Raw genomic sequence first — 532,557 nt, forward strand, 5'->3', positions numbered from 1 at the left:
GGAAGAAAAAGAAAAAAGGGCAGAAAACAATAGCATCACATGCCTGGCCATTAAAGGGTTAAAATCAGTAAAGTACAAGTTATACTGCATCTTCCCTTATAAAACTATATATCAATCTGCTCAGCTCCTCCTGCTCTAGAACATCATGTCTGCAGAATGGACAGCGTGTTCAAGCTGACACATTCCATTTATGCATGGTTGTACCAGAGCATTAAATTACTGTATCCTGTACTGGTAATGTCATGTGCTACCCTGACACGCCTGTTTTAGTAAATACTTGTATATCCCAAAACAACAAACTGTAGATGGTAACACCCACTTGTCAATGTATTCATACATATCCAGGATGAATAACAGAAGAACCACCAAGCAATGTAGGGTTTTAAAGAAAATGGTCTAGAATTTATAATTTATGGGGAATACAAATCTTTACTAAACAGACATGTTCTAGAGAGTTGGCAAGCCTTATTTAAAGGGGATGCATTTTTGTTTGAGAGATCATCTACAAATAAACTGATCTCTAGCACCATCACAGGGGAAATGAAGTATTGCATGGTGTCCTTTGATGCCCTTTGAAATGTTCTTTGCAGCCACACTCCACTCCTAATAATTGATGGATGGTCTAAATGGGGGCACCCCTGTTTTTACTCAGCAAATCCTAACAAGGTATTAGTTTCCTAACCAAACAGCCTTTTTAATGTCATGATGATTGCATGTGAAGTGACTTTTTTTTAGTAATGTCACTACATCATGTGGTTGAATGCTGCCTGCTATACTCTGTAGTTGCCTAAGTGACTCTTCATGGATGTGAGATCTTGAGGACTAACGTGCAATATTTGTCATAAACATGAATGTAATTATAAGGGCGCCCACCCACTGGCGCTTTTTTTTCCCTGCGAAATTCGCAGCATTTTTTCTCTCCTGGGGTCTATGGGACTTGTAATGTTAAAATCACGATCGCGCAAAATCGCAATTTACCGCGAATCACGGTAAATTGCGATTTTGCGCGATCGCGATTTTAACATTACAAGTCCCATAGACCCCTGCAGGAAAAAAATGCTGCGAATTTCACAGGGAAAAAAAAACGCCAGTGGGTGGGCGCCCTAAGGGTAGTGAGAATAGTGATTGCCATGGGGGCCATCCTCTAATATAAAAGGAGCCACAGAGGTGATGACGATGGACATAGAGAAAGAGAGAAGATGACAGTGGATAATAGATTATAGGGCTCTAGAGCAGAAGGAAAGAATATAAGGTACAGTGCAGACCACATTGATCATATCCCTTTCATTACGTGACCTCATCTGTGATTGTTCTCAGCAAGAGAAACTAAGTCAGCTTGTAGATATGATACCTTTCAATGGCTAACAAAAATACACGATGTTACTGCGAGCTTTCAAACCTACTTAGGGTCCTACCTCAGGCATAATGGAATAGATCCGAAGAGGTATACATATATATTAGAGTGGCCATTAGCTATAGGTAATTTTCCATAAGTTAAACTTTTGCTGCTCCAACCCCCTAATCTTGTTCTAATCAACAAAAAACTGGGCCGTGCAAAACTTCAGGTCAATCGGAAATCTGCTAGGAGACCCTCAAACACCTTGAAGTTGGAACATAGTATACGCATTACGCAATGATTCATTCCATTCAAAAGCGCTATTCTCTTCCCTATCTCTACCATTCTCTTTGTTCTTCGTAGAGAAATTTATGTGGATACATTCAGGCAACCCCAGCAATTGTTTAAAAACATGCTTAAAACAAAAAAAAATGTTTTGCTGAAAATAGGCAAATAGAATGCAATCATTGGCTTCCTTAATGAATTATTTCTCTTTTTTTTGGCAAAGACTAATACCTGTGCTTATCTGGCATAGATATTTAATGGTGAAGATGTGACAGCTCGACTCCCCCACCAATCCTAAAAATGGGGGTGCCCGTTTGCCGGACTCTTTCCACACATTCATGAATTATCATCTGGATATGCTATAACTGTTTAATAAAAACTATTTAAAAAAAAATTTAATATTATTTTTTCTTAAGAGGATTTAGTAGCAGTTGGGTATTTTTTACAGTCTCAGGCAATGATCTGTAAAACAAAATGTTGGACAGCACCGCCCCTACCACCTCATGAATAATTCACTGCACTTAATGAGCTTTACTTCATTAAGTGTCCTAATAAAGCCCCATAATGTTCCCTAGGTGTAACACAGACTAAAGATGCTCAGCGTTATACATAAGGAACCATCTTAGTAACGCTGCCATTACTTTTAACACAGGAAAAGTACTGTATATAAGGTTATTGTGCAACGTGCAAATCGCATAACAGAATTGTATATTAAATCAATTGTAGCGCTGGCTTAACTTAATTAAATTAATGAAAACTTGCATTAATTGCCATTACTACTGCTTATAAGTAATTCTAAATAAAATAACTGAAAATTTTTTTTATTTCAAAACATGAATTTCTTGGTGAAAATTTCAAAACTTCATGGTTGATGAGGGTTGTCCGATTGAGCTAAACTTTTGCACAGCCTGTTTCTTTGTTGATTGGAACGAGATAGGGGGGTGAGAGCTAAACTTTTGGAAAGTTGAAAAATAAAGGCCACCCTAATATATATATTAGTCCACTGATGAGGATTGTATTAGGTGCAAATTAATCACATCATGTCTGTGCCTTTTTATATGTGTGTGTATATGTATATATATATATATATATATATATTTCTTCGGATCTATTCCACTAAGCCTAAGGAAGAACCCTAAGTAGGTTTGAAAGCTCACTATAGCATCATGTCTTCTTGTTAGCCATTAAAAGGTATCATATCCACAAGATTACCTGGTTTCTCTTACTGACAACCATCACATTTCACTCTACTGGCTAACACCGCACCAAACCTTTTTTGTAATGACCTCAGTTGCTGATGTTGGTCATGCAGTCGCATCCCAATATTGGCATAGGACCCCGTCATGGAAAAAAGTCCCAGTAAGAGGACTAAAACGTCAGGCTGGATATATACCACTACTGCACTTTATCTACTTGGGAGTTCCAAGATGCAGCAAAGTTTAATTTGACTGTGATGATAACCTTCTGCAACAAGTTACCTGATCTAAAGCCATTAAAAAGCTATAATTACCTTAACACAGCAAAAGCCATTGTAAAGCTATTAAAAGAGCAAATAAACTGGGGAGCTGAAAATGATATCAACGTTATTATATTACACTTTACGACATCTGTAGCCATGCCTCAGATTCTGAGTGAAGCATAAGGTTATCTAATGAACTGCATATCCAAATACAGAACTGCTAGCGCAGAATATGCAGTATCTTTACCCTTATCACATTAGTATGTGTTAAGATATAGACTAATCAATAAAGGAGTGGACCAAACTGTAATCATAACCCATTCGGAGACCACTTAACCCCCTCTCATAGTTTTCTTTAGAGATTAGGTATTTTTTTAGTACATAAACAAAGCGATCCATTAAGAGAATGTACAAGAAGCCCTCCCTCCTTGCTTGTTTCCATGCAGTCAATTATAGTCTACAGAAAATACCATCTCTCTTACGTGCAACATGCGTTAACTAGACTCATTTTGCTGCCAGCAATTCGGTTGCTATGTATTACCAGCTATGCCAGTTTACAGTATGTTCAGTATATACTGCATTCTCCTGTTGCTAAGGTAAGATTGTCACATAAGCATAAGACTTAAGATCTGATCACAATATACCAGTTACATAAAACTTTGGGGAAGGATGTCCTTATAATATCAGGTTATGTTCTATGCCATAGAACAAAACCTTTCTCTGCCACTTTGCATTATGGTCTATAACAGGTTCATCCAAATGCTTCTTTTCCAGCAACATTGCAGGATAAGAGGCTGAACTGGATGGACATGTGCCTTTTTTCAGACTTGCATACTATGTTGCTAATGTTTACCTTGTTATATAGAAAGAGAAAAAAAAAAAAAAGAGAAAAAAAGGGGGGTCAGCACTACCCATTGGAAATATATCCCAATATAAATGTATAGGTGCACGCTAAACCATGGCTGCAACATACAGTAGAGGCAGAAACCAAAATTGGCAGCAGCACGCAAAATAAATTCACTATCAGAGGTATACAAACCTATAATCTAACCACATTAAATAATGCAAGGTCCAGGTGACCAAGCTCTCAGATGGGTCCTAACATTAATACCAGGTGGATATCTTAACCTGGGAAAGCTGAGTTCCTACCTCTCAAAATGCTCCTCTCTTGGGACTAAGCCTACAAATAAAACCGGTGAGGGTAGGATACTATATAGATGTTTCAATAGGAGGGACAGGAGGTAGATGGGCGGCAGGTGTGCACGACCCAGTGAAGGCAGCCAAAGCTTCACAATATTTGTATAGAAAGAGAAAAAAAGGGGGGTCAGCACTACCCATTGGAAATATATCCCAATAGAAATGTATAGTCCCAAGAGAGGAGCATTTTGAGAGGTAGGAACTCAGCTTTCCCAGGTTAAGATATCCACCTGGTATTAATGTTAGGACCCATCTGAGAGCTTGGTCACCTGGACGTTGGTAGATGGGCCAATGTAATTTGATCAAATTATATACTAAGAACCTTGCATTATTTAATGTGGTTAGATTATAGGTTTGTATACCTCTGATAGTGAATTTATTTTGCGTGCTGCTGCCAATTTTGGTTTCTACCTTGTTATATATAAATATATTACAAACTCAGCTATTACTATATACACTATTTACTAGATACATTCTTTATTTTGAAACCTGACACAGTAGAGATATGCTAAATATGGAAAGCAATGACAAATATTAAACAGAACTGTGCAAACGCTTTAGGCAGGTGTGGAAAAATGCTGCAAAATAGGAACTCCTTCAAACATAAAAGTGTTAAAAGTTTTGTTTTTTTGTCATTTAACAAAATGCAAAGTGAATGAAGAAAAGAAGAATCTCAATCAAATCAATATTGGGTGTGATCACCATTTCCCAGCATCAATTCTTCTAGGTACACTTGCACACAGTTTTTGAAGGAACTCGGCAGGGAGGTTGTTCCAACCAACTTGGAGAACTAATCAGAGATCTTCTATGGATGTAGCTTGATCAAATCCTTCTTTCTGTTCATGTAATTCCAGACAGACTCCATGATGTTGAGAGCAGGACCAGATCATCACTTCTAGGACTCTTTTTTCTTCTTTACACTGAAAAGAGTTCTTAATGACATTGGCTGGATGTTTGGGGTTGTTGTCCCGCTGCAGGATAAATTTGGAGCCAATCAGACATCTTCTTTGTTTGAAAGCATTCATACTTTGCAGCATTGTTTCCACACCTGCCTAAAACTTTTGCACAGTACTGTATGTAAAGTTACAGGCAATGGTTACAGTCAATTAAACACATAATAAAACAAGAATAATCAATGTCAATGAAACCATCATCTGAAATAAGGAGACTTTTCACCAATCATACATAATGCCGCTGCTATTTTGTTCTACTGGCTAGCACAGTACCAAACTTTCTGCAATTCAACAATGGGGGTGTGGAAATAAAGTGAACTAGATGGACATTATCTCTTTTCAGCCTAACGCACTATGTTACTATGTTACAAGTCATGCTCCATATACAGGTTACTGCACAGCTCAAATGTTTCCTTCGCTTTATAAGTGACTTTTTCGCTCACAAGTAAAACCAAAACATCATTAACTGTTTGCTTCTCAACAAATGGAAATGGTGGAAGTTACTGATGTTGGAGCGCAGTTACTGATGCTTTGGTTTTACTTGTGGATCCCCTGGTTCTTTGATCTGTTGGATTTCTGAGTATATACAGCATACCCCTTGGCAGATTATTATACTAGCATAGATGTTGTGCTCTTAGGACATCATTGCTCATTTTCTATATTTTGCCATTAACATCTTGATTTCCTATTCCAAGAGGCGCTCCACATGTTTTTTTGCTTATTACCGGTTATGATTTTTAGATCTTTTGGACAGTTCTGTCTAGTAGGGGGGCGAGTTGTAAACTTGTATTTAGTAGCTCAGGAAAGGGGGCCAATCATTGATTCACATGAGTTCTGCAATCTCCTGGTTCTTTCAACTTACAAGAAAAGTATTGATTACATACTAGAAAGAGCGAGAAGAGAACCAGCAGGAAACATTTTAGTTTTCTCAAAGAACTGGAGTAGACTTCTTCTCTAGTTTAATTCTGTACAGTTGGGTGACTACAGGAAGCAGCCAAGGAGAGAAAAAAGAAATGAGAGAGTTCGAGAGCAAGATGGGGTTTTATAAATGAAAAGGGATATTGGAAAGTAGGAGAGCGAGACATTTTAATGAAAGAAGATGGGGTTGTAGAGGAAGAGGAGAGTAGAGGAAAAAGTGGTGATAGAGCGGAAAGAAGTTGGCTATGTAATGTTTTGAGGTACAACATCTTAAGATACAATGAGTTGTGGCACTTCTCTGTAAGTGAGTCTGTAAGACTCATCTCTGTAACCTCTATAGCAAGGGCTAAAGGAAGCATGGTGGCTCTGAGGTTAGTCCCCTGCGGCATTGGGATCCTGGTTCACATTTCACCAAAGGAAACATCTACAGATGTAGCATTTGGTACCATGACTGGCACATTGTGAAAACTCAATTTACAGCATTCAAGTATATTGAAGTTGACATTTAACGCATTAAATGTCAAGTTAACATTTGCTACATCTGTAGTTTGTATGTTCTCCCTGTGTTTGTCTGGGTTTCTTTCCACCTTCCAAGAACATAGTGATGGGTCAATTGGTATCCTAGGAAATCGGTGTTTCAGGTAAGAGAAATTATATTGTGAGCACTATGTGTGGGACTGTCAATGTCTGTACATCACAGCAGAATATGTTGGTGCTATATCAGCAACAGGAAATAAACAAAAAGACAATAAAGAAAGGAAGTGATGGAGAAGGACAGAAAGACAAGAAGCATGAGAGGAAATACATAAACAGTAGTAAAAGCGATGACTGCCCTCTTTTTGCCCCCCTGCTACATTACTGACCCACTTACATTACCCTTGATATGCTTACTACATAGTCTAGGACCATAAATCATTCATGACATCATGCACTGTAGCTATATCTTCCCATTTGGTGTTCAACAAATGAAGTAAACTAGTAATTAACACATGCCCAAGATTACAAGCGGTACACTTAGGTGCCTCCATGACTGTGCCCCATTACATATTTATACATGAAATGGACTATCTGTATTTTAGAGATAAGAGCAGCAGAGGCAAAAACAGGAAGCAATGATGGGTTCATTTAACAATCATGTTATGTAACCCAAAAACATAAACCAAAACACTAATTAAGACAAGGCGGATTACATTACTTACCCCAGACTTCAATTACGCTGCACTGTTGTTTAACCATTGGTTTGAGCAACATCCTAGCAGAACAATTACCTACAGTATGTAGACGCAACTGTACATATTTCCTCCTAATATTAGGTAATACCGATTCTTGTCTGTTGTGCTCTTTATAAGAGAAAAATATATATATTTTTAGAGGATGAACATAACATCAACAGTCAGAAAGAAAAGGGCTACAAGGGGTTAATCTGCTTTTAGTATGAAGCAACCTGTGCAGCATTTCCTATAGTCTGGCACAAATTGGCATTAATACATATATGTCTGCTTTTGGTATGACCCAAATACCATTGCCAGGGAACTAGATCACCTTTTCTGTACAGATGTAGCAGAGCTGAGATTGCTATCACACTGCACAAATAAGTGGCAACTTCAGGTGTGCTACATTTGTAATTGCACAACATGCTTATACTATACAGGATGACATTTCCTTACAGAAACCCCCTACCTCCCCCATTTATAAATGAGAATAACCAATCCAATTACATAAGACAAATGCCATTTTTTGCACTGCAAGGCGAAGTTTATTTGCAATAATAAACTTGCGAATTGTATTATCACCAGCGAATATTGTGATTTAATACTGTACATTCAGGCCATAATTACATGTCTACATACAATACTCACTGTTCTAGAGTTTCTCTGTTTTTTATGTTAGACAATCTTATTTCATTCAGTTAGAATTATAGACAGTCGACTTTAATGCATAGGATGATTTATTAGAAGAACTTGAGGTGGGGGATGGGACTTGCAAGCAAAAGATCTATACAAAGCCCATCACCCCCTCAAATTGCAACTGAGTGGGAAAGGGAAAAAAAGAAAGTTGTTACATAATGGCAGCAGTGTGCCAGTACCATGGTGGTGGGAACAGGGCACACTCAGCTGCTTGGTATAATTCACATTAACAGTAACCAACAGTTTGTCAGCCCCTTGGTCTGTGCAAATAGTTTCAGAAGACTAATTCATCAGTGCCATCAGTGGCCATGAAAAAATATCCAATATATATCTATGTACAGTCTATAGATTTCACATTGAAATAATGGCAGCCATGGAACAAGGATTTATTGAGTTCAACACAGAGAAGTCTCGGTCCACATCAAGAGCCTGTTAACCCTTAGTTGGACATTTCATCAAGGCTTTCAAGGACACAAGCATATGAAATAGAAAACCAAAAGAAAAACAAAAAACAAAAAAACAATGAAGAATGAAACAAGGCAGGCAACAAAGCGGGATCTCTTCTCATTGTCTACAGAATTTGCACTTGATGATTTTCTTAAATGCACTTTGGAAATCTTTATTAAAATAAGCATATATGATGGGGTTAAGGAGAGAGTTTGAGTAGCCTAGCCAGTTTATAATGTCATACAGCAAGTGTGGCATATGGCAGGATTCACAAAAGGGCAAAACCAGGGCAACGATGAAGAAGGGTAACCAGCAGAAAATGAAGGTGCCCATGATAATACCTAAAGTTTTCACAGTTTTCCTCTCCCTGGCTAGTGCCATCTTCCTTTTGGCATCTGTGCTTTTGTCATTCTTCTTATCAAAGCATGGAGCAGATGAGGCTTCACTTGAGTGGTTTGGCAGTTCCAGGTGGTTTTTAGAGTTAACACACTGCTGGACTTCAATGATTTCCAGGGCAGCACCATCCTCCCCATGCCGGACTGCCCCATTCACACAAGTGGTTGGCTTGGGCTCTACACTTCTTTTCCAGTTTTTGCTGGGTTCTCCAATGCTTTTCCTCTGTATGGTGGATGGGGATACTGATAGAGAAGTATCAGCCACTTTCTTTTTTTCGGCTTTTTTAACAGTTTTCCGAATCCTGAATCTGGCTGCTTTAAATATCCTACCATATAGTATCAACATGAGGATCAGAGGGATGTAAAATGCACCAAATGTGGAGTAGATGGTGTAACCAGGGTCTTCACTTATTTTGCAAGCATCAGGATCAGACCTGTCTTCAGATGTCCTCCAACCCAACATTGGTGGGATGGATATTGAAAACCCTATAGCCCATGTCAGACTAATAAGAATAGCAGCTCTTCTAGGAGTCCTTTTGTTTACATAGTCTATTGGATCTGTTATAGCCCAATATCTGTCCAAAGCTATAGCGCACAGATGAAGAATGGAAGAGGTACAACACAAAACGTCTAAAGAAATAAAAATATCGCAGGTTACCTGTCCAAGAGTCCACTTGTTCAGTACTTGGTAAAGTGCTGCCATGGGTAACACCAAAACTGACACCATCAAGTCGGTGACTGCAAGAGAGCCTATGAGATAATTGGCCACAGTCTGCAGGTTCCTTTCCAAAGCTATGGCTGCAACCACACAGGCATTGCCAAAAATTGCACATAGTATCAGTGTCCCCAAGAAGAGAGAAGTGATGATCTGGTAGCTGAGGGCGATTTCATCAAACTTAGTACCATTCCTCTTCTCCAAAGAGTAGTCCGAAGAGGTAGTGTTATTAAATGCATCCATCCCAAAGCTTATGGAGAAGACCTGGTGGTCTTAACAGGGAGGGTTAGGACAAGACCAGGTGCAGAGGGTGTCCAGAGCTAATTCACTTTGGATGGAAGGATGCCTCCACTCCAGTTCTGCTTCTTTAAATCAGGCATAGTTTCAGAGGTGACGGATACCACTCCAATCTGCGTTTCTTGGTTCGGAGAATCATTGGTGACTGGAGAAGAGTTGAAGTGCACAGTGTGCAGGAGAGCAGAGGACGTCAGTGTTTATAGGGTGAGCTGGACACAGGACACATGGGTGCAAGAAGCTCTCTAGCAGATTAAATCCACCTCTCTCTCTTGATGCTGCTGCTTTCTCTGCTGCTCATAGCTCAAAAGAAGAATGAAAGGCAATTCAGTCACTATCTTGCCTCTAAATGAACTACAACAGCTTACAGTGGGAGTCTTTCCCCCTCACTGTGCTGGTATTGTATTTTAGTTCCTTTCATAAGGCGGAGCTCTTGAGATTGGCACTGGAGTTTTGCACTGGTGTGCTCTCTCTTCACATGTGATCGCTCATTGCTGGCACATCCTGAGCTCCTTAACTGCATCACTGACTCTCACTATATGATAGGAGCTAACATGCATAAAGGTTACACCTACAATATGCATCATGCTATAGAGTAAAACCTTCCGTATACTAGCTGCTGCTTGTATTTATTGCAATCCAGAGCACAACTAGTTAAAAGCTTGCATCTTTCAAAAAGAACTCATTGCAGAAGTCCTTATTCTGTGTCCCGTTAATGATCATTCTGGATATTAGGAATAACCTGCTTGATGATATTGATGAGCATTAAATGACATGAAGAATCAACTTGCTGCTGGTGACAGTCAGCGCTCGGATTCAGGACCCTGGACGGCAGCACTGGCTGGAAGGGATTCTGGTGCCATCTACAGGCCAGCTCTAGAAATAAGGTCAGCGGTGGCTGACATATACCATGCACACACGCACACTCACTAGATTATGCAAGATCTGAGGTTTCCATAACATTATTTACTCAGATTAGGATGGATTAAATATGACGTGATATCGGCTGCAATGTGCTTTCCCATATCAGTTCTACTAGACCGTGTTGTGTCCGGAAAACACTAGCATGCCATAATTCTTAGTGAATGGAGGAAATTGTGGAGAATAGAGTAAATCTTTTTTTCTCTTTGACTGATTTTCGATAGGAATTAATGAAAAATAAATGTCTATATAGCAGAGATGCCTTCATAAGTAGTTTGTGACTGCCTATAGGGTGCGTTTGCTTCTGCTTCATCATATGGGCATAAGGCTTACCTTTTGAAAACCTGTACAGAAAATCAGCAGCATCTCTTCTGTGTATAAACGTACCCAACTTTCTAAAAGTGTGTTTGAGTTGGCAGTGTCAAATAGCCTTAGGGAACGTTCACATGTAGCTGATTCGGTGCAGATTTGCAACAGATTTCATCCTCTCAATTAAATTGACATTAAAGGGGTAAAATTTAAACCCCTAAATTCACAGTAAATCAGCTACATGTGAATGCATCCTCGATGATATTATTAATTCCCAGATGAAGTCTTCTTTACTATATTGGCTCTCCGCACCAAACTAACACTGAATGGGCTGTTAGTTCTGTATCGATGGGTCACTTATGAGATCCAGTGATTCATCTGAAAGTAATGTGCAGGCCAGGGCTGGATGCCACAAAGAGAAGTTGAGTGAACGAGGGAGCTGAACTTTTGCAGCAAGGGCCCACGAGCCTCTAGCAATATCCCTGGACCATAGCATCTATTTCATATCCTTGCATAAAATACGTTTTATGTTAACCAACCAGTAACCATACTGAAATGCTTTCCCCTATCAGTTCTACTAGACCATTTTGTGTCCAGAAAACACTAGCATGCCATAAATCTTAGTGAAATGCCATAAAACATACTGAAAAGCCAATTAATCCCCCTCTGTGACCCCAACTCTGTCCCTTTTTAGTTATAGTGACTCCTCTGTAGCCATTTTTGATTATAATTACCCATCTGTGGCCCCTCTTAGTTATAATGACCCCTCTGTAGACCCTCTTAGTTAGAGAGATTCCTCTTAGTTATTATGCCTCCACTATGGCCCCAACTTATAGTGCCTCCTCTGTTCCCCTTTTAGTTATAGTCATCCCTCTTAATTACAGTAGCTCCTCTTAGTTACAATGCCTTCACTGGGGCCCCTCTTAGGTATAATGCCACCTGTGGCCTCTCTTATAGTGCTCCCTGTGTAGCTTCTCGTAGTTATAGTGACCCCTGTGGCTTCACTTATAGTGCCCCCTCTCCGCTATCTACTTTCAATTGCAGTAAAAGCATGATGATGTGATCACTCACAGGATCTGATAGTGTATTACACACAGCACAGCTTCAAGCACCCACTCCTCCAACTCCTCCTCTCATTACTCACTGTGTGGAGTGAAGTATTACTGTGTGCACTTGCAGATCCTGTGAATGTGATCATATCATGCTGCCTTTACTGCGGATGAGCGAGGAGAAATGGAATCCAGCAGCAGTAGAGCAGGACAGAAGCATGCCCTTCTGGGACAATAGGACAGCTGCCAGAATTTAGGACTGTCCTGCCAAATCCGTGACGGTTGGGACACAAGTCCTGAGAATGGCCTTCTGACTGGGAACTAGTCCATTGCTCAGCCCAATAAATGTAGCTGTGACCAATAAACCAGACTGCTGGACAAGAGTATGTTAAACAAGGGCATCAAAGTGGGCAAAGCAAGAAGGCTTCCAATGATCCAAATGCATAATGTCCTTGTCAGGGAGCCCTAGCTCACTCACCATGGCTGCAAAATGACTGAGGGACAACTTGGGTAGGGGCAGCCTGTAGATAGACAGAGATTTTCAAAAGACCTACAAAAATTGAAAGCAAATGATGGGTTTACCATTTGAGTGAGACTAATAAAAATGGGAGGATGGAGCAGGAGGCTATGAAAACATGGATAACATCTACTGGACACAATGAACTGCCCAAACGCCTAATGTGTACCCAATAGCCACAGCCAAAAACATCCATCTTGAACCTGCTAATGTAGGTGGATGCCTGCCCCTGAGACCACAATACATGATACCACAATGTTCTCAGGACCCAACCCGCCTGACAGCAAGGCTGAAAACAGTCGTAATAGGAGGATCATTGAAATGGGCTGTTTTGATTCATGCCTGGTAACTTCCTTTTTCCAACCTCTCAAAATGTGTGCAACCATGAATTTGTTTGCAATGTTCAGCCAAGAAGAAAGGCTAAACCTGCTAACCACTTTTGAGCAGTGCAAGCGAAGACACCTTGGCCCCAAAGACACACTAAACAATCAAGGTTGACAAACATAGATCAGGGAACCCCACTACATCTCTACTTACCACCACCTCTCACCATTCCCTCCATGCTTTACAATGACTGTACCAGGTCGCCGGTGCCAATGATGTTTGAACTGAAGGGAATAGACATTGTCTAGAAGGGTGCATAGGGTTAGTACGCAGGGTTCTCCTTCTGAATCCTCCTGGGAGGAAGAGCTGCCAGAAATCCTGCCACTGAAAACGAGAGAGAGAGAGAATTAGCCACAGAATGCAGGGAAACCAGGACATGTTTTGCCTTAAAATACATGTTGAACTGAAGTCAGCAAAGCACTAACTGCCAGATCAAGGCTAAGACCAAAGGGAGAAGATGAAGTTAACTGATTAATGCAATCAACCACATCGAGATTATTTAACCAGAAAACTACAAATGTGTTCAACAAAGACTTACCCCACAATTCAACTGCTACAACAATGGGAGAGAAGTTCAAGGAGGTCAACTGTAGACACCGACACTGGGATTCCCACTCAGGAGGCCATGCCCAGGAGGTTGGAAAAATAGCCCCAAAACCCAGTAAAACAGGTGGCAGATGAGGAATATGATGCAATAAATAGAAAGGCTGTATACAGATTTATCAAATATACTAAACTTTACTGAATGCTGAGTACTGAAGTTATATGGAGAATAAACTGTACTCATAATCAGAAACAATGTGCACAGTTTTCTGTCATTGAAATCACTATATATAAAGACCTATTAAACAGTTTCTTCAAGAACAATCCCTTTAAGAACAGGTAACTGCAATAATGGGTGTGCACCCTCAAGTGATAATGGTCAATATGAAGTCCACCCTGGCCAGGGGGTAGTACCATACACTGAATCTGAATTCACACTGATGGTAGCTCCTCTAGTATACTAGCAATATACTCTAAAGTCTCTGATAACACTTTAGGTAGTTTCTGGTAGATGCTGTCTGTACGGTAGCTTCCTAGCTCCTAGCAGGCATGTACAATAATCTTAGGATTAGTCCATACATGGTTGCAATAGTTCAAACTGTACACTGCATTCTATGGATCACTGTTTATCCAAGAGATTGGGGTATTGCAGTAAGATTTTACTGATGACCATGTATTGTCAAAACTAGGTATCCTATGGTGAGTCTCTTCAGAAGTCACTTTAGTCTTTATGTAGGATCAGCTCCAGCATTGCGCTCTCAAGGACTCTCTCTGCTGTGCGTTTTGCCTGCAGAATCAGCTCATGTCTATAACAGCCCAACTGTAGTCTGCGCTTCCATCCCTCACCAGTACAGGTTCCTGCTGCACAGTCAGAAGCTGCACTGTCACTTACCTTAGGCTGTTGGGTACACACAAAGTCCACTTGTAGGTCTCTTTGAACTCTATAAAATTGCTACATCACACCTGTGCCTGGGAACAGGACCTGTTTTTTTTATACACAGTTGTTCAGCCAATCAGATTGCAGCTCAGGTACTGTCAGTCTACACTAACAAACTTCAGCGTGAACAAAGTCAGGTGACCTCTTTCTAAAGGTCCTGTCAACTAGATGCATACAGTGCAAGTAACATTGAATGTACATAACTGGGGTTTAGCACCTTACATCAGTAAACAAGTTAAAATCGGAACTACACGTTTCATCTGTGCTCCAGCAAGTATGACTGCTGTACAAAATCAAGAAGGAATCCCAGACTTTGAAAAAATTTAGACTTGATGAATGGGATTTAGACTTGATGGCATGTGGGAAGCAAATTTTGTGATAGGACTGTGAGACTTCCACTGTAGCTAACAACAGGCACCAATGGAAGGCATGGCCCATGGACATCATATGAAAAGTGAAAACAAAAAGGACATGAAGAGATTGCACTTCTCAAGCATCACCTTCCGGGAGTGCAAATACAAAGCAATGGCCTCACAGAAGCAGACCAACTTGTCTTATGGAAGATGAAACACCATAGCTATTAAGTCAATATCAACATCAAGGAAAGAGAGGATCGGTACTGGGCCTTTGGTCTTATCAGCCAAGCGTGAAACCCCAAAATAACCAGAAACAAACTGAATAGTAGATAATAAAAAATTACATTGTGGTGATGAGGAGGCAAGAAATGGTTGCTGAAAGATCATAACATACAGCCAAATGTTAGTCGCCTTAGTATCTCATCCCACGTCACGTCTCAAAACCAATCTTCTCCTGAACTCTTCATCTTCATACCACCAAGCAGAAGCCTCATGGCTACAGTAAGTGGTAAAGATTGTGTCCTAATATACAAACAACAAAGTCACCCACTCCAGGGACTGCTAACTATACACTCTAAAATAGAAAAGGTCTGGAGCCAATTATTGAACATTTTAGTAACCACTGGTTTTTTTTCAATACAATGTTGAAGACATTTCTCATGACGACTATCATGGAATCCATGGAAATCCGAGACCAGATGTTCACATACTGATTGGTCAGCAACTTTTCCCTAATCTGACAAATGTGTGTCAAATGTGACCCAGCGGAGTGAAAATAAAATATAGAATTCCCTGAAACTAAAACGGGTCGCACTGAAGTTGATATAGAAGCATCCACAGCAGCAGGAGCCATTGTTGGTTGGGCAAAATGGCAAATTCCATTTAAACGATAATGATTTATTGACAGCAAGTACCACACTTTTACTAATAGTGGGCTACATGTCTCGTATATGAAAAAGGTCCAACTCACCAGAAACCATGGGAGGAGGCACAGATGGAGTGGGTCTGGCAACCACTTTTAATGGTACACGTGAGGCCAAAGATACAGCACAAACACCCTGAGGAAGCAGAGACACCTGGAAACTTCCTTTATGATGATGACAGCAGTGCTTCCGCATCAACATGCCAGGGCTTGAGGAGCTGTACAAGAACACTTTGCAGCAGAGGACTCCACTGACGCAAAAAATGAGAAGTCATGGGCAGCAAGCCTTTTAGTGTAATGGTGCTGGGAGCATGAGCACTTAGCCACACCTTCATGGCCACAGCTATGGTAGCTACTCCCATATGAGGAGGGAGTGTGGCTAGAGGGGACTATGGATGGAGGCTAGGACACCAAACTATGGATGTATTTGGGTGGGACACTGCTCACTCCTCTTTCTAGCCAAGTGCTGAGCAGCAAATGGCCCAGCATAACCTCAGATTGAGAGGGCATAGGGAGCTGCAGTGACAGCAGAGTTGTCAACAGTGGGGCACAGAGACACGAACTGGACACAATGGAGGGGAGTGAGGAACAGGCATCGGCGCTCCCGTGACTTTTGCATTCAGTGAGAAGACCGGTAGCCACTTACACCTAAAACACTAAAAATAGGAGGATAAAATGACAGGAGAGGAGAGGTACCACATGCACCCATAATTGGAGTGTGGTGGTTGCTTGGGGAGCAGCTAGACCTCCTCTTCTGATGGGCAGAGACACAGCACCAGACCCGGACTGACAATCTTCCCAACCAATCAGTTTCCCAGTGGGCCACACTGCCGGTTCATTCCATGAATAAGCCTGGAATTGTAACGCAGGCAAGTTTCCCCACCTGAGATGTTCTCCGTAGGCAGAGCTAATGCTGCCTACACTTGTTTATTTCTTAGACAAATTCTTCTCTCACAGTCTTTCCTACTTTTGCCGCTGTTCCCAAGCCTCAGAGTTCTCTTCTCTAAGCCAGCCCTTGCGCGCAACTAGACTGTCCGTGTGAGTGACACCTCCATATCAGTCAGTGAGAATCTGGAGAGACTAATCCCATGCCACAGTGGACACCATTATCTAGAGGGCTGCATTGGGGGCTTGGCTGGAATAGAATGATATCACTAAGATGTTTTGGTTACACCGGTGATAGATTGATCTAACAATGGCTGATTAGTGGGTTGCTGGTAATCACATCATATATGTCAGGCAATATCTTGGGTATTACTGTATTTCAAAAAAGAGATTTCACTACTGATGTTTTAATAGTAGTTTCAATAGGACTTCATCATGATATTTATTTCACTTTCAATAATGTGCATTCAAAAAGTTCAATACATCGGATTGAATAGAGACTGTTTCATACCGAGGTCTCCTCCACCGGGAAAGCCGTCACACATGCAATCTGATGCATTGAACTTTTGAATGTATGTTATTGAAGCTGAAATAAATATCAGAACAAAGTCCTATTGAAACTACTATAGAAACGTGAGTAGCGAAATCATTTTTTTGAAATATTGCCAGAGATATTGCTTTATGTATTCTATGAAATGATTACTGCTATCAAGGATATTGAGCCTTGAACACAGGTATTGGGTGACTACTAAAAGAAAAGGGCCAGGTGCACTGATTGTGTAACTCTAGTGGGTTGCTGGCAGCACAAGAGCCTCTAGAAGGCAAAGGCTGAGATTATAGGGTCTGGTACTGAATATGGGCTGGCCTAACATGCATGGGAATACAAGGCCCTAGATTGTAAATCCAGGATTGTAGCATACTATGCATGTATGCTTGAAATTCATGTCAAAATTTGTTTAACATCAGAGAATGTAATAAATTAAAAAAAAATATTAGCTAATATTCACCTATTAAACCTTCCACTGCCCCAGCGATGCCATCCTAGTGATTCCGTTTAGTCTTTGCTGCAGGAATGACCTATTGTACATCTACATGACCACTGAACTCAGTCATTGGCTTCAGTGGTGATGCATGCATATACTGCACTAGACCACTGAGGCCAGTGATTGCAAAGTAAATAAAGACCTGCAGAGACTACTGGAACAGTGGATTTAAAGGAGTTACCCTTAGCATCAGAGTATGATCTGGTTAGACGGGATCACAAAGCATCACTCCTGGAAGACATATGTACAATTACGATTCTCTTCTTCCCAACATCTCAACCATATGCTCATTCATGCTATTCCAAATATGGGGACTGGTAGTTGATTGGCTGCAGTCAGCTTGATGACAGTTTTTTCTTTGAAAAAGCTGCTTGAAAACGGCTCCTGGCATGATAGTAACCTGCGAGCCTGTATCCATGAAGCAATCATCCAAAGTTCCTTTGAAATCTTCCTTCTTCCTTCACCGCATTGTGGGATAATCAGTACAGAGCAGTGGGCATGAGGCTCTCTCCACACGACCTCTACAGTATGACCCACAACCATAGAAAGGTCTGATTCAACTGAATTTTCTGATTGACAACCCCTGGTCAGATGGCTTCTCTCTTCTCATTGTCAGCATTGGGGTCCTTCCTGCTCTCAACGTCTATCTGTATGATAGATCTGTACTAGACAATGCAGCAGGTGGAGTAAATCCAAGATAATATGGTAACAAAACACAGTATGTTAGGTTGAAAAAAAAGACATATGTCCATTCAGTTCAGCTTATTACCCCCCACCCCCAATGTTGATCCAGAGGAAGGCAAAAAACTGAGATGAGGTAGAAACTAATTTTCCTCATTTAAGGGGAAAAATTCTTCCTGACTCCAGTCAGGCAATCAGAATAATCCCTGAATCACCGACCCTTCTGAAGTAATCAGTGATTATAACATGTAGTATTGTTACACTGAAGAAATGCATCCAGACCCTCTTGTACTCCATTATCGACAGCACATCCTCAGGCAGAGAGTTCTATAGCCTCACTGCTCTTACAGTAAAGAACCTTCTTCTATGTTGGTGTAGAAACCTTATTTCCTCTAGATGTAGAGAAGACCCCCTTTTTACAGTCACAGTCTTAATAAACAGGTATAAATAGATGATGGGGAAGATCTCTGTATTGTCTTGTGTTGCGGATGGGATGGCTTCCATTGACTTCATTGGAAGCCGTCCCTGCAGGATCCGCAGGAAAATAGAGCATACTGCGATTTCTTCCTGCGTGTGAGGTCCGCAAACCGTGAAAAAAAATCACATCCACGTGCTAAAAAGCTGCGATGCGGGTGCCCATGTATCCCTATGGGCGGTTTGATTTGTGGATCTCTTACGCGGGTTCCACAAATCCGCCCATGTGAGCTAGGCCTTTATCCTAGACACAAAAAACGACACAAAGCAGTTTCTGTGGACATGACAACGTCTTAGAAGTTGGCTTCATGATGCTGTGACAAAATATTGATGGTGTGATATTTTCTTTATGATACAGTGTATATGGATACAGCTGTGCGAAAAAAGCCAAAATGTGTGCATGTGCCTACTCCATGACCCTGTATCGGCTGCATGTGGCACTTTAAAGGGAATCTGTCACTAGGTTCATGTTGCCGAAATCACGGGCAGCATAAACTTGGGCAGGTAGGCCTATTGTCCCATGTATGTTTTATTCTGAAACACTGCAACACTTCAGAAAACAACCTACTTTGACATCTGACTCAAGAACAGAGCTCCGAGTCAGAAAGCAGGACTGTGCCTTTGTGTGCCCACAGCATGTAGACTGAGAGCTTCTTCACCTTCTGTGTATACAATAAAACATACATGGGGAAATAGACATTAACTGTCCATAATTCATGGTTCTGGCAGCACGAACCTAGTGGCAGATTCCCTTAAATGGAGCTGAGGGTCATATTTGATGACCCTACACTGTGTTGTGGTATATGGTACCATGACACATTTATAAAAAGATGTACCAGAAGATAAAACATTTGTCTAGGCTTATATTGGCAGATTGTGAAGTATTCATATTAAATTATTGGGTTTTGTACTGCCCCCTTGCATTGCTATCTGACTGCTGCTTTATACAATATTGCTAGTATAATAATAATGTTAATAATATAGTGCACTGTTGGATCCAATTTCTATTCTATTGTATGGTCGGCCTTACTAATCATTCACCTTTGTGAGACAATATTCCTCTTGAAAGCAAGACGGGCATTGAATACGGTTTTCGAGCCATATCAAGCCGTATCCAACTGCTACAATTTTAATTACTCAGTACATGTTGAGCTGATTATGACATTGTTTCTTTTACATGGTGAGAATTTCCATTGGATTTCCCAATACAGAATAGTGAAAGGTCCCCACCAAGTTGTAAAAATAAATGAAGGAAGTATGAATCAATTTAACTATGGTTTTCAGTTAATATTAGGTAGGATACAGTATAAAATACCATATCAATAGCCATTCAGTCGTCTGCAGATTTTTCAAGACACACACAGTAGGTAAGAAATGTGTAGGGGATTATTATAGCTCTGCAACCCATCTGCTCCTCAATCAGCTTAAAGGAAATTCCAATCTACTGGCAAAGTAACGAAATAGTGAAATCTTTCTCTGTATTAAAAAGAACATTAAATAAGAACTCCACATTTGCCTATAATCAATCTTTTAGTGCTTCTTTTTTCCGTCTATCTGCTACATAATGTACATGAAATTACATTGGTCTAAAAAAAATCCTTAAATGGATCATATCATTCTCTCACACTTATTATTGTATAAACAGACATCGGATAAACCTGATATCTTTACTACACTGCTGTAATCAGAGGCGTAACTTGAAGCTTATGGATACCAATCCAAAATTTGTAACAGAACCCACCACCTATCATGTGCCGTTTTTAACACTTGTGTTGTCTTCTTATGTGGTCTCTGTGGATTCCTCAAGCATCTGGACTCGGGGGCAATGGCTACCTCAGCACGCCCTATAACTACATATGAACCTGTCTGTAGTTTAGCATCTTGGGAAGGTATCACTGATTGTAGGAGCTGGGTTTAGCTTCTTTGAAGTAATGCCAGAGTGTTAGTCCTTCAGCTGCCCTTGGGGTGATTTCTCTCTAAAGCTAGTTAGGTAGTTGCAGCAAAATTGACTCTACAGTCACCCCCCCCCCCCCCCCCCCCCACACACACACACACACCTTAATATTTGGCATACCATCGTACCTGCCATAGTTAAATTAAATTAAAAATTAATGTTTATTGTGGAGATGAAGTGTTGGAGCTAAAAGCGGACTTGCTCAATGGGAGTCCGCTGATTGGTATATTGCTTCAGATCCTATGATAAGTTTATTTAATATCTTAATGGATTTAATGGTTGATTCATAAATAAAATGTGTGGTCAAGCCGTGTCCAACAAAATAATCCATGGTGTGGTGTGCTATTTATGCTAAGCGAGCAGGAGGGCCATCAGTGGTTTGTAAGTAATTGCGGTCTCTGTAAATAAAGCCTTAATAATATAAGCTTCCCTATTCTATTAGTGCAAAGGTTCCACTTGTCACTGCATTGTAAACTTTGTTGTTTCCATTGTACACATAGGACACATTAATAAGATCTAATAGGTTATCTGTTAAGAAACACAAGAAACAGACCCTAGTAGCAAATGATTGCCTGCAAAGTCAGCTCCAAATGGGGTTGACCACTGCTTGACCTCATTATTTTCTCAAAGACTAGGCCCACCATAGGATCCTGTTGTACTCTTTTGGGACAGTATAACCCAGCTCCTGCTTGCTCATAACCTTTTTCTAGTGTACTTATTATCCAATATCTTTATTGAGCACTGATGGGAAAATTCTGGCGAAGGTACTTGCAAGCAGTATGGAGAAATTGGCGAACGTGTCTCATTATGTGCAGATGAACTGTCTTGTATACAGGGAATGAGTAAATCAATGGGTTCTATTATGTCTAATATATAAAGTAATATTATGCTAAACATGGAAGAAATCTGGAAAAGTAGGGATATCGGAATCGCAACTAAACGCAGGATAGTACAAACCACTATTTCCCCCATAGCCATGTACGGATGTGATATTTTTGTGATATTTTTTGGCATCTCAATTGCAACAGTTGAAGCGTTGGAGAGAAAGAAACGATGTAGGGGTTGAACGGAAGATCAGTTTCTAAAATGACAAGTTGAAACCTCCCAATAAAGGGATGTGAGAGAGGTATGAAAGGAGGAAAAAAGGGATTATATCTGGCAATTACCCTAATGATTACATTATGTAGTAAATTTAAGCAGATTTTATAACTAGATGGATTTACTATATACACTCCCCTTTGGAAAACCCTAAATTGTCAGCAGTTTTTAGGTTGTAGGGGTTTTCAACGTGGGAGAAGAAAGGGGTAATCTTTTTGGAACTGAAACATTCTGGGGGTCTTTCTTATAACTTTAAACAACTTTATAGAACTCTATGATGTTCCTTATATTTCCTTTTTCCAGTTCTTTCAACTACAATAAGCGTTTGCTACCCAGACACAGTCGGTATCTATGCTTATGGTCCAACATCCCTTGGTAAATTTTCTTAGGCTGTTCTGGAGTTCCAAAGGGTGTAAGATCTTATTTATATAGCCAGATGCTTTCCTGTTATTTACAACAATTTCCAATAAATGTAAAAGAAAAAGACTTGGGCAAAATTAGCAATGATAAAGGGACAGTAGTGCTGCATATGATTCCAATAATATCTCTGTCTGAAAGTCAATGGGTATTGCAACAATATTTAGTGCATAGAGCTTATCGTACACCATTAAAGTTGTTTAATATGGGTATTAGATTAAACTCAGACTGCCCAAAATGTAATATGGATGGTTCAAATTTAATGCACATGGTCTGGGTTTGTGTACAAAATTACATTCATTTTGGAATGGGGTATTAGAGATAATTAAGAAAATATATGTTGTTGATATTTGTCTTAATCCCATATTTTGTATATTGGGTATTGTGGGTGGGTCTGATGCGCACTCTCTTTTGGGAATTCAGAGAACTGTTTCTCAGACTCACTGCTTGTTGGATATTTAAGTGGATCGTTAATATTGAATGCTGATTGCCTAGAGAGGTAGCATAATAAAGTTTATGGGATTTAGAATAGGCTAGGTGGAGAGACGAGAAGGTGGAGAAGAGTTATGGGCCATTTACACAAGACGATTATCGCTCAACATTAGAGTTGAGCGAACGTACTCTGCCGAGCTTGATGCTCGTTCGAGCATTAACATACTCGATGGTGCTTGTTACTTGAACGAGCATCACGCCGTGTTCGACCCCGCCCCAGTTTTTAGCTCCTCCCCACCGTGACGTGCCTGTTTTGGCCCCTCCCCGCCGCGCACGTCAAATTTTTTGGCTGGCGGAGAGAGAAAGAAAGACCAAAAAAAAAAGCTTGGGACCCGGCGGCCCACATACAAAAATGCTCGAGTCTCCCATTGTAGTCAATAGGGTTCATTACTTTAGTAGAGCTCTCGAATTTTACGAAAAGCTCAACTCAAATAACGAGGACCCGAGCATTTGGCTGCTCACTCATCTCTACTCAACATTCATTGAAAGTAACAAATTTGAGAGATAATCGTGCAGTGTAAATGCACAAAAATCGCTCACTATTCGTTCACAGTTTTTTAAACTGATTTTTCAGTCAATTTAAAACCTGCGGTAACTGGCTTGTTGTTCTCCCCATTCAGCGCTTACATAGAAGGTGAAGCTTTGAGTGAGAGGCCCGTGATCCAGCGGTAAGGTCTTTAAGTGTAAAGTCTGGCAGGAAAGCTGACAACTAGAGATGAGCGAGCATACTCGCTAAGGCAAACTACTCGAGCGAGTAGTGCCTTATGCGAGTACCTGCCCGCTCGTCTCTAAAGATTCGGCTGCCGGCGGGGGGCCGGAAACGGTGGGGGAGAGCGGGGAGGGACGGAGGGGAGATCTCTCCCTCACTCTCTCCCCCCCCCCCCTGCTCACTCCCGCAACTCACTGCTCACCTGTGGCGGCAGCCGACTATTTAGAGACGAGCAGGCAGGTACTCGAATAAGGCACTATTCGCTCGAGTAGTTTGCCTTAGCGAGTATGCTCGCTCATATCTACTAACAACCTTAGCGTTGATGTCAATGCTTGGGCAGTTGTTTACCCAACTGTTGGCCCATGTAAAAGGGTCACTAGTCCTTAATGCTGCTGTTGTTACTTCTCTGTTTAAGTAGGTTTTGTTGGAGATGGGGGAGGGTATGAGCTGTTTACATATAATTATGTTTGGGTGGGATAATGATATGGCTTATGTGTATTATGCTTATGTATATATTAATGCATAGAAATGGTAGTGTAGTAAAATTATAACTTTAATAAAAAATAATTTGATTAAAAAGGAAAACATTAAAAAACAGACTTCCGACAAATGTCTTGTTGGATGCAGTTAGCGATCCGTTACCCCTAGGTTCATTGTAAAATGTATATATGTGTAATATATATGCTTTTTTACTATGTAAAAATTAAATAACAATGCAATTTAAGAAAAGGTTAAGGCTGGACATCTGTAGTCAATGTCCAACTAGGAGGTGGCCTGGAAAAAGCCAAGCCTAATGGACAGAAGACAAATTAGCATAATACTTTCCCAGCACTGTAGCCACTTTGTTCTATGAGGTCAAAGAGGTCTGACCTCCATCAAATGAACATTAATTACATATTTTATAGGTATATTGTACAAGCAATGTCTGTCCTGAAAGAGCCCTGTTACCGCAGTAGATGTGATTTATCAAAAGGGTTGTAAATTAAGTGTTTGTTTTTTCAGTTTATTTCATTGAAGCACTAGAGCTTGCGCTATACACAATGTAACATATCACCAAAAGGCAAGAAAAATCAGTCATTTTTATTGAAGTTCTTGATTTAACTACTAGATGTAAGATTCGTAAACATTCCAGCAGCAATTTTTATTTTTCCCATTTGATTTCTATTATCTCTTTTCTACTAGGTGGATATTTGATATATTGCTGCTGGTTGAGTGTTAGATCTTTACCTGCAGGAATATATGAAGTATTATAGTTTATCAGATACAATCTCTTTACGAAATCTTCAGTCGCCCTTACATGAGCTGTATATTACATTGCTAGAGAGTGGCCATTTACCGCTTGCTGTAAAGAACCAAACACGATTTCAGTATATTTGATCTGATATTATTCTTTATGACGTTTTACTGTTACAACTGCATTTCTCTACATCTTTGTTTATTTGTGTGTTCTCTTTCGTTCTTGCCTTAATCACTTTTCATCATACAATATCCTCATCCCAATTGATACAGAATTATTGTTTTCTTTAGGCTTTGTTATGTACTAAGTAATTCCCATTTGCTAAAGTCCAACTTGACTATGTTTATTTGTAGATCTGATTCTATTCTTCCAAACCTGACAACAGGCAGGGTGGGAGTGCAGACTTTTTTCTATCTCCACAAAGCTTACTATAAGTTAAACCTCCAGTCTAGAGATGAGCGAACATACTCGCTAAGGACAATTACTCGATCGAGCATTGTCCTTAGTGAGTACCTGCCGGCTCGGAAGAAAAGGTTTGGCTGCCGGCGCGGATGAGAGGTGAGTTGTGGCAGTGAGCAGGGCGGGAGCGGGGGGGAGAGAGGGAGAGAGAGATCTCCCCTCTGTTCCTCCCCGCTCTCCCCCGCCGCCGGCAACCGAACCTTTTCTTCCGAGCGGGCAGGGACTCGTTAAGGGCAATGCTCGATCAAGTAATTGCTCTTAACGAGTATGCTCGCTCATCTCTACTCCAGTCCCATTTTTCACTTTCCTATCCTTTCTAAGTCTAAACTGTCAGATTTACCACCCATTTTGATAGCAGCGTACTCAAGAGCGTACAGTCTGTGAGGAAATACAGGTGACACAAAAGGCAAAAGTCTTTGTTCTGTATAATGGTCTGTGATTGGTTTAAGCACTCAGCCGATCAGAGGCAGCGCTTTCAGGAGGTGGGGATTTTCCAATCCCTGACCAGAAGAAATGAAGAACAGGGAAGAAAATGCATCTGACCTAGACAGCACTTCTAGGTGATGTTTTGTTGTTTTTTTTCTTGCAGCTAGGGCTTATTTCGGGGTAGGGCTTATATTTCAAGCCCCCCCCCTCCTGAAAATTCCTGTGGGGGTTGCCTTCATCTCATGGCTTTCTCCCTGTGTGGATGATGGAATAACCTGCAGCTGCTACCGCCGGCCCCGTTGACAACAAGGTGAAACCCCTGGATGTGACAGCATGCAGCGGTTTCACATTCAAGGAATCCCCTTCTGCAGCTGTCACAGCCACAGCAGGGGATAGCGTCCACACTATATTTGTGAATTTTAGGATCATGTGACCGCACAAGTGCGAATAAAAAAAGGCGTCTGATGCTTTGGTCACGCGTTTTTTACACATTTGTTTTGCTGTTTTTTTGCATGCACCTATTCATGCGTGAAAAAAATGCTCGTGTGACTGAGCCCTAAAACTATTTTCCCACAATCAATATTATGCCCCCATTGTTCCCATCTGAAAAATAAAAAACATACTGCATACAATCCAGAGGTCAGGTTATTAATATCTTATTTTCAGAAATCCCCTTTAAATATGATTAGTGATGAGCGAACGTACTCGTTTAGGGCTATTTCGCAATCGAGCATCGCTTTTTTCGAGTAACTGCCTACTCGGGTGAAAAGATTCGGGGGGCGCTCTCTCTCTCCCCCCCCCCCCCCCCCCCACTCCCCTCTGCAACCCCCCGCTCACCCTTGGCGCCCCCGAATCTTTTCCCCCGAGTAGGCAGTTACTCGAAAAAAGTGATGCTCGATTGTGAAATAGCCCTAAACGAGTACGTTCGCTCATCTCTAAATTTGATCTTTCTAAAACTAAGCCCTTTCTGTTACCCCATCATATTTCTCGCCCAACTCTAATGTTTCTATCTCTGTTTGTAAGCTTATATTTTGTACATTCCAGACTCAATGAGTAGAAGTCATATTTGACTCAAATCTGTCCTTTCTCCCTCATATTCAGTCCATTGCCCAATCCATGCTGCTTTCATTTATATTATTATATTTATATTATTTATATTTTATAATGCTGTAAATTAATACAACATATTGTATCTGTAGTAAGGAATCTGTTACTCTATCTCCCTGCAGTATGCAGTGTTACCCATCATGTAAGCACCAGACATCTCCACCAGTCAACTATGGCATTCTTAGACTATCAGATTAACTTTTTAGCAAGAAAAAATATAGCATAAAAGTTCCTGCATCTTATATTATAGATTCGGGAGCAGGGGAGGTGCAATTTCAGGCCCCCTGTCCACTTGCTCATTGTTTGGGCAGAGTGTTCATAGAGCACTTTGTCCAGCACAGGAAACAAGAACTGTCTCCATAACTTGCAGCTAACTGTCCAGAGCTGCCATGTTACTTTATTGGCACTCCATTTTTTAAAACACTACCCAAAATTGTTGTCACTAGCACCCAGCAAGGAAGCATCCCCTGGAGTTACCCTCTCCATTGGATGCCACCCACTGCCTTCCCCAGGCAAGCCCTCATACCATCTGATCCTCCTTCTTGGACTTTCCATCAGCAGCCCAGCCCTGCATGGGCACCAGCTGCATCCTGCCCTGAACTCTTAAGCAGTAGCAAGCAGACAACCCAAGGAGTTGCTGTTTCAAATGGTTTTCCTGTAACCAACACTGAATGATCTATCGCCCCTTAGCATATTATGTAGCTAATTAGCTACTTAAGAGCTAATGCAGGTGGAGCGGGATACCACCGCGATAGCTTCTAGAACAAAGCAGCTGTTTTGTATATGCAAACAGCGGCTTTGTTCTCAGAGCTTTCAGCTGGTCTCCCACTGAGAACAGCCAGCGGGACACCAGCTGAAAGAATACTATCAGCGCCGCCCGCTGAGAAAATCAGTGAGCGGCACTGATAACAGTCATTGGTGATTTCTAGCTTGCTAGAAAAGTGCATGATGGCCGCACATTTAGACACAATGGTTATATCACTCAAAAGATGGCTTTTGAGGAAATTTTGAGCAATAATCGTTATCTCTAAATGGGCCTTTAGTGAGGATCCTTGACAATGGGTTGTGAGCTCACATATTTTAACCAAGATATCAACTAATACCTCGATTCTATCAGTATTTATCAGAAACATGCAGTGCAGCTGTGAATGCTGGGGGAACCCAGGATTTTAGTGCCTATGTGGTTCACCTTTGGGGCAACCCGCTGGTTTTAAATATGACGTCAATAATAGGTTGTAAGCCTGCATGGTGCAGTACATATACCATGTGGCCTGGTACCCTGTATCTATTTTTTTGTGTAAGAATAAGCACTAAGAAGACACCCCCCTCAATATAAGGAAGGTGTATGAGTGGCTGTCTCATCAGTGTCCTTGTAGAATTTGCTCCACCATTTAGCAGTTTGACTGTCTGTATGTGCCAGCTTTCTGTGATTTTTTTTTGTCTGTTTTTATATTTTCCTTTCTGTGATGCTATTTTTTGGGGCACAGCATTTGTATCATGAGATCAAAGTTAGTGACATTAATTCCTAACACAGTAACATAGTATGTAAGGCAAAAAAGACATATGTCCATCCAGTTCCGCCTATAAACACCGGCCCCCCAATGTTGATCCAGAGGAAGACAAAAAAAAAAAACAATGAAGTAGAAGCCAATTTCCCCCAATTAAGGTAAAAAAAACTCCTTCTTGATTCCAATCTGGTAATCAGAATAATCCCTGGATCCTCCACTTCATTAAACCAGCAAGGAATTGTTAATTAGCATGAAATATTTTTTTCCTGCTGTCTAACATCCGGTGCGTCCTGTAGTCAGGTGCATCTTGTAGCGCAGACAATACAGTAAATCTCTTGTGTAACATATCCCATATCCACTTCTCTTTGTTACTAGTGTTTATTTCTGTAGCTTATTAAATATACAATTGCGTGGCAATGCATTTGAGAGAGAAAGTTCTTTTCTCTCCATTCATTGAACATCCCCATTCATTTATACATACTGTGTGCACATGTGAGTGGAATAGCCACAGGCATGCAGCATGTTGGTATAATAAAATGGCATTTACATATCCCCAAGAATGTGATCTTTAATATATAAAATACTCATCAGAATTGTAAATGATGCAGGGATTGCAAGCAAAATTAGTATATCCCTGAGCAATAAAGCAAAAGCATTAACATGTCTTCTTATACAAACCAGTGGAAATAATATAAAAAAATATTAATGTATATATATATATATATATATATATATATATATATATATAATGCTCTATAGCTATTTAATTATGTAGAATTAGCAATAAGAAAGAGACAAACATAAATGTGCGAGCTATAATATGGCACACAGTAGTATCCATTATATACACACAGTAGGTTGGTTTCGCATTGCTTTAACTCTCCAGTGGTGGTCTCAGACTAACAGGTACAAAAATTATGTGAGACGAAGAGCAAAGAGGTCTCTTTCTCACATATTCACCCCTATGGTTCTGTGCTAGTATCGATCCCTATGTAGCTGGAGTTTTAAAACACAATGTGAAACCAGTGTTACTACCATGTAGCAATTACTTGGCAGTAGATATTAAGAAAAATATTTGGATTTAGCTGTTAGGAGCAATTTTGTTTCTCTGCTCTGTGCATGTCCAAGACATCAGTTGTGTATAGGTCTTAAAGCGACCGTCTATTGCAGACAAATGAATTAAGCAGAGACCTCAAGATCTAACTAAACATAGCTTTCTACTTCAATTTGTCAGTTGCACCATAGGGTAAAATTGACATTGTTGCCAAAAAAGCTCTGTGTGTCATTTCTATGTCATATTTCTTCCCATAGCTCTTCTCCTTCTTATGCTCCAACCCTTGTGCCCTAAGCACTGTACAGAACATTCCTTACAGTTCTTCTTGTCACTCATGTTGCATTTAGTCAGTCCTTAGGCAACATGAATAAAGTGCTTGTTACAGGTGCGCTATCCTGCTCCTCACAGGCTTCATTTCCCACATAAGGGAGCTCTCAAAAGCTCATTACGCAGAAGGGAATCCAGTGAGATCCTGTGAGTAAGGGGATACTATCCATATAAAAATACAGATTATTCTGGGGTGAGACACAGGCAGACAAGCTGACCCACCCACAGGCTGAGAAAAGCAGCTGCAGTTTCCAAAAAGAACAAGACTGCAAAGTAGAAATGCTGTGGACTGCAGATAATTCTGCTGCAAAATCTGCAACATTTCCACATCAAGAACCATTTCAAGAATCAACTGCAGATCCACAGTTAATTTCAACCTGCACAACGCTCCTATCCTCTCAGATACTGCAAGCTCAATGCAGCACTGAGAGAACAGCGCACATGCATCCGCCGGCAACCACTGCTGAGCACAACCGTGAGTCAGGCGATGCACCCACCCCTGCATCACCTGACTGGCAGCAGCAATCTGTAGCAGTTCCCAGGCGATGGATGTGCATTGTGCTCTCTTTGCTGCAGTGAGGACGCAGTATCTGGAGGTGAGAGGAGTGTTGTGCAGGCTGAAATTAAGTGTGTGTCTGCAGCTGATTTTGAGTCAAAATCCAGAGATCTTCATGTGATTTTTGATGTGGAAATGCTGCTGATTTTGCAGCGGAATTATCCACTGTGGTATTTCCACTATCTGTGAACATATCCTAGAGGCACCTACCTTTACAAAGAGCAACTCTTATTCGGATAGTCACTCAGAAAAGTCATTGAATTGTACGAAAGACAGTTGTTTGTTTGCTTTTACGCAGAGAGATGATTGTTCATTAATTGTTTGCCGAGTTCTAATTCATAGAGGGGATCTCTTGCAAATTTGTTTGCAAGTCAGTCAAATATGAATGACTGTGACTTTATGCCACACAACTTTTGATCAACCAGTTACTTTTTTTGGTAAGCTGAAATGAAACAACTAGGGACTTATAGCTGTCACCCTGTCCGTGGCCATGTTTACACTAAAAAACTGTTGTTTCAGTTGGCTCTTTCTAACAATTGTTTAGCCGATGTAAAGATACCTTAAAAGCCTCAGAAAAGTGTTGAAAGAGTAAATAGAAAACCACAAAAAGCAGATCCTAGGTGAAATGGAAGGTACTGTACAATCATATTTACCAATTGCCCAACTGTTTTCTGCTTTCAAAAGAGCAGAAGTAGGATAGGTCAGGGAGAAGGAAAACAGAGCAGAGCAATTGACATAGAAGGGAATGCATCTATCCCTGATATAAAAATGTTTGCACCTGCCTTACAAGCAGAGTGCCGGCCCTGAAAGTGGAGAGGGGCAAGGCAGCGCGAGGAGAGAAATCTCCTGCACTGCCCCGCCCGCCTACTGGCCACTTTGAAAGCGAGCCAGCAATACTTGCTCCACTGCAAAAGCACCGAAGCGCGGACACACAGGGACAAGTGTCGGGCATCGTTTGTCCGACATTCGTCCTGTGTAAATGGGCCCTTGGACATTGAAAGATTGCTATAAGAAAAGACATAAAGACTATTATACAGTGATTATTGAAAGAATAGGATCGGTAGGGACTAGAGATGAGCAAGCACCAAAATGCTCGGGTGCTCGTTACTCGGGACGAAATTATCGCGATGCTCGAGGGTTCGTTTCGAGTAACGAATCCCATTGAAGTCAATGGGCGACCCGAGCATTTTTGTATATCGCCGATGCTCGCTAAGGTTTTCATTTGTGAAAATCTGGGCAATTCAAGAAAGTGATGGGAACGACACAGCAACGGATAGGGCAGGCGAGGGGCTACATGTTGGGCTGCATCTCAAGTTCCCAGGTCCCACTATTAAGCCACAATAGCGGCAAGAGTGGGCCCCCCCCCCCCCTCCCAACAACTTTTACTTCTGAAAAGCCCTCATTAGCAATGCATACCTTAGCTAAGCACCACACTACCTCCAACAAAGCACAATCACTGCCTGCATGACACTCCGCTGCCACTTCTCCTGGGTTACATGCTGCCCAACCCCCCCGCACGACGCAGTGTCCATAGCGCACACCAAAGTGTCCCTGCGCAGCCTTCAGCTGCACTCATGCCACACCACCCTCATGTCTATTTATAAGTTAACAAGAGGAGGAACCGCAGGCACACACTGCAGAGGGTTGGCACGGCTAGGCAGCGACCCTCTTTAAAAGGGGCGGGGCGATAGCCCACAATGCTGTACAGAAGCAATGAGAAATATAATCCTGTGCCACCGCCATCAGGGGCTGCACACGTGGGCATAGCAATGGGGAACCTATGTGCCACACACTATTCATTCTGTCAAGGTGTCTGCATGCCCCAGTCAGACCGCGTTTTTTTATAAATAGGCACAGGCAGTACAACTCCGCAATGGGAATTCCGTGTGCACCCACAGCATGGGTGGCTCCCTGGAACCCACCGGCTGTACATAAATGTATCCCATTGCAGTGCCCATCACAGCTGAGGTAACGTTCGATTAAATGCAGGTGGGCTTCGGCCCACACTGCATGCCCCAGTCAGACTGGGGTTCTTTAGAAGTAGACACATGCAGTTACAACTCCCTGTGGACCCACAGCATGGGTGGCTCCCTGGAACCCACCGGCGGTACATAAATATATCCCATTGCAGTGCCCAGCACAGCTGATGTAACATCAGCTTTAATGCAGGTGGGCAAAAAATTAATTGGATTACACTGTAGGCGAGGGCCCCAAAAAATTGGTGTACCAACAGTACTAATGTACGTCAGAAAAATTGCCCATGCCCAACCAAGAGGGCAGGTGAAACCCATTAATCGCTTTGGTTAATGTGGCTTAATTGGTAACTAGGCCTGGAGGCAGCCCAGTTAAAATAAAAATTGGTTCAGGTGAAAGTTTCAATGCTTTAATGAGCATTGAAACGTATAAAAATTGTTTACAAAAATTATATGACTGAGCCTTATGGGCCTAAGAAAAATTGCCCGTTCGGGTAAGGTGAGGTTTCAGTAGGAGGAGCAGGAGGAGGAGGATGAATACAATACACAGATTGATGAAGCAAAAAGGTCCCCGTTTTTGATGGTGATAGAGAACGATGCTTCCATCCGCGGTTGCAGCCTACGTATTGCTTAGGTATCGCTGCTGTCCGCTGGTGGAGAAGAGAAGTCTGGGGAAATCCAGGCTTTGTTCATCTTGATGAGTGTAAGCCTGTCGGCACTGTCGGTTGACAGGTGGGTACGCTTATCCGTGATGATTCCCCCAGCCGCACTAAACACCCTCTCTGACAAGTCGCTAGCCGCAGGACAAGCAAGCACCTCCAGGGCATACAGCGCGAGTTCAGGCCACATGTCCAGCTTCGACACCCAGTAGTTGTAGGGGGCAGAGGCGTCACCGAGGACGGTCGTGCGATCGGCTACATACTCCCTCACCATCCTTTTAGAGTGCTCCCGCCAACTCAGCCTTGACTGGGGAGCGGTGACACAGTCTTGCTGGGGAGCCATAAAGCTGGCAAAGGCCTTGGAGAATGTTCCCCTGCCTGCGCTGTACATGCTGCCTGATCTCTGCACCTCCCCTGCTACCTAGCCCTCAGAACTGCACCTTCTGCCACTAGCGCTGTCTGATGGGAATGTTACCATCAGTTTGTCGGCCAGGTTCCTGTGGTATAGCATCACTGTTGAAGCCCTTTCCTCTCCGGGTATGAGAGTGGAAAGGTTCTCCTTATACCGTGGGTCGAGCAGTGTGTACACCCAGTAATCCGTAGTGGCCAGAATGCGTGTGACGCGAGGGTCTCGAGAAAGGCATCCTAACATGAAGTCAGCCATGTGTGCCAAGGTACCTGTACGCAACACATGGCTGTCCTCACTAGGAAGATCACTTTCAGGATCCTCCTCCTCCTCCTCCTCCTCCGGCCATACACGCTGAATGGATGACAGGCAAGCAGCATGGGTACCCTCAGCAGTGGGCCAAGCTGTCTCTTCCCCCTCCTCCTCATGCTCCTCCCCCTCCTCCTCCTCAACGCGCTGAGATATAGACATGAGGGTGCTCTGACTATCCAGCGACATACTGTCTTCCCCCGCCTCCGTTTCCAAGCGCAAAGCGTCTGCCTTTATGCTTTGCAGGGTACTTTTCAAGAGGCATAGCAGAGGAATGGTGACGCTAATGATTGCAGCATCCCCGCTCACCATCTGGGTAGACTCCTCAAAGTTTCCAAGGACCTGGCAGATGGCTGCCAACCAGGCCCACTCTTCTGTAAAGAATTGAGGAGGCTGACTCCCACTACGCTGCCCATGTTGGAGTTGGTATTCCACTATAGCTCTACGCTGCTCATAGAGTCTGGCCAACATGTGGAGCGTAGAGTTCCACCGTGTGGGCACGTCGCACAGCAGTCGGTGCACTGGCAGATTAAACCGATGTTGCAGGGTCCGCAGGGTGGCAGCGTCCGTCTTGGACTTGCGGAAATGTGCGCTGACCCGGCGCACCTTTCCAAGCAGGTATGACAAGTGTGGGTAGCTTTTCAGAAAGCGCTGAACCACCAAATTAAAGACATGGGCCAGGCATGGCACGTGCGTGAGGCTGCCGAGCTGCAGAGCCGCCACCAGGTTACGGCCGTTGTCACACACGACCATGCCCGGTTGGAGGCTCAGCGGCGCAAGCCAGCGGTCGGTCTGCTCTGTCAGACCCTGCAGCAGTTCGTGGGCTGTGTGCCTCTTCTCTCCTAAGCTGAGTAGTTTCAGCACGGCCTGCTGACGCTTGCCCACCGCTGTGCTGCCACGCCGCGCGACACTGACTGCTGGCGACATGCTGCTGCTGACACATCTTGATTGTGAGACAGAGGTTGCATTGGAGGAGGAGGGTGGTTTAGTGGAGGAAGCATAGACCGCCGCAGATACCAGCACCGAGCTGGGGCCCGCAATTCTGGGGGTGGGTAGGACGTGAGCAGTCCCAGGCTCTGACTCTGTCCCAGCCTCCACTAAATTCACCCAATGTGCCGTCAGGGAGATATAGTGGCCCTGCCCGCCTGTGCTTGTCCACGTGTCCGTTGTTAAGTGGACCTTGGCAGTAACTGCGTTGGTGAGGGCGCGTACAATGTTGCAGGAGACGTGGTCGTGCAGGGCTGGGACGGCACATCGGGAAAAGTAGTGGCGACTGGGAACCGAGTAGCGCGGGGCCGCCGCCGCCATCATGCTTTTGAAAGCCTCCGTTTCCACAAGCCTATATGGCAGCATCTCCAGGCTGATCAATTTGGCTATGTGCACGTTTAACGCTTGAGCGTGCGGGTGCGTGGCGGCGTACTTGCGCTTGCGCTCAAACAGTTGCGCTAGTGACGTCTGGACGCTGCGCTGAGAGACATTGCTGGATGGGGTCGAGGACAGCGGAGGTGAGGGTGTGGGTGCAGGCCGGTAGGCACTCGTGCCTGTGTCCTCAGTAGCAGGTTGGGGCACAGGGGGAGAGGCAGTGGTGCTAACCGGAGGCAGTGAACGGCCTTTGTCCCACCTTGTAGGGTGCTTGGCCATCATATGCCTGCGCATGCTGGTGGTGGTGGCTCCCCAGCTGATCTTAGCGCGACAAAGGTTGCACACCACTGTTCGTCGGTCGTCAGGCGTCTCTGTGAAAAACTGCCACACCTTAGAGCACCTTGGCCTCTGCAGGGTGGCATGGTGCGAGGGGGTGCTTTGGGAAACAGTTGGTGGATTATTCGGTCTGGCCCTGCCTCTACCCCTGGACACCGCACTGCCTCTTGCAACCTGCCCTGCTGCTGCCCGTGCCTCCCCCTCTGAAGACCTGTCCTGTGTAGGCGTTGCACACCAGGTGGGGTCAGTCACCTCATCGTCCTGCTGCTCTTCCTCCGAATCCTCTGTGCGCTCCTCCCTCGGACTTACCGCCCTTACTACTACCTCACTGCAAGACAACTGTGTCTCATCGTCATCGTCCTCCTCACCCACTGAAAGGTCTTGAGACAGTTGCCGGAAGTCCCCAGCCTCATCCCCCGGTTGGTGGATTATTCGGTCTGGCCCTGCCTCTACCCCTTGCCACTGCACTGGCTCGGCCTGTGCCCACACCCTGACTTGGGCCTCCGCGTCCTCGCCCGCGTCCACGTCCTCTAGGCCTACCCCTACCCCTCAGCATGCTGTATTACCAGTAGTGCAGAAACAGAACGCTGTAATTAAATGTGCCGCTTATTGGCCTGTGGTTGGAGGCTGACTTCGCTTACGGAACGCACAGCAGAGCCAGGAAAGAATTTTGCGCAAGCCTACTGTAACACTTAGCTGGCTGCGTATGAATTAGGACAACTACCCCCAGCAGAGACCCTGTACACTGAGGACGGTCACAGGCAGCCCAAATAGATTTTTTTCCCAAATGTTTTTGGAAAGGCCCACTGCCTATATACACTAAATATGTCTTCTGTCCCTGCCTCACCACTACTGGCCCTGGACAATGTAAAATTACTGCAGACTGTTTCACTGTGGACAGGAATACAGTGGTGATGTAACAGGCAACACAGAGGCAGGAAAGAATTTTTCGCAAGCCTGCTGTAACACTTAGCTGGCTGCGTATGAATTAGGACAACTACCCCCCCAGCAGAGACCCTGTACACTGAGGACGGTCACAGGCAGCCCAAATAGATTTTTTTTCCCAAATGTTTTTGGAAAGGCCCACTGCCTGTATACACTAAATATGTCTTCTGTCCCTGCCTCACCACTACTGGCCCTGGACAATGTAAAATTACTGCAGGACGCAATGCTCTGCACGGCCGATATGCAAAAAGAAAAAAATGTGCAACACTGCAAAAAGCAGCCTCCACACTACTGCACATGGTTAGATGTGGCCCTAAGAAGGACCGTTGGGGTTCTTGAAGCCTAAAATAACTCCTAACGCTCTCCCTATAGCAGCTCTGGCACCAACAGCACTTTCCCTGAACTATGTCAGAATGCATCTGTGGCGAGCCGCGGGAGGGGCCGATTTATATACTCGGGTGACACCTGATCTCGCCAGCCACTCACTGCAGGGGGGTGGTATAGGGCTTGAACGTCGCAGGGGGAAGTTGTAATGCCTTCCCTGTCTTTCTATTGGCCAGAAAAGCGCGCTAACGTCTCAGAGATGAAAGTGAAAGTAACTCGAACATCGCGTGGTACTCGTCTCAAGTAACGAGCATCTCGAACACGCTAATACTCGAACGAGTATCAAGCTCGGACGAGTACGTTCGCTCATCTCTAGTAGGGACCGACTCGTTTTTTAAAAATAATTGTCAATCAGGACTCCAGATTCAGAGTCCCATTAAAATCAATAGGAGAAAAAAAATCAGGATTTCTAATTTGGCCTCCGTGAACAACAATAGAGGTCAAATCTACATCAAGCTCAAATTCAAAGCTACAACTCCAGCACTGCAAATCAGCAGTGCCAAGCCAACCTACCCGTCCTTTCTGCTCAAACCAGAGAGCCAATATTTTGGTAATTTTTGCTAAAAATTGGATTGGGACGATCCAATGTAATTTAGCAAAAATCATCTTGATTTATCTCCCAGCCGATCAAGATGAGCAACACTAATAAAGACCAACATTTAAACAGATCTTAAAAACTCAGCTAGTTGAAGAGTCAAAACAACTTGATTTGTACTTTATTTTTCAGATAGGTAGGTAGTAGAGATGAGCGAGTATACTCGCTAAGGCACATTACTCGAGCGAGTAGTGCCGTAGCCGAGTATCCCCCCGCTCGTCTCTGAAGATTCAGGGGCCGGTGCGGGTGACAGGTGAGTTGCGGCGGGAAGCAGGCGGGAGAGAGGGAGATCCCCGCCGGTCCCCGAATCTTTAGAGACGAGCGGGGAGATACTCGGCTAAGGCACTACTCGATCGAGTAAGGTGCCTTAGCGAGTATACTCGCTTATCTCTAGTGTTGGTATGTGGAAAGAAACCAACACAAACACAGAGAGAACATACAAACGCTGTTCAGATGTTGACCTTGGTTGGATCCAAACCAAGGACACAGTGCTTCTGCCCTGTATAATATATGTATTATTTCATTTTTACCTTAGTGTATGGTATTTTTATGATCGTTCTTCGATGTATATTTTTGTGATTAATTATATTTGCTTTGGACAAATGGTCATAAATAATGTAAGCTGAGAATATTCTTCATTAGGAACAACGCTTCTGTTTTCATCTGCGTGTAGAGTTAGCCTGATTCAAGAGGGATTTTTTTGTGCGTCTTATGAATATAAATAAATGCTTGGGATTTCATTTTTATAAAGCTGAGTGTCAAAAGGATTGTACTAAATCTTAATAAACCAGATGGTAAAAGGCTAGACCAGGGAATATTAGTTAGAAATTCAAGGAGACCTATAACCCCAAGTATATTGGAAAGAATATATTAAGCATTATATACCAAATGAATATCATGAAGAATATCTGGCCCGAGAGCTTTGTTATTTACTGATATTGTCATTGCATTCTCACTATTGTGTGTTCATCAAGTATTATGAAAAATAGTCAAAGGCCTAGAATACGAGGGCTACACAATAAAAAGACGTATGTCAAATACTTAAAATTACTTTACTATGAATTCAGTCTTTCTATGAATATTGTTTCTGTTGGTGTTTTTTTTTTTCAGTTTGATGGAATGACAGATAATGTAATGGACGGCATAACTAAACCTCACATCTTTGGATCTCAAACTGTTTTAAAATGCACTTGAAAGCCGTATCAAAAGTTATCTAGTTCATCTCTTTTTACTGTTCAGTATTTTCTAAGATTACTATTTTCTTGTTTGCTTATTGTACATTATTTTAAGTTTTATCTACTTTGAAGACATATCTAGACTACTCTATACATATCCTAAAAAATATTTTTCTTTTCTTTAACCCTTTCCAATCCACTGTCTGACGTCTGAAGACATTATGATTTAAGGCTGTACAGCTCCGATGTTGGAAGACGTCCGTCGGGGTTCTCTTACTGTATATTGCCAGCCTCTCTGCTGTCAGAGCCTTACAGTTTTGTAAAAAATAATGTTACGTTTGTGTAGGGCACAAGTACGGCGCCCTTCATGGACATTACCAACACATTGGACAAAATGAATGTATATACACTATATTAATATATACACTACATTAATTAATAGTATTTATGATTAAGGGCAACATGCTTGCCTGAACTATATAAGACTGTACATGCTGCTTGTTCCTCTATGTCTATCTGGATTTTTCAATGAAGAGAAAGAGTTTTTATCCTACGCTGGACCTACTCCCTTTTCCTGTGCATTTGTTATGGTTTCCAGAGAGTCCTTGAGTGTGAGTGATTGCAGAATAGCTGGTTTCTGGTTTGCAAGATGTAATTAATTTCTACAATGGACCTATATAGACATAAATTATATCACTAAAACACAGGGAACACAAGATAGGGCAAATAACAGTAACAGAAATATTGGATGGGAACGCTATGCCTAACCAACTTTGGTGTGGCAAAATCTGTCTAGAAGCAGTGCGATCTCCCCAATAGGATGAAACTCACATCAGGAACCTAAGGATGCCTAGTCTGTTCCTACATGGAGGATATGAAAGATGTTTAGTGTAGAAAGAAAGAGCAATGTACATAGCACAGTATAAGGTAGAAGTGAATAAGCCCCACACAGAATAAATACCCACGGGTACTTAGCTGATAGGAGTTCATTGCCTCACCAAACACCTCAGGCAGGATAATAGCGGAGCCCAAGTAGAGGTGGGCCCAGAATATAGACTTCCATTATAGCCAAGGGAAACACCTCCCTGTGGGACAATGGGTACATACACCATAAGAGATGTAGCAGGGTTGTGAAGGAGGGCATATTATACAGTGAACAGAACAGGGCGCATGTGCCGAAGGCAGGGTCCTGTGGATTGGGCCAATCTTGTGAGATCACCCCAGCTCCACTTCCTGATTGCAGCCGGCAAGCCACAACAGATTAGATGCATTAAACCTTTTTCACTCATTGTCATATGCAGTTGTTGGAAAGTGATTTGCGCCAATGTAAGGAGTTAAATATCCATGCATGTACAGTATATTTATGTATATTATCGCTGGACTTTATAGAACTTTCAGAGAGGTCACATGATTGTGTGTTTTACTCTAACTTGTCTGCTGTGTATTAATAGGGAGTGAGCTTCCTGCTGATTGGCTGCTATGTCTATGTATAAAAGGCAGGCCCTGTTCCCTATGCTTTGGTGGTGACTCAGCAGTTTTTGCAGAGAGCAGGGAGCCTTCTGAAGAGTGAGCTGCCCCAGTGCTACTGGAGAGATGGGTTTTCATGACCAGAGAAAAGAGAGATCACAACTCAGATTCCTGGAGTGGTGCTACCCAACTGTTACAACTCAAATCCAGAAGGAGGTCTGCCAATCGTTCACAGAAATGTCAGCAGCAATTACGTAATGCAAGTGCCAAGCCATTACCGGAAGAGGGAGCACCAGTAAGAGCAGACAGACTGACAGCTACTAGCTGGATATTCACATTTTCACACTTGTTTTAATTTCTAGTTTTGGTTTTCTTGTGTTGTTTCTCTTTCCCACATGGGGTCAACAAGGGGCTGAGGCATGCAGTCAGGGCCGTCCTTACTGGGGCATTCGCCCTGCATTCAGGCAGTGCCCTTCCCTGTGTTAGGTTATATAGGGACAGCATTTCCCATATTTTGGTTCTATCCCTGTTTTGTTATTTGTTCATTTGCACTTGTGGGAGATCTGTGGGTAACAGATCCAGCTCGTCCTAATTGGACGAAACAGTTCCTCCAAAGCCAAATTACTTCTATTTTTTGTGCACCGTGTCCTGGTTTTACGCCTCTTACTTTTTATATGAAGTAAAGTGCTGCTTTTATTTCTGAATACCAAAGAGTGCCACCTTTTCATTCCTTTCTTTCTGGATATATAAAATAATAGTACCGCACACTTTGAATACACACTTTTACATGGGATGCTTATGAGCCTGACAGCCATCCCAGCAATAATTGCTACTGTGGAGGCGAAGCTTCTGGTTGCCCACCTCCTTTCAGAATAAACAGGCAGTTGTTCATAAAGGAACAACTGTCTGTTTACACAAGCCGACACTTGCTTGGTTTTTAGGTGAGCTAAAAACCAAGCAACTCCATCAAGTAAGCAATTTTTACTCACTCGCCCTGTCAGCTCCCATGTTCTCAAAAGACGGAATTGCCCATAATCGTTCTTTAGTGTGAATACTTAGGCGACTCTCAGCCTGTGTAAAAAAATCCTTAGGTAAATGTGTTATTTTCTTCTGAAATTTTATTCAGCACACATAAAAATAGCGCAATTACCTCAGTTTGTGGTATTATTATTTTGTTACTAAGGCTTTAATTTATTTGGTGATGTGAAAAATTGTAAAATTCCTTTGAAAAGTGTATGTATATGTATATGTATATGTATATATAGAGATGTGTGTATATAGATTATAATAATGTATACACATACACGTTTATACATACAAAAGAATACTGTAGTATACATATCTTGCTTTATTTTTGCATGAATGCTAAATCGTGCACTCTGTTGTAATATATATATATATATATATATATATATATATATATATATATATATATATATGTGTGTGTGTGTGTGTGTGTGTGTGTGTGTGTGTGTGTGTGGAGCTTGTTGACCATTGGACGCCTCTACGATGCAATCAAAGATATTTCACCCAGTTAACAAAGTTTGAGAGGCAGTGCATTATTGGAATGTAAGAAGCTGGATGGTCGGATCAGCGAATTCCCGTCACCTGGGCCGTTTTGACCAGACTGTTAGGAGGTATTGGAACCAGTGGCTGAATGAGGGCATCATAAGGAAATGGGGCTTAGACATCCTCAACCAGTAGAGAAGATCATCTGATTGTTCAACAAGCACAAGCAACTCCAACTGTTTCATTGCCTGAGGTAGCACCATCATTACAGGCTCCTGTGTCTGTTGGAACCATTTCCAAGAGCTTGGCTGAAGGACATTTTGTCTCATAGTGCCCATTCTGTGTATTGACTTTGCTACCCACCCACAGTCACCTCCGTTTTCAGTGGTGTTCTGAACAACAAAATTGGATTGCCACAGAGTAGAACAAGGTTGCCTTCAGCGACAAATCCAGGTTTAGTTTAGATTTCAGTTTGTTTTACAATGGAATTATACAGATAATGGGTCACATTGCAGGTGGAAATACAAGAAAAGGCCCATTTAGACACAATGATTATTGCTCAAAATTCGCTCAAAAGCCATTTTTTGAGCGATAATCGTTGCGTGTAAATGTGACCATCTTTCATTTTTCTGCCAAACGGTGGTATTTAGTACTGCTTGAAAACCATCGCTCGGCAGAACAGCTGATAAGCAGGACCGCACGCTGTGTTGTGCACGGGGAGAGCTGACTATGGCTGATTACATTGTCTCAGCTGTTCTCAGCTGTCAGCACAGCAGGCAGATCAAAGCAAAAGTAATCAGGAAACAGCGGGATGTCTGTTCCCTGATAACAGCTCCGGACAGCTCAAATGGTGTTACTTGGTACTAATAGGCATTAGTACCAAGTAGTAGTTTATGCAAAATTATCTCTCAAAAGCCATCTTTTGAGTGATCAGCTTTGCAGTGTAAATGCACTCTAAATCGGAAATGATTCATCTCTGTCGGATTTTTTAACATGACAAAAACATGGCATTTTAACAGGGGTGTGGACACTTTATATCTACTGTACATCTTATAGAGGGGGACAACTGCTGGATGGTCAATGAACCTGGGTGTAACTGCAGGGAGTGCAAATGTCCCACTTACAAATGGGTCTTGGTGCCTGATTGGGAGCCAACCTCACACCTATCACATAGGACACCAGCACTATGAATGACATATGATGGTGTGGGGCACAGGTTTTGCCTTTAGGCCCAGGAGCTTCAATATATATATATCTGTCAGAGAGGTGTCCAAAGACATCTGATTGTGACTGGTTGGAATTATTTTTCAGCAATGGTTATACATTGTAACTTTCATTATACATTACATTAGAATTTATGATTTTTGAACAGATATAGCGCTACACATTTTCCATATGCACCCCTTATTTGGTCTCAGGAATTCTTCAATTGTATGCTAGCAAAGCATTGCCTAACTCCCCCCTGACAGCTATGGGTTAAACAGTTTCCAGTAAGTGGGCCATGCTTGAGGGTAATGCAAGTTCCATTTCTTCAGCCTGATTAACATATCCTTTAAAGTAGAAGCATCAGGAGGAGATTAGCAAGAAAAAGAAAACTCTTTAAAAGCTTGATTACATCTCCTATGTTCAGTAATCTCTTTAAGAGTGTGCAAATGTAAGATTGTCCAGCTCTACAATTCTCATTTTCTACCATAGAAATTGCAGGAGAAAAGGACATATGGAGAACTCTTGGTTTTATAAACAAGCATCTCAAGATACAGCAATTTTACAGCAAAATTGCCAATTATTTTATCCATTATAGCAAAAATAATCTTTTCTCAGACCAAATTGTGAATAAATAATGGAATACAATAGACAGAATATTTTGATTAGCGACACATAAAAACTATTGACTTTAAAATGTCACCTTCAAACTTGCACAAACATTGCATCACCCTGACTTCTCCATTATTCTGTATACCCACTGTACTTTTTTACAGTCTGTTCTTACACCTCTCTTAAATGATCACCAATTTTTCAAACAACTTGTACTAATTGATAGCCAATGTGATTACCAGAAAAAGTGTAATTTAGAACATTTACCTAAAATTAAATTTTTTTGATGAAAAATCCAACTAAATCGCTGGCCACTAGGGGTGTCATTTCTTCCTAACTTGCTGTTTACTGCCTGCTGTCAATTATGTTATTTTCATTACTTGATTAGGCAGGAGAGAGAACAGGAAATTGGGGAGGTTGATGAGCCATCTTGCTCATTGAAGTGTATGAGAGCAGAGTGGGGGTGAAGTAGGAGGAACAGAAGCAGAGACTCACACAGACATGCTCAGAGAGCTAGTAGTGAGTGATTTACTGTGATTTATTCACATTTCCACTGATCACTATTGCTGTACATTTTCCTACATGATGATGTTATGTCTCTCTATGTGTCTAACAGACAATTACAGAGCAGAATATGTAGTTCTCTGTGCACAGTGTATAGAAGACATCAGAACAGCAGCTTCTTCAACAAGTTCTGAGAGAATTGAGGATCAGAGATGCAGCCAATGGAGGGAAAATGGTGATAACGCAGGATATAAGTCATATAATAGGCAGAAATAATGGCATTCCTCATATACACACAGCAACTTAGCTTATTCTGTTATTAATTCTGATTCAAGTCCTTTGAAAAGTTAGGTATGCTTTAAACTTAAAAAAAAAGTTACATCTTTATTTTTAATGCCCTATTAGAGTATTCTGAGATAATAGAAACCCTAAATGAGGGACTCCCCTCTCTCAATTATCTGAAGTAGAGAGTGTCAACAAAGAGCATCCAGGCACTGCATAGATGGACCATAAACGTCAATTGGAACTATGCAATACTTAGTTTTCCCTGTAGTGGTGCTGTAGGAGAATTAAACATTCACAGTTCCTCCAGGATCCACTGGACTATATAGCTAATATCTTTGGGACAACCCATGATCCTCTTATTTGCCATGCATTTCATTAGCTTAGGTTACTTGTGTAAGGGACTGTCCAAAAGTCCAAACCAATATTGTAAATAGTTTATTTGACCTAAAATTGAAGCAATGGAATATTAAAACATTAATTTTGTAAATTTGTTAATATGGTTTCACAGTTATGTAAGCTGAAAAAAGACACAGGTCTATAAAGTTCAACCTTTTTAGATTAATTATAACCCTCAATCACCATTAGTTATTAGGGAAGCATCTACTGTAGCCCTTTTTTAAATTCAGTCATTGTCTCTGTCATTATTATGTTTTGGGGTCGGACCTCCCCATGTTGACTACTCTAACTGTAAAGAACCTTTTCCTATACCTATATAAATGTCTTTAGGGCTTTTTCACATTGGAATGTTATTGTCGTGTTATGTGGTCATGATAATCACGCCTGCATAATGGGACGAAACAAAACCATAGATTTAGCGGCATTCTCGCCCGATAATAGTAAGTTTGAGAAAAGCTAGGACTTGCCGTATCTTTCCCGCACAAAGTTAATACTACATGCAGGAAAGATAGGGCAGGTCCTATCTTCCCGCTGTTTTATTGAAACTCATGCGCAGTAGTGTGTAGTTTGAAAAATAAAACCCGATTCATGCACAATTATACTCCTTAGCAGTGTAGTTGCGCATACGGCCATGTGTTTTTGCCCTTACTTCACACGTAATGAATGTCCCAATGCTTTGTACACTCCTTGGGAAGAATAAGTCCTTTGTCAGTTTTTTGTATTGCCCGAACACACAGCATATACTTATTACAAATTTTCTACACTTTCTCTGGTCTAAGATCATTCACTCCCACCCCAGCTGTCATTTAATGGGTGTAAAAGAATATATTAGATTATGACTATTTATGCTATTTCTACATTTGCAAGTATACTACAGTTACGTTAATACACTGGAATCTCCGAATATGCTCTTTTGCCTTAATGTCATCCACGCTTACTTCACCTTATTTCTTAACTCCTTGGGTGTTCCCCATAAATGTACACTTGCCATAATTACTTTCTGCATTTCAGCTAAGATACTGCAGATGTGGGACCAATGAATAACAAATGGCTATGAATTCTAAAGCATGTTATGAAATTTTAACGGATTCCCACCTCTGGCTCTTCACTTTATGCCCATAAAGCCACTTTCTGCTTTATTCATGGTATCCAAAGGGGTTGCCTAATGAAACAAACTTACCATATGGATAAAGGTTAATTATCAGATTAGAGGGGGTCCGACCACTGGGTACACACAGATAAAAGGAACAGGATCCTGAAAGTCCTCAAATGAATGGAGCGGTGGTCATGCATGTGTAGCAGATGCAAAATGTGATGTTTTTAGAAAGGCTTCACACATATTTATAATTAAAATAGCACTTTAATAAAAGTTGGATAATGAAGTAACAGCAAAAAATAATGAGTACTCATATAACTGTAAACAATGTGAATAGTTTCCGGTTACAGAAATAATGGTATATATATATATCTCAAACAGTGTCTTTATGAACAGCTCCTGCAATGACTATGGTCAATATAAAGTCCACCCTGGCCAGGGTAGGAACACACTGAATCCAAACTCAGACTGAAGAGTAGCTCCTTTAATATAATGGTAGCCTCTGTTGATACTTTAACCCCTCAGAGTTAACCCCTTTATACCTATTTTGTGCCTTAAGGACCATAAATAAGTATTGCAATGTATTGTACAAATAAAAGCATGGCTTAGTACCCTTGTGGAAAAAAGAAACTCTAAATAAAAATTTGAACAAAGTATCTTCATTGTCAAACAAAATGAAGCACCTAGGAGTTGTGGGATGGTGGACCATAAAACAGTTGTCTCTGCTAGTGTTTTTCAGACAATCAGAAGATCCTCTCTACTCACACATCCACTGGTCCCAACACCTACTAAAGGTTGGGTCAGAACGGCCTAGGTAGTGGGCAATTTGTCAATATGACCATCCAGCTCTTCGCATTCCAATAACATGCCCCCTCTCAAATCCTGGGTGAAGTCAATTCGATTGCATCATGAAGGCATGTCTAGTGGTCAACAAGATCTACACAAGGTGGGAGAAGAGATCACTACACACAAGTAGCATCTGAGAGCCTTTTTATAGGCCAGGGGTGGAAACCCTTTTAGGGCCTCAGGTGGCAAGACCGTTCATGTAGTCATAACACAACTCTAATCATTTGCATATCTGCCTGAGATGTAACTGCATGCCGAGTTTTGCAGCAAAACGACAACTCCTTCTAGGTACTTGATTATTTTTTTTACATAGAGTATATTTAAAAATGTTGTATAATTAATTACATATAAAATATGAAAAGTTAAAAAAAATCACCTTTTTTCCCATTTCTCATGTAAAAAATATGAACAATAAACAGAATTGCTCTCAACGTTTCCGAAAAAGTCTGAATCATTCAAATATCATGCTGTGTATCCCATGCAGTGAATGCCATAATAAAGTACACCGTGCCAGAACTACATCCCAAAATAAGAAATAAAAAATGATTTAAAAGTCGTATGTACCCCCAATAAAGCAAAAAACATAGCTCGTCCTGCAGAAAGCAAGCCCTCACACAGCCCCATCAATGGAAAAAAGTCATGGGTCTCAGAATTTTGTGACACAAAGCAATTTGTTTCACAAAAGGTTTTTCTATTTTTTAAAAGTAGTAAAACATAACAAAAAATTATAAATTTGTATCGTTGTATAATACTGACCCTCATAATAAAGTTAGTGTGTCGTTTTTACTGCACAGATATTGCCATAAAAATGAAACAAAAAAACAATGCCAAATGCGGAGTGGAGGATGGGGCACCAAAGGGCAATTTCACTCAGGGCACCATTGCAGACCAACATTACTCATGGCTATTCGCCATCAAGACTGGTTATCTGTATGCTCCTGGTTATTTCGGCTGCCACTGCTGTCTTTATGCTTGCATCGGTTCAGGTTCCCGCACTCTGTGTCTTTATCGAATGCGTGCTTTGTCTGCAGAATGAGTTTGTGCTCATACACAGCGCACCTGCAGTTTGCACTGCCAGCTGTCACCAGCATAGGTCCCTCTTGCTCAGTCTGTAGTGCGCATCTGCCGATACACGCTACTAGCAGTTCCAAATGCAAGTCTCTGCTTTCTCTGCTTAGGCCGCTGCGTCACTTCCACAGGCCAGGAAAAAGTCCTGTTTTTATAATTAGCAGGGTCGTTAAACGGGGTTTCACCATTACTTAAAATTGCTCTACAACCACTCCGTCCTTCCTGGTTGCTGCTTGCCAGGACATGTTACTGTTGCAACCAATAACCGGCTACCGAAGGTCATTGCTGTGGCCAGCGATTGGCTGCAGCAGCCACATGTCCTATTCAGCATTAACCAGGAAGACAAAGTGGTTGTGAAGTAATTTTAAGTAATGGGAAAACCCCTTTAAAGGTCCTGGCAGCCCATTTGTATTAGAGCTGGACTGAATTAAAGCATATGACCTTTAAGAAGGTCCTGTCAGGGACATGTACAACAATACATACATATACAGTGGTCCTTGCAGACCACTTGTATCAAAGCTAGAGAATGTTAAACCATGTGACCTCTCTGAAATTCCTATCAGAGACACATACAAAGTACAACAGTGATATAAATATATATACACAGTGGTGTTTAACCACTTACACATGCACACTTCACTCCATTAATTTCATTTGGACTACCAGAGGTAACTGAGCATTTGTATTCATCTATTTCCAGCACAGGAAAATGGAGAAAGTCCAGCGTTGGGTTAAAAGCTTTCAGTCTTTGTTTAACGATCCAGACAGACAGACATGGATGAACAGAGAGAATGTGTCATCATATATGGTTCAGGCAAGCATGTTGCTCTTATGCATAGAGATCAAGGCACATGTGAGTAACACATATCACAATAGACAGCCAATGGGGTGCTTGGAACATGAACACATGACACCAGAGGCAAGATATAATTATAAGGAAACAAGAATAAAAATAACTAAGTAATAGTGCAATAAAAAAATCAAGCCGGCGGTTCATGCCATGTGATTCATAGGTTTGGAAAATATGCATCCAAAAGGCCTATCAAGAAGTTGGCGATGATGATCTCAACCCCGTAATGGGCGATTAACTCTTTCAATACCACAGACTTGTGGAGCAGAAATATCTCCTTTATGTGCTAAAAAAAGGCTTTTAACCCAGCGCTAGACTCTCTCCATTTTCCTGGGCATCAGTTGTGGTTTCCAGTCAGTCCATGCCTGGGAGCGTCTGCAGAGGAGCTGGTTTCTGGTTTACATTCTTCTATTTCCGGCAGTTCTATTAAATGAATGGAACTGTAAAGTCTAGTCTTCCATGTCCCGAATTCTTGTGATCGGAAAGGGTCACCAGCAGTTGCTCCCCCACCAATAAGATACTTGTTCCCTATTCTCTGGATAGGGGATACGTTTGTTTTGTGGGGCAACCCCTTTAAGTCAGTACAATAACAGTTTGGTCCAAGTTTCTAGTCTTGGAAAATGCTCTCTAGCACAGGAACTATAACGGATAATGTTATGCTAGATGCCATAACGTAGGACTACTGCACAGCTTGAGCACAGCCACTTGTTGCTTTGGATTCAAAGGAAAGGTAGTCATGATTAGGTGCGTTTATTTTTTGAAGTCTATGCAATATATGACATCAGCCCAGATCCGCTTGTGTCTTACGTTCGTCGTACCGTACTTGAAAATACCTCAAATTTGTGAGGGCAGGTATACACCGGGTTGGATGATGCAGGCTCCAATGTAATGGATCTGAGTCCGTGACCCATCCACACATGCAAAATCCTTCATACGTATGAGCCGCATCCGGGGTACTGAAAATATAATACAATAGGAATTTCTCTATCCTTTATTGAGTAAACGTAAGCCGACAATGTTTCAACTGCATCATGCAGCCTTTGTCTAGTCAGTAGCAACACTGACACCCCACACCAATAAATACATAAGGTGCTAGGAGTATGCACCAATCACCAACACAGACTAATTAAAACAAGTTACAACACCTGCCAAAAACATGCAAAAACAACACATTAGGATATTTTTTCATTAGACATACCTTGGTTGCTGAATATATTTCTGTTTAGAGTGATATATTATGCATGGGGTCAGTTGGCTTTTGCATACATATTGTCCCTGCAGACATCATGCAAGCATTTGAGAATCCGGAGTATATGTATGTTTTGGTTCTACTGCTGGGGAGGCCATCATATGTGCAAGCGCAGATATTAAAATAAAGTCATGATATATTATGGTATCGTAGTATATGTATGAAATTATGCGCGTTAGTTCAGATTAAGCATCAATGGCTGATTATGACTGTTGGGTTCAGCCTCCATGCACCTGCACGGTTAAACAAATTGATTTACGACACTTCATATTCTATGAGGGCGAGTGACTGATATCGCTATCTTTGGATCTTGCACATGCGCAGATATATACATTGGACACCAGTGGTCGTTCATGTGACAGATGGTAAGCTTCTGCCCGGCACTATTTGATTACAATTGGTGGCATGACACCTCTGCATCTGGGGTAAGGAGAATTGTATGTTTTGTAATGAGCCCTGCTCAGCCGGGAGGTGTTTTAACTTGTTTTAATTAGTCTATGTTGGTGATTGGTGCATATTCCAAACACCTTATGTATTTATTGGTGTGGGGTGTCAGTGTTGCTATTGACTAGACAAAGGCTGTGTGATGCAGTTAAAACGTTGTCAGCTTACGTTTACTCAATAAAGGATGGAGAAATTCCTATTGTGAGTATTATATTTTCAGTACCCCGGATGCGGCCCATACGTATGAAGTAACAGTTCATTACACAGTCCATTAAACATGAGTGGCGCAGCAGCTCTGATCCTGTTCAAAGTGACACCAGAAAATGGGGTCTGCAGCGTCCCATAGGGAGACCCCGAACACCTGACATACGTGAGGAGCTGGGAGGGTTAAGTGATGGCTTGTCACGGCGGCACTTACCAGAATCTTTTCCCCGAGGGACACACGCAGCCAAGGCCAGAGGATCACCACAAGCCACCAAAGACAGCCCTAGGATAGGGAATGCCAATACACAGGATAATGGGGATTGTAGTTGTCACGGATGACGCCACCGTTTCTTCACACACCAGTATGACCCTTGGCGGAGAATAAATGCAGTCTCAGAAAGTTTCTTAGTACCACGAGTCCCTAGGAATGGTTAGAGACTGGCAAACTTTACTTGATAAACTTGAGAACAGTTATTACAAGGCAGTTCAGTTAAAGACGTTACAGTGCAGGCAAATAACTTCACAACGTAGTACCTCCACACGGCTCCCATAGACGCAAAGACTCTCATGTGTGACCAAAGACTAGTTTTCTCTCAGTACCTCCACCCTGACTTGAAGACTCGTGCGTGTGACAATTGAAGCGTGTACCTCTACGCAGTGATCCTAGCTCTGTTCGGCTGCATAGGAAATGTAAACAATCAGATAGTACCTCTGCACCGGTCTTGAGAAGAAGTAGTTACTTACAAGTGCTCTCTAACTTTTCGAGGCTCACTCCATCAACATCCAACCACATGCAGCATGGGAAATCTCTCCTTCTCCTTCATGCTTCAGTACATGGGAACTGAAGGTGTCCCCATGTACCTGGACAGCCTGAACAGCAACACTCCTGAAGACATGGACCCTTTCCCGCTCTCAATCATTCCTATCTACACCTTCTCTCATACCACATTGACAGACTTGATACATTTACATGCAGGCTTTGGATTTTACAGATGTTAACCCCTCAAGTGCTGCAGCTGTGCAACACACAGACTGGAAATGACAAGACAGACTTGCGCAGTGCATCCACATAAGACTAACATGTATGACATTTATGGAGGGGACCAGGATGATGTGCTGGGCAACTACACTATTAGTGCTTGAGATGGCAATAACCCTTTAAGCAAGATCGAGCAGAAAGTCTTGAGCACTGGCGTAACAATAGCGGATGCAGAGGATGCAGTTGCACCTGAGTCCAGGAGCCTTAGGGGGCCCATAAGGCCTCTCTTCTCTATATAGGGAGCCCAGTATTATGAATAAAGCATTATAGTTTGGGGGCCCTGTTACAGGTTTTGCATTGGGGCCCAGGAGCTTCAAATTACTCCTTTGGTCTTGAGGGTTATAAATCGGCTTCCCTCCCATTCATGTTATACCAGTAGATTCAGTTAAAGTACTGTATCTGAAGTTATTGCTCACAAATTGTTTCTAAGTGTCTTGTTTCATGCAGTCTAGTGAACCAATGTAATGGATATTGATTAAAATATCAAGATTTAACAGCACGTTAAACAAGACGTTAAGAGAGGCATTATACTGTGGTACTTTCATACATTTGTAAGCACGGGAATCGATACAGGCCTCTACATAATTAGTTAATTATCCAGCAGCATTCATCGACTATATAGACATTCGCTTTGATACAATAGTTCTATTACATGCAGCTATAAGATCTTACATGGTGCCATTAACAAAGCTGATTGTGGATAACAGTCAAGTAATGCTTTCTTTATCTCACATAGCTCGAATGTGCAGTCACGGTCTGCAAGTGCCTAGTCATAATTACTGTCAAATGCAATCAACCCTAGTTGCTATGAGTGGTCCTTCTAGGCTCTCCCCCAGTCATTTGTAGATCTTCTGAACTGCAAAGTATGCCAATACATCCAGCCTCGTGTCCTAATCTTGCTTTGACCGACTATGTACAAAAACTTTACTGTCCTATTTTTTTAACTTGTTGTCATGGTTACACTTAGCCAGCAAGATTGATGGGGGAGTAAGGGAACTGGATGCATTAATCTAGTTCTAGGAAGCAGCTGGAATAAAACATATGACTTGTTGAAAAGATTTATTTTCAATGCTAATCAAATGTTATTGTCTCTCCTGTTACTAAGACCTCAGACACATGGCCGCATTACAGATCTGTGTTATACGGACCCATAATACACTGCCATAACCTGCTATGGACTTAAATTGTAACTCTAGCCATTGCTTCTAGGGGAGGATCCAGCACCAAATACTGTAGTGGCACATCAAGTGTATGTGGGTCTCTAATACAGACCATGACCCCTTGGACCACTATACAGACATAGTACATATGGGAGGGACACATGCGTGAACCTTTACACTCTACTCAGAGTTTATTGTCTTATCCCTTTTGCAAATTTTTACCTTTAGTATACTTTTACCGAATAGCAACTTTTTTTAGAGACCACGGTTCTGTTATGATGGGAGCTTCACTGTGTTTAAATTAGACCCATGAAACTGGAGTGCAACATAAAATCAAGTGAGCAAGTTTTCTGTTGATCACTTTCAGAGTTAATCCACATTAAATTGAAAATCAAGCGATCCGGCTTCCAGGAAGGCCTGGTCATGGGTGCTAGACTAACTGGGGACAGTATTTCAAAGCCTTGTTGGGTTTTCTTGTGCAACAGTACAGGGAATGGTGTGCTCAAGGAAAAATATCCAGTGAAGGGGGACATAATCACCTTGTCCACGGAAGGGAACAGAGGAAGATGTCAGGAATCATACTGAACTAGGGCTCAGTCACACGGGCGCCGATGCGCCCGTGTTTCTGCAGGATAAGACCGCTGCACTGGCTGAGACAATCCAACACACCCACAATATACATCAGGACTAGAGATGAGCGAACACCAAAATGTTCGGGTGTTCGTTATTCGGAACGAAACTTCCCGCGATGCTCGAGGGTTCGTTTCGAACAACGAACCCCATTGAAGTCAATGGGCGACCAGAGCATTTTTGTATTTCGCCGATGCTCGCTAAGGTTTTCATGTGTGAAAATCTGGGCAATTCAAGAAAGTGATGGGAATGACACAGAAACGGATAGGGCAGGCGAGGGGCTACATGTTGGGCTGCATCTCAAGTTCACAGGTCCCACTATTAAGCCACAATACCGGCAAGAGTGGGCCCCCCCCCCCTCCCAACAACTTTTACTTCTGAAAAGCCCTCATTAGCATGGCATACCTTTGCTAAGCACCACACTAGCTACAACAAAGCACAATCACTGCCTGGATGACACTCCGCTGCCACTTCTCCTGGGTTACATGCTGACCAACCTCCCCCCCCCCCCCACAGCGCACACCAAAGTGTCCCTGCGCAGCCTTCAGCTGCCCTCATGCCACACCACCCTCATGTCTATTTAGAAGTGCGTCTGCCATGAGGAGGAACCGCAGGCACACACTGCAGAGGGTTGGCACGGCTAGGCAGCGACCCTCTTTAAAAGTGGCGGGGCGATAGCCCACAATGCTGTACAGAAGCAATGAGAAATAGAATCCTGTGCCACCGCCATCAGGAGCTGCACACGTAGGCATAGCAATGGGGAACCTATGTGCCACACACTATTCATTCTGTCAAGGTGTCTGCATGCCCCAGTTAGACCGGGCTTTTTAATTCATAGACACAGGCAGGTACAACTCCCTATTGTGAAGTCCCTGTGGACCGACAGCATGGGTGGGTGCCAGGAAGCCACCGGCGGTACATAGAAATATCCCATTGCATTGCCCAACACAGCTGAGGTAGTAATGTCGTGCGTAATACAGGTGGGCTTCGGCCCACACTGCATGCCCCAGTCAGACTGGGGTTCTTTACAAGTGTACAGATGTGTTAAAAACTCCGTGTGCACCTACAGCATGGGTGGCTCCCTGGAACCCACCGGCGGTACACAAAAATATCCCATTGCATTGCCCAACACAGCTGAGGTAGTAATGTCGTGCATAATGCAGGTGGGCATCGGCCCACACTGCATGCCCCAGTCAGACTGGGGTTCTTTAGAAGTGGACACATGTAGGTTAAACTCCCTGTGGACCCACTGCCTGGGTGGGTGCCAGGAAGCCACCGGCGGTACATAGAAATATCCCATTGCATTGCCCAACACAGCTGAGGTAGTAATGTCGTGCGTAATACAGGTGGGCTTCGGCCCACACTGCATGCCCCAGTCAGACTGGGGTTCTTTAGAAGTGTACAGATGTATTAAAAACACCGTGTGCACCTACAGCATGGGTGGCTCCCTGGAACCCACCGGCGGTACATAAAAATATCCCATTGCATTGCCCAACACAGCTGAGGTAGTAATGTTGTGCTTAACCCTTTCCAATCCAATTTGTATATGGTTTTCCTAGGGGGCTTACTCTTTTTCTGCCGTTATACAACGGCGCTATATGCTGGCTAAAGCCAGTACTGCATGAGCTGACACGTAGGATAGGCTCCGACAGCAGAGAGGCTGGCAATATACAGTAAGAGAACCCCGACGGACGTCTACCAACAACGGAGCTGTACAGCCTTAAACCCTAATGTCTTCACAGGTCACACAGTGGACTGGAAAGGGTTAATGCAGGTGGGTTTCGGCCCACACTGCATGCCCCAGTCAGACTGGGTTTCTTTATAAGTGGAAACAGATGCATTTATAATTCCCTGTGGACCCACAGCATGGGTGGGTGCCAGGAAGCCACCGGCGGTACATAGAAATATCCCATCGCATTGCCCAACACAGCTGAGGTAGTAATGTCGTGCGTAATACAGGTGGGCTTCGGCCCACACTGCATGCCCCAGTCAGACTGGTGTTCTTTAGAAGTGGACACATGTAGGTTAAACTCCCTGTGGACCCACTGCCTGGGTGGGTGCCAGGAAGCCACCGGCGGTACATAGAAATATCCCATTGCATTGCCCAACACAGCTGAGGTAACGTCAGCTGTAATGCAGGTGGGCTAAAAATTAATTTGATTACACTGTAGGCGAGGGCCCACAAAAATTGCTGTATCAACAGTACTAATGTACATCCCAAAAATTGGCCATGGCCAGCCAAGAGGGCAGGTGAAACCCATTAATCGCTTTGGTTAATGTGGCTTAAGTGGTAACTAGGCCTGGAGGCAGCCCAGTGTAACGAAAAATTGGTTCAAGTTAAAGTTCCAACGCTTTTAAGCGCATTGAAACTTATAAAAATTGTTCAGAAAAATTATTTGAGTGAGCCTTGTGGCCCTAAGAAAAATTGCCCGTTCAGCGTGATTACGTGAGGTTTCAGGAGGAGGAGCAGGAGGAGGAGGAGGAATATTAGACACAGATTGATGAAGCAGAAATGTCCCCGTTTTGGATGGTGAGAGAGAACGTAGCTTCCATCCGCGGGTGCAGCCTACGTATTGCTTACGTATCGCTGCTGTCCGCTGGTGGAGAACAGAAGTCTGGCGAAATCCAGCCTTTGTTCATCTTGATGAGTGTTAGCCTGTCGGCACTGTCGGTTGACAGGTGGGTACGCTTATATGTGATGATTCCCCCAGCCACACTAAACACACTCTCCGACAAGACGCTAGCCGCAGGACAAGCAAGCACCTCCAGGGCATACAGCGCTAGTTCAGGCCACGCGTCCAGCTTCGACACCCAGTAGTTGTAGGGGGCAGAGGCGTCACCAAGGATGGTCGTGCGATCCGCTACGTACTCCCTCACCATCCTTTTACAGTGCTCCCGCCGACTCAGCCGTGACTGGGGAGCGGTGACACAGTCTTGGTGGGGAGCCATAAAGCTGGCCAGGCCCTTAAAGACTGTTGCACTGCCTGGGATGTACATGCTGCTCGATCTACGCACATCCCCTGCTACCTTGCCCTCGGTACTGCGCCTTCTGCCACTAGCGCTGTCGGCTGGGAATTTTACCATCAGCTTGTCCGCAAGGGTCCTGTGGTATAGCAACACTCTTGAACCCCTTTCCTCTTCGGGAATCAGAGTGGGCAGGTTCTCCTTATACCGTGGATCGAGCAGTGTGTACACCCAGTAATCCGTCGTGGCCAGAATGCGTGCAACGCGAGGGTCACGAGAAAGGCATCCTAACATGAAGTCAGCCATGTGTGCCAGGGTACCTGTACGCAACACATGGCTGTCTTCACTAGGAAGATCACTTTCAGGATCCTCCTCCTCCTCCTCCTCCTCAGGCCATACACGCTGAAAGGATGACAGGCAATCAGCCGGTGTACCGTCAGCAGCGGCCCAAGCTGTCTCTTCCCCCTCCTCCTCATCCTCCTCATGCTCCTCCTTCTCCTCCTGTACGCGCTGAGAAATAGACAGGAGGGTGCCCTGACTATCCAGCGGCATACTGTCTTCCCCCGCCCCCGTTTCCGAGCGCAAACCAGCTGCCTTTATGGTTTGCAGGGAATTTCTCAAGATGCATAGCAGAGGAATGGTGACGCTAATGATTGTAGCATCGCCGCTCACCACCTGGGTAGACTCCTCAAAATTACCAAGGACATGGCAGATGTCTGCCAACCAGGCCCACTCTTCTGAAAGGAATTGAGGAGGCTGACTCCCACTGCGCCGCCCATGTTGGAGTTGGTATTCGACTATAGCTCTACGTTGTTCATAGAGCCTGGCCAACATGTGGAGCGTAGAGTTCCACCGTGTGGGCACGTCGCACAGCAGTCGGTGCACTGGCAGCTTAAAGTGATGTTGCAGGGTGCGCAGGGTGGCAGCGTCCGTGTGGGACTTGCGAAAATGTGCGCAGAGCCGGCGCGCCTTTACGAGCAGGTCTGACAAGCGTGTGTAGCTTTTCAGAACCCGCTGAACCACCAAATTAAAGACGTGGGCCAGGCATGGCACGTGCGTGAGGCTGCCGAGCTGCAGAGCCGCCACCAGGTTACGGCCGTTGTCACACACGACCATGCCCGGTTGGAGGCTCAGCGGCGCAAGCCAGCGGTCGGTCTGCTGTGTCAGACCCTGCAGCAGTTCGTGGGCCGTGTGCCTCTTATCGCCTAAGCTGAGTAGTTTCAGCACGGCCTGCTGACGCTTGCCCACCGCTGTGCTGCCACACCGCGCGACACCGACTGCTGGCGACATGCTGCTGCTAACACATCTTGATTGCGAGACAGAGGAGGAGGAGGAGGAGGAGGGTGCTTTAGTGGAGGAAGCATACACCTCCGCAGATACCACCACCGAGCTGGGGCCCGCAATTCTGGGGGTGGGTAGGACATGAGCGGTCCCAGGCTCTGACTCTGTCCCAGCCTCCACTAAATTCACCCAATGTGCTGTCAGGGAGATGTAGTGGCCCTGCCCGCCTGTGCTTGTCCACGTGTCCGTAGTTAAGTGGACCGTGGCAGTAACCGCGTTGGTGAGGGCGCGTACAATGTTGCGGGAGACGTGGTCGTGCAGGGCTGGGACGGCACATCGGGAAAAGTAGTGGCGACTGGGAACTGAGTAGCGCGGGGCCGCCGCCTCCATGATACTTTTGAAGGACTCCGTTTCCACAACCCTATACGGCAGCATCTCAAGGCTGATGAATTTTGCTATGCGGACGGTTAACGTTTGAGCGTGCGGGTGCGTGGCGGCGTACTTGCGCTTGCGCTCCAACAGTTGCGCAAGCGACGGCTGGACGGTGCGCTGAACTACACTGCTGGATGGGGCCGAGGACAGCGGAGGTGAGGGTGTGGGTGCAGGCCAGGAGACGGTAGTGCCTGTGTCCTGAGAGGGGGGTTGCATCTCAGTGGCAGGTTGGGGCACAGGGGGAGAGGCAGGGGTGCAAACTAGAGGCGCTGAACGGCCTTCGTCCCACCTTGCGGGGTGCTTGGCCATCATATGTCTGCGCATGGTGGTGGTGGTGAGGCTGTTGGTGTTGGCTCCCCGGCTGAGCTTTGCGCGACAAAGGTTGCACACCACTGTTCGTCTGTCGTCAGGCGTCTCTGTGAAAAACTGCCAGACCTTAGAGCACCTCGGCCTCTGCAGGGTGGCATGGCGCGAGGGGGCGCTTTGGGAAACACTTGGTGGATTATTCGGTCTGGCCCTGCCTCTACCCCTGGCCACCGCACTGCCTCTTGCAACCTGCCCTGCTGATGCCCTTGACTCCCCCTCTGAAGACCTGTCCTCCTGAGTAAGCGTTGCACACCAGGTGGGGTCAGTCACCTCATCGTCCTGCTGCTCTTCCTCCGAATCCTCTGTGCGCTGCTCCCTCGGACTTACTGCCCTTACTACTACCTCACTGCAAGACAACTGTGTCTGATCGTCATCGTCCTCCTCACCCACAGAAAGTTGTTGAGACAGTTGGCGGAAGTCCCCAGCCTCTTCCCCCGGACCCCGGGAACTTTCGAATGGTTGGGCATCAGTGACGATAAACTCCTCTGGTGGGAGAGGAACCGCTGCTGCCCAATCTAAGCAGGGGCCCGAGAACAGTTCCTGGGAGTGTTCCCGCTCCTGAGCAGGTGTTATTGTAGTGGAGTGAGGAGGCTGGGAGGAAGGAGGAGCAGCAGACAGAGGATTCGGATTGGCAGCAGTGGACGGCGCAGAACTGCGGGTAGACGATAGGTTGCTCGAAGCACTTTCTGCCATCCAGGACAGGACCTGCTCACACTGCTCATTTTCTAATAACCGTCTCCCGCGTGGACCCATTAATTGGGCGATGAATGTGGGGACACCAGAAACGTGCCTCTCTCCTAATCGCGCAGCAGTCGGCTGCGACACACCTGGATCAGGAGCTTGGCCTGTGCCCACACCCTGACTTGGCCCTCCGCGTCCTCGGCCGCGTCCACGTCCTCTAGGCCTACCCCTACCCCTCAGCATGCTGTATTACCAGTGATTTGATTTCACAGGCAGCTAATAAATTGGCGCAAGACTGCAGGCCAAATATAATTTTTTCCCTTTTTTGAAAACGAAAGGCCCCACTGCCTCTAGTGAATGAATAATCTAAGTTTAATAACTGTGCTGTTTTCCTGCTAATGTGTCACAGAACGTGAGGGTAGCAGAGTTATTAACTGTGGCAGAGCAGGTATTTTTTTTCCCAATTAAGGAAAGCAAATGGCGAAGCCAGGAGTAAAACGTAGCTGGGTGCGTATGATTTTTACAGGTTGCACACGCAGCCGACACGTGTCCACCGGCGTTAGTACGGACAGAGGCAGGACAAATAGAATTATTTTCCGTTTTTTTGCACCAAAAGGCAGCACTGCGTATATTCTATGAACATGAGAAGTTTAATAACTGTGCTGTTTTCCTGCTAATGTGTCACAGAACGTGAGGGTAGCAGAGTTATTAACTGTGGCAGAGCAGGTATTTTTTTTCCCAATTAAGGAAAGCAAATGGCGAAGCCAGGAGTAAAACGTAGCTGGGTGCGTATGATTTTTACAGGTTGCACACGCAGCCGACACGTGTCCACCGGCGTTAGTACGGACAGAGGCAGGACAAATAGAATTATTTTCCGTTTTTTTGCACCAAAAGGCAGCACTGCGTATATTCTATGAACATGAGAAGTTTAATAACTGTGCTGTTTTCCTGCTAATGTGTCACAGAACGTGAGGGTAGCAGAGTTATTAACTGTGGCAGAGCAGGTATTTTTTTTCCCAATTAAGGAAAGCAAATGGCGAAGCCAGGAGTAAAACGTAGCTGGGTGCGTATGATTTTTACAGGTTGCACACGCAGCCGACACGTGTCCACCGGCGTTAGTACGGACAGAGGCAGGACAAATAGAATTATTTTCCGTTTTTTTGCACCAAAAGGCAGCACTGCGTATATTCTATGAACATGAGAAGTTTGATAACTGTGCTGTTTTCCTGCTAATGTATCACAGAACGTGAGGGTAGCAGAGTTATTAACTGTGGCAGAGCAGGTATTTTTTTTCCCAATTAAGGAAAGCAAATGGCGAAGCCAGGAGTAAAACGTAGCTGGGTGCGTATGATTTTTACAGGTTGTACACGCAGCCGACACGTGTCCACCGGCGTTAGGACGGACAGAGGCAGGACAAATAGAATTATTTTCACTTGTTTTACAAGCAAAAGGCAGCACTGCGTATATTCTATGAATAATAACTGTGTTGTGGCCCTGCCTATACAATTCTTTCCCTGCAGTATCAATGGAGGGTGGAATGCTCTGCAGAGGCGATTTTGAGAAGCAAAAAAAAATGCAGCACAGCTAACAGCAGCCTGGACAGTACTGCACACGGATAAATATGGCCCTAGAAAGGACCGTTGAGGTTCTTGAAGGCTACACTCACTCCTAACACTTTCCCTGCCTATGCAGCACTTCTGTCCCTAATGCCGGGTGCAACGCTCTGCAGAGCCGATTTTGAGGGGAAAAAAAATGGCACTGCTAACAGCAGCCAACACACAGCTATCAGTGGCCCTAATAAGGACCTTTGGGGGGTCTTGAAGCCTACACTAACTACCAATTCTTTCCCTACAGCAGCTCCGGTACAAACAGCACTGTCCCTCACTAACTCACACGGCATCTGAGCCGAACCGCGGGAGGGGCCGACTTTTATGTTCGGGTGACACCTGATCTTCCCAGCCACTCACAGCAGGGGGGTGGTATAGGGCTTGAACGTCACAGGGGGAAGTTGTAATGCCTTCCCTGTCTTTCAATTGGCCAAAAAAAGCGCGCTAACGTCTCAGGGAAGGAAGTGAAAGTAACCAGAACACCGCATGGTGTTCGTTACGAATAACGAACATCCCGAACACCCTAATATTCGCACGAATATCAAGCTCGGAAGAACACGTTCGCTCATCTCTAATCAGGACATATCTATTATGCTTTGTATGCCGAATTTCTAGCTAACAGAAGTCGCAGTAATGGTTCACATCCCAAAATTGCAACTTTTTGAAGTTTTACACCAAGCCCCGCCACATTTTCAAAAAGTGGGAAGGGCTAAGTATCATTGACCTTGTGTGACCAATCAGATTCTGTATACTATAATTTATGCCAGAATCTGTAATAAATAAAAGCTGAAACTTATGCCAGCTGATAGGTAGCAAAGATTGCAGTCTGGCACATGGTGGTGTTTCCGCCTTTTAATACATTTGTCCCATTGATGCCAGCGCCGACTTTACTTAGAGTATGAAATGCCGGTCTAAGTAAATATGCCTCAAAGTATTTTCCAGAAAGGTGTTGAGACTAAGAACTTATCATCTATCACCCTGTCCCTGAATCTATAGAGTTTGTGACATCTCCACAGAAGAAGAATCCAATTCGCATTTTCCTTTAGATGTTTTTGGTAGTCTATGATCTCTGGCAAACTACCGTACTTTGGAGTTTACTTTAATCCATGAGGGACATACAATTGTGTTTGTAGATAAGAAAGGATAGGTGACAATTTTTGAATCATTTGCAAAGAGATGGCCCATGCTGTATCAGAAAGCCCACCCAATACTTTCCACAACTTTTATGCACATTTAGGACTCGGTCAAACGAGCGATCTTTTAGTGCATGAATAGGAGTGCTACAAAATCGTATGTCGCAAACCGCGTGACCGGGCAAAATTTCCAGGCGCAAAAGAGCCAATTTTTATGCACTTGAAATTCGCGCATTCCCTGGAGCAGCTGCACTTGGAGAAGTGCAGCTGCTCCAGGAGGAGAGAGAGAAGAAGCCCCCCAGGGATTTTCCCAGAGAGCAGACCTATGGGGGATTTCCTCATAGCAGGGAGAGATGGAGCGGGGCTGTGGGTTAATCCACCAGAGCTCCGCACGCTCTCACTTGCTATGGGGAAAGCCCCATAGGTCCGCTCTATCTCCCTGCTATGGGAAAAAAAACATAGCTCCCCTCTATCTCCCTGCTATGGAGAAATCCCAAGGGATATCCCCATAGCGCAGATAGAGTGGGCAGGGCTTGAAAGAGTGGGAGGAGCTATATTGATTCTCACAGAGATTCCCTATAGCAATCCATAGAGGGGGTGAAGCTAGATGGACGGGGCTAGGGGTGGATCCCTCTAGCCCCACCCCCTCCTCCCACGCTTTTGGGTAAAGCCCTTAGGCGGGAAGCCCTGTAACTCTGCCCCCTCTCTCTCCCTTGGAAAGAGAAGGGAAGGGAGTCAACAATAACATTTTTCATTAGTAATTTATGGATAAAATTTGACATAAGTGTAAAGGAGATGAGCAAGAATATTCTTAATATCCCTAATTTCACAAGTAGTTGATTTTACCTAAACATAATTAATTTAGGAATATTGTATTGTATTTGTAATTTCTTAAAAGGACTTTTAATGAACTATCTACAAACAAATCCTTCACTGTTTTTTATTCTTTCCACAGATTCTAGAGAACTTGGAGGATACAAAGCTTAATTACCCCAAAAATGGGTTATGTACAAGGAATAATAAACACCCTATAACTGTTTTGAAAATTCCCAGCTCTTACGAAGGAGGGCACAAGTAAGATAATTCTTGTATGAGCTCATTTTAAAGTTGACCAGACTCAAGTACGAAAAGGTGTCATAATTATGTACTATGAGTATGTCACATCTGTGAAGGCTGAAACCACAATGCCCTACATGGGCATCACCAAACAAGACAAAGATGGACAGAACAGAAACAGGACTGGAGTTTCTATCCTTCACTGAATCTTGACATCATGGGTCCCTGCCTGAAAGCAGGGTGATTGTCCTGGCAAGGATGACTCCACATCTCATACCTAGGGGACCTAGTCTATCCCTAGATGACAATTGAGAACAACAGGACACGAATACAAGTAAGACAGGGAACATTGCTACATCAAACACACCAAACAGAACACGAGACAGTTGTCCGCATACCTACAGACAAATGAGATTCAGGCATCTGCATACCTACGGACAGAAGGCAGACAGGACAAGACCCTGCATCTGCCTACCAATGGATCGAGGGGAACAAACCAAACAAGGCTCGGGTGTCTGCCCAGCAATGGACAAGTAGGACAAACAGACATGAACCGGGTGTCTGACAACCATGCAAGCGAGTGGATCAGACATAGACGAACAAGCAACCATACAAAATAACAGACGGATTGACAAAAAAGACAGATAAACAACCTGAGAGAGCACAGCATAGCATGCATGCAGCAGCAACATGACAGACACAACTGGATCCAGATGGACAGAGATTTGGGCCAAACAGACAAAACATGTACTGGATAGAGAGAGCTCTGGTAGACTTGCATGCACACTGCAGACAAAAGCCAAATGACCAGCACCCATGACAGGGTGTGGTTGGATTATATAGCATAACATTATGACTGATTGGCTGACAAGGGGAACTGCGTCCCTGACAGCCAATCAGAACATGAACTACTGGGGTATTCCCAACAGCCAACACAAGGAACCCCTGTAGTGACGGCATGCTGCAACCACTGTTACTTACATGGAATGGTGAAAGGCTGGCTGGATTTTGACAAAACAGATGGAAGGTCCAGACTCCCAACCAAATCACACTGTGACAGAGTATTTGGTGAAACAAATGCACCTCTCAATGATTTAGAAATTGTACCTCCCTTATCTAATGGGTGCTGTAGATAATTTTAATTTTTTTTACACACACTCCTACTGCCCAACCCCACTCCGCAGCATCTCTCATGGAAGTCAATTAATATTTGCGTGCAAAATTTTAAAAATTAGTGAGCATAAATGCAAGTACATTTAGGGGAAAATATATTAGGACCAACATTTGAAACACCAGCCTCAATATGATTTCCTCCAGAGTACGATGCAATAAATACATGAAGAAGCCCATGCCCTTTAACCCTTTGCAATCCAATTTTGGATTCAGGGTTTCCTATGGGGCTTTCTCTTTATGCCATTATACAATGGCACCATCTGCTGGCTAGAGCCAGTATTGCGGTATGGGACATGCTGGAGAGGCCACCGACAACAGAGGAGCCAGTAATATACAGTAAGAATACCCTGCCGGACGTCTTCCGACATTGGAGCTGTATAGCCTTTAATCTGAATGTCTTCAGATGTCAGACAGTGGATTGGAAAGGGTTAAAATATTAGGCGCATCTTGGCGCCTTTCTGGTATCTCCACAGAAGTGTATACCAGGTCCGACCTGCTGTACATTTCTGGTATAATTAATGCTAGTTTCTGGCATAAATTATACATAGCAGTCAAGGATGGCTATGCCCCCTCCAACAAGTCATGCCCACTTTCTAAAAAAATCTGTGGAAAGCAATGCAGACAGCAAAGAGTCGTAGATTTTTGTGCAAATCCCCACTTGTGCAAAATTTGTGACTTTTGATGACAGCAACTAGAGTAAAATCTTTTATGAATGCCCCCCATAATTCTTTAGAAGTACAATCATTTTGATTAAAGGAGCTTTTCAGCAAAGTGTTTCATAAGGCTGGCTTCATACGAGCATATGAGTATGTGCACACATGAGTGCAGTGTATTTGCGGCATGAACAATGTTTTATTGCGTGAATTTGCGTAAATTTTGCATTTTTTTTCCCGCAAACACCGAATGTGCATTTGTGCGCAAAAAAAAGCACTGATTCTCCCAACCATTGAAACGACTAATTCGTCAAATGAGTTCAAGACGTGTTCTTTTTTTTGCGCAATTACGCAGTATTCCACGGCTCTCCTAGTGTATTGCAAGTAAAATAGAGCATACCAACCAAAATGCGCAATTAAATACACGCATGTGAACCAACGCATTGAAATCAATGGGATGTGTTCACTGCGTATCGCATGTGCAAATTTTGCGTGCGCGAATACGTGGACAAGCTGGCCTAAAGCAATAATATGTAATTTTATAATATGATGTTAGAACCTGTTTTCCAAAGCTGCAGAGATATGGCTTTTCTTGTGGTCTCCTTGAATCTTGCCGTAAAGTGAATATTAAGTTTCTGTCAAGTTTTGCTTTCTTTTGTTTAGCAAAACACATCGCAGGAAATAAACAAAGATTTTCATAGTCTTTTATATCGTGAGGAACACTAATACCCAGGTGCTTCATCGGACATGTCACTGGGCCAAACCGTTCCCACACTGGATCACAATTGCCCAAGGAAAGTTATGTGGATTTAGTCCAGTTTAATTCAGAGATCTATTACATGAATCCAGTCTGGAAATAATACTGTATTAGGAATAGAGAGCAAAGGCTTTTGCAAATAAACTAAAATGTCATCAGCAAAGAGAGAAATGCAGTCTTTAATGAGGCCATATCTGAAGTCAACGATATCATCATCCCTCCTAATAGAAATAGCTCAAGTGTAAATGCAAAAATTTAAGGGCAAGACGGCACATCTCTGGCGCGTTCCATTCTCTAGACCAAAAGAAAAGTATGCTGCACACTGTTATTTATTCACATCTTCATGTGCAGGGCTTATTATATAGAAGCTAGAGCCATACTAAAAAGGATGGTCCATATCCAAAGGACTTGAATATTGACCATATGTACGGTTACTTAACGCTATCAAATGCCTTGGCAGTGTTGAGTGACAGAACTGCACCATTAGATCCTCTTCTAAGCTGCAGATGGCCAAACAATTCTCTCGGGTTAATAGAGGTCAACTTAATAGTCATAAAGCCCATTTGATCATCATGTGCAATAACTTGTGCCAAGTGATTGGCCAAAACTCTTGTCAAAATGTTGACATCGTTATTGAACAAATTAATATGTTGGTATGACTCAAAAAAATCCATATCTGGCTTTAAATTTAATGCAATTAGTGCTTCTTCCATAGATCTAGGTAGAACATGTTCATGTAATGAATTATTAAAGGGGTTATCCAGGGAGGAAAAAAATGTTCAAACAGGCTTAATGGTGGAATTATATAAAAATACCATACTCACCTCACCTGATCCCCACTGCTCCCATTATGCTGGTGCCTAGTCCTCCATTGGTCTTCACTTCCACATACAGAACAATTATATGAGCTGGTGGTTGGCTGTAGCACGTACATGCCCCCTATGTCAGTGATGTTATCACTTTGGCATGGTGTAACCAAAAGTGTGGGGAGCAAGGCAATGATGGAATGGGTGCTGCGGGGAATCAGGTGAGGTGGGTAGAGCTGCTTTTATGTTATTCCACCATTCTGAGACTATTAGAAAAAACGTTCCTCCCTGGATAACCCCTTTAAATACCTTGTGTAAGTAAGGGAGTATCTCATTGCCAAAATGAATATTGGCATCCATAGATAGGCCACTAAGCCAGGAGACTTGCCAAGTGTCCAGGCTCAGACACACTGAATATTAAAAGGGAAAAAGCTTATTAAAGATATAACTGAGTGATATGGGTCTTACCCTACTTTTAGCTGCCAGTGATATGATTTTGACCCTTGTGCCAAGTTCTAGTAATGCTATGACAACATCACAGATTACTCAAGTCCACAATACTACATGCAGCTGCCAACCGTTGGGAAGCTACATGCAAGTGTGCAAGAGCCATAGGTGGCTGGTGAGCCATTGGTTAGGGAACATTGTTTTAGGGCACAGTAGTTAAAATTGGAGATCAATAAGTAGCAATGTTATACCTATATTACACATCTGAGATTAATGTATGTCCCATTTTTTGTAATAATTTCATCACAATCAGTAGGGTTCATCTCCAAATGATTCCACTGTGAAACTAATGGTACAATATTTTTGTTGTTTTTGCAATGTTCTCTAATACTGCAGCAGGTGAAATACTCTAGGGCTTATCCCATATTTCCAAACCAGCAGCTAAGCTAAGATTCGGACAGATGGCATAGGGTCATGAGAGCTGCTGCAGTCATATGCCAACCTACTACATTACTGCATATGGTCTCCTGCCAAACTCAGCCAATGTGTCGTTGCTGTTAGTGCAGTGCATTAATGTTAGCTGTTATAAACAGCAGGCAATATTGATATGGGAGTTAATAGACACACCAGCTGTAAATATGAATATGTGTGTTTGCCTAATCACTGTATGCTCAACATATATTATGCCAGTAAACAATAGGTTGTGAAACTGATGCACAGAAGATCGGAGTAGCTGTAATAAGCAGTAATAAAAATGCATTGATATTACAGTTGGAGCTAGGGACACTAGATTAGAATTTAAGTGTCATCTTAGGCTCTTTCAAACTAGTGTTTATTTCCTACAGTTCTAAAATGAAACAATTTCCCTAATTGTTGTCTCTGGAGCATGACTTCCCGAAGAAAAAATCATTAGACAATTGTTTTCAAGTACTAACATGTGTTTGGCCACAGGGATCTAATATCCTAACAAAAATAATTAGACACCTGAGCAAACATCAAAGGTAGTATTTATTTCCATATGTTAATACTTAGTGGGGCCTCCTTTGGCCCTAGTGACATCAGATACTCTCTGTGGTATAGTTTCTACTAACATCTGATACACTTCAGCTGGTATTTCCCTCCATTCATCCTGTAAATGTCTGTTGAGTTCTCTAAAAGAAGATGCTGTTCATATTTCCTGCCCCGACATTCCAGTTCATCACAAAGATGTTCAGTAGGGTTCAGGTTGGGACACTACAGGCCAGTTCAATCATGGATCATCCATATCCTCAAACCAATGTAAACCAGTGTTGGATTTGTGACAAGGTGTGTTGTTTTGTTGGAAGTAAGGCTGACTATTTCCAAAGTATTATCACATTATTGGCGGCATATTATTGTTTAGAGGGAAATGGAGGAAAATACCATCTGAAATGTATCACCTGTTAGTAGAAAGTATGTTCTGGAGAGTATCTGATGTCATTAGGGCCAAAGGAGGCCCACTGAGTACTGACATATAGAAATAAACACTACTTTTGATTCTTGTCCAGGTGTCCAATTACTTTTGGTAGGATAGTGTATACTAATTGAATAGCTGTGTGACGTGTTAACAACCATGTTAGATCTGTGATATGCTACCCACACCCTGCTATAGGTCCATACTGTGCCTGCCTGTGCCACCAATGTTATATAGGGGTACAGTTATTTGTTTCTCATAAATTATGTAAAATTGTAGAGTGATCTGCAGTATGCTGTACAAGTGGAGTATTCTCCCCTAGAACCATTGTTTCTAGAGAAGAATATGTTGCCTTGTAGGGGTACCATAAAGAGTATTAAAGGGAATGTGTCACTAACTTCATGCTGCTGACACCAGAGGCTACATGAAATTTGAACATTTGCCCAGCCTTCATGGATTTATGTCTTATTTTGAAATACTTTTCAGGGAAAAAATACTTTCAGGGAAAGGAGTCATGGGCTGCTCCCTGTCGACTTCATCTTGCCTGGATTGTTTAGATTGACAAGTCTTTCCCTGTTTGTGAATAAGGTAAGACCTGTCAATCTACTCAAAACAGGCAAAGAGAAGGCGGAAAGCCACCCCTGTTCCTAGATGTGTATAACTTGAGTATTCTCTTTTTGAACCATTGTTTCTAGAGTAGAATATGTTGTCTTCTGGTGTTAACATAGGGAGCATTACAGAGGGCCTGTCACTTGGTTCATGCTAACCACAGGCATTGTTAGGACAAACGCCCATATTATAGGGATGTGTGTTTCAGAGAAAACATATTGAAAAAACTGCTGACAATAGGGGTGGCTTCCCATTGGCTTCTCCTTGTCTGGATTGGCTTAATTGACACACAACCAGGAAGATGCTTGTCAATCTAGCCTTTTTGGTTGGGCTGGAGCTAGCGGCATTCTGCCTCTGTACCCCTTCTTCCTATTCTCAGAGGCTTTTTAACCCTTTCCAATTCACCGTCTGACCTCTGAAGACATTATGATTTAAGGGTGTACAGCTTCGATGTTGGAAGACATCCACCAGGGTTCTTTTACTGTATATTACCAGCCTCTCTGCTATCTGAGCGTATCCAACGTGTCACCTCATACAGTACTGGCTTTACCCAGCATATAGCACCATTGTATAATGGCAGAAAAAGAGTCAGTCCCCTAGGAAAACTAGGATACAAATTGGATTGGAAAGAATTAAAGTATGTTGCTTTGAAACATCATCATGTTTGAAAATAAACCATACATCCCTGTAATTTGGGCATATATGGACTTCATGCTGCCTGTGGTTTGGGTAACATGAAGTTAGTGACAGTTTCCCTCTGAGAACCCATAAGGAGCAAGAACAGTACACTATATGGGCCATTTGCTCCCCGATAGCTCATCATAAAGTACTCCCCCTTACGCCTCTCTTACAATAATCTACGAGTGTAATTTAACTAACATTGCTATGTGTATTTCTGCATGTTATAAAACACAATATTATGTGTCTATACAGTCAAATTACGCACAACAGTTAATCATAACTAAAATTTTCTTGCCAGATGGAAAGTGGGAAAGTATACAATCAATGAGTAACTCTCCAGACAGCAAGCTTTCATTATTTATGGTAGAGTATAAAACTGAGACAAAATACAGAACATCCATTCATCATAGGTTGTTTTTCTATTTTTTTAATTAATAATTAATGGCGAGCTATCAATTATCCAAATAGTCTGGATAACTGAGTGTAGGTAGGTAGACAATAACATTTGATTCAAATCATATATTTATGTACTGTAAAAAAGTAGTGCAAAGGGTTTAAAAGCCAGCACTAGGAATTTCTTTATAATAGGAATTTCTATGTTACCCCAATAATGCAAAAAATAACATCACCTGAAAAGTTTTGTTATTATACATTTTTACATTTTCGGCACCAGGGCATTAACTCCTTCAGTGGTAGGTTTATTATTACCATGTCATGCTTCACAGGGCATGTTTTTTAAATGAGTCAACAATGCAATGAAACCCCCGGAAGCTTTCAGATGACAGCTCAGTGCTCTGCATATTTTTTAGCACTAGAGCTGTCCACGGAAATCTTCCGGGGTTTAACTGCATGGTCAGTGCAGCAAGCCCCGGAGATTTTCTGAGTGTGCCACTAGAGGGGTTAAAGGAATATTCTCATCTTTGGAAATCATGGCAGAGATGGCAATAAGTCTCCATATGTAACTCCTAGGGTTGGTTGAACGTACAGAGACAGACGAGTTGGCTGTGTTATGCTATATTCATAAATCCCATGAAAGTGAATGGGGACTACAGAATTAGGGCATCATGATGAGTTATGCTGTTTTTGTAACTCAAAAGCTGCAAAAACAGTGTAGCTTGCTGTGCTACATTGTTCCTATAACTCTCATTCACTTGTGCAACATTGTTTCCGTAATTTTTATTCACTTCTCTGATAGTTACAGAAACAGAATACAGCAGCCAACTCAGTTGTTGCTGTGCTTTTGACCATACCTGACCTCCTTATACACCCAGGCTAGGAAGCTACGTTCTTGAAACAGCTGCAGGTCTCAGAAGTGGGACCTGCATCTCTCATTTACAGCATATCCTGCAGATATGCCGTAAAAGTCAATAAAGGAGTAGTCTATCAAAGACAAAACCCTTTTAAAACAAAGCGGACATCCAACCCCCACCACCTTCGGCTTCCAACTTAAAAACATCTCTATGATATGATCTTTCCTCAATTTCGAGTCAACAAAAATGATAGTGCATGCCCTCATCATCACCACCATGAGTACTGCAACATCCTCCTCTGTTAAGTTATGGAAAAATAAATTTAAACCTGTTGACTAGTGTTATTATAACATCACACATCTTATGTTTAATCACTTTTTATTGAACCATTTTAATTTTAACAAAACCGAAAATAAACATTTACCATCATCCTCATTACTTGTATCTTTCATTAAACCAACCACCAATTACATTCAAACACAATCAGATAGTTAAGCAGCAACATCAGTGATAAATTCCAGATTACGTTAAAAGCTCCCAATCAGTGTCACAGTCTATCAAATGAACCCGAAGTTTCACTTATCTAAGCCCTATTTCTAAGCTTTCCTGGAAATCTTAGCTCTTAGCAAGGGTATCAGAATTAGGTTGTTCCAAGAGGGAAAGGAAGAAATAAAGAATATAAAATACTGAAGAAAAGAAAAAGGGAGTAGGGGGGGAGGAATCTTCATCCATACAACATACACACATCAGTGGGAAAAGAACACATACTATAAGGGTATATGGAATAACAAAGTATGTGTCTGTATCCATTCAAAGTTATTATTTCTCATTTGACAGATACAAAGAAAAAGGAAGGTCAATCCTAGACTGCTGTCTGTGAATTTTCAAGCATTCTTTTACATTATGGTGATTTCTGGAAGTGTATCCAGGGACTCCAAATGCATATAAACTTCTTCCAACTATCTCTCTCCTCCACCACCAACTCTTCTATAGACTTCAACTCATGGACCTCTTGTATCCACTCGACCGTTGTCGGGGGCTTTTGTGTTTCCCAATATCTAGATATTGAGTGTGCGGCTGTTATAAAGAAACGTAGCAGGTCTTTTTTGATAGTTGACACTGAATCGGGAAGCATAGACAGGAGCACTATCTGCAGGAATGGAGTAATCAAACTTTTTGTAGTTGCCTTGTAAGTGAAGAACACCATACCCCAAAAGGGCACAATGCTAGGACAATTCCACCAAATATGCAACATGGTTCCTATTTCTCTACCACATCCCCAACAATCCAGGGAGATCACGGGGAAAATGCGATGCAACATAGCTGGACATCTGTACCATCTTGTTATTATTTTGTAATTCCTTTCTTGTGCTCTACAGGCCATGGACAGCTTGTGAGCCAGCAAGAAGGCCCCCTCCCACTCCTCATGTTCGATTGAACATCCTAGGTCATGTTCCCACTTCTTTATAAAGGTGGGGTCCCAGTCCAAGGTTTTCCCCATAATTTCTTGAAGCATTTTAAAATTGGGTACACTCAAATGTCATCTGTTACTGACCAACTTAGAAAGATGGAATCCTCCATAGCAGGAGGGAAATCTGGGTTACCAAATAAACGAGTTATGTGTCCCCTCCTATAGGATAGTCCATATATTATCACTGCTTTATCCAACATTTTCAGGAAATTTCCTGCAAAAGGTGAACGCTCTATAGTATTACGCTTTGATTTCTGTGCCAAGCATGGTAAGCCCCCCACTGTTGTTTCCAACAAATCCTCTTCTAGACCCACAGTATGGAGTCCCTGTGAAAATTCAAACAAACACATTACTACAGAGGCCAAATGGTAGATGCTTAGGTAAGGTAAACCCACTCCTCCATCCCCTCTAGGTCTCGTAAGTGTTCTAAAACCTTACTACGGTTCCCTCTCTGTACAAAATCAAGTAAATGCTGTTTGCAGTTGTTGGGAAAAAAAACCCTTTGGGGGAAAGCAATGGGAAGCGTCTAAAATAGTTACAGGAACCGAGGGACAATATCCATTTTTAAAACATTAATACATCCAAACCACAATAAGAATTTTTTGCCATAATTTCTTGAATCCTTAAAGGGGTTCTGACATCAAAAAAAAAAAATTGTACTCACCTTGCCTGGCCTGGCCCGATCGCCAGGCATGTCTCTCCAGCCGGCATCTTCTTTTGTGCCTTTAAAGCAGAGCAGGAGCGGTCAAAAAGACCGCTTCCTGCTCTGGTCCGTCCGTCAGGCACTTCCGAGGTCAACGGACGGACCGCCACAGCAAGCACGTCACAAGCAGTGCTTGCTGTGGGCGGCCCGTCCGTCCGGCTGAACTCCGGAGTGCTGCGCATGCGCAGTGGAGACGCAGCCCGTCCTGACTCCTGTCAGAGGGCACCTCTCCACTGCTCATGCGCGCGATCCCGGAGCGGCGCGGCTTGTGCAGACAGAAGAAGAGGAGCAGCGCCTGCCGGGAGATGACCCCCCGGTGTCAACAACAACAGAAGAACAGGTAAGTATTATCTTTTTATGCTTTAGCAGCCATTAAACCATGCGTTCCCTGGGTCCATTAGGCACACCAGGGAACAATGGCTGCTAAAGCATAAAAACATTATTCATGTCAGAACCCCTTTAATAGTACATTGTAACGTGATTGTTCTCAGTAAGAGAAACTAAGTAATCTTGTAGATATGATACCTTTTAATGGCTAACATTAACATTCTAGTAATTGCAGGTAATTTAAAGAACATATTGACGAAAAATCCCTGGATATATGTGTGCTCAGATACTTAATGCTAGAGTTCCTCCATTTAATTTGGAAATGCTTTCATAAACTAGCCACCTCTGTGAGAGGTAGAGATACATTCAGTGCCTCTGATTTTGACATATTGATTTTTAAGTTACTCAATTGGCCAGACCAGCGAATCTCCATGAAAATCGCAGGAAGGGAGATACGCGGTTGTGTAATATACGATAACTTACCATCTGCTTATAAAGACTATTTGTACTCACTGGGCCCTATTGAGAGATCATGCACACTGGGGTTCCGCTCACTGTCACGGCAAGATTCTCCAGCCCCAGGGCGAAAAGCAACAGAGACAGCGGGCAACCCTGCCTAGATCTGTTTGCTATTGAGAATTGGGGGGGGGGGGGGGGCAGGATCCCTTCAGTCCTTACCTGCACCATAGGCCTATTGTAAGGGGCAAAAAGCTTCCCTATCGCACCTAGACCTATGCCAATCTGTTCCAACGAGGCCCTAGGGAAATCCCAGTGTACCCGGTCAAAGGCCTTTTCAGTGTCTAAAGAGGCTATACATAGCGGGATTTTTGTTCACTTCCATTTTTCATCAGGAGGACCACCTTTTTGGTGTTGCACATGAAACATCTTATAATGGGTTTGGTTACATTTCCAAACTAGACTCCTAGCAGGCCACATACTTTCCATTTCTGCAAACACCTTCTAGAAAATACAAATATTAATAAAAAGTTATTAAAATCTCAGCATAAATGGGGAATAATAAATTAAAAACTAAAACCTATTGAAGATGGCTACTGTATCTATTTATATTGCTAAACAGAGGGGGTGACATCCTACCCCTCAGCAATAATACTCTAGATGACTATATAGAAAAGGACATGGCCACCAGCACTCTTGGCAAAAGGACATTAATGGGTCAAGAATTTCCATATATGTTGGTCACATATTAAAGATTGCCCTTTTCCAAGTGTTGTCTTGAGGCTATATCTACATGAATACAGCCTAGCAATGACTGCAGGAGATGTTCCCTGAGAGGTTGAGATTATCAGAAAGAATTAATACATGCTGAAAATCAGAAGTGGCTATTTTCGGTAACTTTGTAGAATTAGACTATTGAGGTCACTAATATCAATGCTTAACAATAGCATTTATCATAGTTTACATGCCATGCACCTAGGACACAACCCTAATGGAGACATTATTTGGTCTCCTTAATACTTGATATATTGGACTCTCTTTTTCTTGGTGTCTATCATCTTCCAGATGACAGCTTTGCTTCATTCACCGGGGCTATTCTCATCAGCTGCAGAAAAATTGATGGACATGCAGCACTATGACATTGGATTTACTTCCAACCAGAGTAGAATGAAAACAGACAAAAGGGACCTAACAGAAATCATGGTGTTATAATGTATTTTCAATAAACAATCTTTCTATGTTTTTGCTAAACTTTAGCCCAGATTGGAGGTTCCCACCCCAGCTCCAGTTATCCTTACCAAAGGGGTACTAATTCAGGGATCTGCTATTGTCTACTTACAGACTACTCCTGCACAGCTCACATCATACAGCACACAGACACTCTGGGAAATCACACATTACATATCCCATTCTGGTGTGAGACTTGCATGAAAATGGGACATGCAGCAATTTTCCAAGCTTAGACCACCGATCCAAGTGAAACTTCACTCATGTGCATGAACTCATGCAGCGCGCTCCCTCTGTGATGTTATCAGGCTCTCGCGATATAATCGCAGAGAGCCCGACAGGTTGTCATGGTAACAGGATGCCACCTACAGGTGCCTGTATTAACATTGCCTGTGATCACTGTAATAAGCGATAAGGCATTGCAGGAGACAAGCCCTGCAATGCCTTATCATAGCAATTATCAGTGGTATGATATAAGTCCCCCACAGGGACACAGATGGTGTAAAAAACATAATAAAAATGTACAAAAATAAAAATGTAAAAAAAATGTATAAAAAAAACCTTTTTGGGGCTTTTTTTCAAATTAGCATTAAAAAAATCCCACATATTTGGTATTGTTGTGTCTGTAATGACACGTACAATAAGTTGAACATGCTTTTTATCCTCCACGGCAAAAAGTTTAAAAAGAAAATGCTACAAAACTGAGGCAAAATGCTAATTTTTAGCATTTTCCCACCCAATTAAAGTGATCAGAAAAGCCATATATGCCCCAAAATGGTACCAAAAAAACTACAACTTGTCTCACAAAAAATAAGACCTCACAGAGCTCCGCCCATGGAAAAATAAAACAGTTATAGGACTTTGAATGCAGTGATTTAGAGAAAAAAAAGGTTGGTGAAACCACTTACTGAGTAACTTGAATAAACACTTCTGTAACAGTCCTCTTTACATCCCACATGAAGCAACAGGGAGGAAACACGTGAGAAACAGGGTGATTTACACATGCCTAGTTAACTGTGGTTCCCTAGTCCCGGTCACCATTTCTTGAGACACTCCACCAACACTCTACCGGTCCACTCTCACGGATCTTGCAACACTTTTCATCTATCACCACACAGCGGGCAAACTCCACTTGTACTCTATCAAAAGAGGGGGAAGGAGAAGAAGGGGTTTGAGGCATTAAAGGGGTATACGCTCAGCCTCTTCCATCTTTTCTTGTACTCAGACTTAAGGTATCTAAAGATGCTGTTTGGCCCTCTCCAGCTCAGGGTCGTAAATACCCCTCTCTCTTCTAGAAGCTCTGTTAACCACTCTCTGGGCCTCCTTTCCCATCCGACACCCAGCTCTCTCTGTCTTTTTCACCAGAATTTGGTGCAATTTCAGGAGCCTCCTTTCCATTATACCTCTATGGCAATTGTGCGCATTAAGCTTGAGTCCATACACATTAGCATGAGTCCTTACACAGGAAATTGAGAAACAGCCACAGTGAGTATGGAGAAGAGGTCTGTGAGAGGTATAACAAACTGTAAACACTAGGAAGGGTAGCCAGTAGAGATGAGCGAGCATACTCGCTAAGGGAAAATACTCAAGCGAGTATTGTCCTTAGCAAGGACCTGCCTGCACGTGAGAAAAGATTCAGGTGCCATTGGGGGTGACAGGTGTGTTGCGGGAGTGAGCAGGAGGGAGCGGGGGGGGGGGGGGGGAGAGATCTATCCCCTGCTCTCCCCCGCCGGCACCTGAATCTTTTCTCACAAGCGGGCAGGTACTCGACTATTTGCCCTTAGCGAGTATGCTCGCTCATCTCTAGTAGCCAGCAATTCTGAGTAAAAAGGGAGAGGGAGGCAGTACTACAGCTACCACCTAGAAGTAACCATTCAATTGTACTTCCTTTTTAATACGTATGTCAGACTAAGAATTGTACAAGTGAGTTGCATCTCCTCTTCTGTTTCCTGGCCCTTATTGGGGTGACCTACACACAGCATCACAGTCGGAGACAGTACAGCAGGAAGCACCCCACATTACACTGTAGCACACAGTGGTAGGCAGAATGTTGGAGTTGGGAATAGAGACTGTGTATCTGCCCTATTAACAATCCATGTATGTTACACCCCTGTGTGTTACAATAGCATAAGAGGTGGAGTGGGCAACACTACCCCATGCAAAAGTTGGGTTTTAGAAATTGCTCCAGTGCAACAAGTTTTGTGTTCTGTATTTGAAAGTATTTCTATCTATATCTGAGTTTCCAGCGCTTCATTAGTTATTGAGATTCCATTGGGGAATATCGAATAACTCGGGTGCCTTTATAATTATGATATCTGCAATATCTGGACTACATTTTTTTTGTATTGTCATATCATTACTGTCTTTATCATCACAACCCGACTGAACAACATCCTGCCTCATGTTTCATGTTACTATGCAGAAACAGAAGTTATTATCTGACATTTTTTTCTCAACTGGGTAATAAAATAAATTTTACTCTACATTTGATAGCTGACACAGTAAGAGGTAAATTATTTAGCTGATTAGCTTAGCAATTACTTCATATAAATAAATACAGCAGTGTCATACTAACATTTGTACAGTAGAATATATTAAAAATAAGTACAGAAACATATTATGATGTAAAACAATGCATAAATGGTATAAATAAAGGAATATTTAATAAGATGAGTGAATATAAAAACTCACATAAAAAGCACCTGCCATTAGACATAATCATCTGGAAGATATTCATAAGGAGATGATCTTCGGTGCGATTGAATAAGGGCTTACAGATTATTTGCGTGGCCAGTGAATGTAAAAGCTAATGTTTACAGTATGTAATAGTTTATACTATAATAGTTAAAGGGACTGAATACTTTAAATTTATGTTTCTCATTTATATACCATGTTTCCCCGAAAATAAGACACTATCTTATATTATTTTTTGCCCCAAAAGAGGCACAGTGTTTTAATTTCAGGACGGGGCAAACTTCAGAATCCTCCCCATCTGCCATTTCAGCTTTGCTGGTGATGGGGCTTTGAATATCCCGCCTCCAGCAAAGCGAGTGCTGTGATTGGCTAATCGAACCCCAGCAGCCAATCACAGCCGGCGTTTGATGAGCCAATCACAGCCACTCAGTGAATTGCATCACAAAGTGGTTGGGATTGGCTCATTGAGTGCCGGCTGTGATTGGCTGTGGGCGCTCGATTAGCCAATCACAGCGCTTGCTTTGCTGGAGGCGGGGTATTTAAAGCCCTGTCATGAGCAAAGCTGAGATGGCAGATAGGGAGGACTCTAAAGTATCAGGACGCCGTGGACCAGGTGAGTATTGATTTTTTTTTGGGGGGGGGGGGGCATATTAGCTACGTCCTATTTTCGGCCTTATATTTCAAGCCTCCACCGAAAACCTGGTAGGTCTTACTATCGGGGTAAGACCTACTTTCGGGGAAACACTGTAGTGCATGCATAAACCATAGCGATTGACTGTGGAAGAGATTGCCTGCAAAGTCGAAAATTAGGATCGTTGCACACCATCCTGTGTGAAGACCTGAGGATGTGGAAATTTTTCTCCAAATGGATGCCATGAATCCATAAAGACAACACTCCTGCTAATTGGATTTTCTACCTGAAAACAATTTTGAAGTATTTCCTCATACTCCCTACTCACCTGACCTTGCATCTAGTGTTTATTGGCTTTTTGCAATGATAGTAGGTCACACATTTACCAGTTGTGCCGCTAGATTTTCAAGTGGGCAAAACAAGAAAGAAGCATTCGCAGTGGCCATGTAATCATGGTGTCAACATGGTCAAAAGTGTGTATGTTAGGAGGGAGATTAAGTTGCAAAGTGACAATACTTTTAGCTTTCTGGGATAAGTAGCTTTTTTGAAAAAATTTAGAAGACCTTAGAACTTGAATGTCCTTTGTATCATTGTGGCATGATATCTGATAGAACATCCAAAGAACACTTTGACATCAGAATATCCTCCTTCTTATTTTTTTTTGTAATCCCATAAAGTGCACAAAAGACAGCAATGTTTCGGTTTGCAAGAAAATGGAAAAAGCCGCCTTCTTCTTGCTGTCTTTTGTGTATTGTATAGTATTAGAATAAAACTTGAAAAAAGGATATGCTCACATCAAAGTGTTCTTTGGATGTGTTACAATAACCTGGGAAACCCGACTAAGTTTCATGGTTTTGCTTTCCTTGAGTTTTCAAGATAAGAGATTCTCTAGTGCTATTCTTGTGTCTTTATAGAACATGTCACTATGAAATACGATGCATCTGGAGGTTTAGTAAGGCCACATCGATTTATAATGTGTCCATACAACCTGGAGCTTGTATCAGGTCATAATGCAATCATGGGCTTGAGGTCAGTATTATTGTATCTTGTCTCCACCATAAGAATGGGTACACGCCTACAAGATGCACACCTACAACCAACGCCCCCAACTGGATTGGCTGGAGAATGGGTGGACATAATCTCCACCGCTCGGCCTTGTCCCCTTGATGGCCTGATGCGAGGTCGGCAAGGAGACTCACAGCGGCAGAGCGACTGCGGCAGAGCACGAACGGCTGAAGTGAGAGTGGCAGGGTGATTGACAGCTGAGCCCAGGGAAGTCTGAAAGCGCCGAAGACCATGTAGAGCTGATGGCAGGCTGTCATAGACAATCTGCAGGGGGTATGCGGTGTGCCGGAGCTGCTATGGGGGGAGGGCAAAAATTTAAGCGGCGGACACTCTCTCCATGGCTGGGGGGGAGGGTTTAGAAGCTGGAGGGGAGATTATGTTAGATGGGCAGCAAGCTCCTAGCAGTGTCGGGAGCAAGTTAAGGCTGGAATGGAGGGTTAGGGTTCGTTTCAGTGTTATGTTTACATTATTAGCTGTAAATACTTGTGGTGAAGACAAGATACAATTGCACCCTTGAGGTCCAAGTGAAATTTTCGCAAATTGCTTTAAATGTATAATAGTTGGCCAATTATCAATGTTTAGAGATGAGTGAACGTGCTCGTTTAGGACAATTACTCGATCGAGCATCGCTTTTTTCGAGTAACTGCCTACTTGAGTGAAAAGCTTTGGGGGGCGCTAGGAGGAACAAGGGGGAGCTCTCTCTTTCGCCCCCACTCCCCACCGCAACCCCCCGCTCACCCCCGGCGCCCCCCGAATTTTTTCGCCTGATTAGGCAGTTACTCGAAAAAAGTGATGTTCGATCGAGTAATTGTCCTAAACAAGCACGTTCGCTCATCTCTATCAATGTTAGTTTATAATTTCCCCAATTACACTAGAAACAGCTTACTTATATACAGATATCATCAGATCACTGTCAATATCCTTCTCTGACCAAGCGCCGCCTTGCTCAGTTTAATGCTCAGTTTGTTTCCATTCTGTATGCTTTCCATTTTCTTATGGAATAAATAATGCTGACCGCAGCGCTTTTTTCTACTAAAAAACGGAAGGCAAACAGAAAGGATTTCTCTGTATTTCATTTTTTTTAATTACAGTCAATTGGTGATGGAACTGAACAGAAAAGGTTCTGTTTGGTTCTATTTTTGCTCCAAAAGTATTTTATTTTTTTTTAATTATCTTCTGCCGTCATCTTCTGACAGCCATAACTTTTATTTTTCCGTCGACATAGTTGTGCAAGGGCTCATTTTTTGCAGGATGTCCTGTAGTTTCTATTGGTACCATTTTGGAGTACGTCCGATTTTGATCGCTTTTTATTATATTTTTCTTAGAGATGGAGTGACTAAAAAAGCACAATTGTAGTTTTGTTTTTATGACAATGTCACCGTGCATGGTAAAAAAATGTGTTACTTTGATAGATCAGGCTTTTAGGGATTCTGCATACCAAATATGTCAAAAGGTTTTTTTTCTCTAATTACCTTTTACTTTTTTAATAATTAATAAAACTTTTTAAAACTAATTTTTACTTTTTCACTTAGTCGCCATAGGGAATATGAACTTGTGATGGTTGATCACTCCTGCAGTATGATGTAATGCCATAGTGATCTGACAGGCAATCTATCAGAAGGTCCCAGGCTGCAATGGCAATTGCAAGACACCCCCACAATTTCATTAAAGGGGTTAAATGAGCATGCGCAGAAGGGAAGAAGACAAAAGAGTACAAAACAGATCAGTTAAAAACAGATACAAATGGAAAAGAGGGAGTGACAGCGTTTCCCATCCTACAGAAGAATAAGGACTAGAGATGAGCGAGCACCAAAATGCTCGGGTGCTCGTTACTCGGGACGAACTTTTCACGATGCTCGAGGGTTCGTTTCGAGTAACGAACCCCATTGAAGTCAATGGGCGACCCGAGCATTTTTGTATTTCGCCGATGCTCGCTAAGGTTTCCTTGTGTGAAAATCTCGGCAATTCAAGAAAGTGATGGGAACGACACAGCAACGGATAGGGCAGGCGAGGGGCTACATGTTGGGCTGCATCTCAAGTTCACAGGTCCCACTATTAAGCCACAATAGCGGCAAGAGTGGGCCCCCCCCCTCCCAAAAACTTTTACTTCTGAAAAGCCCTCATTAGCATGGCATACCTTAGCTAAGCACCACACTACCTCCAACAAAGCACAATCACTGCCTGCATGACACTCCACTGCCACTTCTCCTGGCTTACATGCTGCCCAACCGCCCCCCCTCCCCCCCACAGCGCACACCAAAGTGTCCCTGCGCAGCCTTCAGCTGCCCTCATGCCACACCACCCTCATGTCTATTTAGAAGTGCGTCTGCCATGAGGAGGAACCTCAGGCACACACTGCAGAGGTTGGCATGGCTAGGCAGCGACCCTCTTTAAAAGGGGCGGGGCGATAGCCCACAATGCTGTACAGAAGCAATGAGAAATAGAATCCTGTGCCACCGCCATCAGGAGCTGCACACGTGGGCATAGCAATGGGGAACCTATGTGCCACACACTATTCATTCTGTCAAGGTGTCTTTGCATGCCCCAGTCAGACCGCGGTTTTTAATTCATAGACACAGGCAGGTACAACTCCCTATTGTGAAGTCCCTGTGGACCGACAGCATGGGTGGGTGCCAGGAAGCCACCGGCGGTACATAGAAATATCCCATTGCATTGCCCAACACAGCTGAGGTAGTAATGTCGTGCTTAATGCAGGTGGGCTTCGGCCCACACTGCATGCCCCAGTCAGACTGGGGTTCTTTACAAGTGGACACAAGTAGGTTAAACTCCGTGTGCACCTACAGCATGGGTGGCTCCCTGGAACCCACCGGCGATACACAAAAATATCCCATTGCATTGCCCAACACAGCTGAGGTAGTAATGTCGTGCTTAATGCAGGTGGGCTTCGGCCCACACTGCATGCCCCAGTCAGACTGGGGTTCTTTACAAGTGGAAACAGATGCATTTATAATTCCCTGTGGACCCACAGCATGGGTGGCTCCCTGGAACCCACCGGCGGTACATAAAAATATCCCATTGCATTGCCCAACACAGCGGATGTAACGTCAGCTGTAATGCAGGTGGGCTAAAAATTCATTTGATTACACTGTAGGCGAGGGCCCACAAAAATTGCTGTATCAACAGTACTAATGTACATCCAAAAAATTGGCCATGGCCAACCAAGAGGGCAGGTGAAACCCATTAATCGCTTTGATTAATGTGGCTTAAGTGGTAACTAGGCCTGGAGGCAGCCCAGTTTAACTAAAAATTGGTTCAACTTAAAGTTTCAACGCTTTTAAGAGCATTGAAACATATAAAAATTGTTTAGAAAAATTAGATGAGTGAGCCTTGTGGCCCTAAGAAAAATTGCCCGTTCAGCGTGATTACGTGAGGTTTCAGGAGGAGGAGCAGGAGGAGGAGGAGGAATATTAGGCACAGATTGATAAGGCAGAAATGTCCCCATTTTGGATGGTGAGAGAGAACGTAGCTTCCATCCGCGGGTGCAGCCTACGTATTGCTTACGTATCGCTGCTGTCCGCTGGTGGAGAAGAGAAGTCTGGGGAAATCCAGGCTTTGTTCATCTTGATGAGTGTTAGCCTGTCGGCACTGTCGGTTGACAGGCGGGTACGCTTATCTGTGATGATTCCCCCAGCCGCACTAATCACCCTTTCCGACAAGACGCTAGCCGCAGGACAAGCAAGCACCTCCAGGGCATACAGCGCTAGTTCAGGCCACGTGTCCAGCTTCGACACCCAGTAGTTGTAGGGGGCAGAGGCGTCACGGAGGATGGTCGTGCGATCGGCTACGTACTCCCTCACCATCCTTTTACAGTGCTCCCGCCGACTCAGCCTTGACTGGGGAGCGGTGACACAGTCTTGCTGGGGAGCCATAAAGCTGTCCAGGCCCTTAAAGACTGTTGCACTGCCTGGGCTGTACATGCTGCTCGATCTACGCACCTCCCCTGCTACCTGGCCCTCGGAACTGCGCCTTCTGCCACTACCGCTGTCGGATGGGAATTTTACCATCAGCTTGTCCGCCAGGGTCCTGTGGTATAGCAACACTCTCGAACCCCTTTCCTCTTCGGGAATGAGAGTGGGAAGGTTCTCCTTATAGCGTGGGTCGAGCAGTGTGTACACCCAGTAATCCGTAGTGGCCAGAATGCGTGTAATGCGAGGGTCACGAGAAAGGCATCCTAACATGAAGTCAGCCATGTGTGCCAGGGTACCTGTACGCAACACATGGCTGTCCGCACTAGGAAGATCACTTTCAGGATCCAGCTCCTCCTCCTCCTCTTCCTCCTCAGGCCATACACGCTGAAATGATGACAGGCAAGCAGCATGGGTACCATCAGCAGTGGGCCAAGCTGTCTCTTCCCCCTCCTCCTCATCCTCCTCATGCTCCTCCTCCTCCTCCTGAACGCGCTGAGATATAGACAGGAGGGTGCTCTGACTATCCAGCGACATACTGTCTTCCCCCGGCTCGGTTTCCGAGCGCAAAGCGGCTGCCTTTATGGTTTGCAGGGAACTTCTCAAGATGCATAGCAGAGGAATGGTGACGCTAATGATTGCAGCATCGCCGCTCACCACCTGGGTAGACTGCTCAAAGTTTCGAAGGACCTGGCAGATGTCTGCCAACCAGGCCCACTCTTCTGAAAAGAATTGAGGAGGCTGACTCCCACTGCGCCGCCCATGTTGGAGTTGGTATTCCACTATAGCTCTACGTTGCTCATAGAGCCTAGCCAACATGTGGAGCGTAGAGTTCCACCGTGTGGGCACGTCGCACAGCAGTCGGTGCACTGGCAGATTAAACCGATGTTGCAGGGTGCGCAGGGTGGCAGCGTCCGTGTGGGACTTGCGGAAATGTGCGCAGAGCCGGCGCACCTTTACGAGCAGGTCTGACAAGCGTGGGTAGCTTTTCAGAAAGCGCTGAACCACCAAATTAAAGACGTGGGCCAGGCATGGCACGTGCGTGAGGCTGCCGAGCTGCAGAGCCGCCACCAGGTTACAGCCGTTGTCACACACGACCATGCCCGGTTGGAGGCTCAGCGGCGCAAGCCAACGGTCGGTCTGCTCTGTCAGACCCTGCAGCAGTTCGTGGGCCGTGTGCCTCCTATCTCCTAAGCTGAGTAGTTTCAGCACGGCCTGCTGACGCTTGCCCACCGCTGTGCTGCCACGCCGCGCGACACCGACTGCTGGCGACGTCCTGCTGCTGCTGACACATCTAGATTGCGAGACAGAGGTTGAGGAGGAGGAGGAGGAGGAGGAGGGTGCTTTAGTGGAAGAAGCATACACCGCCGAACATACCACCACCGAGCTGGGGCCCGCAATTCTGGGGGTGGGTAGGACGTGAGCGGTCCCAGGCTCTGACTCTGTCCCAGCCTCCACTAAATTCACCCAATGTGCCGTCAGGGAGATATAGTGGCCCTGCCCGCCTGTGTTTGTCCACGTGTCCGTAGTTAAGTGGACCTTGCCACTAACGGCATTGGTGAGGGCGCGTACAATGTTGCGGGAGACGTGGTCGTGCAGGGCTGGGACGGCGCATCGGGAAAAGTAGTGGCGACTGGGAACTGAGTAGCGCGGGGCCGCCGCCGCCATCATAGCTTTGAAAGCCTCCGTTTCCACAACCCTATACGGCAGCATCTCAAGGCTGATCAATTTGGCTATGTGGACGGTTAACGATTGAGCGTGCGGGTGCGTGGCGGCATACTTGCGCTTGCGCTCCAACACTTGCGCTAGCGACGGCTCGACTGTGCGGTGCGAGACATTGCTGGATGGGGCCGAGGACAGCGGAGGTGAGGGTGTGGGTGCACACCATGAGACGGTAGTGCCTGTGTCCTGAGAGGGGGGTTGGATCTCAGTGGCAGGTTGGGGCACAGGGGGAGAGGCAGCGGTGCAAACCGGAGGCGGTGAACGGCCTTCGTCCCACCTTGTGGGGTGCTTGGCCATCATATGTCTGCGCATGCTGGTGGTGGTGAGGCTGTTGGTGGTGGCTCCCCGGCTGATCTTGGCGCGACAAAGGTTGCACACCACTGTTCGTCGGTCGTCAGGCGTCTCGGTGAAAAACTGCCAGACCTTAGAGCACCTCGGCCTCTGCAGGGTGGCATGGCGCGAGGGTGCGCTTTGGGAAACAGTTGGTGGATTATTCGGTCTGGCCCTGCCTCCACCCCTGGCCACTGCACTGCCTCTTGCAACCTGCCCTGCTGCTGCCCGTGCCTCCCCCTCTGAAGACCTGTCCTGTGTAGGCGTTGCACACCAGGTGGGGTCAGTCACCTCATCGTCCTGCTGCTCTTCCTCCGAATCCTCTGTGCGCTCCTACCTCGGGCTTACTGCCCTTACTACTACCTCACTGCAAGACAACTGTGTCTCATCGTCATCGTCCTCCTCACCCACTGAAAGGTCTTGAGACAGTTGGCGGAAGTCCCCAGCCCCATATCCCAGACCCCGGGAACTTTCCAATGGTTGGGCATCAGTGACAATAAACTCCTCTGGTGGGAGAGGAACCACTGCTGCCCAATCTGAGCAGGGGCCCGAGAACAGTTCCTGGGAGTCTTCCCGCTCCTGAGCATGTGTCACTGTAGTGGAGTGAGGAGGCTGGGAGGAAGGAGGAGCAGCAGACAGAGGATTCGGATTTGCAGCAGTGGACGGCGCAGAACTGTGGCTGGACGATAGGTTGCTCGAAGCACTTTCTGCCATCCAGGACAGGACCTGCTCACACTGCTCATTTTCTAATAAAGGTCTCCCGCGTGGACCCATTAATTGGGCGATGAATGTGGGGACGGCAGAAACGTGCCTCTCTCCTAATCGCGCAGCAGTCGGCTGCGACACACCTGGATCAGGAGCTCGGCCTGTGCCCACACCCTCACTTGGCCCTCCGCATCCTCGGCCGCGTCCACGTCCTCTAGGCCTACCCCTACCCCTCAGCATGCTGTATTACCAGTGATTTCATTTCCCAGGCAGGAAAGAAATTGGCGCAAGGCTGCACTCAACCGTAGCTGGTTGCGTCTGATTTTTTAACGTTCTCCACGCAGCACACACGTACCCAGAGCCCTTAGGACTGACAGAGGCAGGGCAAATATACTTTTTTCCCTTTTGTTTAAAAGGATAGGCCCACTGCGTCTATTCACTGAATAATAAGTTTAATAACTGACACTGTGTTGCGGCCCTGCAAAAGTGTCACAGAACTTTACTGTTGCAGAGTTATTAACTGTGGCAGAGCAGGTATTTCCCAGGCAGGAAAGAAATTGGCGCAAGGCTGCACTCAACCGTAGCTGGTTGCGTCTGATTTTTTAACGTTCTCCACGCAGCACACACGTACCCAGAGCCCTTAGGACTGACAGAGGCAGGGCAAATATACTTTTTTCCCTTTTGTTTAAAAGGATAGGCCCACTGCGTCTATTCACTGAACAATAAGTTTAATAACTGACACTGTGTTGCGGCCCTGCAAAAGTGTCACAGAACTTTACTGTTGCAGAGTTATTAACTGTGGCAGAGCAGGTATTTCCCAGGCAGGAAAGAAATTGGCGCAAGGCTGCACTCAACAGTAGCTGGTTGCGTCTGATTTTTTAACGTTCTCCACGCAGCACACACGTACACAGAGCCCTTAGGACTGACAGAGGCAGGGCAAATATACTTTTTTCCCTTTTGTTTAAAAGGATAGGCCCACTGTGCCTATTCAATGACTAATAACTGTGTTGTGGCCCTGCCTACACAATTCTGTGCCTGTAGTATCAATGCAGGGTGCAATGCTCTGCACCGCCGATTTTGAGAAAAAAAAAAAAAAGCAACACAGCTAACAGCAGCCTGCACAGTACTCCACACAGTTAAATGTGGCCCTAGAAAGGACCGTTGAGGTTCTTGAAGGCTACACTCACTCCTAACACTCTCCCTGCCTAAGCACCACTTCTGTCCCTAATGCCGGCTGCAATGCTCTGCACTGCCGATTTGGAGAAAAAAAAAAAATTCTCCAATGCTAACAGCAGCCTGCACACACGTAGATGTGGCCCTAAGAAGGACCGTTGGGGTTCTTGAAGCCTACACTCACTACAAATACTCTCCCTACAGCAACTCCAATAGAACAGCACTTTCCCTCAGCTAACTCACACGGCATCTGAGGCGAGCCGCGGGAGGGGCCGACTTTTATACTCGGGTGACATCTGATCTCGCCAGCCACTCACAGCAGGGGGGTGGTATAGGGCTTGAACGTCACAGGGGGAAGTTGTAATGCCTTCCCTGTCTTTCAATTGGCCAGAAAAGCGCGCTAACGTCTCAGAGAGGAAAATGAAAGTAACCCGAACACCGCGTGGTGCTCGTTACGAGTAACGAGCATCCCGAACACGCTAATATTCGCCCGAGCATCAAGCTCGGACGAGTACGTTCGCTCATCTCTAATAAGGACCTACCATCCACAGAAATATTCAGCTATTTACAATTAAAAAATTGGTCAACTTCCCTACTGAAGAACACAAAACCTCCATACTCCCTCACTCCTTTTGAATCCCACTGCCTTAAATACCCACAGGCAAAAGGCCTCATCTCCCAAATTTACTCGAACCTGGTCCACACCAACTTCCGCATACAGATGGGAGCGGGATCTAGGGGGAGTTCTAGGGGGAGGAGGAGTGGTCTCAGATATGGAGATCTACCAACAGTGGGGCCCGTAACATATTAATGCTAGAAACTTCGTACAAAGATCTTCTGCCTTGGTATCTAGTCCCCACCCGAATAGCACATGCGGTCCCCGGGTATTCAAAGAACTGCTTCCGAGGTTGTCCGTCCCCTGGCGACATGCTCCATACATGATGGTCCTGCCCTAGAGCCAAACGATTATGGATTAGGACGTACTCATTAATCTATTCAGTAACATTCCATAACCTGCGCAAAAATCCATGGGAGGCTCTGCTGAACAAAAAAATTGAGAATGTACCCCCAAACTCCAGAAAACTAATTAGTTCCTCAGTATCTGGACTCCCTGGATAAACTACGCCTTTCCCACAGCGGGGTTGAGCCTACTAATCTAAATCCGGATACCTAGGATCTTTGACCCATGAGTTGTCGACCCTGAGAGAGAGAGAACCCCCACTCCCCCTCCCTACTCTTCTCTACACTAATCCTTTCCTTCCTACATGATGAATTGGCCCTGGCCAGGCCATTGTTTACTCTTGAGTAATGATTTTCCCGACAACAACAATGATATTGCAACGCATGTTAACATCTGATTGTCATGTCTTTTTGTTAAAAGGTCATCACTTTCCTGATAAAAGGCTGGTAGCCATTATACTGTAACATGATGAACAACTTACTGATAATACTGTTGTCATTAAATGTATTACTGAAATTTCAATAAAAATGATTGTTAAAAAAAAAACAAAAAACAAAACAGATACAAATGGAATTGAACAGAAATAAGCTGATAGAAATGGTCCGTTTTTGACACGCTTATCTACTGGATCTGTTAAAAAAATAAAACTATGCTCTCCATTTGGTTCAGTTTTAAATCTATTTTACTATCCATTGTATTTTAATAAGGCGGATCCATGGAAAGCAAAGCGCTGATGTGAACAAGCCTTAAAATACCTTTTCGTTTTAAGGAAAAAAACAAAAACTGTTTTCTGCCTGCAGATTTTGACACTCATAACTTTTTGATTGCTCCGTCAATAGGGCAGTGTGAGGGCTTGTTTATTGCAGAGAGACCTGTAGTTTGCATTTGTTACCAATTTGAGGAGCATACAAATTTTTAATCATTTTTCATTCAATTTTCTTTTAGAGACAAAGTGACTTAGGGCTCGGTCAAATTTTTTTTGCCCACCTGTGCGCACAAAAAATGCACTCCACAAATGTGCAAAATTAGCATGACGAAGCTCCGTGCTGTTTTATACATGTGTGTGTAAGCTCGTGTGAAGCTACCATAATACTGCGATATGTTAATAAATTGGCCCTTTACCGATGTAGCGATATCAATTTTTTGATTTTTTTTCTTCTACTCTTAGTTTTTTGATGACTGAGAAAAAGGTTTCTTTTTTAATGTTCTTTTTTTTTACAGCAATTAAAAACATCTTAATTTTACTTATTTTTACTTATTTTTTTACAACAAAAATGACATGATAACTTTATTCTATGGTTGAGTACGATTACTACGATACCAAATTTAGTTTTTTTCTGCTGTACTACTTCTTTACTTTTCCGTCAACATAGTTGTGCGAGGGCTCATTTTGTGCGGTATGTCCTGTAGTTTCCGTTGGTAATATCGTTTGAATACATACGGCTTTTTAATCGCTTTTTATTATATTTTTTCTGGAAGACAGGGTAACCAAAAAAGCGCATTTCTGGAGTTCTTTATTTTTTTTCGGACAACATTCCCCGTGTGGGGTACATAATGTGGTACTTTGATAGATCAGACTTTTATGATCGCAGCGATACCAAATATGTATTTTTTTATTATTTGGATTCTTTTATTGTAAATATGGCAAAAGGTGGGGGGTGAACTTTTATTACTTTTTTTTAATAATTAATAAAACTTTATTGTTCTTATTTTTACAATTTTCTTTCAGTCCTCCTAGGGGTCCACAACATATGATGCTTTGATCCCTGCTGCAGTATGATGTAATGCCATAGCATTACATCATACTGCGATCAGGCAGGCGGTCTATCAAGCCACCCCACGGGGATGGCTTGATAGGCATACTGCTAAGATAGTCCTGGTGCCTTTCAGAAGGCCCCCGGCTGCCATGACACCCACACGGCTCTCTGCGATCTCATCGCAGAGGGCTGTACAGGATGGGGGATTTAAATGTCGTTGTCAGAATTGACAGCATCATTTAAAGTGTTAACAGCCCCGATCGGCCGTGTGGCGGGTCGGGGCTGTTGCCCGCGGGTGTCAGCTGTAAGAACCAGCTGTCACCCATGATGTATGGAGAGAGATAGCGGCGCGATCTCCCTCCATACATGTCCTGCAGCTGCAGAAGGCCCCAGGCTGTCATGACACCCTGAATTAATACCAGTGTTTAAATAGCAGGGGCCATTTGAGACACTTAAATCCTGATCAATCGGAACATTTATATGCCGCTTTCAGACCTGACAGCAGCATTTAAAGGGTTAGCAATAGAGATGAGCGAACGTACTCGTTTCGAGTAATTACTTGATCGAGCACCGCGATTTTCGAGTACTTCCGTACTCGGGTGAAAAGATTCGGGGGGCGCCGGGGGGCGGGGGAGGCGTGGCGGAGCAGGGGGTAGCAGCGGGGAACAGGGGGGAGCCCTCTCTCTCTCCCTCTCCCCCCCACTCCCCGCTGCACCCCCCACTCACCCACGGCACCCCCCGAATCTTTTCGCCCGAGTACGGAAGTACTCGAAAATCGCGGCGCTCGGGCGAGTAGGTTCGCTCATCTCTAGTTAGCAACTTTGATTAGAGTTATCTCTGATCATGACTGTTGTGAGCAGGGGTTGGCTGTCAAAGACAGCCGATACCTGCCATGTATGGATTGAGTTTGGCTTTCAAGCTTGCTCCATACACCACATACGCTGTGGAAGGCTATATACGTCCTAACTACACAGCCTGTATGCAGTTAGGACGTATTTATCGATATGTATGACAGAAAGGGGGCAAAGTTATAGGAGTTGCTGAAATTTGTAAACTTTGATGTTGCCTTTTTTAAGAATACAGAGGATCAGCAGATGGTGTATTGCAATTGCCTGCATGTCTGAAAAGGTTTGCCTGGTTTTACATCACTGTGTCTTCTCACTGCTTTAATAACCCGATTTACAATACTTGTAATTTTTTATAGAGAAGCTGTTCCTGTTCATGCGGTAAAATGATATTTTTTAGATAATAATTTGAATGATGTTATGTAATGTAATGAATTAGTCTCAGTGCTTAATAACGGGATATAAGAAAGTCATAATGGACTAAATATATCATTAGTATATCAACAATAAAAGTAAATTAGCAGAGAAATAGATTATCAAAGGAGCTCAAATAGCAGACAGACAAGGAAGAACAGATCTGGCAGGAGCTCAATTATGGAAACAAAGATAAAATTAGGGACGCGGCCCTTTTTTCGTATTCAGAGCTTCCTCCCCACTTTAAAAAAATCATAACTCTTATTTATCCATCGACGTAGCTATCTGAGGACTTGTTTTGTGTGGGGCGAGGTGTACTTTTCATTTGTACGGTTTAATAAGCCATATAATGTACTGAAAAAATGGAAAAAGTAAAGCGAAAAAAATGAAATTCTGTCATCTTTAGGGGGGTTTAGTTTTCTGGTGTATACACTGTAACAAAAGTGACATAATAACTTTATTCTATCCGTCAGTATGATTACGACAATACCAAATGTATAGGTTTGGTTTTTTTGCTGGACTACTTTTAAAAAAATAAAACATCTTTGGAAAAACATTGAATTATTTTCTGCCGCCATCATCTTTTGACAACCATAAACTTTTTTTATTTTTCTGTCAACATAGTTGTTGTTTAAGGGCTCCTTTTTTATGGGATAGCCAATAGTTTTTATTGGTACCATTTTGGAGTACTTATAACTAGAGATGAGCTAGCATACTCGCTAAGGACAATTACTCGATCGAGCATTGTCCTTAGCGAGTACCTGCCGGCTCGGAAGAAAAGGTTCGGCTGACGGTGCGGGTGAGAAGTGAGTTTCGGCAGTGAGTAGGGGGGGGAGCGCTCTCCCCCGCCGCTCCCCGCTTGCCACTGGCAGCCGAAACTTTTCTTCCGAGCGGGCGGGTACTGGCTAAGTGCAATGCTCGATCGAGTAATTGCCCTTAGCGAGTATGCTCGCTCATCTCTACTTATAACTTTTTGATTGTTCTTTCTTAAAGTTTTTCTTGGAGACTACTTTGATAGATTGGACTTTTACGGATGCAGCGATACCAAATATGTTTTTTTTTATTAGAAATATTGGACAAGGTTTTTATTTTAACTTTTAATACCTTTTCTTATTTCTCCATTTTTTGTGTCCTCATAGGGAACTTGAATTTGCGATGATCTGATCACTTCTGCAGTATGACGCAATACCATAGTTTTACATTATACCACAATCTGACAAGAAGTCTATCAAGCCATGTCAGAGGTATGCTACATAGGCAACGATTGGGGATTTAAATGCTACTATCAGAACTGTGAGTATAAAAAAAAAAATCAAAAAAAAAAATAAAAAAATCGCAGTATCGTTTTGAGTTTTGCGATTTTTTTTATCTCCCATGTTTCCCTATGGAGCCTCTTTTTTATCACATTGCAAAACACAAACTTGCGATTTTCGTGCGATGCAATGAACTTTTAACATTAGAAACTCCTATTGTCTAGGAACATTTAGTGCCTTTCTTATCCTTTTAGAGCCTGTTCCTTGTTTGTGCAGGTATTATTGTATCTTGATGCCACCAGAAGCTAGGGGTTTGACAGGGTTTGCATGGAAGTATGCTCCTGTCACACCCCTAGCTCTCGATTAGCTGTGGACTGTACATTAGGTTTCCCGCTTCGACACATGCCGCAGGTGTGCCTTGTGTCCTGGCTCCATACATTGTGTTCCCCGCTTCCCCACATGGTTCCCCTGGCATGTCTGGCTCCGCTACCCACTGTTCCCATCTGTGCTCCTCTGCTGTCCGCTCCCCACTGTCACTCTCTGTGGCTCCCTTACATAACTTGTGTCTGGCGTCCCAGCTCCGCCACTCACAGTTCCCTGGAGGCTGCTGTCCAACGGCGTCTCCCACCTCCCACGACCCTGCTGCACTCACAATGTGTAGAAAGCTGTTGTGCGCCCTGACGTATCTCCTGACCCCGCAGCTGTATTTTGACTGGCAGCTGCGGTGCTCCTGAGGCCGACACTGCAGTCACAGAACACTTCCCCTGCCACCAATGGCCCCAGTGCGCTGTCACCGATTACAGCTCCATCCCTTACCACTCACTGTGCAGGGTCGCTGTCCACTTGGTCAATCTACCCGCTGGCCAGCCAATCAGCTCGTGGGGGCGTGAACGCCCTTTCAAGCAGCCTGTATCTTGTCACCCCCCACACTTCTGGTGGTGACAAGATACAATAATACTGTTTGTGCAAGGCAAGAATCTCTTCTCTTCATTTTTTGGACCACTCTATTAACTATATTTTCAACATGGAATTCAATCTTACAGTTAACAAAGCCCTAGCGAGTCCAGGTATTTGATGTGTTTTATGCACACCTGATGCAACTAATGAAGCCTTTGAATATTTGCATCAGGTGTGTTTGAGACAACATCAGATTTCCAAATGTATGCTCTTATGAGGGATTCTACTCAGATGGTTGAATAATTCTGAGACTGTAGTAGTGATTAAAAGTGGCATTTTGTATTGAATTTAGAGAAACCACTTGAGCTATTTAAATAGTTCTTGTTTGACTTTTTTGCAAACAGCTGAAAGCTTGTAAATTTGGCAAATAAATATAATTTGCAATGGCCGTTGAATAATTTTGATTGCAACTATAATACTGAAAAAATGGACACTCTTACCAAGCGGCATATTGCAACTGCAACAAGGCTTTCCTTCACCGGGAGTAAAGATTCATTTGGCTGCCCTAAGTACTGTAGCTAAATATACCATGAAAGTCAGAAGGGTTTGTTCGTTCCCCCTTATATCCACCAGTCATAAAATGGAACACTGCTGTAGCAAATGTCAATTTGACAAGTTACAATAACATAACTGCAGTATACTACAATGCTGTAAATTGAGTTATCGTGATGTGCCAGTCATATTAATTATTGCTACATCTTTAAATTGGTAAAGGAGTTGCTTTAGTCCACTGTTACACAAGCCTTTACGGCCACATTTTTGAACCCGCATTACAGACAACTGTCCAGGCCCATCCGAGGGTCTACTGACCCGAACCTCTAGAGATCTATGATGCTGTGAGCTTGGTTCAGTAGATCAGTGCCCATAATACGCTTGCATGAAAGTGGCCTAACGTTTTATGTACTGATTTTGAATTAAGTTATATTTTCTTCTCTTTTCAAATCTACAGTTACACTGAAAAATCCAGCTTCTTACTGTTCCCATCGTGGAAGCTCAGACGACAAACTTGGAGCTAAGTAATCGAGTAATGCCTGACAAAGGAGTGGAAACAAATTACTGTCTGTTTCCAAAGATAACCAGCAGAATTCTGAAATCAGCTATGTATTTATAAAAATAAGAACACCGTGAAAAAAGGTAAAATTTGTATAATAACAGTAAATTAAAGTATGTGCCAAAATTATCCAACTGGAAAAAGTTACTAAATGCAAATTATATGTTAAATGTATCACAACTACTACTGAAAAAGTTTTCCTTAATGCTCTTTTTGACATTTCTCCCCCTCATTTCAATGAAGAGTGATTGTGCTTTATTAACTGCATGCTCCATTGACAACTATATTTTATGACATGTTTGAATAGCATGTCACTAGCCAAACCAAGGGTGCACTGAACATTCATACATTAGGGCAGTGCCCAGGTGCCCATTGCCTTTTACTCAGTTACAATGCTGTAGAGGATTGAAAAGCATAGCTCCTTTGATCTTAAAGCAGGTCCACCCGTGTGTGTGGCATTGCCGCTCAGCTCTTTCACTTCAATAGAGCTGACCTGCCATACTAGACACAACCCATGGACAGATTAGGCATTGTTACTGGAGGAATGCAGCTCTCTCTTTCAATCATGTACAACCTGTTTAAGTGCAGAACTTGTGAAACAACTGCAAGTGATAAACATTACTCAAATCCAATCTACAAACCCAAAGTGTATTAGTAGACGGTAAGGGAGCCATGAGTTTTAATGCTGAATGGGCTAAATTACTGCTTCTACAACAAACCCTTTAACCCCTTCAGTGGCACACCCGGAAATTTTCCGGGACTAGCTCTATTGCCCATAGTGATATAGCCCAGAAGATTTCTGGGCTATGTTTTACTATGGGACCGTGCAGGACACAATGCCATAAGCTGTGGCATTGTGTTCTGCACACACACCGCCTGCACAGTCCCACAGAGAACCAGTGCAGGACTTTAAAAAAAGAAGCAGGAAGATATAACCGATCTGCCGACAACTTCCCACTTCTTTTTTTGAACTCCTGCACTGTATACACATTGCCACGGAGATCATCAGCTTGTCAGAAGCTGGCCAATGGTTCCCGTGGCAGGGAGAGCTGGTGATCGGCTGTCAGATGATAGCCGGGCACCAGCTTTTACAGCAGAGAACAAAGAAAACCTCCAATCTCCACTGTTTAACCCTTTACATATCACGGTCTGCGCGACCACAGCATGTAAAGGGCTGTCACCATGGGACTTCCCACAATGTGGTCAGGGGGTCCTGATGGGTCTCTGTAGCACCCGGAGGCTTGAATATAGCCTCCGGGTCTGCCAGCGATTTCCGCTGTTTAACCCTTTACATGTCACGGTCTGTGTGACCACAGCATGTAAAGGGCTGTCAGAGGAAGGGGGCTCCCTCTGTCACCATCGGACCTCCTGCAATGTGATCAAGGGTCCCGATGGGTCTCTGTGGCACCCAGAGGCTTGAATATAGCCTACGGACCTGCCGGCTAAATTAGGCTATAAATTGGCCAAGAGCTGCCTGTAATGGGCTGAGTGCTGGGACCAATCACAGGCTGCACTCAGCTATCATGCAATGAATGGCTGAGCGCTGTCTGTGATTGGCTGAGCGTGCAGCCAATCAGATACAGCCCTTTCAGCAGGCGGGTATTTTAAATCCCCACCTGCTGAATCAGAGCAGTGCAGGGAGAAGACAGGCTGGACGCACCTGTCCCAGGCAGCTGAGGAGAGGTGAGTATATATTTTTTTTATTTTTAACACATTCTAGGAATGATTTTCAGGAAAGGGCTTATATTTAAAGCCCCTCCCTGAAAATCCCTGCAGGGCTTGCCGGCATCCCATTGCTTTCAATGGGACTGCAGAAGTGCCGATCCCATTGAAAGCAATGGGAGAACATTGCGATCCTCTGCCACAACTGTGACAGCTGTGGATATGGATTCTTTACTTCCCACGGAGATGAAGAAATCCTCTGCCCCAGCTGTCACAGCTGTGACAGCTGTGGCAGGGGATTCTTTACTCCCAGCGGGGATGAAGAAGTCCTCTGCCACAGCTGTGACAGCTGTGGAAGGGAGTTTTTTACTCCCTGCGGGCAGTCCCCTTATCACTGAACACTGTGACAGTGCTGTCACAGTGTTCTGTGACAAGGGGACTTTCCGCAGGGAACATTTACACAGCAGTGGTGGAGAGGTGAGTGTATATATATATTTTTTTTTTTGCACAAACCACAGGTAATTTTCAGGAAAGGGCTTTTTCATCCTATTGCATTCAATGAGGCTGCCGGCAGCAACTACAGCTCCATTGAAAGCAATGCTGCACAGACCTGCATTCACGCGTGTTTGTGCACGTAAGTTGGTGCGCGGTTTTGATTGCACCTCTGTACGGCACACGCACGCGCTCATGTGAATGCACCCTTATACTGTAAAAACAGGCAGCTACACTGCTTCTGCAGCTCAAGAATTGTAGAAATAGCTTAGCTAGCTATTCTACACTGTATTTGTAACTACCGTTCGCTTCTATGGGAGTTACGGTAGCTGTATGACCAGTCCCCTAAGCTCTTTCCATGGTTCCAACACCCCCACCACTACACACGGGGCAACCAGAACTCAAGATAGGTGTGGGTCCCAGAGGCAGAACCAGTATTTATTAGATATCCTGTTGATATGCCATAAAAGTCTGAGATAGGAATACCCATTTAGGGTCTCTAAAAGATGAGAGGCAGTAATATTCTATTATTTCTATGGTCATCCAACATTTTGGATGACCTTTTTCTAGCAACAGTCTCCAGTTTCCAGTAATAGTGAAACATTTTATTACTAATATCATATTCCAGAATATGAAATCTATTGATATGGAATTATGTATATAAGCAGGTCTAATCCAATAACATTAAGTAGGATGTTTCATTTGTCTCGTTCCCTAAAATATCGCTGAGAATACACAGGAGGCATTCCAGGATGTTGTGGAGGATATAAACAGCTGAAATTGCACATACCCTTTGTATCTTAGGAACATAATTTAGAAACAGAGGACAACTTGATTGAACAGTCGTTCTTTATAATGTAATTGTTTTTGCAAAAAACACCAAAGAAGACTTTCCAATGATGAAATTACAGTCCTATTATTTAATAAAAGGAGGCTTTTAGGCAAGCCGCAAGACGGTGCCAATGCTACACGTCTGTCCAAAAGACTTACAGATCAATCAGAATTTGGTCCATTGATTCTTAAGTAGGAAATGTTCCTGTAGGCATTTTTTCAACAGTACATAAAAAACGTACATATTTCTTTCTGACGTTAATACTCGAAGTGCAATTTTTCACTGAGAGTTTTCAACCATGTTCAATCAAATATGACAGGTATTTCACAATACCTTTGATATACGGTACAACACTACCTGTCCTTGTCTTTCTTCCAACCTGGTAAAAAGTTCTAGACTAAGGCTAAATATACAGCATTATGTTACAAGTAATTCATCATTTTACTTTAAATGCACAAAGTCTCTGCTAAATATATTTGTAAGCCCCATGGGTGCTGCATCATCATGTTTTCTAGGTTCTTAGACAGGGTATCTCAAAAGTATGGGAACACCCATAGAGCAAGAAAACTTTTTAGCAGCCAGTGGTCCAATTTTGCATACAAGCTACAGTGGAAGGAGAAACCTGTTAGGCCATGTTGCCAACAGGATGGCCATTTTGAATGCTGCCATCTTTGATTCAACTCTTATTTTTTTCCATTGGGAAAATGGATGTGGGATATATCAAACCAGCAGTGAATTTTACCAGAAAAACAATAGTGAGCTTCATTTTGGTTCAAAAAGATTTTATTAGGACATTCAATACAATGACATAAAAGCAGGACGCCCCAGAAGGCTTCACATGAACTCAAATACACATTGGAGAGTAAACAACCACCCCACCACCACCACCACACCCTCAAGCAAGTGGAGTCATAATTCACAATGTCCTAGGTTTTGTATTTACAAATGCTTAACTAACCTAACAAAAAAATTAAGATAGAAACACAGCAGAAAAAACAACCGGTAGGTAGGGTGAGGGTTCATGGCCCCTCCAGAAGGGAAGAAATAAAAGAAGGTGTGCTTCATTTTAATATAATTTGCTTTTAATTTAAATTAAAGGGGTGATCCAGGCAAAATTAATTTTTGCAAATCTGCAGAGCCTGCCAGAAAAACATAAGATAAATCATATGTAGAGGTGCACTACAGAGAATAGCCTATAGGGGGCAACAGACAGGCATTCTGGTCCCTGAGAAAAGGGAAAACGCCCATAGGTGTGGTCAGGAAGTTGGATATAAGGGTACATTCCTGCTACACACAGGGAGATGTTGGCTGAGAGAACCAGAGAGGACCTGTGCAGCAGAGCTAAGCTGCCGCAGGCTGGTGGCCTAGGAAAGGCCAGAGCCTGACAGGGGTGACCACCCTAACCTCAACACCCAGGTGGGGTGTGTATGTGGACTTTTATGTTTTGTTGAAGAAACGTTATATGGACTCTGTTTACGTTGGTTGTACTGTGAATAAAGACTGGCAGGAGCCAGGTTCAAAGGAAATCCGCGTCTCCAGAGAGTAATTGTACGTGGTCGGTGCCCATTCTGGTCTGAGAGTTGGCGATCCGCAGGCATCCCGCTTGCTTACACATACTTACCTGATTCATTGCTGCTCCTTTTTCACTATCAGTGCCTTGCTGCTTTCTAATACCTGTTGCAGAAGCGATGATGTCTTCTTAATGGAACAAGTTGACCACTACAGCTAATCACTGACTGAAGTGAGCTGGTGATTGGCTGCAGCAGTCATATGTCTCTATTTTTGGTGTTTCTTTTCAAAATGCCGCTTTTTATTCAGCATCAAAGTTAGAGCACTATGAAAATAACAAATCTCTCAAGCCATACGGATCTTTAATTGTTTCATTTCTTTGGTCCTACAAAATTGTTTGGCTCTTCCTGTGCCCTAAAAAAATCAAAAAGTATAATAGGATTCAACAAATGACAAGAAATATGCCAAAAATTAAGTATATGAACTGCTTAACTGCCATACTGGAGGTTTCCAGTTCTTAAGGGTAGATGCAAGCACATATATTGGACATTATATATGTATTTTGCACAATATTCATTGATGACTCGTCTTCCCTTTTAACCCACTCACAGACATATGGTCTTTGCTGTAGGGTACTCCCCAAATCATGGTCCCAAGGATATTTTCTTTTCTTAGAAATTGAACTACAGCAACCAGTAGGTGAGCTTGATGCCTGATCCAAGGTAGAGCCAAAAGGTATGATTATCGACAGATAAAGAAAAAGTCACTAATTTAGCAAAGGGACAGAAGCCAGTAACTCATATATTATAACAAGAATGAAACATGGGAACAAGGAATGTAGTGAAAGGGTCAAATTCAGGAACCTTAAGAAATGCAAAGGATCAAAGGCAAACACAAGGCATAGAGAAACTCAAGAAATGTCTAGGAACTTGAGGTTGCTAATATCAAATAGGAAAATGTAATGCAATGTCCATTAAAATATATCCTCGGCCTTCCAATCTGACTCAGTTCTATCTTCCTTAGCGCTCAGTCAGACGGGCGTTTTTAGTTGTGCATGTTTTTTGCATTTGCGATTCGCATCTATTAGAACCCATGTTTTTGAATGGCAGCAATCACATGTCTAATTTTAACCTGCGCAAAAAATTGGCAGCGGTAAAAAAAAATAGGACAACAAATTACAAAATGCAACTAACAGAGTTATCAGGATTCTTTGAATGTGAAACCACTGGATGCTGTCACATCAAGGGGTTTCACCTTGTGGTCAATGGGGCCGGTGGCAGCCCCATTGACAACATACAGACAAAATCACGATCCTCTGCCACAGCTGTGACAGTTGTGTTCGAGGATTTCTTCATCTCCACGGGAAGTCCCCTCATCACTGAGCACTGTGACAGCACTGTCACAGTGTTTAGTGACAAGGGGACTCCTCGCGAGAATGAAAAATTCCCCTGCTACAGCTGTCACAGCTGTGGCACAGGAGCGCGATGTTCTCCCGTTGCTTTCAATGGGACTGGTGCTTCTGCAGCCAAATTGAAAGCAATGGGCTGACGGCAAGCCCTGCAGTGATTTTAGGGAAAGGGCTTTAAATATAAGCCCTTCCCTGAAAATTATCCCTAGAATGTGTAATATACTCACCTCTCTGCCACTTCAGGGGCTCAGGCACGTCTAGCCATTTGGTCTTTCTGAACTGCTCTGAAGTTCTTTCAGCAGGCAGGGATTTTTAATCCCTGCCTGCTGAAAGGGCTGTCTCTGATTGGCTTTGCGCTCAGCCAATCATAGGCAGCACTCAGCCATTCATTGAATTCAATGAGTGACTGAATTCAATGAATGGCTGAACACTGCTTCTGATTGGCTGAGTGCAGGGACCAATTACAGGCAGCACTCATCTGTCATTCAATGGCTGAACACTGCCTCTGATTAGACACAGAGCTCAGCCAATCAGAGGCAGCACTTTCTGGAGGCAGGGATTTTCAATCCCCAGCCACCAGAAGAGAGATGAACACTGCCAGAGACGGAGCGAAGAGCCGGTCAGAGCTTCTAGGTGAGTTTCCTTTTTTTTCTACAGTTAGGGATATTTTTTAAGGGAAGGGCTTATATTTAAAGCCCTTCTCTGAAAATCACTGCAGGGGTTGATGGCAGCCCATTGCTTTCTGGGGCTGCAGAAGCTCCGGCCACATTGAAAGCAACAGGAGAACATTGCGCTCTGCCATCGATCCTCTGCCACTGCTGTGAAAACTGTGGCAGGGGATTTCTTCATCCCCGTGGGGATTCCCCTTGTCACTAAACACTGTGACAGTGCTGTCACCGTGTTCAGTGATGAGGGGACTTCCAGCGGAGATGAAGAAATCCCCTGCCACAGTTTTCACAGCAGTGGTAGAGGATCGTGATCTTCTCTGTATGTTGTCAATGGAGCCGCCGCTGCTGCCGCCAACCCCATTGACCACAATGTGAAGCCCCTGGATGTGACAGCATCCAGGGGTTTTACATCCAAGGAATCCCCTGCTTAAGCTGTCACAGCCACAGCAGAGGATAGCGATGACACCACACTTTATGTGTGAATTTTGAATGGACCTAAGTGCGATTTTTTTCAACTGTGCTGCCTCTTCGGTCATGCAAATCTGTTGACGCATGCGGTTTGCGTTTTTTTCACGCAACTAAATGTGCAACAAAAAACGCCCATGTGACTGAGCCCTTAAGGGTTTATTTTTTTATAAACAGCAGGAAATTGTGAAAAAAAATAAGGAAAATAAAACTGCAACAGAAACACACACTTCAGCACTCACACACATTTAATATCTGACTAAAAATGCACAATTGTTGGTTATACTAATTGAATAAAAATGCAAGGCTCTTAGCACACATTTTAATCAAAACATTTGGGCCAATTCGCTATGCTTCACCCATTGTCCTAGGTGCTTCAGTGAGAGTATATACCCAGGTATCCTGTTTTTTTTGTTTTTTTTTACCAAAAAGGGAGGTGTCCTTAGAGTTAGGAACCCATTCGATAGGGTCGTAGCGAATGGGCCCACATGTTTTGATCTAAATGTGTTCTAAGAACCTTGCATTTTTATTAATATAAACAAGAGAGTTTTGCAATTTTATTCAGATATTAAATGTGTATGAGCGCTGGATCACGTGCTTCTGTTACTGTATTTGTTGCAGCCATGTCTGACATGCATCATCACATTCAATTTGTTGTAAGTGCTGACTTTGTTTTTTGTATGCAATAAAACAATATATACTCAGCAGCCCCCCCCCCCCTCCCTACCAGCACTGCATCTCCTATTCTCCTTGCCAGCTCTGTTTACAAGCAGATGGTGAAGGTCTGTATACAGACTAACCACTACATCCAATCGCTGTTCACTGCTGAGGCCTGTGATTGGCTGCAGTTGCTAGTGTGTATACAGAATATAACTGATATGCGTCGTTGCAGCTGTTGGGATCAGAGCAGTGAGTATATTTTCTTTTATTGTTTTTCTTGATTGCCTGCTTTTTTTTTTAGTTTTTAAATTAATCAGAAAACCCCTTTAACCAGACACCAGTTTACAAGTAGAATCAGAAATGATAAAATATATCAACAATCTGAATTTAGTTTCTAGTAAAATGGTAAGAAAGACAATGTTTGGCCCTCATATGTGCAGAAATGTATTGTTGAAGGGGTTAGAAGCCAGAGCTGAGTGTTTGTAGGGATGGTGCTGGCAGAAGCTTTGCCTTACTTGAGCTTAAATTTGGTCTAAAATCGTATGAACAGATGTTTGGGAAGATAACAGGATATTTAGTAAGAGAGATTAAGGGCACTATTCTGCTCAAATGTTCCATAGCTTCTGTGCACAGACGCCCACAAACAGGCTTCTGCACCTGGTGACCTATTTTTATTGAAACGCTACAGAAGAAGAACCAATGAGCAGGATACTTTTTTTTGACAGATCTACGATATTCTTGTCCATCTTCATATTCCATTGAGCAGGAAATTGTTCCGTGCTGTAGACACGTCATTCTGTATAAACATATTTCCCATGTATTCTTTGGCAGACGGCACTGCAAGTTACTATGAAGGGTTAATGAGACAGTGACATAGTAAAATGATACTGGGAACGCGTATATATGACGGAGGTAAATGGGCCAGATGTTGTGTAATATCAAAACAGAAAGCAGAGGGTTGGCTACATGTCTGGATTTTCCTTATCCAGATAATAGTAGTTGCACGTAAAACCATGATCTTTTTTTAACTGACTGCACAGTCTAGTGGAGGAATGGAGACGCGCAAGGGATAAAGAACACTTCATATGTAGAGAAACTAAATGTCAACTGTCCATACGAAGCAAACACTGAATGTGATGTCTGCCTTATGTACGTACCGTTACTATGCAGTTGGATACAATGTATTGTTCCCAGTTAGCCTCCGTTTCCAGCTGGTGAGAGGATGACAGTACTGTAGTGATGTTCAATCATATTCATAAAAAGATCCCGATTCCCTACTTAATCTTACATAGAACTTCTGGAATGATTTAGATGCAGAATTAAATAAATGCTACTTTTATAAGCTTTCTACCTGTACTTTAGTATTAGATTACCTTACAGAATTATAAAGCATTTCCCCCATCTTGTTAAAAAGCTATGAGTCTCCTGATACTGTTCTCTGCTGGGGGCCAGAGAGTATAAAGCGCCATGATATTCTGCAGCACTTTACAAATTAGAGGAAAGATCTACATACATACCCTGTTTCCCTGAAAATAAGACATACCCTGAAAATAAGACAGCATGATTTTCCAGAATTTTTGAGGCTGCAAAATGATTTTTCAGGCTTTTTGAGGATGTCTGAAATATAAGCCCTACTCCAAAATTAAGCCCTGCTAGCAGTTAGTTTAAAAAGTCAATTTAAATAGTGTCCAGGGAGCTATACATGTAAAAAGTTAAACCTTTTTGAACAAAAATTTATATAAGACACTGTCTTATTTTTGGGGAAACACGGTAGTAACAAAGAAATTAGCAATGTTTAATTCAGTGTTTAGTTCCGTCCAAATTAGTTCAATCGGAACTTCATTAATACCCTTAAAACTTCTGTATAGCATAAAAGTCTTGTATAACATTTTTAGGTCACCTAGGAGTGTATCTAAGTACTTTTGAGCTGTTTTTCAGGCAAAGTTAAAGAGGAAAAAAAGGAAAAGAAGTAAAAGAAGAAAGAAAAAGGGGAAGAAAGAAAGAAGAAAGAAAACAGAAAGGAAGGAAGAAGAAATTTTCTTTTTATTTCTTTTTTGCCTTCTTTTTCAATCTTTTTTTCTTTTAGTGAATTCAGCAGACAAACATCCCAAGGTTCAGGTTAGCAATGAACCAAAATTTAAGCAAAGTTCAACCTGAAACAGGGTTCTACTATTTCAGTTCGCTCAACACTGGTATAGGGGTGACACGAGTAGTAACACTGCTTTTTCTGTACAACACTCCAGCCATGTTTCATACTTAATTGGGAAGTACATCACAGAAGGGTAAATAAAAAATTAAAAACAATTACAGAAAATGGCCGTTACTTACTGACTGAGGAGTGCATATAGATGCATCCTCCTCTCACCATGCAGGTAGCTGACTACCAAATGGAGGAGCCAATAACACCTGTGCAGGACACTGATAAGACAACCAGTCACACTGCCTCCTGATAATGAGGGGGGTGGATGCTTGGTGTAAACTCCCACACATAGTGGATACAGGGTGCCAGACCATTCTGATATATGTAGTTCACCATGCAGACCAGCAACCTATTAATGACGCCATGATAATTCGGCGGGTTGCCCTGCATTTCCTTCAGTGAACCACATTGGTACTGCCACCCTGGGCTCCCCCTGGAGTCTTAATGCCACGCTGCATGTGAATGATAGATAATAAATGCAAGGCATTGGTTGAATGTTGGCCAAGATACATGAGCCCACTAACCACTTCACGGTTCCTTGTGTTGAAGTGGGTCCCTACACTAATATAAATGCATCACAGAAGGGGAAATGAAGAATTAAAAACAATCACAGAAAATGGCCGTTACTTACTGAGTGAGGGGTGCATATAGATGCATCCTCCTCTCACCATGCAGGTAGCTGACTACCAAATGGAGGAGCCAATAACACCTGAGCAGGACACTGATAAAACAGCCACTCACACTGCCTCTTGATAATGAGGGGGTGGCTGCTTGGCGTTCACTCCCACATTGGGAAGTACACATGATTGTGCATGAGCCAGAATATGTCCGCAGTATGTACATTCATGAGGTGCTTTTGAGTGCATGAAGTGGGGGATTACTGGTATCAGCAGAATGAAGAACACCAGTAGGGTGGTAGACAGAGATGACAAAGGAGATATAGGGCAGTGCAGCACGGTGGAGAGCTTTGTGGATGAGACTGATGAGTTTAAAGGGAAGCTGTTATCAACTATAAACACCATAAACTGAGTTATGATGCTTATAGTTTAGGTGATGTAGAGTCCAAGGAGCCTCTTCAGCGTGTTTTTTTACATTCACGCAACAATGCCACATGTGAATGGCTTCAAATACGGCAATTAAGATTGGGAGATGATAGGGTCAAAAAATTAATTCATGCGAATATACGACGTACGGTCGAACGTATAAATGCATACAGTTGTGTGAAGAAGTCCTAAGGCCAACAAGTGGAGCATGCTGAGGCGGAGGTGGTGGTCCACAGTCTTAAGTGCTGCAGACAGATAAAGCCCAATTTCAAAACAATTGCCTACACAACCTAAGGGCTCTTTCCCATGAGCGAAAATCGGCTGGTGTTTTCATGGCCGGCCGATATACCCTAATATCTAGGCGTAGAAGCTTGTGAACGGGCGCACAAATCTAACTCTGTGCTCCCGTTTACATGGCATGGGCCCCAGGGCACCATGTCATCGCCCTTTTCCCCTCCCTCCCCCTCGCAGGCTCCCTCTGCTCTCCTCCCCACTCGTTCTTGGCAATGAGAGGGGGTGAGACAGGGGCGGAGCTAAGCCCCCACCTATCCCGCCTCCTCCCATTGATAGCTATGGACAAGGGGAGGGGAGAGGGTGGGAGCTTAGCTCTGCCCCTCCCCTTGTCTGCAGCAAGCAATGGGAGGAGTCAGGATTGGGTGGAGCTTTGCCCTGCCCCCTTCCATTGCAAAGAAGGAGGGGGGAGGAGAAAAGAGGTGAGCCTGCGAGGGGGGGAAAGAGAGCAGAGGGAGGGAGTTTAGCAGCCACGCTGCTAAACTCCCTCCCATCTCTGGCCACTGCCATGGGCTCCCATAGGAGCCCATGTAGCGGCCAACGTATTCCGGCCCAAAAGATAGTTCCAGGACTATCTGTTGGGCCTGACGTAAAAACGCCGGTTGCTATATTGGCGTGGCCGAGCGCTTTTACGTCTCAGGAATACAGCCATAGGATCTGATTCACTGGAATCCAATGCATCAGATTACAGCATATATCAGCCGGCCGTAAAAACGGACGGCCAACATACACTCATGGGAAAGAGCCCTAAACCTGTATTATGGACACAAATTCACTGAGGCCTAATATATATATATATATATATACTGGGCCAATCAGGAAGCACTTCACAGAAACAGAACTGCATGTCCCAATGTTTTTATTATTGTTTAAAATTTCTTTAAAAGTTCAGGAAGTTTACAGTATGGGTTTCATCTGATTCTTGCAAAAACCTTTTCGCAAGGACAATTTGCTATTTAAGGAGATAGAAAAATATCCACCCCATGTGGCAGATATAATGATGAATAAACCGTCTTGTCACACAGAAAATTAAAACTAAAAAACAGTGAATTAGTTCTTTTAACAACCTGACACTCGGGAACAAGATGATATGCCAGGATTTAAGTAAAACTAATTTCAAAGATTTTTTTGGGGACTATGATATTGATGACCTATCCTCAGAACAAGCCATTATTATCATATCATCAGTGGTCCACCTGTCAGGAACCCTGCCAATAAGCTGAAGTGGTGCAGGATCAGTGAAGGAGTATCAAGGTCAGGGTGCGGGCAGACGAGCGTAGGCGTATTTACGTTCGCACGAGCGCAACGTATAATCGCCCGAGCGATCGTTTTTCACCGATCACGACCAGAGCTAGAAAGCGTATTTTCGTTTGTTCCTACTTTGCAAACGGTCTTTTCGGCGATCGAATATGCGTTGGCGCGTATTTCGGTCGCATATGTTCCGTTTTTTTTCGAATTGCCGTTTTTACGCGCCGTAAAATCGCCCATGTGAATGAATACATTCGAAACCATTGCCTCAGATGGTCACGTATATACGTTTGGTCGCAAAAACGCGCCGTTTATGCGCTCGTCTCAGTGAGATCTTTGTTACCCTTCCTGTGCCATTTCCGTAATTTCCAGCAGGACTGCTTCGTCTGGTCACTACCCTTTTCCATTGACTTTCACGTCTCCCAGTGTGTCTGTCCATATGATCTTTTGGTCTGTGATTAGATAGCCTTGAAAAGGGACAAGTCAGATGCAACATAGATATTGTTGTCCATTATGTCCTACAATACTGTATGCATTAACCCTTTCCAATCCAATTTGTATTCTGGTTTTCCTAGGGGGCTTACTCTTTTTCTGCCACTATACAACAGCGCTATATGCTGGCTAAAGCCAGTACTGCATGAGGTGAAGCATGAGGTTCCGACAGCAGAGAAGCTGGCAATATACAGTAAGAGAACCCCGACGGACATCTTCCAACATCACAGCTGTACAGCCTTAAATCATAATGTCTTCAGAGGTCAGACAGTGGATTGGAAAGGGTTAAATATTTGCTTGAATGTTTCACTATTTGGTATTAAAGGGATTGGTCAACAAATAACATTCATCACACAATATAGGTGATCAATATATGATCACTGAAAAAGTGCTTGGCTATCTCCATCAGTCTCGTAAAAAGGGAATAAAAATAGTAGTGCGCATATATGGCCCCAAGTCCATTGAAGCTGGAGACTCGAGACCCCTGTTCTCGTAACTGGTGGGAGTCCTGTGAACAGGTGATAAATATTGTTATTGGCCAACCACATTATTTGCCATAGTTTTGGAATGACAAAAAAAAATAGAACCAGCAGCACTGGCATACAACCCAGTCCACTAGTGGAGCAGATCTATTTGTTCAGGACGCTAGCTCAGCCGGGACCGGACCCAGATCCGCCACGTAGCTTCATAAAAGAAGAAAGAAGGCAGCGTCCACACTGCTATGTAGAATAAAATAGACTTTATTCCCCCAGGTCCATGATGGCAACGTTTCGATCTCTACTGAGATCTTTGTCAAGCCCTTGACAACATTCTCAGTAGAGATCGAAATGTTGCCATCATGGACCTGGGGGAATAAAGTCCATTTTATTCTACATAGCAGTGTGGACGCTGCCTTCTTTCTACTTTTACTATAGTTTTGGAATGAGTTATTCAACATACACACATGAATTGGAAGTTGAAGTGTTTATGTACTTTTAGCCTTAAAGGGGCAGATTTGCTGTTGAAAATGCACGATTTTGCTGGTACAAATTACCTGAAAACTGTCTTATATGCTTTGCACTATAAGGGCGCCCACCCACTGGCGTTTTTTTTTCCCTGCGAAATTCGCAGCATTTTTTTTCTGCAGGGGTCTATGGGACTTGTAATGTTAAAATCGCGATCGCGCAAAATCGCAATTTACCGCGATTCACGGTAAATTGCGATTTTGCGCGATAGCGATTTTAACATTACAAGTCCCATAGACCCCTGCAGAAAAAAAATGCTGCGAATTTCGCAGGGAAAAAAAAACGCCAGTGGGTGGGCGCCCTAAAGGAAATGCACATTCAATTGTTGTAGACTTTTTCCAGCAAGTTAATAAAAGCGGCTTGGTTTGGTGCAAAAACTGGCGTAAAACTAAGTCAACTACCCTGTTTCCCCAAAATAAGACCTACCCTGAAGATAAACCCTACCCTGATTTTTCAGGGAGACTTTCAATATAAACCCTACCCTGAAAATAAGCCCTAGCTGCATTACATAAAAAAGGAATGCATTACCTAGCAGGCACAATCCAAGTACCTTCCGCTGCTCTCCGGAGCTCCGACGGGCGTCCTGCAGTCTTCAGGCCACAGAAGATCACATCCTGCTTACCGTATTCATAAATTCTATCTCTAGGAAGCGATGGCTCTGATTGGTTCTCAAGTACTGCTCAGCCAATCAATGCAGCGCTCAATGAACCAATGCGATGTATGTGATTGGTTCATTGAGCACTGCATTGATTGGTTGAGCAGAGATCAAAGAATCAATCACTGACATCGCATTGTGGAGGTGGGATTTAGAAATTGACCAATCTAGGTAAATATAATAAAACATCCCCTGAAAATAAGACCTAGCGCATCTTTTGGGGCAAAATTTAATATAAGACAGGGTCTTATTTTCAATCAACAATGTAAAGAATAAGCAGCACCACACTGTCCGTACACCAATCTGGTTTGGGAGTACTTGCCGTGCACGCCACAATCCGGATACCAAAGATCCACAAATGCATAATCCAAAATGGTAAAGGACGGGCAGCACCAGGCAGCCTAGGCGTGACAAAGACCGCAGTGAGGCGGTCGAAACGTTGCTGTTGGACATGTTAGATACTTTTTACTGAATAAAGTATGGAAACTATGTGACCTGTGCCTACTTGATCTATTGGATTCCCTGGTGCTGCCCGTCCTTTATCATTTAGGGTCTTATTTTCAGGGAAACACGGTAAGGCCTTAGTCAGACGGGCGTTTTTTCGCGCGATTAGCGCATGCGTCTGGCGATTTTTTAAAACCATTGCCTTGCAATGGTATCGGACACATGAGCGCTTTTTATGCGCTCGTCCGATAAATTATAGAACAGAAATCGCAGATCGCACCTATCTGCGATTCCTGTTCTCTTCTCTATATGCGCTCAATGGGGCCGGCGGCAGCAGCGCCGACCCCACTGAGAACATATACTAGAACATATACTAGAGTGAGAGCTGCCTCTGATTGGCTCAGCGCTGAGCCAATCAGGGGCAGGTCTGACTCACACCCCCTTCACACCCACTGCAGGCCGGCCGGGCTGAACTCCGTCTGCCGGGACAAGGTGAGTATATATATTTTTTTTATTTTTACACATTTCTGGATGAATTGCAGGGAAGGGCTTATATATTTAAGCCCTTCCCGACAATTCATCCCACGCTCGCCCGCAGCGCATTGCTTTCAATGGAGCCGGCTGTATTGCCGGCTCCATTGAATTCAATGCGCTGGACAGCTCCGGCCCGTTTCTAATGAAACGCGGCTAGGAGCAGATTTTTCGGGCGATTTTTTTTTTGGCCCCGGTCACGCGATTTGCGGATGCGCATCCGTCATGCGATCCGCAAATCGCGCAAAAAAAACGCCCGTGTGACTAAGGCCTAATACTGTAGGTGGTTTAAATGAAGAGAAGATAGTCTAAAAATGTGTCAAATTTATCATCCAACTTAAGCAATTGTGATAAATGCATTGGCACATTTTATGTCTGTCTAAATTTGAACGGTCTAATTAGATAGTATTAGTAAATCTGGCCTATTATGTGAAAATGGGGCATATTTACTTTGATCAACGCCAGTCTAAGTAAAACTGTGTGCCCAGATAAGAGACACAAATGTATTAGGAGGCACAAGCTAGGCTAGTACTACTCACTTTTTGAAACACTCGTTTTCGCAACTTTTTTTGTGCACCAAAACAAGCTCAATGGTGGAAAGTTACAACACTTACCCATATGCTCTCTAACTTTATACATACACCATCTAGCTGATTATTCTGTCATGCTTTTTTTCACAATTTCATCACTTTTTTAAAAAGCGGCGGAACCCAGCACAAAGTCGCGAAAAGTCTTGCAAACTAGCAGTCTTCTCTGTTGCCTTCGGGATATACTGAGCAGAGTTGCTTTGATAAGAGAACTAAGACTACAAATATCAATTCATTATGAATATAGTAGTTGGAGGTTGCCCAACCCTTTGGATATCGGTGCGCGCAACCGAAGCAGCATTCATCCAAGGCATATTTCATACTTATGTAACAATACCGTGCAAACAGCTGCAGAAATTCTGTTACAGTATTTATATATTTCCCTATTCAACTTTTTTCTATTCATCTGCAAATGAATAGAAAGCTTTCCAACTTCTGTGCTTTCAATGAGGGAATATGAAGAACTGAAGGTAAACAAGACTATGAGCAGAAATGTTTGATTATATAGGAAATAAACACACAAATATTTAGAATCTCGGCAATTAATATTTTACATAAATGGAATTATGGAGATGTAATAGATATGAATTTAATTCTACTGAGACACCAGCACATTTGTGTATTCAGAAATCACTAGTGTCATCCTGTAGTGTCCCAGAACAACATCCTGATCCCCTCCATAAATGTCATACATGTATTGTCTCATGTGGATGCACTGTGCAAAGCTGTTATGTCATTTTCTGTATGTGTATTGCACAGCTGCAGAATCGGAAGGGTTAACTGTATTAAAATCAATGCCTGTCAGCTTTGTCTGCTGAATGTATCTTTTCTCATATGTCATGTTATACAAGTGAAGAGATAAATAGGAGTGCCTGAGAGCGGGAAAGAGTTCCATCTTGTTTACTTGAGAGTGCTAACACAGAGCCACATGGAAGCACCTTTAGCTTCCATGTTGGTGAAGATGGAGTAAGAAGAGCAACTTCCAGTAGCGTCTGGAGATTGGATGTGAGTGGAGTGAGTCCCTTCCAGAGAGAGAGAGAGAGAGAGAGAGAGAGAGCACTACCCCAGTTTACTAAAACAGGTACCTATTCACAACACAGACATTTTTCCTGTACGGCTGTCGATCATTAGGATCACCGCACAGAGGTACGTAATTGTGACACCCATGTGGATGCTGTGCGGAGTGCATCTAGGTTAAGCCATCGTTCACATTGGCGCTGGACACACCTGTGCTGTGATTTAAAAAGCTGTGCAGCCTTAGTCTTCGGTGTGTTGATTTCTTCAGCAAAATTGCACAGTTCATTGCGCGGGTATCAGGCGCACCTTCATAGGCTTGTATGGTGCCTTTGGTGTGCAAATGTGCACCAAAATATATTATGATGTGGAGGTTTTTTTGCATGTGCGCAAAAGTGAGAATTAAACTATTGAAAGCAATGGATTCTATTCTCTGCATATTGTGATCGTCTGAAGAGGTCCTCAGGGCAGCGCATGCAGGCCAGTTCATATATGCACCTAACACCCTTTCCTTGGATTGAAAGACTATCAGATCCTCTGGTCGCTCCCTCAGCATAGCACTGCTCCACGGTCAACAGCCGATGCCATGTCTATACACACTGCACTAGCAGAAAATTGGTACCGGGCACCTCTTTATAGGACTTTCCACATGATGGCTGCTGGCCCTCCACCACATTGTCACACGGGACTGCAAACCAATAAGAGACCTTTCCATTAACGATCAACTCTGCTTGTATCGAAGTTCCCTCGTATAGCCATCTTTAATTATACAGTCTGCATCACTGTAGCTAGATAGTGTTGGAGGGCAGAACCTAGTGCAGCCGGGACCCAATGGAGCAACTAAGCTGCTATCATCTTTAAGATGGAAGCAGAGCACTGGTTTCCCCTCTTACAATAGAATTATATAGTCCACTGACTGGCCTGTCCATACTAATGTGACCCACCAAACGTGTCATGTCATTTCTGGTATTCTACTGACACTGATCAAGCATCTAATAGGTGAATAGTTAGGCCTCATGTCCACGGCACGCGTAGATCCTGTGCAGGGAATCTCGCATGGAATCCAGCCCTGCCTGCCGCCAGTGAGCCCTGCTTACCAGCATTTTCCCGGCATCGGCGTCTGTGCGGTTTTCTACACTTTCGGGTTCGCTGTACTGTGCATGGTCCTCACGGCTCGCCTTCAGACTTGTGCAGTACAGGTTTTTTTTTTTTTTTTTAAATCTTCTGCTTTCCCATGGATCCGCGGCACATCCACAGCGTCAGCTGCGGTTGTGCCGCAAATCGGACATCTTCCATTGACTTCAATGGAAGCTGTCCGTGCAGGAACCACTCATAAATGGAGCATGCTGCTATTTGTTTTTCAAACTAAAAGGTCCACAAATTAAATCTGCATGTTTTAATCCATTTGTGAACACCCATGCATTTATAAGGGTGGCCTGACTTGCAGATCTCCCGCACGGGTTCCGCAAATCAAATTTGCCCGTGAACATTGGGCCTTATTGTTACTAAGAATCAGACAATACGCAGTATTAGTATAGCATGATCTCCTCCTCTCTGTCAGCGTCTGCGCAAGAGCAAATCCGCATGCGGCCGCTAATCCCGGGATTAGCCAGCCATGTGGATGAGATTTCTCAGAAATCTCGTCCACACTGGACAGCAAATCCACTGCGGCTAAGCCGACAGAAGCTGCCGCTGCAGCGCGGATTTGCCGACCGCAGCATGATCTTTTTTTTTCCGCTGCAGCCGAGCTCTCCTCTATGGGAGCGCCGGCCGCAGCGGAAGAGCGAGCGGCCGAGCCGCTTCAAAGCCATCACGGGTTTTGCAGCAGTGGTTCTCCCAGCGGAAATCTCATGGTTTTTCGCTGCAGCTAAACAGCGAGATTTCCGCCGAGAATCCGCCTTGTGAGAACCCAGCCTTACAGTCTTCTTCCTGCCTCCTCTGGTTGTGTTTTTCATAGTTCTTACTAAAGTGTAAAGTTGGCAGTAAAAAAAAAGCACACAAATACAACTGTCTCCAGGTATTGTCATATTTTTCTACTGTGTTAATGTACTTTTACGTGAAGCGATAAATCATTTGCCCAAGTGAATGAAGAAACAATGACACAATTTGCTTGTTCACTGGGGCGGTCAGTTTAAACAAATATAAATCTTTTTTTTTAACAGGATCGTTCAGTCATTCAGCTTAATTGGTGTATGAACTGAACTATAAGCAATCGAATTATCATTCAATCATTGGCCGTGTTTACCCAGGAAAAGTTTCCTCGAGCTGGCCAATCAGCCAAAATGGAAGTATATTTATTCTGAGCCCGCCTGTACATGGGCACCAGTTATTGTCCTGCCTAAGGTGTTTGGTGAGGCAATGGACTCCTATCAGCTGGGTACCTGTGGGTATTTATTCTGTGTGGGGCTTATTCACTTCTACTAAACACTGTTTTATTTACATTACTCTTTCTATCTGCATTAAACATCTTCCCTTTCCTGCATCTAGGCACAGGCTAGCCCCCCTAGGTTCCTGATGTAGGGTCGCCCCTATCAGGGCAATCACCCTGATTGTAGGCATGGTCTGCCATACCAAAATCAGTTAGGAATATCATTCCCATCCCATTACCATTCTTTGCCCTATTTTGTATTCCCTGTGTTTGGTCATTTTTTTATACTAGATATTTATATTGGTCCATTGTGCACTTTAATTACATCTTGGTTTGACATGAGGGGTGCTGTAATTGTGCCCTACATGAATGTGAAAGTTAACCAGTAGATTAAAAAGGTGAAAACTTGGGTTCCTCAGTTGCTGATATATAGTAGTGGCTGAGATGGGGGAAAATATTGTTCCTGACCATTAACCCTTTATAATTTGCAACCATGAACCGCAACATTTAAATGGCTTGACATATAAGGGGGCTCCCTATGTCTCCCAAATTTCCCCCAACAACGAGATGATGAGGTGCCGTTTGGTTGCCTTGACAGCCTTGGGTCTTATAAAGGCTTCTAGGCCTGCCTTGCATTTTCCTCTATTAAGCCAATACATTGTATGCTATTCTAACATTAATCCTGGAATATCTGAGAATATAGGCTAAATATTTTTTTAATAACTGTAAATACAAAAAATGTTTTTAATTGGACCTTAAGTGGCAAGGTAATATTTCTTGCATCCTTTATCAGCAGAACACATCTTCTATCTCCGTGGGCTCCACCATCCAACCTCCTATTCGCTCCTCTCCCTGACCTGAGCATGTGGCCCTCTTGCAGTTGGCTTACGGTTACTTGCTGTTGCCAGAGTCGTTGCTCTGATGCTACACACATGCCCCATATACCAGCTGGCCTGCCCACATCCAGTGCCTTATCGCAGAGTGATGGCGGTGGGTATCAGACAGCAGCAGTCTGAGAGTGAGACCAGGCAGTGCGAGAGATTGGAGAAAAGAAAGGGCCTTTCAGGCAGCAGACTGAAGCTGCAATGAAAAGTAGCGAGACCGTGTCCCAGGGGAAAATAGGTATTTACTGTAAAGCACATTGACTGGGATTGCCTCCCTCTCCCCTGGGAACTACAACTCCCAGCAGGTCCTTCAGTTATGGTTTCCCTGCCTTTAAACTGCCATTCTGTCAGGACTTCAACAGACTAATGTGAAATGCCGCGATTATGCGCACAGGAAATTCCTGCTCTTATAACGCGGAGAGAAGAACCCATTGATTTCAATGGACTCATTCTCACTTTCTTTCTTTTTTTTTTTGCGCAAAAAAATTAGGATCTCACCTATTTTCTGCATTTTGCGCACCCATTACCTCTATAGAGGTCTATGGGAGGTGTGCAAACACACACATCTGCCCACTAAATGCAGTGCACACCCCTTGTTAGGCAAATTAGCCTTTTAAATCAGGCCAGGGTGATTCCCTCGCCCGTGTGAATGAGCGGTGCCTTTGCAAATGTGCTCGGTATTTATGCAGGCACGAGTGCGAAATACACTAGTTCACTGTGTAAAACAAATTGCGCAGGAGCGAGCAGATTACATTTCACATTCGTCTGTTTAAGCCTTCACAGTGATGGTGGGAGCACAGGAGTATTCACACGTGGTCGATTTAAGGGCTTATTCCGACGTGAGTATATCGGCCGGGTTTTCACACCCAGCTGATATATGCTATCCCTCTCTGCAGGTGGAGGAGGTGGTCTGGGCTGGGAGCACTGAACTGAGCTCCGGCCCCCCTCTCCACTGTTTGCAATGGAAGGGGGAGGAGCTAAGTGTAGCCCCACCCCTCCTATTGGAAATACTGGCGAGGGGCGGAGAGGGGGCGGGAGCTAAGTGCACTGCTCCCGGACTGGCCCACCTCCTCCCTCTGCAGAGAGACACAGCGTATATCGGCCGGGCATGAAAAACCAATATACGCACGTCAGAATAAGTCCTAAGTGCGGATCCACAGCAAAATCCACATATTTTTGGTGTGGATATGTAGCAGACGTCACCTTTCAATCAGGCAAATAGGGATATGATTATATATTATATATACAGTATTATATAAAAGTATTTATACAACTTTATATATACAAGTATTATAGCCTGTATTTATAGCGCACAGGAAGAGTGAATGGTGTGAAAAAGGAATAATGATGGAAAAGTTAGAAGGGTTTTCCATCCTCAGGATAGATAATCAATAGTTAAAGGGGTTGTCCCGCGAAAAAAAGTTGGGGTATACACTTCTGTATGGCCATATTAATGCACTTTGTAATGTACATTGTGCATTAATTATGAGCCATACAGAAGTTATTCACTTACCTGTTCCGTTGCTGGCGTCCTCGTCTCCATGGAGCCGTCTAATTTTCAGCGTCTAATCGCCCGATTAGACGCGCTTGCGCAGTCCGGTCTTCTCCCTTCTGAATGGGGCCGCTCGTGCCAGAGAGCTGCTCCTCGTAGCTCCGCCCCGTCACGTGTGCCGATTCCAGCCAATCAGGAGGCTGGAATCGGCAATGGACCGCACAGAAGACCTGCGGTCCACCAAGGGTGAAGATCCAGGCGGCCATCTTCGCAAGGTAAGTAAGAAGTCACCGAAGCGCGGGGATTCGGGTAAGTACTATCCGTTTTTTTTTTTAAACCCCTGCATCGGGTTTGTCTCGCGCCGAACGGGGGGGCTATTGAAAAAAAAAAAAAACCCGTTTCGGCGCGGGACAACCCCTTTAATCACTGGGGACTTAGGTTTTCCTAAGGATAGATGATTAAAGACCCGAGATCTCCACCCATCCTGAGAATGGTTATGCCATGTCCCCCTCTCTCACTGCACCCCCTACAGTTAGGAAGAGGATAGGTGATAAAAGTGAACGCTCGTACAACCCCTTTAAATTTTTTTCCCACTCACCCAAAAATAGCATTAAAAAAATTAAACAATAATTCATTTGTACCCCAAACGGGTCCAGCTAAAAGCTAAAGCTTGTCCTGCAGAATAACAAGCCCTCATTCAGCCATGTCTGACAAAAAATAAAATTGTTGTGAATCCTTGAATGTCGTAACATAAAAGTTGTGTATTTTTACAGTGTAAGGGCTTATTCCCACAGGCCTATGTCAGCTGGGTTTTCACGCCCTGGCCGATATACGCTGCCCCTCTGATGCATTGGATTACAATGCATCAGTGCACAGGGGCGTATCTCTGCAGTGTAAAAGCACCTGGTCGGGTGCCCCTACGTTGGCGGCAGCAGCTGCATTGACTCCTACGGTAGCCAATAACAGCTGCAGGAGAAGGGAGGTGGGAGGGAGTTTAGCATTGTAACCGCTAAACTCCATCCCCCTTCTCTTCTCCGCCGCTTACCACTGTTTGCAATGGGAGGGCCGGGACGGTAGCGGGGCTAAGCCCTGCCCCCACCCATTGCAAACAGCAGAAAGGGGCAGGAGCTCAGCACACTAGCTCCTACCCCATCCTGCCTCCTCCCCTTGCAGAGAGATGGTGAGGGGGGAGGAAAGAGTTGTCTCCCCCGCCCGACGGCGTATATGCTGCCCTGTGCATCACATGGTAGCGTATATACACTCGTGTGAATAAACCCTGAAAGTTTTGCCACAATTTGTAATGTCATAATCGTAGTGACCCACAGAATAAGGACTTATTCACACGTTCGTATATCGACAGGGGTTTTCACGCACCGAGCAGTGCACTGAGCTCCAGCCCCTTCTCCGCCCCTCACCACTATTTGCAATAGGAGGGGGCGGAACTTAGCCCTGCCCCCATCCTGGCCCTCCTATTGCAAACAGTGGCGAGGGGGCGGGAGCTCAGTGTACTGCTCTTGACCCGGCCCGCTTCCTCCCCCTGCAGAAAGGGACACCGTATATCGGCAGTGCGTGAAAACCCAGCCGATGTACGGCCATGTGAATAAGCCCTAGAGTTAACATGTCAAAACAAGACCTCTCCCAAAAAAATGACATAATAGCTTTTTTTTCATTTCACCCCATTCAGAAATTTTTTTAAGTTTTTTAGTACGTTACATGATTGTACCATTTAAAAATACAACCCGTCCCACCAAAACAAGCCTGTTCTAATTCTGCAATGGGCGAACTACTAAGCAGAGACGCTCAATGCACTACAGCAGTGGCTTCTAGAGCTAACACAGGGGGGGAATGACATCCCCAGACTCAGGGGGTCACTTATTCTCAGCCCATAAGCTTAGCTTATTTTGATGAAAAAAATATTTATAACTGTTTTTATTTGTTTTTTTTAAATAGGGAAGAAAAAAACAAAACAGAATGACAAATAGCAAGAATCTTTTCATCAAAGCAGCCTGATGAAGAGACCTAAGTAGTCCTGAACGCTGCTATTTCTCATCTTTTTAGTTAGACATTAAAAGTTATCAACAATTGAGGACTTTCTTTTCTCTTTTCCGAGAGAGGCTGCTATATACACATATATACGGTACACACGCATAATAGCAGTCTTTAATTAACCGTCATTGGGTGATTAACTGTCAGGTGACCTTCTCCTACCAGGAAGTTGAGTGCAGCGTGTGACTGTGCTGTTGAAGCGAAATCTGATATTACCGTAAATATTGCATTATATGTGTCTGTCCTGAGGCTTCTACCAAAATAGCTGCAGCCTGTAACTGTGCAGGAAAAGGTACTGATACATTGTTACGTCAGCTGATCTGCAGCGCTGCAATGCTTGCCTGTCTTACCTAATTAGTTCAAATATTAATAGTGGTGTGTGGAATGAAGCAAATCCGCCCGTAGCTAGATCACTGATCCCTGGGATCTAGTGGGCAGTGTATGCTGTGCTGCAGCATATGCCAAAGTTTCCATACTGCTCCATCAGCAATCGCATACCTAGCACAGCAGCAGATCTTCACTAATGGTGAACCTACCGCTCCCAGCAGCACGAACTACAACTCTCAGCAGCACACCTGAAGTTGTGGAATCACAGCAGCTGAGAGTCGTAGACCGCAGATCAGCACTGCACAGTCGGGGATCTAGAGCTGCTTGGTTTACTGCTTGGCAAGAAAATTGCAGCAAAGTCACATCTTTGCTCACACAGTTTTATCGCCTGTGTGAAGGCAACCTAAGGGCTCCTGCGCATGGACGGATATTTGCTGCAGAATCCGCAGCAAATACCGCCCATAGCATGCTATGGGAAATCGATTCTTCTTGCACGTGAGCGGAAACCAATTGCGGAATCTGGCTCTTCAGAGATAGGCCGCCTGCAGACGGCCGGGTCGGATCCCGCTGCAAGAATTCTCGCATTAGGATGCAGACCCGAGCCTCTGCAGAAACCTGTGGCTCACCTCCTCCCGGCATCTCCTCTTCTCTGTGACGTGCCGGCTTCCGAGACCCGCACAGCTATAGAATATGCTGTGATTTGTTGTCCGCGTGGGTTTTTACACAGATCAATCGCGGATTTGTGCATAGGATTGTGTGCATGCATGCAATCCTATGGCAGCGGGCACGGGCGGAAATTCTGCGGTTCACCAGGCAACAAATACAGGTGGAACTTAAATTCGAAAACTCACCGACTTCTTCTGTAATTTTTGTTGCCCGTAGCAACCAATCGCAGCGCAGGTTTAATTTCTTATACTGCTGAGGTAAAATGAAAGCTGTGCTGTGATTGGTTGTTGGAGCTCAGCTTTTATTTCGTATACCATGATGTAATATCATCATAAAAATATTCACAAATCATATATTAGGTCGGGCAAAACCTGTTGCTGTCTACGATATACCACCAAAACAAACTTTTCGCATGTTAGCGACTTCGCCAACAGTGTCCGCAGGTGACATCTAATGACATTAATGAGCATTTCAGCTAAAAGAAATATTACTGAAGATGATTGTGCGTAAGGTTGATGTGCCAATTGCACAGCGCCTCATAATCACATTTTTGAGGAACGAATGATTTGGGAAAAATGGCGTAGTAACATTGGTTATGTAGAAGAAGGAATAACTTTGAAAAACCAATTTTCAATAACCAATCACTGCACTTATAGCGCCGTGCAACGCACAGGTATATCACCTTGTATATTACAAGGCCTCATATCCACGGGCGGATCAGATTCCACATGCGGGAGCCCGCAGAGGAATCCGACCCTGTCCACGGCCAAGGATACTGCTTTCCTGTCCGGGTCTTCTGCTTGCCTGTCCTGGTCTTCTATTTTCTTCACTGCGGATGTGTGCAGAAGCACCGGCGAGGGCGCTGCTACACATGCGCAGTGGAGTTTTTTTTTTTTAAACTGCTACTTTCCCATGGATCTGCGACCCGTCCGCAGTGTCTGCTCCAGACCAGCCGCAGATCGGACGGCTTCCATTGACTTCAATGGAAGCAGTCCGTACGGGAACGGCACTGAAATGGAGCATGCTGCGATTTGTTTACTGGACCAAAAAATGCGCAAAAAAAATCTGCATGCTTTAATTCATGTGCGGACACCATGCTTTCCTATGGGCAGCTTAAATTGTGGATCTTCTGTGCGGGTGACCCATACGGATTCTGCAATTCAAATCCGCCCGTGGACATTGGGCCTAAGTCAGAGTTGTTACATTTCTACTGACTCCGACTCCCCAGCCCTGATGACCAGTGAGAGTTCTCTACTAGTAAACTAGTGGGCAACCTTGCCAGAATGAGGTGGATGCTGTGATATCATGGGACAACACAGTGTCATGTGCCAGTGGATCTTAATATTTTCTGCCATTATGGCATCAAAATGAAAGTATCTACAGGGGGCCGTAGTCAACCGCTACTGCAGTCATTCCGATTCAGCCACCACACGGCTTAAGTCTGACCATTGTCTGTGTATAGCATCCCTCACTCTCCACCTCGCCATACAGTGCACATCTCCAGCCCCTTTACCTTCTGTATCACCCCATTACTTGTAGTATGTAAGCGCATTGGAGCAGGACCCGCACCCCTATTGTTTCCATCAACTGATTACTACATGTAACTGGTTGTTGTATTTTTGTATCTGTTCTCCCCTGTTTGTAAGCACTACGGAATATTTTGGCGTTCTATAAATAAAGATTATTATTATCACAGTATTGATGGTTACATGATGATACTAATAGTATTTGCCTTTTTTGTATGCTTTGCAGAGTACAGTTTAGAAAGAAGCAAAATGAGCAACAAGAGCACGGCAGTCTTTTTACGTTGCTGGAAATGTAGAAAGTCTGTAACAAACTCCACATGTATCATCAATGATGAGGAATGCACACAAACCCAGGTCAGTACTGGGGTCCCCATAATGTGCTTCTATAGTGATGCTCTGTGTATAATGAACCATTGGTTTCTTCATCATTGTTTTTTTATCATGCTTTAAAGGGACTTAGCTACAAAGACTTTTAGGCCTCATGTCCACAGGCAAAATAGGATTTTAGATCCGCAGCGGATCGCCCGCACGCGGATCCGCATCCCATAGGGATGCATTGACCACCCACGGGTAGATAAATACCCGCGGATGGTCAATAAAAGTGATTTTTTTAAAAATGGAGCATGAAAAAATCCGGACCATGCTCCATTTAGGTGCGGGTCTCCCGCAGGGATGGCTCCCGCAGGCTTCTGTTGAAGCCTATGGAAGTCGTCCGGATCCGCGGGAGACCAAAATCTGAATATACTCACCTGCTCCGGATCTTCCCTTCTTCGCGGCTTCATCTTCTCTCCGTCGCGGCCAGATCTTTTTTCTCCGGGCCGGCGCATGCGCGCGGCACGCAACCAACATGCCATGCACATCCGCCAGGCCGAAGAAAGAAGATCCGGCCGCGATGGAGAGAAGATGAAGCCGCGAAGAAGGGAAGATCCGGAGCGTGCGAGAGGTAAATTTCTATTTACAGCGCTCATGTCCGCGGGGCAGGAGGGACCCGCTGCGGATTTTCCATGGAGAATCCATAGCGGGCCTGATTTTCCCCGTGGACATTCTCAGCACTTGTGGGGGTCCCAGAATTCACACTGTTACGGCACCACCGTTATCCGCATTAGTCGGAGTCCCAGCATGCAGGCCACCACTATTTTGAAGTCTTTGGTGCCAATTTCAATAAGGGGTGTTGGGGGTGCTAGTTAAATCAAAGTTTCTCAAGTCCAATTAATTGAAGAAATGCACAGCACTGTTCAGAATTGGCAACAGTGACAAAATGTTTAGTTCTTTTATGGAGAAAAAGTTCCTGTGGTATCCAGACATTCTTTTAAAAAGTTCCCAGTGAGCATGCTCAGTCCTTACTCTCTTCTTCATCGTTTTAGGACCTGCAAACACATGACCTCCCAAAAACCAATAAAAGCACAGCATATAGGAGGCAATATTTGGGTGTAGTTTTTCAAATGGACCACTAGAGGTCATTACAGCTGCAGGTTTCCCAACTTCATAAAGACGTAATTCTTTGGTGAAGCCCCTTACGCAGGGATGGATAAATGTATTTTCATGGAAGTGGCCCTTTAAACTGAACCTGTCATAATACAGATTCTCTGTATCTTTGGGTTGAAAATGGCTACTGTGAACTCAAGTTTGGGGGTTTATAGTCTTCTGCTGAGATGGAAGTGTTTTCTACAGCTCCTCTTTGACGGAAATCTTTATATATTCCACAGACATTTTCTATTTTTATTTCAAGAACAAGATTTTTTTTCATTCACTATACTGTAGATAGGACACTGCCTCCATGCATTTTTATGACACAGGCAAAGAGAAGAATATGAAGCATCAGTGCTCGTACAGAATAGAAAATATGCCATGATCCTTCGTCTCCTGCTAATGAATGTATCCAGCTGATCTGGGGAAGTGCATAGCAGGAGTGCTGCCGAACTGCTTCTCCTACTGAGCTCAGCAAGATTCGAGGATGAGGCGGACCAGTGTCTGATTGTTAGTGGATTTTTTAAAAAAAACAGAGAACTTCTTTAAAAAGTTACTGAACGTTTTACAAACTTTTGACGTGTCAAACATCAAAAGTTTCGATCTGTGGGGGTCCAGGTGCTGAAATGAAGGGGCTGCAGTACTTACCCGAATGCTGTGCCACTTCGGCTGTCTTCGTTGATTGTCAGCTACTCATGGAAGCTGAAGAGAGGCACAGCTGTCTGTAGAAGTCTATGTGTCCATCTTCAGCTGCTAGGAGGAGCTGACAGGCAGCGCAGACGGACGATGAGGCTCAGGTGGGCACTGCAGCCACTTAATTTCAGCAATTAGTGGAGGTCTTAGCAGCAGGACCCCCACTGATCAAAACTTTGGACATGCCAAGAGTTTTTAAAAAGTGTAGTCAACTCGATCTTATTTTCCTTTTGACCTGCATATCGGTGCTGATTTCCAGCAGAGCTCAGAGCATGGATTTTGTATGGCATTACACATAGTCCTTATGGATCCTTAGTATGGAGTGAGCTGCACGGCGTCTGCGCACTTCAATACAGGCACAGTAGTTGGGCCTAAGGTCATGTGTTTTCACCCTAAACCCTAGTTCTCCTTATGGAATGTGCACAAAGCTTAATTTTGGAATCCATTAAAAGGGCTGCAGCAAGTTTAAAACGTATTTCCTACCCACACGTCAGGCAATAAGTGTCAGGCATCTGGGCTATAGATTGTCTCACTGTGACATTGATCCTGTGGCTTGATATGGCTAAAGTATGTATTGTCATGTTTTGTGCCCTTTATAGTGGTTATTTGTGTATGTACTATAGGGGGATGGATAGTTCTCTGGGGATGTTTTAGGGTAATTTGCTTGCACCCTTTGTTTTCCTTGTGTTTTATCCATTGGGTACTTTTTAATGTTTTTAAAGTCCATTTTATGGTGTTATATTTGATAATAGTTTTCTGTATATTTTGTGAGCCTTTTTGCATCTTTTGGACATCCTTTCTCTTATGTGAAGTGATCGAAAATTCCTCTCCATTCATCCCTATGAGACTGTCAATCGCGTGGAATGGCAGTGAACACACTCCATTCCTACGGGGAAATGCAGGACTCCTATTCTCATGATTAGTGGGAGTTCCATTGGTCAGACTCCTACTCATCAGGCCCTAATACCCTATTCCATGGTTTTAAACTTGGCACAACCTTATATTATGGGACTGCATCCGTTGCAGCTACCTAATACAATACTATATATGTATTTTTCTCAAAGTACCAGCTATGAACAGAATGGATATAATTAGAGATGAGCGAGCATACTCGTAAAGGATAAATACTCGAGCTAGTATCATCCTTTTCAAGTATCTGCCTGCTCGTCTGCAAAGATTCGGGGGGCAGCTGGGGAGAACGGGTTGGAAAGGGGGGGAGATCTCTCTCTCTCTCCCCCCCGCCAACCCTTGCTCACTCCTGCAACCCACCGCTCACCCCCGCCGGCACCCGAATCTTGCAGATGAGCAGGCAGATACTCGAAAAAGACGATACTTGCTCAAGTAATTGTCCTTAACGAGTATGCTCACTCATCTCTAGACATAATGCTTCTACGGGAAGAGAATAGTCTCCAATATAACACGGCACTATTTTGCTTCTATTGGATTCATATGAAGTCTGATATAAAACCGATATACCTCTGTATGACATCAAAGGCTTAAAATATTACAGAAAGGCCCTAAAGACTTCTATGAGCACCATGCTTCAGCTCTGTAAACTTTGAGGTTGTTTGGAGTCATAATACCACCATGTGCATGAGGTCTTAATACCTTTTTGTTAGTACGGTTATCCAAGGATTAAATGGGTGGACTCTTAGAGCACTGTGCAGGAAGCAAGCCATAAGTATTTAGAACCTCAGGTGAAATGAAGTATTACAATGTACCCATTAAAATCAAAGGGCTGCCCCTACAATGCACACAAGTGCCAAAACCTCCACTAATTGTAGTCAAATAATATGTTACTTATAGGTGCCCACACAGATGTGCTGGTAAAATGAAGAAAGGCCAAGTTAAAAGAAATCATTAAAGGGAACCTGTCACAATTTTTGGGGGGTATTAAACCACCAGCATGGTGGTATTTCAATTGATTACCGTCTTTGCGGGTATGCGCTGCATTTAGCACATACCCATGTAGGCAGATGTGCGTGTTTGCGCACCTCCTATAGAAATCTATGGGGCAAACACGCACAAGATAGGGCAAAATCGTTAGCTTCGAGTCATTTGGGCAGGCAGTATCCCTTCCTGAGCCCCACTCTTTCCTCGTTCAGTCTGGCCCGATTGTCACCTGTCCTGGTTCTAGACATTAGTTCTATCCTCTGTGAATGTTGCACATACTCTATTGGCCGCAATCTCCCTGTCTACTCAACTTCATGAGCTCACGAGTGCACTAGATGGGGAGATCGTAGCCAAGGTTAAGGGCGGCGTCACACCCCCCATAGACCTCTATGAGCCTCTTGGGTGCGTTAATGTGCACAACATAGAGCAGGACCTAATTTTCTACACCAGTGAGAACCGCACACAGAAAATAAAAAAAATTAGAATAAACTCATCAAAATCAATTTTCAATAAACCCATCGAAAGTTCTATTCTCGCATTTTGCGAGCCGAAAAAGATGTTTATGTGATGCTGCCCTGAAAGCTGGGAGATGTGACATTGGTGCCAGACTGGGGCAGGAAAAAGTGGGACTCGGGAAGTGATGGTGGCCACCCAGATGACTCAAAACATAATTTATAAAAAAAAGTTTTGGGGGTAAAATAGAGCTCAGCAGTTTCAACAAGAACATGTAACTGATGGTCTTAACAAGTGGAATATCAACTTGCCAGCGATTTAATACCCAAAAAATAGAAACCGGTTCCCTTTAATGAAAATCCATGCTTCCAAATCCTCTTCTGCAATGAGCGCCATGGCACGGTCTTCCGCTGCCACTTGCCACTGGTGATATCCTGGCTTTTCATGATTAAACAAATATCTTCCTGTCATTTATTATGAACTTGAAGTGTGTGACCCTTCCGCAGGATTTCACGCCAACAAATTCAACTGGGAGCTAGAAAACCCCGCAGTTATTTAATGCATTAATGCTGTCCTTGTCACATGTCATTAAGCACTAACAAAATTACATTTGTATTAGCATCGCACATTGAAAACAAGTGAAGGCAAGCTGGAAAAGTATGATTTCACGGATGGGACAGGAAAATAATCCACGACTACTGCTACCCTGGAACAATGAAATCAGCGTTCAAGCTTTAATTTTTGTACTTATTATTTCCATGCGTCACTGAGGTTCCTGCGGCGGCTTAATTTATTCATAGCAACTTGTACTTCGGAACAGATGTTTAAACATTTGTGAAAACCTACACTTTGGCCGCAAGTGTACTGCTTAGTTAGGTAAATCTGGGGAGAATGATATAATATTATGTATTATCCACCGTTGTAAGCATAGAAATATGAAGTACAGCAGCGTAGGGAAATTAAAGACAAAGTCAAGCAAAATCTCCACCGTGCCCCTTTCTTCCATAAGGCAATATCATGGACCAGAATCAGGCATGCAATGTCCTCTGCCCACGGGTATTGCGCAGCTCATAGACGTGTGATGTCCGATGCAGGCTGTGCCCAATAGTCTTGGGCATAACTTGCATACGCCCATGTGAATGGGCCCTTAGGCTATATGCACACAAAGCAGGTCCACTGTAAATGTACTCCAGTGGAAAATCCATAAGAAATCTGGATTTTGGTTCAGAAATGCTGCAGTTTTCACCCTTTGCACACGAGCGTATGCAGATTCTGCGTGGAATTATGAACTCCGTGTAGACACGGTTCTTTAAATCTTGTCCACATGGCTTGTACTGTACTTGTACTGCTGATTTTCGGAAGCAAATTCCTCAGTTTTTACGGCCTGTGTGAAGGTACCCGAAGGGCTTAGGCAAATTAGTCTCTTAAATCAGAGTGGGGTGGTTGCCCCGCACATAGAATCATAGACTGGTAGAGATGGAAGGGACCTCCAGGGTCATCGGGTCCAACCCCCTGCTCAGTGCAGGATTCACTAAATCATCCCAAATAGATATTTGTCCAACCTTTGTTTGAACACTTCCATTGAAGGAAAACTCACCACCTCCTGTGGTAACCTGTTCCACTCATTGATCACCCTGTCAGAAAGTTTTTAGTTTCTTTGTAAACGAGCAGGGCAGTGCGCAAATACGTACAGACACAAGCAATAAATACACTTGTTCACTGCACAAAAAAATTGCGCAGGTGTGAGTGTATTACGTTTCACATTCTTCTGTCCACCCTGCAGAATACACCCCAGAATTTTCTGCAGATTCCTTCTCTAAACTCATGGCAAAAATCCACGGCTATTCTGTAACATATTTTGCTTTGACTGCATGCTGAGGCATGTGGTGTCTATACCTGCACTTGTACTTTGTATCAGTATTCCAGTAAGTATGGCCGCCCTCTGTGATTTTTGAATTGATATGACTCCTTTACAAATATGCCATAAAACCTATTCCAAAGATCTGTAGCATCGGTCACGTGGGCCAGGATTGCAGTGTAGCACTAGAACATAATGGAAGTGTATGAGGTCATGCTGCACTTTACAAGTTGCTGACAGGTCATCCCAGCGATGATCATTCCTATGCTTTTACACTCAGTGAATAGAGGCGGAGCGAGTTGAAGATCTTTCCAGCCCGCCGACCTCCGTTGACAGTAAACAGGCAGTCATTCTTAGATGAACAACTGCCTGTTCAAAGGGGCCTATTGTCTACAGTTGAACGGCGAACGATAAGCGAACAAATTATTGTTCACCGTTTAATCGGTGCATGCATTTCGACTGAATGACAATCATTCAGATTTTGGCTTGATCGCAAGAATCTGAATGATTTATATGGCCGTGCAAAAAGGCCCCAAGTCCGAGATGTAGCAAACTACAAGTTGCAAGATGACTACATTCACTTCCATTTGTTGGGATGGTGTAGGGCCACATTGCAGCACTTGGCTGAGTAACTTTTCATGGCCAGAGTCGCCATGTATCCCTCGCCTTATTCTCTTATTGACTCCTAGCAAACGTCATGCCAATTCATTTGTAATAAGCCAAAAATGGCAGCAAATTGCCGCATACAGTAGGCATGCACAGCGGGTGCGTGAATCCAGCCTTATGCAGCGGCAGCGCTTCTTTCAGTGTTATTTTTTGTCTGTGTGCATTCTTCTCTAAAATAGCCTTGTGTCAGATTTTCTCGTTGAAACGATTATTTATGAAATGGTTTGTTGGCAGTAAAAAGGACGTATTTTTCCTTACAGTCTTTTTTATTGAGCAAAGGGGGTCACGGTTCCTTTAGTTATGCCTGACCCGACAAAACCTTGTTCATTCTTCTCATTGTGTGCTGTGAAATGGGCGATTCCTGCCTACGCAGCCGCTTCATAGTGTCTGCCACTGATCTGATCAGATTGCTGCAAGAGACTGGATACGGCTCGAAAAGAACAGCTCATTTCTCTATTTACACTGTAAGCAAAATGTGATTTTTGCCTTTATTCCCCCTGATTGACACTGAACTCCAGCACCAACTTCAGTATTTCTCCAAATAATATACTGATGTATGACAAACTTAATTAGATGTAATTAGAGCAATACAGTTACTGTTGTAAATGCCAATTAGCTATAAAATTAAATTATACTAAGTATGTTCTTTTTATACAAATCCCACAAATCAGACAAGCAAACCCTTTCATCATACTCCAGCTTAGCCGAGCTGTGCCCACCTCTCTCAGATTCTTATCCCTTCTTGTTTCATATCTCAAGAACCACAAATCCATCTCTAATTAGGTTTAAAGTCAGAACTTCTCAAAGAATACAAAAAGAAAATTAGAAAAATAAAGACTTTCAAGATTAGGCAGCCCGGCATGCTTATCTTTAAAGTGCTTAAAGTACTTAATTATATGATGTGGCTTTGATACAAACTTGTAGTTTTCACTATTGCTTTATTTTACCACATCTAAAAGAATCTTTTTCCCATTTTTTCCAGGAAGTTTTGGATCAATCTACATATCAGAAGACCTGTAATATATGGCACTTAGAGGCTGAAGCTAGCCCAGACTGGATCAAAAAAGAGATAGAAAAGGTAGTGCAGATATATTTAATTCTTGACTCTTAAGGCACATACTCAAGGCTGTATTACGGCTCTGTGCAACCTCCAGGCTATATGGAGCTGTGATACAGCACTAATAGATGTTTATATGGTCATCCTGTACCTCTCTATGTCTCTGACTTTATATGTGCCACCGTGTGCTGTCACTGTAGCTCACATGTTCCTGGAGACACAATTGGCTGCTGCCATTCTTCTGCTCCTCCATGCCCAGCTCTGACTGCCCCCTGCCATGCCCCCGTGATGCCCATAGGGCTCACCTGCACTTCTGTCCCTTCTCTTCAAGGACCAGTGTATGTTCCCTACATCTGTCCTCCTCCAATGCTATTCCTGAATCTAGTATATTAGGCATCCACACCCTAGGGTGGATGCTAAGCAATTGATTTCCTACTGACATTTATGATAAAACTCTTGTTTATGTACATTCTGATTTTGACTCCTCTCTAACTCTTGACTACTATGACTTCTGTGTTCCCGGACCTCTGATTATTGGACTACGTTCTTGCTCACTGCCTGCCCTGACCTTCTACCTGGACCTGTAATTGTTACTGCCAGTACTATGTTTGTGGATAGGTGTCTGTTCACACCATTAGCCCAGACCAGCATCAATAGCCACATTACCGGGACAGTTTGTGTAAGTAATGGCTTGGGGATGCCACAGCAAAGACCATATCCTGCTTAGAGGATTTAAGGGTGAAAACCGAGATTTCCCCAAGTGTTGAATCCTCAGCCCATAGTCCAACTGGTGGGTAGCAAGACGGATCCACGTCCATCTGATGCATTAAAAAGTGATTATTTATTACCACCCAATTGTGATAAAAGCACATGGTGGCAGTAAGGCAAAAAGTATCCTAAACAAGAACTATAGAACCTTCTGCCCACAGTAATTACTAACTAACAATTTAGTTCAGCAAAAGAACTAGAACTGTGGCCTTGCTATCTGCAGTGGAAGACCTAGGGACACTGCTACACTGTCTAGCAGCAATTAATAATAAAGATATAAACCCCCACCCACACCCCACTCCAACATATTTCACTGGTGTCCCAGCTTCATCGGGGCATAGGGGCACACAGGAGTTTGATTTTCTTTTTTTCAGAATACTCCCTGGATCACTAACCACTCTCAAGTAATTAATGACTATAACATATAATATTATTACACTCAAGAAAGATTTCCAGGCCCCTCTTGAACTCTTTTAGTGAGTTTTCCCATCACCACGTCCTCAGGCAGACAGTTCCATAGTCTCACTGCTCTTACAGTAAAGAACCCCCTTCTATGTCAGTGCAGAAACCTTCTTTCCTTTGGATGTGCCCCCTTGTTACAGCCACAGGTATAAATAGATGATGGGAGAGATCTCTGTAAATATTTATACATAGTTATTAAGCCGCCCATCGTTTTTTTAAATTTTGCTAACCTCTCTGGGTATTGTAGTTCACCCATTCAATTTATTACTTTAGTTGCCCACCGCTCAAGCTCTGATATGTCCATCTTGAGTACCGGTGCCCAAAACTGTACATAATATTCCATGTTTGGTCTGACCAGTAACTTGTAAAGAGGAAGAACAATGTTCTCATCATGTGCCACTAGACTTCTTTTGATGCACCCGATGATCCTATATGCCTTGGAAGCAGCTGCCTGACACTGGTTGCTCCACTTACATTTACTGTTGAATAAATAATAGCATATGTTATACAATAACAGGCTTATTGGTGTATGAAGATATTAGCCCAATGTACTGGTGATTTGTCCATTTAGAATAGATTAGTATTGGACATTGTGACTAATCACATCATTCAACTGCTTAAAATTGATACTAATCTTGTAACAGCACGATTGAACTCACGGGTATACACAGACTCACAGTCCCATGACTGCATTATATCCAGTTTCCTGTGTGGACACGTTACAGAATATTGTCCATTATAGCGATACATTTTGCATATTGCACAGTAGGGGCTTTACATAGAATGTCTTTATCTTGTGGTAGGCCATAGGCTGTACTAACATTGTGCTGCTTTTTCTAGGAGCATCTATGTGGCTAAGTATTTCTCTTTTAAAGCTCATTGAAAAGTATGCTGTTTGCTGACTAGCTTGTATTTCGCATAAAGGACATCAGGAAAGAGGATTCTTTTGTAGTGAAACAAAGCATCAGAGCGGCACTATTGTATCGTAGTTTAGGATGATATGTTCAACTCTTCCTTACTTTCAGGAACACTGGACTACCGGTAAACTGCACTGTCCGTACTGCAGAACACGTCTCGGGGCCTTTAACTTTGTTGACAGCACCAAATGCTTGTGTGGCAGGCTCGCAGTCATACGTCTTTGCAAGAGCAAAATTGATGTGGACGTTACTGTGAAAAGACCATGCCAAGCTTCATCTGCCTCTAATTTTTTTACACATTTTGACAAGAAATTCAGACATGGGATGGAGGAACATCATAACGGAAACTGGATCATGGACAGATATGTGGCTGACCCTGGAACATTAGTGGATGCCTTGTGCCTTGAAGTGCCTGAATGTGACAAGTACTTTGAGCAAAGTGGTAAAAAAACTTGTGTCACCTTCAATGTTAAGAAACATAACTCAGTATTACAGGAGCCAAAGGGAAATTTTACTAGAAATGTTCTTCATAGGAAATCAAGTAGCTTGGACTTGGACACAGCAGAAAAACTGCCACCGAAATCCCATAGGACCTTAAAGCAAAGACCACCCAAGGTCCCATTATTGAGCTCCGATGGTGCTGGCTGTAATAACACGCATAACAACAGTTATTCATTTGACTTTCCTGCAAGATCTGCACAGCTGAGGTCAAGAGTTACCGAAACACTTCCCAACAGAACAGGCCTTGGAGTTTCACATCTTGACGAGAGCCCAGGCCTGTCGTCTTCTTCATATGAAGTGCGTATCGCTCCTGTAAGATCTACATCTGGAGGAGAGGGATCCATGACCCCAGTGGAGGTGCCTACTCAGATTATGCAGTCACCACTACCGAACTCAACTTCTGTTAGCCAACGCTTAAACAAGAGGGAAATCAACAAACTGAAGAACCTGAGAAGAAAGCAAAAGAAGCGGGAGAAGTGGTTACTTGGGCAGAAACAGGTAAGTGTTGTTTAATCCATAAATGTATTCTATGGTTTATGCAGATAAAGATATAGCAGGTATGAACTTGCTGTTTTAACTTTTTGGGGCTATATTGCCCCTTTCAGTTTGAGGTCCTCCAATGTGAAAGTGATTGACATTCCTGCTTATACAGACCCCAACAACCAACTATTATCACCTGTGTAACTGCACTGTAAAAGCAGAGCGACCACTAAAGTCCATGAAACTTCTTTGGTGGTTATTCTTCATGGCACCCCATCAGAGGTTATGGCCTTAATAGCCTTAAAGGGGTTTTCCAGCACTAAGATATTGATGACCTATCCTCAGGATAGGCCATCAATAGTTGCATGCCATCAGTGTAGGCATACCATGTCACTGCTATGAGGCCTATGTGACAGGGAGCCGCAATGCTGAATGGAGAACAACTGGAGGGCACTTAATGGCAGTCTAGCCTAGATAAAGAACAAGAATAAAATTGGATGTCATGACTTAGAAAAAACATCACCTGTGATCAATGTAACTTCTATCACTGTGTAGAATTGGTATCTGACTAGTGTATGGTGACTGCATTACTTAGAGGTATATTAGAACTGAGCCACTATATCTAAGCCCACCACATTATAGATATGTTGCAGCTAATATAACTTTTTGGGCAGTGTGCCTAAGGCTAATTTCATAGGGGTGAATGTGATATCGGGCTGTGAAACTCTGGCTAATATCGTGCTCGGGAACGTACGATTTCCCCGCGGATGCAAGGCGGTTTTGTTTCAAAAAGGCCTCAAATGACTTCAGGGAAGTAGCGATCCTCCGGCGTGGCTTTCAGTCGCACCGGAGGATTGTCAAGTGTTTCCCATTATTCTCAAAATGGGAAAGCTTGCATCGCATGACATGCAATGTTTTTCCCAGCCCCATTGAAAACAATGGGTGGGGCGTTTGGAACGCCCGAAGATAGGACATGCCGCAATTTTGTCCTGCATCGCAGCATATTTGCATTAGGGCTCCTTTTCACTGGCGAGGAAATTGCGTGTTTTTCTCGTGCCATGCGAGAGTGAGTCAAAACGCATGATTATGAAACTATTGAATTCAATGGTTTCATTCCCATTTACGATGTTTTCACTCCATTAATGCTGTGTGAAAAAAAATCGCAGCATGCCCATTCTTTTTGTGATATCGTCCATTGTTTTCAATGGGGCCTGCGGCAGCAGTGCCAGGCCAATTGAAAGAATGGGGGATGATTGCAATCCTCTGCCACTACTGTGACAGCAGTCGCAGGGGATACCTTCATCCCCTTGGGGAATACCTTCATCCCCTTGGGGAATCCCCTCATCACTGAACACTGTGACAGCAAAAAGAATTTCTGTATGAATGGGGCCTAAGATTTCTCTCTTCTCTAGTTACTAGAGGCAATTTCAGAGCACCCAAACTGTTAACTTGGCAATTCAAAAGTGGAAGGTTATACCAAGAAAGTCTTTTGAATGTGTTACATGCGACAAACTCTGCTCTGCTGCAGCTCCATAGACAGACACTGCATTGAGTGGACAGGCAGTCATGCATATGATCTGCTTCCTCTATAGACAGATGCGCAGCCAGTAGGTTGTGTTGGAAATGAGTATGTAGGACATGATGAATATTTTACGATACTGCGCATACAATATAGCATCTAAGTGCATAAAGGCAAACTAGACAAAAAGAGTTTCCCCCTGTAAATATTCATTGGGGAAGCCTCATATTTCAGAATAAAAACACTGAAAAACTAGTGTGTATAATACAAGGCTAGCTCGTCCGCAGAATGGAAGCTAGGCCATTCCAGCTCGTAGAAGGTAGTCAGAGAGGGGTTACTTTTATTAGACATCCCCTTTAAGAGCAGGTTAGAATGCTTATCCCCTCATCTCTGGCATCCAGATTATACAGGTGGGCTACAGAACAGTAGCCCACCACCACACTCTGATAGAGGCTGTCTAAAAGAGAAAATTTGTTGCCTATAGCAACCAATCACAGCGCAGCTTTTTATTTCTTATACTGCTGAGGTAAAATGAAAGCTGCACTGTGATTGGTTGCTATGGGCAACAAAGTTTTGTTTTAGCCGGCTTTCATAAGGGTGTGGTATCAGGCTAGCTTCCGGTGGCCCACCGTCTGCATTAAGGAGCCTGGGTCATTCTGGCCATAGCACACCCTATTCTTCCATACTATATAAATGTTAGCCTCACACTCCGGTCCCTAGGCTGTCCGAAGCCAGTAGTGATCCTTGTCGCCCCACGATGGGTATCAGGGGCAGGCATGTCAGATCTCCCGGTTTCCTGTCACCTGATCACCTCTGACTTTCACACATTCTTTGCTTCGGCTAAGGACTCTGCTCCGCACTTTTTGGCGTAAAACTGTGCACCGCTGGGGCGCAGAGGCAGCTGGCACAGGGCGCCATCCATTGGCTCGCTATGCTGCTCACCTCAGCTGCCTCAGGACTGCGGGTGGAACAAAGGACGTACTACAGAGCTCAGCAGACACTACGGGGCTTTTTCTATCTTTAACTGTCTCTTTTCTCCTCTCCTTTTTATGCTCTCTGTTCTCCATGTACCTCTTTTTTTCCTGCTGTCTCTATGTCTTTTTCCCATTCTGTCACTGTTTTCCCATTCTGACAATCTCTTTTATCCCGCTCTCTCTCTTTCACACTCTCCATCTTTTTGTCTGCTGTCCCTGTTGGTCTCTTTTTCACTTTCTCTTGCTCTCTTCTTTCCGGCTTCCTCTGGTGCATTTTCTGATCTGTCTCTCTGTCACTTTTTTGCCGCTCTATCTCCATCTTTTTTTCCCATGTTCCTCACTGTCTCTTCTATTCTGTGCCCTCTTCAGCATTCTCTTCTTTAGGCTGTCTTCACATGGAACGTCCGGTCGGAGGTTCCATCACAAACCTGGCACAAGACACCCGAAGAAATGGCCCTGCATGCAGTAAAATGCTGGGCAGCTGAGCAGAAACCGAATGGAACCCGTTATAGTCAATGGGGTCCGTTCACCGCTGTTCGGTTCCCTTCTCCTCCTTCCCGAATGGAGCAGAAAAACGGAATCCCCGCCGCGGATGTGAAGGCAGCCTTTGGCCTCATGTCCACTCTCACGCACGGATACCACTGCTAAATCCCGCAGTGGTATCTGTGTGTGCCCGCAGACATGGAGAAGAAAAAAACAATTTCTTACCTCTCCGGGTCCAGCTCGGATCTCCTCAGGGCCAGACGGATCCTTTTTCTTCTGCACGGCGGATGCTTCCAGGAGCGCCGGGCGACACTCCCGGCGCATACGCAGTGCTATCTTTGTTTTTTAAATCTCCTGCGTATCCGCGGCACAGCACAAAAACAGCTGTGGTTGTGTTATGGGTATGAACGGCTTCCATTGGCTTCAATGGGAGCCGTCCATATGGAAAACCCGCAGGAAAATGGAGCATGCTGCGATTTCTTCCTGTGCGTTCGACCCGCACGCCAGGAAGAAATCACATCCGCATGCTTTTAGCTACCCTACGGATGCTAATGCATCCCTATGGGCAGCAAGACGCACAGATCTCTCGTGCGGGGGCCACGCGTGAACTTTATAAATAAAATCCGCACGTGGACATTGGGCCTTACTGTGCCTTTCGCTCTCTCTTTTTTCCACCCCCTCTATTCGTCTTTTTTTCCTTTATTTCCTGGTCACTTTTATCCACGCTGTACTTTTTTTTTCCTGCGCTCTCTCGTCGCCTCATATTTTCTCTCTTTTTCTGTAATCTTTTTTTTTTCCAGCCTTCTCTCTGTCTCTTTCTTCTCACTCTCCCTCTCTATCTTTTGCTGCCCTCTTTCTCACCCTCTTCTTTTTTTTTTTCTGGCCCTCTGTCTGTCTCTTTTTTTTCACCCTCCCTCTCTTTTTTTTATCGCCTTCTTACTGTCTCTTTATTTTTCACCTTCCCCTCCAGCTCTTTTTTTTTTCTGCCTTCTCTCTCTTTTCTGCCCTTGTGTTTTCCCGTTCTCGCACTCCCACTCGCTGTACTACTCCTGCGGTTGGTTGACCATGCCCATTTCTATAAGCCACGCCCCTGAAGGCCACTCTCACTTTTGATGTGACCCAAGAATCACCCTATGAAATGCTTCCCCAGGTTGGCATCTCTGCAGCTGTCACTTTTCCGGAGGTTGTTTAGTACTTTACTAGAAATAGGCTACACATCAGCCCTGGGGAATCCGGGGTGATGTACATGGGGTCTCCCCACCTGCACTTAGGAAACTCAGTGCAGTTCTTCAGCTTTATGTACCATTTTTCTCATATAATGTTTTTATTATTCCTTGCTCACATACGTGTGCTGTGATTGAAAAAGCATAGGGGCAAATGTATTTTTTATAATACGACAGTTTTCTGTCTTACATAGTTTGCACCACATTTACTATGTATTTTTGGTCAGTTTCAGATACTTTCTGACTCGTCTGAAAAGCGACGGCGCCTAAATTGTGCCAAAAATGGTGTGTCAAATTGAGACGATTTTTGATGTAAACTTCAAACTAATATGTAATATAAACTTGAACTAGACGGTTTTAAAATTCAACAGATTTAGCGTCCAGCTGTGATGAATTTAGCACATTTTAAAACGGCCTGCCTTAGTGCTCATGCCCACAAGCATACGCGATTTACACATTATAGCCCATACTCTGTGCTGGCAGAGACCGCATGTGGTCTAAGTACAGCACATACCCACGAATCTGGCGTCACGGACATACACAGTGTGATATATATATATATTTTTTAATTCCCCGCTCCTAACAGACAGGGATGTGTATGGAGAGTGTAAACAAGGCCGCTCAATCTGTGAACGACTCTTATTTACTGTGAATGGAGGCGGGCGAGAACAATCCCCGTCCGCTCCATTGCCATTCACTTAATTAAATGGCTATTGCTCGTGTAAAGCACAGGAGGGATATTTGTTGGCATGGCTCTAGGGCACTTATGCACCTGACAGTCGCACCGTGTAAAGGTACTTTAAACCCTTAACAACCGCCCATACATCTTTTGACAGCAGCCGTCAAGGGGCTTTATTCTGCAGCGCCATCTTTTGACTGTGCTGCATTAGAAGCCCAGCACGGGTCTCCCATGCCAGAGAGAGCAGGCGCTCAGATGTCATATGACAGAATGGCACTTGCTCTAACTTTGGGGGCCAAAGAAACTTTGGATCTCCGGTGTTTAAGTGCGACTGCGGCATGTAACAGGCTAACAGAAATAGGGAGCTTGCTACAGCACCCGGAGACTTGAATATAGCTTCTGGCTGAGCTTTATAGGCTCACTAATGCACTACTATACTGATGCATAGTGGTGTATTCGAGTGATAAAAGATGCTGACAATCAAGTCCCATAGTAAGACAAAAATAGAAGTTAAAAAAGTGTAAAAAAAATAATAATAAAAACAAATACGTCAAAACCTTTCCCCCTTTACTATGTAAAAAACAACAAAAAAAGAAAATGCACATTTGAGGCATCACTGCCTTCGTAATGACCCAGAGAAACGTTACTACATTATTTAATCTGCACAGAGCACGTCATAAAAAACAAACTACAAAAAACATGGCAAAATATTTATAATAAAATAATAAAAATGTTAGGGGTCTTCGAATGTAGCAATAAACAAATACATTTTTTAAAAGTGTGAAAAAGTTGCAGGCGCAATAGCACCTGGCAGTGTGTCCTGCATAGCGCATATACATCGCACTGTTGTATACTCATCGTATGCGGCCGCCCTGAAGGGTTAGGGCTACATTCACAAATGCAAGATTTTCCACAGGGTTTTTTTTATGCAAATCCATGGCAAAATCCTCATTCAGCATGCGGATTTCACCCCTTCATTTAAAAAAGGGGAAGCCCACACTGAAAATCTGCAGCAGAAATTGACTTGCTGTGGATTTAACATCTGTACTGCAGTTCAGTTTACGCAGCAACGTGTAAACGTGATTTCTGAAAATCCCATGCCCTTTGCTGCTGCAGTAGTACACTGCAATACCTTCACTACACGCACACTTATCCCAAGGGAGGTGAACTGGGGGTATCATAAGCACTGAAAGGTTTAGTGGCTACATCACTGGTATCCTTGGGCAGTAAAGACACATTCCTGGTCGCCTAAACTTTCCAAAGAAAGTTTTGGATATTTTGAGGGGTGCAGTTTCGAAAATGTAGTAATTTATCTGGGAGTTTCTAATATAAAGCCCCTCACAGCTACTTCACAACTGAACTCATTCCTAAAGAACAGAATCTGGAAATGTTCTTGAAAGAATTGCTCAATTTCTAAGACTTGTAATGTCCTGAGAAAACAAAGAGACACTTAGAAAATGATGCCAACATGAAGTGGACACAGGGTACGGGTGAATGCACACAGGCGGATTAGAATTGCGGAATCCGGATCAGGGCGACCGCCTCCAGATTCCGCAGCAAATACCGCTCATAGCACGCAATGCAAAAATTATTCTTCATGCACACAAGCGGAAACCAAGTGCGGTTTCCACTTGTGGATGAAAAATCGCGGCATGCTCCATTTTCCTGCGCATTCCGACCCACGGCCTGAGAAAAGCAGGAGTTTAAAAAAAATCTATACTGCGCATGTCTAACGGCGAGCCATGAAGACTATCTGCTGTACAGAAAACAAGACGGAAATAAAGGTACACGCGGATGCCGGCTGGGCGCGTGGTCAGGTTCCGACCCGCCCGTATGCATGCGGCCTAAGTGATATTTATTGACCGTTGTGTTTGTTATGAATATCTATCTTACAAGACGAAAATTAAAAATTTGATAAAATGCAAATATTTTCAAATTTCCTCCCAATTTTTATTTTTTTTCCTACAAATGAATGTAAAACAAGGTTGTGTCATGAAGGCCAAACCGGCTGCAATGTTACAGGGGTCATGCGGTTACAATTAACTGTTTCAAATTAGAACCTAATGGGTTAAAGCAATGAAATTAAAGGTACTTACCTGACCTCAGCCCTGGCGATCAGTGCTGCAGACTATGTCTCTGTTGACAGCAGAAATCAGGTGACCAGTGCAGCCAATCAGAGACCGCAGTGTCATTGCCCATTCTCCTGGCATCAGCCATGATACCAGAAGTTCCGAATGGTGACGCTGCGTCCTTTGATTAGCAGGCAGCGGACACCTGATTTCAGCTGTCAACATAGATGGGGAGAATGGCGGGGCTTCAGCTTTGGATCACCTGGGCTAAGTACTGGTAAATACCATTTGCTTCATTATTTTAATCCAGGGGGCTTTAATTTTTTTTAAAAGGGTGCTTTGTAACTCTAAGAGGTTCATTGCTGATATGTATATTTTCTAGGTATATATACAAATGCATTGCACCTACATAAAGTACAACTTTGCCAACAAAAAACAAGCTTTGCGCAACTAGATCAAACATAAAATAAAAGGGTCAATATTTGTATGCAGCTCCGTACAGGCAGAGGTCGTACTTTGCAGTTTCAATAATAATTGCCATTTCGCTGTATATGAATTGATTTTTGTAGTTTACTGATAAATAACACCTGTATTATATGGCTCAAGAGAACTCTAGGTGAAATGTTTATTTATTAACAGCAGAGGGCACCAGAGTTCATGCTTCAAAAGCCATAAATATCACTGAAATCATGTTCTCTCCAATCTATGTGAGATCCTGTTATTACAGAGCATCCTGTTTTATCCCAGTGACATGACATGACAGTCGCATGGTAAAAAAGAAAGCAGAACTGGAACTTGTTACTCCTCTTGCTTATATATTTTTTCAAGTGTATGTGTAATAAAAAACGTTTACTTATTGTAAATGTCATTACATTTGATGGGAATGTCATGATAAAAAGATGCTGTCCTGGACATAGTCTGTCTTTCATGTATCACCACGGAAATGCTGCTTCCTTACCAGATGAAAAGGGGTTATCCGTACTGTGTCTCATGAATAGATCACCCCCTCCCCCCAACCCCTACCGAGATCAGTCAGTTTAACAGTAGGTGGTCAGAATAATTAGGCATTTGGTGGAAGTGCCAAAGATATACCTTATGAGGATTAGCCCCATTATCAACAATGGGGCTAATCCTTGGCTTTTGCTCAGCACTTTTGACATCATTACCAACAGTACCAGCCTTAGGTTAGATTGCTCTCTGTGCAGAATTGTTTTTGCACTGTCATAAAAAAATATATACGGATAGTCTGACTGCATTCTGCATATGCAAAAAGCAGCAAGATAGCAGCATACCCAAACCAGAGCAGTTCAGTTAATAAATACTGTACCAGAAGCAAACTTATAACATAAATACAGTATCAGAACCAAGCTCATAACAGCAATACAGTACCAGAACCAACCTCGGTACATAAATACAGCACCAGAACTAAGCTCATAACATAGATGCAGTATGAACTAATCTCAGTACATGGAAACTTTATTAGAACTAGCTGAGTACATAAATAAAGCACCAGAACCAAGCTCATAACATCAGTAAAGTAGCAGAACCAATCTCAGTACATAAATACAACCCAGAATCAAATTCATAACATAAATACAGATCGCTCCAACCTCAGTAACATAAGCTAAGCTCATATCATAAATACAGCACCAGAACCAATCTCATTATATAAATATAGCACAAACAACTTCAGTACATAGATACAATACCAGAACCAAACTAATAACATAAATACCGTTGCAGAACTAAGGGATTGTATTGCGGAGGAAAAGAGAGAACCAGGAGGAGCAGAATGATTTATTGGAGCTCCACAATTTACTGCTACATTGGAGGAAGAAGACTATCTTTCTTGGCGGACTTAAAGTGGGCAATTGCCCCAGCCTACTTCTGCCTAGTTGCCCCTCTTATAGGCCAGTGGCCAGCACCCTGTGGTACCAAACGGGTTGCACATAGCTAAGGTCAGCCATGATTACCAAACTGAAAGGTTTGATTACTCTCTATTGACAGGTAAAAAGGGGTTGTCAAAATTGGAGAAACCATCCTGGTAATCAGCTGATTGCCGTGGCTTTGCCTACTCTATCCCTCGCGATCAGCCTTCATTTGGGAGACCCTGTAATATTTTCACTCTTGCCCCTACAGGGGTCGTGATTAGAGAATCCCCATCTATAATATCCCTAAAAGTCTATGCAAGAGTATGATGCTATATAATTAATATGCATTATTGTTCCAGTTGGGACAAGTCGTTAAAGCCTTCCTTAGTAAGATGTAGAAGTGGTACCTGTTGCAAGCATCAGCAATGTGGATATGGAATTCTAGGTGCCTGAGCAGACATCTTTCTAGGGCAGGAAAGAAACTTAAATGATGGAGAAAGCAGAAGTTATTATTTCAACATACAGTTGCAATCACAATTATTCAATCAGCATTATAACTTAGGTTTATTTGCCAAATTTGCAAACTTTCAGTTGATTAATAGCTCAACTCAACTAATATAAAATGTAGTTTCTCCAAATTCAAGATAACATGCCACTTTCTAACTTCCTGAATAAAATTCTTCATAAGAGCACACATTTTCAAATTAGGTATTGTTTCAAGCACACCTGATGCAAATAATCAAGGGCTTCATTAGTTGTATCAGGTGTGGTTGAGATAAAACATATCAAATACTTGGATTGCCAAAAGGAGTAGATGAACTGGACAGCGCCTCTTGTGAATAGTCGGTGGAAGGTAAACCTGGGATAATTTACAGTCAAGAGCACATAGGGAAGTGCAGAGGGATTGTGGTGGTCACAGGTAAGGGAAAACCCTGTCCCAAGAAAGGGACATCAAACGAGAGTATGCATGGTGATACCCCCAGAAACTGTGAAAAATGGAAGAGAAAAAGGTGACTCCGGCGCTCAGGGTGACCCATGCGATACCAACTGTGACTGCCTAAGAAGGACACGTGTAGGTGTATAGGCTACATGGACCCTGTTATCTTGTGCTTGAGAAAGGAGCGTCTCAGCTCCGAAACGCATTACACTGATGTCTGGAGCTCTGTATAAATAAATTTGTTTATTTTACCACAGAGAGCTCTGTCACCTTCCTTTACGTCCTACGGACTATTCTAGTCCGTACACCTACACGTGTTCTTCTTAGGCAGTCACAGTTAGTATCGCACGTGTCACCCTGAGCGCAGGAGTCACCTTTTTCTCTTCCAAATACTTGGATTGCCTAGGGCTTTGTTGACTGCGACGTTTGATTGCATGCTAAAAATATGGTATGGCTAAGTATAACTTAAAGGGGTTTTCCAAGACTTAGATATAATTGATCTCTCCTTAGGATAGATCATTAATGTCAGATCCTGTCATACATAATTAGTTTTTTTGAAGGGGCTGTAGCACTTGCCACTGTGGCCTCTTAACCCTTTCCAATCCAATTTGTATCCTGGTTTTCCTAGGGGGCTTACTCTTTTTCTGCCATTATACAGCAGTGCTATATGCTGGTTAAAGCCAGTACTGCATGAGGTAACACATTGGATAGGCTGCGACAGCAGAGAGGCTGGCAATATACAGTAAGAGAACCCCGATGGACGTTTTCCAACATCGAAGCTGTACAGCCTTAAATCATAATGTCTTAAGACGTTAGACAGTGGATTGGAAAGGGTTAATTATATACTGGACACTGTGTCATACATTTTGTAGTGGCACTGCCTGGTATTGCAGCTCAATCAGATTCACTTGAATGGGACCAAGCTGCAGAATGGCCATATGATGGGTGGATGTGATATCACAGATCGAAGAATAGATAGCAGTGTAAGGACACACACCAATGGAAAATATTGCAATGGAGATATTATGTGAGAGAAATGCCAGAATCCTAGCATGAGCCAAAATTTGGTGGAACGGAACTGAGCATGCTCATTGGACACCTGCTGGTTTCTTAGGACTCAGGAAGCTGGAGCTTATGCTGCCTAAGATCAGAGAGGAGCTGGGACAAGCACTCCTGGGCCAGATCAAGTAACGAATTAAGTCAGAGCAGTACAAACTGGGACATCCTGCACAGCAAACTGCAAGCCAATGTTCTGGTTACTGTATCTTCTGCATTGTATTCTGAGCCTTGTGCTGCCATACTCTAACACATGACAGCAGCACTTGCCTCAGCACTATGGCCTTTTCAAACAGCTGGCCGAAGGGGATGCCAGGAGTAGGATTTCCACTGGTCTGATCTCGATGACCGATACTAATTACAGGTCATAAATTTCCAAGTCCCGAAATGCTCCTTTAACTATGTACAAGTAAATACTACCTGGCTGTAAGTTATTATTCTTAGGTACGCTTTAATGAGTTGCACATTTTGGGGGAGCATGTTATCAAGATATCTCCAACTACTTGAAGAGGTCATCTGTTTTGGAGCCCTTCTCAGATTGCAGAGGGTTCTGACTGCAATAAGATGTTTGAGCCACAGTTTAAAAGCTCATATTCACTGCAGTAAAAATGAAGCAAGGCGGGGCACCCATTAAAAGGAATTAATTTCACTCCTGCAGTCCTTCAGTGCCAAGAGCATTGCTGGCATAAGTTATCAGCTTTAGCTAATAGACTTGTCATTGGGCTTCTATAACACTGCTTTGCAATGTCTAGGTTTAAAGAGGATTTCCACCCAAAATCTGAAAAATGCTATATATCAGTAACTCAGAAGTTTGGTAATTATGATTATTTAACTTTATTAGCACAAATCAAAGATGAATCAACACCCCGCCACCAACAGAGGTAAAAAAAATGTTGCTTGGCATCAGTCAACTCCCATTGCTATTTCAGTCTGCATTGTTAATCATATGTTTACTTAAGGGCCACTCTGGCAAAAACATTTTTCCATCCCTGCACCTCTCACCTGAACTGTTGCCAGGGAGCAGGCAGGAAGCATAGTCAAGATGTAGCCTGATGGGTTGGTAACAGGTAAGTATCTGTTGCAGTACCAGGGAGCAGGCAGGAAGCATAGTCAGCATGTAGCCAGGGGACAGTAACGGGTAAGTATATAGTGCAGTACCAGGGAACAGGCAGAAAGCGTAGTCGGGATGTAGCCAGTGGTTGGTAACGGGTAACAGCAATTGTATAGAGAGGAGCAGTAGTAGCAGAGCTAGACTAAAGGCAGCGAGCACAATATTCACGCAAAGAGGAAGTGGAAGGGCCAGGCTTTTATAGCATGTACAATCAGAAACAAGGTGGAGCTACAAACAAGGCTAAGGTCATGCAAGGCAGCTGTCCAAAGGGCTGGATGGCTCAGCAGGTAGAGCTGCCTCCTGGAGTACAGGACTCTTGGGTTCAAGTCCTGACAATAGTCCCCTCCTTCCAGGATGGTCTCAGGACATCCCATGGGCTGGTTTTCTTGGATATCTCTGATGGAAAGCCCATGTTAGCCTCATATCCTTTCCATTGCACAATATATTGCAAGCCTCCTCTAACAATTCTAGAGTCCAAAATCCTGTTCACAATATACTCCTTCTCACCCTGAACATGCACGGTTGGAGGCGGTGGCTGACTTCTCCCTGGAAAAGTGTTCTCTTTGACTGATTTAAGCAGCAACACATGGAATACAGGTTTAATTTTGAGTCTATTTGGAACCTTTAAATGGAAGGCCACTTGGCTAACCTTTGCAGAAATTTGAAAAGCTCCTATACATTAATGATCCAATTTTGGAGAGGGTACATGCGTTTTAAAATTCCTAGGAGACAACCAAAGCTTGTAACCTATCTGAAAGTAAGGAGAAGCTTTGCATTGTTTATCCGCTGCCTTTTTATAGTTTTCTTGAGTTTCTTGTAACATTTCTATTAGATTTTTCTGTGTTTCTTACATTGTAGTCAGTTTGTGATTAACAGTAGGAGTATTAAATGGAAGATACGGAATAAATACTGGATGTATGCCACAGTTAGCATTAAAGGGGTTGTCTCGCGGCAAAAATCAAAATTTTACATTAGCCCATTCCCCCTGTCACCCCACTGGCATAAAATAGCATTTTAAAGCGGTTTTTAAACCGCTTGCTACTCACCGATGTGATGAAAGATGAACTTATAAAATTCTTCTCCCAAGATGGCCGCCGGTCCTTTCCCAGGGATGCACTGCGGTTTTCTCCCATGGTGCACCGCGGGTCTTCTCCAATGGTGCACCGCGGGTCTTCTCCCATGGTGCACCATGGGCTCTGTGCGTTCCATTGCCGATTCCAGCCTCCTGATTGGCTGGAATCGGCACACGTGAGGGGGTGGAGCTACGCGATGACGCGTAGAAGGGGGCGCAGCCAGAACGCCACTCATGCCCGGACCGTGCAGAAAAGAGAAGACCCTTCTGCGCAAGCGCGTCTAAAAGAGCAAGAAGAGCCCGAAATTAGACGGAGCCATGGAGACGGGGACGCCAGCAACGGAGCAGGTAAGTGAATAACTTCTGTATGGCTCATATTTAATGCACGATGTATATTACAAAGTGCATTAATATGGCCATAAAGAAGTGTATAACCCCACTTGCTTTCGTGAGACAACCCCTTTAAATGAACTTTGAAATGGATTTTAAAATAGAAAAAGCACAAACATAATGGTAGGAATTGGGTTAAGCAGCAGCACATGTGAAAAAGACTTGGGTATACTAATAGATCATAGACTGAACTAGAGATGAGTGAACGTACTCGTCCGAGCTTGATGCTCGTTCGAGTATTAGCGTGTTCGAGATGCTCGTTACTCAAGGCGAGCACCACGCGATGTTCGAGTTACTTTCACTTTCATCTCTGAGACGTTAGCGCGCTTTTCTGGCCAATAGAAAGACAGGGAAGGCATTACAACTTCCTCCTGTGATGTTCCAGCCCTATACCACCTCCCTGCAGTGAGTGGCTGGCGAGATCAGGTGTCACCTGAGTATATAAATCGGCCCCTCCCGCGGCTCGCCACAGATGCATTCTGACATAGCTCAGGGAAAGTGCTGCTGATGCTGGAGCTGCTATAGGGAGAGTGTTAGGAGTGATTTTAGGCTTCAAGAACCCCAACGGTCCTTCTTAGGGCCACATCTGACCGTGTGCAGTACTGTTGAGGCTGCTTTTTGCAGTGTTGCACTTTTTTTTTATTTTGTATATCGGCCGTGCAGAGCATTGCGTCCTCAGTCTGCAGTAATTTTACATAGTATAGGGCCAGTAGTGCTGAGGCAGGGACAGTGAAAAAGGTGAAAGACATATACTGTCTATATAGGCAGTGGGCTTTTCCAAAAAAATTTGGGACAAAAAAATATATTTGGGCTGCCTGTGACCGTCCTGACTGTACTGCGTCTCTGCTGGGGGTAGTAGTCCTAATTAATACGCAGCCAGCTAAGTGTTACAGCAGGCTTGCGCAAAATGCTTTCCTGGCTCTGCGTTGCCCGTTACATCATTGCTGTCATCCTGTCCAGAGGGAAACAGTCTGCAGTAATTTTACATAGTATAGGGCCAGTAGTGCTGAGGCAGGGACAGTGAAAAAGGTGAAAGACATTTACTGTCTATATAGGCAGTGGGCTTTTCCAAAAAAATTTGGGACAAAAAATATATTTGGGCTGCCTGTGACCGTCCTGAGTGTACTGCGTCTCTGCTGGGGGTAGTAGTCCTAATTAATGCGCAGCCAGCTAAGTGTTACAGCGGGCTTGCGCAAATTTCTTTCCTGGCTCTGCTGTGCGTTCCGTAAGCGAAGTCAGCCTCCAACCACAGCCCAATAAGCAGCACATTTAATTACAGCGTTCTCTTTCTTCACTACTGGTAATACACCATGCTGAGGGGTGGGGGTAGGCCTAGAGGACGTGGACGCGGGCGAGGACGCAGAGGCCCAAGTCAGGGTGTGGGCACAGGCCGAGCTCCTGATCCAGGTGTATCGCAGCCGACTGCTGCGGGATTAGGAGAAAGGCACGTTTCTGGCGTCCCCTCATTCATCTCACAATTAATGGGTCCACGCGGTAGACCTTTATTAGAAAATGAACAGCGTGAGCAGGTCCTGTCGTGGATGGCAGAAAGTGCATCCAGCAATCTATCGAACACCCAGAGTTCTGCGCCGTCCACTGCTGCAACTCTGAATCCTCTGGCTGCTGCTCCTCCTTCCTCCCAGCCTCCTCACTCCATTACAATGACACATTCTGAGGAGCAGGCAGACTCCCAGGAACTGTTCCCGGGCCCCTGCCCAGAATGGGCAGCAATGGTTCCTCTCCCACCGGAGGAGTTTGTCGTGACCGGTGCCCAACCTTTGGAAAAGTTCCCGGGGTCCGGGGGATGAGGCTGGGGACTTCCGGCAACTGTCTCAAGAGCTTTCAGTGGGTGAGGAGGACGATGACGATGAGACACAATTGTCTATCACTCAGGTAGTAGTAATTGGAGTAAGTCCGAGGGAGGAGCGCACAGAGGATTCGGAGGAAGAGCAGCAGGACGATGAGGTGACTGACCCCACCTGGTTTGCTAAGCCTACTGAGGACAGGTCTTCAGAGGGGGAGGCAAGTGCAGCAGCAGGGCAGGTTGGAAGAGCCAGTGCGGTGGCCAGGGGTAGAGGCAGGGCCAGACCGAATAATCCACCAACTGTTTCCCAAAGCGCCTCCTCGCGCCATGCCACCCTGCAGAGGCCGAGGTGCTCAAAGGTCTGGCAGTTTTTCACTGAGAGTGCAGACGACCGACGAACAGTGGTGTGCAACCTTTGTCGCGCCAAGATCAGCCGGGGAGCCACCACCACCAGCCTCACCACCACCAGCATGCGCAGACATATGATGGCCAAGCACCCCACAAGGTGGGACGAAGGCCGTTCACCGCCTCCGCTTTGCACCACTGCCTCTCCCCCTGTGCCCCAACCTGCCACTGAGATCCAACGCCCCTCTCAGGACACAGGCACTACTGTCTCCTGGCCTGCACCCACACCCTCACCTCCGCTGTCCTCGGCCCCATCCACCAATGTCTCTCAGCGCACCGTCCAGCCGTCGCTAGCGCAAGTGTTTGAGCGCAAGCGCAAGTACGCCGCCACGCACCCGCACGCTCAAGCGTTAAATGTGCACATAGCCAAATTGATCAGCCTGGAGATGCTGCCGTATAGGTTTGTGGAAACGGAGGCTTTCAAAAGCATGATGGCGGCGGCAGCCCCGTGCTACTCGGTTCCCAGTCGCCGCTACTTTTCCCGATGTGCCGTCCCAGCCCTGCACAACCACGTCTCCCGCAACATTGTACGCGCCCTCACCAACGCGGTTACTGCCAAGGTCCACTTAACAACGGACACGTGGACAAGCACAGGCGGGCAGGGTCACTATATCTCCCTGACGGCACATTGGGTGAATTTAGTGGAGGCTGGGACCGAGTCAGAGCCTGGGACCGCTCACGTCCTACCCACCCCCAGAATTGCGGGCCCCAGCTCGGTGGTGGTATCTGCGGCGGTGTATGCTTCCTCCACTAAACCACCCTCCTCCTCCTCCTCCTACGCAACCTCTGTCTCGCAATCAAGATGTGTCAGCAGCAGCACGTCGCCAGCAGTCGGTGTCGCGCGGCGTGGCAGCACAGCAGTGGGCAAGCGTCAGCAGGCCGTGCTGAAACTACTCAGCTTAGGAGAGAAGAGGCACACGGCCCAGAGCAGACCGACCGCTGGCTTGCGCCGCTGAGCCTCCAACCGGGCATGGTCGTGTGTGACAACGGCCGTAACCTGGTGGCGGCTCTGCAGCTCGGCAGCCTCACGCACGTGCCATGCCTGGCCCACGTCTTTAATTTGGTGGTTCAGCGCTTTCTGAAAAGCTACCCACGCTTGTCAGACCTGCTCGGAAAGGTGCGCCGGCTCTGCGCACATTTCCGCAAGTCCCACACGGACGCTGCCACACTGCGCACCCTGCAACATCGGTTTAATCTGCCAGTGCACCGACTGCTGTGCGACGTGCCCACACGGTGGAACTCTACGCTCCACATGTTGGCCAGGCTCTATGAGCAGCGTAGAGCTATAGTGGAATACCAACTCCAACATGGGCGGCGTAGTGGGAGTCAGCCTCCTCAATTCTTTACAGAAGAGTGGGCCTGGTTGGCAGACATCTGCCAGGTCCTTGGAAACTTTGAGGAGTCTACCCAGATGGTGAGCGGCGATGCTGCAATCATTAGCGTCACCATTCCTCTGCTATGCCTCTTGAGAAGTTCCCTGCAAAGCATAAAGGCAGACGCTTTGCGCTCGGAAACGGAGGCGGGGGAAGACAGTATGTCGCTGGATAGTCAGAGCACCCTCCTGTCTATATCTCAGCGCGTTGAGGAGGAGGAGGTGGAGGAGCATGAGGAGGAGGGGGAAGAGACAGCTTGGCCCACTGCTGAGGGTACCCATGCTGCTTGCCTGTCATCCTTTCAGCGTGTATAGCCTGAGGAGGAGGATCCTGAAAGTGATCTTCCGAGTGAGGACAGCCATGTGTTGCGTACAGGTACCCTGGCACACATGGCTGACTTCATGTTAGGATGCCTTTCTCGTGACTCTCGCGTTACACGCATTCTGGCCACTACGGATTACTGGGTGTACACACTGCTCGACCCACGGTATAAGGAGAACCTTTCCACTCTCATACCCGAAGAGGAAAGGGGTTCGAGAGTGATGCTATACCACAGGACCCTGGTGGACAAGCTGATGGTAGAATTCCCATCCGACAGCGCTAGTGGCAGAAGGCGAAGTTCTGAGGGCCAGGTAGCAGGGGAGGCGCGGAGATCAGGCAGCATGTACAGCACAGGCAGGGGAACACTCTCTAAGGCCTTTGCCAGCTTTATGGCTCCCCAGCAAGACTGTGTCACCGCTCCCCAGTCAAGGCTGAGTCGGCGGGAGCACTGTAAAAGGATGGTGAGGGAGTACGTAGCCGATCGCACGACCGTCCTCCGTGACACCTCTGCCCCCTACAACTACTGGGTGTCGAAGCTGGACACGTGGCCTGAACTCGCGCTCTATGCCCTGGAGGTGCTTGCTTGTCCTGCGGCTAGCGTCTTGTCAGAGAGGGTGTTTAGTGCGGCTGGGGGAATCATCACGGATAAGCGTACCCGCCTGTCAACCGACAGTGCCAACAGGCTTACACTCATAAAGATGAACAAAGCCTGGATTTCCCCAGACTTCTCTTCTCCACCAGTGGACAGCAGCGATACCTAAACAATACGTAGGCTGCACCCGCGGATGGAAGCATCGTTCTCTATCACCATCAAAAACGGGGACCTTTTAGCTTCATCAATCTGTGTATTATATTCATCCTCCTCCTCCTGAAACCTCACGTAATCACGCCGAACGGGCAATTTTTCTTAGGCCCACAAGGCTCAGTCATATAATTTTTGTAAACAATTTTTATACGTTTCAATGCTCATTAAAGCGTTTAAACTTGCACCTGAACCAATTTTTATTTTAACTGGGCTGCCTCCAGGCCTAGTTACAAATTAAGCCACATTAACCAAAGCGATTAATGGGTTTCACCTGCCCTCTTGGTTGGGCATGGGCAATTTTTCTGAGGTACATTAGTACTGTTGGTACACCAATTTTTTGGGGCCCTCGCCTACAGTGTAATCCAATTAATTTTTTGCCCACCTGCATTAAAGCTGACGTTACATCAGCTGTGCTGGGCACTGCAATGGGATATATTTATGTACCGCCGGTGGGTTCCAGGGAGCCACCCATGCTGTGGGTCCACAGGGAGGTGCAACTGCATGTGTCTACTTCTAAAGAACCCCAGTCTGACTGGGGCATGCAGTGTGGGCCGAAGCCCACCTGCATTTAACATGACATTACCTCAGCTGTGATGGGCAATGCAATGGGATATATTTATGTACCGCCGGTGGCTTCCTGGCACCCACCCATGCTGTCGGTCCACACGGAGTTGTAACTGCATGTGTCCACTTCTAAAGAACCCCAGTCTGACTGGGGCATGCAGTGTGGGCCGAAGCCCACCTGCATTTAACATGACATTACCTCAGCTGTGATGGGCAATGCAATGGGATATATTTATGTACCGCCGGTGGGTTCCAGGGAGCCACCCATGCTGTGGGTGCACACGGAATTCCCATTGCGGAGTTGTACCTGCCTGTGACTATTTATAAAAAACCGCGGTCTGACTGGGGCATGCAGACACCTTGACAGAATGAATAGTGTGTGGCACATAGGTTCCCCATTGCTATGCCCACATGTGCAGCTCCAGATGGAGGTGGCACAGGATTGGATTTCTCATTGCTTCTGTACAGCATTGTGGGCTATCGCCCCGCCCCTTTTAAAGAGGGTCGCTGCCTAGCCGTGCCAACCCTCTGCAGTGTGTGCCTGCGGTTCCTCCTCATGGCAGACGCACTTATAAATAGACATGAGGGTGGTGTGGCATGAGGGCAGCTGAAGGCTGCGCAGGGACAATTTGGTGTGCGCTGTGGACACTGGGTCGTGCAGGGGGGGGGGGGTTGGGCAGCATGTAACCCAGGAGAAGTGGCAGCGGAGTGTCATGCAGGCAGTGATTGTGCTTTGTTGGAGGCAGTGTGGTGCTTAGCTAAGGTATGCCTTGCTAATGAGGGTTTTTCAGAAGTAAAAATTGTTGGGAGGGGGGGGCCACTCTTGCCGCTATTTTGGCTTAATAGTGGGACCTGGGAACTTGAGATGCAGCCCAACATGTAGCCCCTTGCCTGCCCTATCCGTTTCTGTGTCGTTCCCATTACTTTCTTGAATTGCCCAGATTTTCACAAATGGAAACCTTATCGAGCATCGGCGATATACAAAAATGCTCGGGTCGCCCATTGACTCCAATGGGGTTCATTATTCGAAACGAACCCTCAAGCATCGCGAAAATTTCGTCCCGAGTAACGAGCACCCGAGCATTTTGGTGCTCGCTCATCTCTAGACTGAACATGAGTCAACAATGTGATGCTGCAGCTAAAAAGGCAAACACAATTCTGGGATGTATTAAGAGAAGCATAGAGTCTAGATCACGTGAGGTAATTATTCCCCTTTACTCTTCCTTAGTCAGACCTCATCTGGAATACTGTGTCCATTTCTGGGCACCCCACTTTAAAAAAGACATAGACAAACTGGAGCAAGTTCAGAGAAGAGTTACCAAGATGGTGAGCGGTCTGCAATCCATGTCTTATGAGGAACGGTTAAAGGATCTGGCAATGTTTAGCTTGCAAAAAAGAAGGCTGAGAGCAGACTGAATAGCTGTTTACAAATATCTGAAGGGCTGTCACAGTGCAGAGAGCTCAGCCCTATTCTCATTTGCACAAGGAAAGACTAGAATCAATTGGATAAAATGAAAGGGAGAAGACACGTATTAGATACTAGAAAAAAACTTTCTGACAGTGAGGGTGATCAATGAGTGGAACAGGTTGCCACAGTAGGTGGTGAGTTCTCCTTTAATGGAAGTGTTCAAACAAAGGCTGGACAAATGCTGTTTGGGATGGTTTAGTGAATCCTGGACTGAGCAGGGGGTTGGACCAGATGACCCTGGAGGTCCCTTCCAACTCTACCATTCTATGATTCTATGTAGAGTTATGTTTTAAATTATTATAAGCAAATTCTGCTGCAGGTAAGTAGTCCACCCAATCATTCAAGAGGTAGGAAATAAAACAACGGAGATATTGTTTAAGAGTCTGATTAGTCCTTTCAGTTTGACCATTGGACTGCGGATGGAAGGCAGAAGACAAATTAATAGTGATCCCTAAGGCTGCATAGAAGCTTTTCCAAAAGCTTGATGTAAACTGAACACTTCTATCATAAACTACATTATCAGGAATTCCATGCAGACTAAATACCTCTTTGATCATCAATTCAGCAGTTTGTTCCGCTGTGGGAATCTTCCTAGTTGGAATGAAATGGGCCATTTTGTGAGTCAATCTACCACAACAAAGATGATATTGATCCCCACACAGTCTGTTTTCCTGCACCCAAAACCCCTCTTTGAAAGAGAGATCCAGGTTCTTAGAAAGATTCTTGAGAAAAGAGTCATTTTGATACCCCTCTTTGAATCTTGTTAAAAACTATTATGAGTCAAGAATACTTTTTTTTGGGGGGGGGGGGGGGGGGAATGTGCAGTCTGTATTAGACCCTTCCTCCGGTTCAGCAAGGATCCTCGACAAGGCATTAACCTTGCCAATTCTTGAACCAGGCCGATAAGAAATGGTAAAATTAAATCTTGAGAAAAACAAGGCCCAATGTGCTTGTCTTGTTGACAGATTTATGGCTGCGCAGATAAATTCTGGATTTTTGTGGTCAGTAAGGACTATTACAGGATGATTGGCACCTTCCAAAAGATGTCTCCATTCGGAGAAGGCAACATTAATGGCTAATGGTTCCTTATTTCTGATGTCAGAGCTTCTTTCATCAGGTGACATGATTTGACACAGACACAGAAAAGCACATGGATGCAGTTGCATCTTATTTTTGAATCTTTGAGACAAGACATCTCCCACAGCAGAATCGGAGGCATCTAGCTCCACAGCAAAGGGTAGTTCCAGATTTGAATGAACCAATACTGATGCAGAAGTGAAGAGTTTTTAGTTCTTAAAAAGCATCCTGTGCACCCGAAGACCATGAAAATCTTTTAGCTTTCTTTGTTAGAGAAATGATTGGTAAGATGATTTTCAAGAAGTCTTTTATGAATCTTCTGTAAAAATTCGCAAACCCTATAAAGCATTGAACATCCTTCTAAATGTCTCGGAGTAGGCCAATCTACCACAGCTTTAATTTGACCATGATCCATACTCAGACCATCTGGGGAGATGATATATCCGAGATATTAAATCTTACTTTGTTCAAACTCACAAATTTTCCAGTTTGATATAGAGATGATTCGTTTGGAGACATTCCAGGATTAACTGGACATGCCTCCGATGTTCCTCCAAGCTGTTTAAAAATATAAGAGGGTCATCGAGATAAGCAAGAACAAATTGTTCCAAGAGATCTCGAAACACATCATTAATAAAATGTTGAAAAGGGGCAGGGGCATAACCAGATATTCAAAATGTCCATTCCTGGTTCTAAAGGCAGTCTTCCACTCATCCCCTTGGTGAATCCGTATAACAATATAGGCTCCTCTGAGATCTAGTTTGGTAAAAATCTTGGCAGAACAAAGTCTTTCCAGCAACTATGGAATTAAGGGGAGAGGGTAGTGATTTGCAGCAGTAATTTTATTAGGTTCTCTGTAATCAATACATGGCTTGAATATTTTTACTCTGCAAAGAACAAAGGTGCCTCAGCTGGGAATGAAGATGGTCAAATGAAGCCTTTCTTTAAATTTTCATCCATGTATTCTCTGAATACTTGTAATTCTGGTTTGCAAATATTGTAAATTTGCCCAAAAGGAATGGTAGTTCCAGGAAGCAATTCTATTGGACAATCATAAGGCCAGTGAGGGGGGAATTAGTCAGCTTTTTTCTTGCTGCAGGCATCACTAAATTGCTGATACTGAGGTGGCAACTTATCAGAATTCTGCTGACTATCCTCAGAGGTTGGGGTATGTTTTAGGGTGGGTAGTGACCTCTGACATCTTTCTTTGTAGTATTCAGAGGGGAAAGTAATGGTCCAAGCACAAGTTGATAGAAGGATTATGGGTAGAAAACCAAGGGATTCCTAAAATGACTGGAAACTTGGGGTAAGAAATAAGATGGAAACTAATCGTTTCATGGTGTACAGGTTCAATAACGATTTCAAGTTCGATAGCCTCATCAGTTACAGGCCCCGAAGACAACGATGATCCATCCATGGTTTCCATATCAATTGGTATGGTTTTGGTCCTACTTGAGACATTGTTAGGGAAAGTGTATTTAAAGCCCATGACGTTCCTTCCAGCTCCAGAGCCTAACATAGCAGAGCATTCTAATTTTTGGCCTCCAATTAGGGCCTGTATGGGAATGACGAAGTAAAAGATGGAGGATGTCTCCCATCCTTATCTTGAGTTATTGATGAGATGGCTTGTGACACTGAACCAGGCTGTTTTGGAATTTCAGATTTGCCTATGGTCTTAGAACTGGTAAAAGCAATAGTCTTTTGGAACTTGTTGGGGCAATTAACAGCAAAATGTCCCGAGCCCCCACAACAGAGACATAAATTCCCCATACGGAGCCTTTCCTTCTCTGCTAGGAAAAGGGGTTTACAGATGACACCAATCTGCATTGGCTCAGGTATGGTTTCGGTTCTTTGCTGGGGGTTAAATGCTGGTTGATTGAAAGAATAGACAGGATACATAGTAACATAATTTGTTAGGCTGCAAAAAGACAATGTCCATCAAGTTTTCACCCCCCTTGTTGATCTAGAGGAAGGCAAAAAAAAACAATGAGACAGAAGCCAATTTATCCTATTGGGGGGGGGGGAATCCTTCCTGACCCCATAATGGCAGTCAGAATAATCCCTGGATCAATGTTTAAAAGTTCCTACCTGACTCCAAGATCCGGATCAACAACCCCGTTGGTTATCTAATGTCTATATTCTGTTATATCATTACGCTCTAAAAAGGCATTTAGTCCCCTCTTATTTTGCAATGACCACATCCTTAGGCAGAGAGTTCCACAGTCTCACTGCTCTTACAGTAAAGAACCCCCTTCTATGTTGGTGATGAAACCTTCTTTCCTCTGGATGTACAGGATGCCCTTTTGTTACCATCACAGTCCTGGATATAAACAGATCATGGGAGAGATCCTTGTATTGTCCCCTAATGTATTTATACATAGTTATTTGGTCGCCCCTTAATCGTCTTTTTTCCAAAGTGAATAATCCCAATTTTGATGACCTCTCTGGGGTCTTTGAACCCCCTCAAGCACTGCAACATCTTTCCTGAGCACCGATGTCCAGAACTGTACATAGTACTCCATGTGAGGCCTGACAAGTGCCTTATATAGTGGAAGAATAATGTTCTCGCCCCTATACCTCTTTTAATGCACTGCAAGACTTTATTTGCTTTTTCAGCAGCTGACTGGCATTGATTGCTCCAGTTACATCTACAGTCACTAGTACCCCCAGGTCTTTTTCCATATCACTTTTCCCTAGCAGTGCCCCCTTTAGTGTATATTGGTGACATCCGTTTCTCCTGCCCATGTGCCTTATCTATGAGGAGGTTGACGATAAACAATACCTTCTTTCTGTTACTAGTAAACGGTGTAGGTTGCATCTGAAAGTAGATACTGCACTAATTAAGAAAACCTCGATATTGGCAACGATCTCCACCGAATTTCCTGGTAGCGGCATGCTGACATCCTAATCTGCATTGCACACCTCCAGAAGCTATCTCTGTAACCCGCCTTTTTCCCTTTGTAAATCCGCAACTTATACCTAGTAGGTGGCACAGAACTCCTGGAGCTCAGCAACTCCTCAGGATCGCCACAACAGACTCCATGTTCAGGCATGATTATTCTGTAACAACCTAGAGCTGGTTCGGAGCCTCATGTTGTAACCCGAGCAGACAGAAAGCGTGATCAAGAAAGGCCATAGGTCGGTAATGGGTAAGTATCTGTTGCAGGGCCTGGGAGCAAGCATGAAGCATAGTCAGGATGTAGATAGGGGTTGGAAACGGGTAAACAGCAATTGTATAGAGAGGAGCAGTAGTAGCAGAGCTAGACAAAGGCAGCGAGCACAATAATCACACAAAGATAAAGTGGAAGGGCCAGGCTTTTATAGCATGTCCAATCAGAAACAGGGAAGAGCTAAAACAGAGACTGGATTGCAAGAACTGGGAACAAAGATAAGGTCATGCAGGGGAGCTGTCCAAAGGGCTGAATGGTTCACAAGGTATAAAGCTGCTGTCTGGAGTACAGGTGCTTCTCGGTTCAAGTCCTGACACCATACGTATACAGTCAGGAGGATGAGCTGTGATCTCCTCTATTATAACTGTATTACAGAAGCTGTGTGATCATCATCGGTAACTGTGACAGAAGAGTTTGTGTCCCCTCTGGACAATTTCAGTGGTAGGAATCATGCAACAGCATAACACAGACTGCAAAATTGACTTCACTGAATATGAAACCCTAAGTAGATCTGAGCTGTTTGGAATTGAGATCACAGTATTATCTGAGGAGAAAAAGGCTGGTACAAATAACTAACCAAAGTAATACTAGCTCCCATAATAGGGGGACAGCTGCATAATGAGTGGGGGAAAAAATCACCAGAGTGGCTCTTTAAACCTAAAGGTTATGTACATCTTTGCACTCTTTTTTTTTTTCTTTTAATCAATGTCTTTTTTTTTTGGAAAGAAGACTTTTTGTAATTGGTTTTCATTAAAAATTTCTGATTGTTTGATTTCTATGCTTATATTGTTTTCCAAGGTTTTGCAAACTGGAGGACTGAAAACTTTCTGTCAGTGAGAGTCATCACATGGGGACAACATGGGTCCCCCAGAAGCAAATGTGGTCCTCTCATGGGTGGGACCTCACAGTGATGACAGGCGAAGGCCCGATCTTTGTAAAACAAAAGCTTTAATCGAAAAATGTTACACATACAGAAAAAAGACACAGGATCAGGGCATAGATAGGCACAGATGGATTGGGTCAGAAGCAAGACATAGGAACATGATACTGGCAAGACATGAAGCATGGCGTAAACACTGATCATCAGGCAAAGAATAAACAAACTCACAGAGTAGATACAGCAAAACCTAATTGAAAACTGCAAACAAGTGAAGCATGGTGGAGTCCAACACGGGAAAGAGAACAGCAGAGCCACTAGGGTGAAACACAGCAAAATGTCTAAAGTTAATGACAAGAGTAAACTGACAGGTTGTTTCTCAGCTCTTCCCATAGCCTGCTTTCCCTTCAGATTTGGAAGACAGACAGCAGAGCAGAGAAAACTACTATTACAGAGGGCTTTATAACAGTTCAAGGGATAGAGGAGGAGATCAGAAGCTCTTATCAACAGTGAGGGGGAATAGGACGAGCAGCTACTCAGAGAGAGGATGAGAAAGATAGATAGCTGTGTGGTATTGAGTGGGCACGGTTCTGCTATACAACCTCTGAAGGGTGCTTGGGTGTTCATGAGGGGGACTAGCAGATCAGTGCTGGGAGCGCCCCCAGTCCGTAACTTGACTGTAGGAGAAGGCGAGTATAAAAATGACATCTCCAGACTAAGAGCCTCTCCTTCTATGAGCCCATTACTTTCGTTTATATAGCTTATAGCTGCTGACAGTCTCCAAAATGTGGTTTAAGCAAAAAAATCATTTTCTAATTCCATTTCAACTATTTATACTGTATATCTCTGTTTTTATGATACAAAGCTCCAAATCTTGTGTATAGATTTAAAGATCCACTCTGGTAATTATTTTCTAAATGTATTACGTAACTACAGTAGTCCCTCAGCATATAAAAGTTGGCTAATATTATCTTGTTTAGTCATTTTTTTTTTATGTGAAAATTCTTAAGAGTCCTTCTCTTCAGGTGGGTCATATGATCTTGTTTTTGTGGTCTACCTAAGTCGCCAGAATTCCTCAATGATGAAACTGCATGAACTGTACCACATAGTAGGTTATGTCCCCCCTGTGAATAACCTATCACAGTTACTGCTGGTGATTAATCAGCTAGCGTCACACAGTTATAATGAAGGAGATGACAGTTCATTCTCCTGACTGTACACTTATGGTCTTTAGCTTATTTAGAAGAATACAGAAGGTAGTGATGATTTCAAAGCTCTCCCAGCAGGCAGAGATGGTACTGGCTCTGCATGGTTATGTGATGCTGTGCTGGTGCATCATGGGATTGCTAGTACAGCATAGAAGTGGAGAAAGCGGCTGCTAATTTTGCTGGTAAAAAACAGTAATGCCAGGCCTCAGGCTCTAGAGTCTGTGGACCTATGCACCCCCTTTTCTTTACAACAGGTTCAATGATAAAAGAGTGACAATGCTTTTATATTGATGCATTTGTGGAGCAGCAAACATATTTCGTGCCACCTTTCTATGAAAGGGGTTGGCCGATTGTAAATTATTGATAACCAATTCTCAGGATAGGTCATCAATAGTAGATTGGCAGGAGATTGTCATCCGGCACCCCCACCAATTAGCTGTTTTCTGGGCCTGTGTACTCGTGCACCGAGCTGATTTTTGAAGGAAACAGACAACTCTATTCTTACTGTAGTGGAGTGGTTTGGTATTGCAGGCCAAGTTCCCATTGAAATAAATGTAACACAGCTTGTAATACCAGGCCGGGCCACTGCAATGAGAACAGAGCTGTTTGCTTCCTGCAGAAACCAGCTCAGTGCACAAGCGCTTCAGCTCCGAGAACAGCTGATCACCGGGGGACATAGGTGGTGGATCCCTGCCAATCTACTATTGATCACCTATTCTGAAGATTGGCAAGAAGAATGAAGAGGAATTGTACATATAAAAGCCGTAAACGGCACAGGAAAGTATATATAACATTATATAGTGAGTAAAACAAAGAAGTGTTGCCAAACCAGAAAACGCTAACTCCCCAACAGGAGGGCATGACCAATATTATTTGTAATATTAACCAAAAAACAGGTAGCGGCTCAAATTTCCAATTTAGACAAATTGGGAAAAGTCCGACTTCTCTTTTATTGACAAAACCCAGCCGAAAAAAACATATCAGGGTAGTTATATTCTTCCACTTTGAAAATGTTTTCATGCAACAACTAGTGTTTGCCCACTACCCTGAGGAAGGGTTTATCTACCCCAAAATGTGTTCTTTCGATTGGATTTTGACAATAAGAGAGGTGGGACTTCACCCACATTGTCTCAAATTGTCCCAATTGGAAGTTTGCGCTAGTAGCAGTTTTTAGGTTTACATTACAAATATTCTGAAGATTGGACATAGTAGTTTACAACTGGCTTTAAATTGTCTGCATTCCCCTACTGCAGCAACTGAAGGTTATAGATGTCTATTAAATAAATTGGCTCTAAATGAGTCCAATGTTAATCATATTCTGTATAGTAAATAATAAATTATGACTCTAAAAAGCAAATGAGCAGACATAATGTAAACTGAGCTGCTTTAGCAGCTGCCATGTATTCCGGTCTCTTTGGCTTTCCTCCAGATGCAGCATATACAGAACGGGGTCATTGTTTTTAACAGAAAGTTTTGCCTTCTGTTTTTTTTAATGTTTTTTAAAATAAATTAAAAAGTTGCATGGTCTATAGAGGATAATCTAATGGAGGCTCCGCAGCTTCTTCCCAGACATAAGGCATGTTCACCCCAATACATTACAGTAACTTCTGTCTGCTCTTAGTGATAATGACTACTGAAGGAAAAGCAGCTAATGCAACAAACGGTGCCAGATGCTATTAAATATGCGATGCTGTCAGTGGCAGGTACAGCGGAACAGAAGGAGAGGATGGGGGAGGGTTAAGCATGGTTAAATGCCACCTATCTAATTTAATCTACAGCCAGCTGCAGAGATGTAGCAAATTCGTGAAGAAATTTACAATTATCTGCACTGGAACCATTCATGAAAAAAGCCGATTTTAATTCTGCATTCTTTTCTTCGGTTGCATTAAAAAACAGTAGTATTGATTGTGGCACTTAAAAGCACTTTTAATTATTAATTTTGTTTTCCTGGCAGAGAAAAATGGTTCTCACTGAAGGGTTTAATGGAATATGAGACTGTTGATCAGACTGCTCTCTTTATCTGCCTTTCGGAATTTGTCTGATGTCATACTTTGCGAGCGAGGGGCACATTGGTGAAACTCTAATGTGCTTTTGTGTTGTAGACGATGAGTTATTGGATCTACTTAAAGGGAAAATGCAGTCTAGATGAGGTTATATGTTGGGTAGCCAACGTGAATCAGAAGAGAAATGTCGTTCAGAACAATATTGGATAGAGCTTTGTAGATTACGGTATGATTTTTTATTTTATTCTCTGTGTGATAGGCCACCAATGTAGGGCTGATGGACGGTGGTGGCATTTGAGAAACTGAAAGATAGGTACATAAGTCATGCATTAGAGTTCTGGTTAGATTGGTGAAGAGTAGAGATGAGCGAACGTACTCGGATAAGCACTACTCATCCTAGTAATGTGCTTTATCCGAGTACCGCTGTACTCGTCCTGAAAGATTCGGGACGCGCTGCGGAGCGGGGAGCTGCAGGGGAGAGCGGGGAGGAACGGAGGGGAGATCTTTCTCTCCTTCTCTCCCGCCCGCTCTGCCCCGCTCCCCGCTCCCCGCTGCAACTCACCTGTCAGCAGCGGAGCGCCCCGAATCTTTCAGGGCGAGTACAGCGGTACTCGGATAAGGCACATTACTCGGACGGGTAGTGCTTATCCGAGTACGTTCGCTCATCTCTAGTGAAGAGTTTTTTTTGTTTTTCGTCATGCTACAAAGGAGGGTGTTACAGTTGTCTAGCTGGAAAGGTGTCAATGTTGTAAAAGCATTCCTGTGACCCCCTTGTGTGTGCGGCTGAGCATTATCCTGCTCGAAAATGCCTCTTGGAAGCAGTCATAAGAGGAAGACATGTGGCTGCAGGATGTCCTGGACATATCGCTGAGCTGTCATTGTCCCTCGTACCACTACTAGGGGTGACAGACTGTCATATGTGATGGCCCCCAGACCATTACACCAGCAGTGGGGCAGTGTGCCGCTCCACAGCAAAGGGAAGATTGAAGCACTCCCACATAAGTTTCCAGACGCAAACACGGCCATCATCAGTGCCCAAACTAAGGCTCGCTTCACACAAGCGTGTTTTTGTGCGTGCATACGCATGCACAAAAACACGCTTCTATTTGCAACAATGCATTCTCAATGGTGTGTGCACATGTCCGTGCTTCACAGGCATGTGCCTGCAAAGATAGGACGTGCGTGCATCATAGTGAATGCACGCATTGTTTTCAAAGGAGCCGCGGCTGCTGCCGGCAGCTCCATTGAAAACAATGGTCTGCCGGCACCCCTGCATTCTTTTTCAGGTATGGGCTTTACATATAAGCCCTTCCCTAAAAAAGAAAAGTTTTAGTGTAGAAAAAAATAAAAATAAAATAAACTTACCTCTCCGCCGCTGCCGTGATCCCCGGATTAGGAACACATCTGCCGCATGTGGCAGATGTTTCCTTCATCCCCGCTAGTTAAAAGAATTCCCTGCTGCTACATCTTCCACATCAGTGACAGATGCAGCAGAGGAATTCTTTAATTCTCTACCGCAGCTGTCACACGTCAGCTGCGGTAGAGGATTCTGCTGCTAATTGATTTCAGGGAAGGGCTTTAAATATTAGCCCTTCCCTGGAAATCAAGTAAAAGTGGTTTAAAAAACAAAAAAAATAGATACCCACCTTGCTTCAGCTGCTGAGCTCAGCGCGTCTTCTTCTGCTGTCCCCTGCACTGTGGTGCTGTCCCCTGCACTGAATGTTATTCGCTGAGGTGCCGCAGATGTGTTCTTCATCCCCGCAGGGGTCACGGCAGCGGTGGACAGGTAGGTATATTTATTTTTATTTTTTGTACACTAAAATGTTTCTTTTTCAGGGAAGGGCTTATATGTAAAGCTTTTCCCTGAAAAAGAATGCAGGGGTGCCGGCAGACCATTGTTTTCAATGGAGCCGCCGGCAGCAGTCGCGGTTCCATTGAAAACAATGCACAGACCTGCATTCACGCATGTTTTTGCACGTACATGGGTGCGCACCTATGTACGCACAAAAACACGCTCGTGTGAAACCACCCTAAAGCTGGATTCATCGCTAAAGACAATCTAGTAGTTTCATGCACATCACTGCAAATGGAGGTAATAGTGGGTGGATGTCAAGGCAGAACCTGAAATAGGCAGCGTGAGAACAAATGTCCTCATGCTAAGCACCTGAAAATGGTTCTGCCAGTCACAGGTGTCTGTAATGATGGTGCCAAATGGTTTTGGATGGTGGACTATGAAACAGTTGGAGCTGCTCATTGTTGTCAGGTTGATCAGATGATCCTCTCTACAGGTGGTCTGTCAAGGGTGTCCTGAGCCCGATCACCTTATGTGCATGCCCTCACACATTCACTGATCCCAACACTTCCAACACAGTCTAGACAGAATGACCCAGGTGGTGGTTGATATGACCATCAAGCTTCTCGCATTTGATTGCATTTTAGAGGTGCCTAGTGGTGAACAAGCTCTACAAAAGTGGAAATGGGCCATTACACACTAGTACTGTGAGAATCTTTTTATAGGTGAAGGGTAGAACCACTCTTAGGGCCTCAGGTGGCAAGACCATAATAATTTGCATATCTCCCTAAAATGTAACTGCATGCCGAGTGAATGACATCACTGAATGACTGTGATTGGCTCATCAAGCACTGGCTGTGATTGGCTCAGGTTGCGGTCCTGAGCCAATCACAGCATTCTCTTACTGGAGGCGGGTTATTCAACCCATGTTACCAGGAAGAGAATGCTTGGTCACCTCTAAGGACGACAAGGAAGAATACCAACGCGCACGGAGAGCAGAGAGAGGATCAGAGACAGCACCTGTCAGGTGAGTATGAGCTCCCCCCCCCCCTCCCAAAAATAAGACACTGTTCCACTTTTGGGGCAAAAATTCATATAAGACTGACTTATTTTCAGGGAAACATGGTATGCATACGTTCATTTCATGCCTTTTTTAGCAAGGTGCATTTCAATATGGCTTATTTGCTAATGGACCTCTCACAGTTTTCCCCTCAACCCCCCCCCCCTTTCTGTGTTTCATTCCTTTGTCCCCCACCTCCCTACTCCCTCCCCATATTCCTACCCCCCTACCCATCTCCCTCAGCCGCTATTTTTCAATTGCTTTCAGCTGTCCTAGTTCTGGAGACAAAATTTATCTTTATTGGTGGAATGTTAATTAGTCTACACAATAATTTAATTGCTTAGCAGAACACAATGGTTTTCTTTTAGTTTTGCTCTTTTTGTGCTGTAATTAAGCTACAGGGACCTGCATGTCCGCTTTTGTTGACTGTCTCCAGGGTGCGGGTTACCTTCCCTGAGCTTTCTGTTGTACTTCAATAAAAAAAGAGATTGTTAAAAAAAAACTATAGCTAGGTCCAGGGGTATTTCAATTTTGGCTTTTCATGGCCGAGATGGCAAAACCTGGCTCTCAATTCCAGAAAGAGTGGAGCACTCAGCACAGCGCTGTTTGTGTAACTCTCGCTGAAGTGAATGAGAGCTACAAAAACTGCATAGGTCAGAGTGCACTATTTCAGTAACTCAGAAAGTTATGGAAACAGCATAGCATGCTGTACTATACTGTTTCTGTACCTCCCATTCACTTCAGTGAGAGGTATGCAATCAGCACTGCGCCAAGTACTCCACTCTTTCCATGGGCTCTAGCCAAGTAGTCGGTAGCCATGGCAGTAGTCTTCCATTTTTGCTATGAAACGCCAAAATGGGAATGTCGTTGCTGTTAGTCGTTTAGGGTCGCCGAGAGTCGAGAACGACTAAAGGCAAGTTCCCTCCATGTTTTTCATAATTTGCACTGCTTCTTTCAATTGTGTGATATCCATGCCAGTATCAGCTTTAACAGTATCAACCATCGTGTTCTTTGGCGGTCGGGTCTTCTTTTGCCACTGATCTGTCCAAGCGTTATAGATTTTTCTAGCGATTCTGCTCGCATTACATTGCCATAATCCGTGAGCCTGACCCTGGCCATCTTGTCCTCCAGTGATATATCGGGTCTTATACTATTCAGGACTGCTTTGTTTGTTGTTCTTTCTGTCCGGGATATACACAGTAGCTTTCGCCAACACCACAGCTCAGATGCATCAAATTTCCTTCTATCAGCTTTTTTGGCACTCTAGCTTTCACATCCATACATGGCTGTGGGGAAAACGGTGGTTTGCACTATCCTGTATTTAGTTATTATGCTGATGTGCCTACATTTCCAGATTTTGTCCACGCTTCACACCAATGCTATCCTAACCTATATGCAGAAGTGATCATGCGAAAAATAGACCTGGACGAATTGAAAACCAGGGTGAAAATAGGTGGCAGAAACATCAACAATCTCTGTTATGCAGATGACACAACTCTGCTTGCAGAAACAGAAGCAGGTCTGAAGCAGCTGATATGTAAGATTAAACTGAAAGTAAAAAAATTGGCCCTTTACCTGAATTTAAAGATGACAAAAATTTTGACGACTGCAAAAAGTGGCAAAATTCAAATCAAAATTGACAATGAGGCCATAGAATGCATGCAAGACTTTATCTTCCTTGGTTCGAAAATGCACCAGGATGGAGAATCTATGCCAGAGATAAAATGGGAATACCTCTTTAAATTCTGCCTATTTCCCTTAGCTCTCCCTAGCTTTGATAAGCAGCAGGAAGCTGAACACTGATAGTTAAGCTTCTTATTTCCTGTTTTCACTAATCATAGAAATGAGGGCAGATAGGAAAAAGAGAGAATTGCATAGCAGCTATATGACTACACGGTTCTTTATGATTGGGCTGAGTGCTTCTGAATTGCTCTGCCCGATCATTAAGGGGAGAGCATAGGGAATCTTTTAGGAGCAGAATTATCCTGAACCCCTTTGGGGATGAGAGCCCTAAGCTGTTCCTTAGTTTGCCCCACCCTAACGCCAACTCTGCTGGTAGAAGTGTCTACTAACATTTGGTCATCTTTTGTATGAGAAAGAGATATATAAAGGATGTGTTTTAGATTTGGTGGAAACAGCAACAATTTTTAAGTATTAAAGGGAAAAAAAGAATATGGGCACTGACTACAATTTGCCATGTGGTAAAGAAGACACAAGAGTAACTGAAAGTCTCAACTAGAAGCTAAGCCTAAGTACATTAGGTATAAATAAGTTAATGGATTGATAATTCCTCTGTGTGCCTAAAGCCTGTGTAGCCTGTCTGATTAATGACCTGCTGTTCAGTAATAATGCTTCTGCTATGCCCATTAATAGTTACTTCCTTTAATACCTAAAACTGCACATCCAGGAGTTCTGCTGTGGGAAAACTTGGTAAAACATTGATCCCTTTGCAAATGAAGGCTGTGTGATTTATCGTCTCAAAGGTAGTAGATCTAGACTGTGCTAATTAAAATCAGGTTTTTTTCGTCAAAAGTGAAGTTAAAAAAATATAATTTCTCCTGGGCTCCAATGCCAAATCTATACCAGGGTTGCTACCTAATATGTTCCGTTTATAGTATTCTTTATGTGGCAGAGTGGCTTATGGCCCCCCTCAAGCATCAGGGCCTGAATGTGATAGCGCTTCTGCTGTGTTGACCTTATGGGTGTGCAAACTATGGTGGCTTAGGGTACATCAGCTATGAATCTTAAAGTCAACCTCTGATGCAGGACTGGAAGGTAGAGTTGTATATTGTCTGCAGCTGTTCTTCTCTGCCATCTGATCCATCCGTTCTAGGTGCTGGTTTTGGCCATCCAAGTTTACTGACACAAACTTCATACTACTGTAGTGACCTGGACTGGCACTACAGGATAAAAGTACTTTACCTGCAAGTTAAGAGCAATTATTCTAACTACCAATTCATTTAACAGAGGGTAGTTATTCTGGACTTCATTTAATAAGAAGGAGTTAGGAAACTAAAGAGTTATGGTTGTTTAAGCACTGTCATAAATCAGTTAGCTGCTGAGCTGTGACAGGCCCATTTTGCGTGCGCAGTAAGAAATTTATAACAGTGTTAGAAGACAGAAGTCAAGGGGCAGTATGGAGTGAAAAGGTAGTGAGCCATTCAGGTTCAGTTGGAGGGGAGAGAAAGGAACCGAGGTGGACATGGAGGAAGCTGACAGCCATGTGAAGCCCTAGCATGCACCTTCTTCCCCTCCTCTGTCCTGCTGTAATTAGAGAAGCGTTATGTAAACACATTCAGGAAATCATGTGTGCAACAGCCCATAAATTACCCCAATGCTGAGAGAAACTGTCTGTTTACCCAAACCTGACGTCCGTTCAAGCCAGCTCTGCTTCCTACCAGACAGCAATACAGCCACAAAGCTTCAGACAAGAAATAGAGAATCTTCATAGGAGTTTTGTGAGTACTAAAGAAAACGAGCACAATGTTTCAGGAATGGCAAAACTGTTAGTGGGGTTGATAAGGAGTATTTTCTCGTCAGCTCTCTCTATAGCTCTTCCTTAGCTCAGATGCTGTCTCCTCAAAGTTTGTATAAAGAGTTAAACAGTGTATATGCAATTTCTAGTGTTTAGGATTAATGCAGACAACCACAAGCCTGAAACTAAATGGTGGGCCTGTCATTTACCTACATACGTGTGTTAGTCTTATTTCGCTACCAAGTGCTTTTAATCCAGGCACTGGTGTCACGATCACTTAATTCCATTAGTCGTCCAGATCCTGTTATATATCTTCAACGGTGCATGAGATTACAAAGAGCATGCTGCACTCATTGCCATCGTGACACTGCTCCTCAGCCACATGTTAGAAACTGCTTAGAGAGTGCAGGCCTTTTCCCGCTTGTCGCCCTTTGCACTACTAATCCCCACATTGCATTGGTAGTGTTAGACTACCAATGCAGTATGCCTGTTCTCTAATTGGCCAGAGTGCACAGCTGCAACTACTTAACAACTCAAAAACAGGACCAAGAACTGTTATATTGGATGAGTGACAGAGAACAACTGCAGATACTATACCCTCCTCCTGTCCCAGGACAGAATTTTATCCTAAAACTAGAAAGTCCCTTTAATAAAAAAAATGTATAGAAATGTTATTTAGACTGAATTGCATTGTTATTAGATTACTTTTACATGGAGTTTTTATTTGGTCACAAGCAAAATGATAGAGGTGAAGTTGCCCCTCTTCTTTTGGGATGTTAAGAGTTGGAGTTAAGGTACTTTTACATGGAACAGTATCGACCCCGAGCCCACTCCACCCCCATTCAGTCAACAATGGTCATTTCTATGTAAAAACACAGGAACGACTGGGAAGGCCTGTCGGGTATCTGTTGCCCAACAGATTTTCCCATGTAAAATCATCCTTAGCCATACCTGCTGTTTCAATTTTGAGGACCTTTAAAGGCAAACAATCAGTACCGGACCTGGGTAGCTCTTCTTCTGCATTTGATTAGGACAGGACAGTTCTTTTCACTAGCACCATTTCAATGACCTGTATAAATCTCTATCTCTGAATTGGCTGTCACAGAGAAGGGGCAGATTTAGCTAAGGGGGCTAGCTTAGCTATTAAGATAAGCCTGACTGCCAATCTGGCAGCACCAGCACTGACAACAGAACATTGATGGAGCTTTTATAATTAAAGTATATTTTTAAGTGCCATTCATTTCCAGTTGGGCAGTACAGAACAACCTTTTATTTTTCCTGACTAACCCTTTAAAAACCCTCCTTCCAGTTGATGAAAACCACCAAGGGCAATTATAATAATAATAATAATCTTTATTTGTATAGCGCCAACATATTCCGCAGCGCTTACATAGACGGGGGAATACAGAAAGACAAAAGTACAAAAAATTACAGAACCACGGTTACAATCGTAATCAGTTGGTGGAAACAATAGGGGTGAGGGTCCTGCTCCAACGAGCTTACATACTACAAGTAATGGGGTGATACAGAAGGTAAAATGGCTGGAGGTGTGCACAGTATCGCGCGATGGAGAGTGAGGGATGCTACATACAGACAACAGTCAGACATTTAGCTATGCGACGGCAGGATCAAATATGACTACAGGAGCGGTTTATGTCAATTGCCACAGTTCAATAAGAATAATTTGGATCTACAGAGAAAAGACTTGGTTGTTTTATGCTCCTTAAGGTGAACAATCATTTTTGCAATAGGGTTCATTTAAAGGGAACCAGTTTTTTGCACAGTGAAACAATCCCAGAGCTGCACTAGTGCACTTGCACACTTTCTCAAACTGCTTTTGTTATAAATGTTGATATAAGAACACCTCCGAAATTCATGTTTGAAGTTCTCCAGTACCATATGTAAATGCAGCCAAGTGGTCTAGGGGGCGAGCCGAACCAGCTCCCTTAGGCCCCCCTCAGACAGGAACTTTTTACCACGATTATTGTGACACTTTCAGCACTGCGCTAATCGTGGTACAACGGTTCCATTGTTTTCAATGGGACTGCTCACACAGCCACTGTCAGCCGCTAAAACTATTTTCGAGCGGTGCTTGTTCTATTTTTGGGTGTTTCAGCATTTTTAAGCGCTGTGTGTCGCCCATTGAAATGAATGGGCAACATTTTCAGTGCTGCTGAAAACGTGGCACAACTTGGTACCACGTTTTTGGAAGCAATAAACACCCTATCTACACTATGTGAGGAACAAAAAATACCCACCTAGCAGGCGCTGTCTCAGTCCATCCCGCTGCTCTCCAGTGCTTCATTGAATGGCTGTGATTGGTTCATTGAGTGCTGACTCTGATTGGCTGAGCAGGTGCTTAAAGAACCAATCAGAGCAATCTCTTGCTGGAGGCGGGGTGTTCAACCACGTTAGCAGTAATAGATGCTCTGTCGAAGCTGACAAGTGCACGGGAAGCCTGCAGGAGTGCAGAGAGCAGCGGGATGGACTCGGACGGTGCCTGCTAGGTAAGTATTGATTTTTTTTTCAACTTCCTTGGCTGTGTTTCTCAGCCGTGCTGAAAACACAGCAAGAACTTTGCCAGAAATGCATGACAACGCTGCTGAAACCATAGTAAACACAGTGTTTCAGAAAACGCCTGTGTGAGGGAGGCCTTAGCTGCATTTTTTCAACTCAGTCCACCTCTTCACGTGACGTGAATGACGTAGCTGGTGTCATCCACTCATGAAAAACTTGCGCTTCACTATGCTCCCTGTGCATGCACAGATAAGGTATCCCATTTGTGGGCAGATTCAAGTAGCTTATCTGCTGGAATTGTTTCACTGTGCAAAACAATGATGACGGGTTCCCTTTAAAAATGTTACTCTATTTGTCTTCTGCAGTTGCTCAGTTGAGTGTCGTGAATCTGCCCTCAAAAGGGCTAGATGAACTGCACATGCATTGGGGCAAGATCTCCCGATGCATGCGCAAGATTTCCTAAGCATACTAGTATGCTACAGAGGTGGTCCAGCCAGCCCAACAAAGACGGGCAGGCTTATTCATTGGACCGCACACTGGGAATTAGCATGTGGCACAGGAAATGATTCAGCCTTATTTTATAGGTATGTTTCCTAAAATAAGTTTGAAAAAGTGCACTTCTCCATTGTTTTATAACTTTTCCAGCTTCTGTTTAAGCCAAGGGCATTCCCATGTATAAATAAGGGTGCTTTTACACCTGCGCTGGGGATTACGCATCCCTGCTCTGTTCGGGGGAACAGGAAAGGGAAATCTTCGTGGCTTAACAGTTCCGTCTCTGGATGGAACCAAAAAGCTCCAGGCGGACCTCATTGACTATAAAGTGTCCGCCCTCCTTCCGCCTAGCTGCCCAGTTTTGGGACAGAAGAAAAAGCACTACATGCTTTCAACGCAGATATGAAACCACCCTAATACTTTGATCAGACCTCAGTATTATTATTCACTGCTCTACATTAATTACTCCCCTCCTCTTCTATTATCATGATTCTCTAGGGATAACTACCCATTTATTCTACTAATGAACCAAGCAGAGAATTTTCTTTCATATCCAGCTCAATCTCAGTGCTGTGCTTCCACGTTTTCTTTTGCCACTTGGCTCGGAAAAGGAGTGGGCATAGAAGATTGAGCAGACTTGTGATTGATCCCTTCTTGGAATACAGTAGACTCAGCTCATTATCTTTATGACAAATGTGCCAGGACTTGTGAAGCATCAATCACTGTTGCTTGCATGCAGAGGAGATCATGTTAGCAATGTCCCAGCCACTCTATTTTGCAAATGTCTGCAACCAATTATTCATTATCTGCCTAATCTAGGTAGGAAAAAGCCTTCTTCTGCTTGGTAATGGCAGTTTGAGATTCGTCTACAATGATACACAGCTCTGTTCTTCCCTTGCTTCCCACTCATTCCCCTCATTGCTAGGAATGTGTAATAACTGGCTTTCACATGACGTAGTGACATGCCTGTTAATTCTGTGTTAAATTGACTCACTACGCTAGTATGAGTTTGTAAGTCATATGAGTCATTGAATGTGCATGTGAAATTGTAAAATTACTTTATGTACAGAAGACAATATAACACGTATAGATTCTCTTATTTGTTACAGATCAATAAATCACACCATATAGCCACGGAGGACGACGACGAGCTGATCAAAGAAAAGGAGAGCTACACGTGTGCCGTATGCCTAGATGTGTATTTCAACCCCTACATGTGTTATCCATGTCAGCACATATTCTGTGAGCCATGTTTACGGACACTGGCGAGAGACAATCCTACAAGAACTCCATGTCCACTTTGCAGATCAATTATTACAAGGGTGCACTTCCATTCAGGTAAGGCCAACTTATGAGAATTGTAACAAACAATACCGGTCAAAAGTTTTAGAATACCTCAGTTTTTCCCGTTTTTATTGATATTTACATAGTTTAATGTCTCAAATGTACTTTGGAGTGAAAGCATAGACCAAAGAAAGAAGTTAGGAGGAATAAAAATAATTGATTAACTTTGTTTCATCAAAATAAATCTAGATTTTTCTCTCTTCAAAGGAGGCTGTAGGCGATGTAGAAGTTCTACACAATCGAGGCATTCTTTCTACAATTGTATTCAGATATTGTTTAGAAATTTCTTCCCAACATTGTTGTAGATGTTACCTCAAATGTGCAGCACTTGACTGCTGCTTTGCTTTCACCCGTCTGTCCAGTTCATCCAAACGAGCTCAATAGTGTTTAAGTCTGGAGACTGTGAAGGCCATTCCATTCTTTGAAGCCTACTGGCTTTTTCTTGTCTTCTTGGCATAACCTAGAAGTATGTTTTGGATCATGTTCGTGCTGTAATATGAACCCCTGACTAACTAGGTGTACACCAGAGGGTATTGCATGGCATATCAAAATGCTGTGGTAGCCCTTTTTGTCCAGTGTACCAGTCACCTCCTGCAAGTGGCTAACTCTAGATCCAGCAAAAGAGCCGCAAGACCATCACGCTCCCTCCTCCATGTTTTACAGTTGGTGTCACACACTCAGGAACCATCCTTTCTCCTACTCGATGGCATAAAAAAACTGCATGATTTACCAAAGATGTAAAATTTTGATTCATCGGTCCATAAAACCACACACTCGTCAGTAGTCCAGAAGTATTTTTTCAATTTTGCAGTCTTAGCAGTGGCTTTCTTACTGATACTCTACCTCTCAAACCTGCGGGTAGGAATCTGCTACCATTTTCTTCAATTCAGGAAAAATATTAAATTCCCCCTTCAGAGTTTTATATATTCCTCCAAATAAGAAAACATATTCACACGCACGCAGACACTCAAATCAATATTCCAACAATTTTAAAAGATCGACCATCTATTAACTTTAACCGATACAAGAATCGTACTATACAAATCTACGAATTTGTATCTGACGAAAATTGAGGATGACAATCCCCCAAAAATCATTGCGGCCAAAATAGATAGTGTCCTTAAGGGGTTAAAAAGGAATAAAACATAAACTGGTGAAAAATGAAGTGAAATGGGGATCAAATTACAGACCAACTAGTCAATTTTGTTAGCCGTTTGATCACAGAATAAATGGTGTAATGGGTGTATTGCTTGAGGGTGGAGAATGGCACATAAAGCACAGGTTCCATCATCTGGTTGTCTTGTAGAAGCAAGATAATGGTAATAGCAGTGTTGCTAATGGTGGCAAATACTGCTTAGTCTCTCATAGAGATGATGAAGACTATACATAGCCTAATCAATGGGGAAGCATGGGAAAACTGAGGAGATCCAAATCAGAATTCATAATGTCCGCACAGGAAGCCAATGATAGACCTTTAAGGTCTACATAATGCTGCAGTGCACCATATACTCCAAAAGCAGCATAGGGTTAAATGTAAAATGAAAATAGTGCGCTAATGCTGGTATTTGTGATATATTCCTTTTAAAGCGTGTCATACACGTTAAATACAATTTATGCGATCCTACTAAATGCACTGTTATAGGGAATAGTGCTGAATCATCAAGTCTTGCTGGTGCTGGCTGTAGGCAGATTGTATAACAGTATTACTTTGGAACATGACCTCATTTTTATCTATTTAATTACAGATCTCAGCAAATGTTCTGTTGCTTTCTTTCCAAATGAGTATCTTAAAAGAAAGCAAAGTTTTCAGAGAGCAAACTGTGCAAAATGGCCTCTACCCAACTGCAACAGACTATTCAGAGTCTTTGGAGGTAAGAAGTTAAATGTGTATGAAGTTATAGAACTACTAACATAAAGGTACCTTGTGCGTAAGAATACAACGGGCTCTAGAAAAAGGTCATCTTCATCAAACATTAAAATAGAAAAATGCTGAAGCACTTGCGGGATGGTAATCCTTCCAAGGCAAGAGGAGTCACCTCTCCTGCATGTTACCCCATGGGTTTTATTTAATGGTTTTGATAGATTGTTTTTTCATGGCTTTGTATTTTGTGATTTTACAGCTATTTTGCCTTTTAGCATATATAATATATATATCTAAAAAATATATATAAAAAGAGATATACGCGCCAAGACGTCTATATGCTATGTAATGCTTGTTGCAGCTAATGGATAAACGGCATGTGCCAAGCCATTCAGAATGAAAAACTTAATAAATTAACCCCTTAGTGCCTGGCCTTTTTGCACCATACTGACCAGGCAATTTTGTTCCGTTTTTACATCATTACGTTCTGAAGAGCCATAACATTTTTATTTTTCGGGTAATGTAGCCATATGAAGCTATGTTTTTCTTTTTTTAGGATGAGTTGTATCTTCTAATTATACCTTTTTTTGTACCATTTCTTTTACGGGGGTTCACCATACAGCATAAATGGAATGTTACTTTGATTTTCTGAGTCAATTCAGTTATTACAATACCAAGTTTTTATAATCTTTTTTTGCGCTACTATTTTTCTACAAAACACTTAAAAAAAAAATTGTATTTGCATCGCATTCCAAGATCCATAACAATTTTAATTTTTTTTCTTTTAATTGCACTTACCATTTGGTATAAATAATATAATTTGTTAGCTTTATTGTTTGGGTTAATACAATTCTAGAGATACCAGATTCATATATACATCTTTATTGCTTTTGGTACAGTAAAAAAAAAAAAATTATATTTGTATCACCACCTTCCTTGACCCATAACATTTTTATTTTCTTGCCAAATGAGCTGTGGGCGGCATTATTGTTTGTGAAACAAGCTGTAGTTCCCTTTTGTACCATTTTGGAGTACATGAGACATTTTGATCACTTTTTTATTATGCGTTTTTGGAGGCACGCAAATGAAAAATATCAAATTTTGCATTGTTTTTTTTAAAAAAAATGTATTTATGCTATTTACTGTGTGGGATAATGAATCCTTACAAATGTGTCGATATGTAATATGTTTATTTTTTTTCTATGATTAGGGGGGTTTGTAGGGAAAAGACAGGTTTGTTTTTTCTTCATTAACGTTATTTAACTTTGTTGAATTTTTTCTTTACACATTTTGTTGTCCCTAGGGACTTGAACATGCGATCTTATTTAGTGCAGAGTAGTGTGCCTTTGACAATTGCAGAGATGATCGGTGGAGCTCCCTTTCTCTGTCACCCACTTACATGCTGTGATCGCTACTGATCATGGTTTGTAAGGGGTTACATGGTTGGGAGCAAAGGTTTCTCCGATCCCGTCAGTTAATGACCCAGCTCTTCCCTTCCTTAGAATAGGCCTCCATAAAACCATTCCAAGATCCATAACATTTTTAATTTTTCGGCAATGGAGTTATGGGAGGTATTGATTTTTGTGGGATCAGTTGTAGTTTCTATTGCTACCATTTTGGGTTACCTGCGACTTTTTGATTAGTTTTGATTTCATTTTTTGCAAGACAAGTTAGGTTGACATGTTTGCATGCCTGGCAGATCTGGAAGCCTTAAAAAGGTCTACGACTGCCATGAGATTCCATCGGCACCCAATGGATGACAGGAGGCGCTACCTCCCTCTCCTCTCTCTTACATGCTGTGATTGCTATTGATTATAATATGTGAGGGGTTAAACGGTCAGGAACAGATTTATCTGCTCCCTGCTATTCGTGCAGGGACCCAGCACTTCCCGACACAAGATTCCACAGCCTAGCCCCTTAGTGACTCTTGTACAAAAATCGGTACAGCTGGTCACTAAGGGGTTAACATTGCATATGGATCAACAAGGGCGGGGGGTGGGGGTGGAAACAGGCTGAACTACATGGAAATTGTTTCCCTTCAGCCTAACATACTATGTGACTATGTTGTGAATACAATGTGAAGAGCGCCTTCCATATGTGCTGTACTAACCTCTTCCTTTTTATGGTTGTTGTGTTTTTTGGGGACCTTTTCTGACTACACCTGTGTTTTATGGCAGATTTCAGGAGACACATGGATCCTGTACGAAGAAGGCAGTTTCCACACGGGGAGCACAGACTTGACTTTGAAGATGAAAGCCGCGGTTGGAGATTTGATCTGGACATGATCATTATATACATTTACTCCGTGAACTGGGTGATTGGATTCATTTTACTTTGTATTTTGGCCTACTTTTTTCTCTCACTCTCGTTTTAAGAAGACGTGTCTGTAAGTCATAATAAAATTAGTTCAAGTTGATGAAGTGTCCATAGTATTCTGTGTATTTGCACCTGCAAAGAAATACAAATCATCAGAGGCATTCTCAGATAATGTGAAGTTGCTTCACTTGAATTCACCTGAAGGGAATTAAAGGACTTGTTTGGAAAATGCATTTTCAAATACCCTATTAGGGCTCATTCAGACTGCTATAGGCACAACTAGGCTCACCAGCATGGAGCTTTGTTGCACCTGAACGAGGGGAAGATCTTCCCCTTCAATAACTTTTAAACTCAGTGCCAGAGCGCAGGAGTTTGAAAAAAGAGACGGGAAGGCAGGTGCTGCCTGATCTCTGCTGCACAATGTATTTACTACGTGGGGGAAAGTAAGGGCCATAACATAGGTCTGTGGGTGGAGGCCCACATGACAAGGTTAACAGGGAAGTGATAAGGAAAGTTAACAGTAAGCAAGAAAGAGGAGTTAGGAGGGGGATGGGAGAAGTTACAAAAGTGGGGAGAAGACCGTTGCAGACATCAGAGCAGAAGAAGACTGAAGCAGGAGAACAAAGAAGAGAGAAGCTCTGAGGAGTAAAGGAGAATATATACTCGCTGATGGATGTAGAAGCCATGATCGAGCAGTTCCGAGCTGCCAACTAACTGCAGAAGATGATGGAAGAAGCCTTGGGAACAATCGCAGTGGCGAGCGAAACAATGATGCGGCCAGAGAAGCGGCCCGAGGAGAGCACGTGCTCTGGCACGGCTCAGCCTGGAGCACACAGAGTCTGCTGCTGGGTGGGGAGCCCTTTCAAGGACCCCTCAGGCCGGGTCTCTCCCACACCACCTGCTAGGGTGGAGCTTTGGCCTGGGAAGAATCCAATGAGACTGTGCGGCTCAGCGCTGAGTGCTAGGTCTCGCTCTAGAAAAGGGTCGGGGCCTGGTACTTGGCTGACAGCAAAGAGTAGTAGACACGCGAGGGGAAGCTCACCTGGCAATGAACTGGACAATCCAATGGTCAGAGGGAAGAGAAGGTAATCATCGGCGCAAAGGAAAGATTCGTCATCATGGATGTCGGGGATCGGCTGCTGGAGCAGGGGTTTCCTCGCAGATGGTTCAGCTTTCTGAGGTTCCACCAGGGTTTGCAGGGACAGCGGCTGGTGGGAATCACAGCTGCTATGCAGCCTAGTGTGTACATGTTCATGTTATGTCCATACAATTTTGATAGTCATATGGCGCTTGTAGGTGGTGGTTTAGGTCAGGGGTGGCGGGGAGGATTTAAAGGACTGTTTTGGGTTGTGTGCGCAAGCTTTTAAACAGATGAGAAGGGGCCTGGGTCAGGGATGGGGGGGTGACCCATCTCCTACTTTTGGCATGGACGACCCCATTAATTCCATCGACAAGTACGGGTAGCATTCCTTTTCGGAGTCCAGTGGCAGTGGCGGAGATTCAGCAGTCATCAAGGGTGACTGTAGCCGTGCAGACGAAAAAAAGATAGAGACGCGATTTGCTTGGATGACAGAGCAAAGAGAGAGGTGTATGTGTGTTTTGACGGTCCACTGGGATCGCATTTAAGGAAGGAGATTAGGAAAAAATATGGCGTGATGAGTATGTGGAGTTATTCTCTCTCTTCCCTTTAGAAACATTTAATTTGGACAAAGGGAAGAGGACAGATCTAAAAAAGGAGGAAGAGGAAAAGAGAAGTTGGCGCTTGATTCTGCAGACGTTTACAAACCGTCTGCAGGCTTTCGCCATTTTAGCTTCTGGGATCAGGAAAAAGGCGCCAGAAAATTGTTCCCCACTTTTTTGCTATACGGATTCGATAGGGGAAGCATATAGTATAATGCTATAACAAGCAGTTTAGGCAAAGAACAGCAGTTCGCCCTAGTATCAGATGGAACCAGAAAAATATAGGCCTTTAGTTAAGGGTGATGGCTCCGGTGACATACAGGCAGTCCTTTCAGGGGGCAGCCGGGTCTTCAGGTTCAGCCAGTGGTTCCCAGGCCTCCGGTCAATCTGGACAATCAGTGGGGTAGAAACTGGGAGTGTGTTGGCAGTTTTATGAGGGTCAATGCAAATTGGGGGAAACTGCAGGTTTAAACATATGTGCTCAGCGGGTTACAGAAAGAAAAAAGTACAAAAATACAAAAACCACGGTTATATATAGTAATTAGAGATGAGCGAACACCAAAATGTTCGGGTGTTCGTTATTCGGAACGAACTTCCCGTGATGCTCGAGGGTTCGTTTCGAACAACGAACCCCATTGAAGTCAATGGGCGACCAGAACATTTTTGTATTTCGCCGATGCTCGCTAAGGTTTTCATGTGTGAAAATCTGAGCAATTCAGGAAAGTGATGGGAATGACACAGTGACGGATAGGGCAGGCGAGGGGCTACGTGTTGGGCTGCATCTCAAGTTCACAGGTCCCACTATTAAGCCACAATACCGGCAAGAGTGGGCCCCCCCCTCCCAACAACTTTTACTTCTGAAAAGCCCTCATTAGCATGGCATACCTTTGCTAAGCACCACACTACCTCCAACAAAGCACAATCACTGCCTGCATGACACTCCACTGACACTTCTCCTGGGTTACATGCTGCCCAACCGCCCCCCCTCCCCCCCCACAGCGCACACCAAAGTGTCCCTGGGCAGCCTTCAGCTGCCCTCATGCCACACCACGCTCATGTCTATTTAGAATTGCGTCTGCCATGACGAGGGACCGCAGGCACACACTGCAGAGGTTGGCACGGCTAGGCAGCGACCCTCTTTAAAAGTGGCGGAGCGATAGCCCACAATGCTGTACAGAAGCAATGAGAAATAGAATCCTGTGCCACCGACATCAGGAGCTGCACACGTGGGCATAGCAATGGGGAACCTATGTGCCACACACTATTCATTCTGTCAAGGTGTCTGCATGCCCCAGTCAGACCGGGCTTTTTAATTCATAGACACAGGCAGGTACAACTCCCTATTGTGAAGTCCCTGTCGACCCACAGCATGGGTGGCTCCCTGGAACCCACCGGCGGTACACAGAAATATCCCATTGCATTGCCTAACACAGCTGAGGTAGTAATGTCGTGCTTAATGCAGGTGGGCTTCGGCCCACACTGCATGCCCCAGTCTGACTGGGGTTCTTTATAAGTGTACAGATGTAGTAAAAACTCCGTGTGCACCTACAGCATGGGTGGGTGCCAGGAAGCCACCGGCGGTACATAGAAATATCCCATTGCATTGCCCAACACAGCTGAGGTAGTAATGTTGTGCTTAACCCTTTCCAATCCAATTTGTATATGGTTTTCCTAGGGGGCTTACTCTTTTTCTGCTGTTATACAACGGCGCTATATGCTGGCTAAAGCCAGTACTGCATGAGCTGACACGTAGGATAGGCTCCGACAGCAGAGAGGCTGGCAATATACAGTAAGAGAACCCCGACGGACGTCTACCAACAACGGAGCTGTACAGCCTTAAACCCTAATGTCTTCACAGGTCACACAGTGGACTGGAAAGGGTTAATGCAGGTGGGCTTCGGCCCACACTGCATGCCCCAGTCAGACTGGGGTTCTTTACAAGTGGACACATGTAGGTTAAACTCCCTGTGGACCCACTGCCTGAGTGGGTGCCAGGAAGCCACCGGCGGTACATAGAAATATCCCATTGCATTGCCCAACACAGCTGAGGTAGTAATGTCGTGCGTAATACAGGTGGGCTTCGGCCCACACTGCATGCCCCAGTCAGACGGGTTCTTTAGAAGTGTACAGATGTATTAAAAACTCAGTGTGCACCTACAGCATGGGTGGCTCCCTGGAACCCACCGGCGGTACACAAAAATATCCCATTGCATTGCCCAACACAGCTGAGGTAGTAATGTCGTGCTTAATGCAGGTGGGCTTCGGCCCACACTGCATGCCCCAGTCAGACTGGGGTTCTTTACAAGTGGACACATGTAGGTTAAACTCCCTGTGGACCCACTGCCTGGGTGGGTGCCAGGAAGCCACCGGCGGTACATAGAAATATCCCATTGCATTGCCCAACACAGCTGAGGTAGTAATGTCGTGCGTAATACAGGTGGGCTTCGGCCCACACTGCATGCCCCAGTCAGACGGGTTCTTTAGAAGTGTACAGATGTATTAAAAACTCAGTGTTCACCTACAGCATGGGTGGCTCCCTGGAACCCACCGGCGGTACATAAAAATATCCCATTGCATTGCCCAACACAGCTGAGGTAACGTCAGCTGTAATGCAGGTGGGCTAAAAATTAATTTGATTACACTGTAGGCGAGGGCCCACAAAAATTGCTGTATCAACAGTACTAATGTACATCCCAAAAATTGGCCATGGCCAGCCAAGAGGGCAGGTGAAACCCATTAATCGCTTTGGCTAATGTGGCTTAAGTGGTAACTAGGCCTGGAGGCAGCCCAGTGTAACGAAAAATTGGTTCAAGTTAAAGTTCCAATGCTTTTAAGCGCATTGAAACTTATAAAAATTGTTCTGAAAAATTATTTGAGTGAGCCTTGTGGCCCTAAGAAAAATTGCCCGTTCAGCGTGATTACGTGAGGTTTCAGGAGGAGGAGCAGGAGGAGGAGGAGGAGGAATATTAGACACAGATTGATGAAGCAGAAATGTCCCCGTTTTGGATGGTGAGAGAGAACGTAGCTTCCATCCGCGGGTGCAGCCTACGTATTGCTTACGTATCGCTGCTGTCCGCTGGTGGAGAACAGAAGTCTGGGGAAATCCAGCCTTTGTTCATCTTGATGAGTGTTAGCCTGTCGGCACTGTCGGTTGACAAGCGGCTACGCTTATCTGTGATGATTCCCCCAGCCGCACTAAACACCCTCTCCGACAACACGCTAGCCGCAGGACAAGCAAGCACCTCCAGGGCATACAGCGCTAGTTCAGGCCACATGTCCAGCTTCGACACCCAGTAGTTGTAGGGGGCAGAGGCGTCACCAAGGATGGTCGTGCGATCCGCTACGTACTCCCTCACCATCCTTTTACAGTGCTCCCGCCGACTCAGCCGTGACTGGGGAGCGGTGACACAGTCTTGGTGGGGAGCCATAAAGCTGGCCAGGCCCTTAAAGACTGTTGCACTGCCTGGGATGTACATGCTGCTCGATCTACGCACATCCCCTGCTACCTTGCCCTCGGTACTGCGCCTTCTGCCACTAGCGCTGTCGGCTGGGAATTTTACCATCAGCTTGTCCGCAAGGGTCCTGTGGTATAGCAACACTCTCGAACCCCTTTCCTCTTCGGGAATCAGAGTGGGCAGGTTCTCCTTATACCGTGGATCGAGCAGTGTGTACACCCAGTAATCCGTAGTGGCCAGAATGCGTGCAACGCGAGGGTCACGAGAAAGGCATCCTAACATGAAGTCAGCCATGTGTGCCAGGGTACCTGTACGCAACACATGGCTGTCTTCACTAGGAAGATCACTTTCAGGATCCTCCTCCTCCTCCTCCTCCTCAGGCCATACACGCTGAAAGGATGACAGGCAATCAGCCGGTGTACCGTCAGCAGCGGCCCAAGCTGTCTCTTCCCCCTCCTCCTCATCCTACTCATGGTCCTCCTCCTCCTCCTGTACGCGCTGAGAAATAGACAGGAGGGTGCCCTGACTATCCAGCGGCATACTGTCTTCCCCCGCCCCCGTTTCCGAGCGCAAAGCAGCTGCCTTTATGGTTTGCAGGGAATTTCTCAAGATGCATAGCAGAGGAATGGTGACGCTAATGATTGTAGCATCGCCGCTCACCACCTGGGTAGACTCCTCAAAATTACCAAGGACATGGCAGATGTCTGCCAACCAGGCCCACTCTTCTGAAAGGAATTGAGGAGGCTGACTCCCACTGCGCCGCCCATGTTGGAGTTGGTATTCGACTATAGCTCTACGTTGTTCATAGAGCCTGGCCAACATGTGGAGCGTAGAGTTCCACCGTGTGGGCACGTCGCACAGCAGTCGGTGCACTGGCAGCTTAAAGTGATGTTGCAGGGTGCGCAGGGTGGCAGCGTCCGTGTGGGACTTGCGGAAATGTGCGCAGAGCCGGCGCGCCTTTACGAGCAGGTCTGACAAGCGTGGGTAGCTTTTCAGAAAGCGCTGAACCACCAAATTAAAGACGTGGGCCAGGCATGGCACGTGCGTGAGGCTGCCAAGCTGCAGAGCCGCCACCAGGTTACGCCCGTTGTCACACACGACCATGCCCGGTTGGAGGCTCAGCGGCGCAAGCCAGCGGTCGGTCTGCTCTGTCAGACCCTGCAGCAGTTCGTGGGCCGTGTGCCTCTTATCGCCTAAGCTGAGTAGTTTCAGCACGGCCTACTGACGCTTGCCCACCGCTGTGCTGCCACACCGCGCGACACCGACTGCTGGCGACATGCTGCTGCTAACACATCTTGATTGCGAGACAGAGGAGGAGGAGGAGGGTGCTTTAGTGGAGGAAGCATACACCTCCGCAGATACCAGCACCGAGCTGGGGCCCGCAATTCTGGGGGTGGGTAGGACGTGAGCGGTCCCAGGCTCTGACTCTGTCCCAGCCTCCACTAAATTCACCCAATGTGCCGTCAGGGAGATGTAGTGGCCCTGCCCGCCTGTGCTTGTCCACGTGTCCGTAGTTAAGTGGACCGTGGCAGTAACCGCGTTGGTGAGGGCGCGCACAATGTTGCGGGAGACGTGGTCGTGCAGGGCTGGGACGGCACATCGGGAAAAGTAGTGGCGACTGGGAACTGAGTAGCGCGGGGCCGCCGCCTCCATGATACTTTTGAAGGACTCAGTTTCCACAACCCTATACGGCAGCATCTCAAGGCTGATGAATTTTGCTATGCGGACGGTTAACGTTTGAGCGTGCGGGTGCGTGGCGGCGTACTTGCGCTTGCGCTCGAACACTTGCGCAAGCGACGGCTGAACGGTGCGCTGAACTACACTGCTGGATGGGGCCGAGGACAGCGGAGATGAGGGTGTGGGTGCAGGCCATGAGGCGGTAGTGCCTGTGTCCTGAGAGGGGGGTTGCATCTCAGTGGCAGGTTGGGGCACAGGGGGAGAGGCAGGGGTGCAAACCGGAGGCGGTGAACGGCCTTCGTCCCACCTTGTGGGGTGCTTGGCCATCATATGTCTGCGCATGGTGGTGGTGGTGAGGCTGTTGGTGTTGGCTCCCCGGCTGAGCTTTGCGCAACAAAGGTTGCACACCACTGTTCGTCGGTCGTCAGGCGTCTCTGTGAAAAACTGCCAGACCTTAGAGCACCTCGGCCTCTGCAGGGTGGCATGGCGCGAGGGGGCGCTTTGGGAAACACTTGGTGGATTATTCGGTCTGGCCCTGCCTCTACCCCTGGCCCTGGCCACCGCACTGCCTCTTGCAACCTGCCCTGCTGATGCCCTTGACTCCCCCTCTGAAGACCTGTCCTCCTGAGTAAGCGTTGCACACCAGGTGGGGTCAGTCACCTCATCGTCCTGCTGCTCTTCCTCCGAATCCTCTGTGCGCTGCTCCCTTGGACTTACTGCCCTTACTACTACCTCACTGCAAGACAACTGTGTCTGATCGTCATCGTCCTCCTCACCCACAGAAAGTTGTTGAGACAGTTGGCGGAAGTCCCCAGCCTCTTCCCTCGGACCCCGGGAACTTTCGAATGGTTGGGCATCAGTGACGATAAACTCCTCTGGTGGGAGAGGAACCGCTGCTGCCCAATCTAAGCAGGGGCCCGAGAACAGTTCCTGGGAGTGTTCCCGCTCCTGAGCAGGTGTCATTGTAGTGGAGTGAGGAGGCTGGGAGGAAGGAGGAGCAGCAGACAGAGGATTCGGATTTGCAGCAGTGGACGGCGCAGAACTGCGTGTTGACGATAGGTTGCTCGAAGCACTTTCTGCCATCCAGGACAGGACCTGCTCACACTGCTCATTTTCTAATAACCGTCTCCCGCGTGGACCCATTAATTGGGCGATGAATGTGGGGACGCCAGAAACGTGCCTCTCTCCTAATCGCGCAGCAGTCGGCTGCGACACACCGGGATCAGGAGCTCGGCCTGTGCCCACACCCTGACTTGGCCCTCCGCGTCCTCGGCCGCGTCCACGTCCTCTAGGCCTACCCCTACCCCTCAGCATGCTGTATTACCAGTGATTTGATTTCACAGGCAGGAAATAAATTGGCGCAAGACTGCAGGCCAAATATAATTTTTTCCCTTTTTGGAAAACGAAAGGCCCCACTGCCTCTAGTGAATGAATAATCTAAGTTTAATAACTGTGCTGTGTCCCTGCTAATGTGTCACAGAACGTGAGGGTAGCAGAGTTATTATAACTCTGGCAGAGCAGGTATTTTTTTTCCCAATTAAGGAAAGCAAATGGCGAAGCCAGCAGTAAAGCGTAGCTGGGTGCGTATGATTTAGCAATGTTTTTCACGCAGCTCACACGTGTCCACCGCCCGTAAGGACGGACAGAGGCTGGACAAATAGATTTGTTTTCACTTGTTTTTCCACCAAAAGGCAGCACTGCGTATATTCAATGAACATGAGAAGTTTAATAACTGTGCTGTGTCCCTGCTAATGTGTCACAGAACGTGAGGGTAGCAGAGTTATTATAACTCTGGCAGAGCAGGTATTTTTTTTCCCAATTAAGGAAAGCAAATGGCGAAGCCAGCAGTAAAGCGTAGCTGGGTGCGTATGATTTAGCAATGTTTTTCACGCAGCTCACACGTGTCCACCGCCCGTAAGGACGGACAGAGGCTGGACAAATAGATTTGTTTTCACTTGTTTTTCCACCAAAAGGCAGCACTGCGTATATTCAATGAACATGAGAAGTTTAATAACTGTGCTGTGTCCCTGCTAATGTGTCACAGAACGTGAGGGTAGCAGAGTTATTATAACTCTGGCAGAGCAGGTATTTTTTTTCCCAATTAAGGAAAGCAAATGGCGAAGCCAGCAGTAAAGCGTAGCTGGGTGCGTATGATTTAGCAATGTTTTTCACGCAGCTCACACGTGTCCACCGCCCGTAAGGACGGACAGAGGCTGGACAAATAGATTTGTTTTCACTTGTTTTTCCACCAAAAGGCAGCACTGCGTATATTCAATGAACATCAGAAGTTTAATAACTGTGCTGTGTCCCTGCTAATGTGTCACAGAACGTGAGGGTAGCAGAGTTATTATAACTCTGGCAGAGCAGGTATTTTTTTTCCCAATTAAGGAAAGCAAATGGCGAAGCCAGCAGTAAAGCGTAGCTGGGTGCGTATGATTTAGCAATGTTTTTCACGCAGCTCACACGTGTCCACCGCCCGTAAGGACGGACAGAGGCTGGACAAATAGATTTGTTTTCACTTGTTTTTCCACCAAAAGGCAGCACTGCGTATATTCAATGAACATGAGAAGTTTAATAACTGTGCTGTGTCCCTGCTAATGTGTCACAGAACGTGAGGGTAGCAGAGTTATTATAACTCTGGCAGAGCAGGTATTTTTTTTCCCAATTAAGGAAAGCAAATGGCGAAGCCAGCAGTAAAGCGTAGCTGGGTGCGTATGATTTAGCAATGTTTTTCACGCAGCTCACACGTGTCCACCGCCCGTAAGGACGGACAGAGGCTGGACAAATAGATTTGTTTTCACTTGTTTTTCCACCAAAAGGCAGCACTGCGTATATTCAATGAACATGAGAAGTTTAATAACTGTGCTGTGTCCCTGCTAATGTGTCACAGAACGTGAGGGTAGCAGAGTTATTATAACTCTGGCAGAGCAGGTATTTTTTTTCCCAATTAAGGAAAGCAAATGGCGAAGCCAGCAGTAAAGCGTAGCTGGGTGCGTATGGTTTAGCAATGTTTTTCACGCAGCTCACACGTGTCCACCGCCCGTAAGGACGGACAGAGGCTGGACAAATAGATTTGTTTTCACTTGTTTTTCCACCAAAAGGCAGCACTGCGTATATTCTATGAATAATAACTGTGTTGTGGCCCTGCCTATACAATTCTTTCCCTGCAGTATCAATGGAGGGTGGAATGCTCTGCAGAGGCGATTTTGAGAAGCCCAAAAAAAATGCAGCACAGCTAACAGCAGCCTGGACAGTACTGCACACGGATAAATATGGCCCTAGAAAGGACCGTTGAGGTTCTTGAAGGCTACACTCACTCCTAACACTCTCCCTGCCTATGCAGCACTTCTGTCCCTAATGCCAGGTGCAACAGTCTGCAGAGGCGATTTTGAGAGAAAAAAAATGCCACTGCTAACAGCAGCCAACACACAGCTATCAGTGGCCCTAATAAGGACCTTTGGGGGGTCTTGAAGCCTACACTAACTACCAATTCTTTCCCTACAGCAGCTCCGGTATAAACAGCACTGTCCCTCATCTAACTCACCAGGCATCTGAGGCGAGCCGCGGGAGGGGCCGACTTTTATATTAGGCGAACACCTGATCTCGCCAGCCACTCACAGCAGGGGGGTGGTATAGGGCTTAAACGTTGCAGGGGGAAGTTGTAATGCCTTCCCTGTCTTTCAATTGGCCAGAAAAGCGCGCTAACGTCTCAGGGAAGGAAGTGAAAGTAACCAGAACACCGCATGGTGTTCGTTACGAATAACGAACATCCCGAACACCCTAATATTCGCACGAATATCAAGCTCGGACGAACGCGTTCGCTCATCTCTAATAGTAATCAGTTGATGGAAACAGTAGGGGTGAGGGTCCTGCTCCAACAAGCTTACACACTACAGATAATGGGGTGATACAGAAGGTAAAGGGGCTGCAGATGTGCACGGTATAGCAAGGTGGAGAGTGAGGGATGCTTTACACACAGACAATGGTCAGACTTAAGCCTTGTGGTGTCTGAATCGGTATCACTGCAGGGGGCGGTTGGTGGTGGCAAGCAGGGGTTGCATTCACTAGGACAGAAAGCATGTTATCAGGTGGAGTACAGAGGGGTTTGTTTAGGGAATGCGGTATGCCTCCCTAAAGAGGTGCATTTTTAGGGCACGCCTGAAGTTTTGTGAGTCAGGGATTGCCCGGATAGTTGGGGTGCCGCGTTCCAGAGGACTGGTGCTGCTCTGGTGAAGTCTTGAAGGTGGGAATGAGAGGTTCGAATTAAAGGGGCAGTCAATCTGATTTCGTTAGCGAAGCAGAGGGCCCGGGCTGGGTGGTGGATTGAGATGAGGGAGGCAATGCAGGATGGCGCAGTGCTATGGAGAGCTTTATGGATGAAGGTAGTAAGTTTAAATGGAATTCTGTATTTAAGAGGCAGCCAGTGCAGTGAATGGCACAGGGCAGAGGTGTCCCAGTAGAAGCTGGACAGGAAGATGAGCCTGGCTGCCACATTCAGGATGAATTGGAGAGGAAAGAGTGGATGAGGGCAACAATGAGTGTTTTTAGCATGTCCACAGTGAGAAAAGGACAGATTCTTGCGATGTTCTTGAGCTGCAGCTGACATGTTCGGGCCAGAGATTGGATCTAGAGGGTAAAGGAGAAATCAGAGTAGAATATAACCCCAAGACAGCGGGTGATTCACCACTTATCGTATCCCAAAGGTGCGTCGGTCAAGGTGCGACGGCATAGATCCGGAACTCTGTTTGGTTGTTTAGGCATCATTTGATGCAGCTGTCATTTGAGTGAGAAAATATGGTAAGGGGGCATTGTTGGCAAAAAAACGATATTGAGTCAGCTTTTTGCCTTCTCCCAGTACATCCCAAAAGCATTTGTTTGTTAGGATACTATTGGGAAGGGGAATATTTTGTGGACAGGAGTCTGACAATTGGATATTTTATCTTCTATGCATATTTTGAGGCGTTTAGCTCTTTTTTAGAGTGGGTGGTAATAGATAAAGCAGGTATTGGCTCGGTAATATATTACACAGGTCTGCAAAAAAAACTTTTTAAAAAATTGTTTTGATTTTGTTAAATCATCTTTATGTAGTTTTTTGCACAGATTTCAAAAATGACATGGGTTTTTTTCTATCACGTAAGGCTTGCCTACAAAATAAAGTTGAAGTATTTGGAAAAAATACAAAATACAGAAATTTTTTTATTTGTTTTTATTATTTTAACATGAAGTAAAAGCAAAAAAAAACAACAATACCTAGCTAAAATAAGCATAATAGTGATACACATGTGTTGCAAAGTTATTATAAGTCTTTGTAAAAACGTTTTCTTTTTCCATCAAAGCTACTTTTGGTACTTTTTCGGCTGTGTTCTTGTGAATTTTCCCTTTTTAACATCCAACAGTAGTCTGCCATCATGTTGACATTCCATCGACCTTGGTATCTGCGCTCCATTTCTTTTAGATCTTGATGGAAACGTTCTCCTTGTTCCTCACATACAGCCCCAAGATTTTCTGGAAAGTAGTCCAGATGTGAGTGAAGGAAATGGACTTTGACACTCATGTTGCAGCCCAAGATTTTGTAGTTTTGTAACAATTCAGCAAGCAAAGTTTTGTAGTTTGGGTCTTTTTTTATTTCCAAGAAAGCCTGTTACAACAAGTTTAAATGAATTCCAGGCATTTTTTTCTTCAATTTCCATTTTAGTGACAAAGATTTCATCTTTTAAAAGTTTTCTTATGTCAGGCCCAACAAAGACTCCCTCTTTCAGCTTAGATAGACCAGGAAACTGTTCACAAAGATACTTGAAACACTCTCCTTCTTTGTGTAATGCTTTCACAAACTGTTTCATTAGTCCCAATTTGATATGAAGTGGTGGAAGTAAGATCTTTTTAGGATCCACTAAACTTTGTCTTTCGACATTTTTAACTCCAGGAATAAGAGCCTTTCTGATTGGCCAGGTCTGCTTGACATAGTGTTGTTTCCTGTCACAGCTATCCCATTCACAGAGGAAACATGGAAACTTTATGTAACCACTTTGTTGACCTAGTAACATGGAAATAACTTTCAAATCCCCACAAATGGTCCATTTATGGTCAGAGTAGCTGAGCTTATTAAGAACAAACCCAAGATTTTCGTAGCATTCTTTTAAATGGACTGAGTGTCCAACAGGCACAGAAGCATATTGGTTACCATTGTGAAGAAGTACGGCTTTCAAACTCCTTTTTGACGAATCTATGAAAAGTCTCCATTCCTCTGGGTCATACGTTATGTTGAACATTTCCATGATTCCAGGTACGTTGTTGCAGAAAACTAGTTCACCCTCTTGTGTAAAAAAAGGGACAAATTCCTTTTCTCTAAGTCGGTACCATGAAAATGAAACACCGGAGGCTAACATATGTCTTTCTTTATGTCTAGACCCTAAGGCCTCATGTCCACGGGGAAAATCAGATCCGCTGCAGATTCTCCATGTAGAATCTGCAGCGGGTCCCTCCTGCCCCGCGGACATGAGCGCCGAAAATAGCAATTTAAAAGAATTTACCTATCCGGCGCGGGCGACGAAGCTCTGCTCTTCCTCACGGCCGGATCTTCATTTTCGGCCGGCGGATGAATTCCTGACGCCGGCGGCACGTCGCCGGCACGTCGTCGACGTGCCGCGCGCATGCGCCGGGCACATCCGCCGAGCCGAAGCAAGGGAGATGCGGCCGTGAGGAAGAGAAGAGCTTCGCGGTCCGCTGCGGGTGAGTAAATGCTTTAAATTCCTATTTTAGGTCTCCCGCGGATCCGGACGGCTTCCATAGGCTTCAATAGAAGCCCGCGGGAGCCGTCCCCGCGGGAGACCCGCATGAAAATGGAGCATGGTCCAGATTTTTTCATGCTCCATTTTTTTTTAAATCACTTTTATTGACGATCCGCGGGTATTTATGTACCCGCGGGTGGTCAATGCATCCCTATGGGGTGCGGATCCGCATGCAGGAAATCCGCTGCGGATCCAAAATCCTATTTTCCCCGTGGACATGAGCCCTAACACTTCCGCTGAATCCTTTGGTAGGCCCAGATCTCGTACTAAATCGTTCAAGTCTGATTGAGAGAAAAGTTCAGGGTCATTGGTACCTGGATCATAGCTGTCATCATTATCGCTGCTACTATGTGACATTTGGTCTAAATCGTCTAAAATATTGTCCAGGGTATCCGGAGGTGAAGGAATAGGCAAGTCAGGTCCATGAGGAACAGGGCGAATAGCCGAATGTATGTTGGTTGGGTATGAAATGTCCTTCCTGTTTTTTAAATTGAAACCTTGCACTGAACAAGAACAAAAATAACAGTCATCATTGTGATTTGTAGGCTCTCTCCAAACCATGGGTACTCCAAAATGAAATGATTTCTTCTTACCTTGAAACCATTGTCTAGGTTCTTCAACACACACAGAACACACTATATGGGGAGCCCAAGATTTATCTTGGTCCCCTAATTTCATACCAAAGTATGCAAAATACACCTTCTGAACAAAATTAGAAATGTTCCTTTGTTGCTTCTTGACAGTATAAGACCCACAAATATAACAGAAACAGTTAGGAGAGTTGACACATCTTCTAGTAGCCATTTCTTCTAAATACTGTATCATAAAACTGTTTGATGCGTACACCACAGTGGCTGGCTCCACACTGAGTCACTGACTGCAGTCAAGGTCACGCCTAGCAGACAGTTTAGATTCGTTGTCGTACGCGTACCGAACCTGGAAAACCCTGAAAATAAGAAAATTTCAGGTGAAATTTGTGACTTATCTAAGGGTGATGGAATTTTTTCACAATTTTTACCGTAATCAGCACAAAAAATACTGTTAAACCCGCTAATTAAATATGCTACAATTTTTTCATCGCAGACCTGTGTTACTTGAATGACTTTATATGCATATGTCTGGCAAGTTTGCTGATATGTTCGACTTTCCTTGCGACGATTCAATGGGTGTCGCAACGTTTTGGGGTCCTGTTGGCTCCCCAAAAAAATGAAGGCCCCTCAACATGTTTAAACTTTCTGGGCATTACCATCAACATGGAAGTTAGGGAGTGTCGGTTGCTGGTGGATAATTTGCAGGCCTTGCAGCAAAAAGTTAATAGGGCCTGGTGGGTCAACAAGACTACGCTGCGAGATCTACAATTTCCACTAAAGAAACTCAATTTTGCGTGTCGGATAATAACCATTGTAGGGTTTTTTGTAGACATTTGGCGACCGCCACATCGCGAGTGAAAGCAGCCCATCATTAAACAGAAGGCGGATTTGTAGGTGTGGATGTCCTTTTTGGATTGTTATAATGGGAAATCGGTGATGATTGTTGAGTCAATTGAGAATTTTGACTGAAAACTGTTTACAGATGCGGCAGGCAGTACAGGGTTCAGTGCGCATTTTCAAGAATAGTGGTGTGTTGGTCAATGGCCCATTGAATGGGTATAGTCAGTATTAGTAAACAATTTGGTGGTGCTTGAGCTTTTCCTGATTATTGTGATGTTATGGGGCGAATGGTTTCGGAACAAGTGACAACTTAGGAGTAGAGATGAGCGAGCACCAAAATGCTCGGGTGCTCGTTACTCGAGATGAAATTTTCGCGATGCTCGAGGGTTCGTTTCGAGTAACGAACCCCATTGAAGTCAATGGGCAGCTCGAGCATTTTTGTATATCGCCGATGCTCGCTAAGGTTTTCATTTGTGAAAATCTGGGCAATTCAAGAAAGTGATGGGAATGACACAGCAATGGATCGGGCAGGCGAGGGGCTACATGTTGGGCTGCATCTCAAGTTCCCAGGTCCAATTATTAAGCCAAAATAGCGGCAAGAGTGGGCCCCCCCTCCCAACAATTTTTACTTCTGAAAAACCCTCATTAGCAAGGCATACCTTAGCTAAGCACCACACTACCTCCAACAAAGCACAATCACTGCCTGCATGACACTCCGCTGCGACTTCTCCTGGGTTATATGCTGCCCAACCCCCCCCGCACGACCCAGTGTCCACAGCGCACACCAAAGTGTCCCTGCGCAGCCTTCAGCTGCCCTCATGCCACACGCTGGCCTCATAGCCACACCAACCTCATGTCTATTTATAAGTGCGTCTGCCATGAGGAGGAACCGCAGGCACACACTGCAGAGGGTTGTCACGGCCAGGCAGCGACCCTCTTTAAAAGGGGTGGGGCGATAGCCCATAATGCTGTACAGAAGCAATGAGAAATCCAATCCTGTGCCACCTCCATCAGGAGCTGCACACGTGGGCATAGCAATGGGGAACCCATGTGCCACACACTATTCATTCTGTCAAGGTGTCTGCATGCCCCAGTCAGACCGGGGTTTTTTATAAATAGTCACAGGCAGGTACAACTCCGCAATGGGAATTCCGTGTGCACCCACAGCATGCATGGCTCCTTGGAACCCACCGGCTATACATAAATGTATCCCATTACAGTGCCCATCACAGCTGAGGTAACGTCAGCTTTAATGCAGGTGGGCGTCGGCCCACACTGCATGCCCCAGTCAGACTGGGGTTCTTTAGAAGTGGACACATGCAGTTACAACTCCGTGTGGACCGACAGCATGGGTGGCTCCCTGGAACCCACCGGCGGTACATAAATATATCCCATTGCAGTGCCCAGCATAGCTGAGGTAACGTCAGCTTTAATGCAGGTGGGCTTCGGCCCACACTGCATGCCCCAGTCAGACTGGGGTTCTTTAGAAGTGGACACATGCAGTTACAACACCGTGTGGACCGACAGCATGGGTGGGTCCCAGGAAGCCACCGGCGGTACATAAATATATCCCATTGCAGTACCCAGCACAGCTGAGGTAACGTCAGGTTTAATGCAGGTGGGCTTCGGCCCACACTGCATGCCCCAGTCAGACTGGGGTGCTTTAGAAGTGGACACATGCAGTTACAACTCCGTGTGGACCCACAGCATGGGTGGGTCCCAGGAAGCCACCGGCGGTACATAAATATATCCCATTGCAGTACCCAGCACAGCTGAGGTAACATCAGCTTTAATGCAGGTGGGCTTCGGCCCACACTGCATGCCCCAGTCAGACTGGGGTTCTTTAGAAGTGGACACATGCAGTTACAAATCCGTGTGGACCGACAGCATGGGTGGGTCCCAGGAAGCCACCGGCGGTACATAAATATATCCCTTGCAGTGCCCAGCACAGCTGAGGTAACGTCAGCTTTAATACAGGTGGGCTAAAAATTACTAGGATTACAATGTAGGCGAGGGCCCAAAAAAATTGGTGTACCAACAGTACTAATGTACCTCAGAAAAATTGCCCATGACCAACCAAGAGGGCAGGTGAAACCCATTAATCGCTTTGGTTAATGTGGCTTAATTTGTAACTAGGCCTGTAGGCAGCCCAGTTAAAATAAAAATTGGTTCAGGTGCAAGTTTCAACGCTTTATTGAATTGAGAATTGAAACGTATAAACATTGTTTACAAAAGTTATATGACTGAGCCTTGTAGGCCTAAGAAAAATTGTCCGTTCGGCGTGATTACGTGAGGTTTCAGGAGGAGGAGCAGGAGGAGGAGGATGAATATAATACACAGATTGATGAAGCTAAAATGTCCCCGTTTTTTATGGTGATAGAGAACGATGCTTCCATCCGCCGATGCAGCCTACATATTGTTTAGGTATCGCTGCTGTCCGCTGGTGGAGAAGAGAACTCTGGGGAAATCCAGGCTTTGTTCATCTTTATGAGTGTAAGCCTGTCGGCACTGTCGGTTGACAGGTGGGTACGCTTATCTGTGATGATTCCCCCAGCCGCACTAAACACCCTCTTTGACAAGACGCTAGCCGCAGGACAAGCAAGCACCTCCAGGGCATACAGCGCGAGTTCAGGCCGCGTGTCCAGTTTCGACACCCAGTAGTTGTAGGGGGCAGAGGCGTCACGGAGGACGGCTACATACTCCCTCACCATCCTTTTACAGTGCTCCCACCGACTCAGCCTTGACTGGGGAGCGGTGACACAGTCTTGCTGAGGAGCCATAAATCTGTCAAAGGCCTTGGATAGTGTTCCCCTGCCTGCACTGTACATGCTGCCTGATCTCTGCGCCTCCCCTGCTACCTGGCCCTCGGAACTGCACCTTCTGCCACTAGCGCTGTCGGATGGGAATTTTACCATCAGTTTGTCCGCCAGGGTCCTGTGGTATAGCATCACTCTCGAACCCCTTTCCTCTTCGGGTATGAGAGTGGAAAGGTTCTCCTTATACCGTGGGTCGAGCAGTGTGTACACCCAGTAATCCGTAGTGGCCAGAATGCATGTAACGCGAGGGTCACGAGAAAGGCATCCTAACATGAAGTCAGCCATGTGTGCCAGGGTACCTGTATGCAACACATGGCTGTCCTTACTAGGAAGATCACTTTCAGGATCCTCCTCCTCCTCAGGCCATACACGCTGAAAGGATGACAGGCAAGCAGCATGGGTACCCTCAGCAGTGGGCCAAGCTGTCTCTTCCCCCTCCTCCTCATGCTCCTCCCCCTCCTCCTCCTCCTCAACGCGCTGAGATATAGACATGAGGGTGCTCTGACTATCCAGCGACATACTGTCTTCCCCCGCCTCCGTTTCCGAGCGCAAAGCATCTGCCTTTATGCTTTGCAGGGAACTTCTCAAGAGGCATAGCAGAGGAATGGTGACGCTAATGATTGCAGCATCGCCGCTCACCATCTGGGTAGACTCCTCAAAGTTTCCAAGGACCTGGCAGATGTTTGCCAACCAGGCCCACTCTTCTGTAAAGAATTGAGGAGGCTGACTCCCACTATGCCGCCCATGTTGGAGTTGGTATTCCACTATAGCTCTACGCTGCTCATAGAGCCTGGCCAACATGTGGAGCGTAGAGTTCCACCGTGTGGGCACGTCGCACAGCAGTCGGTGCACTGGCAGATTAAACCAATGTTGCAGGGTGCGCAGGGTGGCAGCGTCCGTCTTGGACTTGCGGAAATGTGCGCTGAGCCGGCGCACCTTTCCGAGCAGGTCTGACAAGCGTGGGTAGCTTTTCAGAAAGCGCTGAACCACCAAATTAAAGACGTGGGCCAGGCATGGCACGTGCGTGAGGCTGCCGAGCTGCAGAGCCGCCACCAGGTTACGGCCGTTGTCACACACGACCATGCCCGGTTGGAGGCTCAGCGGCGCAAGCCAGCGGTCGGTCTGCTCTGTCAGACCCTGCAGCAGTTCGTGGGCCGTGTGCCTCTTCTCTCCTAAGCTGAGTAGTTTCAGCATGGCCTGCTGACGCTTGGCCACCGCTGCACTGCCACGCCGCGCGACACCGACTGCTGGCGACGTGCTGCTGCTGACACCTCTTGATTGCGAGACAGAGGTTGCGTAGGAGGAGGAGGAAGAGGGTGGTTTAGTGGAGGAAGCATACACCGCCACAGATACCAGCACCGAGCTGGGGCCCGCAATTCTGGGGGTGGGTAGGACATGAGCGGTCCCAGGCTCTGACTCGGTCCCAGCCTCCACTAAATTCACCCAATGTACCGTCAGGGAGATATAGTGGCCCTGCCCGCCTGTGCTTGTCCACGTGTCCGTTGTTAAGTGGACCTTGGCAGTAACCGCGTTGTTGAGGGCACGTACAATGTTGCAGGAGACGTGGTCGTGCAGGGCTGGGACGGCACATCGGGAAAACTAGTGGCGACTGGGAACCGAGTAGCGCGGGGCTGCCGCCGCCATCATGTTTTTAAATTGTCATCGTCCTCCTCACCCACTGAAAGCTCTTGAGACAGTTGCCGGAAGTCCCCAGCCTCATCCCCCGGGAACTTTCCAAAGGTTGGGCATCGGTCACGACAAACTCCTCCGGTGGGAGAGGAACCATTGCTGCCCATTCTGGGCAGGGGCCCGAGAACAGTTCCTGGGAGTCTGCCTGCTCCTCAGAATGTGTCACTGTAATGGAGTGAGGAGGCTGGGAGGAAGGAGGAGCAGCAGCCAGAGGATTCAGAGTTGCAGCAGTGGACGGCACAGAACTCTGGGTGGTCGATAGATTGCTGGATGCACTTTCTGCATTCTACGACAGGACCTGCTCACACTGCTCATTTTCTAATAAAGGTCTACCGCGTGGACCCATTAATTGTGAGATGAATCTGGGGACGCCAGAAACGTGCCTCTCTCCTAATCCCACAGCAGTCGGCTGCGATACACCTGGATCAGGAGCTCGGCCTGTGCCCACACCCTGACTTGGGCCTCCGCGTCCTCGCCCGCGTCCACGTCCTCTAGGCCTACCCCTACCCCTCAGCATGGTGTATTACGAGTAGAGCAGAAACAGAACGCTGTAATTAAATGTGCCGCTTATTGGCCTGTCGTTGGAGGCTGACTTCCCTTACGGAACGCACAGCAGAGCCAGGAAACAATTTTGCACACGCCTGCACTGAGACGTAGGTGCGTATGACTGAGCTAGTGGTATTCAAGCAGTCAAGTGGCCAAAGGCCAGTAGTAGGCCTTAAGTATTTTGCTTCTATTTTTTTAAAATGCTGGGGCATTTGCCCCATTTTTTTAAAATGCTGAGCTGATACAGCAGACAGATACTGTAGGCAGCATATAATATTATGGATACTGTTTCCCTCTGGCGGGATGACGGCGGTGATTTAATGGAGACAGCAGAGCCAGGAAACAATTTTGCGCATGCCTGCACTGAGATGTAGGTGCATATGACTGAGCTAGTGGAATTCACAGCGCAGAAGCAGTCAAGTGGCCAAAGGCCAGTAGTAGGCCTTAAGTATTTGGCTTTTTTTTTTTTTTAAATGCTGAGCTGATACAGCAGACAGATACTGTAGGCAGCGTATAATATTATGTATACTGTTTCCCTCTGGCGGGATGACGGCGGTGATGTAACGGAGACAGCAGAGCCAGGAAACAATTTTGCGCAAGCCTGCTGTAACGCTTAGCTGCGTATTAATAAGGACTACTACCCCCAGCAGACATGCAGTAAACTGAAGACGGTCAAAGGCAGCCCAAATATAGTATTTTTCCCCAATTTTTTTGAAAAAGCCCATTGCCTATATAGCCTGTATATCTCTTTCCCTGCCTAACCAGTACTGGCCCTATACTCTGTACAGTTATCGCAGGACGCAATGCTCTGCATGCCCGATATACAAAAAATAAATAAATTGTGCAACACTGCTCAAAGCAGCCTCAACAGTACTGCACACGGTCAGATGTGGCCCTAAGAAGGACCGTTGGGGTTCTTCAAGCCTAAAATAACTCCTAACACTCTCCCTATAGCAGCAGCATCAGCAGCACTGTCCCTGATCTCTGTCAGAATGCATCTGTGGCGAGCCGCGGGCGGGGCAGAAATACTCGGGTGACACCTGATCTCCCCAGCCACTCACTGCAGGGGGGTGGTATAGGGCTGGAACGTCGCAGGGGGAAGTTGTAATGCCTTCCATGTCTTTCTATTGGCTAGAAAAGCGTGCAAATGTAACTCGAACATCGCGTGGTGCTCGTCTCGAGTAACGAGGATCTCGAACACCCTAATACTCGAACGAGCATCAAGCTCGGACGAGTACGCTCGCTCATCTCTACTTAGAGTTATTCTAGCTATTAACAATTTAACGGCATCCTCTCCCCCAGTGGTGAGTTTGCTGCATTATCTGGTGTTACAAGTGTTGTCACTGAGTGCCAGGGTTTTGGTGGTACATGTACCGGGTGTAAAGAACTCAATTGCAGATTCTTTCTTTCAGTGGGAGGGAAGGATGTGCCTGCCACAGCTTTTGGTCGGCGAGTAGCAAATCATCTGATTTTATGCATCTTTGGCAGCCTGGCAGAAATGGAAAGATTGGGTATTGTCATACAGATGGATGACGACAAGGTGGGAGCTTTACTATATTGGTTGGGAAACGCATCCACAGCAAGCTGGTTTTAAAATTAGGGGGGGAAAGACTTGACAAACAATCTTTAGTAGGCCAGGGCCTAAATGGTTTCAGGAGGGGGCGACTGGACAAACGGAGGCCCGTGTTCTTTAAAGTATTGGAAAAAGTTTGTAACGGGTCTTTTGAAAGAGCCTTATTTAGATTAACTTTTACCTTGGAATTCTTCGGGACATTACGTATAGCGGAATTGGTTTCTCCTAGTAAAAACTGCATATGCAGTCTATACAAAAGTATAGGGCTCAGCTGTATGGGTACACAGAGAAATAGAGCATGCTACAATCTAGTTATGCATATCGATACGCAGTGTACACACACACATGTGAAAGGATCCAGGAAAGTCCATTGACTTACACTGATACCATTCACCACATATCACACATCTGTGCAATGCACGGTCGTGGACATGAGCCCTTAGAAAAATCACTGTATGTCCTATTTTTAGGGTATTCTTCTAGACTCGCCTATTATTTTTTTATTGGAGTGTGCGGTAAAAAAAACCATCGCATTCACGTGCCATTTTACTATTGGAACCATATGCAATTTTTCACATGCATGAAAAACATGCATAAAAAATGTATGCAAATTACACGTTTTTTTTCAAAAACGCATCATACACGCAGAAAAATGCTGTGAAATTGCAAGTAAAATGGTCAGTTTTTCTCTGACCTACATTGCATTGACCCACATAAATACGGCCTTGTGTCTCCTATAGACTACAGCTGATTGCCAGGGATCCCAATAGCAGGTTTAGCTCATCATTGGGGGACATTCTTGTAAGGGCGGATTCACACGAATGTATTTGCGCAGTGCAATAGGCAGTGGATAGAACCCATTCGATTCATTCATATAAGCGTATTTTGTGCTCGTATTTTGTTCACGCAAAAAAATACACAGCGTGTTCTACTTTCCTGCATATTTGCGCAGGAAAAGGGCACTAATTACACTAATTGCCCCTTTCAGTGTATGGGAGCATGGTTGCATGGTTTGCACACTCAAATGTGCACATGTGCGTGTAAATATGCAGTGCCCATTATGCAAATATGCAGCACGAATGCACATAGACCTGTGTGACACCATCCTAAAAACAAATAGTCTAAAGCAGACAACCCGCAGCAGAGCATATTTGCACATGAACAAGGGTAGTATCGGGGTTTTTTTGTGCAACCGAACTACGCAGGATTAATATGCAAATATGTGCAAACTCGTTTCAATTAATGGGTTCTATTCTCTGTGTATTGCGCGTGCAAGTTTTTGTGCGCAAATACGCCCGTGTAAAGCTGGCCTTACTCTGAATGGAGGGGAGCAGCCGGAAAAGATCTCCAGAGCTCGTCACCTCCATTCAGTAAGCGATCATCGCTCTTGTGTGAAAGCAGAGAAGCGATGGTTAGGGCGACTGTAATGCACTTATGAGCCCAGCAATCATCCAATGTAAAAGGACCTTAACCCCTTCCCGCTTCAGGGCATAAGTTTACGTCCTGGCAGCAGGGTACTTCCCGCAACAGGACGTAAACTTACGTCTTGGAGATAGCGCGGGATCACATATGATCCCGCGCTATCCCGCAGCGGGAGTCGGCTGTCAGTCACAGCCAGCGTCCCGCTGCAACAGCGGGGGGCATCGGAGATGCGCCCCCCCCCTCGCTGTTAACCCCTTCCCTGCCGCGATCTAAGTAGATCGCGGCAGGGAAAGAGTTCAGAGAGGGAGCACGCTCCCTCTGTGTCTTCGGCCGGCTCTCGCGATGTTATCGCGAGAGCCCGGCCTGTCGCCATGGCAACAGGACTCCAGACACTGGCGTCCTGCATTGCCAATGCCTATTATCGCTGTATAAGCGATAAGGCATGGCAGGGCAGTAGCCCTGCCATGCCTTATCACAGCGATGGACAGTACTGTTGTCAAAGTCCCCCAGGGGGGCTAAAGTTGTGTAAAAAAAAAGATTGAAAAATAAATTTAAAAAAAAGTTTAAAAAACCTTTTTTTCATGCTTTTTCTCATATGAGCATAAAAAAAGGTTAAAAAAATTAAAACTCAACATATTTGGTATTGTCGCATCCGTAATGACGCGTACAATAAGCCGCATATGCTTTTGAGTTTGCACGGGAAAAAGCGTTAAAAAAACGCTAAAAAACTGAGGAAAAATGCTAATTTTTAGCATTTTGCCTCCCTAAAAACGCAATAAAAATGATCAAAAAAGCCGTATGTACCCCAAAATGGTACCAATAAAAACTACAGCTCATCTCGCAAATAATAAGCCCTCACAGAGCTCCGTACATAAAACAATAAAAAAAGTTACAGGACTTTGAATGCAGCGATTTAGAAAAAAAAAAGATTTCCAAAAAAAAAGGGGTTTTATTGCAGAAAAGAGGAAAAACCTTTAAAAAATGTAAGAATTTTGGTATCGTTGTAACAGTACCGGCCTGCAGAAAAAATGAATTGTGTAATTTATGCTGCATGATGAACGCTGTAAAAAAAAAAAATAATCTATGCTAGAATTGATGCGTTTTCTCTCCCTGCTATCATAAAAAAAAAAAAAAAAAGTTTTACAATATAGTCAAATATACCCAAAAGTGGCATCGATAAAAACGACAGTTCGCCACGCAAAAAAACAAGCCCTTAAACGGCCGCGTCGACGGAAAAATAAAAAAGTTATGACTTTTGATAAATGGAGAAGAAAATCCACCAAAAATCATTGCGTCCTTAAGCCCAAAATAGGCCGTGTCATTAAGGGGTTAAAGGGGTTCTGTCAGAAAAATAAAAAAAATTATACAGATGCTCCCCTACTTGCGATCAGGTTCCGTTCCACGAGCCTGTTCGCAAGTACATTTGTTCGTATGTCCGAACAAATGTTTGTATGAAGCAGGATCAAGGGTGGATCCCTCTCCATACAATGTCGGGTGCCGGCTGTTTTTACAGCGGACACCCGGCGGCAGGAGTTCCGACGAGCCACGCCGCTCGTCGGAACTGTTAATACTTTAAATACCGCTGACAGCGGTATTTAAAGTGTTAATAGTTCAGATAAGACGTTCTGCAAAGGCAGCCCCAGGGCCTTTCAGAAGGCCTCCAGCTGCCTAGCAACCGCACAGTGTCCCGCAATCTGTCCAGACAGGCTTGATTAGGGTTGCCACCTGGCCGATAAACCACTGGCATGGCCGGTATTTTTTCTGTTAGGCTGGTGCCGGTATTTTATTTTTACCGGCCCTATTACAGGCCGGTATTTTCAGAGCCTGCACTGCCCCCTAGCACCTGTTAACTCTCCTCCGGCAAGGGAAACACAGACCTGCAGAGCCACAGCTTCCAGGGCCTCCAATGATGTCATGTCATGTGATACCCTGTGTGGGAGGAGTCAGGGATCACATGACCATGGGGGCTAAGTAAATGTAATGGTAGGACTCTATGGGTTTGTGCGTGTGTTGTGTTGTGTGTGGGGGTCAGGATGGATGTAGTGGAGCTGTGTGTATGTGTTGGAGCTGTGGGGTTCTGGATGAATGAAGTGAGTGGGTGGAGTTGTATGTGTGGGGGTCAGAATGGATGTAGTGGAGCTGTGTGTGTGATGTGTGTGGGGATCCGGATGGATGTAGCGGAGCTGTGTGTCTGATGTCTTGGGATCAGGATGGATATATTGAAGTTGTGTGTGTGCGATGTGTGGGGCTCAGTATAATTGTAGTGGAGCTGTGTGTGTGATGTCTGGGGATCAGGATGGATGTAGTGGAGTTGTGTGTATGCTATGTGTGGGGGTCAGAATGGATGTCCAGCCGGCGCTGCAGTGACAGTATCGGGACCCGAGGAGGAGAGCTGAGGAGCAGTACATGTGGTACGAGGTATGCACCATGTACTGCATGTAATCTTGTATGTTTAGGTGGTATACGTTATTCCAGCTGTACATATAATTACATACAGGATATATCTACCTTACATCAGCATCGCTATATACAGGGGAGGTATATCTCCTGTTTATAGTGGTATGGACCATGCTGGGGTAACCAAGTACTGCCGCTCGGGTCAGTGGTCGAGCTGTCACAAGTGACGCATTGCCCAGTGATTGGCCTGGCCACATCTAACATCTGCTGTCCTCGGGAGAGTCGACGCGAATGTGCATGAGTCCCCCTTCCCAGCACGCATGCGCACTCGCAGTCAACTCTCTGTGGGCGGCAGAGGTTAGACACGGCCAGGGTTGCGGGAGCACGCAGGAGCCGCTGAAGATGATCCCGCATGCGGCACCTAAGCAGCGGAGGGACCAAGAAGAATGGGATTAAGTGAATATGCTTTGTTTTTTTAACTTTTCTTTTTCCACAGGTTACTCTGTAAAGTGATGCAGGGCAGGATGGAGGTGAGTATATATTTTTTTATTTTGCTGACAGAACCCCTTCAATGCAGTCATGGGTCTAATTTCCATACAGAGAAGCTCCAATTGTGAGAAGGCTTCCTGTAAGAGCCTGAATATCATTGTGGCCACTGCTTGCACATATGTATTAGAAATAAGCCCCTTTCTGGGGACACACATCTATTGTGTATCACTATGGTTAGCTGATCATTGCCTGTGTTAGCAATCAGACTGAAATTGCACTATATTTAGGTCAAGTATCCGTCTGTGTTCCCTTTTTGTTTCTTCCTCACGGATCATTACAACGTAACCAGTATTTAAATAGTGCAACCAGATTTCTAGGTGGAGAAATGCTGATACAGCTACATCTGCCGGTTGCCGGGAAATAGCTCTTATATCCTAAAAAGAACTTGTAATAGAAGAGGACAGAGCCTTGTGGTACCCCACTTGATATATTCTTCCACTTGGATGTGCAGCCATTTATGACCACTCTTTGAGTACGATCACTCAGTCAGTTGTGAATCCACCTAACAGTTGCCTTGTCAATCCCATATTTGGTCATTTTTTCAATAAGTATGGTATGAGATACTTTCTCAAATGCTTTACTAAGGTCAAGATGTACTATATCTACCAAATTTTCCTGATCAGCCCAGTCGGTTATACTGTCATAGAAGGAAATTAGATTTGTCTGCCATGACTTGTTTGTTACAAACCTATGCTGGCTCTGGTTAATTACTCCATTTTTATCCAAGTACTTGCGTACATGCTGTTTAATAATTTGTTCAAAGATCTTTCTGCGGTATAGAAGTCAGGCTCACAGGCCTGTAGTTTCCTGGATCCACCTTCTTCCCTCTTTTGAAGATTGGGACAACATTTGCCCTTTTCCAAACTTCTGGGAAAAGAGGTAAATTCAAGCACCAGTGTTGTATTTGGCTACAACTTGCTTGATGGTCCACTGACTGCTTATCAATGATTACCACCTGGTATTAGTGTTAGGACCCATCTGAAAGCTTGGTCACCTGGACGTTGGTAGATGGGCCAACGTAATTTGATCAGGTTATATACCAAGAACTTTGCATTATTTAATGTGGTTAGAGTATTGATTATAGGTATGTATATCTCTGATAGTAAATGTATTATGAGTGCTGTTGCCGTTTTTTGGTTTTTGCTTCTATTGTATGTTGCAGCCATGGCTTAACGTACACCTAAAGATTTCTATTGGGAAGTGCTGACCTATTTTATCCTTTTTTCTGCTTATCAACGATACTTGATGCCCTCCTCTGACCTTTTTAGTTGACGAGTTGTTTACACCTACTAGATCCCCTTTTCTTGGATGTTTTTCCTTGATCACACCTTACTCTGTAAACTCTCCACACCGCTGCATGAAAACCCCACAAGGTTGACAGTGAAATGTTAGCTCTGGCTACTCTAGTACTAATAATCATGCCTTGTTGAAAGTCGCGGGATTTTCCAATTCTAATGTGGATTCACACTGAAACTGATCCACGGAAAATTTGACACTTACTTTTGTACAGATAAGCTCCAATTGTGAAATGGCTGTTGTCTCTCATAAAGTGTCAGTGTATATAAAATATAATTATTCGGACATTATAGTAGCAGTGTTTCTGGTGGCACATCACACTCACAGTACCTTGATTACCACACAAGACAAACATAGCTTGGCTCCTCCTACAGCAGTGACATCACCACAGGCCCTTCGGCCCACTGGATCTCTGTGGTGGTGGTAGGTCAGTGTGTTCTGTCGGGACTGCTGAGTTGTAGGAAATTATAGTACTGGTATTTCTGGTGGCGCAATGCACCACACAGCGCCCCAACATGGTCAATGCATTATGAGAGGGACAGACAGAGAGAGAATGAAAGAGACAGAGAGAGAGACAGAGCAATACCAAGACAGATAGAGACAAACAGAGAAAGAGGGAGACAGACAATAATAGAGACAAAAAGACAGACAAACAGAGAGAAAGAGACCTGTAGGCTTTTATATTAGATATCTGCTCCAAATACAAAGTAACACTCTAAATAATCACCTATCCAAGCAGATTTAGGCTGGGTTCCCACACGGCGTATTGCCGATGGAAATCTCGAGGTTTGGCCGCAGCAAAAAAATGCGAGATTTCCGCCAGGAAAGGGCTGCTTCAAAACCCGCGGCACATAGTGCTCCCATAGAGGAGAGCAACAGAAAAAAAAAGAATGGACACGCTGTGTCCGGCGAATCCGCGCCGCAGCGCTGTCTTTTGGCGGCTTTGCCGCGACGGATTTGCCATCCCATGTGGACGAGATTTCTGATGCCTGGCTAATCCCAGGATTAGTGGCCGCAGGTGGATTTGTTGCAGCGAGATTCTGGACTGAATTTCCACAGCAAATCCGCCCTGTGTGAACCCAGCCTTAGAAGTTCACAACCACGACTTTTGAAACATTTTATGTTCGCGTAGCGAACATCGGGTCAATCTAGTCATACAGAAATTCCTACACACAACCAAACTGTAAACTAAAGCAGTTGTAGTATTATGGAAATAGGGGCATACATAGACATACTGTATGGCTTCTGGGAAAGTTTTTGGCCAGGACATAGTTAATTATCCCATTGTCATGACATGGATGCAAAGTAATCATTATCTCATCTCCTGTTGGAAAGTGAATAGAGACCGATGATTAAGTTCTGTATAACACATCTCAACCCCTGCTGATATCATGTTAAATGACAGTGAGGTCAGAAGATGTCATAATAATCTTTACTGATAGGACCTTAAAGGAAATGGTGTTACCCGAAGAAATAGAAATCAAACATGATAAAGCTATGCCCTGCTGTAAATCCATATGTGCCGTCTACAAAAATCACTTTATTAACTTGTATTAAAAATACATGGGATTACAATAAAAGGCATATGACACTCACTAAGGCAGCAGACTGCTCATTTGGCAATATATTCATAAAAGAGGATTATGTCACTATCTCTAATGCACAAAAATATATCATACTGCTTAATTACAGAGATATAAAGTACTACAGTATCCACAGCAATATGTAATATATGCAGAAAACCCATAACAAAAGAGACATGTAAGACATGTTGGTAATCTACAGACCTGGTAGTCACCGCACCCCATCGCATTTTTGCATTCAGCTTCGACAAAGGGTCACCTTTAGGCTGGGTTCACATGGGACATATTTGCTGCGGAATTTCCGTGCGGATTATTTGCACGGAAATTCCGCATGCGACTCCTAATCCCGGGATTAGCTAGCAAAGGGGACAAGATTTTGCAAAATCTTGTCCACACGCAGCGGCCAATCCGTTGCGGAAAAACGGTGTGGAAACGGCCATGCGGCACGAAAATTAAAGACGCAGCATTTCCTTTCTTTTCCGCAGCGGCCTCTCTATGGGGAGAGATGGACACAGCAGAAATGCAGGCGGTGAAGCCGCTTCAAAACCTACAGCTGCGGTTTTCCAGCGGAATTCTCGTTGATTTTCGGTGCCATGAGAATTCCGCTGGAAATCTGTCCCGTGTGAACCCAGCCTCACTGATCTTGAGTTAATGTTTACCATTGAATTGGTTGTCAGTGGAAACTGTCAACAAGCTTGGTGTTGCTTATAGTAGCTAGCTGAGCTCTTACAGTGCAATGGAACAGTTAGGTTAACCCCCTAAGGACATGGCCTTTATTGGCCTTAAGGACGCAGTGATTTTTGGGGAGATTTTTCATCTCTACTTTTCAAAAGCCATAACTCTTTTTTTTCGTTGACATGGCCATATGAAGGCTTGTTTTTGTACGGCAAACCGTAGTTTTATTGGTACCATTTTTGGGTACAAATAACTTTCCCCAGGACAAATGTAAAGCTGTGTTCGCACAGGAAGTAGACTGTGGAAGGAAGTAAAGTACCATATAATCAAAACAAAAAAGGAATGGATAACCTCACCCTGACTTCTAGGAGAAGAACAGCTCTGCCGAAAAGGGAGGTTATTGTCTTGATAAAGGCAGCCCCACACCTCCTGCCTTGGCCACTGACTCTAGCACTTAACCCTTTCCAGTCCGATTTGTATCCTGGTTTTCCTAGGGGGCTTACTCTTTTTCTGCCGTTATACAACAGCACTATATGCTGGCTAAAGCCAGTACTGCATGAGGTGACACCTTGGATAGGCTCCGACAGCAGAGAGGCTGGCAATATACAGTAAGACAATCCTGACAGATGTCTTCCAACATCAGAGCTGTACAGCCTTAAATCATAATGTCTTCGGGGGTCAGACAGTGGATTGGAAAGGGTTAAAAGAAAGAAAACACAAATGGACAACAAAAGTACCACTTTGCATTACAGCAGAATTAAACAGCAAAAGCATGGCTTAGTAAAGACTGCTATAATTTACAACAACAACCAGACCCAAAAACAGCCTTCTATATTGGCCAAGGTAATGCAATAGGAATGACAAAGTTCCTCAAACACCAGGGTAAAATCAACGTACGATGCAAGAGAACAAAATCACAGGAGAACATCTGAGGGAATGCAAAAAATTACCCAAGTAACACCTAAAGAAATAACAAACCATAGAAACAAATATTAACCTGTAGGGCAGACTGGAATAGCGCAGCCAGCCCATCTAACTGTATAGACCCCCGTGCCATGACCCTGTCAAGGACCACAGACAATAATAGTATTGTAAAACTTTCATACATTTTTTGGGAGGGTAGGGAGAGAAAACACTCCATTCTGTTATTTTTTTACATTAATTATGCAGATTTTTTTTTTCGGCCTTTTACGATTGCGACAATACCAATATTATTTTTTTTAGGTTTTGCATGATAAAAAGTAAAGATGAGCGAACACCAAAATGTTTGGGTTCGCGTTATTCGAAACGAACTTCCCGCGATGTTCGGGTGTTCGTTTCGAATAACGAACCCCATTGACGTCAATGGGCGACCGGAACATTTTTGTATTTCGCCGATGCTCGCTAAGGTTTTCATGTGTGAAAATCTTGGCAATTCAAGAAAATGATGGGAACGACACAGCAACGGATAGGGCAGGCGAGGGGCTACATGTTGGGCTGCATCTCAAGTTCACAGGTCCCACTATTAAGCCACAATAGCGGCAAGAGTGAGACCCCCCCCCCCGCACTGTAAGCATAACGATCGTTCTCCTCTGCCACAGCTGTGGCAGAGAAGAACGATGTTAGCCCATTGAATTCAATGGAGCCGTCAATACAGCCGACTCCACTGAATGCAATGGGCTGCCGGCGATCGCGGGATGAATTGTCGGAAAGGGGTTAAATATATAAGCCCTTCCCTGCAATTCATCCAGAAATGTGTAAAAATAAAAAATATATATATACTCACCTGGTGCCGGCAGACGGAGTTTAGCACGGCAGGCTGCAGTTCTCCTGAACTGCTCTGAACAGCTGTGAGTAGTATTCAGCAGCCGGGGATTTAAAATCCCCGCCTGCTGAATAAGATGCCTCTGATTGGTCACAGCCTGACCAATCAGAGGCCAGCCCTCACTCACACCCATTCATGAATTCAGTGGACTCCATTGCATTCAGTGGAGTCGGCTGTATTGCCGGTTCCATTGAATTCAATGGGCAAACATCGTTCTTCTCTGTCACAGCTGTTACAGCTGTGGCAGAGAAGAAGGATTTGTCTTCTATATGTTCTCAATGGGGTTGGCGCTGCTGCCGCCGGCCCCATTGAGCGCATATAGAAAAGATTTCTCAGGGAAGAAAGTTAAAGTAACCCGATCATCCGAACATCGTGTGGTGTTCGTTACGAAAAACGAACATCCCGAACACCCTAATATTCGCCCGAGCATCAAGCTCGGACGAGTACGTTCGCTCATCTCTAATAAAAAGCCCTTTTTTAAAAATGACTATTTCTTTACATTGTTGCATTGAAAGCCCCATAAGTTTTTCATTTTTACATGGAGCTCTGTGAGGGCTTGTTTTTTGCATGATGAACTGTAATTTTTATGGGTATCATTTTCGTTAAATATGGCTTTTTTGATCGATTTTATTGAACGACTGCCTATGAATGACTGCCTGTTTACTGTGATTGGAGGCAGTGGCTGGAACAGATCTCCGTCATGCTCCGCCTGCATTCGCTGAACGAATATTGCTCTGATGTAAAAGCACAGAAGGGATAATTATTGGAACAATCGTTGGGAGCTTAAGCGTCTGACAGTCCTCCCATGTGTAGAGGAACCCTTATCTGTATTGGGTTCAAATCAGGGCTTTAACTAGACCAGTCCTAAATTTGTAATTCCTCCTCAGATGGAGTTTGGTGTTCTGGTACAATGCAGAATTCATGGTTCTTTCATGGAGTCATGCAAACTGACTTTAGCTGAGGCGAAAGACATCTGCAGTTCCTTGGATGTTGGTACTTGCACTTATCCACTGATTTGTCACTGCATTCTTAAAGTACTGTCATGGGAATAAATCTGGTAGTCCATTAGAACATATTGTAATGGTGTAAGGGACTCACTCCTGCGGGACTAACCCTTTCCAATCCAGCGTTGGACCTCATCTGACATTGAGATTTCCATGCATAGCTCCAATGTCGGGTGAGGTCCAACACATGTTTCTAACACTATGCAGGAGAGAGGTTCATCATCAGAGTTTACTTCTGCATATGTATATTACAGGATGCAGTTGAGAATGTCAGACCTGCATAATAAAATGTGATTGTTCTCAGTGAGAGAAACGACGTAGTCTTGTAGATATGATACCTTTTAATGGCTAACAAAAATACATGATGTAATAATAGCGAGCTTTCGTACCCACGCAGGGGTACTTCTTCAGGCTAATGGATTGGATCTGAAGAGGCATGCATATTTATACACACTTATAACATACATACTTATGACAAGGCACAGATATGGATGTGATTGGTTCGCACTTAAAAGGAATTCTGCAACAGCAAACAAACTTTTTTTGTCTAGGCACTGATAGCGGAGTGAAAGTTTTATGGTCCCTAAATTACTGTTGGAGGCGGGGAGGTCATCAGGCTTGACTTTCTACAAGATATACACAAACATTTTTAGCTAAGCACTGATAAGGGAGTGAAAGTTTATGGTCCCTGAATTACTGTTGATGGGGGTCTTATCTGTGCAATCAAGTCTCACACTTCCCATTCACGCATAAATCCTGGGGAATAATTTAACCCAGTATTCAGCGTGTCAAAGGTTGTTATCAATTTATATTTCCAAATTCTTCTGTGGTTTTGTGACTTGAAACCACCCTTCAATATCAAAACTCTCATATCCCCTATGTCATGTCCATGGTTAGAGAAGTGCTCGGCCACAGGTAGTTCTCTTTTTCTGTGTTCAATTGTATGGCGATGAGATCTCATCCTGGCTTTCAGTTTCTGTCCTGTTTCCCCAACATAAAGACCCCCAACAGTACATTTACTGCACATGATCAGGTACACAACATTGGACGAGGAACACGTAAATGTCCCTGGGATCTTATAGTCCTGCTGTGTGTTGGGGATCCGTATCCTGTCCGTAGTCAGTATATGTGAGCAGGTCTTACAGCTCCTTACATTACAGGGATAAGTTCCTTTTTGTGTGTCAGAGGGTAATGCACTCCTGATTATAAAGTTCCTCAAGTTAGGAGGTTGCCTGTAACACAGAAGCGGAGGGTCCGGGAATATGGTTTTCAGACGGTCATCCTTGTGCAGGGTATGGTGGAGTTTTCTTGAGGTTTTCATTAGTATCTCTAGTTGCGGATTGTAGGTCACTACTAGAGGCACACGATTGTTTCTTTCCTTCTCCTTGTATTGAAGTAGTTGATTTCTGGGTATCCTGGTGGCTCTGGTGATTTGGTCATCAATTGAGGTGGGATGGTGGCCCTGATTTATAAATGTTCTTTTAAGATGGTACAAATGTTCCTCTCTGTCTGTTGGGTTGGAGCAGATCCTGGCCGGAATCGCACTTTGGACAAATACATAGACACCTTTAGGCATGCGGTGCAATCCACTATACTGGACAAGCATGGAAGTGAAACATTTAATATCAATATGCAGGAAAGAAGGGCCATCCATGCTCTTAAGAGCAACAAGGAAATCACCATTAAGCCTGCAGATAAGGGTGGTGCTATAGTCCTCATGAACACATCGGACTACAAAAAGGAAGCAAACAGACAGCTGACGGACACCAGATACTACACCAAACTGAATCAAGACCCGACTCAGAAATATGTGAGGGAATTGAGAAGGGTCATTAGAAGCCTGTCTGTGGGCTCCACAAAACTTCTGGACTTGATACCGGAGGACCCCAAGGTGGGAACATTCTACATGCTTCCAAAACTACACAAAGCTGGCAACCCAGGAAGGCCGATTATCTCAGGTGTGGGAACCCTCACTGAAGGAATCTCAGGATGGGTGGAAGGCATCCTCAAACCACTGGTGAGAAACACAACCAGCTACCTGCAAGACACCACGGACCTACTGAACACACTGTCAACCGTAGGTCCCCTCCCCAATGGCACCATCCTGGCCACTATGGATGTGGAATCCTTATATTCCAACATCCCACACGAGGATGGACTGACTGCCTGCCAGGCGCACCTTGAGGCCAATGGGGTCGCCTCTGATGCAGTGCTGCAACTCACAAGATTCATTCTCACACACAATTATTTCTCCTTTGGCAAAGAGAAATTCCTGCAACTCACAGGGACTGCCATGGGCAGTAAAATGGCACCGCAATATGCCAACCTTTTTATGGCAAAACTGGAGAGTGACTTTCTGGCCTCTTGCCCCAGCAAACCATTGGCCTACTTCCGCTACATTGATGACATCATAATCATCTGGACCAACACCGAACAAGAATTAATAAAATTCCATGAAAGATTCAATGCATTCCACCCCACCATAGAACTGACATTAAGCTACTCGCATACAGAAATCAACTTTTTGGACACCACCATAAAAATTTCAAACAACTCAATACAGACATCCCTATACCGAAAACCGATTGATCGGCCCACATACCTCAGATGGGACAGTTTCCATCCTAAACACATCAAAAAGTCCATTGTCTACAGCCAGGCCATCAGATACAACCGGATCTGCTCCAACCCAACAGACAGAGAGGAACATTTGTACCATCTTAAAAGAACATTTATAAATCAGGGCCACCATCCCACCTCAATTGATGACCAAATCACCAGAGCCACCAGGATACCCAGAAATCAACTACTTCAATACAAGGAGAAGGAAAGAAACAATCGTGTGCCTCTCGTAGTGACCTACAATCCGCAACTAGAGATACTAAGGAAAACCGCAAGAAAACTCCACCATACCCTGCACAAGGATGACCGTCTGAAAACCATATTCCCGGACCCTCCGCTTCTGTGTTACAGGCAACCTCCTAACTTGAGGAACTTTATAATCAGGAGTGCATTACCCTCTGACACACAAAAAGGAACTTATCCCTGTAATGTAAGGAGCTGTAAGACCTGCTCACATATACTGACTACGGACAGGATACGGATCCCCAACACACAGCAGGACTATAAGATCCCAGGGACATTTACGTGTTCCTCGTCCAATGTTGTGTACCTGATCCTGTGCAGTAAATGTACTGTTGGGGGTCTTTATGTTGGGGAAACAGGACAGAAACTGAAAGCCAGGATGAGATCTCATCGCCATACAATTGAACACAGAAAAAGAGAACTACCTGTGGCCGGGCACTTTTCTAACCATGGACATGACATAGAAGATATGAGAGTTTTGATATTGAAGGGTGGTTTCAAGTCACAAAACCACAGAAGAATTTGGGAATATAAATTGATAACAACCTTTGACACGCTGAATACTGGGTTAAATTATTCCCCAGGATTTATGCGTGAATGGGAAGTGTGAGACTTGATTGCACAGATAAGACCCCCATCAACAGTAATTCAGGGACCATAAACTTTCACTCCCTTATCAGTGCTTAGCTAAAAATGTTTGTGTATATCTTGTAGAAAGTCAAGCCTGATGACCCCCCCCCCCCCTCCAACAGTAATTTAGGGACCATAAAACTTTCACTCCGCTATCAGTGCCTAGACAAAAAAAGTTTGTTTGCTGTTGCAGAATTCCTTTTAAGTGCGAACCAATCACATCCATATCTGTGCCTTGTCATAAGTATGTATGTTATAAGTGTGTATAAATATGCATGCCTCTTCAGATCCAATCCATTAGCCTGAAGAAGTACCCCTGCGTTGGTACGAAAGCTCGCTATTATTACATCATGTATTTTTGTTAGCCATTAAAAGGTATCATATCTACAAGACTACGTCGTTTCTCTCACTGAGAACAATCACATTTTGCTCTACTGGCTAACACGGTACCAGATCTTTGTTTTCATTAGACCTGCATAGTGTAATATATATAATATGCTTAAAGGGGTTGTCTCACGCCGAAACGGGTTTTTTTTTATTCAATAGGCCCCCCGTTCGGCGTGAGACAAACCCAAGGGATGGGTTAAAAAAAAAAAAGTTTATTACTGACCCGAATCCCCGCGCTGCGGCAACTTCTTTCTTCCTTTACCAAGATGGCCGCCGGGATCTTCACCCACGATGCACCGCGGGTTTCTCCCATGGTGCACCGTGGGCTCTGTGCGGTCCATTGCCGATTCCAGCCTCCTGATTGGCTGGAATTGGCACACGTGATGGGGCGGAGCTACGAGGACCAGCTCTCCGGCTCTCCCATTCACCAGGGAGAAGACCGGACTGCGCAAGCGCGTCTAAAAACGCCAGAAGACAGCGAATTTAGACAGATCCATGGCGACGGGGACGCTAGCAACGGAGCAGGTAAGTGAATAACTTCTATATGGCTCATAATTAATGCACGATGTATATTACAAAGTGCATTAATATAGCCATACAGAAGTGCTGAACCCCACTTGATTTCACGAGACAACCCCTTTAATGTAATATACATATTAATTCATGCCTACCTTTCCACATATTGCTAATAAAATCATCATGACATCATTTTTATGTGTTATTAATTCCAGTTAGTAATGTGGTTTTTTTTAGTAATGTTAGTAATTCCAAGGAATCCTCAAAGTGCTTTCTCACTCAAAATAAATAAGAGCTGGGGAGTGTGTGGGTGGCAGAGAGATTGGACTGGAAAGGGTTAAAGCTGCCTCTGGAAGGTCTGGAGGTGTGGCAATGGCTATGGTATAAAGGGCTTCACAATGGAACATCAAGATGGCTACTCCAAACTAAATTAAGCTTGCCCCAGGGATACTTGTTGATTGGCTGAGAGCTAGCCATAAAAGATAATTTTTGCTGCGCCACAGTGTGTTTAGGAACTGTTGCGGAGGGAGAGAAGCTGCTGCATCCAAAGGAAAGGCAGAAAGGGAGAAAAAGGAGGAGCAGCAAGAGTGCATAGCCTGGACATGAAAGCACTACTTGGAGTAGACAGTTAGCGCTGTGCAGAGGAGTCAGAGACTGATTGCTGCAAGAGGGAGAAAGCTACAGCCCCAATCTAGTCGGGGACAAGTGGACTACAACGGAGACCAAGAAGAGCAGCAGTAGAGTCACATGTCTGACCTTGGACAAAACAAGATTGGTAGTAGCGTTAATTCCCATGCAGCAGAACTGTAAGTAAGGCCAGCCTTAGATCAGCTATTGGTGTGCTCACCAATAGGGATGTTCTTAGGTAGTCAACAATGTACAGACTGTGTGCAAGAGATACAGTTCAGTGACCTATTGTTACATACATTGCCACTGAGATATTATAAAAAGGGCAGTGCACAAGTTAGTGATTGGAGAAACATTTTGAAGTGAGTTTGAACTCAGTGTTGGTAGTAAACTGCACTGAAAATAGTAAAATTTACAGAGGTGAGAGAAAAAATTAGGACATTATTTACTGAAAAGGAAGCCAGTAATGCAACACCTGAAAGACTGCAGGCCAGGCACAATTACCGTAGACCTTAGTAGAATGCAGAGAGCCATATGATAATTTGGAAGAGCTACTTGTTCAATGCAGACTAATAATGCAAGTCACTCACTCAACCCAGCCCGGATTCGGGAGGAGTGACTGCAAACAACATAGTATGAGGGTCTCAAGGTGGGATGGGGGGGCCTCTGTGGGATGTCACTATTACACTGGGGCCGGTGTGGGGTGTCACTATTATACAGGGGGCTGTTGTGGGATGTCACCATTATACTGGGGCTGCTGTGGGATGTCACTATTACTACTTGGGGCCGCTGTGGGGTGTCACTATTACACTGGGGCCGCTGTGGGTTGTCACTATTATACTGGGGACCACTGTGGGATGTAACTATTACTCTGGGGCCGCTGTGGGATGTCCCTATTATAATGGGGGCCGCTGTGGGATGTCACTATTACACTGGGGGCCGCTGTGGGATGTCACTATGATACTGGGGGCCGCTGTGGGATGTCACTATTATACTGGGGGCCGATGTGGGTTGCAACTATGATACTGGAGGCCGCTATGGTGTGTCACTATGACACTGGAGCCCGCTATGGGGTGTCACTATGACACTGGGGCCCGCTGTGGGGTTTCACTATGACACTGGGGGCCGCTGTGGGGTGTCACTATAATACTGGGGGCCGCTGTGGGATGTCACTATGATACTGGGGGCCGCTGTGGGAGGTCACTATTACACTGGGGCACCTGTGGGGTGTCACTAAGATACTGGGGGCCGCTGTGCGGTGTCACTATGATACTGGGGGCCGCTGTGGGGTGTCACTGTAATACTAGGGGCCACTGTGGGATGTCACTGTAATACTAGGGGCCACTGTGGGATGTCACTGTAATACTAGGGGCCACTGTGGGATGTCACTATTATACTGGGGGCCGCTGTGTGATGTCACTATTATACAGGAGCTGCTGTGGGATGTCACTATTACACTGGGGCCGGTGTGGGGTGTCACTATTATACAGGGGGCTGTTGTGGGATGTCACCATTATACTGGGGCTGCTGTGGGGTGTCACTATTACTACTTGGGGCCGCTGTGGTGTGTCACTATTACACTGGGGCCGCTGTGGGTTGTCACTATTATACTGGGGACCACTGTGGGATGTAACTAAAACTCTGGGGCCGCTGTGGGATGTCCCTATTATAATGGGGGCCGCTGTGGGATGTCACTATTACACTGGGGGCCGCTGTGGGATGTCACTATGATACTGGGGGCCGCTGTGGGATGTCACTATTATACTGGGGGCCGATGTGGGTTGCAAGTATGATACTGGAGGCCGCTATGGGGTGTCACTATGACACTGGGGCCCGCTGTGGGGTTTCACTATGACACTGGGGGCCGCTGTGGGGTGTCACTATGATACTGGGGGCCGCTGTGGGATGTCACTATGATACTGGGGGCCGCTGTGGGATGTCACTATTACACTGGGGCACCTGTGGGGTGTCACTAAGATACTGGGGGCCGCTGTGGGGTGTCACTATGATACTGGGGGCCGCTGTGGGGTGTCACTGTAATACTAGGGGCCACTGTGGGATGTCACTGCAATACTAGGGGCCACTGTGGGATGTCACTGTAATACTAGGGGCCACTGTGGGATGTCACTATTATACTGGGGGCCGCTGTGTGATGTCACTATTATACAGGAGCTGCTGTGGGGTGTCACTATTATACTGGAGGCCGCTTTGGGGTGTCACCATTACTACTGGGGGCCGCTGTGGGATGTCACTGTTACCGCTGGGACAACTGTTGGGTGGTCACTATTACTGCTGGGGTCACTGGAGGGGGTCACTATGATCGCTGGGGCCACTGGGGTGGTGGTCACATTTTACCGCTGGGGTATGTTTACGTATGGCGGAAATGGGCAGGGCTGTTTCAAAATAGACAGTGTGCAGATTTTAACTGCTTATTGGATGCTGAAATGCTGCAAAATTTTCCACGGAAATTTCCACTGAGGACATTCTGCAGTATTTACGCATCCAAAAAGCAGTCAAATTCTGCATGCTGTCTATTTTGAAGCGGCCCTGTCCTTTTTAGAATGACTGGGGTAAAATTATACGTTGTGATAATCCCCGCCCCCTGACGTGTTGGCACTTTGCGATAAATATGCGGGTTTTGGGTTGCAGTTTGGGCACTCAGTGTCTAAAAGGTTCGCCATCACTGTTCTTGGGTCTACGGCGATTGTGCCTGGCCTGCAGGCTTCCGTTTCAGTGAAAAAAGGGATTGAAAATAGTAGAGTATCAACTCTTCAAAGACAAACTGTGTGTGACGTTACATAATCCATATTTCTGTTCAAGTATACTGAATACTGCATTAATGAAACTGTTTTTCAAGCTTTATTATGTATTGTGCACCAAGTATTGTCATTGCTAGGATCTAGTTAGCTATAGCTAGCCCCAAGGTATTTAACTCCTCAAGGGCGCGGCTCTGTTTTTTTTCCTTTTCATTTTTTCCTCCCTCCTTTTAAAAAATCATAACTCTTTTATTTATCTATCGACGTAAATGTATGAGGACTTGTTTTTTGCGGGATAAGTTGTATTTTTCAGTGGTCCTATGTAATGCATTATATAATGTACTGAAAAACTTGTTTCTACGGTGTACATACTGCAACAAAAATGACATGATAACTTTACTCTATGGGTCACTACAATTACTATGATACCAAATTTATACAGCTTTTTTTCTCTTTTTGCAGAGCCACTATTTTTTTCAAAGATATTTAATTTTATAAAATTATTTTCTGCCGCCATCTTCTGACAGCCATAACTTTTTCATTTTTTCCATCGACATAGTTGTGCAAAAGTTCCTTTTTTGCTGGTCGTCCTGTAGTTTCTATTGGTAATATTTCTGTATACATATGACTTTTTGATCTCTGCTCATTGCATTTTTTTTTTCAGATGAGATGACCAAAAGAGCACAATTCTGGCGTTCTTTATTATTTTTTTCTGACGACGCTCACCATGCAGGGTGAATAATGCATTATTTTGATAGATCGGACACAGCGATACCAACTATGTATTTTTGTTTTATTTAAATTATTTTATTATAAATATGGCACAAGGAGGGCTATTTAAACTTTTATTACCTTTTATTTTTTTTAATAGTAAAACTTTTTTTAAATTATTTAACATTTTTTTAGTTCCCGTAAAGGACAACTTGCGATGGTTTGATCGCTTCTGCTGTATGATGTAATGCCATAGCATTACATCATATCGCAATCTGACGGGCATTCTATCAAGCCATGCTACAGACATGGCTTGCTAGGCACCCTGCAATGGCACCTCTGGGGCCTTTCAGAAGGCCCTCCGCTACCATGACAACCACACAGCAACCTACAGTCTCATCACGGGGGGCGGTATGGGACCCCGAACATCGGTCGGGGCATTTAAATGCCGCTGTCAGAATTGACGTTGGCATTTAAAGGGTTAACGGGTCTGAGAGCAATGCAGCTTATCAAAGCTGTTGTGGATGGGTGTCGGGTGTAAGAAACAGCCGACACCAATGTTGTATGGAGCGGGCTCTCCCTGCGATCTCCTTCTATGCACACCCCGAACCTGCAGGACGTAACTGTATGCCCTGCAGCGTTAAGGGGTTAAAGGTAAAAGTTTAACCTTTTTGTTTTTAGAATGATGTTTACTTATATTTCTTTGTTTTTAAATAAATATTGTAAACTTTGGTTACTCCATCTGCTGCATCATATCCTGAATTCTGTGTCACTATACCACCACCTGCAGCAGTGGCTCTCATGCTCACAAACTGACATCAGGATAGAGTGAACACACTGTGTTGCTATCAGATTTGGCTGAAATTGGGAGCAATGTGTAAAGGATTTTGTTTTGTTTTACCTTAAAATGCCTTTCACTGCAGTACGGACACTGAGCAGGGAATTTACAGGTTGTGTAAAGTAGTAGTCTCTGGTACCTACTGCTGATGACAGGCTGATGGAATTCCACTGTGGGGTACAAAATGGCAGACGCATGGTTGTACAAATTTAAAATCAAGGCAGGCAGAGTTCAGTTAGTTTGGGTGCACACATTCGGGGCAGGGCAGGCAGTGATAAAAAAACAAGATAATACACAGTCAGGGTCAATTCCAAGATCACATAACTTTTTAGAAAGTAAATCTGCATGAAAAACCACACCAAAATCTGCAATGAAATCGGCCATAACTTGGTTATTAATTTTTGTGTGAACTGAGCCATGGATTGCTAGCTAGTATAGATGTCATACAAGTCTAAAAGGTTCCATTATTTTGAACCCAAGAGCAGTCCGAAATTTACTAAGCTGGAGAATGCACACTTTAGTTGGTGTGATAACAGTTGTGCAAAATGTATTGAGGCACCAGTGACATAAAATGCCAACGTTTCAGGCCAAATCAGTCCTTCATCAAGCCTGGAAGAGGTGTATAGCGACCTATAGTCACCAGAGCAGCAAGATACAGTAAGGGGGCAATGGATAATAGAGAAAGGAGTTGGCTGCAGTGGCCAAGTAAACACAGAGCCGAACAATGGAAATCCCAAGGAGGCCTTCATGCAAGTGTGAATTAGGCCTAAATCATTGTAGGAATTTCAGTTTTATAATAAAAATAATGCATTAATTTAGTTACTAACGTTTTAGAGAACTTAAGCTCATGTAATAGCATTTGTGTGTCCCATCAATCTTGTAATATACGTTTATTAAAAATGTTGTTGTTTTTCCACTGTAAATTAAGTTTGAAGTGTCAGTCACTAGGGGGCCAGAATGTATCTGAATGCCTGAGTCATTCTGGGGCACTAGAGGGGCGGGCATTTACATAGGACCTCAATGATGATTGGACCAAAGACAAAGCAATATAGCATGGGAAGTGCAGGAAAGGAATTTAAGGACAGTGAACTTCTGGCAGAATGGTAGACTTGCTACACACCCCCTCCCTGAAAATGGATTGCAAACAGCAGAAATATGGGGAAGACCATCTGAAAATCAGAACTTGAAAAAAAGGAAAAAGGGTGAAAACAGCAGCTAATAAGATGGTAAGAAGAACCTGGTGTATTTTAGAAAACTTGTTGAAAACTCAGGTACACTGTAAGACATGTTCTCTATACAACACATCATATTGTGCAGCACTTTATAGACAAACTACTTAGTGTAGTCACACTAGTTTTGGTCCAGTGTAGCTTATTGTTAGGTTTCCTTTCAAACACATCACAGCCAATTTCATGGGAAACTAATTAAACATTATCATCAAACTACTAATGACCACTTGTCTGTTTGTATGTATGTAAGTATGTGTGTAAGTGATTCTCATAGATCAACTCCCTGGCGACATCATAGCTTCACCCCCTGATGACATCATAGCCATGCCCCCTGGTGATTCCATAGCTCCACCCCCTGCCTGTCATAGCTCCACCCCCTGGCACCGTTATGGCAGGTCCTAACACACTATACTGGATAAGCTGACAGAAAGTACAGGACCTGTGATGATGTCACCATCATGTGATCACCTGTGTGGGTGGAGTAAGGGATCACATGACCAGGGACTTATCACTGTATTCCAGGAGCTGTGTGTGTCATGTGTGCAGTCAGCATAAATGTAGTAGAGCTGCGAGTGGCTGTTTGTCTAATGTGCTGTGCATGTAATGTGTATTGTCAGCATGGATGTATGTCATGTAGCACAGCTGTGTTTGTGACGTGCATGTCATGTAGCATAACTGAGTATTTAACATGTGCATGTACTGTAGCACAGCTGTGTCTGTCACGTGCATATAATGTAGCAGAGCTGTGTTTGTACCATGCACATGTCATGTCTGTCAGGCACATGTCATGTACCAAAGCTGTGTTAGCCACATGGCATGTAGCACAGCTGTGTGTGTCTGTCACACGCCAATGTACCACAGCTGTGTGTGTGACGTGCATGTAGCAAAGCTGTGTGGTGCATTGCACCACCAGAAACACTGGTATTATAATTTCCTAATAGTTACTAGTTATTTCTAGAATAGAAAACTGGAGATCCTGCTGGAAACTTAGGAAAACTTGGAAAGAACAAAGTGTGCAAACCTCCTATTCTGGAATGAAGCCTATTCGGTTTGCTGTCAAAAGCCATGACAAATTGAGCACTATGTGATTGTTCCCAGCAAGAGAAACCACGTAATCTTGTAGATATGATACCTTTTAATGGCTAACAAAAATACATGATGTAATAGCGAGCTTCCGAACCAACGCAGGGTTCTACTTCAGGCTTAAATGGATTGGATCTGAAGAGGCATGGATATTTATACACACTTATAACATACATACTTATGACAAGGCACACATATGGATGGGATTGGTTCACACTTAAAAGGAATTCTGCAACAGCAAACAAACTTTTTTTGTCTAGGCACTGATAGCGGAGTGAAAGTTTTATGGTCCCTAAATTACTGTTGGGGGAAGGGGGAGAAGGTCGGCAGGCTAGAAATGCTACAAGAGGTACACGGACGTTTTTAGCTAAACACGGATAAGGGAGTGAAAGTTTATGGTCCCTGAATCACTGTTGATGGGGGTCTTATCTGTGCAATAAATGTCTCACACTTCCCATTCACGCATAAATCCTGGGGAATAATTTAACCCAGTATTCAGCATGTCAAAAGTTGCTATCAATTTATAATTCCAAATTCTTCTGTGGTTTTGTGACTTGAAACCATCCTTCAATATCAAAACTCTCATATCCCCTATGTCATGTCCATGGTTAGAGAAGTGCTCGGCCACAGGTAATTCTCTTTTTCTGTGTTCAATCGTGTGGCGATGAGACCTCATACTCGCTTTCAGTTTCTGTCCTGTTTCTCCAACATAAAGACCCCCAACAGGACATTTACTGCACAGGATCAGGTACACAACATTGGACGAGGAACATGTGAAGGTCCCTGGGATCTTATAGTCCTGCTGTGTGTTGGGGATCCGTATCCTGTCCGCAGTCAGTATATGTGAGAAGGTCTTACAGCTCCTTACATTACAGGGATAAGTTCCTTTTTGTGTGTCAGAGGATAATGCACTCCTGATTATAAAGTTCCTCAAGTTAGGAGGTTGCCTGTAACACAGAAGCGGAGGGTCCGGGAATATGGTTCTCAGACAGTCATCCTTGTTTAGGGTATGGTGGAGTTTCTTTGCAGTTTTCCTTAGTACCTCTAGTTGCGGATTGTAGGTCACTACTAGAGGCACAAAATTGTTCCTTTCCTTCTCCTTGTATTGGAGTAGTTGATTCCTGGGTATCCTGGTGGCTCTGGTGATTTGGTCATCAATTGAGGTGGGATGGTAGCCCTGATTTATAAATGTCCTTTTAAGATGGTACAAATGTTCCTCTCTGTCTGTTGGGTTGGAGCAGATCCGGTTATATCTGATAGCCTGGCTGTAGACAATGGACTTTTTGATGTGTTTAGGTTGGAAACTGTCCCATCTGAGGTATGTAGGCCGATCAATCGGTTTTCGGTACAGGGATTGTCTGTATTGAGTTGTTTAAAATCTTTATGGTGGTGTCCAAAAAGTTGATTTCTGTATGCGAGTAGCTTAATGTCAGTTTTATGGTGGGGTGGAATGCTTTGAATCTTTCATGGAATTTTATTAATTCTTGTTTGGTGTGGGTCCAGATGATCATGATGTCATCAATGTAGCGGAAGTAGGCCAATGATTTGCTGGGGCAGGAGGCCAGAAAGTCACTCTCCAGTTTTGCCATAAAAAGGTTGGCATATTGCGGTGCCATTGAGCACTTATACACAAGACTATAAATTGCCACACACTTATATCAATGTCTCAGTATAGATTATTAGCTACAGCAGGTATACCTATGTGGGGAGACATATTTTAGCTCAATTCATTAATTTCTTTCCTTTTCAAGGAGAGTTTGTGCACATTTTTCCCAGGAAGTTTTGCCCAGAGCAGATTTCTTGAATCTCTTGGGCCCTCCTTGTGCAAAATCTGCAGCATGGCCCCCAAGCCATCAGATGCAATTTAAAGCCCTGTATAACATTATATAACAAAGTATGCAAATAAGCTCTCATGCAATATAGTGATCAGAGGCTGCTATCCAATAGGTGGTACTAGAGAGCCAGTTTTCTTCCTCTTCTATGATGAGCTTACTTGCATCACTTTTTCCATTTAGAATTGCCTGGCCTATAGGACTCCCTATACCAGATTGGTGGTTTCCACAAGAAGAAACATTATCCCACATAGTGTATATAACAGACGGACATTAGCCTCCTTAGACAGAGTCCTAGGTGTGAATGGAACCTTTGTACCTTAATAATGATATCCCAGACATGAAAGCCATTTTGCTGCTGATTTTCCCTCAGAGTAGCCAAACTTTCAGTGTCCAAAAAATTAAAACAGAATCATGCATATGTGCCAGAAGTCCAAATGATGTAAAGATACTCACAAGACCAAAGGGCTTAAAGGGGTTGTCCTATCGGAGATAACCCCTTTGAGTTTGAGGTAAGTAATTGTCTTCGACCCACTCCTGACACCCTCAGCAAACAGCTGATTTATATGGGTGAAACCAAGGCCAGCATTTCTGCTCTGCTGCAGTGGTGACTGCAGGGGAAATGTAGTATTATATGTTAGCCAATTAGATGAATGGCCACCCTGTAATACAAGGAAGGCTCTAAGTAATAGTGATGATCAAACTTTTGAAAAGTTTAGCTCAAACACTTTGCCGAACTTATGCAAAAAGTTCAGTTTGGTCCAAATTAGTACGAATTGAATCAAACAGTCATCAAAATGCCTAAAATTGGTGTATAACACTGTCTAAGGGCTCATTCATACAGGCATAAATGCACATTAAACTATTGCGCGCATAATACGCAGTGAATAGAATCCATTGGTTTTAATGGGCTCGGTCCCTTGAGCGTATTTTTTTACTCAATGTGTGATTGTGTGAAAAAGTTCATAGCATGTCCTATCTTGGTGAGTATTACACACCATAGAAACCCTTTGAAATCAATGGGTGTGCATAAATACAATAATGAGGAAACCTGTGTATTTGTTGCATATTTACACACAAAATCAATGCGATTTTGTGCGTCCTTTCTTACATGTGTAAATACGCTGCATATTAAGGCAAGTAAAAAGACTGCAAAAGACTCATGGAACGAAATATGCATACGGCCGTATAAATGTTCTGAAAGTGTTATACGTGGCTTTTATGGCTCTTAGGGCACATTCAGACGACCGTATATCGGCTGGGTTTTCACGCCCAGCCGATATACGGCGTCTCTCTCTGCAGGGGGAGGAGGCTGGAAGAGCCCGGAGCAGTGCTCTGAGCTCCTTCCCCCTCTCTGCCTCCTCTCCACTCCCTCTCCGCCCTTCTGCACCATTTGCAATGAGAGGAGGCAGGACGTGGTGGGGCTAAGTTCTGGGAATTAGCTCCGCCCTGTCCTGCCTCTCCTCATTGAAAATGGTGCAGAGGGGTAGAGAGGAGGCAGACAGGGGGTGGGAGCTCAGAGCACTGCTCCCGGCTCTTTCAGCCTCCTCCCCCTGCAGAGAGAGATGCCGTATATCGGCTGGGCGTGAAAACCCAGCCGATATACAGTCATCTGAATGCGCCCTTAGACAGTGTTATACATCAGTGTCCACGTCTGGTGTGGAGAGAATCAAGCAACTAGAACCCCGCTTCAGGTAAAACTTTGCTAAAAGCTTGGTTCAGGTTCATTCTGATTCAGACTTTAACCAAATTTTAACCCAAAACAGGGTTCTACTGGTTTGGTTCGCTCAACACTACTAAGTATGTCATAACAGGAGCTGCTCTTACAGAGTGCCTCTCCATTTCAGCTCACAGAGGGTGTTGCCTAGTGGGAGCCCCCACTCAATGATCTAATAGTACGTATAGACAGGGGTTGTGTTTTTGGCATACCCACTTTAAAGGGGTTTCTTCTGGCTTTCTTCCAGAAACAGCTCCAAAATTCTCCATGGGTTATGTCTGATGTTGCAGCTTAGGGAATGAGCTTTATCATATACAACCTGTGGACAGGTTTGATGGTGCTATGTTTTTCTAATCTTGGAAACCCCTTTATTATGAGCAGGAAATCATTGAACCCCTTGTAGAGTCATAAAGAAGACATGCAATTGCATAAGCCAAACAATGCTCATTGCTGCTCCTCTGATCAATAATATTTTATATCTGCTAAGAAACTGTTTGGGTTTATCCCAGAATTGAAAATGTCATTGGAGACCTTCACATGCAAGAAGATTTCCAACGCTCATAGAAAGAGATGACACAAATGAAAACCTCAACTATTTCATGTAACATAAAATGTTGTTCTAGAGCCGGAGTCAGTGATGTGTGTATTCATTTAATTACACGGTACAATGCTAGTGTAGATTATAGAATGACTGGAGCTCTCCGAGAAAGCGGGGAACCTCGGGATGTTTTACACTCAAGTCTCATTCGCCTTACCTAAATCTCATTCTCTGAAAGAACAGAATACACAAGAATTCTGTTTAAAAAATCTAATTCCGATTGTATGTGTGAATTAATGTTACATTCCTGGAGTGTATATTACCAGGCTCTCTGCTATAGTAAAGTACCTCAAGGAACATTCAGTGGAAACATTACTGGAAGCTCCCAAACCCAATGCAAAATCTATAACAAAGTGCCGATCTACCAAGTACTATATATAATCAACACCAACTTTATAGTTGTGTGCGGAGGCAGAGGGCGCATTATTTCTGTACAATCAAGGGAGAGTTGCCTGCCTTACAGCTCCCACCAGCTCCTGTTCCTCTTTAATTCCCCTTTTTCACCCTCTACCTTCTTCTAGATGTGATGCACTTTTCACAATGGGCTCCTAGAGTCAATTTCACCTAATAAGAACACATTTCAAGGAAATGCGTCCCTCCTAGTGTACCAAGAATAGATCATTTCTGGTACACTATTGTATTATTTGAGAACTTATTATTGGGTACAATATGGATTCCTACTTAGATACAATATAACATCATTTAAGTACGTAATGACATGTTTTAAGTAGTGTAATTTAAACGCTATCGAAACCTTTGTGCATGAATGATCAATACACACATATCTCACAAATTCCCTGCAGAAGAAAAAGATGCACTATTCTGTTTTAAATGAGTTTTCCTTCTCATGCATTTAGAAAACCTTATACTTGGTTTGCAAGCTCTCCTACATTCAAGTTTCTGGCTGGGGGGTGTTCCCAGGAATGATCAGTTGGTAACGCTCATGAATGCACACATGATCAGCTCCCCCTCTCCTCTTTTAGAGACTGTGTAGCATAACCACGCCCACCCAATACTACACAGCTTTCTTGTCTACCTCACTCTCTCTCTCTGAGTAGCTTCTGATCCCATACCCCTCACTGCTGATGAGAGCTCCTGATCTCCTCCACTATCCTCCAGCCCTCTGCAATAGTAGTTTTCTTTGTTCTGCTCTCTATCCTCTTGGTCTGACAGGGGAGCTAAGAAACAATCCATCAGTAAACTCTGACTGACAGATTTTGCTAAGATTTCAGTCCTCCAGTCTGTAGTGCCTTGTAAAACAATACAAGCATAGCAATCAAACAGTCACATATTTTTAATTAAAAAATTACAAAAAGTCTACATTTCCAAAAACACATTGGTTAAAAAAATAAGAGTGCAAAGGTATTCATAGCCTTTAAGTTTTTTCCTGGTTAATGTGGCCCTCTGATAAAAAAAAGCGATTCATCACCTTCAAGCCTTCGAATCTCAACAGATTACATAGAAAACATTTCTTTGCACTACTTATGGCTCCATTTACCCTTAGTTTTAGCTGGGAGTTATGAACTGGTATTGATCTCCTTGAAATTGGGAGTCTGAACCTACTAGTTACAGTGAATAATATATGAGGCCTTCTATTTATTGTGTTTACCATGCTAGTAATAAACCCCATGACTGTGCAAAGCTGAACAGCATTGAGGTCATTGGCCAGGAGAATACAACTAGCAGAAGCAACAAGTTAAGGGTTTTTTTCTACATCCATATGGGGTGATTTTCCCCAAACAAAAAAAAATAATTGGAGAAATTTAAGCGGCTCATCATGTGGTCAAATTTTCACTTGTGTGTGTCAGGTCCTCGTGACAAGGTACTTTAATGGGGGATTCTAGATATAGACTTTTTATGTAGCAACCTGCACACTTCTTCTCTCCTCCCTGCAGCATTGGATTGCCAAATGGTGGTCATTAGACTCCTTTTATCCCTATAGTTGGGAGTCCCAGAAGTAGAATCAGCACCTTTAAATCCTTCCGCTGCGCCCAACACTGATGATCTCCATTGATCTTTGTATAATTTACTTCAGTGTCACATATAATCTATAACTCCCCACACTGATTCTAATTTACTGGGTGTTGCAATACTAATCCTCAGTTACTGCGTGGTTTCTACTTCACTGATAAAAATGTTTATAGACCACGAATTGGGAGAAAGTGGTCATCACTCTCATTCCTAGATAGAAATGCCAAATTCCATATTCAGGATGTTCCTTCCATAGTTGCACCTTCAGCTTTAGGATTACAGGTAACTGTCACTATGCAAAAAGCTAAATAAAGTGCAGTAACGTCTTTGGACAACAAGAAGATAAAAATGGGTCTTTTTTTATTCTACTCACAAACAATAGTTAAAAAACGCCATGTAGTTTAACACACCAGTGTTCCAACAGCAGTTGCCTCGGCCTGACTCACTTTTCTACTAACTCAGCTTCTTCAGGGGTATGGCTAGTACTGTTTCAGAAGGGTTTTTATTAGAGATGAGCGAACGCGTTCGTCCGAGCTTGATATTCGTGCGAATATTAGGGTGTTCGGGATGTTCGTTATTCGTAACGAACACCATGCGGTGTTCTGGTTACTTTCACTTCCTTCCCTGAGACGTTAGCGCCCTTTTCTGGCCAATTGAAAGACAGGGAAGGCATTACAACTCCCCCCTGCAACGTTTAAGCCCTATACCACCCCCCTGCTGTGAGTGGCTGGCGAGATCAGGTGTTCGCCTAATATAAAAGTCGGCCCCTCCCGCGGCTCGCCTCAGATGCGGTGTGAGTTAGATGAGGGACAGTGCTGTTTATACCGGAGCTGCTGTAGGGAAAGAATTGGTAGTTAGTGTAGGCTTCAAGACCCCCCAAAGGTCCTTATTAGGGCCACTGATAGCTGTGTGTTGGCTGCTGTTAGCAGTGGAATTTTTTTTTTCTCAAAATCGGCTCTGCAGAGCGTTGCACCTGGCATTAGGGACAGAAGTGCTGCATAGGCAGGGAGAGTGTTAGGAGTGCGTGTAGCCTTCAAGAACCTCAACGGTCCTTTCTAGGGCCATATTTATCCGTGTGCAGTACTGTCCAGGCTGCTGTTAGCTGTGCTGCATTTTTTTTGGGCTTCTCAAAATCGCCTCTGCAGAGCATTCCACCCTCCATTGATACTGCAGGGAAAGAATTGTATAGGCAGGGCCACAACACAGTTATTATTCATAGAATATACGCAGTGCTGCCTTTTGGTGGAAAAACAAGTGAAAACAAATCTATTTGTCCAGCCTCTGTCCGTCCTTACGGGCGGTGGACACGTGTGAGCTGCGTGAAAAACATTGCTAAATCATACGCACCCAGCTACGCTTTACTGCTGGCTTCGCCATTTGCTTTCCTTAATTGGGAAAAAAAATACCTGCTCTGCCAGAGTTATAATAACTCTGCTACCCTCACGTTCTGTGACACATAAGCAGGGACACAGCACAGTTATTACACTTCTCATGTTCATTGAATATACGCAGTGCTGCCTTTTGTTGGGAAAAAACTGAAAACAAATCTATTTGTCCAGCCTCTGTCCGTCCTAACGCCTGTGGACACGTGTGAGCTGCGTGAAAAACATTGCTAAATCATACGCACCCAGCTACGCTTTACTGCTGGCTTCACCATTTGCTTTCCTTAATTGGGAAAAAAAATACCTGCTCTGCCAGAGTTATAATAACTCTGCTACCCTCACGTTCTGTGACACATAAGCAGGGACACAGCACAGTTATTACACTTCTCATGTTCATTGAATATACGCAGTGCTGCCTTTTGGTGGGAAAAAACTGAAAACAAATCTATTTGTCCAGCCTCTGTCCGTCCTAACGCCTGTGGACACGTGTGAGCTGCGTGAAAAACATTGCTAAATCATACGCACCCAGCTACGCTTTACTGCTGGCTTCGCCATTTGCTTTCCTTAATTGGGAAAAAAAATACCTGCTCTGCCAGAGTTATAATAACTCTGCTACCCTCACGTTCTGTGACACATAAGCAGGGACACAGCACAGTTATTACACTTCTCATGTTCATTGAATATACGCAGTGCTGCCTTTTGGTGGGAAAAAACTGAAAACAAATCTATTTGTCCAGCCTCTGTCCGTCCTAACGCCTGTGGACACGTGTGAGCTGCGTGAAAAACATTGCTAAATCATACGCACCCAGCTACGCTTTACTGCTGGCTTCGCCATTTGCTTTCCTTAATTGGGAAAAAAATACCTGCTCTGCCAGAGTTATAATAACTCTGCTACCCTCACGTTCTGTGACACATAAGCAGGGACACAGCACAGTTATTAAACTTAGATTATTCATTCACTAGAGGCAGTGGGGCCTTTCGTTTTCCCAAAAGGGCAAAAATTATATTTGGCCTGCAGTCTTGCGCCAATTTATTTCCTGCCTGTTAAATCAAATCACTGGTAATACAGCATGCTGAGGGGTAGGGGTAGGCCTAGAGGACGTGGACGCGGCCGAGGACGTGGAGGGCCAAGTCAGGGTGTGGGCACAGCCCGAGCTCCTGATCCCGGTGTGTCGCAGCCGACTGCTGCGCGATTAGGAGAGAGGCACGTTTCTGGCGTCCCCACATTCATCGCCCAATTAATGGGTCCACGCGGGAGACGGTTATTAGAAAATGAGCAGTGTGAGCAGGTCCTGTCCTGGATGGCAGAAAGTGCTTCGAGCAACCTATCGTCAACACGCAGTTCTGCGCCGTCCACTGCTGCAAATCCGAATCCTCTGTCTGCTGCTCCTCCTTCCTCCCAGCCTCCTCACTCCACTACAATGACACCTGCTCAGGAGCGGGAACACTCCCAGGAACTGTTCTCGGGCCCCTGCTTAGATTGGGCAGCAGCGGTTCCTCTCCCACCAGAGGAGTTTATCGTCACTGATGCCCAACCATTCGAAAGTTCCCGGGGTCCGAGGGAAGAGGCTGGGGACTTCCGCCAACTGTCTCAACAACTTTCTGTGGGTGAGGAGGATGATGACGATCAGACACAGTTGTCTTGCAGTGAGGTAGTAGTAAGGGCAGTAAGTCCAAGGGAGCAGCGCACAGAGGATTCGGAGGAAGAGCAGCAGGACGATGAGGTGACTGACCCCACCTGGTGTGCAACGCTTACTCAGGAGGACAGGTCTTCAGAGGGGGAGTCAAGGGCATCAGCAGGGCAGGTTGCAAGAGGCAGTGCGGTGTCCAGGGGTAGAGGCAGGGCCAGACCGAATAATCCACCAAGTGTTTCCCAAAGCGCCCCCTCGCGCCATGCCACCCTGCAGAGGCCGAGGTGCTCTAAGGTCTGGCAGTTTTTCACAGAGACGCCTGACGACCGACGAACAGTGGTGTGCAACCTTTGTTGCGCAAAGCTCAGCCGGGGAGCCAACACCAACAGCCTCACCACCACCACCATGCGCAGACATATGATGGCCAAGCACCCCACAAGGTGGGACGAAGGCCGTTCACCGCCTCCGGTTTGCACCCCTGCCTCTCCCCCTGTGCCCCAACCTGCCACTGAGATGCAACCCCCCTCTCAGGACACAGGCACTACCGCCTCATGGCCTGCACCCACACCCTCATCTCCGCTGTCCTCGGCCCCATCCAGCAGTGTAGTTCAGCGCACCGTTCAGCCGTCGCTTGCGCAAGTGTTCGAGCGCAAGCGCAAGTACGCCGCCACGCACCCGCACGCTCAAACGTTAACCGTCCGCATAGCAAAATTCATCAGCCTTGAGATGCTGCCGTATAGGGTTGTGGAAACTGAGTCCTTCAAAAGTATCATGGAGGCGGCGGCCCCGCGCTACTCAGTTCCCAGTCGCCACTACTTTTCCCGATGTGCCGTCCCAGCCCTGCACGACCACGTCTCCCGCAACATTGTGCGCGCCCTCACCAACGCGGTTACTGCCACGGTCCACTTAACTACGGACACGTGGACAAGCACAGGCGGGCAGGGCCACTACATCTCCCTGACGGCACATTGGGTGAATTTAGTGGAGGCTGGGACAGAGTCAGAGCCTGGGACCGCTCACGTCCTACCACCCCCAGAATTGCGAGCCCCAGCTCGGTGGTGGTATCTGCGGAGGTGTATGCTTCCTCCACTAAAGCACCCTCCTCCTCCTCCTCCTCTGTCTCGCAATCAAGATGTGTTAGCAGCAGCATGTCGCCAGCAGTCGGTGTCGCGCGGTGTGGCAGCACAGCGGTGGGCAAGCGTCAGCAGGCCGTGCTGAAACTACTCAGCTTAGGCGATAAGAGGCACACGGCCCACGAACTGCTGCAGGGTCTGACACAGCAGACCGACCGCTGGCTTGCGCCGCTGAGCCTCCAACCGGGCATGGTCGTGTGTGACAACGGGCGTAACCTGGTGGCGGCTCTGCAGCTTGGCAGCCTCACGCACGTGCCATGCCTGGCCCACGTCTTTAATTTGGTGGTTCAGCGGTTTTTGAAAAGCTACCCACGCTTGTCAGACCTGCTCGTAAAGGCGCGCCGGCTCTGCGCACATTTCCGCAAGTCCCACACGGACGCTGCCACCCTGCGCACCCTGCAACATCACTTTAAGCTGCCAGTGCACCGACTGCTGTGCGACGTGCCCACACGGTGGAACTCTACGCTCCACATGTTGGCTAGGCTCTATGAGCAGCGTAGAGCAATAGTGGAATACCAACTCCAACATGGGCGGCGCAGTGGGAGTCAGCCTCCTCAATTCCTTTCAGAAGAGTGGGCCTGGTTGGCAGACATCTGCCATGTCCTTGGTAATTTTGAGGAGTCTACCCAGGTGGTGAGCGGCGATGCTACAATCATTAGCGTCACCATTCCTCTGCTATGCATCTTGAGAAATTCCCTGCAAACCATAAAGGCAGCTGCTTTGCGCTCGGAAACGGGGGCGGGGGAAGACAGTATGCCGCTGGATAGTCAGGGCACCCTCCTGTCTATTTCTCAGCGCGTACAGGAGGAGGAGGAGGAGCATGAGGAGGATGAGGAGGAGGGGGAAGAGACAGCTTGGGCCGCTGCTGACGGTACACCGGCTGATTGCCTGTCATCCTTTCAGCGTGTATGGCCTGAGGAGGAGGAGGAGGAGGAGGATCCTGAAAGTGATCTTCCTAGTGAAGACAGCCATGTGTTGCGTACAGGTACCCTGGCACACATGGCTGACTTCATGTTAGGATGCCTTTCTCGTGACCCTCGCGTTGCACGCATTCTGGCCACTACGGATTACTGGGTGTACACACTGCTCGATCCACGGTATAAGGAGAACCTGCCCACTCTGATTCCCGAAGAGGAAAGGGGTTCGAGAGTGTTGCTATACCACAGGACCCTTGCGGACAAGCTGATGGTAAAATTCCCAGCCGACAGCGCTAGTGGCAGAAGGCGCAGTACCGAGGGCAAGGTAGCAGGGGATGTGCGTAGATCGAGCAGCATGTACATCCCAGGCAGTGCAACAGTCTTTAAGGGCCTGGCCAGCTTTATGGCTCCCCACCAAGACTGTGTCACCGCTCCCCAGTCACGGCTGAGTCGGCGGGAGCACTGTAAAAGGATGGTGAGGGAGTACGTAGCGGATCGCACGACCATCCTTGGTGATGCCTCTGCCCCCTACAACTACTGGGTGTCGAAGCTGGACATGTGGCCTGAACTAGCGCTGTATACCCTGGAGGTGCTTGCTTGTCCTGCGGCTAGCGTCTTGTCGGAGAGGGTGTTTAGTGCGGCTGGGGGAATCATCACAGATAAGCGTAGCCGCTTGTCAACCGACAGTGCCGACAGGCTAACACTCATCAAGATGAACAAAGGCTGGATTTCCCCAGACTTCTGTTCTCCACCAGCGGACAGCAGCGATACGTAAGCAATACGTAGGCTGCACCCGCGGATGGAAGCTACGTTCTCTCTCACCATCCAAAACGGGGACATTTCTGCTTCATCAATCTGTGTCTAATATTCCTCCTCCTCCTCCTGCTCCTCCTCCTGAAACCTCACGTAATCACGCTGAACGGGCAATTTTTCTTAGGGCCACAAGGCTCACTCAAATAATTTTTCAGAACAATTTTTATAAGTTTCAATGCGCTTAAAAGCATTGGAACTTTAACTTGAACCAATTTTTCGTTACACTGGGCTGCCTCCAGGCCTAGTTACCACTTAAGCCACATTAACCAAAGCGATTAATGGGTTTCACCTGCCCTCTTGGCTGGCCATGGCCAATTTTTGGGATGTACATTAGTACTGTTGATACAGCAATTTTTGTGGGCCCTCGCCTACAGTGTAATCAAATTAATTTTTAGCCCACCTGCATTACAGCTGACGTTACCTCAGCTGTGTTGGGCAATGCAATGGGATATTTTTATGTACCGCCGGTGGGTTCCAGGGAGCCACCCATGCTGTAGGTGCACACTGAGTTTTTAATACATCTGTACACTTCTAAAGAACCCGTCTGACTGGGGCATGCAGTGTGGGCCGAAGCCCACCTGTATTACGCACGACATTACTACCTCAGCTGTGTTGGGCAATGCAATGGGATATTTCTATGTACCGCCGGTGGCTTCCTGGCACCCACCCAGGCAGTGGGTCCACAGGGAGTTTAACCTACATGTGTCCACTTGTAAAGAACCCCAGTCTGACTGGGGCATGCAGTGTGGGCCGAAACCCACCTGCATTAACCCTTTCCAGTCCACTGTGTGACCTGTGAAGACATTAGGGTTTAAGGCTGTACAGCTCCGTTGTTGGTAGACGTCCGTCGGGGTTCTCTTACTGTATATTGCCAGCCTCTCTGCTGTCGGAGCCTATCCTACGTGTCAGCTCATGCAGTACTGGCTTTAGCCAGCATATAGCGCCGTTGTATAACAGCAGAAAAAGAGTAAGCCCCCTAGGAAAACCATATACAAATTGGATTGGAAAGGGTTAAGCACAACATTACTACCTCAGCTGTGTTGGGCAATGCAATGGGATATTTCTATGTACCGCCGGTGGCTTCCTGGCACCCACCCATGCTGTAGGTGCACACGGAGTTTTTACTACATCTGTACACTTATAAAGAACCCCAGTCAGACTGGGGCATGCAGTGTGGGCCGAAGCCCACCTGCATTAAGCACGACATTACTACCTCAGCTGTGTTGGGCAATGCAATGGGATATTTCTGTGTACCGCCGGTGGGTTCCAGGGAGCCACCCATGCTGTGGGTCGACAGGGACTTCACAATAGGGAGTTGTACCTGCCTGTGTCTATGAATTAAAAAGCCCGGTCTGACTGGGGCATGCAGACACCTTGACAGAATGAATAGTGTGTGGCACATAGGTTCCCCATTGCTATGCCCACGTGTGCAGCTCCTGATGGCGGTGGCACAGGATTCTATTTCTCATTGCTTCTGTACAGCATTGTGGGCTATCGCTCCGCCACTTTTAAAGAGGGTCGCTGCCTAGCCGTGCCAACCTCTGCAGTGTGTGCCTGCGGTCCCTCGTCATGGCAGACGCAATTCTAAATAGACATGAGCGTGGTGTGGCATGAGGGCAGCTGAAGGCTGCCCAGGGACACTTTGGTGTGCGCTGTGGGGGGGAGGGGGGCGGTTGGGCAGCATGTAACCCAGGAGAAGTGTCAGTGGAGTGTCATGCAGGCAGTGATTGTGCTTTGTTGGAGGTAGTGTGGTGCTTAGCAAAGGTATGCCATGCTAATGAGGGCTTTTCAGAAGTAAAAGTTGTTGGGAGGGGGGGGGGCCCACTCTTGCCGGTATTGTGGCTTAATAGTGGGACCTGTGAACTTGAGATGCAGCCCAACACGTAGCCCCTCGCCTGCCCTATCCGTCACTGTGTCATTCCCATCACTTTCCTGAATTGCCCAGATTTTCACACATGAAAACCTTAGCGAGCATCGGCGAAATACAAAAATGTTCTGGTCGCCCATTGACTTCAATGGGGTTCGTTATTCGAAACGAACCCTCGAGCATCACGGGAAGTTCGTTCCGAATAACGAACACCCGAACATTTTGGTGTTCGCTCATCTCTAGTTTTTATATGTGCAGTTACTCAGTTACATAAATTAAAAATTCTGCATATGCGATAAAATTATCCATTATCCATCAAAACATTAACCCTAATACAGCCATATAATTCGTACATACTCTAAAAGCACAAAATACTTATAAGCACTCATATTGCTTCATTAGAAAGGATTACTTCGTCTATCCTTCATATTTTCTACCTCTAATCTTGTGATGGGAATCTACAAATTGTTGCTTTTACAACTAGTGATAAGCTAACTCTTTGAAAAGTTTGGTTTGGCCGATTTGGCGAACTTTTGAAAAAAGTTTCTTTCAGTCTGAATTAGTTTGAACCGCGCCAGAAATTCACTCAAACCCCTCAAACTGGTATATAATGCTGTTTATGAGCCATAAAAGCCCTGTATAACACCCCAAAAGGGTTTCATGGCTCTCCGTGTTATACACCAGTGTCCAAGACTAGTGCTGAGCGAACTGAACTAGTAGAATTTCTACAGGGACCGTCACACCAGTGCGGTCCCGGCAGCGCCATGTTTGAGCGGGCGGGCCAGCCTACTTAGCGCCAGGTGTTTTCGATATTCCGTGCAAAATCACATTTTGCCTTTGGTGTGCACCAAAGTAGAGAATGTTACTTTTTTTTTTCACGCACTTGAAATGCATGCAGAAAAAAAACAGTGTGTGAAGGAACCCATTTAAATCAATGGGTTCCATTTGCTGTGTATTCCGCACGCAGATTTTGCAAGCGCGAATACGCACACAAATGCGCCAGTAAGGAGCCCTAATAAAGCTTTCCTGGATTAAACCAGATGCATCACATTTTTTGCCGTATGGCAAGGAACTCCACCCTGTATAGTAAGGCTGGCTGTCCACGATAAATTGCACGCGAAGCTCGCATGACATGCTTTCCATAGGATAACTATGCAAAGCGCAGCCTACCGCACACGAGCGGAGAATCATATTAATTTTCCGCTCGAGAGATTGAGATCGCAGCATGCCGCGATTCTCCACGGTGAGCCTATCATTAATATAGGCTCATCGCATAAACCTTTTAGTGCTCCCCCTCCTCCCTCGTAGCGATATTTCGTCGTGGCTGTGGACAGGCGGCCTTACACAGATCCCGTCTAAAAACCACTCACTGAGCTGATTAAAAAGAGTATTTGCAATCACATTCTGTGGGCAGCTTCATGTGCAAAAACACTTAGTTCAGTGCAACATAACTGCGCAGTCAATGAGTTTGATTTGCACGTGTCTGCATATAAAAAACTGTCCTTTTTTGCGCACGCAGGGACAGTTCATATGCACATGTGCAAATTCCCCCACCCTGATTAAAAAGGCTATTTAGTCTACTGAGGTTCAGATATGTTTTTTTCTCCGCGGTTTCGCGCAGAGTCTTGCGCATGCATTTGCACACCCCCCATAGACTTCTATGGGGCCCTCTAGTATGCAAATACGCAGAAAATGTGCGTGCAAAAAAGGAAGTGAGAGCGAACGAATTAACCCTTTCCAATCCACTGTCTGACATCTTCAGACATTCTGATTGAAGGCTGTACAGCTCCGATGTCAGAAGACGTCCGGCAGGGTATTCTTACTGTATATTACTGGCCGCTCTGTTGTCGGGGGCCTATCCAGCATGTCCCATACCGCAGTACTGGCTCTAGCCAGCAGATGGCGCCATTGTACAATGGCAGAAAGAGAAAGTCCTCTAGGAAACACTGAATCCAAAACTGGATTGCAAAAGGTTAAAATCAGTGGGTTTAGCATGTTTAGCACACACAAGTACATCCGTCATGAAGCTGCCCTGAGACTGGAACTGAGCCATCATTCCTTTTACTGCATGCAGATGATCTGGACTCTTTACCAAAGTGACACCCAAGACCATCACTTTGTCCAGATGTTTAACTTTTTGGACAAGTCGTCAATGAATTCCCTCCTGGCTTCCTCCTTACATACAAGCAATGTTCGCACAGCGTCTCAATCATTGACTCATCAGAGAGGCTCACTCTCCCAATCTTCAGAACTCCAAAACTGTTTGGCCCAAGTAAGTCATTAAGCCTTCAGTTGTGGAGTCAGAAGTTGCTTCTTCCTGGATGGATAATTATTGTAACCTGCATCACACAGACCACAACTGCTCATAAAAAAACAAGAATGACCACTGGATATCTTCTGCCTTCTTGCGCAAATACACAGTAAATATGCATGTATCACGCACATTCACTTCGTATTTTTAACGCTTCCATAGATTTTCATGGCCAATTTTAATTAGTAACATGGCCTAAAATACGAGACGCTGCTATTTCTGTCATGCGTGTAAAATATGCGCATGAAAAACACATGCTAGCATACTCCAATGCAAGTCTATGAGGTTTGTGCTATCTGTATTACGCACGTATAAAAAAAATGCACGTAATATGGATGGCAAATATTCCCATGCCAGTAAGTCCTAAGTAACAGCGTCGGCCGTAGCAAGCATTTAATTCCAACCAATAACACTTTTTTATTGGCCACAGCAACCAATCAGAGCTCAGCTTTCACTTCTAAGGTCTCACGCACACGCGCGTCCGCCTCCCTGTTCCGCAGCAATAACCCTCCATGGCATGCTATGGAAAAATGATTCTTCATGCACAAAAGCGAAAACCAATTGCAGTTTCCGCTCGTGGATGAAAAATCGCAGCATGCTCCCTTTTCCTGTGGTTCCCGCGTGGATAGCTTGCATTGAAGTCAATGGAAGCTGTCTGACCCACGGATTGTGTGGAAAGGCAGGAGTTTAAAAAAAAATCTGTACTGCGCATGTCCGACGGCGAGCCGTGCGGACCATCTGCAGCACAGAGAAGGCGGAAGAAGACAGGTCCGTTTAGAGTTCAGCAAAGAAGAAGACGATAAGTACGCAGGGTCACCGGCTGCGGTCAGGGCTGCATTTCGAACGTGCCATGTGCATGTACACTAAAACTGCTCTGGTAATATGAAAGCTACACGGTAATTGGTTGCTATGCACAACAAAGGCAGTTTTTTTTAGATAGTTTGGATAAATGAGGCCCAGTGTATATCAATACAGCATTTAAGATATTGCTATGAATTAGTGCAGGACTCTAGATGAAACATTAGGAGGACCTGTAGACTTATCTGCTTTCTTCTGATGCAGGTACATCATTGGCATGGACAGTGACAGCATTCATCAATGGTGATGAACTCCAGCCTGTTGCCAATATCTAGCGTACAGACTGATATAACCCTCTCTCATTGCTTATTTTACAGTGAATTGTAAACAGTTTATTAGAAAGTTCTGCAGAAAACATTTCTGGAAAGGAGACAATCTGATATTTTAACTTTGAATGCCTCACTAGTGGAGAGCGAACTGCAACAGTAGAACAATGCTTCGGGTTGAGCTTTGCTAAAAGTTTAGTTCAGCGTGAACCCAAATCTTGGGTGGTTCCTCTTGGCCAAACCCATAGGAAGAAGAAGAATGGAAAGAAAAGTAAGAAGAGGAAGAGAAGAGGCAAGCTTCTTCTTCCTCTTCCTCCTTCCTCTTCCTATTCTTACTCCTTTTCCCTCTTCGTTTTCTTTGCCTTTTTCTTCATTAACTTTGCCTTAAAACAGCCCAGAAGTATTTAGATATACTCCTAGGTGATGTTAGAGTGTTATACAGTGTTTGTGGCTCTCAGGCTAGTTTCACACAAGTGAGGGCTATATCGGGCCATGAATCACAGCCCGATATCGCCCTCGCTATCCATGTGAAACGAGGCGTTTTCATGTGAAAACAAAGGTTTGGTACCGTGTTAGCCAGTAGAGTAAAGTGTGATTATTCTCAGTAACAGAAACCAAGTAATCTTGTACATATGATACCTTTTAATGGCTAACAAAAATACATGATGTTATAGGGAGCTTTCGGGTTTTTCTTATCGATCCTTCAGCAGGCTAAAATGAAACTGGTTTGGATGGGACACAATTATAACATACAAATGCAGAGGGGAGGGGGGGGGACACCCCTCTAGATCTAAATAAAAGTTCACACAGAAATTTAAGACTTAAAAGACCAGCAATCTGAGCAAAGAGATAGATGCTTAATCAGTCCACTGAGCTGAGGAATGTGACAGTTTTATGATGTCTGTTATCTCTGCTTTAGGAACTGCACATAGGAGATTGAAACACTACCTTTGCAGCACCACCTATTGGATGGCAACATTCTTACAGTCAATTTCTGAATTTTTAGGAAAAAAAAACAAGCAATGATTGGGAAGAGGACACCTGTCTTGGCCTCCTTCAGAACTTTCATATTCTCCACTTATGGAAGAATCCCATGCTGAGGTTCATTCCATTCTTGAGGGTATCAAACAGGAAAACAGCATTGCATCACTGCGAGGCTAGAGGGAATCTCCACTGTGGCTGTCACAGCCGCGGCAGAGGATCGCAGAGTTCTCCCATTGCTTTCAATGGGGCCAGCACTGCAGCTGGCCCCATTGAGAACAATGGGAGATCTCGCAGCTAAATAGGACATGCCGCAATGTGTTTCCTGTATAGCATCACATTGTGGTGCCATGTAGGAAAATATCACTCATATGTATGACCCCATTCAAATGAATGGGGTTTATATTTGTGCGTTTCGACATTTTCTCGCGCTATTTTCTCGGCCATGTGAAACGGGCCTTAGTGTTATACGCCAGTTTTAGGGGTACTGGTGAAATTTGGGTTTGGTTTGAATTAATTTGAACTGAACCAAACTTTTTACTGGAATTCTTTGAACTACGAAACTGAACTTTTGTAAAGTTTACTTAACACTACACTATACTTTACTATATATTAGACACATTAATGTAAATATTTTTTTAAATTTTAGTCATGCACCTAAATTGTTGTCTAAGGCCAGGCTCACATGAACAGGAAAGGGTTAAAACCAACCCCTCTCATGATGAAGACTTGGATTATACCCCAACGTGTGGCTGAATTCCCTATACATTTCCATGTTGTAACATGTTCCATCAGCATTACAACACGGCGCGTTTCATATATCATTCGCTGCAGCCGTACGGCTCCCCTACAAGGAAGACGATGCGGCAGAACTGAAGAATCTTTTACCACTACGTCAGTTTTGTCTGGCTAAGGTCCTGAACATATTTGTTTGGGTACACAGAATAATCAGGATTGCCAATTGTGACTCTGCTCATTATGTGACAGCCGGATGGCTCCCACCAGCGAGCGCAGCTCATGTGATGATAGCACAGATCCACAACTTTTTTTTGCAATTCCTTTTGGCACATGAATAAATAGCTAAATTACAGGGATCACTTTTTTGCATTTGCGGCTCAGTGTTTCACAATGACATGTATCTATTTGCAGCTATGTTCAGGCACAGATGTGGCGACTATTGCTAACAGTTAGAATAACACAGATTGATATTAATTGCATCTCTGAAATTAAAACCATCAATACTGTCCAATGGAAATACTGTGGACACTGAACAAACATTAGGAGCAACTGGGGTGTGACATCTTGTGATCAGTAACGCGGTACCACACGGTGGCCACATCACAACCTGCTTTCATATAATGTGCTGACTTCTCCTCTGGGCAGCAGAAGGCAACGTTTGGTAGCCATGGATAAACGTGGTGACTTCACCAATTTTAACCGTCGGTAGATTGTTGGTGCGTGCAGGTTTGGTGCTAATATTTCTGAAACAGTCACATTTGTTGGCTGTCTTGGGAAGCACATAGGCCTCTCAAGGCGGTCAGTGTAGCCCACTACTGACAGTCCAGCATGCCCACCAGACTGGATCACCCATCATTTGCATGTGGCGAAAGAGTACTTAAAGGAGATGTCTCGAGGAAGCAGTGAATTTTTTTTTTTGCCCAGTCCCCCTAATTAAACATACATTACTAATTACCCCTGTAAATGACTTTCCTAGCTGGTTTCTACTTACCGTTCCAGCGTTTCAGCAACTTATAAAACTTTTTCCCAAGATGGCCGCCAGCTCTTTTTGCATCGCTTGCTGTAGCCCGACGTGCGCGCTCCCGAGACGCTACCAGCTGTGTCTCCATGGCAACCAGACGCCCCGCAGCCGCCGACCGGACCCCTGGAGTGAACACGACCGACCTGTCACCCACCGCCAGGCAGAAGGTAACCGGCGCAGCCCCCCCCCCCATCACAGCGGCAGCCCCCCCGGCCCAGCGACAGCCCCCCCGGCCCAGCGCTAGTTCCCCCGGCGCAGCGACAGCCCCCCCCCGGCCCAGCGCTAGTTCCCCCGGCGCAGCGACAGCCCCCCCCGGCCCAGCGCTAGTTCCCCTGGCCTAGCGACAGCCCCCCCCCCCGGCCCAGCGACAGCCCCCCCCCGGCCCAGCGCTAGTTCCCCCGGCGCAGCGACAGCCCCCCCCGGCCCAGCGACAGCCCCCCCCGGCCCAGCGCTAGTTCCCCCGGCGCAGCGACAGCCCCCCCCCGGCCTAGCGCTAGTTCCCCCGGCGCAGCGACAGCCCCCCCCGGCCCAGCGCTAGTTCCCCCGGCGCAGCGACAGCCCCCCCCCGGCCCAGCGACAGCCCCCCCCCCCGGCCCAGCGCTAGTTCCCCCGGCGCAGCGACAGCCCCCCCCATCGCAGCGGCAGCCCCCCCCCGGCGCAGCCCGGCGCAGCGGCAGCCCCCCCGGCCCATCACTTACCAGGACAGCTGGACGGCGGGACAGCTGGACGGCTTCTCTGGACAGCTGGGCGGCTTCTCCGGACAGCTCGGCAGCTCTGCACCTTCCTCTAACAGAGGAAGCTACAGAATGGCCGCTCCAGCGCGCTCCCGAGCAGTGACAGCTCGTCTGCGCATGCGCAGAAGAGCTGTAGCGGGGAGCACACTGAAGCGGCTCGTGCTGAAAGGAGAAGACCGGACTGCGCAAGCGCGTCTAAAAAAGCAAGCTGCCAGCGAATTTAGACGGAACCATGGAGACGAGGACGCTAGCAACGGAGCAGGTAAGTGAATAACTTCTGTATGGCTCATATTTAATGCACGATGTATATTACAAAGTGCATTAATATGGCCATACAGAAGTGCTTAACCCCACTTGGTTTCGCGAGACCACCCCTTTAAACCTCTAATTTAAAGGCCCATTTAGACCCAACGATTCTTACTCAAAATTCACTCAAAACCGTCTTTTGAGCGAGAATTGTTGGGTCTAAATGCACGGACATCATGCAGTTTTCATGAACGAGTCGTGCCTCGCTCAGTTCTAGTTTTCTTGAATTGAGCAATGAACTCTTATCAGCGGTGCAGGCTGTTATCATAATCGGCAGCGCTGATAAGATTCTTACAGCTAGTGTCCCGCTGGTAGTTCACAGCAGGACCCGAACTGTAAGCACGGAGAACAATGCAGCTGTTTGCTTATGCAAAACAGCTGTATTGTTCGCCGAGTGATAGCGGCGGTGTCCTGCTCCGCCTGCATAGCTCTTAAATAGCTACTTAGCTACTATAGACTATGCAAAGATGATCACTCAAAACTGTCACTCAAACTGTCGTTTGAGCGATCATCTGTCAGTGTAAATAGGGTCTTACAGGTATGCTCAGACCTGCATGGTTAGCAAACTCGCTACAAAAATGCCCATTTAATCACGTATTAAATGGTATAGAGGGTTTAATAGTTGTAAAAATTGTGACTGGTTCCCTTTAACCCGTGACTGTAATGTCGGACATGATGGTATGACTACACAGATTTAGGATATGATGCAGCAGGAGCCACAAAAACATACAATATTTATTTACAAACAAGGAATAAAAGTAATTAATGTTATAATAATAATGATTGGAAGTTGATGATGGGAGAGATCTCTGTATTGTCCCTGGATATATTTATACATAATCAGTAGGTCGCCCCTCACCCATCCTTATTCTAAACTAAATAAGCCCAATTTTAATAATCTTTCTGGGTATTGTAGTCCGCCCATTCCATTTATTACTTTAGTTGCCGCCGCCTTTTTACCTGTTCAAGCTCTGATATATTCTTCTTAAGTACCGGTGCCCAAAACTATACACAATATTCCATGTGTGGTCTGACCAGTGACTTGTAAGGAGGAAGAACAATGTTCTCACCATGTGCCCCTAGACCTCTTTTGATGCACTTCATGATCCTAGTTGCCTTGGCAGCAGCTGCCTGACACTGGTTGCTCCAGTTAAGCTTACAGTTAACTAAAATCTCCAAGTTCTTTTTCTTGTCAGTGTTACCCAGTAGTTTACCATTAAAGGGGTTGTCCCGCGGCAGCAAGTGGGGTTATACACTTCTGTATAGCCATATACATGCACTTTGTAATATACATCGTGCATGAAATATGTGCCATACAGAAGTTATATACTTACCTACCGGGGGTCCCCCCCTGTGTTGGCGTCCCCGTTGCCATGGCGCTGACTAAAGTCCTCTTCTCCTCGCTGGAACTGTCGCGCTTGCGCAGAGACAAATCTTCTCCAGGATGGTCTGTGCGCACGAGCTGCGTCCTGACTCCTCCCTCGGCCATCCTCTTCTCCGCGTCATCCCGTTGCTCCGCCTCCGCCACGTGGTGCCGATCAGCCAATGAGGTGGCTGGAATCGGCAGTGAAGCGCACACTGCAGAAGAACACCCACGGTGCACCATGGGAGAAGACCAGCTGTCCGAGGTAAGTGTCCTGGATGCCAGAAAAGGACTTACTGTGCATTTTCTGCCCTTTGGTCACTAGGGCCAAAGGGCAGAAAATTTTTTTTTTCATTTTGCCGAGGGGACAACCCCTTTAAGGCCTCTTTCACATGAACGTCATTTTAGCAGCCCAATAGCTGCACTAAAAAAATCGCAGCGATTGGACCGCTAAATCATGTGAACGAAGAATATCCGAGACCAAGTCGAAGCTATTCTCTGTGAGTTTACGCGGCTGGCTGTGAAATCCCTTAGCAGCCAGAACAATGAAAGGCATCTCCATGGGGACTCTCTTCATTCCCACGGGGATGCCTTTTACACCGGCAGGGACTCCCTTTATTCCCGCAGGGACTTGCTTCATCCCCATGGGGATGTTAAACTCCCTCCCCTCCCCCTTGTCAGCTCACCTTCTCTCTCCTCCCTTCTGGCTATTTGCAATGGCATGGGGTGGGACAGGGGCGGAGCTACGCTCCCACCCCCTCCCCTTATCCGCAGCCAGCAATGGGATGGGGCAGGATGGGGCTTGGCTCCGCTCCTGTCCCATTACAAACATATGGAGGGAAGGAGAGAGGAGGAGAGAAGGAGGAGGGAGTTTAGCAGTCACACTGCTAAACTCCCTCCCACCTCCCTTCTCCGGATGCTGTCATTGGCTCCCATAGGCGCTATATTGGCCCGGCCAGGCGCTTTTACACTGCAGGAATGCGGCCATGTTATCTGATCTATTGGAATTCTATTGGAATTCAATGCATCAGATCGTAGCGTATATCAGCCGGCCGTGAAAATGGCGGCTGATATATGCTTGTGTGAAAGAGCCCTAAGACTGTATTTACACACACGAGTGTGATATCCATAGAAAATATAGGACACGATCTGATTTTCCTATCTCTGACTCTTTGTCCGAGAGAAAAATCACATACATGTATAAAAACATCGAAAATAATGGGTAATAAATGAAAATGTGAATGAACCCATTCAAATGAAAGGTTTATTTTTCCACATGAGTTCTGCCTATCATGGACACAACTCGCACAGAAGTCTTGCGTGTAAAATACACCCATAAGCTAGTTCAACACGGGCAATCACAATTTTGCTGCGAGAAAATCGCAATTTTGTTCCCATGATTTTTGGGCATCCGCAATGCTTTCTTTTTTCAGAATAATCTTGCATCACGTTGCTGCCGCCTGCGATAAAATCGCACGATAAAAGCACGATTTTTTTACTGCGAAAGTCAGTAGGACTTTCTAATGTTAAAATTGCATCAAACAGACTTGCAGTGCGATAAAAAGGAGGCTCCAAAGGGAAACATGGGAGATAAAAAAAAAACGCACAAAAATAGAGCATGCCGCGATTTTTTGTTCTATCAACAAAAACATTGCAGATGTGAAGGAAACCATCGTAAAACATTGGTTTTATAATTAGAGATGAGCGAGCATACTCGGTAAGGCAATATACTCAAGAGAGCATCGCCTTTTTCGAGTACCTGCTGGCTCGTCCCTGAAGATTCGGGGTGGCCGCAGGGGTCGGGGGTGGCGCGGTGCAGCGAGGGTGAGCGGGGAGGAGAGAGATCCCTCTCTCCCGTTCCCCTCTGCAACCCCCCACGGCCCCCCCGAATCTTCAGGGACGAGCCAGCAGGTACTCAAAAAAGGCGATGGTCTCTCGAGTATATCGCCTTACCGAGTATGCTCGCTCATCTCTATTCATAATCTGTTTTTTACTGACTCTCGCAGCACGCAAAATCACGCCATTTTCTTGCGCGTGTGAATACACCCATAGGCTGATTTCAGATGAGCATATGGAAACACGCCTATAATACAGATCTGTATGACCGACATGTTAGAGATGACTCTACAACTGTATGTCATCATTATTTTTATATACTTCTGCATATTTTTCTTTATCCTGAGCGAAAACCGATCGGCTACATTCAGAAGGATGAGCGCCATTTGGGGCTGAGAAACTCGGCCCGATATCATGTGTGCCAATGTGTGTTTTACACAGAGATGCGAGACGTTTTATTGATTTTAACCCCTTTTCAACTTTTTTTTTTAAGTCCAGGAAAACTCATTGAATTACTTTGCTACCACCTACAAACATTATTACTTTACTGTACAATATTTCTACAAGGTTGTTAGTAAATATATAAACTCTATTGCTTCCTATCACATCGGTTAGCTGTGACCTAAAAAACCTGCATTTCCCAGTTAGTGAACGCTCCCTAGATTTTGCAGCCCACCTTCTGGCTTGCAAGGAAGCAGCAGATCTTGCAGACGCTCCTGTATCCTCTCCACTGTCTGCACACATTGCCTCTCACCCCATGTGTTTTATTCTCAAGTCTGTCTAATAATAGCCCAGGATGAAGTAATATTGCCATTGATGTTCTTGAGGCTTGGATTGGATAAGTATATAAACAGTAGGGGGTGGATTGATAGATCACATTTGTATTCCTGTCCTATCAATGTGCTATGATGCTAACCACGTCAGGCTGCCAGATTCCCAACCTCTTCCAGTCCCACCAAGCATCTCAGAGGATCTTGAGGAAGAGAGCAGTGAGCCTGATCCTTGGCTTGATCTTCTTAATCCTCCAGGGAGGTGTAATCCTGGCAAGTGTGAGGATGCTACAGCTAATCTAGGACACCCAGTCCTCATCCCTCATCTGAATGGCAACTCTTACCTGCTTGCCCTGCCAGCCTGTGTGCATTCACATTGGGATATACAGGGATCACCATGCATTGCAGGGCTGACAAGCCCTGATCACAGAGCTATGCAGCAAGACTCAGCATCTCTCCTTCTGGCTCCTGAAGGTTACCTGCTACTCCCATAAGAAAAGCTAGTTCCTTAAGGAGTTCCAGTGCCACTTTGAGCCCTGTGCACTGGCTGGCACCCTTCACCCTCCCCCTCATCTCGCCTTGGCATTGCTTGGTGGATGTGTATGCATGACTTCTGCACCGAATGGGCGCAAAAATCGCCCCAGGTCACAGGGATCCATCTTCCAAATCGGCAGCAAATCTCTCCCCAGAGATCTTGATCGCAGGGGGAGCTCGGAGAGCGCCCTCAAGTCCCAGAGAACCCTGGACCACTGCAAGATGGTGGGTACAGAAGAGCAAATAATGCTAATATTTCTAATGGTTTTGCTTTAGTGCCACTCCCACCCACCCCCATCTTATCTATTCTCATCACGTGCACATGCACTATTTTTAAAACTGCAGCACCTATTGGAGATGACACCCTGCTCCACATATAGCTCAGTGCATGGTTGGGATGCTTGCTGCAGAGCATCGCACCCCCTAGTCTGCACGGAGCTAAGTGAATGGCTGGGGTGCATGCAGCAGAGCATTGCACTGACTATATGTCTCAGTGCATGATTGGGATGCTTTCTGCAGAGCATCGCACCCCTAGTCTGCATGCCACTAAGTAAATGGCTGGAATATATGCAGCAGAGCATTGCAACCCTAGTTTGCAAGCAGCTAAGTGAATGGCTGGTGTGTATACAGCAGAGCTTTGCACTGACTATATGTTTCAGTGTATGATTGGAATCCATACAGCTTGCTTAGCATTGAATTGAGCTATATGTCTATGAATATGTGCAGCAGAGTATTTCACCGAACTATATGTAGTTTAGTGCATGATTGGAATCCATACAGTATATCATTGCACTAAGCTCTAGTACTTTACATCCCCTGTTGATTGGAATCTATGCTGCAGATCGTTGCACTAAGCTATATGTACAGCAGTTACTAACTGTACCCTAGGGTTATATACATCAAAGCATTGCAGTGCAGTACTGATCCCAGTTCACATCTAGTTCAGTGAAGGATTTGAATAAACAGCTAAGGGTATGATTGAGATGTATCCTGCAGAGTATTGCACTAAATAGTTCAATGAATGATGAGAATACACAGAACAGAGCATTGCACTTAAGTCCATATGCAAGCAGAGCATTGCACTGAGCCATATCAATTTCATATACATCTAATGAGTGGAATGCATACTACAGAGCATTGCACTTGAGTCCATATGCAAGGAGAGCATTGCAGGGAGATATCTCCATTCCACATAGATCTCAAGTGAAATGTATATTGCAGAGCATTGCACTGAGCCATCTCCATTCCATATAGATCTAATGAGTAGAATGCAAACTGCACAGCATTGCACTTCAGTCCATATGCAAGGAGAGCCTTGCACTGAGCCATCTCCATTCCACATAGATCTCAAGTGAAATGTAAACTGCAGAGCATTGCACTGAGCCATCTCTATTCTATATATATCTAATAAGTAGAATGCATACTATAGAGTATTGCACTTCAGTCCATATACAAGCAGAGCATTGCACTGAGCCATCCCCATTCCACATAGATCTCATGAGAGTAATACAGACTGCAGAACATTGCACTAAGCCATCTCCATGAGTGGAATGCATACTGCAGAGCATTGCACTGAGCTATGTGCCTGGGTGTCAGCTCATCTGCCAGTAGCCGGCTGCAGTGTAACCACATCTGCCCTGCTCCCGCTCCCTTCCTCCTGCTATGGCCACTTGCTGTAATCCAAGTGTGAAGTAGACAGTCCTGGTGAATGCACAGGTGTTCTTACAATAATCACATTACACATTCCCGTCTCCAGCGCATATTACAGCACTTGCTGCTGGATGTCACATTAGTAGCCTCTGTTCTTCCAGATATATAAGTTGGGACAAAAAAAGGTTAAAAGCTGCTTTCACTCCTGCGTTAGGGTCAGTTCAGGGTTTCCGTCTCTCTGCTCCATTTTTGGAGGAGAGAAACTGAAATAAAACAGAAAAAAAAATCAGTTTTTTTTCCCCATTGATTTTAATGGGGTTTAAAAAACACTGAAAAGTTTTCATTTGCTCCTATTCTGTCAGATTTCCTTTTTTTGGACAGAAAACTGGTGCTGCAAACTGCCGTCCAAAAAATACCAGGTCACTTTTATTTCAGTTTCTTTCCTCCGAAAATGGAACAGAGAGACGGAAACCCTGAACTGACCCTAATGCAGCAGCTTTTAACCCTCTCGTTGCTGATAATTGGCTGCAGCAGTTCTATTTATTTATCTCTCAGGTTGTTTAGAACTTTCTGTGTTTACTTTTTAGATTTAAATACATTTCTTTTTAATTTGTTACTTTTGTAGTAACACTAAATCCTGTTCTCCAAATGTTATGAAGGCTCCACTCTTTCTGTTTTGCTGCGACACTATTAGGCAGGTTGCACCTCTGTGCTGGAACCTCCTCCGCCCGGAGGCTCCATCACAGATCCGGCTGAAAATACCGGAAGAAAAAGCTCTGCATGCATTCAATGCTTTTTCTTCTGTCCAAAAGTCGGGGAGGAAAGTGGGCGGATCCCATTTTAGTCAATGGGGTCCGTCTGATGCCGTGCGGTTCCAGAGACGGAGCTGTTTGACTGCGGGGATTCCCATTTCCTGCTTCCCGACCGGAGCAGGAAAGCGGAATCCCCAATGCAGATATGAAAGCACCCTTGGGTGATCTTCACACGAGGAGTAAACGTTGCGGAATCGCTGCGGAAATACCACTGTGTTTACAGCACAGGCAATAAGGAGGAAATTTGCCTCCCGTGGTGCACAAAGTTTCTGTGACAACTCTCCAGTATTTTCCAAAATCCACAGATGTCTACTTATCCCTCGTATTTAAAGGGCTTAATTCTGCAGCAGAAATAAAAATGCAGCAGATTTACAATCCGCAGCTGGGTCGACCCAGGGCTGATTTGCAGTGGAATCTCCCGCAGCGGGCATTCCGTTGCAGAGCAGCAGTGAAAGTCCTGCCTCCAAACCCGCACCATTTGTGCAAATTTTGAAGCAGGCTTTATCACGTATTTCTGAGCGGATTTCACTCCCTCATCTAGAAGAGGTGAATTCTGCCGCAGAAACAGCGATAATATTGACATGCTGCGGAATTTATTTCTGCACCGCATATCAATTTCTGCACAGGCTTTGTGCGGATTATTTCCACAGCTTGTGGCTTCATTCACACGGGTGCGATGATCTTCGGCAGGCCATGTCACCCCCACAGCGCGACGGAATACCAATGCATCAGATGGGTAGCGTATATCGTCCGGACGTGAAAACGCAGCCGATATATGCTCATGTGAAAGAGGCTTGTGGGTGAGATTTTCAAAATCTCATCCACTTTGCTGCTACTGTAAATGCCACAGAATTTCATGCAAAGGATCCGCTGGGAAATTCTGTAGCAAATCCGCCCCGTCTGGATCGCCCCCAGTTAGGCTGACTTCACCCACATATGTGTGCACGCAAAATGTGCGCGCAGAATAAAAACCATTGATTTTAGTGGGTTCATTCACGTGTCTGTACTTTTCTGGTGCCTATTTTCCTCCAAATTTGTGCCTCAAAAGTCCCCATAGAAGTCAAAGGGGCTCGTAAATACGTGCGCAATACGCAGAGCGATGCATGAAACACTGCGTAGTTATGCAGGCAAAAGAACGCATCTTGAACTCATTAGCCATTTCAATGGCTGGGAGAATCGGTGCTTTTTTTTTTTTGGCGCACGCAAATGCACATGCCTTGCCTGTGGAAAAACCAGCAAAATATCCGCCGATGCAAAAACAGCAACGTTCATTCCTCAAATACGCGGCACTCATGCGAAGCTGGCCTAAATGTGGCAGAATTTCTGCAGTAGTTCCACCAGCGGCAATTCCACAGCATTTTCTGCCTGTGTGTAGAGAACTTTGAAATACAAGGGTTAAATTCTGCAGCTGATCCGCAATTTGTAACGCGGCCAAATCCACACCATCTAGGTGTGGCTTTGGCTACCGTGGATTTGCAGTGGAATTGCTGCGGGTATTCTTTTGTAGAATGCCCACAGTGATTTTGCCACGTGTGAAGGTGGCCTTAGGCTGCTTTCAGATGAGTGTATAATAGCACCATATTTGGTCCATGTTCTGCTGACCGTAATACAGATTTAATGTAAATTTGTGTATCTGTTCACATGGCTGTATTTTTTCACGGTCGTTTTTGTAAAAACGCGGCATGACCTATTTTTGCATATTTCCCTGCGTATTTGTATTGTTTTCTAGTGGGCAAAAATGGATCAGTAGAAAATAAAATATACGGAGCCAAATACTGATGACGGACGGTTGTCATGTCATCTCTAACACGTCTGCAAAATGGATCATGTTGCAATACGTTCGGCCTCAGGGACCAGCTACATATTACATATATGAACTCATTTCCTATACAGAAGACACCTGGCTGCATTCACCTCATTGTCTCGTCTTCGGATTAGGTGGGGAGAGGGTTGTTGTCCTCATATGCACCTAGCACTGCCGTCGTTTCATATTTTAGTACTAACTGCTTTAATACGAGCCTTGCAGATATGTTTAATAGTCATTTTAATGCATTCCTTATGTATAAAGATAATGTGCTCAAACTGATTTTGTTTATTAAGTATATTCCTATGCAGTTTAATGACCTACAATATATAAAGGATGAAGGTGATAATCAAGAACTAATAAAGAAAATGATGTTTCTAATGGTGATAAACACATTTTTTTTCTAGCTTGTCCAGGATTTCAACACCCAGGTGGCTTTGTATCGTGAATTAGTCATATCCATTGGGGACATGTCAGTAAGCTGTCCTTCCCTACGGGCTGAAATGCAGAAAACTCGAACCAAAGGCTGTGAGATGGCTCTCCAGGCACACCAAAAACTCTCAGCAATCTCTGGGTAGGATATGTGGTTTCCAGAATTCCTAACCAAGCTGCTAATTCATTATGTTAGATGTATCTGTGGATGAGGTTGCTCAGAGGTCTTTGCAAGGACATCTTGTATCTTCTAGCTTATCTCTGCTTATGGTGTTAGAAAGAACCCAGAAGCGGGTGAATGTTGGTGTTCTTGAACATAGTTCTGAAGACATGACTATGAGATCAAGACTGACGTCTTCTAATGATCTTGTATCATTAATATTGCAACCATACTATTATTAGTACTGTTGTCTATGCGCTTCATTCTCAAGGTTCTCAATGTTCAGTATGTGTAGACCAGATCATAGAAGCCATTTCTGTAGAGTACTCATATTCTCTTATGGCCTCATAGGTGCAGATCAGTGTGGCATCAATCATATTTGACACTTTCTTACATTTATGTAGGGCACAACTACAACACCCTCCACAGACATCACCAAAATCACACGGCTCCAGTAAGCAGAAAACGCTGCGAGGCTTCCACAGCGTTTTACAGTTGTGAACCGGGTCGAGACCATGCGTACTGCCACGTATGGCGGCGAAATTGTTATGCGCAATACTGTTTTGTTTATATTTCCCATGCCGTCGCTTAACGATGACGTGTATACTCGCAGCCCATATGCAATGTAATTATTGGGTATATATGCAACAATAGAGAACAATAGGCTCTATTTCGTGTATAGATGCTGCAAAATAGACCTCACTGCGTTCTATTTTCCGCTTGCAGATTATGCAATTCCAACACCCTAATGTGAGCAGAACTGCGTAAGACAATGCAATTGATTACCTAAGAGCTACGCAATTGATTGCCTAAGAGCTACTGCATGTTACGCAGTGGGACAGAGCCCAAGGAATAAGCAATTTCTATGCGGTCACGTGAGCCGGGCTTAAGACGTAATAATGTTTGCAATGGACATAAGATATAAATGCGTTACATCATCGAAGCAAAAGAAGCAGAATATGCAGGAAACATTCTCCCTAACTTAATATGGGTTGGTGGACCCTGCCTAAAAGCAGGGTAATTGTCCTGACAGGGACGGCACCACGTCTCGAATCTGGGGGACCAAGCCTGTCCGTAGATGGAAGATAGGGAAGGAAACATAGCAGATAAAAAATGCTAATGGAGCTAAGCACAGGTAAATAAGCCCCACAGTAAGGGTCTGTTTAGACCTACCGATTTCTTGTTTGAATGAGTGAACGACGTCAAAGTTCGCTTGGGCCTCTGTCTATACAGGCCGATACATCGTTCACATGTTCAAACGAGAAATCCTTCATTCATTCCTTATTTAAACCAAACGATAAGTGAACGAGCCAACGATAATTTTTTTATGCCTGCATAAAATGAATAATGAATGAAAAGTGAATGATTTATCGTTCGTCATGGCTGCATTTACACTGAACAATTATCGTTCATTTTCACTCGTTTGAACTATTTTTTTGAACGATAATCATTTCGCGTAAAAGGGCCTTAAGAATATTACCACTGGTATTTAACAGCAGACACCTGATAAAGGAAAAATAAACAGCACCCATGTAGAGGCGGACCCGGAATAAATACACCTCCATTGTGACCAATTGGCTGGCTAGGGAAAACACCTCCCTGTCAGCAAAACAGTCCATGCATAAGAGATCTTGAAGCAGAGAAGAGAAGCAAGGGAACATTAAACACTGAGGGATTCCTGACAGACGACTCCTAAGGGAATTTCTGCAGTGACAAGAAACAAACACTTGGCCGAGGCGCAGTCACCGTGGACCGCATCTCAGCTCCACTTTCTGTTGCAGCTGGTGCACCGCAACATACTTAATTTGATTCAGGGTTGCATGGTTTAGATACATTGAGAAACACTGGTCTATACCACACCATCACATTCCAAGCAGGAAAGTAGGAGCACATTTTGGGAAAAAAATCTAGAATAGTCTGCCATGATGGCAACCTGTTCATGGGCTGATCCTATACAGTACTAGAGTGATATTATTGATTCCTAATACTGCCATATTGGTGCACTATATGGCTGACACTACTATACAACATTTAACCCTTTCCAAACCACTGTCTGACGTCTGAAGACATTATGATTGAAGGCTGTACAGCTCCGATGTTGGAAGACGTCCGGCAGGGTATTCTTACTGTAGATTACTGGCCACTCTGTTGTCTGGGGGCCTCTCCCATATGTCCCATACTGCAGTACTTGCTCTAGCAAGCAGATGGCGTCATTGTATGGTGGCAGAAAGAGAAAGCCCTCTAGGAAACCCTGAATCCAAAATTGGATTGCAAAGGGTTAAATATTAAGGCTGCAGTTTGGTTATCTGCAGTTATAGTACTGGAACAAAACTGAACTAAAAAATGGAAGTTGTTTTACATTATTGTGCTGTTGGTGGTAAAGCATGGACATAAACTGTTAGGACTTGTTCACATCAGCATCACAGGTTCCATTTGGAACCTCCGTCTCTGAATTCCGCTAAAATGCAGGACGAAATAGCGCAGCATGATTGCTATTTGGTCATGTAAAATGCTGGAAGCCCATCCGGAAACCAAATGGACTCCATTATAGTTAATAAGGTCTGTCCAGTTCCGTTTGGGTACTGGGTGCCATTTTCCTGTTCCATAATGGATCAAGAAACCGGAACCCAAAAGCACCAATGTGAACGAGCCTGTAGTTTGCTTTCACGCCTACAGGAATATTCCTGTAACGCATAGGAGAATTTTCTACCGTGGAGATCTGCTCCAAAATCAACATGTCTAACATGCAGTTTCATGCAGACTTTTGGTGGACTTTATCCATTTTCTGCGTTGCAGAATATTCCAGTACATGTGAAAGCGCCTTACTGTCTACTTGATAGCTATTTGTAAGAGTATTCTTTTGTTGACTGGTCTTGTTTTATGTTTAGAATGCAACTGATATATCAAGAAATACAGCCAACCAACCCATCTGTTCTCAGTGATATCAACAATGCTATCAAGAAAGCAAGTAAAAAACCATCATTTGGCTTTAATGAGCTGGAGAATATGCATAATATAATAGTGTTTATACCATATTTGACTAGATTAGTCCTCCGTGGTGTGTTAAGGTGTCCATACACCGTCAGTAGCTGTCAGCCGAATGATCGTTTGGCCATCAGCTATTTCTCCTAATTCCCCAATACACATGATTAGTCGGTTAGGTCGAAAATTCATGTGTTTTCAATGGGCAGAGAAAGGTAAGCTTCCGCCAGACAGCTCTGGCAGTGGCTTATCTCTAAGGAGAACAAATGGATCAGCCATTGAAATTCAATATGCGCAATCCTTTCTCCTCCAACATTATCTTCTGGGAAAAAGTCAGGAAGCCCCCATACACATAAGATAGACCTGCCGAAATGGACAGGGCCAGCCAAATTTTCCCTAATGCTTATGGGGCCTTTAGACCAGGCTGTCAGTGACTATATGGACCTCAAGGCACCCCAACAGGTCATGTTTTCAGGATGTCCGCAGTATTGCACAGGTGATGTAATTATTGTTGGTGCCTTAGACATTGTCACAGGTTTCTGACTGTAGGATATCCTGAAAACATAATCTGTTGGGTGCCCTGAAGACTGGAGTTGGGAAATACTGCTCTAAGGGCTCACTCACATGAACGTATGTGACCCGCGTATTTTCACACATGTAATACGTAGAGCTTAAAGCCTACTGATTTTTATTGGGCCACTCACATCTGTAGTAGTAGTATCATACTACTAAAATGTAGTATGTTCTATGTTAGTGCGTAATGCACAACAATATAGGCCACGTGGATGTAACATACACAGCAAATATACATTTTACATGCATATTTTCTGTGTACTGCGTATTACGTGCGTGAAAAATACGTGCGTAATACACAGTAACAATGTGCCCATGTGAGTGCGCCCTAACACAGAAGTGGTCAAACCTTTATAGAATGGGATTGACTTATTGTGGAGCTTGAGGTAGGGGACTGGCTAGTCAACCAGAAATAGGTGCATGTAGCATGCAGAGGATCCTGCATATGTTCTGCATGACTCCTTTACAGATAGCCTAGTGATGCCCGTAACAGTGATAGCAGCCATAAGTTAACGCTAGTCATTTATTACAGCTGTTCCATGGTTTTGTTCCCTTAATACATGACCATCTCCCTCTAGGTAGCCTATATAGGGCCATTAAACCTTTAAAGACCAAGCACGGTAAATTTACGGCACTTGGTCTTGGGCTTTAACCTTGGCCAATAGCATTAAAACAGCGCAGAATTAAAGCTCTTGTTCCTGCAAACTAGCAGGAGCAGGTCGGTTCTTGGCTCTTAGTCATAGCCGAAGACCCAGAGGAGAAGGGAGAAGCAGTTTTTACCCGCTTCTGCCTTCTCCTTTACAGGCTAAATAGCGCTCAATGAGCATTACGTAATGCAGAGAGAAAGCAAAAGTGTTTCTTCCACTTTTCGACCCGACGATCATGTGACCACCGGGTGCCCGATGTTTGAGCAGAGCTACAGGGTCCTAGCAAATCCTGATTAGCTCTGTTAGTTACTGATGTCACTACAGGGGAATGTTTTCCCCTAAAATTTGGGCTCCTATGGATGCCCGATGATGCAGCTACGTACAGTGGAAAAGTATGAAATTAAAAATAAGACTATGTAAAAGTCCCCAGAGGTTTTGTATGACGTTATGGGGGACATAGCTGTTAAAAGAATAGTTACAAAAGGAAGTCTAAAAAAAAATTACAAAATTAAATAAAAATATATACATAAAAAAAGAAAATGAACTGACGCTAACCAAAACCGTGGCCGTATATAAAACTATACAAATTATATGTTAAAACGTCTAAAACAAAATGATAAACATTCCGCTACTTTTTTTTTAGCATTAATTAAATAGACAGCAATAAATTAAAAAAATATACAGTATATTTTTTTTACTCCTAATAAAACTAAAAAACAGAAAAAAAGTCAGTGAAAAAGATATATAAAAGTAGCTTTATATGTCAAAAGAATATAAACACAGCAAAAATTATTTTGGTAGTTGAAGAAAAAAAAATAGGGCAGTAAAACCTCCACATAGGTAAAAAGTGTCTGGTCCTTAAGGGGTTAAGAAATGTATTGATTAATAGTACAGGGTGTCTCAGAAGTATGGAAACACCCATATAGAATGAAAACAGTTTGGTAGACGGTGATCCAATTTTGCATACAAGCTCCAGGAGAAGGGGAAAACCTGTTGAGTCATGTCACCAAAATAACAGCCATTTTGAATGCCGCCATCTTGGATTAAAATCAAATATTTCCAATGGAAGGCAGGTGTGTGATATATCAAACTGGCAAAGACTTTCACCCGAAAAACAATGGTGTGCTTCCTTTACATATAACTTTATTCGTTCTTATGTTAACACAGTGATTTTTCTTCATTACAGGCAATGTGATTAATGGACATTATTTTGATCACATGGCCTAACAGGTATCCCCCTTTCTCTGCAGCTTGTATGAGAAATTGAATCACCATCTGCCAAACTGTTTTCATTCTGTATGAGTGCTTCCACATTTTTGAAACACGCTATACTGTGGAAGCTCACAAGTCCCTATATGAATCAATAAACAGATTGGTGACAGACTTGCTGATACGGAAATCCTATGAGGGTGAAACTTTCCCAATTCTGCAAAGAAGCTACCAAGAGCACAGCCTACTGACCTAACATTGAGATCTACTAGTCCCATGCTATTAAGTCTCAGAAGACCTATTATGATCTACAGTACTACACTCTTTGTCCAAAAAAAACCCTCAAACACCTAGGAGTTGTCATTTTGCTGCAAAACTCTGCATGCAGTTCCATGTCAGGCAGGTATGGAAATAATTAGAGTTGTGGTGTGATTAGATGAATGGTCTTGCCACCTAATGCCCTAAAAGTGGTTCCACTCTTGGCCTATTAAAAAAGCTCTCAGAGGCTCCTTGCGTGTAGTAACCTCTTTCCGCTTGTGTAGAGCTTGTTGACCACTAGACAACTCTACGACACAGAGAAGAGATTTCACCCGGTTAACAAGTTTAAGCGGAGGCGAATTGTTGGAATGCAAGAAGCTGGGTGGTCATATCAATGAATTGCTTGCCAACTGGGTTGTTAAGAGGTGTTGGGACCAGTGAATGCGTGGTAGCATGCACACAGGGTGACTGGTATCAGAGCGCCCCTGACAGACCACCAGTAGAGAGGATTGTCAGATCAATTCGACAAACACGAGCAACTCCAACTGCTTCATTATTCACCATCCAGAGACAGGTGGCGCCATCATTCTAGGTCTCTGTCAGAACCATTTGGCTAAAGGACATTTGATCCATTACGTGTACTGCCCTTGCAACCTACCCACCATCGCCTTCACTTGCAGTGGTTACATGAATGACGAAACTGGACTGCTATGAAGTGGAACCGGGTTGTCTTTAGTGATGAATCCAGGTTTAGTTTGGTCACTGACCACAGCCGTGTTTGTGCCTGGAGAAGGGCTAACTGGCTTCTGCCTCATTGAGTTTTTTTTTGCCTTCCTTTGGATCAACAAGGGGGTGGAAACAGGCTGAACTAGATGGACATTATCTCCCTTCAGCCTAACATACTATGTTACCTACGGATTAGTGCTTCAATCCTGCCTTTGCTGTGGAGTAGCACAATGCCCTCTGCTGGTGTGATGGTCTGGGGGGGCCATCGCATACGACAGTCGGTACGAGGGACAATGACCGCTCAGAAACATGTTCAGGACATCCTGCAGCCATATGTGTTCCTCTCATGGCGGCTTCCAAGAGGCAGCAGGATAATGCTCAGTCGCACACACAAGGGGATCACAGGAATGTCTCCACAACATTGTCACACTTCCGTGGCCTGTCCGGTTGCCAGATTTATTGCCAATAGAACATGTATGGGACCATCTGGGATGCCAAGTTCGAAAAGCCTATGAGTTTGCATGATCTTGAGGCTCAGTTACATCAAATGTGGGCCGATATGCCGCAGGATAACATAAAGAACCCTATATGCTACCATACCCACCCATATCACATCTTGTATCCAAGCTTGAGGTGGTACAACAGGGTACTAGAGCCTCTATGCCCACTGGTATCACATCTTGTATCCAAACTAGTGGCAGTACAACAGGGTATTTGAGCCTCCATGTCCGCACGTATCACATCTTGTATTTAAGCTAGACGAGGTACAACAGGGTACTAGAGCCGCCATGCCCACCCGTATCATGTCTTGTATCCAAGCTAGAGGCGATACAACAGGGTACTAGAACCTCCATGCCTGTCTGTATCACATCTTGTATCCAAGCTAGAGGCGGTACAACAGGGTACTAGAGCCTCCATGCCGCCCATATCACATCATGTATCCAAGCTAGAGACAGTACATCAGGGTACTAGAGCCTCCATGCCCACCCGGATCACATCTTGCATCCAAGCTAGAGGCGGTACAACAGGGTACTAGAGCCTCCATGCCTGCCGGTATCACATCTTGTATCCAAGCTGAAGGCGGTACAACAGGGTACTAGAGCCTCCATGCCGCCCATATCACATCTTGTATCCAAGCTAGAGGCGGTACAACAGGGTACTAGAGCCTCCATGCCTGCCGGTATCACATCTTGTATCCAAGCTAGAGGCGGTCGGTACAACAGGGTACTAGAGCCTCCATGCCGCCCATATCACATCATGTATCCAAGGTAGAGGCTGTACAACAGGGTACTAGAGCCTCCATGCCTGCCCGTATCACATCTTGTATCCAAGCTAGAGGTGGTACAACAGGGTACTAGAGCCTCCATGTCTGCCGGTATCACATCTTATATCCAATCTAGAGACAGTACAACAGGGTACTTAGAGCCTACTTTCAAGTTTTCTACAATAAATTCTCTTTTTGCTCTGATATTGTAATCACTTACTGTTATCAACGTTGCAATCACACAAAGTTTCATTCCATTCCGATGACTCCTTCTACGGGAGGGATTTTTTTGACAATGAGTGTATTTGACCACTTCTGCGCTGACAGAAGACACAGGACAAATAATATTGCAGTAGGTTTAACAGGTCTTGCAGGGAAGTTTTTAGGTTACCTCTACAGAAGGAGCAGAAAAATGAGCAAGTTATTGATAAGTTTTTCTTGTAGAACCTACAGTATGAGGGCTCTTTCACGCAGACATTATTTTAACGCGAAAAATCACGTCCATTAGAACCAATGGTTTCCTATGGATTTCTTCAGATGCATGAATTTTTGACGCGCCTAAAAAAAGATGCACCACAAAAGATAGAACACAAACGCGTTATTTCAACACTGCAATTTGCTTGCCTCAGGCTGGAGGCTCCATGTGAAACTGGCGTAATGTGAACATTTGTATTACATTTAGGGCTTATTTACACGAGCGTATATCAGTCTGGTTTTCACGCCGGCCAATATACGCTTCCATCTAAGCAGTTCCCTCCTTCCCTCTCCCTAACCGTCTCTCTGACTCTCTCCTCGAGTCCGGTGTTTGCAATGGGAGGGGGCTGGATGGGGGCGGGGCTATAAAAGCAATTAATATCATTAGTGAAGTCCAGTAGTTGGCTGGTTCACCACATAGGGTTAAGCGAAAAACGCTGCAATTTTTGCCTCGGTCCCAAAATAATATCCAGCAGGGTGGTGTATAAATTCTTCCTTTATATTTTTCACTTCTTTTGAATCCAGTCCTGACTTTGGATTTAAAAATAGAATGAAAATCTGCCCCAAAAATTGGAACCTAGTTTTTATTTTTTTCTTTAAAAAGCACTGAATGAAACTACCATACACTACACTATCCTAGCAAACGTAATTGACACCTGAGCTAGAATGAAAAGTAGTATTTATTTCCATCCGTTAATAGTAGGTTCTCGCTAGACATTTGCAGGATGAATGGAGGGAAATACCAGATGAAGTGCATCAGGCATTAGTAGAAAGTATGCCACGGAGAGAATCCAATGTCATTTGGCCCACTTTTGGTAGGATAGTATATATTATGCTTAATACAGGGATTCTCTCTCAAGTGCTGCATTAGGCATATTACAATGTATCTGCTTTAACCAAAGTTTTCCTTTAATTTATCATATGTGCTTTATTGTCTTCGCTCTATACAAGACAGACATCACACGGGCCAGCGAGATATCGGGCCATGAATCCTGCCCTCATATCGTACTCCCCATCATGTGAATTCCCCGAGGATGCGAGGCGTTTTCATGTCTAAACAGCCTCGCATCACTTTGGGAAAAAGCGATCCTCTGACGTGGCTGTCAGCCATGTCGGACATTCGCTGAGTTTCTCCCATTGTTTTCAGTGGAAGACCTCTGATCGCATTGCATGCACCTAGCACGTGGTGTGATGTTACCGCAGGCCAAATTAAAGACCGGCGCTGCAATGCGAGAGTACTCAGAAAGATAGAACATGCTGGGATTTGTTTTCTGCAGAGCAATGAATGCGGTGTTATGCAGGAAAACACCGCTCATGTGCATGACCCCATTCAAAAGAATGTGGTTCATGTTTGTGTGTCTCACAATGGAGTATAAGCCGTACCCCGAATATAAGCCCTGGCTACATAAAAAAATAAAATACATCACCTATCAGGTGTTGCCAGCTGCGGCGTGCGTCCAATCTGCAGCTCTGGTACACTTTTTTGTAGTCTTCAGGCAGCCCTTCCTGGATTGGAGGTTTAAAAACCCCGCCTCCAGGAAGTGCTGGCTGTGATTGGTTCTCGAGAGCCTCAGCTCAGCCAATCAGAGCCAGCACTCGATAAACCAATCAAAGCCATGCACTGCAAATTTTTCCGACATGGATCTGATACTTTAATTCGCAGCAGAACTCCAAGCCTTGGAGTTCTGACGCAGAGTTTCATGTAGATTCGCTTGCAGATTTAGCACCAGTCAATGGGACAAAGCAGTGTGCAACTCCGAACAGGGATGTTGTGCAGAAACGACATTATGGGCTTCTTCAGACGACCATATGTGAATGCATATCATATACGCACGCAGTGCGCAGAGAATAGAGCCCGTTGATGTCAATCAGTCCGTTCTTCTGGACGTTAATTTGCTCACGAAAAAAATAGGACCTGCTTTATCTTTCTGAGTATTGTGCACTAAATGTCCCCATAGAATATATTTGATGTGCGCAAATTCCGTAATAAATCGCTGCACAATTCCGCGATAAACCGCACACATCTGGACCTTATTAGGCTAAATAGCTTTTTAAATCAGGGCGGGGGTCTTTTGCACGAAATTTACCGTACCATGTGCCAATACCTGCGCAAATCAACCTTGCTCAAGAAATTGCTGAGAAATGCGTATTTGCATATACGGTCGTCTGAATAAGCCCTAACAATTGACTTATCAAGGCTTTTTCTTTGAAATGCGGATTTCAGCATCCACATGCAAAAAAATTCATGCTGTATAAACCAATGCATGCATTTCCGTAGCATTATGTGCGCAAAATTTGTGCGCACAATTCGCAGTGAATAGAGCTCATTGATTTTTTGGCATGTGCATCATATGCTATTTTCATGAGAATTGCGCCTGACAGTGGCACATATTAAACTAGTTAAACCTAATTGCCATTGATACGAGTGCAATGTAATTTTTTTTTTTTTTTTTTTTTAAGTTCCCGAGGAATTGTCCAAAAACAGGAAATGCAGCGATCGTTCTATCTCACAGCATAGCGGCAAAGGAAAGCTAGCTCGTGTGAATATAAAAATGTGTTATGAACTAGCACAAGTTCCATCCATATAACTATCAGACGAACTCACTTGTGATGCTCGCCCGTTTGAATACGCCCTAAAGGGGTTGTCTCAACACAGCCTATATCCAAAATGCATCCCAAAGTGTGGGGTAGCGCAGGATGTGCTTGCACCCCTCCATTCCGGCCGTCCCACTGAAAGGAATGGAGCTGAGGAGAGACCTGTGCGCCTTGCGCTACCCCACACTTTGTGATGCGCTGGGGCTGCGTTCTGCATTAATGGCGTGGTGAGACAACCCCTTTAAGGACCGGTTATTCTTTTTCAATGCGATGAACAGGAAGGAGACATGTTTTTATCACAAAGTTACACTGTGTAGCGGTAAAAAAAAAATAAAAAGAGAAAGGGGGAAATCTACTATGCTCGGCATTCCCGGCGCTGAGCTTGGTACAGTTTCCCCCTTGCTTAATACATATAAAGGTGCATAGCTCTTCATTCCCAGCAACTCCATGCACTTTGACAAAAATGTGTCAGTCCGGGGCAGCCATGCCAACTTTTAACAGGCCTCGCCCATTTTCCCCAAAAGTGGTAACGCAAGGCTGAAAAGTCGGAAAACTTTTGCGCAAGCAGCCCCTACACAAAATGTTGTGTCTTTTCTGTCTGTGACTGGTGTAAAGCCTTGTTAAATGTTCCCCAAGATTTTTCTACAACTATAGGTATAAAAGAATAACTAAACGTAGAGAAAATAGGAACCTCAGCAGTTATCAATAAGTAACTTATAAGACAACCATGAAGCTTCACAGGCCTTTCGACTGGTGGTAGACACGTTCCTTCCTACTGCATTCTGTGTGCCCTGACTCTTGTGCTACACCCAGACCCCTTAACAGGTGAGGGTCCACTGAGAAACACACTCCGTATATTAAGGGGGACCATAACTGCATCAGCAATGTCTGTGAGATGTCAGAGGTTGCTGGAAGCGGTTATCTGCGCACCGAATGTCCTATTCAGCTGGCTGTTGTATAGTCTGGTTATGTGGATGTTGTATGTGCGGCTGATTTGGCACTGTATGCACCATATAGGGGCATTATACACTATTTATGTAATACATGGCACTATATCTGCATGCCTCATACTCTGATTGCTCTGACATTATTTATCTGCATGCTGTATGGAGTATTTATCTGGGTGCAGTATACATAGTTTATCTGACTGCTGTATACACTGTTTTTTGGATGTTTTGTGCACTTTTTATCTGACCGACGTGACCATATGTATCTGAAAGCTCTAGTTATGTGCATGCTGCATGACCTATTTATTTGTTGCATGCATTATCTAACCACTGTATACTCTATTTATCTGGACTGTACATCTGACGTCTGTACAGGCATGAGTTAAAAATTGGCCACTCTGTGGCAATATTTATCTACAAGGTCTTAAAGGGGTTGTCTGGTTGTAAACTATGTATGCCCTATGCTTAAACCAGGTCATCAATAGTAGAATAACGGGAGTCCACCAGCTGGGATCACCACCAAAGAGCAGCTTGTGAACTGAGCTGATTTCTGTAGGAAGCAGACAGCTCCATTCTCACTGCAGTGGGCAGGCTTAGTATTGCAAGCATTGAAATGAATGGGAACTTTGCCTCCAACACTAAGCCTGGCCACAGCATTGAGAACGGAGCTGTCTGCTTCCTACAGAAATCAGCTCCATGTATGAGTGCACTGACCTGGTGAACAGCTAATTGGTGGAGATTCAGAGTGATGGACTTCTGTTGATCTACTATTGATGATCTGTCCTAATGATAAGTTTACAATTGCTTAATCTCTTTAAGCTGCCCATACACATTCAACAACTATAAGACAAATGATCATTTGTCCAACAGCTTTTTGCCCCATACACATAAATATTCAGATGTTTGGAGAGGTAAGCCACAGCCAGACAGTTCTAGCTCTGGCTTATCTCTTGGGAAGAAAAGGATTGGACGTTGAAATTCAATGTTCCTGATTTTTCTTTATCCCGACATTATAGGAATAGATGAGTCTAAATGTGAATATTATGAAAGTAACAGAAGACAAAGATCGTGCAACACTAGAAAATCTATCTCTTTCAATAGTCCCATATGTGTAGTCTCCTATACAGGTCTGTGGAAGAAGTGCACGCAGGGCACTCTTAAAAGATTACGATTTTCTAGCACCGCGCGATCTTTGGAGGGTGACATTGCTGGATCCTGGTAGCGGGTGAGTATAGAGAATACATCACCCGGCTCCCTGTCATGTCCCCTAACAGCACCGTAACCTGGTTTATGGTGATGTGCCGATGTGACAGATTCTCTTTAAACCATATCTGCATGCATCGGTCGACCATGGTGGAGAACCAGTAACAATTTTAGAATATATAACAATACCTGGAGTTGATGATTTGATTTTAATTAAAGGCATCAGGAATGCCAATAGTACCAACAAATGAAAATTCGGGGGAAAAATCCATTGTGTGGCAGAATAATGACTGCCCCCCACACACGCACGTTACTGTGAAGATCACTATGCTCTTGTTAAGTAAAAATATGATGCCTGTATTGCCAAAAGAATAAACTGGTCACCTCAGTTTCCAGACTTCAGCAGCAATGAAAGTGTTTGGGATTACATGGATCATGAGAAGCAAGGAACATATCACATTTCTAACACTGCACCTTGGAAGGGATTACAAGAAGTGCATCTCCTAAACAGAATTGAGCCTGTAACGAAAACACGAGGAGGAGACATCTAATCATGAAAAGTTTTATATATATATGTAGTAGGTTTCTATGTAATTTTACGTGAAATACACGTTTACTTTTTCTTTTCTTGATGCTGAATAATGAATAACTTGTACTTAAGGCGACCATCTAGTTTCGGGACTAAATTCCGTCCTGGGACAAAAAGTGGAGGAGGGTATATTATGTGCAGTTGTTCTTCCTTGCCACCCCTCTGATTAACAATTTATTGGCCCTGGTTTTGGCCATCCAATCTAAGTCAAGGGTGTCTCAATAACAGGTTTAATGAAAGGTCCGTCAGTGAGGCTGGACCCTACAGCTTAATTTTCAGCTCTTATCTCTCCCTCCCTGCACTTTCTATCAACTACTTTATTAAATTTTATCTTTATTGTGGTCAAGGGCTGAAAATCAAGCCTTAAAGGTCCTTTGCCACAGGATGACTGTCAAGTGCATAAATGCCGAACAACTGTCCCATGGACTACCGCCCAACTGTCTATCACTCCTGTGTTTTACACAGGAGCAATAGTCCTTCAACTGAATAGAAGTAGAGTTGGGTGGGTATCGTTCAACCCGCCCGTTTTCATTCATAGCAAACAGGTAGTCATTCAAAGCCGAACCACTGCTTGTTTTCACAGCCTGACAGTTCTGCTAAAAAAAAATGACTCCGACAACTGGGCAATTTCTCGCTCAGTACTCTGCTAGCAGCTGCATGTATACGGATGATTATCGCCTGAATTTGCTGAATCCCCGCGCTCCGGTGACTTCTTACTTACCTGGTGAAGATGGCCGCCGGGATCTTCTCCCTCGGTGGACCGCAGCTCTTCTGTGCGGTCCATTGCCGATTCCAGCCTCCTGATTGGCTGGAATCGGCACGTGACGGGGCAGAGCTACGAGGAGCCGCTCTCCGGCACGAGCGGCCCCATTGAGAAAAGCAGAAGACCGGACTGCGCAAGCGCGTCTAATCGGGCGATTAGACGCTGAAAATTAGACGGCACCATGGAGACGAGGACGCTAGCAACGGAACAGGTAAGTGAATAACTTCTGTTTGGCTCATATTTAATGCACGATGTACATTACAAAGTGCATTAATATGGCCATACAGAAGTGTATAGACCCACTTGCTTTCGCGGGACAACCCCTTTAAGTCTAACCTTACTAACGGATCTCCTATTCAGACTTAGACTGTAGTGTCAATATACAGTATAGTAATATGCAGATGTTGCCGAAGTAAAACGGTGCAAAAATTTTTATGAAACCCTATTGCAAAAATGGTTATTAGCCCAAAATACACAAGTAGAAAAAAAATGCTCCACAGAAGTCTCCATAGCCTTAAAGGGATTATCTAGTTTATATAACCCATTTTAATATACCCTAGGGAATCTTAAGTTAGTGTGGGTTAAAGCACAATCACAAAAAGTGCCTCTAACTATGCGAAGACCTGTCCTGCAATACAGAGTTGTGATTTGTATGGGCACTGTGTAATGCTTAATTTGGCCTGCATGGGTGCTGTAGGGAAAATTAAACATTTAATTGTATGTATCCCCATAGATTGCAGCCGATTATTGGGAGTTCCATCAGAGAGGATACTTTGTGATCTGCCTATTGTCAAGGGCCCCTTCTAACAATTAGACAAACTCGTTATTGGCCTTTTGAGACTGGAAATTACAGGTCGAAAACACATTTTTCCCTCTCTAGCCCCCTCACCTGATCTCCTCTATAGTACTTATGTGACAGGAGCTGTGTTATCATCATCAGTAATTGTGGCAGGAGTGCCTGTGTCCCCCTGTAAGCAATTTTTGTGGTAGGGTTCATTTAAGAGCCTCACATCGATTGAGAAATTGACTAAAAACTGAATACATCACCCCAAGGGGATCTGAGCTGGTCAGAATTGAGATTACATAACTATCTGAGGAAAAAGAGGCCAGGTAAAAAGAAATTACTAACCAAGGTTACACAAGCTCACTTATATATACTGAGGGGACAGCTACATAATGAATGAAGAAAAAAATTATCAGAGTGGCCCTTTAACACATTAACGCTATAGGACGTACAATTACATCCTGGAAGTTAGGGGTTTGTATGGAGGGGGAACATGGGTGGATCCCGCTCCATGCAATGCTGGTGTCGGCTGTTTCTTATAGCTGACACCCACCCACAACAGCTCCAATCAGCAGCACTGCTGATCAGAGCTGTTAACCCTTTAAAGGCCGTCGTCAATTCTGACAGTGGCATTTAAATGCCATCATCGATTCTTCGGGCGTCCTGCACTGCCCACTGCGATGAAATTGCAGGTTGCCGTGGCAACCAGGGTATTCTGAAAGGCCCCAGGACTGCCATGGCAGGTTGCCTATCAAGCTATACCTTTGGCTTGGCTTGATAGATTGCCTGTTAGATCGTGATATAATGTAATGCCATGGCATTACATCATACTGCAGCACCAATCAAACCATCGCAAGTTCATGTCCCCTCTTGGGACTAAACATAATGTAAAGATTAGTTTTATTAAATTACTAACGTAATAAAAGCTAACCCCCACACCCCCATGCTAGCCAAATTTATAATAAAATAATCTAAATAATAAAACCCCAAAACATATTTGGTATCGCTGCATCCATAAAAATCTGATCTATCAAAGTAGCACAGTATTTCCCCCGGGATGGTGAATGTTGTCAAAAAATAAATAAATGATGCTAGAATTACGCTTTTTTTTATTACTGTCAAGAAAAAAAGAAAAAGCGATCAAAAAGTCAAATATACTCCAAAATGGTACCAATAGAAACTATACGAGGTTCTGCAAAAAAATGAGCCCTCACACAACTATGTCAATGGAAAAATAAAATAAAAATTATGACTTTCAAAAGATGGCGGTAGAAGATAATAAAAAAAAGTTAAATATTTATGGAAAAAATAAAAGTAGCAAAATAAATGTATAAATTTGGTATCGTACTAATCATACTGACCCATAGGATAAAATCATGTCGGTTTTGTTACAGTTTGCACGCTGTAGAAACAAGATTGCCGGATTTCGGTTTTTTTTCCATTTTACTCCACTTAGAATTTTTTTTTTACGTTTCTCAGTACATTATATGGTACATTAAATAGTACCATCAAAAAATACAACATGTCCCGCAAAAAACAAGCCCTCATACAGCTATGTCGATTGATAACTGAAAGTGTTATGACTTAAAATGGGGGAGGAAAAAACAAAATTGGGGAAAAAAAGGGTTAAAAAACAATGAGGTGGTTATACAGCATGTAGAGTCAATGAGTACGATTGTACCTGCTGAGCACTGTCAGGCAAGCAGTAATGTCGTTTTATGCATTGGCAGAGTTATCGTTTCAATACCAGATTGGCCTAAATGTAGGAGCCTCCACTCATGCATTAGTTGGCAGCAAGTCTCTTGTCCCTGCGGCACATAAGATGAAAGCTGGAACCACTAGCTAGCAAATCTACGGCATGAAAGGTTAATCCTCCGACACTACTGACATACTAGAGTTTACCAGATTAAAATATTTCTCAATAAGCATTTTACAGTTTATTTCTAGCTTTCCCAGGAGGACGGCAAAGAACAACAAAGTGAAAATTCATGCCTAGAGTGTGTTTGTATTGAGGAGGCTGTTGAAATATTGATGAGTGTTCATGTAATTGTAGTGCACAGGCTCCACAATACCCAGGCTCATGTCAGAGACCAATTATTTCTCTGGATTTAAGGTCGAATTATAATGAAGAAATACTTGTCTGATGGGCTTTGTAGAACATGTCTATAATATATTGCCTGAGGAACAATCCTGAGAGGTTCGAAAGCTTGCAATGACATCATGTATTTTTGTTAGGTATCACATCTACAAGATTACTTGGTTTCTCTTGCTGGGAACAATCACATTTCATAATAAGATTCTGTCATCCAGATATTATACAAAGAGCATTATACTGTATGCAGACATCATATAATAAACCGGCGCCCCACTTCATAGTGAAAGGGAACCTGTCACGTCCCCCAGCACCATAAACTAAGTTATGGTGCTATTAGGGGGCGTGATAGGGAGTCAGGTGATGTACTCTTTAAACCTACCCCCTCCCGCAATCCAGTGGTGTTCCCCTCTGAATATCGTGCCGCTACTGCAAATCAGACTCTTTCTGCAGAGCTGTGTATGAACTGCCCTTTACAAGTGTATGGATCCATTTCACAGTATAACACAGAGTAAAAACTGAGCACATAACCCCAAGTAGATCTGAGCTGGACAGAATTGAGATCACATCACCATCTGAGTTGGATTTGCAGTCCCGGCATGATCTTCAGAGGAGGACAGCGCTGGATTGTGGGAGTCGGTGAATATAAAAAATACATCACCCGGCTCCATGTCACGTCCCCTAACAGCACAATAACTTAGGGCTCTTTCACACAAGCGTAGCGATTGTCGGTCAGCCGTGTCATGGACACAGCGTGACCGAAAATCGTGTGAACGGGCGCACAAATCTGCCTGCTTTTTTGCACCCATTCAGACGGTCCGGGTCCGGCACATATACGCCGAGCCCAGAATGCCGTCGGGCGGGTGGAGACCGTTTCAGTCTGCTTAACTGCCTCCCCCTTTGCGCCCTCTCGCTGGCTCTCGGCAAGGGGAGGGGGCAGGAGCTAGTGTGCTAAGCTCCCACCCCCTCTCTGCCTCTTGTTGGCTGCCAGCGATGAGATGGGGCGGGAGCTTAGCAACTAGCTTCCGCCTCGTCCCGCCTCCTCCCATTGCAAATAGCCAGCAAGGCGTGGAGAGGAGGAGGAAAGGGTGTGTGAGTTTGGCAGACATGCTGCTAAACTTCCTCCCACCTCCCTTCTCCGGCAGCTCCTATAGGAATCTATGGGAGCCGCAACCGTATTCCGGACGAAAGATAGTTCAGGAATTATCTTTCCTGGCCGACGTAAAAGTGCTTGGCTGAAATGCGCATCGTATGCTCTATTTTGGCCGGCCGGGCGATTTTACGCCACAGGAATACGCCCATTTGAACTGATGCATTGTAAACCTACTGGTCTGTCAGTTTGAAATAATGCCTCACAGGGGCTGGTAGTGTAGTTTAGATAGCGGTCACCATCTAGGACCGTATTGTACTTTAGCCAGGTTAGAAAATTTATCATCACAATTTCTAATTGACCTCCCTGGCTCTTTTGTCAGTCTGGGACAATAAACGCCAAGTATCAGGTGTTCAGACTGTTTAATCACTAGCACCTATGTTTGTTCAATAGTGTTCAATTAATGGACCTATCTAACATAAGGATTGCTATGTCAGCTGTCTGTTCATTACAAAACAGCATGGTCAATTGCACTATTTGCAAACCAATCGGGTTGCCTTTACAGTCGACTGTCTAGTGTAAGGCAACAAGATTGATTGCATTATAATCGCAAATCAATCTGTTTGTGTAAATCAGCCTCCACAGTCGTCTGTTTAGTGTAAAGCAGTGTTATTAATTACACTACACTAAAAACCATTCTATTTGCTTTTACATAATGTGCAATTAATCTACCAGCCTTCTTACATTGGCGCATTAAAAAACCAGTTCTTACGCGCAATTTTTGTGCAACTGCTGTTTGCTATTCGAACCCATTGCAACAAAAATTGTGTGCAGTTGATTGGCATCGCACAATTTTTGGGCATCATTCAGTCTTATTTTCGTCCTGATGAAGCAGCGCGCCAAATAATCTGTCTTGCGCTGCGGAAACGCGTTGACGATTAGACAATTACGGACGATCTTGTTCGCCCTGGTCCACATTGGATTTCAGCTAACTATTTATATGTTCATCAAATTCGCAATTTTGCGAAGTGACATATATTATAAGTAGCTTGGACTTCTCCTGACTTAATTGTCATTACAAGTCCAGCCTTCTAGCCTGTTTCCGATGATACAGACTTTGACCTAATTTAAGAACTGGGTCTTGCCAGATCGATGACCCTATGGGGAAGTGAATAAGTCTAGTAACAAATAAGGTTACGGACTCAGTACAGTGCTCCCATAAGCGAGTGTACTAGTATAATATTTGTCTAGTGTGGATGATCTAATTGTCATTATCCACCACTTAGGGTTTTATGAGTGACGCTCTCTAGTTGTTTTGGAACAGTGTCTTTCCATCAATAGGCATGTTCTTATTAATGCATAACAACATGGAGTTATCTCAGTAGGCGCTACCACTTTCTGGTCCCTTGTTTACCTGATAACGGCCCGCTACGGTCACCACCTTATCTGGTAGCCCCTCTTATCATTATCAATTTAAATAATATATCAAAATTCTGTATTTGAGTCATTCTAATTACTTAAGCAAATTGCGCTAATCCCATAGGCAATTAATTTTGTGGTTGTTTTGTATGGTTGTCTGTCATTTTGTGTCCGTTTAGGTCGGAACCATCCTGCCTTAGCAGTATTGGTTTTTTATCATTAATATTAATAAAGGTTATATTTTAGTTTCAGGCACTTTCAGTGACAAAAAGATGCATTGTAAACCAATGCATCAGATGGGCCGGGCGTGAAAGGGCAGCCAATATACGCTTATGTGAATGAAGCCTAAGGGTGTACTTACATGGACGAGTTTCACGTACAACTTCTGCGCGATGCGAAATTGCCCGTTACTTTCTATGAATCCAAAAAAAACCGCATCATACACGCATGCCTTGCAAGTGTGATTTTTTTATGTTTACTATTGAAACAACACAATTTTCACGTGCATCAAAAACACATAGCAATAGCATGTATACAGGCATGATATTGGCACACGTTTCTTGGACCGATATTGTGCTTACCTGTGTAAATACGGCCCAACCGCTTCCTTTTTTAGCCATTTTTATTAGTTTTTTTTTTCCTTTTCTCATTCCTACTTTTAAAGAATCCTAACTTTTTTCTTTTTCCGGTGACCTAGCTACCTCAGCGCTTATTTTGGCGGAACAAATTGTATTTTTACAATTGTACTATTTAGCTTATGACAGAATGAATTGAAAAGCTTTTAAAAATTTCCAAGTGAGGTAAAATGCACTTTTGCCAATTCTGAAGGGATTTGCTTTTATGGAGATCATGGTGAGGTAAAAACAACATGTTATCTTTTCTATGTGGGTCAGTGCAATTACAGCAATACGAAATTTTTTATAATTTTTTATGTTACTTGAAAAAAATGTCTACCGTACTTAAAAAAAAACCCAAAAAACCCTTCTTTTTGAAAAAAAATGCGAATTGCTTTAAGTCTTCATCTCTTAACCCCATAATAACGTTTTTTTTATTTTTACATCAGTGTAGCTATATGAGGGCTCATCATTTTGCAACCTGTAGTTTTTATTGGTACCATATTTGGGCACAACCAACTTTGCAATTGCTTTTATTCCAGTTTTTCTTGGATATGGGGGGGGACCAAAAAAAGCACAATTCTGGCATTGTGTATTTTTTTCTGATGGCGTTCACCGTGCGAGATAAATGATGTGATATTTTAATAAAAACTGTACTTTTATGCATACAGGAATACTATTTTTTTTTTCTTTCGATGGAACAATTTGGAGAAGTTTTTTTTAAAAACGTTTAATTTTTTTTGTAATAATTTAAAAATCTTTATTTTTGTTAGTCCATATAGGGGACTTGAATTTGTGATTGTTTGATCACTCATACAATATATTACAATACTTCATTATTGCATTATGCAGAGTCCACAGGCATGGATTAATAGGCACTAGAGATGAGCGAGTATACTCGATAAGGCAAACTACTCGATCGAGTAGTGCCTTATTCGAGTACCTGCCCGCTCGTCTCTAAAGATTCGGGTGCCGGCGCGGGTGAGAGGTGAGTTGCGGCGGTGAGCATGGGGGAGCGGGGGGGGGGGGGGGAGAGGGAGAGAGAGAGATCTCCCCTCCGTTCCTCCCCGCTGCTCCCCACCCCCCGCCGGCACCCGAATCTTTAGAGACGAGCGGACAGGTACTCGAATAAGGCACTACTCGATCGAGTAGTTTGCCTTATCGAGTATGCTCGCTCATCTCTAATAGGCACACATTCATGGCAGCCTTGAAGCCTTCACAAAGCCCCAGGCTGCCATGACACCTGAATGGCCACTCCTGGCCTCCCTGCATGCAAGTTTTGCAGTACATATAAATGCCATTCAGGACATTTAAATGCGGCTGTGAGAATTGACAGAAATGTATCTCAGCACTCATACACATTTAATATATAAATAAAATTGAACAACTGCTGTTAATATTAAAGGGGTTGTCTCGCGAAATCAAGTGGGGTTAAGCACTTCTGTATGGCCATATTAATGCACTTTGTAATATACATCGTGCATTAAATATGAGCCATACAGAAGTTATTCACTTACCTGCTCCGTTGCTAGCGTCCTCGTCTCCATGGTTCCGTCTAAATTCGCTGGCGGCTTGCTTTTTTAGACGCGCTTGCGCAGTCCGGTCTTCTGCTCTGAGCACGAGCCGCTTCAGTGTGCTCGCCGCTACAGCTCTTCTGCGCATGCGCAGATGAGCTGTATCTTCTCGGGAGCGCGCTGGAGCGGCCATTCTGCTACCATCCTCTGTTAGAGGAAGGTGCAGAAACTGGAGCCGCCCAGCCGAAAAGCCCAGCCCAGCAGCCCAGCCGAGCCGCCCAGCCCAGCCCAGCCACCCAGGTAAGTGATGGGTGACGGACTGACGGGGGTGACGCGTGACTGACTGCCGCTGTGGCCCCGGAGCCTACCGCTGGGCCCCGGAGCCTACCGCTGGGCCCCGGAGCCTACCGCTGGGCCCCGGGGCCTACCACTGGGCCCCGGAGCCGACCGCTGGGCCCCGGAGCCTACCGCTGGGGAGCTGGAGCCTACCGCTGGGGAGCCGGGGCCTACCGCTGGGGAGCCGGGGCTAGCGCGGGGAAGCCGGGGGCTAGCGCGGGGGAGCTGGGGGCTAGCGCCAGTTACCTGCTGCCTGGCGGTGGGTGACTGGTCAGCCGCGTTCAATCCCGAGGTCCGGTCGGCGGCTGCGGGGCGTCTGGTTGTCAGGGAGACACAGCTGGTAGCGTCTCGGGAGCGCGCACGTCGGGCTACAGCAAGCGACGGGAAAAGAGCCGGCGGCCATCTTGGGGAAACTTTTTATAAGTTGCTGTAAGTACAAACCAGCTAGAAAAGTCATTTACAGGGGGGCTTAGTAATGTATGCTTAATTAGGGGGACTGGGCAAAAAAAAAATGTCACTGCTTCCTCGAGACAACCCCTTTAACTACATAAAAATACAAGGTTCTTAGCACACATTTTGGTCAAAATATGTGGACTCGTCTGCCATATCCAGCCAAGCCTTAGTGGATGGGTTCCTGACTCTACAAGACACTTCTTTTTAAGCTGAAAGCTTCAGGGGAAATAAGATAGCTATATTCTCATCAAGAGCATGTTCTGATCAAAATAAGTGGGCCAATCTGCCATGTCCAAGCAATCCTTATAGTACTTGTGTTACATGCACCTACACATTTATTTGTTGTTAATGCTGACTTTGTTTTTGCTTTTTTAGATGCATGTTCTGTCTCTGCACGCACTTCGGAGCCGACATGCGAGTTTGCACTCACATGTCCTATCTTAGGTGCGCTGATTTAGTCCGTCTAACAATCGCCCATATGAACGCTTCTATAGGAACCTACTAATTCCTATGGAAGCGCATTCTGTGCACTGCCTAACAGCTCTAAAATAGCGCTCATCTAAACGAGCCCTTAATGAGAGTGCATTTTGGTCATTGCTGCATTCAATTTGACGTCAGTATGAGTGGTAGATGCATCCTGCCATGACAGAAGAGGAGGACATATGCAGTGCCCGAGGAGTGGGACACAGCCTAGGAGACAGCGGGGTAGAGTTTGGGGCCTTGTCATGGTGGCTCTACAGTCTCTCACCCAGAGGGTAACCGGTGACAAGTCCAAGGGCCGAGGGCAGGTTAATAAACGGGGAACCCAATACTGGATTACCTTAGTCCTGTTTTGTGTCACGTGTGAAGCCACCGTTTCTTCTGCCCCGGGGAAATTCTTGGATGACAGAGTAAACTCATCCTCGTGCAGCCTCCGTGAGGGAATTCCTAGTTGTTCGAGTAAATCCACACACACACACAGGATTCTTTTACGATACAGCATCTGGAAACGAATGGGTGACTGGTCGCTTTACTTGAGGTAACTTGAGTACAACTTCAAAATACACACCAGCAGGAAAACAGTGCAAACACATGAAAGTGGTGTGACAGGGAAGACTAACGGGTGGACAGGAGATACCACAGTCTGGTTATCTGTAGGTCCTGATCCCGGCAAAATACTCTCTTCTCTCCAACACTTCACCAGTCAACACTCACATTTGGTAAAAAAGGATACGCTGCCTGGCGGTTCCTCGCTTTCTTTCTCTTAGTATGGAAGGAGTCCTTTCATATCTCCTGGTTACAGCAGGTCCAGGGCAGGCAGTCTGTTTCTTTCAGCCTCTTCTATTCTGGGCCACATAGGCTGAAGGTGCCTGTGTGATCCTTTTGCGGATCTCCCTAGAACACCTTCTCCTCTTACCAGCCCATAGCAGAACAGCCTCTCTTGTATACCTTGCAATCACATATATCACACATATATCATAGGTCACATGACAAACAAACAAATACATTTTTCAGACAGTCAGCTCACATACCAGACAGTTAACCCTTTCAGTGCTGCAGACAGGCAATATACCTCAATCACACAACACAAAGGACACTAACAAAACAACACTGAGCATACACACTTTTAAGGAGGGGCCCCGTTGTATCGGGCCACTACACATAGGATGCTCAGTACTGAGACTCCCTGCCACTCAGACTTTTATCTCCTACCCAATGAATAGGTGATAAAAGTCTGTCTTGGTGCATGAACAATGCTGGAGCAGCTTGTAGTGTTTTAGGTGACTGATGTATACTTAAACACATAGTGCATCTGAGTCAGAGAAATGATGTGGCCATCTTTTTTTTGCTTGTCTGTTTGTTCAGGATTGGAGCGCTGCTTTAATATCAAGAATTGTCCAGAAGTTTGATAACAATAAAGATTTCTTATTTTCAGGCTGCATCACCCAGCGCCAATATGTAGTCAGAATTATTACACTGGTGCATTCACATGTGGCGGATTTGCAGCTGATTTTCCGCAGTTACCTAGTATGTTAGGCTGAAGGGAAACAATGTCCATCTAGTTTAGCCTGTTTCCACACCCCCTTGTTGATCCAGAGGAAGGGGAAAAAAAACCCAATGAGGCAAAAGCCAATTTTACCCATTTGGCGGAAACAAAATCCTTTCCGACTCCATAATGGAAGTCAGAATAATCCCTGGATCAATGTTTTGAAAGTTCCTACCTAACTCCAAGACCCAGATCAACAACCCCTCTGGTTATTTAATGTCTATATCCTGTAATATTATTGCACTCTAGAAAGACATCTAGTCCCCTCTTAAACTTTAGATTTTGCCATCACCTAATCCTCAGGCAGAGAGTTCCACAGTCTCACTGCTCTTACAGTAAAGAACCCCCTTCTGTGTTGGTGATGAAACCTGCTTTCTTCTAGACGTAGATGATGCTCTCTTGTTACTGCCGCAGTCCATGGTATCAACAGATCATTGGAAAGATTTTGGCAAATTCATCAAAATTTGCGGCAAATAGTGCAGAGTTTGGCACAGATTTTGGTGCGAATCAGCAGTACAAAATTTTGCACTGCATGATTTTAATGGGTTTTTTTTCAGCTGCGGAAAATAAGCACCAATTCAGCTAGCAGTGAATGCCCCCTGTATATAATTTGCTGTGGAATTGATGACAAATCTTGCTGCTTTATGATTCTGCACACATTATTCTGCAGCTCTATAAATCAGGGGGGATAGAATAATGTAGAATTATGTGCTGGGAAATAAAATCTTGCAGACAGAAGAATACTTGGAGTGGCCAAGGAGGATGCGATGACCTCAGTACAAATGATACAGTGCCAGTGCTAACTCCTTAAATGCATTAGTGCCCTGTCTCCTGGAATTTCTCCAGGCTGGATGATATCATGTCTATACCTGTATAGATATTATCACCTCTCTGTTTCCTATGTGGAGTCAATAGGGATATACCGGCATATGACTTGATCCTAGCGAGGCCCTAATAATTAATTTCAGAACCCAAATGTTGCTTTAGAGAAGGTATATGGCTTATTTACACATGTCAACCCTTCTCTCATTGTTGCTCAGGACCCATGGCAACTACTTTGGGTACAGAGCAAATGTGAGAAAGTGTTGCCATGATGAAAGAAACAAGGGAGCTCTCATAATTGGTGGCTTTTCACTTTAAATGGGCTTTCACGGAATATAAGATCAATGACCTATCCTTAAGATAGGTCATCAATCGTTGATCAGTGAGGTTCTGCCGTTCAGGATCGCTGCTGATCAGCTGATTGAAGAGAACATGATCCTTGGATGAGCGCTGTGGCCTCTTCTCAGGCCTGTAATATCACATATGTCAGTCTCGTGGCCTGCAAGCAGCTTAGTCTCATTCAATTAAATGGGACTGAGCTGCAATACCAGTCACAGCTGCTGTGTCTGTAATGGACTGAAATAACAACGGAGCTCATACGAGTGCTGTTGTCATTTCAATGAGCCGATCGCTGGAGATCCCAGGTAGTGGACTCCTCCCGCCCACCCCTGTATAGTGCTGGTAAACCCCTTTAATGATATGTTCAAGAAGCACATATCAGAGCTTTAGTGAGTTCAAAGATGGGCAACTAAAGTAATAAATGGAATGCGCAGGTTATTCACTTTAGAAATAAGACGGCTGAGGGGCGACCAAATACCTATGTATAAATATATCCAGGGACAATACAGAGATCTCTTCCATCATCTATTTGTACACAGGACTGTAACTGTAACAAGAGGGTGTCCTCTACGTCTAGAGGAAAGAGGGTTTCTACACCAACAATGAAGGGGGTTCTTTACTGTAAGAGCAGTGAGACTATGGAACTCTCTGTCTGAGGATGTGGTGATGGTGAAATCGACAAAAGAGATCGGAGGGGCCTGGACGCCTTTCTTAGAGTGCAATAATATTACATCTTATAGTCATTGATAACTTCAGAAGGGTCGGTGATCCAGGGATTATTCTGATTGCCAGATTTGGAGTTATGAAATAATTTTTTTCCTTTAAATGAGGAATATTGGCTTCCACCTCATTAGGGTTGTTTGCATTCTGTCTTTTTTCAGCCTTACCCACTATGTTACTATGCTATTCTCCTAACACCAGTGCAGCAGGTAGAGGGTAGAAACTTCAAGAAATGGACCGTCATTAATCTATTTTTTACTGCCTGTCCAGTAGATGAGTGATAAATTATTTGGGTCAGAATAGCCCTTTGATTAACATTTCAAAATAAGCTGCTGTGTATGTAAATGAGGAATAACCCTCTTTCTGGCCATTATATGACTTATATCCTGCATTTTCCTCTGTGCAGGGTGTATATCTGATTATCTATTCTCTCATGACTGGCGGGAGGAGCTGCAACTGTGTAGTGTGTGCTGTGTTCTATAGACTGTACACAGAGAACTACAGAGATCCTGCCTTCTAAATGTCTATTACACACACAGATTTAACGTCATCAGGCAAAGTGTACAGAAAATCTAGCAGTGCACATGTGTATAAACAGCAGAAGATATCACCATTAGCTCTACTTACAGCTCTCCGTGATTGTCTTTCCCTCTTCTTTCTCTCTGCACTCTGCATTCAGCTCAGTGAACACTGATGACTCATTATCATTACCTGATCTGTGGTCCGAACATCCCCTTGTCAATCAAGAGCTAGCAGACAGTGGACAGCAAGCTATGGGGCAGGGAGACAGCACTTTAGAGGGATTTTTTCAGCACAAAAACATTATTTTAGGTAAATAAAATACGTAGCAGTATTGATAATTATTATACTGGCTATCATATAAGCACAGGTTGTTTGAAAAGTTACGCTCCCTCTCTCTCTCTCTCTTTATATATATATATATATATATATATATATATATATATATATATATATATATCGTTTATAAAAAACCAATAGACTCGTGTAGTGTTTGAATTATTTAGATTATGAGTTTCAAACCTATCTGTTACTTAAGCAGCCGGTTAAACTCCAGACAAGTACCGTGTATAGTGGCTGAATGGGAACAGTTATCTTATATGTATTACTGCACTGTGTTGCCGAGTTAATGTGTGTAGGCGCAACATTGGATTCCACACCATTTAATAAGATAACAGCTGCTAATTTTAGAAGAGGAAAGACAAGTTTCCCTATAAAACATGAGGCTATAGGGAGGGAAATAAAAAGTGGTTGTCAGGTCCCATAGTTTTACACTCCACTGAAGTGAAAGTTCCCAAACCTTCTGTGAAAAACGGTCTTCTAGAGGGATGACCCCCTACTTACCCTGACATTCTCAATGATTATATTAGAATGTCAGACTATACAGGGATTCACCCTATTCACAATGGAAGAAGTAGAACTCAATTCACTCATTCATTTCCAAAAGAACTATGTATACAAGTAGGGGATGGAAAAGTACCTAAAACAGCACCATCTACTAGAAGATGACTTCCCAATAAGTCAACTTTGGCTTTGAGAACAAAAGTAAGAAAATAAGCTAACCCTTAGTTTATATGTTTATTTTTGTTCTCAAAGCCTGTTGAAAGGTTGAACATTGACTTATAAGGTAATCATCACCTTCCAATAGGTGGTGCTGTAGAGGTACTTTTCTATCCTCTATTTGTATACTTTTTTTCCCCAGGGAGCATTGCATGGCTTATACTATAAGACGCCCTACGCAAACCTGGCACTCTCTTTAAGGAGAAACTTTACCCACATAGACCTAGGCAAAATAACTGAGGATTGAATGTAATAAATGCAGAATGTTTTGAGAAAATATTAAGGCATAACACACACGAGAGTCAGTTTTTTAACACTTCACTTATAATGTGCTGTGTATACAGAAACCGGCCATGCCAGAACAAATCTCTAATCCCTGGGCCATTGGCCTTAGCTGGTGACTGCACAGTGTATGTTGGCAACAACCTCTTTGGGATTTGTCTCTCAAGCAACACAGTTTCATTAAAAAAAAGTTGATATCTTTTCTTCCCTGAGAGACACACACTTGAACAGTCAGTAAGGTACAAATGGCTTTCAGGTGGTCTCCTAACTTACAGGCCAGCACAATGACGAAGGGGGCTTTTCCATTTATTTATGGGCACAATGCAGAAATCTTAAGATGCCCATACACGTTGGACTAAAGTTGATGAAAATTGACAATTTCAACCAAAATGATTGTTCATCAGTTGAAATTTAACAATGGACAATCATTTTAGCCGACCGATGACAGACTGTCATTATCTGGAAAGAAGTAGCATGCGTCTGAAATTTTTGCCCGATAGGCCCCCTGCACATGGGCAGAAATTCTGCGGCGGGATTTACCGCAGAATTTCTGCCCGTGCCTGCCTGCATAGGATTGCATAACAAAACGCAATCCTATGCAGAGGGCCGCGATTTGTCTGTGTGAAAATAAATCGCAGCATGTCCTATTTCTGTGCGAGTTTCGCAGAGGCCCGCACAGAAATGTAGCCCCAGACGCGCTGGCTCTGCTTTGCGCATGCGCCAGCTGAGCGGCAGCCGACACATCACAGAGCAGAGCAGACGCGGAAGAAGGTGGTCACTGCAGGGGAGTGGGTTGGATCCCGCTGCGAGAATCCCCGCAGCGGGATCTGACCCAGCCGTCTGCAGGCGGCCATAGTCAGACAGAAGATCTTTCATCCATGATCAATCTTTCTTTGAAAGAATGTTCCCAAAAACATCTTTCGTCCGTTGCTCCTTGTCATTGAACATGTACAGCCAGCCTAAACAACTGTAAGGGCCAATATGGGCTAAAATGTGTATGACTGCATCTGCAAAGCAAACCTTCACCAGGCAACTATTTGTTCAACAGCTGTTCAACAATCATCCTACTTCTTTTTAAAGGTCTTGCCACCTTAAGAAAAGGTGTTCCATTATTGTATATCAGGGATAGCGTTGAGTGAGCCGAACCAGCAGAAACCTGTTTTAGGTTGAACTTTGCTAAAAGTTTAGTTCAACACGACCCTGAACCAAACTTTTAGCAAAGTTCTGCCTGAAACAGGGTTCTTCTACTTGTTTGGTTTGCTTAACACTGGTCCTGAACCCAGGTGTTTAACGCGGTCTAAAGGCCCATTCACACGTAATGATTTTTGCTAAAAATTCGTTCATACGACCAAAAATGAGCAATAATCGTTACATTCAGATGCGGGCATCGTGCACTTTTTGTTTGAACGATGATCTTAAGGTAAACTTAAAATCTATCCTTCAGCTACTGACAGGTAAAGCAAGCACATTTATCTGTCAGTAGTTTGCATGCCGTTATCTCCACGGGAGTCGGCAGATAACGTAATCTGCTGGGAGCTGTGAGCAGAACAATGCAGCTGTCTGCACAGCTGGACGTGTGATTAATCCCTTGTACATGCAAATGAAGGTGATAAAGTGGTAATGGACAACACTTTTTGCAAATATATCACAAAATCTTTCAATCTTTTGAAAGATTATCTTTGCGTGTAAATGGGCCTTAAGAGCCATAAAAGTCCTGTATAATTACTCTCAAAGTGTTATACTTTTGTGACCTTTAGGGTGGATTCAGACGACCGTATATCGGCTCAGCTTTCACGCCGAGCCAATATACGGTGTCCTCATCTGCAGGGGGGGAGGATGGAAGAGCCAGGAGCTCCCGCCCCCTCTCTGCCTCCTCTCCACTCCCTCTCTGCCCTTCTGCACTATTTGCAATGAAAGGAGGCGGGATTCTCAGAACTTAGACCCGCCCCTGCCCCGCCTCTCCTCATTGCAAATAGTGCAGAGGGGCGGAGAGGAGGCAGAGAGGGAGCGGGAGCTCAGTTCCTGCTCCTGGCTCTTCCAGCCTCCCCCCTGCAGAGAGAGACGACGTATATCGGCTGGGCGTGAAAACCCAGCCGATATACATTTGTCTGAATCCATCCTTAGACAGTATTATACACCAGTTTTGGAGGTTTGGGTAAACTTTCGATTCAGTTCTGACTAATTTGGACGGAATCAAACTTTTTGCAAAAGTTCGGCAAACCAGCTCAACCAAACTTTTTAAAAGTTTGCTCATCACTAAGGATGAGCGAGTATACTCGCTAAGGCAGTACTCGTTCGAGTAATGTGCCTTAGACGAGTATCTCCCCGCTCGTCCTTAAAGATTCGGAGGCCGCCGCGGAGCGGGGAGCTGCGGGGGAGAGCGGGGAGGAACAGAGGGGAGATCTCTCTCTCCCTCTCTCCCGCCTGCTCTCCCCTGCTCCCCGCCGCGACTCACCTGTCAGCCGCGGCGGTCCTCGAATCTTTATGGACGAGCAGGGAGATACTCGTCTAAGGCACATTACTCGAACAAGTAGTGCCTTAGCGAGTATACTCGCTCATCTTTACTCATCACTAATGGTGTATAAAAGTGTTTTCCAAAACAGATGTGCCCGCGGGGTAAAGAATTCTAAAAAGAATAACTATTGAACCTCATGCAGTGAGAACTAGAAAATATAGACCTTTAGTAGCCATAGACAGGGTAGGCAGATGTGCTTGTCTCCTTTGCCTACTGGGCAACATAAGGCATACCCCTAGTGGGGCAAATGTAGTTAAATAAAAATTATTTCTTCTTTTAGTATTTTTGACTTGTCAGTCTGGCTCTGTTTTATAGTAGAAAGATGACTCAAATGTGTTGCTATCTCTCAACTGGCTTCAAAGGGGGGATTACCGAAACTTGCCTGTTAGGATATGTATATCCTTTGGTACAGAAGTTCAGGTGACTTCTACTAAGCACAGAGGTTTGCTTACAGTGTTTAATCACTCCTGTATACTACATGCTGTATGTTACAATTACTGCTCTGTCCGCTCATCCTGTTCTTCCACTGAACTTCATGTGTTTAATGAGCGATTGTTTCAGGCTTCCCATTTGATTAATCAACCATCCATGTTATTGTTCAATAAATTATACACCAAGTAGTTAATAGGTTGGTGTAATTAAATAAACATATTGTGTTACCTTAGGGCACATGGGCAGATGACTTACAGATTATCATTGGGTTCTGGAGCCAGATGAAAATTAATTTTCATAAGTCTGTACAGTGGAGCGAGAAACCTGCAGTAGCTTTTTTAATGGCAATTATTTAAGAGCCTCTCCACTTGCAGATGACATTTCATTTTATGCTAAAAGGTAAACAAAATTCGGAGGAAAACATAATATAAATTTGTGCGCATATGATAATTACATTTATAGGACTTGCAGCTATACTAGTTGGAGGGAAACCTTAAATGAGCTATCTAGGGAATATATATTGATGACCGGCCCTTGTGTTAGGTGATTGATTGGTGAGGGTTCCTGCAAATCAACAAAATGAAAGTTTACAAAGACATAACACTATGGTAGCTCAATATTTAGCAGTGCTGGAGTCCCGGGTTGAAATCCCACCAATGGACATCATCGACTGGAGTTTGTATATTCTCCCTGTGTTTGCATGGTTTTCCTCTCACACTCCAAAAAATATACAAATACACTCTTTGCCAATAGCAATCAAGCAGTTAGAAGAAGTTGTTGTTTTGCTGCAAAATTCAACTTGGAGTTACATCTCAGGTAGGCATGCTATTGATTAGAGTTGTGGTGTGACAGTCTTGCCGCCTAAGGCCCTAAAAGTGGTTCCACCCTTGGCCTATAAAAGGTTCTCGAAGGCTCCTTGTGTGTAGTGACCTCTTCTTCCGCTTCTTGACCACTAGACGCCTCTACAACGGAATCAAAGCAATTTTGCCCAGTTATCAGATTTTTATAGGGGTGCATTATTGGAATGCAAGAACCTGGATGGTTTTATTGACCAATTGCCTACCAACCAACCAACTTTCTGACCAGACTGTTAGGCTGTGTGAGGGCATGCACACAAGGTGACCGGGCTCAAGATGCCCTCTATAGACCACTATCAGAGAGGATCGTCTGATCATCTGACAAGCTCCAACTGTTTTGTTGTTTGTCATCCAGAGACAGGTGGCACCATCGTTACAGGCCTCTGTGTCTGGCTGAAGGACATTTGGTCTCACAGCACCCATTATGAGTACTGCCTTTGACACGCACCTACCATCAACTCCGTTTGCAGTGGTGTCGTGAACGATGAAACTGGACTGCTACAGAGTGGAAACTTGTTGTCTTCAGTCTTTAGTTTGGACACTGATGATGGCCATATTTGTGTCTGGAGACCAAGGGGTAAATACCTCAATCCTGCCTTTACTGTAAAGTGGCACACTGCCCTCTGCTGGTGTGATGGTTTGGGAGGTCATCGCATACAACAGTCGGTCACCTCTAGTAGTGGTACGAGGGGCAATGACAGCTCAGCAATATGTTCAGGACATCCTGCAGCCACATGTGTTCCTCTCATGGCTTCCAAGAGGCATTTTCCAGCAGGATAATGGTCAGCCGCACGCACATGGGGGTCACAGGAATGTATCCACAATATTGCCTGCCCGGTTGTCAGATTTATCGCCAATAGAACATGTATGTGGCCAAATGGGACGCTAGCTTCGACAGCCTATGAGTTTGTATAATCTAGAGGCTCAGTTACAGCAGATATGCAGTGATATGCTGCAGGATATCATATGGAACCTGTATGCCTCCATCCCCGCCAATATCACATCTTGCAACCAAGCTAGAGTTGGTGCAACAGGGTACTTGAGCCTCCATTTAAAGAGTGAGTTTTGCACAATAAATTGTCCTTCTGCTCTGATATTGTAATCACGTACTTATATAAACGTTATATTCACAAATATAAAGTTTCATTCGATTGCAACAACTCTTTCTTGGTGTTTGATATTTTTTACAATCAGTGTAGGTGAATATTGATTGTGAGCAGTGGATATGCCATCAATAGTTTAAAAGTGGACAATCCCTTTAAAGGGAATCTGTCAACTCGAACTTGCTGTCCAAACTGCAGGCATGATGTTCTAGAGCAGGAGGAGCTGAGCAGATTAACCCTTTCCAATCCACTGTCTGACGTCTGAAGACATTCTGATTGAAGGCTGTACAGCTTCGATGTCAGAAGATGTCGGGCAGGGTATTCTTACTGTATATTCCTGGGTGCTCTATTGTCTAGGGCCTCTCCAGCATGTCCCATACCGCAGTACTGGCTCTAGCCAGCAGATGGCACTATTGTATAATGGCAGAAAGAGAAAGCCCCCTAGGAAACCCTGAATCCAAAATTGGATTGCAAAGGGTTAATATCTAGTTTATGGGAAAAGCGTCAGTATAACTTTTTATTTTATTCATTTGTATATCTGCACATTCTGAGCTGAACAGCCCAATGGGCAGACCCATCAGTGATTGACAGCTATCGGTGTTTAATTGTACATAAGGGTACAATCACTGATAGGACCGCCCATTGGACTGTTCAGGTCAGAATATGTGGCAATATAAATGAATAAAATACAAATTATACTGAATCACCATAAAACTATATATCAGTCTGCTCAGCCCCTCCTGCTCTGTAACATGCCTGAAGATTGGCCAGCAAGTTCCAGCTAGACAGAATCCCTTTAAGTGCAACTAAGGTTGGAATGGAAGTAGGGGGTTCCTTAGCGGTTCTGCTGTATTAAAATTAATGGATTTGCATGTTAATGGCCATTGGATTTGATCAAGCAGAAAATGTCATCAGCCAAGGATCCCAATATATGGCATCTTTGGATGCCTAGTCTCCATGGGGCAACTGTGTTTGATGTTGTGAAGATTCAATTGTATGTTTTGAGTTGTTTTCAGATATGTTTTTTGCTGAATTTCTAAAACATTACTGTATGATAAGATAAAAATAAATAAATTAGCCCAGATGCCATAGAGAATGTATTCTCATATTCTATGGATTATCTTGCGTTTTTCTGAATACCATAATGCATCGTTATATATCGTGATGATGCGAAGGTCTTCATAACCAAGATTTAAAAAAAACTTATAAAGACAACTCCTTTTTAAAAAGATACCTGCCCAGTAATCAGTTGACACATGTAAAGCCAACTTCACTAACCCCCTTTGTTCAACTGCTGCATGAAGGGGGGGGGGGGGGGGGGGCATGTCTGGCCACACATTTTAGCCTTTGCAGAGGAAATTTAGTATTATGTCCAGAGGATCGCATGTAGCAGTGCTTTCTATCGGCTTTTGTTTAGTTTGCACCTGTGTATGGGATCATTCTCTGCATGGGTGCTAGACTAGTCTTTTTGCAGTCCTGTAGACCCTACTATATACGGACTAAGGAATTAGATGGTAAACTTTCTAAATCAAGGTCCAATCTAAGTGAACGGAGAATAGGTTGCCATTTTGTAAATGTGAAGGATAAAAAAAAAAAAAGTAAATGAAAACATGGATAATACAGAGTTTTTATTGATAAATGCATATCATAGTAGATTGAACCACAGCAATGTTAATGAGACCTGAGATTGTCAAGAGAAACTTTCAACACCTAAATACCATACCACTGCATTAAACATTTAGCAGCAAGCAGTATTCAGTGTACCATTTTCTCAAAGCCTCTGACATCATTATGAGACCCAAATTCCCAAAGCACATTGAAGATCAGGTGTTTTGTTATCATGAAAATGTTGGCTTACTTAGCTGGTACCAAATGCTTAGTGTTGTAGAATCCCTTCTGGACCAATTTACATGTAAGCATGTGAAAGATGACAAGAAATGAAGCCTGTGGGATAATGAACTATATGATAATTACATGATGAAACCTGGAAAAAAGAGTTGAATTAAAATCACTTACTGTTTTGTGTAGCTTTAAAATACTTTAACCTTATTTGAATCATAGAATCATGGAATTGTAGAGTTAGAAGGGACCTCCAGGTTCATCGGGTCCAACCCCCTGCTCAGTGCAGGATCACTAAATCATCCCATACAGATATTTGTCCAGCCTTTGTTTGAACACTTCCATTGAGGGAGAACTCACCACCTCCCATGGTAACCTGTTCCACTCATTGATCACCCTCAGCTTAATGTACCTTCAGCATACACAAAGGTTTCCATCATGTTCCTGCTCTGCCTTCTTTCCCTAATTTTATTACTAGACTTTAAAATATAGGGCTAAGAGACTAACAAACAGAAAAAGGTATCTATATAAATGGAAAGAAGATACTGCGTGAGAAGATTATCCTAAGGTCAGTAATAGGTTAGTAACTTGTATGAGTACGCCTGCTCTTCGCACTTATTCACAGAGGATGCCAAAAAAATTAAACAGACACAAACACATAAGTTTAAGGGGATCAATGAGACGCCTCTTTAAAGAGCTTTAAGGGTGCAACGAATATTTATAGATAGAAAAGATGCAAATTCAGAGCAGGCAACTCTAAGGGGTGATTTAAACTGGAGCGTGCCAGCTCAGAGTAAGCATCTTCCATAAAGTTGGATAAAGAGCTAACTACTACGTGTCCCACAAAGTAGTGGCATACATAGAAGAAGTGTCCCAATATCTATAACACTCCCCTAAAAAAACTTAGTGTGAGTACAACCAGAAACCGAAAAAAATTCAAACTTGCAGTGTTCTGGTTGATATGGACTGAATTGAATTTTGTTCTTGATACCGATAGCCCTAGCCTAATTCTATTCGTGATTCTGATACTATTCTTGGTTAGGAAGCCAGAACCTGTAAGGTGATATGATGCTGTATTCCAGTTAAATATGGACTGTATATAGTATTGTTCTTAATGCTAGTATTATTCCTAAATCTGTTCATATCATAATCATAGATATTAATCCTGGTTCGCCGCATTTCCTTGGTGAACCCAATTTATCAGGAACCCAAGTGCTAGAGAAATAGTCAGAGTTAACTATACTTGGTTTCTCAAAAAAAATAAAAAATAAAATATAATATTTGTGTATATACATAAGGCCCAAGAAATGTACAGCCGCCTAATAAGGCTGAAAGTAACCAGCAAAAACCTAGATATGATGTCCAGAAAGTACTGGGCTAATGTATCAGTCCAGTAACCAAAAGGGGTCATAAATGACTTGAAAAATAACCCTTGAACTAGCAATCCAATAAGTAGTCACAGCTCCATAGAGAACAATCCCCTATACAGCTACATAGAGAACAATTCCCTAGCCCAAATGAAACTAACAAACAAGAGCAAGACCGTCAGCCCTGACAGTGGACTGACGGTCTGGATACAGAAGCCCAGTACTTTCTGGACATCATATCCAGGTTTTTGCTGGTTACTTTCAGCCTTTTTTGGCGGCTGTACTGGGCTGGGTCTTATGTATATACACTACCGTTCAAAAGTTTGGGGTCACATTGAAATGTCCTTATTTTTGAAGGAAAAGCACTGTACTTTTCAATGAAGATAACTTTAAACTAGTCCTAACTTTAAACAAATGCACTCTATACATTGCTAATGTGGTAAATGACTATTCTAGCTGCAAATGCCTGTTTTTTTGTGCAATATCTACAAAGGTGTATAGAGGCCCATTTCCAGCAACTATCACTCCAGTGTTCTAATGGTACAATGTGTTTGCTCATTGGCTCAGAAGGCTAATTGATGATTAGAAAACCCTTGTGCAATCATGTTCACACATCTGAAAACAGTCTAGCTCGTTACAGAAGCTACAAAACTGACCTTCCTGTGAGCAGATTGAGTTTCTGGAGCATCACATTTGTGGGGTCAATTAAACGCTCAAAATGGCCAGAAAAAGAGAACTTTCATCTGAAACTCGACAGTCTATTCTTGTTTTTAGAAATGAAGGCTATTCCATACGAGAAATTGCTAAGAAATTGAAGATTTCCTACAACGGTGTGTACTACTCCCTTCAGAGGACAGCACAAACAGGCTCTAACCAGAGTAGAAAAAGAAGTGGGAGGCCGCGTTGCACAACTAAGCAAGAAGATAAGCACATTAGAGTCTCTAGTTTGAGAAACAGACGCCTCACAGGTACCCAACTGGCATCTTCATTAAATAGTACCCGCAAAACACCAGTGTCAACATCTACAGTGAAGAGGCGGCTGCGGGATTTTGGGCTTCAGGGCAGAGTGGCAAAGAAAAAGCCATATCTGAGACTGGCCAAAAAAAGAAAAAGATTAAGATGGGCAAAAGAACACAGACATTGGACAGAGGAAGACTGGAAAAAAGTGTTGTGGACGGATGAATCCACGTTTGAGGTGTTTGGATCACAAAGAAGAACGTTTGTGAGACGCAGAACAAATGAAAAGATGCTGGAAGAATGCCTGACGCCATCTGTTAAGCATGGTGGAGGTAATGTGATGGTCTGGGGTTGCTTTGGTGCTGGTAAGGTGGGAGATTTGTACAGGGTAAAAGGGATTCTGAATAAGGAAGGCTATCACTCCTTTTTGCAACGCCATGCCATACCCAGTGGACAGCGCTTGATTGGAACCAATTTCATCCTACAACAGGACAATGACCCTAAACACACCTCCAAATTGTGCAAGAACTATTTACAGCAGAAGCAGGCAGCTGGTATTCTATCGGTAATGGAGTGGCCAGCGCAGTCACCAGATCTGAACCCCATTGAGCTGTTGTGGGAGCAGCTTGACCGTATGGTACGCCAGAAGTGCCCATCCAACCAATCCAACTTGTGGGAGATGCTTCTAGAAGCGTGGGGTGCAATTTCTCAAGCTTACCTCAACAAATTAACAGCTAGAATGTCAAAGGTGTGCAATGCTGTAATTGCTGCAAAAGGAGGATTCTTTGACGAAAGCAAAGTTTGATGTAAAAACAATGTTATTTCAGATACAAATCATTATTTCTAACCTTGTCAATGTCTTGGCTCTATTGTCTATTCATTTCACAACGCATGGTGGTGAATAAGTGTGACTTTTCATGGAAAACACAAAATTGTTTGGGTGACCCCAAACTTTTGAACGGTAGTGTATATATTTTTTTACCTTCTCCCTTCTCTCCTCCTGAAATATATATAAAGGTTTCCATCATGTCCCCCTCTCCTTTCTTTCCTCCAGACTGCACAAGTAAAGTTATCTTAGTCGTACCTGATAAGATTTGTTCTTGAGACTTTCCACCATTTTTGTTCCAGTCTTTGGACTCAACCTAATTTATCCTTCCTGTTCTGTAGAACTGAATACAGTATTCCAGATGTGGTCTCACCAGAGCTCTATAATTCATTGGACTACATCTGATTTTGTTGGTATACTTGCTAAAATCCAAATTATGCTGGCCATTTTACCTGACAGCACTGTTCTTTCTAAGCTGAGCACTCCGGAAGTGATAGAGGTACAAAATGCTATACCATGTAGATATACTTGTAATTAGGCTTGTTGATCTCATTAGAATATTATTTTAATTATTTCCTTTCCAAATTGTATAGCTTAGAGGGAGCACTGCATACCTTGAAAAAAACTGGTTGTCACAAGGGTTCCGAGACATCATTCAGTGTGGCAGTAATATCAATCCAAAGGACCATATACAGTTAGGGCCAGAAATATTTGGACAGTAACACAATTTTCGCGAGTTGGGCTCTGCATGCCACCGCATTGGATTTGAAATAAAGCCTCTACAACAGAATTCAAGTGCAGATTGTAACGTTTAATTTAAAGGGTTGAGCAAAAATATTTGATAGAAAATGTAGGAATTGTACACATTTCTTTACAAACACTCCACATTTAAGGAGCTCAAAAGTAATTGGACAAATAAACATAACCCAAACAAAATATTTTTTGGTTCAATATTTTGTTGCGAATCCTTTGGAGGCAATCACTGCCTTAAGTCTGGAACCCATGGACATCACCAAACGCTGGGTTTCCTCCTTCTTAATGCTTTGCCAGGCCTTTACAGCCGCAGCCTTCAGGTCTTGCTTGTTTGTGGGTCTTTCCGTCTGAAGTCTGGATTTGAGCAAGTGAAATGCATGCTCAATTGGGTTAAGATCTGGTGATTGACTTGGCCATTGCAGAATGTTCCACTTTTTTGCACTCATGAACTCCTGGGTAGCTTTGGCTGTATGCTTGGGGTCATTGTCCATCTGTACTGTGAAGCGCCGTCCAATCAACTTTGCAGCATTTGGCTGAATCTGGGCTGAAAGTATATCCCGGTACACTTCAGAATTCATCCGGCTACTCTTGTCTGCTGTTATGTCATCAATAAACACAAGTGACCCAGTGCCATTGAAAGCCATGCATGCCCATGCCATCACGTTGCCTCCACCATGTTTTACAGAGGATGTGGTGTGCCTTGGATCATGTGCCGTTCCCTTTCTTCTCCAAACTTTTTTCTTCCCATCATTCTGGTACAGGTTGATCTTTGTCTCATCTGTCCATAGAATACTTTTCCAGAACTGGGCTGGCTTCTTGAGGTGTTTTTCGGCAAATTTAACTCTGGCCTGTCTATTTTTGGAATTGATGAATGGTTTGCATCTAGATGTGAACCCTTTGTATTTACTTTCATGGAGTCTTCTCTTTACTGTTGACTTAGAGACAGATACACCTACTTCCCTGAGAGTGTTCTGGACTTCAGTTGATGTTGTGAACGGGTTCTTCTTCACCAAAGAAAGTATGCGGCGATCATCCACCACTGTTGTCTTCCGTGGACGCCCAGGCCTTTTTGAGTTCCCAAGCTCACCAGTGAATTCCTTTTTTCTCAGAATGTACCCGACTGTTGATTTTGCTACTCCAAGCATGTCTGCTATCTCTCTGATGGATTTTTTCTTTTTTTTCAGCCTCAGGATGTTCTGCTTCACCTCAATTGAGAGTTCCTTTGACCGCATGTTGTCTGGTCACAGCAACAGCTTCCAAATGCAAACTCACACACCTGAAATCAACCCCAGACCTTTTAACTACTTAATTGATTACAGGTTAACGAGGGAGACGCCTTCTGAGTTAATTGCAGCCCTTAGATTCCATTGTCCAATTACTTTTGGTCCCTTGAAAAAGAGGAGGCTATGCATTACAGAGGTATGATTCCTAAACCCTTTCTCCGATTTGGATGTGGAAACTCTCATATTGCAGCTGGGAGTGTGCACTTTCAGCCCATATTATATATAAAATTGTATTTCTGAACATGTTTTTGTAAACAGCTAAAATAACAAAACTTGTGTCACTGTCCAAATATTTCTGGCCCTAACTGTAGTGGGTGTACCATATCAATTTTATTTGGGAATAAACTGACATATGTAGCAGTCTTCCCACTGGCTCTTATCTATATAGCAAGTCCCTTTCACAATAGCTGGCGAGGCATGTGACAGCTGCCTGATAATCACTGTAGCCTGGACAAATCTTTGCTATTCCCCACGTAAAGCCTTTTGGCTGTGAGGATCATGGTGTCAGCTACAATCCTTAACATGTTGATACCTACATAGGACACCTCAGCAAAATTAACATTATTGTTAAACCTTTTCAGTTTAAGGCTAACCTTTAGGTACTCCCCATATACATTATCTATCTTTAACCATAAATCCCTACAGTATATATGTAGATGACAGTAACTTGCTTCTTACCTATAGTGTCTACTAGTGATGAGCGACCTTTTGAAAAGCTCAATGCAGCCGGTTTACTGAACTTTTGCAAAAAGTTTGGTGCATCGCAATTAGTTCAAAATGAAGCAGAAGTTCACCAAAACACTTCTAAAACTGGTGTACAGGGTTTTATGGCTCTTAGACATTGTTATACACCAGTGTTCAGGACTAGTGTTGCGTGAACCCAACCAATAGAACCCTATTTCAGATAAAACTTTGCTGAAAGCTAATTTTGGGTTAGTACCAAAGCAAACTTTTAGCAAAACTTGACTAGCAACAGGGTTCTACTGGTTTGGTTTGCTCAACACCAATGCCTACTCAATGATGTCATGGCAAAGAATTATAACTAATATTGAGGCAGCAGTAAGTGCACTGTATATTCTCCTCCCGTGCTTGTATTAGTCACTGTTACTGTGACTGTCTGGTGTAACAATCACTTTAGATATATCAGGGCTAAATAGCTAAATTTACTTTGGTATCTTAATTTTCTCTAGGATGATGCTAGCAGTTGTTAGCTGCTATTGTGTTCGTTGATGGTTATGGAAACAGCTTCCCTCTGTATGCCAAAAGCGGGGGGAAGCAGTAGTCTATGACTAGCTGACGCCTGTAATATATTGTTGGATCGGTAAGCAGGGCTATTGAGGTCACTCATCGGCATCTGCCCATGCATCCAATTCTGAAACCGGCAGCTGGAAGAGAAGCCATTGGGGAACAAAAATATTTATTTCATAATTTTTTTTTTATTACTAAGTCCCAATAACTCCCACTTATAAAAAGTCACAATGTGTCCATAATGACTGTCCACTCAGGAGACACGGTCCAAATTGTCGTATTTTCCTATGGAAATTTCAGTTCTTGATAGCTCCATTTTCTTTTTGCAGCGGCGTGATGACTATTGGCGGCAGCTCAGCACTGCTCCTCTGCTCCGGGATGTTTTATAAAACTGTAAATCTTCCAGTTTTTCAGTAAACACCCAAAACAAATTTGGACGGTTCTGAAACAGCAGATGTCTAATCATCGTTAGTGTTTATGTGATTATTTCCTGTCTTCTATAAAAGCGAGGGGGAGATTTGCATATTCCAACAATGATAAATACTAGATTTGGAACAGTACATATTTCTTTCATATCGCTTGGCAACAGAATGGCGCAGTTACTTTTTTATTATTCATAATAATTAAGATAAAGTCATGATTGCAATGCGTCTTTATTAACGAAGACGCAGCTGGTGTGGTGATTGTACATAGACCACATGGTATAAAGATGACCCCTCATGTCTATCTATTAAGATAGTCAAATATCATCAGTCTGTATTAGTAATGGTGGGCATGGATGTACCAGTAATATAGTCTTTGGAACTAGGGGTTGAGGATATAATCTGTGCTTGATCTGCTCACATCTAGCCTGTCAATTGCAGCATGACATCCGCTACACAGAGGCAGGTCCAGGTTGACGTCATGACATAAGCCTGTCCTATGCCCATGTGACAGTAGCGCCGGTGAGGTGCGTGCACTTCGTCATTTGGTGCCAACCAGGTCACATCATCTGGTAGTATGTTGTCTGATTAATCAGTGAGGAGGTGTTATAGTGTGTGTGTATATATATATATATATATATATATATTCATTCAGGCCCCTCCTTTGAAAAGGCGCCGGCTATTCCTCTGTATGTGGAGTTCTGGTCTAGTCCATATCCATCTGGTATTGCCTCACAGTCTGATAAGAACTTGGTGTCCGTACTTACTTATCTGGTGCTACATCTGCTTCCTTATACTGTTGTGCTGTTATTATTAATACATGATAATTGTTTTTACCCCTTTTTCATCTTAGGGATAGTTTAGATAGTTCCCCTGGTTCCTGACGTGGGGCCACCCCTGTTAGGGCGATTACCCTGCTTTTAGGCAGGATTTCTTTCGTATTGGTTGTTAGTTTCGTTCTCTGAGTTTTTATATAGTGTGTAGGTCAGTCTTTTTGGACAATTATGTCTGCTCTGGACGAGGTGTTTAGATGGCCAGCTTAGATGTAACACAGTTTTTCATATGATCTATGTAATTTTAATAATGGTGAACAGCTGCTTCTGAAGCGTCTTCTTTGCATGACAGAAGATATGCTGAGCAGGTGATAAGAGCATGGACGGGATTACTGCACTTGCAATTGCCTATCATCTGTTCTGACAAGCAGAGAAGACGACAGAACTTCAGAAGCAGCCGCTCACCACACCAAGGATCCCTCCACATACCCAGTGGAGCAGTGAAAGAAGCAAGACTGAGCATGTGTGACCACCTCAGAACATTTACTGAGGTGGACACAGAATAGAAACAGCAGGTGGTGTTATTCTAATATTAGTCATGGAATATCTTGGGATGGAAACATTCTTTATTAAATATAAATACAAATAATGTTTATAATTATAAGCTTGATTTAACTGTAAGCAATATTTTTCATGGAACAACCCCTTTAAACCCTTAGTGACCAAGCCTGTTTGCACCTTACTGACCAAAACAAATTTTGGAAATCTGACATGTGTCACTTTAACATAGAATAACTCCGTAAAGGTTTTGTATATCCAAGTGATTCTGATATTATTTTTTCGCCACATATTGTACTTCATTTAGGTGGTAAAAATAGGCCGATAGAACTTGTGTATATTTATTAAAAGTGCCAAAATTGGGAAAATTTGGAAAAATTTGTCATTTCAACTGCAATATCTCATATATGTGCAAACATAGTATACAAAATTTTGATGACGTATATATTTCCATCTGTTTACTTTATTTTGGACTCACATTTGAAAAGCTTTCTACACGAAGAAAAAATTGCAAAGGCTCACACGTGTCAGAATGATAGATACCTGTAAGGTATTTTGTAGCCACAGTTTCTTTTTAGGAGTTAAAGCAATTTAGAGGAGTAAAAATAAAATTTCATATTTTTGAAAATATATGTAATTTTAAAGACAGTTTTTTTTTTCTATAGTGCACATAAAAATGAGAATTTGCACCCCAAAACGGATACCCCTGTTTGTCCTGTGTTTAGAAACATACCCGTTGTGGCCCTAATATTATTTGGGCACAACGGGGCCCAAAACGAAAGGAGCAGCTGGTGGCTTTCAAAATAGACATTTTGCTTGAAGGTGTTTTAGGCCCCATAGCACACTTTTGTGCATGCGTCCACCCAGGCACGTGCGCAGAAACCAGGGTAAGGTCCGTGGATAAATCCAAGGGGCTTAGGTACATAATTTCATCTCCCCTCATGGATATGATCCGTGAGGGTAGATGAAACTTAAAAACGTTTTTTCTTTTTTTTACACTTTTTTAAAAAAACTTTTACATGATCGCTGTTATCCATTGGATAACAACAATCATGTGATCGAGAACTGCATACAGCGGCTCCCAGTAACAGCTCCGTGCTCTCCGCTTCTCATACTAGCCGGCAGCAGGGAGTTTTTAAATTTCCTGGGCCTCTCGGCCCTCTACACATGCGCGTGGGAGAATTGCTTAAAATGGCATGTCTATTGACGGACACTGCTGCGGAATTCGCGGTGGGCGTCTGACCACGAATTCCACAGCAATTACCTGTCTGTGGGCATTAGCCTGAAGAGCCGACCTCAGCATAAATCCTGTGTTCCTGGAGGGTAGCACTTTTCACTAATAATCTTGACGCCACCTTGTACAGAGGTATCTTTTGGCAAAGGTTATTAGCTCTGACCTTGTAAGAGGTACAAGCCTCCTGTCCATGGCTGGATGACGGCGCCACACAGCCTCCAAGATATAACAGGTCATCATGTAGACATTAGTGCAGTGGAAAAATAAGATTTTTTGTAACTTATATATTCTTGTAAAGACAGATGTAAGATGTAACAGAACTGATATTGTCATTTATTTCATTGATGCTACTTTGTCCATGCACTGCACCAATTCGGTTTTAATATAAAATGCAGAACACTAAATAGCAGTCACAGGTAAAACCACAAATAACGCATTAACATTGTCATGTTACCATAAGTGGTGCCACATGTATACGCGATACTACCCGGGACATCATAGAGCAGTTCACTCGCACCCTGGTAGGGGACGCTGTGATATGAGGATTAAGGCTGTATTCACAACACATTAATGGTCTTCTCTCTTAAGGGCATTGTCCAGGACTTTTACTATTGATGACCTATCTCAGGATAGGTCATCAATGGTTGATTAGCCGGGGTCTGCCGTTGAAGATTCCCACTGATCAGCTAATCCCCAGACCCGATGTCAATGCGGACAGCACTGAACGTACATTGAGCTACAGGATCAACATTGCAGAGGGCCAGATTGGTACTGCAGGCACACCCCCCACTGAATTCAATGGGAGCTGTGCCTGCAATACCAACCCTGGCTACTGCAATACGGACATCGCTATTTGCTTCCAGCGGTATCCGCCCTGCCAGTGGTCCTGGCTATTGGTGAGGATCATGAGCCACAGACATCTTGGGATATGTCAAGTTAAAGGGGTTGTACTGAGCACACAACCCCTGTTTAAATGCAGTTTGGACCCCCTCCTCATGAGCCAGAAGGCAGATCAGCTGTATTCTGGAAGGGTTTGTTGCCCCACAGTGAGTATATTACTCATGAAGGGGTGAAGCACGGAGGTCCAAAACTATGTAAAAACTTTAAGTCGGACAACCCTATTAAGGAACGTCTTCAGATGACCGTGTTTGCGCGTGTTTTGGTGTGCGTAAAATATATGCTCGCAATGCACAGAGAACAGGACCCATTCATGTCAATGGGTTTGTTCTCATGAGCATGTTTTGCACACAGATTTCGTACATGAGCATAAAAGTGGGCATTGCTCTATTTTTCTATCTATTTGCATGCCAACGGCCCCAAGGACGTCTATGGGAATTGCGCAAATAAGCAGGCAAAAACACAATACGCTGCGTAAGTCTGCGTGAAAAAGAACACATTTGGACATCAGGTTAAATAGTTTTTTAATCCACAGAAGGGGTGTGTCGCACGCACGTGTGTACTGGCTCTGCGTGCGCAAAAAGTACAGTATAACACGCACAAATCAACCTTGTTCATAGTGCACATACATTGCGCTAAAGTGAGCGTATTTGTGCATACGCTTGTGTAAAGCTGCCCTAAAGGAAAAGTTAGGCTGTATTCATACGGGCGAGTGCAATGTTGGCATACGGTTTTCATGTTCTTTTTTTTTTACACATTTTTCTCTGCTCTGGTTCTTTTTTGCATGCGGTCTTCCATAGTAACCTGCATCGCCTACAAATTGCATGGCATGCAATTGCGATGCATTTTTTTAATACTCCCATTGAAAAGAATGGGCGATTCTTGAAGAATAACTGCACAAAAATAGGACATTTGAAAAGAAAAATGTGAATTAACCGATTCAAATGAGTGGGTTATTTTCCTGTGCGAGTTCTGTCCATCTCCATATACCCTTAAGAGGAGACACATAATAATCAGTTGTCAGTACAGTAAGTTGATGAGACACCATTTCCAAGCGCTGCGGAATAAGTTGGTGCTATACAAAAAAAGATTATTATGATAATTTGCATTTTTGGGCTGTGAATGTTGGCCGGTAATTGTGGGTACAATATGCTATAATATTAGTCTGGATCTTCTCCCATTCATGAAGTAGTCCCGCTCTCCGTCTATATAATCTATGTGGAGAACCGGTGATGATAAACTATGCAGATTTGTTTGGCTGATGAATAAACCCCAGGAGTAGATAGTGTGCAGCATGTAGAGGCTCAGTCTTGTGAATGTAAACAGCGAATGTAACGTGCTGTGTGAATTCTATCAGTCCCCCGGGATCAGATTTTCTTCCTTGCTGTATTGTAGCCATGCAGGAATCTACTGGCACGATGAACTTATTTCCTTGTGGACCTATTTATATAATCACTCTCCAAGGAGAACAGCCCGTGCTTGCTGCTTGCCATGAAAGCTCTGCCTTAACATCTATCTATCTCATATCTATCTATCTATCTATCTATCTATCTATCTCATATCTTTCTATCTATCTATCTCATATCTATCTATCTATCTATCTATCTATCTCATATTTATCTATCTATCTCATATTTATCTATCTATCTCATATCTATCTATCTATCTCATATCTTTCTATCTATCGATCGCATATCTTTCTATCAATCTGTCTCATATCTATCTATCTATCTATCTATCTATCTCATATCTAGCTATCTTCTATCTAGCTATCTTCTATCTTTCTATATGTCTATCTATCCAGCTATCTCATATATTTCTTTCTACCTAATATATTTCTATCTATCTCGTATCTATCTATCTCATATATGTTTATCTACCTCCTATCTATCTATTATCTATCTATCTTCTATCTATCTCATATCTAGCTATCTTATGTCTATATATCTAGCTATCTAATATCTTTCTATCTATCTCATATCTGTCTATCTATCTCATATATGTTTATCTATCATCTATCTATCTATCTCATATATATCTATCTAGCTATTCAACATTTTTAAATGAATGATCTAGATGAGCAAATTGAAGGCAAAGTGATCAAATTTGCTGACAACACAAAGCTAGGAGTGATAGCTAACACTAGAAAAGAGAGAGGATCCAAAAATTGGATAAGCTTTAACAGTGGGTGGCAACTAACATAATGGTATTTAACAAGGAGAAATGCAAAGTCCTTCATCTGGGAAAGAAAACTGAAAACAGAACATACAGAATGGGAGGAATTAAGCTAAGCAGCAGCACATGTGAAAAAGACTTGGGTACACTAATAGATCACAGACTGAACATGAGTCAACAGTGTGACGCAGCAGCAAAAAAGGCAAACACAATTCTGGGATGTATTTATTTATGTAATTATTCTGCTCTACTGTTCCTTGGTCAGACCTCATCTGAAATACTGTTTCCATTTTAGGGCACCCCTGCTTAAAAAAAGACATAGACAAACTGGAGCAAGTTCAGAGAAAAGTTACCAATATGGTGAGCGGTCTGCAAATCATGTCCTATGAGGAACGGTTAAAGGATCTGGGAATGTTTATATTGCAAAAAAGAAGGCTGAGAAGAGACTTAATAGCTGTCTACAAATATCTGAAGGACTGTCACAGTGCAGAGGGATCAGCCCTATTCTCATTTGCACAAGGAAAGACTAGAAGCAATGGGATGAAACTGAAAGGAAGGAGACACAGATTAGATATTAGACAGTGAGGGTGATCAATGAGTGGAACAGGCTGCCACAGGAGGCGGTGAGTTCTCCCTCAGTGGAAGTTTTCAAACAAAGGCTGGACAGACATCTGTCTGGGATGATTTAGTGAATCCTGCATTGAGCAGGGGGTTGGACCAGATGACCCTGGAGCTCCCTTCTAACTTTACCATTCTTCTTTCTACCTACCTATCTATCTAATCTATCATCGTAATATATTACCTGTGATGTTACCTAGGACGACCCTAGGTACATTATGCATTATAAGTCAGGCTGCTTTCAGATGAGTGTATGTTAGCTCTGTGTTTGCTCCATAGTTTGTGGACCGCAATAAAGAGCTAATGTAAATCCATGTATGTATTCTCATGGTTGTATTTTGCATGGACATTTTTTTTTAAAACACAGCATGACCTAATTTTTCCATATTTACCTCTGTAATGCTATTCTTTTGCACGATTTTCGGTTGCGCAAAAAAAAAAGTACCATATCCTATTTTGGTTCATATTAAGTAGCGAAATAAGCCATAGAAGTGAATGGGCTGATGTAAATACACAGCGAATATGCAGGAAAACAATGTTTACTCTTTTTTAATGTATGAAATGTAGACTGCGCCACCATACAAAGGCATTCAGGTGAAAAAGGTCTGTCTGTATGTCTCTGAATGTCTTTTTAACATGGAATCCAATTGTCAATGTATACAACTCTATATCTATGTCTAAAGGCTCATTTACACAAGCAGATAATTGCTCAAAGAGCGTTTGAGCGAGATCTTTGAGCGATTATTTTGCTTAAAAAATAATTGGTATTCAAATACCGTATATACCGGCGTATAAGGCGACGGGGCGTATAAGACGACCCCCCAACTGTCACCTTATACGCCGGTATACAGTGGAGAAAAAAAAAAATTCATTACTCACCTCCCACGGCGTTCTGTCGCGCTCCGGCGGGATGTCGCTCGCTCCGGCAGGCTGTCGCTCGCTCCTCGTCCCCGGCGCAGCATAGCTTTCTGAATGCGGGGCTTGAAATCCCCGCTTCCAGAAAGCTAATACACACGCCGGCAGCCATGACATCATTGAATGGCTGTGATTGGCTAAAGCACACGTGGCTTCAGCCAATCACACTATTCAATGACATCATTGAATGGGTGTGATTGCTAACACGTGCGCCTTCAGCCAATCACAGCCATTCAATGCTGTCATGGCTGCCGGCGTGTGTATTAGCTTTCTGGAAGCGGGGATTTCAAGCCCCGCATTCAGAAAGCTATGCGGCGCCGGGGACGAGGAGCGAGCGACAGCCTGCCGGAGCGAGCGACATCCTGCCGGAGCGCGACAGAACGCCGTGGGAGGTGAGTAATAAATTTTTTTTTTTTACACTTTTTTTTTTTGTATTACCGGCGCATAAGACGACCCCCGACTGCAGAGCAGATTTTTCGGGGTTCAAAAGTCGTCTTATACGCCGGTATATACGGTAGCTTCTTAGCTACTTAAATGCCAATTATGTATGTAAATGAAGCCTTCACTGAGTGCATGCCAATAGCCAGAGGCTACCATCTGCACTCAGATCCTTTGTTCTCCACGGGGTGGGGGGGGGGGTGGGGGGAACAATGTTATCAGCACTCCCCTTGGAGAACTACTAATAAAGCCCATCACTAAAATCAAGCTCACTTGATTTTAACGATCAGCGAAAAGAGCACAATTGCCCCGCGCCCATTTACACGCACCGATTATCGCTAAAACGATCGCCGATGAGCGATAATCGTCTAGTGTAAATGGGCCTTTACGCTCTGCTAAGATGACAAGAGCGCCTTAAAGGGGTTGTCCCGCGCCGAAACGGGTTTTTTTTTTTTTTTTCAACCCCCCCCCCCGTTCGGCGCGAGACAACCCCGATGCAGGGGTTAAAAAAGAACACCGGACAGCGCTTACCTGAATCCCCGCGCTCCGGTGACTTCTTACTTACCCGGTGAAGATGGCCGCCGGCATCTTCTCCCTCCGTGGACCGCAGGGCTTCTGTGCGGTCCATTGCCGATTCCAGCCTCCTGATTGGCTGGAATCGGCACGTGACGGGGCGGAGCTACACGGAGCTACACGGAGCCCCATTGAGAAGATAAGAAGACCCGGACTGCGCAAGTGCATCTAATTTGGCCATTAGATGGCGAAAATTAGACGGCAACCATGGAGACGAGGACGCCAGCAACGGAACAGGTAAGTGAATAACTTTTGATAACTTCTGTATGGCTCATAATTAATGCACAATGTACATTACAAAGTGCATTAATATGGCCATACAGAAGTGTATAGACCCACTTGCTGCCGCGGGACAACCCCTTTAAGGAGCCTGAAAGCTTGCTGTGATTAGTTTTTGTGGGAAGTGATGATGTCATGCTCAACATTAACAGACGATTGCGGTCATTCACTGGCCTCAGTGAACACATGTACATGAATGGCATGTCACCGTTGAGGCCAATAATTGACTGCCGTGGTGACTTGACGTCATTGATTAATGTAACAGCAAGGACAGTAGCAGTGGAGACCAAAAGGACATTTAATTGGTACGTTGTTGTTACTTTATACTGTTACCTACCAGGAGACTATTTTTATTTAGTAATTTTTTAAATCTCTAATAACTCCTTAAGGCTGGGTTCACACAGGGCAGATTTGCCACAGAAATTCTGATTTCTCAAAAATCTCATCCACACGGCATGGCGAATCCGTCGTGGCAGAAGCCGGCGTTGCGGTGCGGATTTGCTGGCTGCTCCATGTCTATTCTTTTTTTTTTCGTTGCGGATGCGCTCTCCTCTATGGGAGCGCAGATCGCAACGGAAAAGCGTGTGGCCAAGCCGCTTCAAAACCCGCAGCTAAGTGCCACGGGTTTTGAAGCAGCGCTTTCCCAGAGTACATTTTGCGGTTTTCCTCCGGGAATACGCCGCGTGGGAACCCAGCCTAACTTGACCATTTCAGGCCTGCTTAGTCTGTATTCACATATATCTGTCATGCTCCCCCATCAACATTGCCAGCCACATTGGTTTGCAGCTGCCGCCCCAATGACTCTATCACCCTTCCCTTTTTTTATCCGCACCCTTCCTTCTCCTGCACCAACCTTCATTAGATTTGGCTCCCAGCACTTTGAATCTGTCAAGTGGGCAGTCTCATCCGCTTACTACTAATGGACGACGTCAGTGCCTGGATAAAACCTGACGTCACCTATTGAGAGTGATGGAGGGGACTTCCCACCTGACTGATTCAAAACTTCGGAAGCTGAATCTAATAGAGATTGGTGCGGGTGTCCAAAGAAAATAAGGAGGTGTAGTAGAGCCAGCAGGGCTACGGCTGCGAAGTTATGCAGCGGGCCCCGATGATCTGGGCACATGACAGGTCCTCTTTGATAAAATATTTAATTTGCGACAACTTTGATTTACATCACATCTCAATCCATAAAGGTGATTTCACAAACCTGCATTGGGGGTTTAGGTTTCTCTGTTCGGACAGAACCGAACAGTGCCGAACGGACCCCATAGATTATAATGGTGTTCGTTTGCTTTCCACTCAGCTGCCCAGCTTTTAGCTGGAAGAAAAAACCTCCAACACAGATGTGAAACCACCCTAATATCCTCTAGGTTTATGCACGCAGTTCTCTACATCTGTATAGAGCCATGAAGGGACAAGTTCCACTATATGATGCTTTGTACTGCACCGTGTTACAGATTTATTCTATTGCATCTAAGGTAAAATAACTTCGTAAGACAACGTCCAGCGTCTATTTTTTTTTCTGTCGGATTCATATGGAATTTGACAGAAAATCTGTAAGCCGTATAGAACTAAATGCATACTGAGGTACTGTAGGACGCTATACAAGTCTGTGGTTGCCATATTACAGCTCAGTAGGTTTCCGTGCAGTAGCGTAATATGCTTGTCAGCATGAGCCCCCATACATGCAAATTACAAAATAAATCTTTGCAGCCACTGATAACCTTACAGCAAGTAGTTTTTAAGATCCAGCTGTTGGGTAGCTGCTGTGTGGTGTGCAGTACAGCTGCCGTCTCCCAGGTATTGTCGCTGCCTGGCAGTGTTTTAGCACTGTTCCCCGAGCCGAGCTCGCCCTGCATCCGCAGAGCCCTTCTGAGAGTTCCTTCTGAATACATTAATGAAGGCAGGTTTTTAATGTGATCAGATATGTGACCTAATTTAGAGAAAGAAGAAATACTGCACCAAAGGGAACTCTACACATGCAGGGCCAGTCCTATTCTACACTTATTTATGTCTATCTTTCCTTATACTTATTGGAATATTGTGCATTTATAATTTCCATCTCATTAAATATTTACATCTAATCAGGAGTTTTACAGCAGGGAGAGTCATATCGTGTTATCTTATCACAATGTGTTCTTAATACTAGGGAGAACTATTGAGATCTCAAAAAAGATCCTGTAGAAGTGTAGATGACAAATTTAGCTCTGCTACATCGGGACATAATTATATACAGTATACGCTGCAAGTGCAGCCAACGGTCCACAATTTCTGATACAGCATTTTACAGCTAGCGATGCAGGATTCAGGATACAATGTAGCAGATGGAGTAACAAAAATGTACAGTATTTATTTAACCCTTTCCAATCCAGTTTGTATCTTGGTTTTTCTAGGGGGCTTTCTCCTTTTCAGCCGTTATACAACGGTGCTATATGCTGGCTAAAACCAGTACTGCATGAGGTGACATGTTGGATAGGCTCCAACAGCAGAGTGGCTGGCAATATACAGTAAGAGAACCCCGACGGAGGTCTTCCAACATCAAAGTTGTATAGCCTTAAATCATAATGTCTTTAGACGTCAGACAGTGGATTGGAAAGAGTTACAGGGAACTTGTCATCATGTTGGAGCCTCATAAACTACCCTATGGGGCTCCAACGAGAGGGAATGGGAAGTCCAGAGAGCGATGTTTGATACTCACTGGGCACTCCATTCCAGCACTGTGACCTCGCAAAGTTGCCTTGTGCACACAGTGTGACTATAAGCCGGCTCTGTGCACGCTCTCTGGTCTAGAGACGAATACATCTTACAATACGGGCTCCTTTAGACGGGTGTGGTTGCCCGCATAAAAATTGTATGTGCAATGCACAAAGAATATGACACAATGATATTAATGGGTTCGTTCCCATTTACCGTATTTTTTTCACCCATGCTATATTTTGTGCACCAAAGAGTCTCATAGAAGTCTATGGGAGTGGGGGAGAATGCGCACGCAATACGCAAGCGTATGCAAGAACTACAGCCCAAATCAGTGGAGAAAAAAACATATCTGGACCCCATTAGGCTAAATAGTCTTTTAAATCAGGCCGAGGGTGTGTCCTGCACCTATGAAACATGCCCTGCGAGCACAAAATAGGCAGTCAAATGTGCCGATACGCTTGCAAAAGTGCATCTTATGGCACGTGCAAAAACACCTGAGTGAAGGAGTGCTCACAGAACACTCTGATAAACATAGCTGCACATAGCTCTAGTAATATTCCACAATGAGAAAATCGGCACCAAAATCCGCATGTCTAACATTTGGGTTTTAATGTGTATTTGCGTGGAATTCCTGCAGTTTAGGAAATACCAAAATCTGCAGCAATTCCACGTCAAAATCTGAATTTCAAACTTACGGATTTTAGTGCGGATTTTTCCGCAGTGGAATATTCTTCTACGTGTGAGAGCGTCGTTCTGCCGCAGAAGCGTAACTATTCTACTTCTGTTTGAATGGTCACTGTCACAAGGCGTTCTGTTCCTACACCTGCTGTTTCAACATTATATTCAGCATGTACAGAGTATGGTGGGTGGGCAGGCAGTAAAACCCCCTTTCTTCCTATCAGCATCTGCCACCTATTAGTGTTTTCCTAATTCTTGAAAAATTTTGAAAATTTTGCTTTGAAATGTTCAAAAACAGCAAATCTATTGAGTAAAGCAAGATACACAGAGCAGATTTAGTAAATGGCTGGACCTCTTATTGCAATCCTTGTAATCCTCTGCTGATTTCCTGCTCCATTTCAGGGATATAACCGCTGGATGTACATGTCTTTTATCGCTGTTTTGCAAATGTAAAGCCTTGGTCCGCAGGGAATCATCCGTGGTCAGATGAGTAAACACAATCTCTTGAATTACCGCACTAGAAAACTATACAGTGAAATCCCATCCTGTATCTCCTCTATGCTATACACAATACAATGCAAACATTGATTAGTTTACATCAACGTGGAACCACTTTCTATTAGTTTAGAATTTTGGTGTTCTCCAAGACATACTGTAATATGACAAACATTTAATTATGGATTCCACGTCATCGCCTAGCAATGGTGCAGGGAAAAAAAAATTGAAAAAAAAATCTGTACTGTGCATACTCGACGGCGAGCTTCCCGTCCCATCTGCAGTACAGATAACGAAAATACAGGTACACACGGACGCCGCTGCTGTCAGGGTCAGATTCCGCCACAGACTCCTGCATGCTAGATCCAGCACTGCCGTGTGCAGGTGGCCTTAAAGTGGTTTCACACGGATGAGAAAATCGGGCGATTTTCATGTGATTTTCGCCTGATGCGAGAGTCATTAAGAAAGCAGATTATGAATCCAATGATTTTCAATGGTTTCCTTCCCATTAGCGATAGTTTCACTGATGTGATGTTGAGAGAACAAAAAATCACGGTGTGCGCTATATTTCTGTGATGTGCAATTTTTTTTATCTCCCATATTTCCCTATGGAACCTACTTTTTATTGCATCGCAATGCGCAAAACATGCATTGCAATGCAATGCAATTTTAACATTAGAAAGTCCTATTGACTTCTGCAATAAAAAATCACGCAATCTTTTCATGGGCGGCAGCGATGCGAGATTATTCTAAAAAAAAAGCATTGCTGATGCTTAAAAATCGTGGAAAAAAAAGCCGTGAGAAAATCGTGGCAAAATCACGATCACCCATATGAAACTAGCTTTAATCAGCCAATTTGGATACTGGGGTCTAGAATATTTTGTGTTTTCTACCATGCATCCAGAACACAGATAGTATAGAATCATATCAAAATAATCCTAGAATTGGAAGGGTCCTTCAGGGTCAACCCTCTGCTCAGTACAGGATTTACTAAATCATCCCAGACAGATATTTGTCCAGCCTTTGTTTGAAGACTTCCATTGAAGAAGAACTCACCACGTCTCATGGCAACCTGTTCCACTCATTGATCAGCCTCACTGTCAGAAAGTTTTTTCTAATATCTAATTTGTGTCTCCTCCCTTTCAGTTTCATCCCATTGCTTCTAGTCTTTCCTTGTGCAAATGAGAATAGGGCTGATCCCTCTGCACTGTGACAGTCCTTCAGATATTTGTAGAGCGCTATTAAGTCTCTCTGCCTTCTTTTTGCAAGCTAAACATTCCCAGATCCTTTAACTGTTCCTCATAGGACATGATTTGCAGACCGCTCACCATCCTGGTGGCTCTTCTCTGAACTTGCTCCAGTTTGTCTATGTCTTTTTCAAATTAGGGTGCCCAGAACTGGACACAGTATTCCAGATGAGGTCTGACTAAGGAAGAGTAGAGGGGGATAATTACGTGATCTAGACTATGCTTCCCTCAGTACATCCCAGAATTGTGTTTGCCTTTTTTGATGTTGCATCACACTGTTGACTCATGTTCAGTCTGTTATCTACTAATATACCCAAGTCTTTTTAGTCTACTAGTATAGCCCAATTTCTCCAATTCTGTACATGTTTTTTTTTCTTCATTTTTCTTGCCCAGATGTTGGGCTTTGCATTTCTCACTGTTAAATACCATTATTTTAGTTCGGATCTTTTTGAATCCTCCCTCTTCTCTTAAAACCACAACCTTGGGCACTTAAAACCTACCTCTAGTGACCCTTTAAAAAACTGTAAGGATATGCACATCTCAGTGCATATTCCTTTCAATATGCAGTAGAGTAAAACAAACTTTAGAGAGAATAAAGGCCCATTTAGACACAACAATTATTGCTCAAACTTTGCTTAAAAGCCGTCTTTTGTGTAACTGCACTGACACCGTGCAGTTTTTGTTAAGCGGTCGTTGATTGTTGTCTTTCAGCATGCTGAAAGACAACGATCAGCCTTATCAGGAATTCACAGCAGGATACAGCTGTATACCAGCTGAGGGCTCCGTGAACAGCCGGGATATGAAGAACACAGCGATCCAGCTGTGTTCTGCATTCCCCGCTCAGAGCGCTCTGCTGTATAACAGTCAGGCGCTTTGAGCAGAGAACAGCTGGATGCAGAAGACAATCGGCCCCGGAGCGCAAGGTTATCGCTTCACATTTGAGCGATCACATTGCGCTGTAAAGGCACACAAAAACTATCGCTCAAAAGTCGCTCAAAATACATCTTTTGAGCGATAATCGATGTGTCTAAATGGGCCTTAAGAGAAAAAAAAAATATAAAATAGCTTACCCAAATAGGAACTTCCAAGCTGCCTTGCTGTCTGTGTGTACTAAGGTCCTGTGATTACAACAGCATTAGCATACAGTAGATTAAAGCAAGCAATCTGAGCAAATGTGAGAGGATAAATATAAAGGGAAGGAATGGAGAATGTAGTACAAGCAACAAATAGGCTTTTAGAGATAGTGTCTATGACCAGGCTGTGACCTGTGCCATGGCAGACAATGATAACGTCTTGTTAGTCAATTAGAAAGAATGATAGGTCTATTGCACAAACAGCTGAGCTCTGAATGCAGAAGATTCATTAAGATATTGTACATGAAGATCCAAGAGCACTGTGAAGTTTTTGTTTGTCAATGAAGGTGTACTTTAAAGCTTAGCTTCAGGGAAATAGTTAAAAATTATGTATAAATACAATTAACTCCAATATACTGTATATTATGTAAAATGTCCCTAAAGCGAGACAAATGGCGTCCCACTGGGGTCCCGGCAGAAAGCGGGACACAGAGTCCCAAAACAGGACTGTCCCGCCTAAATCGTGACGTCTGGTCACCTGAATTAGCAGCAATATCCATCAAGCATTAATAAAATGTATATAACCAATACCATCCCATCAACATGAACTAATACCCACAAAATCACACATCCATCCATAACAGCAAGATGCGCAAGACTGAGTGAGAACATCTTGACAACAGCAGAAGTCCTTGGATCTACAAAATCTAGCGACAATCTGCATAATTACCCAAAGCCATGACCGAACTCAGAGGCACAGACAAGGCACCTGCAGATGCCATAGATTACCACCTTGACTAACTCTAAAGTGATAACACACTAAAGAAGCCCCAAAATCTAAGCAGAGAATATGAAACCTCCTCAGATTAATTTTGGGGAATGCACACCCATTTTTTGACCATCTACCAAATTTAACCACCAACTGCAAGGACTCCTCCGGCATCTGGGATGACAAGGACATCATGGGCAACAACAGTATAGAGAGCTGAGAAGAAGGGCATGAGATAAAGCAACTGGATGGGTAGGGATGTGCTACCTCTGCTGCCCACCTGGGTAAAGGAGGGGAGGAGTTATAACCCCATGGGCTTGCCTGTGACCAACCCAGACACCACCCTAATCCACCTACCTCTACTGTCATTGGCCCCTGCCTCCTAGCGCACTAGTGGAGGCTTCCCCTGCACCGTGGCATGGCAGTGTGGCCTCAATTTTAACTTTGCTTGGTTTCTGCAACTGTTCACACTTTGCAAGCATTTTTACTTTGACATTGCATGACTAGTTTGTCCTGGTTTTCATTGTCTACTGGAATGGACCTAAACCCAGATTATGTAACAGGGAAAGGTACATTGACTGATCAGTTACCACCCCCTGCGCAATGTAATAAATGAGCAGTAAGAGGGCATCCACACATTGCAGCTAAAAATGTGCCAACAGGGCGTTTATTGTAAATCAGCACGGTTTTCAAATTGATTTTTAATGAGTAAACGATTTTCTGAGTAAACAGCAATTTAACTAGCAAAACTACAGGGCCATTAACCATCAGTTTAAGGATATGTTTCCAAATTATAGTAAATCTAATAGGCCGCACAAGACCAAGCCCCATAATGCTAAGTTCCACACACATTTTTTTTTTAAATGGTATATCTTCAAAAAAAAAAAAAAATCAAAATTTTTTTGCATTTACACCTATTTTGTGACTGTCTGATGCTACAATTCTGGTGCAAGCCAAATAATAAATATGCCCCTGTATTTTTTGATGTGACAGTCGGCAGACTATATTATAATTAAATGGTGCAAGTAAATGACCAAGCAGAGTTTTTCAGTGTGGATTAAGGATCCTTTTATACAGAGCACTTCGCTCCAGTAGATTAGTGCTGATCAGTAGAGATGAGCAAGCATACGCGCTAAGGCAAACTACTCGAGCGAGTAGTGCCTTATGCGAGTACCTGCCCGCTCATCTCAAAAGATCCGGGTGCCGGCGGGGGGCGGGGAGCGGGGAGGAAAGTAGGGGAGATCTCTCTCTCACTCTCTCCCCCCCGCTGCCCCCTGCTCACTCCCGCAACTCACCGCTCTCCCCCGCCGTCACACGAATCTTTTGAGACGAGCGGGCAGGTACTCGCATAAGGCACTACTCGCTCATGTAGTTTGCCTTAGCGAGTACGCTCGCTCATCTCTACTGATCAGCAATCCTAGGAACATCCTTATTATCATTGGGTTGTGTAAAAGACCCTTTATTCACTCTAATACCAATAGTTATTTAAAAGCATTTGCCAACTCTATAAAATTCCATAGCTGATAAGTGGAGGTCCACTGTTTAGGACCCCCCACTAATCAGCTATTCCCCGTGCCGGTGTCATGATATATGGAAGCAGATAGCGCCATACATTGTGCGGTTGCCTGCCACGGCATTGCAGGCAGCTCCCATTCACTTTAGTGGCTGCAGAGTAATTCAGTGGTTCCCGACCTTTTGTAGGCTCATAGCACACCTAATCGAAAAATGTTTTATCTTGTGACAACCCTGGGAGCTTCTCATGGCACACCAGAGAGCCATGGCACCCTGGTTGGAAATCACTGGTTTAATTCATGTCTGTGTCGCTGCAGAGGTATTGTTCCATCTTCCCTATTTGCATATTTCCCAGAGGACCATGAATGACCTTGTAAGTCTCGTCACACACTTTCAAGGTGCTCTCCCTAAGGAGAAACGATACCCTTCTCGACCCATATCTTTCCTTGAGACTACACAAACAATGTGCCTCAACACCACTTTAGTAAATCTGTATAAGGTTGATGGGATACTAGATCTCTCTTTTTTTTATCCATTCCTAGTTTTTCAAAGCTGCATATGTGAAGCCCTTCAACACCCTTCATTTCGTTTTACAAATAAACCTATTCCAAATTTACGTGGCTCTTAATCAATAGGGAACACAGTGAAAAGATAGGGAGAAATATAATTTGACACAGCCTTGTTGAAAATCTTAGTCTCTAAGGGAAATGTATCATCATCAGAAATGATCTATTGTGTAAAGGAAGTTTTCCACTCATTCATCACCCTCACTGTCAAAAAGGTTTTTTCTAATATCTAATTTGTGTCTCCTCCCTTTCAGTTTCCTCCCATTGCTTCTAGTCTTTCCTTGTACAAATGAGAATAGGGCTGATCCCTCTGCACTGTGACAGCCCTTCAGATATTTGTAGACAGCTATTAAGTCTCTCTGCCTTCTTTTTGCCAGCTAAACATTCCCAGATCCTTTAACCGTTCCTCATAGCACATGATTTGCAGACCGCTCACCATCCTGGTTGCTCTTCTCTGAACTTGTTCCAGTTTGTCTATGTCTTTTTCAAATTGGGGTGCCCAGAACTGGACACAGTATTCCAGATGAGGTCTGACTAAGGAAGAGTAGAGGGGGATAATTACCTGACATGATCTAAACTCTACGCTACTCTTAATACAGTTCAGAATTCTGTTACCTTTTTGATGCTGCATCACACTGTTGACTCATGTTCAGTCTGTGATCTATTAATATCAGTGAAAACTAAGTTGTCAATACAAACAGCGAGGGAACGGGGAGACAGATGAGTATGAAAGCTACATCACCAGACCCAGTACCCCTGTCCTAGGAACCCAAAACCTTAGTTTATGGGGATTACAGGACCTAACAATATCCACTTAATGAAGACAATGATAAAACTGAAAATTATTATATCTCAGATGCAGCATGCAAATTGCATTAAATACATTCACATTAAGTACATTCGCATTAAGGAATCACATTAAGTACATTCGTTTGGCACATCTAACAAACAGATGTAGTGCACCAAATGACTGGTCGGCATGTTACACAATTTGCAAAGCCATTGACATGTAATTATTGTCAGGCTATGCAAATTGTGTAGGCGTGATACCTTAATGATATAGCATGGAGTGAAATTCAATTTTAAAAGTGTTGCATCTGTATTTCACATGTACAGTTAACCAAATTGTGAGACACCTAGCCCAAGCCTCTCATGGAACATCCTTCCTTCGAGACTTATGGGTCACATCACAAAAACTGTACAGGATAGCTTCTTTTGACCCATTGTTGAGGAAAGCTTGCAAGATCTGGGACACCATCCGAGGGGAGTTGGCCCCACACCCATCTCCTGCTGTCTCTCTGAGTCTAATTCCAGACTATCTAGGCTTAAAATGAGATGTTCATACAAAGCAAATCTGGCCCTTCCTTAGTGGTCTCTCAATTGCAGACTTCTGGCATTATCGCACATCTAAGAACACGCAGCTCTCAGAGGGACTGCTATCTCATACAACAATCCCTACTCTCAATTCCTTACAAAGGTTGCACATATCTGAAATCTCAGCCTTTTTCTAAGTTGGAAGGCATAATTCTAGCACGATGTTGTTCCAGTAAGAAAGTATCTCTCCTAACAGAAAGTTCATCGCCCCACAGACAGGCCTCAGAACGGCATTTACTGCCTCTTGGGAAAGGGAACTCAATATTAAGCTAACAGATAGAGAGGTGAGGGTGATCCTGGGTAGTTCACATGGTAACTCTAGATGCGTCAATCTATAGGAAAACCACTCTAAACAGTTAACAAGATGTACAAAGCCCGTGAATAGTTATTCATCTATAAACTCTCTTACTGTAACCTATGCTGGCGTTGTTGCGCTCAGGTGGGTTCCTTAATCCACATTTGGTGGACATGTCCTTTCCTGAGACCATTTTGGGTTCAGGTGGAGAAAAAAATACGCAACACAATACGTTTAAGCTTTCACCTATGTGATTTTATCCAGAACCTCATCTAACTATAAGCCTTCCAGGTCTAACCTAATTACCCACCTTATTATGGCAGCCAAGTCCTTAATCCCTCTCTTGTGGCTCCAACCAACGCTCCCACTGTTAGCCAGTGCATAGCCAAGGTTAATGAAATCTGTTGATTTGAAGAATTGTCAAGCTGGGCGTCCAGAACGCACAATAAACTTAGATCTATTTGGCAGCCACGGCAGACTGGATCTTGATTCATAGATGTTTGATAAATCACTCGATTTGATAAGCTGTTCCAACTGAATGATTTAACCTTAAGTATGTGACTCCTGATATTCTTATATTCAATGGATATTGTTTGAGACATGATCTCGCGCCTAGATGTTTCAACTTTTACGATCTGTGGAATTGGCCTTAGGGTCCACTTCCTTCCTTTTCCCTCCCTTACCCTTCCCCCCAACCGCCTCCAGTTTTCTTTTGGAAATGTATATGCAATTCTGTTTTATTCTATTTGTACCAATATTTGAATATTATTACATCTGTTATTTTATTTTCAATAAAAAAAAGAATTTACAAAAAAAAAAAGTATCATCCCAACTACCCAGACATGTCAGTTTTGTCTCCTCGTGCTTGGCATGGCGTTATGGCCATGTACATCTTGAAGCTTTCATTTTTCTTTTTCATTATCATTGGTCTCTTTGTTCGGTCCTTTATGCAGTGTCAGCGATGTGCATAAATTGGTCTTTACTTCTTGATATAGATTTGCTTTAATTTGGGAACCTTTCAGTATTGGAGGATCCTGTTTCTCTTAAAAGCTTGCATCCTTTCAAGCTTTTGATACAGAGCCTTTCAAATTGTATTGCCTGTCCAAAGTCATAGATAGCATTACTGCTAAGAGTAGATGCGCCTTTGTTGTAACCTCTTTCCTATTCCCCTGGCAAATCCACTTTCTCGGTGCCGTAGAATTTATTTCCGTCTAGGAACATTTCTCTGCCAGCATCCGACGACATTCTATTGTAAAAGTTCTGTCAACTCAGATGAGATGACATGTTAAAAGTCTATGATTGTAGCGCGTGCCATCGAAGGCTATATTCTGCAAAGTGAGGTGAAATGATTCTAAAAGTGTACAAGCTATGGCCTCATGTATTCTTTATGCCTTCTGCAGGTCTGCCAGCTTTAGATCGCTTTTAGATCCTCTGCTTTTTTTCAATGCCTTTTGTTACTTCTTTGAAAACACTTTGCCTAGATTTTCTTCTTTTCTAAGGCTCCTTTAGCCTCAGGATTTTTCCTGTCTTTTTTCGTCTAGGTCATCCATACCACTCGCCTTTCTTATTTTTTTCTTAAATTCCCATGTCCTTGGTGTTTAACTCATCTTAAGGTGTTTTCTTATTATACTGCAGAAAATATTGAGGGGCATTAGATAAAGCCCAAATCTACAGTTTGAAAGAAGAAGATAAACTTAGTACATCTGGGACCACGTGACTAGGGAAAAAAGACGCCGATCAGTCTATAGAATAAATGGGTTTCCCTTTTTAAAAAAAAACATTGTTTGCTCTCTTCTAAAAACAGCACCACTCTTGTCCATAGGTTGTGTGTGGTATTGCAGCTCAGCTCTATTGAAGTGAACTGGAGCTGAGCTGCAATACCAGACACAACCCTCAGACATGAGTGGCGCTGTGTTTAGAAGATAGCAGCCATGTTTTTCTAGCCCAGGGCAACCCCTTTAAGAATATTGGCCCCATATACTTACTTTACATTTTTTTAACAGCTGGCATGGCATAAAATAGCAAAGAGGCAATATACATCTCTCTTCAGCCCCCCAGGAAACAGCTGAGTGGCTTAGCGGGTCCCAGTATGGATGCCCAGCGGAAGTCAGGTGACTGCTGCAGTCACTCAATGACCGCCGCATCATTGCTCATTCTCCTGACATCAGTCCTCACATTTTGGGAGCCTTAAAGGGGTTGTCCCGAGGCAGCAAGTGGGTCTATACACTTCTGCATGGCCATAATAATGCACTTTGTAATGTACATTGTGCATTAATTATGAGCCATACAGAAGTTATAAAAAGTTTTATACTTACCTGCTCCGTTGCTGGCGTCCTCGTCTCCATGGTGCCGACTAATTTTCGCCCTCCGATGGCCAAATTAGCCGCGCTTGCGCAGTCCGGGTCTTCTCCTCTTCTCTATGGGGCTCCGTGTAGCTCCGTGTAGCTCCGCCCCGTCACGTGCCGATTCCAGCCAATCAGGAGGCTGGAATCGGCAATGGACCGCACAGAAGCCCTGCGGTCCATGGAGACAGAGGATCCCGGCGGCCATCTTCAGCAGGTGAGTATGAAGACGCCGGACCGCCGGGATTCAGGTAAGCGCTGTGGGGGTTGTTTTTTTAACCCCTGCATCGGGGTTGTCTCGCGCCGAACGGGGGGGGGTTAAAAAAAAAAAAAAACCGTTTCGGCGCGGGACAACCCCTTTAATGCCTGGAGTTAGGGACGGTGACTTCCACAAGACACCCATACCGAAAGCCAGGGCTACTCAGCTGTTTTCCATGGGGCTAAAGAGAGATCTATATTGCCTTTTTTAGTATTTTCTGCCATGCCAGCTGTTAAATAAATTTAAGTGGGAAAACCCAGTATAAAAGGGGCCAATATTCTTAAAAGGGTTATCCGGGGCTAGAAAAACATGGCTGCTATCAGACAGACTCTGTAGGGTGATTCCTGCCAGGTAATTTTCTCTTTAGCCAGGCTGTAATTGTCTGGCAACTAAGTATAACTTCCTTGCTTGTTCTTCCACGGAGCTGGGCCTTCTTTTCCTTTTTCTTCTCTGTGGGGCGTACCTCCCAGCGCAAAGGTTGTACAAATATGTCTTCTCCCCAGAAGGGCTAGTTTTCAACTTACTAATTCAAATCTAATGCCTGTTGAGCCTTGGCTCCTCCCATCCGCACTTAGCAACATCAGCCGCAGTCATTTCTCTAAATTTTTTTCTACTAGTACCTTCCAGCATGTTCTGTATATTAAACTGGGTCAAGTCAATGTAAATGGACTCTAGAAGGGAAATTTTAATTCTGTAAGTGCTGTCTATGCAGGGGTTCACAGATATCACAACACTGCATATTAATGGAACATCACATTATTCCAGTAAAATACAATATATGCTTGTCACTGGAGACGGACACTTTGTGGGATGTACCACTCTGGTAAAAGTCATCATGAGCAAATAAAGAAACCCACAGATTCTGTAGATGACGGGATGGTTAAAGGTATTGAAAGGAAAAGAATAATTTGTAGTCTTAACACCTTATTATTGGGTACCCCAATTCCCTATAGTGCATAATGTTGAGTTCTGCGGGGAGTGTAGTCTCGTGGCTCACCTGATCCTCCTCTAGCCTGTTCTTGCACTTGCATGTAGAGTGCATGTGTGAAATAAATTGGGTTGTGTTTGCACTAGAAAAAAACTTACAGTGAAAACATCATTTGAAAGTGCTATAAGATGCTGCAAATATTTCACATTTTTAGTTACTGGAGACCGCGTGATGTTTAATTAACACTTCTCCTGTATATATTTTAGGTCCCATTAAGAAGGTTATCTTTCAGGAGACAAAAAACTGTTTACAGCAGTAGATTTATGTGACAATTCTAAGCCTATGTGAGTCACTACAATTGTCAGAATCTACTGTTTAAAGGGGTTTTCCAGGCAAAATACTATTGATGACCAGGAAAACCGGCCACTACACAGGAGGCTACAGCGTCCCCACCCATTCTCCTGTCATCAGTGCTCACATCCTAGGTGCCATGATGCTAGGAGTTCAGACCGATGATGCTACAGCCTCTGATTGGCTGCAGCAGTCAGGTGACTTCCACTGATGTCATCTGCTACAATAATCACCGGGAGCATGACGGGGCTACAGTGCTGGGTCCCTGCAGCAGAGGACGGGTAAGTATTGCTCTGTTTCTTATTTTAAGAAACCTTGATCTAATTGGTAGCTGAACAACCCTTTTAAATGGTATTATAAAACATGACTGCCTTCTTACAGAGTGTTTTTTTAAGTTATTTACAAAATAAGGAAAGGGTTAAAACAACGAACTATTTTATTCTCACCGCGTTTATCTTGTTAGTACAGCAATAGTATAGAAGGGACACCAAATTGCTTACAAATCTTAAGACAATGCCTATTCTCCCAGTGTATATGTTCTCCTTCAGTCGAGATTTAGTAAGAAAGGTCTACGGAGAATGTATTTAAATGAGACTGTTCTTGTTTAACAGACCAAACACTGAGCGGTACAAGTGCCATTCTGTATTACCGTAATCAGACAAGTGTAATAGAGGAAAGGCAGGAAGTCATTTACTCAGTCGGCTTCAAATGCTTCTCTAGACTTCATTCAAGATATATAGAGTATAATGCTCCAAGCTAATGTACCCATACTTAAAGGGTTGTCCAGTTACTTTTTGAAAATGTAATATCAGGTGTAGATGTGTGAAAATAACAAATACAGCAGTATTTACTCATCTTCAGCCCTGGCGATCAAGCGTTGAAGCACCGTGGTTCTCCCAGTATCTGTTAACGGTGGAAGCCAGGTGACCACTGCTTGCCAATCAGAGGCCATGATCACCATTCTGAACTACCAGGAGGTTAGCACTGATGCCAGGAAAACGGGCGGTGATGTCACAGCCTCTGATTGGCAGGCGGCAGTCAACTGACTTCTACTTTCAACAAAGATTGGGAAAACGATTAAACGGTTCATCAGGCTGAGAACGGGTAATTACTGCTGTACTTGTTATTTTTATACAGCTGCAACTGAAATTAGATTTTCAAAAAGTAACCGGATGACCCGTTTAACTGTCCACTTTCCCAATGCAGCACCAGGACATCACGCGGTTCTACTAAAGTGAACATAAACCTAATGTTCTTTAAGTTTGGTTAGTAGAATCATTAGAAGAGTTGATACATCTGGAATATGTTCTGTTAAACTAGGGGTACAATACTAAGATTGTATTTAAGGCGTTTTTCGGAAGTTGAATATTGATGACCTATGCTCTGGATAGGTCATCAATACGAGATTGGTGGGGGAACACCGGCCGCTGATCAGATGTTTGAAGAGGCCACAGTGCTCTGGCGAACCTTTTCATTACATACCATACATTTCATAGCCTGCTATAGCAGCTCAATCCCATAAATTTGAATGAGGCTGAGCTGCTGAAAGGCCACTTGATGAAGGAACATGACGTCGTTGGCCTGAGAAGAGACCACGGCGCTCACGTGAATGTTGCAGCCTCTTCAAACAGCTGATCGGCCATCGATATTCTAGTACCAGAAAACTCTTTTAGTAAATAATGGTCGGGCAAAATACTATTGATGACCAGGAAAACACAGGAGGCTAAAGCGTCCCCACCCGTTTTCCTGTCATCAGTGCTCACATCCTAGGTGCCATGATGCTAGGAGTTTTACACCATATAAAATATCTGGAATTTTACGTCCATTGTAGTTCCCGTAATAACAGCTGAGGGCTATTTACCATGTATGGCAATTCTGATTTAGTATCATGAATCTACTTGGAAAATAAAAACGTTAGATTTAAACATTTAGGTGACAGCAGGCCGTCTCATCAGTCTAAAAATAACCAAACATTTGTCCATCTTTGCCGAGTAAACTGCCCAGATCAGTCGAGAACTGTAAGGAAAAGGCTCATTGACTACTGAATATTTAGTTCAATGATAAAATACATTGGATGTATAAACTTCGTTTCATTTAGATTTTTGATCATCATTTTCTATCTTAATAAGCTTAATTTATTTATCTGTGCTTGACTAGTCTTGAGTTAAAGGGGCCATCCAGGCATGCAAAATTTAGAAAACTGCACAGCCAGCTTTACAGAAATGAAAGAAGTCTGCTCCGGTGGTGTTTGGTCCCTTCTGCTCCCTACTGTATCTAATGATGACATTAACGACGACAGAGACTTGTGACGCTGCAGCCATTCATTGGCTCACTTGGGCCAACTATTAGCTACAGCAGTCACATGTCCCTGTATCATCACTAGTGTAGGAAGCAGGACCAGCACCATCGGAATGGGAGCAGAGAGGTATTGGGTGAGGTGAATATACTTTGCTTTATGTTTGTATGAGAGGCGGAGCAGCTCAAATTAGCTTGCCTGGATAACTGCTTGAAATGTCAAAAGTTAATTTCCGTTCTTAACCCCTTCCTGCTTCAGTCCGTTTTATATTTCCATTTTTCAATCACCACTGTCAAAAAAATCAAAACTATTGTATTTTCCGGTTACACATCTATATGGGGGCGTGTTTTTTGTGGCACTAGTTGTATTTTTCAGCAGTTTCATTTTTCGTACAATAAAATGTATTGGAAAACTTTTAAAATTTTACAATTGGGGTGAAATGGAAAAGAAAATGAATTCCACCATTTATGGAAGCGGGGTTGCTTTTACGGTGATCACAGTGCAGTAAAAATCACATTATAACTTTACTCTCTAGGTAACCATGTTTCCCCGAAAATAAGACTGGGTCTTATATCAATTTTCCCCCACCAAAAGAGGTGCTAAGGTTTATTTTCGAGGAATGTCTTATTTTACTCACCCAGCAGGCATGGTCCAGGTCCTTCCCACTGCTCTCCAAGGCCCTGACACGTTACAGCAGTCCTCGGCGGCTCACACAGTATCACTTCCTGGTTACAGGATTCATAAATCCCACCTCCATGAAGTGATGGCTGTGATTGGTTCTTCGAGTGCTGCATTGATTGGCTGAGCCGCGGCACTCGAAGAGCCAATCACAGCCATCTCATCATGAAGGCGGGATTTATGAGTTGGCTAAGCCATAGTCCTTCGAGCACTGTGATTGGTCCTTCGAGCGCTGCTCAGACAATCACAGAAAATCACGGCCGTCGCTTTGTGGAGGCGGGATTTATGAATTGAAGCACCTCAACCAAATAATAAATTCCGCCTCCTTGAAGCAATGGCTGTGATTGGTTCTTTGACCACTGCTCAGCCAATTAATGCAATGCTTGAAGAACCAATCACAGCCATCGCTTCATGGAGGTGGGATTTATCTATCCCGTAACCAGGAAGTTATCTTGTGTAGGCAGCAAAGTATTGCGGGAACTGCGCTGGGACATTGGAGAGCAGTGGGAAGAATCTGGACCGAATCTGCTGGGTAATGCAATAATTCCTATTGACTTTTTTTCCTAGGGCTTATTTTCTGAGTAGTTCTAATATTTCAAGCCTTTCTGATAATCGGAAAAATCAGGCTAGGGATAATTTTTGGAGTAGGTCTTATTTTCAGGAAAACGCAGTAGTATGATTGCGGTGATACAAATTTTAATTTTTTTTACATTATACTACTTAAAATTCCTGAAATTTTGCTTTCTGACAACATCTTCTGCCCCCCAATATTAGTGTGAGGGCTATTTTTTGAGAAGTGCACTGTAGCTTTTATTGGTACCATTTGCTTTTTAATCAGGTTTTTTTCCCAATGGCATTGACAATTCTGGATTAATAATGTGATATTTTAATACTCTGGATTTTTATGGACACAATATCAATTTTTTATTTTTATAATTTTTTTATGCAATTTGGAAAAGGTTTTTTAATAACTAATATCTATTTTTTTCTAATAATACATTTTTATTTTAGGTAGTTTCTTGCATTTTTATTTAGACTTGAACTCGCGATTGTCTTATTGTTTATATGGGGTTTAAAGTGGTTATGCCAAATAATAAAAGTGCTCCTTATTCACAGGAAAGGGGATTACTTTATGATCGTTGGGACTCCAACTGATCCCAAGAACATGGGGCCCAAAGGTCTCTGCATGAATCAACTGGAGGTCACACATGCATACTGCTGCTTCATTTATTTAAGTGGGAGCTCTAGAGATTGCCAAGCATTTGTATTTAGTAATTTCTGATGCTCCCATTGATATGCGCAACTTCCCTTCCATTCATGCTGGCACCTTGAGGACCCCCGTTCTTAGAATTGGTGGCGTTCCCAACTGTCTAACCCCCGCCAATCATAGAATTATCCCCTAACCTGTTAATAGGAGAAAACTTGATAACTTGGCACAACCCCTTTAATTCCTGCAGGTGTGAGGTCTTTGCGATTGACTTTTTTGCCTTTCAGCAATCTCTGTATCTTGGGATAAAAAGTGTCATACGTAGATCCAAAAAAAGCCATAGGCGCCATTTTCGGTCTTTAAAAAAAAAACTGACGGGGGTGCGTGATCACCCCTACAAGACCAGCCTGCAATGGAGCTCAGGGCGCCATAAGCAGCCACAAAACAAACAGGCAGCCTCTACGTTACGTACCCCCTTGTTGGCGCTCCATACTGATGAATAGGTTTTATGACTCTTTAATATGTTGGTTTTATGGCTAAATTCTGCTTTTTATTAAACAAAAGAAAATTAAACTTATTGAAAAGATGCAGATCCACATTTAATGTGCATGTTTTGCGCTGAATTTTAATGTGCCCCGTGTCAGCGTGTTCTCGCTTGTTGTCAGACTAGTAAATATAAATATATAAAATAGACCATCTGCCTTGTGATGAGGATAATTCCGTCTTTTTTATTCTTTTCGGCTTCTTTGATTTCCAACAATGTACAGTATTCACATCAGCAGGCAGTTTGTATTTTCTTGCCTTGGGATATGACACAGTTTTGCTGTTCTCTCTGCATGGGATGCAATTGTATGTATACAGCAGCTTTGTCTTGTATCCTGGGGCGAGAGAAATAAGCAACTTAGACGTCTGATAAGAAGATGCTGCAGGAGGAGGCTTAATGGGAAGCTTGTATGTTATACGTTAGGGCTTATTCACACAGATGTGGTGGCGCACGCTTTTGTGCACCAAAAAAAAAATAGCAACATGCTCTATTTTCCTACAGATTTGCACTCGGAAATAGCACATATTGAATTAAGTAACTTAAGTGCCCGTTTGAATGAATAGTTGTGTGGGGTTTTTTTGCGCACGCAAATATACAATGCCCATTCTGCGAAAATGTGGCGCACGGAAATACACATGCGCTCGTGGCCTTACAGGACTGTTTCTCCCAACCAGTAAACGGGTTGTATAACATTAGAAAAACATGGTTACTCTGTTCCACAAACAAGACACTTTTTGTCCATATGTTGTGTCTGGTGTTACAACTCAGCTCCATTCAAGTGAGCTGCAATAGGAAGTGCAGCCTGTGGACGACACATATACAGTCTGCTTAATCCCATAGGGCCCCATAAGACATATATGTATGTCCTAGGTGGGCGGGGTTTGTGGCAAATAGCTCCCGCCCCCTCCTATTGCAAACAGCCGGCAAGGGGCGGAGAGGAGGAGGGAAGGCGGTGGGAGTTTAGCAGCATGTCCTCCCACCTCCCGTCTCCGGCAGCCACTATAGTCTCCCATAGGAGCCTATGGGAGACGCCACAGGTATAAAAGTGCCCGGCCGAAATGCACACCGTATGCGCTATCTTTACACCGCTGGAATACACCCATCTGAACTGATGCATTGTAAACCAATATATAACCGTATAATGGCGTGAAAGCATGGCCGATATATACTTGTGTAAATAAGCCCTTATGGCCCTGTCACACAGCTGTAGGCATTTTTACGTGCACCCACTGGCACGATAAAAACCTGTGACTGGGCGCACAAATCTAACATTTCTGCGCCCGTTAAGACAGCACAGCCCTAGCGCATATACGCCGAGGCCGCAATGCCGTTGGGCGTGGAGAAACAGCTTAGCTGTCTCCCCCTTTCTTCCCCCTCGCCGATTCACCTTGTCTCTCCTCCCCTCCAGCTGTTTGCAATGGGAGAGGGGGGAGCTAAGCTCCCCTCCCCACCCCTTGTCCGCAGCCCTCAATGGGTTCCTGCCCCCTCCCATTGCAAACAGCCTGAGGGGAGGAGAGAGGAGGACAGAAGGGGGAGGGAGTTTAGCAGTCATGCAGCTATACTCTATCCCACCTCCCTTCTCCGGCTGCTGTCATTCGCTCCCATAAGAGCCCATGCAGCGGCTGACATATTCCGTCTGGAAAGGTAGTTCGAGGACTATGTTTCCGCCCCGGCGCTATATTGGCCTGGCCAGGTGTTTTTACGCCGCGGGAGTACGGCCATGTGATCTGATGCATTGAAAACGGCGGCCGATATACGCTCGCGGGAAATAGCCCTTAGGGTGTGTTCACACGCTGCGGAATAAAATGCAGCAGAAATGTTTATTAGGGCTCCCTCAATCGGGCATATGCGCAAATGTGTGCGCTTCAGCGCAACATATTTGTGCTATAACCAAGGTTGACTTGAGCATGTGTCCCTGCATTTTACTGTATTTTGCGCATGCAGGGCTTATTCATTCGCATGCAGCAGATAACCACGCCCAGATTTAAATGGCTATTTAGTCTAATGAGGTTCAGATGTGTTCTTTTTTTCATGGAACTGTGCAGCATATTACGCATTTGTGCACCTCCCCTGGACTTCTATAAGGACCCTTGATACACAAATATGCACAGACATAGAACAGGTCCTATTTTTTGGCGCATGCAAGAAATATCCGTTCGAAAATGGAAAATGTGTATGAACCCAATGATATCAAATTTTGCGTGCACAAATACACATGTGTGAAGGAGCCCTTAAACAGGCTTCTGGAGGGGACAGATTGGCCCCTAATGTTTGCAGTATTCTGTCCATCCTCGCTCAAGCTATAGGGAAATAATGGGAAGCGCTTATAAAATGTGGTGTGAAATCCAAGACTATATGAAATAATGTTTGTGCCTTTCACTTCCTCCAGTACATACAGTAGCTCGTTAATTTAGAATTCCAACCCGCAGGTGATAGGTCCTCTTCTCCATGCCCTACAAATCAATGTGCTCACTCCGTACCCATCTCATGATACTTGTCAATGTTTAGGTACAGCGGTAGTTTGATTCCTCTCCTAGCTTCGCTGTTATTGCCCGCAGATACGGCTGATACTGTTTTATTTAATACTTTCATCTCTTAAGTTATTTTTTTACTCCTTCTTAATGCGTAACTAAATGAATGGCAGAATATTCATTAGCTCTTTGATCTCTTTTCAGCGAAGAAAATATTCTTTCCGATGACTCATGAGACCAGTTTAAGCCCCCAGTTAACAATAAAACATGAAGATTTATTCAAAGCTACATTAAAAAAATAAATAAATTAAAAATAATATTGCTGACTCTCTATAATTAAGATGACTTGGCAGTTTTCCGTAAGGCTTTCATGCAGGAGGGAAAAAAATCATAAGGCACGCAGAGCAATAGAGTAGAATATCTCAATTAACACAAAGCGAAGCGTATGAGCAAAAGGCATGCATCTAGTTACTGCAATATATAGATGTAGCAGAGCTATTTTTTACTTTTAGGACCACAAATAATAAACTAACTGTATTCATAAAGTCAGTTCTACTAGATTTTAGTTAAAGTTTTGCACAAATGATCCCTACCTGTTGATCATTTGCGCAAATTGGGATCAATTTTTCATCAAAGGAGTTTTCCAGGCGAAATCTATTAATGCTTTATCCTTTAGATAGGGTATGTTAAAGTAATCACTTAATTTAGGTGACACTCCAAGGGTATCATAACCTTATCAATCAGTATGCCTAATTATTATTACGATGCATCAGTGGAGAAAACAATGAGAGGCAGTAAGGTGATGATTCCAAACTATTCTGTTTTACTGTTGCAATGCAAAAAGTTTTATAGTTTAACTCCTTAGTGACCAAGCCTGTTTTGCCTTAATGACCAGGCCAAATTTTGGAAATCTGGCATGTGTCCCTTTAGCATAGAATAACTCAGTAAAGGTTTTGCATATCCAAGTAATTTTGTTCTGGGAATTAGCCCCGCCCCGGTCCCGCCTCTCCCTATTGAAAATAGTGCAGGGGGGGGGGTGGAGAGGAGGCAAAGGGGGGGGTGAGAGCTCGGAGCACTGCTCCCGGCTCTTCCAGCCTCCACCCCCTGCAGAGAGAGATGCCGTATATCGGCCGGCGGCCGATATATGGTCGTCTGAATGCGCCCTCAGAATGATAGATACGCCCTGTAGAGGTGCACTACAGAGAATGGCTTGTAGGGGGCAACAGACAGGCAGTCTGGTGCCTGAGACAAAGGAAAACACCCACAGGTGTGCTCAGGAAGTGGGATATAGGTGTGCATTCCTGCTACAGTCAGAGGTGAAGTGGGCTGCAAGCCAGAGACAGGTCCAGTGAGAGGGACCTGGGCTGTGAGAGCCCGAGACAGATCCAGGGGTAGGCCTGGACTGGGAGCAAGAGGTCTGGAGAGAGACCTGGACGCCAGAGAGACTATTTGTGTGCCTCAGGAAAGTTGGGGTGAAACCTTCCTGAGGAAAGCAGAGTGAGTCCTGAGCTGAAGACAACTGGGTGAAGCTGCCCTGGAGAGTGGGTGAGAACCACAGTTGGACTGTTTATTGAACTTTATGAAACAAAAGGACATTTAAGTTTATTTGATGAAGTGGTGTGCTGAAGCAAGATGATATTGCTGTGAAAGTGAAAATAAATCAGAATTTGGAGTGTAACCCATTGGTGTCTACCTGTGATGTGAGCGAATGATCCCCGGGTTGCTACACCCCATAAATGACCCTTTTTAAAAATAATACACATCCTAATGTATTCACTGAGGGGTGTCATGAGTATTTTGATCCCACAGTTTCTTTTCAGGAGTTAATGCAATTTATTTATTTAATATTTTTGCAACTATGTCATTTCAAAGACTTTTTTTTTTGTATAGTCTACATGAAAATGAGGAGTTGCTGCCCAAAATAGATACCCATGTTTGTTCTGTGTTCAAAAACATACCCATTGTGGCCCTTATCTTATGTCTGTATGCAAAACGGGGCCAAAAATGAAAGGAACAGCTGGTGGCTTTCAGAACAGACATTTAGCTTAAAGTTATTCCAGTCCCCATAGCACACTGGTAGAGCCTTTGAGCCACCAGAACAACAGAGAACCCCCACAAATGACTCAATTTTAAAAACTAGACCTCTTAACAAATTCATCTAGGAGTGTGCTGTGTATTTCGACCCCACAGTTTTGATTGAATCTAAGCAAAGAAGAACGAAAAAAATTAAAAGTTTCATTTTTTGGGCAATTGTGTCATTTTTAGATGAGTTTTTTTGTACAGCACACATAAGAATGAAGACTTTCACCCCAAAATGGACTCCCCTGTTTGTCCCTTGTTCAGAAACCTACCTGTTGTGGCCCTAATTTTCTGTCTGTATGCACAACATGGCCCAAACCAAAACGAGCATCCAGTGGCGGAACCCCAGCTGTGAGCCGGCCGTGGCCCTACGTACGGCTGAGTAATGTACCGCACATATCTGCGTACTCACACAGGCAAGTCATGTGCAGTACACCTTTTTTGTTTCTATTGCCTACGCCGTCACTTAGCTATGACATGGATACTCGCAGCCCGTACACTATGTAGTTGCGTATGGGCTGCGGGTATATCTACGACCATAGAGCACAATGGGCTATGAATTGCAGATATCCGCGGTAAAAAAGAACATGCTGCGTTCTCTTTTCTGTGAGTGGATTATATAATTCTGATCGCATCAGTGAGAGGAGATTAAACTTCAACTTGTTATCTAATTTATCCATTAGATAAAGGCAATCACGTGACCGGGGACTGCTCACCCTGGCCCTTGGTCACTGCTCCAGACTCTTAGCTACCTTTAGGAGCAAGGAGATTTTAAATTTCCCAGATCCCCCCTCCCCCCGGCTTCTGCACTTGTGTCGGCCATTTTGCCGACAGGCGCATGCGCAGAAGATCCCAAGGAGGGACAAATCCAGGGGCCTTAGGTAAGTAATTTCACCTCCCCTCATGGATCGGATCCATGACGGCAGGTGAAACACAGAAGTTTTTTAAATTTTTTTTATTTTTATATGATTGCCGTTATCCAAAGGATAACGACGATCAAGTGACCAAGGACCGCGTATCGCGGCCCTCTAGGAAATCTCCAGGCTCTTGGCTATGTTCGGTAGCCAAGGTCAGGGAGATTTTAAATTACCCCGGCAATGCTCGGCTTTTGCGCATGCATCTGCCATTTTGCCAACGGGTGCATGCGCAGAAGCCAGGGTAAGGTCTGCTAATAAATCTGGGGACCTTAGGTACTTAGGCCTCATGCTAGCCAAAAGCAGGGAGAGTTTAAATTTCCCAGGCTGTCCAGCCTTCTGCGCATGCGCCTGACATTTTACGTGCTCAGAAGACTCAGTCAGGTCCTTGCAGGACCAGAAAGCCACGGGTCATTGCGGAGGGCGGAGGTGAGTTGTTCCAGCTCCCCTCACGGATCAGATCTGTGATGGGAGATGGAACTTTAACTTTGTTTAACTTTACTGCATACACTATAATTGAATACTTTTACAGTCATAAATAGCAGATGGGTAGGGGCGCACCCTGCAATCTGCTGATCAGATGCTGCTGTCAAATGGCCAGAAAACTGATAAAGCCTTCTGCTGAGCAGTGGCCCGGTTTTGGTATTGCAGCTCTCTCCCATTGAAGTTAGAGGGAGGATAAGGTCATCAGTAGTTATCGGAAAACCCTTTTAAAGTGACGCTCCAGTCAGGAGCTCAAATTTAATATATTAATCAGTTCTTACAAGAGATGATTGCCTGTTTTTTTTTTTCCTCAGAACTTAGTCTTTGCTTGCTTTTTATCACAGCTCTGTTAGGACAGAGCTGTGTTTTATGACCATAGTTACAGTCCTTAATCTGAAATAGTCTGGGACATTCCCCCTGTCTCATCATTGGGACTTGTCTACCTCCTCTACAGCCTGAACCAATGATGTGACAGGGGTGTGTCCCAGACTACTTTAGACTAGGCACTATAGTCACAGATCACAACTCTACCCTAACAGAAATTAGTTAAAAGCAATCAAGCAGGAAAATCTGAGGAAAAATGAATAGCAGGTAATCGTCCCTATAGGGACTGACTTAAAGGGGTTGTCCCGCGCCGAAACGGGTTTTTTTTTTTTTCAACCCCCCCCCCCCCCCTTTCGGCGCGAGACAACCCCGATGCAGGGACCTAAAGAAAGTTTACCGGAGCGCTTACCTTAATCCCCGCGCTCCAGTGACTTCTATACTTACCGGTGAAGATGGCCGCCGGGATCTTCTTCCTCCGTGGACCGCAGCTCTTCTGTGCGGTCCATTGCCGATTCCAGCCTCCTGATTAGCTGGAATCGGCACGTGACGGGGCGGAGCTACACGGAGCTACACGGAGCCCCATAGAGAACAGGAGAAGACCTGGACTGCGCAAGCGCGTCTAATTTGGCCATTAGGCCATTTTAGACGGCGAAAATTAGACGGCAACCATGGAGACGAGGACGCCAGCAACGGAGCAGGTAAGTATAAAACTTTTTATAACTTCTGTATGGCTCATAATTAATGCACAATGTACATTACAAAGTGCATTAATATGGCCATACAGAAGTGTATAACCCCACTTGCTGCCGCGGGACAACCCCTTTAAATATCAATTTTGAGCTCCTGACTGGAGCGTCACTTTAATCGCCATACAATAACTTTTTTAGATTACTGCCATTTTCTAAATTTATTTACAGCAGCGTTTTCTCGCAGTGATTGGCTGCAGTGGTTACATGTCCTATTCTTGGGATATCATTACTGTTTCAGTAGATAAGAGAAGGCGGATCGGGTAGGGGAAAGGGAGGTGGATAAGTGAGTGTTCTGACAGCGTTTTGGATTACACTGTTGGATTATGTCTGGGGTTCTTTCACAGTTGCCAAAAACAGCATTGTGACAGAAGCCCCCAAAATGGAAACAAACAAAACCATTAGTGTCATTAGTGAAGCGGTCACCATTAGTGAAATTAAACTTGTTTATTTCTGTTATATTTGGAACCTAGAATAGCATAGTTGACCATGTTAGGCCTCAGTCAGACGGGCGTTTTTTCGCGCGTTTTGCGCATCGCATGTCGGATGCGCATGCGCAAATCGCGTGACCGGAGGCGAAAAATCGCGGGAAAAATCTGCACCTACCCGCGTTTATCGTCGCTGCAAAACGCCCGTCTAACCGGAGAAAAATCGCCGTGCGCATCAAAATGCGCATGAAACTTCGTCTGACCGGCGAAAAAAATGATTTTGGTGCGCACATAAAACGGCAAACGCAGATAGGCGCAATTTGCGAATCGTCGTGTCCTATAATTTTTCGCAAAAGCGGACATGTGACCGATATCATAGCGAACTATTGGTTCTATATATGTGCGAAACGCATGCGCATGCGCAAAACGCGCGAAAAAACGCCTGTCCGACTGAGGCCTTATTCTGTACTCCAAGCATAAAATAAAAGAATGAAGACCTTGTCAAATGGACAACGAAGTGATGTTTGTTGTATTGCCCCCATTCCTTTCTGTGGGGGGAATCTGTCACAATGCTGTTTTCAGCTATTTCAAAAACCTCATAATCCCTCAGCATAGTAAATAATTACCAAATGGCGGGGTGCCGTTTGGTTGCCATGGCAGTCAGGGGCCTTCTGAAGGCCCCCAGGGATGCCATGGCTGATCAAGTCATGCTTGTGATGTGGCTTGATAGACTGCCTGTCAGAATGCGGTATAACTCAATACTATGAGCGATCAAGCAATTGCAATTTCAAGTCCTCTATGGGGACAAAAAAAATTAAATATGTTTTACTAATTATTGAAAAAAATAAAAGGAAGTAACAGTTTAAAAAAACCCTTTCCCATACTATCGCTGTGTCAATCATAGTCTGATCAATCAGAGTAACACATTATTTACCCCGCACGATGAACATCATCAGAAAAAAAATACATAAAGTCAGAATTGTGTTTTTGGTCACCCGTCTTCAAGAAAAATTTTTATAATAAGCGATCCAAAAGTCACAGGAACTCTAAAATCAGAAGAAACTATAGGACATCCTCCAAAAAAAGAGCCCTCACTTAACTATGACAACGGAATAATAAAAACGTTATGGCTGTCAGAAGATGGCATCAGAAAATATTTTTTTCCCCCCAAAGATATGTTATTTTTTTAAAAGTAGGACAGCAAAAAGTACTATATAAATTTGGTATTGTCGTAATCATACTACTGACCCATCGATAGAGTTAACATGTCAATGTGCATGCTAAAAAAACGAGATCATCCCCCCAGATGGTGGGACTGCGTTTTGTTTTCTTTTTTCAATTTTACTCCACTTAGAAATTTTTAAACATTTTTCAGTACATTATATGGTACATTAATTAGTGTAAAATAAAAGATTTATGATTTTTCAGAAGTGAGGAGGAAAAATAAAAAGGAAAAACAAAACAGCTGCGTCCTTAGGCCTTAGTCAGACGGGCGTTTTTTCGCGCGATTTGCGGATCGCATGACGGATGCGCATCCGCAAATCGCTTGACCGGTGCCCGAAAATCGCCCGAAAATCCGCTCCTAGCCGCGTTTCATTAGAAACGGGCCGGAGCTGTCCAGCGCATTGCATTCAATGGAGCGGCAATACAGCCCGCTCCATTGAAAGCAATGCGCTGCGGGCGAGTGTGGGATGAATTGTCGGGAAGGGCTTAAATATATAAGCCCTTCCCTGCAATTCATCCAGAAAAGTGTTAAAATAAAGAATATATATATACTTACCTGCTCCCGGCAGCCGGAGTTCCGCGCGGCCGGCCTGCAGTGGGTGTGAAGGGGGTGTGAGTCAGACCTGCCCCCTGATTGGCTCAGCGCTGAGCCAATCAGGGGACAGGTCTGACTCACACCCCCTTCACACCCACTGCAGTACGGCCGCACAGAACTCCGGCTGCCGGGAGCAGGTGAGTATGTATATATTTTTTATTTTAACACTTTTCTGGATGAATTGCAGGGAAGGGCTTATATATTTAAGCCCTTCCCGACAATTCATCCTGCGCTCGCCGGCAGCCCATTGCATTCAATGGAGGCGGTTGTATTGCCGGCTCCATTGAATTCAATGGGCAAACATCGTTCTTCTCTGCCACAGCTGTTACAGCTGTGGCAGAGAAGAATGATTTGTCTTCTATATGTTCTCAATGGGGTCGGCGCTGCTGCCGCCGGCCCCATTGAGCGCATATAGAGAAGAGAACAGGAATCGCAGATCGCGGATAGGTGCGATCTGCGATTTCTGTTCTATAATTTATCGGACGAGCGCATAAAAAGCGCTCACGTGTCCGATACCATTGCAAAGCAATGGTTTTATAAAATCGCCGGACGCATGCGCATGCGCAAATCGCGGCAAAAAACGCCCGTCTGACTAAGGCCTTAAGGGGTTAAATAGAATTCCAAATGCTTTCATTTTACTATTAAGTTCTTTAAGATGTTTGCAGCTCCACCTAGTGGTGGCTGCAAGTAGCTATTATTTTATAGTTTAACTGTGGCTATTGCAGTTAAAGAAGCTAGAGGCGGTGGATTACCTGAAAAGGCTGACAGGACTGTTCGCATCATCATACTGGCGAGCCAGAATACCGGTCTAGTAAAACATGATTTAGGTGAAAGAGGCAGTAATTAATGGGGTTTATACCGGCTCGCTGAAACGAGATATCCTTAAGTCTTTCAAATTCTCTGTATAAGTGGATGAGAACGACTGAACGAGCGTTGCTTAAACCGAACGATTAGTGATTGAGCCAATGCTGATTGCATAAAATGAGTGAAAAGTGATCGCTGTATTGTTTGCTCGTTGGCTGTGTTTACACTGACAGATTATCGTTCCTTTTCGCTTGTCCGAATGATATTTTAAACAAAGGTCGTTTTGTGTAATGGTGCCTTCACACCTGCGAGAAAATCCCACGGTTCTTAAGCGATGCGATTGAGCGAGAAAATGCAGAAATATGGAACCCGTGCTTTTCAATGGTTTCATTCCCATCTGCGATGTTTTCTGTCCTGCGATGTTGTGAGGTTTGGAAATCGCTGCCTGCCCTATCTTTCTGCGTTTCGCGTGTTTTTTTTTTATTTATCTTTTTATCTCCCATGTTTTTCCATGAAGCCTCCATTTTTATCGCAACGCACAAACTTGCGATTTTCGTGACATGCGTTTTTAACATTAGAAACTCCTATTGTCTTTCGCATGATGCTGGATTTTTCACAAGAAAAAGCATCGCTAGCACTCAAAAATCCCCTGGTCACAATAGCGATATTGCACAGAATTTCATTTACCTTTTCTCCCTGCACAATGGATGTTTACTCACTAAGGGCTCCATCAGACAGGCGTCTGTGTTTTTGCGCATGCCTCAGTACAACGTATTTTAATGTTCTTTTTGCACACACAAAGCATGTACATTTGCGCGGCAGACGAACACGCCCCGATTTAAATGACTATTTAATGATGTCCTGATGTGTTCTTTTTTTCACGTAAATGTGCAGTGTATTGCTGTTGACTTCCATGGGGACTTTGGGTGCGGAAAAATAGCGCAGGTCTTGTTTTTTTTTAATGCACGAGAAATGTTTGCGCAAAAAAAGACTTGGAACGAACCCATTGAAATCAATGAATTCTAACCTTTGCGTACTGTGTGTGTAATTTTTGCACACACGCAAAAAAATAGGACATCATCTATCTTTCTGCGTATTTTTGCATCAAAGTTTCCCATAGACATATGTGGGAGGTGCGCAAATGCCTATGCAATGTGCAATAAGATCCGCGATTCCATGAAAAAAACAAACATCTGGAACTCATTAGGCTAAATAGCCAATTAAATCGGGGAGTGTTCGTCTGCCGCGTGTAAATGAACATGCCCTGCGTGCGCAAAATCTACAGTACAATATCTTGATTTGTGTGCAAAAAAGCATATGTTTGAGTGAAGGAGCCCTTCGTTAGATTGTGTTTTGCGTCTATAAGGGCTTATTTACCAGACCGTATTTATGCAGGTATTTTGCTGCGGAAAAAAAAATCGCCCAAAAAACGCGACAATACAAAGTATTGGATTTCAAAGTGTTCATTCAGATGAATGATTTTTGACATGTTAAAAAAAAAATCGCAACGGGAAAATAGCACGTACTCGACCATTTTCAGTCGCCTTTTTTATATATCTTTTGACGTATTACGCAGAAAGCTCTCATAGACGTCTATGGCAGCTGGAAAAAAGAGAGGGGGAGGGAGTTGCCCTGCGTACAATGCTGGGAAAAGACAGCTTGCTGTAATTAGGCATTAATCCTTTCCAATCCACTGTCTGACGTCTGAAGACATTATGATTTAAGGCTGTACAGCTTTGATGTTGGAAGACGTCCGTCGGGGGTCTCTTACTGTATGTTGCCAGCCTCTCTGCTGTAGGAGCCTATAGAACGTGTTACCTCATGCAGTACTGGCTTTAGTGAGCAGATAACGCCATTGTATAATGGCAGAAAAAGAGTAAGCCCCTAGGAAAACCAGAATACAAATTGGATTGGAAAGGGTTAATGGTCATTTGAGCAGTTTACAGTTATCACTGGTTTTCATCGCTTCTGCGTATTTTTTTGCATATAAACAGCAGCTACCTGTGTGAATGGTTGGAAATATAGGAATAAAGATCGGTTCTAGAGATGAGCGAGTATACTTGCTAAGGCACATTACTCGAGCGAGTAGTGCCTTAGCCGAGTATCCTCCCATTCGTCTCTAAAGATTCGGCTGCCGGCGCGGGTGACAGGTGAGTTGCGGCGGTGAGCAGGGGGGAATGGGGGGGGGGGGGGAGAGGGAGAGAGAGATCTCCCCTACGTTCCTCCCCGCTCTCCCCCACCGCTCCCCGCCCGCCACCGGGCCCCCGAATCTTTAGAGACGAGCGGGAGGATACTCGGCTAAGGCACTACTCTCTCGAGTAGTTAGCCTTAGCGAGTATACTCGCTCATCTCTAATCAGTTCAAATCTTCTTTCATGCGTATATACAGTGCGTACGGGTGACTTAGATAACAATCAGACAACATTTTATTAATAATCAATGCAGAAATCCAGGTAATTCCAAAGGGTTCACTTACTTTTTTTGCAAGTTTTTACAGATAAAGTTGATAACATATAGCACTCTAATTAATAGTTTCTAACATGGCATATTACAGTTTCTCAGAGTAGAACACAATACAATTTCCTTATAATTGCAGTATAAACTATAATACTATTTGGCTCCCAGCAGCCAAAGATGAAGATGAATGCTTCAGAAAAGCTGTGAAATTAATGGGAGTGATGCCTTCTATTACACTTCCAGCTCTGACCACCAGTGAAAACATCTGGCTCCCCTGCACTGAAAGCTGCTGGAGGATCAGCAGGAACACTGAGCTGTGGACCCACACTGATCAATCAATGACCTATCCTGAGGATAGTAGTAAATATCCAGAAAACCCCTTCAGGGTATATTTACACATAGGCCGCCTGCAGACTGGCGGGTCGGATCCAACCGCGAGGATTCTCGCTGCGGGACCCGACCCGAGCACCTGCGTGTACTTTCCCGCGGCTCCGGCTGTTTGATGTGTCAGCTGCCGGGCAGCCGGCGCATGCGCAGACCGGGGGCCGGCGGCGGGTGAGTGACGTTTCAGAAATAGGACATGCCGCGGTTTGTTTGCCGCGCGAGATTACGCGCGGCCAAACTGCGGCCGTCTGCATAGGATTGCGTATGTTAACGCAATCCTATGCAAGCTTGCAGCGGCGGAAATACTGCCGCGGAATTTCCGCTCGTGTGCAGGCGCCCATAGTGGAAATGCTTCACAAAATTCGGCAACATTTCCATATACAAGCAGTGTCAAAGTCCACATCATTGGTGGAGATTTTGACTCTAAACTCGCTACTGTTCCACTGCTGATTTAATAAAATATCACACGCCCCCTCACCTCTGAAGTCTGCGTGTTGTAAGCACTTCTTTCACCAGGCACTCAGCGGCCTCTGATGAGTGCAGCACCACTGGTCCTGTGATGCGGAAGTGGCATCACAAGAATCATAGATATGAAGCATGTATCAACACAGTGAAAGCATAAAACAAAACTAAGGAATCATTATTATATGACAGGGGCAGCGAATGATGAGGATGATGAAGATAATTTAACTGACATTAAAGACGAAAACAGATGGTATGGAACAGGAGCAACAACTAGAGGAATTATATCGTTAAGAGAGATGAGCGAATATACTCGTTTCGAGTAATTACTCGATCGAGCACCGCGATTTTCGAGTACTTCCGCACTTGGGTGAAAAGATTCGGGGGGGCGGGGGGAGGCGTGGCGAAAATCGAGGCGCTCGGGTGAAAAAGGGGCATGGCCGAATAGATTCGCTCATCTCTAATCGTTAATGCTCTCTATGTATTTCCCTAATCTCTGCCTGACACTAACCCTAACACCGATCACCACTGTCCCTAAACAGTATTCATTTATCCTTTTTGGCAACCCGATCTAAAACATTATCCCTCAGAACAAAAGGGCATTAGGACCCAGATAAGGAGCCAAATAAACAAGCTGAATAATGAACCAAAGCTAGGCAGATTAAAACACGGAATGAGCTGAGAAGAACCGCAACACTAGTAGACCAAGACTAAAATAGACAAAACCATAGTGACAAATACTACACTGACGACAACAAAGAAAACTGGAGCAAGGTACTGGAACGTAAAGGTGTTTTCCCACAACTTAATTGTTTTACAACCATGTGACTTCTGCAGCCAATCACTGACCACAGTACTAACCTTTTACAGCCAATGATTGGCTGCAGCAGTCACATGTCCTGGCTAGCAGTAACCAAAAAGGATACAGTGGTTGTGAAGCAATTTTGAGATGTGACAAAACTCCTTTAAATAAGGAATACTAGATAGAAATACACACACTATCACCAGCAACCACACTGCAGAGGCAAGGGATACTTAAAGGCAGGCTAGCCAATGAAGAACTCCTCCCTAAGTGATTTGGCTGAGCAATGAGGTTAACTGATCCATTTCAATGAATGAGCTTTGAGAACATTTACATAGCATCCAAACAGCAGGTTAAAAGTTTGAGAATTCCTGCTATTAGTAACGGTATCACTTCTGGGGAACCAATACTTCTGTTACTACCTCTAAGAAGCTTGGTGTTCGGGCTGCTACAGAATTCCCTAATTCTTGCTTAGCCCTATTCTAGTCCACTGTGTATTGGCAAGTTTCTTTAAACGGGAAGACATTGCTCCCCCGTACTGTAAAAGTGACAGTTCTTCCTGCTGCTGTTGTCTGAGGACCCCTGACAGGTTCCAAGAAATAGATACAAGTAATAGAACAAAAGAATCAGCTCATTGCCAATACAAAATGCAGGTATTTCCCTCTATTGCAATCCAATGCCTTGCATGGAAAATGAGTCACCAGGTTGGTTCCAGGCGTTCAAGCAGTAAAGCAAACTTGTATATTCCAGCATCAGCTTCAGAAAGTTAAATCCAATTATATCATCAATAGGGAGAATCCATGTACAAAGCTGCAACACGTCTCAGACTCTTATGTGCGGTTTTCTCTGGAACTCTAGTTGGGAAGGACTGCTTTAAAGAGATGGATGAAAAGAAGTTACACTTGAAAGGGATGTCCTATCTGTTCTCTTGTATGAGCCTCTGCAGAGACCCTTAATTTGACTGGTTCTTCATATAAGACTATACTTTCCTTGTAGAAGCTGCACAGAGCTTGGAAATACTTCATTACAAGGGGGGATTGTCAAGAAGGGACAACCTCTATAAGAGAAATCACATTGTTATACACAGAGAGCTGTAATCACTCATGTATGGCTCTGTTAGGAGAACAAGCAATTGTGGAATAAAGGAAACCTATATGTCTATTTCCATCTTAAATAACCGTTATGTTAAATAAAGCAAGGCTGGATTCATAGGGTAATGTTCTGTGACTCAGTTTATGTTCACTTTCAATTGCTTTTCAATGGCCATTGTTGTGTTGAGATAACAATCGCTTTTTCAGTGGCTTAAAGGCGTTTTCTAGGCAGCGCTAGCTGTCAGTGCCAGGCTACAGTGGACCGGTGCTCCGACCTGTGTGTAGGGGCTGGTGCTCATAATTGTAGGCGCAGCTCTCTTTGAAATTAATGGGACTCTAGCCTGAAATTTCAAGCATAGCTCCCACTGATTTCAACAAGAGCTGCACCTGCAAATACAAGCACTGGCCCCTATACAAGAGTCAGAGCAGCGGCTTCCGCCCCTACCCCGCTGTAACCTGGCACTGACAGCCGGTGATGCGTGGAAAACGCCATTAGGGCAAAAACGCGTGAATGTGTTTGTGCCTTGAGAATCACGGCCGCATAACGGGACAAAACACAAACACTAATTTCTATAGATTTCAGTGGGTTCATTTTCACTAGCTGTTTTGGCCGAGAAAAGATAGAACTTGCCCTATCTTTCCCGCAGGTAGTAAATACATTGTGCGGAAAGATTGGGCAGCACCTATCTTCCTGCAATTTTTTTCGTACTCCGGCGCAGAGTTTGAACGGCTGGCAAAGAGGAAGAAATTTCCCTCGTTCACGCACAACTACGCTCTGTACCGGTGAGTGTAGTTGCGCTTATGGTCGTCTGAAACCGCCCTAAAGATAAGATAACTTGTCACAGAAAGTTATTGCAGTCAAGTTAAACTTTACTACATTTGTACTGTCTAGAAAAAGTATTATCCTTTAGATATATATACAGTATGGCGGCAGCATATTCTATAGCACTTTACAATTTAAGGCAATGGAAGGAATACAGACACTCGTGAAACCATGGACAAAAGAAATAAAATGAACCCTATCATCTAAAGAGACTCTTGCAGGGCTTAGTAATGAGCACAAGACAGACTGGAAAAAAGGTAATGCACAGAACAACCATAAAAAGCCAAGTACACGGCACGACCCTCCAATGAAGAAACTCTAAACCAATGAGTGAAGAATGCTAACTTCATTGTATAAAGCACCAGCAGAGAAACGTGTTTTGAGGCAAGAAGGGCTCTTCCTCAGTCAAGCTGGGATGCAGACAGTGTGGACTGTAGTTATGGCATAGCCATAATGGTATTGCCTTCAGTACCAGTTGGAGAGGACATCCGTTGGCTCATGTGGAAGGGTCCTTGGCCTTGAAACACGTTTCTTTGCTGATGTTTTAAACAATAAAGTTATCAGTCTTCACTCATTGTTTTAGAGCTTCTTGATTGGAGGATCCCTCCGTATAGTAGGCTTTATGATAGTTTTACACTATGTTCCATGCCAATCCTATAGGGCAAGGCGTTCACCTGGTTGGCAGCATCTCCATTACAACTCTACCTTTACTTTCTGCTCCAGACATTGAGTTATCTTAAAGCAGCATGAAATAATAATTCTGAAAATGCAAAAATCTAGGAGGTACAGCTAAGTAGCAGTAATCTATATCTTTTATCTGCCGATCTGGATTCTCTTCTTTGCCCTGTGCAGCCACCGATGTGCCTGTTGCTGTGTTTACATGCATCACTTCCACAGTAAACACAGCAACAGCATGCATATAGCTTGTCTCCCGGCCAGCGCTTTAGCTCCGCCCCGAGCTCACAGGTCCTACAACTTACCAGCACTAACCTCCCCCCCCCCGACTCAGAGCCAGAGAAAGCCGCTGAAGTCGACAGACAGGACCGTCCAGCACTCTGAACTGTACAAGAGCAATACAGCACGGAGCTTCCACTCCTGTCCTCCCATCATGCACTGCTCACAGGATGAGGGAGAGTATGGACAGGGGAGCAAGTAGCAATTGTGGACAAGATGTCAAAGGAAGTGGAGATATTTTTCAGTTGGAGCGTCACATGACAGATAGAACATGAATACAGTAGCTAGACCAGCTCCAGTGACCCTACTACAAAATGACATATAGTGACGATGTACTTTTACATTTTAAAATTTTAGTCTGTGCCCGGAATACCTCTCTAAATCTCAAACTTCCAGGCACCAACTCAAGGTTGCTCTGTCTTTTCCTCCTCTCAGCAGGAAATGTATCTATTCTAAATTAAAAAGGGCAAGAAAAATAATGAGGATATGTTACAATGATAGAGTTTAGATTCCGTAAATACAGGCTGTGCATAACTAGTGTTAGTCAAAGGTGGAGCTACATTTAACCTCTTCAGTGGCACACAATTTTCCAGGATGAGCTCCACTGCCCATAGTGATATAGCCCCGAAGAGTTCTGGGCTACGTTTCACTATGGGATCTGCAGAGCACAATGCCATAAGCTGTGACAGTGTGCTCTACCTGCACAGTCCCATACAGAACAGTGTGTAGGACTTTGAAAAAAGAAGCAGGAAGATAGAGCAGATCTGCCGACAACTACCCGTTTCTTTTTTCAAACTCCTGCACTGCTTTGTTTATAGGTTGCCATGGAGACCATCGGCTTGTCAGAAGCCGGTGGATGGTCCCTGTGGCAGGGAGAGCTGGTGCTCGGCTGTCAGAGGAAAGCCGGGCACCAGCTCTTACACAGCAGAGAATGGAGAAAACCTCCGATCTCTGCTGTTTAACTCTTTACATGCCGTGGTCTATGTGACCGCAGCATGTAAAGGGCTGACACCATCGGACCCCCGCAATGTGATCAGGGGGTCCTGATGGGTCTCTGTGGAAGTCCCCTAAAAGAACAAAAAAGTAAAAAAAAAAAAAAAATAGTTAAAAAATAAAAACACCTTTCTCCCTTTACTTTGTAAAAAATTAAAAACAAAATTACACATGTGGTATCCCTGCGGCGTAATGACCCAGAGAAGGAAGTTAGTACATTATTTAACCCCTTAATGATGCTGCCCCTTATTTCATACATTCATACATACCGCGATGCTGCAGGATGTAAATGTATGTCCTGGAGTGGAAGGAGGTTAACCAGCAGGGTGCACAGCATGGGGGGGGGGGGGGAAGGAAAATATGGCAAAAATAGCTAATTTGGCTTTTCTCACCATACAAAAAAACGGAATAGAAAGTGATCAAAATTCTGCACATATCAATAAATGGTACTAATAAAAAGTTCAACTCATCCCGCAAAATAAAAACCCTTAGGGTTTTTTTTCACTGCGAAATTCGCGGGTTTTTTTCTGCAGGGGTCTATGGGACTTGTAATGTTAAAATCGTGATCGTGCAAAATCACAATTTACCGCGAAATGTGGCGACACAAAAGCAAACCTTTAAGAAAAAAACATGTTTTAAATGTACAAAAATAGCAAAACATAAAAAAGCTGTATAAACTTGGTATCGCCGGAATCGTGTGACTCAGAGAATAATGTTATCACAAATTTTTTATTCCGCACACTGAACGGCGTAAAAATGAAACTGAAAAAACAAATGGCAGATTTCTTTTTTTTTCCCCAATCTCCATGCAACTTTTTTGACAAAAGTTATGCAATCCATTATATATACCCCAAAATGATGCCATCAAAAAGTACAACTTGTCCCGCAAAAAACAAGCCCTCATATGGTCGTGTCAATGGAAAAATGAAAAAGTTATGGCTCTTGGAACGCGCCTGGAAAATGAGTTGAAATTAAATGATTGGCCCATTTAAAAAACCTGCCCTGGTGGGTCTGAGAGGGTGGTAAGAAACCCGCCACTCAAGGGGTTAAAGCATATACGACATGATATTACATTGTATTACATTATTCAGAAACTCAAAAAAAGTTTGTTTTACAACATGAAAAATGTTTTCCATTTCAGAGGTGATCTATGTGACCCTTTGTCCTGTAGTCAAGTTCCTGCCATACATGTAATACGTACTCATGTATCATGCATTGTGGGTGGTAAGGGGGGCATGTAGACGCTTATACTCCCCCAGAGAAAAGCATCACAAGGTGTAAGGTTCGGGGAATGTTGCGGCCAAGGAAGACGTTCAGGTACGAAATCCCTGTTTCCTAATGGGAAAAGAAGGGTCCGGACACTTTCCTACGGGTTATAGCGCAAAACATCTTCACCTTGGGGGAGTCGCGTATACGTTCTACATAGACAGGTGGGTTTTCCCTACCAGATTCTGACATTACGTTTGTTGCCCGAAAGGTGGAAGGCGTCTTCATTACTAAACACTAAAGACCCCATGAGACCATCGTTTTCCATTACAGGTTGTATACTCTCACAGACAGAACGTCTCCTCGCTTTGTTGGGTTTCAGGGCCGGTAACAGCTGTAGTCAGTAGAGATAATGTCATAAACAATTGCGCAGAACCTCCCACACAGTTTGCGGCGAGATGTCCACTTCTCTGCTTGCTCTGATGGTGAATTTCTGAGGACTTTGTGTGAGACTTACACGGACGCTCTGCTGCTCCCACGCTTACTGGTAGACGGACGGATGAGTCTCGATTACAGATGCAACCTTTTTCCTTATGATCGGAGTACCACTAACGAACAGTTCGCCCGCTGGGTGGATCTTCACCAAACTATATCTGAATATGACGTTGCACACTAATAACAGACTGCAGGCGTGAAAACCAAGGACCGAAAAACGCTCTCCTATTTTCGTTGGAAGCCACATTGTCTCACATCCCGATGACTATGGGGTTCCACTTTCTTGTTTTGTTGACTATAATGGCGTCCGTCCGCTTTCCGCCCAGCTGCCTGACATTTAGACTGGAGAAAAAGCGTTGAATGCAGGGCTTTTTCTTCCAGTATTTTAAGCCGGTTCTCTTATAGCGGTTGTTCAATGCAGACGTGAAACCAGTCTAAAATTGTCAAATCGGGAAGATTATTTGTAATAACCCTGTATATATCAGTGATAATATACAAAGGTACACAATTAATGTATGAGAAAAAAAGTCTCTAAGCGCCCCTGTCAACATCCGAGAAAAAAAAAACTAGTAGTTTAAAAAGTTGCACATACCGGTAATAGAAGTAAAAAACTGTAGAAGGGAAGGACTGCCACCTAGTGGCTATAGTTATATTACGCATCATTCATGGAACAGAAATGTTAGTGATTTTTCTAGGACAATCCTGTTTTTTTGTATAATTTCCCTAAAACATGTTCACCTTCAAACACTATTTTACTGTACACATACAGGTTCAGCCCCCATAGATCAGAGTGATACATTCTGTCTTGGATCGTATAATGTACAATTATTAACTATTAATTATTAAATTAAAATGTAATTCATTTTGACATGGATCCACACTTAGGGCTTATTCACACGAGCGTATATCGGCCGCCGTTTTCACAGCCAATGCATCAGATCATACAGACATATTCCCGTGGCGTAAAAGTGCCTGGCCGGCTAATATAGCGCCGGGCGCTTTTATGCCGGGCAGGAAAGATAGTCCTGGAACTATCTTTCTGGCCGGAATATGTTGGCCGCTGCATAGACTTCTTTGGGAGCCAATGACAGCGGCTGGAGAAGGGAGGTGAAAGGGAGTATTGCAGCGTGATTGCTAAACTCCCTCCCCCTTCTCTCTTTCTCTTTCCTCCCCTCCAGCTGTTTGCAATGAGAGGGGGCCTGTGAAAGCGCCAGCCGATTTACGCTCATGTGAATAAGCCCAAAGGATGTGGCCCTCTTTTTTTTTTTCATTTTTGTTTTTTCCTCCCCAGTTTAAAAAAAAAAATCATATCTCTTTTATTTATCCATCAGTGTTGCTATATGAGGGCTTGTTTTTGCGGCATGAGTTGTATTTTTCAATAGTGCTATTATATTGTACTGAAAAACATTAAAAAATTTTTAATTGGAGTGAAATGGCATATTAACGTTATTCTGCAGTACGATTACTATGATAGCAAATTTGCTGTAGTACTTTTAAAATATAAAACATCATTCAAAAAAAACGTAATTATTTTCTGCCGCCATCGTTTGACAACTATAGCTTTTTTATTTTTCCGTTGACATAGTTGTGTGAGGGCTCAATTTTTGCAGGTCTTCCTTTAGTTTCTACACTACATATGACTAAAAAATCACAGAGGCAGAGGAATACGGAAAGAACCAAAATTTTTGAAAATATTCACTGTGTGTATTACTGTACTACTATTGCTCTTATCCGCATGCTCTCTGGTTTACCTTCCTGGTTTCTATCCGTTATTACTAAGGAAAGAGAAGGCAAGGGTGCACAGTCTAAGGGCCACCTCACGGTTGCTATCGGACCATTACTTTGGGACTGTTGCATACCTCCAACCCTAAGGATACGGCAGCCTCATACCAACATATTCGTTATTTGTACGGGTCACTATACCCATCCCTGAGATGACAATTATTTGATAATAAGGTTCCTGATGAGTCAGCACTTGACAGAAATGCGTTGAGCCAATTAGTATTTGAGAACCTATCTTTACCGTTGTCCAGGTTTTCCTGTACAACATTGTTATTAGTCATCTATCTACTTCTAAGCAGGGCATTTTCCCAGAATAACTATCCTTATGCACTTGTGAAATCTATGAGTTATTGACCATCATTTGGCCACTAGCCCTAAACCACGGTCAGTCGGTACTAATCCACTCGACCTTATCTAGAATAAGTAGCATTTAGTACTCAGCATTACTTTACTCCATTGGTAGTCATTAACATAAGGCATTACCGGCTCCCTCGTTGGTTACTACTAATTATAGGGCTTTCTCATAGAAATTCCATTATTGGCTCAACTTTGGGCTCATGTTGGGTCTTGTATGTTCGTTCTTGTATGTGATGTTGTGTCAGTGAGGCACCATAGGGTTTTTAAGTATCGTTTATTAAAAGTTATGTTTTGGGGAATACACACAGTGAATACACTACATATGACTTTTTGATCGCTTTTTATTGCATTTTTTCTTGGAGACGGGGTGACCCTTTATTTTTTTTAATAAATCATAAAACTTTTTAAACTGACTTTTACATTTTTTTTTTAATTCCTCATATGGGGCAAGAACTTGTGATGCTTTGATCGCTCCTGCAGTATGATTTAACACCGAATTGTAACAGGCAATCAAGCAATGCGACATAAATGGGGAAAATTGGCTTCTATCTCATTGGGTTTTTTTTGCCTTCCTCTGCATCAACATTGGGGGGTAATAGGCTGAACTGGATGCACATCACAGGCATGACTTAATCTGCAGTGACAGCCCTGGGGGCTTTCAGAAGGCCCCCAGCTGCCGTGGCAACCAAACGTCACCCCACAATCTCTTAGCGGGTGATCATTCGGTACCATTGATCATCGATCGGAGCATTTAAAGGGTTGACAGCTGCAATAAGCGACTCTGCTGATCGGAGCTGATGTGAGCAGGCATCGGCCCCCGATTCCCCTCCATACAAACCCCAGACCTCCAGCACATAAATGTATGTCCTGGAACGTTAAAGGCTTTTGCAATAAACAAAGTAACCAACAAACATGAAATTGTTGAGAACAGGAAGAAAAATCACAATATATCAGTAAAACATCAGCGAAATCAGAGTCCAAGATAACTTTAGCAGTCAATCCCAACAGAACTGTCCAAACAATGGATTATCGGACACAACTGGTATAGTGAAAAGCGTCTCATCACCCAAAAGCCATAGCAAGAAATACTTCAAAAGGTAGAGAGAGAAAAAAAAGAAGGAAAAAAAAAAACAATAGCGCCAGCAGTTCCCCTGTTGCCGAACATCGGAAATGTGTAACAGCCGTGTGAGCAAAGCCTTACTCCTTACTAGTGCTTACATTCACAGACCGGAACCCTCTAGTCCTTCTACTCCTATGTCTATATGAGAGAAGTAGCAGCTCTGCTGCAGTCTTACATCCCAGTTATTCCATTTCTGTATACCTGCATCCCGTTGAAATGACTTCTACTGTAAGCAGAGACAGTTAGAGTAAATACAGCAGAACCTCATTAGTCACACAGTGGCATGTTCGCTGCTCCGTTGTCTTCACTGACCAAATTCCTCCCGCAGCAGATGTATGAAAGACTGTGTGCGCTGCTTTACTTCAGCTTTCTTTATATTTTCTCCTTTCTAGAGCAGAAGATGGGGAGATTCACCCTGAAATCTGCCGACTTTACATTCAGCTACAGTGCTGCCTAGAAATGTATACAACCGAAATGCTGAAATCCATGTGTCTTCTCGGCTCCCTTCAGCACCAGCGGAAAGGTAATTCCCATTAGTGTTATAAGGAAACTATTAAGTAAAGAAACAAACAAGAACAATTCAATAAGCTCAATACATCGAATATAACAAGTGGTTTCTCCTAATTCACCACAAAAGGTCACTTTTAATGACTTTTGCCGTCTCAGAATTATTTGACCCTATCATGACAAGTGTCTTTAGTACTTAATGGAGCACTTTTTGCTGCTATATGCTGCTGCAAACATGATGCATAGCCAGACACCAACTTCTGAGAGTGTCCTAGTGTTAGTGGGTCTTAGAAGGCAGGACGTTTTCTCCTAGGATTTCCTGATACTGTACTTGATAGAATCCATCTTGCCCTCTATACACAGGTTTCCAGTGTCAGACGAAGCAAAGCAGCCCCAGAGCATCACCTCCATCGTCATGCTTCACTGTAGGCAGGGGGTTCTTTTCAGCTTATGCTTAATTTTTCTCCTCTACTGCTGATCCATAGGCTTGAAAAGTTCCAAGTGTGTTTCGGCGCTCCACAGAACAGACTCCCAAAACTTATATGGCTTATGTATATCATTTTGAGCATATTGAAGCTGACTTTTCTTGTGCTTTTGAGTCAATAGAGCTGTCTGTCTTGAAGTTTGGGCATGAAGATCTTCAGCGTTTAGTATGCGTCTTACTATGCAAGCAATAACCTTAGTGCCTCATCAGGGATGCTTCCAACTGTATCTCTAGGAACGTTGAGTGCCTTTGTTATCCTTCTGTATCATTTTTCTTGTTTGTGCAAGGCAATTACCTATTTCCTTAACTTTTTGGACCACTCTCTTGACTTAGCCATATTTCTAACATTCAGCCATGTGTTTTATTTCAAACACACCTGATGGAACTAATAAAGCCCTTGATTACTTGTATCAGGTGTGCTTGTGACAACTTCTTATGAGAGATTCTGTTTAGGTTGTGAAAAATTCTGTGACTGCAATTGTCATTAAGAAGTCGCATTTTATGTTGAATTTGAAGAAACCTTTTTTTTTTTAAATCTGTATTAGCTGAGTTAAGCTATTTAAATTGTTCTTGTTTTATTGTTTTTTTTGCAAACAGTTGAAAATTTAAAATTTGGCAATTAAACGTAACTTACTTTGGGGGTTGAATATTTTGATTGTAACTGTACATGTCTCAACTGGCTAAGATGTTGACTGTTGGTGAAAGCCTAGAGGTAAGCTTAATAAGACCTGACATAGAGGGTGTACCTCTGTCTCTTCTGAGGATTGATGTAAATATATTTATCCATTTCATTTAATGTAAAATGTTGAGAACTAAGCAGCATGGAGGACATTATACAGTAGTACTGAACAGTATAGATGTGAATCCTGTGCTGGAGTCAAATAGAAAATTAACTAAACGTTGCAACCATGTCGCTATCTGAGTCTCTGTGTCCTCCTCCAGCAGCTTCTTCCTCCTCCACTCTCCTTTCTATAAACTTCAATGAGCAGCATAAGACAGCAGCAAGCAAAGATTTCCCCCTAACATTCCTGTAACCCATCTTGGTGTTTCTGTTACTAAAGACAGCAGAAAGAGGCAGTGAACAGCAAATTTTAAGGAAGTGAGACCCCTAGTGGCTAGCACAAAAATGTTATTTTAGATAAACAAAGTTTCACTTTTCCTACTTATCACATTGGCTATCATATAAGCATACGTCTGTTAAATAATTAATGGCTTTTAAAACTTTATGAAATGCATTAAGTAAATACACATGTGGTAAAATGTATTCAGACAAAATGTAACGTGCTACCAACATGAAAAAAACACAGTGCCAAGGTGCCTGTGTGCCATCCATCTCTGTAAAAAAAAATGTGGGCCTGCATATGAAATTTGAGGTAGGCTGCCTGTCCACGGGCATTTTTAAATTGCGTTCCCCACGGCGCTAATCTGGCCACGGGGAACGCAATGCAAGCTTCCCATAGCGTTACTATGGAAAGTGCTTCCCCCTGTCCACGAGCGGAAAATCATAGCGATCCTCCGCTCACGGTCAGCAATTTGCAACATGCTGCGAATTGCCACGATTTTCCCCGGTCAACCTACCTGTCAGATAGGCTGACCTTGGAGATCCGCCTACTTGCTCCGGCTCCCGCGGTGAAGATTCGCCGCGGGATTTCGCAACGCCCGTGGACAGGCAGTCGTATACAGATGTAAAGTAAGTGCCCATACACTTGTATTACCACTCAGTGCAATGTGGAGGCCGTGTGCCTGAGCCCTAAGAATGGCCATGTGTAAAGTTTTAAAACTTATTTAACCCCTGAAGGACACGGCCCTTTTTTTCATTTGCGTTTTTTTCTCCCCCCTTTCAAAAAATCATAACTTTATTTACCCATCGGAGTAGATGTCTGACGCTTGTTTTTGCGGGGCGAGTTGTGTTATTCCATAGTATTATTTAATGTACTAAAAAGCTTTTAAAGATTTCTTAGTGGAGTGAAATGGGATAAATGGGGGAAGGGGAATCTTGTTTTTATTGTGTACACACTGCATCAAAAATAACACGACAACTTTATTTCATGAGTCAGCACAATTATGACAATACCAAATTTTTTTTCGTTGTACTGCTTTTAAAAAATAAAGTATCTTCTGACCGCCATAACTTTTTTATTTTTCCATCACCATGGATGCAGCTATAACAAATATGTTTTTTGTTTTGATTTTTTTCACTGTAAATATAGGAAAAGGGCAGTTTTTAAAACTTTTAATGCCTTTTTATTTTTTTGATAATAAATAAAACTTTTCTTTACTAATTTTTACATTTATTTTTGGTCCCTACAGGGGACTTGAACTTGCAATCGTTTTGATTGCCCCTGCAGTATAATGTAATATCATAGTGTTATATTATACAGCGATCTGACACGCAGTTTTTCAAGCCCCGCCACACACATAACTCGATAGGCAATCAACCATGGCAGCATTGGGGGCCATGAGAAGGCTCCAGGCTGCTATGGCAATGGAACGGCACCTCGCGATCTCAATGCAGAACTGACAGCAGCATTTACAGGGTTAACAGCCGTGGTCATTGTTAAAGCTGATCATGGATGTTGCAGGTGGGTGTCAGCTGTGAGAAACACCCAGATTATAGGGAGCGGGACTGGCTCCCAATCCCCCTCCATACAAACCCCAAATGCACAGGATGTAAATGTACGCCTTGTATCATTAAGGGGTTAAATAAAAAATAGTTTTCTATTAAAGAGTTTTAAGGCAATATAAAAGTTTAGGGTATGCGCAAAACATTATAAAATTTGTCATGCAATGTACTAAATACATTTTTTACAAAGCCTGACCTCTTCTGTGTTCCTATCCTACAGGAAGAGAGCATTGTGCGGGTCCAAAGATCATAGACTACAAGACAGACGAGAGCTCGGAAGTTCCAATCCTAGAAGACACATCTTCATCACCAGTGGACGTCCAACACTGTTGGCAGGTTTCCACAGACATTGAGAACACAGAAAGGTAAATACAGCACAAATCCTGCAACGAAAAAAAATGGGCATGCCCCATCATATACTATACTGTATACTATACGAGAAGCACACTGGCGGCCGAGTAGGAAAGTAGCAGTGGTGGTGATACTAGTGACTGTGACTGGTCAGGGGCTATTGGGCAGCAATTAAAGGGATTCTCCAGGACTTTTACTATCGATGACTTATCCTCAGGGTAGGTCATCAATAGTCGATCGGTGGGGGTAAATGCGATCAGTGCTGGAAGCAGATACTGCTGTCTGTATTGCAGTGGCCTGGTTTGGTATTGCAGGCACAGTACCCACTGAATTAAACGGGAGTTGTGCCTATGATACTAAACTGAGCTGCTGCATTGTTAACAGTGCTATCTGCTTCCAGCATTGTCTGAATTGAAAGTAATGCTGGGAATCAACTGGTTGGTGGGGATTCCAAGTATGGATGATGCCTAATAGTGGCATCCATCACCCTTACACTGTATTGGCATCCTGTAAAAAAATGTAGCCATTAAATGAATGCCATTGTAACCTTTGGTTAAACGACAAGTCTTAACAAATTCAATACCTATAGTGGTATCTGTTTAACAGGTGCGTCATAAAAAGTTATCAAAAAGTTACAGTAAGTTAAATCAATGCTTGTGACGGATGCCATACAGTTGCATGTCACCCAGAGAACATTATGGTATGCCTTTAACAGATGCCTTTTTTTACAGTACCCATCTGGATGCAATAGTGTGCTATGCTATTCCATCCAGAAAACATGGAGGCCAGCTGAACAGAGTCCAGATAGGTCTCCATCTGGTGAATGAATGACTATGGATCTGTTAAACATATGTACCGGAAGCCTTCCTAATGCATAGGTCAAACAGATTCAAATGCCCTGTGAAAGTAACCTTATTTAGTTCCAATTCAAATATATCCTGGCCGCATCTGGAGTACTGACTGGAGCACCAACCTATATTATATCCCTATGCAACGTCTTAAGGGGCTATGCAGTCTTCTGGAAATAAAGCTTAACCCCTCAACATTCAATGATGTGCAGTTAGGTCAGAGTTCGTATGGAGGGGGATCAGGAGTCGATCAAGTCTGAAAGCGGAATTTAAATGTCTTGAATGGCTCCCCACGATGAGATCGCTGGGTGCCATACGGTTGCCATGGCAGTTGGGGGCCTTCTGAAAGCCACCACGACTACCATAACAGATTGCCTATTAAGCCATGCCTGTTGTGTGGCTTGTAAGATTGCCTGTCAGATTGCGGTATAATATAATCCTATGGTATTCCATCGTACAGCAAGAGTGAGCAAAGCATCACAAGTTCATGTCCCCTAGAGGGACTAAAACAATATAAAAAACTGTTTTAAAAAGTTTTATTAATTATTTAAAAAATAACCTTTCCCATATTTATAATAAAGAAATCCAAATAAAAAAACCCTGAAACATATTTTGTATCCAGAAAAGTGATCTATTAAAGGGGTTCTGACATTAAAAAAAACAAAATTGTATTCACCTTGCCTGGCCAGGTCCGATCGCCAGGCATGTCCCCTCCAGCCGGCATCTTTTTCTGTGGCTTGTAGAAGCAGAGCAGGAGCGGTCAAAATGACCGCTCCGGCTCTGCTCTGTCCGTCAGTCACTTCCGAGGTGAACGGACGGGCCGCCCACAGTAAGCACGTCACAAGCAGTGCTTGCTGTGGGCGGCCTGTCCGTCCTCACTGAACTCCGAGATTCTGCGCGTGCGCAGTGGAGACGCGGCCCGTCCTGACTCCTGTCAGAGGGCAGCTCTCCACTGCGCATGCGCGCGATCCCGGAGCAGCGCGGCTCGTGGAGGAAGAAGAGGAAGAGCAGCGCCTGCCGGGAGATGACCCCCCCCCAATGTCAACAACAACAGGAGAAAAGGTAAGTATGAGGTTTTCATGTTTTAGCAGCCATTAAACCATGGGTTCCCTGGGTCCATTAGGTAGACCAGGGAACAATGGCTGCTAAAGCATAAAAACATTATTCATGTCAGAACTTCTTTAAAGTAACACATTATTTACCCTGCACGGTGAACGTCGTCAGAAAAAAAAACACAATGTCAGATGCACTTTTTTGGTCACCCCATCTCCAAGAAAAAATGTAATGAAAAGCAATCAAAAAGTCGTATGTACTCCAAAATTGTACCAAAAGAAAATACAGGACGTCCCATAAAAAATGGGCCCTCGCACAACTATGTCGACAAAAAAATAAAACACTTATGGCTGTCAGAAGACGCCAGCAGGAAATAATTTTTCAAAGTAGTACAGCAAAAAAAGCTATATAAATTTAGTATTGTTTTAATTCCTACCGACCCATAGAATAAAGTTTTGTCATTTTTGCTACAGTGCGCACCGTAAAACAAATCCGCCCAAAAGAAGGATTGCGGGGTTTTTTTCCATTTCCCTCCACTTAGAATTTTTAACATTTTTTGCAGTGCATTATATGGTACACTACATACTACCAGATAGCTACATGGATGGATAAATAAAAGAGTTATGATACTTCAAAACTGGGGAGGAAAAATCGAAAATGGAAAAAAAAAGTCTACATCCTTAAGGAGTTAAGTAGAAGTTGTCACCATTTTTTTTTGTCCTATATGCTGCTATGGCACTTGCTAACTGTTTTAGACACATGTTGTCTTCACATCTGGCTAGGCTTGTGAAGTAAGCCCTAGCAATACTGAAATCGCATGCATTCTCCGTTCGGCCCCCCTCAGTTGTGCACTCTTCTTGTCTTGTACATGCTGGATCTTGTGGGACTTTGAAGGGAGCCAAATAGAGCCTGCACAAGATTCCAGCCAGAGAGACTATTTACATGCTGCAGACACTACAATAAAAGTAAGTTGACCAGAAGTCCTGATTTAGGCGGGATAGTCCTGCCTTCCGCTGGGACCCCAGCGGGCAGCCATTTGTCCTAATTTTGGGACATGTGTCCTGCTTTCGGGATATTGGGTCACCATTAAAGAGATTACTAGCCGGGGTCCCACACCTCCCTGGCTGGTAATCACTTTGCAGCGCCATGGCCGGATGCACACACTGACGGCAGTGTGTGCATCCGGGATCTTCATCCCTTCCTCCCGACCTCTTTTTTTTGTTCCTCAAGAGAGGAGAGGGAAGGAGGCGCTGCAAGGGGAGCACACACTTCCGCCGGCAGCGCTGAGAGGAGCAGTGGCGCTGTGAAGATTGGTAGGAGGGTAAGTATATGGGCCTTAGGGGAGCGCAATACTATTGGGGCAACTGTGGGAGGGTCACTATTATTGCTGGGGCTACTGTGGGGGGTCACTATTATTGCTGGGGCTACTGTGGGGGGGTCACTATTAATACTGGAGTTACTGTGGGGGTTGCTATTATTGCTGGGGCTACTATGGAGGGTCACTTATTGCTAGGGCTAGTGTGGGGGGGGGGCAATATTCTTGCTGGGGCTACTGTGGGAGGGTCACAAGTACTGCTGGGGCTACTGTGGGCTCACTATTACTACTGGGACTGGTAAAGGGGAGCGATAATACTATTGGGGCTACTGTGGGGGTTACTATTATTGCTGAGGCTGGTATAGGGGAGCGCTAATACTATTAGGGTCACTGTGGGTTACTATTATTGTTGGGTCTACTGTGGGGGGGTTACTATTATTGCTGGGGCTGGTATAGGGGGGGGCGCTTATTCTACTGGAGCTACTGCGTAGGTCACTATTATTGCTGAGGCCACTCTGCACATGGCAGCGTATCTCAAGCTGACTTAGGGTATGTTTACACAAGGCAGAAATGATGCGGAATGTCCGCAGCGGAAATTTCTGCAGCAAATACGTATTTCAAAAAACTGTCAAAATTTGTACCTTTGGTAAAGATATCCGCAGCTAATTTCATACTATGTGTGCCTCCTCTCGCCTCCTCCAAAGGCTCCCCGCTGTCAAAGCTTCCTAGCTTCCGGTTCCCTGCAGCCTGGTCAGGTGCAGCACCGCTGTTCAGGAAATGCTGGTCAAGTGAGGCCACTACAGGCCATTGGGAACCGGAAGGCAGGAAACGCTGACAGCGGGAAGCCTTCGGAGCAAGTGAGGGGGAGCGCCGAATAGTATGAAATCAGCTGCGGGTATGCGGCTGATTTCCAGTCAAAATCTGCAGCAATGATACGTATTTTGACTGTTTTTTTGGATGCAGAAATGCTGCGGAATTTGCTCCTTTTTTTTTTAACCAGCCCTGTTTTTTTTAGAATGATGGAGGTAAAATCATATGTAGTGATCAGCCCCGCCCCTGACCACACCTCTTTGTCCCGCTTTGACCCTGGAAAAATCTGGTCACCTTAATAAAAGTTATTTTGTTTTGCATGGAGAAACATGACTGAAGCAGTTTGCCAGTGCCGAAGCATTATGTCTGGGGTCTTATATTAAGAAAAACTTGTCCCTTTAATCACTGCACAATATAATTATACTTCACAACTTTCTGATACACTTTGGAGGAAATTTACTAAGACCGGTATCTGCAACTTTTTGGAAAGGTGTTGAGGCCGTGTACAAAGAATAAAAGTTGAAAAAAGTTTACATAAGTGAGGCTGGTGCCAAAATTTGCGCCTATTCCGGGTCACGATTCTGGCATAAATAAGCTAATAAATGTTCCTGTTTGTATTACATTTTTTCACCATTTTGAAGATTTCAGTTTGCCGTTAGTGAGTAGAAAGATTCTTGTTTAAAGCTCGAAGCTGAAGACCCCTGCAGACCTATTGCTTCTTACAGCTGAGGGTCGGTCACAATGTATTCCGTCTTCTCAATCCTCTGTGAGATAGAAAACATATCAGCAACGTAAACAGCCTTGTCCTGAGGGATTGTGCCATGATTTCAGCGTAGGTGAGGGCGGCTTCATACAGACGTATTTGTGCGTGCAATAAGCAAAGAGTAGAGCCCATTAATATTAATGGGTCCAATTGCATTGCCTTTTTTGCACGTGTGGAAATGCAGGGAAGGTGCTCAAATGCGTGCTCAATGGGATGTGCGAAATGCAGTGCAAAACCGCAAGGAAAAGAACACATCTGGATCGCATTAGGCCAATTAACTTTTTTAATTATGGGAGGGAGGTGTTGCGCGCACATATGAACACATGCAAAAGAGCCTCATTAATGGCGCAAATGCGTTGCACTGAGGCGCACAAAAGCGCATATGCCCGTCTGAAGCCGCCCTAAGAGAATATTTTCTAGACAGCCTACACTGTAGCTGAGGCCTCATTCACACAGGCGTATGTAGTTATGGCTAAAATTCCTTCGTTTGAACGTTTCCTGTCATTCAATAGCTGAGAGCTGCCTCTGATTGGTCACAGTGCTCAGCCAATCAGAGGCAGCACTCACTCACCCATTCAGGGTGAGTGAGAGCTGCCTCTGATTGGCTGAGGGCTGTGACCAATCAGAGGCAGCCCATTCAGCAGGCGGGGATTTTAAATCCCCACCTGCTGAATACTACCGAAAGTAGTTCAGGAGAAAAGCCGGCTGGACGCGTTTGATCTGCGCCAGCTGCAAAAAGGTAAGTATATATTTTTTTTTATTTTTTACACTTTTTTGGATGGTTTTCAGGGAAGGACTTATATTTGTAGCCCTTCCCCGAAAATTAATATAGCGCTTGCCGGCAGCCCATTGCTTTCAATGGAGCCGGCTGTATTGCCAGGTCCATTGAATTCAATGGGCGAACATCGCGTGATCAGTTTTTAATGCAATTTACCATTGTAAATCATGTAAATCTGATGCAAATAACGTTTTTATCGCAGAAACGCATCTTACATGCAATAAAATTGCAGTGAAATCGGAGGTATAATGGTCAGTTTTTCACTCACCCGTGTGAAAACATCTTGAAATTTTCATTTTCTCACATCAAGCAGGAATCTTAAAAACAGTGAAGAATGGAACATGTTACTTATGTACATTTTCATTCTATAATTCAAATTGCTCACATTTTGTAATATCGGCACATGGTCACTGAGGGTCTTCATAAATGTTCTGTATCATACATAGGGTTAGGGAATTTAAGAGTTGTCTACTTTGAGCATATTTGAGTACAGTTGTGCACTGAGGATGTGGCTTTTTCTTTTCAGAGACATGAGGGAAATGAAAAACCTCTTAAGCAAACTCAGGGAGACCATGCCTTTGCCATTAAAAAACCAAGGTAAGTTCATCTCCTCTGTACTTCATTCACAGAACTACTGCATTTCTTCAACATCCTATTGAAATGTAAGTTCACCAAGAAAAACCCTGAACCCTGTGTCTAGGAGGAGCTTTTCCATAGATGGTTCATGCATTCTAAAGACAGTCATTGGTAATGTCATACAGAAATCCTCAGATCATGAGACATAGATACAATTGTAAGGGGCTAATCTATTTTCAGTCACTTAAGTCTGCATTAATTTTGCACTCAGGGCTTCAAAATGGTTGCTAATGTGACTAAGATGTTGAAAATGTAGACAAGATTTTTCAATCTTGTTGCCATTTGTGACTAGCTCTTTCACCGGGCTGTAATGTGGGAGAATTTTCTACATCTATGGCCTGCCCCCTGACACTGGTGCTTCCTGCCAGTAGTTGAAGAACTAACATCTGGGCAGGGTTGGGAAATGAGCGACATGTTATAGAACAGTAGGAGATGAGCGACCCGTTAGTGGAACGGAGAGACATGACTGGAATTGACTCTTGATGGCTTATTATTGGAGCATTTGAATGCAATTCTATTGTGAAGGGGAGTGGATTTTATCCTACTGAATGAGGGCAATGTTATAATTACGTTGTACGGAGGACGGGGGATGTATTAATATTGTGTATGAAGGAGACAGAGATGTAATTATACTGTACAGGCAGACTGGATATAATTATAATGGGGTAATTATACGTAATGGGGATGTGGGCACTTTAAACAGTAAGTCTTTTTAATTATTACATTATATAATAATAATTATTTATTTTGCTTGAAATTTGGCAACTAAAAATGTGGATCCTAAAGCTTTCAGCTTAGGAACCAATGGCTCATAGGTACATTTCTTTAGTCTAGAACCCTGAGTTGGAGTGTACATCACATCCAGCACAGTTCACACACTCTAGATACACAACTAGCTGCTACCATCTACCAAGTGTTGAGCCAATAGGTACCCAACACTCGTGCAGTGCTCTCAATCAGTCACAGTATTAATGCACTGTAAAAAAGGTTATGGATTTAAAAGGACCAAACTTTTTTTTTGATAAAAGCATAGAAGGACCAAACCTGTTAAAGGTTTAAGCTTTAATATAAAAAGTAAAGCGCTAACAAAAAGTAAAAAAAAAAAAGATAAGTAAGATGATATAAAACAAGCAAAACATTTGCAAAATAAAAAAAAGACCTAACATGGTCTGTAGGGAAGTACCCATCTCAGACTTGGATCAGACACCCACAATGTGAACAAAAGCCCTATGTGTCAATAGGCACTGGAGCTCCAGTGCCAAGGGTGGAACCTGGATGGGAACAATGCTAATGGACAGGGGAATTTTTTTTCCTTCCAACCCCCTGTCCTCTCCCGTGAGAGTGCTGATTGGTGGAGTTGCAGTCAGCAGGCTTTTCATTTTCTGCTGCTCCAGAATCAGAGCCTTAGCCTATAGAGTGAGCATGGAAAAGCGCTGCATGCCTCTCTCAGACTCAGATCCGGGCCAGACCGCAACAACAGTGTAAGTCTTACAATAATACTTACACTATTTCATTATGTTCTGCTGAATGAGGTACAAATGTAGTAGATGTTACCTCGACATGTAACGCATTATGATAACTAACTACAATGTACTACAATGCTGTAAATTGAGTTATCACAATGTGCCCGCCATGTTAACGATTCCTAAATCTGGAGACAATGTTATCCGTATGGGGAGAGCGAAGCGAGACAGAAACAGAGAATAACTTCCGCTGCATCTCCCCTACTTTAATTTAATGTTTTTTTTCAGTTTTGCTAAGAAAGCCTGCAGGTGGAAAAAGTGGAACTAAATGTTACAGATGTAGCTAACTGGACATTAACACATTATGATAACTACAGTATGGTAAGGGTGAATGCCCACGAACGGATTCCTACCGTGCTTCCCGCGGAGGAAATCCGTGCGTGAATTCTGTAGCTATTAGGTTCCATTGAACCTAACAGCTTTCTGCCTGCCAATGCTCACATGCGGAATTCTACCGTGGATATATAGCGGCATCTTCTAATTGCCACGGAAGTCTCCATTAATATAGCATTAATGGAGATCACGGAATTCAGCGATCACCATCAGGCACTTTTTGCTTTTAATCGTGGTACTCCCGGGGCGTAAATCCACGGGCGTATCCCACGACATTTGTGGGCATGAGCCCTTAATTTGATTATGACAATACATCAGTCATGTTAAAGGCATTTTCTCACAACTTATAAATTGCTTTACAACCACTTTGTCCTTCCTGGTTGCTGCTGACCAGGACATGGCTGCGGAAGGACAGAGCGGTTGTGAAACAATTTTTAGTCATGGGAAACCCCTTTAATAATTGCCACGTCTGCATGTAGCATCTTATCCATTTTATACTTACTAGAGTGTAGATGCATGCTTAAAGGGGTTACGCAGGAAGCGACCACCAGAATACACTGGGGTCAGAGTGGCTGGCTCTCGTTATTGCAAGCACAGCTATCATTGCAATCAATTACAATGATTACAGTAAGAGCTGCACTTGCACTTACAGGGACGCCGGCGGCTGCACAGGGGTCAAAGCAGTGCTTCCACTCCCAGTGTATTCTGCTGGTCGCTTCCTGGATAACCCCTTAAGTTACTGATTCCAGGATGACTCCGCTGCAAGACTCTATGTGGCCCCTCTAATATACCGTGCAGGGAACATAACCATCTGTGTATCTTTAATGTTCTTTTTACAAAATGAGAGCAGCGTGACATGGACAGCCAATTATACATGCTGTTGTTCATAACTAATTGGACTAATTGTAGGTTAAGAGAAGTTCAATAGAAATTCATCATAGTTCGTTCTATCAATTGTAAGCTATTTTTTAGGGATTGTGACGCTAGAGATGTTCTCAAGATAAAAGTTTATGAAACTGTCCGACAAGGAGTCAGTCCTTACTTCATATGAAAAGATATTTAATTCAGTCCTAGGTTCATCATTCTTAGGTTCTATTCATATCTGATCAAAAATGAGAAAAAATAGCGGAGATGGACACATGATGGAAACGCAGTGGAGCTGATAGTCGTCATTGGAATCCATCCAACTCGGAATCCATCCATCATTTGCTGGATTCTGCACTTCTGTATATCTCGTTGTTCTGATCCTATGACAGAACAGAACAATGGCAACAGGGAACGCAGATAAGAACAAAGCCTTTGCGAACTCTGTTTTTCAGTAGATAGCAATGAGTGATCTGAGTGTAGCTTCTCCAGAAAATTCAGTGATCCCATACTTCTCAAAAAGGTGTTTTACGTTACGTGAAAATAAAAGGTAAATGGTTGTGAGCTGTTTATATAACATTAACCATTATAAGGGTGACTACCCACTAGCGGTTTTTTTTCCACCGCGAATTTGCTGCGTTTTTTTCCTTCCAGATGTCAATGGGACTTTCTAATGTTAAATTCGCTACACAGCAAAAACGCAAGTTGCCGCGTTGTGAATTTAAAATTAGAAAGTCCCATTGACATCTGAAGAAAAAAAAACGCAGCGAATTGGCAGCAGAAAAAAATCGCTCATGGGTCGTCACCCTTAGGCCGCCAGCAGACGGGCGGAATTTCCGCGGCGGGACTTCCCGTGGAATTTCTGCCCCTGGAAGCTGCCATAGGATTGCGTTAACAAACGCAATCCTATGCAGACGGCCGCGTGGCAAACAAACCGCGGCATGCTCTATTTCTGCGTCACTCACCGGCCGCCGGCTCCGCTCTGCGCAGGTGAGTGTCACGCTGCTCTCTGCAGATGCTCGGGTCGGGTCCCGCTGCTAGAATTCTCGCAGCCGGATCCGACACGGCCGTCTGCAGGCGGCCTTAGTTTGAACAAGTCTTTTTATGGTGGAGTAAGGCCAGTAGGGTCATATCACGTTAACAAATCCATGTTTTCAATCGGTATTCCGTCATGGTTAATAGTGTCCGTCTCTCTCCGTCTCAGAAGCTTCCTTAAGGATGCATTTTATCATTATGACAAAGAGAGACTGTCTCATTTTTCTGCATGTTGAGCAACAGGATCCCAACAAATCTATTTGTCCGTACAATGCAAGTCTGCGGCAACAGGATACTTTATAATAGGGAACTTGTTGTTTGATGTCCATTTTTTATATTTTAATAGGATACTAAAATTTGATGTGAATCTAACCATATAGAGAATGTGCTAACATGTGGGAATACTGAGTGGTTTGAAAACTGGTAATGGGAAAGCTGTCCTGCAACTAGAGACAGACAATGCAGCTGCTATAGGGTCCAGCCATGGTCGGACCACCCCATTTCCTGTAGGAACCTGTGTGTAAAACCTCACCCACAAGAGGAACTTGCATTGTTGCCTACAAGGGTGGGATGAATTCATGTTTGCACAGCTTGTTACTTTTGGCACTACACCTATGGGTGCTCTACAGCTGGCAATATTCTGTATGAGCTGTATGGCTTCCACCATTTGAGGGTAGTCTTGTTATGACAGCTTAACAAGGCTTAACACTATGGGGCCATTCACATCTTGTTGTGTACTCCATCCTGGGGTTCTGTCATGGTGTACATCTAATTCCCCAAAAATAAGATTCAGCTGGAAGCTCTGGATGAAACCATTGACCAGCAATGATAAAAACTGCTAAAATGGAGACCAAAAGATCTCCATTTAGGAAGTTTTATTTTCTTTCCAGGCATTTTTTAAAATTTGTTTTCAGGGATTCAACCATAAACCATATGGATGGAATGCAAAATCAGATGTTAAGGGCCCATACAAAACCATTTGTGGAAACTGATGAATAATACAAATTTATGTTCTTTACCAACAGACGACAGTAGCCTCCTCAACTTGACACCTTATCCACTTGTCAGAAGAAGAAAGAGAAGATTCTTTGGATTGTGTTGTCTCATCTCCAGTTAAAAATAAAGAAAAGCCATTCCTTTTGCAGATACGTTATAGTTTGACCTTTGCCGTCATATATCGTATTGAGGTTGGTTAATTCATTATGTATTCAGTGTTGCCTAAACTGCCTTGTTTCGAAACTTGTATAGTTTGGAGATGAACGCCATGACCGAACTACAAACCGGTGGAGGAAGCGGCAAGTGTGACGAAGCCATCAGTGATCGGCTGGATATGTTATAATAGACTTTCTGAACACTGCGATGTTCATGGCATACAATAAATATGCAAAACGCTTTGATGTCCTAGTATTGTGCTATAGGAAAAATCATTCCATAGGCATCACAATGGAGGTTAACTATGGGTAATAGTGACAGCAATTATTATGCGAATATTGATGTATCAAGGCCAATAACTGTACTTTGTATTTTTAGTTCTTTCTCTCTTGTCTCAATCATACTTAGTCTTCCACGATGCATCAGGATTTTGTCCAAAACCTCAGCCAAGTTTCTAACCTACTAACTAGAGGATGAAAATGAAGTATTTATGGCTTGTACATATATTGTAATCTTGATGACGATCATCAGTATTTTCCTTTCAATCGAATGGTGTGGATTTTCACAATTTTGAAGATGTTATACATATATATAAAAATAGTGTATTCAATTCCCTGATATATCCTCATGACCTAGAACGACAGTATACCATATATTGTTACTATAGGAAGTTGAAGCATGGTGTCTGCATATTGACATAGTGTTAAATCTGATAGGGCATGCCAGCGTTAGCTCAGACTGAAATATACCCTACATTTTACATTGTTAATAAATTTTTTTTAGTTAAATGTGTGACATATGCTTTGTGTCCTTCTTCTATATCTGGGTGGGGTCATACATAAATGAATGGATGATACATTATTTGGATGGTTACACGGAGAAGCAAAAAGATACCAGCGCCACACTATACACAAGTAGTAAAAGGGAGAGCAGCAACCAGCACATGGTCCTTGTAAGTTCATACTAAAATTGCAAGAAACAAAAGTGATGGGGAAGAAGGTGAGGTGTTACTACACAGAACACAATAAAGAAACACTGCCTTAGGGTGCTTGTAGATGGGACGATTATCGTTCAAAAAATTGCCCAATGAACTAAAGTGATCGAGGATCGTTCAATCTAAACGTGAGCTAACGACTGAAGGACAAACGAGAATTGTTCGCTCCTCGTTCATCATTCAGTTTCTGCAGGCATAAAATTCATTGTTGGCTCGTTCACGTGTTGTTCTGTTTAAACACTGATCATTCTGTGTTTCACATCGTGACATTTTCTTGGCAGACTGTTTTTGTTGGGTGGCTTGCCATTGCCTTCCCAGTCATCTTTTTACCCCCCAGCAAGCTGGGTACCCATTTTACCAACCTTGGAAGGATGGAAGGCTGAGTTAACCTTGAGCCAGCTACCTGAACCACACAGGGATTGAACCTGCAACGTTCAGGTCATGAGCAATAGCTTAGGACCGCATTTCTGCTGCCTTAATACAGTAGGCTCCTATGTGATTCAAAGTGTAAGTAAACCAGCCTGATAGCGTGGCACACCATGATATCACATTGCATTAAGAGTCAAGCTAACGAAATATGCATCTGTATCAAATTGGAAACTCGTACCATAGCCTCAAAATACTAAAGCTAATGCATCCGACAAGGAGTACCACCTAAAACAGCATGGTTAAGGTAAATTACATGAAAAACAAAGGAATCTGTTCTGTTAGGATAGTCTTGTGAGTAATTTCATAGACTTCCCACAAGCAGTTATTATTTTATTGTGTTAATGCAGCTGAGACACAAAAGTACAAAGCCTTCTTGTGGAAATCTTCACATCCTCCCGGAGGAAGGAAGCTCCAATTTTCGAAATGCTTTGGTGGTTGTTTGGCTATTGCCACTGTGTGGATTGAAGAAAGTGAGAACGATAGATACTTCCACTGCTAATTACTTTCCATCTGGTATCAGGCGGTAAACATGAAAGCTTTCAGAAACTACTAAAGCAGTGTGTTTACTTGAAGTCATAATGGGGAAACAACCTGATCTCATAGACTTTGTTTGTGAGGTAATAGTGGGTGAAGTTCTGAAGCAAAGACAAAACTCTATACTGATGAATTGTTTGATGGCAGCCAGTGTTAAAGTTTTCAGAGGGTGGAGCATCGGACAAAAATGAAAACTAACTGCAATGTAATTGGCTACTGGATCCTTAAACTCAGTGAAGAGAATCAGGGACCCAATGAGATCTTAATTTTCAGTACAATGCTAGGTATATCTGTGTGCGGCTATGGGTAAACGTTCACCCAACGTGCATAATATAACATTAACGAGTTTCACTATGTGAAACAAACAGGACTCATAGTTGTCCTTATTGCACATGAAATATAAATGCAATTTCAAATATGGGATCCATTTATTTTAGGGAGTGTGTAACTGCATGGGCCCAAGTCGCCTAAAGTAAATCCCCTGAACTAGCATGCATTGATTGACCCAAAGCAAGCAGCAGAGATGAGAAAGCATGATGTATATTGTTGCAGGCCATACCTCACATTACATAAATGTGAGAGCAGACCAACGTGAGGAGAGACACATGATTGGAGTATTTTCTATACAGACTCTTGGATGCAAGGTTGGTATCAGCGGAGGCCAGGGACCTCTGGGCTTTGGGGTGTCTATGGCAAATTTGCTCTACACTTGTTGAGCCAAGAGTGGGTTAGACTGGGTTGGTTCCTGAAGATGGACACATATCACCTTGTAATGTTGTCAGCTACTTCCTTATACAAGGACGACAGAGGATCTGTGTTGGTGAGTGAAGCTAAGGGGGTGTAGAGAGCTTTATAACTCAGGCCAAAAACTGAACTCGCCTGGAACAATACTTCAATGTACACTACTTTAATTTTACCCTCTAACCTTTAACACTACTTTGATTTGTTATGCTATATTAAGATGTTAACCCCATACTATTTTGAGGGATAGACGTTTCTGATGCTGAGTCCAAAATTTAGACTTTTTAAGGACGAAATTCATTTGCTGCTCAATTTCTTATATTTTTTGCCATTGAAGCTTCATTTTTATGACACTGATACAAAGGTCCAATCTCTCCTACATAGACATAGTGTTCGGGTCTGTGTTCCAGTATTTTCAGAGCAAGAACAACACTGCAGACTGCACTATTTTTACTGTCAAAAATACAGGAAAGCTTGATGGAAATCTCGATGAAACCCTGTCACTTTAGTGTTAACACAACCTTGAAGATCAAATTCCAGCCTGCAGGCAATCACAACTTTATCATTTAACCTTCTTCAGATTTCCCTGAGCTCTGTTTGTTCTACAGTAAACGGGCACTACGGTTTTGGGAAATAGAGCTCAGCCTACTTCAAGCTCCAGTTCTGTCAGTGCTACTGACAATATTCTTGGCTTGAAAATGAGACCAAAAGCTTGTCCATGGCACAGAACCAAAGCTACAGCCATTTGAAGTGGAGGTGAGAATTCTCAATTTACAGCTGTCACATCAGTCGGCATATGGGGAGGCAGCAGGGGATATGCAGACAGCAAAGAACAATTTGTTCTTCTGTCTGTCACCAGAAAAGGGTAACATGGACTTTTGTTCATCATTTCCACCAACGCTTTTCAATCAGAGTATATTTGCTCTCCAATTGTCACATTGGGTTTTTTTCCCCGGAAAAGGAGTGAGAAGATGAGAATTGGATCATCTACTTCCTCCTCTATGTCGTTTAAACCTGCAGATGCTGTAGTCATTACTGATCACGGCTCTACATGATTTTACAGAAAACATTTTTACAACTTTTTTTTTTCCAATTACACAATTTTTTAAATAAAAAAAATATATAATCCAGCATGGTAAAATCCACCAAAAATAAAAATCTATAAAACAAAAAAGGCTAAGTGCCAAGATAGCCATTTTCTGTTCATCTTAAATCCCCCAAATGAAATAAAAAGTAATCAAAAAGCCATATATGGTGCCAATAAAAACTACAAGACATTCTGCAAAAAACAAGTGCTCACGCTAACTTCATGTGGGCAAGGGCAATATTGGGCTGTGAATCACACCTTGATATTACCGTCACCATCCATGTGAAATCCCTAAGGATGCAAGACGTTTTCATTGTTTTTATTAGGAGATATTGCGTGCACTTTGCACATGGTGTATTGCTGTCGCTGGCCCCATCGCAAAAAATGGGCGCTGCGCTGCGAGCATGCTGTGATTTGTTTTCTGCATTGTATCGCATTGTTATGTAGGAAAACATCGCTCATGTGTATGAACCCATTTAATAGAATGCGGTTCATATCTATGTGTTTCGCAACGACTTTAGCATGATTTTAGTGCCTGTGTGAAGTCGGCCTCATACAGCTCTATGGATGGAAAAGTAAAACTGCTCTGGTATTGGAATGTGGTGATACACAAAATATGTTGTGCAAAAATACTAAAACATAATAAAACCTCTATAAACTTGGTGTGGTCATAATCGGAATGACCTGTAAAGTAAAGGCATCATAATATTTATATAGCATCACATGGTGAACACCATAAAATAAATCCCCAAAAACAATGGGGAGATAGATTTGTTTCCATTGCCACTCCCAGTAAAAAAAAGTTGTAAAAGTTATTCAGTACCTTATATGTACCTGAAATTCATTGCTATAAAAACTAGAACCTTAAAATATAAGGTCCTATAAAGCTACATTGCCAAAAAAGTTATGTCACTGGAACACAATAGGGGCTAAAATTAGTTGTCTCACAAAAAAGGTAAACATGGAAAAGCGTGTGAGATTTGTGTGTTGTGAGACACACAAATCTTGCACAAATATGACCCCCATGAACTGGGTCATATATAGTACATGTCCTATCTTCGGCCTTCCTTCGGAACTCCTCACCTATTGTTTTCAATGGGGCCAGAGAACACATCACATGGCGTGCAAAGTGCACGCGAGTGTGATGCGAGGTTTCCCATTGAAAATAATTGGAAACACTTGCTAATCCTCCTTTCAGCCGCATCGGAGGATCGCAACTGTACTGAAGTGAAGGGAGGTATTTTTGATACAAAAACGCCTCACTTCCATGGGGACATAGGCCTGATATCACGCTCGGCCATGTAAAAACTAGCCTTAAGGCGACTGAGTTTTACGTCAAATATGCTTATGTGAGACAGTATTCCAAAATGAACAATAAAAAAGTGACATTTTTGGGAGGGTTTTTTCAACTTTATTGTGACTGTTAGAAGTTAAAGTTGTTCTCTAGCCACGATACTTTAAAAAAAAAAGAGCTTACAGTGATATAAAATAACAAAAGGAATAATACTCACCATGCGGTCTCCTGTCTCTCCCATTGCCACTGTTTCTGGTTACCTGGCCAATCTCTGTTCACCTGGCACTACCAAGCAACAGTGAAGTGTCTGTACCACGTGTCCTCTGCGACCAGTCACTGACTGCAGCTATGACCTCTGTCATTGCTTGGCTGCAGCGTTCACATGTTGGGTTGACACTAGAGATGAGCGAGCATACTCGTCCGAGCTTGATGCTCGTTCAAGTATTAGGGTGCTCGAGATGCTCGTTACTCGAGACGAGCACCACACGGTACTCGTCTCGATTAAACGAGCACTGACCATTGAATTCAATGGAGCCGGCAATACAGCCGGCTCCATTGAAAGCAATGGGCTGCCGGCGATCGCGGGATGAATTGTCGGGAAGGGCTTAAATATATAAGCCCTTCCCTGCAATTCATCCAGAAATGTGTAAAAATAAAAAATATATATATACTCACCTTGTCCGGGCAGACGGAGTTCAGCGCGGCTGGCCTGCAGTGGGTGTGAGTCAGACATGCCCCTGATTGGCTCAGCGCTGAGCCAATCAGAGGCAGCACTCACTCACACCCATTCATGAATTCATGAATGGGTGAGTGAGTGCTGCCTCTGATTGGCTCAGCGCAGCTCTCAGATGAATGACAGCAGTTCAGCACCACAGTGCAGGGGACAGCAGGAGAAGACTCGGCTGTGCCCCGGCAGCTGAAGGGAGGTGAGTGTCTATTTTTTTTGTTTTTTAAATCACTTTTAATTCATTTCCAGGGAATGGCTTATATGTAAAGTCCTTCCCTGAAAAAGAATTCAGATGTGCCAGCGGACCATTGTCTTCAATGGAGTCGCCGGCAGCAGCAGCGGCTCCATTGAAGAGAATGCCTGCATTTTTATTCTTTTTTACACTAAAATCTTTCTTTTTAAGGTAAGGGCTTATGTTTTTAAGCCCTTCCCGAAAATTCATCCCGCGCTCGCCAGCAGCCCATTGCTTTCAATGGAGCCGGCTGTATTGCCGGCTCCATTGAATTCAATGGGCTAACATCGTTCTTCTCTGCCACAGCTGTTACAGCTGTGGCAGAGGAGAACGATCATTATGCTGACAGTGCGGGGGGGTCTCACTCTTGCCACTATTGTGGCTTAATAGTGAGACATCGGAGCCCGAAATGCAGCCCTGCATGTTGCTCCTCGCCTGCCCTATCCATTTCTGTGTTTTTTACATGACTTTGGTGATTTGCTAAGATTTTCACAAATGAAAACCTTAGCGGAGCAGCAGTCATATACAAAAATGCTCGAGTCGCCCATTGACTTCAATGGGGTTCGTTACTCGAAACGAACTCTCGAGCATCACTAAAAGTTCGACTCGAGTAACGAGCACCCGAGCATTTTGGTGCTCGCTCATCTCTAGTTGACACATTATTGCTGAAGCCAGCTTAACAGAACCCGGCAGGGGACTCAAAAGCCATCATCAGGCCCAGAGGCGTAAGAACTATAGGGGATGCGGTTGCACCCGGGCCCAGGAGCCTTAGGGGGTCCATAAGGCCTCTCTTCTCCATATAGGGAGCCCAGTAATATGAATAAAGCATTATAGTTGGGGCCCTGTTACAGAGTTTGCATTGGGGACCAGGAGCTTCAAGCTACGTCTCTGATCAGGCCCATTTGTATACCGCCATGCTTGATAGCGCGTGCTAGTTTACCCATGCCATTCTGCTGCTACAAACCATTACAAAAAATGCCCAGCTGCTTTAAGGCTATGTGCACAGAGGGTGGATTTTTCACTTGGACCCTCCACATGGAAAATCAACGGAATTTACAGTAACAGCAAAGTGAATGAGATTTTCAAAATCTCATCCATATTCTGTGGAAAAAGTCAGCACAAAACCCATGTGGAAATAGATACGCGGTGCAGATTTTAAATCCATATCATGTCAATTAATACACTGTATATGCTGCGGATTTTGGCCAGTAGACTTTGTTAGAGAGACCTAAATCTGCAGAAAAATCCACAAGTCTGCAAAAGAAGGCGCAGATTTGGTGCAGATTTTTTGGACGGAAAATATGTAGACAATCTACTGCAAAATCTGCAACAAAAAAACACCAATCACGGATTTGAAAAGCAGATTTTCCACTCGGAAATGCGTTAACTGAGTTTAGTTGAGTTAAGTTGAGTTAACTAAGTTCTGCAGAATAATTCCGTCCTGTGTGAAAGCACCTTAAAGAGACAGTACATGCAAAGAAATTACACGACAAAAACGCGAAAATACACAGGAAAGCATAACCCTGCGCAGGCTGTCACGTCATGAATGGGTTAATCAGGTAATTAACTTATTCATGACGTGACTAGATCTGCTAGTAGAATAACATAGTTGTGTGGAAATAAGTGAATTATTTTAAGAGAGATTATTTCACGTGACTTTCCAACAGTCATACAGTAGTTCCTTGCGCGGTACGGTACTGATGTTTTCTGTCCACAAGATGGCAGAGTAATACTGTACTCCTTACTTCCCAACCACTTGTTTAGTATCTCTAGATCTAATTACAAATAATTAAAGCAGACTTTCCATAATTGCTACAAAAGTTCACGGAAGTCTGATTTAAGTTAATCAATATCATGTCTGATCTTTCATTCCCAGGTTCCCACAGATTAAGCGCTGCACTAAATTAAATGTGTTATCTCGACAACCCCGTTTGCACACAGGCTTTTCTTCCGTCCAATTTTCGGACTGAAAAATTGATCCAAAAATCAGACGGAAATAGACATTTATTTGAATGGGTGCATGATCATAGGCTGATTTATACTTGGGTGAATAGTGCCAAGTAAAAAAAATCACAGCATGTTCTATTCTTGTCTGATGCGAGCCGTGCTCGAGAATGTCTTTTTAATCGTTCACAGTCTGTGCTGTTTGTGGTGTGCAGTATTTGCTGAAGATTTTTTTGTAGCAGAATTTACACTTTGCAATATAAAGGGTGAAATCTGTGACAATTCCACAGCAAAATTCCTCACATGTAACACTTAGGCCTCATGTCCACCGGCGGCTCGGATTCCCCATGCTGGAGCCAGCAGCTGAAGCTGACCCTACTCGCAGCCAGTGACCCTGCGTACCTGTCCGGGTCTTATTTTTTCTGCACTGCAGATGTACACAGAAGCGCAGTAGACGGTTTCTTTTTTCAAACTCCTGCTTTCCCACGGATCGGACAGCTTCCATTGACTTCAATAGAAGCTGTCCATGCTTGAACTGCAGCAAAATGGAACATGCTGCGGTTATTTATCCGCGAACAGAAACCCCAGTTGGTTTCTGCTTGTGGATATGAAGGATTGTTTTACCATAGCGTTCTATGGAGGCGTATTGCTGCAGAATCCGGAGAGGGCGTTCCACAGCAAAAATCCGCCCATGGACATTAGACCTTAGTCTAAGTGTAAAACCTAACAAAGAGCCACAGAATATAGATGTACACCCTTTGTAAAGATCAAATGTACACTCAAAAACAATCCAGCCCCTAGAAGAAGTTTTCGTTTCGCTGCAAAACCTGGCATGCAGTTACATCTCAGACAGGTATGCAAATGATTAGAGTTGTGATGTGATTAGATGAACGGTCTTACCACCTGTGTTCCTAAAAGTGGTTCCACCCTTGGCATATAAAAGGCTCTCCGAAGCTCCTTGTGTGTAGTGACCTCTTCTTCCGCTTGTGTGGAGCTTGTTGACCATTAGGTTGTCTTCAGTGACGAATCCAGGTGTAGTTTGGACACTTATGATGGCCATATTCGTGTCTGTAGACCTAGGGGTAAGCGCCTCAATCCTGCCTTTGCTGTGGAGTGGCACAGTTAAAGTAGACTATGCGATTCCAAAAAAATGAATATGCTAAACAAATACCACATTAGTTTTATGGATGATGGAAGTCACTGTATGGCGTTGATTACAGGTATCCATTTAACAGATATGTCATAAACTTTCCAATAGCGTTTATGACTGTTAGGGCTTCTTCACATGGGCGTGTTTCACAATGTGGCTGTGATGCGAGTGTGATATCGGGCCAGTAAACTCGGCTCGATATCGTGCTTGGGAAAGTGCGATTTCCCCACATCACTTAAGGGAAATACATTCGGCATGTGCTTCCCATTGCTTTTAATGGGAAACATCCCATCACACTCGCGTGCACCTCGTAGGCTGTGCGATGCTTTTGCCTGCCCCACTGAAAACAATGGGTTAAGCGTTCTGAGGGAACACCAAAAGATAGGACATGCGATGCTGGAAAAAAATCGCTTATGTATATGACCCCATTCAAAAGAATGGGGTTCATATTCGTGCAAGATCTGTGCATCTCGCAACGCACAAATCTCGCATGATTTTCTCGGCCACTTGAAAGCGGCCTAATAGTGGCATCCATCAGCCATAGACTGAAATGGTATCTGTTTAATGGATGCATCATGAAAAAGCTCACAATGTATCCATTAAACAGATCACATATTCATCTTTGCCTGATGGAAACCTTGGAGATATATGTTTAACTTAGTTGCAGCTATAGGCTGTCATTGTAAAAAAAAAGCATACCACAAGGCGTATTTTTTTCTTTTTACTGGATGCCTCTGCATGGAATAGCACAGTTATTGCAGTAAAAAAAGACAACTAAAGAAAGCCAAATTGGGCATCATCAGACGTCAGACGTCAGGAGTAGCGGCACGAGACGGAGGCACGAGTGAGCGGGGAGCTGAAGGGGACAGCGGAGCAGCTCAGCAGGCGAAGCAGGTGCGGGGGCAGCGGCAGCCGAAGCAGGTGCGGGGGCAGCGGCAGCGGCAGCCGAAGCAGGTGCGGGGGCAGGAGTGACCAGTGTGACCGGAGCGCAGCAGCCGGCGCCAAGAGGCCACCAGGAGTTCAGCGGAGCAGCTGAGACAGGAGGGCAGAGCGAGCGGCCGCCGGGACAGCGGGTGACGTCACCAGGAGGAGCGGAGGAGCTGAGTATCTACCTCTGTGTGTGTTTGTGAGCTGTGTGTCTTCTGTGTATCTGGTTAGTTGTGTCTTCTGTGTGTGTGTGTCTGGGGGTCTAAGTGTTTGTGAGGGGGGGGGGGGGGAAATAAAAATTTTTTGACTGCTTGCGCATAAGTGTCAGTGGGTAAGAGGTTGCGCGAGAGAGGCAGCGGGTGAGGGGTTGCAGCAGCGGGTGAGGGGTTGCGGCAGCGGGTGAGGGGTTGCGGCAGCGGGTGAGGGGTTGCGGCAGCGGGTCAGCGGTTGCGGCAGCAGGTCAGCGGTTGCGGCAGCGGGTCAGCGGTTGCGGCAGCGGGACAGCGGTTGCGGCAGCGGGTCAGCGGTTGCGGCAGCGGGTCAGCGGTTGCGGCAGCGGGATAGCGGTTGCGGCAGCGGGTCAGCGGTTGCGGCAGCGGGTCAGCGGTTGCGGCAGCGGGTCAGCGGTTGCGGCAGCGGGACAGCGGTTGCGGCAGCGGGTCAGCGGTTGCGGCAGCGGTTGCGGCAGCGGGTCAGCGGTTGCGGCAGCGTGTGAGCGGAGTGTGAGCAAGTCTATCTTCACTACTTCCACAAGTAAATTGTAGATCCCCATTAGGATGAGCTCCATGCCTGGCAATGTCATGGTAGTACGGAAGAGCAGGGGGAGCAGGCAGTCAGCTGGGTGACAGAAAGAAGGAGGGATAGAGGGAAGAGAACCAGGGAGGCTAGTCCTGAACTGGCACAACCCAACAAGTTTGCACGATTGGCAGATGAGGGGGATGCCATTACAGAGCCAGCACGGCTGCAGCACGACACGCCCTCTGAACGCCAGGGGGATGACTGCTCCAGTGAGACGGGGACGGGGAGCGCAGGGCAGGCTAGACAGGTTCTAGTGGTGGGGGACTCAATTATTAGGGGGACAGAGAGGGCAATCTGCCATAAAGACCGGGATCGTCGAACGGTGTGTTGTCTTCCTGGCGCTCGAGTTCGACACATCGCGGATCGGATTGACAGATTACTGGGAGGGGCTGGTGAAGATCCAGCAGTCATGGTGCACGTTGGCACCAATGAACAAGTTAGAGGTCAATGGAGGGCCCTCAAAAATGATTTCAGGGACTTAGGGTCCAAGCTTAGGGCGCGGACCTCCAGGGTAGTTTTCTCGGAAATACTACCTGTACCTAAAGCCACACTAGAAAGGCAGCAGGACCTTAGGGAGGTAAACAAGTGGCTCCGGAGTTGGTGCAAGAAGGAGGGATTTGGGTTCCTGGAGAACTGGGCTGACTTTGCGGTCGGCTACAGGCTCTACCGTAGGGACGGGCTGCATCTAAATGGGGAGGGTGCAGCTGTGTTGGGTGAAAAGATGGCTAGAAGGCTGGAGGAGTGTTTAAACTAGGGACTGGGGGGGAGATTAAAATGAGAAATAGTGGGATAGCCAGTGTAATTAGCGATCTGGGTCCAAGCAAAGGGAATGGGGGACGAGCAGGGGGTGGGGTTAGTACAGTTAGAACTGATAGATCAGCCATAAGTACGAATAGCAACAAAACAAATTTAAAAAACAAAAAAAATGAAATAAATTGTATGATCACGAATGCATGAAGTCTGATCGGTAAAGTGGGCGAGCTTGAAGCAAGAATGACTGATGAAAGTTATGATATGGTCGGAATTACTGAAACATGGCTTGATGATAAGTGCGATTGGGCGGTGAATTTGCAGGGGTACAATCTCTTCAGAAGAGACCGAAGGAACCAGAAAGGGGGAGGGGTATGTCTGTACATCAAATCGAACTTGAAGCCGAGGCTACGGGAGGATATAGGGGTAGGAGACGAACAGGTGGAATCTCTGTGGGTCGAAATACAGGGAGGAAAAAATAACAAAATCCTGATAGGGGTCTTCTATCGACCACCAAAAGCAACAGAAGAAACTGAAGACTTACTACTAAGGCAGATAGAAGAGGTGTCAAAACGAAACGAAGTAATTATCATGGGGGACTTTAATTACCCAGATATAACATGGGAGAACGAAACATGCAAATCTCACAGGGGTGATAAGTTCTTGAGAGTAATTAAAGACAATTACCTGAACCAACTTGTGCAGGAGCCAACAAGAGGGAGAGCCATTCTGGACCTAGTGCTAACTAACAAACCGGAACGTATAAAGGGGGTGCAGGTTGAGGGGCACTTGGGGAACAGCGACCACAATATAATCAACTTCCAGCTGTCAATCAATAGGAAGCCTTATCAGGGAGTGACAAAGAAACTAAACTTTAGTAAAGCAAAATTTGATGAGCTTAGAACTACTATCGGTAACATTAATTGGGACAACATCCTCAAAAATATCAGTACGGGGGAAAAATGGGAAAAGTTCAAAAGGATCCTAATCACCTCATGTGAGCAGTTCATTCCCTTTAAAAATAAAAGAAACTCAGCTAAAAGGAAACCTATGTGGTTCGACAAGACGGTAAGAGGGGCAATAAATGAAAAAAAGAAAGCGTTCAAACTACTAAAGCAAGAAGGCAGCGAAGAAGCGCTAAAATCATACAGGGGAAAAAACAAAATATGCAAAGATACGATCAAAACTGCCAAGGAGGAAGCAGAAAGACAGATCGCCAAAGAGAGCAAAAACAACCCGAAGCTATTTTTCAACTACATAAACAGCAAAAGGATTTGCAGGGAGAGCGCTGGCCCTTTAAAAAACAATGCAGGAGAAATCATTGATGATGACGAAGGGAAAGCAAATCTAATAAACAGTTTCTTCTCAAGTGTGTTCACCAAAGAAAAGGAAATGCCACACGAGATGCAGGGGAATAAAACGAACCCCTCACAAAATATCTCATACCTAACGCAGGAGGAGGTGCGGAAGCGTCTAAAGAAAACTAAAATTGATAAATCACCGGGCCCAGATGGATTACACCCAAGGATATTAAAGGAACTAAGTGACGAGATAGCTAGGCCGCTATACCTAATATTTCTAGACACTATCAAGACCGGAGTAGTACCATTGGACTGGCGCATTGCCAACGTGGTTCCAATTTACAAAAAAGGGAGCAAAAGTGAGCCTGGTAACTACAGGCCAGTAAGTCTCACTTCAGTAACGGGAAAAATTTTCGAGGGGATTCTGAGAGACGCCATCGATGAGCACCTCAAGGAGATTAAGGGAATAACTCCTCACCAGCATGGATTCATGAAGGGTCGCTCATGTCAGACAAATCTGATCAGTTTCTACGATGAAGTAAGCTCTAAGCTGGACCAGGGAGAATCTATTGATCTTGTATATCTGGACTTCTCTAAAGCCTTTGACACCGTGCCACATAATAGGCTAATATACAAAATGAGGCAGCTCGGACTGGGCGAAAACGTGTGTAAGTGGGTAAAAAATTGGCTCAACGATAGAAAGCAGAGGGTGGTAATAAATGGTTCGTACTCTGATTGGACCACAGTCGCTAGCGGGGTGCCACAGGGTTCAGTATTAGGCCCCACTCTGTTCAACATATTTATCAATGACCTGATAGAGGGGCTGCACAGCAAAATATCAATATTTGCAGATGACACAAAACTATACAATATAATTAATACAACGAAGGACAACGTACGGCTACAAACGGACCTGGACAAGCTGGGGGCTTGGGCAGAAAAATGGCAAATGAAGTTCAATGTTGAAAAATGTAAGACTATGCACATGGGCAAGAGGAACGGATGTCACAAATATTCACTTAATGGGGTACCACTAGGGAAAAGTGATATGGAAAAGGATCTGGGGGTATTAGTGGATAATAGACTAAACTGGAGTAACCAATGCCAGTCAGCCGCTGCAAAGGCAAATAAAGTCTTGGGGTGCATTAAAAGAGGTATAGGGGTGAAGGACGAGAACATTATCCTTGCATTATATAAGGCACTTGTCAGACCTCACATGGAATACTGCGTACAATTCTGGACACCGGTGCTCAGGAAAGATGTCACAGTGCTTGAGGGGGTTCAAAGAAGAGCGACTAAACTAATACATGGAATGACGGGACTGGAATACCCAGAGAGGCTGTCCAAATTGGGACTATTTACTCTAGAAAAAAGAAGGTTAAGAGGCGACCAAATAACCATGTATAAGTACATGAGGGGACAACACATGGATCTCTCCCGCGATCTGTTTACACCCAGGACCACGACGGTAACAAGAGGACATCCGCTACGATTAGAGGAAAGTAGGTTTCATCACCAACACAGAAAGGGGTTCTTTACTGTAAGAGCAGTTAGACTGTGGAACTCTCTACCGGAGGAAGTGGTGATGGCAAAATCCATAGAGGAGTTTAAAAGGGGACTTGATGTCTTTCTGGAGAAGGATATTACAGGATATAAATTTTAGGTTAAGTGTCAATCCTGGTATATAGGCAGGTAGGAACTATTACGGGTTGATCCAGGGAACAGTCTGATTGCCATTAGGGAGTCGGGAAGGAATTTTTTCCCCAAAAGGGCTAATTGACTTCTGGCCTTGGGGTTTTTTGCCTTCCTCTGGATCAACACAGTAGGATAGACAGGCTGGACTAGATGGACAATGTCTTCATTCGGCCTTACATACTATGTTACTATGTTACTATCAGGTGAATAGGGGTCTATTGATCCATTTACCATATGAGGCCTCGTACAGTAAGCGTGTGTTTTGAGCGTGTGTTTTAGTACAATGCTATCCCATTGCTTTCAATGGGGCCGGCGCTGCTGCCACCCCATTGAGAGCAATGGGATGAAGGCAACCCCCGCAGCGATGATTTTCGGGGGAGGCGGGGGGGGGGGCTTGAAATATAAACCCTACCCCGAAAATCGTCCCTAGCTGCAGAGAACATAACTCACCTAGAAGTGCTGTCTGGCTTTTCTCTGTGGTCCCCGGCAGTCTTGTTCTGTATTTCTGGTGTCCGGGGATTGAAAAATTCCTGCTTCCTGAAAACGCTGCCTCTGATTGGCTGAGTGCTGTGACCAATCAGAGGCAGCACTTTAAGGAGGCGGGGATTTTTCAATCCCCAGCCACCAGAAATGCAGAAAAAGACTGAACCCTGCCTCCTCCCCCCCCCCTGAAAATCATCACTGCAGGGGTTGCCTTCATCCCACTGCCTTCAATGGGGCAGCAGCAGCACCGGCCCCATTGAAAGCAATCGCGGTCCTCTGCCACAGCTGTGGCAGGGAATTATTTCATCCCAGCGAGGAGTCCCATCATCACAGAACACTGTGACATTGCTGTCACAGTGTTCAGTGATGAGGGGACCTTCGCGGAGCAGTTGCGCTTCTCCAAGCACAGCTACTCCAGTGAACGGTCAAACTTTTATGCGCATATGAAACTTTGCTCATTCACGCATTTTCCGCTCATGCAAGCAGTGCATTTTTTTAAGCACATAAGCACGCAAAAAACACGCTCATCTGACCTCGGCCTGAGTGTGAAAAGTCCTTTAGGCATCCATCACAGCCTCCATTTAACATACTGCATACATTGGAAGCTTTACCGGGTGAATGTGTAAGGGCAAAAACACATGGGCGTATGTGCAACTCGCTAGTATGGAGTGTAGTTGCGCAGGAACCGGATTTTTTTTTGCCAAGGCATTCAAACTCCACGTCACAGTGCGCATGTTCGCAACAAACTCCAGGAAGATAGATCTTGCCCCGAACCAACAAATTTATGTATAATTGACACCACAAACTGGCATTAATTATGTCGGTAATGTACGTCTGGTTGGGTCCAAGCATACATCTCTCGCTGAATACATGAAGTGGTGAATACATGCCTCTTCATGATTTCAGCATACTGTGCGCACGGGAAAATCCTACTAAGCTCTGTGTCGAAAATGCCAGGTTTAGTAAATATCCCCCCATAATTGTTTCTGCAATTAAATATTTATCCAAACATCCCCAATTCTCAGTAGTTTGTTGCATCGTGTAGTTATAGGCAGCATTATCTGGATTAGTCTTTGTCATTATCATATACACTCTAGCTGTGATCTACACAATTATTATGGGATTGGATCGATGATTAGCGCTCAGATCTCTGCATCCTTTGGGTGTTTATTGCATATCTTGCGGATCAACCTTGTATGTTGTTTTTACAGTTGTTTATATTTTTTATTGTCAGTTTTATACTTGTCTGTCGTGACAGTGTGGAACATATTGGGGCAGATTTATCAATGTATTTGCTCCAGTTTGTGGGGTAAATACAATGAAACATGGTATTTATACAGGACTCTTATGAAGCCCTTGTGCCATGTTTATTGTACAAATGCCTTGAAAAAAGTAAACAGTTTAGTTTGTCCGAGTGTAACTCATTTGATAAGAACTTCTGACAATGTGTCAGTAAACAACAGCTGGTGCCATTATACCTCTATCCATCCAGTTCAGCCTATCACCCAATGTTGATCCAGAGGAAGGCAAAAAAAACCCCAATATCGCCCATTATGTATTATAATATTCCCTATTATATTTTGTTTTCGGCATAAGGAAGTTTAAAGGGTTCTCTGGGAGTTCAAGAAAAAAAAATGATTGACCATAGCATGTTGTAAAATAAAAAAATTGGGCATACTCACCTCTATTAGCAGCCCCCAGTACCCAACACTCTCAACCTGGAAGTGTAGCATAACAGAGTGGGAGGTGATGTTCACAAAAGATTATTTAATGTGGTTAGTGTGTTTATTATAGGTATGTTTATTTCTGATAGTAAATGTATTTTGAGTGCTGTTGCCACTGTTTGGTTTCTGCTTCTACTGGAGGTGATATTCAGGTTAGCAGTTATAGTTTATGTCCCTCTCCCATTGAGCTACACTACAGTGAAAATTTGGGGGCTCATGGTAAGACTTGGTCTCTGCTCCCTAGTGTGATGCCTCAGTGTAACGTGCTATTCCCGGTAGAGGAAGACTCAGGTAGGGTTGGGAATTGCTTGACTCCAAGGGAGGATTGGAACTCTTGGGCATTCTCTACTTGATATGTCACTATAACATGGAACCTGTATGCATAGACCCCATCACAGGGGTTACCGGGATTCAGACGGTAGAGTGGTACCTCTTGTCGGATAGACCAAATCACGGAGCATAAAAGTTTAATGAACTTGAACAAGTGGCAATGTATTTCTGCTTAACCTTCACCAGGTTGCACAGAAATGTAGTGTGGCAGATGGGCAAGGCAGCATTGTTCTTGTACTAGCAGAATAAGGAATCTGCTAAAACCCTGAGCAACTCGAGGTGAACCTTCCTCTCTCTCAAAGTGGCTATGCTGAGGTGTTTTTTGCCATCGGTGCAAGAACCAGCATTGGTGCTCAGCACTTCAATCACATGGAGACTAAACCTGACCCCCAGCACACCGCTTCAAATCGCGTCACTTTTCTGTGATTACACGGAACACATCTGTTATATAAACTCCTGCTGTTTAGCCACCGGTTCGGCACTTTGCTAAGAGAACATGTTACAAAAAATATTAAAGATACAATGTCCATTTCACATAACCACTGACATGAACAAAACTCGTAAATGAGAGTCCCTCCCGCAGGCAGCACCCTTCTTCATAGTGACCATCATACGGAGCTAATGTAAATTTGTGTATCTATTCACATAGCTGTATTTTTTACAGCCCTTTTTTAAAAACACAGCATGTGCCATTTTGGTTTGTATTTGCATCCATTAGTATTATTTTCTATTGGGCAAATACTGATCTGTATTTAGGCAGTAGAAAATAAAACTTATACAGAGGCAAGTGCCGATGAAACACTCATGGCATACCGTTACAACGCCATCTGCAACACGTGTGACAATACGCTGGTGTGAAACTGGCCTTAGGCATTTTATGAAGAAGATATAGAGACGTACCTTCTAATCATATTTTTGAGTAGAGAAGAGTAGAAGGTTTTCACTTCTTGACTATATAGTATCACCACCACCGAGAAATATTTTTCCATCTATTCCATGCACAGAAAGACAAACCTGACAGCAGATGGCACCAACAAGCTATTTTCAATCTTCTTTCGGGGTCCTTTTCATTTACCGTAAATGTGATTTAATGGCATAATAGCAGAACGTCTTATAGAGTGGATTCAGAGCAGGAAAAGGAACAGGGTGACATGAGCAGCCAGCCTTGCTGAGGGTCTTGGAGAGAACATAACAATTCCCCTCTCAGGATGACAAGACACCTGCCGGAGACGTGCACCAGCTACTACACGTCCAACAACACCCTTGTGAATAGTTTTGGTTGTCCAAGGAAGGATGACACCATAGATCTGATCTATTGCTGTGGATTCGTTGACTTAAAGTATTGCTGCAATGAGCCAGGCAACTACTTTCCCTATAAACATGACTACATGTTGTCTCTTAGGTAAGACTTGAATGTTTCTTAAAAGTTTCGATTTTGTTTTTTGCATTTTTTTGCCTTTTTGTTTCTGTTTTCATTGCATTTGAGATCGACATGTGAGTGGGTTTATTATATCCAAAACTAAAATGATCTAAACAAATTACAAACTTACTTTTATGTCAAATGAATGGTTTTTAAATAAGAATTTAGAATGATGATGGGGAATCACTGATACACGAAAGTTCACGGGGATTTTCTATTTTCATTGTTTGACCTTTTATCACTTTTATTTGATTTTAGTTGCTGTGGTGTGAAATTTGAGTCCGTTTTAATGATTTTCTTCTTGGTTGGAGGCAATACCTGAAAAATAATGTTGCGTATTAGTAAATATTTGAAAGTTTGAATAAGGTGTATAATTATAGTTTTAAATATTCCCAATTTTTTTAATGAAATCATTTTTATTGAGTTTTATATAATTCAATGATCTTCCAGGAAGTAACTAGTAATCATTTTCAATTTTTACATGCTAGTAGAGGTAGATTTAAAAAATATTCTAGAACTTTCCTTGCTTGTGGTAACCATTACTTTAAAGACTAGTATAATGCGAATAGTTCTTATAGCTGCTGTGAAACGGTTCTCTGATTTCAGACAATCTGAGCCTATTAAAGCATTCCTCCTGCCCAGCACAAAGACATTTGCTTCTCTGTGATGAACAATGTACATTAGTATGCATCAGTATTCTAAGACACTTCATGTTGCTCTGATTGGCTAGTGCCCTCACGTGGGCAGATTTGGGCAATTAAATCAGCATGTAGTGTCCTAAAAGTCGCCCAACGACAGTTTGAGTGACAGTTTTGAGTGATCATCTTTGCATACTCTAAGTAGCTACTATAGAGCTATGCAGGCACAGTGGGACATTGCCGCTATCCCTTGCCGAACAATACAGCTGTTTTGCATAAGCAAACAGCTGGAGTCTTCTCTGTGCTAACTGCTAGTGTCCCCTCTGTGAATTCATAGCAGGACACAGGCAAAGAGAATCTTATTAGCACAGCCAGCTGTGATAACAGCCTGCTCCGCTGATAACAGCTGATCGATCAATTCAAGAAAACTTGGAGTGAGCGATCAATGACTCGTGCACAAAAAATCCACGATGTCAGTGCATTTAAACACAATGAAAATCGCTCAAATGATTCTTTTGAGTGAATTTGGAGCAATTTTCCTTGTGTCTAAATCAGCCTTTAGAATACTGATACATACTAAAGTACATTGTTAATCAGCTAGTCAGAGACGTGGTGTGGCCATCTTTGTTTGTCCAGGGCTGGAGGATCACTATAAATTAGTAGGGGCATGGTTTCTAAGTCTGTAATATAAAGTCCTACCTAACACTTTGTAGATCCTGAGACTTGGTCACATCCCTTTGATCTCTGTATTTTTTGCGATGTGCTATGACATCCCGTTCATCTACTGTTCATTTCCAAACCCATCACTAATGACATCCCATTCATTGCCTGGTCCATTGTTTTGCTGGTGGCCCTGTACTGCTTCAAAAATATGTAAATTCAGTGTCAAACACTCAGATGTCCCCAATTGCAAACCCTATCTAAAACACTGACCCTGAGAAACAATGGGACGGCACTAGGACCCAGAGATAAGAAAGCCAAACAAAGCCTATTGAACTATGAAACAACACTAGGCAGATACAAACAGGGAAGCAGAGGGGAACACAGGACTTCTGTTCTCAGGATCAGTGGGGGTCTCAATGGTGATATCCTGTTGATAGGGAATAAAAGAAGATTCTGGGAATATCCCATTAATGACTTTTGAAAACATTGCATTTTATAAAACTGTATAAATCTAGGCTCCGTTTCCCAGCAGATGAGACACTAAAATACACAATGATAAATGTGAGCGATTGTCTCACATTTATCAGTGGTGCCATAAATAGCAAAAGACTAATGTTTATTTATGTAATATAAATTTGTTATTTGCAGATAAATTATCAAAATGACACACTACATTTGGCGCATTACTTTCCTCACATATTTTGTGCCCTTGATGGAGTTGAAATGCACTATTTTGCCATGAAAAAAAAGAAAGCTTTCCAATTTAATAAATAAAAATTGGATGATTTCTCTTGTCCATTTTCCATGAGAGTTTTACAAACATCAAGATCAGGACAAAACTGTGTTAAACAGTGACAGAATATCCATTTGGCAACCACAATTCACACACATATGCACACATTTTACTGAAAAATGTATTACGTTGTTACAAAAAACTCAGCCATAAGAGCTGATAAGGTGCAGCACATTAATGCAATAATACAATTAGCCTTGATCTTAATACACTCCTGGGAAACCTCTTACTCCATTACTGTCTCAAAGAAAATACTACTGTACTGGGGCTTATACTATGCCTGTGTGTGTAGGTGTTGTAAGGTCGTTTGATACTCACGAAGTCCAGGACACAGATGTTTAGCAGCAACTGGTTTCTTTACTTGCACACACTTGATGGTTACATTTCTGGTACACAGAGGAAGCTCAGGCTTAAAAGGGGTTGTCCCGCGTCGAAACGGGTTTTTTATTTTTTTCAACACCCCCCCCCCCCCCGTTCGGCGCGAGACAACCCCGATGCAGGGGTTAAAAAAGAACACCGGACAGCGCTTACCTGAATCCCCGCGCTCCGGTGACTTCTTACTTACCCGGTGAAGATGGCCGCCGGCATCTTCTCCCTCGGTGGACCGCAGGGCTTCTGTGTGGTCCATTGCCGATTCCAGCCTCCTGATTGGCTGGAATCGGGACGTGACGGGGCGGAGCTACAAGGAGCCGGCATCCAGCACGAGCGGCTTCATTGAGGAAAGAAGAAGACCCGGACTGCGCAAGCGCGTCTAATTTGGCCATTAGACGGCGAAAATTAGACGTCAACCATGGAGACGAGGACGCTAGCAACGGAGCAGGTAAGTGAAAAACTTCTTATAACTTCTGTATGGCTCATAATTAATGCACAATGTACATTACAAAGTGCATTAATATGGCCATACAGAAGTGTATAGACCCACTTGCTGCCGCGGGACAACCCCTTTAATGGTTCTTTCACAGAGAATGTAGGGGGAAATTAAGACCAGCATTTTAAACACCAGTTTTAATAGGATTTCCCCCCAGTGCAAGATGCACCCAATACATTACTAACAGAATGGTATTTAACAAGGAAAAACATCTAGACAAGAGAAATGAAAATAGCACAAATGGAATGGGAGGAATTGAGCAGATCAGCAGCACATGTGAAAAAGACTTGGGTATACAAATAAACCACAGACTGAACATGAGTCAACAGTGTGATGCAGCAGCAAAAAAGGTAAACAATTCTGGGATGTATTATGAGAAGCACAGAGTCTAGATTATGTGAGGTAATTATACCCCTCTACTCTTCCTTAGGCTAAATTCACATGAGCGAGTGCAATATTGGGCCATGAGCAGGGAATATTTAGCTTGCAAAATAGAAGGCTGAGATTAGACTTAATAGCTGTTTACAAATATCTGAAGGGCTGTCACATTGCAGAGGGATCAGTCCTATTCTCATTTGCACAAGGAAAGACTAGAAGCAATGGGATGAAACTGAAAGGGAGGAGACACAGATTTGATAGAAAAACAGTGAGGGTGATCAATGAGTGGAACAGGTTGCCACGGGAGGTGGTGAGTTCTCCTTGAAAGGAAGTGTTCAAACAAAGGCTGGACAAATATCTGTCTGGGATGATTTAGTGATCCTGCATTGAGCAAGGGGTTGGACCAGATGACCCTGGAGGTCCCTTCCAACTCTACCATTCTATGACATTATGCTAAAATATTAAATAACCCAAACTGATGATGGGTCGCAACCTAACCTTGAGGTGTCTCTGAATCATTTTCATTTGCAACATCTAACCTAGATTGCCATGGGTTCTTTAGTGCCTTGAATTCAGTTTAACTGAAGTTCTGGATGTCCAGGTGTTGCAGCCTTAATATGGACACTAAAATGTATCCTTATCACAATGCCCTAGTTGTCAGGTGATAGCCTCTGCCAACTGAATAATGCTTAATGCAGTCAAAATATGGATCCAACTGCTGGACTGACATTGGAAGAATTATAAGAAGTTCTGAATGGAGCATTTACCTTACTGGATCCTGTACAGATACCTTGATAGTGCTTTCAGATATTTCCCCTTGAAAGTTTTATGACATGCAATACATCATAACTTACATACCACTGATGTCAAGGTTATTTCATAGATGAATCATGTAGAGAACAATATCTGAACTTCCAAGTCGGTATGAAACTTTTATTCTCATTGTGATCATAATTGATACTGTCAATTTCATTTCATATTGAATGCACATTCTCAGACAATGAGTTATGTGGCTAGAAGACAATGAGGGTATTCATGAGGAAATCATCTGAAATCTAGAAATAGACATGTTTTCATTAACACATTATAGTATAAGAGTACTGTAGCGTAATATAAAGTAAAGTTCGGGATACACCCATAGACAACTGGTTGGTGGAAGGAGCACTCAAATGGCCATCCATTGTGGAGTATCATCAGCACACGATCACTTAAAGGGATTGTCCGGATAAAATTTACTTTTTAAATATAGTGCCAAATGGGTTACAGGGAGTCTGTTAGCTCAAAGCTCCTGTCCAAAATGCAGGCATCATGTTATAGAGCAGGAAGATCTAAGCACCTGCCAATGAGTGGTTATAGCATCACCGCCCATTCTCATAACATCAGTACCTATGTCCTGGGTGCACACATGCTATGAGTTCCCAACAGTGATGCTGCAGCCTCTGATTGGCAGGTGGCGCTCTCCTGTCTTCCACTGTCAACAGGTGAATCATGGGGCTGCAGTGCTGGATCACCTGGGTCGAGGACAGGGAAATACTGTTTCTTGTTTTATCCATTAACCCTTTCCAATGCAATTTGTATCATGGTTTTCCTAGGGGGTTTACTCTTTTTCTGCCATTATACAACAGCGCTATCTGTTGGCTAAAACCAGTACTGCTTGAGGTGACACGTTGGATAGGCTCCAACAGCAGAAAGGCTGGCAATATACAGTAAGAGAACCGACAGACATCTTCCAACATCGGAGCTGTATAGCCTTAAACTATAATGTCTTAAGACGTCAGACAGTGGATTGGAAGGGTTATTTCTGAACAGACATCCCCTTTAAAAATAAAAGACCCTGTACACTTTTAAAAAAATGTTAAAAAATTAAAACTTTGTAAATAGTCTTCATTAAAAATAACTTTCCATTTAGTGCTTCTGTTCCCATGCAGACTCATGTGTCTTTATGGTAACAGACTACAAACAAACTCTGTGCAGTCGGATTCTGCAGTCATTGCCTTCCATCTGTCCCTTAATTTTAGCTAAAGTTTATTTGCAAGAACTAAGGGACAGGTAAAAGTGAGTGAACTGTGATGCTCCTGGCCATTAGCTGTGCAGGGAGCTTCATCAGGGCTTCATTCAAGATACACATCTTATTGTTAATCTATCAGGAGTTTTGTGGATGTATTCTATCTATGACCTGTGCAGAAGGTGCAGCGCAGGGAGGGGGAGGAGGTGAGCTGTGAACATCACCTATGATCAGGGGTGAATCCTTTTTTATCTGCCTCCAACTTTATAATAGAGGTGTTACCACTGGCTGCACAGGGAACTGCAGCACAGCTTCACTAAAGATATATAGGCATATTAACCCCTTCGCAACTGCCGACAGTAAATTTTGCACTCTGTGCATCAACAATGTAAATTTATGTCCTGCATTTCACCAGCAAAATAGGCTGCTACTAACAGTCTGTGGTTCAGGTGCTGTCATCGTGACATGATTGACTTAGGTCCCGATGATGTCATTAGAATTATAGCCAATGACAGCACTGACCAGCAAAGTTTGTTGTAGCAAACTTTCCTGGCATTCGAGCACTGTAACAGCCTCTATCTCCACTGCTATTGTGAGATGAGAGGAGAGAGAAGCAGAAAGTAATGTAAAACACCACATTAACCTCTTCATTACCTATCCTCTATTAATATATTTATATTTAGTTAGTATAGGTGATATTATAATGTACAGTAGATTTTTTAAAATTTATCTAGAAATAAATTAAATTTATAAAGGTACGTTCACACATAGCAGATCTGGATGCGGATCTGCACCAAAATCCGCATTAATGCAGATCCAAAGGCAATTTCACCCTTTCTAATGAAGGAGTGAAGTCTACTGCAAAACCACATCAAAATCCCCATCCATGAAATTTTTCAAATATGATTCCAAAATAAGCAAATGGAATCTAATAAAATAAAAGAGTACAATATGTATGTGCACGTGTCATACTACAGTTGAAAATATGAAAAAAAGCAATTTTAAAAAAATTGTCTCAATTTTGGTGTCTTTTAGGAAATATATGCAAATTGTACTCTACTTCTGCCACATAAATAAAGTACAGAATGTGACAAAAATGAGTGGCAGGACTTTTTCATAGTGTAAAACCTAGAGTTATTCTCTATTAAAGTGACGCATGCCAGACTTACAAAATTTGCCTTGGTCATTAAAGTGACCCCCATCCTTCGGGCCTAGAGAAACTAGGATGGCCATACTACTTCTCTGACTGCCTGATGTAAACTGTCCATTAGTATGCATCATTAGTCTAAGACACTACATTTGCTTTGATTGACCAGTGCTGCCCCCATGAGGAGTGGCGGCCAGTCAAAGTAGCATGCAGTGTCTTAGACTATTGCCCTGCTATGTAGTGGTCTGAATGCCGGATCTGGTCTGAATGAATCCCCTTCTGTAGGTGTGCGGATGCCTGAATCCATGGCTTGCTGGGTGTGTGCGGTGAGCTTGCAATATCTGTGTGTTGAGTACCTATGGGTTTTTTCTTACATCTGTCTGGTTCTGTCCTCTTTCCTACTTTCCATCTAGGAACAGACTAGACCCTTAGGTACAAGATCTTAGGCCGTTCTTGTCATGACGATTGCCCTGCTTGTAGGTGTTTTCCTCTTCCCCATAAATTGTGGGAAATAACTTTCCCTTTTATGATTGACCATGTGGTCCTTCTTGGACCATTATGTCTTGGTGTGACCCCTTTCTTTGTTTGTTCCTGTAGGCAAGGTGAATAAGCCCTGCATGAACTTAACAATTTCCTACATAAGGAAGGAGAAACAAGTGGTCCAGCACTGCACAGCACATGGCCACCTGCTTCCTTATTGAAGACTTTGTAGCAGGGTACCCCAGCGCCCCACTCCCTAGAAGGACTTCCTTCCTGGTTTATGTTGCTTATTTTATTGTTTATAGCAAAATTGGCACTTTTTCTCGAATGGAAAGGTGCGTGGAAGAGATGGGACTATTCCTCTCACAAAAGGTTGATCTGAAGGATATATACCAAAAGTAAGCCCTCAGCTGCTGTAGTAGAAGTAGAGGAGAGGAGCTGAGAGATGCATCAGACTACTGGTTAGAGTTCCACCACAAGACGGGTGGCAGTGGGACCCTCTACGAGTTAGAAATGATTGAAGGAAAAAATACGCCTAGGCCTTCTGTCCATGGGCTATATTTCACTGCGCTATCTGCGTCGATAATCCGCATGCGGGTAATGCAGTGAACGCTTTCCATAGGATACACGAAAATCACAGAGCTCAGTATCAAGATAATAGGCTACACCACCAGGATCAAGAACCCTTGGAATCCTCAGGGACTCCACATCCTGTACGCACATTTTTTATGCCATAGGATGTAAAAGGAGACACTGATTTGAAAGGCTCTTTTTTGCCAATAGATGACTAAGGCACATACTTCTCTATATATCTGAGGCATGTGGTTGTTGGTCGGCTTAATTTCTTGAGATTTTTCAGGGGATTGGGTGATTGGCATTAAATATTGGCTAGATCTTGATTAGAGATGAGCGAGTATACTCGGTAAAGGCAATTGCTCGAGCGAGCATTGCCTTTATCGAGTACCTGCCCGCTCAAGACGAAAGGTTCGGGTGCCGGCACGGGGGAGCGGTGAGTAGCGGCTGTCAGCAGGAGGGAGCGGGGGGGAGAGAGAGAGAGAGAGATGTCCCCTCCGTTCCGCCCGCTCTCCCCCGCAGCTCCCTGCCCGCTGCCGGCACCCGAACCTTTCGTCTCGAGCGGGCAGGTACTCGCTAAAGGCAATGCTCGCTTGAGCAATTGCCTTTAGCGAGTATACTCGCTCATCTCTAATCTTGATCCATTATGTGGGTTACTAGCCCCAAAAAATCTTTTTAACTTACATGTATGATCAACGCCCCACTAGTGACTGTCACTTTGACAGTATATTCACATCTAATCACTGGGGGTGTTCTTCATTTAAAATATGTTTGTTTTTTTTTTTGATCAGGCCAAAGTTTTAATGCATTGATAAACAAAGATTGGTATATCCTTTTAAAGAATTGTCTATACTGTGACGGGCTTGTAAGACATAGATGATAATACTGCCAGAGTGAATTCCTACCAAGAGGATTATACAGAGTGAAAACTGGAACGGCATTGATTTTTCATACAGTAATTACATCTTTTATTTTGGCAGTGAGGGACAATGACACCTGAGTAGAACTGTGGGAATACCTATTTAATGTTAATGTATCAGGATTATTATAGAAAGATTTGTTTCCTGATAATATTTCAGTCTCTGCTTCTTCTGCAAATTAGCATTTTAATTTATGCAAGTTTCCAATGAATAGAAAAGGAGCTCCACAAGGTGCCAGCCCGCTGTCCCACCGCTTGTAAATTAATTGCCATTATGAATAATCTTCTCACCTACTAATCTGTCTCCACTATATTATTATAACTAATTATGAGGGGCACTTTTTTATCACACACTAAAAAAACTCTGCATGAACTAATATGATATCAAAAGTAATTGGCCCATAGAGAGTAAAATGCTATTCATTCAGCAACAATTATAAGATTATTTTTGACCTGGTATCTTACCAAGTTTCATGCTGTTCTGAGGCAGACTTTGTATGTTAGAACTTCTTTCGACAGGAGCAGTGGGAAAAACAAACTCGCACTTCTTACTTTTATATGGCTCACACATACTTGGTTAGTTTATCTCACTTAGAACGTAAAAGGGTTCTTTAGGACTTTAAATGGGTTGTCCAGCAAAAAAAAAAGAAAAACAACAACATTTTTGGATTGACAAGGCAATTATTAGGTGAATTCACAACTGGCTGAGTGATCATACTCAAGGAGTGGTCATAAATGGCTGCACATCCAATTGGAAGAATGTATAAAGTGGGGTACCACAAGGCTCTGTCCTGGGCCCAGTGTTGTTCAACATTTTTGTAAATGATCTGGAAGAGGGAATTGATGGGAAAGTGATTAAATTTGCCAACGACTAGAGATGAGCGAGCACCAAAATGCTCGGGTGCTCGTTACTCGGGACGAAATTATCACGATGCTCGAGGGTTCGTTTCGAGTAACGAACCCCATTGAAGTCAATGGGCGACTCGAGCATTTTTGTATATCGCCGATGCTTGCTAAGATTTCCATTTGTGAAAATCTGGGCAATTCAAGAAAGTGATGGGAACGACACAGCAACGGATAGGGCAGGCGAGGGGCTACATGTTGGGCTGCATCTCAAGTTCCCAGGTCCCACTATTAAGCCACAATAGCGGCAAGAGTGCCCCCCCCCCCTCCCAACAACTTTTACTTCTGAAAAGCCCTCATTAGCAATGCATACCTTAGCTAAGCACCACACTACCTCCAACAAAGCACAATCACTGCCTGCATGACACTCCGCTGCCACTTCTCCTGGGTTACATGCTGCCCAACTCCCCCCCCCCTGCACGACCCAGTGTCCACAGCGCACACCAAATTGTCCCTGCGCAGCCTTCAGCTGCCCTCATGCCACGCCACACTCATGTCTATTCATAAGTGCGTCTGCCATGAGGAGGAACCGCAGGCACACACTGCAGAGTGTTGGCACGGCTAGGCAGCGACCCTCTTTAAAAGGGGCGGGGCGATAGCCCACAATGCTATACAGAAGCAATGAGAAATATAATCCTGTGCCACCGCCATCAGGAGCTGCACACGTGGGCATAGCAATGGGGAACCTATGTGCCACACACTATTCATTCTGTCAAGGTGTCTGCATGCCCCAGTCAGACCGCGGTTTTTTATAAATAGTCACAGGCAGGTACAACTGGGAATCCCCAACTCCGCAATGGGAATTCCGTGTGCACCCACAGCATGGGTGTGTAGTGAGCGAGTAGTGCTTTTCCGAGCACGCTCGCTCATCTCTAGTAACTAGGCCTGGAGGCAGCCCAGTTAAAATAAAAATTGGTTCAGGTGCAAGTTTCAACGCTTTAATGAGCATTGAAACGTATAAAAATTGTTTCGAAAAATTATATGACTGAGCCTTGTGGGCCTAAGAAAAATTGCCCGTTCAGCGTGATTACGTCAGGTTTCAGGAGGAGGAGCAGGAGGAGGAGAAGGAATATTATACACAGATTGATGAAGCTAAAAGGTCCACGTTTTTGATGGTGATAGAGAACAATGCTTCCATCCGCGGGTGCAGCCTACGTATTGCTTAGGTATCGCTGCTGTCCGCTGGTGAAGAAGAGAAGTCTGGGGAAATCCAGGCTTTGTTCATCTTGATGAGGGTAAGCCTGTCGGCACTGTCGATTGGCAGGCGGGTATGCTTATCCGTGATGATTCCCCCAGCCGCACTAAACACCCTCTCTGACAAGACGCTAGCTGCAGGACAAGCAAGCACCTCCAGGGCATACAGCGCGAGTTCAGGCCACGTGTCCAGCTTCGACACCCAGTAGTTGTAGGGGGCAGAGGCGTCACCGAGGACGGTCGTGCGATCGGCTACGTACTCCCTCACCAACCTTTTACAGTGCTCCTGCCAACTCAGCCTTGACTGGGGAGCGGTGACACAGTCTTGCTGGGGAGCCATAAAGCTGGCAAAGGCCTTGGAGAATGTTACCCTACCTGCGCTGCACATGCTGCCTGATCTCTGCGCCTCCCCTGCTACCTGGCCCTCGGAACTGCGCCTTCTGCCACTAGCGCTGTCGGATGGGAAGTTTACCATCAGTTTGTCCACCAGCGCCCTGTGGTATAGCATCATTCTCGAACCCCTTTCCTCTTCGGGAATGAGAGTGGAAAGGTTCTCCTTATACCGTGGGTCGAGCAGTGTGTACACCCAGTAATCCGTAGTGGCCAGAATGCGTGTAACGCGAGGGTCACGAGAAAGGCATCCTAACATGAAGTCAGCCATGTGTGCCAGGGTACCTGTACGCAACACATGGCTGTCCTCACTAGGAAGATCACTTTCAGGATCCTCCTCCTCCGGCCATACACGCTGAAAGGATGACAGGCAAGCAGCATGTGTACCCTCAGCAGTGGGCCAAGCTGTCTCTTCCCCCTCCTCCTCAAGCTCCTCCCCCTCCTCCTCCTCCTCCTCAACGCTCTGAGATATAGACATGAGGGTGCTCTGACTATCCAGCGACATACTGTCTTCCCACGCCTCCGTTTCCGAGTGCAAAGCGTCTGCCTTTATGCTTTGCAGGGAACTTCTCAAGAGGCATAGCAAAGGAATGGTGATGCTAATGATTGCAGCATCCCCGCTCACCATCTGGGTAGATTCCTCAAAGTTTCCAAGGACCTGGCAGATGTCTGCCAACTAGGCCCACTCTTCTGTAAAGAATTGAGGAGGCTGACTCCCACTACGCCGCCCATGTTGGAGTTGGTATTCCACTATAGCTCTACACTGCTCATAGAGCCTGGCCAACATGTGGAGCGTAGAGTTCCATCGTGTGGGCACGTCGCACAGCAGTCGGTGCACTGGCAGATTAAAGCGATGTTGCAGGGTCCGCAGGGTGGCAGCGTCCGTCTTGGAGTTGCGGAAATGTGCGCTGACCCAGCGCACCTTTCCGAGCAGGTATGACAAGTGTGGGTAGCTTTTCAGAAAGCGCTGAACCACCAAATTAAAGACATGGGCCAGGCATGGCATGTGCGTGAGGCTGCCGAGCTGCAGAGCCGCCACCAGGTTACGGCCGTTGTCACACACGACCATGCCCGGTTGGAGGCTCAGCGGCGCAAGCCAGTGGTCGGTCTGCTCTGTCAGACCCTGCAGCAGTTCGTGGGCCGTGTGCCTCTTCTCTCCTAAGCTGAGTAGTTTCAGCACGGCCTGCTGACGCTTGCCCACCGCTGTGCTGCCACGCGGCGCGACACCGACTGCTGGCGACGTGCTGCTGCTGCTGACACATCTTGATTGCGAGACAGAGGTTGCGTTGGAGGAGGAGGAGGAGGCGGGTGGTTTAGTGGAGGAAGCATACACCACCGCAGATACCAGCACCGAGCTGGGGCCCGCAATTCTGGGGGTGGGTAGGACGTGAGCGGTCCCAGGCTCTGACTCGGTCCCAGCCTCCACTAAATTCACCCAATGTGCCGTCAGGGAGATATAGTGGCCCTGCCCGCCTGTGCTTGTCCACGTGTCCGTTGTTAAGTGGACCTTGGCAGTAACCGCGTTGGTGAGGGCGCGTACAATGTTGCGGGAGACGTGGTCGTGCAGGCCTGGGACGGCACATCGGGAAAAGTAGTGGCAACTGGGAACCGAGTAGCGCGGGGCTGCCGCCGCCATCATGCTTTTGAAAGCCTCCGTTTCCACAAGCCTATACGGCAGCATCTCCAGGCTGATCAATTTGGCAATGTGCACGTTTAACGCTTGAGCGTGCGGGTGCGTTGCGGCGTACTTGTGCTTGCGCTCAAACAGTGGCGCTAGCGACGTCTGGACGCTGCGCTGAGAGACAGTGCTGGATGGGGCCGAGGACAGCGTAGGTGAGGGTGTGGGTGCAGGCCAGGAGACGGTAGTGCCTGTGTCCTCAGAGGGGGGTTGGATCTCAGTGGCAGGTTGGGGCACAGGGGGAGAGGCAGTGGAGCAAACCGGAGGCGGTGAACGGCCTTCGTCCCACCTTGTGGGGTGCTTGGCCATCATATGCCTGCGCATGCTGGTGGTGGTGGCTCCCCAGCTGATCTTGGCGCGACAAAGGTTGCACACCACTGTTCGTCGGTCGTCAGGCGTCTCTGTGAAAAACTGCCACACCGTAGAGCACCTTGACCTCTGCAGGGTGGCATGGCGCGAGGGGGCGCTTTGGGAAACAGTTGGTGGATTATTTGGTCTGGCCCTGCCTCTACCCCTGGCCACCGCACTGGTTCGGTCTGTGCCCACACCCTGACTTGGGCCTCCGCGTCCTCGCCCACGTCCGCGTCCTCTAGGCCTAAACACTACCCCTCAGCATGCTGTATTACCAGTAGTGCAGAAACAGAACGCTGTAATTAAATGTGCCACTTATTGGCCTGTGGTTGGAGGCTGACTTCGCTAACGGAACGCACAGCAGAGCCAGGAAATAATTTTGCGCAAGCCTGATGTAACACTTAGCTGGCTGCGTATGAATTAGGAGGACAACTACCCCCAGCACAGACCCAGTACACTGAGGACAGTCACAGGCAGCCCAAATAGATTTTTTTTCCCAAATGTTTTTGGAAAGGCCCACTGCCTATATTCAATAAATATGTCTTCTGTCCCTGCCTCACCACTACTGGCCCTGGAGTATGTAAAATAACTGCAGACTGTTGCACTGTAGACTGGAATACAGCGGTGATGTAACAGTTAACAGCCAACACAGAGCCAGGAAATAATTTTGCGCAAACCTGCTGTAACACTTAGCTGGCTGCATATGAATTAGGAGGACAACTACCCCCAGCACAGACCCAGTACACTGAGGACAGTCACAGGCAGCCCAAATAGATTTTTTTCCCAAATGTTTTTGGAAAGGCCCACTGCCTATATTCAATAAATATGTCTTCTGTCCCTGCCTCACCACTACTGGCCCTGGAGTATGTATAATTACTGCAGGGCGCAATGCTCTGCACGGCCGATATACAAAAAAAAAAAAAGTGCAACACTGCAAAAAGCAGCCTCCACACTACTGCACACGGTTAGATGTGGCCCTAAGAAGGACCGTTGGGGTTCTTGAAGCCTGAAATACTCCTAACACTCTCCCTATAGCAACTCCAGCAAGACAGCACTTTCCCTGAGCTATGTCAGAACGCATCTGTGGCGAGCCGCGGGAGGGGCCGATTTATATACTCGGGTGACACCTGATCTCGCCAGCCACTCACTGCAGGGGGGTGGTATAGGGCTTGAACGTCGCAGGGGGAAGTTGTAATGCCTTCCCTGTCTTTCTATTGGCCAGAAAAGCGCGCTAAGGTCTCAGAGATGAAAGTGAAAGTAACTCGAACATCGCGTGGTACTCGTCACGAGTAACGAGCATCTCGAACACGCTAATACTCGAATGAGTATCAAGCTCGGACGAGTACGTTCGCTCATCTCTACCAATGACACAAAGCTACGAAGGGATAGCTAACACTAGAGAAAAGAGAGAGAAGATCTGGACAAGATTGAACAGTGGGCGGCGACTAACAGAATGGCATTTAACAAGGAGAAATGCAAGGTCCTACATGTGGGGAAAAAATAAATAAAAAAGCACATACAGAATGGGAGGAATTGCGCTAAACAGCAGCGCATATGAAAAAAACTTGGGTATACTAATAGATCACAGACTGAACATGAGTCAACAATGTGATGCAGCAGCAAAAAAGACAAACACAATTTTGGGATGTATTAAGAGAAGTATAGAACACCTGAGGTATTTATGCCCCTCTACTCTGCCTTAGGCTTCATTCACATGCGCGTATATCGGCCCTGTTTTCACAGCCGGACGATATATACACTACCCATCTAATGCATTGGTTTCCAATGCCTCAGTTCAGAAGGCCATGCTTGCGGTGCATAAAAAACTGCTGGCCGCAAAAAGATAGCGCATATGTTGCGCTTTCCGGTCAGCTGTTTTTATGCCCGAAAAGATAGTTCTGGAGTTATCTTCTGGACGGAATACGGAGGCCGGTCGCATAGATTCGTATAGGAGCCTATGGGAGCTGCCGAAAAAGGGAGGCGGGGGGGGAGTTAAGCAGCATCTCTGCTAAACTCCTTCCCCCTATCCCCCCCCCCCTCTCTGCCCCTTGCTGGCAGAGAGAGGGCGGGACAGAGCGGGAGATAAGCACACTAGCTCCCGCCTCATCCCATTAATAATGTCCTATTAGTAATAGTTAAAAGATCTGGGAATGTTTAGCTTGGAAAAATGAAGGCTGAGAGGAGACTTAGCAGCTGTCTACAAATATCTGAAGGGCTGTCAGAGTGCAGAGGGATCAGCCCTATTCCCATTTGCAGAAGGAAAGACTAGAAGCAATGGGATGAAACTGAAAGGGAGGAGACACAGATTAGATATTAGAAAAAAACTTTCTGTTCTGACAGTGAGGGTGATCAATGAGTGGAACAGGTTGCCACGGAAGGTGGTGAGTTCTCCTACAATGGAAGTGTTTAAACAAAGGCTGGACCGACATCTTAGATGATTTAGTCATCCTGTATTTAGCAGGGGGTTGGGACCCAATGACCATGGAGGTCTATTCCAACTATATTATTCTATGATTCTATGATTAGATGCAGCGGTCACATGTCTCTGGTTTTGGTGACATCATCACTGTATCAGAAAGTAAAGGGATTGGGCATCGGCAGAACAAGATCAGTGGGGCTTCACACCAGGATAGTTGCAGACTGTATATAGCATCAAATTATGTTCCACTTATTTTTATCTATATATATAAAATTGAATGTATCTCTGTGTGCGTGTCTGTCTGCGTGTCTGTCTGTTTGTCCTTTATGCGCTACTACACCATTCATCCGATCGCCATGAAACTTTGGGAAGTTGTTGAGTACACTCCTGGGAAGATTATAGGCATAGTACAACTATCCTACGATAAATGGCGCGCGAGCGTCGTCGAAAGTTGCCACCCCCCCACGTAGATCGAATAAGTAAGCCACCTGCTATTGTGATGTCATCACTGATGTCATCAACATCGGACGCCCTTGAACATGCCCCAACATGTTCTATAAAGCTGCATTGTGAGACCTCCTGCTCATCTATATATATAAAATTGAATGTATGTCTGTGTGCGTGTCTGTCTGCGTGTCTGTCTGTTTGTCCTTTATGCGCTACTACACCATTCATCCGATCGCCTTGAAACTTTGGGAAGTTGTTGAGTACACTCCTGGGAAGATTATAGGCATAGTACAACTATCCTACGATAAATGGCGCGCGCGCGAGCATCGTCGAAAGTTACCCCCCCCACGTAGATCGAATAAGTAAGCCACCTGCTATTGTGATGTCATCACTGATGTCATCAACATCGGACGCCCTTGAACATGCCCCAACATGTTCTATAAAGCTGCATTGTGATGTCATTAAGGCTCTATTATGACACGTACAGCTTGGAACCACTAGAGCACGCCAGCCAATTACCATTGGAGTTGGAAGTGGGTAAACAAGTACTAGGATATCTTCCTAAGAAGCCACAGCAGCCGGATAAATTGTATGTTCCACCCAACGGCTATTTTATTCAGCCCGCAAGGGGGAAGCAGCGGCCTACAAAATCTAATTCTCTAATTTCCTGATGTCATAGATAGATAGATAGACTGTATGCAATAACCCTGATAGATAGATAGATAGACTGTATGCAATAACCCTGATAGATAGATAGATAGATAGATAGATAGATAGATAGATAGATAGATAGATAGATAGATAGATAGATAGATAGATAGATAGATAGATAGATAGACTGTATGCAATGACACGTACAGCTTGAAACCATAAATACTAGAGCACGCCAGCCATTTACAGTCAGTCTCCATTGGAGTTGGAAGTGGGCAAACATGTACTAGGCTATCTTCCCAAGAAGCCACAGCAGCCGGATAAATTGGATGTTCCACACAACGGCTATTTTATTCAGCCGGCAAGGGGGAAGCAGCGGCCTACAAAACCTCAGTGGTCGCTGCTGCCGTCATCTAGATATATAAAAACGAATGTATGTATGTATGTCTGTCTTCGCAGCAACGCGCGACGGGTACGCTAGTCTATATATATAAAATTGAATGTATGCGTGTCTGTCTGTTTGTCCTTTATGCGCTACTACACCATTCATCCGATCGCCATAAAACTTTGGGAAGTTGTTGAGTACACTCCTGGGAAGATTAAAGGCATAGTACAACTATACTATGATAAATGGCGCGCATGCGAGCGTCGCCGACAGTTATGCCCCCCCACGTAGATCGTTCGATTTCCATCATTGCCACTAATTCTCTCACTTTCCGATAGCGTAGAAACTTGAAATTTGGCACGAGCATTGATTATGACATAAATAGGAAACGCTAATGGGTCCCAACTCGATTATTCAATTCGAGGCGCAAAAGAATTGGCGTCCAAATTTTACGTACGGAATCTAATTTTCTCGCTTCCCAATGTCATAGAAACTTGAAATTTGGCACGAGCATTGATTATGTCATAAATAGGAAAAGTTAATGGGTCCCAACTCGATTATTCAATTCTAGGCGCAAAAGAATTGGCGTCCAAATTTTACGTACGGAATCTAATTTTCTCGCTTCCCAATGTCATAGAAACTTGAAATTTGGCACGAGCATTGATTATGTCATAAATAGGAAAAGTTAATGGGTCCCAACTCGATTATTCAATTCTAGGCGCAAAAGAATTGGCGTCCAAATTTTACGTACGGAATCTAATTTTCTCGCTTCCCAATGTCATAGAAACTTGAAATTTGGCACGAGCATTGATTATGTCATAAGTAGGAAAAGTTAATGGGTCCCAACTCGATTATTCAATTTTGCTCAGCGAATGTATGTATGTCTGTCTGTCTTCGCAGCAACGCGCGACGGGTAAGCTAGTATATATATATAAATGAATGACTGTCCGTCTATCTGTTCTTTATGCATTACTACACCATTCATATAATCACCATGAAACTTTGGGAAGTTGATGAGTACACTCCTGGGAAGATTACTGGCATAGTACAACTATCTTACGATAGGTGGCGCGCGTGCGAGCATCGTCAACAGTTATGCCCCCCAGACAAAGATCGTTTGATTTCCATCTCAAGCACGAAAGCAAAAGGCATTACGAGCAACGGGATACGTGTTCAACTACAAAATGATGCAACCGCCAAACGTTTCACAAGGCAATTGCTGGATATTGAGAATCCTGAGGTAAAATGAAAGTTGTGCTGTGATTGGTTGCTATATATTATACTGCTGAGGTAACTTGAAAGCTGCGCTGTGATTGGTTATTATCTAGATATATAAAAACGAATGTATGTATGTATGTCTGTCTTCGCAGCAACGCGCGACGGGTCAGCTAGTCTATATATATAAAATTGAATGTATGCGTGTCTGTGTGCGTGTCTGTCTGTTTGTCCTTTATGCGCTACTATACCATTCATTCGATCGCCATGAAACTTTGGGAAGTTGTTGAGTACACTCCTGGGAAGATTATAGGCATAGTACATTTATGCTACGATAAATGGCGCGCGTGCGTGCGTCGTCGACAGTTACACCCCCCCACGTAGATCGTTTGATTTCCATCATTGCCACTAATTCTCTCACTTCCCGATGTTGTAGAAACATGAAATTTGGCACGAGCATTGATTATGTCATAAATAGTAAAAGTTAATGGGTCCCATCTCAATTATTCAATTCTAAGCACCAAAGAATTAGCGTCCAAATTTTACGTACGGAATCTAATTTTCTCGCTTCCCAATGTCATAGAAACTTGAAATTTGGCACAAGCATTGATTATGTCATAAATAGGAAAAGTTAATGGGTCCCAACTCGATTATTCAATTGTAAGCGCCAAAGAATTAGCGTCCAAATTTTACGCACGGAATCTAATTCTCTCACTTTCCAATGTCATAGAAACTTGAAATTTGGCACAAGTATTGATTATGTCATAAATAGAAAAAGCTTATGAGTCCCAACTCGATTATTCAGTTCTGTGCGCAAAAGAATTAGCGTCCAAATTTTACGTACGGAATGTATTTTTCTCACTTTCCGGTGTCGTAGAAACGTGAAATTTGGCATGAGCATTGATTATGTCATAAATAGGAAAAGCTAATGGGTCCCAACTTTATTATTCAATTCTATGCGCAAAATAATTAGCGTCCAAATTTTACGTACGGAATGTAATTTTCTCACTTTCCGGTGTCATAAAAACATGAAATTTGGCACGAGCATTGATTATGTCATAAATAGGAAAAGCTAATGGGTCCCAACTCGATTATTCAATTCTAAGCGCAAAAGAATTAGCATCCAAATTTTACGTACGGAATCTAATTCTCTCAATTCCTGATGTCATATATATATATATATGTATATATATATATATCTATATATATAAAATTGAATGTATGTCTGTGTGCGTGCGTGTGTGTGTGTCTGTCTGTCTGTCTGTTTGTCCTTTATGCGCTACTACACCATTCATCCGATCGCCATGAAACTTTGGGAAGTTGTTGAGTACACTCCTGGGAAGATTATAGGCATAGTACAAATATTCTATGATAAATGGCGCGTGCGCGAGCGTCATCGACGGTTACGACCCCCCCACGTAGATCGTTCGATTTCCATCATTGCCACTAATTCTCTCACTTCCCGATGTCGTAGAAACGTGAAATTTGGCACGAGCATTGATTATGTCATAAATAGGAAAAGGTAATGGGTTCCAAATCGATTATTCAATTCTATGCGCAAAAGAATTAGCGCCCAAATTTTACGTACAGAATCTAATTTTCTCACTTCCCAATTTCATAGAAACTTGAAATTTGGCACGGGCATTGATTATGTCATAAATAGGAAAAGATAATAGGTCCCAACTCGATTATTCAATCCTAAGCGCAAAAGAATTAACGCCCAAATTTTACGTACGGAATCTAATTTTCTCGCTTCCCAATGTCATAGAAACTTGAATTTTGGCACGAGCATTGATTATGTCATAAATAGGAAAAGCTAATGGGTCCCAACTCGATTATTCAATTCTATGCGCAAAAGAATTAGCGTCCAAATTTTACGTACGGAATGTAATTTTCTCACTTTCCGGTGTCATAGAAACTTGAAATTTGGCACGAGCATTGATTATGTCATAAATAGGAAAAGTTAATGGGTCCCAACTCGATTATTCAATGCTATGCGCAAAAGAATTAGCGTCCAAATTTTGCGTACGGACTGTAATTTTCTCACATAGAAACTTGAAATTTGGCACAAGCATTGATTATGTCATAAATAGGAAAAGTTAATGGGTCCCAACTCGATTATTCAATTCTATGCACAAAAGAATTAGCGCCCAAATTTTACGTACGGAATCTAATTTTCTCGCTTCCCAATGTCATAGAAACTTGAATTTTGGCACGAGCATTGATTATGTCATAAATAGGAAAAGCTAATTGGTCCCAACTCGATTATTCAATTCTATGCGCAAAAGAATTAGCGTCCAAATTTTACGTATGGAATGTAATTGTCTCACTTTCCGGTGTCATAGAAACGTGAAATTTGACACGAGCATTGATTATGTCATAAATAGGAAAAGTTAATGGATCCCAACTTGATTATTCAATTCTATGCGCCAAAGAATTAGCGTCCAAATTTTGCTTACGGAATGTAATTTTCTCACATAGAAACTTGAAATTTGGCACGGGTATTGAATATGTCATAAATAGGAAACACTAATGGGTCCCAATTCGATTATTCAATTCTATGCGCAAAAGAATTGGCGTCCAAATATTACGTACGGAATCTAATTTTCTCGCTTCCCAATGTCATAGAAATTTGAAATTTGGCACAAGCATTGATTATGTCATAAATAGGAAAAGCTAATTGGTCCCAACTCGATTATTCAATTCTATGCGCAAAAGAATTAGCGTCCAAATTTTACGTAAGGAATGTAATTGTCTCACTTTCCGGTGTCATAGAAACGTGAAATTTGACACGAGCATTGATTATGTCATAAATAGGAAAAGCTAATGGGTCCCAACTCGATTATTCAATTCTATGCGCAAAAGAGTTAGCGTCCAAATTTTGCATACGGAATCTAATTTTCTCACATAGAAACTTGAAATTTGGCACGGGCATTGAATATGTCATAATTAGGAAAAGCTAATGGGTCCCAACTCGATTATTCAATTCTATGCGCAAAAGAGTTAGCGTCCAAATTTTGCGTACGGAATCTAATTTCCTCACATAGAAACTTGAAATTTGGCACGGGCATTGAATATGTCATAAATAGGAAAAGCTAATCGGTCCCAACTCGATTATTCAATTCTATGCGCAAAAGAATTAGCGTCCAAATTTTACGTACGGAAACTAATTTTCTCGCTTCCCAATGTCATAGAAACTCGAAATTTGGCACGAGCATTGAATATGTCATAAATAGGAAAAGCTAATGGGTCCCAACTCGATTATTCAATTCTATGCGCAAAAGAATTAGCGTCCAAAGTTTACGTACGGAATGTAATTTTCTCACTTTCCGGTGTCATAGAAACGTGAAATTTGGCACGAGCATTGATTATGTCATAAATAGGAAAAGCTAATGGGTCCCAACTCGATTATTCAATTCTATGCGCAAAAGAGTTATCGTCCAAATTTTGCGTACGGAATGTAATTTTCTTACATAGAAACTTGAAATTTGGCACGGGCATTGAATATGTCACAAATAGGAAACGCTAATGGGTCCCAACTCGATTATTCAATTCTATTCGCAAAAGAATTAGCGTCAAAATTGTACGTACGGAATCTAATTTTCTCGCTTCCCAATGTCATAGAAACTCGAAATTTGGCACGAGCATTGAATATGTCATAAATAGGAAAAGCTAATCGGTCCCAACTCGATTATTCAATTCTATGCGCAAAAGAATTAGCGTCCAAATTTTAAGTACGGAATCGAATTCTCTCGCTTCCCAATGTAATAGAAACTCGAAATTTGGCACGCGCATTGATTATGTCATAAATAGGAAAAGTTAATGGGTCCCAACTCGATTATTCAATTCTAGGTGCAAAAGAATTAGTGTCCAAATTTTACGTACTGAATCTAATTTTCTCGCTTCCCAATGTCATAGAAACTTGAAATTTGGCACGAGCATTGATTATGTCATAAATAGGAAAAGTTAATGGGTCCCAACTCGATTATTCAATTTTGCTCAGCGAATGTATGTATGTCTGTCTGTCTTCGCAGCAACGCGCGACGGGTAAGCTAGTATATATATATAAATGAATGACTGTCCGTCTATCTGTTCTTTATGCATTACTACACCATTCATATAATCGCCATGAAACTTTGGGAAGTTGATGAGTACACTCCTCCGAAGATTACTGGCATAGTACATCTATCCTACGATAGGTGGCGCGCGTGCGACCATTGTCAGCAGTTATGCCCCCCAGACAAAGATCGTTTGATTTCCATCTCAAGCACGAAAGCAAAAGGCATTACGAGCAAGCGTGTTCAACTACAAAATGATGCATCCGCCAAACATTTCACAAGGCAATTGCTGGATATTGAGAATCCTGAGGTAAAATGAAAGTTGTGCTGTGATTGGTTGCTATATATTATACTGCTGAGGTAACTTGAAAGCTGCGCTGTGATTGGTTGTTATCTAGATATATAAAAACGAATGTATGTATGTATGTCTGTCTTCGCAGCAACGCGCGACGGGTAAGCTAGTCTATATATATAAAATTGAATGTATGTCTGTGTGTCTGTGTGCGTGTCTGTCTGTTTGTCCTTTATGCGCTACTATACCATTCATTCGATCGCCATGAAACTTTGGGAAGTTGTTGAGTACACTCCTGGGAAGATTATAGGCATAGTACATTTATGCTACGATAAATTGCGCGCATGCGTGCGTCTTCGACAGTTACGCCCCCCCCCCACGTAGAGCGTTCGATTTCCATCATTGCCACTAATTCTCTCACTTCCCGATGTTGTAGAAACATGAAATTTGGCAGGAGCATTGATTATGTCATAAATAGTAAAAGTTAATGGGTCCCATCTCAATTATTCAATTCTAAGCACCAAAGAATTAGCGTCCAAATTTTACGTACGGAATCTAATTTTCTCGCTTCCCAATGTCATAGAAACTTGAAATTTGGCACAAGCATTGATTATGTCATAAATAGGAAAAGTTAATGGGTCCCAACTCGATTATTCAATTGTAAGCGCCAAAGAATTAGCATCCAAATTTTACGCACGGAATCTAATTCTCTCACTTTCCAATGTCATAGAAACTTGAAATTTGGCACAAGCATTGATTATGTCATAAATAGGAGAAGCTAATGGGTCCCAACTCGATTATTCAATTCTAAGCGCCAAACAATTAGCATCCAAATTTTACGTACGGAATCTAATTTTCTCACTTCCCAATGTCATAGAAGCTTGAAATTTGGCGCAAGCATTGATTATGTCATAAATAGGAAAAGTTAATGGGTCCCAACTCGATTATTCAATTTTAAGCGCCAAAGAATTAGCGTCCAAGTTTTACGTACGATTATTCAATTTTAAGCGCCAAAGAATTAGCGTCCAAATTTTACGTACGGAATCTAATTTTCTCGCTTCTCAATGTCATAGAAACTTGAAATTTGGCACGCACATTGACTATGTCATAAATAGGAAAAGTTAATGTGTCCCAACTCGATTATTCAATTTTAAGCGCCAAAGACTTAGCGTCCAAATTTTACGTACGGAATCTAATTTTCTCGCTTCTCAATGTCATAGAAACTTGAAATTTGGCACGCGCATTGACTATGTCATAAATAGGAAAAGGTAATGTGTCCCAACTCGATTATTCAATTCTAAGCGCCAAACAATTAGCGTCCAAATTTTACATACGGAATTTAATTTTCTCACTTCCCGATGTCATAGAAACATGAAATTTGGCACGAGCATTGATTATGTCATAAATAGGAAGAGCTAATGGGTCCCAACTCAATTATTCAATTCTATGTGCCAAAGAATTAGCATCCAAATTTTACGTACGGAATATAATTTTCTCACATACAAACTTGAAATTTGGCACGGGCATTGAATATGTCATAAATAGGAAACGCTAATGGGTCCCAACTCGATTATTCAATTCTATGCGCAAAAGAATTAGCGTCCAAATTTTACGTACGGAATGTAATTTTCTCACATAGAAACTTTAAATTTGGCACGGGCATTGAATATGTCATAAATAGGAAAAGCTAATGGGTCCCAACTCGATTATTCAATTCTAAGCGTGAAACAATTAGCTTCCAAATTTTACGTACGGAATCTAATTCTCTCTTCCTGATATATATAAATGAAAGTATGTCTGTCTGTCTGTCCTTTATGCATTACTACACCATTCATCCAATTGCCATGAGACTTTGGGAAGTTGTTGAGTACACTCCTGGGAAGATTACTGGCATAGTACATCTATCCTACGATAGGTGGCGCGTGTGCGAGCATCGTCAACAGTTATGCCCCCCAGACAAAGATCGTTTGATTTCCATCTCAAGCACGAAAGCAAAAGGCATTATGAGCAACGGGATGCGTGTTCAACCACAAAATGATGCATCCGCCGAACGTTTCACAAGACAATTGCTGGATATTGAGAATGCTGAGGTAAAATGAAAGCTGTACTGTGATTGGTTGCTATTTCTTATACTGCTGAGGTAACATGAAAGCTGTGCTGTGATTGGTGGCTACTTCTTATACTACTGAGGTTGCACGAAAGCTGCGCTGCGATTCATTGTTATATATTATACCACTGAGATAACATGAAAGCTGCGCTGTGATTGGTTGCTATATATAATACCGCAGAGGTAAAATGAATGCTGCGCTGTGATTGGTTGCTATTTTTTAAATTGCTGAGGCAGAATAAAAGTTGCGCTGTGATTGGTTGTTATTTCTCTTACTGCTGAGGTAACATGAAAGCTGTGCTGTGATTGGTTGTTATATTTTATACTGCTAAGGTAACATGAAAGCTGCGCTGTGATTGGGTGTTATATATTATAAAGCTGAGGTAACATGTAAGCTGCGCTGCGATTGGTTGTTATATATTATACCACTGAGGTAACATGAAAACTGCGCTGTGATTGGTTGTTATCTAGATATATAAAAACGAATAAATGTATGTCTGTCTGTCTTCTCAGCAACACGCGACGGGTAAGCTAGCATTAAATAAATGGTTGGGGAGAACACGTTTTGTACCTGTACCAGGAACTTTGTCAGGTTATTAACCTGATTAAATACCTGGTAGAGTTATGAAACATGTTGTCTTGCACTGCTTTTTATACATCTTTAAATGGCTTTTCCTGGACTAGCATATTGATTATCTCAGAAAAAGTCATCAATAAATGACTGATCTGTTCCATCGCTCAGTACACCTGCTGATCGTCTGTTTGAAGATGCCGGGTGCACGCGTGAGTGCTGCAGCCTCTTCTCTGGCTACTATGTGGCCTACATTAAGCTTAGTCCAATTCAAGTGAATGGAACTGAGCTGCTAAATGAGGCACAGCCTCTAGGAACTGTAGAGCATTGTGCCTGGTGTGTTGTAAAGAGGCCTCGACACTCGTCCGAATGCCACAGCCTCTTTAAACAGCTGATCGGCAAAGGGTCGCCCACTACCAATCCAATACTGATGACCTACGCTGTGAATAGGTGATCAATGTCCTAGTCCCCCTTTAATAAATTAATTCACAACTGGCTGAATGATCGTACTCAAAGAGTGGTCATAAATGGCTGCACATCCAAGTGGAAGAATGTGTCAAGTGGGGTACCACAAGACTCTGTCCTGGGCCCAGTGCTGTTCAACATTTTTATAAATGATCTGGAGGAGGGAAATGATGAGAAACTGACAAATTTGCCAACAACACAAAGCTAGGAGGGATAGTTAACACTAGGGAAGAGTGAGAGAGAGGATTCAACTTTTGTATTAAATTTCTTAACAAATTTTAACAATTTTAAACTAATCAACACTTTTTCACCTGGTTGAGTTATCTGTACCAATCCTTACTTTCCTGAATGCTCAAAACAGTGGAGGGGGAATGGAGAACTGTGCTCGGAGCCTTAAGTCTTCTGACATTCATGTTTATAAGACAGTTTAGTTTCCACTCAAAATGAAAAAGGGCAACATTAGCATTTTATTACAAGCAACGTCTCTTCAGTTTTTTTTTTAGAGATTACATAAATCAGATACAAAAACACTACATCAGAGGGACCCGAAAATGCGTAATCATACAGTCTACAATCGTCAAACAGTAAGTAAGTAAAAACTGACCTTTAAGGATTCTCCAGGAGGACATACAGTCCTACAGAAGTAAAAAGGTATGCCTAAAATACATTACCATCACTTATTATTAGTTGGTAATCTTCAGTAACATTCTGCTTCTTAGAGTTATTAGAAATTAGTATTGAATTAATCAGTCGGATGCTGGATTAAGGTTCATGCAGAAGACTATACTTGCGGTGTATGGTCATTATTTGTGCTTAAAATGAATCCCAGTAGAAAAAAATGAAAAACTATTCATCATTCTTTCTTTTCCTATTGAAAACTGTATGCTAAAGTAGAGCATGATAACTTTATGAGCAAGAAAATTCATAAATTACTATTCACTTTTATCTAGAAGAGAAAGAAACTGTGCAAACCCTGTAATGTAAAATACAGGAGCTGTTTCGTGAATGTAAGAGGTGGCTGAGGGATGGTTTCCAGAACGTGATGGTAGAAAAAATTACTATACTTTTCTTTCTTTACACCACAGTGGTACAGTATGCTTGGTTACAGTTCACATTAATAGGGGCGATATGCTTGGTGGTTACAGTATACATTTATTGACACAATAAGCTTAAAGGGGTTGTCCCGCGGCAGCAAGTGGGTCTATACACTTCTGTATGGCCATATTAATGCACTTTGTAATGTACATTGTGCATTAATTATGAGCCATACAGAAGTTATCAAAAGTTTTATACTTACCTGCTCCGTTGCTGGCGTCCTCGTTCCCATGGAGCCGACTAATTTTCGGCCTCTAATGGCCAAATTAGCCTCGCTTGCGCAGTCCGGGTCTTCTGCTGTCTTCAATGGGGCCGCTCGTGCAGAATGCCAGCTCCGTGTAGCTCCACCCCGTCACGTGCCGATTCCAGCCAATCAGGAGGCTGGAATCGGCAATGGACCGCACAGAAGCCCTGCGGTCCACAGAGAGACAGGATCCCGGCGGCCATCTTCAGCAGGTGAGTATGAAGACGCCGGACCGCCGGAATTCGGGTAAGTACTACCCGGTTTGTTTTTTTAACCTCTGCATCGGGGTTGTCTCGCGCCGAACGGGGGGGGGGTTAAAAAAAAAAAACCCGTTTCGGCGCGGGACAACCCCTTTAATGGTTGCAGTAAACTCTCATCAGTGCAAAGAAGCTTGATGAGTGGTTGTCACACTTTGAGGTACAAAATACTTGAGCATTCTAGAACTTAACTAGTTATTGTAATTGCAAAAAACTTTGTATAAATCAGTAATGCTTTGCAATATATTTTATTAGCAAAAAATGCCTTTCTTCACTTATGAACCACTTTATATTCTTTCCTTTGCCTTCTGTACTGATCATTTACTCTTAATTCACTACTACCGTCGGTGCTGAGAGATGAGACAAAATATTAGCGTATTGAGGGATCAGATTACATGCTGCCCATAGAAGGCTACCAAGATGAGAGTGGGAGGGGAAAGAAAGAGCTGCACAAGAGAGACAAAGATTCACACAGAAACTCTTCTGGTTGTAGTAAGAATTTATTTCACCCCAGTTTTGGATTCTGTTACACTGGTCTCTACTGCTGTATAATGTCCTCTATGCTGTTGCTACTACTGAGGGTGTGCTAGAAAGAGACATGGGAACAGAACCTGTTTGCATGGTCACATGAACAAACAGCATGCTATGGCCTGGATTGATCCCTGACTGTGACCCAGCAGTCATAAGAAATTTGTAAGATTTTAATTTCTGGTGATTGCCGGGCTATGGTTGTGGCAACATGTGAGTCACAACACAACTTTACTTGTACTGGGCAACTGTCAAAGATTCAACAGGGCTGTTCTAAATTTGTTAGCCTGTTTTACCATCTCTGGAGGCCTGCTGTATGACCCATTCCCCACTACCAGGCCTCACTACCAGAAATGCTCTCCATTAGTTGCTCCATGAACGCTATGTACCTGTTATGGCGGTTCTTGGATTTCAGCCTTGCTGATAGACTAGTGCTGGTTTTCGGGATGTTTCTACATCTTCTGGCTCAGTGGGTGTGGTATTTAATGTGACATGCTTAGTCGCACCTGCGGATAATTACTAGGGCTATTTAGCCTGGCTTGAGACTGAGCTGAACTGCAGTTGCTTTTTCAGTCTCTCTCTGACTGGGCTAGCAGTCAGAAGCTATCTACTGGATTGTTCAGTTACTTGCTGCATCTCAAGCTAAGTACTGTAGCTGTATGCATAGTGATGTTGGTTTTCTGGTTTTGCTTCCTTTCCCCATTTAGGGTCAACTAGAGGCCGAGGCACGTGGTCGGGGCCGTCCTTATCGAGGCGATTGCCTTGCTTTTAGGCAGGGCCCTTCTCAGTGTTTAGTTGTATAGGGACAGTGTTTCCCATATTTTGGTTCCATTCTTGTTTTGTCTTTATTTATTTGTATTTTTGGTTGATCTACAAGTGACAGATCCAGCACGTCCAGGTTGGATGTGAAATAATCTACCACCATTCTTATTCTGGGGGATACTTTCGCTTATCTGATTTGAATCCAATTGAGGCTTTGCCAAACCAGCTAAGGGCACTGGCACTTGAAGTTGCTGAGGTAAAGCAGTAGCAAGCAACCCTGGGAGCATTAGGTAAGGAGCCTAAATTCGAGCTACCTGATAGTTTCTCTAAAGACCGACAGAAATTTGTGTTCTTTAGAGAATCTGCAGGCTATATTTCAGGTTATGCCCTGTGTCCTCTGGTGACGAGTTACAGATGGTTGGCATCATCATTTCCAGGTTCCAGGAGGCTCCACAGGTGTGGGCTCTTTCTTTGCCTCTCTCCTCTGAAGCTTTGTCCTTTGTGGATCATTTTTTCAATGCCCTAGGGTTAATTTATGATGAGTTTGATAGGGTGTCACTGACAGAGGAAAAGCTCAGAGCTTTACATCAAGGAGACTCTTCCATTGCCAATTTCTGTGCCGAGTTCCACCGTTGGACGACTGAGACTCAATGGAATGACCCTGCTTTGCGAAGCCAGTTCTACTGTGGTCTCACTGATAAAATTAAAGACTTGTTGGTGGTTTATCCAGTTCCCCAAAGTCTTGATGATGCAATGTTGTTTAGCCAACAGAGTAGGTAGATGGATTAGAAAAAGGCATAATGAGCTTTCCTATACTTCTGCTTTCTTACCTTCTGAGGGGTAGGAACTCATTTAACTGGGTTCATTGGCTGGCAAGGCGAGTAGAGAGAAGAGGGGTCAGGTCAGTGGACGGTGCTTTTTCTGCAATCGAATGGGACATTTTGTACAGAATTGTCCTCGCCGTAGGTCTCAGATGAAAAACTAGGTGGCCTGCAGGTTAGAGGGGAGGTTCCTCTAGGCCCACAGATTGCCTGCATGTCGACCTTCAGGCTGGTTCTTCCTGCTGAGATTCTCTTTGGGGGTGATAGGGGTCTGATCACAGTCTTTTTAGACTGTGGAGCTAGTGTTAATCAAATTCATCAGGGGACGGCTCCCATAGGAGTCTATGATATCGCAATTGATTTCTGCTCGTGGGCATGGAAACCTACTTTTACATTGCATGCTATGGTTGGTATTTGCTTTGGAATCCGGAGGCGGACACCCAGATTCCGTAATGCAAATCTGGCTGTGTGCATTTGGCCTAACTGCTACTAAATCCTCTCTTAGGAAAAAATAATGTTCAATGATCGTTCGTTCACATTATGTCACATACAAAAAGTATTGTTGTAAATAAAAATGTGTTTCTCTTATAGAAGTTGTGTGTGATATTAAAAAAACCTAATATTTTTTACATTTTTCAGGTTATTTCAGAAACTTTTTGGAATTACCTTTTGGGAAATTCGATTTAATATATTTTAAACAATTGCTGGGGTTGTCTGGATGTGTCCACATAAATTCCTCTAAGAAGAAAAAAGAAAATGATCAAGATAGGGTAGTATACTGCTTTTGAATGGAATTAATCATTGCATATTGCGTATACTATTTTCCAACTTCAAGGCATTTGAGGGCTACCTAGCAATTATCTGTTTGAGATGAAATTTTGCACAGCCCATTTTTTGTTGATTGCAACAGGATTAGGGGATTGGAGCAGCGAAAGTTTAACTGTTGGAAAATTACCTATAGCTAATGGCCACCCTAATATACATATATATATATATATATATATAGTTGTTGTTGTTAGCCGTTTAGTCATTCATGACCCTCGGCGACCCTAAGGGCTCCCCCCATTTTTTTCACACACACGCACACACACACACACACACACACATATATATATATATATATATATATATATATATATATAGGCATGGCGGTGCACACAATGGCCTGCAGGGAGCTGAAATAAGGCATTCGGCGTGCTAAATTAGCTATAGGGGTTGCTTGGGGGAGATAAAACCTCCAGACACACTCCTCCAAAGGATCTGAAAGCCTGAGGTCTGGCACGGACCAGGCTGTGTTCAAATTGTGAGTCTGATAGGGGAGGTTGCCCCCTAGACAACCAGATATGGGATATTGACAAGCGCACTGCAGGTAGTGAACCCTGAAGTTGTGTTATGTTCCTGTGTGCTGTGTGTTACAAAGCTGGCAGAAATCAGAATTTCAAGTAATCCAATTGTTCAGCGTCTCTTTGAGTGTGGTGCCAACAAACTTAAAAGGAGAAGATGGTGATCCTTGTGAGCGAGTAACCCCCAGGCTGTATATATATGTGTGTGTGTTGTGGCAAGGTTGTACACAGAAAGTCCTGCAAGGGAGCTTAACCAGGCCTTCTGTGTACAGAAGGTGTGCTAATAAGCAGGGACAGCTGTGTGGGTGTGTCTGGAGCAGCTAAAATCACCAGACACATTCAATTCCTTGTTGTAAGCTGGGGCTGGGAAGCTGGAAGCCAGAGCTGCTTCTGAGAAAGCAGGGCACAATGCCAAAGCAGTGCTGCTGCCAGAAGCCAGAGCTAGGTCAGGCTCTAAAAGAGAGAGAGACTGAAAGCCTGACATCTGTGGGAGACCAGGCTGGGGTACGTCCACAAGTCTGACGGGGAAGGATGCCTCCAGACTGACACCCTGTTGCGTAAGTGTAGTAGTGTTAGTAGTGAGGTAACTACTGTTTAGGTAACGTCTTGATCGGCAAGCATTTATTATTTTTCATAGCACTAAGTATATGTGCTGGATGTGTTTACTACTGCTGAACATTGAAGAAAATAAAAGTCATCCTTCCTAACTTTTACATGGACTGAGCATGCCGCTGTGTTGTCACCGACCCCAATCACTATGCATTGCCACTATATATATATCTTTTGACAGCTTCTTTGATAATGAGAGCAGGTGTCCTGTTATTTAAATTGCCCGTGTCGTGGAATCTCAGCAGCATTATATTATATTTAAAATGGCAAAATATATATAGAATATGTAGCTAAAAACTTATCTGATTTTCAAGGTCAAAAGCATTCTAAAACTTGAAGCATACAGTCTTAGGGTGGTCACAAGACATAGGGGGGAAATTTTTCTAGAAAAAATTGAGGATTTTCCGCTATAAAATTTGAATGGTTTATCCTACGAACGTGTTATTTTTTTAGTTTTGTAGAGAATGTTCCTGGCTTCAATTTTCGCTTAAGTTGATAATTAGTTTTTTTGAATGTTTTCCTACTATTTTTGAGTTATTTAACAAAGAGTTCAAGTAAGATTGCTTTTTAAAAAATAGATTTTCAACTAGGTAGGTGAAAGGAAGGAGTGGGAGGGGGGGAATATTGACATACGAATCAATTATTTATTATAATCCAACCCTAATGAATTTAAATCAAAATGTATGTTTATTAGAGACTTTAATTTCACAGTTATACATCACTGTAATACATTCAATGTCAATGCCAAAAGAACAAATAGCTGATAAGCTGTACTCTAGATAATAAAATGTCGTCTCGCAGGCCTCTACTATTTTTTATATTAATAGCCTGAGTATTTATAACAGCTCTTGTGAGCTAAATAGAAATGTAACTATTCGTTAACGGTTCTTATAAGCACTTACAAATTGTTCAACCTGCAAAAAGTGACTCCTGAGGTGGATCCCAAGAAGAGGTTGGGATAAGGCAGGAGAGAGAAGAAAGGAGGGGAGGGGTCATGGGAGAAAGAGCAAGATAGGGAAAGAAGAAACAAGAGAGCAAGAAGGAAAGGCGAAGAGAGAGAAAAAAAGGAGAGAATGGAAGAAAGTGCCTCAGTCCAGTGTCAGCCGATTAACCCCATATCCTCTAATGATGAGGCAAAGTCTGATTCACCAGCCACTGTTCACAGCCTGCAGACGCGTGGAACACCAAACAGGTCTCCCTAGTGGAATAATAGGACAAGTATTTATCATTATCCCTACCCCTTAGCTCCTCCATACGGCCAATTTCATCCAATGCTGTTACCCAGTTCAATTGTGTCCTGAGATTTCTAAAACCGATGGATCTCTATTCTCATGGCTAGAAGGAAGAATCTAAGAATATTCCTCTCACTAGTACCAATGGGCCCCAGCAAGATTGAGTAAAGCAATTTCAGGGGTAAGTGTCAGAGCACCCCAATTCAGGACGTAGTATAACATAGTAACATAGTATGTAAGGCCGAATGAAGACAATGTCCATCTAGTTCAGCCTGTATATCCTCCTATGTTGTTGATCCAGAGGAAGGCAAAAAAAACCCAAGAGCAGAAGCCAATTAGCCCTTTTGGGGGAAAATTCCTTCCCGACTCCCTAATGGTAATCAGAATAATCCCTGGATTAACTTCTAATAGTTCCTACCTGCCTGTATACCCGGATTAACAATTAACCTAAGATTTATATCCTGCAATATCCTTCCCCTCTAGAAAGACATCAAGTCCCCTTTTAAACTCCTCTATGGATTTTGCCATCACCACAACCTCAGGCAGAGAGTTCCACAGTCTAACTGCTCTTACAGTAAAGAACCCTTTTCTGTGTTGGCGATGAAACCTTCTAGACGTAGCGGATGCCCTATTGTTACAGTCGCAGTCCTTGCTATAAACAGATCATGGGAGAGATCCTTGTATTGTCCCCTCATGTATTTATACATAGTTATTTGATCGCCCCTTAGCCGTCTTTTTTCCAGGGTAAATAATCCCAATTTGGATAGCCTCTCTGGGTATTCCAGTCCCGTCATTCCATTTATTAGTTTAGTTGCCCTTCTTTAAATCCCCTCAAGCACTCTAACATCTTTCCTGAGCACCGGTGACCAGAACTGTGCGCAGTATTCCATGTGGGGCCTGACAAGTGCCTTATATAGCGGTAAAATAATGTTCCCGTCCTTCGCCCCTATACCTCTTTTAATGCACCCCAAGACTTTATTAGCTTTTGCAGCAGCTGACTAGCATTGGTTGCTCCAGTTAAGTTTACAATCCACTAGTACCCCTGGGTCTTTTTCCCTATCACTTTTCCCTAACAATACCCCATTTAGTGTATATTGGTGACATCCGTTTCTCCTGCCCATGTGCATAACCTTACATTTATCAACATTGAACTTCGTTTGCCATTTTTCTGCCCAAGCCCCCAGCTTATCTAGGTCTGTTTGTAGCCGCACATTGGCCTCTCTTGTATTGATTATATTGTATCATTTTGTGTCATCTGCAAATATTGATATTTTACTGTGCAGCCCCTCTATCAGGTCGTTAATAAATATATTGAACAAAATAGGGCCCAATGCGGAACCCTGTGGCACCCCGCTAGCGACGGTGGCCCAATCAGAGTATGAGCCATTTATTACCACCCTCTGCTTTCTGTTTCTGAGCCAATTCTTTACCTATATACACATGTTTTCACCTAATCCGAGCTGTCTCATTTTATATATCAGCCTATTATGCGGCACAGTGTCAAATGCTTTAGAGAAGTCCAGATATACGAGATCAATAGACTCTCCCAGGTCCAGCCTAGAGCTTATTTCATCGTAGAAGCTGATCAGATTGGTCTGACATGATCGACCCTTCATAAATCCATGCTGGTGAGGAGTTATTCCGTTGTTCTCCTTGAGGTATTCTTTGATGGCGTCTCTCAGAAACCCCTCAAATATTTTTCCAGTTACTGAAGTGAGACTTACCGGCCTGTAGTTACCAGGCTCCCTTTTGGATCCCTTTTTGTAAATTGGAAGCACGTTGGCAATGTGCCAATCCAATGGTACAACCCTGGTCTTGATAGTATCCATAAATATTAGATATAGCAGCCTAGCTATCACGTTACTAAGTTCCCTTAGTAGCCTTGGGTGTATTCCATCTGGGCCTGGCGATTTATCGATTTTAATCTTCTTCAACCGGTTCCGCACTTCCTCCTGCATTAGTTATGAGATATTTTGTGAGGGGTTCATTTTATGCCCCTGCATCTCATGTGGCATTTCCTTTTCGTTCGTGAATACGCTTGAAAAGAAACTATTTAATAGATTTGCCTTCCCTCCATCATCTTCAATGATTTCTCCTGCATTATTTGTTAAAGGGCCAGTGCTCTCAGTGCAAATCCCTTTGCTGTTTATATAGTTAAAAAATAGTTTTGTGTTGTTTTTGCTCTCTTTGGCGATCAGTCTTTCAGCCTCCTCCTTAGCAATTTTGATCCTATCTTTGCATATTTTGTTTTTTTCCCTGTATGATTTTAGTGCTTCTTCGCTGCCTTCTTGCTTTAGTAGTTTGAACGCTTTCTTTTTTTCGTTTATTTCCCCCCTTACCGTCTTATCGAGCCACATTGGTTTCCTTCTACTTGAAGTTCTTTTATTTTTAAAGGGAATGAACTGTTCACATAAGGTGTTTAGGATACTTTTAAACTTTTCCCATTTGTCCTCTGTGCTGCTATTTTTGAGGATGTTGTCCCAATTCATGTTACCAATAGTAGTTCTAAGCTGATCAAATTTTGCTTTACTAAAGTTTAGTTTCTTTGTCGCTCCCTGATATGGCTTCTTATTGAATGACAGCTGGAGGTTGATTATATTGTGGTCACTGTTCCCTATATAAGTCCTCAACCTCCACCCAAAGTCCAGAAATTCGAAAACAAGATCACCATATGTGTGTAAGTGTACCTGCCTCTCCCAAACATCTCCAGCGAACGTGTCCTTAAATGGGGTTGTTTTCTGATGAGTCTTTGGGGTCCATTACTGTGTCAGAACCCAATGAATATTCCTTAGTACTCTGGTTGGCCACTCCAAAACAGGAATCCATCTCACAAAAGGTATCTATCTGAAAGCTGCTTTATATACAACTCCCTAATATAAAAGTGCAGGTTCAAAAAACACTGAACTTTAATTTTAGCGAGTAATGACTTCTCTTAGGGTTTTAATGGGGAAATGTGTCACTTTCTAATGGCTAATCTAAACGTGTTTTCAATGAAAGTTGCTTAATTAAGATACTTACTATCATATGTTCAGTGACAATGATGTTGATATTCTCTATTCTATGAAAATGCTCTCTCCGTGTTCTATATTTTTTTTGTACCTGAACATTAAATGTTGCTTCTTAATGTGACAACTGTAATTGCCAAAAGTGCTAAAGCTTAAAAAGAACAAGGGGAACAAAAAAAAAAATCACTGCTCGATTAATTAGTAATTTCTGTGTTTTCAGTTTGGGATTCAAAATCTTACATTTCTTACACGATTGACTACAGGGTAGAAAGCAGGTAGTTCAGAGTTTAACAAAACTTCTGACATGACAATGATGTCACAGTGACATCTCTTAATTAAGCCATATTTCTAATATGCAATCAAACATCACAGTCAACAAAGCCCTAGCCAGTCCAAGCATTTGATGTGTTTTATCTAAGGCACACCTGATATAACTAAGGAAGCCTTTTATCAGTTATATCCAGTGTGTGCTTTTGGGGGACTCTATTCATGGGGTTGAATAACTCTGCGTTAGTCATTAAAGGCTCATTCACATGGGCGTCAAAATTGCACAGAAGTTCGCCACGCAAAAATATTGCCGCAAAATCGTGTGAATGGACAGTTTTCCGTGATCAAGTCCAGAGCCGCATTAGTGTTAAAATCGTCAATTCACACGATGAGGAGCAGCATGTTGCCGAAAAATGCACTGCTGAGAGAGAAAGATTTTTATTTTGCCCGGGCATGCACTACACTGCATACACCCATTTGACTACCCAAGCTAATCCCGCTCCACCTCCATTTGGCATTGTTTCACAAACTCCCTCCCATTGCCATTGTTTAGCAATGTTAGCTAAACAATGGCAATGTTTAGCTAACTCTGCTAATCTCTCTTCCCCTCACATACACTTCTATAGCACTCATTTGCCGCCTGCAGACGGCTGGGTCGGATCCCGCTGCGACCCAACCCGAGCCCCTGCAGGGACCAGCGCGGCACTCACCTGCTCCTGCAGCTCCGGCTCTGTGATGTGCCGGCAGCCGCCCATCTGGCGCATGTGCAGAGCGGAGCCAGTGGCTGGGGAGTGACATTTCTGTGCCGAGCCCCGCACAGAAATAGAGCATGCTGCGATTTGTTTTCTGCGCGGACAAATTGCGGCCGTTTGCATAGGATTGCGAATTTCTGCCCGTGTGCAGGGGGCGATTATCAGCTAGTCGTGTTTAAAAGATAGCAGGGAATTTCAGTCGCTGTGTTCAGTTGCTGATGTCCTATCTTTTTAGGTGCGTTAATCTTAACATTTCCATGGGAAACCATTGGTTCCATTAGTCACAATTTTTTTGCGTGTGTAACTTAACTGTGCAAAATCGTCCATGTGAATGAGCCATTAATGTGGCATTTTATGTTTAATTTGGAGAGAGCACTTGTTGCATTAGTTGTGTTGAGCTATTTAAATACTTCTTGTGTAATGACCCAGAACGATCACTAGATTGAGGGAAATGATATAACTGTGACTTTGAATATGCTTTTGATATTTTGCACCGTGGCATCTGGGGAGTTAAATAACAGGGATCAAAGTTTTCTGATCCTTGCCCCTACAACGAGAGCCCAGCTGTCAGTTTGTTCATCCGGGTATTTTCCGACTGCCGGTCTTGGAGTCAGGTAGGAACTTTTCAAATGTTGATCCAGAGATTATTCTGACTGCCATTATCGAGTCGGGAAGGAATTTTTTTCCACCAAAATTGGGTAAATTGGCTTCTATCCACTGGGCTTTTTTTTTTTTTCCTTCCTCTGGATTAACAAGGTGGGGTGGAAGCAGACTAAACTGGGTGGGCATTTGTCTTTTTTCAGCCTAATATACTATGTTACCATCTTTGTGATTGTGGCAGATGATTTGCTGACCCTTGCCTAGGTGTATTCGCCCCACTTGCTGCCGGTTTGAGCCACCTACAATGTGGGTCCACTGTAATTTATTTTCTAAGGCCACTTTGATTTCCCAATCCACTCTTGCTAACATGGCAACAATTGGCACCATTTCTTATGTGTGTGTAGAAATAGTAATCATATCTTAATATAAATACCTATTAGAAAGCCTTACTAAGCAGAAATGTATTATATTCTGCTGTCATCGGTGCGCACTTGTGTTTATTCATGTATAAAATATAATAGTTTTTTCTAGAGCAAAGATATGGTATCCATTATTATGTTGGCTATTCAATTACATCCAATTCAGCCCCAATTCCATTTTCCTGATATGGAGCACTATGGTGGTACAATAAGGAAATTTGTGTGGTTGGTACTAGCACGCCATCATTATCACAGTGTTGTCAGCTAGTGCTATTGCAAACACATGGATTGACATTCCTCTGTACCTTCCAGCACATAGGAAACAAATGTGGGGTCTAAATCACATAGATCCCAAATAGTATCAGCATGTACAGCATCCGAGGAGATAGCGTGGTAGATTTTGGCCTTGTCATGGGGCTCTACTATCTCCTCCCTTGAGGGTAGCACAGGACCTGTCCAAGTGACCGCTGGGGGAACTTTCATGGGGGTAACCCAAAACGTAGAATACTTTCAAAAGTCCTGTCACTTGGGACGCCACCGTTCCTTCCTCTGCGGTGAATCCAGATGGCGAAATAAGTGGTCCACACCCAGGGAAACGTTTAAGGAGTAAAGCCGGGGACAGTGCGTTCTGTTCCCGGTCACTCTTCTCTACTCTCTTCAGCTCTCTACCGGTCAACATTCACATTTGGAAGCAGAAAGCACTCAGCGCTGCATGGTGGTTCCTCTCTCTGTCTTCACTCACGGTGTCTAGGGGTAACACTGACATCTCCTGGGTAAAGCAGGCCCAGGGAAGGCTGGTGGATATCTCTCAGCCTCTTCCATTCCGGCCCACACAGCACAGATGTTGTCTGCGTGGCTCACTTGGAGAACTCCAAATGCTCCTCTCTCTTGCAAGACCAGAACAGACTCTCCTTGCAAACACATATGCATAGCACGATCACATGACAAACAACAGGATACATTTTCCAGACATCTCATATACAAGACAGTTAACCCATTCAGTACTGCAGCTATGCAATACACATCATATTCATAAAAAATAGAAGACACCGATAACACATAGGCAAAAGACAAATGCATGCATATATTATGGAGGGGCCCTGTTAGCTCCAAGCCACTACACATGCATTTCAATGGGGGTCATTCGTATTATGGTATAAAAACTTGCAGCACAATCCATTAGATTTTTTATTAATGTTAATGCTTTTAGGAGAATACTTGCCACGTTATATGGAACCACACACTAAACCAAGGTTCTGTATCGCCCAGCACATTGTGGGGTGAAATGCACATGTCTGTATGCATGATGACGAAGGGCTTGCCACAAAAGACTCATTTTATTACATGTCAAAAATGCATTTTTGGGGGGGAGCAATGACTTTTAGTAGGCAGGAAAAGCGGCCCAGTTAATTGTGCATGTGACCACTCAGCTAATTACAGACTTCATTGGTCACGTGTAATTCATGGCAAAGTCAAAGCTATAAACCTGTGATGGGCTGAGCAGTCATGTGCACCATGAACGGCAACTGATTGCTGCAGCTTCTTTTGAAGGTAGGTGCGATCTGGGGCTCCTGTGCTAGACTGGGGCCACTTAAGGAGGTGAGTTCGGCTTATGTCTTTATTTTACAGTATTGGACTGGAGAAAATTTACAGCAAATCCAGCTGAGCGCTCCTTCACACTGGCGAGCGCGATATCGCCAAGGGAAAATCATGGCAGTATGGCATTTTATTCATGCGAAGTTTGAGTATCAGCGATGTTTATTCCTGATAAATAATCTTGCATCGCTTGAGATTTTCTTGCGCGATAGGTGACAATAAACATTGCTAATGTTAAAAACGCATTGCGTCGCAAGAACATCGCAAGTTTGTGCATTGCAATAAACAGTGGCTCCATAGGGAAACATGGGAGAGAAAACATCGCAGATGGGAATGAAGCCATTGAAAAGCATGGGTTTCATAATTCTGCATTTTTTCGCATCAAGCAAAAATCGTGCCATGTTCTTGCAAGTGTGAAGGCAGCATCAGGGCTCATTCATATGGGTGTATGCCGTTTTGGTCCGTGAAAAATTCAGAGTTCTCACTGCATGTGTATGTGCGCGCTGCATATATTTGTGATGCATGTGCACATTTTTTACATTGATATTGCATTCAGCAATTTTCATGTGTTAAAAAGAACTGCAAGAAGGTCCAATTGATGTCACTTTTTCCCCACTGTCTCCTTCCTAACATGCATGAAAAGTGCAGTGACGATGCATGCAATTGCACATTTGCTGCAGTTTTACTCAATCCCGTTGACTTTAATAAGTGATTTCGGTCCGTAGTATGGACAGGAATCTCTCCACATACTCTCTGGCAAGAAATTACTTAGAAGAAGTCTTAGCCTAGATGCACCCTGCTCATTCTCCACGTGGGTGTCAGTCACGTACCTCTGTGTGGTGATCCTAATGACGGACGGCCACACTGGAAAAATAATGCCTGTAGTGTGAACGGGTACCTGTTTTAGTAAAAAATTGGGTTTGGTGTGCTCTCTCTCTGGATGGGACTTACTCCTCTCACATCTACTCTCCATGCACTACGGGATGTCGTTCTTCTTCTTCCATCTTTACCAACATGGAAGCTGATGGTGCTTCCATGCGGCTTCGTGTTAGCACTCTCCTCCAGAAGATGGACTCTAAGATAGGAACTCTTGTCCCGTTCTCAGTCACTCACTTTTATAACCTCACGTTTACCACAAGACACAGTAGAATAGATACATTCAGCATTGGTACAGAGCTGACAGGCAATGATTTCACAGAGGTTAACCCTTCAGATGCCACAGCTGTGCAACATATATACAGAAGATTGACATGACAGTTTTGCACAGTGCATCCACATGAGACAGAACATGTATGAGAATTATGGAGGGGACCAGAATGTCGTTCTGGGAGACGACAGAAGCAATACATAATTAGGAAGCGCAGTACGGAAGCCTGATCTCTGCAAATTAGTGAAACCGTTTTCATTCTTCTAGCAGCTAATATTAAAAAACATTAGTTTGAGCAGAACTGTGTTATTTCGATAACATTCCCTTCTGGAGATGTAATCTGCGAGAAAACAAGGGGCACCGAAAAAAAGTACCTTCATTTCATGTCATTATTGTAAATGTCTCAGCAAAAAAGAACTGATCACAATAGTTATGAGCGAAATGTGCAAGAAGCTGTAAAATATGCAGAATGTCCTTTGTTACAGTTTGCAGAATATTCCTATACTTTGAGAAATAATTTCCAGTTGCCAAGAATGAGATGAGGAAATTACACGGCACGCCAAACCGCTTATTAGCGACTGATCGTCGTGATTGGAAGACTGACATAATTATTCATTCCCAGTGTGAAACAACAAAGCATTAACCCAGGAAGCATTACTAAACATACTGAGGGAAATTTACCAAGGCTGCCGTTTCAAACGCGGTCTTAATATAATTTTTGCACGCCTCTTAATACACCAGTCGCATCTCTGCTCTTCCGTGGGCTAAGTACAAAAATATGCCCCGGCCCCCTCCTAATAAGGCCTGCCCTCTTTTCTTTATAAAAGTAGCAAGCGTAGTGCAGAAAGTTGGAAAGTCGCAATTTTTTTTTTGCCAGTTGGTCCGTTTTACTATTTTTCTCTACACTTTGGTGCTGCAGCGTGGCCTCATTTAAGTGAATAGGGCAGCAGCATTCTCTTGCATAGCCCGTGGCTGGAAGCTCCGCTGTGTAGGGAAAACCTAGAAGGCGGTGCTGTGCATGGTGGTCCCTCCATACTTAGAATAGGTTGGTTCCCAAAGGTCGGACCTCTACCATCATGTTATATTCTTGTGATATGCTATCACTTTACCAATGGTTGTGTGAAGGAGATAAAGATTGAGATATATTATAAAATTATACTGGACAGTAAGGCCAGATTCACACGAGCGTACACCTATTTGCCCACGCATGAGTGTAGAGTTTTTGGGGAAAGAACAATGCTTTTTTGTGCACGCATCCGCAGAATTTACTGTACTTTTTCCATGCGCAATGCATTTGTGTGCTGCAAAAAAATACCTCAATTGGCTAATTAATGAGTATCAGATGTGTCCTTTTTCCTGCAAAATTACAGTTTTTCGCACATTTCCTAACGTATTTTGCGCATTCCCATTGACTTCTATGGGGACTTTTCGTACGCAAATGAGCAGGAAAATGGAGCAAGCTGCAGTTTTTTGCGTACTCGAAATGCGCAGGAAAAAAAAAACCTAGATATGAACGAACCCATTTAAATCAATGGGCTCTATTGTATCTGGCCAAACTTAAATAAAAAAGGAGTCCATTTTGTTGAACTCTTAGGGACTGTGGGGCTAATTTTCCATTTTGCTATAGGCCCTTACTATTTCTGTGTATGCTACTCGAGACTATGACATTTTTAGGGCTGAAATTTACATTGATAAAAAACACATTACCTCTAATAAGACACAAAAAAGGGAAAAAGAATCTCAGTGAAAAAAAGTATTAAAAACATCCCTCTACATCAAGTAAAAGAAAAGCTGCAAAACTAACTTTTGTAGGCGAAGAAAAAAAAAATAAGGCCATAAAAACACTACATGCCTAAAATCACTTAAAGCCTTATTCACACAAGAGTATATACGCAGCTTCCCCCCCCCCCCCCCCCCCCCCGCTTCCCCATGCTCACTCCTGCCGGCACCCGAATCTTTTGGCACGAGCGGGCATGTACTTGAAAAATGGCAATACTCGCTCGAGTAATTTGCCTTAGCGAGTACGCTCGCTCACCCCCGCCGGCACCCGAATCTTTTGGCACAAGCGGGCATGTACTTGAAAAATGGCAATACTCGCTCGAGTAATTTGCCTTAGCGAGTACGCTCGCTCACCCCCGCCGGCACCCGAATCTTTTGGCACGAGCGGGCATGTACTTGAAAAATGGCAATACTCGCTCGAGTAATTTGCCTTAGCGAGTACGCTCGCTCATCTCTAGCTGAGTGTAAAAATGCATATGGCTGTGTGAAGAAGACCTAAGGCTAACTTCACATGGGCAAGCGCAATATTGGGTGGTGAATCATGGCCCGATATCACACTCGCCATCCATGGGAAAGCCCTGTGGGTGCGAGATATTTCACGTGAAAATTGCCTCGCATCACTTCAGGAACACAGGAAATTCCCTGCTGGGGCTGTCACAGCTGCGGCAGAGGATCGCAGAGTTTTCATATTGCTTTCAATGGGGACTGCACTGATGCTGTGTTCAGTTTTTTGTGAGCCAAAACCAAGAGTGGAGAGAAAGTATAAATGGAAAGATTAGCAGTTCTTCCATATTTTGGACCCACTCCTGGTTTTGGCTCACAAGAAACTGAACACAAAACTGTCGTGTGACGCCGGCTTTAGTATCTGCTCCTTTAGGTCTGAAACACTCTGCTCTTGTAGGGTTTAAAGTTAACATTTGAGATGTGAAACGAGTGGCAATCATCATATTATATGACTACATAGAAAAGATTGATTTCCATTATCGAGGCAACAAACAATTTATCATTGAATGAACATAATGAATTGACAGCTCATGCAACCTAATATTTCATTGCACATTTCTTGTTAATTGATGTAATTATATTTTCTCCCTGATGGTGAGTTGTGGAGCTCCGGTCCTCCTGCAAGATGCTATACAGGATCATAGAGTGATCAGCTATGAACTAGCAACTGGTTGTTGTAGCTTAAACACATGGGTTCATGCGCAGATACGCTCACCGCTACGCAGCGTATTTGTGCATGCGACGCTACAGAGCATATTTGCGCATGTTTTTTTTCTACGTGCGAGAAAAGATAGGGCAGGACCTATCTATTAACGTGGGAGAGTTCTGCTAGTCAAAACAAAATTATTGAACTCATGCGACCACACACCTAAGGGCGGAGGGGGAATCTAGGTGACAACGTGGCTAAGGACAGAGGGGGAAATCAGGCGATCATGCACCTAAGGATGGAGGGGGAATTCAGACGCCTAAAAACGGAGGGGGAATTCAGACGCCTAAGGACGGAGGGGGAATTCAGACACCTAAGGACGGAGGGGGAATTCAGACGCCTAAGGACGGAGGGGGAATTCAGACGCCTAAGGACGGAGGGGGAATTCAGACGCCTAAGGACGGAGGGGGAATTCAGACACCTAAGGACGAAGGGGGAATTCAGACGCCTAAGGACGGAGGGGGAATTCTGACGCCTAAGGATGGAAGGGGAATTCTGACGCCTAAGGATGGAAGGGGAATTCTGACGCCTAAGGATGGAAGGGGAATTAAGATGCCTAAGGACGAAGGGGGAATTCAGACGCCTAAGGACGAAGGGGGAATTCAGACGCCTAAGGACGGAGGGGGAATTCTGACGCATAAGGACGGAGGGGGAATTCTGACGCCTAAGGACGGAGGGGGAATTCTGACGCCTAAGGACGGAGGGGGAATTCTGATGCCTAAGGACGGAGGGGGAACTCTGACGCCTAAGGACGGAGGGGGAATTCTGACGCCTAAGGATGGAGGGGGAATTCTGACGCCTAAGGACGGAGGGGGAATTCTGACGCCTAAGGACGGAGAGGGAATTCTGATGCCTAAGGAAGGAAGGGGGATTCAGACGCCTAAGGACAGAGGGGGAATTCAAACGCCTAAGGACGGAGGGGGAATTCAGACACCTAAGGACGGAGGGGGAATTCAGACGCCTAAGGACAAAGGGGTAATTCAAACGCCTAAGAATGGAGGGGAAATTCAGATGCCTAAGGAAGGAGGGAGAACTCAAACGCCTAAAGACAGAGGGGGAATTCAGGCACCTAAAGATGGTAGGGGAATTGAGATTCCTAAGGATGGAGAGGGAATTTAGGCACCTTAAGACGGTGGGGAAATTCAGACACCGAAAGATCGTATGGGATTCAGTCGCCTAAGGACAGAGCAGGAATTCGGGCGCCTAAGGATGAAGGGGGAATTCAGGTGCCTAAGGACGGAGGGGGAATTCAGACCCATGCGCCTAAGGATGAAGGAGAAATGCAAACAGAACTGAATGTATTTAAACCCTAAACATGACAATCAGAACTATCAATTAGAACTACCGTAATAATCATGACCGAATAACGGGACCAAACGAAACCACTGTTTCTCGCACATTAATACTACACTTGAGAAAAGAAAGGACTTACCCTATCTTTCTCACATGTAGCTTCTCTATCTGTGAGAAAGATAGGGCAGGACCTATCATTCCGTTTTGTTTTTTTTTCAAACTCACACGCTACAGTAATAGTAAAAAAATTTAAATATTGCAGCAAGCGTATTGAGGCATGCGCCCATGTGTTTGAGCCTTTAGATTGTAAGCTCTATTTGTGGGACAACCCTTTGGGTCATAGAGACGCACAATGTTTTTTGGGCAGATCCACATCAAATTTTTGCAATGCGGATAAGCCACAATAATCCAGAGCAAAATTCTGTGGCTGAGCCATGAAGTTGCATGTGGATCTTCACATGGATGAAGCCAAAATCAAAGAGGCAAATCCGTGTGCAGCTGCCCAAGTCAGTTTTCTCATAGACACCATGTTGAAAATTGACATATCAGTTCTTTTTTTCTGCAACGTGCATTCCAAAATGTCCTATGAACTATGATGCGGATATCAGCAGGACTGGAGCCTATATGTCTGACTCCTTAGACTCTGCCTATTAATTAGCCACACATGTAGGGCTTTAAAATCTCTGCTATGGAGTCGCCTATATGCATGTGTGTATAGATTAATTCAGCTCTAGTTCTCAGTATATGTGTGTCTACACAGACACATAGTGGTAAAGGTATACATTGTATTCTATACCTACCGCATAAAGTATAATAATGGAGTGCTTTTTGCACATTCTATATTCAGTGTGTTGCTAAACTGTATTAGATACAGTGGAGCAGATTCACTAATCCTGTCTTGACACCTAACAATTATCGCTCAAAATCCGTTCAAACTATGCCTTTTGAGCCATAATCATTGTGTGTAAATGCTTCCATCTTTCACTCTTTATCTGAACAATGATTTTTAGGTGAGAATAAAATTCACCCTTCAGCTAGAGAGAAGATAACACAGCCTGCATGCTGTGTTCTGCATGGGAGCATCTGGTTACATTGTATACGGCTGACAGCCTCCTGAGAACAAAGGAGCTGTATACAGAGAACAGATCACCTGCTGCTCTCCACAAGCAGCTCTTGGAAGCTCATTTACATGCAAATGAAGCTGAAAAAGTACTAATGGACATTAGTTCCCATTAATACTTTATGCAAAATGATCAATGAAACTCTCAATCTTTCAATCATTTGAAAGATTGTCTTTGCAGGTAAATGAGCCTTAAGGTTGCCTTCACACAGGCAGTAGACGCTACGGAAATTCTACTAGTGAAATTGCTATGGACATTCTGCATTATTTACAGTACAAACCATGTGGAGATTTTAGAAATTGAGGAAATGTTCCACAATGAATTCGCTTCGATTTAAAAACGCTGCAGATTCTAGAGCTGCAGTACATCTATTTACGTTGCGGAAATAAAAGGTTGAATTCCATAGCTGTCCATAATTTAAAACATGGCCAACTTGGCACCATTTATGCATGAAGTTGGCCACCGCGCATTAGCTGTGGAATTTCTGCGAATATTCCATTGCAGAATGCCTGCAGCGTTTCTGTCCTGTGAGAAGGCAGTCTCATAATTAGGCCTTTTACACACAGCCATGATTTCAGATCGTTTTGCAGGCATGAAAATCACCCCCATAAAATGTGACAAGACAAAACCATTGATTTCAATAGTTTCTTGTTTCATGGCTATGTTTATTGTGCGATATTACTACATACTATTTTCGCACATAGATTTTCTATATTTGAGAAAAGATGGGCAGAACACGTCTTTCTGCTTTTTTTTTGTTCAAGCAAAAATAGTGTGAAGTTTGAACTGTCAAAAAGACAGATTTTTTTAGCTATTAGGTTCATACGCTAATACACTCCGTAGCGGCGAGCGTATTAGCGCATGCGTCCGTCTGAAGAAACTTTTAGACAGTCCAAACTTCGAGCAGCTCTGTTTATCCACTCAGCTCTGCTATGTGCATGCAGCATTAGATGAAGACACAGAAACACGTCACAGAGGCTCTGAGTCAAATTAAAAGTCTAGTAAAACTAAAAGTTTTAATTCAGTATTTTATCTTAAATTCTCTTTTCTGTGTTTCCTATAATTAACCGAATACATCACTGTCATCTGTAGCGAGAATATTGTAATTTACTTCGTGACTCCTGCTGATGAGTAAAGTAATGCAGTGCATATAAAAATGAGCAAAAATCTTAAAGGGGTTCCCGCTTTGGACAATTCCTACTTGTTAGAAGGGACAATGAGATGACGATAAAGGGTCCCCAGGCTGGGACCCCCAGCATTTGGCTGTAATCTATGGGGAAACCTGGCTGGAAGTGTAAAATTTTCCAGCAGCACCACCACAGGGAAAATTAAGCATTACATAGTGCCCATTCACATCAATGGGTTGTCTGTGTAATGCAGGACAGGACAGGTTCTCCAGCGAGAGAGACACTCTTTGCAAACACTCTCTACTCTGGCCAGGAGATGGAGATTCGTAACAGGGGACCCACTATTAACTCAGATTTCCCTAGTAGGGAAAATGGGATTTCTAATGCAGATTATCATAGAAACCCACATATCCCAGGTGGGCACAGTGGAGCACAGGAGCTCTCAGGAGTTGCCAGACTGTGAGTGTTCTGATCCCAAATCTCTCAAATATAGTTAGGTATCCTGATGAAGCACTACCAATACACGGTGTGCATCAAGTAGTGTGGCCATCTTGGCTTGTCAAGGATCGCTTTAAGTCAACCTAGCAAACTCATATCCTGACTTTTAGGCTAAATATTCTAAAGTTGGTCTCAAAATGGTTTGGTTAAATTCTCCTTCCTTTATTTGTATGTTTACTTGATTCTAATTGCATGTTAGTACTTCATTCTAATTGCAAGTGGCGAGGAAAGAATGAGAAAATTAAAAACTGCAGCGGCAAGGAGATAAGATCAAAATTGCCTCTGTTACTTCTTTTTCTTTCTTTTTTTAAATATATATTTTTTTTATTTGTTCATAAAGAGTATGGGGATGGGGGAATACAGCAAAAATAGGATGGGGGTAGGGAAGTAATCACAGTATAAATCAATCAAACAACCAACAAACAGTGACAGCTCTGTTGAAATATACAGTTAACCCCTTCCCGCTCCAGGGCCTAAGTTTACGTCCTGGCAGCGGGGTACTTCATGCAACAGGGCGAAAACTAACGTCCTGGGCATAGCGCGAGATCACGTATGATCTCACGCTACCCCGCAGCTGCAACAGCGGAGGTGCATCGGAGATGCGCCCCCCGCTGGTAACCCCTTCCCTGCCGCGATCTATGTAGATCGCGGCATGGGAGGGGTTCACAGAGGGAGCGCGCTCACAGCGATCATCAGGGCTATACTGTAAGTGCCCCAGAGGAAAACAAATTGTGTAAAAAAAAAAAAAAAAGAAAAGAAAAATGAATAAAAAAGAAAAATGTAAAAAAATAATTTAAAAAACCCTTTTTTTATGCTTTTTCTCATATTAGCATAAAAAAGGTAAAAAAAAATTTAAACCCCACATATTTGGTATTGTCCCCTAAAAATGCAATAAAAGTGATCAAAAAAACCACATGTACCCCAAATTGGTACCATTAAAAGCTACAGCTATTCACGCAAAAAAATAAGCCCTCATAGAGCTCCGTACATAGAAAAATAAAAAAGTTACGGGACTCTGAATGCAGCGATTTAGAAAAAAAATTATTGCAGAAAAGTGGAAAAACCTAAAAAAAAGTGTAAGAGTTTTGGTATCGTTGTAATCGTACGGGCCCGCAAAAAAAATGGGTTGTGTAATTTATGCTGCATGCTGCATGATTAACGCTGTAAGGCTGGGTTCACACAGGGCAGATTTGCCGCGGAAATTCCACGCGGAATTTCACCGCGGCAAATCCGCCTGCGGCCGCTAATCTTGGGATTATCCAGCCATGTGGACGAGATCTCAGAAATCTCGTCCACACGGGACGGCCAATCTGCTGCGGTAAGTCAGGCAGGAACCGCGGCTGCAGCGACCGCAGCCGCGGCTTTAGAACGTGCAGCATGTCTATTTATTTTTTCATTCCGCTGCGGCCGCGCTCTCCTCTATGGGAGCGCTGGCCGCAGCGGAAGAGCGAGCGGCCGGGCCGCTTCAAAGCCGCCGTGGGTTTTTCCGTGGCGCTTCTACCGGCGGAAATCTCGCAGTTTTTGCTGCGGCCAAACCGCGAGATTTCCGGCGTGATTCCGCCCCGTGTGACCCCAGCCTAAAAAAAAAATCTATGGCAGAATTGATGCGTTTTCTCTCCCTGCTATCATAAAAAAATAATATAAGTTTTACAATATAGTCTATGTACCCAAAAATAGCACCATCTAAAAAAAAACAGTTTGCTACGCAAAAAACAAGCCCTTATACGGCCGCATCGATGGAAAAATCAAAAAGTTATGACTTTTGAAAAATGGAGAGGAAAATCCGCCGAAAATCGTTGCATCCTTAAGCCCAAAATAGGCCATGTCCTTAGTGGGTTAAACAGTAAAACGAAAGATACAGAAAATGAATACATTGGTAAGGTATCATAAAATGGTGGGGTGATAATCCAGAGCCTAGGGAGTATTATTAATTCTTGGTGGTCAAATGTGTTTCCCATACAGAAAGGTAAACCAAGCACTCCAAAGGTTCTGGAATTTCTCCATGTCTCCTCTTGTCTATTTTTGATCTTTTCAAAGGAGCAGATACTATTCACCTCATTGTACCACTTAAGAACCGGAGGGGTTGTACTATTGTAGTGGCTTGAAGTTGTAGTATTGATGTATGTCAATGACTGTTGTGAGTGAATCGTGTGTGTGTGCCCCTTTAACTGTGTGAGTGATGTGGTTGTAGGCCTTGGGTAGTTAGGGCGTGGGGTTTAGAGAGGGAGTTGAGAGAATGTAGTCGGAGGAGGTGGACGTCCCAGCGTGAGGCTGAGGCATAGAGTAACGGTTCTCCTGCTACCACAAAAAAAGGAAATGTAATTTAAGGAGTCTCAAAGAAGCTTGGGTGAATGTTTTTACTGTGTCAGAAGTACAAACCCCACGGATGATCTATCAGATAACTGGGACTGAGGATGTCTGGAGTTCAGAGGGAAAAGTGTCTCCTAGTAAGCGTGTGAAACTGAAGGTGCGAAAAAGGAATGAAAGCTTGTAAAGAAAGTGTTATAAAATAGAATTTTCTTTATGTCGTTTGGGGAGAAAGTAGTATTTAATTTTGTCTCCCATCGGTATATAAAGGTGGGTTGCTGATCATTCTGCGTCAGGGCTCTATATATTTTAGAAATTGCATTTTTAACAGGTTGAGGGTTCCATAATGGTTTGTGGAATAGCAATTTCTGTTCTGTGCCAATAATGTCTGGAGAGTGAATTGTAATTGAATGAAGATAGGTCAGAGCCCTGTGCAATTTTCTGTTTGAGTGCCCTAAATCTGTTGGGGATTAGTGGGAGGAGTGAATTAAAGCCACTTATCTGAGGTGTGAGTTTGTGTTTTTTATTGGTTTTATGCCATATATTGAAGGTTAGTTAGGTGAAGGGGTTTCAAATCTCTTTCAGTTTGATTTTATTGTATGAGGTGGGCCACAGTAGACATTTCCGATTCTCATGTAAAGAAAATAGTTCCAACTCTACCCATAATTTGGCCTCTGATTGACAGGTCAGATCAACCAGGCAGTTCAGGTGTAAAACAATCCTATAGGTTTCGGAGTTTGGGAGGCCGATGCCACCTGACCTTTTTGCTTTTATAAGGGTTGCATGCTTAACTCTATGACCCTTCCCTTGCCAAATGAATTTCGCTATTAGGCATTTCAGCTTGATAAAGAAATGATGTGGGATTTCTATTGGCTGGATTTGCAGTAAATATAGAACTTTCGGCCATCATTTTAACTAGATTCTTCCTGCCGAACCAAGAGATCGTCAGAGAGCTTCAAAAGATGTGATATATTTATAGATAAAATTATGGCCTTGTACACCTTTCCCTCTGCCAGAATTAAAATAACTCTCCCCCGCAGTTCAGATCCAAAACGGAACTAGACAAGGTTGCCCTTTGTCCCCCCTATTGTTACTATGGAGATGCTTCTGGGAAAAATTAGGCAGAATAGAAAAATCATTTGTATGAAATGCGTCCTCAGAGCACAAAATAGCTTCCTGCGCAGATGATATGCTGCTGTTCCTGACAGACCCTAAAATCTCAATTCCTCCCATTTTGCAAGAGTTTAGAAATTTTGGCCAAATGTCTAACTTTAAATTAAACCTATCCAAATCAGAACTGCTAAATATAAACATAGATCCCAGTTCTTGTACAGAAATCTCCAAAATGTCATTGTTTAAAAATATGAGTATAAACAAATTACCTACTTAGGGGGCAAGAATATCCCAAAACCTTACGGATCTCTACAACTTAAATTTCGTTCCCCTGATGGAGAAGATTGAAAAAGATCTCATCTCTTGTTATTTCTTTTTCTGCTAGTTTATACTCAGAAGTGAAGGAGAAAATTACACTTTCATTGAAATCTCATCGATAACCTTATTTTGGACGCATGAAAAAGGATTGAAACCATCTATAAAACTAATAGTAGAACCTCTCTCTGAGGGCGGCTTCAGACGAGCGTGTATTTTGTGTGTGCATACGCCCACTCAAAAACACGCGTCAATTAGCCCTAATGCATTCCTATAGTATGTGCACATGTCCGTGCTTTACAGGCGTGTGCCTGCAAAGATAGGACATGCGTGCACCATAGGGAATGCACGCATTGTTTTCGATGGAGCCGCGGCTGCTGCCGGCGGCTCCATTGAAAACAATGGTCTGCCGGCACCGCTGCATTCTTTTTTGGGGAAGGACTTTACATATAAGCCCTTCCCTGATAAAAAAAAAAGAACCATTCTAGTGTAAAAAAAAATTAATTAATTAAAAATATACTTACCTATCTGCCGCTGCCGTGACCCCCGCGGGGATGAAGAACACATCTGCCGCATGCGGCAGATGTGTCATTCATCTCCACTAGCATAAAGAATTCCCTGCCGCCACATCTGCAGCAGAGAAATGCAGCAGAAAGATGCAGCAGAGGAATTTTTCAATTCTCTACTACAGCTGTCACACATGACAGCTGCGGTAGAGGATCCTGCTGCTGGCACCCCATCAATGGATTTCAGGGAAGGGCTTTAAATATAAGCCCTTCCCTGAAAATCCTGTAAAAGTGGTTTAAAAACAAAAAAATTACATGCTTACCTCCCTTCAGCTGCCGGGGCTCAGCCGCGTCTTCTCCTCGCTGTCCCCAGCTCTCTAGTGCTGATCTATCTGCTGAAAGAGCTGTTTGTGATTGGCTGACATGCTCAGCCAATCACAGGCAGCTCTTGCTGAATGAATGACGGGCTAATGAATGAGTAACTGAATGAGTGACTTTAAAGAGTCTTTCATCACTTTTGAGCCCCATACACTTACATTATGGGACTCAAAGGTGATGGGCCAGGGGAGCCCAGGCGCTGCTTTTTAGTCTCACCAGGTCCCCTGTTCCCCTGAGAAATCGGTGCATGCATACAGTCTTGTTAAAGCCGTCACACTGTGTGCATTTGCTGATTTTTTTGGGGGGGGCACACTATTGGAATGGGGGACCTGGTGAGTATAAAAAGCAGCTTCCCAGACCCTCCATACCCTCACCTAACGTAGTTTATGAGGCTCAAGGTGATGACTAGAGATGAGCGAACGTGTTCGTCCGAACTTAATATCCGTGCGGATATTAGGGTGTTCGGGATGTTCGTTATTCGTAACGAACACCATGCAGTGTTCGGGTTACTTTCACTTCCTTCCCTGAGACGTTAGCGCGCTTTTCTGGCCAATTGAAAGACAGGGAAGGCATTACAACTTCCCCCTGCGTCGTTCAAGCCCTATACCACCCCCCTGCAGTGAGTGGCTGGGGAGATCAGGTGTCCGCCTAATATAAAAGTCGGCCCCTCCCGCGGCTCGCCTCAGATGCCTTGTGAGTTAGTGAGGGACAGTGCTGTTTGTACCGGAGCTGCTGTAGGGAAAGAATTGGTAGTTAGTGTAGGCTTCAAGACCCCCAAAGGTCCTTATTAGGGCCACTGATAGCTGTGTGTTGGCTGCTGTTAGCAGTGGCAATTTTTTTTTTCTCAAAATCGCCTCTGCAGAGCGTTGCACCCGGCATTAGGGACAGAAGTGTTGCATAGGCAGGGAGAGTGTTAGGAGTGAGTGTACCCTTCAAGAACCTCAACGGTCCTTTCTAGGGCCATATTTAATTCTATTTGTCCTGCCTCTGTCCGTCCTAAGGGCGGTGGACACGTGTCGGCTGCGTGTGCAACGTTTAAAAATCAGATGCACCCAGCTACGGTTTACTGCTGGCTTCGCCATTTGCTTTCCTTAATTGGGAAAAAAAATACCTGCTCTGCCAGAGTTATAATAACTCTGCTACCCTCACGTTCTGTGACACATTAGCAGGGCCACAGCACAGTTATTAAACTTAGATTATTCATTCACTAGAGGCAGTGGGGCCTTTCGTTTTCAAAAAAGGGAAAAAATTATATTTGGCCTGCAGTCTTGCGCCAATTTATTTCCTGCCTGTGAAATCAAATCACTGGTAATACAGCATGCTGAGGGGTAGGGGTAGGCCTAGAGGACGTGGACGCGGCCGAGGACGCGGAGGGCCAAGTCAGGGTGTGGGCACAGGCCGAGCTCCTGATCCAGGTGTGTCGCAGCCGACTGCTGCGCGATTAGGAGAGAGGCACGTTTCTGGCGTCCCCACATTCATCGCCCAATTAATGGGTCCACGCGGGAGACGGTTATTAGAAAATGAGCAGTGTGAGCAGGTCCTGTCCTGGATGGCAGAAAGTGCTTCGAGCAACCTATCGTCAACACGCAGTTCTGCGCCGTCCACTGCTGCAAATCCGAATCCTCTGTCTGCTGCTCCTCCTTCCTCCCAGCCTCCTCACTCCACTACAATGACACCTGCTCAGGAGCGGGAACACTCCCAGGAACTGTTCTCGGGCCCCTGCTTAGATTGGGCAGCAGCAGTTCCTCTCCCACCAGAGGAGTTTATCGTCACTGATGCCCAACCATTCGAAAGTTCCCGGGGTCCGGGGGAAGAGGCTGGGGACTTCCGCCAACTGTCTCAACAACTTTCTGTGGGTGAGGAGGACGATGACGATCAGACACAGTTGTCTTGCAGTGAGGTAGTAGTAAGGGCAGTAAGTCCGAGGGAGCAGCGCACAGAGGATTCGGAGGAAGAGCAGCAGGACGATGAGGTGACTGACCCCACCTGGTGTGCAACGCTTACTCAGGAGGACCGGTCTTCAGAGGGGGAGTCAAGGGCATCAGCAGGGCAGGTTGCAAGAGGCAGTGCGGTGGCCAGGGGTAGAGGCAGGGCCAGACCGAATAATCCACCAACTGTTTCCCAAAGCGCCCCCTCGCGCCATGCCACCCTGCAGAGGCCGAGGTGCTCTAAGGTCTGGCAGTTTTTCACAGAGACGCCTGACGACCGACGAACAGTGGTGTGCAACCTTTGTCGCGCAAAGCTCAGCCGGGGAGCCAACACCAACAGCCTCACCACCACCACCATGCGCAGACATATGATGGCCAAGCACCCCACAAGGTGGGACGAAGGCCGTTCAGCGCCTCCGGTTTGCACCCCTGCCTCTCCCCCTGTGCCCCAACCTGCCACTGAGATCCAACCCCCCTCTCAGGACACGGGCACTACCGCCTCATGGCCTGCACCCACACCCTCATCTCCGCTGTCCTCGGCCCCATCCAGCAGTGTAGTTCAGCGCACCGTCCAGCCGTCGCTTGCGCAACTGTTGGAGCGCAAGCGCAAGTACGCCGCCACGCACCCGCACGCTCAAACGTTAACCGTCCGCATAGCAAAATTCATCAGCCTTGAGATGCTGCCGTATAGGGTTGTGGAAACGGAGTCCTTCAAAAGTATCATGGAGGCAGCGGCCCCACGCTACTCAGTTCCCAGTCGCCACTACTTTTCCCGATGTGCCGTCCCAGCCCTGCACGACCACGTCTCCCGCAACATTGTACGCGCCCTCACCAACGCGGTTACTGCCACGGTCCACTTAACAATGGACACGTGGACAAGCACAGGCGGGCAGGGCCACTACATCTCCCTGACGGCACATTGGGTGAATTTAGTGGAGGCTGGGAGAGAGTCAGAGCCTGGGACCGCTCACGTCCTACCCACCCCCAGAATTGCGGGCCCCAGCTCGGTGGTGGTATCTGCGGAGGTGTATGCTTCCTCCACTAAAGCACCCTCCTCCTCCTCCTCCTCCTCCTCTGTCTCGCAATCAAGATGTGTTAGCAGCAGCATGTCGCCAGCAGTCGGTGTCGCGCGGTGTGGCAGCACAGCGGTGGGCAAGCGTCAGCAGGCCGTGCTGAAACTACTCAGCTTAGGCGATAAGAGGCACACGGCCCACGAACTGCTGCAGGGTCTGACACAGCAGACCGACCGCTGGCTTGCGCCGCTGAGCCTCCAACCGGGCATGGTCGTGTGTGACAACGGCCGTAACCTGGTGGCGGCTCTGCAGCTCGGCAGCCTCACGCACGTGCCATGCCTGGCCCACGTCTTTAATTTGGTGGTTCAGCGCTTTCTGAAAAGCTACCCACGCTTGTCAGACCTGCTCGTAAAGGCGCGCCGGCTCTGCGCACATTTCCGCAAGTCCCACACGGACGCTGCCACCCTGCGCACCCTGCAACATCACTTTAAGCTGCCAGTGCACCGACTGCTGTGCGACGTGCCCACACGGTGGAACTCTACGCTCCACATGTTGGCCAGGCTCTATGAACAGCGTAGAGCTATAGTCGAATACCAACTCCAACATGGGCGGCGCAGTGGGAGTCAGCCTCCTCAATTCCTTTCAGAAGAGTGGGCCTGGTTGGCAGACATCTGCCATGTCCTTGGTAATTTTGAGGAGTCTACCCAGGTGGTGAGCGGCGATGCTACAATCATTAGCGTCACCATTCCTCTGCTATGCATCTTGAGAAATTCCCTGCAAACCATAAAGGCAGCTGCTTTGCGCTCGGAAACGGGGGCGGTGGAAGACAGTATGCCGCTGGATAGTCAGGGCACCCTCCTGTCTATTTCTCAGCGCGTACAGGAGGAGGAGGAGGAGCATGAGGAGGAGGGGGAAGAGACAGCTTGGCCCGCTGCTGACGGTACACCGGCTGATTGCCTGTCATCCTTTCAGCGTGTATGGCCTGAGGAGGAGGAGGAGGAGGAGGATCCTGAAAGTGATCTTCCTAGTGAAGACAGCCATGTGTTGCGTACTGGTACCCTGGCACACATGGCTGACTTCATGTTAGGATGCCTTTCTCGTGACCCTCGCGTTGCACGCATTCTGGCCACAACGGATTACTGGGTGTACACACTGCTCAACCCACGCTATAAGGAGAACCTGCCCACTCTCATTCCCGAAGAGGAAAGGGGTTCGAGAGTGTTGCTATACCACAGGACCCTTGCGGACAAGCTGATGGTAAAATTCCCAGCCGACAGCGCTAGTGGCAGAAGGCGCAGTACCGAGGGCAAGGTAGCAGGGGAGGTGTGGAGATCGAGCAGCATGTACATCCCAGGCAGTGCAACAGTCTTTAGGGGCCTGGCCAGCTTTATGGCTCCCCAGCAAGACTGTGTCACCGCTCCCCAGTCAAGGCTGAGTCGGCAGGAGCACTGTAAAAGGATGGTGAGGGAGTACGTAGCCGATCCCTCTGCCCCCTACAACTACTGGGTGTCGAAGCTGGACATGTGGCCTGAACTAGCGCTGTATGCCCTGGAGGTGCTTGCTTGTCCTGCGGCTAGCGTCTTGTCGGAGAGGGTGTTTAGTGCGGCTGGGGGAATCATCACAGATAAGCGTAGCCGCTTGTCAACCGACAGTGCCGACAGGCTAACACTCATCAAGATGAACAAAGGCTGGATTTCCCCAGACTTCTGTTCTCCACCAGCGGACAGCAGCGATACGTAAGCAATACGTAGGCTGCACCCGCGGATGGAAGCTACGTTCTCTCTCACCATCCAAAACGGGGACATTTCTGCTTCATCAATCTGTGTCTAATATTCCTCCTCCTCCTCCTGCTCCTCCTCCTGAAACCTCACGTAATCACGCTGAACGGGCAATTTTTCTTAGGGCCACAAGGCTCACTCAAATAATTTTTCTGAACAATTTTTATAAGTTTCAATGCGCTTAAAAGCGTTGAAACTTTAACTTGAACCAATTTTTCGTTAAACTGGGCTGCCTCCCACTATACTGCTGCTTCAGAATTGTTACTGGGGCCTGTCTTGAGTGCTACTATTGCTGACATGGAACGAAGACTGCGCTCCCGCTATACTGCTGCTTCGGAATTGTTACTGGGGCCTGTCTTGAGTGCTACTATTGCTGACATGGAACGAAGACTGCGCTCCCGCTATACTGCTGCTTCGGAATTGATACTGGGGCCTGTCTTGAGTGCTACTATTGCTGACATGGAACGAAGACTGCGCTCCCGCTATACTGCTGCTTCGGAATTGTTACTGGGGCCTGTCTTGAGTGCTACTATTGCTGACATGGAACGAAGACTGCGCTCCCGCTATACTGCTGCTTCGGAATTGTTACTGGGGCCTGTCTTGAGTGCTACTATTGCTGACATGGAACGAAGACTGCGCTCCTCCTATAATGCTGCTACTGAAATGTTAGTGGGGCCTGTCCTAATGCTATGGCTGAAATGTTACGAATTCTGGGCTCTGCCTATACCGCTGCTAATGGTATGTCTCTGGGGTGTGGAAACAGAGGCTTCCCAAAGACATGATGGCGGCGAGGCCATTTCCCACCAACGCGGTTACTGTTAAGGTGCATATAACCACGGACACGTGGAGAGGACACGTAGTGCCTCAAAAACATCCCCCTCCTCCTCCAACAGGGAAAACATTCTTGGCAAATGCCTTTGCATTGGTTCGTCTCGTGGCAGTCCAAGAATTTCACCTTTACCGACACAACAAGAGAGCCCCCACACCATCCCCCCGCCACGGCCCACTTAATCCTGGCCGCATTCCGAAAACCAACAAAATACAACCGTGCTACTAGGTCCGCAGTCACCACCACATTACCACCAACGCGGTTACTGTTAAGGTGCATATAACCACGGACACGTGGAGAGGACACGTAGTGCCTCAAAAACATCCCCCTCCTCCTCCAACAGGGAAAACATTCTTGGCAAATGCCTTTGCATTGGTTCGTCTGGTGGCAGTCCAAGAATTTCACCTTTACCGACACAACAAGAGAGCCCCCACACCATCCCCCCGCCACGGCCCACTTAATCCTGGCCGCATTCCGAAAACCAACAAAATACAACCGTGCTACTAGGTCCGCAGTCACCACCACATTACCACCAACGCGGTTACTGTTAAGGTACATATTACCAGTCTGACTGGGGCATGCAGACACCTTGACAGAATGAATAGTGTGTGGCACATAGGTTCCCCATTGCTATGCCCACGTGTGCAGCTCCTGATGGCGGTGGCACAGGATTATATTTATCATTGCTTCTGTACAGCATTGTGGGCTATCGCCCCGCCCCTTTTAAAGAGGGTCGCTGCCTAGCCGTGCCAACCCTCTGCAGTGTGTGCCTGCGGTTCCTCCTCATGGCAGACGCACTTCTAAATAGACATGAGGGTGGTGTGGCATGAGGGCAGCTGAAGGCTGGGCAGGGACAATTTGGTGTGCGCTGTGGGGGGGAGGGGGGGCGGTTGGGCAGCATGTAACCCAGGAGAAGTGGCAGCGGAGTGTCATCCAGGCAGTGATTGTGCTTTGTTGGAGGTAGTGTGGTGCTTAGCAAAGGTATGCCATGCTAATGAGGGCTTTTCAGAAGTAAAAGTTGTTGGGAGGGGGGGGGGCCCACTCTTGCCGGTATTGTGGCTTAATAGTGGGACCTGTGAACTTGAGGCGAAATACAAAAATGCTCTGGTCGCCCATTGACTTCAATGAGGTTCGTTATTCGAAACGAACCCTCGAACATCGCGGGAAGTTCGTTTCGAATAACGAACACCCGAACATTTTGGTGTTCGCTCATCTCTAGTGATGACAGGTTCCCTTTAAAGAGAACCTACTGAGTAGGCAGGAGAAAAAAGCAAAAACTGAAGCAGGTGGAGCAGCTGGCTGTTGCAGATTTAAGTATATGAATGAAAGGAAGCTGATTGTATTTTCTGTAGAATAGATGTTCCCAGTGCCCAGTCATAAATAAAAGCCTGCTGGCTTAGTCATAAGTATGTGCGCCCACTTGTACTGACTTGTATAGCTCTTTGCATTGTCTGGATTAGAATACTGTAGGTTAAAAGAGATTTCCACCACCTGATCCCTAAACCCAAATAAATTGGTGTTAGGCTACTGTTAGTCCGGCTTCACACGTACATATTTGCGCATGCAAAAAAATACACCAACATGGAAAGGAAAGAAGTGCTACAGCGTTGAAGGCGTTAATATACACTAAAAGGTCTTTAAAAGTTTTTCCCTGTAGGGTCGCTTCTAAATAGTTTTTTTTTGGACTACACACTAATGCAATGTCTCCTGTGTTCTCTTGCAGTATAGGAGCTCTCATTGGCCTGGCGATTGCAGCATTGGTTTTACTAGCATTTGTTGTCAGCGTGTGTGTACTCTGCTATTTATTTCTCTACACAAAACCACAGAGGATAGAGACTGGTTTGGAACTACAGCATTCCGGATCATCACATCGAGGTATGTTTAATCCAGGTACATACAAATACCCTCAATTGCAAAAAGGTTACTTGCTTAATTTATTTTAAATTGCAAGATATGCCAATCTGTGATACATCTCATATAAAATAACTACAATTTCAAAATATGGCATACTAGTCATTTCTCTCATTATTGCTACCTACTTTACATACATCGTTCTTAAAGGGTTTGTACACATTTTCTTTTCATTGGCCATAAGCTGGGACCATATTAGAAATCTTAGCACAAGACCTCTGGATGTGTCCTGTGGTATCTGGCACCAAGATGTTAGCAGCAAATCCTTTAAGTCCAGTAAGCCGTGTGGTGGGAATGCCGGACTTGGACTCCAAAGGACAGCAGCTGCTGCCGAAACAACCATGTTGGCAAAAATACCACTTTGTGAAATTAACAGCAGTGTTTATTTGATATTCAAATGCTAAATAGCAGAATAAAATGGAACTTGCTACATGTTTCACCTCCAAATTGGGGCCTTCCTCAGGCATGTTTAAAGTGCAAGAGTGACAACTATTTCTAAAAGCATAGCACAAGGTCATGGTCCAAAGGTGGAGCATGATGACATCATCACAATTAATTTATTAGCAGCGGATGACCAAATAAATGAAAACATAATCCATTTTATGTCATTACATCAAAAATGTAATATGTATAATAAAATATAATTCATGCTAAAATTCATATACTGATGACTCATTCAATAGTAAAGGTTGTATAACCAATTTATATTCTAAAATGATGTATATTTTTGTACCAAAATCAACATATCCATTCTTTAATGTAAACACGGATCAAAGGATTCATATAAAATTCATACATAAAGGGGTAAAAAAGTAAAAGGGGCAGGAAAAACTTCAATTTTTAAGGTAATTGCCCAGAAGATGATGGCAGTGATAGCATATACTTTAGGTTCATATGCCTCAGAGCGTTGTAAACGCCAGGACTGTGGCTTGAGAACCGGAAGCATCTCAATGCTCTCTACTATCACCACATTGTGATGTGACAGGAGGGAGTGCATGGTGTCAGGGTTGCTGTGGCAACCTGGCGCCTGCTACAGGAAATGTTCGGAGGCTTCCAGCCGTCCTGCCGATGCCACCGGATGATGCAACTAGCAGGTTAAAGTTCTGCCCCAGGATGCCCTAGTAACCTGATGCCCACTGCTTCTAAAAGAAAAAAGGATTATTAATATAAACATTTAAGTTTATACTGTTTCCCCAAGAATAAGACCAACTCTGAAAATAAGCCTTAGCCTGCTTTTCGAGGAGGCTTTAAAAATAAGCGCTACCCCAAAAATAAGCTCTGTTTGCTCCTCCTCATAGTTGCGCCGCGCTTCCTGCAGTCCTCAGTGTTTGTACAACATCACTTCCTAGTTACTGGATTCATAAATCCCGCCTCCAGGAAGCGATGGCTGTAATTGGTTCATCGACTGCTGCTCAGCCAATCAATGCAGTGCTGGATGATCCAATGCAATACCTGTAATTGGTTCATCCAGCTGCTGCATTGATTGGCAAAATACTCCAGTGCTTGGACAGGATCTTCCTTATCTCCTTATGGTCTCTATCAAAAGTGGTGATAGAGTTACTATTACTATCCTTAATTCCAGGAGACATTTTTTATCTACCAGGCATTCTGCTTGTGTCAGTTTATAGTTTCGTTGGAAAGCAGCCCTGATCGAAGGTGTGGGATAATCTTTCTCTCTAAACTTTTCCCAAAAGGTTTACCTTGTGAAACGAAGTATTCATTTTTGCAAAAATGTAATCTTTTCCTTCTAAACTGACAATAAGGGGTGTTTATTATTCATTTTGGTGGTGTACACTGGAGAAGCTGAGAAAACTATCTAAATTGATTAAGAAAAAAAAGTTTTTGCATGGATGTTGGGTCCCTCAGCCATTAACTTTGGATCAGGAACTGCTATCCTGTCCCTGGAGGAAGTGGGAGTGAAGACAAGTCCCCGAGTGTTGTCATTCAAATAACTAACAAATAGAAAAAAAGGCCCATTTAGATACAACGATTATCGCTCAAAATTTGGTCAAAAGCCTTCATTTGAGCGATAACTGTTGTGTCTAAACGTGCGGCCATCGTGCACTTTTCGTGCACTATTCGTTCATCAGGGATTTCTAGCAAGCTAGAAATCCCCTATGACTGTTATCAGTGCCGCACGCTGATTTTCTCAGTGGGCGGTGCAGATATTATTTTTTCAGCTGGTATCCCACTGGCAGTTTTCAGCGGGACACAAGCTGAAAACTCAGAGAACAATGCAGCTGTTTACATATACAAAACAGCTGCTTTGTTCTCAGAGCTAACGCAGTGGTATCCCTCTCCACCTGCATTAACTCTTAAGTAGCTAATCAGCTACTTAGTTATGCAAAGATGATTGCTCAAAACTGTCACTCATACTGTCGTTTGAGCGATTATCTTTCAGTGTAAATGGGCCTTAAAGGATTCCTCAGTCTGTTTCTAGATGAACAGAAGGTCATCAATATAATGTCAGTATTTTACCTTATTGTTTTCATAAAAGCTATATTGTAAACGAAAAGGGATTCAAATCACTCCATAAATAAATCAGCATAACTGAGCGTGATCAAAGTCCCCATTGAAGTCCCAAGTGACTGGAGAAATTAATTTTTCTGAAATCTAAAGAGATTGAGGCACATTTTTAAAAGGGTTTTATGTCACTTTCTAGAGTAAAAAAATGCACAAATTTTTGCAAAAGCAGGGACTTGTGCAAAAATTTGAGTCTTTTCGCCTTTTTGAACTCTTCTAAAAAGTGCTCAAGGATTGTTGGGAGCAGTGTGGCCACCCTGGACCAACAGACTTCTGTATAATTTACCCCAGAAACTGACATTAAATATACCAAAAATGAGCCAGGGTGCGGCTTAGTATATGATGTGAGCACAGGTGGTAACTCTTACTTACCACTCTGGTTTGATACCCTCTCTGAAGCTGTGCTTCTGTTTTTGCTGTGTTAATTGTCTTGCCGCTCATTAGTCCACTGGTTCTACTGCGCCACGTTTTTTTTGCTGTGGGAGAGTGGAGGAGTCTAGAAGCAGTAAAAAATAAAATAATAAAAAAGATTCTCCGCGCTCGTTGGGTAAGGGAGAGAAGGTACCGCAAGTGAGCGTTGAAACACGTTGCTAATGGTCTGACTTTTTACAAATCTATTTTGCTATTTAGCATTTGGGGTACCTCCTCTCCCTTACTAAACGAGCGCGGAGAATCTTTTTTATTATTTATTTTTTACTTGGGAAATTGTCTTTCGATATGCCCACTAAGTTATAGTGGGCATACGTTCCCCAGCAGCTCTCCGAAGCCTGGATAAGGACGGGATACTGGAAGATCCCCACCAACAAAACAAGGCGAACTTGGACTCAGAGGTGCTAGTGTGAAGTTCCTGATATAGGAACCCCACTAGACACCGGGTAAGTCCAATTCTTTTTTTAAACACTATTCTATTTATCAATAACAAAATAATTGATTATCACGAGGCGCAGTACAAAAACTTTTTTTACTTTTTCATATCTAGCTTAGTTGGGATGCAGGAGGAAACTTTTTTTTGATCATTCCAAGAATGATGCCTCCTGGCTTGATAACATGAATTATATTTATATTATAGTAACACGTATCCTTCCTATTGATGGATTATATAACCGCTTGAAATGAGATTATTTGGATGGATAGGAGGTTCCTGTGTACTGCTCCTTACTTTGCGGTGATCGTATTGTATTATTGGTTTTTTTTAGGCCAATGTGATTATACCTAGGTGATCAGTGCAATGGGGAATATGGGTTATATGTTTAGGGTTGGGTGTGTTGTGTTTTTTTTTCTGTATTTTTTTATTTTTTACCTCTCCTCTAGTATGCAATGTAACCATCCTGTCAAATTATGTAAATGGGAAAGAGACTTGACAATGAATATCATTTACCATGGTTCAGGAGGTTAATGTAATTTCCTGGAATGTGCATGATATGGGGGATAAGTCTAAAATATACGTTATGTTTTTTATCTATTCAGCAATTTCAACTGGCTATTGTTTATCTATTAGAGACTCATTTAACAAGATATACATTTACTTCACCATTCTTCTTGGGCCCATTCTTTTCATTCTGTGTACTTGAGTTATTCACGTCGAGTAAGTGTATCGATTCACAAACCTATTCTTTTTAGATGTGAATTCTCCATTATAGATTCCCAGGGAATATTTGTGTGTCTAAGATGTACTATTGTACATAAGAATTATTTTATAGTGGCAATATGTCGCCCTCTGCACTCCAGTGAATGTATTAAAAAGGTGAGGGAATTTATGGCTATATTTGCTGCTGTTCCTGCATTAATCCTAGGTGATTTTTAACAATTGCTCGGATCCGTTTATGAATAGATTTAATGAGGGTCCTATGGTGGCTTCTTCTTATCCAAATGTTTTTGCATGCTTATTAGTAGAAGTAAGTCTTTGTGATTTTTGTGGAGCCTGAGAAAGTCCAACAATACTTTTGCTATTCTAGTTCACATAATACACTTTCCAAAATAGATATCCTGATAGGTACTCCATCTATGCTCCCTTATGTTTGCAGATTATCTACTGCAAACTGTATCTGATCACTCCCTACTTCATTTGTTGATAACCATAAATAATTGGGGGTTTGGAAGTAAAATTTCTTCTGGTTAAATTTGCTTGATGGTAATGCTAGAACAGAAGAGATTTTACGGGAATTTTTTCATATTAATATTGGTTCCTCTTCAGCGTCCGTAATGTGGGGTGCTATGAAGACTTATATATGTGGTTATTATAAACAAAAGATTAGTTTATATAAGTCTAAATCTCAGGAAGCTATTTTGACCCTTCAGCGATGACTCTTAGAAGCAGTGCAAGCGTATATACATTTTCCCACTAATCAGGAGGAAAGTAATTGGAAAGAGGCACCATCCTATCTTGTAGAACATGTGAGAGGTATCACCAAAAATGAGCGTATTTTTATGAAGCTGAAGTATTTTGAGGAAGGGGGACATTTTTTGGCTCTTATAATTAAAGCACAGGAATCAATATCTTATGTAGCAGCATTGAGAAGGCCTGATAACTACTTGGTTCCAAAGTAGGATGACATTTTGGATACTTTTTCTTTATTTTAAGAACCTGTATGCTTCTAAATAAAGTGTAGATCATGAAGACATTTATGAGTATCTAGTTTGGGTATAGCTGTCAATTTTTTTCTGATGATCAAAGAGCAATTTTAGATGCTCCTTTGATACTAAATGAACTAAAGGATGCAGTAGTAACACTTCCTAATGAGAAGCCGCTTGGGCTGGATGGTCTTCCAAATGAATTTTTTAAATGTTATCAAGATATCCTTCTGCCACATTTCGAATCTTAACACTTTTCAATACATCATTGCATACAGGTATACTTCCATCATCTATGAGAGATTCTCTAGTTGTCTTAATTCCTAAATCACTGTTAGAAAAAAAGTTATTCTGCGCTTCAAGATTATGCAGCAGTGACGAAAAATATTTGTCCAGGAAGAAAGACATAGGTATAAGAATGGCACTTACTCAGGAGGAGGGGGGTATGACCAGCAAAAGCCCCCTCCTAGAAGTGTCGACTCCTGTGTTGTAAAAGAATCAACCAACATGGATATAAGATCAGTCCTTTATTCCAATATTGAATATGGACAATACTGGCAACGCGTTTCAGTGCTCACAAAAGGCACCTTCCTCAAGCCAACAGTAAAACATAATACAACAGATGCATATATGTATAATAAAATTTGCATTACTTGTTCAGTAGCCAGCGTTCAGCAGCACCATTGTAGTGGGCAGAGACAGGCTACATCATCGCGGCAGTCATCTGACGAGCTCCTCCTAACGAGGCACGCCTCTTGTGACGCATATTCCAGGTGGAATGCACGTTGCGTTCCACCTATAGTCCGTGGACCGCACACTGCATTCCAAACCCTCCAATGGATGGAATAGCAGGAGGGTCAAAAAGGTGTTCAATCAGAGAAAACATTCCAATTTTTCTAATGATACAAAACACTTAACTTAAAAAAAGACATTGTACAGCATCAATAAATATGCATTATTAAGATTATGAAATAAATAGAGATGAGCGAGTATACTCGCTAAAGGCAATGGCTCGAGCGAGCATTGCCTTTCGCGAGTACCTGCCCACTCGAGACTGAAGGTTCGGGTGCCGGCGGGCAGGGAGCTGCGGGGGAGAGCGGGGAGGAACGGAGGGGAGATCTCTCTCTCCCCCTCTCCCCCCCCCTCCCCCGCTCCCCTCTGCTCACTGCCGCAACTCACCGCTCCCCCGCGCCGGCACCCGAACCTTCAGTCTCGAGCGGGCAGGTACTCGCTAAAGGCAATGCTCACTTGAGCAATTGCCTTTAGCGAGTATACTCACTCATCTCTAGAAATTAATTAAAATTCATTATCATTATAAAAATTAAAAATCTTTTCATATATAGAAACATAATATATAAAATATTGTGTATAATTTAAATCTTATGCATAATGTTGTAACATATATATATAATAATGGAATATAATACTAGTGGATAGTATACTATAAAGATGGACGTACAGGGCACAGGCTGATGGGTAGAGGTCACAATAGGGAATTTTTATACAGGGCAATTGCCACGAAAAAAACCCGACATATGAATAAATATATGTCACATATATGTGTGTTTTCTGATATATTTAGCCTGCCAAATATTGTGTACATTGGATACAGTTGTATTTAACTCTTAGCTATGGGAGGACCACATCATCAGGAAGAGTTTTCAGCCTCTAAGATCCACACATACAGCAGTGATGACAGGGTGGCTGAAAAACGTGCTAATACTTGGTCTTACTGCAAATCAGTGTTTTTCAAAGTGAATGGCTATGTTGTTTTGCGGGCAAATCTGCTATTTTCAAACTTTGATGACTTGCAGTAAAACCGCACATTGTAGAATACATGCTGAAATATTAACAAGACTGTTTTTATTCATGAAATAGTCATCTGAAAATTGTGAGAAATTGAAGCACAAAGTATATTGGAAAGTTGCAAAACATTTCATTATACAAGGTATAAGACCTCAGCAGGGAAAATACTGGATGTTTTACCAAGATGGTGAAGCTGGGGGAGATGAAAAATCAGGAAAGTAGGGTTTTGCTCAGCACACCTGGTTTACTGCACCTTTGTGGAAGTGCCTCTCGATTTTTATGGGAATAATGGGTAGGTTAAGCTTGGTAGTGGGACACATCATTCCTTCTTCTGACCAATTATGAGATTTTCCCTTGATCCCCAATCAGCTCAGGTGAGGCTAGTGAACTCTTTGCCAGGGCATAAGAGATTGCAATGTAAGACACTGTGAACGGACAGTCCTAAAATTTTTTATTTCAGTATCTTTTGCTTCAAAAAAAAGGGGTTGTGGTCACCTCAGACTGACACATTTAGGCATAATTTACTCCAAAAACAGAAATCTACACCAGCTCCTAGGTTTCTGTGTCAGCACATAGAGGAGCTGAAATGCGATAAATATATGAAGAGGCATGCACCTCTTCATATATTAGGCATTTCAAACGCTGGCGGAAATTATATTAAGACTTGCATTTGAAACACCGGTCTTAGTAAAATTCCCCTGGCTTATTAAAGCCTGGGAGATGCTCATCTCTGGTTTACAGAAGCCTGGTTGTTGTGTAGTGGGGGTACGGGGTAGATAACAGCCTGTTGAAAAGTTTGTGTTAAGTATATATTATATCGATTGACAGCAAATTCTAGGGGTAAAGGAACAGAACATGTTTTCTTTTTGTTCTCTACACCAGTTCTATTGCCTTAATTTTCATTGGCTGAGATGGCCACATGGAAGTAGGCAGTTTTCTATATAGGATGTGAGCGTGTCAAAGAGAGTAATTGAACTGTAGGGAGTAAGCTGCTGTATGGTGATCTCTCGTCCCTACCTAACCTGTACTAGGACAGAGCTGTGGGGAACCTAGCTCATGGAACCACCCAGAGAATATCGGCCTACGGTTCACTGCTGCTCTCCGAGCAGGCTGCAGAAGAGAAAACTAAACATTATGTCTTGCTGCGACTATCTGATTAGGATTGAACAGGAGACTGTCAATGGCCCAGCATGACGATAGTCACATAGTATGTAAGGCCGAAAAAATACCTATGTCCATCTAGTTCAGTCTATTAGCCCCCAATGTTGATCCAGAGGAAGGCCAAAAACTCCAAAGAGATAAATCCTAGCCTCTGCTTCATAATTGAATTGTAAGTGCGTCACGCGCCACATAAGAGAAGTTATTCTCAGACAAGAGTTTATTGAATTGTTCAGAACTGTTAAAGCATTTCAAAACCGCTCGCTATGAGGAGAGAGAGAACTCCTAATTGGCCAACATGACCATAGTCATAGTCGAAAAAATACATAAATTTCGTTCAGAGCAAGATGGCATTGAGATATACTTCATCTATTCTCAATGGTACGTGACTTAACCACCAGTAACCTTTCTGCAGTGAACCCATGGGGAGAAATTGTTCCCGTCACCCAGTACCCCTCCACTAGGGGTACCCTGTCCCGTACCACCGAGACTCTCTGAAGGCCTCTACTATGTTTCCTTCATCGACCCATGGGCACTTCAGATGGGTGGTAGCTGCTGTACGTTATGTTTTGGATAAGGAAATTGCTGTTTAGTTAGCTGTATGTGGCTGTGCACCACGGATCTTGTGTTTGTGAGCTAAACACAGCCAAGTTAAACTTTATCTTAACTATCTCAGTCATTTTGTCATTCTCAAACTGCACATATTCTGACAAAGGAGTAACCCTTATTTACATAAGACTATAAACCCTTTTTCAGGTGAGAAGGTGGAAAGCAATTACCTCCAGTGGCTACCATTTATCTGTATATCACATATATAATACAGTATATGATGTATAAATTACACATCTTATATTACCATATAGTAGAGAATAAGGAATGGACTTTTATTACAACTTAACATTTCTCCAACTTGGAAGAATCGCTACACTGCATTGCACCATACTTTCTAATAGGAGCTTCAGTATGACACTTGGAAATGTTATCATCCAATACAGCATTCATATTTCACAGTTTCTACCCAACCACATTGATAGTTCTGCCATATAAAAGTTAGGTTCATCTTCAGGTTATTTCTATGACATAGAAAAGTCAGATGCTAACAGCCCATTGTTCGGCATACATTTGCTCTTACAGCACTCGAAGATGCCGCGCTGCACATAATGCAGAACCTCTATAGTGCTTTTAGAGTTGCCACGCAACACAAGATATTGATATCCTAAAGTGCAGACATGTATAGGTACTACAGACCATATGTGGCTACAACATTTAGCGGTAGGAGGTTTTTGTGGGACGTTGAACTAAAATAAACTTTGATTTTATACAGAAAAAATCCAAAGGAGCCCTAAAACATCTCTACAGACCATGCATATAGTGTACTGCTAAGATTTGTCACCAAGTAGAAGCGTCAGTTTAGGGCTAGACAAACAGATCAAATTTAGAAGCTTTGTACAAGCAGCTACAGATGTGTCCACACTTAAAGGGTTATTCCAGTAGTTGATGTTTTTTCAAGCTTTCATCCATCCACTCGATAGGTGAAAAATTATAGATAGGTGAGGATGAGACCGCTAGAATCCCCACTCATCACCAGAACAGGGGGTCCCAATTTCCTAGAATGAATGGCAGGGTGGCTGTGCATGCACTCTGATATTCTAGTCATTCCAAAGGTTCTGTGGAAGATAGCTAAGTGCTTGAAATCTGCTAATTTGTTAACACAGTAACATAGTATGCTAGGCTTAAAAAAGACAAATGTCTATCCAGTTCAGCCCAATTGCAATCCCCTGCGTTGATCCAGAGGAAGGCAAAAAAAGCAATGAGGCAGGAGCCAATTTTTCCCATTTTGGGGGGGAAATTCCTTCAGAGAACAGTTCCTTCCTGACTTCAAGTCCATCAGTCAGAACATCTCCGGATCAACAACCCCTCTGCTTCTTTAACCCCTTCATGACATGGCCTATTTTGGGCTTAAGGACGCAACAATTTTTGGCGGATTTTCTTCTCCGTTTATCAAAAGTCATAACTTTTTTATTTTTCCGTCGACGCGGCCGTATGAGGGCTTGTTTTTTGCGTGGCGAACTGTAGTTTTTATCGGTGCCACTTTTGGGTACATAGACTTTATTGTAAAACTTTTTTTTTTTTTTTAATGATAGCAGGGAGAGAAAACGCATCAATTCTGCCATAGATTTTTTTTTTTTTTTTTTTTAACAGCGGTACTCATGCAGCATAAATGAGACATTCCATTTTTTCTGCGGGTCGGTACGGTTACAACGATACCAAAATTCTTACATTTTTTTTAGGTTTTCCCACTTTTCTGCAATAAAAACCCTTTTTCTGGGTAATCTTTTTTTTTCTTCTAAATTGCTGCATTCAAAGTCCTGTAACTTTTTTATTTTTTGATGTACGGCACTCTATGAGGGCTTATTTTTTGCGAGACAAGCTGTAGATTTTATTGGTACCATTTTGGGGTGCATACGGCTTTTTTGATCACTTTTATTGCGTTTTTAGTGAGGCAAAATGCTAAAAATTAGCATTTTGCCTCAGTTTTTTTACGGTTTTTTTTAGCGTTTTTTTCCGTGCACAGTCAAAAGCATGTGCAACTTATTGTACGCGTCGTTATGGACGCGACAATACCAAATATGTGGGATTTTAATTTTTTTTTACCTTTTTTTATGCTAATCTGAGAAAAAGCATTAAAAAATGGGATTTTTTTACTCTTTTTTTATATTTTTTTAAATTCTTTTTTCAATCTTTGTTTTTTTTACACTGTTTGTGTCCCTCTGAGGGACTTTAACCACTGCCCTGATGATCGCTGGTATAAGGCATGGCAGAGCTACTGCTCTGCCATGCCTTATCGCTTGTACAGCGATTATAGGCATAGGCAATACAGGACGCCAGTGTCTGGCGTCCTGTTGCCATGGTGACAGGCCGGGCTGTCGCGATGACATCGCGAGTTCCGGCTGGAGACACAGAGGGAGCCGTGCTCCCTCTGTGAACTCTTTCCCTGCCGCGATCTAAGTAGATGGGGTTAACAGCGGGGGTCGTATCTCCGATGCCCCCCCCCCCCCCCCCCCGCTGTTGCAGCGAGATGCCGGCTGTGACTGACAGCCGACTCCCGCTGCGGGATAGCGCGGGATCTTATGTGATCCCGCACTATCTCCAGGACGTAAGTTTACGCCCTGTTGCGGGAAGTACCAGGCTGCCAGGACGTAAACTTACGCCCTGCAGCGGGAACGGGTTAATGCCTTTATCCCGTAATATTATAGCGCTCTAAAAATACATCTAGTCCCCTCTCAAACTCCTCTATCGATTTTGCCATCACCACGTCCTCAGGCAGTCTCACTGCTCTTACAATAAAGAACCCCCTTCTGTGTTGGGCATGAAACCTTCTTTCCTCTAGACATAGAGGATGCCCTCTTGTTACAGTCCTGATCCTGGGTATGAACAGATCATGGGAGAGATCCTTGTATTGTCTCCTCATGTATTTATACATAGTTATTTGGTCGCCCCTCAACCGTCTTTTTTTCCAGGGTAAATAATCCCAATTTGGATAGCCTCTCTGGGTACTCCAGTCCTCTCATTCCGTTTATTAATTTAGTTGCCCATCTTTGAACCCCCTCAAGCACTGCTACATCTTTCCTGAGCACCGGTGTCCAGAACTGTACACAATATTCCATGTGAGGCCTGACAAGTGCCTTATATAGTGAAGAATAATGTTCTCGTCCTTCACCCCTATACCTTTTTTAATGCACCCCAAGACTTTATTAGCTTTTGCAGCAGCTGACTGGCATTGATTACTCCAGTTTAGTCTACAATCCACTAGTACCCCCAGGTCTTTTTCCATATCACTTTTCCCTAGCAGTACCCCATTTAATGTATATTGGTGACACACGTTTCTCCTGCCCATGTGCATAACCTTACATTTATCAATATTGAACTTAATTTGCCAATTTTTTGCCCAAGCCCCCAGCTTATCTAGGTCCATTTGCAGCCGTACATTGTCCTCCGTTGTAATAATTATCTTGTATAATTTTGTATCATCTGCAAATATCAATATTTTATTGTGCAGTCCCCCTATCTGGTCATTGATAAATATTCAGAATACTACTAAGTATACATTTAACATATCCATTTTTTAACATGGAAGCCTATGGTGATGGATGGCCAAGGGATTGTATCCATTGTGTACATTTTTTTCACCTCGTGACAAACATCTTGAGATATGTCAAGTTAAAGGGGTTGTGCCAAGAGCACGGTTCCCTCTCTATGAACCAGAATGGACAGCTGTGGCTTCTTCTGGCAAAATCAGGTGATTGCCGAGAATGTCAAAAGCAGGATCCAAGGTAATCAACTGCTCATCTTGGGCACTATTCAGACGGGAATTGTACATGTTGACACAACCCTTTTATGGGAAAAGCTTAAGGGTATCTGTCAGTTGTTCTAACTGTATTGGACAGACTACAGGTACAGAATACTGAGTAACAACCCATCCCAAATATATATTTGTTAATTTGTACCGGACCGCAGTATTTGCATGCGGTGTGGGAAGGTTTTAAAAACCTTTTTTAACCCCTTAGTGACCGGGCTTTTTTTGCTTTTTTCCATTTTTGTTTTTTCCTACTCCCTTTTAAAAAATCGTAGCTCCTTTATTTATCTATCGAAGTCGCTGTATGAGGGCTTGTTTTTTGCGGGACGAGTTGTATTTTTCAATGGCACTATTTATTGTACCATATAATGTACTGAAAAACTTTTTAAAAATTCTTAGCGGAGAGAAATGGAAAAAAACAACAACATTCCACCATCTTTCGGTGCGTCCTGTTTCTACGACGCACAAACTGCAACAAAAACGACCTGATATTTTTATTCTATGGGTCAGTATGATTACTACAATACCAAACTTGTATAGTATTTTTTTTGCTTTTTTTAAGATATTAAATTTTTTTCAATTATTTTCTGCGGTCATTTTGTACGCGCGATAACTTTTTTATTTTTCCGTCAACGTAGTTGAGCAAGGGCTCATTTTTTGCGGGATGTCCTGTAGTTTCCGATAGTATCAATTTGGAATACATACGACTTTTTGATCGCTTTTTATTGCGTTTTTTCTGGGAGACAGGGTAACTAAAAAAATGCATTTCTGGCGTTCTTTATTTTTTTTTTCGGACGACGTTCACCATGCAGAAAAAATGATGCACTACTTTGATAGATCTGACTTTTACGGACGCGGCGATATCAAATACATATTTTTATTTTATGATTTAGATTTTTTAATAATAGATATGGCAAAAGGGGGGTGATTTAAACTTTTATAACTTTTTTTTTTTTACAATTTAAAAAACTTTATTGATCTTTTTTTTTACTTTACTTTGAAGTCCCCCTGGGGGACTTTAACATGCGATGCTTTGATCGCTCCTGCAGTATGACGTAATGCTATAGCATTACGTCATACTGCTTTTTTACAGGCAGTCTTTCAGGCCACCCTGTGTGGATGGCTTGATAGGCAGTCTGCTAAGGCAGCCCTTGGGCCATTCATTAGGCCCCCGGCTGCCATGACACCTGCACAGATCCCCTGATCTCACCACGGGGGGGCCGTGCGGGACCCCCAAACAGCGTTCGGGGGATTTAAATGCCGCTGTCAGAATTGTAGGGGATTGTAATTATAGGGGGTGCAGGGCATGCAGTTGCACCCGGGCCCAGGAGCCTTAGGGGGCCCATAAGGCCTCTCTTCTCCATATAAGGAGCCCAGTACTATGAATAAAGCATTATAGTTGGGGGCCCTGTTATAGATTTTGTATTAGGGCCCAGGAGCTTCAAGTTACGCCTCTGGTTACAATTATATATTTGAAAAGGTCTGTTAGTCTGTCCCTGTAGTCTCACTAGTGCTGTTAAAACCACTGACAGGTTCCCTTTTAGAGAGGACACATCTGTAAATCTCTTCAGAGGACCACAGGAAACTGTTAAATGTATACATACAGGAGTGGAGGCCTTTAGAGTTGGTTTTGTGCCCTTGAGCCAAGTGGTGTAATGAGAGTTTTATGGGCCCTAGAGAAAATTTTGGTCCTGGTCCCCTACACCTCATGGTTGGTCCCCCTGTTACGATGAAAATTATGCCCCCACTTGAATCCATTACAATATATAGAGCAAATTCCTATGGAGTGTTTCATAATACAACCCTAATTTCATAAAGGTTTGGTCGCCGTGTAAAATGTAAATAAATGTAATGAAAAAAAGAATGCAATGATTTGGAAATCTCATGTAGCCATATTTTATTCACAATAAAACACATATCAGAAAGTAAAAGTGAGACATTTTTCCACTTCATTAAAAAAAATAGTAACTCATTTAGAAATTGATGGCTGCAATACATCTCACAAAAGTATGGGGCCCCCTCTCATCAGCTGTTTGCTGGGCCAGTGTGGTCATGTATTGAGCTGATTTCTGTAGGAAGCAGACAGCACCGTTCCCTTCTGCTGTGGCCAGGCTTGGCATTGCAGACAGTGTTACCACTGAAGTGAATGGGAACTTCAAACTTTAAACAGAGGCTGGGTAGACAACTGTCTGGGACGATTTAGTGAATCCTGCATTGAGCAGGTGGTTGGACCCGACGACCCTGGAGGTCCCTTCCAACTCTATTCTATGATGTAATACCAAGTCTGGCCATTGCGAGGGATCCCGTGCAATAGAACCCTTATGATCCACTATTGATGGCCTATCCCTTTAAGTTTTGTTATACCATGAATTATGCCATCACTAAACTCTAATGCAAGAACACATATATTTATTACATGTATTTTATAGTTCAGACTAACAATATAATTTATCGTATCTTCTGATCCGCACAATTAATGTGGTTTTAATCCAGTTATAATGCTGTGATAATGTAATTCAATGCCAAATGTATTTATACAGCAGATGTACAACTCACTTGTGTCAGGAAAGTAATCCAATTCAGAAGGAAAGATTAGCACAATGAAACAGAATATTAGTGCAGTAATAATAAACATTGGCTTTTCAGAAAAACCAATAAATATGAAAGAGCTTTTGTAAGGTTATGGAAGCAAAATGTCGCATAATGGCATCCCATCATCAGAGATGTAGAAGGAAGCATTATTAACTGCTTATTACAAGATAGATGCATGTGTGCTTACATGTCGTATTTATGTAGTCATATACTTTGTAATGCGGTAAATACCCATGTATATATGTTATATATATGTATATATATATATATATATATATATATATATATATATATATGTGTGTGTGTGTACACTTGCTGGACTTGTTAGAACCTTAAGAGGGGTCACGAGTGTGTTTTTTTTTTACTCTAACTCTGCTGCTGTGGATTTGAGCTGCCCATTAATTGGTTGATGTGCTAGGTATAAAAGACTGGTCCTGTCCCCAGGCTCTGTGACTCACTAGTTTTTGCAGAGAGACTTGTAAGGAGTGAGCTGCCATAGTGCTGTTAGAGAGCTGGGTTTTCGTAAGATTGCAACTCAGATTCCAGGAGTGGCACTGTATGAGGGGTGAGCAGTGCCATACTCCCCTCTTTCAGATTACAGCAGCTCTGCTGGCATGTCCAGCCCACTGTCGCTCTGTGGTATCTAAGACAGGTTATAAAATTGTTACAGGCTGCACTATTAAAGTTTACCACAAGAGGGAGTCCAACGTTCATAAAAGAACTGGCTGCTAATAGAACTCAATTGAGATATACTAGAAACCTCCAGAACAGTCCTCTGATTGGCTGTGTGATTGGTCATTGGCCATGTTGAGATGGATTCAGAGTGCTTTGAGCAGTGTGTGGTGCAGCAGCAGCTTCTATGTGCATGAGAAATATTATGTTGCAGAAAGACACTGGATATGATAAGAGAGAAAACTAAAATACAGTTTGTGAGACCTGGTCAGTATGCTATAAGAGGTCAAGTGGTGGTTGAGGTTGAGTACACCAGAAGTGATGAAGATAATGGGAGCAGGTTGTAAAGACCCAAAGTACTGATGTCTTGCTTCTACTGTGAAGGAATTGCTGAACTTGCACACCAATGCTTAAATATGTTATGACATATTTGATGTATGTGAGGTATATAATGTATGTGAGGGTGCAACAAGCAACTCATGAGGAAGTGAAAGTAGCGAGGAGAGACCTGAGGTAAATTGATAAATCGTGTTGTCAGAGACGCAGCTCTAAGGGCTTTTACCCACGAGCGTTTTTTTTTCCGCTGTGATTTTGCAGCGGTTTTTTTTCCAAATGTCAATGGGTCGTTCTAATGTTAAAATCTTATCGCACAAAAATTGCAAGTTTGCGTTGCTGCGATTTTAACATTAGAAAGTCACATTGACATTTGGGGAAAAAAAATGCTGCGAAATTGCAGCGAAAAAAACCCCGCTAGTATGTAAAAGCCCTAATGGGGTATAAAGGTCTAAGATACTGGTAGTAAACTCGACATCGGACATGTACAGTAATGGTCCAAAAGTGTCAGGTGACTTGTTGTGGCCCGGCTGGAAAGAACAGTAACGGAGATGTACCCTGAGTATTATACGTGAAATAATAACGCTTAACCCCTTAGTGACGGAGCTTTTTTGCTTTTTTCCATTTTTGTTTTTTCTTACTCCCTTTTAAAAAATCGTAGCTCCTTAATTTATCTATCGACGTCACTGTATGAGGGCTTGTTTTTTGCGGGATGAGTTGTATTTTTCAATGGCACTATTTATTGTACCATATAATTTACTGAAAAACTTTTCAAAAATTCTTAGCGGAGAGAAATGGAAAAAAAACGACATTCCACCATCTTTCGTTGCGTCCTGTTTCTACAGCACACAAATTGCAACAAAAACGACCTGATATTTTTATTCTATGGGTCAGTACGATTGCTACGATACCAAACTTGTATAGTATTTTTTTTGCTATAGTACTTTTATTTTTTTTAAAGATATTTAATTTTTTTCAATTATTTTCTGCGGTCATTTTGTGCACGCAATACCTTTTTATTTTTCCGTCGACGTAGTTGAGCAAGGGCTCATTTTTTGCGGGTTGTCCTGAAGTTTCCGATAGTATCAATTTGGAATACATACGACTTTTTGATCGCTTTTTATTGCGTTTTTTCTGGTAGACAGGGTAACTAAAAAAGTGTATTTCTGGTGTTCTTTATTTTTTTTTTCAGATGACGTTCACCGTGCGGTAAAAATAATGCACAACTTTGATAGATCGGACTTTTACGGACGCGGCGATATCAAATATATATTTTTATTTTATGATTTTGGTTTTTTAATAATGGATATGGCAAAAGGGGGGTGATTTAAACTTCTATAACTTTTTTTTTTTTAACAATTCAAAAAACTTTATTGATTATTTTTTTTACATTACTTTGACGTCCCCCTGGGGGACTTTAACATGCGATGCTTTGATCGCTCCTGTAGTATGACGTAATGCTATAGCATTACGTCATACTGCTTTTTTACAGGCCGAGCGCAGCTATTGCCCGCCGGTGTCAACTGTAATAAACAGCTGATGCCCGCGCTGTATGGAGGGAGATAGCGGCGCTACCTCCCTCCATACACGTCCTGCAACAGCAGGACGTAGTTTTACGATAGGGCTGTCACTAAGGGGTTAAGTACCAGAACCCTCCCATGGAGCTAAACATCATTTTTGCTTTTCAGGTTAAGCAAATTTATTTTTGATTAAAAAAAGAAGAAAAAAAAGATGTGCTGCCTGCGCCTTAGTTCTGTCACCACAGCGCCATCTTGTAACCTGTAACATGGGCCGTATATTACACGTGCATTTTTTAAATGCATAATATGCAGCGACTTTAACCCGTTTTCAATGAGTTCATTCACAGCTGTGAATTTTTTGCGGATTTTCACTCGAGTGAAAAATAACACAGCATGCCCTATATTGGTGCATATTACATACCGAAATATCCCATTAGAATAAGTGGGCCTGTGTAAATATGTAGGAACCCTGCAGAATCGCTGCATATTTACACAAGAAATCAATGGGAATTCTTGTCGGTTTTTTTCCCACACATAAACAATTGCTGATTGGCAGAAATATGCAGGGAATCAGTGTATTTCGATCCATCAATACCCTGCATATTCATGGACTGAAATACCGAATACACAGATGTAGCAGCACCAATCCTGCTAGTCGGCACACTATGTTTATGGCCCAGACAGCCTGCTGCCTCTATGCTACTTAGATAGCTTAGTATTTGCCATTCAATTTGAATGGCAGATGTGCTATGTAAATAGTGTAGCCACTCCACATCATCTCCTTAGCGCAAGATGTATTAGCGTTGTTGCATCTGTACTGTACCATTTATTAATTAGCAATCTCCTCCTACTACCGTACCAGTACCCTGGGTACCATAGGTTTCAGCTAAATTCTGAAGCAGTCTCTACAACTCGGCTTATGCCCTGATGTATGTTGTCGGTTCACAACCAGAGCATTTGCAACTCAACAGTCTCTCAGTTCCTCTGTCTTTCATTAGTCGTGACCTGAGCATTGGTTTCTCGGTCTCTTGGATCCTCTGGCTTTCGTCAATCCATGACTGGAGCATTGGCAACTCAAATAGCATTTCAGGTCCTTTTTTTTGTCAGTTTATGACTGGAGCGTTGGCAACTCAGTTTCTTGGCATATTCATCCATCTTTCCAGTGTTCTCGTCAGCAAGCACACACCAAGCACTTGCTATCACCACTCTTGCATTTTTTTCCATCTGCACAGTGGCTGCTATACAAACAACATCTGCCTTGTCTCTGCATCTAGGAAACTGCAAGGTGGGAGCCTTCCTCTCCTCCCACATTATGCCCGCCATCTTTAGCTCTGGACATCTGGGCCCTCTCGTTCGCCATCCTCACTTTAATCACTTTAAGTATCTTTGGCTGCTCCCCAGCATAAGAGTGCCCTATCATTCTCCCTCTTCCCTGGTTGTGTCACTGGTCAGGGACAAGGATGAGTAGTAGTGGCCATTGAAATGGTTGTTCAGAGACTTTAGTAGAGGGAGTGAAGTGCGCTCCCTCCATCACCAGATATGAGCAATACAATTGGACATTGGAGCAATGAACGAAGTTGACCTGGTCTAAAATATCACATTTTCTTTTACATCATATTGATTAGTTTGATATATAGTATGATATTACTTTGATGTGATCTGCCCTCAGTGCATACTACCTACCTAAACACTCTACCCTAATAGTCTGGGCCTTTTTTGACAGTATAATGTGTAATGGGGTTGAGAGAGATCTCCTCCGCTACCTCCACCACAGTGACAGCAGCCACTCTGTAGCTCTGGTGGCAGGGTCATAGCCCCAATCCCTTCCAACCACTGATGCAGTCAGGAGGTGGAGAGAGAGGGGGCACTCCAAGCACAAAGGGGAGGAGGATCCACTCCTGTAAAATCATCTGTGATGTCACTGCACAGAGATAGCCCAAGTGAAAAGTGGATGAAGGGCTAAGCCCCACCCCCTCCTACAGGTCCAAGAACTTTTCAGGCACAGCAAGCATCTGATATAAAAGCAAAGTAATTGTGCCACACGAGGAGTGTTGCGGCAAACGGACTAGTGTTGCAGAAAGAGCTCAGAGCAGTGGTCTTAACATGGAGGAGGCAAGCAGCACAGATGAAAATCCCAGAGGATGTGTCAGTATGTAGGAGAGTAGTAGGATTCTCCTTCCCCAACATTTACTGGATGCTTGGGCAATTTCTTGTGACGAGTGGCTAAAACCACCAGCTCGAAGAACAGCTAGCGCATGAGTGGAGAGGGAGTTTCTCTCTGCCGATACCCTGAGGTAGAGATAGATGGGTTTTTTAAAGGTCTGTGAAGTGACCATTGATCAGACAAAAAGTGCAAGCTGCAGTGTGACGAATGTATTCTTGAGCATTGGTCATAAATGCACAGATTCCCCTAATATTCTTAATGTAAAATCCCTGGCCAGGGTAGAGGTCAAGGACCTACGGGGACTAATGTAAAGGGTTAATTTACCATACTGTGTTTTGTTTGGTGTCATAGTCAATGCAGGGCTTTGCATAGAGACAAAGTGGGTTATATTAAAGGGGTTCTCTAAGAACCCCAAACATTGCTGGTAGTTGGGAGGAACATAACTTAACTTAAAAAAACCCTATACACCCACCTCCTGCTGCGTACTGCTCCCTCACCACTGCTGCCCGCTGCTTCAGTCTCTGTTTACATTAGAAATTGCCTAGTGATATATGTGCCTATTTGCTGCCAAGCGGATGATTCGGGAGGCGATGTACCTGTTATGCCAACCGATGTATTATGCCAGATATTGTGGACCACATTCTGGTGCTGTTGCTCTAAGAGGTTGTGGATAATGCTCCGTAACATAAAACAACCATTGTTCCAACTACAAGCATCCTGATATTCAATGGCTTTCTCACTCTATGAATTCTAATTATTTTAGTAGACCTGAGATCTCTTGATCATGGCATCTGCTAAGTAAATGTACAGCTGCTGTAGAATTAAAAGCTCATCAATTAACATGTATTAAGCAATTACAGTCAAGATCTGCATGTGCATAACATATGTTTAAACTAATGATGTACAATTAATCAAGCAATTATAGTGAAGCTACAATACTACTAGAGTTGAGCGAACATACTCTGCTGAGCTTGATGCTCGGTCGAGTATTAGCATACTCGATGGTGCTCGTTACTCGAACGAGCATCAAGCCGTGTTCGACCCCACCCCAGTTTTTGGCTCCTCCCCGCTGTGACGAGCCTCTTTTGGCCCCGCCCCACCACAGCACGCGTCATTGGCAAATTTTTTGTCTGGTAGGAGAGAGAGGGAGAGAGAAAAATCAATGGGGTTCATTACTTGAGTAGAGCTCTCGAATTTTACGAAAAGCTCGACTTGAATAACGCGGACCCGAGCATTTGCGTGCTCGCTCATCTCTAAATACTACACAATGTCGTGTAAAGCATGGAGTACATCAATGTGCATTAACTAAACATAGCATCTGGAGAAGAACAGGTTGTTTTAATAACCTACAGTTAGATATGGATTATTTAGCATCTAATAGCCAATAATGATAAAACTACGCAAGACTTCAAACATTGACAATAGATGCAGTTACATCAAATGCATGAAATGTTTTGAGGAGTTCCCCCAACCCATAAAAAAAATCTTTCTTGTATTTCCAAATTTTGGAAATTAGGTAATTACTGTGGTGGAGAAATACAGTAAATTTCCCCCTTATTTTCTTGAAATCCTATTTTAACCCTTTAAGGACCAGGCTGTTTTGTACCTTAAAGGGGTTGTCCTGCGCCGAAACGGGTTTTTTTTTTTTTTTAAACCCCCCTCCCGTTCGGCGCGAGACAACCCCGATGCAGGGGTTAAAAAAACCACCCGCACAGCGCTTACCTGAATCCCGGCGGTCCGGCGTCTTCATACTCACCTGCTGAAGATGGCCGCCGGGATCCTCTGTCTTCATGGACCGCAGGGCTTCTGTGCGGTCCATTGCCGATTCCAGCCTCCTGATTGGCTGGAATCGGCACGTGACGGGGCGGAGCTACACGGAGCCGGCATCCTGCACGAGCGATCCCATTCATAAAAGAAGAAGACCCGGACTGTGCAAGCGCGGCTAATTTGGCCATCGGAGGGCGAAAATTAGTCGGCACCATGGAGACGAGGACGCCAGCAACGGAGCAGGTAAGTATAAAACTTTTTATAACTTCTGTATGGCTCATAATTAATGCACAATGTACATTACAAAGTGCATTATTATGGCCATGCAGAAGTGTATAGACCCACTTGCTGCCTCGGGACAACCCCTTTAAGGACCAGACACTTTTTAGGTATTTTACCAATGTGGTAGTTTTACTGTCCTATTTTTTCTTTCTTTAGCTACAAAATAGTATATTTATGCTAAAATAAAGTATAGGAACAGGTTCCTCTATTTGTTTTGGACCTTTTGATATATAATATGTATGGTTTTGGTTTACAGGGCGCATACTGCGACGGTTTGGTTGGCGTCGGCTTTGTGTTGTTTTCTTTCATATATATATATATATATATATATAAATTTGCTTTATTCTGTAATTTTTATTTACGCGTGTATGTAATTATCTTTTTTATTATCTATGTCCCCTATGACATCATGTAAGACCTCTGGGGGACATTCACATTTTTTTTTTTTTATTTGACACTTTCCTACTATAGCTGGGGCATCCACAGGAGCCCCAGTTACAGGGAAAAACATCCCCTGTAGTGGCATTAGTCACTGACAGAGCTAATTAGGGTCTTCTGGAACCCTGCAGCTCTACTAGAGCAGGGAATCCCGGTGGTCCCATGACTCCCCCGGCTCCCATAGTAGAAGTTACACTTTCACTTTTCAGTACACAGCGCTCATTGAGCGCTGTGTACTTGAGGAAGGAGAAGGCAGAAAGGGTTAAAAAGCCCTCCTGCCTTCTCCTCCGGGTTATCAGCTGTGACTAACAGCTGACAACCCGTCCTGCCTCTGATTGATTTCAGAGACAGGAGGCTTAAATCCCCGCTGTAATTTTACTATCGGCTGGGCTTTAAACCTGGGACCAGGCGCCGTATGGTTTAAAGGGGCAGTCTGGGCTCATTTCAGCCACTCGGGCAGTGGACCGGATATTGTTATCAGCCATCAGGGGAGAAACTGCGGGTGCCGGCTTCACTCCCAGTGCGGCTTTCCCATTGATTTCAATGGGAGTGAAGCAGGTGTCCGCACTTCCTCCCATTAAAATCAATGGGAGAGCCGCACTGCTGCTGCACTTCCTGCCCAGGATAGGCTGTTCCATAACAGCAGCAGGATGTGGAGTGACAGTGTGGTGCTCCACTTTTTTTCAATAGCAGTGAAGCCAGTGCCCACACTTTCTCCCCTGTACGCTAATGGCAACATCCAGTCCGCTGCACTGGACAGCGGGCAGGATAATCAGCTGCTGGACGGTAGTCCCAAGTGGTGGAACCAAGGCCATCAACTACTGATAACTTATCCAGAGCATAGGTCATCCTTCAAAACAAGCCCAGACAACCCCGGTCTAACAGAGTCATTGGACACCTATTGCAAGAATAGTCCCCATCTTCAACTTAAGAGACTGTAAAGGCTATCTGGTGTATATAAATCTATAACAACAATGAAGACTGGCAGCTCCATGCAATGGCCACATTTTTAGTGCTGAGACGGGATCTGATTCTGTCCTGTTCTTAGCTCATATATAGATCATGCACACATCTGTAATAGGGCAAAAAGCAAGAAGTCTTACACTTACACAGAGTAGTATTGTATACCTCCCAATTTTCAACAATGGAAGGAGGAACAATTCTTGCAGTGCATTGCCTCTTTTACACTAAGCCACATCCTCAGTATCCCTAGCAGTAATAGCAACCATTAGTAACCACTTCAGTAATAATGCCCCCAAAAGTGATAATGCTCATGCTCAGTAATAATGCCCTCTTTTATGTGGTAAAAATATTACAAAAAGGATAACCTAAACTCATGTATTTTGCTCCTTCTCACCACTTCAATCTGTGCCATCTCATTCACTACTAGCTTACAGGTCAAGTGATCACTGTGGCCAATTGCAGGCCTTTTCCATGGTAAAGCTGAGGCCAGCGATTGGCCGCACTTATCACATGCTGGACAGCACATCATTACACTAAGCAGAAGTAAGTGGCGGTTTAGAACCAGAGGGGACTGGAACAGAGTGGCAGTGAAAAGGGTGAGTGTAGGTTGTTTTCACACTGACCACTAGATCAGCCACAATAGGCTGATGCTTAATGTTCTCAACAGCTCACTTGGTAGCTTGGCTGTGTAGACTGGGACGGAGTCAGCAGAGAGTAGAGGTCTAAAATGTAGGAGATGGTAATGGCACAGAAAATAATAACAGACATAGGCAGTGATGGTTTTTGCAATACAAGCTAAACTTTAGCGTACAGGATTATAATTCCTGACACACCACAAGAGGGCACAGAAATTTTAAATGTTGCAAGAAAACAGTGAACAGGTCACATGATAACAGGCAGGAAAACTACCTCTACTCCTCCCCAAGAACACTTTGGCTGGACTGTACTCTCCGTATATGGCTGTCCTCTGCTCAGCACAGCCATGCTGACTGTCATTCAGCCCCAGCCGGAGACTATATCGAGGCCTGCTCTACTGGGCCTCAAAATAGGTCTGTGCCCCTCTCTCCCAACTGGTACTTTCTTGCTGTAGCAACTGCCCCAGCAGGCCTCTTTCCTGCACTCGCCCACAGCAGGGGTATTAGTAGCTACCATGCTGCATATGCTGTGCTATTCTAACTAGTGGTGACATCCTGCACTTAAAAACATGGCAAATGTTAACTTGACATTTAGGCCTCATGTCCATGGGCTCGCACGGTTTCCCTGTGCAGAATCCTGCACCGGATTCCATCTGGCCCACAGACATGAGACTAAAAAATACATTTTACCCACCTGTCCGGATGCTGTGGGGCTCTCCTCCTTGGCGGCTAGATCTTCTTTCTTCTGCATGGCTCAGGATGCCGGTGACATGCGGCGCGCATGTGCCGTGCCTTTTTTTTTAAACTCCTGTTTTCCCGAAGTCGGCTTCAATGGCAGGCGTCCGTGCGGGAAAACTACATAAAAATGGAGCATGCTGCAATTGTTTTCCCGCGCGTGTGATCGGAATGCCAAACATCCAAAGGTATTTAATTACCTGTGGGTGCCCAATGATTCTCCATGGGCGGGGATTGCACACGCAGGAGACCCACGCGGATTTTGTAAATTGATTAATGCTGTGGACATGAGACCTTAATGTGTTCCGATAACTTAGCTACAGTGTACTACAATGCTGTAAATTGAGTTATCACAATGTGTCAATTATGTTAACAACTGCTACATTTGTATATTTGGACCCCATTTTCTTAAGACCCAGTGCTTACATTACCATAAATGCTATCCTTTGTTCTGCTGTTCATTGGTGGTGCAGCAGCACCATTTACCAGGCGGCCCTGTTCACGCTCAGATGCCCGCTGAGCCAGGTAACTGGCTGAATAATCATATGAACAGCATGTGATTACTGCAGCACAGTGTTGGCGGCCAATCCAAAGGTTAGTACAAGTTTTTTCTCTGTTTTTTAATTTTCTCATCTGTCTGGGTTTCTTTATTTTCACTCTCAGACAACGCCTTTCAATCTGTTTTTTCTCATATGTAGAGAAATTAAAATTAATCAACATTAATGAAAAGATTATCTCTTGTGGAAATAAAATATCATTATTGACAGAACATTCGCTGTGCCCTCCTAGTGGTATAATAGGTAGATGAAGTGCCCAGTTCTTTCCATTTTGGAGTACTTTTACTGCTCTGTAGAAATAAACAGTTTATGATGGGATTTCATTTTTCCATTCTAGTTGGAATAATTATTGCTTTGTGGTTTTGTTCTTCCCCTAAAACATTTTCAATTTTAAATTGGCACATTTACCTATTCATTAGCAAATGTGCAACACGCACAAAGGGAAACAAGCACTTTTATCCGAATTAGTGGCATGTTTATAACTCATACATCCATACAAATCAGAATTTTATAGCTTTCACAAGGGGAATCTAATTATTCTGGGGCACTGTAGTGCGGCCCTCTATGAGAAGGTCTGATACAAATGTTCTTTAGAAGTAATCAGATTTATAGAACTCCATTAATCCTATAGAAATGACACCCCTTAACAACAAGAGTATTTCAGTCTTCATTGACCAAGCATGTCTTTTTTATTGGTCCAAATAATTTTTGAGGACAAATAGGGCTACTTTTTATTGTTATAGAACCTTTTACATGGTAATTTGAACCAAAAGTTTTAAATAGCTTTTTTAATTGTATTTTACATATGTCCTCAAAGAGGTCATAAAGTACTTGTAGGAGACATTTAGGCTCTTCTGTCATTTGGACATAGGCATGGGAAATGGTAAAGCAAGAAAATTATTTATTGTCCGACTACTGTAGAACACTAGCGGTGTACATTGAAAAAAAGGTGTCAGGGATCAAAATCAGGGTTCCCATTTATGGAACTTGATTAAGTCAATGTGATGCTTTCCTTGACCATCAAATCTCCTTTCCATGATCCTTGGGCTGATTGGCTACTCCTGTCTTGCTACAGGTGAATGCTGATTAGTCCTTATTTTTGACCATAAAAAATTTATATAGAACCATTAAATTTCACAGTTATTCTAGATAGTCAGGTATCAATGACTGTGATGTTGCCACTTCTTCAACCCATCCAGATAGAATTCCTTTGGGCGAGCAGCAAACCAGGTGTCAGCCGCTGCAGTTGTGTCAGGATTGGAGGCAAATTTGGTTCCCTTGAGGTGTTTCTTTAGATTAGAAAACAAATGATAGTCTGAGGGCAAAAATAACCCTAAACTATTCTTCAATTATATAAACAGTAAAAGGATTTGCACTGAGAGCATTGGTCGGTTAACAAATAATGCAGAAGAAACCATAGAAGACAATTGGGGGGAAGGCAAATATATTAAATTGTTTTTTTCTCAAGTGTATTCACGAATGAAAAAGAAATGTCACCCAAGATGCAGGGGAAGAAAACAAACCCCCTGCTAAGTATTGTATGCCTAACACAGGAGGAAGTGCAGAGCCAGTTATGTAGGATTAAAATTGATAAATCACCTGGCCCAGATGGAATACACCCAAGGGTTATAAGAGAACTAAGTAACGTGATAGATAGACTGCTATGTCTTATATTTAGGGACACTATTGAGACCAGGGTTGTACCCCAGGATTGGCACATTGTCAGTGTGGTTCCAATATACAAAAAGGGGTCTAAAACAAAGCCTGGTAACTATAGGCCGGTAAGTCTCACTTTAATAATTGGAAAAATATTCAAAGGGTTTCTGAGAGACGCCATCCTAGAATACCTCAAAGAAAATGACAGTATAACCCCTCATCAGCATGGGTTCATGACGGGTCGATCATGTCAGAACAATCTGATCAGCTTCTATGTTGAAGTAAGTTCTAGGCTGGCCCTGGGAGAGTCTTGATTTTGTATATCTGGATTTCTCTAAAGCATTTGCCACCGTACCGCATTATAGGTTAATATATAAAATGAGAAAGCTTGGTCTGGGCGAAAAACGTGTGTATCTGGGTAAAGAACTGGCTTTGAGATAGAAAGCAGAGGGTGGAATAAATGGTTCGTACTCTGATTGGGCCACCATTGCTAGTGGGGTGCCACAGGGTTCAGTATTAGGCCCCATTGTGTTCAATATATTTATCAATGACCTAATAGAGGGGCTGCACAGTAAACTATCGATATTTGCAGACAATACGACATTATACAAGATAATTAATACAAAGGAGGACAATATGTGGCTACAAACACACCTAGATAAATTGGGGGCTTGGGTAGAAAAATGGTAAATGAAATTCAGTATTGATAAATGTAAGGTTATGCACATGTGCAGGAGAAATGGATGTCACCAATATACACTATACACAAGTGCTAAAATTGTGACTTCTTAAGCAGTAATGCCAGTTCCTGCCAGCTTTTTAAACAATGGTTGGGGGCTCTACGTTAGGAGGCACGGTCATTTTCAGCCTGTCATATTTACTATAATTTAATACCAGAAACTATAGCTAAAACCTACGTCGGCTCTCAACCGGTATAAATTTATTAAGAGACGTAAGCCTCTTAATGCACTTGGCATCCTTTACTCCAGTGCTATCTTTGTTCCAATGTATATAATGTACAATTCAATTAGTATTATATGGTTATACCTTTAATTAGTTTTCAAAAAATATTATATTCATGTATGACACATTGTACCACAAAAAGCAGTTACATCAGAACATCTTACAAAAGAAGCCGGGACCATATTTATTTAGCCGTTGTGCAGTTTTCTTCTCCAATAGCTTTATATCTGATTTCTCGGCAGTGACAATATTGTGATTATATGTTCTACCATAATGACAGTACTATGCATTACAATGATGTAGTTGATAAGTAAGGTTTGTCACATTGGCTTCCCTCATACTATTCCCTTCACAGTATAGACAACTTAGATAAAAGAAGAAATTTAATTGGTAATTTTTAAAAGGTTAGGACTTACAGAAACACAGTTTACAGGGACCTCACGGAGGAGTTTGGTTCACTATCATTGTGGCAAAATACAAGATAGTGTAAATGTAGGTACCCTAATCAAACAAACAAAACATAAAGGTAATTCAAGCTCAGGTAAACGAGGTCTATGTTTTAGCAAATTGCCGACCCCAGGTTTACCACTGAGGAAGTCCCAGGGATGCTTGAGATGGGGTGCCCTCTTAGGGAGCCTGGGAGAAAAAGATAAGATAAAACTGGGCACTCATTACACCAAGTAGTACATATACTGGGTGCTCAGTTTGAAGTTGGCAGTTTGATGACCACTTAGCTAAGATGTCCCTCAAGTGCTGTAGTAAAAATGGCACCTGGTGGACCCTCCAAAAAATTATTTCCCTCCTCATTGTGGGTTTTTGCCTTCCTCTGGATCAACACAGTAGAATTATAGATTCAACTTGACGGACTTGTTTCTTTTTTCAGTCTTATCAACTAAGGTATGTAACTATTTAACTATTGTCTATTCGATGTTGGCACTAACCAGCTCTCTAAAGTATTCTCTAGTTCACCAATAGCTGATAAGTAGATATCCAGCACCAGGGACCCCAACTGATCAGCTGTTTGCCATGTCAGCTGTCACCCTGTATGGAGCAAGAAGCAGATAGCTCCGTACATTGTGTAATGGCCCAGCGTGGTGTTACAGATACTGCTCCCATTCGCTGCCATACTATGCTGGGCCACTGCACAGTGCATGAAGCTTTCTGTCTCCTGCATGATGACAGTTGGCCCAGCAAATAGGTCATCGACCGGGATCCCAGATGGTGGACCCCCACCAATGAACAATTCTTTAGGAGGGTAGCTATATTGTGTGAAGTGGTAGCCCAAAGCTCTCTCTGCCACACAAGAAGACACCAGTACTATAAATGGCACATGCTAGATGGGGGCCTGTTACAGATTTTGCATTAGGCCCAAAGCCCAACATCTGGGGGTGTATGTTCTGTTTGGAATGCATTTATACACAATATGCATTTCGATTTAGAAACTGTTGGATTGAGTGCTACAATAGGGTTCAGCCATTCAACCAGACCAATGTTAGTGAAGCCCCTCACTCAAAACAATAAGTACAAACCCTCTTTTTTTTAAGATGAGACCCCCTCTACTTTTTTGGGGACAAAGATAAACCATAACGCCTAATCTTGTCATCATGATAATGGTTTACTCATATTTCTCATGCCATGCACATTGGCATGCACACTGGCCTGTTACACCAGGTAATGCGTCAACATGATGTAATCAGAAAAGCAAACAGAAATAGGCTGCGAGCACCAGAGCAGCGACATTTGAACCACGGGGAATTTCACAGACAAGTATTGGCTGTCTCAAGGGATTCTGTCATAAAAAAAAAATCTATATTCACCTATTCCTCCCCAGGCAGTCTACTTACAGCATCTTCTCCCTGTCGATCTTCTCCTGCAGTCCCAGGGAGTCACCTCACCTCCAGCTGGCTAATTCTTTTGCTTCCTATGACAAAGCGTACATTCACAGTACATTTTTCCTGCTCGGCAATGTATGCTACGTCACTAGTTCACAGCCTAGCAGGGAGTGCTGAGCTATTGCAGAGACTGCGCATGTGCAGCATTCCTTCCTAGCCAGTGAACACTATTTCACAGGGACGTAACCTTCACTAACTTGCAGGAAGAAGAATGTGGGGAATGCAGGCTTCATAACAAGAAGAGGAGGATCCAGCCAGCTAGCCTTGAGGTGACCCGGGGGACTGGAGAAGCTCAGTGAGAAGAAGATGCGGTAAGAAGACTGCCTGGGGAGGAATAGGTGAGTATAGAATTTCTTTTTTTAAATTTTTGTCATGAAAATATTTTAATGGCTGATTATTTAATTCTAAATAATTATTTATGTAATTTTTCAGGCAATCCGAAGAAAAAGGAAAAATCTGGATACTCCGCTACTACCCTGAATTCAACAAATGATATTCTCTGCGAGACTGATGGCACCATGCAAGCAAAATTGGCTGATGTGGCAGATAGTATTACCCAACTATAACCCGCTAGACACCTACTTATATTCTTTTTTTAGTTTTATAAAACAGATGAAAAATGAAACACTAAATAAATGTCTGCTGTAAGTAAATGTGTGTTCTGTTGACCAGTTTATTGAAAAGTACCTGGTATGGGATGGATTCACGAAAATAAATATTCCATGAAGAGCAATTGGAGTTACCTCTGGTTTTATAAAATATCTAGTCTGTCATAAAGATATGTCAGAAGTTTACATTGGTGGGGACATTTAGGTGAGAAAGTGCCATGTTCCTTCAAGCTTTACTGTAGGCCAGAGACCTCTGGGCCTCCATGCTAATATTGACATACTCCCATAGACTTCCGTGGGACTGTTAAGTGCATGTTTTTACTACTGCCTCATTGCTACCAATACTCACCTTCTCATTATTAACTCAAATGTAGCTCAGTGATATAGGAATATATTTACAAGGTCTGGCATTTCATTCACCGGATTTATTGCCAAACGCAATAAAACTGGTCAATGGGGTAGGGTGCACCAAAACCTAATAGATTTCGTGCATCTGTGCACCAAAAGTACAGTTTATGCCAGTTTACTTTAATTAAAGTAAATCTGTTGAGCTGCGAGTGCACCCTACCCCTTCTTAGTCCTGCCCACTTTTTAGAAAAGTGTCTAGTGAGTTGGAAAAAGAGTAAAAAGGTACAAATATTTGTACAAATAGGACTTAAAGTATGCATCCAGCTGAAGTATGCATAGGAAAAGCCATGAGCGAACATGTCTCCTCAGCGAGCTGTTGAAGTTTGTAAACCACATGCAGCTCACATGCAAAAGCAATGTAGCAGAGCTGTGTGTGTGACGTGCATGTAGCAGAGATGTGTGGCGCATTGTGCCATCAGAAACACTTGTACTATAATTTCCTAATAGTTATGAGTCAAAATACTAACGACCACTTGTCAGTGAGTATGCATGTGAGTGCTTCTCATGCTCCGCCCCTGGTGACATCATCGCTCCACCCCTGTTGACGTCATCGAAGGTCCTACAACATATATAAAACACACAGCCTGACCAACAGAAGAACAACAAAGTTAGGGCTCTTGAAAAGGGGAGGACAAAAATAACACAATGAGAATACAACTAAACCGTTATTATCTCAGACACAACTCAGTGGTCTTGACAGAAGACACCAGTTAGCTAAAGGACCTGTGGTGATGTCACTGCTGTGGGAGGAGCCAAGCTGTGTTTGTCTTGTGTGGGAATCAAGATGGATGTATCATGTAGCAGAGCTGTATGTGTGTAATGTGTGGGAATCAAGATGGATGTAGTAGAGCTGTGTGCTCATGATGCATGTAGTAGAGCTGTGTGTGTGATGTGTAGGGATCATAATGGATGTGGCGCATTGCACCACCAGAAACACTGGTACCATAATTTCCTAATAATTACTAGTCAAAGTGCTAACGACCACTTGTCCGTCAGTCCGTGTATGATGTGTGAATTATATGCAGAGCTTGACAGCACCTGTGATATCAGTTACCAGCTCTTAGCTCCACCCCCTGACCACCTGACGGTGACTTCATCACAGGTCTTTTATCCTCCTCCAGCACTGAATGAGGAATTATGGGCAAACTACATCCCCCACAAACCCTTGCGGCCTCAGTTGCTATGGTTACATAAGTACTCAGTCTGGCAGTTTGTACCTGCTTGTGTGACATCTGGACACCTGTGTGGAGACTCCAATAAATGACACCTAACAAATGTACACATACATAGCTTGTGTGCTGACAGGACCTGCGATGATGTAACCATCATGGTTAAATGGTCAAATGGTCCCTGAGCTGAAAGAGGGATTATGAGCGGACTACATCCCCCACAAACCCCTGTGGCCTCAGTTGCTATGGATACAGCAGTACTCAGTCTGACAGTTTGTAGCTGGTTGTGAGACAGCTGGTCACCTGTGTGGAGACTCCAATAAATGACACCTCACAAATGTCCCTATACATAGCTGGCAGTGCAAACTGACCAACAACATTGAAGCACAGTCCTTCACCACAATCGTCACATCTCCTGAACTTGATATCATGTCATCTCAAGTGCTAATCCCAACACCAGTCCAGCCTTTATCTAATCGTCAACTGTTGTCCAGTGTTGAAACAAACTATCGCTGTCGTGCAAACATGTCACCATAGAGGGTTCAACGCCGCTGTGAAGCTAATGCAGCTTGCATGGCACAGCGACAAGCCACAATGTCACCTCAGCACCAGCTAACGTTTGTAAATCACGTGCAGCAGATATGCGAAAGCTACATAGCTGGGCTGTGTGTGTGACGTGCATGTAGCAGAAACACTGGTACTATAATTTCCTAATAATTACTAGTTAACATTATATCAGACTCGCTGATGAACCACTTCTAAACCTCTTCAGATATGCACCTCAATGTGTAAGTGTGAATTTCTAATACAATGAGTACTCTGTATTATTTTCTAGCTTCTTTCACTTGCAGGCTGCATACTGTATTCAGTATGGCGTGATGTAAGAGGAGACCTACTGCAAATTACAACTACCTTTTAGAACAAAATTGCTTGCTAATAATGTGCTGAGATCACAGCAGCATCAGCATGCAGTCTCTCTGTGCTGTAAGTTGTGTAGTATATTAAAAAATGTGATACCTGTGTTTTAACGAAACCCCCATATATTTCAACAGCTAGAAGAGGTTTTTGTATGACTACAGGGTTTTTATACTGTTACTCCTGATCTATTCTTGTTACACTCAAATATATAGTATGTTATGAAAACATATTGAAATGTTACATTTAAAGGGGTTTTCCCACTAAAGACATTTATCCCCTATCCTGAGTGCTGGGCCTCCAATTGCTGGGACCCCCAGCAATCCTAACTTCTGCACTCTCGATATGTGCGTACCCAGAAAGATCCATGTGAGTAGAGTAGTGGTGAGAATGTGTAACCACCAGTCCATTTGCTTCTGTGGGATGGATAGGGATCAATGTGTCATAGAGGGGAATAAAGCAGATAAAAGTCTTAAAAGGGACAACCCCTTTTAAGAATAAAGCAAGACATTTTATATTTCCATCCAATTTACTAACAGTGCTGTCAGCAGCCATTTAATGAAGCCAATGAAACTCAAGAGATGCTCAAAAGTCCGCCTCTACCACAGGGCCCAGAAGCATAGTTTATGTCCCAAATGGCATCTCCTGCACCACTGCTGTAAGCTACAAGTATAATGCATTTGGAAAGTCTTCAGACACTTTCCCTTTTTTACATTTTGTTATGTTGTGATCTTGTGCAAAATTTTTAAAAAAAATCAAGTTTTCCCCATCGTTCTGCACTCAATACCCCATAATGACAAAGTGAAAACAGAATGTTAGAAATCTTTGTAATTCAATGAAAAACTAACATTTTGCATTGACATAAGTATTCACACCCTGTACTCAGTACTTAGTTGAAGCACCTTTGGCAGTTATTACAGCTTCCGGTCTTCCTGGATATAATGCCACAAGGTTTGCACACCTCGATTTGGGGATTTTCTGAGATTCCTTTCTGCAGATCCTCTGAAGTTCTGTCAGGTTGGATGGGGGCTGTCTCCGGACAACCATTTACAGGTCTCTTCAGAGATGTTAGATTGAATTCAAGTCCGGGCTCTGGCTGGGTCAATCAGGGACCTTTATAAAGTTGTCCCTAAGCCCTTCCTGTGTTGTTTTGGCTGTGTGCTTAGGGCCATAGGCTTTTTGGAAGACTTCTGCCCAGTCGAAGGTCCCTTGCGCTCTGGATAAGGTTTTCATTAATCATATCCCTGTGCTTTGCTCCATTCAGCTTTCCATCAACCTTGAACACTCTCCCTGACTCAGTCACTGAAAAGTACCCCCACAGCATGATGCTGCCACCACCACGCTTCACTTTATTGGGCAGGTAATGAGCGGTGCCTGGTTAGGATTGAGGCCAAAAAGTTAAATTTTGGTTTTATTAGACCAGAGAATCTTGTTTCTCACAGTCTGAGAGTCCTTTAGGTGTTTTTTTTCATACTCCAAGTGGGCATTCATGTGCCTTTTACTGTGGAGACACTTCTTTTTGGCGATTGTGCCATAAAGCCCAGATTGTGGAGTGTTGCAGTGATGGTTGACCTTCTGGAAGTTTCTCACATCTGCACACAGGATCTTTGGAGCTCAGCCAGAGAGAAGATTGGCTTCTTGGTCACCTTTCCTAGCAAGGCCCTTATTCCCCAATTTCTTAGTTTTGTTGGTTGGCCAGGAAGAGTCTTGGTTGTTTCAAACTTCTTCCGTTTAAGAATTATAGAGGGCATGTGTTCTTGGGAACCTTCAGTGCAGCAGGAATTTTTTTGAAGCCTTCTCCAGATCTGTGCTTTCACACAATCCTGTCTCTTAGCTCTACAGGCAGATCTTTCCTCCTCATGACTTGGTTTTGGCTCCGTATTATAAGACCTTATATAGAAAGGTGTGTCTTTTAAAATGATGTCCAATCAACTGAATTTACCAAAGGTGACTCAAACCAAGGATATAAACATCCCAAAAGAAATGTGAGGCTCCAGAGCTAAATTTCAAGTGTCACACTAAAGGGTCTGAATTCTTTCATCAATGAAAAAAGGTTAGTTTTTCTTTTTTCCAAAATTTACAAAGATCTCTTACATTCTGTGTTCCTTGTGTCATTATGTGGTACTGAGTGCAGAATTATGGAGAAAAACTTGATTTTTTCAGAAAATTTGCAGAAGGCCACAACAAAACTAAATGCAAAAAAAAGCGAAAGGCTCTGAAGACGTTTTATATCAGGAATACATAGTAACATAGCAACATAGTTTGTAAGGCTGAATGAAGACAATGTCCCTCTAGTCCAGCCTGTTTAACAGTGACCTTGGTCCATCTGCTAAAATACAATTAGTTTAATGCAATGATACATGGAAATATGGAGGTTGTCATTTGTAAACTGCCAAGTATAAGAAACATAGTATTTCTGTAAACATCTAGAGAACACATATATAATTACCAGGCCTCATGAACATAGCCACAACATAGCTAGAATGTAATTGACTAATTGAAACTGGCATTGGTGCCAATACTATGAATAGCAACGGAGAAATGTAGAAAGACTCCATTATTAGCCTTTTGTAATCTGATAATTCCACAATACTAAGGGCTCACTCACATGGGTGTATGTGCCCCACATAATATATGCATTTTTTTTACGCGCACAATACACAGTGCACAGCAAATACACATGTAACACACGTGAAAAAAATGGAGGTGTGAGTGGCCCCAAAGAAATCAATGGGATTTTAGCACTGTTTAATTTGTGGGCCACATATGCCCATGTGGGTGAGCTCTTGTTATTTGTATAGTGCCAACTTATTCACAGTGCTTTCAGGTAATTTATTTATTACCCCCCCCCACCAAGATGGGTACTTGTTTTACTGACCTATAGTCAACCTTGAGCCAGCTATCTGAACCACCTGGGGACTGAACTTGCAACCTTCAGGTCGTGAGCAAGAGTTTAGGACTGCATTTCTGCTGCTTTAACACTCTGCAATACACCAGGCCCTTAGGGTTATAATGGACATTCGGTCCTATTTTCCTTCAGTAAACTCATATAAACATTCTTTGAAAAATTTGTCTCTTCCTCTGATTTTTTTCAGTGTTTGCCTGTTTCATGTAAAAGGCTGATCTCTGGTTATCACAAGTGTTACCGTAGCTAAATCATACAGTATAGAGAGAAAACTCTGATCACTAATGCAGCTCTGTGTGCTTACCCTTGGACATATCCCTGGCTAACTGAGATATTAAGCCCTTTGATGGAGCTAAGGCCCTTTTACACGGGCTGATAGTCTTTTAAACAACTGCATGAGCGTTGATGTCACCGCTAAGGTCATCAGCACTCATGCACAGAATTTAAAGTGAAAGACTTTCCGCTGACTCGCTCAGCGCCTCACCTCCTATGTGAAACGCTGAGCAGGGAGCATTTACACAGAATGAGAAGCCAGCAGCCAACGAGGTTTTTTAAGCTGACTGAAAACTCAGCCTAAACAACTGCGAGCAACAAGTGAGCGATTTTTTTTTTTGCATTCACATGGAAGGATTCTTGCTCAAATTAGTTCATTTGAACGAATTTTGAGCAATAGTCGTTACGTGTAAATGGGCCTGTAATCGTTGCTTTTGAGACCCCACAAAATATGTTACACTTTTAAAAGTCACCACTGGGCTGGGCAAAGTTCAATAAATAGTGATAGAAAACAGGGGGTGGTTATTAATGGTACATACTCTGATTGGGTCAATGCTACCAGTGAATTGGGCACTATTCTTTTTAAAATATTTATTAACAACCTCATAGAGAGATTGTGCAGTAAAATATTTTTAGATGCTTCCACAATTGCGCTATTTGATATACTGTCATTGCCATGTTAGCCGTGGTTGGTAGGCGCTTGGAGAAATGAAAAAGTGTTACATAAGCTGACCCTGTCTTTATTACTTGTTCAACAGTTTAACTACAATGGGAAACCACTGGGAAACACTGACATGGAGAAGGACTTGGGGATTTTAGTTAACTGTAAACTTAACTGGAGCAACCAGTGTCAGGCAGCTGCTGCCAAGGCAAATAGGATCATGGGGTGCATCAAAAGAGGTCTAGGGGCATATGACAAGAACATTGTTCTTCCTATTTACAAGTCACTGGTCAGACCACACATGGAATATTGTGGACAGTTTTGGACACCGGTACTCAAGAAGAACATATCAGAGATTGAGCGGGTTCAAAGGCGGGAAACTTTTTCAAAATTGTGGTTATTCAGTTTAGAAAAAGTCAGGTGAGGGGAAAACTAATAACTATGTATAAATATATCAGGGAACAATACAGAGATCTCTTCCATTATCTATTTATACCCAGGACTGTGACGGTAACAAGGGGGCATCCTCTACATCTAGGGGAAAGAAGGTTTCCACACCGACATAAAAGGGCGTTCTTTAGTGTAAGAGCAGTGAGACTATGGAACTCTCTGCCTGATGACGTGGTGATAGTGAACTCACTAAAATAGTACAAGAGGGGTCTGAACGCCTTTCCCAAGCATTATAATATTAAATGTTATAGTCACGGATTACTTCAAAGCAGTTGTTGATCCGGGGATTATTCTGATTAACAGATTGGAGTCGGGAAGGAATTTTTTCTCTAAAATGAAATTGGCTTCTACCTCATTGGGGGTTTTTTTGCCTTCCGCTGGATCAACAATGCAGGATGATAGACTGAACTGGATGGACATGTGTCTTTTTTCGGCCTTACGTATTATGTCACCTACCTGTGTGTACCTACTCTTGGATCCATCCCTGGCTAATTGAGATATGCAGCCTTATTATGGAGTTAATCGCTGCACTTGAGACCTCCACTGAAGTAGACAAAGTGCAATTAATGATGGGGGTTGCAGGTTCAGCCCACAAGTTCCTTATAAAATAAAAGGAAGCCACCATACACACCCCAGTGCTCGGAATAATGAGGTATGGCAATGCCTTGTAAGAATATAAGCCTGGATGCCAAGTATTTAAGAGGCCTCTTTGTACACCTGACAATTCAGAAAGTGTCTTACTGTGATTTCGTATTATTCTATGTCTCCGGTTGGTTCCTTCTGTACAAGCTGCAGTCACATTTATACTAATAACCTACTGTTCTATTGCATTTGCATTTTAATTACCAGGAACGTAGCGCAATGTAAAAATCTGCAGTCACGTAAAGTCTATTGTCAGAGATATTTACTTAAACCATTTAACACTGAGTGCAGAAAATATCTGGAAAATATTTCCCTGACACAATACTAAAGCCAGGGCTTCACCGTTCGTGAAGGTCATTACCTTAGTATACATGTGACAGTTACCCAATAGTCTGTTTTATACTGGTAGTTTGGTCACATTTATTTTGCAATTATTCTGCCCTTACTGTAATAAAAATCATGTACAGATCCCATAGTGATGTCTTGTATGTACACAAGACAAAAATTGAAACAGAGCTGCAGTGTAAAGCATGAAGGAGGGGCGGAGTAGCAACATGAACCTCTGATTAGATAGGAGGTAGATTTTCGACTTTTTTCAGATGCCTCTTATAAAAATGACTCACTGAATATAAAAGGAAAAAAGTCCTCCGCGCTCTTTAACCCCTTCCCTCTATATGACGTAAGGCTACATCCTCGCAGCGGGGTACTTCCCCCAACTGGACATACCCTACGTCATGTGGATAGCGCTAGATCATAAAATATCTTGCGCTATCCGGCACCGGGAGACGGCTGTCACTGATAGCCGGCCTGCCGCTGCAACAGCGAGGGTGTGTCGGAGATGCGCCCCCTGCTGTTTACCCCTTCACTGCCGCGATCTATGATGTTATCGGGCTCTCACAATATAATCGCAGGGAGCCTGGCGAGTTGCCATGGAAACAGAATCCCACCTACAGGCGTCCTGTATTACCATTGCCTATGATCGCTGTAATAAGCGATTAGGCATTGCAGGAGAGAAGTCCTGCAATGCCTTATCCTAGCGATCATCGGTGGTATGGTGTAAGTCCCCCAGAGGGACACAAATGGTGTAACTAAAAGATCAAAATAATGTACAAAAATAAAAATGTTAAAAAAAATGTAAAAAAAAACTTTTTGGGGGCTTTTTCTCATATTAGCATAAAAAAAAATTTTAAAAAATGAAATCCCACATATTTTGTATCGTCGTGTCCGTAACGAGAAGTACAATTAAATAAACATGCTTTTTATCCAGTGCGGCAAAAAGCATTTAAAAAACGCTAAAAAACGGAGGCAAAATGCTAATTAGTAGCATTTTGCCTCCCAAAAAAACGCTATAAAAGTGATCAAAAAAGCCGTAGGTATCCCAAAATGGTACCAATAAAAACTACAGCTTTTCTCACAAAAAGTAAGTCCTCACAGAACTCAGTCCATGGAAAAATATAAAACTTACAGGACTTTGGATGCAGCGATTTAGGGAAAAAAAGATTTCCAAAAAAAGGATTTTTATTGCAGAAAAGTGGGAAAACCTAAAAAAAAAAAGAATTTTGGTATCCTTGTAATAGTACCAGCCCGCAAAAAAAAAATGATTGTGACATTTATGCTGCATAATTAACGCTTTAAAAAAAACAACCAAAAATTTATGGCAGAATTGATGCGTTTTCTCTCCCTGCGATCATAAATAAAATAATAAAAGTTTTACCTTAAAGTCTATGTACTCAAAAATGGCACCAATAAAACCTACAGTTCGTCACGCAAAAAACAAGCCCTTATATGGCCGCGTCGATGGAAAAATAAAAAAAATTATGGCTTTTGAAAAATGGAAATTAAAATCCGCCAAAAATCATTGCGTCCTTAAGCCCAAAATAGGCCATGTCCTTAAGGGCTTAAAAGAGATTAGGGTCACCCGATATAGATATCCAAATCCAGGTTTATTGACATTACAAGCACCGTGTTTCAGCCACCTGGGCCTTTCTCAAACATAAGGTTTTATGCTCGAGAAAGGCCCGAGTGGGTGAAACGCATTGCTTATAATGTCAATAAACCTGGATTTGGATATTTATATCGGGTGACCCTAATCTCTTTTAACCCCTTCCCTCTCCGTGATGTACCGGTACGTCATGGAGCGGCGGGGTTGCGTGGCAACCTCTCTTCATACAGTGCAGGTGTCAGCTGTTTATAACAGCTGACACCCGCAGGCAATAGCCGCCATCGGCTGTTTGGCCGATCGCGGCTATTAACCATTTAAATGCCCCGAACGATGTTCGGGGGTCCTGCACGGCCCCCCCGCGGTAAGATCGGGGGAGCCGTGCAGGTGTCATGGCAACCGGGGGCCTAATGAAAGGCCCCAGGGCTGCCTTACCAGACTGCCTATCAAGCCATCCCCGTGGGGTGGCTTGATAGACTGCCAGTTAAATTGCAGTATGACGTAATACTATAGCATTACGTCATACTGCAGGAGTGATCAAAGCATCGCATGTTAAAGTCCCCCAGGGGACTTCAAAGTAAAGTAAAAAAAAAAATCAATAAAGTTTTTTTAATTGTAAAAGAAAAAAAAAGTTATAAAAGTTTAAATCACCCCCCCTTTCGCCACATCTATTATTAAAAAATCTAAATCATAAAATAAAAATATGTATTTGGTATCGCCACATCCGTAAAAGTCCGATCTATCAAAGTAGTGCATTATTTTTCCTGCACGGTGAACGTCGTCCGAAAAAAAAATAAAGAATGCCAGAAATGCACTTTTTTAGTTACTCTGTCTCCCAGAAAAAACGCAATAAAAAGCGATCAAAAAGTCGTATGTATTCCAAATTGATACTATTGGAAACTACAGGACATCCCACAAAAATGAGCCCTTGCTCAACTATGTCGATGGAAAAATAAAAAAGTTATTGCGCGCACAAAATGACCGCAGAAAATAATTGAAAAAAATTAAATGTCTTTGAAAAAAAAAGAGTAGTATAGTAAGAAAAAACCTATACAAGTTTGGTATCGTAGTAATCGTACCGACCCATAGAATAAAGTTATCATGTCGCTTTTGTTGCCGTTCGTGCGCCACAGAAACAAGACGCACTAAAAGATGACGAAATGTCGGGGTTTTTTTTCGTTTTTTTTTAAAGTTTTTCAGTACATTATATGGTACATTAAATAGCACCATTGAAAAATACAACTTGTCCCGAAAAAACAAGCCCTCATACAGCTACGTCGATGGATAAATAAAGGAGTTACGATTTTTTTGAAGGGGGGGAGGAAAAAACGAAAATGGAAAAAGAAAAAGGGGCCGTGTCATATAGGGGTTAAAGAGTGCGGAGGACTTTTTTTCCCCTTTATATTCATTGAGTATTTTTTTAACCTATTGTCGGGAGACAGTGGGGTTTTACCTCTGGAGTGGCTCTCCTAGATACTAGGATAAAGAAGATTTGGAGTGTCACCACTTTGTACAAGAAGCGACCCTGCACTACATGGTGCAGGTGGGGTATCTAGCAAGAGTTCCACCTGGCCCCGGGTAAGTTCAGTGTATTTCCTTGGACTTACGTATTAGAGATCATTATTGATCTGTCTGATGAAGCGCTGTCCTGTTGATTGTTTGTCTTATAAAAGTGACAGTCACAGATCAGAGTTTTGCCTTTATCAGATAATACTTTGGGGAAGTAGCGATCCTCTGCCGCAGCTGTCAGGATTGTTTACAAAGGGAAGACCTCGTATCGCAGGCATGTGCACCTAGTACGTGGTGTGATGCTGCCGCCGGCCAAATTGAGAGCAATGGTCGATGTCATGCGAGGGCACACCCAAAGATAGCACTTACCGTGATTTGTTTCCCACATCGTGATGCAATGTGGGAAAACATCGCTCATGCGTATGACCCTATTCAAAAGAACAGGGTTCATATTTGTGCGACATTTGTTCATCTCACAACGCACAAATATTGCACGATTTTCATGGTCGCGTGAAACTGGCCTTAAACTATGTTCATGTTTTTTGTTGTGTTTTTGAACTACAATTAGAAAAACACGTTAAAAAAATACATGCGGTATTCAACAACCACATATGTTTCTAAGAAACTGCATAGACTATCAAAAACCACATATGTTTTTGATGTGTATTTATAATTGTGTGTAAAGTGTGCAATTATATACTGGAGCTACCCATGTTATACCAGCATGCTCCATATCACTATACATAAGTAGATGTATACACAACTCCTGTATACAGCGATATTGACCATGCTGTTAAGGCCGGTCTTACATCTGTAAGTGTAAGCAATCACGACTGCTGTCTCTCAGTGGGAAGAGCATGTGCCTGGGGAGTCTGCAGCCTCTAATTAGCTGTCAGCTTTCCTTGTAACTGCCCTCCCTTCCCTGAGTGCCGGCCCGCTGGCCATGGCAGTGAAGCGGTATGTGCCGAGGGTCCGTGGACCCCCGTTCACTAAGGGGCCAGATCGCAATTGCGACCTCTAGCGGCCACTGGCCCTTCTTAAGACTGTGATGCAGCACAAATTTAGGCCTCCTGCAGACAGCCAAGTCAGATCCCGCTGCGAGAATTCTCGCAGTGGGATGCGAGCCATGCCCCTACAGTGACCCCCACGGCTCACCTCCTCCTGGCGTCTTCTCCGCTCTGCTATGTGCCACCTGCTGCCTAGCCGGTGCATGCACAGGGCAGAGCCATCGCATCAGCCGTGACATTTCTGTGCAGGCCTCTGCGAGGCTCGCGCAGAAATAGAACATGCCACGATTTGTTTACCACTTGTGTTTTCACGCGGTTAAATCGCGGCTGTCTGCATAGGATTGCATTATCTAATGCAATCCTATGGTAGTGGGAACGGGCAGAAATTTTGCAGGAAATCCTGCGCGGAATTTCCGCCTGTGTGCAGGAGGCCTCAGCGTGAGAGAAAGAGGGCAGCACAAGAGGCAGCGCATACTGAGCTGAAGTGGCGGAGGCTGTTGTAACTGAGTAATGGTACAAGTCATGAGTGTAGCTCTATTCCCATGCTGGGGAGGAGCCAGAATGCTGGTAGCAGGAACTAAGGGCAGCCATGGAAGCCAATACCAGAGGCCGTCTGCACATAGGAAATCACGCAGCCAGGAAAGAGTGTCATGGCATGGGCTGCAGTATTCCTGGACCCCATCTGGGGAGCAGCTAGGGGACTTTAGCTACAGTGATGTCAGGACAAAGGTCTATACAGTGCCCACTGCACAGAAAAATGACGGTGAGATCTGCCTTTTATACCAACTACACACAGCATGAAAGGGGCAGTCCTTCCCTTTCCACGTGGATAAAAATGGATGACCCAGGTGAAGATGGAGCTACAAGATATATAAGAGACCGTTCTCTGACAGGTAATGTGTGCATACTACAGGCAGAATGATGACTGACATGGACTAGGGGAATGAGATATTTGTAAGAGCAGGACCACCACCTCACACAGGAGCAATGCAACAGACCATTCTAGATTATGGTCTTTCCTACATCCAAAAAAAGTGCAATTCCAAAGAAAGTAGGATAAGGATGTCAGCATACCAGCAAGTGCAGGTTTATTCTGTGCCAGACATACACAAAGCAGCCTCCATTCACAGTAAACAGGCAGTTATTAGCTCCATGTGAAGCTGGAAATCCCACCGTGCTAGCCTCCTCAGAAGTGGATTGCGCCTAATGTTTCATCCACACATCTCTCCAAAATCCCTCGCCTGCGCCCTGAGCTCAGATACCAGCACATGCACAGATAAACTCTCCTTTCCATGGGCACAATTGTGGAGTTTACCTCTGCATGCTTCAGCATCCGAGTTTAGGGCGCAGGTGCCACGGTCATAACACAAAGTGTTGGAAAGAGGAATGTTACATACTTATCATGATGATATTAGTTCATAAGGAAAAAAACTGCTGACAGGTTCCCTTTAAAACAGTTTTACAGTGTTAGGGTCAAAACCAGACCGTTGAGCTGATGCTGTCTGCTTCCGAATTAGTCTTTAAATGTGAGTACTCAGACGACGCAGAATAGACAGTCACATGTATCATGGATTGTCATAAGCGAAGTGAAAGTTTATTCAAAGAGGTTACAATTATAGGAGATTTTTGCTGACGTAGTTATTTGATTACTACGCATGCCCAAGGCCGCGGAACATCTGCAAATTTTTAATGAACAATATATCTTTCAAAGACATTTCTTACAGGAACAATACATCTATGCCCGGTGACAACTGTATCAAAACATAAGTCCTTGGACAGGCTTCTTAGAAGGGAGTGAGTTTCTCAAGGAAAGAAGACATGGGAGAGAACTGATAAGGCATATGGGAACAGATTCAGGGTCATATAGCAAGAACAGGATAGATAAGAAGAAAATTTGGAAAAGAAATTAAATGTATTTTCTTATTTATTCTAAGACAAGGGAAAATCTAGAATTAACCCCTCACAACAGGTTAAAACTATCGATAACGTATCCTTAGCTCATCAATAGTAGATTGGTGTGGGTCCGCCACTCAGGAACCATGTCAATCTGTTGATGAGAAGCTGCTGCAGATAGCCTGAATGCTCAGAACTCTGTCAGTAGCATAGTGGCTTGCTTTGGTATTGCAGTTTAAGGCCTCTTTCACACAAGCATTGCGATTTTATGAAGAATTGCTGCAACCAAATCGCGTCTATTATTCGCGATTTTTCCGTCCATTCACACAGCTGGCTGCAGTGTAATGCAGGGAAATTATGCTGCAGCCCCAAAATCCCTCAGTCGGTAGAACTACTAGTAATCGCTTTTAAATGCCTCTAGTGCCGTTAGCCGTTGCTAAACTTCCTCAAACTTACTGACAGTCTGTGGAGCCTCCTGCATTGTGCGGTCCAAAGATAGGGCAAAACCTGTATTTTTCCACAGAATGAAATTCCAGTCGTTGAAATAACGCGCTTATGTGCTATATCGTTTGCTCCGATATTTCTGCGTACCAAAAAAATCGTTCATCTGAATGACTAGATTGGAAACAATGCTTCAGATAGTCATGATTTTTTTTTGCGTGGCTAAATTAGCCGCGATATAACGATCATGTGAATAAGGCCTTAGTCTTAAAGTCAGCAATAACTTTTAAAGCAATTCATGCTACAATAGCTCATCCGCTAGGTCGGTCCAGATGGCTAGCCTTCACTCTCCACACATATCAATGAGCTGTCATCAGTTCACCAGATGTCCGTCCTTGGACTATTTTTGGTAGGAACTAACCACTGTATATTAGGCCGAGTTCACACGAGCGCTGTTTTTGTGCATCAGAGGCGCGCTTCTATAAGAACCAATGGTTTCCTATAGGACATGTGTGTGGAAGGTCGCATCTAAGGACCGTGGTGTGAGAAAAGGTAGGACCTGACCTATCTTTGGTGCGTTCTTTCAATAGACTCCTATGGGAGCTGGAAACCACGCACCTGGGATCATGTGAATTCACCCGTTCAGCCGATCTTTAGTGCAGTATGGCTGCGATCTTTTCACACGCCTATAATGCGCAAAAACAGCGCTTGTGTGAACGAGGACTTAGGAACACCTTACAACATCTGTCTTTTGGAGATACTCTTCAAGACCTGTTCTTTTCACTTGCTTACAGCTCAACAATTGACTGGTGCCACCAGGTGCAATCAGTTATGGCAGCCCTGTGGGCCTTTAGAAGGCTCCAGGCTGCAATGGCAACCAAACAGCACTTTGTAATCTCATCACAAGGAGGTGGGGGGATACGGTGAGATGAACTGAAGTAGCATAGCATTTAGTGGTTCCTCCTGCATTTGCACCTGAATATAATGTGTAATGTGTAGAGTAATTGCAGCCCATTATATGGTAATGCTAGAAGATACTAAGATGACATTTGCTTGCTATCCAGCAGTACATAAGAATAATTGTTCTGCTGCAAAGTACAATGTATAGAATAACTTAAAAAGTGTACAAAGAATTACATTTTTCTTATTCCTTCTTTTGCTGTGATTTAGGGCTCATGCACACAAGCAGATTTTTGCTGCGTAAATCCGTGGCGGGCGTCTACCCGCGGATTCCGCAGCAATTGTCTTCTATAGCAAGCAATGAAAAAAGTGATTTTTCATGCACATGAGTGAAAACTAGAGATGAGCGAACGTACTCGTCCGAGCTTGATACTCGTTCGAGTATTAGTGTGCTCGAGATGCTCGTTATTCGTAACGAGTACCACGCGATGTTCGGGTTACTTTCACTTTTATCTCTGAGACGTTAGCGCGCTTTTCTGGCCAATAGAAAGACAGGGAAGGCATTACAACTTCCCCCTGCGACGTTCAAGCCCTATACCACCCCCCTGCAGTGAGTGGCTGGCGAGATCAGGTGTCACCCGAGTATAAAAATCGGCCCCTGCCGCGGCTCGGCACAGATTTATTCTGACATACTTTAGGGAAAGTGCTGTCTAGGTGGAGCTGCTATAGGGAGAGCGTTAGGAGTATTTTAGGCTTCAAGAACACCAACGGTCCTTCTTAGGGCCACATCTAACCGTGTGCAGTACTGTGGAGGCTGCTTTTTGCAGTGTTGCACTTTTTTTTTTTTGGTATATCGGCCGTGCAGAGCATTGCGCCCTGCAGTAATTAGATATAGTGCATGGCCAGTAGTGGTGAGGCAGGGACAGAACACATATATTGTGAGGCAGGGACAGAACACATATATTGTGAGGCAGGGACAGAAGACATATTGATTGAATATAGGCAGTGGGTCTTTGCAAAAACAATTGGGGAAAAAAATCTATTTGGGCTGGCTGTGACTGTCCTCAGTGTTCTGGGTCTGTGCTGGGTGTAGTAGTCCTCCTCATTCATACGCAGCCAGCTAAGTGTTACAGCAAGCTTGCGCAAAATTATTTCCTGGCTCTGTCTGGGCTGTTAAATCACCGCTGTATTGCAGTCCACAGTGCAACACTCTGCAGTTCTTTGACATACTCCAGGGCCAGAAGTGGTGACGCAGAGAGAGAAGAGATATATTGATTGAATATAGGCAGTGGGCCTTTGCAAAAACAATTGGGGAAAAAAATCTATTTGGGCTGGCTGTGACTGTCCTCAGTGTTCTGGGTCTGTGCTGGGTGTAGTAGTCCTCCTCATTCATACGCAGCCAGCTAAGTGTTACAGCAGGCTTGCGCAAAATTATTTCCTGGCGTTCCGTAAGCGAAGTCAGCCTCCAAACACAGGTCAATAAGCGGCACATTTAATTACAGCGTTCTGTTTCTGCATTACTGGTAATACAGCATGCTGAGGGGTAGGGGTAGGCCTAGAGGACGTGGACGCGGCCGAGGACGCGGAGGCCCAAGTCAGGGTGTGGGCACAGGCCGAGCTCCTGATCCAGGTGTATCGCAGCCGACTACTGCGGGATTAGGAGAGAGGCACGTTTCTGGCGTCCCCACATTCATCGCACAATTAATGGGTCCACGCGGTAGACCTTTATTAGAAAATGAGCAGTGTGAGCAGGTCCTGTCGTGGATGGCAGAAAGTGCATCCAGCAATCTATCGTCCACCCACAGTTCTGCGCCGTCCACTGCTGCAACTCAGAATCCTCTGGCTGCTGCTCCTCCTTCCTCCCAGCCTCCTCACTCCATTACAATGACACATTCTGAGGAGCGGGCAGACTCCCAGGAACTGTTCTCGGGCCCCTGCTCAGATTGGGCAGCAATGGTTCCTCTCCCACCACAGGAGTTTATCGTGACTGATGCCCAACCTTTGGAAAGTCCCCGGGGTCCGGGGAATGAGGCTGGGGACTTCCGGCAACTGTCCCAAGACCTTTCAGTGGGTAAGGAGGCCGATGACGATGAGACACAGTTGTCTATCAGTGAGGTAGTAGTAAGGGCAGTAAGTCCGAGGGAGGAGCGCACAGAGGATTCGGAGGAAGAGCAGCAGGACGATGAGGTGACTGACCCCACCTGGTTTGCTATGCCTACTGAGTACAGGTCTTCAGAGGGGGAGGCAAGGGCAGCAGCAGGGCAGGTTGCAAGAGGCAGTGCGGTGGCCAGGGGTAGAGGCAGGGCCAGACCGAAGAATCCACCAACTGTTTCCCAAAGCGCCCCCTCGCGCCATGCCACCCTGCAGAGGCCGAGGTGCTCAAAGGTCTGGCAGTTTTTCACTGAGAGTGCAGACGACCGACGAACAGTGGTGTGCAACCTCTGTCGTGCCAAGATCAGCCGGGGAGCCACCACCACCAGCCTCACCACCACCAGCATGCGCAGACATATGATGGCCAAGCACCCCACAAGGTGGGACGAATGCTGTTCACCGCCTCCGGTTTGCACCGCTGCCTCTCCCCCTGTGCCCCAACCTGCCACTGAGATCCAACCCCCCTCTCAGGGCACAGGCACTACCGTCTCCTGGCCTGCACCCACACCCTCACCTCCGCTGTCCTCGGCCCCATCCACCAATGTCTCTCAGCGCACCGTCTAGCCGTCGCTAGCGCAAGTGTTTGAGCGCAAGCGCAAGTACGCCGCCATGCACCCGCACGCTCAAGCGTTAAACGTGCACATTGCCAAATTTATCAGCCTGGAGATGCTGCCGTATAGGGTTGTGGAAAAGGAGTCTTTCAAAAATATGATGGCGGCCCCGCGCTACTCAGTTCCCAGTCGCCACTACTTTTCCCGATGTGCTGTCCCAGCCCTGCACGACCACGTCTCCCGCAACATTGTACGCGCCCTCACCAACGCGGTTACTGCCAAGGTCCACTTAACAACGGACACGTGGACAAGCACAGGCGGGCAGGGCCACTATATCTCCCTGACGGCACATTGGGTAAATTTAGTGGAGGCTGGGACAGAGTCAGAGCCTGGGACCGCTCACGTCCTACCCACTCCCAGAATTGCGGGCCCCAGCTCGGTGCTGGTATCTGCGGCGGTGTATGCTTCCTCCACTAAACCACCCTCCTCCTCCTTCTCCTCCAACGCAACCTCTGTCTCACAATCAAGATGTGTCAGCAGCAGCAGCACATCGCCGGCAGTCGGTGTCGCGCGGCGTGGCAGCACAGCGGTGGGCAAGCGTCAGCAGGCCGTGCTGAAACTACTCAGCTTAGGAGATAAGAGGCACACGGCCCACGAACTGCTGCAGGGTCTGACAGAGCAGACCGACCGCTGGCTTGCGCCGCTGAGCCTCCAACCGGGCATGGTCGTTTGTGACAACGGCCGTAACCTGGTGGCGGCTCTGCAGCTCGGCAGCCTCACGCACGTGCCATGCCTGGCCCACGTCTTTAATTTGGTGGTTCAGCGCTTTCTGAAAAGCTACCCATGCTTGACAGACCGGCTCGGAAAGGTGCGCCGGCTCTGCGCACATTTACGCAAGTCCCACACGGACGCTGCCACCCTGCGCACCCTGCAACATCGGTTTAATCTGCCAGTGCACCGACTGCTGTGCGACGTGCCCACACGGTGGAACTCTACGCTCCACATGTTGGCCAGGCTCTATGAGCAGCGTAGAGCTATAGTGGAAACCAACTCCAACATGGGCGGCGCAGTGGGAGTCAGCCTCCTCAATTCTTTTCAGAAGAGTGGGCCTGGTTGGCAGACATCTGCCAGGTCCTTGGAAAGTTTGAGGAGTCTACCCAGGTGGTGAGTGGCGATGCTGCAATCATTAGCGTCACCATTCCTCTGCTATGCCTCTTGAGAAGTTCCCTGCAAAGCATAAAGGCAGACGCTTTGCGCTCGGTAACAGAGCCGGGGGAAGACAGTATGTCGCTGGATAGTCAGAGCACCCTCCTGTCTATATCTCAGCGCGGTGAGGAGGAGGAGCATGAGGAGGATGAGGAGGAGGGGGAAGAGACAGCTTGGCCCACTGCTGAGGGTACACATGCTGCTTGCCTGTCATCCTTTCAGCTTGTATGGCCAGAGGAGGAGGAGGAGGAGGAGGAGGATCCTGAAAGTGATCTTCCTAGTGAGGACAGCCATGTGTTGCGTACAGGTACCCTGGCACACATGGCTGACTTCATGTTAGGATGCCTTTCTCGTGACCCTCGCGTTACACGCATTCTGGCCACTACGGATTACTGGGTGTACACACTGCTTGACCCACGGTGTAAAGAGAACCTTTCCACTCTCATACCCGAAGAGGAAAGGGGTTCGAGAGTGATGCTATACCACAGGACCCTGGCGGACAAACTGATGGTAAAATTCCCATCCGACAGCGCTAGTGGCCGAAGGCGCAGTTCGGAGGGCCAGGTAGCAGGGGAGGCGGGGAGATCAGGCAGCATGTACAGCACAGGCAGGGGAACACTCTCTAACGCCCTGGACAGCTTTATGGCTCCCCAGCAAGACTGTGTCACCGCTCCCCAGTCAAGGCTGAGTCGGCGGGAGCACTGTAAAAGGATGGTGAGGGAGTACGTAGCCGATCGCACGACCGTCCTCCGTGACGCCTCTGCCCCCTACAACTACTGGGTGTCGAAGCTGGACACGTGGCCTGAACTTGCGCTGTATGCCCTGGAGGTGCTTGCTTGTCCTGCGGCTAGCGTCTTGTCAGAGAGGGTGTTTAGTGCGGCTGGGGGAATCATCACAGATAAGCGTACCCGCCTGTCAACCGACAGTGCCGACAGGCTTACACTCATCAAGATGAACAAAGCCTGGATTTCCCCAGACTTCTCTTCTCCACCAGCGGACAGCAGCGATACCTAAGCAATACGTAGGCTGCACCCTCGGATGGAAGCATCGTTCTCTATCCCCATCAAAAACGGGGACCTTTTTGCTTCATCAATCTGTGTATAATATTCCTCCTCCTCCTCCTGCTCCTCCTGAAACCTCACATAATCACGCCGAACGGGCAATTTTTCTTAGGCCCACAAGGCTCAGTCATATAATTTTTTTAAACAATTTTTATACGTTTCAATGCTCTTTAAAGCGTTGAAACTTTCACTTCAACCAATTTTTATTTTAACTGGGCTGCCTCCAGGCCTAGTTAACAATTAAGCCACATTAACCAAAGCGATTAATGGATTTCACCTGCCCTCTTGGTTGGGCATGGGCAATTTTTCTGAGGTACATTAGTACTGTTGGTGCACCAATTTTTGGGGGCCCTCGCCTACAGTGTAATCAAATTAATTTTTAGCCCACCTGCATTACTGCTGACGTTACATCAGCTGTGTTGGGCACTGCAATGGGATATATTTATGTACCGCCGGTGGCTTCCTGGCACCCACCCATGCTGTCGGTCCACAGGGAGTTGTAACTGCATGTGTCCATTTCTAAAGAACCCCAGTCTGACTGGGGCATGCAGTGTGGGCCGAAGCCCACCTGCATTAAGCACGACATTATATCAGCTGTGTTGGGCAATGCAATGGGATATATTTAGGTAGCGCTGGTGGGTTCCAGGGAGCCACCCATGCCGTCGGTCCACAGGGAGTTGTAACTGCATGTGTCCACTTCTAAAGAACCCCAGTCTGACTGGGGCATGCAGTGTGGGCCGAAGCCCACCTGCATTAGGCACGACATTACATCAGCTGTGTTGGGCACTGCAATGGGATATATTTAGGTAGCACCGGTGGGTTCCAGGGAGCCACCCATGCCATGGGTCCACAGGGAGTTGTAACTGTATGTGTCCACTTCTAAAGAACCCCAGTCTGACTGGGGTATGCAGTGTGGGCCGAAGCCCACCTGCATTAAGCACGACATTACCTCAGCTGTGATGGGCAATGCAATGGGATATATTTAAGGCTGCGCAGGGACAATTTGGTGTGCGCTGTGGACACTGGGTCGTGCAGGGGGGGTTGGGCAGCATGTAACCCAGGAGAAGTGGCAGCGGAGTGTCATGCAGGCAGTGATTGTGCTTTGTTGGAGGTAGTGTGGTGCTTAGCTAAGGTATGCATTGCTAATGAGGGCTTTTCAGAAGTAAAAATTGTTGGGAGGGGGGGCGGGCCACTCTTGCCGCTATTGTGGCTTAATAGTGGGACCTGTGAACTTGAGATGCAGCCCAACATGTAGCCCCTCGCCTGCCCTATCCGTTGCTGTGTCGTTCCCATCACTTTCTTGAAATGCCCCGATTTTCACAAATGGAAACCTTAGCGAGCATCGGCGATATACAAAAATGCTCGGGTCGCCCATTGACTTCAATGGGGTTCGTTACTCGAAACGAACCCTCGAGCATCGCGAAAAGTTCGTCTCGAGTAACGAGCACCCGAGCATTTTGGTGCTCGCTCATCTCTAGTGAAAACCAATTGCATTTTCTGCTCACGGACGAAAAATCACAGCATGCTCTATTTCAGAGCGTTTTCCGCATGGCTGGGTTCCATTGAAGTCAATTGAAGTCAATCGCCAGTGATTGAGAGGTTGGCTTTACTTGCAGGAACTTGGCTTCTTCCTTACCTTACAGATCTCATCTACTTCTTCTTCTTTGCTACTTTTCCTTCTATAAATCTTTCCCATTGATATTACTTCTCATAATTATTATTGTTGTTTATCACCTTTATTGTCCATTGATTTGTAGGTTTAAGGCACCCCGAAATACCAAGTCCCAGATGTGATCCTGAGGACGGGCCAGAAAAGTCTGATGACTGGTGGTCAGTGGAGATCATCCTACATGTATTCCTTGTAAGTTCTGCACCATTTGATAGGGAAACCATAAACATTGTTTATATTAAGATCATAGAATGGAAGCTGGAGTTGGAAGGGACCTCCAGGGTCATTGGGTCCAACCCCCTGCTCAGTGCAGGATTCTCTAAATCATCCCAGATAGATATTTGTCCAGCCTTTGTTTGAAGACTTCCATTGAAGGAGAACTCACCACTTCCTGTGGCAACCTGTTCCACTCATTGATCACCCTCATTGTTAGAAAGTTTTTTCTAATATCTAATCTGTGTCTCCTCCCTTTTAGTTTCATCCCATTCCTTCTAGTCTTTCCTTGTGCAAATGAGAATAGGGCTGATCCCTCTGCACTGTGACAGCCCTTCAGATAGTTGTAGACTGCTATTAAGTCTCCTCGGATGAGCCTTCTTTTTTTTGCAAGCTAAACATTCTCAGATCCTTTAAGGCCAGGTTCACACAGCCAAAAAAATTGTGTGAGATTTGTGCATTGCGAGACACACAAATATGAAACCCATTCATTTGAACGCTCCTCTCAGCCTTCTTTTTTGCAAGCTACACATTCCCAGATCCTTTAACCGTTCTTCATAGGACATGATTTGCAGACTGCTCACCATCTTGGTAACTCTTCTCTGAACTTGCTCCAGTTTGTCAATGTTTTTTTTAAAGTGGGTTGGCCAGAACTGGACACAGTATTCCAGATAGGGTCTGACTAAGGAAGAGTAGAGGGAAATAACTACCTCACGTGATCTAGACTCTATGCTTCTCTTAAAACATCCCAGAATTGTGTTTGCTGTTTTTGCTGCTGCATCACATTGTTGACTCATGTTCAGTATATGATCTTTTAGTATACCCAAGTCTTTTTCACATGTGCTGCTGCTTAGCCCAATTCCACCCATTCTGTATGTGCTTTTTTCATTTTTCTTGCCCAGGTGTAGGACTTTGTATTTCTCCCTGTTAAATACCATTCTGTGAGTAGCCGCCCACTGTTCAAGCTTGGCTAGATCTTTTTGAATACCTTCTTTCTTCTCTAATGTAAGCTATCCCTCATAGCTTTGTGTTGTCAGCAAATGTGGTCACTTCCCTCATTTATAAAAATGTTGAACAACACTGGGCCCAGGACAGAGCCTTGTAGTACCCCACTTGATACATTCTTCCACTTGGATGTGCAGCCATTTATGAACACTCTTTGAGTACAATCACTCAGCCAGTTGTAAATCCACCTCACAGTTGCCTTGTCAGTCCCATATTTGGTCATTTTTTCAATAAGTATGGTATGAGATACTTTGTCAAATGCTTTACTAAAGTCAAGATATACAATATTCACCGCATTTTCCTGATAAACCCAGTTGGTGATTTTTTCATAGAAGGAAATTAGATTCGTCTGGCATGACTTGTTTGTTACAAACCCATGCTGACTCTGGTTAATTACTCCATTTTTATCCAAGTTCTGGCATACATGCTGTTTAATAATTTGTTCAAAGATCTTTCCCGATATAGAAGTCAGGCTCACAGGCCTGTAGTTTCCTGCATCCACTTTCTCCCCTTTTTTGAAGATAGGGACAACATTCGCCCTTTTCCAATCTTCTGGGACTTCTCCTGTTCTCCAGGAAATTTCAAAGATTATGGCGAGTGGTTCAGCAATTACCTCAGCTGCTTCCTATAGTACCCTAGGATGTAATTCATCTGGACCTTGAGACTTGAATTGATTTAAGTTAGCTAAGTGTTCCCTCACCATCTCTCTGCTTATACATAGCCTGCATTATTTTATTCCTCCAGAAGCACAGGGAAGATCAGTTGATGTTCCACCTACTTTCTGAGAGAAAACAGATGCAAAATAGGAATTTAAAAGTTTGGCCTTCTCAACATCATTCTTAACGAATTCATTGTTTTCCTCTTGTAAGCATCCAATAGCATCTTTGACTTTTCCTTTGCTTTTGACATACCCCCAAATCCTTTTTTATTGCTTTTGGGCTTTGTTGCAAGCCTCAATTCATTATTAGCTTTGGCTTTTCTAACACTTGCCCTACAGTTTATGCAGACCACAAAATATTCTTCTTTTGATATTCCTTCCTCTTACCATTTGATAAACATATTTTTCTTCCTTTTTAACATGTGTGAATAAGATTGTTGGAGGGAAATAGAATAATCCATATGATAGGAGATGTGATATAAATGTCATTGGTTTAGATATTTGCTGTGTTAGGAAGAACCATTACTTTATATTACAATCCAATGTATTTTCTGCAATATTTGCTTTTCTATATAACAGATAGCAAAACTTGGAATAGTTAACGTATGTAATACAATTAAAATTTTCTCATTACACTTAGGACTCCGTGACCAGACATGAAGATCATGTCAATGAGGATCAGCACTGAAAAGCTCGACTTTATCTGCCTGTCCATCTCCAGTTCTTCATACTATAACTTCCAGTATATGTGATGATCTATAACTTCCCTTCATGTCGGCTCTGTTATGTCTATGACTTCCAATATATGTGATGATCTATAACTTCCCTTCATGTCGGCTCTGTTATGTCTTCAGTTATGATAAATTGTATAGATATGGAGTCGTCTCTGGTAATGTCTACATCATTTTTTGTTTTTCCTTTCCAGGAGCAGCAAATGAGATCAAGGTTCATCCATTCTTGAGTGACTTTGACAACATGCTAAGTCAGAAGCCAGAGTACAATCCTCAGCTTGTGTCAAACATGCACACTAGCTACTTTGACAGTAAGTAGAGAGGTCATCTGGACCAAGCTGCTGTTTCTCTTTTCTTCCATTATGTGACAATCAGTTCCCATCATTACTAGTGATAAAACGGTGATTATGTCTGTACCGTGTGTTGTACTAACGATCTCTGATAACACTTGGACATTTTTGATTTGAAGCTCGCTCAGAGAGATATCACCATATGGTTTCAGAGGATGAGGAAAACACAAGCAAGGACAATGATTGCCTAGAATTCCAAAATATTATATCATCTTCTGATCAACTTTCTACAGTAAGTATGTGACCAGGAAATGCATAAGATATACAGTTTATATTGAAAAATATTAGGAAGATTACGATATTGAAGTCAGTTCTGCTATAAACTGCATTTAAACTGTTTTTCCTCATCTTTCCCCGTGTGTATTTAGTACTGGCATGATGGACAATGAAGATCCAAAGTCATCTCCAGCGTGTTTCCCAGAGTACAGTGCATAAGACTCAGTAATTCGAGTATATATTGGGGTTATCATTGGGAGCCCCCGGCTGATGTATAGACAGAACACCAAATAAGCACATGAGTAACACAATAGAAAACGCAGCTTCTACCACCCCATGATTGTTCATTGCTAGCATTTTGGCTTCAGAAGCCACTGGTGATAACTGATCATCACTGTGGCCAGCATACATTTCCAGCACTGCAGAATCTGCAAGTGAAATGCAGCATTCTCCTGATGTGATAACTCCTTGTGTGTTCTTCTACCAAACAAACAGAAGGAATATTTACCTTATAGTGCTGCTGCTAGAGAATCTTCACCCTTTGAATATGATGCTGGAGAGCCTTCACCCTCTAGAAATGATGCTGGAGAATCTTCACCCTCTAGAGATGATGCTGGAGAATCTTCAGCTTTCTAGAGATGATGCTGGAGAACCTTCACCCTCTAGAAATGATGCTGGAGAATCTTCACCCTCTAGGGATGATGCTGGAGAATCTTCACCCTCTAGTGATGATGCGGGAGAATCTACACCCTCTAGTGATGATGCGGGAGAACCTTCACCCTCTAGGGATGATGCAGGACAACCTTCACCCTCTAGAAATGATGCTTGAGAACCTTCACCCTCTAGAAATGATATTGGAGAATCTTCACACTCTAGAAATGATGCTGGAAAACCTTCACCCACTACAGATGATGCTGATGAACCTTGACCCTCTAGGGATGATGCTGGAGAATCTTCACCCTCTAGAAATAATGCTGGAGAACCTTCACCCTCTAGAAATGATATTGTAGAATCTTCACACTCTAGAAATGATGCTGGAGAACCTTCACCCACTACAGATGATGCTGATGAACCTTGACCCTCTAGGGATGATGCTGGAAAATCTTCACCCTCTAGAAATAATGCTGGAGAACCTTCACCCTCTAGAAATGATATTGTAGAATCTTCACACTCTAGAAATGATGCTGGAGAACCTTCACCCACTACAGATGATGCTGATGAACCTTGACCCTCTAGGGATGATGCTGGAAAATCTTCACCCTCTACAGATAATACTTATGAACCTTGACACTCTAGAACTGATTTTGGAGAATCGTCACCCTCTAGAGATGATGCCAGGGAACCTTCACCCTCTAGGCATGATGCTGGAGAATATTCACCCTGTAGGGATGATGCTGGAGAATCCTCACCCTGTAGGGATGATGCTGGAGAATCTTCACCCTCTAGGGATGATGCTGGAGAATCTTCACCCTCTAGGGATGATGCTGGAGAATCTTCACCCTCTAGAGATGATGCTGGAGAATTTTCACGTTCTAAAAATAATAATGGAGAATATTCACCCTCTACAGATAATGCTGATGAACCTTGACCCTCTAGAGCTGATTTTGGAGAATCATCACCCTCTAGAGATGATGCCGGAGAACCATCACCCTCTAGAGATGAAGCCGGAGAACAGTCACCCTCTAGAGACGATGCCGGAGAACCGTCACCCTCTAGAGATGATGCCGGAGAACCGTCACCCTCTAGAGATGATGCTGGGGAACCTTCACCCTCTAGGAATGATGCTGGAGAATATTCACCCTCTAGGGATGATGCTGGAGAATCCACACCCTTTAGGGATGATGCTGGAGAATCTTCACCCTCTAGGGATGATGCAGGAGAATCTTCACCCTCTAGGGATGATGCTGGAGAATCTTCACCCTCTAGAGATGATGTTGGAGAATTTTCACGTTCTAGAAATAATGCTGGAGAATCTTCACCCTCTACAGATAATGCTGATGAACCTTGACCCTCTAGAGCTGATTTTGGAGAATCATCACCCTCTAGAGATGATGCTGGAGAACCATCACCCTCTAGAGATGATGCCGGAGAACAGTCACCCTCTAGAGACGATGCCGGAGAACCGTCACCCTCTAGAGATGATGCCATAGAACCGTCACCCTCTAGAGATGATGCTGGGGAACCTTCACCCTCTAGGAATGATGCTGGAGAATATTCACCCTCTAGGGATGATGCTGGAGAATCCACACCCTTTAGGGATGACGCTGGAGAATCTTCACCCTCTAGGGATGATGCTGGAGAATCTTCACCATCTAGGGATGATGCTGGAGAATCTTCACCCTCTAGGGATGATGCTGGAGAATCTTCACCTTTCTAGAGATGATGCTGGAGAACCTTTACCCTCTAGGAATGATGCTGGAGAATCTTCACCCTCTAGAAATGATGCTGGAGAATCTTCACCCTCTAGGGATGATGCTGGAGAATCTTCACCCTCTAGTGATGATGCGGGAGAATCTTCACCCTCTAGTGATGATGTGGGAGAACCTTCACCATCTGGGGATGATGTGGGAGAACCTTCACCCTCTAGGGATGATGCAGGACAACCTTCACCCTCTAGAAATGATGCTTGAGAACCTTCACCCTCTAGAAATGATATTGGGGAATCTTCACACTCTAGAAATGATGCTTGAGAACCTTCGCCCACTACGGATGATGCTGATGAACCTTGACCCTCTAGGCATGATCCTGGAAAATCTTCACCCTCTAGAAATAATGCTGGAGAATCTTCACCCTCTACAGATAATGCTGATGAACCTTGACCCACTAGAGCTGATTTTGGAGAATCATCACCCTCTAGAGATGATGCCGGAGAACCATCACCCTCTAGAGATGATGCCGGAGAACCGTCACCCTCTAGAGACGATGCCGGAGAACCGTCACCCTCTAGAGATGATGCCGGAGAACCGTCACCCTCTAGAGATGATGCTGGGGAACCTTCACCCTCTAGGAATGATGCTGGAGAATATTCACCCTCTAGGGATGATGCTGGAGAATCCACACCCTTTAGGGATGATGCTGGAGAATCTTCACCCTCTAGGGATGATGCTGGAGAATCTTCACCCTCTAGGGATGATGCTGGAGAATCTTCACCCTCTAGGGATGATGCTGGAGAATCTTCACCTTTCTAGAGATGATGCTGGAGAACCTTTACCCTCTAGGAATGATGCTGTAGAATCTTCACCCTCTAGGAATGATGCTGGAGAATCTTCACCTTTCTAGAGATGATGCTGGAGAACCTTTACCATCTAGAAATGATGCTGGAGAATCTTCACCCTCTAGGGATGATGCTGGAGAATCTTCACCCTCTAGTGATGATGCGGGAGAATCTTCACCCTCTAGTGATGATGTGGGAGAACCTTCACCATCTGGGGATGATGTGGGAGAACCTTCACCCTCTAGGGATGATGCAGGACAACCTTCACCCTCTAGAAATGATGCTTGAGAACCTTCACCCTCTAGAAATGATATTGGGGAATCTTCACACTCTAGAAATGATGCTTGAGAACCTTCGCCCACTACGGATGATGCTGATGAACCTTGACCCTCTAGGCATGATCCTGGAAAATCTTCACCCTCTAGAAATAATGCTGGAGAATCTTCACCCTCTACAGATAATGCTGATGAACCTTGATCCTCTAGAGCTGATTTTGGAGAATCGTCACCCTCTAGAGATGATGCCGGAAAAGTGTCACCCTCTAGAGATGATGCTGGAGAATCGTCACCCTCTAGAGATGATGCCGGGAAACCTTCACCCTCTAGGAATGATGCTGGAGAATATTCACCATCTAGGGATGATGCTGGAGAATCTTGACCTTCTCGAAATAATGCTGGAGAATCCTCACCCTCTACAGATAGAACTGATGAACCTTGACCCTCTGGAGCTGATTCTGGAGAATCTTCACCCTCTACAGATGATGCTGGAGAATCTTCACCTTCTAGAAATGAGGTTGGAGAACCTTCACCCTCTAGAAATGAGGCTGAAGAACCTTCACCCTCTAGTGATAATGCGGGAGAACCTTCACCCTCTAGGGATGATGCGGGAGAACCTTCACCCTCTAGGGGTGATGCTGGGGAATCATCACCCTTTAGGGGTGATGCTGGAGAATCTTCACCCTCTATGGATGATGCTGGAGAATCTTCACCTTTCTAGAGATGATGCTGGAGAATCTTCACCTTTCTAGAGATGATGCTGGAGAACCTTCACCCTCTAGGGGTGATGCTAGAGAATCTTCACCCTCTAGGGGTGATGCTAGAGAATCTTCACCCTCAAGGGGTGATGCTAGAGAATCCTCACCTTCTAGAAATGATGCTGGAGAACCTTCACCCTCTAGAAATGATGCTGGAGAACCTTCACCCTCTAGTGATGATGTGGGAGAACCTTCACCCTCTAGGGATGATGCGGGAGAACCTTCACCCTCTAGGGATGATGCGGGAGAACCTTCACCCTCTAGGGATGGTGCGGGAGAACCTTCACCCTCTAGGGATGATGCGGGAGAACCTTCACTCTAGAAATGATGCTGGAGAACATTCACCCTCTAGAGATGATGCTGGAGAATCTTCACCTTTCAAGAGAAGATGCTGGAGAACCTTCACGCTCTAGAAATGATGCTGGAGAATCTTAACCCTCTAGGGATGATGCAGGAGAATCTTCACCCTCTAGTGATGATGAGGGAGAATCTTCACCCTCTAGGGATGATGCTGGAAAATCTTCACCCTCTAGAAATAATGCTGGAGAATCTTCACCCTTTACAGATAATGCTGATGAACCTTGACCCTCTAGAGCTGATTGTGGAGAATCGTCACCCTCTAGAGATGATCCCAGAGAACCGTCATCCTCTAGAGATGATGCCGGAGAATCTTCACTCTCTAGAGATAATGCTGGAAAATCTTCACCCTCTAGAAATAATGCTGGAGAATATTCACCCTCTACAGATAATGCTGATGAACCTTGACCCTCTGGAGCTGAATTTGGAGAACCGCAGCCCTCTAGAGATGATGCCGGAGAAGTGTCACCCTCTAGAGATGATGCCGGAGAACCGTCACCCTCTAGAGATGATGCCGGAGAACCGTCACCCTCTAGAGACGATGCCGGAGAACCGTCACCCTCTAGAGATGATGCCGGAGAATCTTCACCCTCTAGAGATGATGCCGGGGAACCTTCACCCTCTAGGAATGATGCTGGAGAATCTTCACCCTCTAGGGATGATGTTGCAGAATCTTCACCTTCTAGAAATAATGCTGGAGAATCTTTACCCTCTACAGATAATACTGATGAACCTTGACCCTCTAGAGATAATGCCGGAGAATCTTCACCCTCTAGAGATGATGCCGGGTAAACTTCACCCTCTAGGAATGATGCTGTAGAATATTCACCCTCTAGGGATGATGCTGGAGAAGCCTCACCCTTTAGGGATGATGCTGGAGAATCTTCACCCTCTAGGGATGATGCTGGAGAATCTTCACCCTCTAGGGATGATGCTGGAGAATCTTCACCTTTCTAGAGATGATGCTGGAGAGCCTTCACCCTCTAGGAATAATGCTGGAGAATCTTCACCCTCCAGGCATGATGCTGGAGAATCTTCACCCTCTAGAAATGATGCTGGAGAATCTTCACCCTCTAGAGATGATGCTGGAGAATCTTCACCTTTCTAGAGATGATGCTGGAGAACCTTCACCCTCTAAAAATGATGCTGGAGAATTGTCACCCTTTAGGGATGATGCTGGAGAATCTTCACCCTCTAGTGATGATGTGGGAGAATCTTCACCCTCTACTGATGATGCAGGAGAACCTTCACCATCTAGGTATGATGCGGGAGAACCTTCACCCTCTAGGGATGATGTAGGACAACCTTCACCCTCTAAAAAAGATGCTTGAGAACCTTCACCCTCTAGAAATGATATTGGAGAATCTTCACACTCTAGAAATGATGCTGGAGAACCTTCCCCCACTGCAGATGATGCTGATGAACCTTGACCCTCTAGGGATGATGCTGGAAAATCTTCACCCTCTACAGATAATGCTGATGAACCTTGACCCTCTAGAGCTGAATTTGGAGAACCGCCACCCTCTAGAGATGATGCCGGAGAAGTGTCACCCTCTAGAGATGATGCCGGAGAACCGTCACCCTCTAGAGATGATGCCGGAGAATCTTCACCCTCTAGAGATGATGCCGGGGAACCTTCACCCTCTAGGAATGATGCTGGAGAGTCTTTACCCTCTAGGGATGATGCTGCAGAATCTTCACCCTCTAGGGATGATGCTGCAGAATCTTCACCTTCTAGAAATAATGCTGGAGAATCTTCACCCTCTACAGATAATACTGATGAACCTTGACCCTCTAGAGCTGATTCTGGAGAATCTTCACCCTCTACAGATGATGTTGGAGAATCTTCACCTTCTAGAAATGATGCTGGAGAACCTTCACCCTCTAGAAATGAGGCTGGAGAACCTTTACCCTCTAGTGATGATGCTGGAGAACCTTCACCCTCTAGGGATGATGCAGGAGAACCTTCACCCTCTAGGGATGATGCAGGAGAACATTTACCTTCTAGAAATAATGCTGGAGAATCTTCACCCTCTACAGATAATACTGATGAACCATGACCCTCTAGAGCTGATTCTGGAGAATCTTCACCCTCTACAGATGATGCTGGAGAATCTTCACCTTCTAGAAATGATGCTGGAGAACCTTCACCCTCTAGAAATGATGCTGGAGAACCTTCACCCTCTAGTGATGATGCGGGAGAACCTTCACCCTCTAGTGATGATGCGGGTGAACCTTCACCCTCTAGTGATGATGTGCGAGAACCTTCACCCTCTAGGGATGATGCGGGAGAACCTTCACCCTCTAGAGATGACGCAGGAGAACCTTCACCCTCTAGAGATGACGCGGGAGAACCTTCACCCTCTAGAGATGATGCGGGAGAACCTTCACCCTCTAGAGATGATGCGGGAGAACCTTCACCCTCTAGTGATGATGTGGGAGAACCTTCACCCTCTAGTGATGATGCGGCAGAAGCTTCACCCTCTAGTGATGATGCAGGAGAACCTTCACCCTCTAGAGATGACGCGGGAGAACCTTCACCCTCTAGAGATGATGCGGGAGAACCTTCACCCTCTAGGGATGATGTGGGAGAAACTTCACACTCTAGAAATGATGCTGGAAAATCTTCACCCTCTAGAAATAATGCTGGAGAATCTTCACCCTCTACAGATAATACTGATGAATCTTGACCCTGTAGAGCTGATTCTGGAGAATCTTCACCCTCTACAGATGATGCTGGAGAATCTTCACCTTCTAGAAATGATGCTGGAGAACCGTCACCCTCTAGAAATTAGGCTGGAGAACTTTCACCCTCTAGAAATGATGCTGGAGAATCTTCACCCTCTAGAAATGATGCTGGAGAATCTTCACCCTCTGGAAATGATGCTGGAGAACTTTCACCCTCTAGGGATGATGCTGAAGAACATTGACCCTCTAGAGCTGATTCTGGAGAATCTTCACCCCTTAGAGATGATGCCGGAGAATCTTCAACCTCTAGGGATGATGCCAGGGAACCTTCACCCTCTATGGATGATGCTGGAAAATCTTCACCCTTTAGGGATGATGCTTGAGAATCTTCATCCTCTAAAAATGATGCAGGAGAATCTTCACCTTCTAGTGATGATGCGGGAGAACCTTCACCCTCTAGGGATGATGCGGGAGAACCTTCACCCTCTAGGGATTATGCGGGAGAACCTTCACCCTCTAGGGATGATGCGGGAGAACCTTCACCCTCTAGTGATGATGTGGGAGAACCTTCACCCTCTATGGATGATGCTGGAGAATCTTCACCCTCTAAAAATGATGCAGGAGAATCTTCACCTTCTAGTGATGATGCGGGAGAACCTTCACCCTCTAGGGATGATGCGGGAGAACCTTCACCCTCTAGGGATGATGCGGGAGAACCTTCACCCTCTAGGGATGATGCGGGAGAACCTTCACCCTCTAGGGATGATGCGGGAGAACCTTCACCCTCTAGGGATGATGCGGGAGAACCTTCACCCTCTAGGGATGATGCGGGAGAACCTTCACCCTCTAGAAATGATACTGGAGAACCTTCACCCTCTAGAAATGATGTTGGAGAATCTTCACCCTCTAGAAATGATGCTGGAGAACCTTCACCCACTACAGATGATACTGATGAACCTTGACCCTCTAGGTATGATGCTGGAAAATCTTCACCCTCTAAAAATAATGCTGGAGAATCTACACAGATAATGCTGATGAACCTTGACCCTCTAGAGCTGATTCTGGAGAATCTTCACCCTCTAGAGATGATGCTGGAGAATCTTCACCCTCTAAGGATAATGCTAGGAAACCTTCACTCTCTAGGAATGATGCTGGAGAATATTCACCCTCTAGGAATGATGCTAGAGAATCTTCACCATTTAGGGATGATGATGGAAAATCTTCACCCTCTAGGGATGATGCTAGAGAATCTTCACCCTTTAGAGATGATGCTGGGGAACCTTCACCCTCTAGGAATGATGCTGGAGAATATTCACCCTCCAGGGATGATGCTGGAGAACCTTCACCCTTCAGGGATGATGCTTGAGAATCTTCACCCTCTTGGGATGATGCTGGAGAATCTTCACCCTCTAGGGATGATGCTGGAGAATCTTCACCCTCTAGGGATGATGCTGGAGAATCTTCACCCTCTAGGGATGATGCTGGAGAATCTTCACCCTCTAGGGATGATGCTGGAGAATCTTCACCCTCTAGGGATGATGCTGGAGAATCTTCACCCTCTAGGGATGAAGCCGGGGAACCTTCACCCTCTAGAAATGATGCTGGAGAACCTTCACCCTCTAGAAATGATGCTGGAGAATCTTCACTCTTTAGGGATGATGCTGGAGAATCGTCACCCTCTAGGGATGATGCTGGAGAATCTTCACCCTTTAGGGATGATGCTGGAGAATCTTCACCCTCTAGGGATGATGCTGGAGAATCTTCACCCTTTAGGGATGATGCTGGAGAATCTTCACCCTCTGGGGAAGATGGTGGAAAATCCTCACCCTCTAGGGATGATGGTGGAAAATCCTCACCCTCTAGGGGTGATGGTGGAAAATCCTCACCCTCTAGGGGTGATGGTGGAAAATCCTCACCCTCTAGGGGTGATGGTGGAAAATCCTCACCCTCTAGGGATGATGGTGGAAAATCTTCACCCTCTAGGGATGATGCTGGAGAATCTTCACACTATAGGGATGATGCTAGAGAATCTTTACCCTCCAGGGATGATGCTGGAGAATCATCACCCTTAAGAGATGGAGTTGGAGAATTTTCACCCTCTAGGGATGATGCTGGAGAGTCTTTACCTTCTGGAACTGATGCAGGCAATCAGTGGCGCAATCCTTGTCCACATTGTCAGGTATGTACAGGTCTATTGCACATCTTATTGTAGCCTGCAATCAAAAAATTTTGTATTCCCACTTTCTCTGTAAATAACCATGTACATGGCCATATACTTTATATTTTCTGTTTTACACTGGTCCTGAATACGGTGTTCAAGGCCTGATATGAGCCAATATTAAACTTCTTTGTGCCTTAATTTTACGTAGAAGTATTGTTTAATGGCTTCTGTAAGAACATTGTGGTATATGCTGTAAGATATGTTGTATTACAGAACCATTTACTCCCATAGAAGAATATAGATCATTAGGAAGGCCCCATATAATGGCCAAGGAGTACCTACAGGTCCATATTATTCAGTACAATACCATAAAAATGCTATTCATTCCAGTGATGAAATATCTAATTCTGCTGTATATGATGTAATAACAGGTTATCAGGACTAAAGATGTGAGAGTAAAATAACTCTACTATATAAAGATATTGACAAATATAAGATTTTATTATTAACATTTTTCCCGTACTTTCTGATCAGAATATTCAGTTCAAAGGTATTTGAGAAAAGCTGCAATAAAACTGAGGAAAGAAGAAAAAAAGTGAAAATGTAGGCGAGGAAAGCATAATAAGAGGTAAGTGTAATGATAAACTCCATGTTGTCAGAAACGCTATCTTTTCTCCTTGGGAAAAGATAGCGTTTTTGATTACCGTCCCAGGCCTCTCACTAGCACAGCCAGAATCCTGCTGCACATTGATGAAGGGCAAAAACCCTGAAACAGCTGTATGTGTATGGAGTCTAGCTTTGCTTTCAATTCTCGGTTATTGTTACAAGGCTTGTATAAAGAGTCTAACTTTGACTTGAAGGAATGCTGCCTTCCAATAGGTGGCACTGTAGAGGTATTATTCCATCTTCCTTAACTCCATGTAGTGTGATGTCAATCAGTGATGATGATTCACGTGAATCAGATGTTCGCTGTTAATGATGGGACTATGGTACGGTATGGATAAGATTCCACTGCCTTCTGGCCTCAGTGACGATATTTAGTATTCTGTAGTATGAAGTCCTAGTTCTTTATAATCACCTTTCTTTTCATAGGTTCTATTATCCGCCGGTTGTTATCCTGCCAGTGAGGATTATCCAGGACTGCTTGCACCATTAGAGGAAGCGGTGTTTTTTTACATGCCTTCATCATTCTACAAGATACACTTAGAAGACAGGAAATCTCCAAATCTGTGGCACAAAGAGGTAGATTTCAGGCGTGGCCCTGTTCTCAACTTTCCACAATAAGATACAGTATATTCACTAAAAAATGAGTTATCTGCTGCATCACCAGACATGACATTTACCTGGACTTTCCACAGTTATCTATACTCACAGACAAGTGAGTTATCTGCTGGACCACCGGACATGATGTTCCTACTGGTCTTTTCGCCGTACGATGCATTCTCTGAAAAAGTTAGCTATCTGCTGCATCAACCACTGGTGTGACATTTACCAAACTTTCCTCAGCTAGACATATACACACAAAAAGGATATCTGCTGCATCAATAGGCAGAGCTCAGTCTCTGTTTTCATCAGTGGACATGACCAGATTTTCTATAAATACAGTAGATATATTCACAGAAGCTGTGGGTTATCTACTGCATCAATAATCAGATTCTGGGCTTGGTTTCTGTCCTCCCCAATGGAAATCCGTGACCTAAGGGAGGGTGTCCATCAGCCAAGGTTCCCTAGAGGTTTTTCTGCTGGGGTTTTTCCTATTCTATATGTGAAGTATAACTCTTCTTTTGTCAAGGGCCCATCAACATCATCAGGGCCACATTTAAGACTATAACCCTGACTTCTAATGGAAACTCTTCCATTTGCCAACTTAAATGAAATAATAAAGAAGTCAGCATATATCCAAGTCCAGTGTATATGAGCCTATTTATACATCTTTGAACTTTTTAGTTCAGCAAAGATGGTCAACCCAGCACAATATAGAAGCCTCAGGTGTGGCCCTGGACTCCATCCCAGCTCCACACAAACCATCCCATGTCTTGTTGCAACATTTGCAGTCAGACTTCATTATTGTAAAAGGGAAGCTACTAAAGGTAGCTACCTGAGTGGGGTTCCAAGCTTTGTGACTTAAATATTATTCATGCTTATCTGACAACATACTTTACAGGCATAAGACAAGGACAGTAGCCTGTAGTGCGCATCTTCATGTCCTGCCATACAATCTCCATAGACAAACATTGGTAATAGTACAAGGAATTCTTACAAAATGATAAATCTCAGAAGATAAATATGGAGAAATGTAAGAAAAATAAGCGTGTGACGATTTTATCTCCTATAACAGTTAATACTCACCCCATTGAAACAATTCTTCTCCGCTCTCCTATGGCTGACTCCCCTCCTAGTTTTTTTGAATTCAGCCCAACAATTCCTCGACCTCCAAACCCTACCATAAACACAATTTCCAACCCTCCACTAAAGGAACCCAATATCCCCTGTCCATCACAGACACTCCAAACAATAGATCCCCTTCTCCTTCTAAAAGTATCCAATTCTTCTCAAATAGCAACTCCCAGTTTATCTACAGATACCCAATCCAAAATCTTCTAGTTTTACCAACCACTTTCTCCTGTGTCAACATCCAGGAAATGAAGTCTTCAAGAAGAAGGGGGAAAAGAGGCGGTAAACGCTTCTGCAAAAATAGCAAAGAAACCCAAAATGGTTTGCAAAATATAGAAATCGATAGTTTAGAGGCTCGCACTATGGGTATCTTCAACATATTGAACTATATACTTTTGCGGAAGGAGGCAGAGATTTCAGCCAAGGGGTTGTCATTTTGTCCTTCTAGCAAAGCGAACCTCTATGATGTATTTGTAGATTTGAATAGCTTTATCAAGAATTTAACTCTTCGTTGACATTTCTCTATGAATATGAATAGTTTAACCACTACGAATGATGAAAAAGAACTCTTTGAAATAGAGGATCCCATCCCCACAGGATTAACCCCTCCCCCCCCCCCCCATCCCCCCCGCAGTAAATTCTTCCCCACTGAAAGTAAGGGGGATTATATTGACATTTTTTATCAAAACGCTCTTTATAACTTCTTCACAATGTGTTATAAAAATAGCACTACATCATCTAATTCCATAAAGAATTTAGCTTGCCATTAAAGAGCTGACAAGGGAGGGAATTGGTTATGAATTGTGAATATTATGATAAAGAATCCCAAAGAATATTGAATGATCCAAAATACTATAGAAAATTAAGTAATGATCCTACAAAAGAAGTCTCTGCAGCACTATTTAAATTGGTGGAAGAAGCATGGAGCAATAATTGTTTATCTTTGAAAGAAAATAATTTTATCTGTATTCAGAACCAAGAAATCCCATTCTTTTCTTTTTTACCCAAGGTGCACAAGCATATTTTAGAGCCACCTGGTCGACCAATCATTTCTGGGATAGACTCTATCATCAGTCCATTATCACAGTATATCGATACACACCTACAAAGGTATCTCATTCATTTACTGTCGTATGTGAGAGACACAGGTCATATTCTGTCTCTGATTAAAGAAATAGTCTGGAAAGACACTTTTATATGGTGTACCTTGGACGTATGCACATCATATTCAAATATTTTACATAACTTGGGTTTGGAAGCAATAACTTATTATTTGGAAGGCGACCCTATTCAACAAAAAATATTTATATTGGATACAATTAATTTTATATTGAAGAATAACTATTTTACATATAATGTTTTTTTTTTTATCAACATATAAGTGGAACCGCCATGGGCACAAAATTTTCCCCAACCTACGCCAATCTTTTTATAGGTTTTTTTGAGAAAAATGTTTTTAAAAATAAGCGAATCATCTTTTATAAGCGTTTTATTGACCATATTTTACTAATCTGCAATGGTGAGTTGGAAGACCTCCATGCATTCGTTGCAAATATTAATTGTAATAATTTTAATCTAGAATTTGAAAAAGATATTAGCAAAGTGGAGATCGTCTTTTTAGATTTAGTATTATCGTCCTTAGATGGTACTGTACAAACCAGAACCCATTTTAAACATACGGATTGTAATAACTTTTTAACCCTTTCCAATCCAATTTGTATCCTGGTTTTCCTAGGGGGCTTACTCTTTTTCTGCTGTTATACAACAGCGCTATATGCTGGCTAAAGCCAGTACTGCATGAGGTGACACATTGGATAGGCTCCAACAGCAGAGAGGCTGGCAATATACAATAAGAGAACCCTGACAGACGTCTTCCAACATTAAAGCTGTACAGCCTTAAATCATAGTAGATAAATTGTTCATCTGTTAAAATGTATAACACCCAATCTTTGATTTTAAAAGAACGTTTTAAGAAAAAAGGCTATCCGTTAAGCTTGATAATAGGGCTCTTAATGAACCAAGCCATAACAGTAAAGAGCCACACATGGATCATAATAAATTAAAAAACACTAGTAATGATTTTAATAAAAATATCCTTTTCATTACTAAATATAACTCCCAATTCAGTCAAATTGAGAGTATTTTAAAGAAGAATTGGGATATCCTTAAAAAATATCCATTTTTAGAAAAGGAAATTCAGGAAAAAACAAAAGTTATTTATCGCAGGAATAAAACTTTACAAAACACCCTTGCCCCCTCTAACCCTATTAAAAAATTTCAAGGAGAACCTTTTGGAAAAAAATTGCCAATGGGTGTTTATCGTTTTTGCAGAAAACGCTGCAAATGCTGCTCAGCAATCACAAAGGGAAGAAAATAAATTTACAGCAAACAAGAACGAAAAACAGTCAAAATCGATCAATTTTTGAATTGTAGTTTACGATTTGTAATTTATTTGATAGAATCCCCCTGTGGGTTGCAATACATTGGGCGCACGACCAAAACCCTGAGTTCCCGCTCGAATCAAGATAGATTCAACATCTCCACGGGGTTTATGAAACATAGTGTTTAACGCCATTTTTCAGAGGAACACCAAATTGAAAGTTTCCCCTTTTAGAATACATTGCTTCAAGTTCTTTTTCCAAGTTACGTGCTAGAGAGATATTTTGGATTTATTGAATAAACACTTTGGTACCTGGTGGTCTCAACGAAACTGTAGAAAAAGTATATTGAAGTACATTTAGGAATCTATTGGTATTATCATTCAATATGGTTGATCACATTTTATAATGAGACTCGGTGGCTTTATAAAAGGTTTTATATAGAATTTCCATGTAAAATTCACAATACAATTCATTTTATTTTTAGTTTATAATTACATTTTTTATGGTGTAATATATTTATGATACATGTGATGTTTACATTTTAAGCTTTAGTCCACAATAGTCCAATTTTCTAAACATGTGTCATATAGAGTTCAAAAGAATGTTTTTAATACAACAACACACGCTCTGTGATCAGGAATCAATGGAGCGCATAGCGTTCCGGATTGTACCACGCATGCGTGAAGTTATTTCCATTATCCACACTATAGGAGCATGTGAGGTGAACGGCGTGCGCTGTACAGGTGGAACGCATAGCGTTCCACTGGTCGGTACGCATGCGCAACATGGTCTAGGTCTGTGCCGGATCAGAATTAGCCACAGCAACAGACATCTGCTCCACAGTAACTTATGAGGTATGCTGTATATATAAGGACATTGTTGTTTTTAGACATATATGCTTGAGAAGGGCATCATTTGAACACTGAAACGCATTGCATTTTAGACTGTTTTTGCTATGTCATTTGTCACTGATGACAATTTTGAGTAATATCGAAAAAACTACCATTTAGAATTTGGAGCCAATGGGATTTTCTCCAATATAAGATTGTTTAATGCCGACCACAGAAGCGCGGAAGGAAATTTTTTTCATCCACACTTTTTGGCACAAGGTGTACTGTAGAAGTCGGTAACCTTAAGCGCGGTACTATCATACGATGGCAGCTTTGCTACAAATCACTTTGTAAAATGTATAATCCGCCCCAGTAAACTGTAAGTGCATTTATGCATTGGCTGGAGTCTTTAAAAAAAGCACATCACCACTGGACTCTGGAGTAGCAGAAATGTGCCCCATGGAGTGATGAATCATGGTTCACTATGGGGTAGTCTGATTAATGAATCTGGGTTAGGGCCCTTTTACACAGGATTGTTGGATGCACCCAACAGTCGTCCCAGTGATGATTGCTTCTGTGCTTTTACACAGGAGCGACCATCACTCGGAGAATGGAGGTGAAGCGGGCCAAAGATCATTCCGGCCACCTGCTTCCATTCACAGTAAACAGGCAGTTCTTCATAGATAAACGACAGCCTGTTTACACGGACCAATCATCGTTCAGTTTTTATGCATACAGGAATTGAACACCAGACAATAAGCGAACAAATATTAATTTGCCAATCACAATCCAGAGAGAATATGAACAATTATCAGCCTGTGTGAAAGGACCCTTAGGGCTCCTTCACACTGGCGATCGTGAGAAAATCGCGATTTTGTTAATGACGTGTCTGAGCGTTAGCAATGCTTTTTTCTTGTAAAAACATCGCTGTCGCTTGCAATTTTCTCACGTGTTTTTGCAACGATTTGCTTGCGAGGAAGACCATAGGACATTCTTATGTTAAACAGATCGTATGTAAAATGTAAGTTTGTGATGCAATAAAAAGGTAGCTCCCCCCCTCCCCCCGTCTCCTTCTCAGGGTCTTATGAGATAAGAACGTAGAGAAGAATGTGATAATAACCTTGGAAAGTGGCTTTGTTTGCTTTAATCAAATAGAAGCTCGTAATGAATCTAATGAATTATACAAAATTATGTACTAAATTGTTAGAGCAGATGGGATATCAGTAAACAGGAGCATTAGACCCCAGCAGTAGAAGAGGAAGTTCATGAAGAATCTGTGGACAATTATGTGACAAATGACCACTACTGTTTGTCTTCTATGTCTTGATGTTATGTAATCTAATCTTTGTTGTACGTCTTGGTCTCCTTCATACAAGTGTAAGAAAGTTATACCCCACTCACATTCTGTGGGGGCTTTTAAGAATACAAGGGTTAAAAATGCAGAAAATGTTGCGTTGTCAGAAACTCCTAGCATATGTTTTCTTTTCTTTATGAGTTTAAATGCAGGAAATAGTTAAACTAAAACAACTTTGTTCAGTCTGTATTTCATATTCACAGAGAGATAACAGAGTTATTTTGCAAAGGTGGAGGCTGTCATTCTCGGACTTCACTCTTTGTTCAGGGTCAAAAGACAGAGGAGGTAACCAACTGCATAGTCCACCATGCCCACCGGAAAATACATCTATGTTTGCAAAATCCCCAAATTTCATTGGAATCACATACAATGTTAAGTAGTCACAACAGTCCGTAAATTTACAACATAGTAGATACATATTAGACATAAGAAGTTCCCTGTCCTATCAGGAATGTCTGTCAGAGGAAGAGAATGGGGCTGAAACAGCACCAATACCCACGCATTCCAAAGACACCAGCGTTTAATATAGCGTATACCAGCTTCAGTAAATAGGGAAGATAGAATAATATCTCAGTCACTCAGCAAACTTTTTCACACAATTTGTCAAAAATAGCACTCATTCACAATCTTATCTCTATAGAATCATGTACTTTGTAACATTATAGCACTCAACTCAATGCCTTCCAACTGATGTCTGTTTGTTTATCACACTCCTTTTCTGTGTTCTGCCTGTTATAGACATATCTGTATGTCCTTCTGGGCATCCTACACAGGGGGGCAGACTTGACTGCATGGCTGGATAAGTTAATGACCTGTGTTCAGGCTGTGATGAATGTAAAATGTGTGATGCAGATATTGACTGGGGGAAAAAGTTTTTCTCCCCCCTCTGCATAAGACTTTACTTGTTTGTAATGTGAATTTGAAGACTGCAAATTCCAAATGAAAGCATAAAGAAGCCTGCGGATGGCCAGAATTGAAGGGGTGGAGCTAGTAAAACTATGTAATGGGTCACCCCTCTCTTGTCCACAAAGGAGGGGGTGAGAATCCTGGGCAGGTAGAAAAAGTTTTTTTTTATCTCAAATTTGATGAGACATTGCAGGCAGGATCAGATTAATAATGAATTTGCTTAAAGGATATCACATTTCAAATATGGATAGATGTTTGTGGATTATTCTGCCCTGATGTAATTCATGTCTCTGTTATTGGCACTGACATCTTACAAGCCTCATCTGCATCCATCAAATTCTTACCGGATGGATCGGTATGTGTTGAGACCTCAGGTGCTGGTTCAGAAGAGTTTTGTAAACTAACTGCTCTCTTGGTGGATCCGGCTCATGTGTTTGTCCTGACAGCTGCTGCAGAAACTCAGTTTTCTGCGGTTCCTGACAAATTGTTGGCCACCTCCAAGACAGACATAGGGAAATTCAATGTACCCCCTATGATGGTATATTTGAAACCAGGATACACACCACTGGGTCAAACAGTATTCCTTTAGTTTTTCACAAGAAAATGTTGTTGGGGGACAAGTGGGAGACTTGGTTCCAATGGGGTTTTTGTGCAAGATACGTCCTCCAGCAAACACCTCTCTTTTTCAGTCAAGAAAAGACACAAAGAGGTGTCCATGTGGACACCTACCACATGGTCTATGACCTCCGCGAGGGGAACAAGGTTACGTTTCTGGACTACCCCCTAGTGGTCCTCCCCTTTCTGCTTCCCATGTACTCTGGCTGCTGCTCTCCTGCATGCACTTATGTTATACCAGCTGCTTTTTGTTTTACTGCTCTTTGTCCTGCCCTTTGTTCCTTTGCCTTGGGCTCCTTTACTATGTCTGCTCCCCCTCTCCCCCATGTGTCTCTTCCCCTCCTGCCCTTATTGTTCTCAAACTGCTGCCCCCTACTCCTTATGCTACTCTGCGCTTTTGATAATCTTGGATCCTTCTCTTTTCAGCCTTCACCTACCTCACCCATATGGTGTCATTTTGTTATTTATCTGCCCAGATGTATTTTGGGCCAGTTGTCTTTGCTATATTCTGATAATGTACAGGGTGATCATAAGTACAGTATCCATATTCAGAGATGTCTAGAGAGACAACTACTATGAGTATTTGAGTGCCTCATTACTAAACAAGATAGAACTTGCGAATCATACATCTTGTTCACATATTTGTAATGCCCACTGACAGATTTCCAAGCATCTGTAGGAGTCATCTTTACACAATTTCTCTAGCAGCTGTAGTTTGAATAGGTGCCACTTATGTGTCTTTAGGCTCCTTATGACAGTTGGTTGACTCACACCATGCTCCAGTACCAGTCCCCTAGGGCTTTTATGTGGACTCTTCCTGAAAACAGCTAGCACAGCAGTCGACACCTGGGGATCGGAAACGCTGCTCAGAGGACCAGTTCTCGGTTTGTTCTGGACACAACCAGTTTACCTGAACTTCTGAATCAGTTTCATTACACTTAGTGCACTCACTGGCTGTCTTTTTGGGTGTTCTTGATTGAAAGCATTGGCCACCTCACATGAACTTCTATTACTGACCATCAGGATGATCTCAATTCTGTGCTGGATGGTTTTTGGAATCATCTAGGACCTGAAAAGACATGCAATAAGTGTTTTCCATACCAAAAAATTCAGCATAACAACTTTATTAGCACTCAACATGACATTGTTAACAAATAAAGTATCGGAGCTCGAATCCAAGACCGTCTGTTCCCAGACGAACGGCTCTCCCTGTTGAGCCATCCAGGCCTTTGGACAAATTCCCCTGCATACCCTAGACTAGGGTATGCAGGGAAATTTGTCCAAAGGGCTGGATGGCTCCAAAGGTAGAGCCATTGGTCTGGGAAGAGGAGGTCCTGGGTTCGAGTCCCGATAATGGGAGATTTTACGAATCAAGGTGTCATGTCTTGCACCACATGGAGTGTTTTAGACACTTTTTAAGCCTTGCCTCACAAGTGGTGTGGTTTATCAGAAATGGGTGTGGCTTAAAAATGTAACAATGTACACCAAATTGCACCAAAATATTGACACAAAGTAAGCCAACCAATTGGTGGTACAAAGTTAGCCAAAAGTGTCTAAAGATACACCAAATTTATCATCCAGAAGGAGCCACTTTGGCGCATATTTAGACTACATTGTCTAAATGTTATGTTTCGAACGCATTTATTGAAAGAATTTTAACATTGGCAACAAACCTGCCGCAGATGCCCCACACAGGGGGAGGTAAATAGTGGTTCAAGACAGGCAATACTTATAACAGTAAAAATAGTAATAACAATATGAAAATAACAGGAAAGGGTGGGAAGGGGAAATGGAACAATACAAACTCCTTAAACAATGTAGCAAGGTATTGGAATGTTCCTGTGTTTGATTAAAGGATCATACGTCTAGCTCAGCTTTTATATAGAAAGCAGGAGTGTTCTCTACCCATCAGAGGCTCTGTGCTATAAGTTATATCTATAGTTAGAGTTGGAAGTAATAGTGTGAATTCTGGATATTAGTACGAGAAATCCATGGGTCTTCTCTGACATAAACTATGTGGAATAGTTGACGCACTAAGGAAAAGGTCACCTAGTGAAACGTCTTTTCACCAAGATTTACAATGGAAAATACAAGGCTGGGAGGAAACATACACTTATAAAAGTATACACAAGTAATAAATAGAGTAAATGTCTCCAGCCTAACACAAGCAAAGGGCAGACCCACTGTAAGAACTACTAAATATCACCAGGTCATGATGTTCCACTAGAATTAAGAACGTTACAGCAGATTTATGAAAACCGCCTAAAAAAAAAAGTCTTTAGCAACTAAAATTGAGGAATCAATGGAGGCGCTCTACAGAGTTTAGTGCAGCGTTTCAAATGCCATGCTAAATGCTGTAAAAACGGCCCGTGTCAGAGTGGCCTTTGGCTACATTCTCACAGGTGAGCATTTGATTTTGTGTTTTTTTTAAGTATTGCAAGACGTTTTTTAATCAAAAACGTCTCGCATCACTTCTGTGAAATAGAGATCCTTATGCATGTGTTTCACACACATTAAAGGATCGCAAGGGAAACGTCACATTGCACTTGCATGCACATCGCACAGCATGCGAGTACCGTGCAATGTCTCTTAAAGTCCTATTAACCCCTTAGTGACCAAGCCTGTTTATGCCTTAATGACCAGGCCAAATTTTGCAAATCTGACACATGTCACTTTAGCATGGAAAAAGACCTGAAAGGTTTTGCATATCCAAGCGATTCTGACATTGTTTTTTCGCCACATGTTGTACTTCATTTAGGTGGAAAAAAAAGACCGATAGAATTTGTGTTTATTTATTAAAAGCACCAAAATTGGGAAAATTTTGAAAAAATCGTCATTTTTTCACATTTCCAACTGCAATATCTCAAATATGTGCAAACATAATATAGAAATTTTTGCTAAGATTTATATTTCCATCCGTTTACTTTATTTTGGGCGCACATTGGAAAAACTTTTGTTTTTTTTTAACCATTTAGGAGACGTACAAATGTAACATTACTTTTCAGCATTTTGAGGAACACTTTGTTTTCCTACACCAATCCAAGATTGGAAAGGCTCATAGGAGGCAAAATGATAGATACCCCCACAAGTGACCCCATTTTAAAAACTACACCCTTTAACGTATTCACTGAGGGGTGTCATGAGTATTTTAACCCCACAGTTTTTTCTCAGGAGTCAATGCAATTTAGAAGAGAAAAACAAAAATTTCATATTTTTGCAAATATGTCATTTTAAAAACAGGACTTTTTTCTATAGTACACATGAAAATTAGGATTTGCACCCCAGAATGGATACCCCTGTTTCTCCGGTGCTCAGAAACATACCCATTGTGGCCCTAATCATATGTCTGGATGCACAATGGGGCCCAAAATGAAAGGAGCAATCGGTGGCTTTCGGAACAGAAATTTTGCTTGAAGGAGATTTAGGCCCCATTGCCCACTTGTAGAGCCCTTGAGTGACCAAAACGATGGAGAACGCCCACAAGTGACCCCATTTTGAAAAGTAGACCCCTTAACGAATTTATCTAGGGGTACGATGACTTTTTGACTTCACAGTTTTTGAATGAATCTAAGCCAAGCCGAAGGAAAAAAATTACAATTTTCATTTTTTTGGTAATTCTGTCATTTTAAAAGCAGTTTTTTTGTACAGCACATATATGAATGAAGACTTGCACCCCAAAATGGATACCCCTGTTTGTCCCGTGCTCAGAAACATACCCATTGTGGCCCTAATCATATGTCTGGATGCACAATGGGGCCCAAAATGAAAGGAGGAACCGGTGGCTTTCGGAACAGAAATTTTGCTTGAAGGAGATTTAGTCCCCATTGCCCACTTGTAGAGCCCTTGAGTGACCAAAACGATGGAGAACGCCCACAAGTGACCCCATTTTGAAAAGTAGACCCCCCTAACGAATTTATCTAGGGGTACGATGACTTTTTTGACTTCACAGTTTTTGAATGTATCTAAGCCAAGCCGAAGGAAAAAAAATACGATTTTCATTTTTTTGGTAATTCTGTCATTTCAAAAGCAGTTTTTTTTGTACAGCACATATATGAATGAAGACTTGCACCCCAAAATGGATACCCCTGTTTGTCCTGTGCTCAGAAACATACCCATTGTGGCCCTAGTATTACGTCTATATGCACAATGGGGACCAAAATGAAAAGAGCAACCGGTGGCTTTCGGAACAGAAATTTTGCTTGAAGGAGATTTAGTCCCCATTGCCCACTTGTAGAGCCATTGAGTGACCAAAACGATGGAGAACCCCCACAAGTGACCCTATTTTGAAAAGTAGACCCCCTAACGAATTTATCTAGGGGTATGATGACTTTTTTGACTTCACAGTTTTTGAATGAATCTAAGCCAAGCAGAAGGAAAAAATTACGATTTTCATTTTTTTGGCAATTGTGTCAATTTAAAAACTGTTTTTTTTGGAAAGTGTACATAGGAATGAAGACTTTCGCCCCAAAATGGATACCCCCATTTGTCCCGTGTTCAGAGACATACCCATTGTGGCCCTAATCTACTTAAAGGAAACATAGCTAGGCCTATAATGGAAAGAGCACCCGTTGGATTTCAGGGTACAACGGAATAAATTCCAGTCCCCATTGCCCACATGTAGAGCCATTGAGCATCCAAAACGATAGAGAACCCCCACAAATGACCCCATTTTAAAAACTAGACCCCTTAACAAATTCATCTAGGGGTGTACTGCATATTTTGACCCCAAAGTATTTGAATGAATCTAAGCAAAGCAAAAGGAAAAAATTACGATTTTCATTTGTTTGGCAATTTTGTCAATTTAAAAACTGTTTTTTTTTGTACAGTGTACATAGGAATGAAGACTTTCACCCCAAAATGGATACCCCTGTTTGTCCTGTGTTCAGAAACATACCCATTGTGGCCCTAATCTACTTACAGGACACATGGCTAGGCCCATAATGGAGGGTATGCCCGCTGGATTTCAGGGCAGAACTGAATAAATTCCAGGCCCCATTGCCCACTTATACGGAAAAAAATTTGACTTCCTAAAAATAATCCCCCCCCCCCCGCCATCCCCATTTTTTGGCATTCCCTAAATATTAGATAAAGGTAATAATATAAACTGCGTTTTATGTCCGAAGACAGGGGTAATTACGGAGGCTGGTTGGGATGGGCACATGGGGCAAGAAAACCGTGTATCCCCCCTCCTCTCATGTATTTTGGGGAGTATTTCGTAACCTCAGCGGCGGGAATGGGGTGTAGAAAGTGGCGCTGTGAGGCTTTGTAATCTTGCTGCGGTGCAGCGGTCTCACAGAGAAGGCGCTCAACAAGCTGCTCCTGGAACTGCAGGAAGACGAACGTTCCCGGAGCTTCTTGTAAATTACGGATTACTGGTAGCGGTCTGAATAACGCCGGGCTCATGTAACCGTAGGCGGAATCCGCATGCCGAGGCCCGCAGCGGATTCCAGCTGTGAGCCCGGCTGTGACCCTGCGTACGGTTGCATAATGTACTGCGCATAACTGCCTACTCACACAGGCGGCTTTTTGTTTGCATTTCCCGTGCCGTCGCTTAGAGATGACCCGGGTAACTGCAGCCCGTACACAGTGTGTTTGCATATGGGGTGCGAGTATATCCGCGGTCATAGAGCACAAAGGGCTCTAGGTTTGCAGATATCCGTGGTAAAATATAGCATGCTGTGTTCTGTTTCTGCGAGTGGATTACGTAATTCCGACCCGCTAATTGGGGGGAATTGTGTAATCCAATGCATGCGATTGATCCGTGGATTACCGCTGATCAAGCGCATGCAGAACCTGTAATTTCCCTCCGGTCATGTGTGACCGGCCTAATGTTAGAACGCTACTTTATCACGTGACCGGGGACCGCTCAACGAGGCCACCGGTCACTGCTCCAAGCACTCAGCGACCGTTAGTCGCTGGGAGCAAGGAGATTTAAAATTTCCTGGGCTTCCCGGCTCCTGCGAATGTGTCCGGCATTTTGCCGGCGGGCGTATGCGCAGCAGCCGGAAGGGTCCATGGAGGATAATCGCATCTGGATTCAAATGCGGAAGCCTCCGAGAAGATGTTTCATCTCCCCCCACCGATCGCATCGGTGAGGGGAAATGAAACTGCCACTTTTTAAAGAACTTTTACGTGATCGCCATTATGCATTGGATAACGGCGATCACATGACCAGTAACCGCATACCGCGGCTCCCCGTGACATCTCCAGGCTCTTGGCTACCTTTTGTAGCCAGCAGCAGGGAGATTTTATATTTCTTGGGCAATATTTCACTTTTGCGCATGCGTCCGCCATCATGCTGACGGTGCATGCGCCGAAGCTGGGGTAAGGTCCGCGGATCAACATCCCACCAGGGAACAAATCCGGGACCTTGGGTACGTAATTTCATCCCCCCTTACGGATACGATCCGTAAGGGGAGATGAAACTTTAACTTTTTAAACTTTTTTTAACTTTTAACTTTTTTTTTACTTTTTAACTTTATATGATCACTGTTATCTGATGGATAACGATGATCATATGACTGGAAAGCGCAAACAGCGGTCCCAGGTCATATCTCCCTGCACTCGGCTATCTGTGACAGCCGGGTGCAGGGAGATTTTCAATTTGCCGGGCTCGCCGGCTTCTGCGCATGCGCGCCGCATCGGCACATCACAGAAGCCAGCGGGGGGTCCCGACACCAGCCGGAGGACATCGGCGGACCTGAGGTGAGTATTTTCACCTCCCCTCATGGATCCGATCCATGAGGGGAGGTGAAACTTTTCTTTTTTTACACTTTTTTTCACTTTTCCGCGATCGTCCTTATCCATTGGATAAAGACGATCGCGGTACCGGGGACCGCTCACCGCAGTCCCCGCTGACATCTCCTGCCTCCCGGCTACCTACAGGAGCCGGGAGCCAGGAGATTTTAAGTCTCCCGCGCCGCCGGGCCTTCTGCGCATGCGGCTGACGTAATGCCGCCTGGCGCGCATGCGCAGAAAGACGGCTACGGTGCCCGGAGCATCGGGACAGCTGGGAGTCGTGCGGTGGACATCGGTGAGTAATTTCAGCTGCTCCAATGGATCCGATCCATCAGAGCAGCTGAATCTTTAACTTTTTGGGCACTTTTATTTACTTTTTTGCGATCGGCGCTATCCATTGCATAGCGCCGATCGCAATGCCGGGGGGGGGTCTCCGAACAGCCCGGGATGACAGCTCCATGCGGACACCAACAGCATGGAGCTGTCACGTCCACAGCCCGAGGGGCATTATTCTCTGCAGGAAGCATGTTTTTACGTCCTCAGAGAATAAAGCCCACTTCGGGAGGACGTAAAAACACTATGGGCTGGTCGTTAAGGGGTTAATAAAACATGGGAAATGCATTCCGCTGGAACGCCTAAAGACAGAACATGCTGCATTTTTTTTCTGTGCAGTGATGCTGTGAGGAAAACATCACTCTTATGAATAAATCCATTCAAATGATTGGATTTCATACTTGCGTTGGTTTTGTGCACGTTACATCGTACAAAACTCGCTTCAGAATATTGCTTGTGTGAATATACCCTTTAGGTATATTTCCAATCCACTGTCTGATGTCTGAAGACATTATGATTTAAGGCTGTACAGCTCTGATGTTGGAAGACGTCCGTCGAGGTTCTCTTACTGTATATTACCAGCCTCTCTGCTGTCGTAGCCTATCCAACGTGTCACCTCATGCAGTACTGGCTTTAGCCAGCATATAGCGCCATTGTAAAATGGCAGAAAAAGAGTAAGCCCCCTAGGAAAACCAGGAAACAAATTGCATTGGAAAGGGTTAAAGGGCTACTATTTAGGATTACCTTAAAGCGAATCATAGAATGGTAGAGTTGGAAGGGACCTCCAGGGTTATCAGGTCCAACCCCCTGCTCAGTGCAGGATCAGTATATCATCCCAGACAGATGTCTGTCCAGCCTTTGTTTGAAGATTTCCATCGAAGGAGAACTCACCACCTACCGTGGTAACCTGTTCCACTCATTGATCACCCTCATTGTCAGAAAGTTTTTTCTAATATCTAATTTGGGTCTCTTCCCGTTCAGTTTCATCCCATTGCTTCTAGTCTTTCCTTGTGCAAATGAGAATAGGGCTGATCCCTCTGCACTGTGACAACCCTTCAGATATTTGTAGACAGCTATTAAGTCTCCTCTCAGCCTTCTTTTTTGCAAGCTAACATTCCCAGATCCTTTAACCGTTCCTCATAGGACATGATTTGCAGAACGCTCACCATCTTGGTAACTCTTCTCTGAACTTGCTCCACTTTGTCTATGTCTTTTTTTAATAAATTATGGTGCCCAGAACTGGACACAGAAAGAAAAAGAGTAGGAGGGAATAATTACCTCACATGATCTAGACTCTATGCTTCTCTTAATACATCCCAGAATTGTGTTAGCCTTTTTTGGTGCTGCATCACATTATTGACTCATGTTCAGTCTATGATCTATTAGTATACCCAAGTCTTTTTCACATGTGCTGCTGCTTAGCTTAATTCTTCCCATTTTGTATGTGCTTTTTTCTTTTCCATTGCCCGTATGTAGGACCTTGCATTTGTCCTTGCTAAATACCATTCTTTTAGTCGCTGTTCAAGCTTGTCTAGATCTTTTTGAATCCTTCCTCTTGTCTCTAGTTTTAGCTATTCCTCCTAGCTTTGTGTCGTCAGCAAATTTGATCAATTTCCCCTCAATTCCCTTATCTAGATCGTTTATAAAAACGTTGAACAACACTGGGCCTAGGACAGAGCCTTGTGGTTTCCCACTTGACACATTCGTCCACTTGGATGTGCAGCCATTTATGACTACTCTTTGAGTACAATCACTCAGACAATTGTGAATCCATCTAACAGTTGTCTTGTTGATCCCATATTTGGTCATTTTTTTCAATAAGGATGGTTGGTATGAGATATTTTGTCAAATGCTTTACTAAAGTCAAGATATATTATATCCACCACATTTCCCTGATCAACCCAGTCGGTGATTCTGTCACAGAAGGAAATTAGATTACGATTAGTCCGTCATGACTTATTTGTTAAAAACCCATGCTGGCTCTGGTTAATTACTCCATTCCCATTCAAGTACTTACATATATGCTGTTTAATAATTTGCTTAAAGATCTTTCCCGGTATGGAAGTCAGGTTCTACAGAACTACCGTGGTCTGAATCTTGAATGTCTGTGGAGATGTATGCTTTCCTAACATACAATACATCACCTACTCCTTTTTTTTAGGTCTGTTTGTTATGAAAAGGTTACATCCTTCTAGCCTTGTATTCCAATCATGTGTATCATCCCACCAAGTTTCCGTGATGCCTATAATATCATATTTCTCTTCCTGTGTTGTTAGGAGCTCCAATGCTCCTTGTTTGTTTCACATGCTCTGTGCATTTGTGTAAAAGCATTTTAGTTTGTGATCAATGTCTCTTGCTCCTCTACTTTCCTTCTGAATTTTTTGTCTTTGTTCTTTCTTTCCACATCTAATAGCGAGGGTCTCAGTTGTATTCAATAGCTGTATATTTTTGCCTAGACTTTCACTTCCCTTCCCATATTGTTCTAGTTTAAAGTTCTCCTGATAAGTGCAGGAAGGTGCCTGCCAAATATATGCTTTCCTGTCTTTGTAAGGTACAACCCGTCTCTATCAAGCAGTCCATCGTATAGGTAATTCACTCCATGGTCTAGAAATCCACATTTCTGCTGAAGGCACTATCGACGTAGCCAGTTGTTCACCTCTAGAATCCTGTTCCATCTCCTTATTTGACGACACCCAACTATACACCTCCTCTCTTGAAATCTCTGGACCATTCCTCCAAAATATCACTGACTGTCTGTCCGCTGTCTCTAACACTATGTCCTCCCTTTTTCTCAAACTAAACCTCTCTAAAACTGACCTCCTTGTCTTTCCACCTTCTAACCGACCTCCCCTCAACATCTCCATTCCAGTGTCTGGCACCATCATAACCCCCCGACGGCATGCCCGATGCCTTGGGGTCACACTGGACTCTGACCTCTCCTTTGCCCCCCATATCCAATCTCTGGCCCAAACATGCCACATGCACCTCAGAAATATTGCTAAAATACGTCCGTTCCTAACCACGGACACGCTAAAGACGCTCGTGGTTGCGCTCATCCACTCCCGGCTTGACTACTGCAACTCGCTACTCATTGGCCTCCCCCGCACTAGACTCGCTCCGCTCCAATCCATACTAAATGCAGCAGCTAGACTTATTTTTCTATCCAGTCGTTATTCAGACGCCTCTGCATTATGCCAGTCGCTGCATTGGCTGCCCATCCACTGCAGAACTAAATTTAAACTCCTCTACCTCACTCACAAAGCTCTGCATGGCGCTGCGCCACTGTACATCGCCTCCCTACTGTCAGTACACCACCCAGCCCGCTCACTCCGATCGGCTAACACACTCAGACTAAACACCCCTGTAATACGAACCTCTCATGCTCGCCTACAGGACTTCACTAGAGCAGCACCCATCCTCTGGAATGCTCTACCCCAAGGCATCCGGACAATTCCCGATGCACGAAATTTCAGACGTGCCTTAAAAATGCACCTCTTCAGGGAAGCATACCAAATCTCCTGACCTAGTCCCTCGCCCCTCCCTATGGTGCTCCACCCTGTTTGCCTTCTGATAAATGATCTGTACATAAAATTTCCTATTGCCTGTGTTCCCCACCCCCTGCACCTCCTGTACCACCCTCAACCCATTTGTGTCTAACCCTATGTACCTTATATTGTAATTGTTGTATTGTTTTGCATTTATCCATGCCTGAAAGCGCTGCAGAATAAGTTGGCGCTATACAAATAAAGATTATTATTATTATTATTATTTCACAACCATCCGCTAGGAGGATTGATGAGAAGACCACCTTTGCTCCTAGTTCCTTCACCTTCTTTCCATGGTCTGCAAAGTCTCTGCAAATAGTTGCAAGGTCCTTTTTTGCAGTGTCATTTGTCCCTACATGTATTGACAGGAATAGGTAATGGTCTGGAGAACTGAAAAGTCTTGAAAGCCCATCAGACACATCTTTGATTTGTGCAGCTGTAAGACAGCACACCACTCCTAAGCTTATGTCAGGTCTGCAGACAGCGGCCTCTGTTCCTCTTAATAGGGAACCCCCCACAACTACCACTCTCCTTTACTTCTTTACAACAACATTTCTTTTTTACCATCCACAGTTCTTTGTGGGTATAGTCATTTCTTGCTGTAACCTTTTCTCCTCTGCTCTGTTCTTTGTGTGTAGAGTCATTTCTTGCTGTACCTCTTTCTCCTTCTGCTCTGGAACCAGTACCAGGTGCCCCTGCATGAGAACCTGGTACTGGTTCCTGAGCAGTATGGGTGCTGGCTAACTCCTGATCCTTTTGCTTCTCTGGGTCATATGCTTCCATTCCTTTGCTTCTGCAGGCACACTGGACATTTATTTTCCTTCAATATTTTGAAGACTTTCTTCTGCTCTGTCAAGGAAATCCAGATCTTCCTTAAAGAGTTTCAATGTAGCTATTCTCTCCTGAGGACTCTGCACCTTTTCCTCCAGTAGAGACACAAGCTTGTATTTCTGGCAGGTGAAGTTTAGTTTTTCCTCTGGTAGATCTGTAAACATGTAGCATAGATTACAACTCACCTTAAAGCGAATGTCCACCTACTAACAGCTTGTTGTTTTTCAGTCAATAATTTTGCTTTTTCAGTTTTTGATATATTTATATAGTGATCAGAAATGTCTTATTCTCTGACCTACATACACACAGGCTTTTTCCCGTCTATCAAACCGAAAAATCTGACGGAAATAGCACCCATTTCTTTTCGGACGTGAATAGTGAGTGTCATTGTGCAGTCTCCCGCACATTGGACAGCACATGGACGGGATGTCTGTGTGCTGTCCAATCCGAATTGTGCTTGAGAATCTCAGGTGCAACATTTTGTGCCATGAGGATGCATTTACATTGGCGAGTGCTATATTGGTCCAAGAAACTCAGACTGATATTGCACTTGCAAACTTGTGGGTTTTATGTAAGTTGATGCCTTCTGCAGTGACGGGAATAATGTACTGTAATGCAGATGTATTGTAGTCTATTATACAAGCAATCAAGTTTGTCGAAGTAAAATAAAAAATATCTAAATAAGGCCTCATGCACACGGCAGGTTCGAATTCCGCCTGCGGAATCCTGCATAGAATCCGGCCCTGACCGCGGCAGGTACCTGCGTGTGCAGGCAGCAGCTTCCGCGTGGACCTTTCTCCCAGGTTTTCTGTACTGCGGATGGTCCGCATGTCTCACCGTCGAACAAACGCAGTACAGCATTTAAAAAAAAACTTGTGCTTTACCTGCAGAATCCGTGGCCCATCCGCAATGTTAATTGCAGATGGGTGGCGAATCGAACGGCTTCCATTGACTTTAATGGAAGGCGTCCGTGCAGAAACCGCAGGAAAATGGAGCCTGCTGCAATTTTCCATCTGCGAGCGGAAACTGCAATTGGTTTCCGCTCATGTACATGAAGAATCTTTTTTGCATTGCATGCTATGGAGGGTTATTGCTGCAGAATCTGGAGGTGGATGTGAGCTCCGGATTCCGCAGCAAAAATCTGCCTGTGTGCAATGGGCCTAAACAACATAAATCACCTTAAATATTAAAACTTTATTTTTAAAAGTTTCCAATTTCTTAAATAAGAAATATAAACAATAAAAAGTAAGCAGTAGTAAACAGTAAAAAGTAAGTAATCACTGCTTCTATAAAAGTTTAGACTATTGAAATATTCTGTGTAAATGCAGTAAAATGCCATTAAGAAAAAAACAAAATACTTAATGCATTAATTGCTGTTTTGGGTCATCTTGCCCCCAAAAACTGGAATTAAGGGCTTATTCAGACGAACGTATATCGGTCAGGTTTTCACGCCCGGCCGATCTATGCTGCCCCTCTCTGCAAGGGGAGGAGGCAGGATGGGCAGGGAGCTAGTGCACTGAGCTCCTGCCCCTTCTTCACCCTCTCTCCACCCCTTGCCACTGTTTGCTATGGGAGGGGCAGGACAGGGCGGAGCTAAGTTCCACACCTGCAAAAAAAAAAGCCTTCATAACCCCTAGACAACCAAAAAAATGATAGACTGGTCCAGAGACTGAGCTTCTAGAAGAATTTTCAGTATTAAGCTAGGAATGCACTTCAACTTTGGCTGCGATGCTGGTCACACGACCAAGCCCTGCGACCTCGTAGTCAATTGGGTAGCAGTGCAACTTGCAAGTTGCCATGACCTACAAATCGCAAAAAATCCATGGAGGTTGGATTGTTTGGTGATCGGTGGGTTGCAGTTGTAGCAACATTTCAGTCACACCACGACCCTGCTGACTACAATGACAGTGCGAGGTCGCAGAGTTACAGATTGATCGCTGGTTGAGTGGACACAATTGCCGAGTAGCCCTAGCCTATGAGACCAAAGTTTTTTAAGATTGTATTAGACCAAAATTACAGAATTTTATTGTGCAACCAAACCAAAGATTCTGTAACTTTTTAAAACTTCCATGGAGATTGTAAAAAATAAAATATATAGGTGCTCTTCTCTCCCCGAAATGCACCTACCAGGTCATCCCCCCTGTACCCTCACTCACTTTTCCATCTTTTGAGGTACATACGCTACGGCTTTTCCGCCCGCTGTCCATGCGAGTAGCAGTTATCTATTGCCCCCCAGGTGCTGCTCGCCTGTTTTTGGACCACTTTGCCGCCTGGCTCCCCCACTTCCTATCCTGTGAAATTCCAACCCTCATCTTAGGTGATTTTAACATCCCCACTAATGACCCCAACTCCCCATCTGCCTCTCAGCTTCTTTCGCTCACCTCCTCCCTTGGTCTCTCTCAACTCACAGCCTCTCCCACTCACAGGGATGGAAACACCCTGGATCTGGTCTTCCTCCGGCTCTGCTCTGCTGCCAACTTCACTAACTCTCCTCTCCCGCTCTCGGATCACAACCTCCTCTCTTTCTCTGTCACGCTCCTTAACATCTCTCCAGACCCACCTACCTACAGTACCTACAGGAACCTTAAGGCCATTCACACCCAGAACTTTGCTGAATCCCTACAGTCCTCTCTGTCCCCCATCTCTCTCCTCACCTGCCCCAACCTGGCTGCTGCTCACTACAACACCGCTCTCAAACATGCCCTGGATGAAGCGGCGCCCCCCAGGACCCGAGCCATCCGATGTAGACCACGGCAACCCTGGCTCACGCCTCAAACGCGCTTCATCCGGCGGTGCTCTAGAAGTGCTGAACGGCTGTGGAGGAAATCGCAAACGTTCGCAGACTTCCTCCACTACAAATTCATGCTCAGAACCTACAACCTTGCACTCCACCATGCCAAACAAGTCTATTTCACCTCTCTAGTCTCCTCACTATCCCACAACCCTAAACGGCTCTTTGATACTTTTCACTCCCTTCTCAGCCCTAAACCACAGCCCCCGGTGACGGATCTCAGTGCCGAAGAGCTGGCTGCTTACTTCAAAAAGAAAATTGATGACATCCGTCAGGAAATAACTTCCCAATCCCAGACTAGCCCTGACCCTAGTCTTGTCAGCACTGCATCTAGCTCCTGCTCACTGTCTGTACTCAGACCAGTGACAGAGGAAGAAATCTCCAAATTGCTCTTCTCTGCTCGCCCCACCACCTGCGCTAGCGACCCCCTCCCCTCACACCTCCTCCGTTCCTTCTCCCCAGTGGTCATCTCTCATCTCACCACTATATTCAACCTCTCTCTGACCTCTGGCATCTTTCCCTATTCTTTCAAACACACCATCATATCCCCACTGCTAAAGAAGCTGACTCTGGACACGACTGATGCTGCCAACTACCGACCCATCTCAAACCTCCCCTTCATCTCCAAACTACTAGAACGGCTGGTTTACTCCCGCCTTGTAAGCTACCTATCAGAGCACTCTCTCCTAGACCCCCTACAGTCTGGCTTTCGACCTCAACACTCGACAGAAACTGCCCTTACAAGGGTATCCAATGACCTACTGACAGCCAAATCGAGGGGCGATTACTCCCTACTGATCCTCCTCGACCTCTCCGCAGCATTTGACACTGTTGACCACAAACTCCTCCTCAGTATGCTACGCTCCATTGGCCTAAAGGACACTGCCCTCTCCTGGTTCTCTTCCTACCTATCTGACCGCTCTTTCAGTGTTTCCTTTGCTGGCTCTACCTCCCCTCCTCTTCCCCTTGCTGTTGGGGTCCCCCAGGGCTCTGTCCTCAGCCCCCTTCTTTTCTCTATCTACACAGCCCTATTGGACAAACCATCAGGAGATTTGGCCTCCAATACCACCTGTATGTTGATGACACCCAGCTATACACCTCTTCCCGTGACATCTCTGCACCTTTCCTCCAAAACATCACCGACTGTCTGTCCGCTGTCTCTAACACCATGTCCTCTCTCTACCTAAAACTAAACCTCTCTAAAACTGACCTGCTGGTATTTCCACCCTCCACTAACCGACCTTCTCCTGACATTTCCATCTCAGTGTGTGGCGCCACCATAACTCCTAGACAACATGCCCGCTGCCTTGGAGTCATATTTGATTCTGATCTTTCTTTTACCCCCTACATCCAATCTCTGGCCCGAACATGTCAGCTGCACCTCAAGAACATCGCAAGAATCCGCTCTTTTCTCACTGTGGACACGCTAAAAACGCTTACTGTTGCCCTCATCCACTCCCGGCTCGATTATTGCAACTCGTTGCTGATTGGCCTCCCCTGCACCAGACTCTACCCTCTGCAATCCATCCTGAATGCGGCAGCCAGGCTCATCTTCCTGTCCAGCCGCTACTCGGACGCCTCTGCCCTGTGCCGGTCACTGCACTGGCTGCCCGTTAAATACAGAATTCAATTTAAACTCGCCACCTTCATCCACAAAGCCCTCCACAGTGCAGCGCCCCCCTATATCGCCTCCCTCATCTCAATCCATCAACCAGCCCGGGCTCTCCGCTCTCGAAACCAGATTGAGCGCCCTTTTAATTCGAACTTCTCATTCCCGCCTCCAAGACTTCTCCAGAGCAGCACTGGTCCTCTGGAACGCACTACCAAAGGCTACCCGAGCAATCCAGGACTCGCAGAACTTCAGGCGTGCTCTAAAAACGCACCTCTTCAGGGAGGCATACCGAATTCCCTAAACAAACCCCTCTGTACTCCGCCTGATAACATGCTCCCTGACCTACTGACTGCAATCCCTGCTAGCCATCATAAACCGCTCCTGCAGTCATACTGTTTCTGCCATCACACGGCTAAATGTCTGACCATTGTCTATGTGTATATCACCCCTCACTCTCCACCTCGCCATACAGTGCACATCTCCAGCCCTTTACCTTCTGTATCACCCCATTACTTGTAGTATGTAAGCTCGTTGGAGCAGGACCTGCACCCCTATTGTTTCCATCAATTGATTACTATGTAACCATGGTTCTGTAATGTTTGTACTTTTGTCTTTCTGTATCCCCTGTCTATGTAAGCGCTGCGGAATATGTTGGCGCTATACAAATAAAGTTTATTATTAAAGTTTATTATTATTAAATATATTGAGAGAAGAGGTAGCCTCAGGTGTAGAATGGCGAGAATTGATTGTCCTGACTCAAGGCTGCCGTAATCCATTCCATACTTTTGTGAAAAAGATGGATCTCTCCATTAATAAACTTTTTCCGTCGGATGAGATAACGTTTCTCGTTTTAGCCAGTTATTTGTAATCCTGAAAGGCAGCACTTCTGTGAGGAAGCAGCTGAGGTTCAGCATTTCCTTTTAAGCGGCAAGGACAGGTTGTTCGTATAGTAGTGCGAGTCTGCTAACTCTTCATTTACCAAGTTTGGTTCACTACATCAGTTATCTACATAAAAAATGAGGGGCTGATTTAGGCTGCCTGCACACAGCGGAATCCGGCGCTGGGAGCAGCGGCGTCCGCACGTATCTGGTTGCTTGCCTTTTCATCTGTACTGCGGATGGTCCGCACGGTTCGCCGTCGGACATGCGCAGTACAGATTATTTTTTGCAAACTATTGCTTTTCCTACTGATGAAACAGAATCTGCGACTTTTCCGCAATGTTAATTGCAGAAGGGCTGCAGATCAGACAGCTTTCATTGATTTCAATGGAAGCTGTCCGCATGGAATCTGCGCAAAAATGGAGCGTGCTGCGATTTTTCCTCCGCTTGCAGAAACCGCAATTGGTTTCCACAAGTGTGCAGGAAGAATCAATTTCCCATAGCATGCAAAGGGCTTTATATATGTTGTGGATCCGTCCGTGGGCAGGAGGCTTTATGAGGGTAAAACAGGCATAAATGTTGTAACTTTTTGTGGTCTATGCCCATCATGCCACTTTTCAAAAAAAAGGGCATAGACGCCCCAGACTGACACATCTTAAATATAAAACGCAAAATCTGTTTGTTTGTGCCATATCCAAATCCACAGTTCTGGTCCGATTTGCGTTAAATTTTGCTTCATTCCAAATTAGTAAAATTGCATCAGGAAAAACAAGGATAAGGTGTATTTCCACTTACGCATTTCAGGCTGACAAGCAGCCCAAAACCGTAGAACAGAAGCATAAACACATCTGGAAACCACATGATTTGGCCTCATTACAGGTTTCCAGAATTGAAAGTGTAAAACGCCTGGTTAAGGGTGAGGATTACAGCCGCAAATTGCTCAACAGAGTGGCATATTACGTACGTGTGATCCCACGGGTCTTCCTCGCTGAACTCATAGTGCCCCATTATTAATTTCCCTATTGTGACAAAACTTTATTGTATTTTAATTGTATGTATTGATATTTTGTTCAAGCTTTTGTTAAAGTTTAATTTAGGGTGCTTTCACATCTCCGTCTGTCCCTCAGTCTTTGCCTTCTGTTTTTTTTTTTTTTTATAAAAAAACTGAAGCAGACCGGACTCTTAGAGAGCAATACATTTTTTGCGCTCAGTTTGCATTCAGTTTGACTCCATTCCGTTCGCTTTCAGATTTTCTGAATGGAAAAAAAAGCACAGCTTACAGAGTTATTGTTCCAGTAAAAAAAAACGGAAAGCATCTTTCTGCTTTGTGCATTAAAGTCAATCACAGAGGGAAGCAAACCAAAGGGCTTTGGTCTGCCTTCCGTATTGAAAGGATCTTTTTTATCTTTACACTGCAAAGAAAAACAATTGGTGACCTGAGAGGGGCAGGGAGGGGAAGAGAAGCCTCAGAAAGAAGAGGGGGAGGGAGAAGCCCAGCCACCACTGACCAGCCAGGAGTGCGTATCATGTGCATTGTGTTGGCTTGGAGGAAGAGCTCTGCAGACCTCCCAGTGAGAAACTTGTGGAGTGTGCAATAACCTGCATATCCAATAATCAGCTACTCTAGCCCCCCCAAAATATTGCATGGTTCTGTTTGTACTCAGTCCACATTCATCTAAAAACTGATCAGTTTTCAAAGGACTTCAAACCCAGTTGTAAAACCATCCTTAGTCATGTGGCTTCAGACCTGTATTTTGATTATTTTTGTAGGTTGCCTCACCATAATAAATCATCCCTTATTCATAAGCAATGGGGTCTAACTGCTGGGATTCCCACCGATCTCGAGCATCTCCTAATGAACAGAGCAGCGATTACACATATGCATTGTTGCTACATTTATTTCAGTATTGCTGTTGGAGATAGCAGGGTTTTTGAACTCCTATCTCCGGCAGTTCCACTGAAGTAATTGTAGTGGCAGCACCTATGTGCACAAGCCACTGCCATTCAGGGATGCTCCAGAAGGCCACACTCGGGATCAGTGGGGGTTTCACCAATCAGTTAGTTATGCTCTAGCACAGGGGTGTCAAACTCATTTTCACCGAGGGCCACATCAGGCTTATGGTGACCTTCAAAGGGCCGATTGTAAGGACACCTGCAGATGGCCAGGTCGGATCCCGACCCAAGCCCTGCAGGGACCAGCGCCGCACTCACCTGCTCCCGCGGCTCCGGCTCTGTCATGCGCTGGATGAGCGGAGCCCCGCACAGAAATAGAGCATGCCGCACTTTGTTTTCCACGCGAGATTTCGCGTGGACAAATCATGGCCGTCTGCATAGGATTGCGTTTTTAAACGTAATCCTATGGCAGCTTCCAGGCGCAGAAATTTTGCGGGAAATCCCATGGCGGAATTTCCGCCCGTGTGCAAGGGGCCTAAGACTGTATAGTAAGGGATTGTTCACACGAACGTATTTGCGTACATAATATGCAGTGAATAGAAGCCATTGATTTCAATGAGTTTATTCACATGATGTATATTTTTACACAGCATGACCTATTTTGTTGCGTACTACGCACCGCAATAGGCCATTGAAGTGAATGGGCCGCGCAAATAAGTGGTGAATGCGCAGGAGTCCTCTGTATTCACTGCATATCAGCGGAACATTTCAGTCGGCCCATCTGTGTTCTTTTTTGCGTACACAAATATACAGGTATAAGCGATTTTCGATTGCGCAAATAAGCAGCATATTTATTCGACCGAAATACAATTACACCTGTGTGAACGAGCCCTAATAGTGACCCTGATAGTGGCCCCAGTAAAAATAACGACCCCCACAGTGGCCCAATTAGTAATATTAACCCCCTCAGTAGTAATACCCCCATAGCAACATTAAGCCCCCCTCAGTAATAATAAGCCCCCCTCAGTAATAATAATAAGCCCCCCAGTAATAATAATAAGCCCCCCTCAGTAATAATAAGCCCCCCCTCAGTAATAGTAATAAGCCCCCTCAGTAATAAGCCCCCCCTCAGTAATAATAACAAGCCCCCTCCTCAGTAATAATAATAGGCCTCCCTCAGTAATAATAAGCCCCCCCTCATTAATAATAAGCCCCCCTCAGTAATAAGCCTCCCTAAGTAATAATAAGCCCCCCCCCCCTCAGTAATAATAGTTCCCCCCCAACCCATATACGTACCTCCTGCTTGCTGTGAGCGCCGTTCCCTTTCTGCTCACGATGATCCCGATGCACACTCTGACGTCAGTGTGTGCGCCCGGTACGCTTCCTCCCCGAGTCCTCTCCTGTGGAACTGAAGAGCGGGGGACTCAGGGGAGGAGGATCCCGGCTGCACACTAACGTCAGTGTGCGCCGGGATCAGCGGTAATAGCGCGATTACCAGCAGGGAGTTGCAGCACCCCAGCTGGTAATCGCTGCAGTGGTGAGCGGTGTCGGCACGCCGCGGGCCACATAACACGAGGCAGCGGGCCGCATTCGGCCCGCGGGCCTTGTGTTTGACACGTGCTCTAGCATATAATGTACTGAAAGACATAAAATGTCTAGGAGGAGTGCAATGGAGAGAATATATAGTGCACCTTTTTTATTTTTTTGGGTGGAGGTGTGGGGGGTTGATTTTACCGTGTACATGGGTGCAACAAAAATAACATTAACCTTATTCTGTGAGTTAGTATGATTACAGCAATATTACAATTATATAACTTTTTGTTGTACTACTTTTAAAAAATATATCTTAAAATAAATAAATTGGTTTCTTTCACTATCTTCTGATAACTAACTGTTTTTCTGCCTTTGGAGCAGCTGTGATGGTTTGTTGGGTGACCATCTGTAGTTTCTATTAGTACCATTTTTAGGGAACATACAACATTTGATTGTTTTTTTTAGAATGCTTTTTTCCTTGAAGATGGAGTGATCACAAAGAGTGCAACTCCGGCCTGTGTATATTTTGATGATAAACAAAATGACTAAAAACTGCAAAGATGATGTATGTATGTATGTATGTATGTGTGGGCGACAAAATGTATTTGACTTTCAACACTTTTTTCCCCAAATAATGCACCATTTTTCTTTCAAAGGTCCAAATGTGCGCAGAGCTGCACTGTTAGGTTGTTGTATTTCCCCTGCAGTCACCATCCACCTTCATGTCACAATAATTCTGGATTTTCTGACATTTCCTTCCTGAGTACATGGTACTGCAAGACTTAGCTAGCTTTGATACTGAAAGCTGGGCAGCAAACTGCAACCATAGGCAGGCATGCTGTGGATGCAACAGACCCCTGCTCTCTCTATCCTTCATGTTTGTAAATCTTCTGAAGGTGCTCCTAGGGATTTATTCCAACAAGTGTCACGTTCAGGGCAGAAAACAAGTAGATAATGCAAAGCTATTAATACGGAATTTAAAAAAAATCATATATACTGTGTATATAGCTATGGTTACACTAGTACTTCTATATATTGCATGCAACTTCTATCATTCATATGATGACCTGTAAATGTGTACATTTTCTGGTTGCACGCAATGTTTTTTCTCTCCCCGCATAGAATTTACAAAGGCAGTAAGTACAAGAGGTTTTAAATAATTGCTACACTATCCTACCAAAAGTAATTAAACACTTGAGCAAGAATCAATAGTATTTATTTCCATAATATGTTAATACTTAGTAGATCCCCTTTGGCCCTAATGACATTGGATACTCTCCGTGATAAACTTTCTACTAACAACCGATATGCTTCAGCTGGTATTTCCCTCCATTCATCATGCAAACGTCAGGTGAGTTTTCTCAAGGGAGATGAACATTTTTCATATTTCCTTACACAGTGTTCTAGGTCAGGGGTCTCCAACCACTGCTCCGTGGACCAGGACCGGGCCATCAGCTGCTCACCACGTTAGTAGTGAATACTGGCAGGGGCCACGGCTCCCCTGCAGATATTCACTAAGCAGTGCTACTAGCTGTGCTGATCCCGGCGCACACTGTGACGACTGTGTACAGCAGGGATTCTCCTCCCCATTCTCCTGAGGTTTCCTACTTGGTTCCACGAGAGCAGGGAGGGGAGGCATCTGGTAGCACACTGACGTCACAGTGTACACCGGGATCTGCGCCGCTAGCAGTGCTGAGCAGAGGAGTAGCAGCGCCGAGCAGAGGAGTAGCAGCGCTTGCACGAGGAGGAAAGGGGCAAGTATATGTCATGGTACACCTCAGGGTTCATGAATCTTTTGCCACAACAACTAACAGACCAAGACTATGCCATGTAAACCATCCACAGACAATAATGGAGCCTCCACCGTACTTACAGTAACTGTTGGCACAACACCCTCAGGCAAAAAGGCATTCCCCGGCATTCTCCAAACCCAAGAATGCACGTCGGATTTCAAGACTTGTGATGGCTGGCTTGTGTGCAACAGCATAACCTGTATATCCAATTATAATAATAATATAATAATAATCTTTATTTGTATAGCACCAACATATTCCGCAGCGCTTGTGTGCAGTTCCAAGCGTCTACATCTTATGTAGCATGGTTTAGGACACGTGATATGGTAATAAGACATGATCCCTACTGTCCAAATACTTTTGCTAGGATAGTGTATGAACGGCAGAAAAGTGCAGTACTAGGTTAGCCAGAAAAATCTGTGTGCTATAAAATACTTCTGTGTTAAATATGTTATAGGAGTGAAACATCTGCTGTCTAACCAGAAAACTATATATTTTTATATTGTTACTTTTGTCTTTTTGATATAAATATTTTACATCACACACAAAAATTTGGAAATGAAATGCAAGTCCAAATATATTTTTCTTGTGGTATGTAAAAGTATTCGAAGATATTCTAAGAGATGATTTGCAAAATTAGATGGTTTCAAATACAATAATTACAAGTACCAATTCTAATTAGGTACTAATTAGGTTGCACCTAACCAAGACACTTGCTACCAGATGGTGCAGATTTTGATTCGGTTTCCTTTGTGGAAATGCTTAACAAATTTCACTGCATTTCTGCTCCATGCGAACATACTCGTACCATAAGGTAAAGACAGTCTAAAAATGCACCAAATTTATCACAGTGGGTCATGTCGGATAATAAATTTGACTATAATCTAACTTTATACCACCTACTGGTTGGCTTAGTTTTCACCAAAGTTCTAATGCGATGTTTTATTGGGTCTTGGTTTATAGGTTTTACATGGGCTGTTATCAGGCCTGAACATTTGATCACCCGATAATGGGCCCATTTGAATGTGCTACTGCTCAACCAATGACCAAGCAAGTGCTCGATCACTGGGTCATGGCATCTTTTATGTGGCAAAAAAAAAATTACTGGCAGCACGTTCCACCATCTAAAACAGGGAAATGTGCTGCGGACAACGATAATACTCTATGGGGACAAGGCCAGGTAGACAAGTGTTGATCCCCCTGATCAGGCCTTGTTATCAGAAGCACACTGCTCCATGTATAAGGACCCCTAGTGCCAGAATTCTGGTAGAGGCTGGGAAGGATATTCTGTGCATTAGAAATGTTCAGCACACAAATCTGAATTTCTAACTAGGCAGTTAAAGCCCCTCTGACCCGGAGCGGACGGTACGGCTCATAAAACTGCTGTATTTAGGATTAGATTGCTCTCATTAAACAGCAACTGCTTAGGCAAAAGATATGTTGAGATGTGGCAACAAATAATACCCCTCAGCAACAATGGCGGAGATAAATGCTCTACATTATCATGGAAGCAGCTGAAAAGAGGTCCATTACACTGAAGAGCTATGAATAGTCTTCATCAAGCTCCAAGAGTAATTTACGTACAGCCGCGTTTGTTCAGAAAAGCTGGTATTTGCATTAGCATTCACCCGCTTCTCTACTCAGTAAATGGGGGCCTGTTATTTTCAGATCTAAATGGATTGCATTTCCAAACGGCAATGAATTATTAAAAACACTGAAATACTTCAAATTATTTCATAAATTTATTTGGAAAACATAAAAAAATTACAGCATGAATAAAAACTGTGCTCAGATACTGAATAATCATTCCAGAGTCGTTACATGGGGGCAACTCTATAAGAAGAGTACAGAAGAGGGGACATCAATTAAAAAAAAAACACAGAAGAAGGTGGCCATATTGGTATACAGATACAAAATACAGGGGCAGGTGTAGACATCACATCCCTCAGCATGCAGTCAAAGCAAATTAGTATATGGAGGAACATTGCACAGGTGCAAAATACTGATGATCAACTACTCACCCACCTAGTAAAATATTACCCGTCGGTACGCCGAGGTATGTGGCGCTTACACCAGCCCCTGTATTTGTATCAGTATACCAGCAAGTATGGCTGACTTCTGCAATTGAGTTAATTTGCCCCTTTTTCTGTGATTTGTTTGTAAGGTTTGCGTAGGGACTCGCAAGGAAATGAGGACTCTTGACGTGGCATATTTTGGCCAAAATATTAACAAATGTTTCGTATTTCTTATTATTTTTGCAGCACACAGCCGTGCTTTGAATGCTGGGGGAGCCCGCGGTGGCGGCATCAGTGTGGGTCACTTCTATGGGTGCTGGGCTGAATTGCATGTGGCGTTGTTAATAGGTTGTAAGCCTTATGGTTTACTACATGTATCACTGGGATGGCAAC

At 43.8% G+C, this 532,557-nt stretch overlaps 5 protein-coding genes across 8 annotated transcripts in view; 3 read left to right on the forward strand and 2 right to left on the reverse strand.

Annotated features, from left to right (window-relative positions):
- Positions 1-7,981: 7,981 nt before the first annotated feature.
- Positions 7,982-10,398, reverse strand: HTR1A (5-hydroxytryptamine receptor 1A). Its single transcript, XM_066601867.1, has one exon. The coding sequence runs from the start codon at positions 9,853-9,855 to the stop codon at positions 8,620-8,622; it is 1,236 nt and encodes a 411-aa protein (XP_066457964.1). The 5' UTR covers positions 9,856-10,398; the 3' UTR covers positions 7,982-8,619.
- Positions 10,399-118,222: 107,824 nt separating this feature from the next.
- RNF180 (ring finger protein 180) lies at positions 118,223-175,118 on the forward strand. 2 transcript variants are annotated; one of them, XM_066601868.1, is made up of 7 exons: positions 118,223-118,260; positions 120,714-120,841; positions 128,500-128,595; positions 130,830-131,720; positions 170,607-170,835; positions 172,587-172,712; positions 174,880-175,118. In XM_066601868.1, exons 2-7 carry the CDS (start codon positions 120,737-120,739, stop codon positions 175,074-175,076), a joined length of 1,644 nt encoding a protein of 547 aa, XP_066457965.1. In that variant the 5' UTR covers positions 118,223-118,260; positions 120,714-120,736; the 3' UTR covers positions 175,077-175,118. The 2 variants fall into 2 exon arrangements, with proteins under 2 accessions (XP_066457965.1, XP_066457966.1); XM_066601869.1 differs by having other exon boundaries at positions 118,224-118,260; positions 120,721-120,841.
- A 69,163-nt stretch (positions 175,119-244,281) lies between these two features.
- On the forward strand, positions 244,282-358,013 carry RGS7BP (regulator of G protein signaling 7 binding protein). 3 transcript variants are annotated; one of them, XM_066601870.1, is made up of 6 exons: positions 244,282-244,848; positions 249,297-249,463; positions 342,539-342,669; positions 345,981-346,125; positions 352,205-352,275; positions 357,095-358,013. In XM_066601870.1, the coding sequence occupies exons 1-6, from the start codon at positions 244,696-244,698 to the stop codon at positions 357,184-357,186; spliced, it is 759 nt and encodes a 252-aa protein (XP_066457967.1). In that variant the 5' UTR covers positions 244,282-244,695; the 3' UTR covers positions 357,187-358,013. The 3 variants fall into 3 exon arrangements, with proteins under 3 accessions (XP_066457967.1, XP_066457969.1, XP_066457968.1); XM_066601872.1 differs by lacking the exon at positions 357,095-358,013 and having other exon boundaries at positions 352,207-352,279; XM_066601871.1 differs by lacking the exon at positions 244,282-244,848 and having other exon boundaries at positions 249,402-249,463; positions 342,544-342,669.
- Positions 358,014-375,526: 17,513 nt separating this feature from the next.
- Positions 375,527-465,308, forward strand: SHISAL2B (shisa like 2B). Its single transcript, XM_066601873.1, has 3 exons — positions 375,527-375,763; positions 434,967-435,118; positions 465,171-465,308. Exons 1-3 carry the CDS (start codon positions 375,570-375,572, stop codon positions 465,302-465,304), a joined length of 480 nt encoding a protein of 159 aa, XP_066457970.1. The 5' UTR covers positions 375,527-375,569; the 3' UTR covers positions 465,305-465,308.
- Positions 465,309-531,872: 66,564 nt separating this feature from the next.
- The window catches only part of SREK1IP1 (SREK1 interacting protein 1), a 36,997-nt gene continuing 36,312 nt past the window's right edge, over positions 531,873-532,557 (reverse strand). The window contains exon 5 of the mRNA XM_066602792.1: positions 531,873-532,557. This exon is cut by the window's right edge and continues 931 nt beyond it. The gene's annotated coding sequence lies outside the window, so the exon portion shown is untranslated.

This window comes from Eleutherodactylus coqui, chromosome 5 (genome assembly GCF_035609145.1).
Source record: "Eleutherodactylus coqui strain aEleCoq1 chromosome 5, aEleCoq1.hap1, whole genome shotgun sequence".
Classification (NCBI taxonomy): Eukaryota; Metazoa; Chordata; class Amphibia; order Anura; family Eleutherodactylidae; genus Eleutherodactylus; species Eleutherodactylus coqui.

What these genes read in the sequence shown, in the direction of transcription:
- SHISAL2B (XM_066601873.1), top strand. Translation starts at nt 375,570, where the DNA reads ATGACAAGACACCTGCCGGAGACGTGCACCAGCTACTACACGTCCAAC. An exon ending in GACTACATGTTGTCTCTTAG is followed by an intron (nt 375,764 to 434,966) that starts GTAAGACTTGAA and finishes GTTCTCTTGCAG; the next exon opens with TATAGGAGCTCTCATTGGCC. An exon ending in TTCCGGATCATCACATCGAG is followed by an intron (nt 435,119 to 465,170) that starts GTATGTTTAATC and finishes GTAATTTTTCAG; the next exon opens with GCAATCCGAAGAAAAAGGAA.
- RGS7BP (XM_066601870.1), top strand. Translation starts at nt 244,696, where the DNA reads ATGACTTCTGCACCGAATGGGCGCAAAAATCGCCCCAGGTCACAGGGA. An exon ending in CCCTGGACCACTGCAAGATG is followed by an intron (nt 244,849 to 249,296) that starts GTGGGTACAGAA and finishes TTTTTTTTCTAG; the next exon opens with CTTGTCCAGGATTTCAACAC. An exon ending in AAACTCTCAGCAATCTCTGG is followed by an intron (nt 249,464 to 342,538) that starts GTAGGATATGTG and finishes TCTCCTTTCTAG; the next exon opens with AGCAGAAGATGGGGAGATTC.
- HTR1A (XM_066601867.1), bottom strand. Translation starts at nt 9,855, where the DNA reads ATGGATGCATTTAATAACACTACCTCTTCGGACTACTCTTTGGAGAAG.
- RNF180 (XM_066601868.1), top strand. Translation starts at nt 120,737, where the DNA reads ATGAGCAACAAGAGCACGGCAGTCTTTTTACGTTGCTGGAAATGTAGA. An exon ending in AGGAATGCACACAAACCCAG is followed by an intron (nt 120,842 to 128,499) that starts GTCAGTACTGGG and finishes CATTTTTTCCAG; the next exon opens with GAAGTTTTGGATCAATCTAC. An exon ending in TCAAAAAAGAGATAGAAAAG is followed by an intron (nt 128,596 to 130,829) that starts GTAGTGCAGATA and finishes CCTTACTTTCAG; the next exon opens with GAACACTGGACTACCGGTAA.